The sequence below is a fragment of the Pleurodeles waltl genome, chromosome 9 (assembly GCF_031143425.1).
Source record: "Pleurodeles waltl isolate 20211129_DDA chromosome 9, aPleWal1.hap1.20221129, whole genome shotgun sequence".
NCBI lineage: Eukaryota > Metazoa > Chordata > Amphibia > Caudata > Salamandridae > Pleurodeles > Pleurodeles waltl.
This window is the reverse complement of record NC_090448.1, coordinates 209,438,851-209,968,407: the sequence shown is the minus strand read 5'-3', so window position 1 is coordinate 209,968,407 and position 529,557 is coordinate 209,438,851. Positions and strand designations below refer to the sequence as shown.

Below are 529,557 nucleotides of genomic sequence, written 5' to 3'. Positions count from 1 at the left end.
GAGATTGTGGGTTGTCTAGTCCTTGAGGTACCAAGGGAGTAGAGAGGGTATTAACTGTTTTAAACAGTTCATGAGGGGAATTTGAGACCTTTAGAATATTCTGCTTTGGATAGAGATCTAAATCCTGATCTCTCATCAGAAGTAGGGAGTCCTGGAATCCGGAATGGATTTTGATGATTTTATCCTTAAAGAAAAAAGCTAACCTATCACAAAGGGATTGTGAGTTGTCTAGTCCTTGAGGTTCCAAGGGAGTAGAGAGGGTCTTAACTGTTTTAAACAGTTCATGAAAGGAATTTGAGGCCTTTAGAATTTTCTGAGAAAAATACACGGTCTTAGCCTGTCTGATGGCTATTTTGTATTGATTACTAAAATCTCTTAGTTTAATACTTTCTAATAGGGTAGGATAGAGTTTCCATTTCCTTTCCTGTCTTCTGCAATCCCTTTGGAAGGTCTTCAGCTCGGAGGAAAACCAAGGGGCAGAAGTTCTTGTAAAGTCTGTGTGATGGACACCCCTCAAGGGAGCCACCAACTTAATGGCATCCTTAATCCAAGTATTGAAATCAGAGTCAGAGAATCCAGATGCATTCAAACACTCTATCTGAGTACTCTCTAGGATGGCAGAAAGATCTTCACTCTTTATCTGGTCCCATTTCCTATGCTTCAAAGTACAAGGGTGGGAAAATTTATTGCGACCCTTCTGGATTATCTCAAAAGAGATAATGCTGTGATCAGTCCAATCTAGTTGATTACAATCCCCCATAATAAGAGTGTTAGATGTGGTAAAAATGCCATCTAGATTATGGCATGCTAAATGAGATGAAAGACTAACAATCTGGGTCCATCCCAACCCTGACATAAAATCTAAAAGCGTGGTGGTATCTTTATCCTCGCAATCATCCAATTGGAAGTTAAAATCCCCGAGGATGATGCTTTGGTCCATTGTAGATAAAGGTTCAATAATTTGAGCCCAAATCTCCAGGAACCGCTTCTTTGGCTGAAGTCCATCAAAATGTGGTGCACTTCCTGTTTTAATCCTGAAGTGAGCACCTTTGCAGACATCAAGGTTGTCTACTAATGGAACAAGGCTGCAACTCAATGAGTTTTTAAAAAGGAATGCCACCCCTCCTCCCTTTTTATCCTGTCTATCCACTCTAACAGCCCCATATACTGTGGTTAGAGCAGCAACAAAGTCAGGGTCTGAGTCCGTTTTTGCCCACTTCTCAGTAATGAACGGGCAGTCCAAATTTCTATCTAATATAAGTTCCCTAATTTCAAGGCTGTGCCTGGGAAGTGACCGGGCATTTATTAGTCTGCATTTGATAAGGGGTTCTGAGGTAATGCTTGTCTCCTGCAAAAGGGACTGTAATCCAGACAATTGGGGGTTAGTCACCCAAGGAGTCCAAGTACAAGCTTGACATATCCAACTTGACCTGGGGGAGGGAGAGAGAGATAAGGGCATCTCCTTCCTCCTCCTACAAAAATTAGTTCTAAGGTTCAGAAGTTGGGAACCTGAGTAATGTTTCACTTGCCTGGAGCCAGCAGAACCAGCAGAGTTCCTGATCCCTGGTCCCAGTCTGTTGCGGACGGACGCAGACGGGCTTGCCTTAGGCACACCTTCGGCGCATCCGCGTCCTCATCTGACAATTAAAGGCTGAAGTGCCCATGTGATTCAGAAAAGGGGTGCGGCGCCGTAAGAGTTTGAAGCTGGTCTGCCGTCCCCAGATAGAGATAAATACAAAGTATCCCACGGGGATCTAACAGGCCCCATCAGAAAAGTGGACAAGTGGAATGTTTTCAGTAAAACATTTTGAATGTTTAGTGTCTGGTGACTCCAGTCACATAGTTCTTTTGCAAGATACATAAATGCATGTTTAAAGCACCAGGAAGGCCTATATATATATATATATATATATAGCTATATAGCTTTGAAATGATGACAGTATTATGTTCTAAATCAAACTTGGATTACATATGTAATAGCTTTATAATCTTATATTTTGAAAACTAATGAGCTCATCAGGATCTAAGGCTTCCTGTTGTAGGTAAGTGTGACACAGGACATGTTGGTACACTTCCATTAGTTTTGATGGTGGGATTAAAGAATTTATTGTCTTTGCCTGACACAGCATTTTCTTTATAAACGTACACATTTTTTTCATTATTCCTTGAAATGGTTAAATTCATCCTTTTCCATCATTATTTTATACTTATTTTGGTATATTGCCTACAGTGCTGCAGAACAGTAACATAAATATTATATATGCATTACATATATATATTTATAACAGTTTATAATTATTTATACGTTTAACTATCTTAAATCATTTAGTTTAGTGTAATAATATTTCCTATTTCAAAAGCCCTTACCTTCATAATTTTCTTTGGAAAGTTGTTGCAGTATCAGTGGGTATACTCATAAAATGTAGTTTGTAAATACCATAAAGTAGTAAAGTTAGTCAAAAGTGTAACTTATCATTCTTAGAAGGAGGTTTCTGTAGCAAAGTATTGGAAAATTGAAAAAAGTTTGATACTTACAAAAATGTAAATATATTTTGTAAAATATTAATGTTCATTAATTGTATACAATATTTAATAACTAACTTAATTTTGAATTGAATATTTAAATGAACAACTTTTTTGAAAGGTTTATGTTACTAAACGTTTTGACTAGAATTAATTTGAATGCGTTTTAAAAAAAAAAGCTATATTTAGCTTTAAAAATGTAAAAGTATATTTTTATAAATGATTTTTTAGCACTTCTTTACATTGATATAAATTTTTAAGAAGTGGGAATATATTAATCTATGTTAAAATTATTTCCTATGGGATTTTTTAAGTCCCAATATTTTCTGTGGGAGAGTGTTGTAGTTTCAAGGGATGTCCTTGTGTGGTGCTGGAGTACATCTACTTCTGTTTTGGGTCCTTTTTGACTGTAGTAACATTTAGAAGTGCAGTTTGTAAATAGCAATGTGCTTACATTGTTGTTGGTGGGTGCTTGTCCCTTCTCAAACTTCTCCTAGCTTGTCTTTAAACCCCTCCCATTTATTAGCATATGTTACCCACTTTCTAGCCACTCCCCTTGCACCTCCCAAACTTACTACAAAAACATAGATGTACAAGTGCAGAGATCTCTGCATATAAAAGAGGAGAGGAGAGGTGAGACCTCTGAATTTAGGTTTGTGAATAGCATTTTGTAATATGAGAGTAATATTGTAGTACTGCTACCAAATATTGTTTTTGAATAATCCCCATTATTTTTTTTGAACAAATGAGAAGTGGTCAAATCCTTTTCCTTTTGCAATTGGGCAATGTAGATTTGATACTGGGTTGTCCTTATTAGTGATGGGTTGTCCTTATTAGTGACATTTACTAATCATTGTTATTATCATGATCAATCTCAAAAATATCTTATTGGCAATGCTACTCCTTCAGGGTGCTTCAAATTTGTAATCAGTCATTTTACGAATGAGAGTTTATACAAAGGATTTTCTATTAGATATTCAGAAATCTGGGATATCTAGAGATATCCTGCTGCAATAAGGAAGAAGTTGCTCTGTTGCCCTCCTAGATGGGCTGAGCATTCTGGTATCCAGGGTTGTACGTCTGATGTATTTTTGGGGGGCATTCCCCTGTATGTGTGTCATATCCCAACCAGAAGGATAACCCTACCTGACAATAAGGAAGCTCGTCCAATTGATTATAGGCATAACAGAAGTAACAGATGCAGTCTCTGGAAAGCCAAAGGTGGGCCTGCTTAGGGTTAAACTCAAAGTAGTATTGTGCCATAAACATGAGTAGTGGAATGATTCTGTAGATCTATTGTTGAGGGAATGGGAAATGCTGCACCTGACGTCTGCAGCAACCTTTTGAGGCTGAATCTGATTTTATAGTTCTCTGATCTGCTTCGTCTGATGGGGAACATAGTCCAGGATATCTTTTACAATCTATATTTTCTTTATCTTAGTAGATCAACATTCTACATTCCGCCCCCTTCATTGATTCCTTAAACGTTTGTTTATATATGGCTATCTCCAAAATAAAACTGTTCTTATCGATTGATAATTTATAATTCCTCCCTTCTGGAACTTGACACAGAAGAGGTTTTTTGCAAGCTTAATGTATCTTTTGTCTTATAATGTGCACTCTAACAATTTTAAGACTTTTCTTCCTTTGAGTACTAGAACGTCATGGTGGATGCTAATGAGGGAATTTTGTAACATAAAGACCTTGGGTGAGCTGGACACCAACCTTGCACATATGCTTATCACCTTGAGATTGCAATCTGTTCTTTTGAAGAAAAAAAAAAAGATGTGAAAAGCAGCTGATATATCGAAAGCATACTCTCAAAGGAAGCTCTGTGCGCCCTTCCGTGATGCTTATTAGAGCCATTTCCGTCTCTTTTGGAGAAACCATCTATTGTTCCTGCAATTAGTAACATTATGTCATGATACAGACTGGAGTTCTGACTTTTCTTAACTTCCTATTGTCGTCCTCAAAGACTTGACTTGTAGACTTCCAGTGCCAAATCATGGGCTGATGCCTTGAATTCCCCCTTGCCCAAATCAGAAAATAAATTTGAATCTTCTTTTTATTACCAAGCCTAACCAGAGGTTTATATTCAGGTTCAGAATTCTTCATAACAATAGAAAAGTCTTATACACCAAATCTCTTCTCAACAGCCTTCCAAGGTTTGGTTTCATATACAGTAAAGGCAACAAAATGTCCTGCCTTCCACAGTGGGTGCTGGTGTGGAAATGTCAAAACATCAACAGAGTATTTAAAGAGTTAGCCAGCTCCTATATAAAATCTCATCCTCTTACCAATCCATCCCCAAGCAAGGTCCTTTGGGCAGTGTAGTGGATAGAATGCTTCCTTCTCTAATTTCCTCCAAGATTGCAGTAGCACTATCATCCTGAGTGAAGATCTATTCTTCTGGGGTTGGCATTTTCATTTAGGCTGGGTATTGAATCTGTGGTGTGTAGGTCCTTATGTACTCCTTTTGGGGTTTGGTTTCTCAATAATGTCCCTGGGCTGAAACTGGGGAACTCTCTGATCTTCATTGATGTCTTCTTTCTTATGCTGTCCACAAACCCATTCTCTATAATCGTGTGAATTCATTATCAACAGAAAAGTAATGCCTTATTCTTTGCATTTCTGGCCAACACTTTCAAGGACCTCAGGACCATTGATGGCTTTACGTTCTCTGTTCCTGCAATAATTCAATGGCAATTCAGGGTCTTGTCTTCAAACAGTTTTTAGCAATTCTGTTGCCGAAGACTTTTTGTGTGCAGTTCTTGGGTCAACCCATTGCTTTCCTTTGGGTGGCTGTCTTCTGAATCACAATGACTTGCTTAATATTTGATGACTATCCTGCTTGTGTTAATTTTTCACCCCCTGGGGCCTAGCTTCCACAGCTGTACATCACAGAACTATGGGCTAGATGTAGCAATGTCAGAATTTGCGATTCTGAAATTGCGAGTCGGTGCGACTCGCAATTTCCGAATCGCAAATCCTGATGCAGAACGGTGTCTCAGACACACCGTCTGCGACACGCTATGGGGTCGCAAAGACCCAACTCATAAATATTAATGAGGTGGGTCGCATTTTGCGACCCCATAGCGAGTCCCTGCACTCACAGGGATGGTGGCCTGCTGTAGTCAGCAGACCCCCATGTCTGTGACTGCTTTTTCAATCAAGCTGTTTTTTTTTTATTTTGCAGCCCGTTTTCCTTAAAGGAAAACGAGTTGCAAAAGAAAATAAATAACGAAACCATTTGGTTTCGTTTTTTCAGAGCAGGCAGTGGTCCATTGGACCACTGCCTGCTCTGAAAAAACCTTGTGGGCAACATTCACAAAGGGGAAGGGGTCCCATGGGGACCCCTTCCCTTTTGCAAATGAGCTACCACTGCGAATTGCTTTGCGACTGCATTCGCGGTCACAAAGCAATTCTGCATTGCGATGCGATTCGCAAATAGGAAGGGAACACCCCTTCCTATTTGCGAGTCGCATTCACAATTTGCGAGTCGGTACCGACTCGCAAATTGTGAATGTGCATCGCAGAAGGCTGTTTGCATGGCGCAAACTGCGATTTTCGCAGTTTGCACCATGCAAACAGCTTACTACATCTGGCCCTATGTTTTCTTTTTTCCAGCACTCCATGGGAATGCATGTGTTTCCTGCTTTCCAATTGCTGCTTCCCCTGTCACATCCCCACCCTCCACTCTCTCCATGTTTCTTTCCACTTGTTTCTCTCCCGAAGGGCATCCATTGCGCGCCCACCGTCTTGCTCAGCTTTTTTTGTAATTTTAAATCATTTCCATTTAGTCATGATATTCATTGGAATATCATTGGAATTGTTTTCATTAACAGGAAAACAGTTGAGCTCTGTATTATATAACCTCTTACTTGTCTGACTGATGCCCACATCATTGTGTCATTTTACCGTCTTGACATCACTTACTGAATAACATCACAAAATAAAATGATGGTGGGGTGTTGAAACGTTTCAAACACTCGCCCCAGTTTGTGTTGCATCACTTACTAAACACATTCAAGACCCACTACACAATCGACCAGCAGGGACTGGATTGATAAAGATAAAACAATGGATAGTTCGAAGAGGAGTGTATCTATCTGTGTCAACATCCTTCCTGTATGCAACACCTTTCAAAACTCCTGAAAACCTGTCTTGCCTCAAGCACATTCAGAGGGTTTTGCCTGAATATCTCGTGACCTTCTGGCCAGGAAAAGACATCCTCTCTGCCAAGTATAAAAAGTGTCCTGTCCCTGCTTCAGTGAACTTTGGCAGAGCTCAGGGCTTCGTACTTAGCTCCTGGAGTGACTGCATGCCTTCATAGGCGATTATTGTATTCCTTATCTACAAGATATGCTCTTTGTGGTAATCTGACTCCAGTGTTGTCGGTTCCTTCCAGTGGAACAGCATTACAGTGTTAACAGTCTAAACACCTTGGCCCTTATAGTTTGCTCAGTGTTTTGCCTCTTCTGTGGAAGGTGTAGTCTGAGGTAGGGTGCCCAGAAGATACAGTCAGAGTCACTGAATACTCCACCCAGTTCTTCCATTGCGCGCATGCACTTTCCTGCTTCCAATTGCTCTCGCCACTCTATTTATTGTTACCTCCCATTCTTGCATCAGTTCTAACATTGTTCCTCCAGCCTCACCCTCCCGTTATGTTTCTCGGATGCTTGTTTTTCCTCCTTTTTTGGATGGCACAGCAGTTGCAATTTGCTTCTAAATGCTCCTTATAAACAATGTACTTGCTCACTTTTCGCTTTTTTTTAGTTTGCCATTTCAAGATGGGATTGTGTCACCTTGAAGCAGTCAATTCGAAAGAAAAAATCGGGGTGCATGTGTGCACATACGTCATGCTGTAATGTCATCTACCTGTATGTGTACGTGTGGTGACTTTTGCCCACATCATTGAGTGTGGGCATTTTTTAATGATTCTAATGTTTTCTTCTTTTTGTCCGTGTTGAACACCATTTTCAACAAGCACTGGCAAAGCCAAAAGGCAAGACTTAGCTTTGCCAGTGCTTGTTTTCCACTGCTAGCAGTAGCTTGCCTTTAAGACTCTAATATGTGCCATTTATCTCACGATTTCCAATTTACCAGCTACTTCTTTAATGGCACTCTAAGAATGTGAACCAGCATTGTAAGGACCCATTTCCCCACTGTGTAACACCAACTTCTGCTCTTGAGAGGCAAGTAGTTGTCCCCAAAAACTTGATTCTGAAGGCAGGAAGATTCATGGTGCAAATGAAGGCTTACAAAACGGCCAGCATTTTGGCCAGCTTTCCACATTGAAATCAGATCCCGAAGGAAATGGGATTCCTCTACCACCTGAGATGTATTTGTCTTACAAAAATAGATGATGTCTGGTAGACTGGATATGTTGAAGCAAACTGAAGGCTGTCTTTGGTACCAACAAGGCCCACTTTCACTTATGGAAGTAGAACAGATTCCCTTCTGTACCAACTGCTTGTGAATGGAATCTGGAAACTCTTGGGGCCGCTTGGAATCTGAATGCAGGCAAGAGGAAAAGGAAAAGAAAGAAAGGAGAATTTAAAGGACAGAATAAAGAGAAGAGTTTTAGCTCTGTACATATGTCTGATCGATGGGAAAAATATTAAGGGCTTTTCTGTTGTATAAGACTATTTAACAGTATGAAATCATACTGCTGGGATCCTTGTCTTTATCTTACCAGTTTTTAGGACCATTTATTTCAATATTTATTTATTTAGTGTTTTATGTGTCCATCCTCATCCGGAGTTGTTTGACACATCGTCAACTAATAAACTGACTGAGGTTTTCAACTTCTCCCCACAGATTGAGTTGTCACTGTTAAGTACCCATGTACTGCGAACAGTAAACCATAAGTGATTGTGGTAAAGTGACATAAAGTGTGGTGGGTGGGAATGATCCAGCAGTCAGGAAGCTCCAGATGGAGGTTCTGGTGCAACCTTGAGATTGCCATCAACTCCCTGGGGGGGGTTTAATTTAAAACAGGCCATGTGCTGTTGTGCGACTTTCCGACAGCAAAGTGACTAGAGGACCCCATAGGTATTCGAAGTTTTTATATTTATCTAATAAAATGTCTGACATTCTCTCCATTGTGAGAGCGTGCCATAGTGTAGCATGCCATTGAGATAGCAAGGGTGCTGTGGTTATCTTCCAAGACGCTGCTAAAGCTGTTTTAGCTGCTCCCAAAAACAACAACATAAAGGATCGATCACTTGAAGTTTGACATTTTAGTCTCATCCCCAAGTCCCAAAAGAGCAAAGCCTGGCATGAATGGAAGTGGGCAACCCAGTGTGGTTTTAAGCTGTGCTAAGATTCCTGACCAGAAAGGTCGAAGGCTTGGGCAGTCCCACTATATGTGCCAGAAATCACCAAGTAACCCACATCCTCTCCAACATAAGTCCGAAGTATTGGGGTAGATTGTCTTGAGTTTAGTGGAGTACAAATTCTAATCAAACAGTATTTTGTAATGAGCCTTCCTTATCTCTAGAGAGCTATTAAATCTGGGGATGTCCCTCCATAGTTTCTGCCATTGTTTACCTGGTACCAGCTCTCCAAGATCTTGGTCCAGAATTCTATGTGTTGTGGCTTAGTCGTGGGGTAAGTTCTGAGTAAAAGAGAATGGAGGAAAAGGGTATTGCATTCAGCCGCTCCCCCTTGTCTTACAAATTTCTCAATTCGGGAGAGGTCTCTTGTAGCAGCTAGCCTCAAGTCTGGATTAGTGTTACAGTTAAGTATTATGATATCCCTCAAAAGGCTGGTAAACCATATTCTCGTTAGCAATTTTCAAGGTTGAGAATGTCCCATCCATTAAATAATTTGGAAATAGTGAGGCACCCCCCCCCCTCCACAAGTCAAAGGGGCCTGGCGTGAGTACAGATGGGATGGGAAGGTTAAAGTGAATAGGACTGTAAGGGGAGGGGAAGGTAGCCTACCCAGTCATCTGGTTCACAGTGTCCCAGACTTTTAAGGTTTTTCTTATAGGTATGCGTTTGGGGGTCAGTCTGCTTTTGGTTTCCATCAAACCTCCCACACATAATGTCCAACCACCACTCATCCATGTAGAGCCAGTGTTTGTCTGATTTCCTCAGTGACCACTTGGGTATCACACTTAGCTGTGCTGCCTTATAATATAGGGGGAAATCGGGAAATGTCAGTCCACCAGCCTCCTTCGTAGCTGCAATAGTTTATAGAAGAGTTGGGCTGTGCGGTCTTGCCAGATGAATCAGGTCACTAGAGAATGAAGCTCAGGAAAAATGTCCCAGCTCAGCTCAATTGGGAGTCCTTCGAATAGATATAAAAGCACCAGTAAGACAGTCGTTTTTATTTTGTTGATTCCACCTATCCACAACAGATAAATGAGTTGCTGGAGAAGTGGAGGGTAGCAAGTACAGATCAGAAGCCCTGGGAGTTATTCTAATCCCTAGATGTGTGACATATTTCTTAGCCCAGTGGAAGGGAGTCGAATCTCCCAACACTTCCATCTTGGTGTGGGAAGGGTCAAATTTAAAATAAAACATTTGTGCAGTTTAATGTGATACCACCACTGTTTCATAGTGAGCTTAGTCCTGCTGTTGAGCTGCTGAAGATGTTGATGGGGAGGTAAGGGAGAGTAATGCATCGTCCGCAAATAGTGAGATTTTGTAATCTACAGAGCCAAGGGAATGCCTTGGATTGTGAGTGTGACCATTACTTTGGCTGCAAGGGGTTCTATGCTAAGAGCAAATAAGTGGTGAGAACAGACCCCTGACTTTTGCCACATTCTAGATTAAAAAAAATATCTGAGCCAACCCCGTTGACCAGCATCTGTGATAGTGGATTTGCATAGTTCACTTCCACCATTGCTATGAAACATTTGCTAATGTCGAATTTGCAGTGTGTGTGGACGACGAAGGACCAATCCACCCGGTTGAAGGCTTTTTCGGTGTCTAATGCCAGAAGAATTGCCAGGATCTGCTTTTTGATACCCTCTATTTCTCCCATGGACTATCACTTGGGTACCCTATAACACTAAATAAGTCCCAATTTCAGTTTGGGACCAGATAGAGCGATGATTCCACTCAAATGAATTGTAATGTAAAACCCTCATTAATATTAAAGTCAGATTTTAATTTACAATTTTGCAAATGGTACTTTCAGAAAGTTGACCTTGCTGTCAGTATCCTGAGTCACATCACTGGAAATGACTCTCCTGTGTATTGCTTCCAGACATTAAGACAAAGGGAGCCTGGGTGTGAAGGATGGAGGGGGAGGAGCTGTACCCTGCCTAATTCCATTTCCAAGGGCCCTTCCAACAGCGCACACAAAGGAACCTGACACAGGTCCTGCCCTTGCCTTTATCACCATAGACAGTTCGGAGCCAGGGCAGGGTGAAGAAGTGACAAGTTTTGAGGTTAGGCCAGGGTATTCCCCACACCAAGGTTGGCATCAAGTATTAAAATGGGACTTCAGAGCTTCTTATCAGAACAGTCCTTGACCTGTGGAATAATCAGACGTCTGAGGAAGAGGGACCTGCTTGCCTTTAACCAAGGTTACCCAGAATGACTCCAAGGGTTGGCTGACCTGTGTGAGAAACAGAGACTAAGCAAGTTTCCATACGCCTCCCTGCAAATGCCCAGCTGATCTACACTAACTGGGCATGCCTGAGCCCTGCTGCTGGCATCTGTTGGAGTGAGTCCTGATCTCGAAAATGTGCCTTCCAGGTCCTGGACTGTTGTCAGTGAGAACTCCTCCTGAAGAAAAGGTGAAGTTACAGAAGTTTTGGGCTCCTTTCAACCGTTAAGTTACCTCTTCACGCTAAGAATCAACCACCCACAATTACCTCCAGTAAAAGGCTACAACAGGATCTGCTTTTACTGTCGGCAGCGACCAACCACAATGACGGCAACAGGAGACCTGCACGTTCAGCTGACAGAGATCGTTCGCAACAACCTACCAATGCGAAGCTCTACCAATGACCGGCTCTTTGCACTACAGCAACAACCTGTAACAACTCTCGACCTGTACTTTACTCCTACAGCCTCTTCCTCACGGCCCCCATCAACGTGAACAGCACTCTTCAGTTGGACTTGAGAAGGTAGCTCTTCAGTGGTGCTAAGCTGGTCCCTGTACCCATAGCAGTTTTCCTAAACTTGTGACTTTCTCCCAGTCAAGCGCGACCAGATAATCACAAGTGGCACTTTGAAATGGTGCTTTGTGCTTTTTGGAGGTATTTTCACCTAAAATCTTTAAAACTCATACATTCGGTTTTACTGATTGGATTGTTGTTTTTTTGGTGTCATTTTAATTAAGGACATTTATTCTATTTTTCTAAATTGATTTGAGGTTTTTCTTGTTTTGTGTTTTCACTTTGTTACTGTTTGAGTGCTGCATAAATGCTTTACACATTGCCTGTAAGTTTAAACTGACTGCTTTGTGTCAAGCTACCAGAGGGTTATGCACAGGTTAATTTAGTTTTTATTGTTCACCCTGACAAGAATTGTGTTTATTTCACCCCTCTCAACTGATAACCTTATTTCTTAAAACTATTATCATAGCTCTTCTTCTTTCCTGTGACCCATACACCACAGCCTCAACTAAGAGCTTCGCCACTTCCTGAGCTTCTCACTTAAGTTAAATTTCACACTGTAGGACACCACGTTTGCTTAAGCCTCTACATACTCCAAAATAACATTTAAAGGCACTTTGGGTTGTGAAGTTATCTTTCACTGAAACTCGCACCTCATTTAGCTCTTGAATCATATGCAAAAACAGCTAGAAGAGGAAGTGGGGTAATGATTGGATCTGTGTACTTTAGAGAAGCCATTCTTTCCCTCAATTTTACCTAGGAAAATCTGAAGCTTTTTTTAGTGCTTACATATCACCAGGCCACCGAAATTATGCATATGTATTGAATTTTCTGCATCATTATGGATTTCTTTCTTTTGCCATGTGATACATCATCTATTGCATAATTTGCACATTTTACCAACAGAAATTGATGCCTCAAATGGATCAAAGTTTACTAAAAACGTTCCCACAATGTGGAAGGTCATTGGTAAAGGTTGTCTGGACATCTTTCAGTTGCTTATTGCTGTATTTGTTAAACTAGAACTAAGGAGAAGGGATGTTTTCTCAAATGTGTAAAAAGTACAAAATAATGAATGAACTAATACTATCAGAAAATGTGCTAGATTAGGCTCCATAATTTGCCTTTTGTTCCCAGATAATTTAGTCAATCCTGCTGCATAATTTGGTCCTCCCCTGCTTCATAACTTCAGTTACCTTGCCTATTAGCAGAGAGGCCAGGTGTCCAGTCATTGTAAAATAAACCTTCTAAAATACTAATTTCTTAGACTGAACGGTTGCCATCAAGATGGATTCCATCTTCGACTCCGCCAACGTAGCAGTGCTTTCATTGTCCCTCTTTTCTATGAGTCTTAAACATAATGCATTTATTCCTGCCTTTTGCATGTCACACTTCATCCAATTGGCAAACATTGTAGTTGAGACAGGAACAAAAAGCTTTGTGAAGGTAGTCTGAAGCTGACCTGATAAGGCTCTTTTGAGCTCTTTTCCTGATGTGTCCTCAGGCAACATGCTATAGAACTCAGAGTATCGACACATGAACATGTGTGGAGTGGCCCAAGTAGCAGTATATATCTCTAGAGATGGCTGCGCAGGAAGTAGCAATACCTCTAGTTATGCAGCGTTGCACTGCTCCTAGTAAAGGGATTAACATTGCCTGTTAGGCTGTAGAAATGGAAAATGGATCCAGTGACTCAAGATGGCTGAGGAAGGTAGCTTGCACTGACAGACCAGGGGTGACAACCAACAATATTGTCTTCTAGAACAATGATGACCTCTGTAAGTAGAGAAGCTCTTGGCATATCCAGCAAAATAAGCTATTTTTTTACATTGTAGGAAGTAGAATGGAAGAATGGGAAAGCCCAGATTCTGAGAGCAGTGAGAAACCAATATAATTTTTGGAAAGAACACATATAAAACTACTGTGTTGGGAAATATTTTAGATATGTTTTTTCACATGGAAGAGCTCCCTATTCCCCCCACCCACTGACCTGAACAAATGACCACTAAAAAATACATACAAGAACTTTAGATGTATTGACTTTGTGGTTCAAACAGGGAATGCTAAAGATCTTGAAGAACTGGGACAATAGACATAAAGGACTTTGAGACTGTATCACTGGTCTCATGAAAAAAATCTTGAGCAATCCGGATGCTAATATGTTTATAGAAACCCATCTGTCACCTAAAAGCTCTGATTGCTGCCTATTGATTCTTCAGAGTGGGAAAAGACAATCCCATTAACAATCCATCTCAAAGAAAATCTAGAATTCTAACTGGATCATAAGATGAGGCTTGTCAACCATTCTTCTGGTACCAAGGTTCATATTTCACTTGTGAACAGCATATACCCTTAGTGTCTTTGGTCTATAGGTTCTGTCTAAGGCTACAACAGAAGAACAGCCTTTGGCCACTAGACCTAGCCTTTCAAGACCCAAACCCCTAGGCAAATACACCAGGGAGTTAAATGGATTGAACTTGAGACTGCAGTGGTTTATGGGAATTAGCCAGGGCAAATAAAATGTTAACTGACCTAGAAGGGGATCTCAATCCCAACTGAGCCAATACAGTGCTACCTTCAGTATCCTGGCTGTCTCAACTTGAGCTTTCCTTAGAATCCTCCAACTAAGAGAAATTAAGGAAAGGAATACCGAATGTTTTGTGGCATCTATGCGCCATACCTTTAAAGATGGGTCCAAAAGTTCAGAAGAAAAGCATTGGTCTTTGAGGCAAAAATATCTATGGCTCGCCAAAGAAAACCTCTCCTGAAAAATAAGTGGGCTAACCTCAATGTCACTGATGTGGGAAATACTCTGCTCAGGTTGTTTTGTAGGTTTATTCTTACTTGCAGGGAGGGAGACTGCTTTCAGAATGAGGATAATCTTCTCTGCCCACAGAAAGACTTCCTGGGCTAAGGTGGATAATAACAGATTCCAAAGACTCCGCCACTGATTTATTTAGGAATGGGCTACCTGATGTTTGTACTGACACATACCAGCTGACAAGGATCTAGTCATGATCAGTGTTTCTTTTCTTACCTGAGGAAGAATGTTTCCCAGGTCTGTCCACAATACTGCTCTAAGAAATTGAAGATTCAGAGATAGAGCAAGGTATTACTTCTGGAAGTTGATTGCTCATCCACAGAACTGAACATTCTGACATAGTTACTGAACATTCTTGATTACTTTGTAAAGAGAAGATGAAGAAATTAGCCTGCCTCCTAAAAAAGAGAACGCTTATTTTACTGGAATGAAGATTTTGACCAAAGAAGCTGACACTTTAGTACACACCGTTGGGCTAATGAAAGGCCAAATGGGTAAGATAGTAATCTGGCGGTGGTGATGAAAAACACAGAAATGTTGAAACCTTTGGGTTTCCAGGTGTTTTGGAATATACAATCATTAGAAATGGGGTTTCTGGTTGGCTAGGGTAACTCCTCAGCTAGGCACAATCCACCACTCTATTCAGGGCCAGGGAGTTACACACCAAAGATAACCCCCGCTCACCTCTTTGGTAGTTTGGCAGGAGCAGTTAGGCTTATCTTATAGGTCATGTGTAAAGCGTTTGTGCAACAAAAAAAAAAACACACACACCAGTGACACAATAAATACACCACAAAAGAAACTCCACACGTAAGTATATAAGAATATGCTTGTTATATGCATTACAAACCCAGAAGTCATAGATCACCAATACTGTGCATATGCTGCAGATCCTGAATGAAACAAGAAGCAAAAACGAGATGTATGGCAATGCAACAGTTGGTTGGGGAGAAGACCTATCTCCCACTATAAATGCACAGCTGACCATATGTATTGCAGTGATACACATTAGGTTTGACAGGAGTATCATACCAGTAGCCCTGTTATAGCAAAATTATTGTGGGAAGCAATAAAGAGCCATGTAACACTTGAGGGGGCGTGGCCAAGCAGCCAAGATGGTGCACACTTGAAAACGTGGCTCCGGAGGGGCCTACAATTAATCCTTGAATACAGCCCACTTTCGGGGACCATCGACCTGGAGAGTCGGTACCCAGAGGTGCTTGGGGTCCAGAGTAACGAGGGGGAGTCCGATCCCGGAGCGTGGGGGGCTTCGCTGGAGCCGGTACCGCGTAGCTTGCGGCCGTCGTCGAGGCCGGGGATTCGCGTGGTGACGCGATCCTGCCGGCGGCTCCGGCGCTTGCCAGAGGAGGGCGATCTTGCCCCAACTTGCCAGAGAAGACGCTGCAGTGCATCGGATAAAGCGCCCGTGTGCGCTGAGAGCACGGCGGAGTGCGTGATCCACCGGCAGTGATAGTGCAGGCCTGGCACCCATAATGAGGAAGTAACACTGGGGAATGAGGAACGAGGCACGGAGCACGGCCTCAGGGGACTTGTAGAGGACGTTGAAGGGCGGTCTCCCTCCGGCCTGGCGGACAATACGCTACAGTGCATCGGAAAAAGAGCCCGTGTGCGCTGAGGGCGCAACGGAATGCGCGGTCCACCGGTGGTGTTGGTGCCGGCCCGGCACCCACAACGAGGAAGTAACGCTGGGGAACAAGTAACGAGGCACGGAGCACACCCCCGGGGGACTTGTAGAGGACGTTGAAGGGCGGTCTCCCCTCGGCCTGGCGGGTAACACGCTGCAGTGCATCGGATAAAGCGCCCGTGTGCGCTGGGGGCGCGATGGAGAGTGCGGTCTGCCGGCGATGTCGGTGCGGACCCGCCACCCACAACGAGGAAGTAACACTGAAGAACAAGGACCGAGGTACGGAGCACAGCCCCAAGGGACTTGCAGAGGACATTGAGGGGTGGCCTCAGCCTGGCCTGGCAGAGAACACGCTGCAGTGCATCAGATAAAGCGCCCGTGTGCGCTGAGGGCACGACGGAGTGATCGGGCCCCCAGCGGTTCCGGTACAGGCCCGGCACCCACAGCGAGGAAGTAACACTGGGGAATGAGGAACGAGGCACGGAGCATGGCCCCAGGGGGCTTGTAGAGGACGTGGAAGGGCGGTCTCGCCCCGGCCTGGCAGAGAACACGCTGCAGTACATAGGATAAAGCCCCTGTGTGCGATGAGGGGCGCGACAGAGTGCGTTGTCCGCTAGCGGTGTCAATGCGGGCCCAGCACCCACAACGAGGAAGTAACTCTGGGGAGCAAGGAACGAGGCACGGAGCACACCCCCAGGGGACTTGCAGAGGGCGGTATCACCCCGGCCTGGCAGAAAATACGCTGCAGGCATCGGATAAAGCGCCCGTGGGTGCTGAGGGCGCGACAGAGTGTGCGGCCATCGGCGGTGATGGCACAGGCCCGGCACCCACAACGAGGAAGTAACGCTGGATAACAAGGACCGAGGTACGAAGCACAGCCCCAGGGGACTTGTAGAGGACGTTGAAGGGCGGTCTCACACCGGCCTAGCAGAGAACATGCTGCAGTGCATTGGATAGAGCACCCGTGAGCGCTGAGGGCATGGTGGAGTGGGTGGTCCGCTGGCGGTGTCGGTGCGGACCTGGCACCCACAACAGGGAAGTGACGCTGGGGAACGAGGACCGAAAGTAAGTGAAACACCTGGGTGGACAGAGCGATCTCACACTGTGCACGATCTTTAGACACCAGGAGTGAGCCCAGCTCCCCATAAGGATGTGAAGTGAGGGGGTGAATCCTACCAAACTTAGCTGGAAGGAGGGAGCCCACTTGGACTAAGATGAAGGTGGAAATGAGAAGGCCTGTAATAGCCGCTACTGCCCTGGGTGGTGTACTGCGCCCGATAGAGGAAACGCTGGAAGTGGAGAGCAGTAAAGACCTGGACCCGGTGCATAGGGCGACAATAAGAAGGGTCAGTTGGGCCCCCAGGAGTGAGAGAACCAGGTGAAAGAGGAGGAACATTCTAAGAGAACCACAACACTACTGAGTGGAAGAGCTGATTTGGACTGCTGGATGTGACTGACTGGCCTAAGATAAGCTTTTGAGCTTACGTGAATGAGTGAAATATAATGGTCCTGCTTACCTTCCCGTTAACACCGAAGTGAAGCACTGCAAGTCCGATGTCATCCAAAAGCCGGCACAAGACCAAAGCTATGGACCGCCCAACACACACTGACCCTAAAGAGGGGGAACCTCTGAACTTTTCTCAGACTAGAGTGCAGGATACCCTAGACAAGATCCTAGGGGCAATCGAAGACACCAAAGCTACACTACCGCACAACATCAATCAATTGGCTGTAGAGGTGGGGCTTCTGAGGGCAGACCATCAAAAACTAACTGATCGAGTTAAAGAGGCGGAGACCGCATTGGCGGATATCACTCCCAAACAAAGAGACATAACAATAACGGTAGAGAACCTCAACGACAGAGTGAAGCGGCTGGAACAGAGAGCTGAGGACGCAGAAGGGAGGAACCGAAGGAACAATATCCGAGTGGTAGGCCTGCCGGAGGGAGCAGAAGGGGCAAATATGGTGGCATTTTTGGAAAATTGGTTGCGCACGGTTGTAGCAGCAGACAACCTGACTCCGTTTTTTACGCTTGAACGAGCACACCGAGTGCCCTCAAAACCCCTTGCCCCGGGCAGACCACCCAGAGCGGTGATAGCTAGAGTTCCGCATTACAGAGACAGGGATGCCCTAATCCAGAGGGCCAGGGAGACGGGCCCCTTCAGAGTTGCGAATGGAGAGGTGACGTTATTCCCAGATTTCACCTTTGAGGTCTGGGTCAGGCCAAACTCGTACATGGCAGTCAAAAAGGTCCTCAGAGCGGAAGGGATCCAGTATTCGCTCCTCTTCCTGGCTCGCTTGAGAGTGACGCACAAGGGTAAATCTTTGTTTTTTCAGAACCCTGAGGAGACCTGGGAATGGTTTGAAGCTCATGGGGGCCAATCGGCCCAGAGTGAAAAAGTCAACTCAAGAGAGACTGGAAAGCGCAGAGTCCCAGGGAGGCGGAGGAACGGGGACCACTCACGTGGGATACCAACGCAGACACAGAAAGAACTTGGAAAGCGAGCAGCCCTTGAGGCGGTGGCGTCCATGAGCAGAGAGGCATCACCCCCGGGAGGCTCCGGAGTGGACTCAGATGGCACGGCCGGATCCTCAATAGGATGTTTGGAATCCTTGCCGCGAGCTCCGAAAGTGACCCCCCCAGACATCAGACGAACTTGGGTAACATGTGATACCACGACCCTGGGGCAAGGTGAATTGTATGTACACGTGGCCCCTCCGGACTATGCCCCCCACACAAGTTCTCGTCCAACCAATCAGACTGGCGAGAACTTTAGATACTCTGTTGAACATGTTGCACTGTTGCACAGTTTATTGGGCAACCTACTGTTTGCGAGGCGCCCTGGGGATAGGGAGTTGGGTTTTACAGTTACAACTTTTGCAGATGCGATGGGCAGAGTTGAGAGAAATACTTGTGTATATACCCCGAAACATGGAGAGACTGTAACCGGGGCAGGGGTGGGCAACTTGGAATGCTAATAAGACAACCCCATGGCGGAATATAATATACTAACATGGAAATTACGCAGTATGGGGTCCCCATCCAAACGTCACAGAATACTGTCCTTTTTTAAAAGAAGAGGTGTACAAGTGGCAATGCTACTAGAGACCCACTTAACCACAAGAGAGGTTGAGAGATTGAGGCGTAGATGGAGAGGGCAGGTGTTTTCCACTGGCTATTCAGCGTATGCGAGGGGTGCCTTGATTTGGATACGAGCGGGGGTTTCCTTTGAAGTCATATCTAAGGACATAGACCATGAGGGTAGGTTTGTGATAGCGGCGGGGAGGCTTCATGGAACTCCAATTGTCCTGGGCAGTGTCTATGCCCCCAACCAAGATCAGGTCCCCTTTATAAAGCAACTTTCGAGTCATCTCACACGCCAACAAACCAGGGGTATCTTAATCGGGGAGACTTTAACGGAATATTAGATGTGGACTTAGACCGGTCCTCTCCACCGGTTACAGGGGCAGCGACACATAGAGTGGTGAGAAAATTGAGAGAATGGATGAATGTGTGGGGCCTAGTGGATGTATGGTGGGTACAACACCCCACTGAGAGGGATTATTCATTCTATTCGGGACTACACCAATTACATACCAGAATAGATAGGGTGGTGTGTACAGCAGATCTCGCACAGGGAATGACCCGCGCAGAATATCTTGCTCGCACATTATCAGACCATAACCTGCTACTGGTTACCTGGAAGGCGACAATGGATAGGCCTCCTGTCCTGACATGGAGACTGACCCCCGGCTCGTTAGAGGACCAAGCATACAGAGAATCCCTTCGCCTACACCTCTCAGACAATATTAAAATCAATAAAGGATCAGCCTCTTCAAGATCCTTGGAATGGGAGGCTCTCAAGGTGACAACTAGAGGTTTTTGTCTAGGTCAGACAGTCGGAGTGAGACGCACCCTAGAACGCGAACTGAATAGTTTGGAGAGGATAATATACGAAGGGGACCGAGGTGGGGAGAACGGGGACGCAGTACAGGAAAGATATGTCCAGGCACGGAAGTCATATGCCCAGGTGGAAGAGCAGCTCCGCTGTCACAGCTTTCAGAAATATCTGGCATCACTCCAGGCTGAGGAGGGCCGCTCAGGTAGAATGCTGGCGTGGTTAGTGAGGGCTGAAGGGGACAGTGGACCCATTACGAGTGTCTATGATAAAGGGGGGGAACGTCAGTGTATGCCGGGACCCATAAATGACGCCTTCAAAGAGTACTACTCCCATCTCTACGGGGCCCCGGGAGAGCTTAGAGCAGATAACCTTGACCACTTTTTGCGTCCAATCCCTCTGGCCACACTGGCACTCGAGGGACAGGATAGTTTAGGAGGCCCACTGACAGTTGACGAGGTACAGGAGGCTATATCACAGCTGTCCCCCAGTAAGACCCCAGGGACGGATGGACTTCCCATGGACTTTTTAAAAAAATATTCCACACTGTTAGACCCACAGTTAGTAGAGATGTATACGGAGGCATTGCAACGCGGAATGCTACCGGACTCGCTTAGGGAGGCACTGGTGGTCCCTTTGCCCAAAACGAAGATGAAAGAGGCCTCAGTAACGGACATCCGACCTCTGTCGATGTTGAATAACGATTTTAAAATCCTCAGTAAAGCCTTACTAAATAGACTCCTACGCCACACCACCGGGTTAGTGCATACCAATCAGAATGGTTTTGTCCCGAACCGCAGCACCTCTTTGAACTTGAGGCGCTTGTTCGCCATCTTACACATGCCCGAAGAAGAGAGGCCCAGGGCAGGAGTGCTGCTTGCAGTAGATAAAAGCTTTCGATTCGGTCAGATGGGACTATCTGAGAACAGTGATGCGGCGGATGGGAATGGGAGAAGGCTGGATAAAATGGGTGGACTTACTGTATATGTCCCCGCTGGCGAGGGTGAGGACGGGCAGAATGATATCGGATACTTACCCTATATACCGAGGGACGCGACAAGGGTGCCCGCTATCACCGCTTCTATTTTCTCTGGCCATAGAGCCACTGGCAGTTGCAATGCGAAGCAAGGGCACTGGCAAGGGAGTAAAATGGGGTAAATCAGAACATATTATTTCACTATATGCCGATGATATACTCATATACCTCAATGATGGAGAGTCGGGCCTACCCTGGGCTTTGCTGACGCTGGACCATTTTGGTGCACTCTCAGGTCTGTTCCTCAACAGAAGCAAGACATTCGTTTTTCCTCTAACACAAACTTATGGGCAACCCTCCTCCTGCCCTGGGGACATAGTTTGGGCTCCACGCACTTTTAAGTATTTGGGTATACAAATATACCATGAGACTGGGGACCTGAGAGATGGAACCATTGGGAGGGCACTCCGCTCCCTGAGAGCCTGTCGGTTTCTGGCGCTCATTAAAATTATCCATCATGGCCAGAATTTCTTTATCTAAAATGATCATGCTCCGCCGCCTCCTCTATTATTTTGCTAACTTACCATTATCGATTCCTTCAGCGTGGTTTTGAGAGTTAAATACTCAACTTAGAGAGCTTATCTGGGATGACGGCCGCAGACGTACAGCACTCCCAACCCTTTATAGACCAACTATAGCAGGAGGCCTGGGAGTTCCAGATTTTGAGGCCTATTACCTGTCATGCCAGCTGCAATGGGTCACCAGTTTGTTCGCTGGTAAGGGATACCTGGACAGATGGATTACCGTTGGAGATAGAGGTACGGACCGAGTCATAGCGCAGTTGATTAAGGAGGTGGCATGCCAAATGGACAGTCCGATGACGAAAGTAGCCATGTTTTGCTGGAAGAGGTGTGCAAGACGAGTGGGGGTGGGACCCACTTAATCCCCGGCCTTGCCACTGACCGCCATAATACTAGATCTGAGGGAGGATGGTTTGGTGGGTACAGGGCTCGGGAATTGGAAAAGGGCGGGAGTAGAGACGGTACGTGACTTATTCCGGGATGGGGTGTTGAGGCCCTTTACTGATCTAGTGAATGATAGGGGAATCCATCCGGGACAATTCCTTCTGTACCAAAAGTTAACACATAATCTACGGGAACACTGGGAAACAGTGAATGCAGAGCCTACCACCCATCAGATATCACACCTCCTTCTAACATTGGGAGATGATGCGCACCGCATCACAAGACTATTGAGCCCAACAGGAAGGAGCCCTTGACCCAATGCAGTCCCTACAGGAGAGGTGGGAGAGATTCCTGGAAAATGAAATAACAGACTCAGAGTGGAGTAGAGTGCTAGCGTACCCAAGGGAAGTCTCGAGAAACATGAGACTGAGATATGCTCAATATAATTACACGCACAGAACTTACCTCACCCCACACCGCTTATCCTTAATGTACGGGGGGTCCCCAGGGCATGTCCCAGGTGCAGTGACGTGAACGCAGACTTCGACCACATGGTGTGGAGCTGCCCCCGACCTGCGACAGGGCTGGGGCAATGTGTTGGCGGACGTCTCTAGACTGCTGGAGAGGGATTTGGCCCTATCCCCCAATGTGTGCCTATTGGGTCTTAGGACGGGACTTCCACGTGGGAAGGTGAGGGGCCGTTTTCTGGACCTGGCTCTGGTTTTATACCGGAGACTGATTACCTTGGGGTGGAAATCCCCCAGATGCCCATCACTGGCGGAATGGAGACGGGAAGTAGAGAAGTGGGCCAGAGCAGAACTGCAAATACTGAAGAGAGAGGAGGAGCGGGGACTCCGCCAGACCCCCATCGCTCCAGAATGGGAGGAGATATTGAAAAAATGGGAGGGGATGCTGAGGGGTACGGACACAACCTCAGAGGGACTGACATAAAAATCAAACTAAAGGATAAAGATAGAGGTCGGCAATGACACAACTCCTGGGGTAGGAAAGGATTAATCTAGGGTTTGGAACATAGAAGACACTAGAAGGGAAGCGAAGACAGATATGGGATACATGGTCCATGATCACAGAAATGACCGAGTGGGGTTAGAGGGAAACGGGCATTATTTGAGCTAGTTATCGTCTTGGTATTAAAAGGGGACGGATAGCATGAAAAATGCCAACACTGCTCCAAAGGATAACAGAGAAGTGGTTGACTTCAGACGATGGAACCGCCTGCCAATACAAGTTCCATCGCACCATTAACCTCTTTCATTTTAGTTAAAGACTGTTTTAGATGTACAACAATCAGATTGATGGCATAGCTCTTATATGGCGCACAAGTAAATGCACGAGGCTTCAGAATTAGACCATAAGCAATTAAAATTGATGTAAAGTTAAAAGAAAGTATGTGATATTCGACCAAAGTATGTAACACCCTGAGCTGCATGGGAAACACCAGCTGCCACACCAAATCATTCTGTATTTGTATAACAGCAAATAGTTAATAAAAATATTTTTTTTAAAATAAAGAGCCATGGAACACTTATGCTCCACTTGGATGACTTCTATGAGTGCCACTGGGAGGAATGTGCTACCGGCCTAAGGCGCAAGGTATAGGCAATCTGCACTCGTCTTAGGCGGTATCTGATATTTAGAGCTCTCTTCCGAAGGATCGCACCCAAGGTCCTGCAGAGCATGTGCTGGCATAAACGTAAGCTGGAGGAGTGACTTTGTGCCTGCTACACGCGTATTTGAGGTTTTTGGGAGTCCATTTTGCTCCTGGGTGAGGCGTGTCAAGAAAGCTGCCTCTACAAAACTCTGAGGTGAGCCCAACAGCCACCGACTCTCGATACATCGGTGGACACCTACTGGGTATAACTGAGGACCGATAACCAGTTCTCTGGTCATTCTTGGGGGAACACAGGGCCCGGGGGAGTTGTGCTGCCTGTCAGCTGAACTGTACCCCTGGAAATCAATTGGTGCATTTTTCTCCTTCCCTCCAGGAAAGGGGTAAGGGGTCGAGTCCTGCTGCACCGCTCTAAACACTGGTGGGTTGGGGGGTGACGCAGGCGGGTGCATGGTGCCGCTGTGCTGGTGTCAGAGGCAACTGGGGAGAACTTCCTCTGGCTTCTGTTGGAGTCCCCCTTCGCAACTGCAGGCTCTATTGAACAGGGTGCTCTTGCCAAACACACCCCCTTTACCCCCTCAATTTCTCACCGCCCAAAACCTTTCAGGTGCTGCAGGAATCTCTCCGGTCAAGGCAAGGTGTCTGGGCAGAGATGTTCTCTGACTTCTAGGAGTGGACGGTCCGCCTCATGGGCAGGACCAGCATTGGCATTGTAGCCCAGGCTGTGGGTGAGAGGGGCTACACAAAGTGCCCTCCACATGCAGACTTTGCTGAAAATATGAACGCTCACCATGTGCTGGGGAGGCGAGCGCTCCCCAAGTATTTAGTAAAAAAAAGAATCACAGTGACACAAACGGCCGAACTGAGAGTCACCCGGCCAATTCTGGGTTGCCACAGGTCTCAGTAGAGCCCTTGGGGCCCAGAGGGGCCAGAGGCCAGCACAAGGTGACGTATGGGCCCAGATGGTGGTTTCTCCTACAAGACATTCCTCATAGCGGAACATAGTCAGCGAGCAGGCTGGTAGTAGGGCAACAAGCAGAAAAGCAATCCAGATGAGTCCTTTGCACCACCCAGCAGGTCCTATGCAGCAGGGCAACACATGCAAAAGCAGTTCAGATGAGTTCTTTGTGCAGTCCAGCAGCCTTTCTGACAGAACTTCGGTTCCAGCGCCAAAAGTGCTCTAATTTATGTGAGGAGCAGCCCCCTGTTCTTATTCTCATTTTTGCTCAGTTTCCACAAAGGAGGGAAGAGGGTTTCTGACCAGCACTAACCGGTTCCAGGGATGACCTCTTCTCCTCCAGCACTGGCTCTAGCATCAGTCGGGGATAAACAAACCCTTTATGTGAGGGCAGGACACATCCTATACAAATGTAAGTGTGCCCTGCCTCTCCTGCTCCCAGCCCAGGGACACCATTCAATATGCAGATGTAATACTGTTACACCTCTACCCTCCCTGTGTGATGGCTGCCTTGAAAGTGCCCAATGTGGATTGGAGTCAATCTGCAAAACACCATAGTCATAAGAACAGAAAAATGCTCGCTTTCGAAAGGTGGCATTTCTATAATGGTAATAAAAAATTCACCAACACCACTAAGCAGCATTTTTAACTACCATTCCAAGCATACTAAACATGCCCACGCTATTCCTCATAGATCAGAAGATACCACTTAGACATATGTCAGGCCATTTCTAGTGCACTCCTATGAGAGTAGTGAGAAACTAAATAGGCTATTTGTCACTACTAGGACATTTAGTACATAAAGACCTATATCCTACCTTTTACATACACAGCACTCTGCCCATACGGCTATCTAGGGCCTTCCTTAGGGGTCACTTAGGTGTAGTAAAAAGGGAGTTTAGGCTTTGGAAAGTAGTTTAACTTGCAAAGTCAGGGTGGCAGAAAACTGTGCATGCAGGCCCTGCAGTGGCAAACATAAGACAGGTTTGAAAGGATGCTTCTGTGGGTGGCACAATCTGCCTGAAGGCCCATTAGTAGCATTTAATTTACAGGCCCTTGGTATATGTAAACAACTTTACACAGGGCATACAGGTAAATTAATTAGCCAAACATGTGTAAGCTAAATATACCAAATTGTGGGCGAGACAGCATATGCACTTTAGTGCTTATTAGCAGTGGTAAAGTGCCCAGAGTAATAACGCCAACAAAAAGAAGGTCAGAAAAAATAGGAGGAGAAAGGCAAAAAGTCTGGGAATAACCCTTCAGAAAGGGCCATTTGCAACAGAAATTAAGTCTGTGTTATGTCTGAATCAGTCCTCTGAAAGCACAAGATGAAAGATGAATTGAAGAGTCACCATCTGAATAGAATATAAGGAACTAAACAGCTGACATTCTTCAGACCTATACGTGATAGAACATCCCCGATTCTGCTTTGAGAAGTAACTCTTGTAGTCCTTACAGAAGAGCCTGACAACAAAGATGTCAGCAAGGCGCCAGTGTCACTACCAAGTTGTCTGGAGGAAAATCTGAGAAATTTAATTTGTATCCACTATAGATGGTCTGTAAAACCCTTGTGTCTGAAATCGACTGCCCCATACTATGGCAACATTTTTCAGGCGACCACCCCAGGATTGTCTTCTGAAGATTCTGTAGGTAGGTAGGTATAATTTTGCTGTGGGAGCGGAAGCCACAGAGGTAGCTCTAAAGCGGGTTTTGTCAGAGAATGGGTTCCCTTGGCCTCAAACCCTCCTTTACAATGCAAACAACAAAGCCAATAGTGGTACAATTTCAAAACAGTAAGTCAAGTAGGGAAATCAAAAAGATTATTACACCGCTGAGTAAATCAAACTCTCTGCCATACAAAAAATATTTATATTTGAAAACGGAGGCAATAATGCAATTCAGGTACTTAAAGTTAGTTAGTGATCACACAATGAAATGTGCCGTGAAAATGTATGTATATAAAACAAAAGAGAAATCATTGGCTAGAAAAACGCTTCAGTCTGACAATATAAATAAATCGTTCATATGCAAAATTACCAGCAGCAGCTTCTCTGTGAGCAGCAGCTGCAATACTTTAACAATGAAACAATAACAAACTGTGTTTATTATTGTTTCATTGTTAACTTCTTAGCTGCTGGGCCTTCCCCCCCCCCCCGTGCTGAGCCCTTTTTTGGCTATTTGGGGTAGTTCGCGCTTAGGCCTTCATAACTTTTTGTCCACATAAGCTATCCAAGCCACATTTGCGTCCTTTTTTTCCCAACATCCTAGGGATTCTAATGGTACCCAGAGTTTGTGGTTTCCCCTGGAGGAGACCAAGAAATTAGCCAAAATACAGTGAAAATTTCATTTTTTTCAAAAAAATGGGAAAAAATGGCTGCCGAAGAAGGCTTGTGGTTTTTCCCCTGAAAATGACATCAACAAAGGGTTTCTGGTGCTAAAATCACCATCTTCCTAACTTTCAGGAACGGGCAGACTTGAATCAGAAAACCAAATTTTTCAACACAATTTTGGAATTTTACTGGGACATACCCCATTTTTACTATTTCTGGTGCTTTCAGCCTCCTTCGAGTTAGTGACAGGAATGGGTGTGAAACCAATGCTGGATCCCGGAAAGCTAAACATATCTGAAAAGTAGACAAAATTCTAAATCCAGCAAGGGATCATTTGTGTAGATCCTACAAGGTTTTCCTACAGAAAATAACAGCTGAAATAAAAAAATATTGAAAGTGAGCCGAAAAAAACAGCCATTTTTCTCCACGTTTTACTCTGTAACTTTTTCCTGCAATGTCAGATTTTTTTAAAGCAATATACCGTTACATGTGCTGGACTCTTCCGGTTGCGAGGATATATAGGGCTTGTAGGTTCATCAAGATCCCCAGGTACCGAGAGCCAATAAATGAGCTGCACCTTGCAATGGGTTTTCATTGTATACCGGGTATACAGCAATTCATTTGCTGAAATATAAAGAGTGAAAAATAGGCCTCAAGCAAACCTTTGTATTTCCAAAATGGGCATAAGATAAGGTGTTGAGAAGCAGTGGTTATTTGCACATCTCTGAATTCCGGGGTGCCCATACTAGAATGTGAATTACAGGCCATTTCTCAAACAGACATCTTTTTTACACACTGTCTTACATTTGGAAGGAAACAATGTAGAGAAAGACCAGGGGCAATAACACTTGTTTTGCTATTCTGTGTTCCCCCAAGTCTCCTGATAAAAATTGTACCTCACTTGCGTGGGTAGGCCTAATGCTCGCGACAGGAAACGCAACATGGACACATCACATTTTTACATTGAAATCTGACGTGTTTTTTGCAAAGTGCCTAGCTGTAGATTTGGGCCTCTAGCTCAGCCGGCACCTAGGGAAACCTAGCAAACCTTCGCGTTTTTGAAAACTAGACACATAGGGGAATCCAAGATGAGGTGACTTGTGGTGCTCTGACCAGGTTCTGTTTCACAGAATCATTTGCAAACCTCAATATTTGGCTAAAAAACACATTTTCCTCACATTTCGGTGAGAGAAAGTTCTGGAATCTGAGAGGAGCCACAAATTTCCTTCCACCCAGCGTTCCCCCAAGTCTCCCGATAAAATTGATACCTCACTTGTGTGGGTAGGCCTAGCGCTCGCGACAGGAAATGCCCCAAAACACAACGTGGACACATCCCATTTTTTGACAGAAAACAGAGGTGTTTTTTGCAGAGTGCCTACCTGTAGATTTTGGCCTCTAGCTCAGCCGGCACCTAGGGAAACCTACCAAACCTGTGCATTTTTTAAAACTAGAGACTTAGGGGAATCCAAGATGGGGTGACTTGTGGGGCTCTGACCAGGTTCTGTTACCCAGAATCCTTTGCAAACCTCACAATTTGGCCCAAAAAACACTTTTCCTCTCATTTCGGCGACAGAAAGTTCTGGAATCTGAGAGGAGCCACAAATTTCCTTCCACCCAGCGTTCCCACAAGTCTCCCGATAGAAATGGTACCTCACTTGTGTGGGTAGGCCTGGTGCCCGTGACAGGAATAGATCACACAACGTCAATGTTGGTCCTTACGTGAGGCAGCGGTTGACCCTGGATTCCTGACGCAGGCACGAGGTGTAGGCACTCAAGTGGGGTAGTGTTTTTATCAGGGCAGGTGAGGAATCACTGGGTGGTAGGAATTTTGTGGATCCCAGCATATTCCTGTAGTTTGTGTGACAGAAATGCGAGATAAATAGAGTTTTATTCAACATTTCAGCTTTGCAGGGTATTCTGGGTAAGAAAACTTTGGGGAATCCACACAAGTCACACCTCTGTGGACTCCCCTGAATGTCTAGTTTCCAGAAATGTTTGGGTTTAGTGTGTTTCTCTATATGGCCGGCGAACCCAGGACCAAAAACACAGGTGCCTGCCTTACAAAACCAGTTTGTTTTGCTATAGATAATTTTGATGTCTCCACAATACGATTTGGGTGGGGAAATTTGGGGCTGAACTAAATTGGGGAGCTCCCAAGAGAGCACTCGCTCTCTCTGCTTGCTGCCGCATTCACCTGCTCTCTGGGTTGGGCTAACCCACTATTACCCAGTTGCACAGACTGCTTGCGAAGGGACAGCAGGACTGTCCTCATCACCTCCCTCAAACTTTAGTGGAAGAGGAGTTATCGAATGGGACTCCTCCGACTGAAAAATCACTCCCAGAGTCTGCGCCATTGTCCTATCCCTCAGATGCTGTCTCAGTATCTGATGTCTTAGTCTCTGATCCTATGTCGGAGCTGTCCTCTATAACCCGAGTGACGGCAGCAGTCATCCATCAAGATGCCATCTCTGCTATTGGCTAAACTGTTGCCCTAAAACACTAGCCTACGTAGACAGTCACAAAATCGATGGTGTGTGTGAGATACATGCAACAGTAGAGGCCACCTTACCTGCGCTTCTTCCCTCAATCAGCACGTTCTTTCAAGACACTCAAAAAACACCTTGTCACATACCATTCGTCACAGTCTTTAGCACCTCCTGCGCCCAGTCCAACAATCATTATTGGTGCTTCCACTCCCTCCTCCTCGGATTCCCTCATTACCACCCAGCAAAAGTGCCCTTCATCTCTCCATAGCCGCCCTCCACCCCGCACATACATTTCATTTGTATTATAGCGCAGGTAATGGCTGACTTTACTAATGTACTCAGCTATTTACATAAAATACAGATTTGCTCTTTGCAGTAGGCATATAAACCTTCTGCGCTTCTTTATGGCCATAAAACTGCCACTAGACAAGTCTGACCCTTTTGTAGCAGAAACATAATCGCAAAACTTACTTGACTTTTTTATTGCTGCCTAAAAGCTACAGTTGAAAAGCGTCAGTTGAAGTATGTGCATTGCTTTGACGACGCAAGCTGCAACTGCAAGACAACTGGTGGCAAATCTCTCTCAATATATATATATATATATATATATATATATATATAACTTTTATACGTGGGTCTGGTTTTCCTGGGGGCCGATCGCAGCCCCCAGGGAAACCACACACGTATTGACAAAAGTGATATATCTATATATATAGAGATCTATACATATATATATACATTTTTAGTTGTTGTATGGTTTCCTTGGGGGCACAGCTGCGATCGGGGGCCAGGAAACACTTTCAGAAGGCCTTGTAAGAAAGGGGAGACTCTCCCCTTTCTTACGAGGCCTTCCTGAAAGTGTTTCCTGGCCCCCGATCGCAGCTATGCTGCGATCGGGGGCCAGGAAACTTGATGTGCTGCGATCGGGGGCCAGGAGACACTTTCAGGAAGGCCTCGTAAGAAAGGGGAGAATCTCCCCTTTCTTACGAGGCCTTCCCGAACGTGGGGAAGGCCGTTTGTGGCCGTTTTCCCCATTGGAGCAGGAAGCGGCCACAAGGCCGCTTCCTGCTCCGATGGGGAAAACGGCCACAAAGTGACGTCAGCGCGCAAGGGGCATGTGGGGGCGGGGGAAGACACGGAAGAGCTTCCGTGTCTCCCAGAGAACAAAAAAAATAAAAAATCCTCGGGTGCGATTTATTAACCCCCTCCCTGGTGTCGGCCACTGGTCCTGATCCGCACCAGGGAGGTAGTGCGGGCGTCGGCCAGTGAACGATGCCCGCATTTAAAGGGTTAAAGGGGCAGGCCATGTGGGATGATTGTGACGAGGGAGAGTGCACTCTGCACTCCCCTCAGTGTGCATGTATGTTTGGCCGGTCGTCTTGGGCTGGCCAAACACACATGTGCACTATGCTCTCTCCAACCCGGCACTATGTTGCCGGGCTGGAGAGAGCTGGCACAGGCTCCCTGTCTGCCTGGGAGCCCCCTGGCTGGGCGCTCCAGCCAATCCTAACACTGCTCTGAGCAGCATCTGGATTGGCCGCAGGGCAGGCAGGGAGTCTGTGCCTGCCTGCAGTGATCAAAACAGAGAGTAGCGCTGCGGCAGAGCAGGTAAGTGTTTCTTTTTTTGTAATTAAATGTTTTTGTTACACACCCATCCCTCAGCCCCGCTGGGCGTCACCCAGCCCCTTTATTGCACAGCGAGCCGCGCCTGGAAATCACAGGTATTTCTATCTGGAATAGAATAATACATTCATCACCAGAACAAAGTTATTTTGAGGCAGTCCAGGCACCAGAGCTGGGGTAAGTGTGCCTGCCAGTCACACATACACAACCCAGGAAATAGCAAATTGGTTAAGGTTGATAACGAAGGCTACAGAATAATTCAGGGAGTCCACAAGTAGAAAAACAATCCTAGATTAGGCCTGAAGTAAATTCAACAGGTGGGCTGTAAAGGAGGCCAAATAAGGCTGCGTGCGATGGAAGTTTTCAATGTCACCTTTAAGAATCCTGAAGGAGTTAGGGATCCTACAGTGTGCAAGCAACCTTTGTCTTGGAGCACTACTGCATGAAAATGACTCTGCACAGAGTTGCTGGAGTCAGGGAAACTGGGGCAATAGTCTGCTGGAACTGATGCACCAATGCGTGGGTATCAATCAGCATTCATTGCTTTTATGAATTTTAATGGGATGCTCTGGCTGTGTCTACAGTTTTGGTGGACTAAACACACTTCTAGAACCAGATCCATGGCCCTTAAACAATGGACGAAGTGGGGCTTTTGCCTTCCTATTGTCGCGCCAATTTTTTTTGCCTATTCTCCAGTTGTGGTCTAGAGTTTGGTATTAGAAAACGGAATATGCATCAGAAGTGACTTTCAGAAGCTATCAGCTCTCTGTGATCGCCTCCATAGCATTCTGGATATGTTGTCCAAAGACCCAAAAGACGCAGCACATGGCAGTCAAACGAGATATCAATGAGGAATCAAACTGCTGATCTATTATAGATAAGATCGCACTGAAATAATTTCCGTGCTGCAAAAACTCTGCAAGTATTTGAAAGTCTCTTAAAATGGATTCCACTATATAAGTTGCATATTTATTGGTATGCAGAGAAGCTTGAAGCTGCATAAGAGCACTTAACTGAAACCTCAACCTTCTTGTCTACTGAATCAAAAAGTGAGACATCCTCATAGTTGAGAGAGAATGGTGTTTTGGGTTTTTAGGAGCACACACTCCGTATCAAAGTGTAACAGACATTAATAATACACTTAATACCTAGTAAAGCAACTGGGTGCACAGAAATGAAGAAAGCCCCCCAATTCTTCTTCAATGAGGACAATATTAATATCCAGAGATGAAACGTGTAGGCTAGTGTGTGGTGGAAACTACAAAGATATGTTGATTTGTGACTTACCAATAAAGAACATAAGAAGACTGAATGCAAAGAAAGTGACTTTTGACTGGTGTTGGAGTGCACATAGTTGCTATGCATGTATATCCTCAGAGTTGATAGAACCCTCTGAAGATAATACAGACAGCAAAGGATATACCTTCACAATAAGACTAAGTGCCACATTGAACCTTTGCAGAGTGCCCTTCACAATGGAAACCTTGGAAAGTTTGGCTTCTCAACTCTCTTGTGTAGGAAAAAACTACTAAACAAGCTACAACAATAGACCTGAAGATATAATAGTCTTCAGGAATGGATCACAATGGATGTGGATAATTACAACATGATATACCAGAACCTAACCATAGCACATGATACAGGACGGCTGAACATGAATAGATAATAACAAATAAGAATGTTATGTCACAAAAATGTATAATTTTATTAAATAGTTTTACAAAAGTTAAAATACATAGAAAACAGATTTAAATGTGTGTCAATAAAAAACAGAGTACCTAACTCAGACATACCACACTCATACTAAGTGAGATCGAACAAAGAAAAAGATACACAGGTGAAAATCTGTACTGAATGTGCTAAAATTATATAATAAAACAAAGAAACTTGATGAAGCAATAATAACAAATCAATACAATAAAGAAATCTAATCGAAAGAAATACAGAAATAATTGTTATACTGGTAAAAAAATGATCTATACTAAAACGAGAACAATGATGACATTGCTCTGTCAGAGAGGTACAGTGGGGACCGAAGGCCTACGCGCGTTTCGGTGTTCCTTGGTAATAAAGGTCACCTTCGTCAGGGCCGTTCCCAATAGTACAATCCAATGATACTCTAATATTAGCAGCCGGGTACCCTGGTCAAATTCTCTTCCATTTCCTCACTGGGAGATTACATACGGCATCATGAAGAGAAAGCTTTGCAAACTCTGTCCTCTGATACTGCTGGAAAAATCCTTTATCTTCCTCTGCCACAGCCTCAGGAAAAGTAAAGTTTCCTAGGCTGAAGGACATCTTCCAAATCCATCCCTTTTATGCAGACTCCCTGATATCCTGCTTCTGTTCCGGGTCTGTCTCAAGCAACCGTGATTGTATGTAACCATATCCTCATTTGCCTGTAAGACCATTGCAACTGCATTGTTGACAATTGTTTGTGGTAGCAACATAGAAGGAAGTTCTAGGGTAGAAACGGCAGAGCTGTCCCCGGTCTCCACTGAAGGAGAATTGGGACCTTTTCACTTAGGTGGTGTTTGTGCTTTGTAGCACATTTTTTTAGCCCCAGACTGAAGGCACTCAAAAAGAATCTGAGAATCGTTGCACAGTTTAAAAACAACTCTGCTTCCTACCTGCACCCTGTTTGTATAGGAACAAGGTCATGTTGTGCCACTCAGTTTGACAATATTGCCACCATATTATTGAGGCATGATGTTGGTGGATGTAGACTAGAGGCATTGTGTGAGAGCCCATTAGCCATTTCCCTTAGCTAGTGCAAAAGAGAAGAAAATGTGTCCACCCGAACAGGCCACTACAACAGGCTGTGTGAGAAAGGGGAAACCAGATTGCTGGATTTGGTGAAAGCCATTACAGCCACATGTATATAAATGTTTGGAATGTGACCAACGTCATGCTGTAAACCAGCTCTGATGGCATGCAGATGCTACCGGTAGCACATTGCATGCACCTTTTCCTCACTCCATCCTGATGTCTCCTCCCTCACGGATCAAGGATGCAGCATAGTGGAACACCAGTATAGGTGCTCAGAGCAGTGGATTTGATGACCATCTAGCCATGGTGAGTCACAGCAGATCGATCTGGATGTTTCAGTTCAATACTTGCAGCAGGAAGCACCGTGATTTCAGTGTGGCTCAGCCACAACTCGGCCATCGAGTCACCAGGACCCCGAGCAGCAACTAACCACAGGGACTCAACAAGGAGACAGCCCTTTTGCAGCCTGTTTAACCTCAACAACATCTGTACCCCAGAAGTAAGCAGGGCATGGACATGGGGAGTTGGATCAGTAGTGCTTCCAACACCTTAAGCTCTTGAGATAATGAGGTTGAACTTGATCCAGGGATAACTAGCAGCACCAAGACTAAACACTTTTGAAGAGACATTCACCTATTTAGAAGAAGGAAAGTGAAGTGTCTGTGAAACAGATATTGTATATATTGTAGGAGGCTGGCCTGGCTTGTAGTGGGTACCAGAGGTACTTACACCTTGTGCCAGGTCCAGTTGTCCCTTATTAGTGTGGAAGAGGTGTTTCTAGCAGCTAAGGCTGATAGAAGGTAGCTATGGCAAAGCAGATTAGGGTGAACTAGGAGACATGTAAAGCTCTTACTATACCACTGGTGTAATATGCACAATATCATAAGAAAACACAATACACAGAAGTACTGAAAATAAAGGTACTTTATTTTTATGACAATATGCCAAAAGTATCTCAGTGAGTACTCTCAGTATGAGGATAAGTTATATACACAAGATATATGTACACAAACCAAAATTATGCAGGTAATAGCAAGAAAAGTAATGCAAGCAGTGTAAGATTACAGTAGATTGCAATAGGAGCACATAGGTATAGGGGCAACACAAACCATATACTCCAAAAGTGGAATGCGAACCACGAATGGACCCCAAACCTATGTGAGCTTGTAGAGGGTCGCTGGGACTGTAAGAAAACAGTGAGGGTTAGAAACATAGCCCACCCCAAGACCGTGGTGTAAAGTGCACCTACTACCCCCAGAGAGCACAGAAGTCGTGATAGGGGGATTCTGCAGGAAGAACAAACACCAGCAATGCAACAACAGTGGATTTCCGGACCTGAGTACCTGTAAGACAAGGGGACCAAGTCCAATAGTCGCGACAGTGTTGAGAGTGGGCAGGAGCCCAGGAAATGCCAGCTGAGGGTGCAAGGAAGCTGCCACATGTTGAAAGAAGCTTGGAGTTCTGCAAGAAAGAAGAGAGCTAGGAACTTCTCCTTTGGAGGATGGGTGTCCCACGTTGCGACGAAGCTTACAAAGGTGTTCCCATGCAGAAAAACTGCAAACAAGCCTTGCTAACTGCAAGGGTTGTGGTAGAGGTTTTTGGGTGCTGCTGTGGCCCAGAGGGGACCAGGATGTCGCCACTTGGAGGAGGAGACAGAGAGGGTGCCCAGCAACTCAGGGAGCCCTCACAGAAGCAGGAAGCACCCGCAGAAGTACCTGAACAGGCACTTGGAAGGAAAGTGAACCGGAGTCCACCCGAAGTCACAAAAGGGAGTCCCACAACGCCGGAGGACAACTCAGAAGGTTGTGCACTGCAGGAAGGAGTGTCGGGGACCCAGGCTTGGCTGTGTATGAAGGAAATCCTGGAAGAGTGCACAGGAGCCGGAGCAGCTGCAAATCACGCAGTACCCAGCAATGCAGTCTAGCTTGGGGAGGCAAGGACTTACCTCCACCAAACTTGGACTGAAGAGTCACTGGAGTGTGGGAGTCACTTGGACAGAGTTGCTGAGTTCCAGGGACCACGCTCGTCGTGCTGAGAGGGAACCCAGAGGACCAGTGATGCAGTCTTTTGTTGCCTGCGGTTGCAGGGGGAAGATTCCGTCGACCCACTGGAGATTTCTTCAGAGCTCCTGGTGCAGAGAGGAGGCAGGCTACCCTCAGAGCATGTGCCACCTGGAAACAGTCGAGAAAGCCGGCAGGATGAGGCGATTCAAGGTTGCTAGTAGTCGTCTTGCTACTTTGTTGCGGTTTTGCACGCGTCCTGAGCAGTCAGCGGTCGATCCTTTGGTAGAAGGTGAAGAGGGAGATGCAGAGGAACTCTGGTGAGCTCTTGCATTCGTTATCTGGTGAGATCCCCAAAGCAGAGACCCTAAATAGCCAGAAAAGGAGGTTTGGCTACCAAGGAAGGAGGATTGGCTACCAAGAGAGTTAAGAGCCTATCAGAAGGAGCCTCTGATGTCACCTGCTGGCACTGGCCACTCAGAGCAGTCCAGTGTGCCACAAACACCTCTGTTTCCAAGATGGCAGATGTCTGGGACACACTGGAGGAGCTCTGGGCACCTCCCCTGGGAGGTGCAGGTCAAGGGAGTGGCCACTCCCCTTTCCTTTGTCCAGTTTTGCGCCAGAGCAGGGCTGGGGGATCCCTGAACCGGTGTAGACTGGCTTATGCAGAGATGGGCACCATCTGTGCCCATCAAAGCATTTCCAGAGGCTGGGGGAGGCTACTCCTCCCCAGCCCTCACACCTATTTCCAACGGGAGAGGGTATTACACCCTCTCTCAGAGAAAGTCCTTTGTTCTGCCTTCCTGGGCCAGGGCTGCCTGGACCCCAGGAGGGCAGAAACCTATCTGAGGGGTTGGCAGCAACAGCAGCAGCTGCAGTGGAGACCCCAGAAAGGCAATTTGGCAGTACCCGGGTACTATGCTAGAGACCCGGGGGGGGTCATGGAATTGTCACCCCAATGCCAGAATGGCATTGGGGTGACAATTCCATGATCTTAGACATGTTACATGGCCTTGTTCGGAGTTACCATTGTGAGGCTGTACATAGGTAGTGACCTATGTGCAGTGCACTCACAAAGTCTGGGAAATTTGCCCTGAACGATGTGGGGGCACCTTGGCTAGTGCCAGGGTGCCCACACACTAAGTAACTTTGCACCCAACCTTCACCAGGTGAAGGTTAGACATACAGGTGACTTATAAGTTACTTAAGTGCAGTGGTAAATGGCTGTGAAATAACGTGGACGTTATTTCACGCAGGCGGCAGTGGCAAGCCTGTGTAAGAATTGTCAGAGCTCCCTGTGGGTGGCAAAAGAAATGCTGCAGCCCATAGGGATCTCCTGGAACCCCAATACCCTGGGTACCACAGTACCATATAATAGGAAATTATATGGGTGTAACAGTATCCCAATGTGAATTGGTAAATATAGTCACTAGCCTGTTAGTGACAAATTTGGAAAGCAGAGAGAGCATAACCACTGAGGTTCTGGTTAGCAGAGCCTCAGTGAGACAGTTAGGCATCACACAGGGAACACATACAGGGCACATACTTATGAGCACTGGGGCCCTGTCTGGCAGGGTCCCAGTGACACATAGACTAAACCAACATATATACAGTGAAATATGGGGGAAACATGCCAGGCAAGATGGTACTTTCCTACATATATTGTGCATTGCAAAATATAACAAGTACAAAGGATTAAAAGGGTTATTAAACAGAGATTAACTACATCTACAAAACTGTTAAAGGGGGAACTAAAGTTAGCAAGGGTGTTCTGATTGGGGAACGAATCTGCTTGTCCGGGAGCGATTCAAGAGACAGTGGCTTGAATTGCTACAGTAATTTAAAGAAAACAAAATGGAAAAGTGTCAAGAGACCATGCAAAAAAGGAGGCTAGACCAAGAGGCAAGGGTTTTTCCCCAGTCAGCAACACTGAGAGACCTAGATTGGAAGGAGTTATTCAACCAAAGACCAGATCACCAGATGAAAAAAAGAAACAGCAGACAAAATGGATCCATTCAGGAAGCAGTAGCGAGGAAGGAGGGGAAGAGCCCCTGGGCTAAGCAATGAAAGTCGGAAAGCAGAAAAGCACAAGGAGGCTCTCTCCAACCTCTTAGCATTAATAAGACTGTCACGATGCAAGATGAACCTCAAGAGGCACTGGTCGTGTTGATAAACAGCAAACAGCAGGACTTTTCCCTCTTTTCTTAAGCAGATCAAACACCATTAATAAATGTAAAATGTAAATTAGCACTTGTATAGCGCACTACTCACCCGTTAGGGTCTCAAGGCGCTGTACTCATACCGCTATGGAACCCCTCCTGGCTTTTCCCTGTGAGGCGCCCACTCCTGAGCACCCCCAGGGTGAAGCCAGGCATCCAAGCGCTGTTGGGGCCGTTGTGGAGATTAAGCAAGCTATTGCCCAGAGTTGCAGAGTGGGACCCATGAATTAGATTAGGCACTGAGGCGAGAATTATCTGGTCAAGGGGAATTGAGCCCAAGACCTGCCTAATAATGCTGACGGTTTCCGATCTGAATTGATTCCCTTATAAAATCAAGGTCAGATGGATGGTGTGCAGAGAAGAACAGTTTTGGTGAATAGAGCCTCAAGAACTAGAAAAAACCCAGAGGTGGCTGATGAGCCAGCAGAACTGCAAAATAGATCAAATAAGCAAAAGGTAACCACAGAGAAATTCATAGCAGGGAATGAAATTCCAGCCACCCTGCAAGAGATTCTGTATGGGGAAATGAAACAGAATAACATTTTCCAGCAAGAAATTACAAAACAAACGACAGCTCAGCTATCTAGCTTAGAGGGGGAAATTCCCCTGACTCTTGAAAGAATGGAGGAAATGGAGCAACGAATATCAAACTGTGAAGACAAACTCTCAAAAGACTACAGGAGTAGTGGAGAATATTGAAAAGCAATTGACACTTCTACTGTGTAAGCAGGAGGAGCTAGAAAACCAATCCAGGAAATTCAATTTAGGAATTTATGGAATATCTGAGCACAAAGAAGACGCAATGAGACCCATTGCCTATGCATGTAGGTACTATTGAACATTTCTCCTTAGTTTGACTTGCCTGGGGCTGAGTTTAATGGAACGTTTTGTGTCCTGTAAGCAAGACGAGAGGTGGACAACTAAACAAGAAACAAAGGAGCCCTTTTACATCCCCTTGTCCTACCTCTTGCTAGGGTGCTAGCTTCCTAGAGGAATGTAAATATGTTAAATGGGTAATTAGCAAAGCTGAAGGCTGCTTGGTAGACATTTTATGGTTTTAACTGATGTCATGATTTGAAGATTCTAGGTGACTTAAATGATATTGCATGGCTGGTATGACTGAATACATCTTTCTGAAAGGCACTTTAGGAGTGTTACCAGCTGAGTTCTGGAGCACGTCTTTTCAACAGAAACTTTTAAACACCTTATTGATTTATTGAAATCCACATACCTACTAATTCAGGAGTAAAACATGACAGCTACAATCCCCCAGTAATGCTCAATTTTCATAAGACACTATATAACATGCAACATCGAGCAAAGCGCACAGACATCAAACATTTATTCAGTATGCAAATGTGACCATTTAGAACCTCAAAAAACAGGAAGGTATGGGGAAAATAAGGAACAAATGGACAGTGATTTACAGGGTTATACACCTTCTTCAGAAATCTAGTCATCACATCACAGGCTCAGTCCTTGTAAAATATTTTCCTCTCTGCAATGCACTGCCGATGTGAAACATTCCGTGAACTGTGGTTCCCAATTTGCAATCTTTGGATATTTTATGAATGTGTTTAAATGCCAACAAACTATGCTGTAGACACCAAGTAAAATAAGCTCACTATAAGTTGCGTGTAGTTTGATCAAATACTGTTTATGCAAAGTGAAGGTAAAAGCGCAACAAGGTTGTTACAAGATGTTTTGCTTTTTTAGCCATGCTTCTGACCTCACTCTAACAACCACTGACCTTACCCCTTGTTGCTTCTATACTACACTCAAGAGCAGTGCTGCATTAAACCCTGTGGAGGCCCCTGGGCAGTAGAAATTTTGGAGCCCCCCCTTGCAAATTATCTCCTAATATGTTTTTAATTTTACCAACCAACAGTTTTAATAAACCAATTTTATTACAGAAAACTAAACATTACACGTAAGTAGTTTGCACCAAATATTTTTTACAAACTGGTAGCTGACAGAACGTGAGCTTTTAATAGACAAACTGTTATGTGAATCTGATGTCTATGGTTTATGTACTTCAGGTTGTTAATGGCTGCATTACACTAATACAGTATTTTCTCTGTAGAGTTTTTAATGTCAAGTTTTCTTTTCTTTGAGTTCATTCATTGTTTTCTATCTTCTTGAAACAATTTAAGAAAGCTTGATTGTAATTTTCTTTCAAGATCAAATCAATATTATTTTGATCTGTTGACGTGGGGCCTCTAAAAAGACTGGGCTCATAGGCCGGTGCCTACTTTGCCTATTTGGTAATCTGGCACTGCTCAAGAGCACAGTCCCTATCCAGGAAGGTGCCTCTGTTAGGCTGTTGGGGCATTGCCCTACTGATTATTTTGGACCCCCTGGACCACCAATAAATTCAGTAAGTAGAGCAGCTGCAGCTGCAGCAGCATGATGTAAGCAGTTTTTTTAACACGTAACTTCAGTGGTGTGTGATTGAGCGAGGAACGCGAGAGCTCCTGAGGCAGCCAGGCGGGCATGATGGGGTGGGGCTTATAGTTACAATAGTAACAATGTTGCCAGGCAGCATCAGCCAGATTAGATTTCCACCGCCAGAGGCGGCCGCACCAAGGTGCGCATGTCGGGTTGAACGGCAACCTTTGCCCGGCCAACTGACATGCTCACTAAGTCTCAGCAACATAGTGCACATTAGTGAGCCAGAGGTGACTCAAAGGCGCAGGCCCTGGTCTCTGCAATGAGCGTTGAGGTCCCCTGCCCCAGCTAATCCTGGTGCTAAGCAACAGCAAGAGCAGCACCAGGATTGGCTGACTGAGACGCGGTGTTGCCAGGGGCCTGGAATTGTACAAGTGCAATCACATGCATGTGATGAGAGGCAAAGCGGGGTTAGGGGAGGAGGCTGTTTCTCTTCCTGGTGTCCTTTTTTGCGTTGAGTGTGCAAAGGGCTCTGTCCCTGTTGTAATCTCTCTCTGGGCTTGTAACCACACCCATGTCATGACCATCAGTTTGGTTGGTTTGTGGCCTTGCCTTTTACAATTTGCTTCAGTTCATTTGTGAAAGGTATGCATACGTCTTTTCCGGTGTTTAGCCCTCCTCGAGCTCACCGACCAAGTATTGAATACATAGGAGGCTCCATGTTTTCCATGTGGTTTTTGGACTACTTTTTCTCTTTATTTCGCAGGCAGTGTGATCTCACTGGGCAGTAGTCGTGGGCTTTGCATGACATCGACCCTTTTACATAACTAATTGCACTTTTGCCGGTTACATGGATAATTGCACTTTTGCCAATAGGTTTCACAGCGAGCGAACTTCTGTTTCCTTTTATGTGTTTCCGTCAGGCTTCATTGGGGCCGTGGCTCGCTTATTTGAAACTGTTTTGCTTTTGAGTTTATGTGTCAAGAAAAGCCCGGTTAGGAGTTTAAAACGGGAATAGCTCGAACTCGAGCAAACGCGAGACCCGTTGCATTGCAAATGCTTGTTCATCATTTGGTGCCATGCAGCATAGCCCACAGCAGGCGTTGTGGAAAATACAGAAAACATGAACAGATCAGAACTGAGTTGTCTTAATCCACACAGGTAAGTAAGTGTATAAAAAAATCGGTGTTGTCATCAAACAACGGTGAATATTACACTGTGGGTGTGTTCATTTCGAGACCCAACTCAATAGATATACTTGTGAATTAATGAAGGAAAGTGTGGACTCGTACGAATGATCCGTACGAGTCCACGCTTTTCTTTATGAATTATTTGTGTTCAGAGGCGGCGCGTGCCCTGCTTCACCTGGAGTTCAAGTCGGATAAGGCGTACAGTACTTTGTTAAGTGTATAATCAAAGCTGCTGATGGGAGAAGCATTATTTGCATTCAAATGAGGTCAGGTAGGTATTTTTGCCTAGCGTGAATGAAAAAATGCACAGAAAGAAAGAGAGCGCATTAATTTCTGCTGGGCGCCGTTGTCCTGTCGCTGGGCGGTATTGCTGAATCCAATTCATTATAGCAATTGATATTGGATGCGTTTTGTAAATCAATCAATGCCTTTGGGTTTCACTATAAAGGATGCCCTCGTACCGCCAGCCCTGTCAGATATATTGATTGTGTTGTGAGCCATGTTCATTTGATAATATTAAGCCTAACGGCGCATTATTGAAAAGTAATGACCGCAGCGGCTTTTGTGTACTCTTTTACGAGTTTTAAAAAATCAATAACACTATACCCCACTGTTTCTTATGCATGGCCACGTTATATCTATTTTTAATGTGCAGGTTTACTTTAACCTTCAGGTATCATTTTACCTGGCTCTAGCCTTGCTCCAGCGAGCACTGCCAAACAACAAGAACGAGTTTGCCTCTCAAAGAAACACTAACAAAAGCAGGAAACCTGCCGTGTATTCGTGTTTCTGTCTTTAAAGTTCCAAGACAAGTGGTAATACAGTACCGCTGACTGAAAATGATCTACTGCGCTCAGTTATCTGCGCATTTCCCAAATATGCGTATCAAACCCACGGACGTCATTTAGGGGTCGAAGCTGCGACCCCCAACTTGACCCTTGCGACCCCTGGCACTGTCTCTGCGACCCCTGGCTTCAGAGGTCGCAAAACCAGTGCCAGGAGCACAGGGGCAGCTCGTTGCCCCACTTCTTTGCTTTCAATCAGTTTTTTTATTACAGCAATAGTGAATAACATATTATTCACTATCAGTGTAATATAAAATGGAGTACTGTTAGCTGGTATATAAACCTCCTTGGTAGCTGAGGTAAGTAAAAAAACACTTTTAAATGTATGTTGTTTGGGTGCTTGCGAGTGCGTGTGTGTTCATGTGAGAGCGAGTGTATGTGTAAGCACTTCTGTGTGAGTGCAAGCAAAGATGTAATGTCCTGTGACGTCACTTCCGCTACCCCAAGCATTTTGGTGAATTGACGCCCATGATCAAACCGTTTGCCACGGTCATTTCAGTGGCATAATGCACGCGGGCCCTCGCCTCTGCTGGAGATGTGTGAAAAGCCTCGGCGTCGAGCATTGAACTCCTTCAAGCTGAAGCTCCCAGAGCCACACAGTTAGTAGATAACGGCGCGGCTCTGGGTGCTTCATCTTGGCGGAATTTAATGCTGTCGAGGCTCTAGCACAAACTGCTTCCCCGTACTCAGTGTTCGCAGGAGAGCGTGAATGGGGCTGTCATACCCCGGAACAGCACTGGGCCTAACAATCAGGCTAAAACCAATTACACGATGTGACTCGGACCTGTCCCAGCAGGTTCAATGTGCAGCCTGCAGTCAGCAGAACATGCCTGTCCCCCAGCAATAGACATCCCCAGTGAGAGCAACATAAGGGAAGGTGAGAGCTACAGTAAGAGCAGAGGAGAGTAGACAGTGAGGGTTGGCGAGAGAGGAGGGGCGGGTACGAGGGAGTGCACTGTAATATGAAGGGACAGAAGGAAAATGGTGTGCGAGAAGGGAGCTCAAAGCCTGTCCATCCTTCTACTATCTTTTCAGTTCTTCTGCCAGAGATGCTGTGCTTCTAGTGTACAATACCTACCTCTGTACTTCTATTGTGTGACCTTTCTGCTTCCAAAATCTAATGCATCACTTTATTTCGCCTTTTAAACATTTGAGTTTAGTAAAGCTCGTGCACTGTCTATACCATCTTTGTACTTCCTTTGTTGAACCTTTTTGCGACCAAAGGCTAGTGCACTATTTCATATTTTGTACTTCTTTACTGCACATTTGAGCTCCCAAAGATAGTGTCTGCTATGAACTTCTGTGGTTTGGTTATAGTGAATAAGCAGCTACCTACATCATTATAATGTAAAATCCCTCTATTGATGTCATAACTACACTTTCACAATTGCCTTATTAACCTTCTTGCATTCTCCAATTTACTTAAAAATGCACGGTTTGACCACTCTTTTTTCAAAGTTTCCTTAGGGGAAGAACCCCCCCTAAGCCCCCTTTACGACTGCCAGGCTTGCTCACTACGCTCGCTCGCTACAGGTCACTCTTCACAAACTTTTACACCCCACCACTTTCAAATGTCACCGGCCGCCACTGAAATCAAATGCTACTAGTGGGCTTGCAGCACTGATTGTGCCACCCACATGAGTAGCATGAGTGCAACATGTCTCGGGCCTGCTATTGCAGTGCCTGTGTGTTCAGTTTTAAACTGCCACTTCGATCTGGCCAGTGACCTACTTGCCAGGCCCAAACCTTCCCTTTTACTACATGTAAGTCACCCCTAAAGTAGGCCCAAGGCAGTCCCATCGGCAGGGTGCAGTATATTTAATAGGTTGGACATGTACTGGTGTTTTTCACATGTCCTGATAGTGAAATACTCTTAAATTCGTTTTTCACTATTGCAAGGACTATCTCTCCCATAGAGTAACATGGGGATTGCCTTGCAATAGAGATGAGGAGTTTGGTGCCTCTGAATTCACAATTTAAAAATACATCTTTTGGTGAAGTTGGTTCTTAGAATGTAAGTTTGAAAATGCCACTTTTAGAAAATGGGCATGTCTTGCTTAACCGTTCTGTGCCTCTGCCTATCTGTGGAATACACTTCTGGGTCAGTATAATAGTTGGGCTGTTTTTGAATTCACTTTAGACAGTCACACAAAGGGGATGAGCAGGGGTTAGCTTAACCTTGTGACTCCCTTACCCTGACTAGAGTGAGGGTCCCTACTTGGACAGGGTGCAAATCACTGCCAACTAGAGACCCCATTTCTAACAATTACTATTTAAGAGATGACCCTTTTAGAAAGCAGGCATTTCTCTGCACTTACGGCTCCCTGTGCCTTACAGACTCTCTCTAATCCATGTTTGGTCTTTACTGGTTGGCAACTCTCCTTGTGCATTAGACCCAGACAGCCATAAACTCAGGACAATCAGTGGCATCTATATTGATTTGCATACTGATGGGTCTTCCTGGGCAGGAAGGGTGTAGGGGCTCTCACTTACACTTCAAAGGCTAGTGGCCTGACCTCACACAAAGGACTGATAACCCCCCACAGATCTCCTGGCAGATAGGACTGGGTTGAACGGGGATCTGGTGCACTTCAAAACCACTCTTTGAAATCTCCTCCACTTCAAAGGCACATTTGGGTATATATACAGTGGTCTATGATCCCCTCAAATCAGACAATTCTGGACCTACAACTGGACTCTGTCAGAAGGACTGCTGTGCTGCCTACAGGACTAATCTAGACTGCTTTTCTGGAAGAACTGCTCTTCTGCTTTTTGCCCTGCTGCTACTGACTCTGCTGGAAGGACTTCGCCTTCCCCCATAAGTGATTTCCAAGGCCTGGGACTGAGCTTACTTCTGGTTAAGAAGTCTCTGGGCCATCAAAGACTTCACCTGAGACAGAAAATCCACTGCGCCAGATAAGTTGATGCAATACCTGCAAAACCGACTCAACACCTGCAGAATCGACACAGTGCCTGTCTCATGGCCGAAAAATCACTGTAGCGCCAAACGAATCAACACAGTGCCTGTCTCATCATTGCAGCGCATTTGGATTTCCCACACATCGTCCCTGGGTGTCAAATTATCCCCGCAGCGCCCAGAAATCGCCGCATCACCTTGCCTGCGAGGAAAGAATCGATGCATCACTTTCGTCTCGCCTGCAAAATCGATGCATCACTTTGCTTTCAGACGCATCACCTCCTTTGCGACCCTCTGTGTCATTATTGTTGACGCATCCCAGGTACTTTGTGCTAAAAAGATACATCTATTGATTTCTAAGGATTAAGATTTACTTAAACCTCTAAAAAGTGTTTTCTTGACTTGTGCATATTGGATTCTTGTTGTTTTGGTTTTGTTTAATTTAGATAAATATTATATATTTTTCGAAACTGGTGTGGAGTACTTTTTGTGGTGTTTTCATTCTGTTACTGTATGAGTTATTGCAGAAATACTTTACACCTTGCCTTCTAAGTTAAGCCTGCCTGCTCTGTACCAAGCTACCGGACAATAAGCACAGGATAATTTAGGCTGTGTTGTAACTTACCCTGACTAGGATTGTGGTCCCTACTAGGACAGGGTGCATAACTATGCCAACAAGAGACACAATTTCTAACAGTTTTGTTAGTAAAACTGTATGTCTGTGCAAATGTAATGATCATTTTAATTCAAAATGTGTTATCTATAATTACAGTGTGCTCCCACATCATGCCTAGTCCACTCTACGTCACTCAACGCTACTCTCCATGACTCCATACCACTGCACTCTACTCTGCACTCCTCCACTTTACACCACTCCACATCACTGCACTGCGTGCCACTGCACTCAACTCCACTCTACTCTACACCACTGCATTCTTTGCCACTGCACTCTACATCCTTCCAGTCTAGGCCACCCCACCTCGCTCTACTCTTCAGAACTCCACTCTACGCCACTCCACTCTACAGCACTGTGTAAAACTGCAGTCTATGCTGAAGCACTTTACACTACTGCACTCCGCTCTGTACCACTGCACTCCATGCCCCTGCACTCTGCCCCAATCCATTGTACACCACTCTAATTTACTGTCTACTACTGCACTCTATGCCACTGTACTCTACACCACTTTCTGGCATTACACTCTACTCTGCTCTCGGTCACTACACTGTGCCCTGCACTGCTCCACTCAAAACCACTTCACTCTGCTCTGAAGCAATCCACATTACGCCACTGCATTTCACGGCACTACACTCTGCAATAGTCTACTCTAAACCACTGCACTCTATGTTAATGCACTCTACGTCGCTGCACTCTACACCACTGCGCACTATTTTACATCACTGTAGTCTATGCCACTGCTCTCTACACCCCTCTACACCACAGGACTCTGTAATACTCTGCAATACTGCACTCTCCGCCACTGTACTCTGCACTTCTGCATTCTATGCCACTGCAGTCTGCAGCACTCCACTCCACTCTATGCCACTGCAATCCGTCACTCCACTCTACTTTGCACCACTCTATGCCACCGCATTCTACACCACTCTACTCTGCACCACTCTATGCAACTGCACTTCATGCCACTCTACACCACTCTACTCTGACCCACTGTACTCTGCACTACTGAACTCATTGCCACTCTACTCTGCACCACTGCACTCTGATTACTGCACTCTGCCACTCCACTCTGCACTACTGCACTCTATGCCGCTGCACTCTACTATGCCACTGCATTCTATGCTACTGAATTCTATGCTGCTGCACTCCATGCCACTGCACTCTACGCATCTACACTCTGCAACACTCTACCCAAATGCATTCTACACCAGTCCACTCTGCTCTGCACCACTCCACTGTGTGGCAATGCCCATTACTTTACTCTGAGCCACGCTACGCCACTGCACTCAATGCCACTCTGCACCACTGTACTGTATGCCACTGCACTCTAGGTCACTTTACTGCATGCCACTGCACTGTATGCCATTGCACTCTACTCCACATCACTGTACTCAATTCCACTTTGCACTAGGCCATTCTACTCTACACAACTGCACTCTATGCAACTCTATATCTTTACACTCTACGCTACTCTACCCTGTAACACTGCACTCTATGCCACTGAACTCTATGCTACTCTACTCTGCATCGATCCACTCTATGCCAGTGCACTCTGCAGCACTTCACTGTATGCCACTGCACTCCATGCCGTTATACTCTTAATGCAACACTCTAGTCTTCTACTCTGCACCACTCTACACTACTGCACTCTATGCCACTCTACTGTACTCTCCAGCACTACACCATATGCCTCTATACTCTATGCCACTCTACTCTAATTTTGTCTATACGACTCCACTCTGCACCAATACACTTTACGCCACTGCACTGTACTGTGTAACACTCAACCAACACCACTGCATTGCATGTCTCTGAATTCTATGCCACTGCACTCTACACCACTGTACTCCACGCCACTATACTTTGCAACACTCTACACCAATGCACTCTACCCCAGTCCACTCTATGCTACACCTGTCCACTGTACACCAATCTACGCAACTCCATTCTATGCTTCAGCACACGACATTCTATGCCTCTCCACTCTAACGCTCTACTCCATTCTTCACCATTCCACTATTCAACACTCCATGCCACTCTCCAGTACCTCACCTCACAAAAGTTATTTTGTCCACGCTGAAACGCAGCCACACTACTGTGCAACATATGTAAAAAAAAAAAAAATGATAAAGCCGATAGCTCTTGCATAAACAAGACCTATTGGCTTTGTCCATCCATGTTAATATCTGATACTTCAACTGAAGGCTTTTTAAAAATGTGTAATTCTTTCTTAAACTCCTCCGTTCGATTAAGGACCAGAAGAGTATGACGTGAATAACATGTGTGGCTTGAGAATTCATAGAATAACTCTTCAGTTTCTGCTTAATTGAAAGTGACATCCTCCCTTTCAGATATTTTGGGAACGAATGTCTGCAGCACATGCCCCTCGTGTGATACATAAATTTGTATTCAAATACCTGGTCATCCAGTGAGGAGGCAGAAAGTTAAGAATCTTGATTCTGAATCTCGGCAGTATGCCCATATTCAAAGATGTATCTGACTCCAGTCTTCTTTCTATCAGTTGTGTTCTTCAACGTGGTCTCTTATGACTTTGGAAGGTGTTTCATTCAATCATATACACACCCTCTTTCACATAAACACACTCACCTGCGAGCTTGCACACAACATACGCTTAAAAGTGTTTTTACTTACCTCAGCTACCAAGGAGGGTTATATTCCAGCTAACTGTACTCTATTTAATTACACTTATATCGTATAATGTATTATTCACTATTAATGTAATAAAAAACTGATTGAAATCAAGGAAGTGGAGCCCCAAGCAAAGTCCATATTGACGAGCTGCCCCTGTGTTCCTCGCACTGGTGTTGCCACCTCTGGGGCCAGAGGGTCGCAGAGGCAGTGCCAGGGGTTGCAAAGGGCAAGCTGGAGGTCGCAGCTGCGACCCCTGGAGACTCCTAAATTACGTCCATGCATCCCTCTCCATTATGGTGAGAAATTACTTGCTATCCTACCCCGTATCCTGTTCCAGCTCAATTCTGTCTGAAAATATAAAAGTAAGCTACTCAGTTTGCTAAGTGCATTGGAACTACACTCTTGATTGCTTTTTAAAAAAAAACTCCAGATGGCTTTCAGGTTTCTTCACTCTTTTCCTCGACGTTTCTCTGCATTTATTTTTGTAAGTACAAATAGCCCATATTTTCACCTATAACTCTGTGTCTGAAACCTATCGTATTTTAGCTAATGTGTTATTGGAGTGTGACGGGTCGGACCTGGCCGACCCGCACACCAGGAGGACTTGTGCTGCCGCTGCCATGAACAACACGGAAGCATCCCAGAGAGCGGTGCTCTCGATTGGCTCCCTGCCAAAACCGCGTGACTCGGAGACGGTTAAAGGAGCGGGACTGCCCACTCAGGGAGAGAGAGGAAGAATTACGTGGTGGAGACCGAAGGAGACGGAGAGGGAATCGAGAGAAGAACAGCGGAGGACGAGGAACGAAGACGATCCGGAAAACGCCAGGACCTGTCTCCGACAACCTGGAGAGCAGCGGGAGTCCGGAGTCGTGTGGATTCGACAACGGCCCTGGGGAGCATACGAATGAGCCTGCCACGCTTCAGGAGAAGCGTGGCCAAGCCAGGTACGGCAACTCGGGACGGGGAGAACGGAGCGGGAAGAGGGAGGAGGACGGGGGAAGGAAATCACGGGCACTGCACAAAAGGGGGTGAGGGAAGGAAACCACGGGTACTGCACAAAAGGGGGGGAGGGCGTGAGGAATAAAATAAACAGGAGTACGGGAACGAGGCGCACAGGGAGCCACGGAGCTGAGCTTAGGAAATAATAGGGAGGAGGCGAGACAAGGAATCAATCTACAAGGAAGGAAGGAAAGAACAGTAGCGAGACATATATGCCACGAATAGAGCAGACCAAGAAAAGGAAAGGAAAGAAGACGTATACGAGGGAAAAGAAATAGAGAACAAAAAGAAAGAAGCCCACCAGCCCAGGACAGAGAGATAATAAAGGGAAAACTAAGGGACCACAGGCATCACCAAAAGGCTGAAGGGACAGAGAGAGGAAGGGCCCACAAACAGAGAAGTCCACGTGTTAAAGACAGAAGAGTGGAGAGAAGTAGTAGAGAGACGAAAGGAATAAGAGAAGGGCAAACAAATACTTACCACACCTATTTCTTCTTCTATTCCCATACGCTTCCCGCGAGGCCCCTGAAAGAGGAAGAGAGAAGAAGATGAGATCATTGGGAAGAAGAGCGAAGAGAATCACCAATACTCACCTACAAGACAATCACCCACAACCCCATTTGAACTTGTATAAAGAATAATAAAAACACTTTACGTATCAACCAAATCGGGCAGTCTGGTGTATCGTTCGGCCAACCTGTTACATGGAGTAAACCATTAAATGTGTGCGCTGCAACTCCCATAGTTACCATATGCCACACAATTGATGATCTTCCCAGTACACCATTGCAGAGGCGGGTTCCCCCCTAGCTGGAACAAAAATAATATTACATATGAATGGCGGTCACTGTAAGAAGTGAAGGCTGACATCAGACGAGGCGAAACAGGTTGGCAATGGCAGTGTCAGTAGAGACAACTTTGAAAAGCTAACATTGTGCCTCCGTTTTTTATGACAACTGTTTGTAGATAGAGATCCTTCTACAGTAATTGTGTGTCGCAGATGCTTCTGACAGAGCGCCTCCCCAATAGGGGGGGCGCGGCGCTTAGGACCCGGGTCAGTCGAGGCCTGAGCCCTGGACGCTGGTCCTACGTTTTGCTGGCCTGTCACTTCCGCCCTCTCCCAAGGTGAGAGGACGGAAGACCAAAATTGAGGGAGGTCACGCGCGTCACTTCCGGCCGCCGCCTGCATTGCCGCATCCACTGGGGGGTACTTAAGTGCCCCCGGACCAGGCCTCAGCCTTTTCGTGGATGTGGCGTGGGCGGTGCGACCGGGATCGGCGTCAAAGGGCCGCGGGCGGCGTGAAAAAGGGGTCCGCGGGGTCCCGGACACCTTCCTGGGCATCTTTCTTCATTGGCGGTATGGAAAGGGGTCGGCAGGGTCCCGGACACCTCCTGGGCATGTTTCTTCATTGGCCCTGTTCCGGTAAGCACATGGGATATGTCGCTTCCCGGCGTGCTTGCTGCCGGGAGGGGCTCGCGCTAGTGGCGGTTTTGGTAAAACTGTGTGAAATCTACGGATGTTTACTAACGTTTGCAAGGCTTTAACCATTAGGCTCAATACCTTGCTAGAGCGAATGCATGTTTGTGATGTTATTATTAAAAAAATTGTTATTACTTCGGCTTTAAATTCACGTTGGTCGCAGAGACAAATCACCGTCTTTATGTTACACCGTTTTACTGTCGTGAGTGAGCTAATTCTCACGTTACTCCGGGCTTTTTTGTGGTGAATACTCCGGCTGGGTTATGCGTTTTGTAGACCGCCCACACCGTGGTAAGTACAAGCACTGTGTTCTAGTTCAATTTACAGCATGTTGTCACAAGTAAAGTATTGATCCTAAAGCGCCCGAGGGTAACATGTCCAGTATCGAGAGTAACATGCCTATAAGAATTCTAATTCACTAAACTATCAACGGTGCTGTGTGCAGCATATCGATTTACGGAAGGCAGGCACACAGGTGACTAGTTTCGCAGAGAAAAGCAACAACGCCATCTGCTGCAATATCACGGAAGTGCTCTCAAATACTATGTCAATCAAGTTTAATAATTCAGGGCCATGTTCAGGGGCAGTCTCCGATCTTGGTTTGTCTCCCACATCTAATGCTTCCATTACAGGCCCCGAACGCGTGCCTAGGCGTGGTGCGCTCCTTGGCCTGCGAAGTCGGGGCTTCAGCTGCTCTAGCATGCTTTAGGAAGTATGGTGTTTTGTGTGGAGCGCTGTGGTTTGGGTCGTTAAAGCGCCTGCTTCATAATGAGGAGGTCCTGAGGTCAAAATCTCAACGGTTCCTTGAGTATATTCTATTTGATATAACTTCTTTACATCTATATGGTTTTAATTCTGTACTTTATCTGCAGGATTCTAATTATTGCATCACAGTAGGGCGACCCTGTGAGGTGTAGGAAGTAGGGGGGCAGTAGAAGGATACAGGTGGTGGATAGTTGCATGTGTTCTAAGCTGGTTGGATTTCGCCTAATTTTTGGCGTGGTGCTCACATGGTTACTGTCATATTAGCTTTTAATCATTGCACGCTGATACCGTATGTGTGTAATGGGTGCCGCCAGGGATCCCTCACAGCAGTCGGGTGGCTGAGCCGAACTGGGCTGGGTGGGTGTTCTGACTGTTATTTAGAGAGGTACCGATGTCTAGGGGTACATGGTGAACGAAAGGGAGCATATTGTGGTATTTTTATGATTACCAACCCGAAGGAGTGCATCTTTGCTGTGCTAGATCGCCCTATGGTGTTTAGTCTAATGGGCTGAATTAGTCATGTTCAATGAAGGTGTTATAGCAAACATGTGGACACCCAACTAGGTGGTGTACCTGTGCTGTGTTGTTCGCTAGTACGCAGCACAGAATGGTTGGGATCTATTGAGTGCTGTTGGGGCAAAATAACAGCAATTTTTTAGGCATATGACCTATGATATGTATGTGAAACAATAGCTTGTTCTTTTGGGCTAACCCGTCGATTAAAAACACAATAGCTAATACTCTCAACATAGGCAAACGGCGTAAAGGGCAGTCATTTCCTAAGGAAGAATTTCACTTTATTGGTTTTAGTTGCATGTTAAGGAGCTATAGCTCAGTGGCAAGGTCTAGTGCCTTTATGCAGCAGGCTACCCCTGGTCAGGGGTTCGTAAACTTATTGAACGATGAATCTGAGTAAGGGAAGGTGGGTTCGTATCCTCGTGTGTTCTGTGGGTCATTGTTATGGTGTTTTATCTAGTGCGCTGGATTTGCATTGCCAATCTAAGTTCGCCCAGAATACGCTTCCATCTTAGGTAGGGAAGGCATTTCTCGCTTTCTTTTGCTAGTTAATGCACAGTCAAATCCTTTCGTAGGTAACGACAAAAATGAATAGCGTTCTAAGGATTATCATCAAGTGTAATTACTTCTCCTGCAAGTACATTTGGAATACAGTCTCTTTTGAACACAGTACTCTCCTATGAGGGAGTTTGCTCATGGGCTAGATCATTTCTTAATCAACACACATACTGTATGGAACCTTGGTGCCGGGTCTACATATTTACTTTAACAGCATCCCTGTTCCTGAGTGTAGATTTAGCGCCTTTCAAAGTTTCACCTTCTCGGTGAAACAGACGAGGGGCCTCGTTGTTTCTTTAAAGGGGGGCGCAAGTCCCCAGGCTGGAGGTGCTATTTTCACAAGGGTGCTAGGGGGTGATGGTGCCTTCTTCGGAGCATTTCGTCATGGGAAGCTGTGGTTTGTCCTTGGCTTTTCTTACACAGTCTCACCAGATGTCCCAAAACTCGTGTAGTAGAGCAATACTTCCTGGAGCAACATGTTGGAGATACTGGTCGTGCTAATTACGGGTCATTCTGGATCTAATGCGGATACTTGCATGTGAAAAATTCAATGAGGAGTGTATGAAGAGAGAACAAATGAAATGTTCAGTTGCTAAAGTCTTGTAAGTCATGTTAGCACTGGTAAGCAACCATGCAGGCTCCATGTGGGGTGCGGTAAGTGAGCACAGGGGTACACTGAATCCATTGATTTTCCAAAGAATTAATGTGCGCTTGGCATTGAAAACATAGCTGGTTGCAATCGAATGGTGAACCAGTGAGGGTTGCTTTGTAATAATGTTTTTTAAAAAAATTACAAAAATTGGGGTCGTTGGCACCGACACATTCAAAGGCAGAAATGCTGGGTAAAACCCATATTACCCGGGATCCCATGTAATATGGAATTATTGTTGTGGGTGCTTATGTAACATGAGAAATAGTTAATGGGTCTTTGTGCCAGTGTATATACTACTGTTCCTTTCGGGCTCAGCGCTTCTCATAATTTGCAGAAGTGTGTGAGAAGTACCAACAGGTGGTACAAATGGTACAGCTGAATTAGTCATTATCAATGAATAAACATTCAATTCAATCAGTAGGTAGGTCATCCTTGCTAGCAAATTCTAATTCGAAAATCATGTAGGGGGCTGGGCTTGGTCGTGTGCAAGCATTAATATATAGCAATAATGTAGATCCCCGAATCCTGCTTTAAACTCGTGGCAGGGACGGGGTCAGCGGTTAGGTTTCACAATGGCACTGTCGACTCCAAATACACTCTTGGCACAGGAACAATTTTCCTCAGTAATATTTTGAAGGTGCATTACATATAAGTAATTTTAGTGTGCCAAGTTAACATGACTCACCGCAGGAACTGCATAGAACCCGATGCTACTCTGCGACTGTCTGTGTTCTCCAGCCTTTAAAGTCTGGGCGTAAGTAAGAAGAACCCTAGCCATGTACAGAATCTCTAAGGTGGCTCCTGGGGCTGGGATAACTTAACCAGCTATGGATTGCATTATTACCTGTAGGCACAGCCAGGGTGCATGCACTACCAGCACTTAAGGAAGGTCTGGCAGGAAATAGTTTGGGAGGGCTCCCTAGCACCCTTGATGTGCCGCAATGTCTGCATCATAGGTAACTAGTCATGGAAGCTTGTAGATGGAGCTTCTGCTGACCTTTGGTTGCATCGCTGTGTGAAAGGCTTAAACACGAACGTATTTCATTGACTCAGTTGCTCGAATTGAGGGGGGCGTGGGGCTCCTGCCCCTGGCCACCCTATCGCACCCCTATGGCGGGTGAGACACCTAATCATTTGGGAGCCCAAAAATTAGAGGTCCAGTCTGACCAAAGTTCGCTCATTCCTTTATCCTATCAAGGTCAGAAAAATTAATACAAATTTTACAGTAACCAAGCTACTGTGAGTCCGTAAATCACTCAGGCAATTCAAAGAGGTATGAAGCACTGAAGAAGGAGAAGCCTGGTTGATCTCTGCATGTCTGTAAAATAAAGCGATGACGAACTGTTTCTTTCAGCATCCCGCGCGGAATAACTAATTCCGACACTTCATAGAGAGCCGAGATTTGAAAACACAGGGAAAAATGTAAACTGTAGACAAGGTCATGAGATACCCAAATTAATTACATTTTACTACCCAGGCATGAAAAGCTACCCACCAGGCGCCTAGTCTTCGCTGAGATGTTGTGTGAACAGGAAGGGTAACCTACCCATATTCATTCAAATATGATACCTGTTCAGTTGCTTGCCCTTGGGTTGATAGGTATGTTTGTCAAGTACATATCTCTTCGTTCTGTGCAATGGCGGTGCTTCATCAGTGTTGTATTGGCAGAAGGGTACCGAAGTGCGCGAGCAGGGATGCACTCACATCTCATGTGTCAATGCACAGCTTACACGAGTCACTCCCGTCTCGAGCCTTGGGGCTCCTTTCCCTGCCCAATGCAAGCCTAGCGTGGGGGCATAGCAAACCATCGCTGAGACAATAGCAGGATGTCTCTCTCTCTCTCCTTGGCAGGCCGGCTCTCTCTCGCCCTGTTTGTGGAACCCCCGTGCTCCCACTCCCTAGGAGGCCTGTTCCGGCCAGAAGCTATGATGCTTCAGCAACATTCTGCTGAGACCGCGGCGAGCAGCTGCTCATTCGACCTAAAAGAAAGAATGTTTGGGTTGTGGTTGTCCTGGGTTAGGGGCACTCATTTCTGTAGGGCGGCTGCCAGCGAGGCACCCTGTTTGTGGTGCTGTTGAAATCTGTAAGGCAGCAACCCCCATTTCCTGTTAGAGAAGTGCGCACTTCCTCAGCAAGGTTTTCCTTCACATGGGTGAAGATGAACAGGTTCGGTATTGGCTCTCTTCAGGCACGACGGCGGACTCAGAAGTAGCCGTGGCCCCGAACTGGTTATTTGTCTGTCATTTCTTTAAGGGGCGGCTGCCGTGGCGGCAAACGCCAGTATGTCCTCAGGGGAAGCGGGAACAAGCGGCTAGTGGCCCCCTGTCTGCTGTTGACGTTGTATTCGGCCTGTGATGCATTAACAAATGCTATTTTGCTTTGCTTATGCTTCGCTTCTGTAAAACATACTCATGCTTGTTTCTTCTATTTCAGTAGCAGGACAGGTTATGGGTGCTCAGTCACTGTCTGGCAGGTGGCTTACAGGTTGCCCCCGCTCCGCAAGCCCCGGCCGGCGTTGGTTTCGGTGCGTACCCCGTGGTGTGGGATCGGTGGGCTGAGAGTCGCTCAGCTACAGCAACTGGTCCAGAAGGTGGAGGGGTGCGGGGGACTTCTGTTCCCAGACCTCATTACCATATACAGGTGAGACCTGGTCATGGAGAGGCAAGCCTACCATGGTAGTGCCCCGGTTCAGGGCGTGCAGGGAATACCCTACACAGACTAGTGGAGGTGCAGTCAGATGCTAAGAACAGGGTGCATCTCTCTGATGTGGGCACGGACCGTTGCAGTGAGGTTGTTTGGGCCTTTTTCCCCACGGTTCATTTCGGGGGGGGGGGGGGGTCGAAGGACCCTGGGCCCCTGGTCGCCCTCGTGGCGGGAGATGAGATAATAAATTCACCCTAAGCAACAGAGAGGTACCCAAGGCAGGGTACTCTGGATAACACTGAAGGTAGGATCCTGCAGTCCTGAATCAACCGGCGGATGTACACACCAGCTTGGGGGTTAGGGTGCCCAGATCGCTGGGGTGGGCACGGGGCTCCCGCTCCTGGCCACCCTGTTGCACCCCCATGGCAACTTGGTGTTGGGGTGGGGGCGGAACCCTGAGCACGTGGACAAGGGACAGTGAGGTGTTGGGAACCGCCCTCCCAAGGATACAGGTGAAGTACGGTTCACCTGTGTGGTCCAATGGTGATCGGGACGCGGGAGGATCCTTGGTTGTGTTGTTATTATCATTTATGACAAGTTTGAATTTGGACTTACAAGATATGTTTTTATGTGTCCTCATTTTAATGAATTGACTTTTAAATAAAATTATTCCAATGCCAAAAACAATAAGACTTTGTCGGTTTACGTTTTGCGGGTGTTGGGGCCGGGGCCTACTGGTGGCATCTGAGTTCTATACCCTCAGTGACAGCATAGAATCGCCATCCCGTAAAACTGGTCCTGACAGATCCAGTTGCAGTGCTTACTCTGCGAGTCCACCTTTGCTCCAACCACAAAAGATCCCTCTTTCCCACGTGTAAATACCCTGATGCAGAAAATGTTGTACACCGCACTGGAAACGCTCTTTCTGCTCTGGTGAGAAGAGTTCAAACTCTATAAAAAAAAAATCTATCCTTCTCCACTATCTTGTAAGCAAAAGGGATAACTGGACAATATAAGCTAACATTTAGCAAGACAGCTTAAGCTTTGTTAATTTATTCTTTATTTAAAGTTTGGCATGTTGACCAATAAAATGCACATTTAGAGCTTCCCAAGTGTTGCCATGGTTTTCATCAAAGCTGCCCCAGTCCCGCTGGCGTAAATTGCTTTACATAAAAAAAATTAATATATTAAAAAATATATATTGATGCAACTCTATCATAGCATGATGTCTTGACAGACGGTGAGACCTGTACTGTACTTAACCTCGAAAAGTTTTTTTTTTAAAACACACAAATGTCTCTCACAGTTTGGGTGGACATAAATGGGGACCATTTTAGCAGGTTCTCTGTAGGGCACCACCATGGTGTACATGGATAGGAAGTAAGCTATTGGGCATGGCATCCGAAGGGCCGCCATGAATCGGACACACCCTCCAGTGCCGCCTGCACTGTAGTGGGTCTTAATAGGCCACCCCCCAGGAAAAGGACTCACCTGCAAAGGGTCCTCTCTCCTAACGCGGTGGGAGCAAATGGCTTCCAGTGCGTCCCCGGCAGCATTTGATGATGTTGGCGCATTGTGAGCACACTGACGTCATCAGATTGCCAAGGGAGGTGGTCGAGGTGGAAGGGAAAGTAATTCCCCTTCCATCCCCAACTGGGGGTAGTGGGAGGGAGGCTAGCGCTCTCCCCGTGCAGGATGAGCTGGTCTCGTCCCTCACACACGGGAACTTTGTGCAAGGACGAGACCAGGTCACCCCAGGCACCGAAAAAGTTAATAAATAAAAACTTGTAGCTGAAATGGTGGACACCATAAACAACATGTACAATTATGAAAATAACAGTCTAATGAAAATGTATTTTGTTTATACATAAATGTACTGAAAATGTATTTTAACATGTACTAAAAATATTAATAGTTTAAATATTAGGAAATGTTTTATTCTTCATGTTTTAGCATTTTTTTTTTAAAAAGCCTCACTTTTTAGTAATTTTTCAGAAGCAATGGTTTAAAAGCGTTAACGCTGCAAACGATGTTTCTCTAAGCATCCTATGTTACTTGCTTACTGTGGAAAAGTTATGTTCTTACGTTGTAACATTTATCTGTCTTCCTGGGATGAGATAATGTGTACCCAAGAACAATAGTCTTCAGTGCTCATGCATAACCTGCAACAATTGATTCTACTGCAGAAACTGGTGACTGAGGTGAGAGATGATGAGCCAATCGTGAATAGAGAAAATGAAGAAAAGATACTTCTTAGAACGTGGAATAATTATAATTTGCTCTGACCTAAACTACCCCATAGACTGACCAATATAAACTTAGTCTAGGGATTTAATATAACAAGACTGAATTGATGAAAGACTAGTTCTTCTCAGTTCCTTTTGTTCTCAGTTTTTTTTACAGATTTTCTTTTACTCTCCTAGTGAAATGAAGTTACTTCGCTTTCTGTCATTGACGGTTCAGATGCATCAAGGCCAAACATTACTTACCTGTTCGCTATTATGTCATTGCCCAGTGAAGAAGACCAGAAGATGCTCAACTGATGGAGATATTGCTGCTTGCTGATCCATTTAGGAGAGGTATAACCAAATGTGCATTTGTCTTTCTTGCAGATGTTTATGTTTTCTCTCTTTAGAAAACCCAATCGCTATTTTGGTTAGCACCATAGCCAGATGTTTTCCAAACTAATTTTTGTCTTATTTTCTTTTTTGCTTTAAGCCCAAACATGCTTATCAAATTTGAGTAATAGTTAAGGATGCCAAATTCTAAATTTGGCAGTTTCATATAATTTGATTGTAAACAATTCATCTGCGATAACTAAATGTATACTGTTTCTATCATCCATCTACTATTGTTATTATTATGCATGGTGGTTCTTGAATGTTTAATGATAAATATTCTGTCTAAATTAAGATTCTTTCAAAGGTTTGGCAGCCTGTGTTATTCCTGTACTTTTATGATTTGGTCTTGTGTTGGATTTACATGATCTTAGCATTGTTAATCTAAAGGGCAATAAATATTTGAACTTTATTAAACTGGTGTGGTGATTCATGACCACATAGGTCATGGTGCGTATAAATTACTGACTCCAAATTGAAATTGATGTTTATTGATAGGATATTATCGATGTTGACTGTTAGGATGGTATCTCGCTCCTATCTGAGACCAAAGATTTGTGTCGACCTCTGAGGGTAATTGATGGTTACCCTATACGTGTCATCTTATAAATAAGTTATCAAAAGAGATATAAGGCATGCCCACAGGTAAGAGTGGCGCCTGTCTTCGTCACCAGTGTTGTTGACAATGCCACGCAGCTTACCGTCAGCATGAAAACACACACAGGCAACATTGTCTGCTGTCAGACATGGCAGGGAGGCTTGTTTAGGCAATTGACTTCACTCGCAGGACTATGTAATCAGTTAGAGCAGGCGCTCCAGGTACAATGAGAGCACCCTTGTACATAAATGGTTGCAAGCATAACAGTAAACCAGTGGCTTCTTTGTGCAACAGTTTTGGTAGTGGAGCTAGAGACTTCACCACCTGGAAAGCCACTATCTCTTTCACTTTTCATGAGGAGGGAGAATCAACAGGTAGGGCAGTGGTTGACCCACTGTCACCCATCTCCAAATGAGGCCACTGTATGTTGTTGTATGTTTTTAAAGCACACCATCGCCCGCGCGGGTATCCTGGCGCTGATGTACATTTCATTTGACACTTTTGTTGTATTTGTTGGTTGTGCACATTTTATTTGTGATCATGCTACATGTGTCGTCCAAAATATGGCATATATAGTGTGGTCACGGTAAAGAGTAGGTTGAGATCACAGTAGAAGAAAAAAGTGGTTGGCACGGACAGGAGAATGGCAAGAAAGAGATCGAGGAAATGAGGCACGCTGTCAGAAGAAGCTGGCAGAGAAGGAGTAGCGGGTAGGGGGAGGAGAAAAGGGCGGTAGGGGGAGGTGTAAATTAGCAAGTGATAGATAACACCGTGTTACGAAAGGAAAAGCAAGGGGCGGAGTCCGAGGTGGCGGTGGGAGGGGAAGTGATTATTAGGGGCGGAGAGGAGGATGGCAGGGGAAAGGCTGGCTCTAACAGAGGGCGAAATGGGGGGAATCCGATTGCCTGCGGAGGTGGCGGAGGGAAGCAGGTTCTTAAACCAGGCTGTACGCCAATTGCGTGCGTGGAGCGCTAGGACCCGGCGGAGTCCGGGGCCGTCCTGTTGACAGCGGGGCCGCCTCCGTCTCCAGCGCTGAGCCCCGCAGAGCGCCCAACGCTGCCGGCCCGAGCGCCTCCTCTGCCCCGTTGGACCGCGCTGCAGCCCGTCGCATGGCGTTCATGGAGAAGCCCCCGGCAGGGAAGGTGCTGCTGGACGACACGGTGCCGCTGACAGCGGTGATCGAGGCCAGCCAGAGCCTCCATTCCCACACGGTAAGGGATCGGCGGGTCCGTGCTCGGGGGCTGCCGGGGGGCGCTCGAGTGAGCCCCGGAGCTGGCAGAGGGGGTGAGGGAGCGGGCACCGTCGCGGCCGGTGGGCCGAAGCCCATGAGGAGGGGTAGAGGTTGCCCTGGGAGCGGGGGACGCCAGCGGATAAGGTCCTGGGAACTCTCAGGCCTCCTCCGTATCTCGTTATCGCCTTCCTTCGTTTTCTCCCACCTTTGCCCCGCATTCATCACTCTCTCTTGATTTTTGTCTCTTATGGTCCACGCTTGTTATTTATTTGCTGGACGTGTCTTTATTTTTTTCATATGTCTCGACTGCGCCGCCTGAACATCTTTATGTCTGTCTCTATCTTCTGATCTTTACTATTGTTTTTCTTCTATTTCACCATTTTCTATCCCCGTTTAATGTTGTCTCGATCTTTTGCTCTGTTTGTTCTTCTCTACGTTTGCCGTTTTCCTTGCACCTCATTTCCACCCCCCGTATATTTCTTAGTTCCCCGACATGCTTTAATCTCTTTATTTCCTATTGTTTCGTTTTTTTTCTTTTTAGTGTCCCGCTCCATCCCTCCATTGTTCGCTGTCAATCTCTGTTTTAGTTTTAATGTCTTTTCTCTCTGGCGTTTCCCAGAGACGCTCTTTCTATTTGCTGATTATCATTTCCTCCGCTATTCATCCCTTTCTTCCACTGTCCCTTTTTTCACCAGTGAGGCGTTCTTCCAGCTTTCATAATCTAATTTCACGCACTGGCGACTGTCGCCACTAACGGCATGGAAGTGAAAATGATTGATAGATTATCAACAGCGTGCTAAGAAATGGAAGACATAGCCTTTCTCTGAACCTGAGAAAGTAATATAGCTAAGGCTTACCGTGGTGTAAACTCCGTGCTGCCGGCAGGTATTTCTTAGAATAAATAAGGGTTAGTTAGTTGCTCTATCCCTCTCTACCTGTGGTATAGCCTGTACAAGCTAAGCAACAATGTTTGCTTATTTCCCCTATCTATTTACATTTCCAATAAACATCTTTATTCAGGACTTAGCGGCACTAGAAATATATTTGGGCACGTTTATATCATGCATTTGTGTGCTTAAAGCAATACTTTAGTATAAGGCTTTTTGCCGGAGGCACTTCAGAGTGCTCACTGCATATGTATACAATTTACAACGTAAATTGTATTCAGATAGCTGAGCAGCAAAAGGACAGGCAGTTGCTTACGAAAAGTATGCCTGAGAAGAACAGCCACAGGAACACTGGGTAGGGATCTATCTGAGTACCCTGCTAGAATAGGGTGGCCAGATTTTGAGAAGCAAAAACTGGGACAGGTCAGTCATAAAAGTAGCACTAAAACCTTTAGCCTTATTTCTATATCTGGCCTGGCCGTTTTTGGCATATCCTTGTAAGTGTGTGTGTGTATACATATGTGTATGTGTGCGCGCTACAGTTGTAAATGTGTGCATATTATACACACATCACACATTTACAAGACTACGTTTTAGCAGTGACAGCGCTTCCATCCTTCGTCCCTCTGCCATCTCCTCCCCCTTTTATCTCTCTGCTGGGAGTAGGCGCCTCCTGTGCCGCCTTGCAGAAACAGTCACAACTTAAATGATTTCAGACTTAAGGGGCGCTTGTGGAAAGGAGAGCATACCTTTAATTTCTTCTTTGCAGGATGACCTGACCTATCTTCCAAAACTGGGATATTTATTTAAAATTAACAATTGCGTCAAGACACCGGGACAGTCCACTGACACCTGGGACTGTCCAGGGAAATCCAGGACTTCTGATCACCCTATGCTAAAATGACCCTTCTATCATGTGAGTGTTCTTACGTCTTTTCAGACGACTGTTGTTGACTACAAAAGCTCACAAGGGATTTGGTGTGTCTCCTCCATGGTAGAATGGTGAAAGTGTACATAGATGCCACCAGATTTTGCTTCTTCCACCCAACAGTTGTCCATACTCTGGTACTTACTTTCTCCAGTGGTACTCTCCTGGGCCCCTTGGCGATGGCACGAATAATTGACGAGGTTGTTATGCAGCTAAGCTCAGGTTGTCATAGTGTGGATATCTCTACAAGGCAGGAGGTTGAGGTAGAGAGAACAAAAACATGCCATATGACATCCACAGAGAAGCAATTGCAAATTGCATGGCTGCAAACCCCTCCAGATATTTCGCTGGCACTTGCCTGTTTTTGAAGCTGTGTTATCACACACCATACATGTGCGCCTCCCCAGAGCAGTTGGCACACAGATTAATGAGTTTGCTATTATATTTTTAGGATAGACCTCAAAGCTTTCCTCTTCCAAGGACACATTTTGCTTAATTTTGTCTTGTGTATGATACTGAGGTTTGTTTTCACCACAGTTGATGGTCTGTTGCTCTTTTATTATTTTCCCTACGCAATTATTCCATAGACAGAGGGTTTTAACAGTTTGATCGTAGGTGATCAGTATGCAATAATGTGAAGTTAAGGGTAAATCTTGTACAATTCATTTCCCTTTCTTCCTATAATTTGAATGTATTTGTATATGCCCTTTTTAATACATTATACCCTTTGTGCAGATTTGTTATACCAAAAAATGATTAATAATCCCATAAGTGATGAGGGCGTCTAAAAGCTAATCAAATTCACTTCTCCCACCAAACCCTTCACTTCCCAAAAATAGTTCACATTTATTATTCTCAATGTACATACGGATTTACAGTAGAAAAATGCTTATTGCAATCCAACTGACACGTTTCACTACTTTGCTTTTTCAAGGCTGTCTCATCAAGTTGTTGCAAGTTAAAGTAACTATTTCGTGAGTGCCCTTCTTTTTTAGCCTGCCTTCCAGATGTTAACCACATTAATTTATAAATCACTTTGAAAGTCAATCACAGTTGGCAAATTACTCCAGTTTTTAGAGCATCATTATCAGCTTTGTCTTGTTCAAATTGATAGTTTAAGCAGAACTCCGCAGATTATGTTCACTAGGCAGTTTTTCTTCTCTCTTTTCCTCTCCTCCTCAGTAGCCGAGGAGCATACTAAGCACTGGGTCGACAACTACAAAACCCCTAGTTTTCTTACGTCGTTGATATGCGACACACAGCAACTGGCTTACAGCTGGAAATAATTATTATTTTAATTCATTTGCTTTTCTTTGTAACTGTTCTTATTGTTTTTCATGTCAAACTCCCAGACTCATTTTGGGCTGGTTTACGCCTTATAAAGCTGTAACAAATTACAACTGTAGTGTTTGTGTCTTTCCTTTTCGGCGCATCAACAGAAATGTATTAGGGTGTAAATGTTGTACGTGTTATTTCACCTCTTTCTCTGCAAAGGTGCAGTCTGACACCTGTAGTGTCTTGTAACTGTAAGCGTTAGGACCCTGTGACTAGGGGCGGACTTACAAAGGGTGTTACGTAATCGATCTGAGACATTTTAGGGTGTGGTCTTTGGCAGTGATGGGATTTTGAGAAGTCAGTTGATTGTTGTGCGCTGTTGAGTAAGGATGCTAATTATGAGCTCTGTGTGTGATGTGTTCTTGAGCATGGTACTAGGCTGGGGAGGACGCAACAACACTTTAAATATGTACAGTGTTATTCAGTTGTTCACATTCAGTATGTTCAAATAGGATTTGCTGATTGGTTAAATTTATATTTTGTGGCCGAAGTGCTTCATTCAGCAGGACAGAGTCTCTCCCGCACTGAGAGGACCACAGGGACCCCTATGCTGGAAATTTTTGTCTCACCTTAACAGGTCACTTATGAATTCCTCAAGGCTAGAATGCCCTAATTCTTATTCTGTACCAAATAAGAGTTGGGACCAAATCAAACCACCCTCCTTAATCAACATAATCTCAATCCCACGCCTTGAAAAAGCCCAGGCCTGGATGCCATTAGGGGCGAATCACAGGTTGGCTGTACCTCAGGAATGGCTGTACACCATGAAGCAATAACTGAAACGGAAAAAAAAAACCAGACATCTTTTTTCCTTAAATAGTCTTTTTGTGTTCATATACAGATTTGAACAACCAGTCTATCTTGTTCGTATATATTGAATGCAAACATTTCCAATGACACTTTGTAATATTTGCCTCTTTTTGTGGACAAGAAGGACTTGCACCATGGAAATGTAAGAACATGATCTTAATAACCAGAGCACTGAATGTCTGTGTCTCCAAGGGTCCCCTCCCCTCTCCTCTCTGCTTGACTCCTTAACTGGTATTCAAGTAGCACTTCTTGAAGCAATGGAAATAGAATTGATATTTAGGTGGGATGCAATAGATCAAATATTAGAAAGCTAGGACATAATTGGTCCATGTCTCATATTAAGGTATCAAGCTATGGCTTCACTGGTGCATTCCTCACAATAAGTTATCAAACTCTGACTTCATTGGTGCACGCCTCGTATTAAGTAATCAAGCTTCACTGGTGCATGCCTCACAATATGTTTTCAAGGTAGGGCTTCATTAGTGCATGCTTGATATTGATTTATTACTTTTTTTTTTTTTTTTTTTTAAGAAGAATGGCACTTTCAAATTCAATTCCAAGCATTCTTGGAGACAGGCACTCCTGTAGACCGAGCACAACAGAGGAAATAGCAGATGTGATTCATCAGTGATATGCTGCACAAAGACAGTAAGGGAATAAAAGCAGGGTCAGCGCTATTATAAACCTGACATTGTGCAATACCATAGGCCTTATCAGAATGACCATGACACATGCATAGTCACTTGTGTGAGTACAGAACAAAGTGTATTTCTCTTTAGTGTATTGATTAATAGCAGTGGATACTTTCCATGTTCAGGTGCAGTGCAGTAACTGGGAATTGCCACATCCAGCAGAACCTTAAACTAGTTCTAATTGGAGCACTATGCAAGATTGTCAGTTGGATGTTGGAGCCATAAACTAACATCTAACCAGCCAAAAACCAGTGTGTTCAGTGATGCAAGGTCAATCGCTATTGAAGGAATTACTATCCTCTAGTAAACCAATGCACCCTGGTATTCCCATTGTGTATGATCTTAGTGAGTCAAAACAGCATGGAAAATAAACTTCCATTGGGTGCGCTAGGGTTAAAGCCAAATTTCTTGGCAAACACCGGGACTATGTACTAGGCTGGACCCGTAGGAGCCACTAAACCGTCCACTCATGGGAGGCCAGTCTACTTACCAGGACTTGTGTGAAACCCAGCCAGCTGCCCAAACATATTTTTCCCTTCTATAATAAAATACAACATTCGGGCAGTAGTGCATGTGCCACTTAATGTCACATATAGGGTAGTCGTACTGTCTCCACCAGCTCTTCACTTCATATCAGAGTTGAAGCTCTTCATTTTAAAGGACCACTTCACTGCTTGCTTTTTCTAAAAAATTGAACATACTCAGATCATGTTGACAGTTAAATACATGGCACACCAGGCATAGCATAGTCACATTTGGACAGATTTATCAGTATGCCATAAACTATCAGTAATTGTGGAGTAGTGAGCGAGGTGTCTGAAATGGGTGCAGTTATTCTGTCAATGTTTATGCAAAGTTCAGTGCTGCAGCTAACTCAAATCTGATTGCTATACAGCACCTTACGTTGGAGGGCTATGCATTATATATTTGCTTCCCTAGTTAATGTGATCTCATCTCATGTCTTATATCCCTAACTTCACGTACTTATTCCAGTCATAAGTCATACTTCCCCACCTGACAAATAAGTCGTTTCTTGATGTCTTCGTATGACGGAGCGTCCCGCGGGTATTGTGAGACTTTCTACATCATTGTTTTTCTTTTTTCAGTTCTACTTTGGCCTTTTTCACGAGGAATACTATTCCAATTGGCATAACTTTGTAGGCTTATTTAGATTCTAACCAAAGACACCTTCCACGTTTGCCACAACCACTTCCAACAAATATGCTGTTGTTGTGTAATCCCACCAAATATGTCAATGTGCTTGCTCCAGGTCACACCTGACACATTTTGCTGCCTGATCTGGGTAATAGGTATGTAGTGCTCTGGATGAAACATAGTCTCTTGTAAGGCATTTGTAATGAATTCATTTGAACCTTTTGTGTTGCAGCACCATTCAGGTGTGCTCACAGTTTCTCCTCCCCGATTGTGAGTATGGCAAGGGAGCACTCAGGTCTATTTTCTATCAATTTCTTACTTTGGGTATGACTAGTCCAGGGTCATCCCTCAGTGCCTTATAATTGGTGCTGTTACATTTACTTCTTGTCTGAGCAAAGATGGTAATATTGACTGTATGAATTATGTTTTCTGTGTTGATATGTCCCTAGTTGCATACACATCTGCCACCAGACCAATACATGTTTAAAAAAAAAAAACACCACACATAAGCACCAAAATCTTGAATCCTGTTCTTTTAATTACGGTAGACTAAGTGATCAGACTCTAAGAATCTCTGTGTTCAAGGCTCCTCCCACTCACGGCTCCCCATGTAAACATTCAGTCAAATCTCCTTGCCTACATGTCCTGTCTGATGTGAATTGTGACCATTCATGCTGTGTTTGTTACATCATGAATACATTGTACATAGGTTCCTGTATACATTCAGCTATTCAGGATACATTCAATACTGCCTCTTCATGGAGAACTGTTCTTTTTGTAGAGCCACCTGCCATTTTTACTGCATTCGTCTTTACTCACGGTTTTCTCTCCCATTTCAGTCCACCACAAGATTATCGCTTTCAGGTCTGGTTTGACAGTGCGACTTCCATTGACCTTATGTGATCAACAGGAAAAAAAGAGCTTTAAGATGCACTACTGAGAGGGGCTTCGGCTTTAACCATTTGTAGTTTGGCTTGAGTACAAATTGTGATTGGACAGAAGTTGTGATCTTTTGCTGAAAGAGTGTTTGTATCCTACTTTTTGACTTGTGGGAAAGCTTACACTGAAGACAGCAGGTCTGTTTGAGCAAGGCTACAGGCAGGATCTGTTTATTATGAAAAATGACAACAAAAGCAGCAGGCCTGACTTATTTATTGTGAAAAGCATATGTTAAAGGCAACAGGCCTTTAAGAGTGGATTTTCATTACACTGTGTTAAAGCTTGTAGAGGGATACAGGTCATCACACATATGCCATAGAAGGCAAGGGCTCTAGTGCTGGTTACCCTGTGTGACAAACCCCTGGAGGTGGAGAATTTACACGTTTAGAAACCTTATAGTGACGTTTTAAGAAGGCTGGTAAACTGTTTTAAAAACTGTAATATTGCACTTGTTTATTTATAATTTTATGATTGTATACTGATAGTTGCCGTGTTGGAAAGCTTATGCTTGATACAATAGCCTGAGTTGGTTACTGTGACATGTTGGAGATAAAGTCAGTAAGCCTGATTTGTTCAGTGGAAAAAGTAATGTCAGAGACCATTGGTCCAGTTGTTTTTATGAAATCTTATGACAAACACAATATGCCGGACTTATTTATTGTGAAAATCATATGTTAAAGGCACATGCCTTTATGATTATTACACTGTTTTACAACCTGTAGACAGATATCGCATTACATAGATCCCCGTGTATATGTTTAATAGGCTAGGATTTTGGTATTGATTTTCTTGAGAAACCCTGCGAGTAGATGTTTTGAACTTTAATGATCCTTGTGAAACCTGTAAAGAGAAAAAATATGTCTAAAACACACTTTTCTGCATGAAGTGAGAAAATTGTAAGTTACAAGATCTAATCTTTTTCCGTTTGGGTCACATCTTTAAAACGTGTGTGAGCCATTTTCTTGTTTCGGTTACGAATTAGTGATGATTTCTTTCTTTTTTGCATACAGGGAGTGCAGAATTATTAGGCAAATGAGTATTTTGACCACATCATCCTCTTTAGGCATGTTGTCTTACTCCAAGCTGTATAGGCTCGAAAGCCTACTACCAATTAAGCATATTAGGTGATGTGCAGCTCTGTAATGAGAAGGGGTGTGGTCTAATGACATCAACACCCTATATCAGGTGTGCATAATTATTATGCAACTTCCTTTCCTTTGGCAAAATGGGTCAAAAGAAGGACTTGACAGGCTCAGAAAAGTCAAAAATAGTGAGATATCTTGCAGAGGGATGCAGCACTCTTAAAATTGCAAAGCTTCTGAAGCGTGATCATCGAACAATCAAGCGTTTCATTCAAAATAGTCAACAGGGTCGCAAGAAGCGTGTGGAAAAACCAAGGCGCAAAATAACTGCCCATGAACTGAGAAAAGTCAAGCGTGCAGCTGCCACGGTGCCACTTGCCACCAGTTTGGCCATATTTCAGAGCTGCAACATCACTGGAGTGCCCAAAAGCACAAGGTGTGCAATACTCAGAGACATGGCCAAGGTAAGAAAGGCTGAAAGACGACCACCACTGAACAAGACACACAAGCTGAAACGTCAAGACTGGGCCAAGAAATATCTCAAGACTGATTTTTCTAAGGTTTTATGGACTGATGAAATGAGAGTGAGTCTTGATGGGCCAGATGGATGGGCCCGTGGCTGGATTGGTAAAGGGCAGAGAGCTCCAGTCCGACTCAGATGCCAGCAAGGTGGAGGTGGAGTACTGGTTTGGGCTGGTATCATCAAAGATGAGCTTGTGGGGCCTTTTCGGGTTGAGGATGGAGTCAAGCTCAACTCCCAGTCCTACTGCCAGTTCCTGGAAGACACCTTCTTCAAGCAGTGGTACAGGAAGAAGTCTGCATCCTTCAAGAAAAACATGATTTTCATGCAGGACAATGCTCCATCACACGCGTCCAAGTACTCCACAGCGTGGCTGGCAAGAAAGGGTATAAAAGAAGGAAATCTAATGACATGGCCTCCTTGTTCACCTGATCTGAACCCCATTGAGAACCTGTGGTCATCATCAAATGTGAGATTTACAAGGAGGGAAAACAGTACACCTCTCTGAACAGTGTCTGGGAGGCTGTGGTTGCTGCTGCACGCAATGTTGATGGTGAACAGATCAAAACACTGACAGAATCCATGGATGGCAGGCTTTTGAGTGTCCTTGCAAAGAAAGGTGGCTATATTGGTCACTGATTTGTTTTTGTTTTGTTTTTGAATGTCAGAAATGTATATTTGTGAAAGTTGAGATGTTATATTGGTTTCACTGGTAATAATAAATAATTGAAATGGGTATATATTTTTTTTTGTTAAGTTGCCTAATAATTATGCACAGTAATAGTCACCTGCACACACAGATATCCCCCTAACATAGCTAAAACTAAAAACAAACTAAAAACTACTTCCAAAAATATTCAGCTTTGATATTAATTAGTTTGTTGGGTTCATTGAGAACATGGTTGTTGTTCAATAATAAAATTAATCCTCAAAAATACATCTTGCCTAATAATTCTGCACTCCCTGTATACATAATACTGGATTAATTGGAGCATGTGAAATTCATCCCAGAAGCCACCAGTTGCCCTCCTTGCCTCACATTAGGCTTGAGCTCCTCTGTATACGCTTTGAGTAGGTTTATTCCACACTGTAGATTTTATAGTGGAAGCTGACAACTGAGAGGTTTTTTGTGGCAAAGAATGAAGTCCTATAGATCATTGATTCACTTGGCATATTACACAATGCTTCCCTAGCGGGGACTATACCACGAGTCCGATGTTTCCAGGTAGCTTTACTTCATGAAGCCTTAATCGTGTCCTTTGACATAGTTAGCTGTACATCATCAAGCCTGTATTGTGTCCTCTAATATAGATAACCTCCTCACCATGGCTTTCATTATAATCACCCAGTAGAGAAAAGTTTGTAGAATAGCGATTTTTTGTTAGAGTTGAACGCGGAGAATTTGAGGGAACGGGGGTGTAGAATTGTAATTAACTGTTTGTGGCCAGCAGTTCATCTAAATTGGTTTTGTTTTTATTGGCTTCAAAGTAAGCAACAATGGTTATCCCCTTTCTAAAAGGCCTTTAATCAGAGATATTTTGCCGCCACTAATTAATCTCCATTTCTAAACTGAGCTCTAATGTAATGGTGAGAGAACAGTTTTTCTTCCCTGGCCTGTATTGTTTGCTGTCTGATCTGGAAGAACCCAATGGCCTTTCATTGTTCTTATCTGCTTACAGAGTACAGAAATAGGAATGATCGAACGAAAAGATTTGGGCAAAGTAATGGGTTTTGAGGATGGAGTGTTGGGGGAGGGAGTTTTGCAGGATGGATGAATGTGGGGGTGAAGAAAATGTGTGCAAACCTGTCCTTTTGGAGGAGGCGGGGGGAAAGAAAAAGAGTGTTTTGATAATTTTCTTGTTTTAGTATTCCCTAATTGTTGTTTAATGAATCGTTTCCCTATGGGTTTATGCTGACTTTCATTTCAGTATTTGGTGACATTACAGCCATTTCTCCAGCAGCTAAAACCAGAAATGTTTTTTTTTTTTCTTCAAACTGCATTACAACTCCTTACAGTGTGACAGCTATACGTTGTATTGTATCATATTTGAACATGTCATTTCTTAACATGTATTTATAATGTTCCTGCTGTGGTGGCAGCACTATTGGGTGCCAGAAGGCTCTTACCTCAGTGGTACACCTTTTGGTGCCCAAAGGTTTGTATTTTTGGTGGGATTTGAAAGCGTGAACAAGTCTGAGAGATACTTGGTTCGGACTATTTAAGGCCGGACCTTATTTGCTTGACCATTTCCTGCTTTGTTATCCCCCAACGTGGGTCATGTTTTCGCACCCTTTTTCGTCCATTTTGAAATGTATTTAAAGCATGAGTTCTATTTTGCAGTCAGTGTTGCAATACCTTGTTCAGTCAGCTGCAAACAGTATAGAACTAAAATACTACATTTTAAGATTTGTTTCACCTTTCATCTGAACTATACCTGCTTTCTGAGTACGGTTGGTCCACTCAAACTTGATTCCAGAGTTACTATACCTCTGATATAAGTTATGTGGTGATCTCTGAAAAAGGGTGATCTATATTGCCATATGTGTGAAGTGCTGTACAGAAAGTATTATCACCAAACAGATGACAGCGCAACCTTTAACCCCGGGAGAATCTGGCTACATTGGACCCAAAACAAGGGATTTCCAAGGGTAGTCTTTCTGCACATGGGTAGTCTACTCAGTTCAGGGGATTATTCCTAAAGCTACAATAAGAAATATTTTAAGAGTTATTCTACATTCAAAATACTAAAAGATGCCTGGGTCTTGAGAGCATTAACAGTTAATTAAATTATGTATTCGGATACAACTGAGCCAAGTAAACAATTTTAGAACGAATAAAATAGTCAATGATGTTAAAGATTAAATTAAAATTCTATCCTATGTAAGTGAACTAATCAGTTCATACGCAGGTAGCACATTTAGTTTGGCTTAAGGTAATTTTTTATTTTTCAAATTCGGGATATATGAGTTTATTTTACACTAAAATTTTGCCTAATAATTGTAACATTTGGTCTGTAAACAGCAAATGACCGATTAACTTCAAGAAACATTCATGGTGGCAGGCAAATTTCCTCATCAATATTCTGATCTTATGCAAATGCAGGAGCTGTTCCCCTCATTAAATAGCGGGTGAATCCCACCATGCACTAGCGTGTTGAATAGTCACATGTTTTGAGTGATGGAGGGTCCTCAAGTACATAACAGAAAAATGTCCATGATGTATGGAACCAGTAATGGACATTTCAAGGTTATTGCTCAGGAAGTTAACTAGGAGCCAAAATGTAAGATTGAGTGCCAAAAATATAAAAAAACAATGCACTCAACACTAGCTTTGTTAAGTCGGCTGGGGTTGAAAAAATTGAGGTATTTGTCTCAGTTCAGTGAGGTTGAAAAAGGCAAAAGCCACTTGCAGAAGAGTGAAGCCACTGCTACCCGTCTTAGCCAGATAAGACTAAATGAAAACAAAAAATACAGAGCAGAAGGATGACCTTGGTTATCCCATGTGTTGTCTAGTTAGAATTGGCCTGGAAGAATCATTGTCTTTTTAGTTCAGTTGCAATTGAGTGTTTTGTGCTCTTGATGGTAATGGTAAATTAGTTCTTAGTCTAAGGCTTGAAGATAATTGGCACCATTGAATGTTTTAAGAACATTTAACTGTAAGCTGTATGTAAATGTTACAAGGTTGCTGGATCTAAGTACCCAGAAGTAGCAATACCTTTGCATCACTCAGCACTGGATTACATTTTGGAAGTCGTATCAGTGGTTGCTAGCTGACCTTGTTTACTGCTAGCTCAGCAGTGCTTGAGAGATAATTGCTTGTGCACAATGACTAATGGTGTAAGAGTCCCTTAAATTGTGTAGTAGCAGTATTATCTTATCCATACTATCATAATACTTGTTAGGTTTGTATTAAGGCGAACATATGGCTTTGCGTTCCCTTAGCAACAACATTGTGTTTGATACATCTCCACTCGAGTTCCTCCTTACTTTCTTCTGTCTTTATAGTAACATCCTGTAGCATGGAGCTAATGAGATTCAGGGAATTTATCTCAACTGTGATGTGGCCATGAACGTTTATGTGGGAGAATTTTGAGGTGGATGGGATGATGCATTCTGCCTGCCCTTGTGAATCGTAACTCACTAATATCTCTGCCTTATCCTTCTCCCGGCATTACTTTAACTTGTAATTGCAGAACTGCATTCCAGAAATTCAAATTAATCGCTTGTGCGGAATTAAGAGATCGGAACAGCCAGAAAAATTCTTAGCTTGCTGGTACTGATATTTATGTGGGGGAATGGGGAGGCGGGTGGAGGGGGTCTTGTAAATTACTGTATTTCCCACATGCTGGCGGGTGTTAAAAGCAACTAATAGCCCTTCCCTCATTAGGGACCTTTTGCCTCAAGCCCATAATATCGTGTGAGTAATTAAAACTATTTAACAGCCTTCAAGAGGGCACTATCATTATTATTTTTATTTCAGTATGAACAAATATATTGGACTGTGTTCAGTAACATTGAAATGGAACTGGAAACATGATTGTGGCATTACATTCCTCCTTGTTTTTAAAAAACGTATTGATTTCTGAACAAGACAGGAGCAGGTACATGACATTCTTGCCAATCAAAATGTTCTTTAACCGGGCTGCAGGGCAGCTTTGTGGGTGCTTTGCAGCGCAGCTAAAAACCATTGGCAAAACCAGTAGGTCACAAAATTGAGACAAGTTGGTTTTGCCAAAGCTGCTTTTTTTTAATAAGTCATTTTATATATTATTTTTCATTATGTGTATAATGCACCCCTACTCTGTTAAAGATATGTATTAAATATCGTCTAGCACGTGGAATGGCATTGGCATTCCTCGTTTGTTTTTACAAGTAAGAGGCACATTTTAGTTTTGATTTCCAAATTATTATACAATAAAATAGTCTTAGTTTTTGGGTCACTGACACCCTCAATTCAGGCTCCCTAATATATCTACTTTCCCTATTGTTCCACTGTGATCGATAGGGACTCCATCATGTAAGCTTCCACCCTCAGTAAACATACTTTCTCACCTGCAGAGTATTTTTCGGTTCATAAATAAAAATAAATACTTTTCACTTATTTTACCCTACTATTTGTTATTTATTGGTTTGCTAATTCAATATAATTCCGTAGCGGGCCATTCTCTACATTATTTGAGCACAAGGGAAACCTGCATATATTTTTTTTTTTCATTCATATTTTTAAACAAGTTCAATCTAAAGAGACAAAACAAATATTGCTAATTTCATTTCTAGTCTTATTTTGATTGTTATGCAAGCATACAACCCCTATTAAAATGAATTGTTTGCCTTTTGTAGAAAATGGTAATCCATTGCCCTAGAGTTGGAATGATGTATGAAGCTTCTATGTTGGTGTTGCTAAAGTAGGCCAAGGCCTTGCTTCCAGCAGCAAGATATGAGTCATTTCCCTTTCTCTCAGTACAGTTCTGCCGGTGCTATGGGCAGGTTTATAAATCTCGTGTGGGTTTGATTCATCTTCACGTAGTGTAGGCACATTGTGCAAAGGGAGCTACATCCACCAATCGTGTCTGCACGTTTGTTCAAGTGACATGAGCTCTTTCCTGTTGTGCAGCCTCACCATCGGTGCAAATTATGAGGCTGCTTTAGAGTTTGGCGTATGGGGTTACTACGTCACAAACATGACGGATATCCCGTCCGGCGTATTACGATTCCATTATTCCCTTCATCTTCATATGGCGAACAGGATATTCTGTCACGTTTGCAACGGAGTAACCTCTCCACGAACTCTAAATCAGGCCAGTGTCTCTTAAGTTTTGCTCATTGGGTAAGTGTCATGAATACTAAGGTTTTTGGTATATCGCTTCTTACTGCGCAACTGCTGATTTCCCCCCCCCCCCCCCCAACACACGTTTTATTTATATTTTGTTATACATAACTTAGGTTTGTGGTTATACGACCGTCATCTTAATTCAAGTGTATAGCTTTGAGACCAATTTTAACACTTAAGTATTCATAGTATGTTAGTATTTCTTCATATTTGATGGCGAAATCACAATTATTCACTTCATAAAAAGCCAGTTCTAGGAATCTCACTTTGCACTGATTGCACCAGTGTCCGTGTTGGTATGATACATATGACAGGTTCCGCTCCATGGTTGATACATTGGATGGCACTCTAGCTAGTACCTTCATTGCCAGTTAGAGGAGATACATAGGGCTGCACTCTAGCTAGTGCAAATGTCAATCATGGGGGATGCATCAGACTGCACTCTAGCAAATACCGTTGTTAGTCATGGGCGATACATCAGACTGCACTCTAGCTAGTGCCATTGCCAGTCATGGGTGATACATCGGACTGCACTGTAGCTAGTGCCATTGTCTGTCATGGGTGATACATAGGGCTGAACGTACCATTGTTAATAATGAGTGATATATCAGAGGCAATCTAGCAATTGCCATTGTCACTCATGGGTAATACATCGGGCTGCACTCTAGCTAGTGCCATTGCCAGTCGTGAGTGATAAAGCGTGGTGCACTCTAGCTAGTGCCATCATTGTCAGTCATGGGTGATGCATAGGGTTGCACTCTAGCTAGTACCGTTTATGGGTGATATATCAGGTGCAATCTATCTAGTGCCATTGTCCGTTATGGGTAATACATTTGGCTGCACTCTAGCTAGTGCCATTGTCAGTAACAGGTGATGCATCGGGCTGCACTCCGTCGAACCTGGGGAGATGTGTTCGGAGGGGGACCCAGATGGCATGATGAGTGAGAGAGGAACATGGAATAAACAATAAGGCTGTCCTTGTAATAACCTAGGTCTTTCAGCTAGTCTTTAATGGTGTTACTGTAACTCGAGCCCTGAACTAGCTATAACTTGCATCCTCGCCCTGCATATACTCTCACATACTAAGTCACTGTTAACGTGTTCAATGACAGCACTGATGACATCTGAAATGGCATAATTTATGACAACACTGTGCATGGTGGGAGCGCAAGTTATATTTACTTACGGGCTTGACTTATCGTTACTTTAGTTAAATATAACTGGTGAATTCAGTGTTTTTTATTTTATTTATTTTTTATTAAACTTTAAAATGTTGTAACTGACATTGTCACTTAACTATAATGCCACTTTAACCTTTTGTTTTTTTCCTTAAAAAAAATATGTACATATTACTTCCTGGCCCAGATTTGACATTATTGCAAGTTATCTAAGAGTTCCATGACCTTTTAATGAAACTCTGTATTCTGCCTTGTTTCTCTGTATGGTCATGGAACACCTTGGTAATTTATAATCTCCTTGTATAGTACAGCCAGGAGAACTGTACCATAATAAGGTAAAGTACCACTGCTTTACATTAGAAGGGTAACTCCCCCACTGTTCAGAGGGCCTGGCCTCTGTTAACACTCATTGACACCCCGCTCCTCCCCACCACTGCACATAGCCTGCCTCAGTGGGCCTGCGGTCTTACTGCGGTATCACACTGGGGCCTTACTGAGTCCCATGGCACCAGGTGCTGGTCCAGCAACGAAATGTAAGTAAAAAAGTTTTAAACACAGATATAATTTCCAAATTAATTTCAATAATGTACTCTAATTATAATTCAAATTGTAACATTTACTATAACCATCCCTGAGCCCTAAAACGTCCTTACTGCCCCTACATATCAACCTTTACGCACTACCCATTTGTAAACTGTAAAATCACTTTACCATCCCTATATTGATTTGAAAAAAATACCTAGATTTATTTTTATATATATATATATATATATATATATATATATATATATATATATATATATATATATATTGGATTTTTATATTATTTTATTAATCATATATCACTTATAACTTGCTATAAATATATTTATTTGCACTTAAGTAATTTATCTGAATAATTATTTAATTTTCTATATATATATATATATATATATTACAACCCTACTGGTGAAATAAATTACTCCCTTGATGTAATGGTACTTCTGATGTGATGAGTGCAATGTAATAACTCCAGATGTAATGACTTGCAATCTAAGAACTTATATTGATGTCCTGGATAGAACATGGCAGTATCTCCCTTACCACAGTGCAGTGAGTGGTTCATTAAAACATAGCAGCATATCCCACTGCATGCAGGACCCAGAGAGCACAAAACAGTTCCCTAGTATGTGAGGAAACTAGAAAACGGCCATGTTCAGGCAAGCTTTTGACATGCAGGAAGGGACATTGGGATGAGCTCCATTGAGACATTGGATGAGGTACCTATCCACTTTACCAAGTTCTCTTCCACTACCCGTCTGAGTGGCACAATTCTTGACTAGATATATTTATTCTATTTAGTCTACAACCAGGTGTTCGATGGTGACATGCTATACTAACTACCAGATGTTCGATGGTGACATGCAATACTAACATCTGATTATAAATTTGTAAATTCTGCCTTGAGCTCATCCATCTTTTTTAACGAGTAAAAACATATCTTTATGAGAGTTCATGTGGGTGCTTTGAATGTAAGGCATGGAGTGCTTCTCTTTAACTTGAAATCAATGTGTAGATTTTTAGTTGATTGTTTATTATGGGAATTCTTGCCTTAAAAGTAAGTGAGGCCAGGACATTCAGTATTTAGTTTAGTGTTTAGAAGGAAGTTGGCTCTTAGGAACACAGTTGGATGTGGATGTATGGGAAAGTTTGGACATATTGCAAATGTATTCCAAACTTTCTGAAGTTAGGTAAATGATTTGAAGTTGATGGGGGAGGGAGAAGAAGGCGGGATAGGGGCCACCAAGACAATCTAGAAAGCACTTCTTCGCAGAAAGGAATGCAAAGTAGGAAAAAAATAAAAATAATAGGCTAGCTCCAGTTTAAGGAAGGAAGTTGGGATGTCTGAAAGCTAGGCAGGAATGACACATTTGTATCAATGCAAAAGAGGGGATGGACACAGGATACCACAGAGAAGAAGAAGCATTTGAACAGGGAATAATTGAATCAATAAGGGGGATGAGCTCATTTCAAAGAAAGGGGATGGCACATGGTCAAAGAGTCATCATGGTAATGGTAAAGAAAAAATGAATGGTAAAATAAAACAGAAAAAAGTAATAGGGTGAAACAGGGCCCTTTAGGATGATGAGTGCAGGAACGAGAAGTAACTTCAGTAAATTCATAACCATTGCCTTAAAAAAAGAAGTTATTAATGCACCCAACGGAAATATTTCACTAGTCTACACTTGCATCATAAACATTGCATTTTTTACTTGCATTGCGCAAAAGTTTAATGTCCTGTGTACCGAGACATTATCTTAACATGCTGGTACCAGGTATTCAAATATTCCTGTAAATATCTTCAAAGAAAGGAACACACAGCTCTGCATGTGCTTCAGCATCAAATGCCTTCTCAAGAATATCCTTTCTATCCCTGCCATTGCAAAAGAACAAGATACACTGGATAAACTCAAAAAGGTGACTATTGTGGAAGAATAAACTTTTAATATCTTTTTGAAGTCACTGAGGGCGTTATCCTCATATGGAGCAATCGGAGTCAATAATTTCGAGGATTGGTCTTTTAGACATATGTGATGTATACTTTATCCTATTGAGTGACCAAGAATGTCACAGTGTATCTGCAGGGTCAAGGTTTTGTTCCTATGCAAATTCTTAGAATGGAATGCCGTTGTGTATGATTTGTGTGAATAATATTTAATTTCAGTGGAAAAGAACATGCTTCCATGTTAACTAAAATGTAGGTTATAACGCCCCAAATCTCTTTCTCAACTCCAAAAACAGCCTGTTTTTCCCTATTCTAGCCTGTGACTAGAACAGCGCGGGCGCTTGGTTTTCAAATGTGAAACAAATGTTAGTGTTCTGCTTGTTGGAATTGAAAAGAGTGACACTGAAAAGCTGACAGTTTGGCTCATTCGCAAAACGTTTTGGACACTCTCCCGAATGCAGCCTTTTTTTGTGCAGCTGTAACCAGAATGAACTATGGAATGTACCATTGTAAAAAGAAAATGACCATTAGGCTGTTGTCCGTTGACTTGATGTAGCATCACACACTGTTAGGAGCCCCAAATGTAGTTCAATCCGCAGGGTATTCTTCCATCTTTTTTATTTTATTTTTAAGCTCTTTATCGTTTTTCTTTTTCGCTAGAAACAAGTCCAACTTCGGTACAAGGGATAGAAAATAAAGAATAAGCTAGACCGGTATTCATTACATTATATAAAATACATTGTAGATTGGGAAATTACATTTGGCTTCTCAGCTGTCGTGTGATACTTTCTTGGGTCTGATGCCCTAGTTTTTTTTTTTTTTCCCCGCCAACCTTCTCATTTAGAGCTACAAAATTCCACTTATCAGGTAATTCATTTTCGCTACTCCCAGCATGGCAGATGAAGACTATCACTGACGTCTGCTCAGTCATAGGCAGAGTTCACGCCAATTTTCAAAGATTAATTGATAAAAGTTACCAGTGATTTATTAACCGCATTATCCTGTTTAAAAAAAAACTACGGACAATCTTGCAACCTCTTGCACTTACACATTACTTCTAATAGTGTTTTCCAAGACTCACTAAATGTTGGACACAGCAAGCCTCTTCTAAATTAACCTCAAGCCAATCCCAACTTAGTTGTCAACTTCAGGCAGGTCACCAACTGACCTAAGTTGGACAAAGTAATCTAGAAAGTCTTGGCCAACCAACAACAGTCTACTGGAATTGTCAACTGCTCCACTTTTCTTTAGGCAACTACAAGAAAATAGGATGGGCAACCCATCTCTTGATCACTTTCTAAGTACATGTTGTGTTCTCCAGGGTTTTGGCATGGATTAGATCTTCTTCAGTTTATATGTGGAATCACTGGGATTATGGATGGAAATGCCAGTGGTATCTATAGATTCAGACACATTTTCACTATTCAAAATATTCGCAGTATATAAAAACTGCTGTATGAAACGCTACGATTGCATATCTCAATGTCATTAGATTAAAACCTGAAAAAAACAAACTGCTTCTTCCTCCACCAGCAACACCAGGCCAAACTCGGTGAGACTGGTTGCCTATACTGCTGGCTTAACAGCATTCATACTTACAGTGGTTCAGAAAGCAAACACATTTGTGACTAGGTCATAACCACATCATCTGACGGTAAACTCAGAGTGGAGTCCATCAATACAATAACAGATATACCTTTTCTGTGTTCTGGCGATAAAAACGAAATACTAATCTTTTTATACTAGATTTCTAACCGTAACTCAGCTCTTTCTTCCAAAATCTATCCTCTTTCCTATTTTGCCTCTCTGTCTTTGTCCTACTCTGGTTTTCTCTCCACACATCCATTTCCAATTTCCCTCCTTCCACTCTCTCTCTCACTTTCTACAACATCCCACTTCCCTTTATCTGTCGTTGTCGTCTGCCCCCAACGTTCTCATGCTCTCTATATTTCCACCAACCATTTTCCCTCACCACACTTTTAGTTGTATCATGTCAATTTCTACCCTTCTTCTTTTTGCCGTGCTGGGACTGGAATATCCCCTGCATTGCAAACAGAAGTGTATGACTGTTTTGTGTTCCTGACTGCCTGTGAAACTGTTATCCTAACTTTTTGTTTCGCTCTAATGTCAAGCTAATGTACACAGATGTCTAGGCCTGTCCCTGGTAATGTGAGGTCCTGAAATCTATTGTCGCTTGCACGGGGCCTCAGTGTGAGCACAGGACTACTGCCCATGCCTGGCATGAGATGTGTAAACTGTGGTGACAGCATACTGTGTCTTATCAGAGGGAGTGTGACCTACTGATGCTTCTCGTGCACAGTGCTGTTGTTATTTGAACACCCATAACCTTCCTCTGACATCCCATGCATGAGAGAGAGAGCGAGGAAAAAAAAGGATGAGGACAGCGACCCCAGACAGTTGAAGTGTATTACCTACATTCCTGTGACTGAAGGGTGGAGACAAAGGCACTGAATGGAACATGAATGGAAACATGCCTTGAAGAAAATCAGAGCGGGCCTTGGTATCCAAAGGCTGCTTATTAGTTCTTCCTGACAACTTCCATTTAGTAACTGTTCAGGCTGAGGGGTGACCACAGCTTTGTTTTTCAGGACTGAGGCCACCTACTGCATGGTGCCCATGTTTGATTACTTCTTCCTGGAACCAGACCCATTTCTAGCTGCAATGAAACTATCACTTTGCATAGAAGCTGCATCTGAGGAACAGTTTGAAAATGATATATGAAAGTGAATCAGTCCAAACAGGTTCTGACGTTTTTAAACAGCAGACCTACATCATGTATCTGGAATATAGTTATCAAAGTGAGATCCTAACCACCCCACTTTGGTCCATTTCAAAGACATTCTTGATCAAGAAACTGAGTGCTCCTCCGAGTACTCGAACAGCTGCTGTGTGGCCAGGTGTCATGTCTTCATGGTAGCAATTCTCCTAGAGATGAGGGGACATCAACCAAAGTCTGCTCTTCTTAAAAAACAGTGGATCTTTCTAAAGTGCCCTGAGGCCTGCTGAGAGAGGGATTAAGGCGGTCATTCTGACCGCGGCGGTCGGTGGTCGTCGCCCGCCACGCGGTTCCCGCCGAAAGACCGCTCCGCGGTCAAAAGACCGCGGCGGCCATTCCGGCTTTCCCGCTGGGCCGGCGGGCGACCGCCAGAAGACCGCCGGCCGGCCCAGCGGGACAGCCCCTTCAACAATGGAGCCGGCTCGGAATGGAGCCGGCGGAGTTGAAGGGGTGCGACGGGTGCAGTGGCACCCGTCGCGATTTTCACTGTCTGCACAGCAGACAGTGAAAATCTTTGTGGGGCCCTGAGTGCAGGGGCCCCCAGGGGCCCCACGGCACCCGTTCCCGCCATCCTGGTTCCAGCAGTGGACACCGCCAGAAACAGGCTGGCGGGAAGGCGCTCGGAATCCCCATGGCGGTCCTGCAAGCAGCGCCGCCATGGCGGATTCCCTGGGCCAGCGGGAAACCGCCGGGAAACCGCCGGCTCCCCTTTTCTGACCGCGGCTTTACCGCCGCGGTCAGATTCGCCCAGGAAGCACCGCCAGCCTGTTGGCGGTGCTTCCGCCGCCCTCCGCCATGGCGGTCATGGACCGCCAAGGTCAGAATGACCCCCTAAGTGTGTCTGGTACTGCAGTAGAAGAGATTTTCCAGAAGAAGTCAGCATATTCAAGACGTGGGGAGCTCCCAGGGAAAGTTGACTAATACAGACAGTGAAGCCAGGATTGACTTGTACTGTGAATGGGTCCCCTGGGCTTTCTGAGATGTTCCTGCATGAAGTATGCCAAACCTTTTGCAAAAATAAGCATCACTTTGTCGACCATCAGTCTACTGTGAGTCCAAAAGACTGGTGGTGTTGCTACTAGTCTGTGAGAGAGAAGTTGCGGCACCACGCAAGTGAAAGAGTCCTGATCGTCCATGATGCCACAATTGCAGAAGACACATCTTTATGGATGAACCTACCGAAGACGAGTGTGGCTGTTCAGGCCAGCTATGCCAACTTCATCAAGAGGTCCTTATTTGAAAGCGAGGTCACCACTGAGAGGTTGGGTATGAAAACAGCACCTATTGCATGACTCTGACACCAGCCTGCACATAAAAGCAAAGCTTCGCTAGCAACCAGAATGAGAGACTGTAACAAATGTGACATGTCTACTGTGTGGACCTAGTAACTGTGGACATTAAAGCCAAGGGATAAAAAGACTTTTTCTGGACCTGTGTCTAATCACTGCCTTTGCCCACAAGATACTGAGGACTATAGTCACAAGTCATTTAGCAGGGACCTGTGCTTTGGAGGAATTTCAGAAAGCTTCTCACTGAAGATTGTAATGAGATACATACATGTACCTTGTATATGTTTGATATTAAATTATATATGATTTTATTTTAAAATGTAATAAATTAATTTATAAATTAAATAAAACCTTTTTTGAAAACAAAAGAAAAATATTGTAAATTCTTTCTACACATAACACAATGTAATACATATTAAATAAAACTTACTGTTGGTGGAATTTGTTTTTTAAATTCATTAAATATTTAATACACATTCGATTTAATTTGGGGATGTGCTGTAACATTTGAACTTATTAGTGTAAGATTATAATAAATATTTTAAATTATTTTATATTAAAATTGTTATTATGTTGATTACATGAATAATAAACTTTAAAATTTCCGCTAAACTTTCCTTTAGAAAGTTCTCAGCCATGTTTGCCAAAAATTACTGGTAGTAGGCCTACATTATTTAAATCCTGAGAAAGGAAGCTCTAACAAGAGTGGAGACATGCAAGTCTATGTTCAGGTGTACATTTACACTTGGAAATGTTGAATAGAAAAAATGTGTTGAGTCAGTCCTTCTAGTAGTCTATTCATGAGAGTTAACGTACACACAGTGCTTTAAATGGGCCGGTACTCTCCGGTACTGAGTACCAGCACTTTTTTATTTTGAGAGGGAGAGTACCGGCACATCTCAAGAAAAACGTAATACTTTTAATTGGAGAGTACCGGCACTTCTCAGAAACAAGCAGGTACTCTGGTACAGAGTACCTGCACTTCTATTTTTCCATTTAAAGAACTGCGTACACATGTATATTTATCTTTGTGGATTAGTCCATTGATTGTGAATTCTTTTATTTTTTAACACATGGATATAGATAAATGGTCCAAACGCAAGTCGGATGCAGTTTTTTCCACAAAAGATAATAGAATTATTTTTGACAATTGTAATTAAGTAGGTTATTCTACTATGTTGCAGATCATTTTTTAAATAAATCGCTGGTGGTTGAATTAAGTAGTAGAAAATATCTGAAAGCACATGAAAAGCTGACACCTGATTTGGAAGAAGTAAAAGAATGAATCTTTTTTTATTCTCTTAAAAGAATTCTGTTTAATTAATACATTAAGGGGGTCATTACAGCCGCCCGCCAAGCGGTAACCGCCGTGCGGCCCCCATCACGACATTCCCGCTGGGCCGGCGGGGATGAGGCCGCAACATAGGAGCCGGCTCCTAATGGAGCCGGCGGTGTTGCGGCAGTGCGACGGGTGCAGTTGCACCCGTCGCGCTTTTCACTGTCTGCTATGCAGACAGTGAAAAGCTGGCCGGGGCTCTGTTAGGGGGCCCCTGCACTGCCCATGCCAGTGGCATGGGTAGTGCAGGGGCCCCCAGGGGCCCCAGGACACCCCTTACCGCCAGCCTCTTCCTGGTGGTGCAAACCGCCAGAAACAGGCTGGCGGTAGGGATGTCATAATCCCCAGAGCAGCACCGCCGGGGCTAAAACGGCCTGTTGGCGGTACGGACGCTACATTGACCCCCTAAGTCTTTATGATTAGACAGTATAGAGTACCACATAATTGGTTATGGACAAGGGCCACTGGTTTTATCGGACAATGTCTCATTAGTCCTAAAATTATCCAACAAAGTGATGATAAAAATGTAAGCAGGCTTAATGTGGAACTATTAAAGGAATGTGCAACTATTGAAGTTCAATCAGAGACTCCACTCATTGCCATGAATCACATTTGTAGTTAAATACATAAAATAATTTATGAATAAAAATTGTCTTAAGTTTTGGATCATTATGGGCACCCCTGAAATCTTACATCTGAGGTAGATGAAGATCCATGGTAGCAGGTGTGGCATAATGGCCAAAGCTGCTGACTTTGAAACTGAAGAACCAGGTTCAGGTCTCGGTGTCAGCTCAGCACCCTGTGATTCCGGGAAATTAACGTAATCATCTAATGCAAAAAAAACACAATGACTGTGACCTTTTATAATGTAACTGGTGCTCATGGGAGGCACTCCAGTAATACCTTTGGGTCAAGATTGTGGTATATAAAACCCCAAAACAATTCCATTTGCTCAGACAAGAAAGAAAGGAAAGGAACATGATTTAAAACAGAAGAACTAATACATTTATTGTATAGATTTATTCAACTATATTGTCAATACAGAACATGCCGTGTTTAGTTCAGAGCCGGTGTTTTCAGAAGCAGGGGAGAACAATGGAATCTTGTCTTATTAACCTTTACAGTTCTGACTATGAATTGAAAGCACAGTAACGCCATGGAAGAATGGTAGTACTGTGGCATTAGTTCACTTTTATCTGCTATTGTTCAGGGTGCTGGCTTTGACCATTTGTTTTCCAAAAGAAGTGAAAAATGTATCCAGGTGAAAGCGATAGACCAATAATGTTTCTGAATGTGGGTGCTAAGATTGTTTCTATGTGTTCAATCAATCAAGGAATTTATATCGCGCACTGCTCACCCGGAAGGGTCTCAAGGCGCTTGGGGGAGGGGGTCTGCTACTGCTCGAACAGCCAGGTCTTGAGCTGTTTCCTGAAGGCGAGGTGGTCCTGGGTCAGCTGTAGGTGGGCGGGCAGGGAGTTCCATGTCTTAGCCGCCAGGTAGGAGAAGGATCTTCCTCCGGCGGTGGCTCTTTTGATGCGAGGGACGACGGCGAGGGCGAGGTTCGCGGAACGTAGCTGGCGGGTGGGCGAGTAGAAGGTCAGGCGGTCGTTGAGGTACCTTGGGCCCAGGTCGTGGAGGGATTTGTGTGCGTGGGTGAGGAGTCTGAACGTGATCCTCTTGTTGACAGGGAGCCAGTGCAGGTCTCTCAGGTGGCTTGAGATGTGGCTGCGTCGGGGGACGTCCAGGACGAGTCGGGCGGAGGCGTTCTGGATACGCTGAAGTCTTTTCTGAAGCTTGGCTGTTGTACTGGCGTAGAGGGTGTTTCCGTAGTCTAGTCTGCTGGTGACGAGGGCCTGGGTGACCGTCTTCCTGGTCTCGGTCGGGATCCATCGGAAGATCTTACGGAGCATGCGGAGGTTGTGGAAGCAAGCTGAGGAGACGGCGTTGACTTGTCTGGTCATCGAGAGGGAGGAGTCCAGGATGACGCCCAAGTTGCGTGCGTGGTCCGTTGGCTTGGGAGCGGTGCCTAGGGCCGGGGGCCACCAAGAGTCGTCCCATGCGGAGGGCGATGGTCCCAGGATGAGAACTTCTGTCTTGTCCGTGTTCAATTTCAGGCGGCTGATGTCCATCCATTTGGCGACGTCTTTCATCCCTTCGTGTAGGCTGGTTTTGGCGGTGTCGGGGTCTCTGGTGAGGGAGAGGATCAGCTGGGTGTCATCGGCGTAGGAGATGATGTTGAGGTTGTGTTGGCGTGCGATGGCAGCGAGGGGTTTCATGTAGATGTTGAAGAGAGTGGGGCTGAGCGATGATCCTTGCGGGACGCCGCAGATGACTTCGGTGGCCTCCGAGAGGAATGGAGGGAGGCGTACTCTCTGTGTTCTGCCGGAGAGGTGTGTTGGGCCTCATCAGTTCATTTAGCAAGGTGACAAGAGACATTATTAAAGAAACACAGATTGGTTTTCTGAAGGGCCCGCAGGTAGTGATAAAAGAAGAGGGTAACTGGATTTAATGTATATTTTCAGAAATGTAACTTACTCATAACCATGTTACCAATAAACAATGTGGAGCATGAAATAGAGTACAATGGCCAATTTTGAGATCTACCTTAAAACATTTAGGATTTTCAAGTCAGTTTTGCAGTTTGATTAGTGTAGAGAGCTGGGTTCTGTTTGCAGTATCCCTGCACCTTTTGCTTGGTTTTTGATGCAGCTTTGACTGAAGTGTACTGGGTTACTGTTAACCAGGTCCCCAGTGCCAATGTTTCTTCCTCAAATCAAGACACCTGATCACTTTATCCCTAACTGGCCATGCCAATTCAGCACCTATGCAAGTCCCTAGTAAATGGTACCTCTACGACCTAGAGCCTAGGTACTAAAGAGGGTCCTTAAGAGCTGCAGACTAACTTGTGCCACGCAGGCTGTGTGACAGGGTGCTCCAAACACTGAAAACACCACATGGCACACACTTGCATGTCATGCCCGCTAACACTGCTTGTAATATTTGTAAGTCATCCCTACAGCAGGCCGTACTGCTGTAAGGCAGAGTGCATTATATTACAGGTGAGAAGATAACTGCATGAGCAAATATGCCTCTCTTAGGTCTTTGTTAATTCTTAGACATAGTAAGTGAACAGGGAAGCCATTTTAAATACCTGTGCTGGACACTGGTCAGCACGAGTTCCCCAGCTACATGATGGCTTCACTGAAAACAGGGATGTTGGGTATCAAATATCCCCACTGATTCCAGTGATGGATGTATTAGTACATGCACCCAGAGGGCACCTTATAGGTGCCCCCTGAATCCCTACCAACTGCTGGTGGGCTAACTGACCAGTTCTAGTCAGTCTGCCACCAAAAGATGAATTTCTGACCCCCAGGGGTGAGACCCTTTGCTCTCTGGAGGTGAGGAACAAAGCCTGCTCTGGCAGGGGTGTTGCACACCCCTCCTAACAGAATGACCTGCAAATCTGCAGCCCATGGCAGGAAGCTTCAAAGGAGCCCACTGCCTTTTGTATGCAGATCTGGCTTTCCTCAAAGGGAGATTGTGTATTACCACCCATGCCCTCCCCCTCCGATCTGACAGGACCCATTGGGCACCTGGACAGGTGGGATAATTAGCCATACATGAGGTTGTTGCATTTGCAGGCTAGACACACCCCTATGGTGACTAGCCTGAAAATAACACAATCTTAGGAATTCCAACATCTTGTGTGTGCTGGTATTAGGAATTCTGGGAAGGAAGTTGGCCATCTAGGGGGTCTAGTAACCTCATGGGTAAGGAGATCATTGGCTACTACCTTTCACTCCCCTTAACACCCCCTAAATTGAGTATTTAGGGGATCCCCTGATACCAGAATCATAGATTTTCACTGGACACAATAGAAGGAGTGGACAAAAAGCCTGCTGCACCTGACCCATGTGGAGCAACTGACCTGGCCTTCCGCTGCAGCCTCCAAGAAACTGGGAGAGCTGCCAGTGCTTCTCAAATCCCCAAGAATAACTCCCTTGGAGCAGAGGAGCTGCTTCTCTGCATCTTCAGGCAACCGAAGAAGAACTGTGAGGACCCGGAAACGCCAAAACCTGACACAGGACATCACCACTGCGCCCGACCCACCTAGCCTGAGCTGGAGTGGGCCATCTATGCCAACTTGGTTCCCAGGTCCTCCAGAGACAAAGCCCACCTTGAGTTCACCCACTGGGGACTTCCTGAAGGCATCTGTGGCCTCTTTCTGCAGAACCCCCACCCCCGTTCACCATGACCGCTTCAGGTGACGAAGACCCAGCGGTCCACTGCACCTCTGCACCCGAACACCCCAGACTGAGGAGAAAAGGAGCGCTGGTGTCCCTACGTCCCCCAAACTTGTGAGATCCGAAACCACTTGTTGGTTCAGTCAGACTGGTCCCCCAGTCTATGCCTGCAGCCTGTTTCTGTGGGCCTCCTCCACCGCGACTGCAACCTGTGACGGAACCCCAACGGTCCAAACCACCTCTGCACCTGGCTGCCCTGGAGCAAAAGGGGCAGGGCCACTGGAGTCCCTACGTCCCTGAGCATTGTAAGCATCGTAAGAACTGAACCACCTCAGTGGTTCACCAGGTCTGGACTCACAGTCCACCCCTGCGGCATATTTGTGACCAGACCAATCACAGGGCACCCAACACTGAACTGCACCTGGCCACCCCAGTGCCGTCCGAGGTGACCTGTTGGTGTGGCCTAGGAACCTGCCCTCTATTCACTTTAAGTTCAGAAGATAGGTACTTCACAGCAACTTACAGGACCAATCTGCTGTGTATGTTTTCTGTTCCATAGATTAACATTGCAGCTACAGAACAATGCACTGTCGACTTTTGAAAACTATATAAATTCTTACCTCGAAAAGTAATTACTTGATTCCAGTGATATTGGTATCTAAATTTATATAAAAGTATGTGTTATTTTTATAAATTGGTGACGGATTTCTTTATTGAGTGTGTGTCTCACTTCCTGCCTATGTGTGTGCCTTACATGCTTACCACTACTGTCTGATATGCTTAAATGTTCGCTCACTCTACCACAAAAGAGAGTATTTACGTTGTCATTTGTACCTCTGTGATTCCTTTTGGGGTTTGCCTTGACTCATTGCACAGTGTACCTCTTTTTGGTGTACTATATAAAGAGCCAGCTTCATACAGTAAGTGTCTTCTAAACTAATATTGAATACTGCATCACTGCAAATACGCTACTGTCACTAACATTGTAAGCAGAGAAGGGAATGAAACTGGAGTGTCTTCTTGCACCACTGTTACATGGCATTTTGTAGCCTGTGTCAGAAGTCATTAGACTCACTGAAGGCATTAATGTTATTAGTCATGATAAAATGCAGTATAAAGAGGTTACGTATTATAGAAAGCAAAGCTTTGAGACTGATGTTTGATGAATGTCAATAAATGTTGCACATTTGTTGGGACTTCAGATCTGAGAATTTCGAGGATGTGCTTGTATGCAAATTATTAGTGTTCCTGGTGTTTCAGTTAAGTTATAAATGCTATAGGAGGGATTTGAGAGGGAGAAGGAAACTTTTAAAAAAGTATTTTTCAAAAATGCACATATTTATAAAGAGGAGCCTCTGTGACACATGTGAGTTCATAATCTGAATAGTTATGAATATCTCCATGGAGGCTGAAAGGCCAAGTTCATCCTCCATGGAGGCCAACTATTTCACACAAAAAAAGCTGACTTCCTCTTTTGTCATTAAATAGGGAGGTTTGGATTATGCTAGATTGGATGATAATGCATTAGACAACTCAGAGGCCTGTACACTGGGAAATCTGCTTCTAACTATTGAATTAGTATGAAATGCACGATTCAATAGGGCTATACTGTATTTCTACACTGTATTTAAAACAAATATGAAAAGATAGACTGGTATTCTCTGACAAACTGAAAACGATTATGGAAAATTAGCTGTATAAAGGGGCAGGTATCAAACATTGAATTAAATTGAAAAGTTAGATTCAGATTTTTCATATGGATTTAGTGGAACGTTAAACAATATTCTGGAAAGACCATCCTAAACATCAATAGAGTATGTCTAAAACAAAAATTAAAAACAGGAAATTGAATGATGATCCTTTTAATTAAGGTAAAAAACCATTTGAAATATTGAGTATTCTTCTTTTAAAGACCTTTTATTGGTTTTAACAAACCACTCCCAATAGTGGTACACAATTGGTGGCACAGGCAGAGGAGACATCATCAATTATGACATGAGAATGAAATCAACATACAATAAAGTAGCAAAGGATAGAACCGCAGCACAGGGTTACAAAGCAGGCAGTATTCACATCATCCTTTGTAGGAACCTCTTGAACGGGTCTATGGGATTGGACATCTCCAAGAACAGACCATGGTCCAGCTGTGTGAGATTCCTGATGTATACCCCTCTAACTAGCCCATTCCTTCCAGACTTTCTAGTGTTTCTGAGGGCTCCCCCTTGCTAAATACACTGGGTGGGTACATTAGTATATGCCCTTAGTCCATTTCGCAAAGGATGGAGCCGCTGCCCCTTTCCAGGCACACTGTATTTTGGCTACTATTAAGCCCAACCATAGAGGTGCCCTCTGACATCAATTGTCCCCCAGGTTGAGTGTGAGGTGTAGAAGTATGCGGTAAAGGTCTCTGGAGATATTCAAACTCAGCTCTCCCTCTAAGCGCCCCAGGACCCCATTCCAGAAGTGAGAGATTATCGGGCAATGCCAAAATGTATGGGGTAAGTCCTATTGGGGATCCTCGCACCTCAGGCAACTCCCAGCAGCTATCAGGCCCATGCGATATAACCTTGCTTTAGGGAGGTAAATGCGATGCAGGAGTTTGTGCTGTATCAATCTGAATTGGGATAGTATCACCGCCTCTATGGGGGGCTACACCACCTCCATCCAGTTCATCGTCCATCTGTTCCAGGTCCCCCGCCCAAGCTCTTCTCACCTCTGCCATCGGGTCTGGCAAATTACATAACAGTATTTTGTACATCACAGACAATTTATGCTCTTTAATATTTGTGAGCAGAATTTTTGCTCCCATAGGGGAGTACTCAGCAATAACTTTCTCAGACTGTATAATCTGCAAAAGCGCAGGTCAGAGCTGGAGGCAACAGAAGGACTGTGTTTGACACATGTCATGTTCTTGTAAATGCATTATGTCTCCCAATACAGATAATCCTATTGTGTCCCAGGCTGCGAAGCTCTGGAGGCCACGACCTGTGGGATTCAAGCACCCTGACACAGTGGAGTTGTGTGTGAACCTGCCTGCCTGCCCACCCCATGGAGTGCATAGCTGAGTCCCAGATTCTGTGGCAGATGGGAGGGCTGCCTCAATATAGTAAATGCAGAAGATTGTGCTGACCCATCACCAATTTCTCCGATGCGTATGCTGGGTCATCAAAGTCATTGAACCACTACTTGTTTATAATAAGGAGGCGCGCTGCCCTGTAGTACAAGAGTATGTCTGTGGTAGCTAGATCTCCCTCGAAGACCGGCTGGCAACATTTCCCCAGGGGTATTCAGGGGGAGGGGGTCTCCTCCCCACAATAGCCCTCTAAGAAATGTATTGCCTTAACAAAGAAGGCCTGCTCCATGGGGGAGCTGTGGTTTTGAAGTTGAAAAGAAAGCGCAGAAAAGAGACCATCTTGAAGATAGTGGAGCACCGCAGAAGGGACAAGGGGAGAGAGGACCAGAACCGTACACTTTTCATGAGGCCCTCCAATAAGGGCAGAAGATTGCAGTTCTAAGACCTTGATTTGTTATCAGTAATTTATACCCCCAGGTGTTTGAATCCCAAGGGGAGCACCGGTATCCCAGGCGCTCACAGCATGTCTATTGTGCAAAGAGGAATTGGATAAATAGAAGACTTGATGGAGTTCATGTTAAGTCCTGAATAACATCCAAATAAGTGCAGAATCTGGAGAGCCCGAGCGCCCACCAACTCCGGGACCCCAGGAAACGTCAGGACATAATTAGGTTACATTGAGATTCTGTCGCTCGCTTCGGAGGACCATTAGAAGCCTTGGATCAATCCATTCTCTTGTACCTGAGCTGCCAGGGGTTCGCTCACTAATGAGAACAGTAAGAGGGACAGGGAACAACCCTTACAAGTGCCTTTCTCTATTGGGAACCAGTCTGAAATCGATTTCCTCCCACACGCACCCTGGCCATAAGTTTAGTGTAGAGCAGGCGCATATAGCATGTAAATTTCGGCCCATATCCCAAACGGGGTAACCGGGTAAACAGGTACGCCCAATTTACAGAGTCAAAAGCCTTCCTAAAGTCTAATGAGAGCAGAACCATATGGCCTGGGTAGCTCTTGCTCAGTGCAATACCATTGTGCACCCGTCTCAGATTTTGTCTAGACATGTGGTTAGGCATAAACCCGAATTGATCTAGGTGGACAAATCGGGATATGACTCCCGCCAGCCCAGTGGCTTATATCTTAGCCCAGATTTTTACCTCAGAATTCAACAGGGAGTTGGCCTATAGTCCTCACAATGTGTGCCTTCTGTATCTGGCTTTGGTATAACTACAATTTCTGTTGCTCTAAGGTCAGCTGGCAGCGCGCCCTTGTTACCCATTCCTTAAAGGCCTCCAGCAACAAGGGGCCTGTCTGAGGCCAAGCCACGCACCAGAACTCCCAACTCTACAACATTTCACTATGTAACTTTATTCTGCACTCTATACCAATGCATTGCACGCCACACTACTCTACGCAACTGCACTCTGCAACACTACTCTGCAACACTGCACTTTCCACCACAGAACTCTGACATACGACTCTGCACCACTTTACTCTGATGCCACTGCACTCTGCTCTGCACCACTTTACTCTGATGCCACTGCACTCTGCTCTGCACCACTGTACTCGACAGCAATGCACTCCACGCCACTTCACTCTACTTCCCTCTGTGTCATTCCACTGTCCTATACAATCCACTCTGCCACTCCTCTCTATGACAATCTACTATACAACGCTCTACTCCGCTCTGTGCAACACTCCCTACGCCACTCCAGACCAGTCCACGACACTCTGTGCCACTCCACTGTACGCCCTTCCACTCTATGACACTATACTGTCCACGACACCCTACGCCACACCATGACACTCCTCTTCACTCTGCTCCATGCCACTCATCTCTACCATAACACTACACTCTACTCCACTTTATGATACTCCACGGCACTCTCCTTCACCCTGCAAACTTTTAGCCATGCTGAACAGCAGCCATGCTGGTGTACAACATGGCTAAAACACATTGGCAAATCCAATAGCTCCTGCAAAGGCGAGACATATTGGCTTTGCTAATGCCGGATGAATCGACCTCCTACACCAAATTATAGTGCATTGATCTACAGCGTGTATGTGTACATATTTAAATGCCTAACACCATCACATAATCGTGACACTCAAGTAGGAAAGATTTTTTCTGTGTTTTCCAAAGTGAGTTCATGCATCTCTGGTATATCTCCAAGTGCTGTTTCAACATATGTTGTTGCATCAGTCGATAGCCCCCAAGGACGTGGCAGCAGAAAGCTAATAAGCACAGCAGAGAATGGCATCATGACAGATCTGCCGCTGGCTGCTGTATATTGCCTAGTCATGAGACTGAGTGTGAGCGAAGGACAGTCTTGAAGATGAAAGATAAACGAGACCAAAGAGTGCTGCCGAACAAATTGTAATATCCATGTAAGAATAAATCCATGCGCTTTCTCTCCTCGCCCCATCCCATGGGGAAAGAATCAAAATTAACTGTACAATATTGCTGTATTTTGAAAGCCGACATTCAGATTTGCTGTTTTGCTCACCAACTATTTATTTTACATTTCTGGTGTTTTTTAAGTCTCACGTTTAAGTCTCACGTGTCCCCTTATTCTTAATTTGCTGCGCAGAGATCAAGTCGCTATGGAGCAAGATCTTTTCCTAGATGGGTTCATACAAAGTTCAAAAGTGCCAGGGAAAATCTGGCATCTCAAAAGACAGAGAGACTGGGAGACTGTTATAGTATTAAAAGTCAAGGGATGTATTTATAGTTAAAAACAATGTTTGTCCAAAGTGGCAAACGTTTGTTCTGATAGCGTTCAGAAACCTATAGGATGATGATTAAAAACACAATGTTGGCATGTCGAAAATATATCTAGAACTGATAGTTGAAAGATAATTAGTGTTCCAGTTTTCATTTTTACAGATTTTATTTTCATGTCGACTTACTGAAAACAATGTTTTCAATGTTTGTTTTTTGTTTGTTTTTTTTAAACGTGAAAAATACACAAAATAGTTCTTCTTTTGAGTGACTCTTGCTGCAGTCAGTGATATCAGCCTCACCAATATTTGTGTAAATAATGATAGATTTCTGTAAATATCTGCAGATGTGCACTTGTCTATAGTACAGTGGTAAAATGTTGTTTAATTTATGTGGCTGTGACTCGAGCTACAGCCCAACATCATCTGTGTGAGTGTACATGTATTTTTTAAATAAAAATGGAAATCTACTATTTGCAACTTTTTTTCTCACGTAACAGATATTAAATATGGATAAACAATGGGACAAATAAACATGGATAAGAACAGATGGAAAGTCTGAAAGTAAAAACCTCATAAAACAGGATTCCTAGTGATAATTTATGCTGAGTTGGATGAGAATTATTGTAGATGTTATTTTCTTGGTGCCCGAGGGTATTTCATAATTCAAGGGAGGTATATGCTATTGGTAGAGTTGTATTGCACTGCTGTTGGTAAATCTGATCTGTTTGCTGTGGTGGTCACTACAGGACTGCCACTTTTGTAGTCTTGGCTGATGTGGTCACTTTTGTAACTGCGGTGATATTTGTTAGTAGATCGGGATGATTTGCATTGAGACTCGTAGCTCTAGAAAAGAAAGGTTAAAGATCCCTTAAGTAACCCAATGAAATGTATTATTTATTGAGAAAATGTATAAAGCGCTACTTGTCTGGATTTGATTCCTTCAGAGAGATGTACAGAGGTTCGGAAGTGGAAACACCACACTGATGATTGGCCTTATTGCCTAAAATAATCCCATTGAATGCCTCCATTTCTGACACTTCCCTGCTTTCTTGCCTAATGCATGAAAAGACGAGCTGGCAGCGGGAATCAAAAGGACTCTGCAGATAAAACCTGGTCAGCTAAACACCGCATGACTCATCAAAAGGCCCAGCTTGACACAAAATCAAATACCCATTTCATTTACATTATTGTTCTACTGATCCCGGCAATATTTAACAGATTTAGGGCCAGATTTAGAGTTTGGCGGACAGGTTACTCCGTCACGAACGTGATGGACATCCCATCCTCGTACTGCGCTCTCCATCGGCTATAAAGGGATGTAACGCGGCGGACGGGATGTCAGCCACGTTTGTGACGGAGTAACCCCCTCCACTAAACTCTACATAAGGCACTCAAACGTTATTCCGTATTTAATGATATGCTGTGCTGCGTTTCTGCGGACTCATTGCAGGAGAATTGTCTGGCACAAGACCTCTGGCACGAAAGCCTGGCGCGCATCAAAAAGTGTGAATGGTGCATTCTCTCGCACTGGAATTCTGATGACCCTCTGTTGCCTTTTTAGTAATGTTGGCTATGTATACACCACAGCTATGCAGCCAGTAGGAAGCAGATTGACACTTTTTAAACCTTAGATATGCATTTTCTATATGTAGTTCCATTTAAATATATAGTTTTCCTTTAAAAAAAAAATAGCATTTTATGGATGACAAAAACAATAAACAAGATTTCAGACATTGTCACACAACCTCCCACTTTCTCCCCATTGTTGCAATTTGTGTACCATACCATGGCATTTTTCCATGCAGTGTGGCGTGTGTTCACTTCATCATATAGGAATCATTCATACAGTTGCACACAACCCTATACGTTTTCTTAAAATGAGACCAGTTCCCATTGGGTATCTGGGATAAGAGCCTCCGAAAATTCTGACATCGCATCCGCTCATGTGGTCAAGTCATCCACCACATTTTCAGGCCTCCTGGTTCCTTTAATGTGAATTCCCTCAGCCAAGGCCCAATTCACGTGTCCTAATCCAGAGGTTTACACTGTGGTCTCGATTACCCGTCTAGCCAAAGCAACATGCCTCCTTGCCAATATGAAAGGCTTTACTGTCGAAATTTATGTTGCATTTTCATGTGCTGCGGATGAACAATACCCAACCGGCACTATTGTGGAGTAAAGGAGACCGGGATGCCTGTTGGTCTACTCGGAAGATTGGAGATCGTCGTCCAGTTGTCTGCGACCTACGGGCAGATCTAGGATGGATGTATGGATGTAAAAATGAGCCCTTTTACCTCCACCCCCCCCCCCCCCCACACACACACACACACACACACACGCGCACATCAAGTGGTAGATTTTCGTCAGAGTGATAGGTGTCAGACATGTTCGGTGTAGAAAGTTTTAATGGATCAACTTAAATCGAGCATTACCCCTTTAAATATATTTAATGTGCAGTTTTTAAACACCTCTAAATTCAAAATCCTTCAGCATATATAAAGATATACAATTTGGTCCCCATGGACATTTTTGGATAGTTCATGTTTTCATGGGTAGTACTATTTATTTTATTATGACTTGCCTTTTAAAAAAAGCTGCAAATCAAAAGATTGAGTGCTGACAAAAGATTCCACATTTTCCTCTGAAGGATTGAAAGTATATTTTAATTACTTAAACCGCTATAGCATTCAGAAGTGATCGATGGTGTCCAGAAGACACTAAACGTCTATTATCGTGTCCTTAAAAGTCCAATCAGCTGACCGTGTTGTAGAGTTGGGTTTCTGACCAAACATGCCCATCTTGTAAGCTTTCTAATGGTGGGAGCTCGGGTATTGTGGCAGGACACCGGCAGATTGAGTAGGGATGGGGAGTTACAATGCTGGCACCAAAAAGACTAGTGCCCTGACTTCGTGGCGCTAGTGGTGACTTGGACATACATGAATCGCATGAGTGTGTCATAAATACATTTAAAATCCTATTTGAGTTCAAGCATGACCAGCGGAGCGCGATGACAACTAAGCTCGCTCTCGCGCTCACTCTCTCTCACTCTCCCCACCCACCCATCACGTGACCCTGACTCTTATTTGCATTGGAGGTGGTGGCTGCTGTGGTGCAGAAAGTCCTGCTGGGCTGAGTGCTGCGGCCCTCCTCCTCCTCCGCTCTTTCTTTTCAGTTATCTTTCACCACTTCCTGGAGCATAGGCTGAGAATCGGAAACCGAAATCAGAAAGACAGATGCACTTCTGAGCTGAAAGGATGTTTTCTCTCCCGTGCAGTTACTAGGAAGATTAACCAGTATATCGTATGTAGCTCGAATGAACTTTGTATATCGAGCTTTGCTCCGCGCACAGTCATGATGAAAAAGTAGCCCTTGCTGATTTGATATGGTGTCTAGAAAAATCAGTACTAAAGCCAACCAGGTGAAAAGTGATTTAACGTCTGTCGTAGGTTGCACGCGAGAAATCCGCTCTGAGACATGCACCGCCCGTCCTGTTATTCACCAATCTATAACCAATTTATTGTCTTTGCAGTTTAAACCAGAAGAGACCATTGCACATCATTGTGACATCCCAGAAGGACGATTTAGATTTGTGTTCGTGACACATTCTTATGTGATACATTCATTGTTTGCCTCAATTAGGAAACAATATCCCCCATTCTTTACATAGCCTAGAAATAGCGGAAACGTGGTATCACAAGCGCTGTATAAGCAAGCTCCGACATAGTCAGTAGGCCTGACTTTCAGCCGTTAGTGCCGGCAAACTGCATTTGTGCATACTTGTATTTCCATGTTTTAACACGTTTTTGCCAGAGCCCTATTGGCTTTGTCGGGGCTTCTTACTAGTTTGTTAACTTTAGAAAATAAATGAGTTGTTTTTGACAGCCGTGTGCGATAGGATACCTTTGGGGAGGCTCTGCCTTTTCAGCCTCTTCAGGACCCCAGCAGAGTGCTGCCAATGTACAACTAACAACATACTATCTTTCATCTGTGTTTGTTGGGCAATAAAACGTTTAGCCTGAACATAGATAAACAATATGACTCACCTGTCAGTCGACTGAGACCAGCATACCGACTGATTGGTGGAATAAATGATGGACCTACATACATTCAATGTGATCACCCTAGTTTAAGAGTTAAGAAATTAGTACGATTATGGTTTGTGTATGAGAAATATATGTGCAATGCTGTTTACTGCAGTTGTACTAAATGAGCAAATTAGAGGCCAGCTCTTCTATTCGCCCCTTACATCATTACCCCGATAGAGTAGAAACACATGAGACAAATGTGGCTTGATGGTGAGGGGCGTCTATGTTATGGACCTGCTTTGGTATCTCTGTCATAGAAACAAAAGCAGTATTATAACAAAGGCGCCCTCTTTATCCGACCTTTGTTTGACCTGGAAACAAAGGAAGGAAGAAATGAAGGCTCCCTTGGTATCCAACTCTAAGTTTACATGGACTGATACCAAGGACATCTTCATTACAGCCCTGACTGTTTTTATGTGAAATAAAGCGATCTACAAAGAAGCCTTCATGATTGTCCTGTTGTGCCATAAAAAAGATGAAGAGGATAGTTAAGAAGGCTTACTCGCGCTAAGATCAGGCCTACTGGGCTATGCAATTCTGCAGCTTTGGCATTTTCCACATAATTATGTATTTGCTGCGTTTGCCCAGTAGTCCATCTTCTGCTGCATAATCTAGATTTTAACAAACAATGTATGTTTCTAGCTCAAATGGTTTAAAAGTTACTAAAACCACAGCAGCACGTTGCCTTGCGCAGAAAGGTCCCTCAAAACATTTACTGGTCACCTTTCATTTGCTTATTGAATTCTTTGGGTATTAAACTTCCAATGTTGAGGTGAAATCTTTACCCATATCTTTCCACTCTTTACTTATGTTGACATAAGTAAAGAAAGAAGCAAAATAATGAAGTAATACGATCACTAAGGGCCTCATTTTGAGTTTGGTGGACGGGAAAAGCCTGTCCGCCAAACTCCCGACACGGTGGCCTCCGCCTTTGCTTCCACCTCCATGATAGATTATTATGAGTTACCAGCTAGGTCATTGGGCCTACCTGAGTTTCAGCCCGCCGGCCTAGCGGGAAACAGGCTACAGCATTGTCTCAGGCTCATAATCGAGCCAGCGGCAATGCTGTAGCCAGCAAGGTGCACAAACACCCTCGCAATGTTCACTATCTACAAAGCACTCAGTGAACATTGCGATGGTGCTGGGTGGGGGGGTGGGGCGGTGGGGCTCTGCATCTGTTCTCCACCAGCCTTTTCATGGCAGAGAACGAGGTCGTAATCCACAGGGCAGCGCTGCTTGCAGTGCTCCCTTGGCGGATTACTATCTCTGCCACCACCAGGCTGCCAAGATCCATGATCCTGGCAGAGATAGCAGTTCCCTGTTGGTCTTAAGACTGCTGCACTCATAATGACCCCCTAAGTGTGCTGCAGTTTGCTGCATATTTGCCTTTCCTTGCCGCATAATCTAGTCAACCCTGCCACTTAGTTTGGTCCTCCTCTGCTGCATAATTCAACTGGCCCTGCCTATGACCTTTGGTTTGCTATTGAACCTCTGACAATAGAAGTTATGTCCCTGCATCTATTACTTGCAAAGTCCTCTATCAATCCAGTTATTCTAATAACATGAGCTCTTTGTTGTTTCTGAAATACTTTTAGATAAGTCTTATTCTTTGTTAGCCCCACAGTTGAGGTATTTTGAGTTGCTTAGGTTGTTTTTTCCTCGTGAGCAAATAACCATGCCCCCATGAATGTTTGCTTTCCTTTTTTGCCCCTATATAAGGCCCTCTTTTGAGAGAAGTGACAAACGTTGTGTGTGAGGCTCCTTCTGAGACTTAACATTAAATGTCCTAGTAGATTTTATTTACATCGTGACTCTTTCTGGTCTGTGGTGGACATGGACATGTGAATACGTTTCCTACACAATTGCGTCAGGTATTTTCAGTTATAATCTCAGCTCAGTGAGTTAAACAGTCTCTGCTGGCGTGTTGCGATTTGGAGGCCACGTGTTCCAGATAATGAGACTCTGCACTCCTTTCTTCTGTAGTAAATACATATAGTACATGTAATCTGGGGTGTATGCATGCACTATTTGTATAGCGCACCCCTAGCCAAGGGTCTGTGGACCACTGTGCAGAGTCGAAGGAGAAGTAACTGGGTTCTGAGAACAGAAATGTACTCTTACCACGAAAGTATACTTTACAGTGTGCGCCTTCAAATCTTTCCTAAATTGGAGCAGCTTTGTGACAGAACATATACGTGTGGGGATATGATGCCAAATCCTAGGTGCGTAGGTAGAAAAGGCCACTGCCTTTTAAGTTGGAATCGGACTGGCAAGGCCAATTCTATGTTAGGATCACCTGTTATTTACCCTGCTAGAAACCTCTACTCTTCAGTCAGTTGTTTGAAGAAGCACCATCATTCCCACATCATCATGTTGGTGGCGTAGAGCTCTGACACCACCTCCATGTGACTATGGCTGGTGGCAACCCTGAAAAGTGACCTGCGCTTTTAAGCATGCCAAGGACAGGAGTTATAGAATATGACATTTCTGTTTTGCCTCAATCCCACTGGGGCATGCTGTGTGCCAGATTGATCACTTTGGCTCTCCTGAGCATAGGGACACCCGCCTTTGAAATGACATCAATAGGTGTGGGAACTCCACAGACACTAAAACTGAAACAGTCAATGCAAAGGACATTACAGTCTGGCAGACTCTCTTTGGGGACGAAAACCAAATCTAACAAACTCGTGTATTTTCGGATTTTGGCCACCCTGAAGAATCTATTTGTTACTGGCATTCCTCCTTGCTTGCCTTCTGTAAATACGTTCTTCGGTGCTTTTGTATGGAATTTGAAAAGAAAGCTACAATTTGATGCCTTTCTTGTTTGGGAATGTCAGCATGGCAGGTATGCCCGTAATGTGTTCATATTTGTCACATTTTGCATGTGTGATTTACTCCTGCACATAACCAGTGGCAATACTTGATATATTGTTTTGCCTACTCTGTTGTTCCTAGTCCTTCTATTAAAGAAGCAGTTTTAGATCTATAACCAAATGTATCAATAGCATGGTTTCTTTTTCTTCTCACTAAGCATTCTTAGTGGATAACAAACCTCCCATCTACCTATTTTTTTTTTTTTTTAGAGTTCCCAAAATCTGTCGCTGAAAGCAGAATGTGCAGATCCGCCTTGATGCCCAAAGCACGAGGTGATAAAACACCAGCTGTGGTTCAGTTTCTTTGGTTGATTTGTAGGTATAGTGCCCCTTGTATTGAGAAATGTCTAACTTTTCCTGCTTCTAAACATTACATAGTGCGTGATATTTTTCTTAACGTGTCAGGATCTATTATTTTGTGTGTTTATAATTAGCAGTGGGTGTGAGGATTTGTGGGTGTGTGCATTTCAGGGCATGAGTGACTTGTGGCTGTGTGCGTTGTTCTAGGTTGATGTCTTTACAACTGGAAAAATTCATATGCTGGTGAAAACCGAGCCCTAGGGAACAGGTTCTCGGCCAGTCCCGACGCCCTGCCCTCTTTTTCATAGGTTTCTTTTCTCTTTCACCTCTATAATTTTACCAAAGATATTCATCTGTATGCTCAGATTGTCAGATAAGCTGTTCTGTTTAGTAAATTTTGTCATAAACGGTGTGGCACAGAGTGACTGTCCTTAAGTATGAACCTGTCCAGCAGGGCAAGCTCCCTACAACTCTGCATGGGCCCTGTCCTGCGGAATATGTTAAAACCAGCACATGCAGTGTTTAATTTCACAAAAATAAGTCCTTATCTTGTCTCAGAACTGCCGGGGTTTAGAACGGACCTGGTAAAGCAAGCTATGCAGAGGACGACCTAAATGACTTTGGTTCTTCCTAGGTGCTGCTGCCCGGCTGTTTCCTCGCCACTTCATTGGCTGTTGTGTGCTACACTACTGTTTCCTCACCACTTCATTGGCTGTTTTGTGCTGCACGGACTGTTCCTCGCGGCTTCATTGGCTGTTGTGCAACACCTCGCCTTGTGACTCAGTGAAACGTTTTAAGTCTGCGGGGCTTTTATACTGCCGAGACCTCGCCTCGACGAGTATTTGTGTTCAATGACCCGGTCACTTTAAATTCCGAACAGTAGCCCAAGCCTTTCCCAGTGAAGTTATGGAATAAGAAGCAAGTGTGTCTGGTTCTTCTAAGCTAACTAACTCTAGGCAGGCTAGGGTCATGTTTAGTATTATTGGACAGGCTGTATCACAGCGCTGTGCTTTCAAACCCCAAACTGGTTGGTCGCAAGATCGCAGAGTTCGGCCTCCTCCATTTTCATGTATCTGCACTCCTTCTGCCACCTGAGATTTCACAGATGGAAGCCTGCAAGGGACAGCAGCAGCTCTTATCTCTGCAGTCGCAAACACCATTATTAGCACCCTGAGCCCATCGATGGGAGTTGTAGTGCGAAAGCAAGCATTGGCAAATTCAATAAGTCTAACTTTGGTCACTAGCCTGTTTTTATTGTCAATGTTTGTTTTGTATTATTATTATTATTATTTTTTTTTGCAAAAGTTTATTTTTGGAGAATCTGCTGGGCCCTTATCAACCTAAAAGACAAAAAGAATGTCTAAAAGCAAAAGAGTGAACTACTTTGTGTGTGGATGTACTACTTATGAAAGGGTAGAATGTTGTCACTCATAGTGAATTTGGCCAGTGGCTGAAGTGGGCTAACTGACTGCCCAATGCTGTATGCCATAGTGGCTGAAGAAGACTGTGAATGACACATTATTAGCTCAGTGGGTGAGGTACCCTGGTTGAAAGCCCCTATAAGTATACGTATAATTTTAATAAAATCAAAAGTTCTTGCTTAGCACCAGACCTGAACAAGCGTTAGCAGAGCAATAGGTCTGGCATTGGTTGACAGTGTTTTGGCTTTGTTAATGCTTGTTTTGTTTCTGTGAGTTTTTTGCAAAACTTTATTACCGAGGAAGTTGCTGTGACGTCATCAAGTAAAAAAAAAAAACTGTTCACTGTGTCTGGATAACTAATCACAGGACTGCAGGTAATACACTTCCACTGCCTGGGAATCTGTCGTCACCCTCCATTTTGAGCCATATCAATCTAATAGATCCCACTGTGCTTTAAACTGCAAGCAAAACTTGAGAGGGTGAACATCATTAGACATCCTCACCAGCATTTGCAGAATCTCCTTTCATTGCTTGCGTCCAACCATTACTTTATGCTATAACTTCTGAGCTCTTCATAGTTCCCCCATTTCTAGTGCCTAGCAAATGATCCTAATATCGAAGTAGCTTCACATGCAAATACTATTTTGTCTTTCTACTGACCAGCAGCCTTGAATGGCAAGCTATCTCAAAATATGCCCCTATGTTACTAAAATCCAGCATGAACAACTGATCTTTATTTAAAGCTTCCCTTCCTATCCATCCTCCGCATGCCTCATCTCTCTGACCACAACCTTCTCTAAATCACGTTTTCCTTCATCTCTAATGTATTTTTCCTTTTAAATTACTCTCTCCTACTTTTCCACCCTCTACATACCTCTTCTATCTGAACACCACATCTCTATGTAACCTATGCGTTTGCCTTAGTCTGTAATAATGTATTTTTTGCAAATTGTCCACGAATCACTTTAAATGCCACAAGCTCTGCTTTTTGGAAAGTGGTAATCATGCAGTCTAACTCTACCTAATCTCCTCTTGCTCATCTATAAACCCCAAAAAACAGTCCGCAGGAACTCGTATGCACGTCTTTCTCCAGTAAGGGTCATACCCAATTTCTGTTTCTTTAATCTACTAGAAAGAAACTGAAGTGAATACAAGGAATGTTTTGCTTGAATGCACAAGACTAATCCCAGTCACCAACAATAACGCTGGACTAACTGCTAATCTCGGGTTTCAGAGCACCTGGCCAGGATAAAGTGCTTCTATTCCTCATCAGGGTTAATAAGCGCTATCTAAATACAATTAGAATTACAAATTCATGAAATTTAGGATGAAATGCAGAACAGAGTATAATTCAGTACAGTAAATATGTCATAAATCAGAGATCAAGCCAACAGGGTGTTGCCTTCTAGAGATTAGGGGAAACTGAGCTCCACACCCTCTGGGTGAGGCTCATTTTTTAAGAGTGAAATGCAAGGCTCATACATTTGGTGTGACTGTTTGAGTAATGCCACCCAATCATGGTAAAGAAAGAATGGTACATTTTAAAAACACATCTGTCAACACTATCTCAGATTTGTATTGTGTGGTTCCAGTCCCAGGTGCTACTTAGTACAACAGGGGCATAACACAGGCCCCTGCAGTGCAGGGGGCCCCACAACTGTTTAATGTGAACTCTTCAAGGGGCCCCCATTTAGTCCAAGGCCAATGGATATCTGCAACATATGGGAGACCCCCCTCATTACATTCTTCAGGGAAGCACCATCATTTTTGCATTGCACAGCAGTGGCACAAGCATTGAGATCAAATTGCTACAAATCAAGGTTAAGTTCTCATGTGAATTACACTGTGGTCCCAATAGGTGAGACATTGGAAAACATTCATTGTGCTCACACGCCATGAAAACAAAGCTTGAGAACTATGCATCATGTACATGAGAGAATGCGATAGTGTTTCAAAACACTGTTTACAAAATATCAGCCTCACAGTGCAAGATGAAGAAAGGACAAAGAGATGACTGTGTGCAGGGGAACAATGGCAACAAAAAGCAGAAACCATTTTGAAATTGAGGCCTACATTATCAATGTTAAAATAAACACAGCTTCTTAGCAGAATATCCAGAATTCATGATGTGTTAATTATGTTTTGTTAGTACAGTTACTTGTTATCATTAAAACCACTATACCAACCACAAAAGGAACTCAATGCCATTGTAGCCATCCCCATCCTCCTCCCCCCACTTTAAAGGAACTGCTCGACCTGCTCTCTGTACAAGTGCAGAGTGTCTTCACTCACTGTGAAGTTAGCCAATGGCTGAAGTAGGACAACCTACTGCCCCGTGCCGTATGGTGCAGTGGGCAGACCAAAAACAGTAACAGACCAATAAATGAAGGGGACTCGTTGAAAGCCCCTCTAAACTACATGTTATTATCTGTGTACAGGTGGCACACACTGATTTAAACTTTGTGAAAACCAATAAAGAATCGTGAGACACAAAAGAAAGCTCCTGTAAGCATTATACATGTAGTTTTAGTATATCAAAAGGTCTTGGGTAACTGCAGACCTAAAACCTGCTCACTCCCCCGTCAATTCCACCACACCACAATTGAGGGGAAAAAGTGCAGTTTGGAGTGCTTAGGATGGAATAGCGTAGATTGTGGGAAAGACGTTAAAAGTCTGCACCAGTTGGTGGAAAACTGAACTTTTAAAGTCTGTGCTGTGTACGCAATGCTCGGCTTAATTGATTTGATTAGAAACTTTTCTCGGTGTTTGGGTATGGACAGGTCCGAATTAGGCCACGGCCGGGTTGTATTAGAAACATCATTTAGTGATATATAGGATCATTACAGCAGCCTACTCGGGTAAAGCGCCCCTGCCAAAGTGGGGGGGCGTGGCCCGTTAGGAGCCGGGGGGCTACGAGGCCCGGCACTCCTCTCAGGTGCGCACCTGTGGTGCGCAGATGGCTGGTCGGACTTCCGCCCCCAGGCCTCGTGAGGCCTGGGGGCGGAAGTCTTCCCCGGAACGAACGTTGGGTCCACGTTGGGCCCTGACTGGTTCCGGCCGCCGCGAACTGGTGGGGGGCTATTTAATGCCCCCCCCCAAGAAGGCAAGCCCTTCTTTACCATTTCGCGGCGGCTGGACGGGTGTGGGGTCCCGCGTTTGAATGTTTAAAAGTTGTCGGTTTGTGTATTTCTGGTGGGGAGTGGGGGTCGTATGGAGGACTCTGGGTCCTAATGCTTATTGTCAGGATTGGCCTGGAAGAAATAGAGGATGTTTGATAAGCAAAAAAATTGATGTAAACTGTGTTATATTCAATCTGATTAAATAAGCAGTAATGAGATTGAGTTGCGGCTGATGTCAGGGTATGGGGGGGGGCAGGTAGTCAGGGTGTTTCAGGGGGTGGGCGAAAAAAAAAAAAAGAAGGGGAAAAAAAAAAAAAATGTACCTGCCTCACGAGGGCTCGCCGCTCCGCTAGCCCCACAGCAAGCACAGGCTCATAGCCTTAGTGTGCATGTTGGTTTGACTGCCCTGAGATGGCCGGCCAAACCCACATGCGCACTGAGGGGAGTGCATACCACACCCTCTCCATGGCTGTCATTACAATGATGACCCCACCCCCAAGACTCCAGTGACAAAAATTTAAATGATAATAAACCTGGTTTATTATCATTTATTTTTCAAGTTTTGCCTCTTCTGGCGGGTGGGCGACGGTCCTCCTCCTTAACCGAGGAGCCGCCCCTGATGAGATCACTTTGCAGCCTGTGTATTCAAACATCCAGCACGACGAAAGTGCTTCAAACAGTAGTTTTTCCATACAAGAAGAAAAGTTGTGTTCCCCGCAGCTAGAAGCTGTGTGGGGCACACAAACAACTCCACCAAAAGAGTTTATTTTCTACCATTACCTGGCCAGTCTCCCATACACCACCCTTCGCTGTTCTTTAGCTCTCATTTTTGTCTCTAGAGAATGGCCAAGCGTTGGATGCAAAGGTACATGTTCTCCCAAGTCAGTGCGTGTGCAGCTCATTTCCTTCCTGGGACTTGTAGTCCTGTTTATCCCACTGTATACCAGGACTACAAGTCCCCGAATGCAAAATAAGACCTAAAGTGGAGAGCCAGTTCTGGCTTTTTACGCAACAGCGTACTGAAAGACTGTTTTAAAATCATGAGTTCTTCACATTACTTAAATTCCAGCCCCCATGGATGTCAAATGCTAACTTGAACCAAATAGAAAACGGGAGAAAATGTTGAGGGACCAAATCCTAAATTTCTGCTGTGCAAAACAAGAATGCAAGTCAGAAGTATGCAGTTTAATTAAAACCATGTAACAACTGAGGGAACTGGTCTGGTTTCCAAAGTCGGAACGAACACACATCCAAATGACTGGTATAATAGAGGTTGGAAAGGAGATGGTAAAACAGAAATAAAAATATTAACAAATTGACTGAACGAAAAATCATTTTTTGGTCTCAAAAAACTCACTTTGCCACAGCAGTCCCTGCTCTGAATGTGGACGTGCTTCCAGTGAAAGAACAGAATGTTGTCACTCGCATTGAAGCTAACTATTGGGTGACGTGGACAGACCCATTGCCACGTGCAGTGAACACTGATGTAGTGGGCAGTCGGAAAATGTGAATTGCACAATAACAGGCCAACAGATGGAGAGGGGTAGCTGAAAGTATGTGTAAGTATAATAAGTAGGATCCTGCAATATTTGTATATAAACATGTCTCTAATTTTCTTAGTACAGACTACTGTTGATGCACCAAGTTGCCTGTAACAGAGAAATTATGTAGCTGCTCAACTGTAATATATTACCACAGTTGAGTGTTCTGACGCCACAATGGTTTTTCCTTCTGCTCAGTTTTTCTAGATGAACAGAGTTAAATAGAAAGGAGCTAGTTAAGGCAATATATTTATTTGTTGTACACATTAGGTTATTATACAAATAAACAAAAACTCTGACTGTTTCTAAAGCACTGTTTAATAGAAGTTAGATTTTTAAAACCGTGCTGGTCATTTATCTTTTTGCAACAAATATATAACTGCTGTTTTGGTGGGTTTCATTTTTCCCTAGAAATTCTGCTTTTATTCTTCATGTTTACAAGCATGCTGTAACTGTCATTTGGAAGAGCAGTGCACCCAGGATAGAAGTGGCTTGTGAGAAATGTGATGGTGTGACCATACATTATAGGGAATAAAGTACCCCCTGTCGTACATTATAAGGATATTGCAGACCACCTTGGAGCTCCATGACCCTATACAGAAGCTCTGCCTTCGGCCTCTTCCCTCTACATGGTCGTAGAACTCCCTAGTGTCTTAGAATATCCTTAGACTGTACAGGAGGGAGCACTTTATCCCATATATATATTATAAATATAACTTTTTGTAAAATCCAAAGGTCTTGGATAAAGCCAGACATAAATAGTCACTTTTGAAAGGAACATTGGGATGACTTGCCTCCTTCCCCTGATGCTCCCAGTTGTCATTTGCAGATTAGAAGTAGTCTTTCGTGGATGGGTTCCACAGAGGATCAGATTGACCTATAGAGCAAACATGCAGTGCCACAAGGGCTGTCTCACTGGTCGGTGTGTGAACTGACATTTTGGTTGTTTGTGCACTTGTTTTATGGTCTTGTGTGGTTGTTTTCTGCTTATTTCTCAGATAATACCACAAACATATCCAGCAAACACAAACGCATGAGGTCTTCCATGCCTCGCAAACCACCCATGCAGATTTTCTTGCCACTTTGTGCAACAAAAAGGCTGGAAAGACCGGTGAACCTTCAGTACCTCTGGCCCTACATGCAGTCTCGGGCTTTCTGTATCAGTAGAGCTCCTCCTGTCACTAGGCCTCAATTGTGCCCCTTGTGTCTCTATTCCCCACCGGGGCTCCATTTGTCTCTGTGCATTAGTGTCCCTTCACGTTGTGTACAGCGCTTGTGATCTTGTGCACATTGCTAGTGCCTCTTTCTGCTGTATACCCCACTAGGGTTCATTCAAGGTATTACATTGCTGGTGCTCCTCATGGCAGATACTGCTAGTGTCATCGTGTGCTCCTTCTCATTACATACATTTCGAGTGCTCCTCCTCATCCTGAGCCCTGATAGTGCTCCTTGTTATTTACATCACCGGTACGAGTCAGACTGCATATCCTCCTTGTCGTATACATGGTTTGTACTCCTGTATGTATGTCCGGCTGCTGATCTTTTTTGTTGCATACAGGTAAAGTGTTCCTTCTCGCTCAGAACATGACTCCTGGTTCTTATGGTACTACAATTCATGGATAGTCCTTCCCACTCTTCTCATCACTGTTAATTCTCCGCAGATCACTAGTGAATTTTCACTTTATTGCTTTATAGATAACTAGTGAGCGTTCTCTCTGCATGCGTAATAAAACTGCCCTCATCCCGCAAGTCACTGTAAATCCGCCTGGCTGCACATATCACTTCTTGCTCTTTCATCAGTTTCTCGCTGTTCACATGATGACTGCTCTTTCCTATACCGAGTGTCTGCCTTCTCTGCATCCGCGAGGTGCCTTCCTGTTACTGACCCCAAGTACCCCTCGTTCTGTCCTCCATGCGCTATACAACACTAGTTCTCCTCTTCGCTATGTCCAATGTCAGTGTTCTTCTGTTAGAATAATTCATTAGGGCTTGTTTTTCAAAGTATTGCAAACCTGTTTTCTCATTCCATTAATTACTGTTCTGTCTATTTCAAGTGATGCTATTGTTCTAATCATATCGTTAATGTCTGCTTCTCTAAATACCGCTAATATATTTTTTTCTTTCCCTTTCTCAACGGATCGCTTTTTAGGCCCTTTGTCACGTGGGTGCCATCCATGCTCCTATCCCACCTTTTACTGCGTCTACTATCTATATAATAATGCTTCTATGCAGTCACGTCCAATCAGACCTGGAAACGTTTTCCAAAACCAGATTATAACTGGTTTTACTCCCAGTGGAGCTTTCATTTCAAATTACTGCCTTTATCTGTCCCCCAGGACGGCTGAGTGTTAAACCCCTATCGACCGTGCCTGCCAGCACTGTGTGTGACCCTTCACCTGGAAGTGCTTATGTTGCACATTAAGCCCTCCGTTTTATTTGAACACAGTTCGTGTTTTGTTTGGAGTATTTTAACCACTTCGCTGCCAGGCCTTTTCCCCCTCCTGTGCCAGGCCTTTTTTTGCCTATTTGGGGCAGTTCGCGCTTAGGCCCTCATAACTTTTTGTCCACATAAGCTAACCAAGCCAAATTTGCGTCCTTTTTTTCCAACATCCTAGCGATTCTAAAGGTACCCAGACTTTGTGGGTTCCCTTGAAGGAGGCCAAGAAATTGGCCAAAATACAGTGAAAATTTCGTTTTTTTCAAAAAAATTGGAAAAAGGGGCTGCAGAAGAAGGCTTGTGGTTTTTCCCCTGAAAATGGCATCAACAAAGGGTTTGCGGTGCTAAACTCAGCAGCTTCCCAGCTTTCAGGAACAGGCAGACTTGAATCCGAAAACCCAATTTTTCAACACAATTTTGGCATTGTACTGGGGCATACCCCATTTGTGCAATTTTTTGTGCTTTCAGCCTCCTTCCAGTCAGTGACCGGAATGGTCATGAAACCAATGCTGGATCCCAGAAACCTAAACATTTCTGAAAAGTAGACAAAATTCTGAATTCATCAAGGGGTCATTTGTGTACATCCTACAAGGGTTTCCTACAGAAAATAACAGCTGAAAAAGAAAAATATTGAAATTGAGGTGAAAAAAACATCAATTTTTCTCTACTTTTTACTCTGTAACTTTTCCCTGCAATGTCAGATTATCGAAAGCAATATACCGTTACGTCTGCTGGACTCCTCTGGTTGCGGGGATATATAGGGTTTGTAGGTTCATCAAGAACCCGAGGAACCCAGAGCCAATAAATGAGCTGCACCCTGCAGTGCGTTTTCATTCTATACCGGGTATACAGCAATTCATTTGCTGAAATATAAGGAGTAAAAAATTGCTATCAAGAAAACCTTTGCATTTCCAAAAAGGGCACAAGATAAGGTGTTGAGGAGCAGTGGTTATTTGCACATCTCTGAATTCCGGGGTGACCATAGTAGCACGTGAATTACAGGGAATTTCTCAAATAGATGTCTTTTTTACACACACTCCTATATCTGGAAGGAAAAAATGTAGAGAAAGACAAGGGGCAATAGAACTTGTTTTGCTAATCTATGTTCCCCCAAGTCTCCCGATAAAAATGGTACCTCACTTGTGTGGGTAGGCCTAGCACCCGCGACAGGATATGCCCCAAAACACAACGTGGACACATCACAGAAAACAGAGCTGTTTTTAGCAAAGTGACTACCTGTAGATTTTGGCCTCTAGCTCAGCCGCCACCTAGGGAAACCTACCAAACCTGTGCATTTCTGAAAACTAGAGACCTAGCGGAATCCAAGGAGGGGTGACTTGTGTGGCTCGGACCAGGTTCTGTTACCCAGAATCCTTTGCAAACCTCAAAATTTGGCTATAAAAACACATGTTCCTCACATTTCTGTGGCAGAAAGTTCTGGAATCTGAGAGGAGCCACAAATTTCCTTCCACCTAGCGTTCCCCCACGTATCCCGATAAAAATGATACCTCACTTGTGTGGGTAGGCCTAGCGCCCGCGACAGGATATGCCCCAAAACACAACGTGGACAAATCACAGAAAACAGAGCTGTTTTTAGCAAAGTGACTACCTGTAGATTTTGGCCTCTAGCTCAGCCGCCACCTAGGGAAACCTACCAAACCTGTGCATTTCTGAAAACTAAAGACCTAGGGGGATCCAAGGAGGGGTGACTTGCGGGGCTCGGACCAGGTTCTGTTACCCAGAATCCTTTGCAAACCTCAAAATTTGGCTAAAAAAACACATGTTCCTCACATTTCTGTGGCAGAAAGTTCTGGAATCTGAGAGGAGCTACAAATTTCCTTCCACCCAGTGTTCCCCCAAGTCTCCCGATAAAAATGATACCTCACTTGCGTGGGTAAGCCTAGCGCCGGCGACAGGAAACACCCCAAAGCGCAACGTGGACACATCCTAAATTTTGGGAAAAAACAGAGGTGTTTTTTGCGAAGTGCCTACCTGTAGATTTTGGCCTCTAGCTCAGCCGGCACCTAGGGAAACCTACCAAACCTGTGCATTTCTGAAAACTAGAGACCTAGGGGAATCCAAGGAGGGGTGACTTGCGGGGCTCGGACCAGGTTCTGTTACCCAGAATCCTTTGCAAACCTCAAAATTTGGCTAAAAAAACACATGTTCCTCACATTTCTGTGGCAGAAAGTTCTGGAATCTGAGAGGAGCTACAAATTTCCTTCCACCCAGCGTTCCCCCACGTCTCCCGATAAAAATGATACCTCACTTGTGTGGGTAGGCCTAGCGCCCGCGACAGGATATGCCCCAAAACACAACGTGGACATATCACAGAAAACAGAGCTGTTTTTAGCAAAGTGACTACCTGTAGATTTTGGCCTCTAGCTCAGCCGCCACCTAGGGAAACCTACCAAACCTGTGCATTTCTGAAAACTAGAGACCTAGGGGGATCCAAGGAGGGGTGACTTGCGGGGCTCGGACCAGGTTCTGTTACCCAGAATCCTTTGCAAACCTCAAAATTTGGCTAAAAAAACACATGTTCCTCACATTTCTGTGGCAGAAAGTTCTGGAATCTGAGAGGAGCCACAAATTTCCTTCCACCCAGCGTTCCCCCACGTCTCCCGATAAAAATGATACCTCACTTGTGTGGGTAGGCCTAGCGCCCGCGACAGGATATGCCCCAAAACACAACGTGGACATATCACAGAAAACAGAGCTGTTTTTAGCAAAGTGACTACCTGTAGATTTTGGCCTCTAGCTCAGCCGCCACCTAGGGAAACCTACCAAACCTGTGCATTTCTGAAAACTAGAGACCTAGGGGGATCCAAGGAGGGGTGACTTGCGGGGCTCGGACCAGGTTCTGTTACCCAGAATCCTTTGCAAACCTCAAAATTTGGCTAAAAAAACACATGTCCCTCACATTTCTGTGGCAGAAAGTTCTGGAATCTGAGAGGAGCTACAAATTTCCTTCCACCCAGCGTTCCCCCAAGTCTCCCGATAAAAATGATACCTCACTTGCGTGGGTAGGCCTAGCGCCGGCGACAGGAAACACCCCAAAGCGCAACGTGGACACATCCTAAATTTTGGAAAAAAACAGAGGTGTTTTTTGCGAAGTGCCTACCTGTAGATTTTGGCCTCTAGCTCAGCCGCCACCTAGGGAAACCTACCAAACCTGTGCATTTCTGAAAACTAGAGACCTAGGGGAATCCAAGGAGGGGTGACTTGCGGGGCTCGGACCAGGTTCTGTTACCCAGAATCCTTTGCAAACCTCAAAATTTGGCTAAAATAACACATGTTCCTCACATTTCTGTGGCAGAAAGTTCTGGAATCTGAGAGGAGCTACAAATTTCCTTCCACCCAGCGTTCCCCCACGTCTCCCGATAAAAATGATACCTCACTTGTGTGGGTAGGCCTAGCGCCCGCGACAGGATATGCCCCAAAACACAACGTGGACATATCACAGAAAACAGAGCTGTTTTTAGCAAAGTGACTACCTGTAGATTTTGGCCTCTAGCTCAGCCGCCACCTAGGGAAACCTACCAAACCTGTGCATTTCTGAAAACTAGAGACCTAGGGGGATCCAAGGAGGGGTGACTTGCGGGGCTCGGACCAGGTTCTGTTACCCAGAATCCTTTGCAAACCTCAAAATTTGGCTAACAAAACACATGTTCCTCACATTTCTGTGGCAGAAAGTTCTGGAATCTGAGAGGAGCTACAAATTTCCTTCCACCCAGCGTTCCCCCAAGTCTCCCGATAAAAATGATACCTCACTTGCGTGGGTAGGCCTAGCGCCTGCGACAGGAAACACCCCAAAGCGCAACGTGGACACATCCACAATTTTGGGAGAAAACAGTGCCTACCTGCGGATTTTGGCCTGTAGCTCACCCGGCGCCTAGGGAAACCTACCAAACCAGTGCATTTCTGAAAACTAGAGACCTAGGGGAATCCAAGGAGGGGTGACTTGCGGGGCTCGGACCAGGTTCTGTTACCCAGAATCCTTTGCAAACCTCAAAATTTGGCTAAAAAAACACATGTTCCTCACATTTCTGTGGCAGAAAGTTCTGGAATCTGATAGGAGCCACAAATTTCCTTCCACCCAGCGTTCCCCCAAGTCTCCCGATAAAAATGATACCTCACTTGTGTGGGTGGCCCAGGTGCCTGCAACATAATAAGGCCCAAAACCTGAAGGGATAGAAGGGATAGCACAGCAAGTTTATAAGGGCATATTCTTTTATACATCTTTAGACGGACTCTGCTTTGGGGACCCACATAAGTGAGGTGTCATTTTACTTGGGAGACTGAGGGGAAAACTGGGGAGTAGGAATTTTGTGCTGGAGCGGTGATCCTACTAAGAAAAATCAGGAAAATATGCTTTTTTATGCAAATTGTGAGGTTTACAGAGGAGTCTGGGTAAGAAAATGTTGGGGGAGCCACACAAGCCACACCTCCCTAGACTCCTTGGGGTGCCTAGTTTTAAAAAGTTTCTGGGTTTTGTAGGTTTCCCTACATGACGGCCGCACCCAGGACCAAAAACATAGATGGGCCCTCCCCCCCCAAACACAGGTATTTTTGGAATATATCACTTTGATGTGTGCACATACGTCCGTGATGTGCCAAACACTAAAATTGTGAAAAGAAACACACTTAGGTTATGTGAAGAAGACCCCTCACCCACCAACCAAGTTGGTGGCATGCTTCATCATCGGGGTCCCACCTGAGGCACCTAGCGTGTCTCAAGTGTGCTGCGACGCCTGATTACAGCGGAGCAGGTTTTGTCATTTGTACCACACATACTGGTTGGATTTGGCACGAGGGTGAGTGATGGTTCAGTAGATCAAATTTTATTAACAAGAGATTTCACAAAAGTGAAATGCACTGGTAATAACTGAAAGGCCAAAAAACTGAACCAATGACTCACAGCTCGTGAGCTGTAAAGCCACGACAAGGCACCAACCGCTTTACAGTCCATTCACACACCTTTCATACATGACATGCACTAGACCATTCACGCCGCCAGCCACGGGCCCAGCACATTACAAGACTCGCATCCACAGACAGCGCCAGTCAAGGGCCCATCACTTTCATACGCCCACATGCCTGATACAGCAATCACACCAGCTGATGAGTGTGTGGACTGGCGTTTGGCCGGCACTGCCAGCCAAGCGCCACCCCACCCACACCACCAGCCAAGCGCCACCCCACACACACCGCCAGCCCAGCGCCACCCCACACACACCGCCAGCCCAGCGCCACCCCACACACACCGCCAGCCAAGCGCCACCCCACACACACCGCCAGCCAAGCGCCACCCCACACACACCGCCAGCCAAGCGCCACTCTACACATGCCATCCCCTTTTTTTTGTTTTTAAACAACAAAGAAACCACTAATCATAAATTAGTACAAAACTACAAACACAAAAGCTCTAACTGAATACATGACTAATGCCAACCGTGAAACCGAACATATAAAAATATAAAACACCAGTTTACGCTCACGGAATTTCCCAATAATTCTTCTGTGTGTGGTAGCTCCTGAAACAGCCACCCACACACAGCCCAGGCTTTGAAGGACAATCAGGGCAGTACATCCTAGTCTCCTTCCTGATACCTCTTCGAGCACAGACTCTACATCTCTTAGCAGGAAAGTTTTTTTTGGCCGTGGGAGGAATGTGCTCAGCAAAGTGACGATCTTTCAATCTAGCCACATCCTCCTCCACTGCTTCTCTAGGAACTCTTGCCTGTTCCAGCACAACAAGGCTAGCTATGATAGACTCCTGAAATTTCACAAATGTCATCCTTGACTCTGGAGAACTATCCTTAAACACAACAAAAGCATTAAAAGTTGCCAAGTGGAACAAGTGAAGCGCTAATTTCTTATACCACACATAAGACTTACGAGCAGCAGTGTAAGGTTCTAACCTCTGATCTACTCTATCAACACCACCCATGTGCTTATTATAGTCTAAGATGCACACAGGTTTGCGCACTTCGGCAACCTGACCCCAAACAGCCACAGGTGAAGTACTCTCATCATGGATGGTGCTTAGCATGTATACATCCCTCTTGTCTACAAATTTCAGAGCTAGCAGCTCATCATTCCGCAAGGCACTGCACTGTCCCTTCTCAAGTTTTTTACAGACAAGCTCTTTTGGATAGCCTTTCCGATTAGAGCGGATTGTGCCACAAGCAACAGTGTCCACTCTGAACAACTCCTTGAACAACCGAACTCCAGTGTAGAAGTTATCTACATATAAATGGTGACCTTTGTTAAACAGTCGTCTACCAAGTTCCCACACAATTTTCTCACTAACTCCAAAAGTGGGAGGACAACCAGGGGGGTCAATATTGGAATCCCTACCAGTGTAGACCCGGAAATTATAAACATATCCTGTACTACTTTCTGACAGCATATACAATTTAATTCCATACCGTGCCCTCTTGCTAGGAATGTACTGCCTAAAAACCAAACGACCCTTGAACAGGACCAAAGACTCATCTACAGATATTTCTTTCCCTGGAACATAGATCTCTGAAAACCGATCTACCAAATGATCAAGGACAGGTCTAATCTTAAAAAGACGGTCAGAATCAGGATGATCTCGTGGCAAGGCTAAAGCATTATCTACAAAATGCAACATCCGAAGAAGAAGCTCATACCGGTTACGACTCATGATGGCAGGAAATATAGCAGTTGCCATCAAGGGACTAGTAGACCAATATGAAGACAGCGACGGCTTCCTTATCAGCCCCATCAAAAAAGTTAAACCCAAGAACTTTTTCAACTCTTCCAGATTTGTGGGAATCCACCGGCTAGCTCTAGAGTGTGGCCTAAGTCTGGCAGCGTTGTCCCTCAAAAACTGCTCTGCATACAAATTAGTCTGCTCAACAATCTCTTCCAAAAATATATCGTCCATAAACAACTCAAAAAAGTTGACGGGCAAAAAGTTTTCCGTATTAACTCGACACCCTGGAAAACCAGTAAACGCAGGCAACTGTGGCTGCTCCATGTTTGGTGCAACCCATGCGTTAGGTCTTCCAATGGGAAGCCTTTCAGCCGCTGGCTCCTGCACCATTGGCACATCACTGTCCTCCTCTAAAACAGGCCCTTCATCAGCACTGAGAGTGGCTTCATCATCACATGATTCATCTCTGACAGAAAATTCACTTCCAGAATCCTGCACTTCCTCCTCTGCCTCAGATGCAGAGTCAGTCTCATATTCATGGTCAGAAGATGACTCAAAAAGCACACTAACAACCTGCTGAGCGGTCATCCTACGGCTGGCCATGATCCTTCCTACTAAAATTAACTGGACAAATACACCACCAACAACCAGCACTGTGTAAGATAAGTAACAAAGTATAGGTTTATCACTAAGAATTATAAACTCAAAAACTATACTGCTCACTTGCCTGAAAAAGCTTGACTCACCAGCAACTACTCTGCACAGCCACAGCAATCACCAACGATATCCCACTAAAAAGAGAAAAAAAAAAGCAAATTAGACATAAGACAACACAATAATCATTGTGCATAACTCTAAGGACAATTTCACACACAATCCTGCATTCAGTACACCACCTACAAACATGTCATTCATGCATTGCAACAATACTCACTTGGAGTAAATTTATTTACTTACCTAAAACATGCAACTACGCAAACCGCAGGACAACTACTGCCAAAACTGCAACAAGCCACAGCAAAGTCAGCAAAAGCTTTGAACTAAAACAAAAAGGAGAAAAACTGTTATTATCATAAAAGTAAATACTTCGCCAGTTGACAAACACTCCGCCACTAACCATTTTTTCATTTTCCCGTGTCTAGTCTTCTCTGCTTGGGGGAAGATGGGCCTAAAAAAAAAATAGGCAAATCTACCCCCAAGGGGAGGGGGCAGAAATCACCCAGATTACATTGCACCATTTGGGGGGGGGCGACCCTTGCCCAAGGTGCCACACCCCCACACAAAGCACACACACACATACATAGTATCCCTGGCGCTATGGGGATTCTGCCCCCCTTGGGGACAGAAAGGCCTAAAAAATAGGCATATCTGCCCCCTAGGGGGGCAGAACTGCCCAAAAATACATGTGGGCCCCTGGGGGCGACCCTTGCCCAAGGGGCCACCCCCCAACACAAAAAATAAAAATCAACAATAAAATCCCTGGTGTCTAGTGGCTTTCTGCCCCCCTTGGGGGCAGATCGGCCTAAAAATAGGGCCAATCTGCCCCCAAGGGGGGCAGAAACGACAATAAATACATTGCGCCCCTGGGGGGAGCGACCCTTGCCCAAGGGGCCACCCCCCAACACAAAGCACACATACATACATACTATTTCTGGCGCTATTGGGATTCTTGGGGGCAGAAAGGCCTAAAAAAAAATAGACCTCTCTGCCCCCAAGGGGGGCAGAACTGCCCAAAAATACATGAGGGCCCCTGGGGGCGACCCTTGCCCAAGGGGCCGCCCCCCAACACAAAAAATACACATCAACAATAAAATCCCTGGTGTCTAGTGGCTTTCTGCCCCCCTTGGGGGCAGATCGGCCTAAAAATAGGGCCAATCTGCCCCCAAGGGGGGCAGAAACGACAATAAATACATTGCGCCCCTGGGGGGAGCGACCCTTGCCCAAGGGGCCACCCCCCAACACAAAGCACACATACATACATACTATTTCTGGCGCTATTGGGATTCTGCCCCCCTTGGGGGCAGAAAGGCCTAAAAAAAATAGGCCTCTCTGCCCCCAAGGGGGGCAGAACTGCCCAAAAATACATGAGGGCCCCTGGGGGCGACCCTTGCCCAAGGGGCCGCCCCCCAACACAAAAAATACACATCAACAATAAAATCCCTGGTGTCTAGTGGCTTTCTGCCCCCCTTGGGGGCAGATCGGCCTAAAAATAGGGCCAATCTGCCCCCAAGGGGGGCAGAAACGACAATAAATACATTGCGCCCCTGGGGGGAGCGACCCTTGCCCAAGGGGCCACCCCCCAACACAAAGCACACATACATACATACTATTTCTGGCGCTATTGGGATTCTGCCCCCCTTGGGGGCAGAAAGGCCTAAAAAAAATAGGCCTCTCTGCCCCCAAGGGGGGCAGAACTGCCCAAAAATACATGAGGGCCCCTGGGGGCGACCCTTGCCCAAGGGGCCGCCCCCCAACACAAAAAATACACATCAACAATAAAATCCCTGGTGTCTAGTGGCTTTCTGCCCCCCTTGGGGGCAGATCGGCCTAAAAATAGGGCCAATCTGCCCCCAGGGGGGGCAGAAACGACGTAAAATACATTTGCCCCCAAAGGGGAGCGACCCTTGCCCAAGGGGCCGCCCCCCAACACAAAAAATACAAATCAACAATAAAATCCCTGGTGTCTAGTGGCTTTCTGCCCCCCTTGGGGGCAGATCGGCCTAAAAATAGGGCCAATCTGCCCCCAAGGGGGGCAGAAACGACATAAAAAGCATGTGCCCCCAAAGGGGAGCGACCCTTGCCCAAGGGGTCGCTCCCCTACACTAATATTCACTCACACACACACATACAGAAATCCCTGGTGTCTAGTGGGCATTCCTGCTGCCCGATCGCATCGCGATCGGGCAGCAGGAATGCTCAAAGAGACATCGAGGGAAAGGAAAACCCTTTCCTTTCCCTCGATGCCTCTCTGAGAGCACCCCCACCCCGCACGAAGGTGAAATACTCACCTTCTCCCTTGACGCGCTGGAAGCAAATGGCTTCCAGCGCGTCATTCCCCGTTTCCATGAAATCAGCGCGCGATCGCGCGCTGACGTCATGGGGGGGGGGGTGGGCGTGAAAGGGGAAGGGATTCCCCTTTCAGCCCTGGCTGAAAGGGGTGTTGGGGGGCGGTCCTCGGGGGAAGCGCTAGCGCTTCCCCCGACTGCCAGTCCCTGGACGTAATGGTTACGTCCATGGCGCCACACGGGCGCTGCCATGGACGTAACCATTACGTCCGTGGCGGGGAAGGGGTTAACAGACTCGATGTTTGTTTATTTATGTTCTCCTTGATGGAACAGAGATCACTGTATCTCTGTTATACCGTGATTTAGGAAGAGCGAATCCAGCATTAGTATATGTATTTACTGTGTGGTGCTTGCAGTGCTTAATTTGTGCTTGTTGTTTCCGGTGCTGAGCACCAGCACTTATTTTTGAGGCCCGGGGCTTATTCCTCCGCCTCAAGCATTTGCTGCGAGCAAAAGGCACATATGGGAAAGACGGATGAAGGGAAAAACAAAAAATCGTCACAAAGGGAGAAAGTAGAAAGCTGCAAGAGTGAGCTGAAGGGGCAGCGAGTAGCTTTTTATGGATTAAAGAGCCCGAGATGGCTTCATGATTACGCCTCCTCAGTATTCCATGTTCACACATTTAATTGCAGCAGCCGCATGTTTAAGAGAAGGGCTATGGGCACCGGCACCTTTTTAGTTACAAATTAAGCACTAGGTGCTTGAAAGCATGGGCGTAGGAAGTGTGGGGGACGCGGGGGATGTATCCCCCCCCCAGATTTTGGAGGGTGTGGGACACTGGGGACGAAGGTGGGGGGGACAAGGGGACAAAATAATTTCCCCTTTTACATATATTATTCAGAGGGCCATTAGCGCACAAAAGCGCTACTTATAATAGCCCTGTACCGACCATCCTCCAATCTGATGGTAACAGTATGAAGGTGAGTCAGGAGGCCCCCTGCGCCCTCTGCCCTTTTGTTTGTCCTGTTTACAGCTGTGGGCATTAAGGGTGCTCATAAGAACAAAGGGCACGAGGAGGAGAAGAGTTTTGGATGATTACTATCTGCATCACCTGCTGCCGCCTTGAAGAGGAGCACTGCAGGAGGCCTTTAAGAGGAGCTGCAGGACAATGAGGAAGATCTAAAGAGGAAACAGAGTCCCACTCAGCCTGGTGCCTGCAGGCTAGAAAGGAGACTCTGTGAAACACAATATTTGTATTTGACTAAGATCACACCAGTTGGTGAAACAGTGAAGTCGAGATTGGGCCCAGATTTTACCTTTTCACACAACAATTTAGCTATTAGAAGGGTATATTTTTCTAAGATTTATGTTTAATGTTTTGTTATCTAGGTAATGAAGGGCATGGCTAACAGGGAGAAGCCATATTTTATTTTGGGCCGTTATGCCTAGCATTATTATTTATGTTGTTGTTATTGTTACATACTTCAGCATATTGAAGTATATTCTCTTTTCTTTACTGTACTCTGAAACAATCTACCCTATGCCACTGCACCCTACACCACTTTTCTCCACTCTGTGCTACTCTACGCCACTGCAATCTATGCTGTACCACTCCACTCTACTCTGCAGCACTCTACACTACGCCACTGCAATCTATGCTATTCTACTCTAGCCATTGTACACTACACCCCTGCACTCTCCCAGTGCACTCTTCACCACTTTACTCAAAACCAATGCACTCTATGCCACTGCACTCTATGCCAATCTACTCTGCTCCACAACACTCTATTCCACTGCTTTCAATGCCACTGTACTCTGCGCCACAGCACTCTAGGCGACTGCACTCTATGCCACTCTACAATACACCACTGTACTCTGCGACCCTCTAGTCTGCAACATTGCACTCTGCCACTGAACTCCACGCCACTCTACTCTGCACCACTGCATTCAATGCCACTGTACTCTGTCCCACTGCACTCTTATCTGCACCACGGCACTCTAATCTACTCTACACCACTCCAATGTAGGCACTTCACTCTACTTTGAAATCATCTCCTCTATGCCACTGCAATCTACGCAACTCCACTCTATGCTATGCCAGCCTAATCTACCCTGCACCACTCCAATGTACCCTGCACCACTCCAATCTGCTCTGCACCGCTCTATGCTACTGCACTCTACATCACTATGCTCCACTCTGCAAAAATCTACTCTTCACCACTATACTGTACTCTGCAGCAATCTACTCTATGCCACGGCACTCTATGCAGCTCTATTCTACTCTGCACCACTGTACTCTAAGCCACTCTTCTCTTCTCTACTCTGCATCACTCTACATCACTGCACTCTACACCAATGCATTCTATGCCACTCTACTCTACACCACTGTCCTTTATGACACTCTACTCTGCAACACTGCACTCTGCCACTGAACTATACTCCTCTCTACTCTGCACCACGGCACTCTACTCTGCACCGCTCAACTATATGCCACTCTACTCCACTCTACACCAATGTACTATATGCCACTACACTCTATGCCACTCTACTCTGCATCACTGCACTCCACCACTGCACTCTACACCAGTCTACTCTACCTTGCACCACTCCACTCTACCATGCACCGCATCACTCTGACACATCACTCTGAACCACTGCAATATATGCTGTGCCACTCCACTCTGCTCCCATCTACTCTTCACCACTCTACGCTACTGCACTGTACGCTAAACCAGTGCAGTCTTCGTCAATGCACTCTACACCACTTTACTCAAAACCAACGCACTCTATACCACCACACTCTACACCAATCTACTTTGCACCACTGTACTCTATGCCACTTCACTCTAGACCACCCAACTCCACTCTGACACTTCACTCTGCCATTATACTCCACGATACTAGACTCTGACACTCTATTCCATTAAACTCTAACACTTTCTCCACTCTGTAACTCCCTACACAACTCCCTATACGCCACTCCATTCCACTTTACTCCACTCTATGCCACTCCACACCACTCTATGCCACTTCAGTCTATGATACTCTACTCAACACCACTGCACAACCCTCTATGCCACTCCACTATACAGCAATGTACTATGTTCAACAACAATCTACCCAACTTTCTCTTTGCTAGTTCATGTTACTTTACTTCACTCTACTCCAGTTCACTCTTATTTATGCCTTTGCACTCTACAACACTCTGCCACTCCACTCTCTGACACTCTATTACACTGTGACACTACTCCACTCTACTACTACTTTATGGCATTGGTGCTTGATTAGAGATTCAGATCTCCATTGATTGCCTTCTCACTCATATGAGACGTGAGTCAGATTTATCTTCGCCGTTTTGGTTACAAGCACTCTGTAACCCCCTTTAACTCAAGCTTAGCGAAGGCTTAGGATGATCCTGATATTTGTCTAGGGGATCGAAATATCGTCGGCCAAAGTACCTTGACTTGAATTTGTGATATTGTACATAAGTTGGCATAAGCATAGGTACTATGAGCTAATGACTTCTTGATTCACTATTTGAGTCATTCATGTAAAAGTGGGTGTATAAAAGCTTGTAAATCATTATTGTGGATGCTAACCTTGTAGGAAAGTAGCCTCTTTCTAGCTTGGTTACCCCCACATTTGGTCTGTTTTCCAGTGTGTTTGAGTGGGTCTACTGGGATCCTGCTAATCAAGACCCCAGTAGTTATGCTCTCTCCCTTAAATTATGGTTGTTGCATACTGGTAACCCAGTATTTCACCCAAGATTGGCATACTGGTGCCCCCTTATAAGTCCCTATTATATGGTACTTGGGTACCCAGAGCATTGGGGTTCCAGGAGATCCCTATAGGCTGCAGCATTTATTTTGCCACCCATAGGGAGCCCATGCAAAGGCTTCTGCAGGACTGCCATTGCAGCCTGCGTGAAAAGGTGCATGCACCCTTTCACTGCCAGTTAAACTGCACCAGGTCACTTATAAGTCACCCCTATAGCAGGCCCTCCAGCCCTGAGGGCAGGGTGCAGAGTACCTGTGTGTGAGGGCACCCCTGCACTAGCAGAGGTGCCCCCACAACCTTCAGGACCATTTTCCCAGACTTCAGGAGTGCGGGGATGCCATTTTACACGTGTACTGGAAATAGGTCACTCCCTATTTCCAGCTACATAATGGTAACTCCGAACATAGGTATGTTTGGTATCAAACATGTTGGAATCATACCCCAAGGCTTTTGCAAGCATTGGTTGTATGATTTCATGCACTCTGGGGGCTCCTTAGAGGACCCCCAGTATTGCCGTTCCAGCCTTCTGAGGTTTTCCAGGCTGCCCCAGCTGCTGCCACCTCTCAGACAGGTTTCTGCCCTCCTGTTGCTTGAGAAGCTCAAGCCCAGGAAGGCAGAAAAAAGGATTTCCTTTGTGGGAGGGGTGTTTCACCCTCTCCCTTTGGAAATAGGTTTGGAAGGGGTAGCTTCCTTCCCCAGGCCACTGGAAATGCTTTGAAGGGCACACTTGGTGCCCTCCTTACATAATCCAGTCTACACCGGTTCAGATACCCCCAGTCCCTGCTCTGGCAAGAAACTGGACAAAGGAAAGGGGAGTGACCACTCCCCTGTCCATCACCACCCCAGGTGTGGTGCTCAGAGCTCCTCCAGAGGGTCCTGGGTTTTGCCATCTTGGATTCCAAGTTGGCAGCAAACTCTGGAAGCATCTGAGTGGCCAGTGCCAGCAGGTGGTGTCAGAGCCGTCCCCTGATAGGTGCTTACCTGTTTAGCTGACCAATCCCCCTTTCAGGGCTATTTAGGGTCTCTCCTTTGGGAGGTTCTTCAGATTCAGATTGCAAGACTCCAGCAGGAATCCTCTGCATCCTTTACTTCACCTTCTCACCGAAGAAACTGCATCTGGACCCTCCAGGAACTCCACAAACTGCAACAACGAAGCAAAGACGACTTCTGCAATATTGTAACTTCAGCTCCTGCCAGCAACTGCAGCTGTTTCCCGGTCGTGCATCCTCAGAGGACAGCCTGTCTTCAGTCTGCACCAGAAGACTGAACGAATCTCCCTTGGAGTGAAGGTGTCCCTCCCCTGCTTCAGCAGGCACCTCTCTGCAACAATGACCATCTGCATAGGTCCCCCCTCCTGACGAGTTGCATGGATCCTGCATCACGGGTGGTAGACTGCAGTGGTCCCGATGGTCCTGACGTCCTACTGTCCAACTTTGGTGGAGGTAAGAGCTTGCCTTCTCACGCAAGACAGTACCCCGTGCACCACGTGTTTTTCTGTTGCCAAGGCGTGTGGCATCCTTCTATGAAATTCTTTGTGCACAATGTAGCTCCGGCCCCCAGCACTCCTTCCTGAGATGCACAGCTTCCTGAGTGGTTCTCTGGCGGCGTGGAATCCTTTGTTTTTGTGCTGCGTGGGCCTCCTTTTGCAAATCCTTTGTCCCCGTGTTGGGGGACTCCTGTGTGCGCTGGCTGGTATTCTGTGGGCTCTCTGAATTGCTGAGAGCCCCTTCTGACTCCTCCTCCTGGGTAGAGTCCACCAGGTCCCTCCTGGTCCCGGGCAGTGCCATTTTCCGCTAACCATGACCTTTGCCTGTGCCAAGGCTTGTTGGTGGAATCCAGCGATGCAAACCAGACTGCAATCATCCATCCGGTGTGGGATATAATCTGCACCAACCACGAACCCGCATCCATCTTCTTGGGTGCAGTACTGACTATTGTTCTTCACCAGTGGTTCTTCTTTTGCACCTTGATTCGGGTTAGCAGGGGCTCCTGTCCTCCCTGGACTCTTCTGTGCTTCTTGGACTTAGTCCCATTCTTCCACAGGTCTTTAGGTCCAGGAATCCACCCTTTGTGTCTTGAAGTATCATCTGGTTCTTGCATTTTCTTCTTTCTCGTGTTCTTGTGTGTTCTAGGAAAGTTACTGTGATTTACTCCTGCTTTCCTGGGCTCTGAGGTGGGTTCTGTTACTTACCTTTGGTGTTTTCTAATACTCCCAGTGCCCCTCTACACACCACACTTGCCTAGGTGGGAAACTGACATTCGCATTCCACTTTCTTAGTACATAGTTTGTGTTTCCCCTAGGCCCATTTCTAACCATTGTGATTTTCACTAATTGCACTGTTTTCTAACTGTTTTTATTGCTATTGCTGCATACTAGTGTATATAATTGGTGTATTACTTACCTCCTAAGGGAGTATAGTCTCTATGGTATTTTTGGCATATGTGTCACTAAAATAAAGTACCTTTATTTTTGTAACACTGAGTATTTTCTTTCATGTGTGTGAGTACTGTGTGACTACAGTGGTATTGCATGAGCTTTGCATGTCTCCTAGATAAGCCTTGGCTACAGCCACCCCTAGAGAGCCTGGCGTCTGGACACTGCCTACATTTCACTAATAAGGGATAACTGGACGTGGTATAAGGTGTAAGTACCATAGGTACCCACTACAAACCAGGCCAGCCTTCTCCAAACCACTGTACTATATAGGTTACTTTTTACATTTTTCTTGTAATTGGCGACATTGGGTCATCCAGATAACTTGTGTAATGCTTGAATACCAGTCTTTCTCTATTTCCCCTGTTGATGTTTTCCCACTACATTTGATCTTTTATATTTTGATTGAATAAATGCATAAAACATTCCATTTGCATACTACTTTAATATCATTGTTTATGGGAGTGGTGTTGCATTTTTTTCAAGGGACCCCTGTTCCTTTAAAGTTAAGTTTACTGCTCCATTCTAGGATACTCTACTTACTCCATGATACTACGCCACATCCGATGACACATCCTTCTCCTTTATGCCATTAACTTTGAGCCATGCTGAATAGTAGTCTCACTAGTGTACAGCATGGCTAAAACACATTGGCAAAGGCAATAGAACTTGCATAGGCGAGACCTATTTGCTTTGCCAATGGTTGTTTATAAGGTATGAACTTTAAGGTGACTTGCAATGTCCTTATGTACACAGTGGGTATTTTACCCACATAAAATACATGGTCACACCACCACCTTTCCCACAAACCACTTAAAACCTTAGTGCATAGCTTCTGTCATTCCAAGCTATTAAAGTAGAGCAGAAGAAAGAAAAGCAACATTCCATTTTTTGCTTTAAACTGCTGTATTAATTATGCTCTGTGACCTGATCTGCCTTTTACCTTGGCTGCGAGCTCTGGCAGAAGGCATTGTAATGTCAGAACTCTACTGTAATAACCCTATCATAGTCATTTTCTGATGTCTTTTCTTTATAATCAGTGAATGTCTTTTCTTTACACGCTTTGACTTGCTGTGACTTGGTGCATCACAAACAGCCGTTTCTAAAGAAATTAGTGACTGCAGTTTATACAGAGATTAGAGAATAAATGTTTATAGCCTGTAGCTCCAAGAGCTTCTTCAGTTGAAATGCTCCTAGTTATGACTGATGTGGAGCTGAGCTTCCCAAGATCACACACAGGAGTAGAAGTGTTATCAGAACTATGGTTTCCGAGCACAGTTTACAACTATTGTACCTAATCGCTTTTGATCTCTCCAGTGCGGTTCCAATTGGCATGAGGTGAAGGGCATGATGGGTGTGGGGTGCAAAGGGTATGTTCTTCCTCTTTACCCTCCTACCTTGATTTGCTTGGTGCATGAAGATGCAAGGTTAATCAACATGTTATTTTCACATTTGAGCTAATTACTTTGTGAATGTAAATAACAATAAAAGATACTTTCAGACTGTGAAAACATGCCTTCCTTTCTCCCTATTTCACTTCCAATATATATGATTGTGTATATTTATCGGAGCCTGCAGTTCGTAAACAACAAGCGATTTGTGTAGGGTTGATTGAAAGTCCCCAAGGCTGTCCCTGTCCCCCCCAGATATTTATGGTCTCCTACGCCCCTGCTTGAAAGGTGTACCTACAGCGGCACAATCTGGCAGAGAGAGAGAGGTATGTCAAGCCTGGCTGCCCAGTGGTGATTCTCGAGTTACAAAGAAGACCTGCTTGCGATGGGCACAGAAGCTTTGTTACCCGAGGGCGGCAGAAATTATGAAATTCATTATTTAAAGCAAGCACAGAACTCGCAATAACAAGCGAGCTAACGCTTACTTGGCTATGTCTTTGGTGTTTAAGAACGAAAATTCCACTTATCTATATTTTCAATGCCCCAAAAAATACTAAGAAAATTATTTCATCCATCGAGCGCAGATTTGCGATAAATGAGTCAGACCGGACAGTGAACACTTGCGTGCAAGGGCAGCAAGGCCCGATTTTTAAAACTTGTATTGAATAATGTATTTTGCCGGCGTGACGTCTGCTCTGCATTGTGAGACTTGAAAGGTTCGCCCCCTCATGTTTACACTGTTATTATTTTCAGGAGTACATCATCCGTGTTCAGAGAGGGATTTCCGTGGAGAACAGCTGGCAGGTGAGTTTTTGCACGTGTGCACAGCATTTCCCCCCCCCCCCGACCCGAGAGTCTGATAAACCTTTGAAGATTGCATTGTGGGGGGGCTCCCATATGTGGATTGCAGCTGGCATGGGGGAATGCTAAGGAATTTCTACCTATGTGAATTGAAGTCTTTTTGATGTATCATTCCACCTTCAGCGGAGTGCTTGCATTGAAATGCACAAGGTACGATTTCGCATCTCAAAAGTCCACTTAATGTATCAAAAATCATATTCCTTATTTCCTAGATGTGTGCTTTTTTTTTTTTATTGCCACGTGTTTGGTCAGGACTCGAAGTGGATAAACCTATTGTCTTTGCCAATCCATGTGCATAAATAAAGTGGTCAGTCACTGAAGTGTAGGAATATTGGGCAAGTCATATTTTCAGAACTAGATATGATTTTAAGGACACTTCTAGATGATTCTGCAGTCCTTTTGCATGGAATTTTGGGGAAAATGAACAGCAACTGGGGTATTTTACAATACACTGCAAAAGTATGATACACCTACTTACCGGGAACACTCTTCTCCACAGGCATAGGCCCCGCAGAAACACATTGCTTTTCCAGGAAAACCTTTGAGAATCACCTTTTAAAAACATAGCACTTCTGATGCCTCCAACCCTTCTTTGTATCTAGACTCCTACCAAATTCCCTCATCCATGCCAGTCATTGCAACCAACTGCCATCCAAAATCATGCACCCTGCCTGCACTATCTGACCGAGGTTTTATATATAGTGATGGGGCCTTAACGGGACCAGGAATCAGCCGGATTCATTTGTTCACTAATGATTTGCGTGTTGTTTTATTCTCTTAGGAGCGCGCCTATTGTAAAGTGCGTAAAATGCTGGTACAAACAAGAAATTGTGCTCCTGTGTGTGAAATTATTCCCACGTCAGAGTGGCTGCTTTTGTTGCTTTTAGTGGCTTTTAGGCACTGTTCTTCTGGTGGATTGTTCACATTACACTCTCTTTGAATTTCTAATAGAGATCTTATAGTTATGCATTTTTGAGGATGGTTGTATGCAAGCGCCACACCTTGTCTAGTGATGGAAAGGGCTTTTACCCTATAACACGTTAATGCACTAGTATTATGTGACCCCCCGTTCTTAGGGTCACCTTACACTGTTGGCCTAACCGTGACGATTTCATTGTGACATCCGTCTGCTTATTGCTGTTTTGGGCTCTGTTTTGCAGATTGTGAGGCGGTACAGTGACTTCGATATGCTAAACACTAGTCTTCAGGTAAGACCTGCTTTTTTGTTGCACGTATGTTTGTTCAACATTGACCTGTGATCCGCTGTAAGTGATTTTTCTGGAGTCAGTGTGTGAGATGACCACAGTTGATTTGGCTCAGCAAAATCTAAAATGCCTTTTAAAGCAATAACTTAGCCTGTGCAGCATATGCCATAATTACTGTCCATATTAAGCAAATTCTATTTTATAATTGTTATTTTAAGGGTACTCCAGACAGTTTGCAGAAGTATTATCTGCCAAGTAGATTATTTCCTGTCATACTGCGTAGGTGTCTGATTTGAAACCTCTCCAAGCCAGTTAAATTGACTTTTTTCAGTTTTTATCATATTTGATATTGATATTAACTGATCTCTAAATAATAACTTAGGCAGTTAGATTCATGTTGCAACTGTGATGAATTCTGCCTGCAAGTTAGTCTTTTGATCTGCGGGCGTATAACCAGCTTCTGTTTCTGTTTGCTGCTCAACCTAAAGTACACCTCCTCTCTCTGCTTAGAGCCCATTGTCTGTGTTTCAGTGAAGCCTGAAATGCTGGTCTTATGCAGTAAAGTTATTCTCCAAAGGAAGCAGATGGCATGCTGACCTCACCTGTAAGGTGTCATTAATCCTCAGGCGTTAGGCATGACATCCTCCTCAAAAAAATCTTGTGGCTCACAGTAGGCTCTAAAAGCTTTGAGGTTCTGTGGCAACTCTTTGTCAGTGTTGAGTTTTCAAGATTTGAGCATTTGACGAAACCGAGTATTTCTTTGGCACAGAGCTATTCACTAACACCATAGCAAATATTGATGCCAAGGCTGCCCTCAATGTCTGACTATTACATGATTGAGGAATAGTGTTATATGGGTAGAGAACTGCTGTATTGGAACATCCAGTATGGATCCAAAATGTGCTGAAAATACTTCAGAGTAGGCTCCAAGCTGAGGAAAAGCCTACTTCAAAGCACTTGCTCACGAAGAAGCCTGCTAAAAGCATCTCTTTGGTAAACAACATGCGCATAAATGCACACAAATAACACAGTCTCACCCGTTCACTCACCACAAATTTCTTTCATTACCATAGTCACCACACAAAAAACATCCGTAGCTTGGTTTGTATTTGTGAGTGTGTGTGATGTAATGAACGTGCCATGTGTGCACAGGGATGCTTCCCCTTCGCACACACACACACTTGACGCCCTCTGCTAAAAAAACAAAGTTTTGTACATATAAATTAGCACACCGAGGAACTGTAAAACAAAATAAAACACGCACTTGCAAACTCATAGAAACCATCATACATGTCCTTGCATGTGTCGGTGCTCTCATTTTTAAATCAAGAGGGTTGTTAAACAGGAACGGGAATCTTAGTCTCGCATATATTTAGTCCAAGGTTATAAATAAAACTGCATAACAAAAATCTAAAGCTATCTACCTCCTGGGTTTATTCAAAATAAATTTCAATGTAGAAAGGAAAAGTAGTGAGTACATCAGGTAAATTAACAACAGACTGACTAAAGGTCTGTCTTCCAAAGAAAAGCTCAGAGAGCACGGAGTGCAGAACAATAAATCTATAAGCAAATCTCGAAGGAAAAAATCTGCTAGCAAGAGTTTTGGCTAATTTCCAAATAGCATATTCTTTTCTAATGTCTCGGGAACAGAAGGCACGCACATTTCTTGACCTGATATTATGTGGAGGGCTGGAACAGAATTGTTTCAATGATTACAACCAATCAGCCGATTAGTTCGTACAACACCACTAGAAACTCTTACTTCCTAAAGCATCTTATTGGTTAAAGCTGCATATAATTAATTAAGGAGATGAAATCATACTTATAAAATACAGTAACACAATGTTTTGCTCAACTACCAGCAGAGCTCTGTCGGCTGAGCGGCCTTGACATTATTACAATAAATCTGTATCCCCACTCCAGAACAGATTAGGTTTAAACGCTGAGACCATGACTAAGGTGGCATTTTCTTTGAAATCCTTGAGAAGATAGAAAGACACATGTATGTACATCTAAAATAAACATCAGCTTTTCTGCAGCATTTCATGAATGATTGTCAATGCAGCTAGATGCAGCCTAGTTATGCTAACTAGAGCATGCCTAAATTATAATTTTCAAACAAATAAAATCTCTCTAAAAAATGCACATATCTTCCTCGCCACCACTCTCTCATAGTATCCACCATTGGACGATCTGGGAACATAAACAGCATTGACTTTCAAGGAGATCACCTATAGATCTACACTTAACATTTACAATTACAGACTGCCTCAAATGACAGATGGTGGCTAACACGTAAAGAAATGCATGCACATATGGATCACCCACACCGGAAGATTGACGAACACTACAATTGTAGGGGAATCCACAGAGCTTCTCTCAGCTAGACACTACATTGAAATGAAAACAAATCTTCATCTGTACATAGACATCCAGATTGAGATCCACATGCCTCAAGGCACCATATACACAAGGCTAGGTAACGCTAGTTGAAACACTTCTTTGTCTGTATATGTGCAGCCACAGGGGTTTCTGTGAACTGCTGTGTCCAGAAGATACTGACATTCTAATATTTTCTTATTAAAGGACACAAATCCAGTTTTCAACAGTGGTACCTTCTTAAAGAATGGCATATTAAAAAACCTATCGGCATTTAGAAATAAAAAAAAGTTGTGCAGTGTTTGCTTGTGGTCTGTGGGTTCATTTGCTATCCCCAAACGAGGAGTACGTCAAACTGGTTATTGCAATATTCACTGGAGTTTTCAGTGGTTGTCAGATAGGAGATTCTACCGCTTGTATACCTCATAAAAGCTCATTGAGAGGACAAGCAGCGACTATAGAAGAAATTCTGGAAGGCAGAGAGGGAGCATGTGAGAAAGGAAAGGTGATGTGGATCGCAGCCCTGACAGATGAACGTTCTAATAGCATTACTGAACTTGGAACTTGTCAGTATTGCTATTTGTGGCCTAATACACGCTCCCCCTCGATTCACCTTTGTCTTTGCTCTTTCCCATAAGTCATGGGAGGGCAATAACTAACGTTGGCCATCTCTGTGCTTACCAGTGCAACATCATCTCTGTGGGTAAAGGTGTATATTTTCGACGTTTGATGTCTTTAACTTACAGACAAAAAGTGTATAGAAAAATGGTAACCACTATTCAAAGTCTCTGGGAAGGCACTTCTTAAAATATTTACTTATTGCTGCAAAATTAACACTAGTTCATTTGCAAGCTGTTTATCAATATAAAGGAACACCTCAGATTTAGGTATTGCTCAAATATGAGAAATTCTAATATTGCGTAGAATTAGTTTCCTTAAAGAGCCCACAGAGAGCCTTCCAGACCCCTTAAGATCTGATATAGGTTTAATTATTCTGCAAAAGAATTATGGGATTGGTTGTTTGACTCCTTTTTTTTCTGTGTCAGGCAAAGAGAGTCAAAATGGCACCAAGTAATTAAATAAGGGCCCTGTTTTTCTCTACTGTTTATGGTCAGTCAGAAGGAATCTTTGCTACGCACGCAAGGATTCCTTACTATTTGCTAAATAAGACATGAATAGATTTGTCATTTATCCGCAGGGACCAGTTGTCTTATTGGACTACAGGTTCTACTTTAGGGGTCTGTGTTGCCCTTATGAGTCGTAAGTTTAAATCCAGAGCGTTTCACTCTACCTTTCGACTTTCCAAGGTCGACGCAATGAGTACCAGCAAGTTGGTTACCAATAAGCATCTGTTATTTAGCGCTAAGATGTCCCAACATGCCCCTAACAAATACACATGTTGCGTTAGCAGGAAAGGTATTAATTAAGTTAAGATTTCTTTGCGGAGCCCAGTCATGAACTTCAATGGAATTAACCCACAGAATCGTGGGTTGGTTGAAAACCAAGTCTGTTTCCTGCCGTCTACTACTAAAAATAAAATATGCCAGACCATGGGGTTGTCATTCACTGTGACGCAGAAATGGTTATTGTATTGTACAGGAACACACTGTGAAATCTTGACATTGTGCTTTGCCGACAAACTCACATCTTTCTGTACAAGAAGGTGTCGAGCGCTGCAGCAGTCCAGATCTGAAGGACTTGGATGGCATTCCTGCCTGCGTAGAGCCCTCACTCTTCTGTGTAATTAACTGTTAAGCCTCTTTAAAAACATGTCCCGTATAATGTTCTTAAAGTCCTGCTCAGAATTTGATGCAATAATTAATGTCTCTCTCTACCTTCCTCCTCACCTACCGGGCTCATTCTGTCGGCCTTTCAGTCTGCCCGTCTCATGGTATACTTACTTGCTCTGTGTCTGCTTTCATCTTTCTGCCTTTGTCTATCTCTACCCAGTTCTCTTTCTGCCTCTCTGTTTAATCTACCTGTCGTTTTGGAGTAGTTGCTCCGTAGTTTTTATGTTTTTTCTGCCTGTTTCTCTCTCGACCTGCCTTTTCGTTTCCTGGTGGTTTTCCTTGTTTTTTGGTGTGTCTGTATGCCTGCCTGTGTCTGTTTCTATCCACCTCTTCGTCGATCCACTGTTTGTCTGTTTTTCAGTCCCACTGTCTCATGATGTGCTTGCTTCCTCTGTGCTCTGCCTGCCTTTCTCTCCCTTCCTCTCATGGCCTGCTTCTTTCTTCTTGTGTGTATCTCTCTTCTTGCCTCACCTTATGCTTCCCTCTGTCTGCTTGTGTATCACTCAATCAGCTTGGGGGAATACTTGCTTACTCTGTCATCGACCTACCTCGTTCTGCCTGTTTCTCGGCCGGCGTGCCTCTCACTCTATCCATCTCGTGGTGTACTTGCTTGCTGTTGAGTCTGCTTTCATCTGCCTGCTATATCCACCCTTCTTTTCATTTCTCAGTCGTCCAGTAGTTTGGACATGTTTACTAAAACTCTACTGAATGAAATGGAAGCCTCTGAGTGGTTACGTCATCACAAACGCCTCTCATGCATGGTTAGCAGATGTGCTGACAATAATAATCTCGTTCTTAAATGTGAGCACAAAGCGTTTCCATATTTATCCTGAGGCACCAGTACACTGTAATTAAACTGCTTCTGAGAGATTAAAATACAGCTTACATAATAGTGTTTTGGTACACACCTGCTGTTTTTGGTTACATACCATTATCTTCCACCTCGGGGCCAAAAATAGTTGATATTTTAGTGTTGGAATTAGGATATTAATAGAGCAAGAATTTAGCATATTAACATTTGACCGTGTTTTCCAACATGGTAGTGTCATTTGAATTGGAGCAACACACTATAATACTAAACTCCTTGTACACTCTTTTGCCATACCTGACTACTGTATTTTTAGGTTCAAGTTGTAGGGCGTATAAATAATAAAGTACGGCTGTGGTAAAGCAGGCTCTAAGGCAAAATGGAAACTTACACTAGTGATTTCTTGAGCAGACAACCAGATAAACAAGTTATTTCGTTTTACTGAGTAGGCTAATTCACAGACCTTAAACTCTTCTCACATTTTTGACACAATAATATCAGTAAATTAGCCTGATCATTGTGAAAAAGGCTAAACAATAGCCCAAAACCCAGCTAAAAGTTGTGCGTTACCTAGCTTCAAACCATTGATGATAATAAGGTTGTGAAGTTAGGAAGGAAATTCCCGGCTTCTCTTCCTGTCCTTTCACAGCATTATGCTTGAAGGGATTCTTCCCAAAACTTGCTTTCCACCCCATAGAGCTGGTCAATGCATCCTTTCTGCAGAGAGTGCCGCGTATCTTTGAAGCATGAAGTTTCCAACCCATGAATGAACAGTGCAGACGCTAAACAGTTAGCTAACTAATTATCCATTTCAAATCTACTTCATCCTCGCCATAGACACCAGGCAGCATGAGAAGGAGACAGAACTCGCAGCTTGTTCTATAACTGACAGAGAACCAGACTGCCCTAATGAATATAAAACAGATTTTCCTTATTACCTTAAACAAAGACCGCTATTCTGCACTGCGACTGCTTGCCCTACAAAATGGTAGATTACAGGGCATTACTTGGAGTCTCGGGTGTAGCCAGAGGGTGGATCACATCAATTCTCCGATGTTATTGCTAGCAAAATTGTTATTTTGAATTGTTCAAAAGGAGATACTGCCATGAATTGTGCTGCAGGAATTATCTCCATAACCCTTGCTGTTTATCTTTTTATACACCCTTATTGTAACCTACCACATCTGCTGTTCTAGATGTACATCAGCAATTCCAAGATCTGTCTTTGAAAGCAATGCACAAAGGTGCGGACTTCTAACTGTCCTTGTAAATGCTCTTGTGCTCATTCAAGCCACTTGCCAAGTTGAGTTTGCCACACCTCTAGACGTGGCTAGACTTTAGTATTCTAACATTAGGTACCCCGGTCCCCTCCGAGGCCATGCAATTGAGCACTTCGATTACTAGCATTAGCTGTCCATCCCTCTAAATGTCCCCATATTGTAAAACTACGTCAGTCTGCTAACCACAAAGGTAGAAACATTGGACGTGTTTTACACTGTGGAACACACTTTATGCAGCCAGTGGTGTGCAGTCAAACCACCTGCTCTCAGGGAAGTTCTTAAAATGTACATATTCGTGTTAGTTTCCAACACAACTTTTAGCCCAAACTTTTAGGCATCTCTGGGTAGAGAACTCCCTCCATGTCCTGACCGACCCACATCTGTCCCAGTCACTGCACATGGGCGGCCTTTTCATTTGTTTATTAGCTTCATGTCCCAAAGAGGTGTTTTGTTAGCCTGTTGCATTCACTGACCGACAATGTTTTTTTGTTAACAGGATTCTGAAGTGGCTACGAGGTGACATATTTGGCCTTATAATCAAATAAGTGGGAAAACAAATACAGCTAAATATTCCAGATATTTAGGCATAGAAGATGCAATAAATTCCTAAATAAAATCATAAACGTCCAGCCAGTGACAGCTGAGGAGTGATTGTGGTTCCTCATTCACATATCATTCGTATAATAAAATTGTAACATCAGATGAACCAATTTTTTAAAGATTTAGGTTGTTTTGAAAATATGCAGTTTCTTTCCAAGAGTGCAAACACAAAAATGGTTATGAACATTAAGTTTTTCGCTGAGCAATGCACCCTTCTTTCATTGCTAAATCAGGATTGCCTAAAAGTGGACTCTAAAATGGGGATGTCCAATATTTAGAAAGGTTGAGACTGGTTAACTTCCTACTCTTGTGTGTTTAAGCTTGCACTATCTTACAACATGAGACTGTCCAATGAACATGCCCATTGGCTAGTAACAAAATACATCACAGCCGCTGTGGAAGATTTATATGGGGAAGAGCGAACAGTCTTCATAGAAACTTTGTAAAGTGCTTTTTTCACATGAATGACCTTGCTGAATTTTGTGTGGTTTATCCTTCATACGTAGTAGGTTTAGCGTCCTAGTGTGAGATTGTCAAGGTTGTTGGGCTAGTTTAACAAGCAGGACTTGATCCCGAGGAGTGAGTCTTATGTATTACTATGGGACTAGATTGGCGTAAACAGGTTGTTAATCAGCATTTCGTTGAAATGCCATCGCTTTTTTAAGTTGTGTGGATGTGAGGTAAAGGTGAGTTTAGTGAGAAGGACGACATTTTTCTGAAAGATCAGGCTGTGGAAGTGTCTTCTGTAGTCACTGAGATCAATAGAGGCATACCCTTTGTTTACTTGTGACACAATCCTATATTAAAAAAAAAACCTCTTGTTAACTAGAAAATGGTATCTGGGTTGTATGTTATTACCTTGACCTCCACTCCCTTAACCTGCCACTAAATTGATGTCATTCCTTCGACTAAGCTACGCTGACAAGGCAAGGGTCAGCTTGCCACTACCTTGCCTCCTACATATTCACTATACGTCATCCCTTAAGTAAATTGTATTTAATTAAATTATTTTACCCTAACTTAACCCTGATTGTAAACCTTTCCCTAAATCAAATTATGTTTAACTATTAACCCTAATTTAATCATAATTGTTACCATAGTCTCAAATAATTATACTTTAATTAAATAAATGAAGCATGTTTGGGAGCTAATCTTCCAATGTTCTAGATGGTGTTTTAAAACTTTTAGAAAACAATGATGATGTTATTGTGTTGAAGGGTTGCTCTGGTCTGCATGAATCAAATCCGGCAGTTCATATAATTAATTTATAGACAATGCACCTTTAAGTTAGGCAGTTAGCTAAAACACGTAGAGAGAGTGTAGGAGGCTGGCCTGGCTTGTAGTGGGTACCAGAGGTACTTACACCTTGTGCCAGGTCCAGTTATCCCTTATTAGTGTAGAAGAGGTGTTTCTAGCAGCTTAGGCTGATAGAAGGTAGCTATGGCAAAGCAGCTTAGGCTGAACTAGGAGACATGTAAAGCTCCTACTATACCACTGGTGTCATATGCACAATATCATAAGAAAACACAATACACAGAAGTACTAAAAATAAAGTTACTTTATTTTTATGACAATATGCCAAAAGTATCTCAGTGAGTACCCTCAGTATGAGGATAAGAAATATACACAAGATATATGTACACAAACCAAAATTATGCAGGTAATAGCAAAAGGAAGTAATGCAAGCAATGTAAAGTTACAGTAGATTGCAATAGGAGCACATAGGTATAGGGGCAACACAAACCATAAACTCCAAAAGTGGAATGCGAACCACAAATGGACCCCAAACCTATGTGAGCTTTTAGAGGGTCGCTGGGACTGTAAGAAAACAGTGAGGGTTAGAAAAATAGCCCACGCCAAGACCCTGAAAGGTAGGTGTAAAGTGCACCTACTACCCCCAGAGAGCACAGAAGTCGTGATAGGGGGTTTCTGCAGGAAGAACAAACACCAGCAATGCAACAACAGTGGATTTCCGGACCTGAGTACCTGTAAGACAAGGGGACCAAGTCCAATAGTCGCGACGGTGTCGAGAGTGGGCAGGAGCCCAGGAAATGCCAGCTTCGGGTGCAAGGAAGCTGCCACCTGTTGGAAGAAGCTTGGTGTTCTGCAAGAACGAGGAGGACTAGGAACTTCCCCTTTGGAGGATGGATGTCCCATGTCGTGAAGAAGCTTGCAGAGGTGTTCCCACGCAGAAAGACCGCACACAAGCCTTGCTAGCTGGAAGGGTCGCGGTTAGGGTTTTTGGATGCTGCTGTGGCCCAGGAGGGACCAGGATGTCGCCACTTGGATGAGGAGACAGAGGGGGCGCCCAGCAAGTCAGGGAGCCCTCACAGAAGCAGGCAGCACCCGCAGAAGTACCTGAACAGGCACTTAGAAGAAAAGTGAACCGGAGTCCACCCGAAGTCACAAAAGGGAGTCCCACGACGTCGGAGGACAACTCCGAAGGTTGTGCACTGCAGGTTAGAGTGTCGGGGACCCAGGCTTGGCTGTGCACGAAGGAAATCCTGGAAGAGTGCACAGGAGCCGGAGTAGCTTCAAATCATGCGGGACCCAGCAATGCAGTCTAGCGTGGGGAGGCAAGGACTTACCTCCACCAAACCTGGACTGAAGAGTCACTGGACTGTGGGAGTCACTTGGACAGAGTTGCTGAGTTCCAGGGACCACGCTCGTTGTGCTGAGAGGGGACCCAGAGGACCGGTGATGCAGTCTTTTGTTGCCTGCGGTTGCAGGGGGAAGATTCAGTCGACCCACGGGAGATTTCTTCAGAGCTCCTGGTGCAGAGAGGAGGCAGGCTACCCCCAGAGCATGCACCAACTGGAAACAGTTGAGAAAGCCGGCAGGATGAAGAGATACAAGGTTGCCAGTAGTCGTCTTGCTACTTTGTTGCGGTTTTGCAGGCGTCCTGAGCAGTCAGCGGTCGATCCTTTGGCAGACGGTGAAGAGGGAGATACAGAGGAACTCTGGTGAGCTCTTGCATTCGTTATTTGGTGAGATCCCCAAAGCAGAGACACTAAATAGCCAGAAAAGGAGGTTTGGCTACCTAGGAAGGAGGATTGGCTACCAAGAGAGGTAAGAGCCTATCAGAAGGAGCCTCTGACATCACCTGCTGGCACTGGCCACTCGGAGCAGTCCAGTGTGCCACAAACACCTCGGTTTCCAAGATGGCAGAGGTCTGGGACACACTGGAGGAGCTCTGGGCACCTCCCCTGGGAGGTGCAGGTCAGCGGAGTGGTCACTCCCCTTTCCTTTGTCCAGTTTCGCACCAGAGCAGGGCTGGGGGATCCCTGAACCGGTGTAGACTGGCTTATGCAGAGATGGGCACCATCTGTGCCCATCAAAGCATTTCCAGAGGCTGGGGGAGGCTACTCCTCCCCAGCCTTCACACCTATTTCCAAAGGGAGAGGGTGATACGCCCTCTCTCAGAGGAAATCCTTTGTTCTGCCTTCCTGGGCCAGGGCTGCCTGTACCCCAGGAGGGCAGAAACCTGTCTGAGGGGTTGGCAGAAGCAGCAGCTGCAGTGGAGACCCCAGAAAGGCAGCTTGGCAGTACCCGGGTTCTGTGCTAGAGACCCGGGGGATCATGGAATTGTCCGTCCCCCCCCCCCCCATGCCAGGATGGCATTGGGGTGACAATTCCATGATCTTAGACATGTTACATGGCCATGTTCGGAGTTACCATTGTGACGCTGTAGTGATCTATGTACAGTGCACGCGTGTAATGGTGTCCCCGCACTCACAAAGTCCGGGGAATTTGCCCTGAACGATGTGGGGGCACCTTGGCTAGTGCCAGGGTGCCCACACACTAAGTAACTTTGCACCCAACCTTCACTAGGTGAAGGTTAGACATAGAGGTGACTTATAAGTTACTTAAGTGCAGTGGTAAATGGCTGTGAAATAACGTGGACGTTATTTCACTCAGGCTGCACTGGCAGGCCTGTGTAAGAATTGTCAGAGCTCCCTATGGGTGGCAAAAGAAATGCTGCAGCCCATAGGGATCTCCTGGAACCCCAATACCCTGGGTACCTCAGTACCATATGCTAGGGAATTATATGGGTGTACCAGTATGCCAATGTAAATTGGTAAATTTAGTCACTAGCCTGTTAGTGACAAATTTGGAAAGCAGAGAGAGCATAACCACTGAGGTTCTGGTTAGCAAAGCCTCAGTGAGACAGTTAGGCATCACACAGGGAAAACATACAGGGCACATACTTATGAGCACTGGGGCCCTGCCTGGCAGGGTCCCGGTGACACATAGACTAAAACAACATATATACAGTGAAATATGGGGGTAACATGCCAGGCAAGATGGTACTTTCCTACAGAGAGAGAGATTTTATTGTGTAGTTACTTAAAACCATAACACAAGAAATAAAAATAGATAAGCACTATATAAAAAGGTAAAAAAGAAAAATCATTGTTCAGTCATTTCAGTTCGGCTCCATAGGAGCTCGCTTTAAATGATAGTTAAGTGTTGCTATTTAAAAAAATTGCGTTGCTCCAGTGTGAGTAGAGCAGCGCTTAATGTTATTGTAGTCCATTGTCAGGCATTAAGCCTGTCCTCCTCCTTTAGATCGACAGGGGGGCAATGTTGCTCGTTTATCTCCTGCTTTTGTGACACCTGCAGTAGAAACTTTACCAAGGCACAATTCAACTGTAGGTCACCTGGTGCAAAGCACGCCATTACTGCTTGTCTCCATGTCCGTGTGCCCTTATCATTAAATTTGCACTTCACTAGGGCTTTTAGTTCTAGTGCGAGATGATTGCAAGAACAAAGGACGTGGAGGAGATCTTCCCTGTCCTCGCGGCACATAGAGTTGGTTACGTCCCTCAACCAGGGGGCCGCATATAAGGCAAGTGGTAGGAGACCAAGTCAGTACTTTAAGAAGTCCTCCTTTGTTCGTTTCAAGAAGCCCTGGCCTAGGTATGGCTGTGGTGTCAAAGACGTGTAGGTGTGCACTGTCATCCAGGTGTGAGAAGGCTGCTTTGTCCTCCAGTAGTGACTGGAGCCTAAGCGATTTCCTAGCTGCTTTCTTAAAGGCATTGTGTGGGATTGAGGTCCTCCACAAGTCCGTTAGTCCGGTCTTCTTAAGAGAGTCATCTAAGTGATTTCTGAATGGGGAGGTGTTCTTGCGTTCAAGCTCTTGCCACAAATGATAGTTGAGAGTGCCTGGAAAGGCACCGCGGGCTTTGCTCCAAAAGCTTATGTAGGTGACAGGTCGAGCCAGGGTTTGGTTCAGCAGACCAAACTCCAATCTCAGTTGGGCAGTAGAGGTGAATCTGGGGATGTTAAAGATCATCCGGTAAGCTTTGCTCACTGCACAATTTAAGATATCAGAGTCCCTGCCTCTTTGAGCTTCACTCCCGTATGCACGCCCGGGACATCTTGTTTGGGGTCAAGGGCAACAAGTTTTTATGTTTACTTTGTCCTTGGGACAAGTAGGCCCAAACCCCTGCAGCACAAACCCTTTGGCTGCCTGTTTACAGAGAGTGGAACTCTCTGCAGTTGAGGTAATGTGTTTCCAAAAGATAATGCTGTTCGAACTTGTATTTATGGTTCATTATTTCAAAGCCTTCATTATTAGGGTGCGTGCTGTAAATAAATGTTTTAAGGTCACACTTCACTACTGACGTTGGTTCCAGTACAAAAAAAAAAAAACGTGTACACACATGTTTGAAAAGTTTAGGCTAAGAGGCTAAGTATAATGCTCCCAGAATGCTCTCTGATTATATGCAAATGAAGTGTCATTTAGTAAAATGTGTTGATGCATGCTAGTATTTCCCAAAAATATTTCTAATGGAAAATCAGTGTAACCATTTTCAACAAGATTATGGGAAGCATGAAAATAAACAAACACTGACAAAGCCAACTGATCTGACATTTTTTTATAAGTCTTTTAGTTTCATCAATGCGTGTCTTGTTTTGACATGGCTTTTGTAACACTTTATTGTTGTGGGAGCTACCAGGCCCTCAACATTGTAACAAACATTGGCAAAACCCCCCAAAAAGTTTTTGAACTCTTAAAGCACACGTTGCCACCAGCGGCATAACAAAGGCCCCGCAGCCGCCCTCCAGGGGGCCCCTTCAGCACAGCACCTGCCCTGAGTGAGTCTGGAGAGGGGGCTCCTCCATGTTCTTTGCAAAGGGGCACCCTCCAGTTTCGTTACGTCACTGATTGCCACTGTAGTTCCTGACACTGAACAAAACTACTTTGTGTGCCAATATGCTCCTTGTGGAAGAGCAGAATGCGATCACTCACAGTAAAGCCAGCCGAAAGAGAGAGAAATAGAAGTTTAATAAAAACAAAATGTCTTTGTTAACACCAGACCTAATTAGGGACCAAGACCCACATGTAGGTAGCTTTTTGCACGTCGCCAACAGCGACTTTCACTGTTTGCGACGTGCAAAAAGCACATTGCGATGCACAAACCCAGTTTTGCGATTCAGTAACCTGGTTACCGAATCACAAAACGGGTTTCGACTCGCAATTAGTAAGGGGTGTTCCCTTCCTAATTGCAACTCGCAGTGCAATGTAGGATTGTTTTGTGACCGCGAACGTGTCTCCAGCAGGCCACCATTCGCGAGGGGGTCGCAAATTGCGACCCACCTCATGATTATTCATGATGTGGGCATTTGCGAAGCCCTTGCGAATCACAGATGGTGTCAAGGACACCCTCCTACATTCGGATTTGCGACTCGCAATTTGCAGGTCACAAATCTGAACCTACCTACTTATGGCCCCAAATTCTTAAAGAAAGTCACAAAAGTGCACCCTTGGTATATGTCGTACCCCTATAAAATATTTGTGAACTGTATTTTAGCATGGGTAAATACGATGTGTAGATTTGCTCATGTGAAAATCTATTGAGCATTTGCAAGTTCATTTTCCCTCCAGCCACTTTCTTCCCACCCTGGAAGAAGTTCTAATTCTGCCATTGTCAGGAGTAAATGTCCAACCTTTCTTATTATGGGAAAATATTAGAGAGAAGCTGGTAAAAATCTTTAAAACATGCAGGTTAGTAGGTTTGCAGACTCAAAGGCATTCCAGCCCTGTTACTATTGCTTACTGCTTCCTCCAGCCCCAGTATGCAGATCTGCAGAAAGGTGGCAAAATAAGGAAATTGCTACAGTAGGGATTGAAACTCCAAGTATTCAAGCCCTACTATGGTAGTAGCCCTGGCATAATCAGAGAGGCTATTAATTGCTGCCATAATTTGTCGCCACACTACATGGCACCAAAGGGACAAGTAGATCTTTTTACAGGACAAGTAGATTTGAGAAGCAACCTGTCCCCTGGACAAGTAGATATTTTAATAAATTCCACACCCCTGGTTATAGTGTGGAGGAGCTTGGCCTATAGCACTTTTAAGAGGTGGGTGTATGAGGGCCCATTCAGAAGGGGTTTTAGTCTTTTTAGTGAGAGTGCTATGCATAGACTTTTTCCCATTAGGCTTTTCCTTTGATGATCGAAGTTCCCTGATTTGTCAACAGTGACTCCAAGATATTTGTACTATCTGTGTGGACCTGTTGTGTCTCACCCCAAAACCAGGCTCTCGCGGATGGCTTTGACCTAATTGACTGTGTGCGTGTTTTGCCAAAGTTTGCTGTCAAGGCATTCGTAGCTGTGTAGAGCTGAGTGACATTGAGTAGTCTCTGAAGGCCTACCTCCGTGTGGCTGAGTAGTACGAGATCGTCGGCATACATGAGGCACAGTAGCTCGATGTCCCCAATTTTTGGAGGGTGCGAGTTTGTAAGGGTGAGGGCACCCGCTAAGTCTGCTAGATATAGATTGAACAGTGTGGGTGTCAGAACGCAGCCCTGTTTTAGGCCTTTGGTTGTAGGGATCTGCCTTGCTTTGCCTAGTTTTGTATGGACCCATGTGTCTGTGAGGAGAGCTATTATTAGGCGTAGAAGTGGATGGGGAAGCCCCCAGGTTGCAAGCTTCTTCCACTACCGGTTTCGGTCCACATGGTCGAATGCCGCCTTAAAGTCAACAAAGCATAGGTGGAGCTTACGTTTCAGTGTTTTTGCTTTGTCACTTAAGAGGGCAATGGCTGTGATGTTCGTGATGGTGCCGGTATGTTTGGAGAATCCTGTTTGAATCGTAGGCATTATTTCCTTTTTGGTAGCCCATGCCAGCAGATGATCCAGTAACAGGACTGCAAAATACTTTGTGTCGTCAATTAAGGCAATCAGACAATAGTTATCGGGAAGCGACCTGTCCCCTGTTTTATAGATGAGGGAGATTATAGACCCCTTCCAGGACTGCGGGATCTTTCCTGTCAGACCTATTTCCAGGTAGAGGGGTTCAAGAATCTTTTCCCAGAAGGGTCTATTGTGCTTGAAGACTGCAGGCGGGAGGCCCTTTGGTCCCAGGGTGCCATCTCTCCGGCCCTTGGCTAGCTGGTTATGTATAGTGATAGAATCGGTGAGTAATGAATGCTTAGTCTTTGGTGCAAGCCTGGGGCGAGGAAGACATCCTGGTGTGATCATGCTTTGTGTGTCCATGCTAACTGGTATTGGTCCGTTGACATGCAGTCCGAGATATTTGGCCCAGCCAGCTTCTGGTATATGCAATGTAATGGCACCATGGTATGGGTGTGTGAGGTTGCATATTGTGCGCCAGAAGCGTACGCTGTTGTTACTCCTTGCATCCGAAGGTAGCCTGGCCCACAAGTCTTCATTGTGGCTCCTATTGATTGCCCATTTTAGTTTTTTCAGTTCCTGTTTGTGGTGCCTTAGGTTTGTCAGAAGCTCTGGATTACTTGGGCTGCCACGGAGTCGCCTTATTCTGGAGTTGATTTTTCTATTTGCATCTCGCAGTGCTGACCTGTGGGCTTGCGCCAGGTGACTTACTGCTGCAGGTGGTGGTGGTCGCCTGTTGGTAATTGGTACCCCAAACATTCCGCTAAGCCTGGTTGTGAGTTGTTCCCATTTCTGTACTTCGCTATCGTTAGTTGTTTCAAGTTCGAGTGCGAGATCCGTTGCTGTTTTGATGAGTTGGTCAATGTTTGATTGCCCACATTTGACACGCTTGCAATTTGGGGTAAAAGTGGTGATTTGTGCAATGTTTGTTTTCTCTATTTTGGTTATCCCCAGTTTGATGGATACTTCCTGTGAGCAGTGATCACTCCTGCACCTATTGCCTAGCTGAAAAGAGGCTACTTGCTTGAATAGTGGAAGAGAAACAAATGTGTAGTCAATTGTGGTGGATGCAATGATGCTGCCGGAGGCAAGTCTTCAGTAAATCTGCCATTCAGGGCTCGTAGATGTAACAGTTCCAAGCCATTGAGCAGCATCCTGTTGATCTTTGTAGGATGGCCATGTATGTTAGCCCCTTGTGCAGGGATGTCCCAGGCCCTTTAGGTGCAGATTAAAGTCCCCTGAGACGACGATGTCTGCCCCGTCAGCTATGACGCCGCTGCTTATGAAGTTCTCGAGGAGAGCCACTAAATTATTGGCTTCACTGAGTTTAGTTTTAGGGTGAAGGTAGGTGTTTACAAGAAGTATCTCTACTGCAGACGCGCTTGTTGTAGCGGCAATTGACACCGCATTGATGGAGTAGCAGGTGGAATGGAAAGGGGTGACTCTAGCTGATAATGCTAGGGAGACATAAGTGGCAAGGCCACCTTGCAGATGCCCATACTTCGCTATCCTGACTGCTGGGGTAATGAAACACATACAGCAAGTGAAATGGTTCCTCCAGCCAGGTTTCCTGCATTAATATGATGTCAAAGGTGCTGATGTATTGTATAAAATCAGAGTCCTGTACTTTGGAGAGGAGGCCATTGACGTTCCATGAGAACATATGGAGGGTCTCCTTTATAGATGTAAAGCCCATCTTTTTATCTAAGGTTTGTCACCCTTGCCTGTTGCAGTTGTTGATTGTTTTTGAAAACCACCTAAGTCTTCATTGTTTGAGAAGAGGTAGGCCGAGGTGATGGATTTTTGGGGCCGAGATTTCCCTCTAGCAGTCCTGGAGGAACTTGATTTTACCGGGGAGCAGCCCGAGCGCTCCTGAGTACGGAGCATGTATCCCGGCACTGTGGGCCTGGTTCTAAAGCGGGATCCGGTGATAGGGGAGTTGGGTAGTTAACTTCACAGTTCGTGGTAATACTGATACCCCAGCATTCGAAGGTTGTACTTTCTCCTAAGATTGTTTGGGCAATGTTTTCATTGCTCCCGAAAATGAGAAAACATAGTATGCCATTGACACACTGTTTTAGTGGGAAACCTCGGGCTTTTATAATGGTTCCCTGCACTGAGACATACACATTGAAGATCAGCATTATAGGGTCGTTGGATACCCACAGGTTTGCAAAAGCTTCACATTCCCTCTGCCCCAGATTAGTCCAGTAAGTATAAAGACAAAAGTAACAAATCGAAAGTACCAAGCACTTAATATGAAAATATCACTGCAGTGACACTTGATCTTTTCTTAGTTCAATTCTTGCATCTCCGACTACATCAAAACAACTACTTCTGCTAACATGTTTTAAGGAACAACAAGGCTTCAGTAGTCCTATATTAAACAGCACTATATTAAAACAGATGTTATATTTATGCATTATCACCCTTAACTGTAAATGTTAATCTGAAGTATGTTTTGATCTACTCTTGGTTCCAACTTCTGTTAGAACCATTATGAGATTGGCGTACAGTATATACAGACAAAAGGAATATTTTACGTGAGTTACATGACGAGTGATGAGGCATAATTCTAGTACTTATATTATTGTAATGTTATAGTGAAATAATGTTCCTGTATCCTTTTAGTGTTAACTGATGTAGTCTTGCATAATGTATACCTCGAATGTGGCAATACAGTGATCACTATTGAATCATCACTTGCAGGAATACTCATTTCTCAGATCATCATATACTTTTCACATCTGACTGTACAAAAAGCAAAATGTGCTTGTTTAAATATGGTTCAGCATTTTTTGTATGATAGAATCATTTCTTATATTATTTACAGTTTTATAGAATATTCATATTCTAACACCCAACATGTAGTAATGATTTAACTACATCTAATTCAGCTTAGCTAGTTCTTTTCTGTCATTAAGTTTTAGTGGCGCCTGTTTATGATATTTTGTCTTCATGTGAATTGAAACACTAGTAGGTAGCTGGTGCTCTTGAAGTCATCTAAAAGTGTAATGCTGTAGATCCTTATACCACCCTAAGTATATAATTTTTTTAAATAACCAATTTTGTTGTTTCATAGCAATACAATGACCACCACATCCAGCCATTGCTGGTTGATATTAAAAGATAACACAACATGGTTATATATATTTTTTAATTAGATTTTATGGGTTGTACATCAAAACTCAAAGATAAATACGTATCTGAGATCAGTGACAAGTAAGTAAAAACACGAAAGAGAACTGAGACCCCCCGTACCTTTCCTTATCATAGCATTGTCTTATTTATATCTATGGGGGTCTGGCTCTGTGGACAATCAGCAATTGTACCCTTTTGCTTCCACAGTCCCTTCTGTATCTCTGGAGTGTCTCTTTGGCCATCATCACTCCTTCTGTGTCGGAGGTCGTGCACCAAAACCTAGATTTTACTTGAGTTTCATCTATTGTACCTATCCCACCTCCCATCCACCCCATTATTTTCACATATTTCTTTTCTTTACCTCTGTCCTGGTACACTTCCCTTTCCATTATTCGACATCTGTCCATGCCCTCCCACCATTCATTATAGCCTGGTGATGTCCATGATCTCCACTTTCTGTTAATGTCTCTTTTATCGTTCATAAGACAGAGGTTAATCAGTAGCTTTTGATACCTGGTTTGATCGGTTGGGCCCCATATTCCCAGGAGTACTGTTTCTGGTTTCAGTTCCAAAGTGTTCCCCGTGGCGTTCTCCAGGGCCTTTGCTATTTCTCTCCATAACCTGGCAACCTTAGGGCAACTCCACAGAGTCTGATAAAATGTGCCAGTGTCCCCAAAGCCCTGCAGACAATTTAGCGTTTGTTGCCTTCCCTATCTTGTACAGCAAGGATCTCGTATAGTACACCCGGTGCAGTATTTTAAATTGTATCAGTTTAAGCGATGCCACAATGGCTACCGCTGCTGGGAACATAAGCGATTCTGCCCAGTCGGTCTCCTCCAGCTCCTCATAATCCCCTCTCTCATAGTGTTTAGTGAGGATTACATATTTCTCATTATAGTACTGTATGTCAATGAAATTAGTTTCCTTGTTATCTCACCCTCCAAAAGTTGTATCTCCAGTGGAGCATCCTCCTGTGTTTCCATCTCTACCGGGATACTGTGGATCATAGCCACCCTCAGCCGGGCATATTGTAGCCATTGTGCATCAGGCATTTGATATTCTGTTTTGAGGTGTGAAAATGGTACCACCCTCTTTGTGTATCATACTTTGGCCAGGTACGATATCCCTATGGCAACCCAACCCCTAAATCCTCTCGGCATTCACCTTAGGCAGTCGTGTACCCTCTCATATAGGTGTCCGTGGAGTCAGACGGTTGGCCCACCCCATTTCTTTGGTACATTTCCTCCATATCTGTTGGTGGGCTGAATGCGGGTCTCAATTTACCCCCGTATAACCAATGTAAGTAGCTATTGTTGTGCATGGACCCCCTGTTTACCTGGAACGCCGGGTTCTCCCTTGAAGCAAAAGCCCAATGATTAACTATGCTTACTTGCACCACTTCGTAATATCTCTGAATATTAGGGAGGGCTATGCAGTGTGCGAAGAGCGATTCTGGGCTGCCCGTCTGATCGGTGAAGTGTGCGAACCAGGGAGTCCACTCTGATAAAAATGAGTCTGTAATGGGATAGGGAGAGTTCTGCAGAATGTAAAGAAAATGAGGAAGATTAACCTTATTAAATAGTGCAGTAATTCTCCCACCAAAGAAACCAGGCAGGATTGCCAATATTTAACCTCTGTTTCGAACCTTTGGAGAAGGGGAAACAGATTTGCATCATAGTAGAGGGAGGGTCGGCTTGTAACCCAAATACCTAGATACTTGAACCTATCTAGTTCTACCCTTAATAGTAAGGTCATCATTTGGCCAGGTGTCCATATGTCTACGGGTAAGACCAACGGTTTATCCCAGTTAATTACAAACCCAGAGACTTCACCAAACACCCAGAAGATATCTCCCAAAAGTCCGACCGAAGAGGGTACCCGAGTTAAATATAGCTGAGTATCATCCGTGTACAATGAAATGCATTCCTCTTTGACACTATTGGTCGGCTATCCCCATATCAGCTCATCCATCGTAATCTAGTTGGCCAGGCCCTCATTCGCCTCTGCAGAGCATTGGCACCTGGGACCAGCCCTCTCTGGTCCCCCATACATAATCTAAATTCACGTGAGAGATAGCCATTGGCTCTCACTTTTGCAGTGGGGTTGTTGTATAATAGCTCAATCCACTGCCGGAATTTCGGCCAAAGCTAATTTTTCCAGGATTCCAAACATGTACCTCCATTCCATGGAGTTGAATGCCTTATTAGCATCCAGGGAAAGTATGGCTCGCCCTTTGGTGCAGCTTATCAAAGCCAAATTATTATGAAGCTGCCGGAGATTCAATGCCGTGGAGCAACCAGCTATAAACCGTGTTTGATCCGGATGGTCCAGGGTCGTCCTTACTTTCCGGAGTCTGATCGCCAGCGCTTTAGCTAGGATTTTGACATCAGCATTTGATACTGAGATTGGGCAATAGGAGTCGCCCCAGTGCCTGGGCTTGCCCAGTTTAGGCAACAGGACAGTCGTTGCTGATCTCATACCTTTAGTGAGTTCCCCGGTTTCAAAGGCTTTTAGTAAAGCTGTATGCAAGTGTTGGATCAGCCACTTATGAAGTTTTCAAAAGAAATCAATCAGGAACCTATTGGGCACTGGGGTTTTCCCCATCTGCAATTGCCCCATTGCTTCCGACAATTCTTCCTCAGTGATATCCTCCTCTAACTCACTGCTCTGAAGGGGGGATAATCGTGCCATGGCACAATCAGTGATGAAGCTGTCTATTTCCTCCACTGGTATTGTTATACTGGGTTCAAAGAATTCCGCCAGTTGGGCAGCCAGTTCTTCCATAACACCCTTGGGCTCCCTAATTATCGCCCCCTTAATTGTCCGTATTTCTTTGATGAATGAGTTACTTTGTTCTTTCTTGCCTATCCAGGCTAATAGTTTACCTGTCTTGTTACCTGCCTTGTATAGGCATTTACTTGTCAAAAGATATTGCCGTTTTACTTCGTCTTTAGCCATTACGTCATATTCCTCCATTTTTTTTCACCATTGCTTTCTTTGTTTCCTGATCCGGTGACACTGCATAACAATGTTCTAATGCTATGAGTTTGTTTTCCAATGTGAAAGACAGCATTATTACAGGCATTCCATCAAGTCCACCACCACCACACTAAGGAAACTTCTCCATATAAACATTACAGCAGGCCCAACCTGCCACTTGCAGCAGATCTTAGCATGTTTTTTTGGGGCTGCCCCTGGCTAGACAAGTTTGTCTTGATGAGCACACCAATCCACCTCCTTACACCACGGAGACAGCCAGGGGTGATTTGGGGATCCACTTAAAGAAAAAAAAAAACATTATATATATATTTGCCACAGTGTTGGCCACTCCCAACAGCATGTGGTTGATGCTTGTGCCTCCAACTCCCTCAAAGAAGCCTAGAAGAAATGATTTTGGCAAGAGTCCATCCCAACACCTCCGTCAGTTCTACAGCAGTGGCCGTCCAATACTTCACAATGACTGGACCCATCCAACTCATATGATAAAAATGTGCCAGAGTACGCAGATGTCTGAAGCAGGCTGGGGTGGGAAGTAGGTGTTGTTTGTGTAAGCTGTTGGGGGCTAAATAAGCACAGTGTAATTAGTTTGTCTATACAAGCTACAGTTTGGAAGAAATTGCAATAGTACGAGCGGCCATCAAAGCATCTTGCCAGTCCTCATAGTTCCGCTCTCCCACCCACTCCTCCCACTGGGCCAGTACGTGTATCAGTGTGTCAGGGGTATTGTGCATCCGTTTCTGATAAATTTGAGTGATACCACCCTTTGATAGGGAGCCCATCAGGAGCTTAGCCTCTAAGGTGCTGAATTCTGAAGTACAGTGTCCAGTGGAATGTGAGGTTGTGCATGTTTCAACTGAAGGTATTTATAAAACTGGGTGTGTGATAGAGCATATATGAAAGGAACACATCCAGATGTCCCCAAACAGGGATATACCTATTTTGTCCCACCGCCAAAACCCCTTTAGGCCAGCTGTCTCGCTCAATCACCTACCCATCCACAATGGCAATTCCTGGGTGAGCATAGAGTCCCAGCTGGTATGTCAGAGTTCGCACACCAGCTCAGAAAGACCACTCAAGTCACTTCCGGGAGGGCCTGTTGAAGTTGGGCACCATACAACACCCCCAGCACCCCCTCAAATACCACGGAGGACAGCTCCACTCTATACGCTGTGTCTGGCCACCCACCATTGAAGCAGTCATTTATGACCAGGGTTTGGAATGTCAGGTAATAGAGGTACAGATTGGTCATACCTAGTCCATCCTCATATGGCGCCTGCTGACATTTAGGGCCTTATTACGACCCTGCCGGTAGTGCCGCATTGGACTGCCAGCACCGCCAGTTTTCGTTTCCACGATGGTCTGACGGTGCTGGTGGTCCTAATCTGCCAGAGCAAAGCTGCAAGCAGTGCTGCCCAGGGGTTTACAGCCCCCTTCTCTGCCAGCGGTTTCATGGAGGTAACCCTGCCATGAAATGGCTGGCGGATACAGGGTGCCCCTGCACTTGGAATGGGCAGTGCAGTCCCCCCCCCCCCTCCCCCCCATCGGCCAGCCCCGTCACAGTATTCACTGACTGCTTGTCGGGTGATGGTGCACCCTACTCACTACAGCATTGCCACCTGCACTATTACAAGCAGGAGACAATGCTGTAGGCCGTTTCCTGCTGGGCCAGTGGGCAGAAACTGTGTAATGGCCACGGCAGGGAGGCATCCACATTGGCGGCAACCTCCCTGTCTGAACTTGTCCACCAAAGTCGTAATGAGGGCCTTAGTAGGAGCTGATTGCGATCTGATGTTATTCCAGACAAAGAAAGCCGCCCGGGAGTCCATCTCCTTAAACTAATGCTGAGGTATGGATTGCAGGAAGTTCAGAAAGAGCTAGAGGATTTTTGGCAGAATCATCATCTTATAGATAGCAATGCGCCCCATTATGTTAAGTAGGATGGGTTGCCATCTTTTCGAGTCTGCCTTCACCCTGCAAATGAAGGGAGTAAAGTTAAGATTCCAGATCAACGCATGGTGAAGTACCACCTAGAAGCCCAAATAACAAAAATTCAGTTGTTGTATTGGTATGGTGTCCTGCCAGGCGATACAGTCACAAGAAGGATGAAGAGCAGCCAGTACCAACTTTGTGTAGTTCATTTATAGACCCGAAGCCGCTGCAAATAACTGGAGGAGACGGAGGCAACGCAGGCCTGTCTTTTCAAGTCTGGAAAGGAACAAAAGGACATCATCCACATACAACTCAATTCACTCATCATGTCACGTATCCCACTCCCTACCCCGCAACTCCGCATCACTGCATATAAGCCATGCAACAGGTTTGATGACAAGGGCAAAAAGAAGGGAAGACTGGGGCATCCTCTCCTTTCGGGTACCTCAGCAGGGGAACGGATCCAAGACCAAGCAATTAATCTGTACCTGCGCCATCGGATTGGGATAAAGTAGTCTGACGTAATTAAAGAAGTGGGTCCCAAACCTGCCTTTTGGAGGACCTGTGCTAGGTAACTCCAGTCTACTGTGTCAAAATTTATCTTGAAGACTATTACTAATAGAGCCAGGTAGGGGGACAGCAGATGCCGGTGAGCTAGTGCAACATGAAGGCACCTGAGACAGTGCCTCGTGCTCCTGGCTGGCATAAAGCCACATTGGTCCGGGTGTATGACTGTGCCAAGAAAGGGATTAAGACGTGAGGCCAGAATTGTGGCAAAAATCTTTATCTCACCATTAATAAGTGAAATGGCCCGATACGCCGCACAATCATTGGTTGGGGGGTTTGACTTTGGAATGACCACAATGGCGGCCACGTCCACCTCATGTGGAAAGTGACCAATCTTAGCAGCCTCAGTGTGGAGAGAAAGCTATTATCTGGAGAGAATCTCCTTGTACTTGCTGTAAAATTAAATAGGGAACTTGTCTGGGCCGTGTGTCTTGCTGGCGGCTAAAACGGATATGGCATTAGATTTAGTCGATCGTGAGGTGCTGTTCCAAGGCCCGTCTCTTACCACAAGACACAGAGGCAGGAAAATAACATTAAACAGTGGGGAGTCTCGCTTCCCCTGCGGCCACAGGACAGCCACATAGAGATGCTGGTAATATTCTGCAAAAATCTGTACTATGGTTTGGGTAGTTCACTGAGAGTAATCAGTGGTATCAACTATCTTAGATATTACTTGAGTAGTCATGGGTTGGGAAGCAAGCCAGTACTTTAGCTTACCATTCTTATCCCCAGACTCATATACTCATGCCAAAGAGGCATGCCATAATTGATGCGCCTGCTCCAGTGATAAATGGTGAATCCTGGCTTAGGCTCAAGCTAACAGGTAATCTCCCCTCAAAGATCTTCAGGAAGCTGCACTGTCAACCAGAGGGCTAGAGCTTCCGGTCGGGTTGTCTGGTAGAGTTTATCTTCCTCTTCTCAGTGGAGAATACCCTTGACAGGTTCTCTAATAGTACCCTTACAAGCTGCCCAGAGCCTGCAAGCAGGTTTCACCGTCTCCTTATTAGTTAAAAAAATATGTGCAGAGTTCGTCAGCCAGTGCCCATGAGAATGTCTTGTCTCGAAGGTACCATGCATTTAAGCTCTACATTGATCGCTGAGCGGCGGAGAAGCACCGGTGTGTGATGATAGGTTCCCCAAGGGAGAATCTGTACCTAGGACAGCCAGAGACAATCTGCAGCAGGAGGACCAGGTCGATACGAGAGTTGAGTGATGAGTGGCCGAGGTATGAGTATGCTGCAGCTTTCTAGGATTCTACAAGCACCATGCATAGCACAACCTAAGAGCATCAACCCAATTGGAGAGTCAACAAGCCCCTGCACATCTATGATTGGATAGGACACCAGTGGTATCAGCAGCAGGATCAAGAGCCACGTAAAATTATCCCACCACTGTGATTCTGTCAGAGTGCTGAAATCAGACCTGTAAGAGTCTGAAAGAGGGACTCCACTGCTGGGAGAGGAACATGCAGACAATGAAGATTGAGACCATGACCCTCCATTACACCCTCAAGGACAAGGTAGTGACCCTGAGGATCAGCTACAACTAGGTTGACACCCATAGGGAAGGACTGGTAGAGGAGGAACGCCACCCAACAGGACCCTTGTGTGTAACCAGCATGAAGTACTCTATCATATCGCTAGCAGAGCTTGAAGGGGCAGTGGGTACCCAGAAGATGTGTTTCCCGAAGCAACAGAATAGCCGGGAGGAATCGGTGAGCATATCGAAGACTGCTTAGCTTTTGATTCGGTCTAGCAGCCCATTTACATTCCCTGATAATACCCGGAAGTCCATAAGAGGGAACACACAGCACAGGTAGGAATCGAGGAAAATGCTCACACTGTTCCGTGGGTGTCACACCATCAGGTGGTGTAACGTCCCCTGTAAATGCTTTGTTGCAATGGAGGTGTTGTGTTTGTCGGTGTGGTGGAGTGGGACAAAAAGGAGACAGTTGCAAACAATCAAACAAATATACAACAGACATAGAGAAATCTCCTTAAACCTGGAAGCATCTGTTGCCCTCATAACTAAAACACAACCCCAAAGCACCATACGCTGAACGTGAAATGGTAGAACCTTCCTAGTTGCAAGATCTCATATTGACCAGTTCCTTGGAAAGAGAAAAAAAAAGAAAGAAAGAAGCGTTGGGCAGCACCTCTGGATTGAGAACCTTCACACTGTCTGCGCCCTGGGTCAGATCACAGGACTCAAAGACAATCTTTCATTCGCAGCAGTGTGTTGATGGAGGACGGACCAGTCTGTGGCACTGCATGCGGCACAAGCCCCTGCAAGGCAGCACTGGTCTGTGATGATCGGTCCTGTTCTGTCAGGTGCAATCCAGATTCATCAGATCCCTGGGAGGGCAAATCAGTCCCCGACTGACTGCACCCCTTATGTGAGTGAGTCCACATCCTCCACCCCACCTGTGGGCTGCACTTGAAAGGAGGGAAACCTAATTCCAAAACAATGTGTGTGTACCTACTGTCTGGTTGCTGAAGGCTCAGCTTTGTTATACCAGACCACCCTGTTGTGGATACAGGTACTGCATCAAACTGAATTTTGGTGTTAGATATGGGAGGACACTGGGAATACCATAGAACACTCCCCACACACACCCAACTCTCAAAGCCCAAGTTTAGTGTGGCTGAAGATTTCTGCCTTCATGAAAATGCCCAACGTGTGTAGGGTTAGCCTCAGGAACCTTTACCGCTTTACCACATTGGTTAGGGCATCCCAATGGGTCATTCCAGCCTACTGTCTCATGTTAGGCATAAATGTGGAATCTACATGCACCCACTTCAAAACACACTGGACCTGTGGCATATCAGAAGAGGACTAAACCTGCTGTTTGTGCCCTGACGAGAACCTAGAAGACGACCTGCTATTCCTCGTGTACCCTTCACTAACAGGACTCCCAGGGTCATAAAACCAACCTTCTGTTAAAGCTACAGGGACAGAACAAGCTACAAGAACCATTTCCTGCAACTACCCACCTGACCCGTGAGAACTGCAACTGGGCGGACCCTCCTGTTGCCTTCTACCTGCCACCCTGAAAGTCTCTAAGTGCTTCCCCTGAGATGCTTTAGAAGTGAGCTCCTGTGGTGTCTCTGAACTTAAAGGACTAAACTCAGAAGGTAAAATCTTTGACTAGTATGAACCTGGTAGTGTATCGGACCCACTCTCCATCGAGGTAGTAATCAAATTGCACCTAGGCCTTATTCTACAGTGGGCATTGACAATCATTGCCACTTGGCGCTATCTCTAATTAAAATTTTGAAAAATCATACCTCTGGTGTCCCCTTATTGGATTTTTGCCATTCTGGTGTCATTTTGTAGATTAAACTTGATTCTGTTTTTTCTTACTTGTTTTGGGATTTTTATTGTTTTGCATTTTGTCTTAGTTACTGTTTTAGTACTGCATAATTTGCCTCGAAGTTAAACCTGTCTGCTCGGTGTCATTTTACCAGTGGGTTACGTTCAGGTTTAATTAGTGACTTCAGTGGTTCACCCTTGTGTACTTATGATGGATATTTACACCTCCCACCCCCACAAGCTAATACCCCAATTTCTTACATTGTCTTAATACACCATTCCATTTTGAGATTGCGAAAATTAGTTTGAAAATGAGGTTCGGGCAAAAGGAGCACTACAATGAAAATGTAGGCTATCTAGTAGCCCGCACTGTTTGCAACCGTTGCACTCCAGGATGAAATTTGACGCTACTAACTATCCTCACCATCACCCCCCGGCGCACTTTAAAGCAGAGTCAATGGAGGATTTCTGCACTATACAAAGACAAAATATGTCCATTCATCAACGCCTCTTCAGTATGTTTTTCACCAAAGGTCGATAACTGTGTGAAGGCATGTGAACGCCATTTTATTTACACTGGTGTTTGTCGCAGATTAAAATAGTTTGTGTACTACTTAAACAACATGGTGCTTAACTGAAATAGCATACACACACACATACAATTAAAAATGCACCTCTTTTATTTTGAACACTAGTTATATTTGACAGCATGTATTATTGCAAGGCTGTTTTACACTGTACCCCTGTGATGGGTTCTCACAAAGCATCTCTTGTCTTTGACAAACAGACCTAAGGAACAATATTGTAACTTGCATCTTTATGTTGGCATCATGCTTTGAGGCACTCTCATGCATCCAGTCCTTCTAAATAGATGCAAATAGTTTGGAATCTTCAAAACTCTGTGTGCTCTCTTGAGATCTAGTGTCTGTATTGTAAACGTGATTTGCATGAGCAAAGCAGCTACATAATTTCTGTCTTTTCGCCTTATTTCAATAACATTTAAGTATGTAAGGTGCCATTTTCCCAGGCTGTGAGCCATACATATTAATGACATCTTGGCATCATTGCGGTCTTTTATTCCTGATTACAGCAATCAGCAGCTGAAAGGCGATCAGTTAATTTTCAAAAAGTGGCATGCACTGTGCGTGCACCTCACATGAAGCTGCCATTAGTATTTTGAATCTGTTTAAAGAAAGACACCTGTAAATGTAATCTGAAAATTATGCCGTTGATTGTGGATTAATTATCAAGTGCAGCAAATCAGTAATTGCAAGGAAACAGAGAGGCTGTGGAATCTTGTAGCTCCTGTGTTTAATAAGGAGACCCAGGGATGCATTTTTATTCCAACTCGGGAGTTTTGTGGTGTTAGTTACACAAAGAACACTAAAAAGGCTTAGGCAGCATCGGTTCCTAGGAACCCGGTGTCAGCAAAAGGGTCTCGTGGTTTTTGGTTGCTTTGCCAATTGCAGTGCGTTGACAGGATGTAAGCAGAGGTTTTATTTCTTCCTTGCAGAATTTAATTTGTTCTATTTCCATCCTTCCTTTGACACATAAACAATAATGGTGCATTGAATGTATTCACTTACGTTTCTAATTTGGCTTGATGTGCTGAATATCACATTTCAGGCGCCTGTTGTGCTGCGGTCACACAGTGTTTGACATGTGACAATTTCTGGTTTGGAGCACATGCAAATACTTTTTCAAAGACCAGAAAATATTTGGCTTAGCTCCAGCTCTCTTCTTATTGTGGCAAGAAATGATCAACCTCTAGTGTAGTTTCTCAAAACCATATTAAATTATGTATTCTTATAGAAGAGCTCGGATGAACCTAGAGGTACACAAATAGAACGATATTCCGTGTTCAACTTTATGCTGTAAACTACTGGACCTTGGCATGTGCAGCCATCGTACACAATTCCGGTGTTAACCACTGTGCCTGCCTCAGTTATGCTGATCTCAAAAGATATTAACATTGTTTGTAGTCACAATTTTCTACTTTATGTATCGTTTTTAGGTCGAGTGCGCAAGCGCATTGACCTGTTCTAATCTATCTATGGGCTTTTAACCACGCCCCGGCACGCCCATCACTATCACTCGTTCATGGGTTTGCTTTCAAAAATCTTCTTTTATCATTGGTAAATGCTTTACGCTTGTCCCTCATTCGGGCAGTTTTGTTACTGCCTTAGCCATCGACCCTGTTACAATGGATAATTGCACGTTTGCCGATACATTTGACTGCAAGTGAACTTCTTTCTCCTTTTGTGTCTCCCCTTTGCGCTCATGGCGGCCGTGGCGCTTTGAATCGGCTTGCTTATGTCAACCATTTTACTTTTCATTTTTTTTCTTTCTTTTAGACAAGTAACCTAAGAGTGTTGGAGTTTGCCTTGTGTCAAGAAGTGTGTATAAAAGGTAGACTCAAGTGGTCTGTATTCTTAAATACTGGGTCTGTTCCATTCTCATGGGTGCTCTGCCACTTAGAGGTATGGTGGGAAACTGCTTATGTAGCTGTCAATGCACTGCTTTGCCTGCTGGTACAACTTATCCATGGGTACATCATGTTTGGCACAATCTGATCCATGTGCATATTTGCACCTTTGCCAATTTCTTTTTTGTCTACCCAATGGTATGGATTTAAATCTGTTTCTCTCGGTCTGCATTTTTTTTCTTATGGGAAGCCAGGCCATTATGCCTTGAATCTTTTATAGATCTATTGCCTTTTTTTCCCCCTTTTTAATCTTTTTCCTTCAGATCGGGTATCTTATGTAGCAGTGCTCCTTCTTTGAGCCGTGAGCATTTAGCCATTGGCTGTTTCAGCCACTCAACCCTCATAATTTCTGGTCCTGATCCAGCTGTCAGTCCTGACTTCGTTCTCAGCTGCTTTAGCTAGGAGGTGTGTAACCAACGATTCTCCAGGAAATCCAACTCTCCGGCCTTCATGCTAAAAGATGACTTGTCCTAGGGAACTAGACACTGACCTGGAGTCCAGTACCTGTGCAAAAACAACAAGTGATGGACGGAATGCTGAATATTGTCAAACATTCACCCCCAGTCACAGATCTGGGTTTAATCCATCGTTTTTTTGCTGCCCATGCCATTCCAGTTTGGACCCAGCCATATGCAAATCAGTCTTGACCCTGTTCCCCATGGGAACAGTCCAGCCCGAACTGCTAGGCCAGGTCTTCCCTGGACTGGAAACAAGCATCCTGGGACCGGTTTCTGGGTTTCACCCCTCATCAGCCAGGCTAGCTTGAATCCAGTGGCATGGGAAGCACGGGACCCACGTCTGGGCATACCCTTCCCACTTAGGGCGACAAATGCAAAAACAACAAGTGATGGACGGAATGCTGAATATTGTCAAACATTCACCCCCAGTCACAGATCTGGGTTTAATCCATCGTTTTTTTGCTGCCCATGCCATTCCAGTTTGGACCCAGCCATATGCAAATCAGTCTTGACCCTGTTCCCCATGGGAACAGTCCAGCCCGAACTGCTAGGCCAGGTCTTCCCTGGACTGGAAACAAGCATCCTGGGACCGGTTTCTGGGTTTCACCCCTCATCAGCCAGGCTAGCTTGAATCCAGTGGCATGGGAAGCAAATGAGGAACAGGGTCAAGACTGATTTGCATATGGCTGGGTCCAAACTGGGGTGGCATGGTGAGCAAAAGAACGATGGATTAAACCCAGATCTGTGACTGGGGGTGAGTGTTTGACAATGTTCAGCATTCCGTCCATCACTTCTTGTTGTTTTTGCTTTGTCGCCCTAAGTGGGAAGGGTATGCCCAGACGTGGGTCCTGTGCTTCCCATGCCACTGGATTCAAGCTATCCTGGCTGATGAGGGGTGAAACCCCGAAACCGGTCCTAGGATGCTTGTTTCCGGTCCAGTGAGGACCTGGCTTGGCAGTTCGGGCTGGACTGTTCCCATGAGGAACAGGGTCAAGACTGATTTGCATATGGCTGGGTCCAAACTGGGGTGGCATGGTGAGCAAAAGAACGATGGATTAAACCCAGATCTGTGACTGGGGGTGAGTGTTTGACAATGTTCAGCATTCCGTCCATCACTTCTTGTTGTTTTTGCTTTGTCGCCCTAAGTGGGAAGGGTATGCCCAGACGTTGGTCCCGTGCTTCCCATGCCACTGGATTCAAGCTATCCTGGCTGATGAGGGGTGAAACCCCGAAACCGGTCCTAGGATGCTTGTTTCCGGTCCAGTGAGGACCTGGCTTGGCAGTTCGGGCTGGACTGTTCCCATGAGGAACAGGGTCAAGACTGATTTGCATATGGCTGGGTCCAAACTGGGGTGGCATGGTGAGCAAAAGAACGATGGATTAAACCCAGATCTGTGACTGGGGGTGAGTGTTTGACAATGTTCAGCATTCCGTCCATCACTTCTTGTTGTTTTTGCTTTGTCGCCCTAAGTGGGAAGGGTATGCCCAGACGTGGGTCCCGTGCTTCCCATGCCACTGGATTCAAGCTATCCTGGCTGATGAGGGGTGAAACCCCGAAACCGGTCCTAGGATGCTTGTTTCCGGTCCAGTGAGGACCTGGCTTGGCAGTTCGGGCTGGACTGTTCCCATGAGGAACAGGGTCAAGACTGATTTGCATATGGCTGGGTCCAAACTGGGGTGGCATGGTGAGCAAAAGAACGATGGATTAAACCCAGATCTGTGACTGGGGGTGAGTGTTTGACAATGTTCAGCATTCCGTCCATCACTTCTTGTTGTTTTTGCTTTGTCGCCCTAAGTGGGAAGGGTATGCCCAGACGTGGGTCCCGTGCTTCCCATGCCACTGGATTCAAGCTATCCTGGCTGATGAGGGGTGAAACCCCGAAACCGGTCCTAGGATGCTTGTTTCCGGTCCAGTGAGGACCTGGCTTGGCAGTTCGGGCTGGACTGTTCCCATGAGGAACAGGGTCAAGACTGATTTGCATATGGCTGGGTCCAAACTGGGGTGGCATGGTGAGCAAAAGAACGATGGATTAAACCCAGATCTGTGACTGGGGGTGAGTGTTTGACAATGTTCAGCATTCCGTCCATCACTTCTTGTTGTTTTTGTCCAGTACCTGTGACCACGAGGAGAAGGTCAAATCCAGCCTGACATTTGGTCATGTCCGCGAATAAGGGAATTTACCGTTTGTCGGCTATGGCACCTTTCACAATAAAATCAGTTATAACACTTCAGCTTCTCAAGGAGGCCCAGGAGTTTTTTTAGGAAGTCTTTCTTTGAGCTTACCATCTCAAAAAGCAAATGCCATACTCTTTTTTTTGTAGTGGTGTTGGTCGGTTCCTTGAAGAGTAAAACAGTATCCTTCTACATTGACAAGGAGGCCAAGTGATGGGAGATCCGTGCAAAAAGATGTGCCAGGCCACAGACCTGTTCCATCGGCAACCAAACACTGTCACACCTAGTGATGGACTCCATCCGTAGCAACAGTTTGACCGACCGGTAATACTTTCTTGCTCCTTGACCCAGAAAGACTACAAGACTACAAGCTGATGCATAACAAGGGCACAGAGGACGTGGAAGAGAAATTGCTAATGTCTAGGGACCTCCTGAAACGAGTCTTCAGGAATAATGAACCTTGGTTTGCCATGTGCATAGTCTTGCCTGAAGTCTTGGACTTGAAACCAGATGTCTAGAAAAAAGTAATTAGCCTTCTTTTTGATGGGGAAAAGCTTGCTTGATCCCTTAATGAATGAGGTCCTCCAGCAGTGCAAAATGGTCATGATCATTGCCAAATCCCAGAATGCTGGCAAGCATCTCTAACTGGCAAAGACACCCAAGTCTTTTAAGGTTCAGGAGTCCCATTTATCCAAGACCCCGAATTAAACTTTACCTTCCACAGTGAGCAGGCAGTCGAAGCGAAGGCACTTTAGGCATTGAAATAGCCATCATCCCCTTCCCCTTGCCAAGGCGAAGGCGCACCAGTGACTTCACCCAACAACCTGCTGTTCTTCTTGGCGCAATTTCAGTAGGCCCAGTACTCTCAAGTAAGGGCAAGACTTTTCCTATATTATCTCCCTTGACCCCAATACTCTCTTATGCATGGATTATCTCACGGGTGGAGAATGGCTGTGCTGTGACCTGGCTCATGAAATCCCATAGAGCCAGCCTGGGCTAAAGGTTCCCATCTGAGAGTAAATTGTGGTAATCTGCCCAAACGTTAAAGCTGTTCTCAGTTGTGAAGTATGTTTAATAAACTGTTAATGTGGGTAGCGTTGGTAGTGGTTAGACAACAGATGCTGGCAAACTGCTGCCTCCTATACCTCCGTTAGGGCCAGGATAAACTTGCACATAACTGTGATTTACAGTGCGTAGTAAAGTGGTCCCTGAAAATCGGCAGTATCCTTCCCAAATCTATTCAAAAAGTCATCATACTAAAAACAAGCTTTCATTTTTTACAAATCAAAGAACAGTCAGTCCAGCGCATTTCTTCAAGATGGACATTCCAATAACCACAGTTTACAGAAATGCATCTAACTAGAGATTTTTCCACATCAAACCCAGACATTAAAAAGGTGTTTGAGTGCATTTAGGTTTTCTTCTGCTAGGGATTTCGTGGAGCATAGTGGCCTTGTATTTTGTCTTGTCTTCCATTCCACCATCAGCATGGTCGTATCATTGTCCTTTCCGAACACTGTCTCTGAAGAACAGGTATATCGCCGCCATGTTGGAATACATTGCAGAACAGGGCTGCAGAAGTCTCGGTTGTTTGTCTGTCTGGGCATTCGTTCATACCAGCATCATTAGTTGAAAGATTCCGCTGAATATGTAAGGACTTGATAAAAACGTTTCTCGGAATTCGGGATGAGGGAAAAAGATTCAGGGGCCAGAATTAACAATTACAGACCCTGTCTACACTCCTGAATCCAGGTATTTGGAGTCAAAGTTCTCGAAACGGGAAATGGCATTGAGACACCGGAACACAAAATCCTTTAGATATAGATTCCCTTCTTTACCTTTACTACGGACATTTTCCACCTGCTTTGTGGCTCTGGTTTTAACGGTTGGGAAAATCACCGATAAAAAACGGGCGCGGTATTCCCACAACTGGTAGTTTCTTGTGTACGAATACCAGCCCACTCAGAATAGACATGCGGTATTCCCTCTCCTCCCGATACCACTCTGCTGGACCCTTAATGACGCACTGTCTTGTGTCTCTTTCTTCATGCCGTTAGATCCGGGTACTTTCATAAAGAGGAGCAGATAAGGATGCTGATGAGAGGCAGGGCAAAGCAGGTGGGATGCACAACATTGCCATTTAAATGTCAGCTGCACCCGCACAGACCCGTGTCTGCATGAGGGGATAATGCGTTTAAAGAAGCATAACTTTTCCTTCGTTTCTTGGAGGTGACTTCTGCTTTTCACCCCTTTTCGCTGCGGATTTTTGAGAGACACAATAAACACAAGTGCCGGGTATTTGCTACAAATTAGAACCGTGGTTTTAGCATGTCTGTGTAAAATCGGACATCTTGTGACCATCACACGCCCTTTGCGCTTCTTTCTAGTACAACGAAGAGGAAACGTGGGTTTGCAATGGTTAATTGAGCAGACAGCAAAGGACACACGCTGGATAGAAGACTATTAAGGATATCATGGCCTAAAATGGTGTATGTGGATGCCCTTCAAAGATAACGTACATCACTGATTTAACTGCAGATCTTGTTGCAGATGTTTTTATAGCTAATTTTACAATACGTTGAACTGGTCAAGGGTGAGCGGTGGGTGGGTGTGAGCATTTGCCATCGTGATGAGTAACACTATTGCAGGGTTTCGTGGAAGAAGGACACAATTTGTTCTGCTGCCACGGAAGTTGCGTCATGGAACTTTACGGGTCTCTTGAGACAGGAAGTTAAAAGAAGTCTGCTAAAGTGAGAGAGGCATGACTCAACCGAATTTGATTAGTGAGTAATGCTGTTGGTGGGAGGAGTTCAGGAAGTTCAATTGCAGATTCGAGGACCACCCGAATCTCCTGACGGATATACTATCCTCTTTGCCCCAGTGCACGCACGTCTTATTCTATAAAGAGAACCTTTTCCCAAAACCACAGCACAACATGTATGGAATTGCTGAGAATTATGTTGTGTTTTTTGTATAATAGATTCTTGGTTCATTAACAATTAATGGAACAAAATGCAGTTTCATAGAAACGTAATTTTATTTTAGTTACTATATAGCGCTTACTACGCCTAACTGAGACTCAAGCACTTGCTCAAACAGGTTGCGTGTAACATTGAATGGGGACTGTATGTTCAATCCAATGTGGGGCGTGTCTTGATGTGGTGCGTGATGACCCCTGTAGTGCAGTTACTGTGTTGAGGTACGTGGTAGAAAGAGGCGCATGCATTTGTTTACTATATCCTGGCATCTTTTTCAGCTGTTCCTGTACTTTTAGGATAATAGTGATTTTCTTATGTATACAGTCAAAGTTGCTAGTCGCAGCACAGGATCTGCCACTCTAGGATCTGATGGACATAGGAATTCATGCGTGACAAAGGAATCACAGATCTGCTAGGACTGTCTGTGTTAGTATGGACTCTGGAGTGAGTTGCTGATCAAGAGAGGCAAAGTGAACTATGTTCAAGTTCTGTGGGGCCAGCAATGCATAGCAGATCTCTTCCTTCTTGATGCTCCTGACCCTGGTTATCTTAATTTTTTGGTTATTATTAGCTGCTCACCTTACCCACCAAAGTCCTCAAAGACCATCAACCGTCAACTCACAGAACACCTTGAGATTAACAAACTTCTGGACCCCTCCCAACCCGGATTCTACCCCAACCACAGCACCAAAAGCACCCTGATCGGTGTCATCAGTGACATCAGAACCCTTCTCGACCAGTGAGAAACAGCAGCCCTGATCCTTCTATTATCAGCATTCAACTCCGTATCCCACCGCACCCTTTTTCAAGAGACTTCATCACATTGGAATTCAAAGAGACGCCCTCAAATGGATCGCCTCCTTCCTCATTGGAAGAACCCAGAGAATCCCCATACCACCTTTCACCTCGTAACCCAAAAACATAATCTGCGGCGTCTCTCAAGGCTTGTCCTTCAGCCCTACACTGTTCAACATCTTCATGGCCTCCCACCCCCCTACACCATCCGAACCCGTGGAATGAACATCATATCCTACGCAGACAACACCCAGCTCATCCTCTCACTATCAGAAGATCCCTCTACCACGAGGGCCAACTTCACAGGTTCATGACTGGCATCGCCGACTGGATGAAAAACAACTGCTTAAAACGGACAAAACAGAAGTGCTGATCTTCTGGAACAACACCTCCCAATGAAACAACTCCTGGTGACCTTCCGAAATAGGACCAGCCCTCCCTCCGACAGACCACACACACAACCTTGGCATTATCCTGGTCAGCAATCTCATCATGAAAAAACAGAACAACGCAGTCTCTTTTTCCTCTGCTTCCTCACTTTTTGAATGGTTTGCAGAATCTTGAAATGGCTCCCCGTCAACACCAGACGAACCGCCATTAAAGCCTTAGTCACCAGCAGGCTGGACTATGACAACGCACTTTACCTAGGAATCACCACACACATCCTGAAGAGGGTACAGACCATACAGAATTCAGCAGCCAGACTCATCCTCGACCTCCCCAAATGGACCCACACCATCCCCCACCTCAAGAAGCTCCATTGGTGTCCCATTCAGAAAAGATCAAGGACCAGAATACATCAGTCGCCGCCTGAACCTCCACCAAACCTCCAGACATCTGTGCTCCACTTCCCTCTCCCTCACACACACACGGCATCTGCTGAAAGAAACAGTTGAGGATGCTTTTTCTCTTACCAAGCTGCGAAATCCTGAAACAACCTCCCCTCTTCACCTACAGACCTCTTCTGGAATTCAGGAAAGGACTTAAGTCTTGGCTGTTCAACTGAACTCCCTAACAGCTTTGTTCTCCGCGCCTCGATATGCTTTCAGATGAGTAGCTGTGCTATATAAATCCTGAGTAACGATAATTGACTTCTCAGCCTTTCGAATATAAGGTTCAAATTCAACACTATATTCCCGGGTGTAGCCAATGTGTCCTGCGTGCTTTGTTCATGGCTGATATAGGCATTTGCCCAGATAGTCACCAACCAGGCCACTAAGGATTGCTGCTGCAAACATCGAATGTGTCCTAATTTCCAGGGTAAGAGCACAAAGAAGCACAGTAAATAGTGTAGCAAAAGTCCTTGCGTCCACCTGTATATTTTTGGGCAGCAGCCAGTGTGACTTTTGACTCCATGTTGATTTTTCAAGCATGTTGTCCGAACTGTGGCTTGAATGAGGCGTACCTGCAGAGAGGACACATTCAGCTGTGTTAAACAATAGGTTCCTGTGTTGAGATTGATACTGTGGTAGTAGAAGGAAAGAAGGCATCAGCCATTATAAAATCTGTCACACGTGTTCTCCTCAGAGCAAACTCTTCCACAAGGAGAGGGCAGATTCACAAGAGGAGGTTGTTAAGCCATGCAAAGCTCGAGCCTATCTCAAGCCGAATATGGTCATTGTTCCTTTGGGCCTGGCAGGCCAAAATAGAATCAGGCCAAGCTCCCAGGTACTGCTCTGTCTCTTACAAACGTTTACTCTCAATAAATGCCACTCAGTGCTGTCATATATTCTGATGTATTACATTAAACATACGTATTGAAAAAATACACTTTTTGAGCCTTAAAACGTTTCAAAGAGTGTTTATCATATGTTTATATTATATTTGTTGTGTGATTTACCTGTCTTGGCTCGGCTTTTTTGCTCTTGGCAACCAACCAGAATTCTGGCTTGGCTCGGCTCTCACCATGACTTTGCTGGGTTACTCACCTCTAGTCTGTGGTGTGCCCCTACTGGAAGATTGGATGAGTATGTAAATGGGGCAACTGACAGCCTAATATTGTTTCAGAAATCCATCCAGTATTTTAATTGGCTGTGCCATTTGAGAACAAGCCCCTCAGAAGGCGGAAGTGCTTCATTAGAAGTTGTGCTCTACCGCCCGCCAGGGTTGGGCCCACAAGGTCAATGGCAACGATGAGACGCTTTGATAAGACGTGGTTTTATTTTAACATATTTTGGCAGTAATCTCAGACATTTTGCTTGAAGCCAACTCTTGCAACACAGTATGTTCTCCTTGTTAAACTGCGCGAAACAACAAGCCAAGAAAAGCAGACAGAAAATAAAAGGCTAAATAAATTAAGTCTGAGGAGCTGAAAGGCCGGTTACCATCGACGTTTGTTAGTTTAAAAACAATCCTCTTACCTCCTGGTGAGAAGGCTGTTGTGGAAACAGCCTACCTAGCATGTGTTACTAATTATGAAAAGCTTTGCAGGCTGCCACCTGGAGAGGTTTAATTCTGCCTGACCTTCAACTGTTTCATTAGGCAAGGTGCTGTGGAACCTTGGTGTATATGTTACCAAAGTCATAATAAGTCCTTTCTTGTTGTAGAAAGGTGAGCGTGCACTCTTTCTTCTGCATGGAAGGGATATAGTTTGATGGGCTTCCTGATAAGTTTAAACCCTTGATTGTGTCTAATTTTCATTAGGTTGTAGGCCTCATAACACCTAAAATGCTGTAGACACTTGTGATCCTATAATCTACCCCACCGCTCCCTCATAGAATCCACAATGTAAATTCTTGTTTAATGTTTTGTAAATAAATGACGATATTCATATTTAATATTTTTAAATAAATGAAGGCGTCCATTTTTAATATTTATAAATAAAAGGTCAGGGAGACCCACTGTAAAAGGGGAGGTGCCTCAAGAAGGATGCCCCATGTATAAGCCTGTGTATTGAATCAGTCATGACTGTCCCAGCCACTTCAAGAGAGCCCTTACGTTGGAGAGAGGAAAATAAATTGAGACGGTTGACAATTGGTGCAGATTCATGGTAAATAATGTACAATAAAAGTGAGTAATAATGCCTGATAGTTTACAGTGCTTCGAAAAGCCAGCAGTGTAGTATGAAGCATTGTATAAAAACTAGTTATCTTTTGATATATATTTTTTTATTAGAAATTCGAGAATGGTTTAACATTAAAAAATAGCCTTTCGAAGAGAAGTCATAGGGTAGGCCAAAGGGGCAAGAAAGGAGCAATGGACCTCAAGAAGAGGAGTAGAGGTAAGCGGAATACTGTTGCCTTGTCAGTAAGCCACATTCCTTAGAACTGAAGGGAAGAAAGGGAAAGCAGACATCCTTAAAGATAAAGTAGGTCCATGCTCTAGTCATTTCCCTTTCAATTTTTCGAAACCGCCGATGGCATATATACCTACTCTTCTTTATGTCTTCTTTATCCTCGGTTTCTGAGGATATGCTTCTTGACCCAGTATGTCTGTGGAACCATGGCGGAGGATGAATGAACTCTCAACCTTAACCTTGCTGCCTCCCAACACTCATGAGTTAAAAGGGCATAAGAAATGCTGACCGGGCCCAAGAGAGTAGCGGGTTAGGAGAAATCAGCACCCTTTCACAGAAGGAAGATGTTGATGGAGACTCAGAAACTGAGGTGGACCTTGTAGGTGAAAAACATGTTGTAGCCAAGGAAGATGCAGGAACTGTCAAAGACATGGACACAAGGAAGATTCCACACGTGGACTACACCGGAAGCAAGGATAAAGCCTTTAAATGTAAATTGTAACATGATAGATGTAGGTATGTATGGGTTTATGAATTCTGTTTATAATTATATACATAGAAATGTCTATGTATATTCATGAACAAAATACATCTCTGGCCATGGGCTTGATTCATCGTGATATCTGCAGAGAACCACAAGACATGAGTATGGGTGTCTGTTTACCTTCAGCAAGTGACTGGACTAAATAACCATTTTCCTCTGTGAAGGCCCTAGCTACCATATTGTTGCCCCACATGTACGCTCTGATACACAATGACCAAAATGAATTTATACTTACCTGAGGCACCTTCCATAACCTCCATAGGCTCTATTCCCCGCTATATGAAGACTCCTATCTGCTGAGTCCAACAGAAATTATTGTGTTGGAGGATCTTGAGTAAGTTTTTGACACTGTGAGCTGGGATTTCCTGGGGGACACCATATTGCGGATGGGACTGGGGAATGCTTCGGGTGACTGGGCCAAGTTACTTTATTCACACCCTTTTGCATGGGTTAAGACTGGGTGGGCGATTTCAAGTAGTTCCAGCATTCACAGAGGCACACGACAGGGGTGTCTGTTGTCGCTGCTGTTTGCTATAGCCATTGAACCCCTGGCGGAACGACTCAGAAGTGGGACAAGACTGGGGAATATGTTGGAATGGAAGGTGCAATATAGCCTCATTATATGCAGACGACCTCCTTATATAGCTCGGGTATCTCTGGGATGGGACGTCAACGTTGCCATGGGTGTTAGACCTACTGGACGACTTTGGTGCTTGCTCAGGCCTCCGCTTGAACTGCGGGAAGACATGTGTTTTCCCAAAGGTCTGTGGCACATCCCTCCCGAACTCAGGCTCAGAAGATGTCACTTGGGCACCTGCTAATTCTGTTATCTTGTTATTCAGATCTATCATGAGCTTCAGGACCTCCGGAAGGGCAATTTGGGGAAGGCGCTTTGAATGCTACAGTCAGGCGTCACCTTTTGGCGCTCCCTCTGAAATATATTAAGTAAAAGTACACCCACAGGGCTGATCTTATTCCACGTCGGCTTAGGCTTATATATGGGGATGATGTGGTGGGCTGTCCCCGCTGCACCTTGCAGGATGCAGACTTTGGTCATATGACCTAGGGATGCCGAAGACTTCAAGACTTTTGGGACAGGGTCATACATAAAATTAAGCGGGAGCTGCATTGAGAACTTTAACTCCATAACAACCTGCTTGCTAGGTCGACCTAGTCCCAAGGGGGTTGGTAACAAATTTGTGGACCTGACTTTGATCCTGGCTAAACGCAGTGTCATTGGCATGGAGACAAAGCAGAGGAATTAGCCTAATCACATGGAGTGTGGGTGTTAGTAGCTGGGCCAGAGCAGAGGAGATGGCCTTGAGGAGGGTGGACAGTAAAGGGATCATGTGTAAGCCAATAGTTCTTTTGTGGACTGACGTTATGGTTGAATGGAAAATGTTGGGCCCGGGTGAGGAGTCCGCCTCTGAGGGAACCGCAGGAAGTGAAGACTGAGCCAGACATTGATGATTTAGTAGAGTAGGTATAAACACTGAGGGCATGAATAATTGGTAGGTGGGGAGTTTGGAGCCCTTCAAACCAACCCTCCCCCCCCCCCCCCCCCATTGCCTATCCCCCACTGCTTCTTTAGTTGGTATTGAATGGATGACACAACATAGCTAGGATATGGCTACTTAGGGCATCAGAGATGTGTCTACACCCCAGGCAAGTTCATACTTTCTAGTTTTTTAGGTTTGGTTAGTTCTGCAGATATGGTAAAAATACTTTGGATACTATGGCATCACGTAATACTCTCCTCCCTGAGTACCCACAACCTGGCCTTAGCCCAGCCGTGGACTCCATTATACCAACATATAGATATCACATCTAATTACTATCTTCCATTCAGGCTGCATGTTTTTTAAAATTGCGTTACTATACTAGTTGATACATGTTCGCCGATATGCCTGAGCCCTGGACCTGTGTACACCTGAAGCAACTATGTATGCACAGTGGTTGGAGAATACGTGATGTTAACTAATTGTAATTTTTGAAATGCCGATAAAATATTAGTGTTAAAAAAAAAAAAAACTTTTGTGCATTGTAGTTCCTTGCTCTCTGTTGACAATTGTTATCTGTTGCCTTGGTCACCCATTCAAGTGTAGAAAAGAAAATTTCAGTATGTTGTCCTCACCCACCAGGGATGTGGAATTCCTATTGCCCGACGTCTGGGACATATTGTTTGGGGTCGAGAGAAACACATTTTAATGTTTATTGTATCCCTGGGGCAAGTAGGCCCAACCCCTTGAAGCACAAATTGTTTGGCTGTTAGTGTGCAGGGAAGAGAACTGTCTGCAGTTGAGGTAATGTGTGTGTCCAGAAGTTAATTCTGGTCGAACTTGTATTTATGGTTCACTAATGGAAAGCCTTAATTGTTAGGATGAGCACTGCAAATACACATTTTAAGGTCACACTTCACACGTTTGAAAAGTTTAACAATATGAGACTAAGTATAATGTTCCCAGAATGCTCTCTGATTAGATGCAAATATTTGCAGAAGCCTGTAAGCAAGAGTGGTTATTCTTTCAAAATAAAATGTTCAGAAAAAAATGCAAGCAGGAAAAAAACTTTTTGCCACTATATTTAAGTTGCTATTTCTCTGAAGCATTATTTAGTCAAATGTCTTGATGCATGCTAGTATTTCCCAAAAATATTCCTTATGGAAAATCAGTGTAACCAGTTTCCACAAGATTATGGGAAGCATGAAAATAAACGAGCACTGGCAAAGCCAACCGAGCCAACATTGTTTTGTGAGTCTTTTGGCTTCGTCAATGCGTGTCTTGTTTTGACATGGCTTTTGTAACACTTTATTGTTGTGGGAGCTGCTTGGCCCTTACCATTGTAACAAACACTGGCACAAAAAAAAAAAAAAAAAAAAAAGATTTTGGTCTCAAAAAGCACACATTGCCACCAGTGGCATAACAAAGGCCCTGCGGGCCCCCTCAGCATAGCACCTGCCCTGAGTGAGTCTGGATGGGAGGGAGCCTCCATGTTCTTTGCAGGGGGGGGGGGCTTCAGTTTTGTTACACCACTGATTGCCACAGTAGTTCCTCACGCTGAACAAAACCACTTTGTATGCTCCTTGTTGAAGAGCAGAATGCGATCACTCACAGTAAAGCCAGCCGATAGAGAAATAGTTTAATAAAAACAAAATGTCTTTGCTAACGCCAGACCTAACTAGGGACCCAGATCTTAAAGACAGTCACAAAAACACACCCATGGTATATGTCTTTGAATTAGTGGCTTTTATGAATTCACTTACAGAAGTTGACCAGGAAAACGTATGCATATAAAATATTTGTGAACTGTATTTTAACACAAGCAGATATGTTGTGTAGGTTTGCTCATGTGAAAATCTATTGAGCGTTTATAAGTTCACTTTCCCTCCAACCACTTTTTTCCCAACCCTGGAAGAACTTCTACTTCTGCCTTTGTCAGAAGTACATTTCCAACTTTTCTTATTGTGGAAAAAGATTAGAGAAAAGCTGGTGAAAATCATGAAAACATGCAGTTTAGTAGGTTTGCAGACTCAAAGGCATTCCAGCCACTTAGCTAACTGCTTCCTCCAGTCCCAGTATGTATATCTGCGGAAAGGTGGCAAAATAGGGAAATTGCTATACTAGGGATTTAAATTGCAAGCATTCCAGCACTACTATAGTAGTAGCCCTGACATAATCAGAGAGGCTATTATCAGAGCTATTACATAAGGAGGCTGTTGCCATAATTGTCGCCACACTACGTGGCACCAAAGGGACAAGAAGATTTTTTCACAGGACAAGTAGATCTAAGAAGCAGCCTGTCCCATGGATAAGTATTTATTTTATTAAATTGTACACCCCTGCAAACTCGCTGAACAGTCACCTATAAATATGCCAAGCTAATAGACCTAGTGTTACATTGTAAAATTCTGAAAATGAATTCCTTGGGGGGGGGGGGGGGGCTTGCAGCTGAAATGTCTACAGGACCATGGTTAGTGCAATAACCGAACACAGGAAATGTGCCAAGTTCCCAGCTTCATCCTCTGTGGCTGGCACTGGCAGCAGAGGATAAGTCTCAGAGGTTTTTCATTAAAATTAAGTCTCTAGCCATATATTGATTTGTCTGAAGTGGGACCACATCAGCATCAGAAAGAAACCACTAAAATCTATAATCTCCTTTAAGGAGCAACACTCTTCTTAATGGAGTTGGCCTTACCACTACGGTAGGGTTAATCCTGGACCCGCACTAAAGATTTGATTGAGGGTCAGGAGGGAGCTTGCTAAAATTATTGTCAGTCCAGTTCAGAGATCCTTTAGAAAATACCCTCTATAAGGAACTTCAAGTTCATAGCAACCAAGCAGTGTTAACAGCAGCTGAATCCGTATTTAAGGCACGCAGAAAAGACTTTAAAGAAATCATATTTAGTCCAGTTAACATTATAGCTAATAACTTGAGAGAAAGTGTGCATCATTTTCAAAGCAGAGGGAGTATCTCACAGCATAATAATGTTATTGTCTGCGCAGAGCCAAGTATTAGACATACCCCTTGAGTGTTGACTCCTTCGATGTTTTTACCTTGGCTAATGATAGCATGACTGATGAGGATACCCTGTGACTCTTTTGTTTGTTATGAAATAAATCATGGGAGAAAGAGTGTAGCTCTCCCTCTTGCCCCCCTTAAGATGTAATGAAGGTGAAATCATTCAGTTATTCAACTGTACAAATGTGTGCTGTTGACCAAAAATGCAGAACTAAATCCTAACCTTATCACTGCTGTTAAAAACAATGCATCATTTTATATGATCACGAGTTTTCCTTGCAGCCAGAAAAATGTCAACAAGGGGAGTATAATCATTCTGACCAATAGGCAGGCACATAGTGGGTTTCTGTTTGCCATAGGAGGCTTTTCATTACGCTGAACTTGTTGATATGATTAATGGCAAAAATGACCTTCTCCAATCTGGATTGCAGGATCTTGACAATGATCTTATGTTGATCAGCTTAAAAGGCCTACTGCTGCCAAACTTGATTGTTGGGTGTCTTTCTTCAGTATTTGAGACGGATGCAAATCCTAAGACTTTGAGCATATTTTGAAATGCATAGATTGCTTTCTTTTTCTATTAACATTTTGTAGAAGTCAGCTGCTTGTCCACAGTTTTGTACTGTTCCTTATATATTCCACCTAATGTAATTGGATGCTCCGGCTAGCCTCTTCTCTGCTGTGAAAATTGCCATATGATAAACTTGGCTAATGGCCTTTTGGCCGTATCCACATCGTTGAAGAGTTTTGAATTGTGCATATAATTATAATGAAGTTCCATGGAAGCTTGTGTAGCATTGCCAACATGCAGGATTGATACCCATTGTTTTTAGAAATAGCTAGGGCAGACGTTTTGCTGTTAGCGAACCTTGGATTATCTGCTGGTGACTTCTTTCACCTTGTTTGAAATATGTGGAGCCTGACTAGTTAGTGTATGCTTTATTTTACCAGAGAACATTTCCTTAAGTTTATATTATTTCCAAAGTAATTTAAATGTAGTGTGATCTTTTTTGGATATTGTGTAAGTACAGTCAGGGTTCTTAACTTCTAGGAAGAGCTATTACACTTCAAGTTCTACAGCTTTAGATACAGACACTTAAAAAGGAAGTTTAGTCTTACCTCGCTCTACATTTAATTTCTCCCTCTATCCTTGTGTTTGATGTTTTTTTCCAGCCTTGTCTCTGATATCCTATTCCTTGTTTTCACCTTCAACCTTCAGATTCAGGCAGGCTTTCTGATTACTCTTCATATTCAAACATGTTCTCTGTATTTTTCCCTTTGAATTCGTTTCTCAGGGTTTGACTGGATCTCTTTAAACATATTTTGCAGGTGGCGATTCCTTCAGTATGTCTTGTAATTCCTAATTCGTGGCTATTCTAGTCCCTGTTCTTGAATTGTGTCCATGAACTCACTACCTCATCTCAGTGGAGTTGATGTTGCTCTAAAAGTTAGCAAGCTGACAATATCTCTGTTACTGGAGCTTGCAAAAGGATCTGCCTGAACTTCTTCATAGATATACTTTATTTGGTGTATTAGTATCTACTTGCCAAATATCTATACGATCCTTCATATTGGCACTGTATGTTGTGTGAAATATATATACCTGGAAGATATCAAGATTGATTTTTCCATATTGACGTAAAATAGTAGTGCAAGTTCATGGTCCAGGTGGATAGACACTCAGAATAAGTCAATTACCAGTGTTCTAGAATGCATTCAGAGATTTAGGAGGAGGGGCCAGTATCAGTGAGTGTACTATTTGGCAGGAAAGAGAATCTTTATTATTATTCTAGGCTTGTTAAAATATGGTTCCGGCCATCCATATATTGTTGCCATATACTGTTGCATTTGCACAAACGTCAGTGCACATACATTAGGCTGCTTAGTATGCAAAAGCTTCACTTTAAAAAATAAAGCATAAATAAAATCGAGTGATTGGTTTCTGTTTTCAGGAAAAAAGAGGCATTTAAGATGTGCAATTAAGTGACTATTAACCTCAGTGTCGTTTATATTAGATGATTTATTTTCAGTCTGAGAACCAACCAGCGTTTAGAGCTGACTGGCAGTTTGTCAGTGTTGGAAATGACCCTTTTTGCAGGGTTATCCTCAAACGTTTTGCCTTCTTCCTCCTATTTGTTCAGGTTTGTTTTTGCTGGTTTATTGTCTCTGCACACTTTACCACTGCTAATCAGTGCAAAAGTGCAAGTGCTCCCTATAGAAATTGTACTGTTGATTGGTTTATCCATGATTGGCATATTTTATTTACTGGTAAGTCCCTAGTAAAGTGCACTAGAGGTGCCCATTGCCTATAAGTCAAATGCTACTAGTGGGCCTGCAGCACTGGTTGTGCCACCCACATTAGTAGCCCTGTAAACATGGCTCAGACCTGCCACTGCAGTGTCTGTGTGTGCAGTTTTAAACTGCCAGTTCGACATGGCAAGTGCACCCACTTGCCAGGCCTAAACCTTCCCTTTTACTACATGTCAGGCACCCCAAAGGTAAGTCCTAGGTAGCCCCAGTGGCAGGGTGCAGTGTATATTTAAGGTAGGACATATACTAGTGTGTTTTATATGTCCTAACAGTGAAATACGGCCAAATTTGGTTTTCACTGTGCAAGGCCTATCTTGCTCATAGGTTAACCTGGGGGGCTGCATTTGAATATCCTTAAAGCACAGATTCCCATTGAGAGCAGATAAAAAATGTGGAGTTTAGGGTCTCTGAACACATAATGTAAAAAAATATATTTTATTGAAGTTGGTTTTTGAATTGTCTGTTTGAAAATGCCAATTTTAGAAAGTATGCGTTTTCTTCTTTAAACCATTCTGTGACTCTTCCTGTTTGTGGATTCCCCATCTGGGTCAGTTTTACAGTTGGGCTGTTTGCACCTCTCTCTAGACAGTGACACAAAAGGGGGTGAGGGTGTAGGCTGCATAACCTGATGAGCCATCTGAGCAAGAGGGGAGGGAGGAGTGGTTGTTCACACCCGAAGGGACTGTGCCTGCCCTCACACAATCTAGTCTCCAACCCCCTGGTGTGTGTCTGGGGCCTGGCCAGGACAAGGAAGGATCTTGCAAACACTTGAGACTTTGCTTTGAAGTTTGCCAACTTTAAAGGCAGAACAGGGTATAAGAAGACGACCCAAAACCCCAGACTTTCAGAATCTTTCTGGAATCAAGAGGAACCTTTCCCAAGGAGAAGAGCTGAAGAGCTGGAGGAGGAATACTGTCCCCTTGCTGTGTTGCTTTGCTGGACTGGCCTGCAGTTGCTGCTTCTGCCTTAAGAGTGCAAAGGGTGAAATTTGCTGTGTGTCCTGCTTGAGAAAGTTCTCCAAGGGCTTGGAGTAGAGCTTGCCTCCTTTTGGAAGTCTCAGGACACCAAAGACTTCAGTTTCCTTGACCTGCAGCACTGGGAACTGTGTGTTTTGTGCTGCATCGTGACCTGCTGATGCCGCACGGAGTCGCATTGCCCCGCTTCGCACCACGACCCTGGTCTCGCATACGCCATCATCAGACGACTTCACTGAGCCGCTGCTCACACCGTGACCTTTGGGCCCTGCACTCCAGTATCGCCTGCTAACACCGCTGCCTGGGCCTCCCCGACGACGACACTCCTGCTGACACCGGTGCCGCTGCCTGCACCGTGGCCTATGGACACCGCTTGTGAGAAGCACGAAGCACCGTCCCACACCGCAGCCCCGGTCCACCGACGCCAGCACCATTGACTCTACTGTCGTCACCACGCATCCCTGCCTACACCGTGGCTTGTGGACACCGCTCATGAGGGTCACGAAGCACTGTCCCGTCCCGCACCGCTGGCTTGGGCCTACTGACAACAGCGTTTCCACAACATCGACGCCACTGCCTGCACCGTGACCTGTGGACACAGCACGTTGCACCGCTCCTTTTCACACCACAGCCCTGGTCTCAGCAACCCCGCTGGACGCAGTCACCGAGCTGCTGCCTGCACCTTGACCTGTGGGCACCCCACATCGCATCGTCCCGCTTTGCCCCGCAGCCCCGACGCCATCCACTCTAGCGCTCCTGACTTCATCAGCTCAGAGTTGGATCTGCAACACATGTAACTTCAAGGCCCGATGACTCCTGCATAGACTGGAAGCAACACCGCTCTCCGGAGCTCACCGCGAAGACCATGATGCCCTACAAATCCAATGTACTGTTTGCAGGTCTTCCCGACACCGTGGCTGGCCCGTGATGCTGCGGCCGGCCTGAACTGTTGGTTTTGTTAATCATGACGCCGTGACAGCCCCAGGTGGAGCTATTGACTTCAAAGAACTGTATTTTAGAGTAAATCTTGCAGAATTCATATTTTTATTACTATATGTTGGATTTTTATCGTATTTGGTCTTGTTTTAAATAGATAAATATTGGCTATTTTTCTAAAACTGGTGTGGTGCTCTTTTGTAGTGTTTTCACTGTGTTACTGTGTGTTATGTGCAAATGCATCACACATTGCTTCTGAGATCAGCCTGAGTGCTCGTGCCAAGCTACCAAGGGGGTGAGCAGGGGTTATCTGAGCAGGTATCTCCCTTATCCTGATTAGAGTGAGGGTCCCTACTTGGACAGGGTGCAACCCGACTGCCAGCTAGAGACCCATTTCTAACAGTCAGCATACAGGAGATTCTAGTTCCTTCTCCCCTACAGTTTAGAGGAATTCCCCTTTTCTCTGCAGTCCTTTGAATGTGGTCCTTACTCCTAGGGAAAGACTATTAATCTTCCTGCCTTGTCAGTCTTTTTTCTGACAAGCCAGGGATCTTTCTGTGGAACTTTAGGTGAACACATTTTCTTGTATCACACAAGCTTATATAGTCAGAAAGAGGCAGAAAAAGCTATCTACTCAGAACGGGTGAAGCACCTGGATTTATGTAGGTATCCAGTTGGCATCCAGTGCCTGTCGCACAAACTTTAGTTTGGCCTGTTGGAAATGGGTATCCCTCAGTGTTCGGAGTTCTTGTTCTAGTGTGGTGGAAGACTTGAAAAAATTATTTCCATGGATAATTGATTCAACTCAGGCAGTACTTAAGCCACTTCTGCTGTCTTATGCTGTGGTCTTCTTCTGCCAGTGCCAGCCACAAAGGATGAAGCTAGGCACTTGGCACATTTCCTGTGTTCGGTTGTTGCACTAACCATGGTGACTATTTTTGGTAAGGTGATGTTTCCTTCCAGACCACAGACTGACCTGCCCAACTGGTCTGAACCAATGGAGTAGGCACAAATATTTTTTCCCCTGTTAATTTTAGGGTTTTCTGAATTCGGACCAGACTCACGTTAGCCTCACTTTGGCATGGAAGGAAGATGGAGATGGAGATGCACAGCGAAGAGGCACGCAGGAGGACAGTGGAGACTTCTTTCTGACTAGTAGTCAGCTGTCTATATTGACATCTTGTTTTCTTGAATCTACATATCCACTGGTTGATCGACCTGCAACACCCCAACCTCTCAACTACATCACACACATCCAACACTGTGAAGGAGGTGACTGGCCCTAGTCATTTCAGACTACAGATTTACAAGGAAGGGCCAGTAGGTGACCTCCCTTTACTACTTACTTGTCAAGCTGTGTGAAAATTGTCTGTCTTAGACTTGTGCTGCCTTCTCAGCGATTCAAAGATGAGGATCTGTGTTCACCAGCAGGGTACCTAGCATGAGGGAATACAAAGTGCAGAAGATGTGGTGTGGAAATGGGGTAGTATGCGTCGTTTCTTAATAGTTACCTCTTCTGTAACTAAAGAAACATATTTACCTGAATGCTGTACAAGCCCTGACATCTCTGATCACTTTCGAAGCACTGCTGTTGTACTGGTGTTTTAATCTTGAGTAGGATGGCCTTGCCAGGCATCGCTGTTCTCATATTATACAGTTTCCTAATATCATCGGCTTTCCTTGAAGGCTGCCTTGCTTCTCTCCTGCTCATGCGTACCAAATTGTTTGAGGAGTGTGTCAAATCTTCTGTCAACAGCAGTTACTGAATCGTATTTTGTTACCAACCACTTTTCAACTGTCTCCTTTCTCCCAGATATTAATGTTATGGTTTTTTTGCTGAAGTGCTCGCTTTCCACTTCTGCCATTTGAGTGCACGGCAGCAGCCTGGGGAATGGGGGATGTATTGGGGGTGGGGCGGCAGCTTCCATTGATGGACCAGATGCAGTGGCAGCGGGCCTGACCGATTTGGGAAGGGTTGACTCTACCCTTCCAGTGAAGTTCCACACACGATATGCAAATGCTGTTACGCATTTTTTGAACTCCATGATGTAGCACTTAAAATCTCATTCCGTACAATCACATATTGAAACACAACTACTAACTTTCATATCAAATCTTGATGTAAACTTGTGGAAAAACAATAGCATATTTTTTTCCTGTTCCTCTTACTTTTTTCTCGACATGCTGATATAGCTTTTCTACTTTTTCTGGCCCTGCCCACTTGCCTCGATCAATAAGTAGACCTGAAGATTATTGCTTGACAATAAATTGCATAAATGTATTTTATTTACCCTACACTGGTTTTTTTCATGATCAGTTTTAATTGCATTTCCCATACTCTAAGAAAAAAGGTAATAAGTTGACTTAGCAGGTGATTGTGAAGCATCATCTTTTTACGTCTTCGTATGTTTGAACAGTTTGCTACGGGGTTTTATCTTACTTTTTGTACTCTGATTCTCCTCTGTTCCTTGCTTGTTGGTACCATTTTGGCGCTGATTACAAGATACGCACATTTTTTTGCGGTGAGATTGCTGATAATGTTTCCGACCCTCATCCAAGCACATAAATCCAGCTATTACAAAGGAGTTCCCACCGAATGGAGAATAACTGTAAGGGCCTGTTTTTCCTGGGCACAATTCAGCACATTATCCCATTTTCCATGGGGATTAAGGCTTTCTTTTAAACTTGGTCTGATCAGGTAACAAATTAGCAGTGGGGCCTATGTGGGTAGGGCCTGGGGGGGGAGGATACTTGCATACTTTTACAATATCTGCATTTTACACAGCCTTGAGAAATGTGATCCCTCCTCCTAATAATGTTTTGTATTTACCCAGGTTTGGTGCTTCAGGCCATTTCTTTGTGTACTGCATGCAACTGTTGTGACATGATGCAGATCTTTTGTTAGATAGTCCGACAGGTGCCACAGATAGATGAGACACATCCACTTCCACAGTTGTCCACCACTTTCTCTCCTTTTGACTCATCCGTTTAAGATCCTTGTAGCCTAATGTCTGACTCTAAATCGGGAGCCATTGTTGGTTATCACTGACCCTTTCACTACTTCCCTCAAGCATAAGGTGTGGAGACAACCCTCCAGTTTCTATGTCTGTACACCAAAATATACATTCAGTATTTGAGTCCGTGTTTAATTGCCTGCTAATGAAAGACCTCGTGGAGAAAATAATGACAAAACACCATAATATGGCACCGTATCGACATATCTGCCTATGATGCCTCTTCAGGATGTTTTAGAAATTCTTGCCTTCTTCTTTATTTAGAAGATAATACCCTAGAATGTCCTCTATTGATGTGAACAGAAGCCATTGTCTGTAGTGTTGTTTATTAACCTTGACTTCAAATTTCTTTCACTTGTAGTTTAAGCAATCTTTCTGCTTCCTGCTAGTATGGGAGTAGGGACTTCAATTTTACCCGGCTGTTTCAGACCTTCTTCTAAGTGATTATGTAAAATTGCAAAGATGAAAAGATATCAGAGTTCAGTAAAATTCATACTTCAATATCCTTTTATAGAAATGACATGCACATTTGTGTAATGTGCACAACTCTTTCTAGAACTGTTGTAGACAATAACAGAGGTATAGTTTTAATTATTTTCATGGAGAATTTGAAAACTGCTTCTTTCGTAGATTAACTTTTCTACTTGTTAAGCACCTGTGCTGAGAGGAGTTTGTGTATTGGGACGCCAAAATGTTTTACAATACATCTAAAATATCATACAATTGTAGAATATGCATTGAATATATATTGCATGAGTCACAATCAATACAGAGGTAAAACCTATGCACATTTATTCAAGATATTTAAGGCTTTTGTACTGGTACCTTGCAGCATGCTCTAAGCACAGCTGTAGCTGGGTAGGCTACAAAGGTAGCTAAGAATCCCAGTGGCTGCAAGAACATGTCTCCAGACCTGTGTTTTTCTTCAGTTCCCACCTTGTTTCTGAGTTTTTCATGTAATTGCCATTCTGGACAGCCTTCAGAAGTTTGCTGAACTGTAAGTGGTTTCGTTCTGGCCTCTAATTAGGGACAAAGTCATTTCTGTTCGGTTAATCTCCTGGGCCTTTGCTCCAACAGTCCTTGTTTGTGGTGCACAGAAGTTGGAATTTGATTAAGAATTCTACTGGGAGTCAGTGGAATCGTTTAAAGACAACTTTGACAGCATCCACAGCTTAAGACATAGTCATGTTATGTTGTCTTACTCAGCACTCTAATGGGTTTTAATAAGGTCTTCGTAGATGATGCTTCACAAATCAAGGCTCCTCTTTAACACGACCAAAGTAATTCCACTCTGTTTTCGGGTTGAAGATATGGAAGGGTTTTCTGAAGCACTCCTGTTTCCATAGATTAAGGCATGGGGCCTGATTTAGATTTTGGCGCATGGGTTACTTCTGCACAACTGTGACAGGTATCCAGTCCCCCGAAATATAAATCACATTATTTCCTATGGGATTTATATTTCAGCAAATTGGGTATCCTTCGCTGTTGTGACAGAGTAACCAGTCTGCCGAAATATAAATCAGGCCCATAGTCTTGCCGCCTGAGTCAGCACTCTCTGCAACCTGATAATGTGCTTTTGGTCAGTCTTTGTAGTTAATGTTGCAGGAATCTAATCTCTAATTTAATGCTGCCTGAGTAGTTCCAATCTTTCTGTTCTGGGATCCCCATGCTTTTCAGAGGTGCTCTCTTTAAAATGTGAGGTCCTGCAGGGGCCTGCACTTAGCCCCACTCTCTTTAATATTTGTTTGATCGCTGGCCTCCATTGTCAAGGAATTTGGTGTGTCCATTGTATCCTAATCTGACTACATACAGCTGGTCGTCTCTCTAGCCCCCAGTGATGACTCCCAGCATCAGCTGGTTCCCTGTCTTGAGAAAGTGGCTCAGTGGATGGCAAGCTGTTCACTGAAACTTAACGGAGACAAAACGGAGCTGATGCTAGTGGGGAACAATGTATCACCACTTGCCACAGTAGGCCTGCCAGGCAGTCTAGGGACCCCACCAGTGCCATCGTCACCTATAAAGTGTCTAGGAATATGGCTGGATAGCTCCCTGTCAGTGGAAGCACAAGCAAAAAAATTGACTTGTACATGTTTCGCCTTGTTGAGAACCTTGCATATAATTCTGCACTTATTACCTAATGTTTTCATAAGAATCGTAGTCCAGGCACTTATCCTGTTGCGCCTGGACTACAGAAACTCCTTGTATCTGGGCTCACCCAAATCTGTCTTAAAGAGACTCCAAGTGGCCAAAATCCTGCAACCAAAACAATCAAGTTACCCAAATTCCCATCAGCCAAAGATGCCTTGGCCCCTTTGCCCTGCTTACTAGTGGAAAAAAAGAATAACATTCAAGACACTTTGCATATCTCACAGGGCAATTGATCACAGGGACCCAATATGATTAAGGCTCTTCTTACACCCCCAATAGGACGTTCAGCTCCACTAACACTGGTCTTATGAAGGTCCCCCACATTAAAAAAAAATCTAGATGGGTAGGAAGGTCCTTCTCTTAAATATCCCCCAAATTGTGGAATGCAGTGCCCATTGGCTTGAGAACAGAGCCCCATGAAATCAAATTCAGGAAGCTTTTTAAAACCTGGCTCTATGACAACTAATTCTGTTAAACATTAATAGGCAGAATAATGCTTACTCTCGCAGTACTGGGAAGCCTTGGGGTAGCTCTACGTGCTTTACAGATTCACATAAGCTAAGAATTTCAAGTATCAATTACAAATTCAAATTCAAACTTTTTTTAAATTAAATAACTCCCTTCCTGCCTCTCAACATACTTGGGGAAGGGTGGGAGGGATAGTGCTAGCCTCCTTGTCTTTTAGAGTTCACGATTCTCTGGTCACCCATGCTTTGAGAATCAGCTTTTTATGGCAGGACAGGAGGCTAGCATTATGCATGTTCAACGCCTCTAAAAGTGAGAGTTGAAACATGCTCCTCAGGTTTAAAATAAAATGCCCTTAAAACCTCGACATTTGACCAATCCGCTGCTCTCATTAACTCTTCCAGTCTGGCTCCTACTGAATAAACCCTCAAAGCCATTGCTCCTCTGACCCCAAAGATATATAGACCTTTCAATGTCCATACCAGACTCATCACCTCTTTCACCCATCTTGCTATAGTAGCAGCAGATACAACCTTGTATGGCTTTACATATGAGATCAATACCTGTTTTACACCCTGAGCATTCTTGATTCACACTCTTTCAAACATTCCATCAAGCAAAACTTAGGATACTTCTCAAATCCTGGTTAAAAAAATCATAGACTCTGATATAGTCTTGGTTTCTCTCCAAATCAAAAAAAAAACACTCAATCTGGCTGATAAAATCTACTTGAAATGTTGTCTAAATCGTGAATGCCCAAAACCTGTCTGAAAGAAAACAGACATAATAAAGTTTCTAATTTCCATGGTAGTTCTCTTGAGGACAAATACCTATTCTTTGACCATGATTCAAACTTCTGTAATACCTAATTTCATAACGAGATCTAGGTGGTCTCTTCAGAGGAATATCTTTTAAAACTCTGCAAATCAAAGTGCTTCTCCCAGTGGATAAATCATTTATCAAAGGTTGACCTGCCGCAGCAGCTGGTCTGTAAGAATTTTATAGTCCTGTAGAAAAATCCTTTGGAAAACACATCTGGTAAAAAACTAGCAACTTCTAACTCATCAGCTTCCACTGGATCCAAATCCCTCTCAAAGTATCAAGGTGACCAGACATCCCATGCCTTTTTCTACCTTTTTCTAGTTCCTGCTGCCTGTAACTCATTGGGAAGTTCAGAAGCTTCCCCTGTAATATCTCCAAATCATTCTGATCTCCTGATATCTTGCAGATGATGTAGCTGAAATGTTATTGCTACCTTTGACGGCACAGTAATCATCTGTAACAATCCTTGCATTTTGTTTTTATGAAGTCAACCAGGTAACTAAAGTGGTGCACTGAAAGCCTATATTACCATGCATTTATTTAAGAATAGTGATTTTTAGGTATAATCAATTAATTTGATTTCATGTGTTTTCTAATGATGTCAATATTTTTCACTAAAGCGATAATGCATTTTTAAAAATATACATTTTTAATTGTTACATGTTAATGTTGAAAATGTAATTCCCCATAATATCTATTGGAAAGATATTTTGTTTTAAATTGACTGTAACATGCACACTGACAAAGCTTACTAATTAATTAAAAGGTTTGAATGTCATATGTGCTCTAAGTAGCATAATTGAAAGTGCCATTTTAATTCACTTTAGTTAGCCTATGCGAGGCCTGTGTAGAAAAATGTTTAGTCATTCTTTTCAACAAGACTTTTCTTTCAGCCTTTGTTCCCATAGAATGTTCGCTTGGAAATAGATGGCCTATTGTTTAATGCACAGTGAGCCTGAGAAAGCAACCTTGAACCCAATACATTGAAGAACTGTGGAAATGGACCATATACACTTGTTTAAAATCGTACAGATGAGCTAAGATGGATGCCATTTCCACGTTGGTAATGGGAATTTAAGATTTCCTAGTTATCATGAAGGAAAGTTTCAATTATTTTAAGGACACGGAGGTGAGGATTATGCTTAACTCTTCCTTTAATTTCCACTCAGCAGCCTTAATAAACATTTACATGTTAAAACTACAAATCCCAAAAGTCTTTGCTGCAGTGAAAAAACAACTGTAGAGATCTAGTTCCATAAATGTAGCCATCCACGTTCACACTTCTTTCTTTAAATGTGCTGCCTGATCCCGGTGACTTTCAAAAATCCTGTTTTTGATCCGATCCTGAGAAATGAATCAAACAAAAAAAAATAATGTAAGCCAAATCTGAAACTCATAACCCGACATCATGATCACTAGCCGAATACGACAAGGAGCAGAAAAAAAGGTAATGAGCTGTACCATCAAGAAAATAAAACATCATATCATACACTGTATATAGTAACACCATAGAACATCCAAATCAAACTGTGTATACTTATCCTCACGGTGAACTGCCAAACTGTTGGGAGGGTGAACACATAGAGAAAAAGTTAGGGAGGGATAAATCCTCGCCTCCGTGTCCTTAATAGAATTGAAACTTTCCTTCATGATAACTAGGAAATTTTACATTCTGTGTCAGGACCGGAGGCTCGGATTATGCTAGTTTAAAGGTGATTGACGACAAGAGCAGCCATGGTTTGAAATAGAAAATTTTAAAGATCGATTCCGATGACCAGTCAGCTGCTCTGAGGATGTCTTCTAACTTACCTCCCAAAGAAGGTAAAAAGCTTAAAAAGCCATGGCACCAAAAGAGAACATATCAATCCTCAATTGTTGGATGACCCATCAAACCCAACGGGTGCTAGTAGAAGATGACACTGGTTTAAAGAGTTTCTTGAAAGAGATGAACAATTGAGCTGTCCCAGCCGGGTGATACTCTTCGGTCATGGTCTTATATGCTCTCAAACAACAGACCACACATAACTTAGGATGGTCAGGAAAAGTGGAATAATGGACCACCCTGGTATTGGATTTAGTTAATCTTGAGATTGTTAACGAAACTCCTTCCGGAGTGAACATACATGCCATGATATCCAAAGCCCGAACATCTGAGATTCTTTTGCAAGAGATTAAACATAATAACATAGCCAATTTACCAGAAATTTCTTTACGAGTGAGATACTGATTGTTCTTACCAAGACTGTATGGTTTGTAACCCTACATTAACATCCCAGAGTGTGGAGTATCGCGGCTCAGGAGGAATCAATAACCGAATGCCCCTGAGGAGATGACACACCAAAGGGTGTTCTCCTATTAGGACATCATGAAGAGGAACGTGTCCAGCAAAATTGGCAGATCTGCATGCGTTTATTGTACGATATGCCAGTCCTTTGTCTGGATATGTCTGAGCACTGACCTCCTGTGGTAATATCTCCACAGCGAGCACCCCACCCCTGCCAGCTGGCATCAGACTATGACTAGATCCAGAGCAGACCCAAAAATGGCTCTGCCATTCCAGGTGTGTGTGTGTGTGATCGAGCCACCAATGGAGCTCTGTGCGAGCGTCCGGACAGATGGAGATCTACTGGGCATATGTTAGGTCTCACCTGAGATGTAGAGCCTTCAGGCGCTGCAGTTTCCAATAATGTAGGCCAGGGAAATATCTCCTGAATGGAGGACGAAAGGAGGCCCACTCTCCTGGCAAGGTGACATGAAGAGATTTTCTCTCTCTTCAGCGCTCTCCGCAGCTCCCTGTGAGTCAACGCCATTTTCTTCTGGGGGAGACGAAGGGATTGTTAAATTGTGTCTATCTCGAACCCCAGACAGAGTATTAGTTGGACCGGGGTGAAGTCCGACTTATGACAGTTGGAGAGGAAAACCAGGTCTTGTAGGACAGTTTTTGTCACATCCAGTTGTTGAAGGGTCTCCCTGTTCTGGTGCATCAAAAGAATATGATCTAAATAGACAAAGAGTCTGACTACCCCTGGCCCGCAGCCATTCCATAACTGGTCTCATCACCTTGGTGAAACACCAAGGTGCCGAGGACAGTCTGACGGGAAGGCATGTGAATTTGTAAGCCTGACTGCCCCATTCGAATTGTCTGTGAGGTAGGGAGATAGGCACAGTAAGGTAGGCATCCTTTAGGTCGAGTCACACTGGCCAGTTGTTGGGTAGAAGGATGTCCCGGAGGAGGTGAATACCCTCCATTTTGAAATGTCGATACACCACCCATTTGTTGAAAGACTGGAGGTTAATATTAGGTCAGAAGTCTTGTCCTTTTTCTTGACCACAAAAATGTCCTTGCAGTTGGGCATCCCAGGCACGCCAGTGTCCTTGTCGTCCCCATACTCAATCTCATCCAGCCTGGCTTTCTTGGCACCGGCTTCTGGTCGCTATGGTCTACTCGGCCCAGCTCACCCCTATGTCCCCATCAGGGTTATCTGAATCATCCCCGCCTTTGTCATCTGCCCTCTGGGGGAACAGGAATAATCATCAGGTGTAACCACAGGTTGGGTAGCTGCTCGCAGTTCTCTGTCCAGGCTTCTTTTCAGAAGGGCCCAGCATAATTGCTCAAAAACGTCAGAAGACGAGGTTGGTGCTTTAGCACAGGCATCTGCTATAGGTGAGTTCTGAGGGCCCTGTGCATTGAGAGGTGGCAGCGGCCTTGGGCCTTCCCCAGCTGGGGGTGTCAAAGAACTTCAGACTGCCAGCTCTAGCAGTTGTTGACTCAGGGGTTGTAGGGCTTTAGCAACCACCCGCACTAAGGGTGCATCAATTACATCCACCAACTCCTCATCAATAGCTTATAGGGAATGGGTCTCCTCCACCAATTCCCAACTTGTATTAGTCTGATTGGCTATGATAGATACAGTATATAGCAGCCAAGGAACGAGGAGGAAAAAAAAAACCTGGACAGACCAGTTGTTATCAGAATTACCTTAGCCAAACCTTATTTGTTAAGCGCCAGGCAAAACACTGGCAAAACAACTCTTGGCTTTGACAAGGTTTGTTGGCAGGAAACGTGAAAAGGAGAAGAGCTGCTGCCCTCTAAATAATAATAGGAAAGGGTGAGCTACATAGAGGAACCGCTTATCTGGAGCGCATATTAAGCCTGGAGGCAAAAGGAGGGCTGGCATGCGACCACTGGTGAAGCGAAAGGAATCTGTAGCAACGTGTCAGCCCAGGAATTCGAGGAATATATGGAGTGCAAGAGGGACGCATCTCGATTCTTGGAGCCGCGTGCCTCCAATGCCCCAGGGGGTCCTCGAACAACACTGAACTGGAATAGTCGCCACTGACCAGAGTGGTGCGCTCCTAGGGGCTGCCGCGTTAGGTAAAAGGAATACCCCAAGATACTCCTGCAGCCTCATTGAGGAGCAACGCGCAGAGGTAGCTGATGATCCCGATGGTTATTGCCTCTGAGCGCCTGATAAGGAGCGTGGCTCCCAGAACAGAAAAACTGAAAAATTACACAGTAATTGTACAAAATGAAATAAACCTCACAATACAATTATAACAGTGCCGAAGGTTCCACTAAATACCAAAAACACACATAAGGAAGGAGAAAGGCACTTATCTGGGTGCTGAGCAGCGAAGAAAGAGGGAGTTTGGTCCAGGGTAGCTGCATTTATGGGACTAAATCTCTATGGTTGTTTTTTTCACTGCAGCAAAGACATTTTGTGCTTTGTAGTTTTGACATATAAATGCTGTTTATTGAGGCTGGTGAATGGAAATTAAAGACAGAGTTAGGCATAATCCGAGCCTCCAGTCCTGACGTAGAATTGTTCCCGAAGTTCCAAATGACTGTCATATGATGGACTATGATTGGACAGGTAAACCTCCTGATTCATGTTGTGTGACAGACTGACAAATCATTGTGCATATTAGACTTTAATATTCCGTACCCCAGATGGATTAGTGGCAGATCCCACTTGAGCATTCTTCTTGCTTTTCCCTGATTCATGCTAAGAATGACGTCCAAATATAAATTCATCCTGACACCCTGCTCCAGAAGTAAACCTGTTACGAGTTTCAACAACTTTGTGAAGCATCATGGTGCTAAAAAAAAAGAAAAGGGTAGACCTTCAAACTGAAATAACTGACCTTCACACCCGAATCGAAGAAACAATTGACTTCCTTTGTTATTTAGAATTGTGAAATAAGCATTCTTATAGTTTCACCGACTGATTCCCCTTCCTGCAAAATGACTCTCCCCATATGAACTCCTTTCATTTTGAAGTGTCTGTAGACTACAAATCATTTCAACTGCCTTAGGTTTATTACTGGTTTCCAACCCTTATCTTTCTTTTCCACCAAAAATAGAGTACTTAAACATTTTCTTTCCTCTTCTGGCACCATTACAATTGCTTCCTTTTCTAGCATCAAATGTATTTCTAGTCTCACTATCTCCTCTTGTTCCTGTCTGAAAATGAGCTCTCTTGGTTCCTTTCCTTGAAATGTCTCTTCCCCAAACTTTCTAACATAGCCCTATATAGCTACAAGTACCCAAGGTTATTGAGTCATCAATTACTCACCTTGGTTAACTGCGGACTGCTAACCACTTCGTCCTGAGGCCCTTCCGTCTCTACCTCTTTGAGGATAAAAAAAAAAGTCTCTTGTTTGATATCCTCTATGTCCTCCTCTTCCCTGATTATATAGGGCTCTTGCATTTCCGCAGCTGAATGCATACCCTCTCCTTCCAGCCCTGCCATATAAATTACCTCCACTAAACACCTTTCTCAGAATTTTGAGCTTTATCTGAAGCTGTGAAGTTTGAAAGATAGTTTCCTAGGGATTTGACCATCCCTTCTCCTAATAACAGGCCTTTCGCCTCCAACGAAGATTCTTTACAAGCTAAATCGCTCAGTTTTGGGTTTATCTTCATCAAAATTGCTTTCCTTTTCTCAGCAGTTAAGCTTGCATTTGCATTTCCAAGAACGCAAATGGCCATCTGACTCCATCTCCGAAAAAACTCTATATTAACATAATTTCCATCAATGTGTACCTCCTCAACCACGGCAAAAATTCTTGCTAAACGACCCAACACATCCAGAAGCTTGTCTTTGCACTGTTTGAGCGCACGCTCCAAACGCTTTTTGGAATCTTTACGCAGTTTAAATAAATATGTTATTATGTCTGGGTCCAGACTAGGAATCATAGTTACTTTCTCACCCACAACCGGTCTTGAGCAATCTGCTCTCATCACGTTTCGCTCTTCCTTCTGTGATCTGTCAAATGTCTCAATGTGAGCTGCCAATGTGTCAGTGGCCACCGGTCTGAGCTCCTCAGATATCTGACCTCCTGAAATATCAACATGCTCACTACCTACTTCCACTCATCCAAATCACCAAACTCCATCTCTGAATGACTATTTATAACCAAATCAAGGATGTACTCATCACAGTCTCCTCTCTTTATTTCTGAATTGTATGTTCAAATACCTGATGCCCTGCAGGATTAACATGCCATTTCAGCATGCCGCTATGGGCACCTTGTTTCTGAGTCACTTGGTACTCCACTGCCAGAAATCCTCCACAGGAACATACCTTTTTTTCTTTAGGCATTTCTCACCTGGTCTTCTATTCATACATTCTTTGTCATCTGACAAGGACCAAAATTCCTCTTCTTCATTTCCCTTAAATCTCCTCTTCCTATTATCTTTAAATGAAGATTTAACTGTCTCCTTTTCTAAATCTTTATTTCTTGCCTTACAGTTTCTCTTAACCTAGTCTATTCTCGAATTTCCTGTTCCTCAGATATGTCAGCTATTTTACTTAAAATGTATTTATACCCTCAATAATTTAGTATACAAAAACTCTTTCAAATAGTCCGTCATCCTTTTAAATCCGCTCTCTGTCTTCGTCAGTAACGGATTGTTTCCTCAACAACTGTTTTGATTATCAGTTTTCATAGCTCAAGGTGTTCTGAAATTGGGACTAAGGTTCTTTTCTCTGAAATCGCGTTTATTTTTAAAATATGCCCTATTTTCCTTCAATTTGCATTTGTACATAATATGGCCCCCTGCACGCCAAGATTCTTGTGTTCGGTGCGCGGCAGAAGCTAACTTGGCCGCCCTCCTCTTTGCTATCCGGTCATGCATCTTGCCCCTCAATCCATCCTAGGAGGCTATGTTTAAAAAAAAGATAGGTTGTGACTTAGTTAAAAACATCCTAATGTCTACTTATCCTACTTACCTTGTTCAAATTAATACCAAAACACACTCCGCTCCTTAATAATCCATAAATTGTATTGAGCCCCAGATTATCTACCAAAATCCACTCCTTTATGAATACACCATTAAATCACTTCACACATAGAATTATGTATGCATAGCACAACATACGTATCTGCTCAGAAGCATTAAACAAAAGAGGGAGAAGATGGAATGTTGTCCAATTTATGGACAGAATGTTGTAAAAGTTCCTTGAGTCATGCAATGTTAATGTTTTGGAACATTGAAGTGTTTGCTGCTTGGAAGTGGTAAATAAAAGTTAATGCATAATGCTCAAGATCTCTGGTTTTGTATAGACATAGCTTGTGGTTTGTGCACATTAGAACGTTTTTGCTTTTACTTTGTGAATATTTCTACTTCCGTTTTAGATAACAAACATAGGATATAAGGGTGGGTTCAATTAACCTTTCCAAGCAGTCAACACTGAACATGTTTTTCTTCCTTTAAATTAGCTCACAGTCTATTCGATATCATGGGTACACCTATCTTAATATGTAAACTGAATTGTGCTTGATAGGTATACTGCTAAATTTTAAAACTGAAACATTGCAGTATTTGTCTTGAAATAAAAGTTCAATCATAAAATTAATAAAATATCCAAGTGCTGTTACAGTGTTTATTTTTTTTTAGCATCTTCTACGCTGAAGACAGCTTCACATGTTTTTATCTTTCTTTTTTAAGATCTCAGGTTTAAGTCTACCTCTACCTCCGAAAAAACTCCTGGGAAATATGGATCGTGAATTCATAGCAGAGAGGCAGAAGGGACTCCAAAGCTATCTGAATTTCATCACTACAAATCACATACTGTGTAATTATGATCTGGTTAAGAAGTTTTTAGATCCAAATAGCTACTCTGCAAACTATACCGGTAAGTTAAAATGCCTCTCTCCCAGCAAGCTTGCCAGCGTTATGGCTCAGCATTTTGTCCTTTTACCTGCCCTCTTCATTTAGTGTCTTGTTCACCCATCAGTCCTCTTTTCACAGCTCATACCACTTGTCTGCCTGATTCACAAACACACTAGACATGCTGCACAGCTCGCTCCTTGTCTTTTTCTTGAATTGAACGTTTGGAGTGTTGTATGTCGTTAATACGGCAGTTTCCTACACCAAGCCCCTTCCTCATAACCTCACAGAGCCTGCCTTTGACCATATTATGGCTTTTAAGTTTGAGCTCTACATTAGTCCTTGTATATATGTTAAAAAATAACACTCCTTCCCTCTATCTGTTGCACCTTTGCTTATGTTCTCCTAACTCCCTGCCTACCACCACTCATCTTCATTCATCTATTTTATGCACTTTTTCGTTCATCATGAAACCCACAACCTCACAATTTAAACCCTGTACTTATACACCACTCCTCACCAATCCTTCCAGTTGGGTGCAATGTCACTTTGTGTTAAGAACCCTGATTGTTCGGATCATGATAAATCCTCTCTACATCTGGACTCCTCCAACAGTTTTAATTTGTTATCATATTGCCTCAAGGTTATTGTTCTACCTAGTGGGAACCCTTATAGTAACGCTCCTTAAACATCACCCATCCTTCGTCCAGAGAAACTAGACTTTTGCCATTCTCTTCTCACTTCTTCACAGCACTTGATACTTTCTGCATCCCCTTACACCGTAAAATATTTCCTATTCCAGTTGTTTGTAAAAATGTTCTATTCTTTACCATTCACTGGTAAATGTAATGTGCTTCTTATTCCCTAATCTGATAGTGATCAAAATAATTTTCAGTAATTGTTTGTCCACGTATCTTCTTTCCTCTAACAGTGTCTTTTTATGCCTCTACTGACTATACTTGCGTCCCTTAGACTGATGCTGCCCCTTCTGTTCCAAGCCTCACTCTGGGACTACCTTGTGGCCATCTATGTATGAATCCTACAACAGAAGCACAAGAGGAGCGCTTGAGAAACAGAACTGTCACTTTCCAGTTCTGTTTTTGTCACTAAGTTCACTGTGGTTCTATCACCATATTGTTGATGTCACTTTTGATTCCTTCTGTTACTTTGTCACATGGTGCAGTTGTAGTCGTCAATTCTAGAATCCCCACAATGTATCTCCTCATGACATATTGATACACTTGTCGCAAGTTCCCTTGTTTTCTGTTGCCTTCTCTGTTCAAAAGTAAAACCTGATAGTTTGCCCCTCCGATCTCTCTGGAACAAGAATGCCCATATCATTGACCATTTATTTCTCTGATGTCTTGTTGGTCCACAAGGATTGTATGTTTTTACTCCACACAACTTTAACTTTTCCACATTTGCTCTTCTTCTTTTCCACGTTTGCTTTCTTTATTTTGTTGTACCATTGCATATCCCCAACCCTGTTATTGAAGGCATTTTGGGCCTAATTATGAGTTTGACGGACGGGATAACCTGTCTGCCAAATTCCCGACAGGGTATCTACCGCCGTAGTGGGAACCCTCCCACTGGACCTATTAGGAGTTTCCCACTAGGCTGACGGGCGGAAACTGAGGTTTCTGCTCTTCATCCTAATGGGTATCAGGCAACAGCATTGTCTCCAGCTCGAAATGCTGCTGCTGCAGGGTGCACTAGCACTCTCCCAATGTTTACTGTCTGCAAAGCAGACTCCGAACATTGCGAGAGTGCTGGTGCAGGAGATCCTGTGGCCCCCGCACCTGTTCTCCGCCAGCCTTTTCATGGTGGTGAAACTGCCATGAAAAGGTTGGCAGAGAACAAAGTCGTAATCCACAGGGCAGCGCTGCATGCAGTGCTGTCCTGGCAGTTTGCGACCTCCACCCACCGTCAACCCGTCGGGATCACCGATCCAAGCGATATGGCCACCAGGGCTTAATGTGCCAGTCGGACCGCCAACGCAGCCGCGATCCTGACTGCCACTACGAGGCTGGCTCGTAATGAGACCCATTTGTTTTTCTTCATCCCTAACCCTATATTTTCCTCATGCTGTTTCCCCAACTTTAAAGTAACACTGACCTTAATCCATATCTCTAGATGTAGACTAATTAATAGTATTAATTGAAAAAGAGTCTTAAAAAAAAAAACTAAGACCAAACTGTTATAGTAACACCACCCTGACCCTAATTACATTACTTTGATTGATTGTTTTTACAAGCGTAACCCTATTTTATGTTGCATCAAATATAATGGAATAACGAGTTATGTTAATGTATCCTAATACACATAGGCAGTTACATTTATTATATTTGCATGATGCTAACTCATATTAAGTGTTATTCATGGTCACCTTAACACTAAAGTACATTAATATATATCTATTGTGAATCTTATTCTCACCTTTATGCAAACCTTAGATTTAATCAAGTAATCATATGCTTTATAATTGCAAATTTTATTAAATTAAGTTATAATATTTATAATAAAAACAAGTAAAGAAGAAAGCAAGAAAATAAATGGCCAAAGGAAGGAAGTAAATATCGGAGACTAGTTTACATAGGGCTTGGGAAGGCCCAAATTATATATGCTTCATAAGTGATATTCACCATCTTGTAACCACTTTTAGCCCTCTCCAAAATAGCTCTTTTTATGGTCTGGCTGTACTGCGCAGCTCCTGCCAGACGATTATGTGAGCATCACTACAAAGGGGCTCGGGCTACGCCCACATGTTGGGAACTAGTAGTATCTGTTTTGAATGGGCAGAATTTTTGTGCCTTCTCAAAAAAGGACTTGCCCTACATATGGTTGTGATTATTTTGTTTTATGTATTCATCTGTCTACGTGTTGCGGGAGACACACATGACAATGAAATGTTATTAAAGTGTCATAGATAACAAGACAACTTATGTTGTTTTTCTCTGGCGGCAGCAAGGATGGAAGAGGGCAGTCATTAACCTACATGGATTTTTAGGTCTGGTTTCACAGTGTGACTGCCACCTGACTTTTTAACCCACACTAATACTATTCTACATTTCTTTGCTTCCACGCAGTTTCATATCTATTTCCATGCTACTTGTAATGCTTCACATTAACATACAATGTTACCTTAAAGGCAAACCTATTGGCATTGCCAACACTTGTTGCTACAATGGTAATAGTTGTCTTTTCCAACAGTATGTTAAGAACAAGGAGAATAAAGAGAGATTTGTAATAGAATGTTGCTGCCCTGCATTTTTGTTTATTTATTGTTTTTTATCTGGAAGATCTTGCGTGTAATGTCTATTGCTGCCTTTTGTAGTCATATTCACATGATTTTGAAAACATTTTTGTGGTTGATTTTTCATTGACATGACATCAACAGGAACAAAGACCTTACTGCTGGACTTGTATACTGTGCAAACAATACTCAGTAGTGTTTTGCTACAAGCCTCGTTGCATACGAACAAGCAGGCAGCATTGAATGTTTATTATGGGCTATATGCAGAAGCCAATGGATGCTTTTTCCTTGTTTTTGCAGAAATTGCCCTTCAGCAGGTGTCCATGTTTTTTCGATCTGAACCCAAGTGGGAGGTTGTCGAGCCGCTAAAAGAAATGGGTAAGAGAACTACATGTCCTGTGTGAAGAAAAGTCAGAGGCATTCTGGATTTTAAATTTCTGTGGTAGTGTAATGTGTGGGCGAGAAGAAAGGCAATGTTTCTATATAATTGTCAGCTGCTTTTTCATTAATAGAATACAGAATCCTAAAGTGCCCACCAATAAAAGAATAATCAACGCTGCATTTTAGGTTGCAGCCTACCATACAGCTCAGCTATCTGGTTTGCTAAAACCATCCTGGGGACATTCAGAATGCATTCTGCCTGTTGCTTGCAATTGGCTTTGTGGTTTGTAACTCACATTTTCTTGCTTTCCTTTTGCTGGCTTTATTTGTTTTAGGCTGTCCAGCTTGAGTTGGAACCTTTCCTTGCTCAAATCTTATTAACAGTATCATTCAGAGTACCCCCTTTCTGTAAATAGGCCTGTAAATTTGTTCTTATCTCATCACATTTGCTGTGCATTGAAAGAGTGAGGTTAAATGTCAGGTGCTTTCTTCCAAGGGTGCTTGTTTGCTTTTCTTTCTTTGACTTCAAAGTGAGGACTTCTATGTGACAATGTTGCTGGATACTGGGAGTAGGATACAGTATTTTTCTAGCACACATGTTTTAAAAGAACTGTGTAAGTATTTCAGAATATATCAAAATTATGAACACAAATGAAGCACATTCTTTATTTCTGGAGTGTGTGTTGAAACAAATACTTTAAAACGATCAAAACAAATCATTACACTAGGTGATGCAATTTCCACACTTTTTCGTCTGTGCACTGTATAGTTGTATTAGTAAAACTATATGTCTGTGCAAATGTAATGGTCATTTCAGTTGAAAACGTGTTGTCTGTAATGGCAGTGTGCTACAACACCATGAATACTCCACTCTATGGCACTGCACTCTACGCCACTTCACGCAATGCCTCTCTACTCCACCCTGTGCAACTCTACCCTATGTCAATGCACTCTTCTCCACAGTACTCTACACCATTGCACTCTTTGCCACTGCATATTATGCTGCTTCAGTCTAGGCCACTCCATCCTACTCTGCACAACTCCACTCTGCGCTAATCTACTCTACACCACTCTGCAACACGGCACTCTATGCCAGTGCGCTCTACACGAATGCACTTTACTCTGTAACACTCAACTCTATGCCTTTGCACCCTATGTTAATCCACTGTAAGCCTCTCTAATCTAGTCTGCACACCTGCACTCTATGCACTGCACTATGCACCACTTTACTCTATGCCAAAATACTTTATGCAAGTTATGCAACTGCACTCTACACTGCACCACTCCATTCTAAGCCATTTCACTCTACTCTTAAACAGTCTACTCTGCCACTGCAGCTGCTTCACTCCAATCCACTGCACTCTAAACCAGTGCACTCTTCTCTGCATCACTGTACGCTACGCCACTAGTCTGTGCCACTCTACACCACTGCACTCGGACACTACTCAGCAACACTGCACCCTCTGCCACTGAACTCTACGCCACTCTACTCTACTCTGCACTGCTCCACTATACGCCACTGCACTCTGCTCTACACCAGTCTATGCCACTCGACTACTCTGCACCACTGCCCTCTGTACCATTTCTCTCTGCATCAGTCAACTCTACGCCACTAAACTCTACTCAACACCACTGTACTCTGTGCCACTCTACTGTATTCTGGGCCACTCCACTCTGCTCCTCTCGGCCCCACTGCACCCTACTATGACCTACTCTAATCTGCGCCATGGCATTCTACACCACTGCCTTGTACGCCTCTGAATCTATTGCCACTGTACTCAATGCTACTGCACTCTATGCCACTATACTGTGCAACACTCTGTGCCAATGCACTCTACACTAGTCCACTGCACTCTGTACCACTCTAATGTATGCCACATTAAGCAACTCTACACTATGCCTCTCCAATAAATGACTCTCTCTGCCACTCCACTCTACAACACTCTACTTTACTCTTTGCCATTCCGCTCTACTCCATGCCACTCTCCTCTATGCCACTAATATTTAGCCATGCTGAACAGTAGCCACGTTGGTTTACAACATGTCTAAACCACATTGACAAAATCAATAGCTCTTACATAGGCAAGACCTATTGGCTTTGCCAGTGCTTGTTGTTGCGTCTTCATCTCTCTAACAGACCTACCTACTCACACAGTGTCACTATGTGGTACATAGTATTGGGTCTCTTCACACCCGGTGAACAGTCCGTATCACACTGTGGTAGACTAGGGGAGCTGAAAACCTTTGTCCAGATTGGGTTCCCAGCTTGTATGTGAAGGCTTTCCTCAGCCAGTTGTGCAGTTTTGCACATTCCCAAGTACATCACCTGCAGCCTCAGAAGCTGTTCTTTGTGTTTTTTGTTTCAGGCACTGGGACAGCGTATGGGGAGATGCTTATGGAAAGGTCTCCACTTGACTCTCCATGACTGAAGAGACAGTAGCAGCCTCAAATCTGTGCACCCTCTAAGGTCCCTTCACTTCGCTCACACAGGGAAAACGTTTTGAAGGCTGGCAGGTCTTCTGTAATTGGGTGTCACAGTTGCTGGCAAGAATGTAATGCATCAGAGCATCATTACTGCAGCACCAGCTACTTGGTTCAGTGTGCAGTAACGACGGAATCTGGTGGCAGCTGTGCAGTGATGAAAACAGGGTCTGTAGGGGGCGCCTTATACTTTTTTTCCTCTCTTGGTGTGATTGCCCTACTTTTGACCGGCTCCTTAAAAATTTCTTTTGCGTGCCGGAGCATACCAGGGAGCATACCAGGGAGCATAGGCAGGCTTTGGTAGGAGCTGTGGGTGGAGGAGAGGGTGTTGAATAAAAAGTCATCCTCGACCTGTTCTGAGTGGAGGCTTACATTGTGAAATTGTGCTGCTCTAGCCACCACTTGAGAATACGCAGTGCTGTCTTCTGGTGGAGATGGCTTTGTAGGGTATGCCTCCGGGCTGTTATCTGACACTGGGGCGTCGTATAAGTCCCATGCGTCCTGATCCTGGTCACCCTGGCTCATGGTGGTGTGAGCTGGGGAATGTGATGGAGTTTGTGCTGGTGAGACGTGAATTACAGGTGGAGGAGAGGGTGGTGGAGTAACCTTTTTCACCACCTTTGTTTGTGGTGTTTGTTCAGTTTGGAACTCCAGTCTTCTCTTTCTTCTAATAGGGGGAAGGGTGCTTATTTTCCCTGTTCCCTCCTGTATGAAGATACGCTTTTGCGTATGGTCTACATCGGTAGATTGCAGCTCTTCCTCGAACCTATGCTTTCGCATTTGGGAGGTTAGTGAATGCTCCTCTGTATAAGAGCCTGAAACTGGGTCGGTTGCAGGTTGTTTTGGCGCCGAAACCCTGTCTGCATCTTTTTTCGGCTCCGAGCTGACTTTTCTTTTTTTCGGGGCCGAAACCTCTCGGCGTCGATCTTCGTCGGTGCCGCTGTCTCGGCGTCGAGCCGTGTCTACACCGCTATCTCGGTGTCGATGCTTGTCTCCAGCACTTTCTCGGTCCCGAGAAGGCTGCGTACCGGTGTCTCGACCGGAGTCGGACTGTCTCGGCACTGTTTGGGCCTTTTTCGGTGCCGACGGTCGGTCACCGAATTTATAGGTCGAGCCATGGCCTGGTGGCAGTGGCGTCCCCTGGGCCTTGTCAATCTTCTTATGTGTTGTTTTCGACGTCTTACTCACGGTTTGTGGGTCATCGAATTCCTCGGAGTCCGATTCGTGGATCGAGAAGGTACCTTCCTCTTCTTGTTCCTCGAACTCTTGGTGGGCTGTCGGCGCGGACGCCATTTGAAGTCTTCTGGCTCGACGGTCTCGGAGTGTTTTTCGGGACCGGAACGCACGACAGGCCTCGCAGGTGTCTTCACTGTGCTCAGGTGACAGGCACAGGTTACAGACCAAGTGTTGGTCTGTATAGGGGTACTTGTTGTGGCATTTGGGACAGAAACGGAACGGGGTCCGTTCCATTGGCGTTCTTCAGCACGCGGTCGGGCCGACCAGGCCCAGACGGGGGATCGAAAAACTACCCCGAAGGGCACCGGAGCTCTTCGATCTTCGATGCTGTGTTGAATCTAACTACGCCGATCCCGAACGCAACAATACCGACGAAAATCTTCAGAATTTAGCTATCTTTCCGTTCCGAAACTCGGAGCGACAGGAACACGTCCGAACCCGATGGCGGAAAAAAAACAATCGAGGATAGAGTCGACGCCCAGGCGCAATGGACACAAAAGGAGGAGTCACTCGGTCCCGTGACTCGAAAGACTTCTTCGAAGAAAAACAACTTGTAACACTCCGGCCCAACACCAGATGGCGAGCTATTGCAAAACATGCGAATCTACAGCGACTGATGCCACGAACAGATGTACACTGGGTAAGTGACATTTTCATTACACTACCACCGAGATAGTGGTTTACTCCTTTCACATATTACACATAATGTTGTAAAGCAAACTACAGAGTGCCTTTGTATCTGCTGGAGGCTAAGGGCCTGATTTAGAGAACTGAAGGTATGTTGATTTTCAGAGACTACTCTGTCCGACATATACCTCTGACAGCTCAACACAGTAAGGGCCTTCAGAGGTTTTGCCATTTGTCTGTGCGCCCTATGTAGAGTTTGTAGATAACAAATGGCAAGTTTTCACTGTCAGCCACCGCTATGTAAAACCTTGCGGTAAGGGGAATTGAAATTTGCAAAATGACCCCCTATGGCATGGGAGAAAACCCCCATGGTGAGGGGGTCATTGTTTTTTATTTTCAGAAACAAAATCCTACTTTGGGGTTTTGTTTTAAAAATAAAAAAATTGAAATTTGTCAAATGCCTCCGTCATTATTGACGGAGCCACCCATCACACTTTCCATGCATCAACCGGAACAGCCATGACAATGGTTTCTGGTGTTGCACAGGATGCCTGCTGGACATCTCTACTTTCGGAAGGCAAAGTACTCTCAGCATGGTGGTAGCAAAGTACTCTGTCAAACTCTAAAATAGGCCCTAATTGCCCTGAGTAAGTACTGCATTCCCCCATGACCGATCCTAATGAGACCATGTAAATCAATGTGTAGTTTGTTACTTTAAGCTGCCATTGTGCCTTCAGTTAAAACTACTATTTGTATTAGGTGTAAGCTATTTTTATTTTATGTTTGCATGTTTTTATGTGCATGTGTGTGTGTGTGTGTGTGTGTGTGTGGAGGTGTGTATGATTATATAATTATAAAATACTATTTCCCTCCTACATACACTTACTTAAGAATATGCCTAGAAATAACAGGAAGCTTCCATCTATTCTATACAGAATACCTTGTAGATTTGTCTACCATGCCTGTAACTTTCCTCATGCCAGGTAGTGGACTTACCATTAAGAAGAGTGGGGCGTCTTTTGAATGTAAGCCAGTCAAGAAAAGAAATGACTCTACCCTTTGCCTCTGAATTCTGTGTCTTCACTGCACAATCAATCAATCAATCAATCTGTCAAAAAACCCATTAAGCGCGCTACTCGCCCTCTGTGGGGGATGTCGATTTACTGTTCAAAAATCCATGTGTTGAGGTGTTTTCTGAAGGTCAAGAGGTCCTGAGTCTTGCATATTTGGTGGGGATGGAGTTCCAGGTCTTGGAGGCGAGTTAGGAGAAGGATCTTCCTCCGGAGGTGGTGTGAAGGATGTGGGGGACTAGGGTTAGGTGAGCCGATCGGAGGAGACGAGTGGGTGTGTGGAAGTTCACTCTTTCGTTGAGGTAGGCTGTTTCAGTGTTGTGGAGGGATTTGTGGGCGTGGATGAGGATTTTGAAGGTGATCCTTTTGCTGATGGGTAGCCAGTGAAGGAGTCTGAGGTGGGCGGAGATGTGTTCAAGGCGTGGGAGGTTCAGGATGAGCCGTGCAGCTGCTTTCTGGATCCGCTGGAGTTTCTGTTGAAGCTTGACTGTGGCACCAGCGTAGAGGGCGTTCCCGTAGTCTAGTCTGTTGCTGATGAGTGCATGGGTGATGGTTTTCCTGGTTTGTATGGGGATCCATTTGAAGGTCTTACGTAGCATGCGGAGCGTGTTGAAACAGGAGGCGGTTATAGAGTTGATTTGCTGGGTCATGGAGAGAGAGGAGTCTAAGATGATGCCGAGATTGCGTGCGTGGTTGGAGGGTGTTGGGGGAGGTCCTATGGTGGTGGCCCACCAGGAGTCGTCCCATACTGTCCTGTTGGGGCCGAAGATGATGATTTCGGTTTTGTAGGAGTTGAGTTTGAGGTGGCTTGCTGTCATCAATTTGGCGGTGGCAAGGAGTCTGGCGTGGAAGTTTGCCTTGCCGGTGTTGGGGTTCCTGGTGAGGGAGATGATGAGCTGGGTGTTGTCTACATAGGATATGATGGTGATTCCGTGGGGGCGGAGGATGTCGGCAAGCGGGGCCATGTAAATGTTGAAGAGGGTAGGGCTGAGGGAGGATCCTTGGGGACCTCACAGATTATCTTGGTTGCTGGGGACTGGAAGGGAGGGGTTCTTTCGGCGAGGAAGGAGGCGAGCCAGTCCAGGGCCTTGTGACAGATTCCTGCGTCGAAGAGGCATGTTCAGAGGATTTGGTGGCAAACGGTGTTGAAGGCTGCGGAGAGGTCCAGGAGGATGAGTGCGACGGTCTCGCCCTTGTCAACTCTAGTTCTGATGTCATCAGTGCAGTGCAGGCGATGAGGGCGGTTCTTGCAGAATCCAGACTGGGAGGCATCGAGTGCGTTGTTTTCCTCTAGGAAGTGAGACAGGCAGGCGTTCACTAGTTTCTCAGCGACCTTGGTGGGGAAGGGGAGAAGAGAAATGGGGCGGTAGTTCGCGAGGTCATCCGGGTCTGCTTTGGGTTTTTTTGAGGAGTGCCGTTACTTCGGCGTGCTTCCAGGAGTCTGGGAAGGTGGCGGTGTTGAAGGAACTGTTGATTACGTAGCAGAGCAGGGGACCACTGAACTTCAAGCGTGAATGCCACAAGACCGAGAAAGCTTGGCGACAAGAACCCTCCGCAACCAACTTCTACACCCTCAAAACCACCATACGCAAACATCCCCTGCTCGTAAGTGAAGGGGTATTGCTAACTCAGACCTCCCAAGTCAAATACAGTATGGAAATCATTGTATGTAACACTGTGACCAGTATAGTAGGAAGAGGTTTCACATTGTGAACTGTCTGACAAATATATTGAGGGTGATTACATTGAACTACTTTCTTAAACACACAAGTTGGATTTTCATTGAGAATTCACTGACAAATATAATAGGAAGGGGTTATAATTTGTAAACTTTTTACAAAATACCATAGGTAGGGGTGTTATATTGTGAACCCACTGACAAATGCAGGTGGAGAGTTTTCATTGTGAGCTCTGATATATGCTTTAAGAAGGAGTTTTATGTTGTGAACTTCGTGACAAATACCATAGGAAGAGGCTTCACATAATTAGTATACATATTTGACAATACAATAGGAGTGAGTTTTACATTGTGAACTTTCTGAAAAATGTAATAGGAAGGGGTTTACTACATAGATCCCCTTTATGTCTGGCTAAATTAAGCACCTGGTGGCTCCAAAAGAAGAGTTAGTGTTAAAGACAGTGTTTACTTTGGGTCTACCTAAATTGTTTGATAGGTTTCTATGGGACATCTGGGTCATTTTATGCTCGGGATCAAGCCAAGAGGCTTGCTTTATTCATTATTAAGTTCCTGATGTACCTTTTTAGTTTTTACATAATACCTTTTACAAGTCAGAAAAGTCTTTCCAACTGATAAAAGCGGTTTTGTGATTTTGTCTGATTCACAAATGAAAGGGGCTTTCCCCTCCTAATTGGTTTGTGATCACAATTACAGGTGCAAACCATTGATCAGTTACCAATGCCTCAAAGGTATCTGATTCACGAAGAAGGATGCTGTCGCATGGGACATCTTCCCCTTTATAAATTGTGACAGTGGCATGGAGGGTAGCAGGCAGTGACCTAGAAAATAATGGAGGCAGACTATATTTAGAGGTTTGATTGGCCCCCGTGATGTACTCCAAGCAGCTAATCTCATCTTGTGTGGATTTTTGGAGTACAGTGTTGCTTGGCTTACCTAAATATCTTATCTGACCATTTCAAATTGTGCAAATGCAGCTGCTATGTCTGTTTACCAGTGCGCACTCCTGGTAAATTTCAGGAGGACTTAATCCGCACGTTCCCAGTGAATACACAAATCCAGCGAATAAACAGATCTTATTTCGAACACTTTGCATGGTGCACAGGGCACTTGCTGCTGCTTGTCTTCAGTGTATCAACTCTCAGCTCCTGCCCTACGTGCCCTATGAAATGCTTTGTTCCTCTTCTCATGCACTGTTGACTGTGCCCACGTTCGATGGCACCAAAGAGGCAGACGTTCCTTCTTGGTTCACACTATTATTCCAGTGCACCAGAGATAAAATACTCTGACCATCTGAGTTCAGGTCATTATGATGCACTGTAAAACACGTTAATTCATCCTTTTAATTAGCAGCGTCAGCTATGATCTCTCTTCATACCGGTGTCTTTCATTGGAGCAGAGCTGGTAACCAGGTGAGGTTCAGCCCTCGAAAAAGTATCATCTACTAAATAGCACTCTATGCTGTATCCTTTTTTTTGCAGGATTTCTGACCCTCCAAACACCCTTCTATACAGAATGTAGTCTTACATTTCTATTTCTCGGTGGAGAGTCAGACTGCACTTGTATTCTCCCTAACAGTTAATTTATCCCTTAGGAGGTAGTCTCCAATGAGTAAGCTTGCCAATTTTGTCAGTCTCCATCGTGTCAAAGGGAATCCTCTGTAAGTGAGAGATAATCACAAACTAATACTGTATGCAGATATTTCATAGTATATATGCTCTTCATAGCACTAACTTATCATATGTTCTGGTCCTCTGAAATTAAGCCACAGGAAGCTTTTTTAATCAAGACGTGTTACAGTAGCATTAAGGTTTTCATTAGATTAGTTCACAAAATGAACAAATAATTTGATGGTTGAGATCCCAGAACACAACTTGGAATCGAGTGATAAGCGAACACTTCTGTGAATCTGGATTTGTGCTAGGTGAAATGGTATAAAACTAGCATAACATTACACCACCCCACCTTGTATGAGAGGGAAAATGATGTGAAAAATCTATATTTCATAACTAAGAAAGCTTTTGGGGCCAGCATACATACATACATTTTACTGAATTTTTTTTTATACGGGGACATTATATCTAGGAAATAGAATTTTTAAAAAACATAGAAATACACTTAAAAAAACAAAGGTTACAGGGATGTTATAGTTTGATTATGAACACAAAACCATAAAAATTCAGCAACTATAACTCGTGCCTGAAGGTAACTGTATCTCGCACCCCTGCCATGCACATTTTTCTCCCTAACAATTTTACTGCAAATATGAAATTGATATTATAAATAATGTTATTAAAGATGTTGTAATATGTGGGGTCATTAGCAGTGCATGGCAAGGGTGCGAATTTCTGTGGTTCTGTGTGTGCAAATTCAAAACCTAGCTACGTCTCTGTAACCTTTTTTTTTGTTTTTTTAAGTGAATTTCTGTTTTCTTAATTCTATTTCCTAACTGTAACGTCCCTTTAACCTTTTTTTTTTTTTTTTTCAGTGAATGTTTTTTGTTTTGTTTTTGTTTACCGTAAAGTAATTTTTAATAGCTTTTAGTTAATCCATCCACTGCTGTGGAAGGCCTCCGGCTGTGTGCTGTGGGGGTTGGCCAAAGGTCTTGGTCTCTGTCCTTTGGCCGTGCACACTGGGGGTTTGTGCTCAAAACCCCATTAAGCAGCCAACAGCCTTGGATAACACAAGAAACCCTGCTACAGCAAACAAGAATTTGGTAAAAAACTTTTGCTGAAAAATCACTGCAGATTTGTGAATCCATGGCAAAAAATACAAAAATAAAAACATGTGGTCTCCCGCACTTCTTTTCAAACAAAGCCCTGGATAGTTTCCAACTTCTCTAGGACATTCAGGCCAAAGATTTTGATTAGAAAAATACATAAATGTTCCATCACTAGAAATGTTTAACATTCAAATCACTAGTAAATATACAGACACACTACCATGAAATACAAGGACTTGAACCTTCAGTCTTCTGAGTGACAGTCCAAGGGCTTTACCAGTAGATCACAAGGGACTTCATTCTGCTGTGCATGAAAACCTAACTATGACATCCGAACCAAACATCTTGCTAGTATAACGTTTTGAAGTCATTGTATGGATAGACTATTACAATAACAGTCCCGCTCTCTCTTCATCCTGTTATGGGTATGGGATAGAAGAGAGAGAGAGATATTTAAGGAGAAAGAGTTTTAGGCTTTGATAAATGATATGCTTAGATTGAGATATTTACAGACACATTTAAAAGAAAAATGTATTCATCAAGTAAAAAGAGTGAGATCACCTTTCAGTATGAACCTTAAATATTTGAAGTTGAAATTAAATTAAAGCAGGGAAATCACCACTGCACACCTAGACTGGAACCCTCAACCTTCAATGTGAGGGTCTGAGATCTTAGCCACTAGGTTACAGGTGACTCAATACGCTGCGGTGTCCAGATAAAACTGACATTCACCCCAAAGATTTTGATTGGAAATCACAAGGAATGTTTAACATTCAAAACGCTACAGACGCACTACCATGAGATAGGAAGTTTTGCACCTTCAACCTACTGAGTGACAGTCCAAGAGCTTTACCAGAAGGCCACAAGTGCCTCTGTTTTGCTGTGCATCAAAACGTAACTAGAACATCCGAACCAAACATCTTGCTAGTGCGACTCTTTGAAGTCATTGTATGGAGAGACCATTGCAATAACAATCGCCCTCTCTCTCTTCCATCCCACTATGGGATGGAAGAGAGAGAGAGCGAGGAGGAGAAAGTGAGAGATTTTTTGAGGACCATGTGGGGGAGCCTGAAGGCCTCCGTGGTCCTACCCGACTCCCTGCCTTCTGTGGGAGCCACCATTGCTATGGCACTCAGGGAGCTCCTGGAAATGCAGTTCCCTGCATGCAGGAGCAATCCTTTCACCTGTTTCCCTGCACGCATGCGAGCAGGCAGTGAAGCAGATGAAAACTCTGCTTCTAGTAAGCAGGAGCATTTTGCCCAATTTGTGGAAGCGGAGTTAGTGTTTGCTCTCGCTTGGTGGGAGCTGTCACAGCTCCCGCCAAGCAAAAACACACAACAGTCTCCCGAGGTTGGGCACCTTGGGAGATAGCAGGAGCTGTCCCTGGAAGCTGGCAGTCCCCAGGACAATTAGTGACTCCAGGAGGGGGGCTGCGTGTCCCCCTCCCTTATTGTGCATGGAACAGCCCCGGGAAGGTGGTGGTCCCCAGGGCCGTATGTGGCTCGGGAGGCAGGCCACGCGGCCTCTCTCCCACTCTGAAAATTGCATAGTGCCACAGGGAGGTGATGGCCCCCAAGGCCTGTTGGGGGGGGGGGGGGGTCTCAACAGCCCCAGGCATATATATTTAGTTAACCCTGGGGAGGTGGTGGTACCCAGGGCATATTTAAGCCCTAGGAGGGGGGTCCACATGTCTCCCCTCCTATTATTTATTAAAGCCCTGGAGAGGTGGTGATCCCTCGGGGCTCAGGGAGCCCTATGGAGGGGGTGGGGGGGGGGGTCAGCGTGGCCCACCTCCTTATCATCAAAGCTCCAAGAGGTGGTGGTCCCCGGGACTCAAGGAGCCCTATGGAGGGGTTCTGCGTGGTCCCCTAATTATCAACAAAGCCCCAGGAGGTGGTGGTCCCTGGGGCTCATAACAGCCTCAAGAGGGGTGCCCCCATGAGCCATCCTTCTTTAGTTTTACATCTATGGGTTTGCCCCTGGGACCTCCCAACCCGCCGTTCCCCCCCCCCCCCTGTCCATCCCCCCCCCCCCCCCCCCCCCCCCAGTGGCTTTGTTTGAAGACAAGCGCAGGATCGTGCACAAACTTGTTGGTTCGGGGGTCAGGGTATTAATACCTTACTCCCTTTTCTTTATTTTTTATTTTTTTGTTTAGGACTCGGCTGAGTCCAAATTGTAAAATGGCTGACAACACTTCCTGATTCAATTGTTGGCAGCCAATCAGATCTCTGCACGAGATCAGGCGCATTTGCAAATTATTTGCGCACCTAAAAATAAAAAGTTGTTTTTCCTTTAATATCTCAAACTACAGAACAGGTTTACACCAAGTAACAAAAAGGGCACCTTCTTGACCAAGAGCTACCTACAGGAATTACCACGGGAAACACACCTTTTTTACCCCACCCCTTCCATTTTGCTCTGTCCTCACTTGATGGATCGCCCTGAAACTTTCCATGCACAACTAGAATCAGTAGTGCACTTTTTTGGACAGTTTCACAAAGATTTGTCAAACGGTGCCAAAGATATAGGCAAGTCAAAAAATGCTTTTCCTATGAAAACTAGGTCCTGAATATAACCACCTACAAGCGACTGCCAGTAGAGAATATATATATTCGATGGCATGTGTAGCTGCAGATACACATGCTGTGCTTTGCATATATCGCCATCCAGTGTTGTGCTCGGAGTGTTACAATTTTTTAAAGAAAATTTAAGAATCTTTTTTCGAGTCACGGGATCGAGTGACTCCGCTTCTCTGTGATAGTGCACATGGACATCGACTCCTTTGTTTTCTTTCCGCCGTCTGGCTCGGACGTGTCCCCTCTAGCTCCGGTACTTTCGTTTCGGTACTATCTGAACTTCTCTTTTGTTTTTCTTAGTGTCGGTATAGTTTTTGAACGCGGTTTCTGACTACACTCGATCCGATTGTAGCTTGGGGTTCGATTAAACACCCTTTCGGGGGCTCCCATGCCCTCCTCGGGCCTACTGCGTCATAGGCCCATGGATCGGATTCCATTCCGATTCTGTCCTCGGTGCCACGCCAAGTTCCCCTACACCGACCAGCATTCAGTGTGCAATCTCTGTCTTTCTCCAGACCATCAAGAAGAGACCTGCGAGGTGTGTCGGTCCTTTCAATCGAAGAAGACCTTACAAGATCGAAGCGCAAGGCGGTTGGAGATGACGTCGAAGTCCACAGAGCAAACATGCGAGGTCTTTGGTGAGGAACAGGCACAGACTGCAGTCTCCATTTGCGACTCTGAGATTCAGATGAGGACAACCAGGTACTCCCTGCGGTGCAATACGGGAGTACACTAGCCCCTTCCCAACAAACTAAAAAATCAGACCACTGCTTGCTAGCCATGGTTCAACCCGAAAACAACAAACAGTCGGCCGACCCTTGGGTTGGGTGCCGAAAAAGGCAAAGACTCACTCCCAACAACACTGTCACACCTATTTTGGCGTTGGGTCGAAAGATGGAGACTTCCACTTCGGACCCAAGTCGGCTTCGTACTACCTTGGAGCCAAAACATCCACCTTCCTCTTCGGAGTTGAAACATCAAAGCCCATCTTTGGAGCCGAAAACACTTTCCCCTACTGCTCAGACCACTTTTTCAGTGTGTATGAAGCATACTGCCACCAAGCTTTCGGAGCATTCATTAGGAGGCAGAAAACAGGTTTCATCTTCAGAGCAGGAGGGAGATGAGACAGACATTAGACCCATTCTTGATGTCATTGACAAAAAACAAAGGAGGATTAAAATCCAGAAAGAGACTGGAAAGATTATTGCCTCTCCTCCTCCAATTACAAAGAGTAAATTAGCATTCCAGGAGAGTTTGGATGCTGACTTCACCAGCGAAAATATTTAAACATAAGGAAAAGCCAAAGACTGTTCATCTTTCTCCACCACATTCGCCTTATCTTTCCTCTTCTCACCACCTCATACTCCACAACACATCACCCACACAATCTCATGCTTCTTCATATGGGGACTATATGGGTGATGTATTTATAACATGGATCCATAGGACATGTATGACTCTCACCCAATCCCACCCAATGATCCTGACTTGTATCCTACAAGACCGTCTCCACCTGAGGATACCACAGCCTATAAACAGGTTGTTTCCAGAGCAGCCGCCTGTCATAGTGTGCAGATGCACTCTGAGCCATTAGAAGAGGATTTTCTATTTAACTCTTTCCTCAACTCACAAACAATACCAATGTTTGCAGATGCTACCTGGTATGCTGAAACATGCAGATACATTTTTTAAAGAACCAGTCAAGGCCAGGGTGTTAACACCTGGACTAGATTAAGAAATAAAATAAAGTTGCACCAACTGATCCAGTTTTCATTTCACAGCAGTTACAGCCAGACTCCATTCTAGTCAGTGTAGCCAGAAAACGCGCAAATAGCCAGTCAACAGGATCTGCTCCTCCCCCTGGTAAAGCTGCAAATTAGATGGAGCAGGCAAAAGAGTAGCAACTCAGGCTGCAAATCAGGGGTGCATTGTTAACTCCCAAGCCCTTTTAGCTAGGTTTGACAGGGCACATTGGGATGATATGCAAGAGTTCCTGCAATACCTCCCAAAGGAACATCAGAAAAGGGCATAGCAGGTAGGGGAAGAGGGACAAGCCATTGCCAATAATCAGATCTGATCAGTACTAGACGCAGCTGATACGTCAGCTAGGGGAATAAACACTAGCATCACAATTAGAAGACAAGCTTGGTTAAGGTCTTCAGGCTTATCCTTAACATGCCTTTTTAATAAGCAGCAACTCTTTGGACTGGAGTTGGACACAATCATTGATACATTCTACGTCTCAACAAAAATAGGGACAACAATATTATCCCTGGGGATCTCTCAGGATCTCCTATAGAGGACACCGTTTCAGATCCAGAGGTAAATCTCCTGCGCAAGAGATGCCTCCACCTCATCAAAGCAGTGACTTTCCCTGCACCCCCAAACAGCATACATCTCCTGTGGGAGGAAGACTGCAATATTTCCATCCTCACTGGCAACAAATTACAACAGATCAATGGGTATTGTTAATTATCCGCAATGGTTATTGCCTAGAACTTATCTCCACCCCACCAAACATTCCACCCTGTTCACACAGGCTTTCTCTCGAACACATTGCCCTGTTAAAACAAGAGGTAGAATCTCTTCTATTCAAAGGTGCAATAGAAATGGTTCTCATCAGTCAGGAAGGGACAGGAGTATATTCTCTATACTTCCTCATATCAAAAAAGGATGCCACTCTCAGACCAATTCTCGATTTCAGACCGCTATTATGTAGGGCTCCAGGTTTTCCGTTTATGTGGATTTTTAGACCTAAATACAGACTGAAAACAATTTTTCTTTGTCTGTACGTATAGAAACTAAAAAATGCTGAACGATATTCACTCTTCCTATGACAGTAAGTTAATGACAGTAATTAAAGCTTGAATGTTTCTAATAGGGCCCATCTGCATGTCTTTTCTCTTATCTGGCACTCATTTATTTAATTAATAGTCATGACCTGAAGAGGAGTGAAGCTGTGCAACAGGTTGGGCTTGGAGTGACCTCAGGGCATCTAGATCTGTAAGGGAAGACATGTTTTTGCTGCAATTAAATTGGCATGGACACTTTGGGATGCATACTGCCCCAGCCCTCTGGCCTTTCTGCTGCCTCTGAATGTCATTGAGGGGGTTTGTAAGAAGTAGGTGTGAGCTAGTCGAAGCATTATTGCACATTGTTTCAGGGAGGCCAGAAGGGCTGGGGGGGCAAGTGTCACTGCTCTTAACCATTTGCAGCAGTATAGATGGTGAGAGCAAGGTCTGTCTAAATTGATTATTTACAACTAACAATCTTATAATTCTTATTCTAAAAAACAAAAAGGATGCTAATTTTACATGCACGTTAAGGTTTTTGTGACAGCATTGTCACTTCATATAAAATAATGTTACTCATTTTTTATAAATGTAAACAAAATGTGCAGTCAAACTTGCTGAGTGTCAAATCTGTCTCCTGAAGCCCAAGGATGTTTTCTAAGCAGAGTGGGCTCTCATTCCAAATTATCATAAATCATGTTCATAAGGTCTTTATTTAACTGACAGAGTCAGAGTAAATCAAGTTTGGCAGACTTGGCTTTTCATCTTTAACTAGGTAGATGCAACAAGTTCCATTGAGGTAATAGAAACATCTGTTATTTCCACTTTTATGGAGTGGCACAGTTACTTCGACCATTACATAGAAAGTCTTTACTCAGATGGGTTTGCAATAAATGTAAATGAAAGGATGTTTCCAAAGTGAGCAGTCATATTTGCTTTTTTTTATGGAATGCTTGCTAGGGTGTATGTTTATGTAAGGTTATCTGGTGTGATTCTGTTCAATGCCGATATGTATGCTCTACAGAATGTGTAGCTTTTTTGCAGACTAAAAAACTGATCTCATGAATGTTGTTAAAGAAAGGTTCAACAATTTCACAATGCACAATATTCTGCAAAGAAAAATCAGTGATTTGACATGCTGGCTTTCTCAAAAGTAGGAATAGTCAACATTGTATAATTTTGCTTTAATCTCATGACCCTACCAGCATCATCTACAAAAGCAGGTTTTAAATTGCCTTTATTCCATGAACAAATCAGAAAGATCCCCAGTGTCTGTAAAGTCTCTTGAAATGCATGTACTACTATTTTAAAGTTTTCTTAAGAGACCATGTTTCTTCATTTATGCTGATATAAATAATTTCTCACTAGCAGTCAAGTGCAAGTGTGCAACGTCTGTTTAAATGTGGAAAAATACTACCAGCTGCGCCTCCTTTTCTCCGCAAACAAAATAAATGTGGATAAATACAGATAAAGTGACTAAAAAGTAAATATGGATAAATACAGATGGAAATGTCATAAAAATAAATACCATCAAACATAAAACTGGGAGCCCTAATAATTTGCTTCCTGGGTGTGGATGCAGGCATACTGCCTTAACGCCAGGGGTGCCGCTTGATTCAGCGCCTCCGCGGTACCATATAGACCCGTCTCGTCTCCCAATATGAACATGAAAGTGCCACTCCAGTCTGAGTTTTAAAGTGATCAATTTATTTTTAGGCACAGGGACAACCTACGCATTTTGGTTGCCAGCCACAACTTTGGTCACGATCACCCACCAGCCATATTCTTTTTACAACATAAATAGAAAAAAGAATGTACCCAGAATGCAGTATGTTGGCTTCATAAAATTTCACATCTTTGCTCAGTTACATGAGCACCATCTTGTAAGGTGCAAATAATCCCATATAAACACACATTCTTAATGTTATGTGACATGCATGGAAATTGTATTAAAATTATACTGTATCGTTTCAGATTCATTTGAAATACTTATTCATGTCATAATGTGTCCTCTAGGTTTTCAATTTGACATTGTCTCTTCATAGAGGGTTTGTAAACCAAATTTCAGTATAATCAGTAAAAAGACACTGATTGCTTAATATTCCTCGTACATCTAAATCCAACTCCTATGAGTGATAAATGGATTCCAGATAAGTGCAAGTCATTCCTATGACTGCACAGTAATACCACCCACGTGGGCCAGACTACGCGTGAAAAAATACACGCGAAAGTCACATTAGCAGGGAAATACATCCTATCCCGCTATTAAAACTGGTAATGCAAGGTGGGCTACTTAACCAATGTAAATAGCACCTCAGTTAGAAAAATCCACTTCATATACTAAAATACCACATTCAGTGAAAAACTATAAACAGACACACCCCAAAAGTGCTGTCTTAAACCAAATTAAATGTGTAATAAAAAAAACCCTGACGCGGAATGCAAGGAGAAAGAGCAAGAGGATCTATTTACCGCAAGCATGTGTGTAATTCGTCACCCATTTTTAGACCAGAGGGTTCCTTACTGTCCATATCTAATATGAACTTTGTCTCCAGTTGTCTAAGCTTTGTTTCCCGATCTCCACCTCTCTGGCTATAAGGGTTCTGTGCAATGCAGCTGTATGTCATCAGTCTTACATCACTATTGTGATAGTTTTCAAAATGTCTTGTAACTGGATAAGACCTATCCTTGTTGGTAATGGCCCTCAAATGCTGTAATATACGCTTGTGGGCGGGTAGCGTGGTACTGCCTATGTACCCCTTAAGTCATGGACACTTACGATGTAAATTACATATTCACTTTTGCAAGTGAGCCTACTCATTATTTTTATGGTGGAGTTAAAAGATGCTTTATCTGTGTTACATTTTCCCCATGCTGGCACACAGCACATTTAGTGAAACACTCCTTCTGAATAAGTAATGTTCCTCAATATGTTAAAGGGGCTAGTTCACTTTTAACCAGTTGGTCTCTGAGGGACCTGGCATGTCCAAAACTCATTTTTGGCCGATTAGAGATATCATGGCCAATCACAGGATCATATTTGATCAAGTGCCAGTGTCTCTGTAAATGCTAGACATAACTGTGAATGTTCCACATTATATTTTGTAACAAATCTCTGCTCCCTGATCTTCTTTTTCTGTTTTAGATGGTGAAAACAATGCTACCTTTCTTTTATGGGACCTCACTCTTTCAGCATTTACTTTATTGATACACTCAGAGTATCCCGCAGCCCTAAAGTGTGTGATCCTTCTGCCTCAGTTTTGATGTGTTCTTCCTCTGTATTGCAGAGTTGCCGGACCCTGTAGAATTCCCCAAATGATATACTTTTGATCAGGGGTGCATGATGACTACTGTGTGCATTCAGAATTGTGTTAGCCCTCCGTTGGTTCCCTATACACAGTAGTTATTAAAGACTCCCCCCTCAACCTTTACTAACTCATCTAAGAATTAATTCTCAGACTTACTGATTTTGCTAGCAAATTTCAAATGTAGATTGTTTTGATTAATCTCGCCTACAAAGTGGTTCACTTGAGAGTCTATCCCTCTCCACAAGAGAAATAAATAATCAATAAACCTCAATTCCAAGGCAGTATGGTCCACCCATTCCTTCATATTGCAGATACCCATAGCTGTTCCTCCCAATTGGTGATACAATTCATTATTAAAAATATGCATGGTTTTCGTGAGGCACCACTCATCATTGTCAATAACATTTTGTTATGCTCTACAAATTTCTTGGGCCTCATCCTCAGAAAGTGCTTAGCAGCCGTGAGACCACCATGATGTCTTATACTTGTACAAAGCATAGTTGCATCCATAGTTGTAAGGTACATAGCTTCCTCCCATCTGACATTGAATATTCGGCATAAAAAATCTGCACTATCCAGAATGGATAGTAGGATATTTACTATAGGATTAAGGAGGAAGTCAGTGTATTTTGATGTGTTCTCAAAGTTGATTTCTTGAGACTCTACGATAGGGCGGCCAGGAGGTGAAATAGGATCCTTGTGCACTTTCGGAAAAATATAAAAAGTTGGTAACTTGAGGCAGTTTTGTCTTAGAAAATTTAAATCATCCAAATTCAAAATATATACACCCACGCACACATGTATACACAAAATGGGATTCGATAAAGTAATCCTTTTTGGTTTGGTGGGAAGGAAAGAGGGCCATCTAGATCCTTTTGTTGCCTAGCCATTTCTGCCAGGAGGTTCAATGCTTTGCGTGCTGAAATGTCTCCTCTCAGGAGAAGCAGGGTCTTGTATTGTTCATTAACTGGGGGCATGTGACAAACAACCTCACCAATTCATATGCACATGCTGGTTGGTTTTAGAGAACTGTCCTTTTCCAAATAAACACAGAGACCCCCCCCAACATTATATTAGCAAACAGCTGATATAAAATTGGTTAATTTGAGTAACAAGTGCTTTGTAGCTACCAGGTATGATATACAGATTTGGCATTAGTAGCCAAAGAGGCTAGGTTTAGGACATGGCCACACCCACATCTTCCCATTGTCTCCTTGATTTGCATAAAGGGTGGTTTGTTCCACAGAATGAGGAACTACCACAAGGCAGTATAAACAAGAAGGCCTTCATGTTGCCATAAATATTTAATTGTAAACCTTTATCTACGTTAATTTAAGAACTATGTTTTCATGTCTAAGGTTTTTTTTGACAATATCTAGTATATTTAGATTGTGCACTTGCACTATTAGTTTAGCATAGACAATAATTTTAGTTTTTCTGCTGATGCTCATGCTTTCTGTTTACTGCTGCTATTCACTGCAGCAGCTCTCTTTACTTTGATTTGTTTTGTCTGTCCAGGTTGGCGAATACGCAAAAAGTATTTTCTCATGAAGTGGAAAGCCCAATCAAAGGAGCGTCTGGTGCTGAGCTGGGTATGTCAACAGGTTATCTTTATTCTCTTTCTCTGTGTGATGCAGCATGTTTTCCACAGTTTATTTGGAAATAGTTGCCTGCATTGTCCAAATGTTGTTTTTCATTTCTGGTTTGTATTCAGTTTTAAGGTAGCTAATGCATCACATGTGGTTAGCATGGGTATTTTTGTAATTAGATGCTTCCTCTTTTGTACTGAGTAGTCCCAAAGCCAACTATTAGAAAGCAATCTGATTAAAATCAATTGTCAAAAATCATAGGTCTGGTTTGGAGGATGAGGATCACGACTTATTTTGATTCATGACAGTTAAACTGGATTGAATAGTATTGGTCTTTTTTTATTGTATGACTTAAAGAATGTCAAGGTTGCAGCCTGACCCTCTGCACTGTTGTGCAAGTGTTATGCATTCCTGGTTGCCTGGCATGGCTCGGTCTTCATGTATCAATGCACAGACCAACTTCAAGGATAGCTGGGTCATCCACAGACTCCACTTCTCAACAGTGTGGCTCATGCTGGACTATGCTTTTCTGTTGGGGGCTGGTCAAACAGCACTTTCATTCTAGTCTCAACAGCATACGTTTCTCATCTTCCAGCCTGTAACTGTGAAAGAAGAATCCAATACCCTTCAAAACCCAGAGTACACAGTTCTTTCTCTTCTGACTGACTTCACGTTACACCTGGCTTCTCCTAGACACTCCCTTCTCCTGCAGTGTCGTAATGCTCCTTCCCTCTCTCAGAAAGAAGGCTGCATTCTTTGCACTTCCGGTCAGGGGAACAGCTCTTGAAGTAAGGGATAGATTCAGGTAAAGTTCCCTCACATCTAGGAAACTGGCTGTCAGGCACACACCAGTTCTGTTTGCACAGGAGTCTTCTAAGTACACTGTAGAACACTCCCTTCCTTGCTCTTACAGAACTTGGAACTGGAACAATAAGTGGGTCAGTGGGTTCCACGTTTATACAGAACTGTTTTAGGATGGTTTTCCTTTCAAGTCTTCCTTCGTGACTCTTCTCCAGGCATGGCCTTTGTATACAGTGGTTCTCATAGTAGGTTTGTCTCCAGCCTGGAACACTCACAACAGAGGTCTTTTTTTTGTACCTCCATATTGAAGAGTAATAAGCGGAAGCAAAAAACATTAGTCTTACCTAAAAGGGTCCCTTTTGAAAGAAACAAAAGAGACTGTAGTGCCACCCTTTACCCACACCATCTACCAAATGGTAGTGCTACCTAAAGACTAATTAGCAGCCCTTCTCAGCAAAAGGCCTAATTGAATTTCTCAAAGAGCCTTGTCTTCCCACTTCAGTATCTAAGTCTCCTCCCTCCAGCCTCAGGAATGTCAGCAAAACACTTCCACTGTCTAGGAAAACATCTTCATCGACATCTTGTGCGTAAGGCCAGACCTGAGGCAGCCCAGAATACGTCCAACATGCCTCCATTACTTTGCTTCACACAGATGAATGTACCACACAAGCTACATAGACAAGCATGTACACCATACACTTGGCATGTTAGTGCTAGGATCCGGTTTAACATATAGAGGTGGAACCTTACACAAGGGGCATGCTGCCACCACTGCTCTACAGTAGTCCACTGTCATTACAATGAGGACAGGCTTGGTGGTCGCATTCGGGTTTCAAGACAAGTTCATGCCCTCATTCATGTCAAGGCACAGGTCTAGGCCTAGGCCTCTGGGCACACAGTAGATTAGAATGAAGCCAGGGCAAAAATAAAAAATCGGGATACTAGATACACGGATGCCAGGCACTACGGCAGAGGAAATCAACTATGCACCTTGCAAGGAACATTCCCATTCCACCACCTTTATTTCTTCTCCCCCCTGCGCTCATCAGTTATGTAGTGGTAAAGAAGGCATGGATGAGCCATGCATAAAACACCAGCCTAAGAACATCTTAATGGTATCCTAACTCGCACTGCCTGTGGCAGTTCCTTCCTTCCTCCACCCAAATATAAAAAAATCTTGACCTGCCCTGACACCTGCCCCAACCCACCTTTGAAACACTTACCCTCCTATTCATCGCCCAAATTCAAACAAAAGCAAAAATTGTCATCCCACCCAAACCACTCTCTCGCTATAAAACACCCACCTCCCTTTACTGACACTTCGACCCTCCGCTCACACATATACAAAAATAATATTTGACCTCCTGCAATGCAGCCATCCATTCAACCACTCCCTGTGCCCTACCTTGCCCTCCCCACTGAAATTGCACTCTGTGCTCTTCATGGAGCAGAGCCACTGCTGCACTTACCAGCTCTTTGGGAGCCACTTCATTAATATGTGTGTTGTGTCACTATTTACATTACACACACCACAATCCACCACTGACCACATGAATGAGGCTCTCGGAGGGGCTAAGGACACCACCTATTACTGCCCCCATCTCTTCCTTAGCCAAGCCCACTATTTCAAACCAATTTTAGGCCTGCCTTGACAGCGCAGCTGTTGCCAGATCTAATATGATCAATCTTAAAAAGAGCTTTCAGAAGTACTACAGAGCGGGGCTTTGGTTCCGCCCACATGTTGGAAGCCAGGAGTACAAGTTTTGATTGGGCAGAAGTTGTGCGGTTCCACAGAAAAAAGGCTTCCCCTCCACACAGACGTGATTCTTGTTTTTTATTTATCCAACTGCCTGAGCCAGCAACAGTATGGCTACATAAGCCTCAACATTCGGTAGTACACACATAGTAGTGTAATGCTGTTAAAGTGTTGTAAATAACTAGATAATTTACAGTGTTTCTTTTTCTGTGGCAGCAACACCAATTGGAGAAGGGCAGTGATTCGAAATGTATTGCAGTCCCAGCATCCTCACTTACCATCGTAAACTTTAAACATCATATGCAGTTTTGTGTTTGAGAGCAGTATGGGATTCCAGGGCTTTGATAATGTACATGGATGTTTAGGTCTGGCTTAACAAGCAGCTGTCATCTAACCTTAAGTGATCAACACAGAAGAATATTTAGAGTAGTACTGAGTAAGGGTCTTAGGCCCCATTCACATTTTGGCCCCCCTGAATACAGGATTTGACTGGGCTGAATTTCTGCACGTCCACAGAAAGGACTGCTTGTAGTGCCTGTACCTGATACAGCAGGACTGAGTTGGTTATGGAGGCAAGCCAGTGATCATGGCTACAAGCCTGATTTGTGTATAATGAAATGCTATGATAAAGGCACTAAGCCTTGCATTTATTATGAAGTGCATATGTTAAAGTTAGTAGCCATTTAAGTGTGGATTGTTATTACCCTATATTAAGGTCTACTGATAGGTATTTTCTTACATGGAATCTCAGAGAATACTCTGTTAGGTAAGGGTTTGGTGTTGATAACATTGTGTCCAAAAATGTATATAGAAGGTTTGCTATCTGTGAGTTCTTGTTTCGCCCCCAGTATGAGAAGTAGTATTTTGCTTAGCCAACTATAATTTTGCATACATTTCGATTTTTATGACTGCGTGCCCTATGGTTACTTTGTGGAAATGCTTACATTTAATACTGTAGGTGTGAGTCGGTTATGGTGCTTATTTATAGTCAGTTGGTGCACTGAAAAACTGTATGTCCAATGCTAATGGTCTGGTATGCTTATTATGGATATTTATGATTAAAGCAGTTGTCCTAGCTAATTTATTGTGACTAGCATTTGTTAAAGCTAGTAAGCTTTTATCAGATGGCTTTTCTCACATTGTGTTGCAGGACACAGGCAGGTATTTTGTTGCATGCAATCTCTCAGGCTATCCTAGTAGGTAAGAGTTTTGGCGTTGGCCTTACACCCTGACAAACACTGTGAATGAGCTGGGTAGTGTTTTGCAAACTGTCTTTTTGTACATATTTTTAATTATGTAACCGTATGCATGATGATTGCCAGTTTTGTGCTCTTATATAGGCCAGTGTTGGGTAATGTGTAAAACCAGTGGTAAACAGAAAAGGCTTCATTGGGAAAAGGTATGCCATTGCTCATAGTTTTTATCTGCAAAAATGAAATGTTACAGCAAAGCCAGTAGGCTTGACATGTGTATTATGAAAAGCATGTGTTAAAGACAATGAAATGTTAAGGATGGATTGTTACTACAGTGTTGTAAAGGCTGTGTGCAGTTATTTTGTTACACTGAATTTCACAGATTACTTTAGTAGGAAAGGGATATGATGTTGTTGGTCCATGTGAGCAAGCTGTAGGAATAGAAAACATGCACTACAATAATCTTTGTTAGGTTCTTTTAGAAGAGACAGTATTTTGCTTTGCCAACTGTAATTTTGTATACATTACTCTGTGCTGGATGATTATGGTGATTAGCCAATGATGTAGGTTATAGGCCTGATAATTTATTATGAAAAATTACAAGAAAGGTAGTAAGCTTGACACATTGTTTGTGAAAAGCATATGTTAACAGCAGTAGTTGTTTAAGAAAAGATTGTTAATACTCCTTAAAGCCTGCAGGTAGCTATTTTGTTACATAAAATGTCATGGATTATCTTTGTGGAGAAGGAGTTTGGTGTTGGTTGCTGCCCCTCACTAGTCCTAGAAGGAGGTTTGCACTGTAATAATTCTTATTAGAATCTCTGTTTAGCAGTCTGCCTGGATCTTGTAACAAAACAAAGCATTAAATAATTAATGCATCATTTACATAATTATATCTGTATAGATACATAAGGGGGCTTTGGGTCATCTCTGTCATTGGTATGTCTGACTGTAATTTACACTCTGCTTCCATCCATGATAGCATACAGCATGGGGCAATGGTTTAGCCCAGTGGTTCCCAACATTTTGACTTCTCAGGACCCCCCACCTGAACCATTACTGGAATCTGGGGACCGCCAAGCAATTTGTACATTTTGACATTTTAATTAGTATAATAGTAATTCACAAAAATACACGTACACACCAAACAAATACTTAAATTAATAAAGAAATTGAAACATTTTATTGGTCACCCCATAATGCTTTACAAGCATTCTTTTTCAAAACATTTTTGCCCATGACTAAGCCTGTGATGATCCTAGGACAATGGGACCGCCACTAAAACATTCAGCATGACACACATTTTCTGTGTAGGTCATCCCTGAGTCCCCACACTAGGTTAGGGGCCCCCAAAATAATAACTCTTCCCACCATTCAGTCCCTTTTTAAACTCTCTTATGGCTGGAACGTTTGTTTTACAGCTTGGAGTAGTTTGTGTTCTAAGGGCCTTAGTATTGCAGTAGGCCTGCGATGCCTGAAAACATGTAAGGCACTACGCCCTCTAGGGGCTAACTATATTGTTGCACTACATTAATTTGTGCCATTCTATTTTCACGTGGTTATGCCGTCTAGGGGCTAATTATATGGTTACATGATTGTTTCTTACAAATTATATTTTTATTGTGGTGTTCTCTAGGGGCTGTTCTGAGCATTACAGTCAACATACTACAACATTTGCTGCACTTGGTTGTCCCATAATGCTTTGCGGGGCAAATCTTTTTACAAAACATGTTTGCTCATAACTCCGCCTGTGGTGGCCATAGGGCAATGGGACCACCTTCAAATTGTTCACCACAACCTGCTCTTTCTTTTTGTCCCCAGACTAGGTTAGTGGGGACTCCAAAAAAATGACCCCTCCCTCCATTTACTAATAACCCCTTCCATCAATCAGTTTCTTTTTAACATCTCTGATGGCTGGAACTTTTGTTTTACAGCTGAGAGTAGTTTGCTTTAAGGGTCTTGTTTTTAATATCATTGTAGTAGGCCTGCTAGCCCTGAAAACGTGTACTGCACTGTGCCCTCTAGAGGCTAAATATATGGTTACAATGCAATACTTTCAGTCATTTTGTTTTCACGTGGTTATGCCCTTTTGTGGCTAACTCTATGGTAACATGACCATATTTCTTACAAATGCTATTTTCATTGTGGTGTCCTCTGGGGCTGTTCTGAGCATTCTAGTCTAATGCTGAACGTTTATTTCTGATAAAGGTGTTTGTAGGGTTTTTATGATAACATGTTTTATTAATCTCTCCTTATTGAAGTTATGACCATGATTCAGGGCAATTTAACATCTTTATTACACTATGACTGTTTGAACACTCTTGATATGTTTGGGTGACCCTTCTAGTTTATTTCTTTTGTTACTCCTTGTGGCTGGCTTGTTTTAAGAAAGAATTGCTAGCCAGCCAGCAACTCAGATGATGGGGTGGTGAAAGTGGTATTCTATTGGAGTTAGCATTATAGATTTAAATTAGGATGCTAAATGGCAACATTCTCATTTTTGGCTGCAGATAGAGTAAGAAGGTAAATGGAAGTGCTTTAGTTATATGCAGGGCCACTGGAATTATGTAATAGGAAAAGACCAAAATATGAGGCAGAGTTGACCAATTTATGTAACAAGAAAAGCCCAGTTATGAATTTACAATGCCAATAGCTCTAACTCAAGCAAATGAGAGACCCATTACATTGCAAATGCTTGTTCTTATTGTATTCTTTTCCCACCTGTAAATGTTGTTGATTTTGTTTTATTGTGGTTGTGTCAGAGGGTGAATGAAAGAACGAGTCACATGTATAATGTATGCCTAAAGCTGTCAGTAACACAAAAGCAACTTTCATTCATAAGCCCGACCTATTGACTTTGCCAGTGCCTGTTTAATATATACATATTGTACTCTTTCAGTGTGGCATCCAGGAAATAGGATTTCTTTTTCCAACTAAGCAGCTGCTAAGCTGAAATAAAACATTCCATCTGACCCTTAGTCAGCAAAGTGGTTTCATTCCAGATCGGCTTAAGCCTGGATGTTGTTTAGCCTGGGTTGTGTTTGCAGAGTTATTTTGAACGTGTTGATGTTTATGAGCAGTAATGTGCTGATCCTTACTACTGTATCTCCCTCCAGGCTGACCTTGGCCCAGACAAATACTTGTCTGACAAAGACTTCCAGTGCGCAGTGAAACTTCTTCCTTCCTGCTCGGTGAGTTTCTTTTGAATGACCTTTGAACCCTGAAGCTTGCCATGCCTTTTGGTTGCTGATCTAGCAGAAAATACTTTGCAGTGGTTTATCCTGTAATTTGAGCTAATCCGCATTAGCGAATAACGACTTTTTCTTTTTTTGCGCTGCATAATATGAAAATCGTGAGTTTTTACTGTGATGTAACAATTTTGTAAAGTCCACACTTTTGACTCTAAAAGCCACGATGGGTGTCAGTTTGCTAAAGTAGTAGCAAGTAGACTCCAGTCCGGAGGTAATGTGGATCTCTTTTCGACCTTTACGATCTCTGAAGTCAGTATCAAGCAATAAGTCGTTTTAGTAGGGCTTTTGATTTGTGGTGGGAATGCCAGTAAACTTAATGCTTTCTTTCCTATGTGTCCTCCCATCACCGTCCTGATGGTGGTCTCTGATATTGGTGGACATACAAAAGTCTGAGAGAGATGGTTGTCAGTTTGTGCTTGAACTCTCTCGTTCGATTGACTCTCTAAATAGTATTGTATTCAGGGATTTCCTAAACATAGGAGGCTGTGTTCATCCCTCAATTACAGATGTAGGCAGTTCCGTAGTTTTGGTGCTTGTATTTGACAGAGCTTGCTTTCATGATGGGTGATCTTATGAGACTGGTGGTCTCAGTGCCCTAGTTGGTTCAAAGTAATTTGCTAGTATAATGGTACACAAGAACATGGATTTTCCACTATTTAATTGCCTCGGTTGTAGGAGTAGCACGTTTATAGCATGTGTGATATGCAGATATACAAGCTCTGAATATGCCTGTCATCTGGTTTTGAGCAGGGATGATTGCAAGTTGTTTTTCTTTGAAGAAGACTTTCCAGGCACAATATGTGCCGTGACTCCTCACTTAGTGGGCAATGTGCATGGGACCAAATCCGTCTTAAATTGTTTTTTCTGCTGTCAGGTTCGTATATGCACTGAAAAGGATCTGAGTTTGTTCTTTTGAACATGTTTTTCTAGCCCACATGGTTGGTTTTAAACACAGACGTACCAGGAAAACCACCTCTCACTTGAGTGGCTTTTCGGCATGCTTTCACACCAGACAGCCCCTCGATTGGGTGTGTCATATTGAAGCAGGACAAGGGTTAATGTGCATATGACTAACCCTAGTCCGAGGTGGCATGATGAGCAAATGTGAGAAAGTTAATCAAGATGTGGGTCCCGCCCTCGCTATGCCACTAGAACTAAGCTGCACCCGCCTGACGAGCCCTAGTTAGGGTGAAACTGGTCTTGGGTTGCTTGTGTCCTGATTTAGAGGAGGCCTGGCTTGGCAGTTTGGGCTGGACTGTTCCTGCTGGAGCAGGATGAAAGCTAGTTTGCGTAGAGCTTAGTCTAATGTGAGGTGGCTTTGTGTGGCTCAAGTAATCACCAGTGGTTGAGATGAATGTAAGCGCGCCCCCCCACCCAAAAAAAATTGCTGTTTTATTTACTAATGGCTATGCTGAGCATCTGTATCTACAGTCACCTGTGATATGAACGGAAAATGTTACCTGTAAGAATCTGTTTGTAGCATATGCTGCAGTAAATTCAAAGCACTCACCCTCCTTTCCAGAAGTTTGTGTTGATTGCAGATTCCTTCTATTATGAACTATTTGACACTGTACACTACACACAGTACATGATGCAACACGCACTGGGCACTCAACTACATTCTCACCCACTGTGCAAAAACAATTTGAGAGTCAGTACCCATGCACATTGTCCACTGTGGAATGAATCATGCTACATCTTGTGACACAAAAGACAAAAACATTTTCAAATCTCTGAACCCAACACTGTATAGCAAGAGACCACAGAGCATGTGAATCTACAGCACGATAGGGTGCAAACATATTGGTACAGGGTGGGTAACATTTCCGTTTAGCCTTTGATATCCATCTGTGTGGTGGTGAAGAAGTAGGAATGTTAGACATTTGCATGTTTGTGTCCACTTTGAGAACAGTTTGCTAAAAAATGTTCTTATGGCCATCTGTCATCCCGTTAGTTGATAGAATACAAGCCTAGTACTATCTGTGTTAATTACTTATCCCTAAGTAAAGGAGGACAAAATATCAACTTTGGTACATTTTCATCCCAGACATAAGGAGGAGAATATTGTCTCAGTCTGTGAGAACTGTATGCAAGTGACTAGGCATAATGGCATAATGGATACATCTGATACCCTGTGCTGGTCTATTTATGGGACCAATTCGGAAAGGGTCACAAATGAATAATAGAGTGCCTGAAAACTAGTAGGATCTAGTGGTAATAGCTTTGAAGTGGTGGACAGGATATGACAATGGACAGACCTTTCACAGATCCAGTCCTTCCTTTGCTTATTCCTACAGATGCCTCAGGCACAAGTGGAAGCACCCTTGGACAAACTGCATGCATAAGGTCTCTGGACTCCACAGGGAGCAATAATACACATCGCTTAAGATATTTATTTTCCTCTAAAAAAAATTCTCTTAAATAGTGGCCAATGATACAGAGCATAAGCAGCAATGCCACTGCAGTTGTTTAACTAAACCAGAATAGAGGGACAAAATATTACGCTCAAAACTGGCACAGGAGTTTTCATATTGGGTGATCATTCACAAGAACAGAATGTTATTGTAGGCATCCTAACAAAGCCGAAAGGATTTTCCCAGGCATTTGAAGAACACATATTTGGTAGGGGTGGGCGGTGAACTATGCTCCACCTGCAGAGTTTGCTGAGTTTTTCCCACTCCGCGCTCCGCTTTGAGCAGTCGGTGAGCACGAGCGAGGAAAATCTTACTCAGACCACCTTCCAACGAGAGTTCTCAATGCGGGTGGTCGCAGATGGTCTCCACCGCTCGAGATGCTAAACCTTCTGTTCGCGTTGAGGAAGGTGCCCCTCGAATAGAAAATCTACACGAGTGGCAGAAAAGAAGCAGCACCCTCTCGCGCTGATTTTTGTCAGCTCAGGACAAACACCAGGTGCTAAAAATCAGCACAGATGCATGATCTAACGCACTCCACTGTTTGCGGAATTCTGCGTAGTGCAGTAGAGTTTTTTTGTCACTTCTCGGAGTTCCTCTGCCCAAACTTAATGTTTGCACATTGGGAGATACCAAAACACAATAGTTGCAGAGATTGCAGAATTAAGCAGCAAGACTTAGTTTAAATATGAAGACATCATTGCACATCACACCATCTCTCACAGAGCTTTAATGGCTACCAGTAGTTCACACAATCTTGTTCAAAGTCTAGCAACACTTGTAGTCTGTGGTCAAGCATGGCAGACAAGCCTGATTTAAATGGAAGACAGAGAGAGGCGGAAGCCTCAGAGGCATGAAGGACTCAGGAACTCCCACTGTCCTCATTTAAGAAATACAGCACACTTGATGGCCTTAAAAAAAAAAAAAAATCTCATCAAAGAAGATTTTTTGTCTTTTTCAGAAGAAGCCAGGACTAACGTTCTGTAATGGGGGTACACACTGATTTCTTCATTTTAGTGTTTATGGTGAAGGACTGGCATCCCACATTTCTTGTTTGCCTCATCTGCTTTCTTGACTTCAAAGGATGGACAATGTCCGATTACTTTTACCTCTAGCACTGTGAAGCGGATAGTGACAAGGGTAGCAATTATTTTCTACAGTAGTAAGTCAGCAGATAATGACGTCTTTAATAATCGCTTGTGCAAACCGCTCAAATATGTTACCCATTGGCTAGTAAGGCAACAGAAAAAGCCAGCGGCTTCTCTGCAAGATGGAAACATGTCTCTTTAGTATACGTAGGAAAAGTGGAGTTAAGAGGTATTAATGTAGTTGCTTTATTTGTAGACACATTCATTAAACATTACTGTGTGGATATTCAGTGATGGTAAACTGATGTAGGAGACAGTGTTTGTTAGACCCGGTTTCCTGAGCACCAGGGCACTCAGGGGTTAGTATGCTCCAATAGCTTCAACTGGAGAGCTTCCCACTGGTGTCCTGGGGCCTCTGTATTAGTGGACCCAAAACTGGATAACCACGTACTCCTCTCTAGCACTTGTACTCTCTCAGGGTAGCGAGACATAGCTGTCCAAGGCTTACTCAAGGAGTTGAGGTGGGTTTAGACATTCAGAATACAGTACACACCTTACTACCAGTTAATAAGATCAATATCCAGACAATGTTTTACTTTAAAAAGAAAAGTACTTAATACACACGAGAAATATACTGCATGTAAAACTAGGAGAAACAGTGAAAACCAGACATCTTTACACCCCCTTTGGGCCAGAGTTCTGACCCCAAACAGTATTATAATGCCTAGACACTAAATACTATAAAAACATAGCATGTAGACACACAATTAGCATAGCAAATGTCAGGAACCCTGTACAACATGGTCTGTAATATGCAAAGTCCATGATGCCAATCCTTGTATTGCAATGATGTAGTTTCAGAATATGATGTGAAGTCAAACGTTCCAGATCAGGTAGGGAAGCTGGCACCTCAGGACACTTTTCACCAGCTACACATTGTAACTGGTAGTGTCACAGAGGCTCCTGCAGCACAGGGGAGGGGTCTGGGCAAAGTAATCGCACCTTCAAGGTCTGGAATCAGCTTCCCCGTTCCCTCTGTCTCTGTAACTGTGCTGTAAGATTGCTTATCTTGAGCAGCTGTTTCCAATTTCCTTGTCTTCCAAGCTGATGCTCAACAAGCCTCACAACACAGCTGGTCCTCTGCTTTCCCTTTGTTCTTTCGCAGCTGGCAAAATCCCTGACAGTAGAATCTATACATCACAGAGGAAACTCAAGTTCAGACGCAATGAGCAAGCTTCCTTGCCTTTATACTACAGGCCTATATCTGGCTTCTGTAGATGCTTGTTATAACTGAAGACCAGTCTTGAACAAGCACTGACCATTCAGGCCAGACTTTTATCTCCTCTGATTGATAGGCTGATCCAATCAGAGGGTCTGCTACTTTTGAATTCTGGGTGCCCCACCAATTGTGAGGCACAAGTGTGTCATGCTCACTGCATGTACAAGCCATGCAAGGATGTGTTATCGTTCTTCAGAACAAGCTCTTGGTATCAGCCTGGGCTGTTCCCCAGAGAGGAATTTTAAATGACTCCAGACCAGGAGGCACTGACCATCACTGAACAGAAACGGGGGGAGGGTCCCTCCAAGCAGTTACTGCAGCTAAACACAGATAAGAGTACGTGTCTACCCCCAGCACACCAGGCTTCTCCAAAGAATAGGGAGCGGCATTGGGGAGATGGAATATCAAACAGAACATCTCAGCTCACATTGAACACAATGGCTCACCTCACCATTCTCCCCTAGGTAACCTACTGGCTTTCAAACACACATCCCAGGTAGACAAAGGCAACAGGACCACACGCAAAGAGGACTGCACAAACTTGATCAGGAAAGTGGTTAGTAGCCCCCTCTCATCCCTGCCCCCCCACAATCCCCCTCCACACCCCTCTCTTCCCACCACCAAGGGTACACAGATAGAGGTATCCCGGACTATAGTTTCATTGCTGCCACCACTTTCAGTCTACCACCACCTTGATAGAGAGGGCAGTAACCACTCTGTGATATAGGGGTGCATTATGCATGCTCCCCTCAGCTTCAAAGCTAAGCTCTAGGGACTCAGTCCATTTAAACCAGGAGATCCTCAGTGGACAATCATGTTTGTCATGTTCACTAAGGTTGGGATCCAGAAACCATAGAGTATGTTTTAAGTGACTTGCCTGCAGATCACCATAAAGCAGGGGAAACTTGCTCTCCAGAGACATGCAGAAGACTTACTGTCCCAACAGTGCTGAAATGTTTGCCTTCTTCTACTCTCAGAGGATACTGCTCTACAGCCGATGCATAGGATGTGAATCCTGAAGAGGTTGATGCAGAAGTTAGATACTGGACAGGAAACAATACTTTCGCAGCTGGTGGCAATTAAGTATTAACATGCGACTCCTGCCTCTCTGATGAAGAATAGCAGTGCCGAACAGTAAATAAGACCAAAATAATAAATAGTGCAAATTCATCAAGCTGTAACTTCATAAGGGAAACTAGAATCTGAAGGTGGAGGTTACAGACTGGGATGTTGTGTGTTTATCACTTCACGCCTGAAAACATTGTGTCATCTGACTCCCCCGATGGTCGATAGCCAAAATGTAAAACATTGTTTTTCTAAGAAGATTTCCAAACCCAACCACTAGATATCGGAATAATGAACAGCATGAGAAAATACACCGGCTTCAAGAAGCAAAACTATTGTTAATGCTAAGCAACTAGTTTTGTTTTAAAATGTAATACTGGGTATGTTGTTTCTTCTTGTAGTGCTTTGTTAATCTTTTGGCTAGGTTTGTGGTATAATAATGACAATAATTACAGTAAAAATGAAGCAACCAGTCTTGGTTTGTTTCTGGCCTATTTAAAGGGGTTCGTTTTTGGCATCCTCTAGGAACCGGGCCTTTAATTGAACCAAGAAATGGATTATGAATCAGACAATAGATTGTGTTTTGTAATTAATGCAGCTTTATATAATCTTGGGGCTGCTGCTTTCACATACCTTCTGCCTCCATCCAGGAAGTTCATCTTTTAACACTCTTTGATCATGCAGTGCAAGATATAATACAGAACCTCCTACAACTCAAGTGAATGTTCCTACCAGTGACATCATTGCAGATTGGAAATCACTAATGGTAAATTCTGTATGCAGAGGAGGGGGTGGCTACTGCTCTCTCACTCTGCGGTGGTAAAGAGGGAAACTTTAGTGTGGATTCTGGGTCACACCTCCCTCGTTACTGCCATCTTATTTGAGTGAGAAACCTAGCAGAGCACTTTAGCTGCTTTTAGTATGACCTACTGCATTGTAAGTCGAGTTATATAGTAACCTATCAATACAGGACCAAATTTGGGAGAGGGGTTTTTATATCTTAGATCCTTTTGTCACAACTGAACACCAAAGGTCCCAGAATTGACTGATTAGGCCAGGGGATAGGTTCAGTAGAGGATACTTACAGTCTGGACTATTCAGGAGACTCATTTTTGTTTTTTTAAATATTCCTTCCATTGGATGCTGTTGGATTTCAGCTGTTCTCACAGCACCTCAGTAATGCACTCTGCTCTGTTAGTCGGACATGACTTATTTCGTTTTATTTAAAATTGTGTGGAAGGACCAGTTAGCAGACCAGATTGTCAAGCCATTTTGCAGTGGTCTGTGACAAATGCAGTGAAAAATAAACTTTGTGGACCCCCACTGTAAAAATTCCATTCTTTAACTATTGTTAACAAACTGTTATGTTGATATTATCTTATACTTGATATTTTCCAAAAAAGAAAAAACCCATTACTTTCAGAAATTCTTTGCCAAAGAATCACGAACTTACTTGCAGTACTGGAACAATCAAGTCAGTAATGAAGATTATCTGTAACTAAACCAATATTAGGCTTTGCTTTCAAGAACAAGTTATGAAGTACACATCTTCTGTTTCAACACAGCAAAAATGTTCAGCAGGCACAATTGTCTAACAATTGTGTATGTACGCTCTGTGCTGAGACATTTCCTTTTCAGTGACCCAGCCATATCCTTTGCCTATTTTGATAAATACTTTGACATTTTAAAATTGGTGTTTCGTAACATTGACAAATAACACGGGATCTGTATGAATGTTGGACAGTTAACATTTGCTTACTAGAACTGCTTTTTGCACTGACCTTAATCCTATGGGCCATGTGTATAAAGATTTTTCTCCCTTTTTTGCTGTGTTTTCTGTTTACACCCGTTGTACATACTGTTTTATTGCAATTTAGTTTTAATTTCCTGGGACTGTTATAACGTTTTATTCTGTGTAACGCTTGTTGGCTGGGGCAGTCTGTTAATTTTTAAATGCATTGCATCTCCTGCTGTTGTTTAAAGGTTAACGTCCTTCAGAGCATATCTATTGCCATGTCTTATAGCTGGGTCCTTGGCAAGCTTCAGATGTTGATGGCTTGTGCCTGTGAACACTAAGAACTATAGCTGTATGCTTGCTGAACCTAATTTTTTCTGTGGGTCGAACTATCAACACGACAATGCTACGGAAGCTATTCTCTACAACAGTACTACTGCTAAATCATATCTACTGCAGCATCACAACTCCAACACTGCCAAGTACAACCAGACGGCTCTTATATTCGAATACTATGCACTAAAACTGTAACAGCAGAACTAAATCCCTCCAAATGCTGCATATATATTTGTATGTGTGTGTGTATATATATATATATATATATATATATATATGTGTGTGTGTGTGTGTATATATATGTATATGTATATATTCAACAAAAGTATCCGGAGTACGTAGGCTGTAACCGGGTGGTCCGGTTCGGGTTCCGGTAACCCTTATCCATCTACACAAAACCTTCTTATCGTAAAGAAGAATCCGGTCTCCATGGCACTGCAAAAATGTTGTTTAATACATAGGAATTGCACGCATTCACACCAACTCGTTTCAGCCCTAGACTTGTTTGCGATGAAAGTACTGTACGAAAAGGTTGTATGTGTATGTATATATATGTGTGTGTGTGTGTGTGTGTGTGTGTGTGTGTGTGTGTGTGTGTGTGTGTGTGTGTGTATATATATATATATATATATATATATATATATATATATATATATATATATATGTGTTGGAAATGGCCCTCTCTGAAGAGTCACCCCAAAAGTTTTGCCTTCCTCCTCCTCTTTCTTTTCTGACCTAATTTTTGCTGGCTTTAGGACTCTGGACACTTTACTACTTCTAACCAGTTCTAAAGTGCTTGTGCTCCCTCCCTAAACATGGTAACATTGGTTCCAACCCAATTAGCATATTTAATTTACCTGTAAATCCCTAGTAAAGTGCACTACGTGTACCCAGGGCTTATAAATTAAATGCTACTAGTGGGCCTGCAGCATAAGAATAAGTAGCTCCTAAACCATGTCTCAGGCCTGCCATTGCAAGGCCTGTGTGTGCAGATTCACTGCCAATTCGACTTGCCATTTAAAATGACTTGCCAAGCCTTAAACTGCTCCCTTTTCTACATATGTCTAGGTAGCCCATGAGGCATTGTGGTATGTAAGTAAAAGGAAGGGCATGCACTTATGTGTTTTACATGTCCTGGAAGTGGAAAACCCACAAATTAGTTTTCCACTACTGAGAGGCCTGCTCCTCTCATTGACTAACATTAGAACTGCCCTCATATCCTTTTAAGTGGTAGATTCTGATCTTGAAGGAGTAGCCCTTTCATGTTTAGTATGGCCAGAATGGTAATAGAAAATCCTGCTTATTGGTGAAGTTGGATTTAATATTACTAGTTTAGAAATGCCACTTTTCGAAAGTGGGCATTTCTCTGCACTTACTGCCATCTGTGCCTTACACCCTGTCTCCAATCCACGTCTGGTCTGTACTGGTTGACAGCTCCCCTTGTGCATTCCACCCAGACAACCACAAATACAGGACACTCAGTCACATATGCATTCATCTGCATACTGAATGGGTCCTCTTGGGCAGGAAAGGCCAGTGGCCTGCCCCCACACAAAGGACTGATAACCCCCCACATAGATCCTGGTAGGTAGGAATGGTCTGAAAGGGTCCCCGACTTCAAAGGCATTTTTGGATATATAAACTGGGACTCTGACCCCACCAAAGCAGACACTTCTGGATCTAGAACTACACCTGAACTCAGTCAGAGGAACTGCCTGGCTGCCCAAAAGACCGATCTGGACTCCTTTGCTGAGAAGGACTGCTGCCCTGCTTGTTGCCCTCCTGGCCTCTGACTGTGCTGGAAGGACTCTGCTGTCCCTGAGACTTCAGAACAGGAGGCAAGCTCAATCCAAGCCAAGCCCTTGGAGGGCACTATTGAGGAAGGCAAAGACTTCATCTACTAGCTTTTAGCTAGTTTACCAACTTCAGCAACATCAGGAACGGCTTCAGCGAGCCAGCACCAACGCCGCACCCTGCTTCCGCTCTGTGTACATCGCTGCACGCTACAACCGCTGCCTACAACACAAGTCTGACGTTGTAGCGATGCCGCTGATGTCCCACAGTGTTATCGCGACACTGTGAAGTTGGCACATCACGTCTTGAACAACTGAATCCATCGACGCCGCCTGGTCACAAACAACCAACGCATTGCCACTGATGCCGCACCAGCTCTCCCCTGCATCTCCATGACTCTGTGCGATGTCTTTGTTTCTTCGTTTTCAAAGGTACTGTACCTGGGGGTCCGTTCGACTCCATGACAGGCACCTGTTGCGTCGGATTATTGAGAACGACTTCGTCAACAATGCCGTGATAGCCCCAGTTGAAGCTATTGTGTTTCTAAGCTCTTTAGTGGGCTTTAATCTTTAAAAATTCATATCTTTTCTTGAGTACATTGGATTTTCATTGTTTCAACTGTCTTTCATTCAGATAAATATTATCTTCTAAATCTGTGTGGTGTATTTTTGTGGTGTTTTCACGGTCCTATTGCATGAGTTCTTGCACAAACACTTTACACATAGCCTTCTAAGTTAAGCATGACTACTCAGTGCCAAGCTACCAGAGGGTGGGCACAGGATAATTTGGATTGTGTAGTGGTTTACCCTGACTAGGATTGTGGTCCCTACTTGGACAAGGGTGTATAGCTCTGCCAACTAGAGGTTCCATTTCGATCACTATATATATATTTTTATATAATAATATATCACTCCATCCATTAACCTGCATCTAATACAGTAACTGCAACTACTACAAATATTGCAGACCTTCCCCTACAACATTGCAATATCACAAACATAACACTTCCAGAACAGAGATATAACTACTACCCAACTGCATCACAGCATTCACACCACAATGATGACGCTACAAGCACAACTAGAACAACAGCAGGCAAACTACAATACTAGAACCCTCAAAGTACTGCAGCACTACAGTTACATTACAGCGTCAGTATTACGCTACAGCCACAGCACACCAACACCACACAGCATGAATGATAATAGAACTGCAATAACAGAGTTAGAGAAGCAATAAAACCACAGCACAGCAAAACTAACATAGTAACTTTAGCACTTAACACTAGATCACAGCAGTACAAGTTCAACAGAACCACTGCAGCATGCTCTGCAACCCTACAACTGCAGGCCAGGACTATATCACTACTGCCAACATTACAGGTTTAGCAGCAACTCTACAACTTTACAATCACTGTACTGACACTACACCACCAACACTACAAAATTGAAGTATTATAAGAATAAATCCTAGAACTGCAACAGCACCACAGCCTATAACATAATGCTACACCACATCCACCAGCATTGCCACGTCACAGCACCAATACTGTAACTGTACATCAATACACCTACAAGATGACAAATACAACATAGAACTATGTACTACATCTGCAACTGAAAATAGAAGGCTAATGTTCAAACACTACATCTATCAGACACCAATAAAACTATGCCGTCAGTACAGCTACAACAGTTTGACACTACAATTGCAACACTGCAGTTACAACCATCACTACAAGCACAACCATTATCCATTCCAACATGCCCATATAAGCGTTTGTGCATTAGGGCCCTAATTCACTGGACAGAATTAACCTGTTGTGCTCAGCCTTTAGTGTTTTATACCTAGTCAGTAGAACTATATCTGGTATCGACTTTCACTGAGAACATTTTTATAAATAAGCCCTCAAGTACGGCACTACAGCTACTAGAGTGCAAGCGCAACCCCCTGCAACATGTGTCCTGATCCCCAGATTACCTGAATTCTTGCTGACCAGTGGTTCATTTGGCCCAAAATAGGCGAACCACACTGTTGCATAATATTATAATATGCCATTGCGACTGTTAATGCTTTTGCTTTACTGGCTTAATGCCATGGTTAAGGTGACTGTTTTTTTTTCTACAGCATCCTTACATCTATCCAGTAACATTTGCAACAGCCAGTGACTCCTCTGCTCTGGTAATCCGAATGTTCAGTGAAAAAGGAACGCTAAAGGATCTCATCTACAAGGTAGTGTGCAACAGCAGCCTTTTTACATGTCTGTTTTTTCATGACATCCTTTATTGTAGGATATATGTATGTTACTTAAGAGCTCTTTGAATCTGTAGGAGAACATAACACTTTCTAGCTAACTTGTGTGATTAAATTCCAATAAAATCATGGAGGCAAGGATTAGACATCATCTTTCGTATTTATTTTTTATCCTCTGTCACTCGTTACAACATGAGAAAACACTATTAAAAAATATTAATAAGACCATAACCTCTGTGGGTCCATTATGAAAGCCATGTCCATTTAACATTTGAGACACCCTTCTATAAGGAGGAACCCCTCTTTATTTTTGCTAAGTGCTTAGCTGCCAGATAGGATCCAACATCCATCACTCTTATTTCTGAATCACACCTGTCATGAAAGAGGGCATGTGTCACTCATTTACCAAATAACAGAAGGCACTGCATAGGTTTACAAAGTTCAATATCCAGAGATGCAACTTCAACAAACTCACTACTACATGTTAATATTAAATCATTGGTATGACTATACTGAATGACCAACAAACCCAAATACTTGATCCTTCCAAAGAGACTCCCTATTTATAGTTGGGTATGCGCCATGGACCAGTCAATCTCCAGGTGGAGGAAGCCACACCTCCATGCCCATAACACAACAAACTTCACAATGGCTAGGAATGTTTATGGTATTTCGAGATCAGAGGTTGAGGATCAGGCATGTTCACAGCTTCCTCAAAACCAGAGCAGCCACTACTGACATAGACTTCAAATAATACTTCTTGAAGGTCGAGTATGTGACCGATCTGCTGTTTTCCCTCTGTCCTTCAATCACCCGCTAAAAACGCTTGGACAACATTACTCATTGTGTGGAATGAGCCCCAAAGGCCTAAACACCTGTTCCTGCCTCCAGCATCAACTAACAAATGCATATCGCTCTATAGGGAAATGAGACTGACTGCTTTAAACAGTTTTGTAATGGCAATCAACAAATTCCCCCCCCCTCATCATTTCCTCGTGCACCCACGTGAATTTGACCATGCAAAGCTGAGGTGTATCTGGGAAGACATGATACAAATTGGACTGCTTATTGGATTTAATTCTTTGTACAGTTGTTAATGTTCCCTGACTCGCACATATGAAACACTGTGACGTAATAAATATAAGAGCATGACCAGTTTGGCTGAAGTGCCTTACAAATAATATATTTGTTTTGAGGCAATTAAGGGAAGATGTTAAGACCATATTAAAGTCTCGGCTCGAGTAAAAAAGACGACCTGATATCCCAAATAAGTTTCCTTATCATTAGGTACTGCCCACTGGCAGCTTGTATCCTTGGAATGTCCTGCCAAGGTGGCTTATTTAAAGGAATTAATTGTCCTATAAGCTGTAACTGACTACACTAGCTCCAAAAGGTCATTTAAGATGTGCACTACCTTTGCTCTCAGAGGATCCAGGGTTCCCCCACTTCTAACCCCAGCGCATGCCCGTGTGAGCTTCTTCACCGGGCAGAACAATACCGCTTAACTCTCCCCTCTGACCAGACTCTGAGTGAACAAGGCAGTCTGTTGAGAAAGACCAGGATTGATCACTGTACCCTTTAATCATCCAGGCTGTAAGATTCAATGATCTGTTCCCCCACTTGCTTGTGCAGGAGACTCTGAACATCCATCGGAATTGCTGGGAAATCAGGGAGAGGCCTCAGTGAATCCCAAGGAAGTCGAGATGAACTTGAAACCAGACTCCAGATCTCCAGATCAGTGTTAGAAAAATCAGATGGGAAGACTGCCTCCGTACTTGGGATACCACTTTGGCTATCACCAGAAAGGGTGGAAATGCTAGTAAGTGCTTGTAGGAAGTTGGCTCTGTATGTGCTATTTCAAAGTAAGGAATAGCATGCACAGAGTCCAAGGGTTCCCCTTAGAGGTAAAATAGTGGTAAAAATAGATAATACTAATGCTCTATTTTGTGGTAGTGTGGTCGAGCAGTAGGCTTATCCAAGGAGTAGTGTTAAGCATTTGTTGTACATACACATAGACAATAAATGAGGTACACACACTCAGAGACAAATCCAGCCAATAGGTTTTGTTATAGAAAAATATATTTTCTTAGTTTATTTTAAGAACCACAGGTTCAAATTTAACATGTAATATCTTGTTTGAAAGGTATTGCAGGTAAGTACATTAGGAACTTTGAATCATTTCAATTGCATGTATACTTTTCAAGTTATTCACAAATAGCTGTTTTAAAAGTGGACACTTAGTGCAATTTTCACAGTTCCTGGGGGAGGTAAGTTTTTGTTAGTTTTACCAGGTAAGTAAGACACTTACAGGGTTCAGTTCTTAGTCCAAGGTAGCCCACCGTTGGGGGTTCAGAGCAACCCCAAAGTTACCACACCAGCAGCTCAGGGCCGGTCAGGTGCAGAGTTCAAAGTGGTGCCCAAAACGCATAGGCTTCAATGGAGAGAAGGGGGTGCCCCGGTTCCGGTCTGCTTGCAGGTAAGTACCCGCGTCTTCGGAGGGCAGACCAGGGGGGTTTTGTAGGGCACCGGGGGGGACACAAGCCCACACAGAAATTTCACCCTCAGCGGCGCGGGGGCGGCCGGGTGCAGTGTTAGAACAAGCGTCGGGTTCGCAATGTAAGTCAATGAGAGATCAAGGGATCTCTTCAGCGCTGCAGGCAGGCAAGGGGGGGCTTCCTCGGGGAAACCTCCACTTGGGCAAGGGAGAGGGACTCCTGGGGGTCACTTCTGCAGTGAAAGTCCGGTCCTTCAGGTCCTGGGGGCTGCGGGTGCAGGGTCTTTTCCAGGCGTCGGGACTTAGGGTTCAGAGAGTCGCGGTCAGGGGAAGCCTCGGGATTCCCTCTGCAGGCGGCGCTGTGGGGGCTCAGGGGGGACAGGTTTTGGTACTCACAGTCGTAGAGTAGTCCGGGGGTCCTCCCTGAGGTGTTGGTGCTCCACCAGCCGAGTCGGGGTCGCCGGGTGCAGTGTTGCAAGTCTCACGCTTCTTGCGGGGAGATTGCAGGGTTCTTTAAAGCTGCTTCTTTGGATAAAGTTGCAGTCTTTTTGGAGCAGGTCCGCTGTCCTCGGGAGTTTCTTGTCGTCGTCGAAGCAGGGCAGTCCTCAGAGGATTCAGAGGTCGCTGGTCCCTTTGGAAGGCGTCGCTGGAGCAGAGTTCTTTGGAAGGCAGGAGACAGGCCGGTGAGTTTCTGGAGCCAAGGTAGTTGTTGTCTTCTGGTCTTCCTCTGCAGGGGTTTTCAGCTAGGCAGTCCTTCTTGTTGTTGCAGGAATCTAATTTTCTAGGGTTCAGGGTAGCCCTTAAATACTAAATTTAAGGGCGTGTTTAGGTCTGGGGGGTTAGTAGCCAATGGCTACTAGCCCTGAGGGTGGGTACACCCTCTTTGTGCCTCCTCCCAAGGGGAGGGGGGTCACAATCCTAACCCTATTGGGGGAATCCTCCATCTGCAAGATGGAGGATTTCTAAAAGTTAGAGTCACCTCAGCTCAGGACACCTTAGGGGCTGTCCTGACTGGCCAGTGACTCCTCCTTGTTATTCTCATTATTTTCTCCGGCCTTGCCGCCAAAAGTGGGGGCTGGGGCCGGAGGGGGCGGGCAACTCCACTAGCTGGAGTGTCCTGCGGTGCTGTGACAAAGGGGTGAGCCTTTGAGGCTCACCGCCAGGTGTTACAGCTCCTGCCTGGGGGAGGTGTTAGCATCTCCACCCAGTGCAGGCTTTGTTACTGGCCTCAGAGTGACAAAGGCACTCTCCCCATGGGGCCAGCAACATGTCTCTAGTGTGGCAGGCTGCTGGAACTAGTCAGCCTACACAGACAGTCGGTTAAGTTTCAGGGGGCACCTCTAAGGTGCCCTCTGGGGTGTATTTTGCAATAAAATGTACACTGGCATCAGTGTGCATTTATTGTGCTGAGAAGTTTGATACCAAACTTCCCAGTTTTCAGTGTAGCCATTATGGTGCTGTGGAGTTCGTGTTTGACAAACTCCCAGACCATATACTCTTATGGCTACCCTGCACTTACAATGTCTAAGGTTTTGTTTAGACACTGTAGGGGTACCATGCTCATGCACTGGTACCCTCACCTATGGTATAGTGCACCCTGCCTTAGGGCTGTAAGGCCTGCTAGAGGGGTGACTGACCTATACTTGCATAGGCAGTGAGAGGCTGGCATGGCACCCTGAGGGGAGTGCCATGTCGACTTACTCGTTTTGTTCTCACTAGCACACACAAGCTGGCAAGCAGTGTGTCTGTGCTGAGTGAGAGGTCTCCAGGGTGGCATAAGACATGCTGCAGCCCTTAGAGACCTTCCTTGGCATCAGGGCCCTTGGTACTAGAAGTACCAGTTACAAGGGACTTATCTGGATGCCAGGGTCTGCCAATTGTGGATACAAAAGTACAGGTTAGGGAAAGAACACTGGTGCTGGGGCCTGGTTAGCAGGCCTCAGCACACTTTCAATTGTAAACATAGCATCAGCAAAGGCAAAAAGTCAGGGGGCAACCATGCCAAGGAGGCATTTCCTTACAGTGCTCTTCTACAGTCCTGCAGAAACACATCCACTGCTTCTGCATGGGGATCAGTCTCTGGCTCAAGTAACAATGCAGTTGAAGATTCAGATGTTAACCAAAGAGATCAACCTCAAAAGGATCCCACCTTTTCCTCAGGTGCTGAAAGTCTCCTGTGTCAACTTTCCAGCCACTGGAATCACATATGTGCCTGGAGTTCCTGTCCACTATCATGTTTTACTGGCTGTGGTAGTACTCCATAGACATCGATATGTTTTTCTTCTGGCTGAAGTGCCAGAGTACTTGCCCAGTTTTGCCAGCATCCTGGATCTTGTGCCTCCTTATTGGTGGGTGAGCAGAATACAGCACATCCACCTTGTCCTTGATAAAGTTCTTGATAGGGAAGGAAACCGTTAGGAGTTCTAGCAACTTGTTACTGTCTTCGGATGCAGCCATAACATTTTCTAATGCAGTCTTTTCAGTGTAAATTTCATTTATGGCACAAATTTACCACTTACATCCTCATTTAGGTTAAAGACTTTATTTAAAAAACACAATTACATTTGAAAAAATGCCATTACATAAACCTGTGGTTCCCAACTTTTTGATGCACTGAATCATTACTGGAAGCCGGAATCCCCAAGCAATTTGTACAGTTTAAATTTCAAACATTAAAACTGTAATTTGCAAAAAATACACAAACAAGTACACACCAAACAAATGAATTACTAAAGATATAATTATTTTACATTGAAAAAATATGCAAAAATCAGAAAATTTTAATGGGAAGGTTGGCGATGCATCATGGCGACTAACTTTTCAGTCTTTGGTTTTATTTATGAAAGTTGAATCTACTGGTCATATTCTACATTTCCCAGGCGATTTCTGTTTTAATTTTTTAGGTACAAAAGATCTGAAAAAGCTGTTTTCACATTAAAATATGGTGGTGAAAGGAAGTAAAACCATAAGGGCCTCTCATCTCTCCCTAGCCTTTCTGTCACATGTAATTGGAGCACCTTACAGGGGACTACAAGGTGTAGGATTCATATGTCACCCACTTTGGTAGGCATTTTCTAAGAGTGCTTGGTCCGGAGAAACACAAACTCAAGATTCAGAAAAGAACACAGTGGTTAGAGTTGACTTTAATAATAAGAATGTATTTCTACGCAAGGAAACCTTGTTTATTAGCAGCATAAGGAAAATGAAAGGCTTGGAAAAACAGCTTTGAAATTTGTGCCATGCAGTTTGTATGCAGCTCTTTAATGGCAGTTCATAGCTCACTGTGCTAGATTACAATTGCAATTTATGAACTGTACAGTAAAAAAAGAATATGTGACAAAAGCAGTAACCCACTGTGCTATGCACATAAAATACTATTTCTTGCATGATAAAGGTTTTTGCAACAGGCATATTAACCATCCGCGCTACCTTTGAGCCAAAAGTGCAACTAGCCAAAGCTCCCATCTCTCTCCAGCAAGTACATTAATCACTCGAGTTATCTTGACACTTTTGGAAACCTGCTTGGTGTACAAGAAACTTTGCAGTGCTTTTAAAATTGCTGCACAAAGGAAGTAATGAATATGAAAACATGCACCTGCTTGCCAGAGGGCCGACCTGGAGAAGTGCTTCCTCCCGGCCCAGTCCTGCGGACCCTCTGGGAATGTGTCACGAACCCTTGGCATCCCGCGGACCACAAGTTGGGAACCACTTGTATAAACAATACATGCAGCTATACAGATGCACAGAGTGTGATGTGCTATTAATTATCATTGTTGATGGAGGGTAGGGGCATCATCTCTTGTGAGTCATGGCCACTCCCCACACTTAATGGTGCCTATAGCTTATTACACTCTGCATGACTGGTTATGTGGTAAACATTATACGTTTGGGTGCTTTCATGCAGAAAATGCAGTGGCATAAAAAGACGTATACTAGAGAGAACTGTGAAATATGGAAACTATTTCGTGTTTCCCAGTGAAATATGGGTTTCACCATCATAACGCCACCACCAAAACCACTCTGTAGAGCTTTAACATTATCAGGACTACTAGGATGGTGTGGCATGGAGGACCAAATTATACAGCAATGTTTCTTTAAATTATGCAGCACAACGTGCAAATTATGCAGGACATTTCCATGCAGCGTTGTTTTCACCCGTTTGATGTAAAAAAAATATTTGTGAAATTTGCACATTACCTAGCAAATGTAGTAAATCCAGAATTATATGGTAAAGGCTACAGAATCATGTAAATCTACTGGTCCGCATCAGTTTTATAAAGAGAGCTATAAGGTTTAAGGCTTGTACCGCCACCATCCTCTCCTGCGCAGGGTGACACCTGTGGAAGCAGGAGGGCAGTAATGACACTTAGTTTGCCCACGATGCGCATCACAACCTCGACCTCACAGCCAGTGCTCTGCCGGCCACCTATTCCTGTTCTTTAGCCTCCAGGAAGAAATCCAGGAATAATGAAATACAAAATCTCATTTTATAGTAAGTTACCCCTCAGCTATGTAATAATTGCGTAAGTTGAGATAGCTGAAGGGCAAGCACTAGGTGGTATGCCAGTGAGCGTGCTAGACATTTCTAAAGGAAAGTATTTGTTGTCGATAAGGGCGCATCCCGTTATTGCTTACATCACCTTGGACTCTTACTGATTTTGGCGGGAGCCGGGTGTCTGACGTAAGGCTCCAAAGTGCAGTAATATCGTTCCCGTTTATTTGTCTCCGAGGCACACGCACGTGCTCCTAGGCCGAGTGCTTTCGCGACCTGCTTCCATTCACATTTTCATGGCTCGTACCAGCAGGGATTTATGTCCTATGATGTAGCCCTGAGAAATATTTAACTTTACACAACGCTGCCTGTGTGGCTGCTGCTTGACTTGTGCTTCTGAATATCTCTGGTGGAAAGAGGGACTACATTTTCGTTAAAAAAATCACATTTTATAAGTTAATCTTCTCCTACCAACACTACATTTCTCAATTCATTTGATTTAAATAACTGTCGCAGTACATGGGGCGATTGTTTTCTTAATTTGCTAGAGCACACTTATTTTTTTCATTTATAGATTTGATTTTTGTTGCATTTTGCGTAAAGGAGTTTCAGAGCATGCCGTATGCTGAGTTCCCATTCAGATGTAATCTACTCTGTGCTGGGCCTTTGGTGTCTGACCACAGTGTCAAAACAGAAGAATGGAAATAGCACCTTAAAACAGCAAAGGCCCTCGTATTACCTCAACCGCGTCAGTGGTCGATAGATAGTGTGAATGACATTTCACTACAATTATTTAGACCACACAGACCATACCAAGGCGCGATAGTTCAAGAAAGTGCATTTTTTATTTTTACTTAACTATATTTCCTTTAAAAAACATTTTTAGGTCTAGTTTTAGCGAAAAACTTTTGATTTTACTAAAATGTTCTATTTCATTTACTTACTTCTAGGGGCTTTTGGCATCCATTGGTCTGTTATTGGGCCTTTCACATTTTCTTCCACCCACTAGGCCATTTTGCACTGGTCACTTCGTCAGCTCATTGGCTGTCTTTGCTGTAAGAAGCGGCTGTCCACACTTTAACGAGGATCACAACCTCAAAGAAAGTACTTATCTTTTTTTTATATTTATTTCTGTCTAGTTAGGCCATAAAAGTACAAATGATAAGAGCAGTAATGTACAAGTGCTTATCTTCAGCGCATGAGATTACTACAGCAGTGTGTTTTTGCTTTTAGCCTTTGCTTTTATTTTATAACGGTGAGAACCCGCTACTCCCTCCAACAATAGTTATACAAAAATCATAATAAAGCTACAATCCAATAGGCTCCCCAGACGTATTGCTTTTACCATTGTTTGCTCATGATCGTACTTCTGCTGACTCATATGTTGTGTGCACTAAAGGTAAGGAAATAAAAAAACAGTTTCACAAAAACTATTACGCATGATTAATATCAGCTTGTGATTGTGGGCAAAGTCGCATTGGCCAAGAGTTGCACTGCTAAATTAACTACTTCTAAGCTACTGGAACTGATCTGCAGTGCGGTTCCTAATTTATTCACCTATTTGTCTAGGGTGAGTTTGAGATTCCAACCAAAATGTGTACTCCGTGTCTGTCTGCAATCTTGCTGCACGTCATGGTACATACATACATGTAGAACACTTGCATGAATGTGTGCAAGAAGAAAGAGCAAATTCGTAATAAAAAGATCATGGACTGTGGCACAGTTCAGGCTTTCGTTCCCAGCTTTCCTAAGGAGATCAAGGTTGAGAAGCAAGATCCCTCGATGGCATTTAAGTGTTCTCTCATGGAAAGATCTACAATGATACCCAGGTTTCTTTTTGCAGTGTTTGTAGTAGGGACGGACCACAAGTCATGAGGCCCCTAGTCCTCAGACCGCACATAATGGGCCTTTCCGAAAAGCACAATGTCTGTTTTACCCGAGTTAAGTTGCAGACATTTCTGTCACATCTAGGTGGCAATTATTTACATACATTCACATAATCTTTCGTTAGTGGATTGTGGATTTGGTCCCATGGCAATAACCAGTTGGTTATCATCTGCATATGATGTAACCTCAAAACCAAAAGATTTGCTCACTTGTACCACTCGGGCAACATAGATGTTAAAAAGAGTGGTACTCAGAGAAGATCCCTGTAGCACCCCCTGTCCAAGGCAGTGATCTGAGAGCAGAATAAGTGCATCTCCACCATATGGGTATGTTCGCTCAGAGTTCTTCAACCAGCCTAAGGCTTTCCCTTTGACACCAATCTCCACCAGTCCATGAAGTAAGACTGAGGCCCTTATTAAGAGTTTGTTGGGTGGCGGAGGCTGCCCGGCAAACTCTTTGGGTCGGAAAAGCGGCACTTCGGTTTTCCGGCTGCTGGCCCTATTATGAGTTTCCCTCTGGGCCAGCGGGAAACTCACCACAACATTGATGCCTGCTCGTAAACGAGCCGATGGCAATTTTGCATTGCGTCGGGTGCAACATCACCCATTGCGCTTATTACTGCCAGTACTTTGGGCACTGTGATTAGCCCAGAAATTAAAATTAAATAGAACAAAGTTTAGACTATAGCAGCCAATGCTAAAATATAGCATAAATCCTGTATCATGTACCTGTATTGGCTTAAAGGGCCTGACCCAAAGGCCCCCTCTGTATTTTTAGGATTAGCTCGAAACTGCCTGAACTGTTGCCGGAGATGATATCAACACCAAAAATGAAAATAAATAGGGGCTTTGGGTCATTCCACCTCATCCAGTGGTTTATTTGGACAGCCCTCCTTTGCCTCTGCTTGAAGTAAACATAATTCAAATTTCGAATCAAGCCACAGGACTATTTCAGTCACTTATAACTACTGGCAATTAGGTGCGATAGTGATTTTGCACTAAAGTATTTGTACCAAGAAGTGATTGTGCATATAAACGTAGTTCTGAGCTTCTAAAAGCTTTTGCACACTTACACTGATGTTGCACAAAGCTCAGTTTGTACTTCATTGTGCTGTCGGACATTATACTAGCATGTTTTCTTTCTGTACTGAAGGATACTTCTCAGATGCATATTGCAGCTTCCCTATGCTGAATTTGCTGCAAGATCAACGGCCAACATGTTTTTTTGTATGATCTTATCTTTTGATACCTTGAGTGCCCTAAAATCATCTACTGTGAATGGGGACTGCAACACCACTAGCTCACCCTTCTCCTCTCGCTCCATCGCCCACATTGTCCTCGTGATGAAACCAACAGCATTATGCCACCCTAAATCAAGAATAAAAGTAGTAAGCAATGTAACATGCAACAAAGGTCCTCCACCGCTGACATAGACCGAAATACTAATATGGACAAAATCCACAGCCTTTCCAGAAATCTCCATGCCTGTGATGAAGACTCCATTTGTCGTCCATCCTCCTGATCCAGTCCAGCTACACCTAAACAACAGCACACAAAGTGCAGCACCACGGAAAAACCTGACCACCCACAGGCGCACTATTCATGTGAGAGGTCTGTTTACTTGTCCCGCACTTCATTAAAGCCACTTTCAGCAAACAATTATTAGCTGCTCTCCAAAAAACTGCTTCACACTAAAATGAAGCTGATACAAAGTCCACAAGTCTGCAAACCGCAGTATCCAGCTCCCTCCCACAAGCAGTCTCCTCCAGAGACTGCTTTCTTAATCCCCTGATACACCTCCGTCAACACTCCAAATTACTTACAGGTCCCAGTGCTTTAAAGCATAACTCCAAGCACATTACCTCTAAGCCGCCCCTCAGCCTCAAATACTCTCATCAAAGATCCCACAACACATGCTATTGTCACTGTTTGAATTCTGTAAACATAATCAAAGACCAGACTGCCTAAGCAACCTCAGAAGAATCATCACTTCCATCTTCCAGACATCACATCAAGTCGCCCTCCTATGTCTGCAGTTTGTAGCAGCTTTAATATTTACCCTTATCCAAAACTGTGACCATGACGTAATTTTACTCAAGGAAACCTGTGCTATACATCCTTCATACTACTATGGCATAACTATGATGCAACGCACAACATCCTCTACCTTGATGGCACTGGACACACTGAAGTGGCTACCCACGAGACTCGTTAATGCAGCTGATTAATTCAATAAACTCCTCATTGTTCTAATGCTGCATTGCAAAGATTACAAACACGAGCCATAAACCACAAAGGCTGAAAAGATCACACCACCCTCTACGAGCAAAAATAGTTTTGTTAATGGTTCCTTGGTTATAGTACTGTTCTTCTTACCTCCTCTTGAGATTAGACATTCCTGAAGGTTTCACCCTCCTCTAGAAACAATAAATAACACACACACACACACACACACACATATCCCTCCAATTGTAACCTGAATCTGATTTCCATATGGAAACACAACATACACACCTCCTAACCCAGTCATATTGGCTTGGTAAAATAATTTCTTAATTTCATTCAAAATCCTGACCTTAATGCATCCAGCACATGCTACATTGGAAACAGAAATTGTAAAATGTAGACCTCAGACACATTAACAAGGATTAGCGAAGCCAATTTATCTAACTTTCATGTATTAACGTACAAACACTGGCATACACAAATATCCGCAGACTGTCTGCCCCATTTTTTTCATTTCCCAAGCCTGCAATGTTGCTGTTTATTTAGGCTTTAGGTGCTGAGCAGTGCAGCACCAAAAGCTTGGGGAATTAAAGCTAGAAACGATTTCTAAGAGGAACAAAAGGAGGAAGGTTCCATAGAAGATGCATACCTATGGTTGCATATGTTAACACTCTAAAACCAGAACTATTGCCTTTGCTAATTCTTGTTCGTTTTTTTTTTTTTAAGAACATGACCCTAGCAGGCATCTGAAGAGTGTCTTTTTTAACCCCACCTAAAAGTGCTGGCATATAACCTGGAATTTTGCGTTTCGTCTTTGTTCTTTGTGTGTGATCTGATGCATAACGTTAGCAGCTAGCGTGGGAACTGTGAAAACATTTCTACACACACAATTTATCACGTTAAGACGATTTAAAAAGCAGTTTCTGTTTTACCAGCCTTTTTGCCTTGTCACTTTAATTTGGGTATTAGTGTTTTAAACAACCTTCAGTCAATTGACGATGTTATATTGTAGCATTTGACACATTTCCAAACACGCTGAAAACCTCTTCCGCTGTCTGTTTCCTGTGCATAGTCCTGTGGGCACGGGAACGTTGAGTGACACCAGTGAATATGTCCTGCTTAGTAAAGGATGTGGTCACGGTCATCATGGCATTAGTTACTTATTGGCCAACATATGGTTATTCAGGGATTTGTGTGATTCACTGGTGCTTAAAAATGTGTACGGTTACTCAGAAATAAATGCAAACACTTTCTCTGGCAGTCTGTCTACTCTTTTTCATGTAAGTGTAATTGACAATGAAAAAGCAGCTGACTTCATGAATGGGGTGAATGGTTTGATGTCCAAGCTGAGAACACCAGTAAAAATATTGAATGAGTGGGCAGTTAAAGAGTACTGCCATCTAAACATTAACCAATGAGCGAAAACTTCACTGCAAGTCAACTCTTGACAGCATTTCCTTGCAAGGCTATGAGAGAGCGAGAGAGAGAGAGAGATAGAGAGGGGCTGTGTGTGGCTGTGTTCTTTCTCAGACCTGTCTTAAACTGACTCTGATATTTCATTCCAGTGCTGTTCTACACTGTCTTTTATGGAGATTAATACATAACTTTCTCATTCCTTTAAGCTGTTCTGCATTAGAGATTTACAGGTTTTAAATATGGAGGTATAATATCTTATGGGGGAAAAAGTGAAGAATAATAGTCGTGTAGACAAGTTAATTTATGATTCCAATTTCCATTGCAGGTGATATCCCTGGAAAAGCATACTGTATTTAGGGACACTAGTGTTGCTTAGCTGCCACAGTGTCAGAGAAGAATAGAGGTTAAAGAAACAGGGAAAGAGATGTGTACTAGGGACTGCCCTGGATTCCAGTGCCTAGTTTGGGGCAGACAATGCCAGTAGGGCTCCCCGGCACTCGTTTTGGGGAACATTATTTCATTTTTCTTGTCAGACATTGACCACAAGAAATAGAGAGGGAGTAACAGGCAAAAGGTAAAGAGTAGGAAGAGAAAACCGAAAACTCGTTGAAAATGGAGAAAACGGGGAGCTGTACCAGTGAGCTAAAGCGGCAGGGAGGGTCTGATAGGGAACGGAAAAGGCATGAGGTCTATTCAAGACTACATGGCCTTGGTATTCGGTTGCCACTGCCTGCGGGTTTCTGAGCAGAGGTTTTGGCACCAGCACTCTTTCTGTTATAAATTAAGCACTGACTGCACTCTTCTCAGTGCTAAGTTTCTTTTGCTAACAGTGTTCAGAGAGATATACCTCAAACTAGATTTTAATATTATTTAATATTGTTACACATAGATGTACTTGAGTGAGTTAGATCCTTGGGAGGGGTTGTTGTACGGTTCCTACCAAAATAATAGGACTGCTTACCTAAGATGACAGAACTTCAGAATGTGGGGAACTGAGTCCTTCTACACCATCAGAAATTGTCGGCCCAATTCCTGTGCCTCACTTACACCCCTAACCCTGCTAGGGCGAAGTGTGATTATGGCAACCTGTACCTGATACTCTGACTCATCAGCGAAGTCATGGAAACAAATCTCACCCTTTTTAATTGAATTTCTCATGCATGGCCAAGCAAAACACAAGAGATATGAAATATGTTTTCAATACATTTATTGAAACAATCTGAATCTTGCATAAAGAGAATGAGCTGCGATAATTAGGCAGATGAAACAAAGTAACCAGCATTATGAAAATTGTAAAGACGGTGAATAATCCAACCATGATATATGAGTTCTAGAGGTTCCTACCTAACCCTGAGACTATGCTGAGAACATAGCAGATGAACCCTTCTGCCTGCCCGATCTATAGGACTGGCCTTCACTCCACCGCTGATTCCTGGAAATGATACCGGGAACCAGCCTGTAGTGTGGATGGCAATCCTCTCGGGAAGCTGGCATATTAGTGCCAGCAGAGCTGCATGTCAAGCACAGCAGTCGTCCAGTATGGTCTCGGTTGGAATGCCCCTCTGCCCCTCTCAGGTCAGTGCATCATTTATATAATAAAACCGCACTGTTAGAAGCACAGCTCTGATGCAGTGCTTTGCCTAAATGTTAGAAGCTAGGATATTCTATACAGTGTTCTTAGTCTTGGACAGAACATACTGATTATATGCAGAGAAAAGGCTAACTTAAACAAGCAACACATACAATATATTCCTATAATAGTATCATGCAAGTGAAGGGAAGTAAAGTGTATACAATGCCATTGCTAACAGTGATGCAGCCAAAACATGTAAAGTATGAAATCTAAAATGAAGGTAAGAAACGGGGAACCAACTCAGATCCAAGTGGTCCTCACAGCAGGGTGGGTTAGGGCATAAATAAGGCAAGCCCTTTCAGTTGAATTGAGATTGCAGGTGCAGAAATGCCTGTCAGTGAGTGTTAGATGAACAGTTCTAGAATTTCCTTGTTAGTCTTCTAAGTTGCATCAAGTGTCAAGCAGTTTGTAAGTTGCCCTTCATCACAAGTGGGGGGGTGGGAGGGTTGGGTGCATGTATGTACCGTTTGCGTGTATGTGTAGCGGAATGGGTGTGTGTGTGTGAGTGCGTTTGTTTATGTATGTGTGCGTGGAGGGTGTGTGTCTGCATGTAGGCGGAGGGGAGGGGGTTTTGGGGTGCAAGTGAGTAGGTGTGTGTATTGAGATGCATGCAAGTGGGGCTGCATGTGTGCAAGTCTACAAGTGAGTGGGGGTGTCTGTGTACAGGTGCAAATGAGTGGGGGTGTCTGTATGGGTGCGGATGAGGGAGTGCTTGTATGCAAGTGAGTGGGGGTGTCTGTATGCATGCAAGGGAGTGGAGGTGTGTGTGTGTGTATGCGTGCAATCTGGTGGGGGTGTTTGTATGGAAGTGTACGGATGTGGGGGTGTTTGTATGGAAGTGTGTGTGAATGGATTTGTGCGTGGAGGGGTGGGATGTGCATGAATGCGGAGGGGAGTGGGGAGTGTGATTAATTGTGGAGGGTGGTGCGTATGTGTGAGTGGGGGTGTGTGTATGTCAGTGAGAGAGTGGGTGGGGGTGTTAGTATGGATGTGTGAGGTTGGGTGGGGGATGTTTGGAAGTGTGTGGACGGGTGGGTGGGGTGCATGTGTGAGGGTGCGTGTGCCGGCAACAGGAATGGGGATTCCTGTCGCTGGTATGTTACCGCCAGGATTTTTGTGACGGGGCAACCGCCGCAAAAAGCCTGGCGATTTGCTGCCTCTTAATACAGCCAGCGGTCTGAGGCATTCTGCCAGCCCGGAGGAGCTCACCGCCGGTGCGACCAAACTGGCAGGCCGGGCGGCGTTGTGGCGGTTTGGCTTCGGCCAAACCGGCCTACTTGTATTGCGCGGTCTGCCACCGCAGATCCGCCACACTCGTAATGAGGGACAGTCTCCCCCAAAATTCAGAAAAGGGGCATCCAGCATCCTTCAAGAGAAAAACAAGATAATCTCTCTAGTCTAACACAGAATAATGTAATCCAGTTTATAAGTACCTTTAGGGATATCCTTTGACAATGAAGAGTAGTTTTCACACAAGGGAGTTTTTATTATGCAGATATTGCATTGTGAGATCAGGCCTGCAGAATTATTTCTTCATTTTGTGTAGGAGGAGTAATTTGGCAGAGGCTGCTGCTATGTACCACAACGTACTCTGTTGATACCTAAGGCCACTTTTATCTGTATCCCGGATTAGCAGAGCAGAATGAGCTAACACTGTCCTGATTTACCCCTAAATTGTTTTTGATGCTTGTCAAGTGAATACTTTGTGTCCAGGGATTCTGGTTGTGCTGGGATGACAGGGAATGTGCCGCAACATTGGCCTCTCTAGAAGAGTTCCTGAAATCAATCCTGAGATCATTCTTTAATTTTAGCTGGCATCCAGTAGACCCTTCTGTATTATGCTGTATGATATTAACCTGAAACTGACCTTTCAGGGAGCAGTATTCCACCTAGTACGATTCCCAAAGAAAAGCAGCTGTTCTTACTCATTATTGTCAGAGATTCCAGTAGGGTTTTAATAGGCAATTGTAATATTGTGCAGCCTAGAACGTTTGCAAAGACGTTGGGTATTGTTTACCAAGGCACTGTTGCAGTTGGATGCCTCCAGAACTACTTCCTTTTCAGATGTCTTTCTGCAGATCTTCAAATGTTGTAGAATCTTTATATTTTATTATTTGACCTTTGTGTTTATCAACCCCCTTTGTGCAGTTTTGACATTGCACGCAGTTTGATGAATCAAAAGATCTATGTTTAGCCTCTTACATAGTCTCAGCTAGATCTCACTGGAGTTAGGTAGCCTTCAGCTGTGTGAAGGTAAAGATTTCCGTGTTCTGACCCACTAAAGGAGAGAAAAGGTTTCTGGGGCAATTGCCCTCATTTCGGCCGGTATGGTTCGGATAAGCCCATAATCTGGCACATGGCTCAGCAATTCTAAATACCCACAAATAGTGTTGTAAATCTGGCATTCACTTGACCCTGTTTTTTTTTTTTTTTCCCCGACTAACTACTCATTTACTTGAACACTTGTCTGAAATATCTTGCAGGTATATGAAGTGGAATTGCACTCGAGATATTTTGCCAATGTGCCAGATCATCTAGAAAGTTAGTCTTTTCCACTGATTCAAGTCTGTTGGAGTCAATCTATGCATACATCATCATTCCAGGTTGATTTTATGGAAATTAAGTCAGTTATGGGCAGCCTGTGTCCCCCTCGCCCCGGATTATTTAAAAAAAAATCTTGGGAGCAGATTCATATTTACATTAATTTGGTATCATCTGCACAATGTTTGAATGTCACTTTATTGTTCCTAACATACTCTACCTCCCTAAGCCTCTGTCTTGAATGCTCTGCCTCTCTCAATTGCTCGGTAACTAAAATATGCCAGAGTTCTTCATTTTTGTAATAGAAACATTTTAGCCTCACTCAGCAGCACTTGGAACCTGCAGCAAGGTTACATGAGCTCTGTACAAGAGTGAGGAACAAAATAATGCGGGAATAAAAAGTTAGCACTTTTTTTCTATGAAATTCATCCATATGCTGTAGGTCGTACACTTACCATTCAGAATGCCTTTCTAAATGAACGTGCTTAGAATCTTCATGGCATCTACAGAAATCTAAATTCCCATTGGCTTCTAGCACAAAACATTACTTTTAAGTGCTTCAAGTAGGATTGTAGCTAGATTGTCAGTTCAGGAACTACTGGGGCATTCATCCAATATGGCGCAGAACTAGAACGCGTCAAGCACACACGGGATTCAGCCCGTTATAATTGCTAACATCTAGCTTGATTACCTTTATTTGATTCTAACCATGGATTCTTGTTGATGATTACCATGAGCCTTGAAAAAGCCCCAGGTGAACTCATCACTAGGGGGCAAAACAAATATCGGCTGTCCGGTCACTAATTTACAAGACTGTATTTATAAAGGACAACATCGATCTCCAAGGCCCAAAAGTGTATTAACAAATATACCTGGATACATCATTTTGACTCGGAGTATCAATTTCATACTATTACCGAATCACAAATTCGAACATTTACAACTAAGTGGGGTTTCAACCTCCATTACTATATGTACTTTGTTTCTGGGGGCAAACCGGTGCACAGCCCCTTGCTGACAACCCACAATGAAGTAAACAAATGGGCATTCAAAGGAAGAGAGAAGTGGGCTAACACTAACCTCGCTCTTTGAGTTCAGTAACTACCTTTGTGCCTGCCGAGAGTTTGATACAGATGAATTGTCATTATTGGAGCTTTTCAATGTTTGATTGTAGGTAAATTCACAGTTTATGATTAGTTTTGTTTGCAAAGATCTTTAGCCAATTTGAGTTTCAGGAGTTGACAAGGTTGCTGGCAGTGGTTTTCCTGTTTTGGAAAAGATGCTTTGACAGCAGTGGACTGTCACTGACCAATATTCTTCCTTGTTAAGGTGCATCAGGTTTGTTAGCAGTGAAGTTGTTTCCCGGTGTAGATTTTCTCACTGACTTGAGATAGCTTGGTTGAAAAGGATTTGCTGATTGAAATGATACAAGAGCATCAGTATAAAGCCATTTTGCTGATAGAATTGCTTTTGTTACATTGTGGTTGCTTTGCAGTAAAATGTGTTATGCACACTTTCTTGACCTGTAGCATTTTGTCTCTCTTGCATTCATACAAGCATACTTTGCCTGTCTTCTGTTACTTTAGGCAAAACCAAAAGACCCATTCCTGAAGAAGTACTGCAATCCCAAGAAGATCCAGGGACTTGAACTTCATCAAATAAAAACTTTTGGGCGGCACATACTTGAGGTAAAACCATCCTTTGTACAGTGAATGAATCTTATTTTCTGTTTGCCCATTAAAATAAGTTATTTCACAGCTTCACTTAAAGGAATATCAAGTTTTACTCTTTGTCTTAAGCGGTCATTTTGTAAAATTTAAATATAACAATTAACCATTTCTATCTCTCAACCAGACAAAATTGGAATGAAACTAAGTCTGCAATGTAGTCGTTGTTTCAAAACGTTGTTCAGATCAAGGTCGCTAGTTCATTTTCCCCACCTAAGTCACTAATAAGAGAACTCATTAGTGTATGGCAGTTGGTCAAAGTAGTTAAAAATTGAATTTTAAGATCTTGCCCTAATTTACAGTCATTGAGGGTCACACACAAGTATCATCACATCCACCATTCTCCCCTCATTGTAGTTTCAGCTAGGTGACCGCAGTACATGTACTACATACACACACATGCATACTATTTAGCACCAGGATATTCAAAGTACGGTCTGGGGGCACATGCGGCCCTCCTGACCTTTGATTGCGGCCCCCTGATGAACACCTGCACTGGGCTGATTTACACTTGACAGAGCAGGAATATTCAGAAAGCTGTGAAAGGGGAATAACTTATTTACACGTTAACTAATGTAACGGTAAAGAAGCAGAGAAGGTGTCCTATACAACTTACTTTAGGAACACCTTTAGTTTTAAAGACTTCTTGCACTACACATGTAAAAACATGATAAACTCTGCAAACGTCAAAAAAGTGTATTTTGTTAACATGCATTAGTGTTTTACCTTAGTAGATCAGGTTATATCACTGCATTGAGAGGCATTTATTAGCACTGATAGTTTTTAACATGAGCTTGGAAACATTCATGCGACCCCCATTCTGAAAACAATGCCATTAATGAACCAAGAGGTAAGTCATTTGTCAGGTGCATCATATATATATATATATATATATATATATATATATATATATATATATATTATATGTGCGATGGTCTGTATAACTGCAGATACACATGCTATGCATAGCTCTTCCGAAATGTAGTGGGCTCGGAGTGTTACAAGTTGTTTTTCTTCAAAGAAGTCTTTTCTGAGACACGGGATCAAGTGACTCCTCCTCTCGATTTCAGTGCACATGGGCATCGACTCCATTGTTAGATTGTTTTCTTTCCGCTGTCGGGTTCGGACATGTTTCCTCTTGCTCTGAGATTTCGATTTGGAAAGCCTTCCTATTCGTCGGTATTGTTTCGATCATGTTTCCCATCTAACATTGAACCAGTAGTACAGTTGGAACCTTCATTTCGCCCTTCGGGGCGCGTGTGCCCAACTCAGGCCTGTTCGGGCCTACTGCGTGAAAAGCCTGATGGATCGGACTTCATTCCGATTCTGTCCTCGGTGCCACGCGAAGTACCCATATACAGACCAACACCTGGTTTGTAATTTGTGCCTTTCTCCAGACCATCGGAGGAAGATTGCGAGGCCTGTCGATCATTTACATCAAAGGAAACCCTGAGAGATCGCAGAGCCCAAAGACTTGAAATGGCGTTGAAAAGTAGCGAACATCTCGACGTCATGGAGGAAGAGCAGGCGCAGATGGCAGTCTCCCTCTGAGACACAGACTCCGAACAGGAATCGAAAGACGACAGATCCATCACAGCTGGCCAGCATGTGAGTACGTCTGCCCATACACCCCTGCAGAAAAAACATTCAAAGGCCTTGGGTACCCCACTGCCGGAAGGCCATGGTTCGATTTGAAAAATAACTGCCGGCGACCGTCCTTCGGGTTCGGCGCCGAAAAAGGCCACTCCTCCGTCCACCTCGAGTCGAGCAAATCCATTAAATGCACCACTTCAGACTCAGGTAAAAGACCCCATTCCTCAGAGTCGAAAACTCGGCAGTCTGCTTCGGAACCGAGACATCCAACTACTTTTTCGGGACAGAAAAAGATACACACCTCGGAGCCGAAAAAATCCTCACATAAAGAGGAACAAGGACTTTCCAAAAAATTAAAACAAATTGAAAAGCCCATCATGGAATCTCAAGACTTCTGAAGAAGAGACTGAGATTGAACCAATATTACAAATTATGGATGAGAGATAGTCTAGAATCCATATTCATAAGGAGACAGGAAGAATCATCACTGCACCTCCTTTAAAAACCAAAGGAAAGCTGGCTTTCCAGGAGGAATTAGACTCTGTGCAACCAGCAGCAAAGTTGCAAAAACAAAAGGAGAAGCCACTACCTCTCCATATTTCTCCTCCTCGATCTCCACAGCTCTTTCTCACCTCAAAATAGCCCACCACCATTGCCTTCTCCAACACATTCTTTATACTCACATGAAGATACATCACATGGGACCTCTATCACCCTGACCCCATCCCAGACATTGATCCAGACCTTTACCCATCAAACCTTCTCCTCCAGAAGACACCACTACATACACCCAAGTAATGTCTAGGGCAGCAGCTTATCACGGATTAGCCATGCATTCTGAGCCATTGGAATAAGACTTTTTATTTAATACACTGTCTTCTACTCATTCCACATACCAGTGTTACCAGGAATGGTTAAGCATGCAGACCATATTTTTCATAAACCTGTCAAAGCTAGGATCATCACCTCTAGAATTGATTTAAAAAAAGTATAAGCCTGCCCCTACTGACCCAGATTATATCACTCGCCAGGTCCCTCCAGACTCAGTAGTAGTCAATTTGGCAAGGAAAAGGGCAAACAGCCAGTCATCAGGAGATGCACCTCCTCCTGATAAGGAGAGTAGACAATTTGATGCAGCTGGGAAAAGAGTTGCCACTCAAGCAGCAAACCAGTGGAGAATTGCCAATTCTCAGGCACTTCTAGCCAGGTATGACAGGGCCCATTGGGACAAAATGTAAGATCTTATACAGCATCTCCCAAAGGAGCATCAAAAAAGAGCACAACAAATGGTGGAAGAGGAACAAGCTATCAACAATAATCAAATAAGGTCTGCCCTCAATGCTGCTGGTACAGCTGCAAGGAGTGTAAATACTGCCATCACAATTAGAAGACATGCATGGCTACGCTTCTCTGGTTTTAAACCAGAAATTCAACAGGCAGTACTTAATATGCCTTTTGACAAGAAGCATCTCCTTGGCTCAGAAGTGGACACCACTATTGAGAAACTGAGGAAGGACTCAGATACTTTGAAAGCAATGGGTGCTTTATACACCACCTCACATAGAGACTCCTTTTGCAGGTCACAGTTTAGGGAAGGTTTTAAGCCACAATTCTCAGATACTTCCACCTCCCAAACAAAATAGGGACAACAAACCCAATATCAAAGAGGTGGGTTTAGAAGATCCTATAGAGGACAGTGTTTCAGGAACAGAGGTAAATTCCAAACCTCTAAGCAGACCACAACACAACCTAAACAGCAATTCCACTCTCATTGGCAAAATATCACCACAGACAATTGGGTATTATCAATTATCTGCAATGGCTATTGCCTAGAATTATTCTCCACCCCTCCAAACATTCCACCACAACACCACAAGTTGTCCCCAGAACACACCGTTCTGTTACAACAAGAGGTACAATTTCTACTATTAAAACAAGCAATAGAATTGGTTCCACATACTCAACAAGGAACAGGAGTATACTCACTATACTTCCTCATTCCTCAAAAAGACGGCACCCTCAGGCCTATCATGGACCTCAGGCCCCCTCAATCTATACATCCTGTCAGAACATTTTCACTTGGTAACTCTGCAAGATGTCATTCCACTACTACAAAAACAAGATTACATGACTGCTTTAGACCTCAAAGATGTGTATTTCCTCATACCCATCCATCCAGCTCACAGAAAATACCTCAGGTTTGTCATAGCAGGAAAACGCTACTAGTTCAAGGTGTTGCCATTCGGCACAGCAACTCCAAGAGTGTTCACAAATTGTCTAGCAGTAGTAGCAGTCTACTTAAGGAGACAACACATCCATGTCTTTACATATCTAGACGATTGGCTACTAAAAATCAAGCAATTTTACACAATGCCAACAACACACTCATTACGTAATAGAAACCTTGCACACCCTAGGGTTCACTCTAAATCACCAAAAGTCACACCTTCAACCAGCACAGGTACAACCTTACCTAGGTGCTATCCTAAATACTCAACAAGCCCTAGCTTATCCAAATATACAAAGGATACAAGCTTTCCAAAATCTCATACCACTTATAGAGCCAAATCAACAGTACACTGTCAGATTTATCATGAAGATTCTAGGAATGATGGCATCTTGCATAGCTATAGTCCCCCATGCAAGACTAAACATGAGGCCCTTACAACAGTGCCTCTCACAACAATGGTGACAGGCACAAGGTCAACTTCAAGATCTAGTGTTGATGGACCTCCAAACACATATGTCCCTTCAATGGTGGAATCGCAGCAGTCTAATAAAAGGGCGGTCATTTCAAGACCCTGTGGCTCAGACCATAATCACAACAGACGCATCAATGATCGGTTGAGGAGCTCACCTCAACAATCAGACCATTCAAGGGCAATGGGATGTCAAACAGAAGCAGCTACACATAAACCACTTTAGAAATATTCGCTGTATTTCTTGCCTTAAAAGCGTTTCAACCTCTTCTCAAACAACATAAAAACAGACAACATGACAACCATGTATTACCTCAACAAAAAGGGCGGGACACATTCATCTCAACTGTTCCAAACAACTTTGAAATGGGGTATTCACAATCAAATTAATATACTAGAATAATATATTCTAGGGATAGACACTCAGTTGGCAGATCTCCTAAGCAGAAATCACCAACAAACACACGAATGGGAGATTCACTCCCAAGTACTTCAAAAGTACTTTCAAAAGTGGGGAACACTAGACATAAATCTATTCGCAACAAGCGAAAACGCAAAATGTTAAAACTTTGCATCCAGACACCCACATCCCAAATCCAAGGGCAATGCTCTATGGATCAATTGATAAGGGATATTTGCTTACGCTGTTCCCCCCTCTCCCACTCCTTCCCTTTCTGGTCAGCAAACTACATCAAACATCACTCATCATGATACTCATAGCACCAACATGGACATGCCAGCATTGCTACACAACACTTCTAGATCTGTATGTAGTACCAATTTCCAAACTCCCAAACAGACCAGATTTGTTAACACAGAACAAAGGTCAAATCAGGCACCCAAACCACAATGCACTCAACCAAATTCTATGACTTCAGGATCCAAATCTTTAGATTATCTAAAGCTTCCACCAGAATGTATGGAAGTAATTAAACAAGCATGTAAACCTACTACTAGACAATGCTACGCAAACAAGTGGAAAAGATTTGTTTTCTATTGCAGATCTAAAAACATCGAACCACTTACACCATCTATACAACATATTGTATGCTATTTACTTCACTTGCAGAAATCAAATTTGGCTTTCTCCTCCATCAAAATACACCTTACTGCAATATCTACATACTTACAGACTATTCAGCATACTTCTCTACTCTGAGTTCCTATTATTAAAGCCTTCATGGAAGGATTAAGGCGCATTATTCCACCTACAACACCACCTGTTCCATCGTTGAATCTAAATATAGTACTTACCAGACTCATGGGACCACCTTTTGAACCCATGCACTCTTGTCAAATACAATTTCTAACACGGAAAGTCGCCTTTCTTGTAGCTATTACCTCTTTTTTTAAGAAGAGTTAGTGAGATACAAGCATTCACTCTTGAGGAACCTTTTTTCTAAGTATCCAAACCTAAAGTTGTACTTAGAACAAATCCAAAATTCCTACCAAAAGTAGTATCTCCTTTTCACATCAACCAAACAGTGGGATTGCCAGTCTTCTTTCCACAGCCAGACTCTGTGGCAGAAAGAGCTCTTCATACCCTAGATCTCAAAAGAGCTCTTATGTACTATATAGATAGAACTAAAGATTTTAGGACTTTTCGTTGCTTTCCAAGAACCACATAAAGGCAATCCTATATCAAAACAAGGATTAGCAATATGGATTGTTAGATGCATACAAACATGCTACATAAAAGCAAAAAGACACCTTCTAATCACTCCTAGAGCACATTCTACAAGAAAGAAAGATGCATCAATGGCATTTTTAGGGAACATACCAAAGGTTGAGATATGTAAAGCAGCCACATGGTCAACTCCCCATACATTTACAAAACACTACTGTGTTGATGTTTTCTCACAACCACAAGCCACTGTAGGCCAAGCTGTCTTAAGGACATTATTTCAAACGACCTCAACTCCTACAGGCTAGCCACTGCTTTTTGGGAGGACTAACTACTTTCTATTCTATGTATAGCATGTGTATCTGCAGCTACACATGCAATCGAACGGAAAATGTCACTTACCCAGTGTACATCTGTTTGTGGCATATAGTGCTGCAGATTCACATGCACCCTCTCTCCTCCCCGGAAGCCTGTAGTCGTTTAAGTTTTTACATTTGTACATATGTACATACATTTACATTTGCATGGACATCTCTTTGTATTCTTATACTCTATCACTCCTTCCTTCACCCTTTGCGGAAAACAATCTAACAATGGAGTCAATGCCCATGTGCACTGAAACCGAGGAGAGGAGTTGCTCGATCCTGTGGCTGTGACAAACAGATGTACACTGGGTAAGTGACATTATATATATATATATATATATATATATATATATATATATATATATATATATATATATATATTGTTGAGCTGGAAACGAAGATAATGGAGCCTAAATAAATGAATCCTTTGAAACAAGAGATCCCGGAGTGCAGTAGTTCGTGAAGAATTTCATGAATGTTGTTACTGATATATATATATATATATATATATATATATATATATATAGAGAGAGAGAGTTTCCCTTTAAATGCCTTAGTTAAAGTATAGGTATAGTTGCAAATGTAAATTTTCCTAGCTATCATGAAGGAAAGGTTCTGTTCTATTAAGGGCACAGAGGCGAGGATTATGCTCCAACTTTCTTCACTTAATTTTCCACAGCAGCCTTATTACAGAAAATAGCTTTCCCAAGAACCAACGGGAAAGAGGAAAGAACACAAAACATTATTGAATCAGTCCAGAGTCCTTCACATATAGCCCTTTCACACTGTCTACGTCCCCTCTTTCTTTGTGTGATATATACTCCCAAGCATACAAGACCTCTTCAAGTATGGACTATTCTTGCTTGGAACTGTCATTCCCTGAAACAAAAGACAGCCTGTAATATCCTCTCAGAAACTTGAGTAACATCATCCAGCAGAAACATCAACTATAATACCCATACATTACACTAGCACATGAAAAAGATATCAATGTGACTAATACCACACTTTCACCATAAAACATTGGCAGTACAACATCCTACATAATATAAAACCGCACCAGGTCCAATAACCCCATCAGAGTCTTCAAATACTTATTCCTTAAGAAGCAATCCAGACTTCAGCCGAAAAATGACCCTCATTTGGGTGGGAACATATTCCCTTGATGTGGGTGGGAATAATACTCACCTTTGTGTCCTTAACAGAATTGAAACTTTTAACAATAGCTAGGAAAATGTACATTCTATGTCAGGACTGGATGTTCGGATTATGCATGTTTAAAGCTTGCATACCCCCAATGTACTAATATGAGCCACTGGTTTAAAATAGAAAGCTTTGAAGGTAAAATTTGACGACCAATCTGCTGTGCTCAAAATATCCTCTAGGCGACTGCCCAGCGAAAACGACTCAGATGCCATTGCACCCCGCACCGAATGCGCTCCAAAACTTGAAATGTCAACTCATGCCTCCTGCAGAATGTCCCTCACCCATTGAGCTATAGTGGGTGATTCGACCACTTTAAAATGCTTGCGCAAGGCACTCAACAGCTACCGTTCCCCTGCTTCCTTGCCCAATGAATTGAATGTTTGAACAGACTTGCCCAATTCTTTAATAAAGGGGTCTCCAAACAACCCCCCTTGTGCCCTGGGACCCGCCTCCAAAGCTGCCAGGTCTCCAAGCTTTGGGTCCTCTTTAATCAGAAGGGAGTGCCTCACATACGCAGAGAGAGTGCAATTAGCATTACCTAATAGAATCACTGCCCGCTGCGATCAGCCTGAAAACATGTTGGGGATATAAGGGCTGCAGACTGCTTGGACTCCTCTGCCATGTCCAGAATTTGGATAAGGGGTCCAACCACGTCCAACAATTTATTTTGGCATGACCACCAAGAGTGGTCAGTGCCCTTCTTAGGATCCCTGATATACTTTTCCAGAAACGTGACCATCTTCTCGTCGATCTCTGGAGTAAGGGCAACCTTGCCCTTCAAGGATGGGTGCAAACATTCTACCCTGAGACAGGCCTGAGCCTCCTTCTCTAAGGGCTTCTGAAGATTCTCCCCTATGTAAGCTGCGACCTTGTGCTCGGAGACCTCATGGAAGAACAAGGATGGCCCAGATAAACCGGATCTAACCCGTCCGTGACCAGGCTATCTGGTTGAGACAAGGGAGTGGAACGGGGAGGTGCAACCTCAGCAGCAGAAGGCATGCCACGGACGAGAGGGACCAGGTTGAACCATCTGATTCCCCCAGTGAGTCTTCATCCCCCACCACTTGAGGAGAAGGGGTCTCATGTGCCAATGTGTCAAGTGTCTCCTTCAAGGGGGTGAGTTCCAGGGAAACCGCACGCTGGATAGAGGTGTTGAGGGCCTCGCAAAACTCTCCATCCAAAGGCAAGAATGAGGTAGATGCCTCTTCAAAATATTCAGCCTCCGGAGCTTGCTGGTAGGCTAGATAGAGCGCCAGGAATCTAGTTCTGAGGGGAGTCAGAGACTCAAGCCAGTGGGACCAATCACCCTAAAATCTGAGGCTACAGCTTGGGCCAGTCCCTGCGGTGACTAAATATAGCCATTGCCAAGGCATAAGCTATGCCAGGTAGATATATAGCGCAGAGAGCACAGGCCCTAAAAACTGCGCAGGAAGTGGGGAAAAACGTTTTGTGTTCTTTTCTCTTTCCCGTTAGTTCTTGGGAAAAGTAGTTTTCCTGTAATAGGACTTCTGAGGAAAATAAAGTGAAGAAAGTTGGAGCATATTCCAATCCCACGGTCCTTACATAGAAATACAAATAAAAACACACCAAATTTCTCCAGCCATGCAAACACTAACCGACACACCAGATGGAGTGCCCATGACCTCACTCTTGATGTGGCAGATGTGATTACATAATCAGTGCTACATGTGAGATTACTTATTCTCTAAGCATTGCTGTTGGCAATAAAAATACTCTCAATACAGTTGTATTAATTGTTTGTGTATGTGTTGTTTGAAGATGTGCTTTTATATGTTTATAAGTATACATTTTGTGAGCGAGTTGTGATTTGCATGGCTGTTGTTCAAACTGTTGTGTGTTGAGCTAACTATGGTGAATTTTTTTTTTTTTTTTATTCTTCCGTATTGCTGAACTTTTACCTGTGTCTTTTTAAAATTAATGTAAAGTAATGTTTTTGAAAGCATCCAATATAATTAGAATATGGATTCATTGATAATTAATGAAGAGAATAATGGCATTTTCTATCCCTTGCTGGGTGGCTCATTGATTGTCAGAGGGCCTCGCCAACCCCGCCCACCCCAGACCACCAGCAGAGAATCCTTTTCCTATTGAGAGATTCCTAGCCTCTTAAAAGGTATCTCTAACAAAAGTACCTCTGCTGGTGTTGTGGATGTACTTTGATCGCAACTGAATGCTCAGCTGGTTGCCATGGTGACCTGGCCTGCTAAGCAGGCTTTATAGAGGTTTAAAAACAAACCTCCCTCCAGCAGGGACATTTTTGTTTCTGCCTGGGTCTTGCATACCTTGCATGACAGCCCGGGGCAGGACTAATGAGGGCCAGATGTCCTGTCCTGCCATAAGTATTTATTGTTGCTGAGGTGGATGATTGTCACAGGGTACGTTGTAGCATCAGTTGTCTAAAGTTGCACATCTTCAGATATCTCATTTAACTAGTCCTTTCTTTTCGATGTTCAGGTTCTTAAATTCCTGCATGAAAAAGGGTTTCCTTATGGACATCTTCACGCTTCTAATGTGATATTGGAGGGGGATACCTGCAGATTATTGGACCTTGAGAATTCTTTGCTTGGATTGCCATCCTTTTATCGACCCTACTTTTCCCAATTCAGAAAAATCAATGTAAGTTGATTAAAACATTTTACAGTTGCTTATTGCTGCCTTCGAAGCGCCAGGACAGCCTTTGGAAAAGGGATGGTATCAGTGTTTAACTCTGTGCCTGCACATTAGCATCACGTTTAATAATTTCAATATGAGTGACCTGCATTTGAACGTGTGTATGAGTACTCGTGGAATGAGTTTCTGGCCAGTTTTCAAATATGATCTATTAAAGATTTAGGTCCTAAAATGGGACAATGATATGATCTGCTGGTGAAGACAGAGTGGAATTAAAAAATGCTATCTTTTACCATTTAAATGGTATCTCTCAGAGCAAAGAAGGTAAAGATGTAACATATAGAGTGAGTTGCTGAGCAAACTACATGATGTATTCACTCTTACATACAATGCCAGCTGTTGTATTTAATTGGAATGCTCCATTGACGCTGTAGTTTCCTTTTCCATGTTTATAATTTAAAAAGAATGAAAATGTAGCAGGTACCCAAGTTAAACAAAGCTGTCCTTTCATCTGCACCTTCGATTGACTGTGTTCCAGGCTCACCTTTGCTCTGAAGAAACCCACCACAAACTGCTAAATAAATACCGACATATTTGGCAATTGTCTTTGTTCTGCTTTTTGCATTGCATCTGTGCACTCACAGCTTAAAGTACAATTATTATGTCCAGAAAATAATTTAAAGTCACTGGCTATGACCGAGTTGCATTCGTTGGCCTCCCTACTTAATAAAATTACACCTTGGAGCTTGTAATGTACACCAATGCCCGACATAAATAAATGCCTCTGCCATGCTGGGGATGTAGTCAGCCTCATTTATCATATTTATACTATCTGTTTAAGCGTTCAAATATTTTGGATTTGGGTTCTAGTCACTGAACTTAGTTCTGCCGCAGACCTACAAGCTAGTTAGGGAGCAGGTGTTAATATCAACCAAAAAGAAGAAATTATTCGAATGAGATGGTGATGCCTCTGTTGGCTTTGCTAGAAAATGTGTATATAAAATGCAGCAAGTTTTGATAATATCGTGAAGTAACTCAGAGTTTAAGTAAATTTGATTCGGTGGTTTACTCTAGCATACGCATGTTAAAAAGAAAAAAAAAAGACAAAAGAGAAATACATTTTAAAAAATACCAAGTCAACCGCATGGTTTGGCAGTACTGCATAGCGTCCTTTCAGGATTTAGTGCCATTAAAATTGAACAACCTGCTGCTGATGAGAAATAATTATTCGTCAATTAATACAGTACTCTTATAGTTGAAGGAATTGTAAACTGAATTTGAGGTCAAATTTGTAACTGATGGGTCCCGTATCCCAACTCCAGCCAGTACTCTCACCCTGGGCGTGAAAACAAATCAGGGACACTACCAGCCATCACCAGCCTTGATGTAACCCTGGAGAGACTCCTTTTGTTATGCGTGCTGGCTCGCAGTAGCTAATCGAAAGATACATTCACCTTCTAGTCATCTGAAAGTGCATGCCGTGGGGTGCCACGGAGGGGGCAGGAGAGGTTGTGGACAGAGCAGAGGCTCCGGCTCCAGTGGCGTAGCGTAGGGGGTGCAGGGGGGGCCGGCCGCACCGGGCGCAACATCTTGGAAGAGATTAAATCCACGGGTTAGGGGGCGCAAATTACTTGCCTTGCCCCGGGTTAGGGGGCGCAAATTACTTGCCTTGCCCCGGGTGCTGACAACCCACGCTACGCCACTGTCCGGCTCCAAACCTAACGGGTCTGAAGTGATAAAGCTGGTGCATGGGCAGCTGCTGCCAAGTATTACCAATATCTAGACATTTTCCCAAGCCTTTAATAAATAAAAGTCAGTATTTTACAAACAGTTTTATTTACAGTTTTTTAATAGGGTGGTATTACAGCGCTTGAAAAATCCACTCGCATTGGCGAGTCTTATTTGATCAGGTCGAGCTATTTGCTATTTTTAATACTTACTCGACCCTTCTGTCGAGTTGACACTGAACAGGTGTTCTGTACAGTTGAAAAGTGGAGGGGCAATAAAAGATACATTTAAATCTTGTTCTTATGTCACATTTGCTCTGTGGTCACAGACAGAGGTCAAAAGTCAGTATCTGATAGAGACTTCTAATTGCAGATTCCTTACCTTAGAATTTCCCTCAGACGTCAGACTAGATCCGTAGATTTTTCTTTGAGCGATACCCTTGCGCGTCATTTACCACAAAGTCACTGTTGTTACTTATTTATCTTCTGCAGTTAACAAGCATTGATAAAGCCAATAGCCTGGACTTGTTTTAAGTGCATGCCAGTAATTCTGTTATTTATCTCGGTATGCAATAATAGAAAGAGACAGCAAAATACTAATCTGGCAGCAGAGACTTTTATCTTACATGTTTAAGCTGCGCCCTTAATTACAGTAACGCCTCTTTGAGAGAGCCCCAAGTTTTTCCAACCCACTTAAAGCCCTGACAGTTTCCAAGACTGACTTTTGGATCCTTTTCTGGGACTTTCCCTGGAAGAAGCCAGGCAGTGGGTGTCTCTTGCAGCCATCAAGTCACCAGTGGTCTCTTGTGTTACAGAGCAGGTTTTTGTTTTTAACATATTTATACAATTATGTAAGGTGGCAATAATACCAGTGAGCAATTTGTTTCTTGACGAAAAAAATGTGTATGAATGTGGTGATGCAGTTCATTGTTGTCAAAGAGAACGTATTTGGTATAGCTGTCATGCTTGTTGCCTTCACAGTACAATGCTTTCGACGAACTGACTGATTGGACAGCATTCATTTGTAAAAGTTATGCTTACCCATGAATAGTTTGCACAACATATGATTTTTTTTTTTTTAGAACTAATAAACTACTTTTTTTCTCCTTTTCTGTTTCTGTAGACTTTAGAAAGTGTTGATGTGTATTGCTTTGGGCACTTACTGTATGAAATGACGTATGGCCGCCCTCCAGATTCCGTTCCTGTGGACAACTTCCCTCCAGCACCATCGGTCTCTGTAGGTCAGTATTCCACCTGCCCCCATCTGTTTATCTCTTATACAGCAGCACTGCATTAAGACTGGGTCTTTTTATGAACAGCCTCTTCTGGAGTCCACTTTTTAGCCCACACCATAAAGATTGACCAGGTTCTGCAGGGTAAGCTGGAAACGTGTGCTACCAAGGAAGCAGCTCAACAGAAGCGAATGCACCCCATGATCCCTTCGATCAGCAGACTGATAGACCAAAAAACATACTTTATGTATATCTACACTTCGATGTATTTGTCATTCATGTATCATAGACTTAGTCATAGTCTTTTTGGGTTGCCCAAAGGTGTACCCCCTTTTACCTGGCCATGCTCCTGTAGGTTTCTTACAGGCATCATTTCTAGTAGTTTAGAGTTAGGGGGGAATGTGTGTTGCTCATTCTTTCTCTTTGATTTTCTCCATCTGGAATTATATTTTTCATGTAGGGAAATGCTGCCACTGCATCTCTGAAAAACGTTTGGGACACTTTGTGCCGCAATTCCACTTACAAATAAAGTTATCTGTCCATCTAGTGTGGGAAACTTTGTAAGGAATAACTGCGAAAATCTTCTAAATCGCTCTCCTGCGTGTCTCATGAAACTACCATTTGCTAACATAATAACTAAACTTATAACTCTGGCAAATCATCCACCTTGCAGGTTATCCACAGTTTTAAGTTACACAAGCACCTGTAAATATTTACTGATCCTAACTTTCACTCAAGATCTGCCCATACTAGGCATCCTTTTACTGTGGTGCATTACGGTTCCTGTAAGTTGTGTTCCGATTGTTTAGTACATAAGCCCCACCCACAGTCAGAGCCTGCTCACAAAAGATGGACAAAGAACCCAATAACTTTCCTCATTTCTGTGATTGAACCCTCTGCCCTGATTCATCATAGAGGTTAATTGGTATTTTGAATGACTTTGCTAAATTAGTGATAGAATCTGCTTGAAAATTCAGTTGAGTGTTGTATAGCTAACATGTCTTTAAACATAATAGTTGTCACTGGTTTTTCTAAAATATATTTATTCAATTTCTTATTGGTGAGCTCTTGCAAGTGTGTTATTTTACCTCTTCACTCGGTTTGGCAGTAGCTTGTCTGCAGCAATTAATTGATTATGGCTAAAAGAGGGATAAAAGGTTCAACGTGTAATGTAAATGTGGTCAAAGGCCATGTCAAACCATTTCCACTGACCCTGGCATGTGAAGAATCCACCTCATGACAACTGTGGGGGTGAGGCTGGTAGGATTTGGAGGGATATATCTTGCCTAATAATGCATGGTGCTCCCTCATTCAGAGGCAGACCTCCCTGTTCATTACTTTGCCCATCGAAATAACTTTGGTTGTCGTTTTTGGTGCATGAACATTGAGAAGATGTCCTCAGTATGTGGCTGGAGTCTGCTTAAAAAACACAATTATTCATTAACAATAAACGTATATGTATGCCATGGAATAAACCATATACGTATTTTTAAACTCAAGGATGGTACCATCCTCGGCATGGGTTGATATGAACACAGACAGTCCACTATGGACTCTCATAGAACAGGTCTCCAATCCATCTTAGTTGATGCTAAGGCATTATAACATACAAAGGCAAGCTCTTCAAATGTATGTGCTCCTGCTGCATTGCAGCCTTCTAACTCAGTTAACATTTAACAGCACTAGCACTGGAATCCAACGCGCACTAGCCATATTAGGTCTGTCTTCCAATTTGCACACAATATTCCTTCAACTGCATCTACATTACTGTAGACCTAACTGAGTGGTTGTCTGTTGCATTGCAGAAAATTGTATTTCAATAATGGTAGAAAGACCATCTTCTGCAATGCAAAAGATGGTCCTTCAATTAGGTTGGTAGACCAGGAGTCTTTGTTTCCCCCTTTCCCGTTTCCACAGCATAACAGTAACAGTCCTGAGGAATTTCATACACTATGCCCTCCAGCTTGTTTTCACTTCCCACTCACACTCATCTGTGTTGTGAACGCCTGAACAGCAAATCTTTCTGTAGTCTGGATGCATGCAAGTCAATGGTTCCCCGGAGTTATCTTATTGGCACCAACAACGTTTGGATATTTGAAGGCCGTGTTTACACGTTTTCCTTAGCTCAGCCGGTGCTGAAAAGCTTGCACTTTTGCCATGTTTATTCCCAAGTATTGTGTGTTCTGTTGCGGCAAAATCTTTCCATGATAATTTGCATAGAAAACAGATTTGCCGGTCAGAACAAAGACCATTAATTAAAACTAACTATAGACAAGTGACAACAAAAGGTCTAGTAGAGTTGTATGATTGAAGTCCTGCAAACATGAAATTGAGATCTCCCGCAATAGTGTTTGGCATTGTGAACGTTTTTACAGCTCCTGACCCTGAAATAACTTCAGGAGGTTGTTGCAGTGTGTGTAATTCTTAACTCTTAACTCTTTTAAGGGCCATGGCACACGGTATGGGACAGGTCCAGCTCTAAGGGTTCTTGAAGTGTATGAGGAAGTGATATGTTAGGTTGAGGTTGTCCTTCAGGCCTTGGTAAGAGAGGCACAAATCACAGTTCAGTCAAAGTGCAATAAGTACTCCCAATGTTGCAGGTCATATCTGTCGCCTATCTGAGGTGCTTCCAATCATGCTACACCACTTTATGACTAAGGGCCTGATTTAAATTTTGGCGGATGGGCACTATGGCCCTCATTCTGACCTTGGCGGGCGGCGGAGGCCGCCCGCCAAAGTCCCGCCGTCAGATTACCGTTCCGCGGTCGAAAGACCGCGGTGGTAATTCTGACTTTCCCGATGGGCTGGCGGGCGGTCGCCTTCAGACCGCCCGCCAGCCCAGCGGGAAAGAGGCTTCCACGATGAAGCCGGCTCGGAATCGAGCCGGCGGAGTGGAAGCTGTGCGACGGGTGCAGTTGCACCCGTCGCGTATTTCACTGTCTGCGCGGCAGACAGTGAAATACATGTAGGGGCCCTCTTACGGGGGCCCCTGCAATGCCCATGCCAGTGGCATGGGCACTGCAGGGGCCCCCAGGGGCCCGCGACCCCCCCTACCGCCATCCGGATCCCGGCGGTCGGACCGCCGGGATCTGGATGGCGGTAGGGGGGGTCAGAATCCCCGCGGCGGTGCAGCAAGCTGTGCCGGCGTGGAGGATTCTATGGGGCGGCGGTACACTGGCGGGAGCCCGCCAGTGGTGCCGGTCCGACCGCGGCTTTACCGCCGCGGTCGGAATCCCCATTGGAGCACCGCCGGCCTGTCGGCGGTGCTCCCGCGGTCCTCCGCCCTGGCGGTCAAAGACCGCCAGGGTCAGAATGACCACCTATGTCTCCAATGTGACAGATACCCTGTCCGTCTTAGTACAAGTGAATTAGGATATCATGCAGTTGTAAAAGGGCGGAAAGGATATCTAATACGTTTGTGATAGAGTACCTGTCGTTGAACTCCAAATCAGGCCCTAAATTTCTTTAGACCTGGTTCATTGTAGAGAAACTAACTTTTTGCAGGCAGAGGTTGTTTCACTGAGGTCCACTGGGCGTAGTCTCCAAAGAATATAGGGCCAGATGTAGTAAGCCTTTTGCACCTCGCAAACGGCAAAAAACGCAGTTTGCGAGGCGCAAAAGGCCTTACGCGATGCAGAGTCACATTTTGCGAGGCGGTACCGACTCGCAAAATGTGATTCCGACTCGCAAATAGGAAGGGGTGTTCCCTTCCTATTTGCAAGCGCATCGCGATGCTGAGTTGCTTTGTGACCGTGAAAGCGGATGGTAACTCATTCGCAAAAGGGAAGGGGTCCCCATGGGACCCCTTCCCCTTTGTGAATGCCCACAAAAATATTTTTTCAGAGCAGGCAGTGGTCCTATGGACCACTGCCTGCTCTGAAAAAAACGAAACCAAATGGTTTCGGAATTTTTTCTTTTTGCAGCTCGTTTTCCTTTAAGGAAAACGGGCTGCAAAAAGAAAAAAAAAACTGCTTTATTAAAAAAAGCAGTCACGGACATGGTGGTCTGCTGTCTCCAGAAGGCCACCATCCCTGTGAGTGCCTAGACTCGCTATGGGCTCGCAAACTGCGACCCACCTCATTAATATTCATGAGGTGGGTCTTATGACATTTGACCCCATAGTGAGTCGCAGAAGGTGTCTGAGACACCTTTCTGCTTCTCGGATTGCGAGTTGCAATTTGCGAGTCTCTATGACTCGCAAATTGCAAGTCGCAATCTGATACCTACCTACATCTTGCCCATAATGATTTAAAGGACACAAAGGCTGAATTAAGGCCTGCTTTAGCCACACACGATACAGAGAAGTATCACAGGTCTATCACCCAGCACTCACTGCATCTTGAATGTAGAACTCTGCACTTTTATTTCCAAGGCAGGCTATATTCCTGCTACTTGAGCAGAGGGAACTCTGCACGTCTGTCTTGTCTCGCCACTGCTAATTGCACTGGTGAACAAGCTCCTCTGAAAAATATTCCATACTAAGATAGAGTATTGTAGAGTTGAGATGAGGTGGAATCCTTCCTGTCCATATGTGCTGCTGCTATTATTTTTATGTGTACAGTAGCTAGAGGTCGGTCCCAGGCTGCACTTCAATTTGTGCATCAGTTTAGGGAGTTTTCTGTCTCTGCATTATCTGGGGTAAATGCAAGGCATTTATTCCTTCTAGGCAAATGTGATTGGGCTTCTGTATCACACCTACTCCTCTATTGGGTCCCGAAACAATCCGGTATTTTGCCATAAACACTATTCACAGTGAGACTGACACAGTGTAACATAACTTGATGACATTTTGGACACACAAAACCAGATGTCCCTGGGTGGCTGAATCTTCCCATATCATTGGCTGATAGGATCACTATTATTATGTTGGTGGTATTGCCTCATTATCTGCAGAATGTTGCTAAGTATTACACTTTCACTAGATAGTTCTTTTCAGGAAGGCAGCTATTTTATTACCAAGTTGAAATGAGCTAGCAAGTATCCAAGGGTAGCTTTGTACACCTTTATTATGCGCTGTTGCCAAGTAAGGTTTAGTAATTTGAATCTGCTGCTCTGTCATTTTGCTGATAGGCCTCTTGTGCTTAAGGCACAACCCTTTTGAAACCATTCATTTTCTGGGGATACATCTGATGCCTTTGGTTTGCACCATAACTGAACAAGAGCCCTATGATGAATGCATATAAGTATTTAAGCCTTACAACATGACCAATTATGTGTTTTTGTCATAGTCTCCCATATTCTTAAAAAGATTACATCAAGTAACTGGTGTGAAGCAGTGATTAATACCTAGGTTTAAGTGTTTCCTCAAGATTGGTTCATAACACCTTTGGATCAGCCATTAACATATACGCAGATTAATTAGTAGATATATGTGCAATTTAAGTTTGTTGCCCTGCTGCCCCAATGTATTCTGTTATGTCCTGGTCTACAGTGGCTTAGAGCTGGAGATAGTAGCATATGTAGTCTATCTGATTGAGACTTCCCCTTGCAGATTCCTCACCTTAGAATTTCCCCAAGCCTTCTGTGTGGATCTTGAGATTTTTCTTCATGCAGTACCCTTGTGAGCCTTTAGTTGGTGTTGGTCTACTCTACATCCTTTGGCGGCGTGGTTGCGGGTCGTATATAGGCGCCACCCTAGCACACAGATGCCAGTTCTTTGTGTGCCAACCTACGCGCAGATTTGAAAAGAGCTATTTTTACAGCCATTGTTTGGCTGGCCTTTTGATTTTTTTTTTGAATTTTTTTTAACGTTTTTGACCTCTGGTGCAGGGAGATGTTGTCTTGTAAGACCGGCTTCAAGCCCTGCGACTCCTGCCACCGCATGATGTTTTATGACTGATCCACACCTGGTGTGTTTGGGGTGCTTGGAGTCGACCATGACCCAAAGTCGTGCTCTGGGCTATGAACCCAAAGGCTTTGAGGGAGCAGTCCCTAAAGCTGCCCGCAGCCTGGCATCCGGCTCTGCAACGTTCCCGGTCTTGGTCGAGAGGAAGATCCTGAGACCGCTCGCGGAGATATCACCACTCCTCCTTGTCCCACTCCAAATTGTCGGGTCATTCACATACGCATAAGAAGAAGTCAAAGAAGCACAAGCGTTCTTCGACTTTACCCAGTCAGTCGGACAGTGCGGGAGAAAGAGCATCCTCGCTCTAGCCCTCCGTCTTCTGAGCCTACTTCTGGGTAGGCTCCACGCCTCCCAGAATTTCCAGAAGCTGGAGCCATTCCTGTCTATCTAAAAGAATTTTATGATGCCATGCGTCTCATTTTTAGGCAGTCCGGCCTTGTCGGGGAAGCCTTTGAGCCCTTAGGAGTTGAAGGGGGCCCCTCTGGGTTCTGAACTGGTAACTTCCACCTTGGCTCTGAAGTGCACCCAGGGATCTGCTTCCAGATCCGGACCGGTGTCGGTCGTACTCTTGCGACCTTCCCCGACAAAGGTTCCGCCATTGATGCTCATGACATTGCCTGGGCCTGCAGGCAGCGTGGATCATATACTCATCCTTGATCATGGAGTGGCATCGCTCAGTGCCGAACCCGACTTCGCCAGGGACCTTGGTTCCTAGATCGGATCCTGACCCTTATTCTTATGGGGACAAATTCAGTGAGAGTATGGAGGGGTCACTGGACCCTATAGAATTCCTGCTGGAGGACCCTATGGACTGGGCTCAGGAACTAGGTGACATCAGCCGTCTGGATACCTCCCCTGACGCTGGTATGCTTTCTCCCCCTGCCTTGGCTACGGAGGAGGGTGCGTCCTACTCCACGGTGGTGTGGAGAGCGGCCGAGGGCATTGAGTTGCCTTTGGTGGCTGTCAGGATCAGTCTCCTGACTGAGGTGCTTCAGCCTGGGCTTCCACATCAGAATCCCTATTACCCTTTATTGAAGCCCTCACGGATTTCCTGCTGGGGACCTGGTCCAAACCCAGCAAATGGGCTCCTGCTAATAGGACAACAGCCCGCCACCATAGGCCTGCACCTAGCAACCCGGCTTTCCTGACCCAACACCCTACCCCTTAGAGCTTGGTCATCCTGGCCTTAATGTCCCATGGCGTGTTTCCTTCCGCTCCTCTGGATAGAGAATCAGAGGCTGGACCACCTTGGGAAGAAGTTTTCTCTTCCTCCACCCTGACATTGCAGTCAATAAACACCACATGCCTTTTGATCCGTTACACCCATACTTTATGGGATATGGTCGTGCAAGTGCTGCCACAGGTCCGGAGGAAGCCTGGGCCATTCTCTCCCAGGCTGTTGCTGATGGGAGAGATGCAACCAAGTTCACAATCAGATGTGGGCTGGATACAACTGACTCTCTGGGCAGATCGGTTGCTTTGACGGAGGCCCTGAGGCGCCACATCTGGTTACAGACATCTGGCTTTTCAGGGGATGTTCAATCTACTCTGATGCACATGCCCTTTGATGGCACTGGTCTTTTCGGGGATAAAGCAGACTCTGCGCCCCTTTCAGCGCCTCACCCATTTCCATTCCCCACCAGTCACTGTGCTGCGCATGCTGTTCAGCCTGCGCGGGGCCAAGGATGAGGGATCCAGCGTCTGCGTGGATCAAAGAGCCAGTGATCTAGCAGTCCACTGTCGCCCTCAGCTGCAGCCTCCAAACTTTCTGAGTCTGGCGTTCCCCCAACTGGGATCAATTGGCGGAAGGATTCACCATCACATGCCCTGCTGGAATATCATCCCCTCAGACAGGTGGGTTTTACAAATAGTCTGAAGGGGCTACTCCTCCCCTTCCAGCTACCCCTCCCACTGTGCCACTTTCTTACGATCAAATGTCAGAGGATCACCTGCCACTTCTCTGCAAGAAGGTTATGGCTTTCTTCGCTAAGGGAGCCATAGAGAGGATTCCTATGCCAGAAGAAGGTCGTGGTTGTTATTCCTGCTACTTTCTGGTGCCTAAAAAGGACTAGGGCCTCTGCTTTATCTTCGACCTTCATTCCCTCAATCTCTTCCTCAGGAAGGAGAAGTTCAAAATGCTCACTCTGGCTCAGCTCTTATCTGCTTGGACCCAGGAGACAGGATGGTAGCGTTGGACTTGCAGGATGCTTATTTCCATAGTCCCATCCTCCCTACCAATTAATGTTACTTGCGGTTCATGGTCGATCACTTCAATTTACTGGCTCCCCTTTGGCATTACCAGCTTCCCTGGGGTGTTCACCAAAGTAATGGTGGTGGTAGCAGCTCATCTGCACAGGTTAGGGTTTTCAGTCTTCCCCTTGCCCGATGACTGGCTGCTGAAGGCGGGCTCACCCCAGGCTGTTGTCTCTCACCTCCAGACTACGGTGGACCTCCTGCATTCGCTGGGGGTTCACTATAAACATACCAAAGTCATACCTGTACCCCTCTCAGATGCTCCCTTTCATCTTAGCTGTTCTGGTCAAAGTGCAATTTCGGGCGTACCCTCCCGAGCATAAAAGTCCAGGATATTCAGGTTATGATACTGATGTTTCAGCCTCTATCCTCGATTTCAGGGAGAATGACTCTGAGGCTGCTGGGCCTATTGGCCTCCTGCATCCTGCTGGTGACACATGCAAGATGGCATATGCAGGCTCTGCAGTGGGACCTGAAGTTCCAGTGGGCGCAGTATCAGAGAAATCTCTCCGACATGGTCCAGATCTCTGAAGGAACTGCACAAGATCTGCAGTGGTGACTTTTTAACTGTGACTGAGTCAGAGGCAGATCCCTCTCTCTTCTCTAACCAGATGCATCTGTAGTGACCTATGTGTCACTCCTGGGATGGGGCTGCCACACGGGAGAGGTGGTGATCAGAGGTGTCTGGTCTCCTGTGGAGTCTGATCTCCCGATCAGCCTTTTGGAGCTCAAGGTGATCAGACTGGCATTGAAGGCATTCCTTCCCTCTCTCAAAGGGGAATTGGTGCAGATGTTCACTGACAACATACCGCCTTGTGGTACTACAACAAACAAGGCAGGGTTGGGTCGTGGACTCTTTGTCTGGAGGCTGTTTGCCTCTGGACTTGGCTGGAACATCAGGCATATCCCTGCAGCATCTGGCAGGCTCTCTGAACGACAGATCAGATGAACTCAGCCATCAATGCCTGGTTGATCACGAATGGTGTCTCCATCCAGAGTTGGCGCAAGGTCTCTTTCAGCAGTGGGGAGAGCCTTGGTTAAATCTGTTCTGCTCTGTAGAGAACTTGCAATGTCAGCTGTTTTGCGTTTTGGAGTTTCCAAGGTGGCACTTGCTTGACTACGCGTTTAGTCTCGAGTGGAACTCAGGCCTCCTTTGCGCCTTTCCGCCAATACCACTTCTGCCCAGAGTTCTGAAGAAGATCAAGAACAACTGGGCGCAAGTCATTCTTGTGGCTCCGGACTGGGCACGAAGAGTGCGGTATCCCGAGCTATTGAACATGGCCATCGATTCGCGATCAGACTGCCCCTTCTGGAGGATCTTCTGTCGCAGCAGCAGGGGACAGTTCTGCGCCCGAAACTGTCCAGTCTCCGCCTTCTTGCATGGAGATTGAGCGGCAACAATTGACAGCTTTTGACTTTCCGCCCAAAGTCTGCAACGTTATCTTGGCAGTCAGGCGTCCCTCCACCAAATCGATATACACCTGTCAGTGGAACAAATTTGTGGCATGGTGTACAGACATGTCTGTTGACCCCCCTGCTCCCTCCACCCCTCTTTCTGAGGGTTCTTTTATTTATTATATATTTGGCCCAGCAGGGCTCTGCTCTGGGTACCCTAAAGGGTTATGTGTCTGCCATCTCGGCTATCCTCAGATTGCCTGACCTCCTTGTTTAAATCTCCTATTGTTGGACGATTTCTTAAGGGTCCTACCCATCTCTTTCCTCCACCCCCATTCATAATGCCCCAATGAGATTTGAACTCAGTTCTTACCTATCCAATGTGTGCTCCCTTTGAGCTGCTCCACAACTGTCCACTTCGCCTGCTCACTCTGAAAACAGTCTTCCTTGTAGCTATCACCTATGCCCGCAGAGTGAGTGAGCTGCTGGCTCTTTCTTCGAAGCCGCCTTTCATCTCTATCCACCTGCACAAGGTAGTGCTTCGTACTAGGAAGGTGGTATTCAACCTGATAGCCACCGAAACGCGTCTCCGCCTTGTGTTATTGGAAACTGTTAAAAGGCCTGTATATGAATGAATGTTTAAGGGTGTATTACATCGGGTATTCAGTGAAATAAGATACTGACCTATATTATTTTATTGGTGTATCTGTGGGAGTAGGGGGGGGTGCAGGTTATGCTTTTCCTTTGGGATATTATTTCTCTTAATTGAATGTTTAATGTTGTATTGTATTATTGGTAGGGAGGGTGCTTTTTAATATTAATAGTCTCGAAGAATATATTTTATGGATTTTATGATTTAAATAAACTGTCATGAGACAGAGTGACAATTAAAACTGTTTTGTACTAATTCTGAACAAGTACTTTGTGCACTATATATTGTAGTGGTTCTTGTGAAAATTTGGGAACTGAAGGATATGTACGCTAAGTGAGCATATGTATTGATCTTTTTTATTTTTTAAGTTATTGATTTGCAAGGGGAGATTTCTTTTCGGGTTTCGTAAGACAGTAACAGCTGGTAATGCATCAAAGTTGAATCGTGATCAGTTAGCATCAGTTAAGGCAGTTTTATCTGTTTAGTCGTTGTCTCTAGTGTTGCTAGCCTCAGTGACTTCGGGGGCTTGGTATGCCATAATCTAGCATGTCATCAAAACGGAAGGATGAGGATTGATCTATATTTTTATACAGTGTACAAATGCCTAGACAGTTTATTGCAGTTTGAGTATAGGCACACATGAATTATTTTGAACCAAATAGCTTTCCGAAGGTCTACAGGTTTGAGAGAGCAGACAATTTTGGGGTGATCCTGCATTTTTCTCTGATTACTCATTTAGGACAGAGGTGGCCATGACCATATCAAATCAGGTAGCAGGTGAGGCCTTTCCATATGTATTTATTTCACTTTTATAATGCTGCACACTGTAGAAACTGCCTTAGAGGACTCCTGAGACAGCCAGCTACCCCAGAGGTGGAATTGGGAAGAAGGCAAAAACACTAGGGAGAAAACAGACTAAGTGAATACATGAAGGAGAACAATAAAATGTCCGAGCAGGCAAAATGGTAAAGCAAGATTGTACTCCAGTTCGTCTAAACTGAAGAAGGTTGTAAGAATTATGAATACCTGGCTACAGATTATCCCAGAGTCCTGCTCCTTGGAAGCTAAAAGAACTTTCTCTAAGCCCAAGGTGTCTAATGATGGATGTGCATACTTTCCACTAGAGAACAAGAGTAAAACTCGTTATTAGGTTGTTTGTGGGTAATGTTGAATTTGAGATGGAGCACTTCTGTATACCCGAAGAAATGGCTTATTTGGTAATTTTTTTATTGCCCCAAGGAGAATTCTGGTAACCAGATGGTGAAAGGAGTCTCTTTTTCATGAATCGAGGCATGTCTCTAATTACATGAGTCGAGGTTGGTTATGTCTATTGCTCTTTGGGAAAGAGACAGTAGCATGTGGTGCGCCACCTCATGAGTCAGAGGTGCATTTCCTTTCTCAAATGCTCAGTTTTAGCATGTACCTGCTTTTTAACGTTCAAGTGTATTTAAAGTGTTGTGCCGGTTTTCTGTTTTATTTAGTGTCTGTGCTGGAATCCATACTCTCCAGTGAAGCCAGTAAGATCGGCATGCCAACAGTCTCCCAACTTTTACAGACACCGTAAGTCACCTTCTCTTGTTTGTGTTGCTCCAGATTTTGACAAAGGGCCAAGAGTATTTAATTTTTGATGACTTCATTATGGTCAATGATATGTTGCTGCATGTTGGGGTGCATGTTATGAATTTACATATTTATTTAACTAAGCAATAGATGGCACTAAGGTTTCAAAATTTCATTGTTTTTTTTCTTTTAGAATTCAGCTGCAGAGGGTTGTTATTTGGGTGAACCACCTGGATTTAAGACATCTATTCCAAGTGGTCACTGTGATTCCTGGATATTATTCCATCATAGTTACTGAATATTTTTAATAATTTAAACAAAATGATTTTTTCTGAAATAATATTCTGTGTAAAAACGAATAATATACGGTATGAGAACAGCTAAAAAGATAAGTACGTTGGAAGAAAAGATAAAGCCAAAGAGAGAAGGGACAGGGGAGACGAAAAGGCGATTGAGTGTGTTAAAGGACTGTATAATAGTATCCCTAAGCTTGTAAACTAGTTCATTTAAAAAAAGAAAATTCAACTCAAAAGATTTGAACTACTAAATAATACATTCAGCTGCCATCACTTCAAAACAACAAGCATTTACAATGCATCGGGTCTCGCGTTTGCTCATGTTAGAGCTGATCGCGTTGTAAACTCCTAACCCGACTTTTCACTTATCGGGCAAAAGTGCATTTATGTACATAACCCGAAAAAGTGAAATCAAGTACGTAAAGCGCTCGACTTCTGCCAAGCGATATCGGGCTCGTAAATTTGAGAAAAAAAAGTCAACGAGCCCGATGGAAAACAGCGAGCCTCGCATGTTTTCTGTACTTGGTCGCTGCGCTGGAGGAGGGCTAGCCACCGGAAAAGGCATGCCATATGCGTGCCTTCGACTAATGAAAGCGAGCCGATTTTATTAGGGAAGCCCACCAACCAATAAAAAACACTGACGTGAAGTTGACAGGGCTCCGAGCCCTTTTATAAATACAAAAGAGTCTCCCTGCGAAACGCATGCGCGAGCGCATGCAACGCAGGCTCGACCCTAAATATGGCAGACACAAGAGTTGGAAGGTACGTAATTGAAAAGCAGTTTCAACAAAACAAATCTCATTTTAAAACAAGCAGTTATCCATGCAACGCGGTTGAAGGCCAAGGAGGTAACAAAACTGCCCTAAGGAGAGACAAATGTAAAACAATTACCAACAAAAACAAAGGATTTTTTTTAAGGCAAGCCCATGAATGAGTGATAGCGATGGGCGTGCGGTGGGTGTGGTTAACAGCCCAGCTACATACCAATACGTCGGAAAAGCAGCGCTTGCTTGCTGCTATGCTGGACCTGAAGTAATACATAAAATGCAACAAACGTGAGAATTCACTGCATTTTCTTACAACAAGCTTAGGAAAAAGTCAAAATTGTAAATGCAACGTTTAGTCTTCATTTAATAAACCAATCTGAAGACTTCATCCCTGAAGCTGCCACTTCAAATACAGGCACGTGTTACTGTTTTCACTCCTTCAGATAAGATGACCAAAGTAACAATGTAAAGTTAATCGCAATTTTTTTCTTACAACCACTTCAAAACCTCTTATTTTTCAAACACAAGCTATATTTAATCAAAATTGCCTTATTAATTACCTAACCTAATTGGCATAGGTAGTTGCCTTTCTGATCCGCAAGGAACTATTAGTAAATAGTTTAAAATACCATGTTGCATCTTCTATTTAGGAAGGTAGCAAAATATCTCTTTGAACAAAAAGTAGGCGTTGTCAGTAGAGAATTACTGTTGATAGATGATTTCTCCCTTACTTAACTTTCGAGTAGTAGTGTTGGTTGCCATTAATAATCTCTCCATAGGAGATATTAATACAGTATTTATAAAACACGTTCTGTATTTCCTGTGTTTTTTTAGAATTAAAAAATACCTCAGGCACCGTGTTTCTGTAGACAATGAATTACTATTAATTAAATACATTCCATTCCCTGCACCCCTGCGTGAGCTTTTAAACTCTGCAACCTAGCTCCAGCTTTCAGGTTTCCATCCCTGCTACTGATGACAAAGCAAGAAGTTTTTAAGCACATTACTTCGGAATTCTTTGTATGTATTTCAAAACAGGGGTGCTGCAGCTGCATATTTAAATATTACATTCTGATGTCGCCAAGTAAACCTCCTAATTATCTATAGCAGTTTACTTAAGCCAGGTTTCATTTGCAAGCTTGCAAAACTAGTTGTTTTTATTTCTTCTGAACTGCATGGCTTTTGTTTTGTTCATATTATATATTATGGTATAGCTTTAGTTAGCATTGAGGGTATTTATTTGTCTTTACAGGCCAGATGGAGTACAGTAAATTAAAACTAAATTATCTGCATAAAGTCCATCGAGTTTTGCAGCATTGCCATTAGCCAGTAACATTTTTAACTGTGTTGAATCCTTAGTGTTGAATCCTTGCCTTTCTATTATTATGTGGAGTTTGAAAGTGGACAAAATGGCTGTTGGGGTTCTTGTCAACCTATTATATTCTTCCTATGAAAAAATGTAATTACATACGGTATACATTCTGACCAGGACCTTTGCTCTAGAGGAGCACTGATTCTCACAACACTTGAAAAGTATCACAATAAACAGGGACATAAAGTGACTTATTTAAAAGTGGGGACATATAAATCAACAGTCATGTAATTGTTTAAGCTATCTTATTTAGAGGTATGAGTTCAAAATTAAATAATGGCTAATGTAACAAATAATTACCGAAAATGCAAAGAAAATGTATATCAGTTATATGATGCGGTTGAATCCTAGAACATGATTTCAATATAATATCACATTGCTTAGTATGTTTTTGTTAAAACCTTTATTTTTCCATTCTTTTTCAGAGAAAATACTTCAATACATAACAAAAAAGCAGTTGGTGTAGTACAGTGTAGTAGTCAAGGGTAGTTGTACGTAAGATGGCATTGTCTTGACCATTCAACACTTTTGTGTCTTTACGTTGGCACTCTGCAGAGCATTTCATCTCGCCAAACCTTGGGGTGTACCTAGGTCTCATCTCCCCCCAGTTGTGTCTCAGCACCCCCATTTCTGTCTATGGTGTCACTGTCATCAATATCTGTGCCTGCAGTTATATCCATCAATGTTTCACATACGTCCGCCAGGGCTGGAGGTCCTTTTCCACTTTCTCATCCCGTCTACTCATCTTCATGTGTACCTCTTCAGCTAATGCCCACTCCTGTATGTCTCTATGCCTGTATTCGGGTTCAGGTGCTCGCTGGCCCACCCAGGTGATGGTGACTCTACGTCTGGCCAATACCAGCGCCAGTTGCAGGAATTTCTAGGCCATCTTCCGGTCCTTTGGCCTCTTAACCCAATAGACAGTACAGAGGTGTGCATTCCATGGTGAGGTTGGTTACCCTCTTTGTCATTCATTACCTGTGTCCAGAAAGCCTACACCGTGCAGCATTTCCAGGACCGGTGCAAAAAGTCCACCCCACTAGCATTGCAGCGGGGGCATCCTTCCAGTTTTGTTGGGGATATGCCATGAAGGAACACCATTCCAGCATCGACCATTCTGCCCATCGAAGAAAGGGGCAGTGTATTCCAAAAGTCCACTGACTTCCTCAGTCCGTCCAGTACCTGATGCATATTAAGAGCTAGCTGTTGCATTTTGCTGTGCGCCACCCTGATCCCCAGATATCTAAAGTGTGTTACCTCCCAGCATAGTCCCATGCTCGGGAGATGTGCTTCAGGTGTTCCAGCCATGGATGCCAGGGGGAACGCCAGTGATTTCTGCCAGTGAAGCCAGAGGCCAAATATATCTCTGACTCTGTCCAGGCATCACAGTACACGTATAGCAATATTATGTGACGCGTATCCCCCAGTTGAATCCCCAGTCCTGTAGTTGGCAGCACGGCCAAATCTCCAGGGGCTCAAGCACTAGTGTGAACAGGAACGGCAATAGGGGGCTACTCTGCCGTGTCCCTCGTTCTAGCGTCCATGCTTCTGATCTACTGTGCACCACTCGGACTCTAGCCCTTGGTCCTGTATATAGCAGCAGTATCCAGCCGTGGATGTAGGAGGTCAAACCCCATGGCTTTCAGCAATTCAAGCAGGTAGCCCTGGTCCACTGTGTCGAAGGCTTTTTCTAGGCCTATAGAGACCAGAGCCAGCTCTTCGTCGTGGTGTTCCACCTCATGGAGGATGCGGACTAAGCATCTAAGGTTCATACTGGTGTTTCGGGTAGGAATGAGCCCATACTTGTCCTCATGTACCAACTGAGATGTATGGGGCGCCAGCTGATTGCTAGGCAATTTGCAAAGGATCTTCATATCTGCATTAATCATTTTGGTGGGCTGCTAAGCATCGGGGTCCACCTTACTGCCGTCTGGCTTAAGGAACATGCATATTTCTCCCTCCCTCATAAAAAGTGGTGTTGTCCCCTTTTCATGCACCTACTGTAAGTCTTTGAGCAGTCCGTGCGATATTGCAGCTGGGAACATCAAATGGGAAGCCCCCCCCCCCTCCCCCCCCCCCCCCCCCCCCCCCCCAAAAACACCCCCATCTCCCTCCTGGCGCTTTGGCCCTGGGCAGCATACCTACGGTGGATCTCAGTTCTTGTAACTCTGTTGGAGCATCAAGGCCTCGGTTACTAGTGGATCAAGTTGTGGGATATCTAGATCCTTTAGAAACTGTAGGTATCAAGATGGAGTAATGTCTGTATCCACAGAGTACACTATCTATAGGTGCTGCTTAAAGGTATCTACTATCTACGCCCTGGTGGTGACCCTGGAGTTGTCTGTAGAGCTCAAATGTGTGTTTGCGGATGTTCCCTGTGCAGGGTCCATGCAAGTAGCCTACCATTCTTCTCTCCTTTTCTGTGTAGTCTTTGTCTATATTGTTTGAGCACGTATTTGTTTAGGCGGTCCCAAATGTCAGCTATGCGTCTACGCACCTCTTGCTCCTGACAACCTGTGTCTGGGTGCATCTGTTACCCGGTTTATAGAGTGGCCAGCACTGATCCTTCCTTCTGAAGATCTGCCTTGAGCTGCCGAGATACCCACAGGCAAGACTTATGCATGTCCCCCCTTAGCACCGCCTTGAAGGTCTCTCACTCAGTCACTCTATTGCTTGTGGAACCCCCAATTGTGTGCCAATAATCTATCAATGCCTGTGACAGGGCTTGCCTCCCCAGTTGTTTTCCTTTAGGATGTAGACTGGCATCGTCCAGGATCTTGTAATCTGTTTACGATGGCCCCACTTAATTGCATAACTAGCTGGGGAATGATCTGATAGGAAGCGTGCCAGGTGTGTGACCACAGTGTTGTCCATACATGGGAATCCCGCCAACAGTATTCTGTCCAGTCTACTATACGTATTGAGTGTGGTGCCATGTATGTATGTATGAACCCTTTGTGTATGTTGTCTTAGCTGCCATATATCCTCCATACCCATGTTTTGCATCAACCCATGAAGTGCCACGGTCATTAACAGTTTGGTACCTGCTCTTGGGGACATTCTCTCCAGCTTAGCATCCAGAATGCAGCTGAAGTCACCTAGCCATATGAGAGGCGAGCTGACATTGTGTGTTATTAAGTCCTGCATAATGTGAAAGAAGTAAGGGTCATAAGTGTTGGGGCATAGGTGTTCAGTATGTGCTAGGGATCCCCCGGGAGGAATGTGGGGGGAGAACCCCAGTTCTGCTTCGGGTTGAGGCCTGTTTGTCGTGTCGTGGACCTAAATTGGGGCACCAGCGACCAAGCCCAGCGGGGATTAGCAGCGCTGTACAGATGGAGACAAAACCCCCTCAGTGCTGTCTTCGCCCACTCTTCCCCTGCTGCCGCATTTGTGTGTGATTGGTTCGCCCCTTGTCTAGTCCACATCAGCTGGGGCAACAACTTCAAGCAGTTCAGGTCAGGGCTGGCATATGGCAGAATGAGTTCTTCAAGTGTCTTTAGTGCCCCTGTAATAAATTCCTAGGGCTTATGTTTGGTACTTTGAGTTGAGCCCAAGTGTTGTGCACCTTTTCACTCCAGCCACACCCGTTGGGTCTCTCGGGAGGGCTCAAGAGCTGCACCTGACCTCTGTGCTCTGCCAGCCAGAGCAGAGGGTAAGCAATCTTTTACAGTCTGAACATCAGGTGATCCAGTGCAGCTGCCAGCAGTGGCCTTGAAGGGGGACTTAAATGGATTATGTAGCAAATTTGTTGCTTTTATTGTTTTTTAGGCATTCCGCCCGGTGCACGGAGAGTCGATGGGGGCTTCAGGGGCCACACCCAGGGTCATCTCAATATTGCTGAAGGCCATCTGTTGGGGGCATGGGCATTCTTTCTGTCTGCACAGCTGGAACTGCCGGCGGCTTTCCGCTCCTCTCGGCAAGCACCGACTGCTCCACTTATACGTGCTAGCTGTCGCCACCCTTGACCGATGGCAGCAAACCGGGGAAGGGAAGCCGCCTTGGTGTCTGTGGTCTGCGCAACTCAGTGTGTTCCCCCTGGGCCCCACTCAACGTTCACATCGATGCCCATATCAACTATGCGGCCTCGCAGCCCATGCCGCGATCTCTAGGGTTTTGGGCCGAGGTAGGACGGCCGCCACGCTTCTACTGGGTCCACTCTCATCCCCTCCTGACACCGGGTGGCCACCAGGAAAGCCAGACCAAGCTAGCTCGATACTGAGCCTCCCGCCCTCCTGGCACAACGTCTGGTTGCGATCTCGGACTCCAGCAACGATGTGCGTGAGGCCTTCATCCAGCAGTTTGCGGGCCCCGTTTCTAGGCCCAGTCTTCACGGATGTGATTCTACACACTCCGGGACGGCCAACAGCGGTCTCACTCCAGATTCTCGCTGCTCCAGGTTTCTGTCAAATAGGACAGTGCCTAATCGGCCATTTCTTTTAAGTGTCAGGCAGGATTATTCAGGATTTTGTGCTCAGACTGGCCATGCTGCCAAGCCATGCCCCCAATGTCTTAATAGTTCATATATTTTTCACAGTTTCAAAGCTGCCTTTTGAGGGTTGCTTGACATTGTCAAATCATAATATGGGCCATATGCAATATAAACACCACAATTATCTACATGCAGCAAATAGATAACATGGTTTACAACATTTAGGGTGGTATAAATGTTTTACGGTGCTTAAATGGGAAACAAGTTCCTGGGGGTAAAAAATTAAAGTGTAATGTTAAGAATATTTTAATGGAACCGAAACTTCGTTTCAGCAGCAGTTTTAACTTAACTTTAGTGTTACTAGCATGCATGTTGACTGAGAAAGAAATATGCAGTCAATATCTATATAAGTTGTAAACGGTGGAGGATTTGTATGTAATATAGCTGTTGGAAATAAAACTCAAAAGATTGATAAAGGTGGGTATGGACAAACCGGTTTAAATAATTAATACTGAAAGTCCTGCTCCAGTTAATTTTATTTCGAATTACTGAGAGCAGTATTATTTCTCAGGATGAGCGCTGAATCCATCAAGTTCTACCCATGAGGCTTCCCCTGCTATGGGAGTCACCTTTCCCATGGTGTCCATTAACTGTCCAGGCGGCTGCGCAGGGGTAGTCTATTTAGCATACTGGTCCACAGTGTTCTCCTGGGGGGGTTCCCGTGTGTTTATATTTACCCATGTGGGGACCTGGCAGGCCACGTCTCCCTCCTTCAGTCAGGCCTGCCAGTAATAGACCCTGCCAAGGGTAGAGTGAAATCCCTCAGTCCTAGAGTGTCACATCCTGGGGAGGTCCCACTCCCAGGTTCCCCCGTGGCCATCCCCCGCAAGTTTACAGTCCACCACATATGGCAGGGGCTGAGTATCAGGGTAGATGTCTTGTGACCATCAGCTCCTTTGGATTGTCAGGCAGACATAGGATCTGTGGTAGCAGTAGGTCACCCAGCCAGGAAGCGGAGAGTCCCCCCACCTCTGTTCAGGAAACCCCATCCAGTCTGTCAGTGAATTATTTCCTCCTCAGAACCCTCGAGTATTTAGAAGGCGCCCTTGTCGATGTTTTACTGTCATGTTGCCGGAGCCCTCGAGATGATGTCCCCTGTGTTGACTGCTAACCCCCACGAGCCCGTCTATTTCTCTGTAGTGGGAGGGGGGCGCTCACCTCTTCCTTGCCAGCGCCCTCTCCACTAGGCTCCACTCCACAGGTCCACAGACAGGAAACAGAGGCCCACCTCTTCAGGCCCCAACTTCTATTATAAAGTCTCCAGGAGGCACAGGGCTTGCCCCCTCCTCCAGGCTCTCTCAGCAGGAGCAAGGCTTGCTTCCCGCTCTGTGTGCCAATGCGAAGGGGGCTGCAGGCATGAGCTGGTCCCCTGGTAATGATCAGGTGAAGGGGCATGGACAGGTCCGATCTGCAGCCCAGTGTCTCTGACCGCTGCACTCCCCAGCGGCGCTCAACTTGGCACCATCTGGGCCTAAACACAGCGCGCCCCTGGCAAGTGCCCCACGCCCAACCTGGCCCCCCCCTGTCTTCCCTGGGTGGTGTCAGCGGCTGGGCAGGCTCTACCTCAACCGCCTGGTCCCCCGATTCACTCAGTTTTCTGCATCTGCTGTTGCCACCGTGGAACAGTTGTGGTTTATATTTAGAAATTAGCTACCCTGTTCTCTTAAACACAGGGCTAGATTTGATGGAATACCTCTCCATCACTGAACATTAAATGAAAGGGCTGCTCACCACCATGTAGGGTCCATGTTCTGGAATATTTTATGATCTGTTTTTAGGGTCTATGGCTTTGCACTTACTCGAATAATTTACATAACAGCCAAATTATACAAATACGCATATTCACCTTGCAGGACAAAGTGGGGAAACACCTGCTGTTTGACCAGACATTTTTTTGTAACTCAGCACAAGTTCAATTGTGTGGTACTTTCCAAAAATGGAACCTGACAAAGGACCTGATTATGACTTTGGCGGATGGGATACTCAAACGTGTAATACGGCCCAAAGACCTGTGTTTCAGGAGACATTCATTTTATAGGTAAATTAGGGACCTAATGTATAGGTTGTCATGGGGGAAAGTAACTATTTAGCTAGTTGTAAAATAGCTACCTTCCCTTCTTGTGTACCTAATATTTTATATTGAATATTGCTGCATTTTATTCCGGTTTGCCATGTAGCCAAATCACATGCAGAGAATGTGCCAGCTATGGGCTACCAGTTGACAGCTTCAAGGCACTAGAATTTATTTTGGCAATGACCATCCCATGCAAAGCTGGCAGTCACTTCACTCTGCCACATGAACCACATTGTCGAAGGGAACAGTGTACGTCTTTGGAATTTCATTCTTAAATAAGATGTTTTGGTGTAATGCTCAACAAGTGAAGAAAGTCATTCCATGAGTTTCTTTTGAAAAAGTTCTGAAAAAACTCTTACAATTGCAGTGTGCAGCGAAGAAATATGTTGATGTTTCTTGTTTTTTGGGTCGAGGGCTCCTGTTGTAATCTCTCTGTGGGCTTTTAACCATGCCCATGTCACTTTCATCAGTTTCTTTGGTTTGTGGGCTTGCCTTTTAAAATTCGCTTGATTTCATTTGTGAAAGGCATGCATATGTAATGCCTTTTACGGTGTTTGGCCCTCCTCAACAGCACCGGTAAACTACTGAAAACATACGAGGCTCCATGTTTTCCGCATGGCTTCTAGACTACTTTTTATTTCCTACTCAGCACGATCTCACTAGGCAGTAGTCAAGCGCTTTGCATGACATCGACCCTGTTACATAAATAATTGCATAACTGCCGATACGTTTGACTGCGAGTGAACTTCTGATCCTTTTGTGTGCTCCTTCATGCTCATGCTCATTACGTGAAGCTTTAAATCGGCTCGCTTATGTAAAACTGTATTACTTTTCATTTTTATTTCAATGGCATAGTCTGTCATGGAAATAAAAGAAAAAAAGGTGTTCTGCGGAGCTCACGTGGTCACAGATAGTGGAGAACAGAATGCATTGTTGGCTCAGTGAAGTCCAGGCGGTAGACACCCACACAAGCAGACTAGTCCAAGATGAGGATACTCTGCATTAAGGGTGACCATAACTGAGCACTATTAATCGGCCCGACAACCAAATCACAATCCAGTCATCTAAACATTCTGCATGGTGGCTTGGAGTAACGGCATATGAGATACGGTAAAACATGACCAAGGGATTGAACTAAGTAAAGCTATGAATGGCGTCAAACTGGAGCCATTGGTGGCCAAGTAAGACCGGGTATGCTCCAATCTTAACAGCAACCACGAGAAGCAGCAATTAGTTTTCATGAGGAAGGGTTTGCCACAGTAGAGTATACTGAGTTGATCGATTGTGAGGGTTGAACACCAGACATGGTTAGTTATTCATCGTCCCCAATTAGACGTGTGTTTCCTCCTTCACAGCCATCCAGCTTTACTGGTCCTTTTGATTTCAATATGCCTAATCCAGGTTACATGTGTTTTATAGTTCACTCTTGGGGAGCACAGCTATTCGATGGGCCACTTTCAAGGGGGAGCAAGGGTGCAATGGACCTTATTGAAAAAAGTGTAATGGAGCCCTAGACCGCTGGCTGAATAGTAAAATACAGCAATAATTTGGTTTCAGTTGGCCTCTCTGGTGCCGCTGGTGCCACTTATAGCTTCACCATTGCTGCTATTCCTGTAGACATACAAGCGGAATATGATTTTTTTCCCTAGCCCACAGAAAGTAAAAGTAGTCAAATGGTAAAGGTGCACTTCCTATTTACTGTGGAGAGCCTTCCAGCCTGTTCATTCAGAAAACACATTCAGCAGAAACGCTACCATGTTAACTACCCACCCTTCTTTTTAACTCTGGGAGTGCAATCATGTTACAAAATGTTTCTGAAGTCCGTTTAAAAGTTTCTTTGCAGAGCAGTTGAGTAACTTTGTTCTTTCCGCAGTCGTATTTGTTACTGCAATAAGCCAGGTATTATGCAACAATTTAGCTTGTGTTATAATGGTGAGTGATAGAGCAGTTCACTCAATGGCGACTGTCTGCTTGTAGTTACAAAAACTTGTGCAGTGTAGCAATTACTTTTTTAGAAGTACATAGCAAAGTAGATGACTTTTATATTGAAGTACAATTTACCACCCTTGGCTATCCGGATACTTATAATTTAGACCATTTTTGACAACTTCAGGTCACAATGGTGCTCATGGAGTTTTCTTTTTAAATACTGTGCTGCAAAATTGTGATCCATACATAGCCCACCCAAAGATGAAGACTCTCCTGCAGTTTTATATAGTACAAACTCCATCCAAAAGGAATTGGAGTGCTTTACATGTGTACTAATTTACATTGCATAAGGTCAGATTTTTTTTTTTTAGGCAGGGGGAGATTTGGGGCTAGATGTATGAAGATTAGTAATAGCTATTACCAAATAGTGACTTTTTTGCGAATCACTTTTTCTAATGTACAAAGGGGTTACTTAGCCCTATTCCCCAAATAGTGATTTGTAGTGGGTCACAAATAGACCTAACTCATGAATATTAATGAGGTAGGTCGCAATTTGTGACATCACAGGGATGGTGGCTTGCTGGGGTCAGCAGACCACCATGTCTGTTGTTGCTTTTAAATAAAGCAACCGATTTTAGGTCTAGTGAGCAAGCGCTCTGACGTGTTGTAATCTATCTGTGGGCTTTTAACCACACCCACTGTACGCCCATCACTATCACTCCTTCATGGGCTTCCCTTTCAAAAATACTTTATCATCATTGGTAAATGCTTTACGTTTGTCCCTCCTTGGGGTAATTTTGTCACTGCCTTGGCCATTCACCCTGATACATGGATAATTGCACATATGCCTATATGTTTGACTGCAAGCAAACTTCTTTTTCCTTTTGTGTCTCTCCTTTGTGCTCACACTCATGACGGCTGTGGCGCTTTGAATTGGCTCACTTATGTCAACCGGTTTACTTTTCATTTTCAATTTATGTGGCAAGATAAGTACAATTAGGAAATTACAACGCTAATGGCTCGAACTCAAGCAAATGCGAGACCCATTGCATTGCAATTACTTGTATGAAGTTGCTGTTCTGGCTTCTTTTGAGCCACAGAATATGTTGAAAGGAGTCTGCGTGATTTATCTTGGGTGAATAATCTCAGAGTGTTTAATTACTGCATTTTTATTAACCTCTGGCATTTGTTTCACACTTTAGAATTTAAGCTCGTAATTGCTATTTATTTTTACATTTTTTAAACTAAATTCCTGTTTTTACGGGGGAGAGTCCTCAATATCTCTTTCCTTTAGCGTTTACTCTTTACTCGCGTCTCTCTGTCTGCTTTTATTTTAATTAGCTGTTACATTCACATGCTTTATGCAATTTTAATTTAATTAACACAGTGAGCCTCTCCATGATTCCCAACTCTTATCATTTTATGAACGTTACTCCTATATTTAATTTGCTTGTAGCCTCTTACATTGCCCTGTCACTCACACCTATTACTTATGGGTACTCCTTTTGATTTTGTTCTTATTAGTTAATTACTATGACATTTTTCTTTCCCTGGTCATTGACGTGACAAAGTGATTTCATGATTAAAAGCACTCTTTAATACCCTTCACATCAGATACAGCAGCACATCATAGATTCTGGTCCTTTACTACTGCAAGCTCTGTTGTGTCGCTCATAATGTAAGCTATAAGTTTCCTTCTATCACAGGGAAAGGAAGAGCAGCCGCGTTACAGCAGTTCCAATTTCAAGAGCATTCATGCACTTCTTGTACATAATCAGTATCTTTTTCTAAATAAAATGTAGATTTTGCAGTTTAGTTAAAGTGCCTCATAGTATCCTGTAAGTCCTTTAAAAGAGTTAAACCCAGAGTACTTTATTTTGGAATTGGAGAGTCATTTACGACAGACTAGCTGTAGCCACAGTCTGCACTAGAGCAGACCTGCACAGATGGGCATTTTTACTCTTCTACAAACTGTTTAGCAGACTTCATTTTACTCTTGAGAAATACAACTTGCCACTGTCCAAACTATCCAATGGTAGGGAATATCCCTCCTACACCTTGTGATTCAGTGACATGTATAAAAAGAACTAAGCGCAGTCCGTTCATTGCCCCAAGAGATAATTCAGTTTCTGTTAAACACTTTATAGATGTTATTTCTCATTGATTACCTCCTGGTCTGAAAGTGCATTTACCGGTTGCATCGTTGCGTAAATTTCTGTTCACCCTTTTATTATTGTTGCAGTTCTTGGGGACCCAAAGTCTCTGAATAGGCTGTACTAATTTGCTTAAACTCACCTGAATATGGCACGGCCCTCAGCACTGAAGTAAAACCTAGCACTGCCTTTTCATATGGTTATTTATCTCTATAATCCCCTACCGCACTTCTTGCACTTTACACCCAGAAGCAAGCATTCCTCGATGAGGTAACCATAGAGTACTAGTCTGTAGTAAATATGTTGAATTGCTAGGTTCTTATCAGCTCAACTGCAAATTTGACCTTGGCATTTTTAGAAGAGTTGGTACACATGCTGTGCATCTCATAATGCGAAATGGTATTAAAGAGGTCCCTGCACACCTTTGCCTTCATTTGAATTCCAATATAAAGAACCTGTTTTAGTTTTATGCCTGCATTTCAGAACTGGTTATGGTTGAAGTGACCTTCGTAACTCTTGAAAGTTCCTGATTTGAGATTTTTTTTTTAAAGAATAGAGGGTTAGTTCGATGAGAACACTTGTCTGTGAGTCACAGGAGACCAATATCCCATGTACTTAATCATACTGCAGCAGTGGCAGAAACACTGAAGTAATGCATTTGACCTTTTGCAATATATTTGATGTAAGGCACCAGCTACAGATAACTTTCACATTCTAGTGGCCATTGCAGTTGCTAAAATCTACATGGATTGCAGCACATTTTGTGTATAACTAAGTCATCAAATCTTAACATTTTCCTTACCCCAGCAGTACTAGCCTCTCTTCCTTGGTCGGTTAACTGCAATAAAGAAATTAAATAAGCTCCTATCATTATATATGTACTGCTGCGAGGCCTTCTCACTATAGCCATCCAAGCATTAGAAATATAAGGAAGGTTTAATAAGGTAACTTGAAAATGCTTGTATGTCTGTTATTACCACCATTGCAGAGGAGTTAGAGTTAAGTTGCAAATGGCTTCTTTTCATTGGAGCATGTTTTGTAGTTGTCATAGAGATGGACATAGTCATTTCAAGATGGATTGGCTTCGTCCATATCGACAGGCAAAACATTTTTTTTGTTTAGTTTACCCTCTGTTGTGAATATAAAACTAGTTCAGATTTTTCAGAACTGTTTCTGACTTTTCCCTTTCTTGATTTTTAGTTTATAGTTTCACTGTCCACCTCTTGGGGATTATGCTGGGGACGAGGGCTACAAAGTAATTATTGACTGTGAAATTATTGCTTCACCTGAATGAATGTTTGCTTTTGTTGATTCTTTTTTTTTTTTTATCATATGAACTTTAAAAATGTTCTAACGCCTACAGGTTTACAAACGTGTCGGCTGTCAGTGAAAATGTACAGTACAATTGTGTATCAAAACAGTCGATGTTTGTGCTCCTTGTTAATCCAATAAGAATATTTATGGGGTAATATTTCCTGTCATGTCATAAATTGAACAGTTATTCAGTACTTAATTTACTGTGTATAAAAGTAAAGGATTGATGATAGGTTAGAGTTCTTAATTCAATTTAGATGTATATGTACTATCATGTTCTAATATATATTTACTCCCTGTTTAGCATATGTGAAATACAATGAGGAGTATATTCAAGTCACTGTATAGCATGCATTTGTTTCTGTGTAGCTCCTCCCCCATAAGAACAGCTATGGGGAGGGAAGACGATATGTTTTAAGAAAGTTTTTTTGTTTCTTGAAAAAAGATGTATGCTTATTCTTTAACATTTTTTCTTTACTAGGCTGTTCAGTGATGTCTTCCTTTCAAATTCTGAAAAGCCGCAGTTCAAGGTATCGTATGGATTGTGAACAAACTTTTTGGTGAAAAATAGACAATCCGATGCTGTGCACATGACAGATGTGTTTAAAGGCACTTTTTGTTTCTTTTTTTTTTATGGAGAAAAAAAATCCTTCAAGGAGAAACTACATACTCTGCACCACTATGTTTCTTTTCTTTCCTACTAAACAAAAGGCATTTACTGCGACTTCTTCAATTAGCATATGTTTTTTGCTCTGGAAGTGACTTGCAAAATGATTGTGAGGAGCCACAACAGTATTGTTGGAGTGTTCACTACATTTCCAGTGGGACTTAAATACTCCCCTGGGATAGCCACATTTACATCCTTGACTCTGAGTCTATGATACAAAACAATTAGCCATACTGATAGATGATTTGGCCAACAGTTCATCATATGATCCTTAGGACTGTTTCAACTAGAGGGATTCGATTTTTGCTCAGCTAGATTGTAGTTACATGTGCAGATGGTAGAAAACAGGACTAATAATTTGTTACTTGTATTACCTATTACAGTATTATCTCATAAATCAACAGATCCAGACTTAACGCTTTACATCAAACACAAAAGGAAAGGTGGATCATATCTTCTTCCATTAATACCCTACACTGGCAAATATTGGTTAGAGTTTATAGTTCAAATTTCTTTATTTATATTTCTACTGCAATAAGAAATAGCGATGATTAGAGCGGCGCAGCTGGCTTTTACCCCATACCTCAACAACAATACTTCAACCAACTGAAAATCCTCCCTACTGCTATTCACCCCCCTCCACCCTGGTAGTCCTCATGCTACAACATAGAAAATGCAGCTGTCTATCCCCTGTCAGTGATATGTCTACAGAGATGATGCTGGGCGGGGAGGGGCAGTATCATCAGTCAGGCATAAAAGGCAGAAATACCTAGGGCACATGAGTTCTTGGAACTCCTAGGGACTCCAAAGCTCCCTACAGGAGTCTCCCTGTGCACTAAGGGTGAGTGTAATTTTCTCCATCCCTAAAATATACCATAGCCGTGTAGTCTTCCCAGATTCGTTAGGATGTGTCCCTTACCCCACTCCAAATCCTCCGGGATTTGAGTGGGAATGTGAGTGCATTGGAAAGCCCCAAGACGGTCTATGTGGTGAACCATGGGAGCTGCATATCTTAATGTGTGCCAGTATCATCTTAAATGGTATCCCAGTATTTTGGAAGCTTAGGGCAGTCCCATAACAAGTAGAGCAGTGTCCCAGGGGAGCCGCAGCCCCTCCAGCAATCAGCAGACTGTGTCGGATTACCCTTTTGTAAGCATAGCTGGGTAGGATACCAGTATGTGACTATCTTGGTGGTAGTCTGCACGCTGACTGCATTGTAGGTGGTATGTCGTACCCTGAAATATACCTCCTCCCACTCCTTTTGTGTCAGAGGTCTCCCTAATAGCATTTCCCACCTCCTCTGGCCTGCTGTTTTAGTGAGTGTTGGTGCGTGGCGCAAAATTTCACACAACTCGGTAACTAGACAGCGATCTGAAGTTTTCGTAACTAACCATTTCTCAAAAAGTGCAAGAGGCTTCTGTGTCCCCGGATGTATGGTCTGGTATGTGAGCCAGTACTGAACCTAAAAGTACCACAACCTCTGTGATTCAGGGAGGCCATAATCAGTACAAAGTTGGTTGAAAGGGAGTAGGCTTCCCCTTACCTCCATGGTGGCCTTAGTGACTGGAGAGGAATAAAGACTCCTCTGACCTTATAAAAAAAATATATATATCTTCTTAGGGAAGGGGACCTTCCAAAAGTACTGCCCAGCCATGGCCCGGTCCATCGATAACTAGTGCTTAACAGATTTATCCCGGCCCCATTCTACCAAATACTGAAGTTGAGTCACCTGGAAATATTGCAGAAAATTTGGGATATCCAAACCTCCTTCGCTTGGAAGTCTATAACTATGGTCCTGTCACATCCGTAAACGACCCTCTGCCCAGACGAAGTGGTTCATCTCCCTCTGCAAGGAATGGATCATGTCTGTCCAAGGCGTCACCGGTAGGATGTGGAATTAAAACGAGATCTTGGGCAAAATGGTAATCTTAAAGGCAGCCACCCTAGCAAGCTAAAAAAGCCTATATTGTTTCCACCAAGAAAGATCCTGTCTGATTTGTCCTAGCAAGGGCCCGTAGTTGAGGGTCAGGTCACAGGAATGGATCCCTAGGTATGTAATAGTTAGTCACCCATTGAATCGGATACTGCTTTGCAAGCTGTCCGACTGTTGCTTTGAAGATCAAGGGATTAAGGGCCTAGGATTTATGGACATTGCCACGGAATCCGCCACTCTTCCATAAGTCTCCAATTCAGCCAGAAAAACAGGAGGGCCATAGTCGCATTGTCTAATGCCCTCAAGACATCGTCTGCGTAAAGGCTTATGATATGTTCCGTCTCCCTAAATGTGGCTCCAGTGATAGCAGGATTATCCAGGACACGTTGGGTCATAGGTTCTATATAAAGGACAAAAAACAGGAGTGAAAGGGGGCATCCCTGCCTTATGCCCCTACCAATAGTAACTGGTTCAGAAGTGTGCCCGTTCAGCCGCACAGTCGCTATGAGATAGTCCTAGATGCTAAGGATCCATGTTTGGAAACGCTCACCAATGCTGAAGCGAGTGAGGGTAGCTTCGAGATGGGGCCAATGAACCGGATCAAACACCTTCTTTACATCTAGAGCTAACAGCATGATTTCCCGTCAAGAGTGCTTGGTATTATATGTGAGATGTAAAATATTTTGGTGTTATTCCTACACTGTCTGCCGGGTACAAAGCCTGCCTGGTCCAGGGCAATCAGGCCCAGCATCAGGGGCCCCAAACAAGCTTCTAGTATACTAGTAAAGAGTTTGATGTCCACGGTGAGAAGGAATATCTGATGATAGGAGCTGCGGTGTTGCTAGTCTTTCCCTGGTTTACAGATGATTACAACTGCGGCATCTAACATCGTGGGCATGACAGTATCTGGGCCGGTATTCAAATTAAATAATAGGGTTATAATGGGGGCTAGTGTGGACCAGAAGGGTTTTTATAAAAGAGTGCTGGAAAACCACCCAGACCTGGCGATTTCAGGGATTTCTGCTGAGTGATGGCTGAAATAACTTCTTCAGTTTGTATCGAGTAGTCAAGGGTGTCTGCCTGCTTGGAGGAGAGCCTGTGATGTGTGCGCCCCTGTAAGACAGAGGCTGTGGCTATCTGAGTCCAACTCCTGTCCCATGTATAACTGCTTGTAGAAATCCTGAAAGGCGACTGCTATGTGGTCATCGCCCATGATTTTTGAGCCATCCAAGGCTTGGAGAGATTGCATCCCAGTAGCCTGCCCCTGAGCCTGTTAGCCAATAGATGCCCACATCTGTCCTTCCGACGTAAGAGTAGTGACATAACCACAGGGCAGCATATTCAGCCTGATCTAGATCAGTACCTGCCAGTTACTCTCTAGCCGACTCAAGTTGTCTCCCGACCCTCGGGGCACCCGTACATTTGTGAATGCGCTCGAGCTCCAGTATCTGTCATTGAAAGCGATCTCTCATTTCCCTATGAAGTTTGTTATCCGCCGCAGAAACAGCAGTGATTTCCTCATGCATGACAACCTTCAGGGTTTCCCGGAGTGTGGCAATGGGAATGTCAACCCTGTCATTGATTTCCAAGAAGTCTGTCATTGCCTTTTTGAGCCTATCTACCATGGCTTGTCTTTGTAACCAGAGTTTCCCTGCATCCTCCACAACCAGGAAGGGTGTTGTACTGGGGGTAGATTGAGGGTAAGGAATAGTGCAGCATGATCTGCACAGGGAATGTGGTTTGATCTCTGATCTTACTGTTAAAACATGTAGTTCCTTGGTCCCTAGGAAGTGGTCAAGACGGGCATATGTTTTGTGAGTGTGGGAATAAAAGGTGTTATCTTGTGTGTGCAGGTGTTGTTTGTGCCAAATATCTCTTAAGCCCATCCCCTGTAGCCAATGTATGCCCTCCCTGGACAGGGCCCCAGTGTTGCTGTAGCGCTGTGTGGACTTGTTGAATATGAGGTTTAGATCTCCTCCCAGTAGCACCAACCTATCTTGAACGGTCATTGTCTCGGACACCGTCTTGCACAGAAACTTTGCCTACCCCTATCATTTGGGGTTTGGAGGGACCCTAGTGTGAAAGTATAATCCCCACACTTATTGTGTATGCAAGCAGGCAGCCTTCATTTTCTGCGAGCTTTGCCCCAACCTTGCCTCAGAAGGAGTGGGACAACAGAAGGGCTACTCCTGCTGACTTGGTAGGGCCAGACGACAAAAATTGTTGGGGGAAGGCACAAGATCTCAGTCTGTGCCAATCGCTAGTCATTAAGTGGGTCTCCTGAAGCAGACACAAATCTACTCTAGACTGGTCGAGATAAGAGAGGATGGGGCAGCTCTTGATTGGGTTATTTAGTCCCTTTACATTATGGGTATGATCCTAATGCCAGTATGCATAGAGCAAATTGTGGAATAAAGCTATGATGTCCCGGAGGGGTTCCCCCCCATCCCCGTTGCCCAACTCAGTCCTGTCGAGTTTGTGTGTGACTGTGACAGTGATCTGGTGCAGCCACGCAAACTTTGAGTACCCTCCCCCTAATAACCGTAACAGCAGCAAACATTAATAGAGCAACTTCATCAAGAGGATGAAAATCTCAGAATAGTGAAATGTCCCACTGGGAAAAAAAGGTTACGAGTCTGTACTATGGCTCAAGGTCTTCCAGTCTCCGCTTCCCCCCCACCTGCTCTAAGTAATATTGCTAGCACTGGATTCCCAACAGCTTCACAGTGCAGCCGATCTGTCTGCCTCCCCAGTCAGGGTCTCCAATACTGATCATCTGTCCAGGGCCATAGTCTCTGGGTCGGGTTTTAGCTTTTCAGGAGAAGAGTTGCCTCTTTGCCAGCGTGAGCGCTGACAGGTATTTCCGCCCGGGAGGGTCGCTTGCTGTCTGTTCTTGGGGGATTCCTTGATGCCAAGCACCTGGCAGCCCTCCATAAGCGTTCAGATTTGGTGAAGTTTACCATCCATGTGAAAGATGATCCAGAATGGGTGGCCCCAAGAGTAGGAAAAACGGTGTTCCTCAGATGAGTGGTCACCAGCTGGAAGGCACAGCGCTTTTGCAAGATGAAAGCCAATAAGTCCTGTTACAATGCAGGCCTATGACCGCTGAAGAGCAACAGCTGCAGGTCACAAGTTTTGCAGAGTATTCCTTCAGCTGGAAATCATGGATGCAGACTAATATCTCTGCTGGAGGTGTTGGCTCTGTTTTCGGTAGGCCCACTCTGTGGATTTAAGCGTTATCTTCTTGTCCGCTGGTGCTTCAAGAATGTGGAGAAAAAGAGTTCTAACATATGCAGCTAAGTTGCCACCCTCCGCATTGGTCGGCACCCCTCTTATGCGGATGTTTTTCCACCGTGATCAATTTTCCACATCCTCAGCCTGGGTCTGTAAGATCATCAATTATTCCTGTAGTCTGATTACCTCTTGCTGCAACAGTTCCATCTCCTCATCTGGTTTCATTAAATTCAAGGGTGAAGACTCTTGTGCCCATCTCCTCCAGGTCCTGAGGGACCTGCCTAAGATCACTTTATAAGTCTTTTGTGACTGTCTGGCGGTCATCACAAAGGGATGCGACAAAGCCTTGAGGAAGGACCGGGACATTGGCCCCTCTGTGTCCTCAGTCCCTGGCAGAGGCTCCGGCCCAGTAGTTGACAGGTGGTCCTGTCAGCTTAGTTAGCATATCTTTCAGGGAGCGTTTTCTTCATCCTGGCTGATGCCATGACCGCCTGTTCTGTCATGGCAGGGTCCGAACCACACACTCGGTCACCAGTTTGCCAGTGGGGCTCCCTCTCTGCCTCGGGTTCCCGCGGGTGTTATGGGGCACGTCAAACTCTACAGAGGCGATGCGATAATAGCTATAGTAATGGTGTTAGTCTACCGAAGCATCTTCCCTCTGCGACTCGGGCATGGCTAATCGGCTTGGTCGCCAAGTAAAATCTAAATCCCTGTGAGCCAAAAGCGAGCCAAGAGCTGACCTGCACGTTTGTTTCCCGCTCCTCTCCAAGAGCTCTGAGTTGTGGAGCAGGCCGCTGGCCTCTTTCTCTTCTTCACTGTCCTCTATTGCTGTGCCCACCATGGGGACCTATGCATGCCCCAAACTCTTGAGTTCACCCTGTGCGACAGAATTCAAGTGTAGGAGTTGTAGGCTAATGACACCGCTGGTGGCACTGGCAAACCGCTGGTTACATCCTCTTCTTTCCACTCACATGCTCATGTATTGCCGTGGGCTTACACCGTTGTGGCCAATTTAGCAGGGGCCCAGGGTGCACAGCGATAAGGGCCAGTCTCATTGGAGCCCTGGCAGCTGGCACCCTGGCTATCAGGCTCTTAGGGGTAATGCCTCCAGGCCCCTCGAGTCCGATGGGAGCCCATCGCGACCAGGTGCAGCATTGCAGTGCATCAGGCAGATAAAAGCCCTGGCGGCCAGCCCTCCCCCGAAGGAGGCAGCTACAGTATCCCTCTCTGTAGCTATAGCACAGGGCCTCTGGAATCGTCGAGGGCAGGTGCGACGTTGTAGGTTTCACCATCACTGCAGCCGCAATGTTCCTGCTCTGGGGCATGTTGCCTGCCCTGACGGAGGTTTGCGTTCACCAGGCTGTGGTGCGGGTGAGTGAGGCTGATCCGCTACTTCGATTGTCCAGGTTAGATCAGCTGTCTGCCGATCTCCGGCCACAGTCAGTGGACTGTGGCGGCCACCATCTTGCCACGTGCAGCCCCAGGCTCTTGTATGCGTCTCGCGCCGGGCCGTTTTTTCATCCAGCCCGCACAGCACAATATATACGAGGGCCATGGAATCACTTTTTGGCAACAGATGGAGTGTTCAGCAGGGCCGAGTTATTGGTGGAGACAGAGAGATGGAGTAACATGTCCTAACCGTCTTCCATCTTGGCCACGCCCCCGTTGGTTAGATTTTAAGCAAGTCTTTTTTTGCCATATTGTCTGCATACATTTTGTTGGAAGTAACTTCATACATACCTCTGGGATCAGAATCCTATCTTCTATATAGAAATGAAAGCCATCTATAGGTCTCTCCTCTTGGTCATTAGGACTATATCACTGAACAGATTTAATCTTTCTAGGTTTCAGTATTTTCTTCTCTATTTTATCGTCTTAGCTAGGTGCCAGGACCTAAGTCACTGACCAAGTAAAACATTTTTTAACATAGATAAATAATTCCCAATATATCTAAATCATGGACTCTTCAGAGGGAACATTGAGTTACATATCTCTTACATTAGCATAAATGTAAGGTAGATTCACGTTTCTCCAAAATGTTAACCCAGCATATAAAGGTTTCCTTTCACCAACATAAATGAAAGTAATCTAAGTCTATTTCAGAGTGGGCACAAAATGCTGTGGTATGCCAAGAATTATCTCATTAAATATGCTTTCGGAAATCAGTTTCCCTTTGTAAAGATTATGGCCCCCACACTGCTGTTCCATAACAAGCTTTTGTCACTGATTTGACAGAATACGTTCCATTATTGCTTCTACAAGATGTCCCCATTTATTATGCAGATCTCAAGGTTCCCCATTATACTTTTTCAATATAGGTATAGTTTTGTTTTGCCTTCTACGGGATATCAATTACTTACAAATCAGATGAGTTAACCTGTTCAGCTTTCCCTTAAATAACAAAAAAAATGTTTTACTCATTTTCAAGTGCTTATCCTCATCACCTTTCTCTGAGTTATATTGATCTTTATTTTTTTCCCCACAAACAAAATTCTCAAGCAAGCTTGACAGTCTCTTCAGGATATCCTTTCAGCTATCGGGACTGCATGGTGCACAAATAATATTAAGTGGCTATTATTTTTAGTCCTTGGGCAAGCTGATTCATTGGGCCAACAAGAGAGAACCTGACAGAACATAATCTTGTGTCATGTTGGAAAATAGTTGGGGTGACAGTACTCACCCTGGGGAAACTGCTCTACCTAGCCCACAATGTTCTATTCTCTCTCTTCTGCATCTTCCTCTTAACAGAAGTCATTTTCCATCATACAGCCACAGAGGCAGGATAGGAATCCCTTTTCAATGCCCATTTTAATAATATTAAGCCACAATTTATTCCTTTTGCTCAATGTACATCTTGTATTTTTTCGGAGTTGCCATGTTCTGCTCTTAAAAGCGATATGTAAAGGTGTAATGTTTGATCTATAGTATCCTTATTTGCCTGCAATCCATGTTGGTGAGTTACCAGTATTCCCTCATTCTCAAATCTCTTATGTACTCTCTTGTATAGAACTATGCCAAAAGTTTGTCTGGGCATTTAAAAGGGAAATTGGGCTATAGCACACTGATACTTCTTTTTCCTTAGTTAATGAACTCTATGTTGTGTGAAAGTGTTTTGCAAAAGAGGTGCCTCGTATCTCTGGTACATTTCGTTTGCTTGCCTGGAAAAAAAATCAGGCCTAGTTGCTTTGCTGTTGTGCCTTGTAAGGGCCTATCGATTTTCTTTAAAATTTCCTGTCAGTGGGAAAGGAGGAGGTGTAGTATAAACCTCATTTAAATGTAGCTATGTCCCTCCATTGCTGCAAATTTTCTCATGTAGGGGTGAAAATAAGTATGCCAGACTGCCACTGTTATGGCACTGTCTAGCTAAACCTCTTCTTCTACTGACCATTTGGTAACAAATACCCAAAAGTCTCTTATATTTTTACTGTGTCCCACTCCACTAGTCTTTCCCATTTTTTTATTACTGACCCTTTTCTTTCACTTTACCAACATCCTATATTCTCTTCTTGGGAGTTTGTTTTATGGTCACCATCAATGGCATCTGTTATAACTACCTTAATTAACTTTGCCTTTGGTGTAGTCTTTATCAACCCCCTGTTCCATTAGGGACATTTTGGAAGGATTCCCTTTAAATTACTGAAAAACAGTTTTCATATTCATATCTTTGGCTATGGTCAGGCTGTCACCAGGAGAAAGGGGCTAATTTCTGCCAGACCTACACTTACTCCTCTAATACTCATGCTACAATTTGCCACCAAACGTCGACCAATTTATTTCCTTGCAACACTAATTGTTGTCCAGTTAGTCTTCATATTACTCAAGTAGGACATGATTCCGTCTGTGTTTACATGAAGCTCTAAAACCCAGAACTAGCCACCACATGAAGTGGTATGTATTAAAAGCTAGGATGTTACTTCAGAGACTCCATTCGCTTTTTTCATTGCACATTTGATTAACAATCTGTTCAGGCAATCACTATGACCATCAGTCATTTTTTTCAGAGGAATTGATCCAAGTTTTTTTTAACTTGTTGGGAGTTCTGATGTGCATTCTAAGACTGCAGCTCAGTTTTATGTATCTGACTTGGTTTAGTTTTTCTGTGTGTATCTGTGTGTGGGGGGAGGGTCTGTGGGGGTGACAGAGACCGTGTTTATTTAAAAGAGGTGGTATGGTAAAAGCCTGCATTCTAAACATGTCTTTTCTACAGTATTTAGTTTTTCCTTTTAATTTCAGATTCCCACAAAGTTGAAGGAGGCCTTGAAAACAGCCAAAGAATGCATTGAAAAGCGACTAGTCGACGAACAGAAGCTGGTAACTTCCTTAGTCCTGTTTTCACCTCTTTGTTTGCCATAAACTGTAAGCACTTTTGCAGGTAGATAGGTTTTTCAAGCTGTTAAAATGGCAGTACTCATCCCAGCAGGTTAGCAAGCATATAGTGACTGATCTATAATGTGGGCCTTATGTGAATAACCACTTAAACGTAGAGAATAATGTTTTGAATGCATGCCTGTGATTGGTCATCTGAACGCCATGCATCCATTGATTTATCAGTGACCTTTCTTTCACCTTGCATTGACTGTTACAGCTTTACCAACACAGAAGACTGACACGAGCTCAGTCACACCATGGATCGGAAGAAGAGAAGAAAAAAAGAAAAATCCTGGCACGCAAGGTAAGAGAATCCCCTGTTTTCTGAAGAAGGAAAATAGGTGCTAAAAGGTATGCCTACACCCTGTCAAGAATGTAAGCATGCAAAAGTGCTGCCCTCCTCGACGTGCATACCACTTGTGAATTACGAGAAAGGATAAATCGCCTCAATGAATAAGTATTCTATCCTATTAAGTATAGAATGCCTGTTTATTTAGTGTCACGTATTTACTATCAGTATGTTGTTAATTTGCTGCCCAGGACCATATTGAAGAGCCTGCCAGTACGTTTTATACATTAAGCATGCTTTTTTTCAAGGCTGAACGGTAGACCATAAAATAAAGTCAAGGGGAGAATATTTTTATTCCCAACTTACGTGACAGTGTTGTGTGTAATTAAATACAAATGTGATGTTTAAAACTTAAATATAATGAAAGTGTTAAAAGTATTAATGTTTTTGAAATCTGCTAACCACATTAAATAAAAGTTCAGATAATAGTGTACTATTCAAGTATTTTCAGTTTGTATATCCAGCAGTATTATCATTTAACATCAAATTTTGTTTGAGTAGTGGTTGTTCTGTATTGTCTGTGATTGATAAGTTTCCATGGTATTGATGTAAACACCTTAAAATCTGACTTTTATTTCTGGGATCTGTGCCCTGATTCCCAGAAACACCATTGTGCACATTTCAAGGCAAGTGATAAAAAAAAACTTTTGTATGTGATTGAGACTGCTAGCCGCAGTTTCCTTACCTTATAACTATCTCCATCGTCGCCAGACTGGATCTGTACATTTTTTGAGATGAGTATCTCCTGGGCACCGGTAGATGGCTCTAGTCTGCTCTGCGTGGTGGTGGCATCCGTGCCAGATGTGACGTTTGCAGTGTCGGTAAGCACCATCCTAGTGCTCTGGCATCAGTGCCTTTCTTGCAGCACCAGCACAGTGCAGATAAAAAGAGAGCTACCCCTTCAGTCACTGTTTGACTTTGCTTTTTGGACTTTTTGTCAAAGTTTTTCAAGAGCTCATCTTCTGGTGTCGCTCAGATGTACACTAGGAAGACCGACTTCAAGCCCTGCTGCTCCTGTCATCGACAGATTTCGGTGACGGACATGCGCCTTGGTTGCCTCTATTGCTTTGAGCGCAATCACAATGCGAAGGACTGCTGATTACCGTGTCATGCACCCCAAGGCCTTGAGAGAGCGATTCCTCACGCTCCTTGCTGCCTGACGAGTGCTGTTGCAACGCTGTCAGTCCCGCTTGACAGGAAGATTCCGTGATCGGTCGTGGAGTCCATGATCCTCCTCACATTCCAAGTCGTCGGGCCACTTGGGTAAGTCCCACAAAAAGATAAAAAGCAAGAAGTCAGAGAGAGCTTCGACTTTGCCTCGTGTGTCGACTGACGAGATGAGGGAGCGTCGACATACAAGGCCTGGCTCTGTTGTTGAGCCAGCACCTGGGACGTCTCTGAGCTTCTCTGAGCGTTTTAGGAGGCCATGCAATTAATTATTGAACAGCCCATCCAGGCTGGTGCGCCTCTGGGTCCCTTGGGCTCCGGAAGAACCCCTACTGGTTCAACTCCTGAGGCTGTGGCCCTGGCACCAGTCAGGCCCCTTGGATCCAAAGTTTGATCTGGACCGCCACTGGTTGTACCACCTCAACCTTTCCCAGTGCTGTTCCCTCTGCCGACGCTCCCGGTGGATGTGTCCCTATTGTGATCCCCAACATGAAGCTGAAGGGATGTCGCCCGATGCCAACTATGATGCAGACTGGAGCCATGTCTTCCAGGTCGGAGCCTGAGCCCTATTCCTATGGGCTAGAACTCAAGGAGGATTGGGAAGGGTTGCTGGACCCTGAGGAATACTGGCCTCTAGACACAAACATGGACTGGTGTGAGGACTTGGCAGAGGCCAGTGGACTGGACACTTCTCTAGAAACTAGCATGCTTTCTCCCCCACCACAGCTATGGAGGAGGGAGCATCCTTTACAATGGTGGTGAGGGTGGCTGTGGCAGTCAAGATGAACGTTTTGACGTTGTGCTGCAACAGGGAGTGAACCCCTCAGAACTGCTTCTCCCTTTCAGTGAAGCCCTTTCTGATGTCCTGCTTGAAACCTGCTCTGTGCCCAGTAGAGGGGCTCCTGTGAACAGGACAAGTGCCTGCCACCACCATCTCACCCCAGGGGACACTAATTTCTTCACATAACACCCTACCCTGGACAGCTTAGTGGCCCAAGCCTCTATTTCATATGTAAATCCTGGCACATTCCCTATCGTGGTCCAAACCTCTACCTCATATGTAAATACTGGCACATTCCCTGTAATCCCTGGATAGGGAATCCAAGAGGCAGGACACGTTGGGGAAGAAGACGTTTAATCCCACCAGCCTGGCACTATGGTCCATGAACACTGCATGGCTTTTGGTCCGTTACTCCCATGCTCTATGGGATTTAGTTGCACAGGTGCTGACCATGATTCCAGGGGAGGCCCTTGCCATACTCTCCAAGGCTGTATCAGATGGGAGAGATGCAGCTAATGTTCACAATCAGATGTGGAATGGATACCATTGACTCGCTAGGCAGAGTGGCTTCCTCAAAAGTGGCCTACGCCACCATTCCAGGCTGAGAACGACTGGCTTTTCAGGGGATGTCTAAGGGTGGCTTATGGACATACCGTTTGATGACTCCTATCTCTTCAAAGGCAAATCCTTAGCTGCTTGCCACCCCCAATCTGCCTTTTGTGGCCATGAAAGGGGCATCCGTCCCAGTCTAAACCCACCCAGCCATAGCAGCATGCAAGCTACCCAGCCTCCTCGATCCCGAGGACACGATACTCAGAAACTCGTGGGTTGGACAGCCAGAGGTTGGGCAGGGCACCATACCCCTCGCAGCCTCCAATCCCTTACAGTTTGCCTCTTACCATCATGGGCACCCATTGAGAGGCATGGTACACATTCACCTGCCCCCACTGGCCTAGAACCTCCGACTGATGGGTTCTGTAGATTGTCCGCAGGGACTACCCCCTCCTCTTTGTGACTAACCCCACCCATGCCACCTGCTTTGCAACAGGCTGACTGAGGACCATCTTTCCTTGCTCCGTCAGGAATTGACTGCTCTGTTGGCCAAGGAAGCCATTGAGAGAGTGCTGACTTCAGAAGTAGGTCTTGGTTACTATTCCCGCTAGTTCCTGGTGCCCAAAAAGGATGGAGGCCTTCTCCTATCCTAAACTGTGGGATCTTGGGCTGATATTGGAATGTGAAATGTTTGATGAAGATGGTTCTGTATGTGTTTAAGGATGGATTGTACAATGTTGAGAAGGCAGTTGGAGCGGCACATTGGTGGAGTTGGATGAGAAACTGTGGCTACAACCTGTAGCTGAGAATAAACGTATTCAATCTTTCATCTACAGACCAGCGTCTCCTTTTACGGCCACCATATAGACCTGCACCCTCTCAATTTCTTCTTCAAGAAGAAGTTCAAAATGCTCACACTAGCTCAAGTCCTGTCTGCCCTGGGCCAGGGACACTGGATGGTAGCATTGAATTGCATGAATTTTGTAATTGAATTTGAATTTCCTTTATTTCGATTACAAGAATAATGATAAAAGTACAAGCATTGTACATTGGATTGCAAATTTCCATGTTCCTGCCTTGCCTGCCCACAGGCGTTACCTGTAGTTCATGTTGGTCCATGAGCACTTTCAGTTCACTGTGCTCCTTTTTGGCCTTACCAATGCTACTCGGGTGTTCACCAAGGCGATGGCAATGGTTGCAGCTCACCTGCAGAGATCAGGGGTGCCAGTCTTTCTCTATCTCGATGACTGGCTGTTGAAGGTGGTTTCCACCCAGGCTGTTGTCTCCCACCTCTGGGCTACGGCTGACCTCCTGCATTCACTGGGGTTCACTATCAACGTGTTGAAGTCACACCTTACTCCCTCTTAGGTACTCTCTTATATTGGAGCTGTTCCAGACTTGGTAAAGTTTTGGGCCTCTCCTCTCAAACTGCGAGTGCAGGATAGATACCGATGTTTCAGACTCTGCAAAAGATGTGCAGTGGTGGTTAACAAACTGCAATTGTGTCAGCGGCAGACCCCTCTCCCTTCCTCAACCAGATCTGACAGGGGTGACTGATGCGTCACTCCTGGGCGTGGAACGGCGGGCATCTGAGAGAGATGGAGACCATAAACCAATGGTCTCCAGCAGAATCTAGACTCATCATAAACCTAGATCTCTTCTGGATCCCCGGGTGGTCCGGAGGGCATGGAAAGCTTTCCTTCCCTCTATGAAGGGAATGTTAGTGCAGGTGTTCACGGATAACACCACTGCCATGTGGCATTGCGTTGTGGACCCTTTTTCAAGAGGCCCTGCATCTCTGAACATGGCAGAAACATCAGGGCATATCCTTGGTAGTTCAATACCTGGCGGGCTCTCTGAACGCCAAGGCAGACTAATTCAGCTGAAGATGCTTCTTCCCACTGGTGTCTTACTAATAAGTAATGCTTCAGGGTGTGGGATTGGGTCCAGAAAATGTGATGTTACTCATCCATCTAGCACAAGCTGGTGCAAGCTAAGGACCTGCTTGGACCTCTTTCTTAAAAGTGAAGCAATAGAAGCAATTGCTCCATAAGCACCAAGCCTATCCTGGTGGTTTCATTTCCTTTTTTGCTCCACCGATGCCAAAATGCAGTTTTCCTTATTTTCCTGCAGTGTTTTTCCAAAAAGTCATTTTTTTGAGTTTTTGCTGATTCCTCACATGTTGCCTCCAAATTTCTAATGCTGATGGCGTATGTTGGAGGCAAATACCACGGTTGAACATCAGATCTTGTGCATTTGGTGTTTGTTCCTTAACCATAATATTGGATCATGCAGTCTTTGTGTTGAAGTCTACACTAAAAGCAGTTGTGAAGAGAAGAGTCAAAACCTTTTTCAGTCCATCACCTGCAAGAAAATGTGGTAGAGATTCACTCTACTGTGCATAGTCAGCCAACTAACCCATGAAGTCGTTTTTTGTAAAAGAATGACCTCTCTTCTCGCCATGCCGAGTGACAAATGCAAAGAAAACAAGCTCAAAACATACTCCTCCTTCCCCCATTATAAATCTGGGTCAGGATCCAAGTAACATTGCCACTGCTGTTTGACCTCGGTTAAACCACTGAATTTGACATTGGAGCCTGTTTACGTCTTGGGAATATGACAGTCAAAAAAGCATAAGGTTAGCTTTCCTATTTCTTGCTGTGATCAAGTGTATCCCAATGGTCATGTTACAGATGTTTGACAACCCTGCACTAAAGTCAATGTCTATTCCTGCTCACTCTCTGAACATTACTCACAGACTCCGTTACCATGCCTATAGCTGCAGCTTCTGGCTTGTGTCCTAAAAGCCTTACAGTCCATCAACATTTGCCTCTGCTGAGGCTAGTCCTTGCTTGATGCCACTGGGGTCTTAAGGATGGAAATAACTATGCTATGGTCCTCACCTCCATTGATGTTTGGTGCAAAACATGCTCTGTTGGCTTCTAATATTTAGTCAGTACTCTTCACTGATGTAGTTTTGAAGACTGCCAAAACAGGGGTGATAGCTATCTTTTCAGACGACGAGCTGTCTGCCAAAAAAATTTCCAATCCTCCATAAATAATTGCACACTGTAATGTCTTGTTTGGGTCCATCTGTAGTGCTCTTGGCTCCCGTGATCTCAACAGGGATGAACATGTTAATAGTAGGGCTAAACTAGACCTGCTTCCTCTTAAATGTGACATTACTTTTTAATAGAGTTGCAGTAAACAAGTGGTATAGACCACCGCCCCCCCACCAATTATGGTGATTCTCATCTGCTTAGTGTATCTTCTTCGAAAGATCAAACCTCTTTAAGGAGGTACTACAAAAAGGCAGCGGAGGTGCTAGACCTGTAATTCTCTTAATGTTACATCATTACAGATGCTCCTCAATGTGAGGGTCAGACAACTGAGCCTCTCCTTCCCTTTAAAATGCCCAAATTGATCAGCGTTTGGCAGGCTCGATGAAGCTGCAACCCTAGTAGCGCACAGGCCAGCGGGCGAATAGGAAGCACAGACCTGCGCTGTAGGACTCAACATATCTCAATGTACACCCACACTTGAGAGTTTAGTGGTGAAATGTTCCTCGGCTTAAGTCCACCCTAATGCCTTTTTGACCAACGCTCCTGAAAGGGACTTACAGTTGATTAAAGCCACCGAAAAGGAGATCACGTGCTTTTGGCAGCCTGCCCATAAAATCTGTGTTTGCTTCTTGCACAAATGACTCCTACAGCTTATAGGAGATGGCAGACATGGTAACTTAGCTTCTATCAGACCATGCAAGGGCCCTTCTCAGATTGGTGAAGGATGGGATAAATGCTGGGAAAAATGGCCAAAAAGTGGCCTATATACCAATTCTGCCATGATCCATGCCTTAGCCAGATCAAGCGGCGTATAAGTTCTAATATGCAGACATGCTTGGTAATTTCTGGGACTTGCTTATCTTCTGATGCAATTCCGCCAGCATTATCGGAATTTAAGTAGGTAATATTCCACAGTGCACCAGCTACCATAACTGCAGACATCAAAGTAAGCTTTTTAGCATGCCCAGTGCAGAAGGACAGGTAGAAGCTTACAGCCACAAAACTCTTTGTCGTCCACACTTGGGAAATGCAACACCACTTTATTGAGTGAATGCTGAAGGTACAAGAAACCCTTGTGGACAAAAGGGCATCAGAATTCCTGTCTAGAACACCCTTCTGTTCTCCTGTTAAGTTACATTAATTCCTTCTTCCCCCTGGTTCTTCTGCCTTGCTAGCTCTCACACATTTCGGTGAACAATGTAACTGCATGCTACTGATTTTGGCATGCTACTCTCAGATATTTTTTGGTGTGCAAAAAAGGGTGGGTCCACCCAGTTGTGAATTTCTGCATTTTAGACCTCGTTAGTCCAGAACTGAAATTTGAGATGGTGGCATTGGCAAAGAGAGTAATGGCCATAAATCAGAGGATAGGGTGATTTCCCCTGAAGTTGTGCCAAAAAAATTCTCCACAGTCTCATTCTTTGCTAAATCCAGGGGAATCTCACCTCTACTAATAGGGTCCATTTCATTGGGTCATTCTCGGATACACCCTTTGGGAAGGACTTCTTTCTACAAGCAGTGTTAGATTCTATAATACGGTAATTCTGATATGCCTACAATCTACACTATGGATTTCTTTTTGTGTTTAGTGTGCTTGATTGCCTAATACATTTTTCCAGTTCCTCAGGAGAGGCTTCAAGGGAGGTCTTTTCTTCAGTGACACTTCAGGGCACAGTGAAACAACTTTCTTGACTGGGGGTCCCTTACAGCTCTAGGGAACAAGGGAGAACAGGGTTCAAGTTAATAGTTTAGAGGTGCACACTTTTTTACTTGTCCTTAGGGCATTTCTCCCATTGGTGCCAGTTTTCAAGTATTCATTCTGATAAATGATACAACGCAATGCACTTAAATAGGTGGATGAAGTGGGCTTGTTGCGAAGGAACATTTCTGTGGTTGTGACCTACAGACAAAGATGTCACTGTGCTGTCCACACATCAGGCTGTAATACCCGAAACCTTCTGTGTGCAGAAGGGGCACTCTTTAGTACCACATTACTGAATTGTATACTTATTTGATAGATCCAGGCTGATGCCTCAACATATTGCTTGAGGATGAATCTGCAGCAAGATAGTGTGATGAATAAAAAAAACCAATAAGTGTGTGTAACTTGCTCTTTGCTTGGTATCCATTAGTAGTTTCTGTTCTTAGATGAGACATGATTTTTCTAAAGCATTTGGACTGATTGTGCATTTCCCTGTGTGTTGACACTTACCCACAAGCATTCTCAAGCATAGTATCTGTCAGTGTTGGGACAGGAAACGTACTGGTGGATCAGTACTTATCCCACTGCATAGAAATGCAGAGTATGGTATTTTGGGGGGTAAAAAGGCATATCCAAGTGAAAATCTTTCACAAGACCCATCATCATTGAAACATTAAGAAGTAGAATAAACCAAGCAGATTTTGGATCTTCACTGGTCAGTGCAGAAAGAAGACACATTGCTTATGAGCTTATACATATGGCATTTGATCAAGCAGAATCCACCACAAGAGTTATGGACGTTGGGCTCACGGTATTTAAATATGTGGTTCTACAAATGCCATTATACATGCTTTGGGAGAAGCACTAATGGGGCATAGTTTAACTTGTCCATCAATTATATCCTTAAAGCACTGCAAGACTGATCAAGCAACAACTCAGTTCATCATGGTCAGCACTGACTAATAGTACTTATATTTGAGGCATAAAGAGCAATCATACAGTCTGTTACAAAGATGATATTAATCTAAAATGCAGCAAACAAAACATTTCAGTTGGATAATGAAGCAGATGCTTAAAAATGTTTCAAAAGTAATTTTAAAGGCCTTCCACAAACTCGCAAAAACTAGCTGTCCAGTAGTTGTGAACTATCTTTTTGATATAATATGCCAAATATGCTAGTACAAGGGCATAGCGAAGTATCAACAAAAAGAACAGCAGTCTGAGAAAAATGCTATCATTTAGCTCATTTTCATTCTACCACTTAGGAGCTGAAAAAATATTTTCCCTTGACTCTTTGTTTCTTTAGTGGAATCATGCAGTACTTACAATTCAGGGTCCCCTATGCTTCCCAGGGTATTCTGGTCCAGATTTGCAGTTTACCGCATCAGACATGTTTCAGGAATGTGAAAAAGAGAGCTGTGCTTAGTCTCCTTGTACTTAGAAGCTCGGTCATTCAGAGCCAACTGTGTCCCTTGTATTACTTGACAAATATGCACTGCCGTCCTTTGTAATCAGAGTTGAACACCAGAGTGCATCCAACTCATGGCTCACATTTGAATGCATACTATAAAATGTATGATTCCGGATGCTTCTGCAGCACTCCCCAATCCCAGAACCAACCTTCAGCAGAGGCAGCCCAGCAGATTCCATAATTGTTAAATAATATGAACCTCTTATAAAATGTGATGGACTTCAGGGCATTCAGAGTTTGCCGAGCCTGGAGCATTAGAAAGAACATAATAACCCAGGTGTTTTGTTTGCATTTGCATGGTCCTAAGGTTGCTTTCGTTCAAAGTAAGTGTGACAATGGATGAAATAGGCAGCCCTGTCTAGCATTTCTTGGGTAATGCACTTAGGCCCTGGAACGATATTCCCATATCCACCAGGACCACTTCAACCCTGCTCCAATTTAGGAAAGTGCTGAACACACACCTGTTTACAGCGCACTACATTAATACACTTTAACGTTCCTCTTTCACTTTCTGAACCTAGCTACACCACGCATCACTTGTTGAATGTATGCTTCCTTTCCTTACACAGCACTGGGATAGTAAAGTCATTGTGGCCTGTACTCTCTCAAGGATAGATTATTGTTACTTTTTGTTCTTAGCCTCTGTGAGCGCGATACACACGCTTAGCATGCTCCTGCCATCCAGTGTTGAATTTTCGAGTCTCAAGACATGCTGTGACTCCTCCTTTAGTGACCGTGCACATGGATACCAGCTTCATCTTAGAGAAAGCTTAGAGTTAGTTGTGTTTCTCACACATTTCTTCGGGCCAAAGCAATTGAATTTAAAAACAGTTGCATCAGAAAACCAGTCCACTACTTCACAGTACACCTTTGGAGGACCGAATACCAATAATCGAGCCTCAGACACTGGTGGCGTTCCCACAAGCATTTGCAGCCACGTATCCTCCCTCGATCATCGACATTAGAGAATGCAGACCAGAAGTGGGTGATGGGACAGACACCTTTCCAGCATGGCCTCAGGTGCAACTGAAAGTGTCTGTGGACAGATCATCACGATGGCCGCTACCTGTGCCTCCCCCCTCACCACACAAACGCTTCCTGTGATCCTTGCCTCACTTTCCGCTTGAAGAATGCCCCAAGGTACCTAAGGCAACAGGGGCTAAAAACATTAAGGTTGTTCAGCAGGCATCCTCAATCAATCAATCAATCAGTTTCTGTAAAGCGCAGCTATGCACCCGTGAGGGTCTCACGGCGCTAGTTTGGGGGTGGGGGGGAGCCTCATCCGAGGAGCAGTGTCTTGAGGTTTTTCCTGAAGATGGTGAGCGATGGGCTTTGTCTGAGGTATAGGGGCAGGTTGTTCCAGCTCTTTGCTGCGATGTAGGAGAAGGATCGTCCTCCAGCGGTGTTTTTTCGAATGCAAGGGATAGTGGCCGGAGCCAGTTGAGCGGAGGAATCTGGCGGGATGTGGAAGGAGACACAGTGGTTCAGTTGGGCCGGTTCACTGTTGTGTATGGCTTTGTGCGTGTGGGTGAGTAGCTTGAAGGTGATTCGATTTTCTATTTGGAGCCAGTAGAGCATTCTCCAAATCTCTGGGCATTTTTGGAAAAGAAGATCCTACTGGCAGTAAAGTGCCAGTTGTCCAACCAAAGACCAGTTTGGAGACAGTACCCAAAAGTGAGTTAGCCCAAGGAAGAGGAGGCCATTAAGCCAGCGCTGAAGAACTAGAGCCCTCGAGATAACGCCCAGGGTCAAAGGTACTACATCCATATATGAGACCATGTGACCAAGCCGCCATTGTATAAAATGTTACATGCCGAGGTAGTGCCATGTTCCTGAAGGACCTGATGATGGAGACCGAGCACGGACAGGAGAGACTGCCGCCTCCTGGGTTCCCTCTGCCTTTGGGCTCTGGTCAGCATCAAGAGAAGGCGCTGAAGTGATTCCTCTGTCACCCACCCCAGGTCATTGAGCCCCACATTGTCCATCAGCATGGAGCACCCTCTTCACACTCCAAACCGGCACCAAAGGCCCCACCAAAGCTGTAGCTGAAGATCTCATTCATGCCAAAAATTCCATTGGTGCTGAAAGCTTTGTCGACAGCTGGGTCCAAACAATTAGAGGCATTGATTCTACAAGCACCACAAGGAAGAGCTCGATGCCTAACAAAAGTGCCTTTTCATTCTCCCTGTCACCCAAAAGGTGGCAGTGAAACCACTCCACAGAAGCCAACAGAAACACTCTCTACAAGAAAAAGCTTGCCATCAAAGAAGAACCATCTTCCGGGTGTCCCTTCGGAGCAGGCAGCAAAGAAACATGGGGACAAGGCATAAGCCCTCCTCATCATGTCCCTCCTCCTCCATCTCTGCCATCAATTCCACCTCCTTTGCCTCTACCATAGTCTTCTTAGACGTCTTCACTAACCTTTTAAGATCCAGGCAGTCTATATGACCCCCTGACCCATGTGACTGACCCCTTGATCCAGGGCTCACTGATAATGTCTTCCATGATGGGAGGAGTATGCAGAGCATGTGAATCTACAGGACTACACGCTACAAAAACATGCTTGCAGGGTAAGTAAAGTTTTCCTTATTTGGGTCCTCTAGAATCTGCTTTGTACTAGCTGCAGAGAGTATACATTTTTGTACTTCCTGTCTCTTGTGGGTTTACAAAAAGATCATATTAAGCTGGCACAAATTAAAGCTCATTGTCTCTTGGTGAAGCAAGTGATTAACTTTAAGCCCCCTTGTCTCCCTTAGCTTCTAGCTTTTCAACGCCTGGAAAACTTCTGTGCCAGTAACTCTCTCTTGTTTGCACTCCCTAGGTTCACAAAGGCCAGGATAGGTAGAAGATCCCTTTCTGTGTATGTGTGCCAGTTATGGAATTCGTTGTCTCCAGGGTTAAAACTATTTTCTCTCATCTTGCTTCTAGAAAAGCACTAAAACGTTTCTATTCTGTTAGTCGGATTCTTGTGTGGACTCTTCTTAACATTTGTTTTGTTTCATAGTTACAAAATGCTTTATGGGTGTTTCCTGCGCTCTATAAATTTGTTTCTATCCTATTCTATTCTGTCTTTGCCTTTTGACCATGTACAACTGTCTACTGTCTTGTTGAATGTATCTTTTCCTTTCACACTGTGCAGCGCTCCACTGCCTTTCAGCTAGACATGCACTACATAAATACAGCATACGTGCAAATGTTTACATCTTTTTTTGTGCTATTTAGGGTACATACACTAACCGATCTTGTTAGTTTGATGCTCGTACCACCCTATATTAGATTATCAGAGTAAACTAATACTAATATCCTATACTCTTGTGTTGCTCTTAAAGTCCTGGCCATAATTCCCTACCAGTACGCTGAATTGTATCATTATGTTTTAGGACCTGTCAAAATTAAATTCTCTGCCAGACTTCAGTTCTCTTTAAACCACAAGAGTTGCTAGGGATCAAACCCTACAGTCCTTCAAAACCCTCTTATAGCAGGACAGTGTTCTCTCAAATGTTTTTTGCAGGACAGTTGTTAAAGAATTTTTCTGCAGGGATACCTATTCTGCCCCTTATATTTTGCTCTTGTACTAGAACCACTCGCAGCCTGGATCAGAATGGATCTGCTCGTTCGTGGTCTGCGATGGACAGAGCAGTGGGAGGACAGAACATCACTTTAGTCTGATGACATTTTGCTCTATGTGGCGGATCCTCCCGCTACTTTTGATAGAATCGTGCACATTCTGACCCAGTTCGGACAGTATTCTGGCTATACCATAAACTGGGTGAAATCCACGATTTACATTATTAAAGGGCCAGCGCCTCTTTTGCCTTAAGGATATGAAGCACAATTACATAGAGATGGCTTCTGATACCTGGGCTTCCACATCACCATAGACCCCACCCAATTCTACTTCTGAAACCTACTTCCCTTGTTGACACAGCTAAAAAGTGATGTCCATCTTTGGAGATCCTTGTCATTAACGATGCTGGGTAGGGCAGTATTCTTTAAGATGATGGCCTTGCCCACTTTCTCTATGCCCTGCACAACACGCCTTTCCCTAACCCAGCGACTTTCTTCAAAGCAATAGAAAATGAACACGAAACCCTGTTCTGGGATGGTGGTCAGGGTAGGATAGCTATAGCTAAATTGACCAGTGAATGGTATGACTGAGGGATAGCCCTGCCTGACATTCAGAGATATTATTGGTCGACTCAACTCATGACGATCAACTACTGGGTGTATTCTCCTCCAGACAAACCAGCTTACTGCATGGACAGATGTATATTGCCCCCAGGAGGGTACCTTAGAGCCATTTATGCAAATCCCAGACAGAATAACCTCAGAGTACCAACGTCCGTGATGGTCAGCCTCTGGCACTCATCACTTCACGGGCCGGGGTGGGGTGGTGATAACACAGGCTACTCCCCTCAGGGACTCCGAGACACTGGGTTTACTGGGGATGGTACCATGGTTGCCAAATGGGACCTTATTGGCCTATCCAGGGTGGGAGGATCTTTGGTGATAGGGACAGGTCCTTCCCTTCCCTGACTTACAATGAGAATTTCAGCTAGAGTCCACAAATGCTACAGCTATCTCCAAATGCAGTGTGCACTTCATACAGCACTTCTGAGAGGGGCAGACTTCCATGAGTCCTTTGCCCTAGAGAGTAGGCTATTGGAGGAACATTTACACCAGAAAGTAACATTCGTCACCTACCAGAAATTAATCCACAACTCACCAGACACATTGATACACCTGAGACCACAGTGGGAGCAAGATTTAGGAGACCTTGGAGACGATGAATGGCTTGATGCCTTGACATCCTAGCAAGACTTGGCAATTAAATTGGGTTTCCGCCTGGTACATTTAAAAAATACTCCATGGGTCCTATTTTACATGCATCGTCAAAGTGAAAATAGACAGGACAACTGATGCATTCTACCTTAGGAGTTGTTTTCACAAAGGATCCTTCTTACATATAAAATGGGACTGCCTGGTGGTGCAGCAGTACTGGGTATTGGTGGTTGAGTGCATGAATGAAGTGTTTGGGTGTGTGAGGGAGGCCTTGGAGAAATGGTGTTTGCTGAATATATGGGATGCAACAGAACGTAACAGAATGGAGAATATCTGGATGACTCTCGGATTCGATGTGGCCAAATGAAATATAGCATTGCTCGGCGGGAGGAGGCACACACACACCGCTGCTGAGAGACTGGAATTGCGACATGTATTTGGGCATGCAGGCAGAAAGGGTCATTTATGAAAGCCGGGACTGCCCACAAAAATGGACAGGAATGCCCATAGGGGGAGTCCTTGTACCACTCTCACCTCAGACTATCCCACCGGATTGACTGGTGCTGAGCTAGGCTAAGCCCATTTGATGTGGATATGGTGGGAGGGGAGGGTGGTTTGTGCGCCGCAAGTAAGCTGAGTAATATCGTAAGTACTTTCTTGACACCTGCTAGTTCATTGATGCTATGTACATATGGTGCTTTTTATGCTCTTGACTTGTCTCAAATAAAAAGATCTTCAGGAATTTTAATATATAAGCAATGTTTTCTGATTGTGACAAGCATCGCTTCTTCTCAAAACTTCGCTGCAAAATAATTTTCGCAGCAACCTCTTAAGGCTGGGTAAACTGATAATCTTTACTACTCTTTTGTGCCCCCATACTCCTGTTTATTACATGCTCAAGAATCTTTAGCAAACTCAGTATACAGGAAGCCAGGTGTAGGTGTAAGAAAATTTACTTACTCCTGAAAGAATTTTGAAATTCTTAGGAAACCGTTCTGAGTTCTGACTCACTCAGAATGGTCCAGTGTTTCTTGATATGCACTGAAAAAAAACAAAGTTGGGGGACTGGCTGAGGCTATGGGCAGAGGCACAACCAAGCCACCTCCTGCCCCTCCAGCAGTGGGGGGTGAGCAGACCATGCTCCTCCGAGATGCCTCAGCTTCCCCACCCTCTAGACAATCTTACTGATCCACAAACACCCTCCTTGACCTGCACAAGCCCCTTCCAAAGATATTTACCACCTGCTCAACGCAAGTGGTAAGTATCTGAGCTAAACTCCATTTAATGGTTAAAACCCACGCAATTATACTCAATAATTCTGAGGCAGTGCAGTGTATATGTTGAAGTGGAATATGGAATGTTGATGCAGGAGAAGGTAGAATGTGGATTGAGTGGATGACCAGTGAGCTGTAATGCAGAGGAAGAGCGGTGAGGTTGTACTTTTTGCCAATAAAGGATTTTAACTACTCACTGGGTACGTGCTGACACAGGCAGGCATGTTATTCCCCATTCTGTAGAGTTTAACTTTTAGTCCCTGTTTTCTCAGGAGGCTCTACCCTGTGGAATCATTATTCCTAGCCCCGGTATCTCCACTCGGAGTTCACAGGGGAATCTAAATGGGGTCTCAGTTCATTGACACCATACCCTCTCAGTAATACATCATTGCTCTCCACTGCCCTGAGCCAGTTTAAATGGACATATTCACTGCTTGTTGTTTTGGACCCAAGGGAGAAGGCTCAACTCAGACCTTCAGGTATGGGCTCCGACCCATAGGATGGGATACACAAGGTCCTTTGGCCTCACTACACATGTCTGACATTTTTCTATGCTTTCCTTGATGTTCATGATGTTCCAGCAAATTAGTAAAAATTTATGAAAGTAACTGCAGTGCAGCAGTTTCAACTCTAGAGCTAAGTAGTGGCTCTAGAGCTAAGAGCAACACTGAACGATGAAATGCACTGTTCTTCAATTTCTTAACCTTTATTTTTTTGCCCCTTCTTGTAGTGGAGAAATGAGTGTCCACATTCATGGTAGCAACCTACCCCAACCATTACTTTCTCCCAAAGTATCACTGAGTTTCAGTTGCTTTAAAATGAAAGCCTATTGAGCTTTCTTACGTATTTTTGCTAACCACTATTTCAGTTATATTCTCAATCAGTGGGAAGTTTCACAGTTATGTGGAGGAGTAAAACACATCCACCATGAGCATATACTTATTCCACAGTCATTAGCAGTCCTTTGTCAGGAGATGCTGTCCCAGAAGCAGTTCAGCCTGGACTGTTCCTATTGGATCACGACCATGACTGCGTATGGCAAATCTCTGTCTACAGTGGCAGAGTGGGTCCATGCAATCGGCACTGGCTGGGATTAATTCAGACATCCCTTTTATCCATTTTTAGGTTGAGCATAAGCGTATGGCCTTTTGTATACTTTTAGTATAGGGGTAGGCCGTCAGGGTAATTTTGTATTTGGGGCCATTGGGTTTTTAGGGGCGAGAGGTAGGGGTAATTTTGTATTTAGGGCGGGGGTGGAAAGTCAGGGTAATTTTGTGTTGGGGTAGTTATGTTTTTAGGGCGAGTGGGGGGGTGGGTTTTTAGTGGTGGGGGTCAGGTAATTTTGTATTTAGAGCGGGTGGGGGGGTCGGGTTTTTAGGGGCAGGGTTGGGGTAATTTTGTATTTAGGGCGGGTAGGGGTGGGAGGGTTGGAATAATTTTGTATTTAGGGCAGGCGGGTTTTTACGGGTGGGGGTTGGGGTAATTTTGTATTTAGGGCGGGTGGGGATTGGGATTTTAGGGGCGGGTTGGGGTCGTTTTGTATTTAGGGAGGGTGGGGGTCGGGTTTTTAGGGGCGGGTTGGGGTAATTTTGTATTTAGGGCAGGTGGGGGGTCAGGTTTTTAGGGGCGGGTTGGGGTCATTTTTTATTTAGGGCAGGTGGGGGGGGGTCGGGTTTTTAGGGGCGGGCTGGGGTCATTTTTTATTTAGGGCAGGTGGGGGGGTTGGGTTTTTAGGGGCGGGTTGGGGTCATTTTGTATTTAGGGCAGGTGGGGGGGTCGGGTTTTTAGGGGCGGGTTGGGGTCATTTTGTATTTAGGGCAGGTGGGGGGGGTCGGGTTTTTAGGGGCGGGTTGGGGTAATTTTGTATTTAGGGCAGGTGGGGGGGTCGGGGTTTTAGGGGCGGGTTGGGGTCATTTTGTATTTAGGGCAGGTGGGGGGGGGGTCGGGTTTTTAGGGGGGGGTTGGGGTCATTTTGTATTTAGGGCAGGTGAGGGGGTCGGGTTTTTAGGGGCGGTTGGGGTCATTTTGTATTTAGGGCAGGTGGGGGGGGTCGGGTTTTTATGGATCAAATCTGGTTATTGTTTTAAACAAATCAACATATAGACACAACACAGCACAGTATGATAGACACGCTGCAGGATTCCCTTATTGAAAAACTCTCCCTCGTCCCCCATGAGATCGTCCCTCTTGTGGCCGTATCAGGAGGCTCCCCTATCAGTCTCATCCTTGCTACCCGGAGAAAAGTTGGGCCCTACAAAAAGGTCCGCAGCGTTGCGAGTCAAGTCTCATACTTGTAATACATGACATATTGTTAACAAATAAAACATAAAACATTAACAGTTCTTCCCCTGAGAGACCCCGACTCTTCATCTCTCTGGTCCCCAGCCCCATCCCCACCTCATTGCTCTCATTCTCCACAGGATCCCGTCAGATAGGCACACACCCAACAGTTCAGGTCAGTCCTAGTACTCGCAAATAAGCAGGGCATGTTAGCTCAGTAAATTCAGTGGATAAGATCTGAAGGAACGGCCTCCACAGAGTGGACAGGTCGCCCGTCCGCTGCTGAGAGGCCAGGGTAAGCTTCTCCATCGCCAAAATGAACCACAGTTTCTGCAGCCAAGATACATATGTCGGTACTCTGTCTGTGCCCCACAAGGCTAAGATCAGCTGCAGCACCGCATTGAGGGCCAAGACCATCTGCCGCCCCTTCAGCGATCGCAGAGGGAAGGTGAGGGGATTAGGCAGACCCAGCAGGATATACAAAGGAAATCTAGGAATCGTAGTGTCGAACTCTGCCTCAACCCCGTCCACAATGCTCTCCCAAAATCTATGGAGCTTGGGGCAATGCCACAATAAATGCACCAGTGTACCCCTCCCCCCACAGCCCCTCTAACATAGGTTAGATCTAGTGGGGTCCCATGCATGCATCCTTGCTGGGGTGTAGTACCAGTAGGAGGTCACCTTATATGCTGTCTCTGTCCCAGCCGCATTAAAGGCCATATGATGTATTCTATAAAAGATACTATCCCACTCCTCATCAGAAAGCTCCCTTTCCAGCTCCTTTTCCCATCTCAACTGTCCCTTGGATTTAGGCGGTCGCCCCTCTCCCTGTAAAAGCCTGTAAAGCTCTGAAATTACTTGTTTATCATCCTTCTTCATCAAGAGCCATTTCTCAAACGGTGTTAACGGTCTGTACATTAATGCCCTATTAGCCGGCAACAGGGCCCAATGCCTGATCTGATAGTACATCATCCTATCCGTCTCTGTCAAGCTGTAGGCCTCTCTCATCTGGTCAAAGGGAATCACCCCTTGCTCATCAAAAATGCTCCTCACCCTTTTACAGCCTCCCTCATACCAGCGTCGCAATCCCTCCCCTCGTAGCCCCGGTTCAAAGTCAGGATTCGCACCAATGGGGGTCATCGGAGATGGAAACGTCATCAAACCCAACCGGCCCGCCACCGCATCCCATATGCGTAACGTTGCTCCTGTAATCGGGGAAGAGTAGAGTCCCCCACCCTGTGCCGACGCCGGAGCCAGGGCTCCTTCCATATAGGAGAGCCCGCCACCGCCTGGTCCATAAAGCACCAATGTTTCTCGGTAAGTGGGCGACTCCACTCTAAAAGGAAACATAGCTGTGTCGCCTAATAATATCGCAAAAGGCAGGGAACCGCAAACCCCTCCACCCCCTTGGAGCGACACAGGACTCACCGCGGGAGCCGCGCCAGACGACCCTCCCAGATAAATCTCATAACCGCTGCTTGAAGAGTCACTATCGTCCGGGGAGGTGGGGTCAGGGGAAGCACCTGGAACACATACAGTATACGCGGCAAAACTGTCATCTTTACCGCCGCCACTCTGCCCAGCCAGGACAATTTTAGTCTTCCCCCAAGCCTCCAGGTCCCGCTTTACTTCCTTAACTAACTTCGTGTAGTTCAAGCTCGCCGTCTTTACAGCAGAAGGTGCCAGATCAATCCCCAAGTAAGAAAGCCGCGAGGACGACCAAAGAAAGGGGTAACAGGCCTTCAACACCTCCTCATTCTCCGGGCTTAGAAATCGACCAAGAACCTGGGACTTCTGCATATTCACCCGGAATCCTGAGACCCCACCGAACTCATCAAGTATCTCCATAAGCGCCGGCAGTGATGTTGCGGGCTCCGCCAGGGTAAGGATCACATCATCTGCATATAAGGTGATGAGATGATGATCGCCTCCAAACTTTATGCCAGAGACTGAGGAGCTATCCCGCAGGCGCTGCGCCAGGGGCTCCATGTATAGCACAAACAAGAGAGGAGAAAGTGGGCACCCCTGTCTCGTCCCTCGCTTGAGTGGGAATGGCAAGGAAAGTGTACCATTGACTCTGACCGCAGCCCTGGGGGACTGATAGATACAACGAATCCACGCCATGAAGCCGGGGCCCAGTCCGAACCGCTCCAACACTTTTTAAAGATATACAGCCAATGAACCCTATCGAACGCCTTCTCCGCGTCTATAGAAAGGAAGAGTGCTTCCCGGCGAGAACAATGCGTTTTGTCTAGCAAATGAAGCAGCCGCTTCGTACTGTCACTGCACTGGCGATGCGGGATGAAACCCGCCTGATCTGTGTCCACGAGACCCGACTTGTAGAGATTAAGGCGATGGGCGAGTATACCTGTAAATAGTGTAGCATCTACATTCAGGAGCGAAATCGGCCTATATGAAGCGCACTCCTCTGGGTCCTTTCCTGTCTTATGTTTAACTGCGATGGTAGCATCGAGCATACGGGGCGCTAGGGTTCCCGACTCCCGGAAGGAATTAAAGAGCCGCACTAAAAGCGGCACGAGTTCCGCACAGAAGGTCTTGTAAAAAGAGTGCCGTAAAACCGTCAGGACCTGGGGATTTCCCCACCGTTAGGCGCGAGATCGCCGAAATGACCTATTCCGTCCTTATCGGTTGGTCCAATAAAGACGCCTCTCTCTCCCCAAGAGGGGTAATTGCTGTGCCATCCAGAAATGGGTCTAGAGCCACACCGCCCCGGTCATCCTCCGCATAAAGCCCCCGGTAAAACTCTGCAAACGCCTCTGCAATCCGATCACTGATTCTTGCTTCCATTCCAGACGGGGAACGGACCGACTTTATCGCCGACGCCGCTCACTGCGCACGCAACCGATGCGCCAAAAGCTTCCCACACCTGTTGCTCCCAATATAGTATTTATGTTTAAGACGTGCTATCGCGTACTAAGTCCTGTCCCAGTCTAGGCGTTTCAGTTGTTGCCGCACCTTCTCCAGCTCCCTCCAGATTCTGGACGCTCCAGTGGACTTGTGGGAGCGCTCTAGTGCAGCCACCCTCTGCTCCAGCTCTGCCCTCTTCTCTTTTCTTGCTTTATTGTCTCTAGCCGACAGCGCAATCACCTGCCCCCTCATCACCGCCTTCAAGGCCTCCCAGAGTGTTTCTAAACGGATGTTCCCATCGTCATTAAGACGCAGGTAGTCCATTATTGCACACCGGAGCGACTCCACCGTTGCCCCACTCTGAAGCAGCGAGTCTCTAAAACGCCAGCCCGGAGTCCCCACCCAGGCCACCTCCACAGTGACCTCTACAGTAATAGGAGCATGGTCCGACAAGACCCTAGGCTCAATCGTAGCCTCTCGAACTCGCGAAAAAAGCTCCTGTGACGCCAAACAAAGGTCGAGCAGAGCATACGTCTTAGTCGCGGCTGAGTAAAAGGAGTAATCGCTAAGCGTGGGGTGCATCTTTCTCCACACATCCTCCAAACCACACTCAGTCAGCCACTGGCGCCCTGCCACTGTCAACGCCCCGGTCTGCCCAAAACGGTGGCCGGAACGATCTAGCTCATTATCCATCACCATGTTGAAATCTTTCCCCACCAAGATGGCGCCATCCGGCGAGTGTAGGATTGGGGGGACAGCCTGCCTCAGGAAGGCTTCCTGCTGAGTATTGGGAGCATACAAAGAAGCAACAGTAAAGAAAAAAGTCCCAAGCCTTATTCTGATAGCCAGAAGCCTACCCTGTACCTCATGTATCTTGGCCACTTCTTCCCTGGGAAAGGACCTAGAAAGCAATATCGCCACCCCAGCATGTTTCGTGGAAGCCGAAGACCAAAATTGTCTAGGGAACCACTGTGAGCGCATACGATATATGTCCTTATGCAATAAGTGTGTTTCCTGTAGCAAGCAGATATGGCTCCCAGATCTCTCAAGGCCTTTTAGGATCGCCAGCCTCTTAGTCGGACTGTTGAGCCCGCGGACATTTAAGCTTATGCACTTAATAGTCATGCAGCCGGAGGGGAAAAACGCTCCGCAAAGGAGGAGCTGCGCAGGGGAACCATAGCCCAAGAAAGCACCATGACCCTTCCGAACAGCAGGGCCAAATCGCTACGCCACTCAATGACCAGGATCCCAGGGAAGCACACCAACAGAAAGCTTTTACGCACAATGGGTGCTTACAGCAAACCAGTCCTCTCACACACATCTCCACAGAGGCAAAGTCTCAACAGGGCCGTAGAACCTCCCACGTGCGTCAAGCCAAGTCCATCGCCTCCGCCACCCGGGCCCCTCTTAGACGGCTACAACGCCTAATGCAATACGACCCATAACTGTTCAGCTCTCCTCGGCCGCCTCTCTCTTACGCACTGGTCCCAGCGGCCACGGTGCTCAGCGCCGACTGCCGTTCCGACATCTGTTCCACAGCCGTAGGTCGGTGCTGCTTCTGCCGTCCCTCCGTCCGTCGCCAACGCGGGCGGTCCTTATCAGTCAAGCCGAGATTCCCTCCCGGGTCTTGACTGTCACCCTCCAGGTGCAGGATCCGATATGCCTCTGATAGTGATTTCACCTGCCGAAGCTGATCCTCCCATCGGAAGACAAGGCGGGACGGATGGCCCCAAGAATATGACACATCATGTGCTCGCAGATGCTCTGTGATGGACTTAAATTCCCGCCTCTGCTGCAAAGTCCGAACCAAGAGGTCCTGGAACAGTTGGAGTGCATGCCCTCTGAAGTGTACCTGCGGGAGATTGCGAGCCTTCTGCAATATGCTATCTTTAAGTCCATAACTGTGTACACAGGCTAGAATGTCTGGCGGGCGATCTCTGGCACCACCAGCACGGCCCACTCGATGGACTCTATCCAGCGTGATCTCCCTAGTCTCCTCCAGTCCAAGTATCGAGCGGAACAGCGCCACCACAAAGTCACCAATATCCTCCTTCTCCGTCCCAGCCGGCACTCCTCTAATTGGATATTGTGCCTTCTTGAGCGGTTCTCCAAGTCCTCCACTGCTATTTGTAGAAGTTCCTGCTGCTCCCTAAGTCGGACAAACTCTTGTTGCAGGTCCGCCACTTCTTCGCCGCGGGATATCTCACCAACCTCCATCTGTGCAACCCGCTCTCCCAGGGACATAACCTCCCCTCGCAACTCCTTCACCTCCTGAGAGATGTCCCTGCGGAGTTCCTGTATATCGCTCCGGAGTGAATCGAACAAGGAGGTAAGAAAGCCCTTGGTAACGGGGGCCCCCTCTTCCTCCTCCATCTCGCCACGTGATGGGGGGTTGAGGTAATTTTCTATTTAGTGGGGGTGGGAGGCGGGTTATTTGGGGTGGGGTGGGGGGCAGGGTAATTCTGTATTTAGGGCAGGTGGGGGTTTTTAGGGGTGGGGTAATTTTGTTTTGTGGGTGGTCGGGCTGGTTTTTATGGGGGCTGGGGGTTTGGGGTAATTTTGTATTTAGTGGGGGTGGGAGGGTTGGGGTAATTTTGTATTTAGGGCAGGGGGGGTTTTAGGGGTGGGGGTTGGGGTAATTTTGTATTTAGGACGGGTGGGGGTTTGGGTTTTTAGGGGCGGGTTGGGGTAATTTTGTATATAGGGCGGGTTAGGGGTCGGGTTTTTAGGGGCGGGTTGGGGTAATTTTGTATTTAGGGCGGGTGGGGGGTCAGGTTTTTAGGGGCAGTTTGGGTCATTTTGTATTTAGGATGTTGGGGCTTGGGTTTGTAGGGGCGGGTTGGGGTAATGTTGTATTCAGAGCAGGTGGGAGGTCGGGTTTTTAGGGACGGGGTGGGGTAATTTTGTATTCAGGGCAGATAGGGGGTCGGGTTTTTGGGGGCAGGGGTGGGGGGGTTGAGGTAATTTTGTATTTAAGGCGGGTGGGAGGTGGGTTATTTGGGGTGGGGTAATTTTGTATTTAGGGCGGGTGTTTTTTTTTTTTTAGGGATGGGGTAATTTTGTATTGTGGGAAGGGGGGGCTGGTTTTTAGGGGTGGGGTGGAGGGATTGGGGTGTTTTTGTATGTAGGGCAGGTAGGGGCAGGTTATTAGGGGTGGGGATGGGGGGTCGGGGTAATTTTTTTATTTACGCCGGGCGGATTTTTAGGGGTGAGGGGGGTCAGGGTAATTTTGTGTTTAGGGCAGGTGGGGGGGAGGTCGGATTTATAAGGGTGGGGTTGAGCTAATTTTGTATTGCAGGTGGGGGGGGTGGGTTTTTAGGGGTGGGATGGGGGGTCGGGATAATTTTGTTTTTAGGGGTTGGGTAGTTTTATTTTTGGTGGTGGGGGGTCGGTTTTAGGGCTCAGGGTGGGTGGGGGTATCGGGGTACAGGGGTGTGGAATTTATTAAAATATCTACTTGTCCAGTGGACATGTTGCTTCTCAAATCTACTTGTCCTGTAAAAAGATCTACTTGTCCCTTTGGTGCCATGTAGTGTGGCAACAAATGATGGCAGCAATCTCATTATGTAAGTGCTCTGATAATAGCCTCTCTGATTATGCCAGGGCTACTACCATAGTAGGGCTTGAATACTTGCAGTTCCAATCCCTACTGTAGCAATTTCCTTATTTTGCCACCTTTCTGCAGATCTGCATACTGGGGCTGGAGGAAGCAGTAAGCAATAGTTCCAGGGCTGGAACGCCTTTGAGTCTGCAAACCTACTAACCTGCATGTTTTAAAGATTTTTTTACCAGCTTCTCTCTAATATTTTCCCATAATAAGAAAGGTTGGACATTTACGTCTGACAATGGCAGAATTAGAACTTCTTCCAGGGTTGGGAAGAAAGTGGCTGGAGGGAAAATGAACTTGCAAATGCTCAATAGATTTTTACATGAGCAAATCTACACATCGTATTTACCCATGCTAAAATACAGTTCACAAATATTTTATAGGGGTACGACATATACCATGGGTGCACTTTTGTGACTTTCTTTAAGAATTTGGGGCCACATGTAGGTAGGTTCAGATTTGCGACCTGCAAATTGCGAGTCGCATATCCAAATGTAGGATGGTGTCCCTGACACCATCTGTGATTCGCAAGGGCTTCGCAAATGCCCACCTCATTAATAATCATGAGGTGGGTCGCAATTTGCGACCCCCTCGCGAATGGCGGCCCTCACAGGGATGGTGGCCTGCTGGAGACAGCAGACCACCATGTCTGTGACTGCTTTTCAATAAAGCAGTTTTTTTTTTTTTTTTTTTTTTTTGTAATGCAGCCCGTTTTCCTTAAAGGAAAACGAGATGCCTAACAAAAACGAAAAATGAAACGTTTTCGTTTCATTTTTTCAGAGCAGGCAGTGGTCTGCAGGACCACTGCCTGCTCTGAAAAAATGTTTACAGTGACATTCACAATGGGGAAGGGGTCCCATGGGGATCCCTTCCCTTTTGCGAAAGTGTTAGCACCCATTTGAAATGGGTGCAAACTGCGATTGGTTTGCGCCCGCGTTCGCGGTCACAAAACAATCCTACATTGCACTGCGAGTCGCAATTAGGAAGGGAACACCCCTTACTAATTGCGAGTCGCAAACCCGTTTTGCGATTCGGTAATCAGGTTACCGAATCGCAAAACTGGGTTTGTGCATCGAAATGTGCTTTTTTGCATGTCGCAAACAGCGAAAGTCGCTGTTTGCGACATGCAAAAAGCTACCTACATGTGGGTCTTGGTCCCTAATTTGGTCTGGTGTTAAAGACATTTTGTTTTTATTAAACTTCTATTTCTCTCTCTTTCGGCCGGCTTTACTGTGAGTGATCGCATTCTGCTCTTCCACAAGGAGCATATTGCCACACAAAGTAGTTTTGTTCAGTGTCAGGAACTACAATGGCAATCAGTGACGTAACGAAACTGGAGGGTGCCCCTTTGTAAAGAACATGGAGGAGCCCCCTCTCCAGACTCACTCAGGGCAGGTGCTGTGCTGAAGGGGCCCCCTGGAGGGGGGCTGTGGGGCCTTTGCTATGCCGCTGGTGGCAACATGTGCTTTTAGAGTTCAAAAACTTTTGGGGGGGGGGGGGGGGGGTTGCCAGTGTTTGTTACAATGTTGAGGGCCTGGTAGCTTCCACAACAATAAAGTGTTACAAAAGCCATGTCAAAACAAGACACGCATTGATGAAACTAAAAGACTTATAAAAATATGTCAGATCAGTTGGCTTTGTCAGTGTTTGTTAATTTTCATGCTTCCCATAATCGTGTTGAAAATGGTTACACTGATTTTCCATTAGAAATATTTTTGGGAAATACTAGCATGCATCAACACATTTTACTATATGACACTTAATTTGCATATAATCAGAGAGCATTCTGGGAGCATTATACTTAGCCTCATAGCCTAAACTTTTCAAACATGTGTATACACGTTTTTCTTTTTTGTACTGGAACCAACGTCAGTAGTGAAGTGTGACCTTAAAACATTTATTTACAGCACTCACCCTAATAATGAAGGCTTTCAAATAATGAACCATAAATACAAGTTCGAACAGCTTTATCTTTTGGAAACACATTACCTCAACTGCAGAGAGTTCCACTCTCTGTAAACAGGCAGCCAAAGTGTTTGTGCGGGGGTTGGGCCTACTTGTCCCAAGGACAAAGTAAACATAAAAACTTGTTGCCCTTGACCCCAAACAAGATGTCCCGGGCGTCGGGCGATAGGAATTCCACATCCCTGGGGTAGTTTTTAAAGGTGGGGGATCAGGTTACTTCTGTTTTTAGCAGCGAGGTTGGGGGGGTCAGGTCATTTTGTTTTAGGGATGTTTTAAAAAAAAAATAAATTGGGGTTGGGGGTCGGTTTTAGGGCTCAGGGTGGGGGGTACCAGGGTAGTTTTTAAGGGTGGGGAGTCAGGGCTCTTCAGTTTTTAGGGTGGGAGGGTGGTATGTGACAACCACACATGCTGTTTCCATACATGTCTTTACTAGGCACGCCCTTACAAAGAAAAATCGTTGTAAAGGCATGTGTGGAAACAATGTGGTCGTTGTTCCGACCGCGTTTTTTCGGCATGCGTGGTTTCATCATCCAACCATTACAGTGTGGATGCTTCAGGATGAGATGCCTGAATTTTATTGCAGCATTCAATACTCCCACCTCCTCCTCCCAAGCCGGAAAAGACCAGCTGTTGTGCTCTGATCAGAGCTGATCTCTCGTTCCCTTTTAGCATTTATAGTGCAGCTATGGCATTTTTGAACATGCAGATCAATAGTTTGAGCAGAGCAGAACCAGAAGTCGGCCTGCACAGTTGGCTTCCATTGACCCACAGCTTTCCTTATTGGCAGCCACCATGTACACAGCTGGCTCACTGCACGCTCTCAGGTTATGTTCTTTAATGGACTGCCCCTGCTCTGCTATTGTTATCTTCATTAGAGCTTTGTTGAAATGCGAGGCGAGAACGCTTACAAAACTTTTAATTCTGTTGGGCGTGTCTTTCAGCATTGGGTTTTGTATGCCTGACAATCATGCAGGCACAGCTTGCATATTTGAACAGGATTGAAAACCTGCTTTTTCACGCGTCCCTCATCAGGAAGGCATGTTTTCAGTCTGAATCCTACTCTTCTGCTTTGATATCAACCTAACGCTTTTGCACTTTTTGCAGAATGTACATACGTTTGAAAGAAGAAGCAGTCCATTTGTATAACTTATGAATTTTTCCAGTTTTCATCAGGAAAAGTGCTTGAAATTGACTAATCTCACTGGAAAGGCATGGCACCAGCACAGGACAAGTACATTCACTTAAAACTTGAAGAGCCTTGCATCTGGAGTCTCTCTCGTGGGGCCTCTCCCTGCCAGCCCTCACAACACCCACCGGGGCATAGCTTATCTCCTTCGTTGGGGCCATAAATCTTCCCGGTCTGCTTGTTTGCTTCACTCTCACTTCCTAGTAAACTGTATTCACTTCTATTAGAACTTGCTAGCCAACATGTGGATTATTTAAAATTTAACTTTAAGCCTATGTGCGGAGTTTGTCAAAATTTAGAATGCATGTGGATGTTCAATTTTTTTTCAGCTTAGGTAGTAGTTAGGTTTGCTTTATATTTCATCTGCATTGCGTTTGCTTCCAATTGTCCTTGTTTTTGGAGGGGTTTATATTTCTCTGCACTCCAGGCCTTTCCTGTACATAATATTTGCAAATCTTGGCTGCACCAAAATATGCAGGCATTAAAAGAAACACATACATTTAACATATATATATATGTATACACATACAAAACACAAAGGAGAACTCTGGGAAGTTCCCAATTTAAGGTGGAGAGCTGCTCTAGTAAGGAGCACCCTGCAACACCAGCGACACTCTAGATTTGCTCACCTCAAATGTCTGCTTATCTAGCAAAGTCTTTAAGCATAGGATTAGCACAGTGCTATCTTCGCCGAGCTAGATAGTGACAAAGTCTTTTGCCATTTGTACAGCAAAATCTTTAAGCATAGGATTGACATAGTGTCATCCTTGCTGAGCTGTAAAATGACAAAAGCCATTTACCACTCCAGGCAATAAAGGGCCTTGGTTTGATATAGATATATATATATATATATATATATATATAGATATATATATATATATATAGATATATATATAGATATTAATCTTTTGTTACTATCAGCTTTAAGAACTGGCGCATTCAAGAAATGCTCTTGTTTGGTTAAGTAGTGTGGTTTCTGTAAAATGCGTTATTTAACCATAGTACGGAAATGCTGCTTATTTAGTGCAAACCTGCAAAAATATGTTAGGGAAAAGGAAATGTTGTGATGAGAAAAATGCTATTTCTTCTGCCCATACTATTTTGCTGCAGTTTTTAATTCTAGCTACTAGTGATTTTCCTTGTCAGTCTCCACAGGCACAACCTTTCTGTGGCAGCCTTCTAGAATAGCTTCTTTGGTAGGTGGGACCGTCTGCCTCTTTCTTTCTGTGGTAACTCTTCATAATGCTTAGGACGGGGTCCCCAGCTTCCAGTAATGACTCATGGGGGGGAGGATTTGAAATCCACACCACATACACCCTCTACACTCCAAACCAAAACACATAAATAAAAGACATTGGGCCTCATTATGACCCTGCCGGACTTCAGACCGCCAGGGTTGCGGTGGCAGTCTGACTGCAGCGAAAGTAGTGGTCCGACCACCCCATTATGACCGTGGCGGTTGCGCCATGGGTGGACTGCCAGTTTCCCTGCACAGGAGGGACTGGCTGCGCTGGCCATCTGAATCCTCCACGGCAGCGCTGCAAGCAGCGCTGCCCTGGGGATTACGACCCCCGTCTCCGCCATCTTTTACATGGTGGTAGCAGCGCTATGTAAAGGCTGGTGGAGACGGGGTGCAGGGGGCCCCCATGGCCAGCCCTGTTACGCGGTTCACTGTCAAACAGCGCGACGGGTGCTGGTGCACCTTACGCACCGTAGCATTGCTGCTGGCTCAATTGTGAGCCGGCATCAATGTTGTGAGCTGTTTCCCGCTGGGCCAGCGGGCGGAAGCAACGTTTCCGCCCATGCAACTCCTAATGGGGCCCACTGGAAGGTGGCCGCACTGGCGGCAACCTGACCACAGGAGTTTGGCAGACAGCCTTTTCTGTCCGCCAAACTCGTAATGACCCCATTGTCATTTAAAACGCCATTAGCTCTAACTCTCTCAAATGCAAGACCTATTACATTGCAAATGCTTGTTTTGGTTTTGCAGTAGTTAGCCTAAGTGCAGCTGGTCTGTCAAGACATAGGTGCTGTGCTCATTGTGCCATAGGAATCACACTGTACGTCACTGCTGATGCCTAGATAGGCCAAGGTATGTCTAAGGTTGCTTGTATTCCCATGATGCGGGGACCTGGCCTGTTCCTATTGGAGCTGGTCCAAGACTGGTTTACCATGGCCGGTCTCTGTCTAGAGTCCCATAGTGGATGAAAAACATTGGCCTCAAATATGGCCAGAGTGATCACCAGTAGCTGAAATTAATTGAAGCATTTTTTCCATCAGTTTGTTGATTTTTAAGATTACTGAATCAAGGCTGTCGTATGTACACTTTTCCAAAATATTGACTACATTTATGCCCAGCTGGCATGGGGCAAGCTGTATGCCAGCCAAAGAATAGATGCAAAGCATGTCCTGATCTCTCTTAGAATGTCTTGTGACCCTGACCTGCAGCTTCCTTGAAGTGAGCACAGGTGGCTTCTTGTTAGGTCCCAAATCATCCCATGACGTGGAAAATTAAAATAGCATTCTGTTGAAACTCTCTGAAGTTACTGTGTAAACAGCCACATGAATCTTACACTATTTTTTTCTTTTTTTGGGGTTGAAGAAGTCAAAACGCACTGCTGTAGAGAATAACGAAGAGCATTCGGCAAAACACAACAACTCAAATAATTCAGGTAAATATCAAGGGCATCTAATTTTGTCAGTGCATGTTTAATCACCCCTTGCTTGTTTTGCTAAACACATTGTTACGTTTGTTCGAGTGAATGCTATGAAAAGTGATGCCTTGGCTTCTCTCTGTCAAAATAATGAAATAATAATTATTGAAATAATTGCAACTTACTTCAGGATTTTAAATATACCTTTTTTGGTAGTTCATGCATTTTTCTTTTTCAACAAAAAGGAAAGCGCTTCCGGCTACTTTTCACCTTTTTTACCTGTTTATGGACTGTTTCTAGGTGCCGAACTGCCCTTTAGCTTTTGTTCTTGAGTCCACGGGTTTTGGATCTAGTGTTTTATTCTCCAAACAGCTCTTTCATTTAGGTTGAGTTTAGAAATTAATAAATGACAATAGCCACATGTCACTGAGCCAGGAGGTGCTTGCAGAGGCATTTTTGTATCTGATGGGGCAGAGAATCATAATCCATTTTGTCCACCCATAGCTCTCATTTACAGTACAAAAAGTACATGGTAGCGTGCTGCCAGTTCATCAAAGGTGATTTGGCACCTCACTGCACATCAGTGAAGTGCAGTAGCTACAACATCTGGTCATGCTTACATGCCAGTCCACTCCTGCTAAGTTCCACTGATGTACTCATCTGCCCCAGTAGCTCCTTCTTGGGGTCAGCAGGTACAGTCTTCATCAACATGAGAGGAGTACTCTCACACTTATCCACCATTGTTAGCACCGCCCTCACTCAAGGCCTCTTCCTGAAGCTCTCAATATAGGCCAGATCTTCCCACTTCTGAAGAAGTCCACAGTTCACCCCAATGACTTTGCCAATTCCCTGCCCATCACTCACCTACCTAACTTTGGAAACAATAATTGAAATAGCGATCTACGTACAACTGCAAGAACACTTCAGTGCTAGCCGCCACCTGCATGACTACCAATCCATCTTCAGATCATGCTTCAGCACGTAACAGCGCTGATATAAATCATAGGCAATATTCCTCTGGAACACTATGTAGCCCCTGCCCCCTGATATTGTTGGATCTCTGGTCCATGTTTGACACCATTGACCATCTCGCTCTCCTCTACACTCTAAAGGTTCAGATGGGATTCATTGACAGTTTCCTTTACCGGTTCTTCTACAGATTCAACTAACACATGGGCACCTCCAGGTCCCAAAAGGTGACTCCATGGTCCTGTCTCTTCTCACATAATTTTCAACCTTTACATAGCCCCATAGAAAGGTATCCCCTAATGACCACAATTCACCAGTACACTGATGACACACAACTAAATTTAGCAGTATTCCCTGCTCCTGACACATACAGGGCCTCAAACATGGCCTGCACCTTATTCACTTTACCTACCTGAAGCTTAACTTCACAAAAACAAAACAACTGATATCACCCAACAAAAGCAAGGAAGAATCATTCCAAAACTGAATCTGCCACAATTCATAAGACCAAAACAAGGAGAAATATCAACTGCCTGAGATTGTTGTTGACTTTCTGGAATACTGATTATGAAAAATAACATGAAACCACTACAAACAGTGAAATCTACCTCACTTTCTCCATTGGAAATGGAAAGAGCAGAGTTGTAAAAAAACATTTAAAAGACTGAATACCTTAAGGAACAAGAAATTGAAAGCTCTTTATGAAGCCTCAAACTGTAAAGCATACAGGTATCCTTGTGCAGTGTGTTTTGACAAATCAGTCTGATAAAAAAATGCCTAGGGTCTGAGTCATTCTGTGTTGTTTTTTCACTGGAGCGGTCTTTTGTCTGTAAGACTCTATAGTGACATGCGTAGTGTGAGGTTAGATGAGGCAGATGAAAAGTATTGTGTAATAATGGTAGATGGTTTAAAGGCAAGTATAAGAAAGTGGATTATTATTGGGGATGGAAGGGTCGCCCACCTCAAGGAATAATAACACTCCTTGTGAGGATGAATCCTTTAAGTCTCTAAATTAATTTGAACTCAACTGCTTGGTAGCTGTGGCACAAAGCAGACAGGGTTAACTTAAGGCAATGTCTAAAGTATTTGTGCAGTATCAAAACAGTAATAAAGTCAAAACACCAAGCAATAACAGCCTCAAACAGAATAACAAAAATAGAGTAAAATTTGATAAATGAAATGATACAGAAAGGTCAAAATACCAATCATGGGAAGTGATGGTATGAGTTTTAAACGTTTTAGGTGAAAATGGAGCCAAATGGGAAAAATGCTAACGATAGTTACTCCACAGACTTGCATGGTTTGAGGCTGACTGCGAAGGCGAGCGGGTGCAATTCGCTAAGTGGATTGGTCCTGGTGAAAGTCTAGAAGTTAATACGTTCCACATTATTTCGAACGCCCACTTAAGAAAGAGATTTCTTTCAATTTCTTGAAGAAAAATGTTGAAATGTCTTCTAACTCCTATTGCAGAATAGGGCATTGTCAGTTTTTTAGAAGAAAAACCTCCCTGTGTGGGACAAGGCTGAAACTGTAGCCACTGCCCTGGAACCAAAGAAGAAATACCCGAAGCAGATTGGTCCCACTGTTGTTCTGAAGCTTTGGATAGTTCTTGCTGAAGATTTGTTTTTTAATAGAAACACTTTATTGCTTTTTCATAACAAAGAATAGCAGTGTACACTGCATTCCAGTCAAATACAAAAATGGGTAGCTTCAGACTTACAAGAGTACCAGCTCCATACTTTGTATGCATTACTTATTGTCACACAGCAGTAGCAATGAGGGATAATTAACCCATTATACCTTGGTAGTCCTACCATTTTCCCCAAACCTTGTGGAACTTTTTGGGACATCCTCCCGCTTTGTAAATAAGTTCTTCAAGTTTTCCACACCAGTCCGTAGCTCTCCTCCATGCCTCGGGGGGGGGGTACCGTGGTTGCTGTCCAGTGGCGGCTATGAACCATTTGGCAACCAAGGCACCTATCCCCACCAGGATCCTGTCCCTTCGAGGTCCACCATGTCCTCCATGATGCCCAGGAGTGCAATTCAGGGCTGCAAGTCAATCGGAGTTCCTACAACTTCAGAGAGAATCCTCATGAGAGATGCCTAGTAGTCCTGTATGACAGGACAGCTCCAAACTGTGGAAAAAGATCCGAGTGGAGCTCGCCACCTCTGCCATTCTGGGAATCATGAATGCCAGCCTGCCACATGTGCACTGGTGTAAGATAGGCTTGGTGAAGGAACTTAAACTGTACCAGGTGAAACCTGGCAGACAGTGCCATAGTGTGGGGTGCCATACAGGTGTCACTCCAGTCCACCTTTTCCTTAGCTCAGGACGTCCTCTGTAGAGGGGGAGTATCCACCAGTGAACAATAGATTTTTGCCCGGGACCCATTAATACATTCTAGATGGCTATAAACTAGGCAGCATCCTCATCATGTGTGAGTGCATTTGGACAAGCATCCATGGGTTCGAACTGGCAATTAAAATCTCCACCCAGGAGCTTCAGCATTCCCCCGGGACATTAGCCATATGTGTATTCAGTAGCGCAATGATTTGGGAGTCACTGTTAGTCCTCCCATGTCTTAGGTAAACATTATAGATATACACACACAGCGATGGAAAGATTAGCAAGACCCAAAGAATGTCCAACGAGGTAATCATTATTTCTTGGTCCTTGCAATTAAGTGTAGTGCTCACCCATGTTACTAAGCCTCCTGAGAGTCTGCCCCTGCCTCCTGTAACAGCTACTTTACTGAAGTTAGCATAACCAGAGCAATGAACTAGCCTGGTGGACCAGGTTTCCTAGAAAAAGCAGATCAAGTGTGTATCTATAATTTTGCCCCGTTCTGGGGTCTCAACTTTGTTGGCCAACCCTGCAACAGTCCACAAAAGTAGCCTAAGATTGGTAACGGGATTTAATTATAGGGTCAGCACAGGGGACAAAAGGAGATGAGACAGCCCCAACGAAAGGAAGAGGAACTTGCAGGGAGATTAGCACAGATGCTCAAGCAGCTAGAGCCCTTGAATCATTCAATGTTAGTTCAATAATGGTGCCCTGCTCACCCGTTCCCTTGGCCAGCATAGCATCAGGACTACGCAGGGATATGGGATAGAGCAGCCCCACATTGAGATTTGGTTCTGCATTCGACAGCAACCCGCAAGGGGGAATATCCTGCGAGCAGTGCCCCTTTTTCTCTCAGAACCCTCAAGCTTCCTTTCTTGGGGACTCATTACTCGTTTCGCCCCTACCGTCAACCTTGTTTGTTGCTGCTTCGTTACCCACCACTACAACCCCCCTAGACCAACAGAACATGCTCTTAGAGGAGTGGGCTTTAAAGTAGTGAGTCAATCAACCCCCTTCAGTACATAAAAGCAGTTAGATACAGGGATTCCAAATGTAGACTGGGATAAACATTAGATCCATCCGACAACACCCGGTCAGGGTACAAATAACTGTTGAGTGTGCCCTTGGGCATGGCCATGTTTAAAAAATTACCCCAGTGGAAGCATATCAGTAGAGGTTTCTGTGCTTGAACCTCTAGTCTGGCTAAATAGTAGGCGCTGCACTACCCAAAGGGTTCTAAGGGTAATCACAATACAGTCACCTTGCCAATCCATTGGCCCTGAGCCAGCCAATCCACCCTACATGTGAGAAGGATTTCACTCGGCCTAGCAGGAGGAAAGTTCCTATGCCGGGCCAGCTAGTTCAGGCATTTGTTGGTAAGCTCTTCCTGGTCCTCTCTCTGGTCCTTAGGCACACCTGTTGCAGTTATCACATAAGGACAAGGTGCAGGAGGAAGAACTAGGACAGGTTGCTTCTAGAAGAGGTCTGCGACTTTACCAATAGTTGAAATTTGCCCACCCCCTCCCGCAATCAGTTAGTTGTGCCCCCAGACTTGGCAACAACAGGGGCAACAGAAGGGGCAGTTCTTTGATGCAGCGGAAGCGTGCCGAGTATCTGGAGCCTCGCGCTGCAAAACAGTATGTGCCTTGTTGGCTAATTTAGCCAAGTGGAATGATATGTTGTCGTGGGGGGCACTCGAAACTGAAGTGGGTTGTTCCTGTATTTCACTCTGTGTTAGCTCGATGTCAGTAATCCCCTTCTCAATGGCTGCCAACCGAGCCAGTATCGAAGAAAGTTCAGATGCCATAATGCCTCTGACCTTTGCTAGGCAAGCCTCCATTAAATCATTAGCCCATGGTGGAGTGTGCCGGACCTCCTCTTGGGCTAGTGAATCAGAGTCTTTGGAAGGAGAGGCTCATTGTGGACTGTCCATAGTCTATAGGTCGTTTCTGCCATAGGATGACCTCTAGTCTGTTTGACATACGTAGAGGACTGTGTACAATCCTCTGGCATTCTCCAGAAGCTGAAGCATCAGTGTAGCAGCTAGGGATTTGGATTTGAGAGGCAGTATCATCCAGTGGTTCAGCTGCAGTGGTAGCACTAGAAGGGAAGTGAAGTAAGGGGCTGCAGGAAGGCAGATTCACACATGCACCCAAGGACAGTCTCCTCTCCGTTAGGGCAATTTCTGTTTAAATGATCCCAACCGCATGGTACAGCATCTTGTCGATACTCGTTTTAGATGGGGAATGAGGGGTCACAGGAACAAGACCCCTGGTGCCCTTCCTATTGCCCATGTTGCCTTTTATTGGCTTAACTGTGGGAGACGCCTTAAATGTAAAAAAAAAAAAAAAAAAGCACTGGTGGGGAACACCAATGAGCACTTAGGAAATACAATATAGCACAGTGAGGTCAAGCAAACACCCAGACAACAAAACCAACAGTCTAGGAGAAAGAAATGGGCGAAGGAGTGTTTACCCCCGGGGGACTATGTCAGAGGGTAGGCCCAGCCCAGCTTTGTCAAGGCATGGATGGGCGCAGACGGACCCGCTGTTGTCCCAGTCTTCACCTAGATACACGTCCGGGATCGTCCTGCACAGCTGGAGCTCCTTGCAGAACTAAATATAGCACCTCCGGGTGCAGCAACACTGTGAGCAGTCCTGGGGGCTAGACGTTATGGTGCCTGTAGTCATTTATCAGCGCGGCCCCCCGCTCTGCCCCCCCCAGTTGCTTCCTTCATGTCTTCTCCCGCACAGCGGGAGCTCCTTGCAGAATTAAATATAGTGCCTCCATGCATGGCAATACTGTGGGTGTCCTGTAGTCTAGGCATTATGGTGTCTGTATTTCTTTATCAGCGCAGCCCCCACTTTACCCCTAGCTGTTTCCTCTACGTTTTCACCATTGAATTGGATTTTCAATAACTATTAAAAAATAGTTGTTTAATTTATTTTTCTAGCCAGTTCGAAACCCAAGATAGCAATATTAACATTTTAATCTCAACTTTGGTTCTGTGTATAGGTCAGCCACGACTGCCACTGTAAAAACAGCTTTTGAGGGCTCGCTTTAGAAACATGGTGACATTAATTTTCTACATGTCCCACTTTTAGCAACCATGCACTGTACCTTATTGGCTACAAGGCCTATGTATTGGTGAATTATTATTATTTAAAAGGAAGGTCTTTGCCTGTCAAAAAGGGTTACTTTGACAGGTCACACTGCAGGTTTTAAACTGCAGCAGACTGGTTACAGTGGTAGGCCTGAAGCCTTGTTTCATACGCCCACACTGTGGATGGCACAATATGTGTTTCAGTCCACAGGTGCCATTTATTCTCCATACCCTGGATGTATTTTCTACACCAGATACCGGTGGACTTGTAGGCAAAATAAATGTTTTAGTTAGACATAAGCCGATTTAACCATCTTTAAAGGGAGAGCACAGGCACCTTGCCCCTGTTGAGAAGGGCTAACAGTGCATAAAGCTCTAAGTTCAGCAAGAATAGGATCCAGAACAATTTTAGAAATCTGGGGTGATCACTCAGAAGACTGACTTCGTACAGCAATGTATTATTAACTTGAGGGTAAATTATTTTGTATTGAAGAGATGTGAGCGGTGGTATTGGCCAATTTGGTACGTATCTCTTAAGTCAGTTAAATGTGCATTACCCAGTGGTTAAAGATATTATGAGCATGGCTGAGATGTGCTTTGTGCTTATATGAGCTGTGTTGGATTTGTGTGTTTCCTGTGTTCTTTGCTTTTGTCTCCTTCGTGATTACTGTGAAATTTGATAGAGGAAATATCTTGAAGACTTCTCACACTTCTCACACAGTGTGATATGATTATATTTTCACCTTTGTAAGGTTAAGCTGTCAGGAGGTGTGTCATTGACTTTCCTATAGCCATGAGCTCATGCTTCCATTCTTGCTTCCAGTTAGCCATTAATGGTGGGGCAGTGAGTCCTGCATGTTTGTGATACATGTGAGATTGAAGTTTTCACTTATTAACTGACCTATGGCTTTTCTCTTTAGCAGGCTCTGGGGCAAGTTCCCCTCTGACATCACCTTCATCTCCCACCCCGCCCTCAACAGCAGGTAAGTAATGGGTACATTGTTAAAATTGTGTTGATTTCTGATGGAACTGCGTTCCATAACACACCAGTTATTCGTTTTTTGCCAGTTTATTTTACAGCCCTATGAAAATGTCTCTTATGTAGCCCTTTGGCTGCCTCATCCTGTTCTTTCCTCACAGTTACTCTACACTGCCCACAGCAACTTGCCTCAGACAGTTGATATTAATGAATCCAGAAATTAGCACCTAACCCATTCTACCATCCCACGTGAAAATGCATTCCTTGTTTCACTGCAAACAAATCCATCCATTTGTTTCTCCTCACCTCAACCCGATGAGCATCTCCCAGTAATAGGAAAGGGTGGCACATTAAAGAGCACATCATAACAGCCACCATTCTGTGGGGCTCCAATGCACTACATCACCACCTTCTGGTTCAACCATTATATTAACTGGTCCCCACAGGATGGAGTAAGCAATCTGGGGTCATCCTCAGCACAATGAAGACTACCATGACTGTGTTGCATTTTATTCAGCAATACAATATTTATAGTGTTTGCTGAATGAAAATACATAATCATTAATTGGAGATTTAGTGCCAAATATGCTTAAACATATTCTCATTTGTGGTACCCTGATATCCAAAATTGGATGAGCGTTGGTCCGTAGGTAATCAAGATTGTTTAGTGCAACAAACCAATGCATGGCTGGTGCTTAATGTTGGTTTAGGTTGTTCTTTCCTGGGTGCTGGTTTAACCATTGCATGGACATTTGCCTGTCCAACAACACGAGGTAAGCCTATGACACGCATCTGCTATTTCCAGTCCACTCTGCTGAGCCCAGCAAACTGCTATTCACATCTTTTCCTTTGCAATACTCTCTACAGTTTCTGCATTTCATTCTGCAGGCTTGAGACTGGTGTTTGGAGCTTAGGTTTCCTATTGAACAGTAAGCTTTGTACTGACATGGCCAAATTCAAACAAGAGACATTTTACGGCACTATCTGCCTAATCAGATAGATTTAATGCACACTAATGTGTTGCAATAAACACCTTTGTGAAGAGGCGTGGGTGCTGCAGTGATCCCTTTCACTAGTAGTTCTTTATTGATTGATAAATTAATCTACTTAGGTGTCAAGACTGCCTTCTGTAGATTGTGAAGACGCGTCAGGAGACTGATACAGTATACCACCTGTACAACTGGTGCTAAGTTATGTCATAGACCTTTCTGTTGCCTTCAGCTTTGATAAGTTTCTGACCAAATTTACCTTACTTATACCAGCCAGGAATTCACAAAGAAATTACTGGTAATTGTAAGCTAATTTTTGGGCTGTGAATATCTGCACATTCTTAAATCCCACCAAAGGGGGTGAATACGGGTGTTTCAACTACATTTGCCAGCATTCACAAACTCCTCTTGCTCCTCTTTCCAGTAAAAGACTGTACTGACGTAAATACCTTTTCCAAAGGGGGATTAAAACACTGCCATATTTGGAGGGAGTGTAGAGGAAAGACTACCTTCTTGCGCAAAGATTTTTCTCATGGAAAATTCCCCGGTGCAGAGTTCTGTACTATAGAGAACTTAGTACAATTTGTTTTGCATCCCAAATGGAATATCATATGACTTCTCAGGAATCTTTGAAACCTGCCAGCAGCACAATTAGTTTTCCATGCATATTCCTGTAAATTTTCCAAAAAGTAGTAAATCATACCTGCATGTAAATGTAAATATACATGTGTGGATTTACCACTTTTTATATTTCTTAGCCCCTAGATATACATAGATGATCTGTTGAACGTCTGCATTTTGTTTGTCTGCGGTTTGAAAATATTTAAGGATAATGGATTGGGTTTCAATGCAGGCAAAACAGAGTGGTTATGCCTGAAATGCAGCAAATGTGTGGCATATGATATTCTGCATGTTCATTGCAACGTAAGGGCACAGAATTCTATGCCTGGTTTAGGAGGAAACCAGACTGTGGCCCTCATTACGACTTTGGCGGTCTTCTCAGAAGACCGCCAAAGCCGCGGGTGCCAGAAGACCTCCAGTGCTGGTGATCTTCCGACCACCATATGACGGGTACTGCAGGATTTATGCCACCATATGACGAGTACTGCAGGATTTATGCCACAATTGGGGTGGAAATCCTGCAGTAGTCGTGCTGGCAGTCGGAGGCTCTTTGGCAGTTCCGCCACCGACCCAACCCCACCAGTATGACTCCATCAGCCATATAATGAGCAATAATACGATCTGGCGGTGTCGTGGCAGGGTGCTGCCAGTGGTGGAATCGCCTGTTCCCTGAGGGACGACTTTCTCCCCAGACCAGGTAAGGTGATCGTCCGACAGGTGAGGGGGGTGGAAGGGTGGGTGTTGTGTGTGCATGTGTGAGTGTGTGGTGTCTGCGTGTGTGCATGAATGTGTGTATGCGTGGTTGTATGTGTGTCTGAATGTAGAAGTGAGTGCATGTATGTAAGGAAATGCCTCCTTGGCATGGTTGCCCCCTGACTTTTTGCCTTTGCTGATGCTATGTTTACAATTGAAAGTGTGCTGAGGCCTGCTAACCAGGCCCCAGCACCAGTGTTCTTTCCCTAACCTGTACTTTTGTATCCACAATTAGCAGACCCTGGCATCCAGATAAGTCCCTTGTAACTGGTACTTCTAGTACCAAGGGCCCTGATGCCAAGGAAGGTCTCTAAGGGCTGCAGCATGTCTTATGCCACCCTGGAGACCTCTCACTCAGCACAGACACCCTGCTTGCCAGCTTGTGTGTGCCAGTGAGAACAAAACGAGTAAGTCGACATGGCACTCCCCTCAGGGTGCCATGCCAGCCTCTCACTGCCTATGCAGTATAGGTAAGACACCCCTCTAGCAGGCCTTACAGCCCTAAGGCAGGGTGCACTATACCATAGGTGAGGGTACCAGTGCATGAGCATGGTACCCCTACAGTGTCTAAACAAAACCTTAGACATTGTAAGTGCAGGGTAGCCATAAGAGTATATGGTCTGGGAGTTTGTCAAACACGAACTCCACAGCACCATAATGGCTACACTGAAAACTGAGAAGTTTGGTATCAAACTTCTCAGCACAATAAATGCACACTGATGCCAGTGTACATTTTATTGCAAAATACACTCCAGAGGGCACCTTAGAGGTGCCCCCTGAAACTTGACCGACTGTCTGTGTAGGCTGACTAGTTCCAGCAGCCTGCCACACTAGAGACATGTTGCTGGCCCCATGGGGAGAGTGCCTTTGTCACTCTGAGGCCAGTAACAAAGCCTGCACTGGGTGGAGATGCTAACACCTCCCCCAGGCAGGAGCTGTAACACCTGGCGGTGAGCCTCAAAGGCTCACCCCTTTGTCACAGCACCGCAGGACACTCCAGCTAGTGGAGTTGCCCGCCCCCTCCGGCCCCGGCCCCCACTTTTGGCGGCAAGGCCGGAGAAAATAATGAGAATAACAAGGAGGAGTCACTGGCCAGTCAGGACAGCCCCTAAGGTGTCCTGAGCTGAGGTGACTCTAACTTTTAGAAATCCTCCATCTTGCAGATGGAGGATTCCCCCAATAGGGTTAGGATTGTGACCCCCTCCCCTTGGGAGGAGGCACAAAGAGGGTGTACCCACCCTCAGGGCTAGTAGCCATTGGCTACTAACCCCCCAGACCTAAACACGCCCTTAAATTTAGTATTTAAGGGCTACCCTGAACCCTAGAAAATTAGATTCCTGCGACAACAAGAAGGACTGCCCAGCTGAAAACCCCTGCAGAGGAAGACCAGAAGACAACAACTGCCTTGGCTCCAGAAACTCACCGGCCTGTCTCCTGCCTTCCAAAGAACTCTGCTCCAGAGACGCCTTCCAAAGGGACCAGCGACCTCTGAATCCTCTGAGGACTGCCCTGCTTCGACGACGACAAGAAACTCCCGAGGACAGCGGACCTGCTCCAAAAAGACTGCAACTTTGTTTCAAGAAGCAGCTTTAAAGAACCCTGCAACTCCCCGCAAGAAGCGTGAGACTTGCAACACTGCACCCGGCGACCCCGACTCGGCTGGTGGAGAACCAACACCTCAGGGAGGACCCCCGGACTACTCTCCGACTGTGAGTACCAAAACCTGTCCCCCCTGAGCCCCCACAGCGCCGCCTGCAGAGGGAATCCCGAGGCTTCCCCTGACCGCGACTCTCTGAAACCTAAGTCCCGACGCCTGGAAAAGACCCTGCACCCGCAGCCCCCAGGACCTGAAGGACCGGACTTTCACTGGAGAAGTGACCCCCAGGAGTCCCTCTCCCTTGCCCAAGTGGAGGTTTCCCCGAGGAAGCCCCCCCTTGCCTGCCTGCAGCGCTGAAGAGATCCGTTGATCTCTCATAGACTAACATTGCGAACCCGACGCTTGTTCTAACACTGCACCCGGCCGCCCCCGCGCCGCTGAGGGTGAAATTTCTGTGTGGACTCGTGTCCCCCCCGGTGCCCTACAAAACCCCCCTGGTCTGCCCTCCGAGGACGCGGGTACTTACCTGCAAGCAGACCGGAACCGGGGCACCCCCTTCTCTCCATTCTAGCCTATGCGTTTTGGGCACCACTTCGAACTCTGCACCTGACCGGCCCTGAGCTGCTGGTGTGGTAACTTTGGGGTTGCTCTGAACCCCCAACGGTGGGCTACCGTGGACCAAGAACTGAATCCTGTAAGTGTCTTACTTACCTGGTAAAACTAACAAAAACTTACCTCCCCCAGGAACTGTGAAAATTGCACTGTCCACTTTTAAAGTAGCTATTTGTGAATAACTTGAAAAGTATACATGCAATTGAAATGATTCAAAGTTCCTAATGTACTTACCTGCAATACCTTTCAAACAAGATATTACATGTTAAATTTGAACCTGTGGTTCTTAAAATAAACTAAGAAAAGATATTTTTCTATAACAAAACCTATTGGCTGGATTTGTCTCTGAGTGTGTGTACCTCATTTATTGTCTATGTGTATGTACAACAAATGCTTAACACTACTCCTTGGATAAGCCTACTGCTCGACCACACTACCATAAAATAGAGCATTAGTATTATCTATTTTTACCACTATTTTACCTCTAAGGGGAACCCTTGGACTCTGTGCATGCTATTCCTTACTTTGAAATAGCACATACAGAGCCAACTTCCTACATTGGTGGATCAGCGGTGGGGTACAAGACTTTGCATTTGCTGGACTACTCAGCCAATACCTGATCACACGACAAATTCCAAAATTGTCATTAGAAATTGATTTTTGCAATTTGAAAAGTTTTCTAAATTCTTAAAAGTCCTGCTAGGGCCTTGTGTTAGATCCTGTTTAGCATTTCTTTTAGAGTTTAAAAGTTTGTAAAAGTTTGAATTAGAACCTAGAACTAGTTGTAGATTCTTAAAAAGTATTCCAACTCTTAGAAGCAAAATGTCTAGCACAGATGTGACTGTGGTGGAACTCGACACCACACCTTACCTCCATCTACAGATGAGAGAGCTAAGGTCACTCTGTAAACTAAAGAAAATAACAATGGGCCCCAAACCTACCAAAATACAGCTCCAGGAGCTTTTGGCAGAGTTTGAAAAGGCCAACCCCTCTGAGGGTGGCAACTCAGAGGATGAAGATAGTGACTTGGAGGGAAATTCCCCCCCTCCAGTCCTACTTAGGGAGAGCAGGGCTACTCAAGCCCTGACTCCACAAATAATAGTCAGAGATGCTGGTTCCCTCACAGGAGGGACCAACAACTCTGAGATCACTGAGGATAACTCCAGTGAAGAGGACATCCAGTTAGCCAGGATGGCCAAAAGATTGGCTTTGGAAAGACAGATCCTAGCCATAGAGAGGGAAAGAGATGGGCCTAGGACCCATCAATGGTGGCAGCAACCTAAATAGGGTCAGAGATTCTCCTGACATGTTGAAAATCCCCAAAGGGATTGTAACTAAATATGAAGATGGTGATGACATCACCAAATGGTTCACAGCTTTTGAGAGGGCTTGTGTAACCAGAAAAGTGAACAAATCTCACTGGGGTGCTCTCCTTTGGGAAATGTTCACAGGAAAGTGTAGGGATAGACTCCTCACACTCTCTGGAAAAGATGCAGAATCTTATGACCTCATGAAGGGTACCCTGATTGAGGGCTTTGGATTCTCCACTGAGGAGTATAGGATTAGATTCAGGGGGGCTCAAAAATCCTCGAGCCAGACCTGGGTTGACTTTGTAGACTACTCAGTGAAAACACTAGATGGTTGGATTCAAGGCAGTGGTGTAAGTAATTATGATGGGCTGTACAATTTATTTGTGAAAGAACACCTGTTAAGTAATTGTTTCAATGATAAACTGCATCAGCATCTGGTAGACCTAGGACCAATTTCTCCCCAAGAATTGGGAAAGAAGGCGGACCATTGGGTCAAGACTAGGGTGTCCAAAACTTCCACAGGGGGTGACCAAAAGAAAGGGGTCACAAAACCTCCCCAGGGGAAGGGTGGTGAGACAGCCAAAAATAAAAATAGTCAAGAGTCTTCTACAGGCCCCCAAAAACCTGCACAGGAGGGTGGGCCCAGAGCCTCTTCACAAAACAATCCTGGGTACAAGGGTAAAAACTTTGATCCCAAAAAGGCCTGGTGTCGAAACTGTAGTCAGTCTGGACACCAAACTGGAGACAAGGCCTGTCCCAAGAAAAGTTCCACTCCAAACTCCAATCCAGGTAACACTGTGTAGGAAGTTGGCTCTGTATGTGCTATTTCAAAGTAAGGAATAGCATGCACAGAGTCCAAGGGTTCCCCTTAGAGGTAAAATAGTGGTAAAAGAGATAATACTAATGCTCTATTTTGTGGTAGTGTGGTCGAGCAGTAGGCTTATCCAAGGAGTAGTGTTAAGCATTTGTTGTACATACACATAGACAATAAATGAGGTACACACACTCAGAGACAAATCCAGCCAATAGGTTTTTGTATAGAAAAATATCTTTTCTTAGTTTATTTTAAGAACCACAGGTTCAAATTCTACATGTAATATCTCATTCGAAAGGTATTGCAGGTAAGTACTTTAGGAACTTTAACTCATAAAACTTGCATGTATACTTTTCAAGTTATTGACAAATAGCTGTTTTAAAAGTGGACACAGTGCAATTTTCACAGTTCCTAGGGGAGGTAAGTTTTTGTTAGTTTTACCAGGTAAGTAAGAAACTTACAGGGTTCAGTTCTTGGTCCAAGGTAGCCCACCGTTGGGGGTTCAGAGCAACCCCAAAGTCACCACACCAGCAGCTCAGGGCCGGTCAGGTGCAGAGTTCAAAGTGGTGCCAAAAACACATAGGCTAGAATGGAGAGAAGGGGGTGCCCCGGTTCCGGTCTGCTTGCAGGTAAGTACCCGCGTCTTCGGAGGGCAGACCAGGGGGGTTTTGTAGGGCACCGGGGGGGACACAAGCCCACACAGAAATTTCACCCTCAGCAGCGCGGGGGCGGCCGGGTGCAGTGTAGAAACAAGCGTCGGGTTCGCAATGTTAGTCTATGAGAGATCTCGGGATCTCTTCAGCGCTGCAGGCAGGCAAGGGGGGGGTTCCTCGGGGAAACCTCCACTTGGGCAAGGGAGAGGGACTCCTGGGGGTCACTTCTCCAGTGAAAGTCCGGTCCTTCAGGTCCTGGGGGCTGCGGGTGCAGGGTCTCTCCCAGGCGTCAGGACTTTGGATTCAAAGAGTCGCGGTCAGGGGAAGCCTCGGGATTCCCTCTGCAGGCGGCGCTGTGGGGGCTCAGGGGGGACAGGTTTTGGTACTCACAGTATCAGAGTAGTCCTGGGGTCCCTCCTGAGGTGTTGGATCTCCACCAGCCGAGTCGGGGTCGCCGGGTGCAGTGTTGCAAGTCTCACGCTTCTTGCGGGGAGCTTGCAGGGTTCTTTCAAGGCTGCTGGAAACAAAGTTGCAGCCTTTCTTGGAGCAGGTCCGCTGTCCTCGGGAGTTTCTTGTCTTTTCGAAGCAGGGGCAGTCCTCAGAGGATGTCGAGGTCGCTGGTCCCTTTGGAAGGCGTCGCTGGAGCAGGATCTTTGGAAGGCAGGAGACAGGTCGGTGAGCTTCTGGAGCCAAGGCAGTTGTCGTCTTCTGGTCTTCCTCTGCAGGGGTTTCAGCTAGGCAGTCCTTCTTCTTGTAGTTGCAGGAATCTAATTTTCTAGGGTTCAGGGTAGCCCTTAAATACTAAATTTAAGGGCGTGTTTAGGTCTGGGGGGTTAGTAGCCAATGGCTACTAGCCCTGAGGGTGGGTACACCCTCTTTGTGCCTCCTCCCAAGGGGAGGGGGTCACAATCCTAACCCTATTGGGGGAATCCTCCATCTGCAAGATGGAGGATTTCTAAAAGTTAGAGTCACTTCAGCTCAGGACACCTTAGGGGCTGTCCTGACTGGCCAGTGACTCCTCCTTGTTGCTTTCTTTGTTCCCTCCAGCCTTGCCGCCAAAAGTGTGGGCCGTGGCCAGAGGGGGCGGGCAACTCCACTAAGCTGGAGTGCCCTGCTGGGTTGTGACAAAGGGGTGAGCCTTTGAGGCTCACCGCCAGGTGTCACAGCTCCTGCCTGGGGGAGGTGTTAGCATCTCCACCCAGTGCAGGCTTTGTTACTGGCCTCAGAGTGACAAAGGCACTCTCCCCATGGGGCCAGCAACATGTCTCTGGTGTGGCAGGCTGCTGGAACTAGTCAGCCTACACAGACAGTCGGTTAAGTTTCAGGGGGCACCTCTAAGGTGCCCTCTGTGGTGTATTTTACAATAAAATGTACACTGGCATCAGTGTGCATTTATTGTGCTGAGAAGTTTGATACCAAACTTCCCAGTTTTCAGTGTAGCCATTATGGTGCTGTGGAGTCCGTGTTTGACAGACTCCCAGACCATATACTCTTATGGCTACCCTGCACTTACAATGTCTAAGGTTTTGTTTAGACACTGTAGGGGTACCATGCTCATGCACTGGTACCCTCACCTATGGTATAGTGCACCCTGCCTTAGGGCTGTAAGGCCTGCTAGAGGGGTGTCTTACCTATACTGCATAGGCAGTGAGAGGCTGGCATGGCACCCTGAGGGGAGTGCCATGTCGACTTACTCGTTTTGTCCTCACTAGCACACACAAGCTGGCAAGCAGTGTGTCTGTGCTGAGTGAGAGGTCTCCAGGGTGGCATAAGGCATGCTGCAGCCCTTCGAGACCTTCCTTGGCATCAGGGCCCTTGGTACTAGAAGTACCAGTTACAAGGGACTTATCTGGATGCCAGGGTCTGCCAATTGTGGATACAAAAGTACAGGTTAGGGAAAGAACACTGGTGCTGGGGCTTGGTTAGCAGGCCTCAGCACACTTTCAATTGTAAACATAGCATCAGCAAAGGCAAAAAGTCAGGGGGCAACCATGCCAAGGAGGCATTTCCTTACACAACCCCCCCCCCCAAACGAAAGAGGATGAGACTAACCTTTCCCAAGAGAGTCTTCATTTTCTAAGTGGAAGAACCTGGAAAGGCCATCTGCATTGGCATGGGCAGTCCCAGGTCTGTGTTCCACTATAAAGTCCATTCCCTGTAGGGAGATGGACCACCTCAACAGTTTAGGATTTTCACCTTTCATTTGCATCAGCCATTTGAGAGGTCTGTGGTCAGTTTGAACTAGGAAGTGAGTCCCAAAGAGGTATGGTCTCAGCTTCTTCAGGGACCAAACCACAGCAAAGGCCTCCCTCTCAATGGCACTCCAACGCTGCTCCCTGGGGAGTAACCTCCTGCTAATGAAAGCAACAGGCTGGTCAAGGCCATCATCATTTGTTTGGGACAAAACTGCCCCTATCCCATGTTCAGAGGCATCAGTCTGCACAATGAACTGCTTAGAATAATCTGGAGCTTTTAGAACTGGTGCTGAGCACATTGCTTGTCTCAGGGTGTCAAAGGCCTGTTGGCATTCCACAGTCCAGTTCACTTTCTTGGGCATTTTCTTGGAGGTGAGTTCAGTGAGGGCTGTCACAATGGATCCATATCCCTTCACAAACCTCCTGTAATACCCAGTCAAGCCAAGGAATGCCCTGACTTGAGTCTGGGTTTTTGGAGCTACCCAGTCCAGAATAGTCTGGATCTTGGGTTGGAGTGGCTGAACTTGGCCTCCACCTACAAGGTGGCCCAAGTAAACCACAGTTCCCTGCCCTATCTGGCATTTGGATGCCTTGATAGAGAGGCCTGCAGATTGCAGAGCCTTCAAAACCTTCTTCAGGTGGACCAGGTGATCCTGCCAGGTGGAGCTAAAGACAGCAATATCATCAAGATAAGCTGTGCTAAAGGACTCCAAGCCAGCAAGGACTTGATTCACCAACCTTTGGAAGGTGGCAGGGGCATTCTTTAAACCAAAGGGCATAACAGTAAACTGATAATGCCCATCAGGTGTGGAGAATGCTGTTTTCTCTTTTGCTCCAGGTGCCATTTTTATTTGCCAGTACCCTGCTGTCAAGTCAAAGGTACTTAAGAATTTGGCAGCACCTAATTTATCTATGAGCTCATGAGCTCTAGGAATTGGATGAGCATCTGTCTTGGTGACAGAATTGAGCCCTCTGTAGTCCACACAAAACCTCATCTCTTTCTTTCCATCTTTGGTGTGAGGTTTGGGGACTAAGACCACTGGGCTAGCCCAGGGGCTGTCAGAGCGCTCAGTTACTCCCAATTCCAGCATCTTGTGGACTTCCACCTTGATGCTTTCCTTAACATGGTCAGACTGTCTAAAGATTTTATTTTTGACAGGCATGCTGTCTCCTGTGTCCACATCATGGGTACACAGGTGTGTCTGACCAGGGGTTAAGGAGAAGAGTTCAGGAAACTGTTGTAGGACTCTCCTACAATCAGCTTGCTGTTGGCCAGAGAGGGTGTCTGAGTAGATCACTCCATCTACTGTGCCATCTTTTGGGTCTGATGACAGAAGGTCAGGGAGAGGTTCACTCTCTGCCTCCTGATCCTCATCTGTTACCATCAACAGATTCACATCAGCCCTGTCATGGAAGAGCTTAAGGCGGTTCACATGGATCACCCTCTTGGGGCTCCTGCTTGTGCCCAGGTCCACCAGGTAGGTGACCTGACTCTTCCTTTCTAGCACTGGGTAAGGGCCACTCCATTTGTCCTGGAGTGCCCTGGGAGCCACAGGCTCCAGAACCCAGACTTTCTGCCCTGGTTGGAACTCAACCAGTGCAGCCTTTTGGTCATACCAAAACTTCTGGAGCTGTTGGCTGGCCTCAAGGTTTTTGGTTGCCTTTTCCATGTACTCTGCCATTCTAGAGCGAAGGCCAAGTACATAGTCCACTATGTCCTGTTTAGGCTCATGGAGAGGTCTCTCCCAGCCTTCTTTAACAAGGGCAAGTGGTCCCCTTACAGGATGACCAAACAGAAGTTCAAAGGGTGAGAATCCTACTCCCTTCTGTGGCACCTCTCTGTAAGCGAAAAGCAGACATGGCAAGAGGACATCCCATCTCCTTTTGAGTTTTTCTGGGAGCCCCATGATCATGCCTTTTAATGTCTTGTTGAATCTTTCAACCAAGCCATTAGTTTGTGGATGGTATGGTGTAGTGAATTTATAAGTCACTCCACACTCATTCCACATGTGCTTTAGGTATGCTGACATGAAGTTGGTACCTCTGTCAGACACCACCTCCTTAGGGAAACCCACTCTGGTAAAGATACCAATGAGGGCCTTGGCTACTGCAGGGGCAGTAGTCGACCTAAGGGGAATAGCTTCAGGATACCTGGTAGCATGATCCACTACTACCAGGATATACATATTTCCTGAGGCTGTGGGAGGTTCTAGAGGACCAACTATGTCCACACCCACTCTTTCAAAGGGAACCCCCACCACTGGAAGTGGAATGAGGGGGGCCTTTGGATGCCCACCTGTCTTACCACTGGCTTGACAGGTGGGGCAGGAGAGGCAAAACTCCTTAACCATGTTGGACATATTGGGCCAGTAGAAGTGGTTGACTAACCTCTCCCACGTCTTGGTTTGTCCCAAATGTCCAGCAAGGGGAATGTCATGGGCCAATGTTAGGATGAACTCTCTGAACAGCTGAGGCACTACCACTCTCCTAGTGGCACCAGGTTTGGGGTCTCTGGCCTCAGTGTACAGGAGTCCATCTTCCCAATAGACCCTATGTGTTCCATTTTTCTTGCCTTTGGACTCTTCAGCAGCTTGCTGCCTAAGGCCTTCAAGAGAGGGACAGGTTTCTTGCCCCTTACACAGCTCCTCCCTTGAGGGTCCCCCTGGGCCTAAGAGCTCAACCTGATAAGGTTCAAGCTCCAAAGGCTCAGTTCCCTCAGAGGGCAGAACTTCTTCCTGAGAAGAGAGGTTCCCTTTCTTTTGCTGTGTTGCAGTTGGTTTCCCAACTGACTTTCCTGTTCTCTTGGTAGGCTGGGCCATTTTTCCAGACTCCAGCTCTACTTTTTCACCCTGTGCCTTGCACTGTGCTCTTGTTTTCACACACACCAGTTCAGGGATACCCAGCATTGCTGCATGGGTTTTTAGTTCTACCTCAGCCCATGCTGAGGACTCCAGGTCATTTCCAAGCAGACAGTCCACTGGGATATTTGAGGAGACCACCACCTGTTTCAGGCCATTGACCCCTCCCCATTCTAAAGGAACCATTGCCATGGGATGTACTTTTCTCTGATTGTCAGCGTTGGTGACTGTGTAAGTTTTTCCAGTCAGGTATTGGCCAGGGGAAACCAGTTTCTCTGTCACCATGGTGACACTGGCACCTGTATCCCTCAGGCCCTCTATTCTAGTCCCATTAATTAAGAGTTGCTGTCTGTATTTTTGCATGTTAGGCGGCCAGACAGCTAGTGTGGCTAAATCCACCCCACCCTCAGAAACTAGAGTAGCTTCAGTGTGGACCCTGATTTGCTCTGGGCACACTGTTGATCCCACTTGGAGACTAGCCATACCAGTTTTACCTGGATGGGAGTTTGGAGTGGAACCTTTCTTGGGACAGGCCTTGTCTCCAGTTTGGTGTCCATGCTGTTTACAGCTATGACACCAGGCCTTTTTGGGATCAATGTTTTTACCCTTGTACCCATTGTTTTGTGAAGAGGCTCTGGGCCCACCCTCCTGTGCAGGTTTTTGGGGGCCTGTAGAAGACTCTTTACTATTTTTAGTTTTGGTTGTCTCATCACCCTTCCCCTGGGGAGTCTTTGTGACCCCTTTCTTTTGGTCACCCCCTGTTGAAGTCTTGGACACCCTTGTCTTGACCCAATGGTCCGCCTTCTTTCCCAATTCTTGGGGAGAAATTGGTCCTAGGTCTACCAGATGCTGATGCAGTTTATCATTGAAACAATTACTCAATAGGTGTTCCTTCACAAATAAATTGTACAGCCCATCATAATTACTTACACCACTGCCTTGAATCCAACCATCTAGTGTTTTCACTGAGTAGTCTACAAAGTCAACCCAGGTCTGGCTCGAGGATTTTTGAGCCCCCCTGAATCTAATCCTATACTCCTCAGTGGAGAATCCAAAGCCCTCAATCAGGGTACCCTTCATGAGGTCATAAGATTCTGCATCTTGTCCAGAGAGTGTGAGGAGTCTATCCCTACACTTTCCTGTGAACATTTCCCAAAGGAGAGCACCCCAGTGAGATCTGTTCACTTTTCTGGTTACACAAGCCCTCTCAAAAGCTGTGAACCATTTGGTGATGTCATCACCATCTTCATATTTAGTTACAATCCCTTTGGGGATTTTCAACATGTCAGGAGAATCTCTGACCCTATTTATGTTGCTGCCACCATTGATGGGTCCTAGGCCCATCTCTTGTCTTTCCCTCTCTATGGCTAGGATCTGTCTTTCCAAAGCCAATCTTTTGGCCATCCTGGCTAACTGGATGTCCTCTTCACTGGGGTTATCCTCAGTGATTTCAGAGGTGTTGGTCTCTCCTGTGAGGGAACCAGCATCTCTGACTATTATTTTTGGAGTCAGGGTTTGAGGGACCCTGTTCTCCCTAGATAGGACTGGTAGGGGGGAATTTTCCTCCAAGTCACTATCCTCTTCCTCTGAGTTGCCACCCTCAGAGGGGTTGGCCTTTTCAAACTCTGCCAAAAGCTCCTGGAGCTGTATTTTGGTAGGTTTGGGGCCCATTGTTATTTTCTTTATTTTACAGAGTGACCTTAGCTCCCTCATCTTAAGATGGAGGTAAGGTGTGGTGTCGAGTTCCACCACAGTCACATCTGTGCTAGACATTTTGCTTCTAAAAGTTGGAATACTTTTTAAGAATCTACAACTGGTTCTAGAATCTAATTCAAACTTTTACAAATTTTTAAACTTTAAAAGAAATGCTAAACAGGATCTAACACAAGGCCCTAGCAGGTCTTTTAAGAATTTAGAAAACTTTTCAAATTGCAAAAATCAATTTCTAATGACAATTTTGGAATTTGTCGTGTGATCAGGTATTGGCTGAGTAGTCCAGCAAATGCAAAGTCTTGTACCCCACCGCTGATCCACCAATGTAGGAAGTTGGCTCTGTATGTGCTATTTCAAAGTAAGGAATAGCATGCACAGAGTCCAAGGGTTCCCCTTAGAGGTAAAATAGTGGTAAAAGAGATAATACTAATGCTCTATTTTGTGGTAGTGTGGTCGAGCAGTAGGCTTATCCAAGGAGTAGTGTTAAGCATTTGTTGTACATACACATAGACAATAAATGAGGTACACACACTCAGAGACAAATCCAGCCAATAGGTTTTTGTATAGAAAAATATCTTTTCTTAGTTTATTTTAAGAACCACAGGTTCAAATTCTACATGTAATATCTCATTCGAAAGGTATTGCAGGTAAGTACTTTAGGAACTTTAACTCATAAAACTTGCATGTATACTTTTCAAGTTATTGACAAATAGCTGTTTTAAAAGTGGACACTTAGTGCAATTTTCACAGTTCCTAGGGGAGGTAAATTTTTGTTAGTTTTACCAGGTAAGTAAGACACTTACAGGGTTCAGTTCTTGGTCCAAGGTAGCCCACCGTTGGGGGTTCAGAGCAACCCCAAAGTCACCACACCAGCAGCTCAGGGCCGGTCAGGTGCAGAGTTCAAAGTGGTGCCAAAAACACATAGGCTAGAATGGAGAGAAGGGGGTGCCCCGGTTCCGGTCTGCTTGCAGGTAAGTACCCGCGTCTTCGGAGGGCAGACCAGGGGGGTTTTGTAGGGCACCGGGGGGGACACAAGCCCACACAGAAATTTCACCCTCAGCAGCGCGGGGGCGGCCGGGTGCAGTGTAGAAACAAGCGTCGGGTTCGCAATGTTAGTCTATGAGAGATCTCGGGATCTCTTCAGCGCTGCAGGCAGGCAAGGGGGGGGTTCCTCGGGGAAACCTCCACTTGGGCAAGGGAGAGGGACTCCTGGGGGTCACTTCTCCAGTGAAAGTCCGGTCCTTCAGGTCCTGGGGGCTGCGGGTGCAGGGTCTCTCCCAGGCGTCGGGACTTTGGATTCAAAGAGTCGCGGTCAGGGGAAGCCTCGGGATTCCCTCTGCAGGCGGCGCTGTGGGGGCTCAGGGGGGACAGGTTTTGGTACTCACAGTATCAGAGTAGTCCTGGGGTCCCTCCTGAGGTGTTGGATCTCCACCAGCCGAGTCGGGGTCGCCGGGTGCAGTGTTGCAAGTCTCACGCTTCTTGCGGGGAGCTTGCAGGGTTCTTTCAAGGCTGCTGGAAACAAAGTTGCAGCCTTTCTTGGAGCAGGTCCGCTGTCCTCGGGAGTTTCTTGTCTTTTCGAAGCAGGGGCAGTCCTCAGAGGATGTCGAGGTCGCTGGTCCCTTTGGAAGGCGTCGCTGGAGCAGGATATTTGGAAGGCAGGAGACAGGCCGGTGAGCTTCTGGAGCCAAGGCAGTTGTCGTCTTCTGGTCTTCCTCTGCAGGGGTTTCAGCTAGGCAGTCCTTCTTCTTGTAGTTGCAGGAATCTAATTTTCTAGGGTTCAGGGTAGCCCTTAAATACTAAATTTAAGGGCGTGTTTAGGTCTGGGGGGTTAGTAGCCAATGGCTACTAGCCCTGAGGGTGGGTACACCCTCTTTGTGCCTCCTCCCAAGGGGAGGGGGTCACAATCCTAACCCTATTGGGGGAATCCTCCATCTGCAAGATGGAGGATTTCTAAAAGTTAGAGTCACTTCAGCTCAGGACACCTTAGGGGCTGTCCTGACTGGCCAGTGACTCCTCCTTGTTGCTTTCTTTGTTCCCTCCAGCCTTGCCGCCAAAAGTGTGGGCCGTGGCCGGAGGGGGCGGGCAACTCCACTAAGCTGGAGTGCCCTGCTGGGTTGTGACAAAGGGGTGAGCCTTTGAGGCTCACCGCCAGGTGTCACAGCTCCTGCCTGGGGGAGGTGTTAGCATCTCCACCCAGTGCAGGCTTTGTTACTGGCCTCAGAGTGACAAAGGCACTCTCCCCATGGGGCCAGCAACATGTCTCTGGTGTGGCAGGCTGCTGGAACTAGTCAGCCTACACAGACAGTCGGTTAAGTTTCAGGGGGCACCTCTAAGGTGCCCTCTGTGGTGTATTTTACAATAAAATGTACACTGGCATCAGTGTGCATTTATTGTGCTGAGAAGTTTGATACCAAACTTCCCAGTTTTCAGTGTAGCCATTATGGTGCTGTGGAGTCCGTGTTTGACAGACTCCCAGACCATATACTCTTATGGCTACCCTGCACTTACAATGTCTAAGGTTTTGTTTAGACACTGTAGGGGTCCCATGCTCATGCACTGGTACCCTCACCTATGGTATAGTGCACCCTGCCTTAGGGCTGTAAGGCCTGCTAGAGGGGTGTCTTACCTATACTGCATAGGCAGTGAGAGGCTGGCATGGCACCCTGAGGGGAGTGCCATGTCGACTTACTCGTTTTGTCCTCACTAGCACACACAAGCTGGCAAGCAGTGTGTCTGTGCTGAGTGAGAGGTCTCCAGGGTGGCATAAGGCATGCTGCAGCCCTTCGAGACCTTCCTTGGCATCAGGGCCCTTGGTACTAGAAGTACCAGTTACAAGGGACTTATCTGGATGCCAGGGTCTGCCAATTGTGGATACAAAAGTACAGGTTAGGGAAAGAACACTGGTGCTGGGGCTTGGTTAGCAGGCCTCAGCACACTTTCAATTGTAAACATAGCATCAGCAAAGGCAAAAAGTCAGGGGGCAACCATGCCAAGGAGGCATTTCCTTACACACTGGAATGGCTAGTCTCCAAGTGGGATCAACAGTGTGCCCAGAGCAAATCAGGGTCCACACTGAAGCTACTCTAGTCTCTGAGGGTGGGGTGGATTTATCCACACTAGCTGCCTGGCCTCCTAACATGCAAAAATACAGGCAGCAGCTCTTTATTAATGGGACAAGTGTAGAGGGCCTGAGGGATACAGGTGCCAGTGTCACCATGGTGACAGAGAAACTGGTTTCCCCTGGCCAATACCTGACTGGAAAAACTTATACAGTCACCAATGCTGACAATCAAACTAAAGCACATCCCATGGCAATGGTAACTTTAGAATGGGGAGGGGTCAATGGCCTGAAACAGGTGGTGGTTTCCTCAAACATCCCAGTAGACTGTCTGCTTGGAAATGACCTGGAGTCCTCAGCATGGGCTGAGGTAGAACTAAAAACCCATGCAGCCATGCTGGGTATCCCTGAACTGGTGTGTGTAAAAACGAGAGCACAATGCAAGGCACAGGGTGAAAAAGTAGAGCTGGAGTCTGGAAAAATGGCCCAGCCTACCAAGAGAACAGGAAAGTCAGTTGGGAAACCAACTGCAACACAGTCAGAAAAAGAGAACCTCTCTTCTCAGGAAGAAGTTCTGCCCTCTGAGGGAACTGAGCCTTTGGAGCTTGAACCTTATCAGGTTGAGCTCTTAGGCCCAGGGGGACCCTCAAGGGAGGAGCTGTGTAAGGGACAAGAAACCTGTCCCTCTCTTGAAGGCCTTAGGCAGCAAGCTGCTGAAGAGTCCAAGGGCAAGAAAAATGGAACACATAGGGTCTATTGGGAAGATGGACTCCTGTACACTGAGGCCAGAGACCCCAAACCTGGTACCACTAGGAGAGTGGTAGTGCCTCAGTCGTTCAGAGAGTTTATTCTGACCTTAGCCCATGATATTCCCCTTGCTGGGCATTTGGGACAAACCAAGACGTGGGAGAGGTTAGTCAACCACTTCTACTGGCCCAATATGTCCCAGAAGGTTAAGGAGTTTTGCCTCTCCTGCCCCACCTGTCAATCCAGTGGTAAGACAGGTGGGCATCCAAAGGCCCCCCTCATTCCACTTCCAGTGGTGGGGGTCCCCTTTGAAAGAGTGGGTGTGGACATAGTTGGTCCACTGGAACCTCCCACAGCCTCAGGAAATATGTACATCCTAGTAGTAGTGGATCATGCTACTAGGTATCCTGAAGCTATTCCCCTTAGGTCGACTACTGCCCCTGCAGTAGCCAAGGCCCTCATTGGTATCTTTACCAGAGTGGGTTTCCCTAAGGAGGTGGTGTCTGACAGAGGTACCAACTTCATGTCAGCATACCTAAAACACATGTGGAATGAGTGTGGAGTGACTTACAAATTCACTACACCATACCATCCACAAACTAATGGCTTAGTTGAGAGATTCAACAAGCCATTAAAAGGCATGATCATGGGGCTCCCAGAAAAACTCAAAAGGAGATGGGATGTCCTCTTGCCATGTCTGCTTTTTGCTTACAGAGAGGTGCCACAGAAGGGAGTAGGATTCTCACCCTTTGAACTTCTGTTTGGCCACCCTGTAAGGGGACCACTTGCTCTTGTTAAAGAAGGCTGGGAGAGACCTCTTCATGAGCCTAAACAAGACATAGTGGACTATGTACTTGGCCTTCGCTCTAGAATGGCAGAGTACATGGAAAAGGCAACCAAAAACCTTGAGGCCAGCCAACAGCTCCAGAAGTTTTGGTATGACCAAAAGGCTGCACTGGTTGAGTTCCAACCAGGGCAGAAAGTCTGGGTTCTGGAGCCTGTGGCTCCCAGGGCACTCCAGGACAAATGGAGTGGCCCTTACCCAGTGCTAGAAAGGAAGAGTCAGGTCACCTACCTGGTGGACCTGGGCACAAGCAGGAGCCCCAAGAGGGTGATCCATGTGAACCGCCTTAAGCTCTTCCATGACAGGGCTGATGTGAATCTGTTGATGGTAACAGATGAGGATCAGGAGGCAGAGAGTGAACCTCTCCCTGATCTTCTGTCATCAGACCCAAAAGATGGCTCAGTAGATGGAGTGATCAACTCAGACACCCTCTCTGGCCAACAGCAAGCTGATTGTAGGAGAGTCCTACAACAGTTTCCTGAACTCTTCTCCTTAACCCCTGGTCAGACACACCTGTGTACCCATGATGTGGACACAGGAGACAGCATGCCTGTCAAAAACAAAATCTTTAGACAGTCTGACCATGTTAAGGAAAGCATCAAGGTGGAAGTCCACAAGATGCTAGAATTGGGAGTAATTGAGCGCTCTGACAGCCCCTGGGCTAGCCCAGTGGTCTTAGTCCCCAAACCTCACACCAAAGATGGAAAGAAAGAGATGAGGTTTTGTGTGGATTACAGAGGGCTCAATTCTGTCACCAAGACAGATGCTCATCCAATTCCTAGAGCTGATGAGCTCATAGATAAATTAGGTGCTGCCAAATTCTTAAGTACCTTTGACTTGACAGCAGGGTACTGGCAAATAAAAATGGCACCTGGAGCAAAAGAGAAAACAGCATTCTCCACACCTGATGGGCATTATCAGTTTACTGTTATGCCCTTTGGTTTAAAGAATGCCCCTGCCACCTTCCAAAGGTTGGTGAATCAAGTCCTTGCTGGCTTGGAGTCCTTTAGCACAGCTTATCTTGATGATATTGCTGTCTTTAGCTCCACCTGGCAGGATCACCTGGTCCACCTGAAGAAGGTTTTGAAGGCCCTGCAATCTGCAGGCCTCTCTATCAAGGCATCCAAATGCCAGATAGGGCAGGGAACTGTGGTTTACTTGGGCCACCTTGTAGGTGGAGGCCAAGTTCAGCCACTCCAACCCAAGATCCAGACTATTCTGGACTGGGTAGCTCCAAAAACCCAGACTCAAGTCAGGGCATTCCTTGGCTTGACTGGGTATTACAGGAGGTTTGTGAAGGGATATGGATCCATTGTGACAGCCCTCACTGAACTCACCTCCAAGAAAATGCCCAAGAAAGTGAACTGGACTGTGGAATGCCAACAGGCCTTTGACACCCTGAAACAAGCAATGTGCTCAGCACCAGTTCTAAAAGCTCCAGATTATTCTAAGCAGTTCATTGTGCAGACAGATGCCTCTGAACATGGGATAGGGGCAGTTTTGTCCCAAACAAATGATGATGGCCTTTCCAGGTTCTTCCACTTAGAAAATGAAGACTCTCTTGGGAAAGGTTAGTCTCATCCTCTTTCGTTTGGGGGGGGGGGTTGTGTAAGGAAATGCCTCCTTGGCATGGTTGCCCCCTGACTTTTTGCCTTTGCTGATGCTATGTTTACAATTGAAAGTGTGCTGAGGCCTGCTAACCAGGCCCCAGCACCAGTGTTCTTTCCCTAACCTGTACTTTTGTATCCACAATTGGCAGACCCTGGCATCCAGATAAGTCCCTTGTAACTGGTACTTCTAGTACCAAAGGCCCTGATGCCAAGGAAGGTCTCTAAGGGCTGCAGCATGTCTTATGCCACCCTGGAGACCTCTCACTCAGCACAGACACCCTGCTTGCCAGCTTGTGTGTGCCAGTGAGAACAAAACGAGTAAGTCGACATGGCACTCCCCTCAGGGTGCCATGCCAGCCTCTCACTGCCTATGCAGTATAGGTAAGACACCCCTCTAGCAGGCCTTACAGCCCTAAGGCAGGGTGCACTATACCATAGGTGAGGGTACCAGTGCATGAGCATGGTACCCCTACAGTGTCTAAACAAAACCTTAGACATTGTAAGTGCAGGGTAGCCATAAGAGTATATGGTCTGGGAGTTTGTCAAACACGAACTCCACAGCACCATAATGGCTACACTGAAAACTGAGAAGTTTGGTATCAAACTTCTCAGCACAATAAATGCACAATGATGCCAGTGTACATTTTATTGCAAAATACACCCCAGAGGGCACCTTAGAGGTGCCCCCTGAAACTTGACCGACTGTCTGTGTAGGCTGACTAGTTCCAGCAGCCTGCCACACTAGAGACATGTTGCTGGCCCCATGGGGAGAGTGCCTTTGTCACTCTGAGGCCAGTAACAAAGCCTGCACTGGGTGGAGATGCTAACACCTCCCCCAGGCAGGAGCTGTAACACCTGGCGGTGAGCCTCAAAGGCTCACCCCTTTGTCACAGCACCGCAGGACACTCCAGCTAGTGGAGTTGCCCACCCCCTCCGGCCCCGGCCCCCACTTTTGGCGGCAAGGCCGGAGAAAATAATGAGAATAACAAGGAGGAGTCACTGGCCAGTCAGGACAGCCCCTAAGGTGTCCTGAGCTGAGGTGACTCTAACTTTTAGAAATCCTCCATCTTGCAGATGGAGGATTCCCCCAATAGGGTTAGGATTGTGACCCCCTCCCCTTGGGAGGAGGCACAAAGAGGGTGTACCCACCCTCAGGGCTAGTAGCCATTGGCTACTAACCCCCCAGACCTAAACACGCCCTTAAATTTAGTATTTAAGGGCTACCCTGAACCCTAGAAAATTAGATTCCTGCGACAACAAGAAGAAGGACTGCCCAGCTGAAAACCCCTGCAGAGGAAGACCAGAAGACAACAACTGCCTTGGCTCCAGAAACTCACCGGCCTGTCTCCTGCCTTCCAAAGAACTCTGCTCCAGCGACGCCTTCCAAAGGGACCAGCGACCTCTGAATCCTCTGAGGACTGCCCTGCTTCGACGACAACAAGAAACTCCCGAGGACAGCGGACCTGCTCCAAAAAGACTGCAACTTTGTTTCAAGAAGCAGCTTTAAAGAACCCTGCAACTCCCCGCAAGAAGCGTGAGACTTGCAACACTGCACCCGGCGACCCCGACTCGGCTGGTGGAGAACCAACACCTCAGGGAGGACCCCCGGACTACTCTCCGACTGTGAGTACCAAAACCTGTCCCCCCTGAGCCCCCACAGCGCCGCCTGCAGAGGGAATCCCGAGGCTTCCCCTGACCGCGACTCTCTGAAACCTAAGTCCCGACGCCAGGAAAAGACCCTGCACCCGCAGCCCCCAGGACCTGAAGGACCGGACTTTCACTGGAGAAGTGACCCCCAGGAGTCCCTCTCCCTTGCCCAAGTGGAGGTTTCCCCGAGGAAGCCCCCCCTTGCCTGCCTGCAGCGCTGAAGAGATCCGTTGATCTCTCATAGACTAACATTGCGAACCCGACGCTTGTTCTAACACTGCACCCGGCCGCCCCCGCGCCGCTGAGGGTGAAATTTCTGTGTGGACTCGTGTCCCCCCCGGTGCCCTACAAAACCCCCCTGGTCTGCCCTCCGAAGACGCGGGTACTTACCTGCAAGCAGACCGGAACCGGGGCACCCCCTTCTCTCCATTCTAGCCTATGCGTTTTGGGCACCACTTCGAACTCTGCACCTGACCGGCCCTGAGCTGCTGGTGTGGTAACTTTGGGGTTGCTCTGAACCCCCAACGGTGGGCTACCGTGGACCAAGAACTGAATCCTGTAAGTCTTACTTACCTGGTAAAACTAACAAAAACTTACCTCCCCCAGGAACTGTGAAAATTGCACTGTCCACTTTTAAAGTAGCTATTTGTGAATAACTTGAAAAGTATACATGCAATTGAAATGATTCAAAGTTCCTAATGTACTTACCTGCAATACCTTTCAAACAAGATATTACATGTTAAATTTGAACCTGTGGTTCTTAAAATAAACTAAGAAAATATATTTTTCTATAACAAAACCTATTGGCTGGATTTGTCTCTGAGTGTGTGTACCTCATTTATTGTCTATGTGTATGTACAACAAATGCTTAACACTACTCCTTGGATAAGCCTACTGCTCGACCACACTACCATAAAATAGAGCATTAGTATTATCTATTTTTACCACTATTTTACCTCTAAGGGGAACCCTTGGACTCTGTGCATGCTATTCCTTACTTTGAAATAGCACATACAGAGCCAACTTCCTACAATGTATGAATGTGTGTGTGTGTGCATGCAAGTGTGAGTGTTGTGGTGAATGTGTGTATGCGAGTTTGGATGGGTATGAGTATGTGTGTCTGTGTGGTTGAATGCATGTTTGAGTGCTGAGGTGAATGTAAGTACGGATGCTTGTGAGTGATTGCGTGTATGTAAGTGTAGGTGAATGAGAGAATGCATGGTGCGTGTGGGTGTCTGTGTGCATGTATTCATGGAGGGGGCAGGGGTGGGGGGGGCAGGGGAGGTGGCCGCTGTGTATGGAGGTGGGGTGGGGGAGTTCAGTGCTTGCTGGGGGGGGGGGGGGGGGGGGGAAGAAGGGGGTCAGGTTAGTCGTCTTCCGGTGACATGGAAGAAATTCCCTGTCACCGGTACCTAATACTGCCGGCGGTCGTCTGTGGACCGCCGGGTCTGAAATGATAATCTCCGGCCCGGCGGCTCCGACCTTCATGGCGGTTTGAGTGGAGATGTGGCAGGTTGGCAGCGACTCATAATGTGGCGGTCAACAGTGCCTGCCTGTTGGCGGTGGGACTGCCACATTTACCCTGGCGGTCAGAAGACCACCAGGGTCATAATGAGGGCCTGTGTCTATCAGGTAGTCAGGCAAAATTAAGGTCCTCCACCCTGTTGAACAGTGGACTGCCCTATTTAGAGATGACTGCTGGTCCAGCGATAATTTCTCTATGTTGAAAAGAACCATGCTCACTGGGGTTCCCTTCAAGGGACAAATTGTTTGGTGGACGGCGTCCTTTGATTTTTATGGCAGTCTACCAAACATTTAACATTTTTTATTTTTTCTGTAGAGTTTGTAATAACACAAACTTATGTTGTATTTTCCTATGTTAGAGGCATAATAAACAAGCTTTATAAAGACTTCTAGCACAGTATTCTGGGAGCTGGAGCGCCCCTGCCTAAATCTGTGAGTTCTGAGGCCATGTGCCTCATTATTGGGCAGACCGAACTCACTGAAGTGCCTTTGGGCTCATGGAGTCGGAGGAGGCCCCTTTGGGTTCTGCATCGGCAGCTTCAGCTTCGACGCAGAGGGACTCCAAAGGATCCAGGCCTGGACCCAGACCGGCTGTGGTCATGCCACCTCGACCTTCCCCAACACGGATGCTCCTGGTGCTGCTGCCAGGGCCGGCACCTTCCCTGTTGTAACCTACGACTCAGACACAGAGCCAGGTAAGCCTTTTAAGACGCTGACTTCAGGGCTGGTAGGAGCCGTGCCTCCTTAGTCCTTTCTTATGGGCTAGGCATCGGAGATGAATGGGAGGGGTCGCTGGACCATTTAGAATACCATCCCCTTGATGCAGTGAGCTGGCCGGAAGGCTTGGGTGTAACCAGCAAACTGGACACTTCTCCAGATACTTGCATGCTTTCTCCCCCTACCATAGCTGCAGAGGAGGGAGCGTCTTACGCTATGGCGGTGAGGAGGGCAGCTGAGGTCCTGGACCTTCAACTGCTTTTGGTGGCAGTCGAGACTAATCTCTTGACAGAGGTGCTGCAACCAAGGGGTTCCACTTCAGAAACTATACTCCCATTCAATGAGGCCCTCTCAGATGTCCTACTTGGCACCAGGTCCAAGCCCAGCATAGGGGCTCCTGTGAACAGGACGATTGCCCACCACCATCCCACAGCATTTGAGGACCCAGGTTTCTTGACACAACACTCCACCCCTGAGAGCTTGGTGGTCCAAGCCACTACCTGGCAGGGCACATCCCTTCTGCTTACCCCAGACAGGAAATCCAAACAGTTGGACTCACTTGGTAAGAAGATGTTTTCTTCTGCAGCCTTGCATTGTGGTCCGAGAACACTGCATGCCTTTTAGGCTGTTATTCCCACATGCTGTGGGATATAGTTGCCCAAGTGCTGTTACAGGTCCTTGAGGGGGCCCAAGCTGTACTCTCTCAGGCTGTTGGTGGTGGGAGAGACACAGCAAAGTTCACAATTTGTTGTGAAATTGACATGATTGGCTCGCTAGGTAGAGCCTTTTTTTCGACAGTGGCCCTGAGGTGCGCTGGTGACATCTGTCTTTTCGGGGGACGTCCAGGCTTCTTTGATGGACATGCCCTTTTATGGCACCTGTCTCTTCAGAGACAAGGCAGACTTGCCATTCGTGAACTTCAAGGATTCTTAGGCTACGGCCAGGTCTTTAAGCCTTGCAGCAACCCCTCACCCCCTTCTTCTGCCTACCACACCCATTTCCCAGTCAGCCACCGTGCTGCACATATCGGCCAGCCTGTAAGTGGCCAAGGGCCCGGGATCCACCAACCTCTTGGGTCATGTGGCCAGCAGTCTGGTCAGTCTGCATCCCATGCAGGCAGGTGGGTTTTGCAGATAGTCCGCAAGGGGCTACTCCCTCCCCTTCAAGACTAACCCTCAGTCCATGCCACCATCCTATGATCGGATGACAGGGGATCATTTGTCCCTTTTCAGCGAGGAAGTTACTGCTCTGTTGGCCAAGGGAGCCATAAAAGAGGGTTCCTGTGCCAGAAGTAGGCTGTGGTTGCTATTCCCCGCTACTTTCTGGTCCCCATAACAGTCAGGGGTCTCCACCTTAGCCTACACCTTTGTTTCCTAAATCTCACCCTCGGGAAGGAAAAGTTCAAGATGCTCACTTTGGCTCAAGTTCCATCTGCCCTGGACTCAGGAGACTGGATGGTAGCGCTTATTTTCATATCACCTTCCTGCCTGCCTACGGATGTTTCTTGCAGTTCATGGTAGACCACTTTCAGTCCACTGTGCTCCCCTTTGGCCTTGCCAGCACCCCTCGGGCATTCACTAAGATGATGTTGGTGGTTTTGGCTAACCTGCGGAGATCAGGGGCTTCATTCTTCCCCTTTCTCGACGACTGACTGTTAAAGACGAGTTTGCCCCAGGCCATCATCTCCCACCTCCAGACTACAGCGGACCTCCTGCATTTGCTAGGGTTCACTATAAATGTGCCGATGTCACACCTGACTCCCTCTCAGATGCTCCCTTTCATCAGAGCTCTTCTGGATGCAGTGCAGTTTTTGGTTTATCCTCCCGAGCGGTGATTCCAGGATATTCAGGCTATGATACCGATGGTCCAGCCTATACCCTGAATTTCGGTGGGATTGAGTGAGGTTGCTGAGCCCTAATGGCCTCCTGCATCCTGCTGGTGACACATGCCAGATGGCATATGAGGGCTCTGCAGTGGGACCTGAAGTTCCAGTGGCCGCAGCATCCGGGGAATCTCTGACAGGGTCCAGATCTCAGAGGGAACTGCGAACAATCTGCAGTGGCGGTTAACTAAGCGCAGTTGGGTCAGAGGCAGAACCCTCTCTATTCCCTCCCTTTACGGCATTCAAAGATATAACCACTCTCCATATCACTCTGTCTGGCCATTCAATTTCGTCAGTTCTGCTTTTAACAATTGCGATGGTAAGATTTCCCTCCTGTACCAGAGAAGTGATCGAGCAGTCCCTCCTAAGAACGGGTCATAGCCATTGAACAGATTATATGCAACATCTACAAACATTGTGTCACCTTGGATTGATGCATCCAGAAATTCCTCAGCTTGAGATCTTCTATATAACAAGGGTTTCTCAGGCAATTGTTCATGATGACAGTATTTCATTTTGAACTATATAATTTGGCTCCGAAAATGGAAGTGTAGACGAAGGTTAACCCCATCTATAAACTGCTTAGTTCGTTCTTATCTAGATCACCCTATCAAGATGCTTGCTCCAGATCGCGAGACACACAGACATACACAACTACCACATTTGATCTCTTCGGCAAACCATATGTTGTCTGATATGAATAACGTCTAGGAGGCTGATAGTGGCATACAGCCTTACATTATTAAATATGTTCAAGCCCCAGGGGAAGATGCTATTACAGCATTGATACATCAGGTGTCCGTTTTTCACAGGGGTTGCCCTAAGGTGGAACCTTCATACCGGTCATGTTATATGTAGACAGGTTTACTTTTATACATTCAATTATCACTTAAAAAATTCACTGGTAATTTACAGTCTTTGACCATCAGTGTAGAACAGTTTTGTTGCACTGATGACCGTTCTCTCCCTATAATCGTTTTAGAATTCCTATATGTAGTTAAGGAGCTAAAATCTCCTCCTGGGCTATAATCATCCCATCCTTTGAAGACTTGTTTTACTATATTTTTTCTAAATTTGACAAGCTTTGTTCCCAATAGTTTTGACTATTTTTTAAATCAGGCATTACACTACAGAAAAAAACTCAAATGATCTACAAGTGAAAGGTGGTACAGCAAATGGAGTGAAACGTTTTCTGCAGCCGAAACATCTGAGGATCTTCTAAGATCACCAAAAGCTGAGGAATTCTGATTCAATAAGTATTACTTTTGACCATAGTCTATGATCCAGCTCGTAAACTTGTAACAGTGGGTCTTAATTTGTGCTTCCTTACTCATCCCTGTCTTATCCTACACTTAGACTTATGCGTGGTTGTCAGCACGTGCACCTGTTTCCCGCAAAGGGTACGTGGCCAATACTTTGTTGTCTTCCATTTGCATTATCGAGAGTAATTTGATACTTTCCCCTCTAAATTTGGGTATTTCTTTAAATGTAGATTCTTCCTTCTTAATATTTGAAAAGATTTTTGTCCTTTTCAAATTTCAGACAGTTTTCTGTAACCGCTGTTTTCATAGCACTAGGTTAAAGTCTCAAACTGAATGAGGCCACCTGACTGTGATTGATAAAAGGCGTACTTCGCCACTGGCCAATCGTTCCAAGTGTACCGATCTATTCAAGATCTTCGCCTTCTCCCCCAAGTGATAATCTAAATGTCCAAAAGATCAAAAATATGAAGACTTAGTTTTTTTCTGTCCAGCCCCCGCAGCTCTGGAACTCTAATACGTGCTCACCGTTGTTAATCTAACCATCAAATGTAATGTAAGGTGACCAACCCTCAGTAGATGTCATTAACAAGGAAGCATCTTTTCAGGAATAAAAGGCCTCTTTATTAAGGGTAGTGACTTTAAGATTTGTAATGTATTTAGGTGGTTTACTGAATTCTGGCATGCAAAATTACCATAAATCTATGGGAATTTATGCATCTGATAGAAATAGCTATTACAGGAAGGGAGATGGCAAGCGGTTTGTTTTTTTGTATTCTTTTTTGTTTTTTCCTATGTTAAGTTGTCCACAAAGCGAAGCCCCTGTTGGGGCAGTTCATGTTTTACTGTTCAGTTGAGGATCCTTTGTTTAGACCGATATGGATTATGTATGGGATTGCCTCTACGGTTTTTGAGGGAGCTGACGTCTAGCATAAGTCACTCTCTGGACAGTTTTCTTTCAGCCTGCCTTTTCAGCTTTAAAAAAGCTGCTTATGTCTTCTTATCGTTGCTTCTCAGCTTGCTGTATGCAACTGTTCGCTCAGCGGCTTCTGCTCTCGCCTGCCAGTATAAAAAAGGTTTCTGCATTGAAAATTCGATTTATTTGGTTAATGTAGTTTCACGTATTGTTTTTTAAGAAGGTGAAAGCCAAAATGTTATATAAATTTGAAAGAGAGGGGATAGGATTTTGCATATGCCTTAAGTTTTTATTCAACTTGCAGGCTTTTGTGCATGCATTTGTCTTTAAAAAAAATGTTGCATGTAGATTGTTTTTCTTTAAAAAGCTGATGTTTGAGATCGATTGAATTATTGGTAAAATCTCAGTGCAAGATGTTATTTTTACTTGTCTTTAAACAAGTTTTTTATCACAGCTAAGGCAAACTTGTATAAAAAGCTTTGCGCCCACACAGCAGGGGCATTAGACCTGTTATTTGCAGTTTCACAAGTCACAAGAAGTGGATACTTTCCCCAGAAGTCATGAGCAAGCACAGCCTCCATGCTGAATCCAAGCAATCATAGTTGTTGCCCAGGAGCAGCACTCTAATCCTGACTGGTTTAAGCTCAGACAAAGGAAGAAATCTGACGCCTTTGCCGCTAATTCCAAAAAGAAGTAACATGATGTAATGCATCCTCCAAGGCATTTAATGCCGCTCCAGCTTTTGCTACTTCTTACTAAAAGTGTGCGAGTCACTGAGAGCCTGGCAGTGGCTCAGCTCGAGGTCCTATTGCAACCTCAAGCCCCTAACGAGCCGAGCTTTTGTGTGGCTTCTTCCTGCCACCTTCCCTCTATCCAGGATGTGACATTACATCCAGAGCTGGAGACTTTGGAACTGAGGAACCCCGGTTTGAGTCTTGGCATTGGCCTAATGTCTGGTGATTCTGCCCGTACCTATAAAACTGAATGTGGCCTTGTGTAATGTAACATGCTCATGTGAGGTGTTCCAATACCTTCTGGTCGAGTTTAGTTAATATTCTAAAACAATTGCAGAAAAATTCACAAAGTGGTTAAATCAAAGCCTTAACATAAGCAAGGACAAATACATATCCATTTAGATCCCAATTTGTTCAAAGGGAAATCAGAAAACCTAAATAAATCCCAGCTCCAACCGCTTATATTGTGTGATCTTAGGCAAATATTTTATTTTACCATTATCGCATTGGAAGGCACTTAACACGTAGCTGCCAATGTTTCATATTGCTATTGGTGATAGTTTCAGAATTTCAGTGTAACTATGAGTAATATTTCAACAACTATGAGCGACACTGCCTTGCAAGCAAAATCACGCGATGAAGACGAGGGAACCATAAATATCGTAATATATCGAAAATCCCATATCTCCTGTTGTACACCATCGCCACCTTGTGACCTTTGCTAGGTAAACTTGGAGTAGTGTTTAGCAAGGTGAGAAATTGGAACAAGAAGGTTTTACCGCACTTCAGGACTTGTGTGACAATCTCAGGCATTGCGGTAATGAGGGAAAATGGCCGGAAACGCGCTAGTCTAATGCAAGATGTGTGACACTTGGCAGGGTTGACTTAAAATATGTGAGTTTAGAAAACTAGTTGTAAAAAAAAACAAAAAAAAACTATTGTGTTTGATTTAATAGATTATAATGTTGCTCTTTAATAATATGAACCGCTTCCGGGTTTACCTGACAACTGTCTTGCCTCTTAGTTCACTAATGGTTCATGTTTAAAATGAGCACTTCTCAGTGCAGTGCTTTACCATGACGCATTAATGTCAGCTTCCACATGTCAAAGAAATACCACTTTTTGAATTTAGAAGACATAATATTTTACGTGATGTCTATTGTATAATTTACATAGCAAACGTTTTGAGGGTTCTGGTCTGGCCCGACTCCCCATTAATTTGCCGGCTCACCCACCTTTACTTCCTACTGTGAGATTTACTGTGTACAGTGTTGCAAATTTCACATCAAGTGTCTGCGGGTTCGCACTCTCCGAGCTCAGCCTATCTCCCATTACTATTTATCCAACTATGTCAGCTGTCCAAATTAGTTCTTTGATGGGATTTAAAACGGGCACACAGCATGAACGTCAATTCACTAAAATGCCAAGGGCAGAGGAGGTGACATCACACCATTTCCATTTAGCCTCTGCTTTCACTCACACACATGCCTTATACACACATTTACACACTCACTCTTACTTAAACACACGCTCATCCGCCAGCATGCACACAAAATACATTTAAAATCATGTTTTACTTACCCCAGCTACCAAGGAGAATCCTACCTCAAATGCGCTCATAACGTCACTGATAGTCACAAATAGGAAGATTCACAGAAACAAAATAATCACACATAGTATTTGGATTGCTTAGCTAGTCTTTCTATATTTTCAGTATACACGATCGTTTCTTTTTGTATCCTTAAACAAAGGTCAGAATTTTACAACAGCATTCTGGATGTACACTTAAGTACATTACATATACCCCACTACCAAAAAACAAACTTCAATGTGGTAAGATGAGTGCAGCTGCAGTTTCCAATTAAGCCCGATTTGTATTGCAAACACATTTTAACTATTGATACACAGGAGTAGATCGGTCCCTCGGCGGATTGATACAGCCAGATGCCAAAGTCCCTTCCCGTTTTAGTCTATAAACACTATGGCACAAGCTTACTGAATCAGTTGAAGAATCTACCTCCACTCTGCTCTGCAAATACAATGTAATGTAATACGTTGCACTAATTTTTACATGGTCACTGAAAACTCAGATTTACTAGTTTTGGGGTGCAACCATGCTGTCCGTTTTCCAGTGTATAGACCCAATAAGAGACTGACATTGTTTGGCTAGTACCACCCACATTGTACAAGACTTTTTTGTTCCTGAGAAATACATTTTACAGTTCCCTTTCTAAATCACATCAGTGTACCCAACATCTAATGTCTATTGCCTTGCCAAATGGATAGGAGGAATCTTAAAAAAAGGTTATCAGTGATTGAAATGTATTTGCAGCACATTAGTGGGATGAATGCACCTAGCATAAAGCTTACCACATCGAGGCTGGTTTTGTTTTCACTGAGGCAACGTTTGGCTATATGTATTAGAGTAAAATGTACATTCATAATGCCATTGTAAATGGATGCAAAATTATCAGTGATGTGCATTGAAAATATACAAAGCCAAACACAGCAACCTGCATACTATATGTGCGATTTTGTTTCTTTTTCTCAGTCGTTTTTTGTGGATTATATCATGGTGTCCTGTGAGTTTTCGGGTACGTTTTTGTTTTATCTTAAAAAAAAATAATATATATATATATCCATTGATGAGTTGACTTTGATAGCTGATAAGGTTGCAATAAAGTGCAGGACTGCACCCACACTTGATGGTAAACAGGCATACCCTGACCAGCAAATCTGATAGCAAGAAATAATAATAGTAGGAGTTGTGCTTTGTTCCTTACTGGATGGTTCAAAATATTGATTTTTCTTTTTGAAATAGGTTACAAAGGAGTCTCTTGATGGACCCATTTTTCCTTTTATATTGGTTGTCCTGGTTCTGGACCATCTTTTGTCAGAGTGCCAGTACAGGTTCCCTTGTGGACGCCATCTCTCCCACTTTCAGATGAAAGCTTTAGGTTGTGTCTTTAAAATACATTGGTATCACTCTCAAGGGCGGCTGTGGTTTGGTTGCCAGGCAAACACATGGATGGCTGTGTCTGCTGCTGACTTCAGTGATAACTATCTACTACTTGGTCCCCCTGAAGATTTAAGAGTTTGAGATGGACCTAAGGAATGGTGATTTAGCTGTGACTTGTTTATGAGGAGCTCCGCTTCTAAAGTGTGTGTGTGATCAAATGCACGGGACTCTCTTTTGTAAGATATGTGCCTGCAAATGAATAAAGTGGTGATTTATATGTTAGAAGCTCTGCACTAAAATTGCAAAAATGCATGTTACTTAAATTAGATTCTGTGACATTTCAGCAGCAATCTTGCTAACAATGTCTATTGTGTGTAGTTGAATGCCTTTAAACCCGAATAATGACTTGTGTCCTCTTTTTCTTTCAATGCTGTCTTCAATGTAGAGCATGCAACATTTTGAACGTGGCCTTTCGGTAAAGTAATCCAATGTTGATTTTTCTGTATTTAAAGATGCTCTGTTTCTGTGTCATTATGCCAGACAACAAGACTCTATATATGTGATTGAAAGTGAGGTTGACACTTGTAGGTCAAAACGGTTCTATTTGGGTTTTCAAGAAATGCAGCATCTTTAAAAAAAATCCTCATCACTTTGCTTTGAGTTCTGTCTCTCATTTTTTTGCGCAATCCTCTCTGCAAAAGGCTGGTCAGCTCAAAGAGACTATTGTCACTGTTCTTAAAATGAACGCTTGCCCACATTGGCATGCATTAAGCGGGTCGCCTGATTTGGACCAAATGTAACACGTGCCACCTCTTTACTCGTGCTTCCGTATCTACAATGGAAAGTGAGGATTTTAAATATCCGTTTATTACCTCCTGAGCTGAAGAACCCTTGTACCTTCAATATTTGGAATTGAGTTCTGGATCCGCTTAAATAATTAACACCATGATTGTTGCTTTAAATTGCTGACAAGCACCTTTTCATCTGTTGCTTTTTCTCTCAAAATTGTGTTGTCTGATCAGTGAGATGAAATACATTTTGTTAGGACAATTTGTGGACTCATGAAATAACTAATAAGGTAAAATCTGTTTTGGTGGTTAGAACTGTCATTATAAGGTGGGGGAAGATTAAAATTTTCGAAATAGGAGAGCAGTTTATTAATTAAAAATAGCCTTAAAATCAGTACAACTACTTGAACAGGAGAACAGAGTTATTTTTTCCCCTTCCTGTGTAAGGGCAGTTTTGTGAAAGCAATAGCTGTTCTAAACTGCTGATTTGCATTAATGTGTCTGTTCAGTCTTTTATCCGTGTGTTGGACTGAATCTCGCTTGGCTTGAAGCAACTCTCACGGTATCTCCACAGCAGTTTCTTCTTCCTGTGAGCATTTTACACCATTTTTCTTTTCATCCTCATTTTTTATTTTTACGGAAGTCTGCTAAACAAGCATGCATTCATCACTGTGGTCATATTTCTACCTTGGTAATGTGCTCTTGAACCCCCACGTCTCCATTTAGAAATTTTTTGAACTCGTTTTGTGTATGTTGCTAGCGGTCTTCTATTTCCTCCATTCACGCCTCCCACTGCATGTTTTGCACTTGTTGTTCAAAACTGAGAAATGTCATACTTATCTTTGTGCAGATTCATTTTTGCACATTATTAGCCTATCGCTGTTTTTTCTCTGATCACATTTGAATCACTTGCTTAATTTGTTCCATCTACAGGTTAATGTCTTACAGTCGTAGTACCAAATTTGATGTCTCCCCTAAAAATAGCAATAATATTCTCTCGAAAGTGTGTACCCTCCCCCCCCCCTACGCTTTACTACTGAAAATAAATAACATTTCTCTTCCCGAAATGGGTAGATTGTACATGCAGAGGTTTAAGAAAAAAGAAAAAGTTGAAATTTCATTTTTGTTTCATTCTTCCTTTCGATCAGTAATATATTTCCTGTATGTTTACCCATACTTTTCAAGCCCCCTGAATTTTGAGTTGTCTGATGAACTTTGTCACACTTTCACCCATCTTGAGGCAAGTTTTTCAGGAATAAACTAGATGTTGCCAAAACTGTAATAATTGTTTTTCAAACTTACGTAGTTGCTACTAAAGTCTACTACCTTCTTGCTGTACACAAATTTCAATAAATGTATTTGACAATTCGTCTGACATTCTACATTTTTCCTAATAAAAACCCTTGGAAGTCAGACTTTTAATATCAACGCAATGCTTGCATTAATTACAAATCATTATCAGCTGTTTGAATCCCATTAAGGTTACTCATTTAGAAATCCAGACTTTCCTGGCGCAAGTGTGAATTGTACTTGCAAAAACTCTTTTGTAACAGGGAGGAAAGAACGCCTACTTAAAGTACTGAGTTTAGCTGGCGAGATAGAATGATACTAATGTTGATGTGCTTATAATTGAGACCCAGAGCATTACAACAATGTTTCTTGTTGCTGAATGCTCGTACACACTTCACACAATGTGGCGGTAAAATCCACAAGCCTTCTGCAGTGTTGTGGTCTCAAGTAGGAGTCTTTGCCTTTCATTACCTTGTTAATGTAGGCCTCCAGTGAACCTGCTCAAAATAATATGGTGCTCCAAAACAGCTTATCTTAAAAATGCTTTGCATTTAAAAAGTGGACTGTAGCAGCAAGATTGAATAAGATTTGTAGTTACAGCAAGGAAGAGATAAGTACATTTAGTTCACTTTTCGTACTTCTACATGAATTTGGAAAAAAATATAGTGGGATACAGCGTCTGAAATCCGTAGTTCTAAATATAAGGCACATTATGTACTGAAATGCTTTATGGACCTTGGACCATCATGCTGCCTGTTTTTAACATGACCCCAGTTTGTCCTGTTTGGGATCATGTATAGCAACAAAACCATTTATGATCACAAATACCTTGAAAATACACTGAAACATCTACAATGAAAGTAATTACAGGGAAAAGATCAGGTATGTCATTACAACATGTTTTGAACGATGCGGCTAATGGGTTATTTTAACTAATCAAGGGTAGACAAGGAGGGGATTTTGTTTTTTGGCTAGGATTAATGTTAAAGTAAGGGTTAGGAAATTATTTAGGTTTAGTGTAAGGTTTCTTGTTCATTTTCATTTTTAATTATGGTGCAGATTGCAATTAAGATAAGTTGAGGTGGTTAGTGGGATGGTTAGGAAAAGGTTTGGAGTATTGTTAAAGGCTAAAGGGTTTGGTTTAGAACTGTTATTGGTGAGGTAAAACAAAAACATAATAATGGAGGGATTTGTTGTGGCAGACAAATGTTGATTGCAAAATCTGTCATGGAGCGAGTTATGACGGGTCCTCTTTATGGTATCCTCTGTAGTAATTTCCATAATGGCATACATTCCACTCATTGTGTTGACATCTTTGAATTTCCGATGCTATCTAACACTATTTCAGGCATCTTGTTTTTTTCTGTCGGTACGAGTTGATTTCCAGTGCATTGTTAGATAACAGATATGGAGGAAAATGTATACTGACTTTTTCTACCTTTTGGAGTTTTTCTTTGCACTGCTGCACATGTATAAGGAGCTTTGTTCTCTGCAAGGTTACCTTCCGTCACTTGTCCCAGTTGTCATGCTTTTCATGCAGATGTAAAAAAGCCTTTGCAAATGTACACACCCTCTAAAGGCTCACATTCTTAACATCAAAGGTGCATTTGCCGAAAAAAGCAGCAAAGGTTCTACATTGGACAGGGTTAATTAAAGTGTGCTCTTGGGAAAAAAATGGCTAATACATTGTTAAGCCAAGACTCCCAGTGGTTCAGATACAATTCTGATGTGAAAATATTTTACTTAGTAACTTGGTTTACTAGATTATCAAAGAATGGTGTGAGAAGAACCCGCAGGAGAGTACCAGATGCAGTCTTGTCTTCAAAGATTGAGGTTTCTGATGCATTAGTTGCTTTGTTTGAAGCAGGCGATGAACATGAACAGTTAAATGGTGTGTGCTTGACTAAATAATCTTCGAAATTAGGCCTGGTGCTGCATATACTAGCAAGAGAGCAGCACTGGTTTAACAAAGGGTCAGTGTCCTAACTATCCACTTGTCTTCTTTAGGTTTTGGCCATAATGGCATACCTTGGTGGAGTTGGACCTGAAACAAACTTAACTTGTTTGTGTTTTTTTATTTTTTATTCATAGACCCTTGAGATAGATATATATATATATATATTCACAAATCCATGTTGAAATAAGTTTCAGAATTTATATCCAACAGAGAGTAATTCCCTATGGTGTGTGCCCTTGCTTTTCGAAAAGAAAATGGACCGAGTAAAACCTCATCTTTATTTTCTGTTCACCTTCTCTCATTTCCCTGTGACATTTGTGTAGCGAATGGGAGCGAATTAGGCAGTGCATTTGCAGGACCCTACTTCTTTTGTCCCTTATCCTTCTGATCTTTAAACACTTCCTTCCACTGTTGGAACAAAACCGACAACAACGTGTCTTAAGGCAAACCCAAACACTCAGGTACTGTTTCACAAGAGTGCCAAAACAATAGTCTGTGAGGTTCTCTGGCTGGGAGGCCCATTCATTCATTTATTTGCAGTTTTTGTGTATCTCTGGGCATAGCCTGTGCAGAAAGGCACAACATTGGGTATTCAGAATACATGAAAGCTAGGGCAGAGCCCAATGCACAAGGTGAAACGTAATCTGCCATTCACTCACAAGCAGATAAAGGGTGAACCAAACCTTGGCATTCTTTGCTTTGAGCACATACAGACCTTCATATCAACTGAAAGCTTACATGAAAAGCGTAAAGGTAAGTGGACCCCCCAGCAAGTCACTGCATGGTAAATGATAACGTCTCCGGGAACTGAATGCAGATAACACTACAAACTTAGTAAGGACACTCGTAAAATGAAAGTGCCCTTTCTCAGTACTTGCAATCGTTATGCCCACAGGGTTATGGGCCCCACCAGGGCTCTGCTATCACCTCTCTGCCTCTGTTTAGTGATGGAACTGTATCCCCCAAAGCAAAGTCAAAAATAAAGATGATCATGATAGCATTACTTATTCTCATAGGTAGCGAGGATATTTCTTGTTTGTAAAATCTATATATGTTGTTTTTATTTTGCTTTGAAACCCCTTTTTGAGACAGACTAATATTTACATTGTTTTAAACTTAACAGGAGTGCCAGCAGTCCCAGTTCCTCCTCCGCCTCCTCCTCCCCCGGCACCAGCTCTTCCTTCAAACCTGGACATGCCATCAAAGCTTCCTCCTGTGTCTGCTAATGGAACAGGCCGGAGTGCCTTGCTCAGCTCCATTCAGAATTTTAAAAAGGGGACTTTGAAAAAAGCAGATTGTTCTAGCATTAGCTGAATGTTTACCGCCAGGGTGACATCCTCTGTGTCTAATCGCACCGTCCAGGCACATGAGTGTTGTGTAAGCATATATGACAAGACTCTTGCATACATTTTCAATTTTACGGATCATGATTCCCCTTTAGTAACAAAACGTTGGAGCTCAGGCACCTTCTTGTGAAATGAGTTTATCTTATAGAATAGAGCTTCACCATGATCTTAACAAGAATTATGAGATTGCATCATAAGGATTTCTTTAGTCATCAGTTTGGTTTTTAGTTGTACTACTAAGCGTTAAACTAAAGTTTCTGATAAATAGGACATCAGCATAAGTATCTTAAAATGTTTAACTTTTTTCTGGATTGAGGTGGCATAGGAATTATTTGAAACATCTTTCCGTCACTTTGCCATGCCTGAGCTCTTTCCAGGTGCATAGTCCATCTTGCCGTTGGATCAAGGAAAAGTAAATGTATGTTACATATTATTTTTATTGACACAACATTATTTAAGCTGTGAAGCTCAGCACAGAAAAAAAATTCAGAAAAGATTTGTCAAAGCATATCCAATTGTGATATGGATCCTTAAAAGCCTGAATTAATGTATCTCAATTTTACTTAACCTAGTGTGTTGAAACAACCATCAACCACGCCTTAGCCTGCATCTTACTAGGTGTGCGGAGGTAGGGGGTTAGAAATATCATGCAACGAATTAATGTAAAATATACATTTACTGCATGATAGGTCTCATTTGGTACTTGACAGCTTCTGAGTTAAAAAGAAAAATTATGCGTAGATAAACTTGAAAGCGATAAAAGCAGAATCAGCCTCTTCGCTGAAGGACTGCAGAAAATGCTGGTTTGTACTTTTAAATGTTGCAAATGTATTGAAAATTTCTTTACTCTATAAATTGCTTAAAAACTTTAACCAAATTGCACTTTAGAGGGTTGTAGATAGTTCATTTTTTATTGAAGTTCACCTCAACCAGTGTGTTTGTTACCCTGCAGAGAATGTAATTGTTTATAAATATTCATGTAACCTGTGATATACAGTACATATATATATATATATAATTGTCATATTTTTATTAAAATAATGAAGCCAGATTGATTTCTTGTATTCTCATTTCACTTGCCACATAAATTAGTAGAGTGTTTTGTTGTGTTGATTAGTCTGAGTTCCAGTTTGGAACCCATAGACCTTGCGAGCAATGGTCATTCCAGGATCTCTAACAGTTAATCCAGGGGCGGTCGGCAGGGCTAGTCCTGTGCTGCTATATTCATATTGTACATCCGACTGTCAGTGTTATTCATCATAACACATTTTGGAGAAGAACAGAAAGGACCCCTTCATGGAGAGAATCCAGCCACGCCATACAGTTCTATGTCAGGACTGAAGGCTCCGATTATGCTTCTCTTTCTATGCTTTATTTATTATTTATCCAGCAACCAATCAGAGAAGTTTAGAAACAAAACATATCCCATAAACCTCCAAACATCACATGACTAACCATAGAGAGGGACAGTGTGTGTATATATGTATGTATATATATATATATATATATATATATATATATATATATATATATATATATATATATATATGCAACAATAATACACTTCCTCTTTCTTTGCTGTGCCCACAGCCAGTTAAGCACCCTTTATCTCCTCATTGTAATTTTGCCATGTGTGTTTAACGCCGCGCTACCCGCTCATGCCTTGTTGTTTACTGTAGTTCCTTTGCGCAGCACGTGAAGTGTTTGGCTTTTATTGTGGAGTGGGAGCGGACGGCAGCGCCTCGCGCCCGCAGTCCTATTTTTAGTCCCATTGAGACTAAGAGCATGCGTAAACGCGTGCATAGGTTTACGATCGTCACAGGCCTCATTTAACGCAGAGGTGCTCATAAACGGACGCGTGGCTTAACAAAGAAGCGTTTTCCTTTTAAAAGGGTCTCCACTTTGACTTGGTGGATCTCACCTAATCGTTTTCGAAGATTAAAGTGCCCTGCTGTATTACTAAAATAAATAGTGCTCTTTATTGCTCCCTGACACCCTGTAGCTTGATATTGCACTGGGTTGTATAAATTTGCATAGGCTCTGCCTAGAGTGCTGCAGGCAGCTCCCTCCACACTCTGTTTTCTTCACCTTCACGCCTGCTGGGGTTTTGTACTCCCCCTGACTGTAGCCCTTGGCTACCATGTGAATCGCAGTCCTTCTGGGACCTATCTGAATTAAAAATAATGGCACAATCATATTCCTATGATGAATATGAATATTTTGGTGGTGACGTCCCTTCGTTGGAAGAAAGACTGGAAGGGGCTTTGGGCAATATTGTTCAACTCTGTCAATAAAGCCTTGGCGAAGGCTCTGGTCGCGCTTACCCACCATTTTGAACATTTTGCCTGTCCTAATGGCCGTTTGACCCCACTCATACCTTCAGATGAGGCTCAGTCTGAGCATCCTAAAACATCAAAGGGTAAATCTAAAGCCAAGAAAGGGCCCCGTTCAGAACTGTTTGAATGCTTATCAGCCTCCATTCGGAGTGAGCATGGTTACAGTACATCTCAGCTCCAGAAATGACAGGAGGCTGGGCCTCCCCCAACAAATCAGATTCGGATTCCGATCCGGACTCAGACGAAGAGGACCGCCGGGCCCAAGTAAAGGTAAGAGGACTGACAAGTCCAAAGATGAAGCAACAAAGATCCTGGCAGGATAAACTACTAGATTTATCAGGCCTGCTAGCGAAGATCCTGGAATTAGCCTTCCTGGCGAAGGAGTCAAACTCCCCTATTGACCCATACATCTTAGTGGGATGGGCTCAAAGAGCTATTTGCCACTTGGGTAATGTCAATGTAGCAATTTCCACAGAACTGAGACGATCCATTCTTATTAGGATAGACCCTCAGTTGAACGAACTCTCCACCTCAGAGGCCAGTCCTGTGGCTCGGGGACTTCTTTTTGGGCCTCTCTTCATCAAGGATCTCTCCAAATTTGCAGCCACCTTTAATTCAATGGATAAAGCCCAATTGTCCCTCAAAAAGGTGTTTTGCAGCACTCTTTTTCGACAGGCGGGACGGATGCGGGCCGATCGTCAGGCCATTACTACTATCAGGGCCCCAGACGTGACTCAGCAGGTAGTAGATGAGGGTATGACAGAGGGCAATTTGCAGATTCTGCCTTCTACCCTACCCTGTCACCTGGTGGACAACAACGCTATTGCGAGAACTATTACAGAGGCCAACAAAATACCTCTTAGGAGTCCTCAAATGCAGGTGAGAATTATCCCTTATTCAGAGGTGGTTCTTGAGGGGAGGGTTCAATTGTTTCTGGACGAGTGGCAGAAGTTGACCAAAGATCCTTGGATCTTAGAAATAGTGCAGGGCTTCAAGCTAGAATTTTACCAGTCCCCCTCTCAAGTATCACCTCTCCCTCTTCCCCAATTTTCCCTTCGAGACCAAGAGATTATATCGTTCGAGATTGAGTCGCTTCTGAAAAAAGGGGCCATTTGCTGGTCTACCCCACATCCCAGATGATTGATCAGCCCCATATTCCTAGTGGACAAGAAAGGAGGAGATTCACGTCTAGTGTTAAACCTAAAGGAATTCAGTGCCTGGATAGTTTACAGGCATTTCAAGATGGAGGGTATCCATCTCTTGAGAGATATTCTTCAAGAAGGAGATTGGATGGTCCATTTGGACCTGAAAGATGCGTATTTGACTATTCCAGTTTTCCTTCCTCATCAAAGATCTCTCAAATTCTGTTGGCTCGATCGATGCTTCGAGTTTCAGTTCCTCCCTTTCGGACTATTGTCCGCTCCATGGTGCTTTACCCAAGTGATGAGACCTGTGGTAGAGTCCCTTCGTGCTCGAGGGGTGGGGTTAATTGTTTACTCCGACTACCTGATCCTCATGGTGCAGGATCCTTCAGTCCTGATCAGGCATCTATTGTGGACTATTCAGCTTCTCCAGAACCTGGGGTTTCTGATCAACCAGGCCAAATCTTGCATCCTCCCAACCCAACAGTTGGAATTCTGAGGGTTCCAGAAAGACTCAGTGAAGTCTCAGTTGATTCTCCCCCAACAGAAAGTGCACAACATAAAGAAGGAGTTACGTCTCCTGTTAACCAGACAATTTGTTTCGCTAAGGAATTTAGCAAGGATAGTGGGACTTCTGTTGTCGTCTATCCAAGCTATCTACCCGGTCCCCCTTCACTACAGGACTCTTCAGAGACTCAAGATTTCACATTTCCACAGGGGATTGTCTTATGCAGAAAAGGTTCCTCTGTCGGAAGAGGCCAAGACGGAGATATCCTGGTGGCTCGAACACATGGAAACCTGGAACGGCAGAGCAATCTTTGGCAATTCAGTGGATGTCATTGTGGAGTCAGATGCCAGCAGATGGGGTTGGGGAGCCCGTTGCAGGTCCCTGACTACAGGGGACCGGTGGTCGAAGGAGGAACTCTGTCTCCACATAAATTGTCTGAAACTGCTGGCAGGATTGTTTGCAATCCGGAGTCTCTCTCTCTCCTCGGTCAGACGGTTGCATTCTATTGCAGATGGACAACATTTAAACAGTCAGATACGTCAACAAGCTAGGTGGTATGAAATCACAAATACTAGCACACATTGCCGAGGAATTTTGACAATTTTGTCTTCTACACTGGATCTCGATGATTGCGGAATACCTGCCGGGGTGAACAACTCAGTGGCGGATTCCTCTGGGATGGCAGCGACTGGAAACTACACCCGAGAGTGTTTCATTGGATCAATCAGCAATGGGGCCCGTGTTCGATGGACTTGTTCACCTCTCGCCTGAACCATCAACTCCCCAAGTATTTCAGTTGGAGTCCTGATCCGGAGTGACACCCACGGATGCATTTCTTCAGTCCTTGTCAGCTCTACTGGGTTATGCACAAGTTCTGGCGCAAGTTCGCCGGCAGTGGGCAGAGATTATACTAGTGACCCCTTTGTGGAGAGCACAAGCATGGTTCCCTCTAGCTCTGGAGCTATTGTGCGATGTCCCTCTCCTGATCCCGGTTCACGACGACCTGTTATGAGACCTTTTGGGGAATCCACACCCCTTGATCTTGACTGCCAATCTACGTCTGGTAGCATGGAGAATTTCAGGAAATGCTAGCTGTTGCCAAGCATTTTGCCTCAAGCTTCATTCTACATTCTCCAGGCTTGGTCCTCATGCACCCACAAACGATATGCCTCCTCTTGGAGACGATGGGTGCATTGGTGTTCAGAACGAGACTCCGATCTCTTTAAGGCTAATGTCAATTTAGTAATCAACTTTTTAGCTTCATTGGCAGCCTCTGGTCTTGCTTATAGGTCTATTAATAATTATCACTCTGCGATTTCGGCGGGTCATATGCCAGTTTCTGGCAGACCAGTTGGTGAGCACCTAGTAGTATCTAAGCTCATGAGGAGCATTCATTTCTCAATCCCTCACAGCCTCGTTATTCGTCCATTTGGGATGTTATTGTAGTACTATCCTTTCTTCTTATGTGGCAGGTGAATAAGTATTGATCTCGCAAGCAGCTGTCAGCCTAACTAACTTTACTCTTGTGTCTTATATCTTTTATTAAAAGCCCATTGTGGATATTGCATCTGTAGTGGTGGATCAGCTTTGAACAAGCATAATCGGAGCCTCCGGTCCTGACATGGAATAAAAAAAATTCTAGCTTACGAGTCAAGAATTTTCAATTCTATTAAGGACACGGAGGCGAGGATTATCCCACCCTATGGCAAATGACGACTCATCTTACACGTTAAGTACTAATTTTTCTTTGAGATGAAACATTGACTTACCCACCCTGTTATATCAAACGGTTGAATTGCTGGTATTACTATGTACAGCCTAGTTGTGTCCTTGGTGGATATTATGGTTTCTCTATGTGTTTGTTTTTTCCTAGGTTTCGAGCAGAAATAATTCTGAAATCTTCAGACTTGCGGTTGTCGTTGGACGATATTCGTTCTTCATAGTCTGGATATCCGGCGTTATCGGAAATGGTTCTTCAGTTCCCTCTCGGGATGGATTTTACTTCTCCTGTTGGACGATTTTGGTTCAATTGTTTTCTTGGACACTGATGTTGTTTTATCTGCCTTTTTACAATTTTGCTTGTGATGAATGGCTATATTCTGGCCTTTACGCAAAGAAAGAGGAAGTGTGTTATTGTTGCCTCCTTATATATACTGTCCCTCTCCATGGTTAGTCATGTGATGTTTGTAGGTTTATGGGATATGTTTTGTTTCTAAACCTCTCCGATTGGCTGCTGGATAAATAAAGCATAGAAATAAATGCATAATCCTCGCCCCAGTGTCTTTAATAGAATTGGAAATTCTTGATGAGCAAGCTAGTATATTTTGTATTGTACAGGAGGCCCACCCCGCCTCAACATTCATGTGCTTTATTTCATTAAATTTGACAGTTCAGCACACGCCGGCTTACCTCCACTCATCAGCTTCCACGTTGAACTCTGCAATAGCACAAGTACATACTCTATTTCCCAACTTTTGGGAAACCTTAATACAAATTAGCGATCAGCACGCCTATATTTTCTAAATTGAACTTGTTGATGGGCGTGCCTTATAAACACTCTTCTGAGGTTTTCTACTTTGGTAACTTCACTGCTTTATCACTGATCAGCATGCCACCGACGTGCTGACTGTACTCAGAAACTTTTTTTAAATGTGCTGACATTAATTGGCATTTGGCACGCCTAGATTTTCTAAATTGATCTGGTTACCAGTATACTGTCCCTTCATCAGTCTCTGCCACAATAAAATTGTGTTATACTTATGCATTAGATATATATTCAAGTATATATTATACATCATGCAAAATGCAAATTTCCCTACACATTTTCTTTCTGAACCCAGAGCTGTTAAACTTAAGTGGAAGCACTGGTTTAAAAATGTTTTGCTGAGAAGTTCAGCACAACAAGAAAAATAGCGCAACGCTACAATTGCTTAGGCGCTAAAGGTAAAAGGATTTTTTTATCACTTACCTGTCATTGCCTCTCCACCAGATGTAGAATGGAATGATCACATTGAAGCGGTACACAGATTACAAAACCATTACAAAGATAATACCAGCATAATAGTGGAACATCATAGATTTGTCACACACAAACAGTATCCACATAAATCCATTGATTACTTTTTAGCAGAATTAAGAATATTTTCAGCTACTTGTGAGATTGATGGCAACTTAGACAATTACTACAGAGATCAAATTGTAGTAAATTGCTATGACAGACTTATTCAAGAGAAGCTACTGTGTTGTTGCATTCCTAATTTACAAGAGACATTTGAGATTGCAAGAGGAATACAGAGATCAATAATGGCATTGAAAGAATTGAACAAGAACAAAGGAGATTCCAATATAGAACAAATCAACACCATCTTTACCAAGACTAATGTCAACAGCTCTACAAAAAAAAACCCAGAAAGGACGGAAAATCTGTTAATGCTAACGTTTCTGCAAATAGTAATTCATGTTATTAGAGGTGGTGCCACGTTGCACTTAGCTAATTTCAAGAATTGCCCGGCAGTTAACAACATGTATCTTAAGAGTAAAAAAAAAGTTGGTCAAGAATGTTCAGAAAGTGAATTTCATTGATCAGGGAGAAAGCAGGATGGAACATAACTCAGAATCATAAGTCGATAGCAGGGTAGTACTCTATCAAAATGGCAAATGAGAGACAAAGTTGTACTAACCTGGAGACCCGGTGTGTGACATAGAAATTGATGGTGTTAAACTTACAGTCACAGTTGACTGACTCCCCTATTTCTATAATAACAGACCAGTTATTCTAGCGTAATTAGGGTGAAATCAAGCTCTGCTCTCTAGATATACGCACAGTGCCTTTTGGGAGTCACACCATTGACATAAGGATTTTCCTCAAAAGTAATAACATTCCAAGAGAGATTGATTTTAACTAAGGTGTATGTAGTGAAAACAGGGTATAATATATTAGGTTGGAAAGATCAGGGTGATTTTGGCATGGTGCTGGCACAGAGCATCCCATTTACTTAGTGTCATATCCTCTTTCCATTGACCCATTTCAAAGTCTGAGAGATCTGTTGGAATACCAATGCTACATTGTTTGATAATCATTTGGGTCTGGTCAAAGGTTATAAACATAAGATTGTATTGAAAAAGGATGCTCTGCCGGAGGGCAAAAAGTCAGAAATATCCCGCTGACTGTGAGGAGTCAATTGAAGAATCATTTGATAAGTTCTATTCAGAAGGAGTGATTGAACCTATAGACTCATCCCAGTGTATTTCACTGATTGACATGGCTGAAAAGAGGAATGGGAAAATCAGACTATGTGTCGACCTCAGGTCATTATATAAGAACATTTTAATAGACTCCTTCCCCCTTCCAAATATACAGGATATGCTAGCCTAGTTAGGAAGTGCAAAAGTGTTTTCCACATTGATCTAAGAACAGCCTATCATCAGGTGAAATTGTGCAAAGAATCCAGATCACTTACTGCATTCTATACACCCTTTGGTGCCTATAGATTTTTACAGCTACCTTTTGGCTTAGCTTTGGCCGCATCAGTTTTTCAAAATCTAATGTATAATCTGTTTGGTAGCAACAATCAAGTAATGGCGTATTAAAAGTCATCACTTGAAAGTCTTGGTGGAGGTTTTAAGTACATTGAGAAAGCCTGGCCTCACAGTCAAGAAGGAGAAGTGTAAATTCCTGGTTTCAGATGTGGAGTACTTAGGGCATGTAATTTCAAATAAAGGTTTTAAATCAAAAACAGAATTGTTAAATGCCATTGAAATGAGTCTACAACCTAAAGATAAAGATCAACAAATCTTTCCTCAGGCTATGTGAATATTATTCCAGATTCATAGAGAATTTTGCCTATCAAACTGAACCACTTAGGAAGTTGTTACACAAAGGGGAAATATTTAAATGGGGCGATGAGGAGAATGAGGTGCTCAATAGGTTGAAAAGACTGACTGTGGGTGCCCCTGTGCTTAGTGCTTTTAGAGATTGTTACAGTAGATGCCATTGCAGTAGGGTTAAGCACGGTACTCTCACAAATGGTAGATGGGAAGGAGGACACAATAGCATTTGCCTCCAGGAGCCTTTCAGCTGCTGAAAGCAACTATAGCACCAATAAGAGAAAATTGTTGGTATGTGTGTGTGTGTAGACCACGTCACACTTCTCAACTTACCTCTGGGGTAGGCAATTTTCTCTACTCGCAGACCATTAGCGGTTGGTGTATTTGTTGGCCTAAAAATAACTTAAATAGGGCAAGCCCCAGACTGGTCAGGCTTCTGGTGAGAATGTATGAATTTAGTTTTGATGTCAAGCACGTTCCAGGACCAAAAAAACAGAGAGCAGATTTCTTATCCTGGAGCCCAGTAAATGATGGTATAGATACAAAGAAGGAGGAGGATGTTGAGTGTGTAGGTGGAGAAGTGGATGGACTAGTGGGTGCTGTCTGTATGATTTTGTTTCAGGAATGGAAAGAAAAGGCTAAAGAGGATCAGTGTCAGGTGACATTGAGGAAGTTTATAACAGCAGGGTGGCCTAGCAAAAGGAATCTAGTGAGGAGTTTAAACCGTATTTCAAAATTAAAGATGAACTGTCAGTGGACAATGGGTTAGAGTGTTGAGAAGGAACCTATTAATACCCCCCTCCTGTTCTCGGAATGCGGTTGGTGAAGTGAGCTCATCAGGGTCATGTAGGCATAACCGGAACCAAGAAACAGGTACAAAGCTACTATTGGTGGTCTGGCATGGGTGGACAATTAGAAGTGATCTTGGGTTGTACTGGTTGCAACCAAGCAGACAAGTCCTGGAGGGTATGTAAGACTCCCATTGTGTCCAGTGGAGCTCCCAAGGGGACATTGGGAGAAATTAGGTATGGACTTTGTGGGTCCCATGAATGACTTACCTGTCAACATGAGATATGCATTGGTGACAGATTTTATCTAGCTGGGTGGAGTGTGAACACAAATGTGATAATTGATTATTTATCAAAATTGTTCAAAAGGGAATGTGTACCTGGAGCTTTAGTGACAGATAATGGGGTTCCGTTTAAATATAGGGCCATAAAAACGTTCCTCAATTCAGTTGGCATCAAACACCTTCCAGTGACTTTGTATAGTCCACAGGGCAACGGATTAGCAGAGAGTCAATAGAATGATCAATGATAGCATTCAGATTGCAATATGTTCTGGTGATGATTATAAGGAAACGTGTCCAAGAGAGATTATGGAGTTATCTCGACACCCCACATTCATCCACATAGTTTCCCCATTAGTGCTATTAAGGGGTAGACACTCCTCTTCTGAACTGGCACCTAGATGGGTATAAGATAAAACCATGGCTGAAAAGAAACTGCCAGATCTGTAGGTGGGGCGTTATCGAGTGTTTGTGGCACAAAGAAAATGTAAGGAGAGGTAAGATGATTTGAATAAGGTGAAAGAGGTGCACTTGGAGATTGGAGGTTTGGTGAAAAACAAAAGACCTCAGGGTAAGAAAATAAAGGGTTTAAGGTTTTTTCCAGCAACCCATCTGATCAGAGTTTCTAAACATGCCATTGAGGTGCAAAACTGTAAATGGTTGACCAGGAGGTGTGTGAGGCATTAATAAAGAAAACATGAAAGGTTGGATCAGACAAGGGGGCAACAGGTCCCCAGGAGCAGTGGTGAATGTACAAAGATATACAGAAAACAAACAGAATGTTGGATAGCAAGGTCACTTGGCAGGCAGCAGCAGGTAATGGGGTGGGTCCACACGGTCCAGCAGGCACTGAGGTGGAGGTTGCTGTGGTAGAGGGGCCATATGGTAGGAGAAGCACTAATGTGTCATGGGAGCCACCGAGAAGAACATGCAGAAGAGACATGTTACCAAAATATTTGCAAGACTATGTATTGCCACTGGATTCAGGCTAACCTGGCTGATGAAGGGTGATTCCCTGAAACCGGTCCTAGGATGCTTGTTTCTGGTCCAAGGAGGACCTGGCCTAGCAGTTCGGGTGGGACTGTTCCCATGAGGAACAGGGTAAAGACTGATTTGCATATGCCTGGGTTCAAATTGGGGTGGCATGATGAGCAAAATAACAATGGATTAAACCCAGATATGTGACTGGGGGTGAGTGTTTGCATTGTTCAGCATTCCATCCATCATCCTTTTGTGTTGCTATGTATTGACAAAGTCCGAGTAATTTCTACTTGTATAGTTTGCCTTATAAGATCTTCCTTTGCCATTATTCTTGTTTATCATACCTATCCACAAGCCTGTGTTATAGTTGTATTCACATGATTTTGCCACCAATGTAGTGGTAAATGTTCATTGTTATTACTGTTGTAAAGAGGAAAGATAAGATGTGTTGATTAGTCCGAGTTCCAGTTTGGAACCTATAGAATTTGCGGGATCTTCTAATGTGTGCAAGGGATTTAATCATGCTGTGCTTCACAAGGTAATACTTATTTTCGCCCAAACATTTTAATGTTGTGCACAGATAACTGTTTTGAGGTCCTTAACTTCTTGAAATAAGCAGAGGCACTATCCAGGAAAGCAAACTGGAGCAGAATCTTGTGTAAATAGCATAGGCCGTGGCGATGTTTATCACCCTCAAATAGTCTTCAGAAAAAGAAATCCCTCTTATTAGACCGTATTTATCCAGGCATGCTTGGTATGATCAGCTTCACAGATATTGCTCTTCTTCCAAAAAGGACTTCCGTTTTACATACCAGCTTACTCAGACTAATACACCAGATATTAGAAACAAAAGTTCAAACTGTATTTTTAGCTGTTTGGGCCAAGAGTGTTTTCATTCCCAATCCATCTTCAATAAGTAACACCCTCTTAAAACATTAGCTGTAAGGCATCTCTAACTGTGGTACAAGCCAAATAAAAAGTAAACAAGCGTCCTAGTTGTTGATCGTTGCTCCCCAATGTGTTTCACTAATCTGGTTTCAGCTAACTGCCTATATCCCACTGTGCTTCACATCATCCTTTCAAGACAAGGGGACCCTGGATTTGCTTTTGACTGGGAAAATATCTTGAGCAGCTTGGGCTAAAGACCTTAGTATTTTTCAGCTCAGATGCGGTTAGGAAATAAAGGCCTAGTTAACTGGATGTATCAAACCCTTTCTCATAACAATGTAGGAGCTATGGCAGACTTATGGCACATTAGCGTCATTTATTTTTTTACGCTGATGTGGCGTTGGAAGGGCAAAAACGCTGTGCCAAATTTAAAAAGTTGTGCAGTGCTTGCATTGCACCACTTTGTAACCCCTTGCGCCACATTAAGCCTGCGCCAGGGCAAGGGGGGTTCTGGCGCTAGGGGTGCTGTAAACATGGCACAAGGGAATCTTATAGATTCCTTTGCACCATTTATATCAGCAGTTTTTAACCCCTGCTAAGTGCAGGCGTTAAAGAGGCTCCCATTGTTTTCAATGGGCCTCTGGGTGCTTTGCAGGATTAGTGTCAACATTTTTTACGCTAGCCCTGCAAAGTGCTGGACTAGCCACAAAAATTATGATGCTAGCCCCCCTGACTACTGCCATGGTGCACCGTATTTTAAGTAAGATGCGCACAGGGTGGCGTTGGGGGAGGGGGGGCACTAAGGGGCGCAAGAAAAGTGGTGCTGCACTAGGTGCAGTGCCACTGTTTGTAAGTCTGGGCCAAGGTTTTTTTGTCTGAACATCTCATTGGCAGGCATTTACACATTCTTCTGAGTTACCAAAACTGAACACTCAATAAAAGATTTGGAATGAAAGATTCGGACTATTGGGATACTTTTTTGAAAGGGAAGAAACACAGGCAGATTTATCAAGATTGAGTGCTGGTTCAAAGTCAAGAATAGTGGTGCAAATCGTGATACAATTTTTAACTTTCCAGCACTCAACTTTTTAGCACTGGATAGTTACCCTAAAGATAACACAAACAGAACTTAGTACTGCTTTACATCAAGAGTGCATATCAAGGGGTAGTACGTGTGTTCCCACGTTAGCATACATAGTTTTTAATGTAAAGTCCCTAACAACTAAACAAATATATATGCCTCCTTGAAGCAGATGCTATCAAGGAGAATGTTTTAATTTCACCTAACTTTTAACAAAATGCAAGTGAATTGCACTGTATTAATCCCAAAAAAAAAAAAAAAAAAAAAAAACAATGCGAGCCATCATTCATACAGCTTTGCAGTTTGGTACAAAGATATGTGCATGGTGCTAGGTAGCTTGTTTGTGCGGTGGCGCTGGTGAAGTGAGCTTCAGTGTCATATCCTAGTAGATATGGCTTTCTGAGGTTCTCTCCCTGGCGCAGCATAGCATCTTTGGTTGCTACCATGCGCTACTTTTTAATAAATCTGTTCCTATTGGCAGTGTCAATGAAACACCGTTCTCTTCCAGAGGCACGTCGATGACCCTGAACCAGTCGGCTACGTTGTGTTAGCATAAAGAGGTGCAAATTGGGACTCGCATAAGAACAGAGAGTGATGCCATACTTCTCAGGTGCAACTGGAATATTGCGTTCACAACAGTTAACTGTTCTTTCAAAATCATCAGTAGCCACCCATCTGTAGGTTTGCTCAGCAACCACTCAGATGAGCGAGCGGCAAGGAATTTGAAAGCTAAATGAAAACAGTTATTTTTTTTAGCCGTGCCCATTTACTTATAAAAAATAAAATTGTATTTTGCAAGTTTGTGCCGTTTTGGCGTCAAATAAAAAAGTATAAATATGGGCCTAAGAACTCATAGGTGAGTCTATTTAAATAGCTGCTGTAATTGATTGGTATAGCGATATTTGACTGATACTAATGTTATAAAGCACTGAATATATGTACACGTGGGCCTTCAAAAACCAACATTATTAGCAAAACTCATGTTTGCTGTAGCGTTTCAAATTCATCAATAGGAAAAATAAGTCATGCAAGTGAAACTAACATACATACATAGTCCTACATTGGATTAATCTACAAAAAGCTCGTTCTCATAAATTGATCTACAATAATAAGCTAGGTTCCTTCTAATTTCTTCAAACGTGTAAAAGTTGGTGTGCAGTATGGGGGTCCCCAACAGGCAGCTTGTGTGATACTGATTCCTCACGAGTGCCATGAAAGTAGCCCCTTTAAGTGCAGGCCAGCACAATATGCAGTGGTGTAATGAAACTTGATTGACAGCGCACACAAGTAATGGCTCGTGTGTTTCAGATGGTGGGAGTGGAGGGTACATGTATGTAAGAATGTATTTGTTTAGTAGTTTTGCTGTCCATATGTATGGACAAGTGCGGTCTATGTGGCGTGTGTGGTGTCACTCCTTAAAAACATTGGGCCTTATTTATACTTTTTAGTGCAAAACTGCACTAACGCAGTTTTGCACCGGCTTGCACCATTTTTTAGCACCAGCTGGGCACTATACTTATGGAATGGTGCAAGCCGGTGCAAAGGGTAGGCTAGCGTAAAAAAAAAAGATGTTAGGCAGGTTAGAGTCAAAATAATTTACTCTTAACGAGATTAGCGTCATTTTTTGACGCTAAGGGCATATTTATACTCTGTTTGCACTGAATTAGCGTAATTTTTTCTTTTTACTCTAATTCGGTGCAAAACTAACTCCATATTTATACATTGGTGCTAGACCCGTCTAGCGCCAAATTTATGGAGTTAGTCATTTATTGGAAGTGGAAACCTACCTTCCCTTAATGAGATGCAAGGTAGGCGTTCCCGTGCAAAAAAATTACTCTATGGTCTTAACGCCATATTTATAATCCCATGCAAAAATGGTGCAAGGGAGGAAGGAGGGGTTAAAAAAAATGGTGCAAAGCTTGCTTTGCCCCATTTTTTAAAGCCTGGGTCAGGGCAGGCGTTAGGGAACCTGTGGGCCTATTTCCATGGTAAGCCCACAGGTGCCCGCCCCAAGCCCCAGGGGCACCCCCATCCACACCAGAGGGACTGCGGAGGATGGGGGACCCCGTCCCAGGTAAGTACAGGTAAGATTGCATTTTATTTTTGAAAGTGCCTTAGGGGGCCCTGAAATGGGCCCCCATAGATGGCACAGGGTGCAATGGCAATGCCCAGGGGACCCTTGTCCTCTGTGCTGGCCATTGGGGTGGTGGGCATGACCCCTGCCTTTTCCAAGGCAGGAGTCATGTGGCATGGTAAGTTTAGCACCATAATCTAGGCACAAATCTGGTTAGAGTCATTTTTTTTTTTTTACTCTAACCTGCCTAAAATCAATTTTTGGTGCTAAACCCTCTTCTTCTATACCGCCAGCCCCGCCTGACTAAAGTCATATTTTTTTTTTTACTCTAGCCTACCCTTTGCACCGCTTGCACCATTCCATAAATATAGTGACTGGCTGGTGCTAAACTTTTTGGTGCAAAACTGAGTTAGTGCAGTTTTGCAGCAAAAAGTATAAACAAGGGCCAATATGTTGTAAGTTTGTGCCACTTTTGCATCAAAAAATGACGTTAATGTGGCGCAAAAAAAGTATAAATCAGGGCCTTGGTGCTAGACGGGTCTAGCACCAAAGTATAAATATGGAGTTCGTTTTGCACCGAATTAGAGTAAAAAAAAAAAAGACGCTAATTCGGTGCAAACAGAGTATAAATATGCCCCTAAATATGGCATTAAGGCCATAGAGTAATTTTTTTGCACGGGAACGCCTACCTTGCATCTCATTGAGGCAAGGTTGGTCTCCACTTCCAAAAAATGACTTGAACTCCATAAATGTAGTGCTAGATGGGCTAGCACCAAAGTATAAATATGGAGTTCGTTTTGCACCGAATTAGAGTTTAAAAAAATGACGCTAATTTGGTGCAAACAGAGTATAAATATGCCCCATTGTCTCAACCTAGAAGCCATTGCTGGTGTTCTGGAACATCAAACGTATATGGTGTTTGCAGTATAATGGGATTCATCTCGGGCAGAACTAGGACTAGTCCTGGCATAATGTTGGCATTGGTATAATAATGGTAAATGTCAACATATCTTGGGCATCTTTAAATTAATCGCAGAATAAAGCAGCTACCCTTGCCGTATTGAGCATACTTGATCAAATTGTGGTCACCTGCCACATGTTCATGGCCATTCTTGGAACAATAATGTCCATGACTGATATGATATGGTGGCAGCCTACACAAATTTGTGTAGCTGACATAATGTAAGGCATATCACTGGTATAATGTCAGCATCTGTAGCATTAAGGTGGGCCTCCCTAGCGTGTGATGTTTATCCTTGGTTAGATGGACCAGAATCAGTTGATTTGATGCATTCTATTACAGAAAACACAAGCTGACATTTGGGGACTAATCATGAAAAAGGATTTTTGAGGCAACGGTTGAGTTTCTTTTGAGAAAATGACAAGATGTTCTTTGAGTGTGTTAGCCCAATATGGAAAGTCCATATTTGATAGCAAAACGTATATTTTGAGAACCTTATTTGCTGATGAAAATCAACTGCTAAAAAAGCTGCTCTTTGAATGATCATTCAAACTGAGTTGAGGCTCTTTATATCTGGTAGTATTTCCGTTGTGCCAGTGGGCACTTTCCTTTGTGGCTATTATTTCATTAGACATGTGGAGGCATTTTGTATTGATAAATGTTTTCCTGATGTTGTAAGTACATCTGTCTTATGTGTTTCAGCGGTTTGTGTTCTGCTACAATATTTTCAACATTTTTGTTTAATTTTATTTACAAATATGATTTGGTACACTGTTCCGAAATTGAAAGAGAAGGAAAGAGAAAGAGTCCTGATAATCAGGAGCAATAGTCCTCACACACCATATTTGGTGTCATGCTTCATCATCGGACAGCTCCTCGTCAGACTGGCGCTGCAATGTCTGACGGGCACCCCCCCGAGGGGGGGCTCTTTGCCGGAGATCTTTTTGAATATACTCGATGATGCCGCGGAGCCAAATATGGGTCCGAGATAGGAAAAAATGTACAGAAAAAGAATAGTAAAATTGGCTCAGATCCCTCACTTAATAGTTTATTATTCGCTGTTGGGAAATGGTCAAGATTAAAAAGAAGTCAAGGGAGTGAAAACTGGAGACAATGCCCGGACACTCACACAAGAACAATCAAAATAATTAGGGAGGATGGAAGGGATCCAACACTCCTTAGTATGCGGTCGACATGTTTTGCGTCGTTGTTGGTCCAACAGGATCCCGTGACGCTTCTTCAGGACCTACTAAATCATGAATTTTCTCCAAAAGAAAAAACAAAATACCTACACTCCTGTTGACTAACACTCACAGTCAGGGTGTCATCAGTCGCTTACTAGGACTAAACCGGACTGGCTTTCCTTTCCTATCAGTCGCCCTAAATATGGGAAAAAAGGGATGAGATTAGCTCAGTATATCATCACTTCACCAGTATTCAGGAATGATGAGTACAATTTAATGTAGAGAAAAGGGGGTGACAAACTTGTGCAACACTCAGTGATCAGGTGGTTGTAGGCACGCCATGCTGGTAAAATATAGGGTGGCTTACCATATCCATTAGACAATAGGCTCCATGGGATATCGCTGGCCCATCGCCCGGTACACAGAAAATCTGATGGTAAGAGAACACATGCCAAAAAAGGGGGGCACCATATTGTAGTTATATAGTTATCATAAGAGTCCAAGGCAAAATGACCATAGTTTGGCAATGCGGGACTGACAGTGAAAGTAAAATATAAAGAATATAAATATATATCTCACTTCAAATCTAAACAAATACATCAAAGAAGTAAAAAGATGTGTAAGTCATCAATTTATGCAGAAATACTCATGAACATCCTCAATGTCACGTACAAGGTGGAGTGAGCAATGAAGGTAGCACATTCAGAAAGTTAAAATGAACGGAGAAATATTTCTTTTCAAAATAAATCAAGAATAGTGCCAAAGATCAAAGGTAGAGCGGCACATGAAGGGGATAAAGATAGGAGGGTATAATGACCCACGAGTAGTTAAACCCCATGTATCACACCGCAGTCAGTAAAAGTAAAAATGAAAAGTTGAGCTGAGGAAGTACACACAGCTAAACCACGGGCGTATCGCTAAGTGCAGAACAGAAGGTCCCTCAGACCTGAATGCATGAGTACTGCAGCGTTCGAAAGAAGCGTCGTGATGAAATTCGGCATAAAAATGGAAAAATAGGCACTTACTTTCTTGGTTACCGGTGTTAGAGGCAGCACCTACCCGGGGGTCGTGTTCCCGAACTTAAACAGAAAAGGAAGGCTGCCGGTATAAATAGTCCGCGCGTGGAGCGCGTGTTTACCAATTAGGTAATCAGTTGCAAAGTAACTTCCTCGTGAGTTGGGAACCTTTAGAGAAAATGAAAAAAGGACTGGAGAAACGGGACGTGGTGAATGTACTCCGCGTGCGGCGGCCATCTTAAGCTAATGTATTGGTCATAAGGAAACAAGAAATAACTCAATTCAAGCTGTAAAAAAATTATCAAAGACCTGTGGAAAACTAAATTAGCCTTACCAATATCATGGATACAGGGTGGTAAGGTCTAATCCCTTATAGTAAGGGAAAAAATTAAAAGAAAAAGAAAAACACGATGTTATGGATGGAATGACCATCGAGCAGAACCTTCTAAAGTCATTGTTAGAAGGGCAGAAAATCAGCAGCTGCCTACTTTTGAAAGATGGAACCAAGGGATATCATCATTTAATCCCTGGTGGTGGGTATTGAGTCTATATACCCAGCGTTGTTCAAGTTCAAATAATGAGCGGGTGCCTGGCAAGTCACAGGTCTGTAATACCACCCACCGCATATCATCTGGTGTGTGGTTAAGTTCAATAAAATGTATGCTAAGTTTGGTAGTAGTACGTCCACACCGGATGTTGCTACGGTGTTCATTTATCCTAATCTTTACAGGTCGTGTGGTCATCCCCACGTATCTGAGATTACAAGGACAGGTGATAAGGTAAACACAATTGCGGGTGTTGCAATTAGTATGTCTCATCAGATGCCAAGTTAGAAAGGGTTCTAGATGTAAAGTGTCTATACGTTTAGTGAGTGAACAGACATTACAATTCCCACACGGAAAGTGACCTTTAACTGGGGGGAGATCCCATAGAGATTTCTGTCTGGACGGGGTGGTGGTGGGTCTGGGTCGGGTGTGTACCAGCATGTCTTTTATGTTTGACGTCCTCTTGAACGCAAACACAGGCTTGGGAATATTTTCACCCCCCATAATTTTATTTACATTCTTAACTTCTCATCTATTTATCTCAAAGATATATGCAGCTTCAAAGTACATAGATGTGGAGTTAAAAACAGTAAATATATATTTACCTTTCTATACATATTTACCTTTCTATACATATTTTCATGATATTGTATTAGTCGGTATTCTGGGGGTGATATTTTGTCACTCAATAGTGTGGTCAGCTTCTGCAACAGTGGTCAAAGCCATTAGTAGAATGAGACTATTTTCATTGCTCAAAAGTAGCTCCAATTATAGAAATGGTTGGAGACCCTTAGGCCCATATTTATACTTTTTGACGCACAACTGCGCCAACGCAGTTGTGCGTCAAAAATTTTAACGCCATTCCAATGCGCCATGCGGGCGCCTTATTTATTGAATGACGTTAGCCGGCGCAGCGGACTGGTGTGCTTCAAAAAAAATGACTCACACCAGGCAGCGCCGGCATAGGGGAAAATGGAGCTTGGGCGTCAAAAAATGGGGCAAGTCAGGTCTGAGGCAAAATTTTGGCCTCAACCCGATTTGCGCCATTTTTTTTTACACCCACTCCCCATTGAAATGACTCCTGTCTTAGCAAAGACAGGAGTCATGCCCCCTTGCCCAATGGCCATGCCCAGGGGACTTATGTCCCCTGGGCATGGTCATTGGGCATAGTGGCATGTAGGGGGGCACAAATCAGGCCCCCCTATGCCACGAAAAAAATATGAAAAAAAATACTTACCTTAACTTCCCTGGGATGGGTCCCTCCATCCTTGGGTGTCCTCCTGGGGTGGGCAAGGGTGGCAGGGGGTGTCACTGGGGGCATGGGAGGGCATATCTGGGCTCCTTCTGAGCCCACAGGCCCCTTAACGCCTGCCCTGACCCAGGCGTTAAAAAACGGCGCCCATCAGGCTGGGCACCGTTTTTTAAGGCCTGCCCCCTCCTGTGCGTCAAAATGACGTCACAGTATAAATAAGGCGCACAGGCCTTAAAGTCATTTTTTGGAAGGGAACGCCTACCTTGCATATAATTAACGCAAGGCTGGTTCCCCCTTCTAAAAAATGACGCACATGGTGGAACTTTGACGCCCGCGGGGTTGGACGTCAAAGTATAAATATGGGGCAGTGTTTGCGCCGATTGTGCGTCAAAAATTTTGACACACATTCGGCGCAAAGGGAGTATAAATATGCCCCTCAGTGTACGTGTGCATGTTATTAGATAGTCACAAACATTTGTAGGCAATTTTCCACCCGATGACGCTCTTAAATGTATTGTTGTCAAGGATAGCATTAGATGCATTTTCAGGTGTTGGAAAGCTTAAGGATCATCCCTAAAGTGCTAGGGGCGAAATTAAAATGAGTTTGCCGTATAGGAAAATATCCCTTTAGAATAAAGTTCGAAAAACGCTAAGAAATGTATGACTTACACAGATTCCAAGGAGCTGTGGAATCCATTGGGAATTCTATGCTGATTTTATATGTAGCTAACCTAGGAGACTTTGGAAATGGACATCTAGCCCCAAGAGTCGAAAACTTCTCTGCTGTCACCAATAAGTTTCTATTAAAGGAGGAGGTGATTATGGAGGCTGGGGGGGAGGGACCCTGCCTCGTTGCTGAAACAGGTGCTCACCCTGAAGAGGTACATTGTTTGGAAGGTAAATGCTCAGACTCAACAGTTATGAGTGCCACATGGCCCATTCTGAATATCAAAATAAGTTGGGCCTTGTCTATTGAGACCTTCCTCAGTACTCAAGGGCGGAGCGGTTAAGTGAGCACATCTACAGAAGGCCTGCGCTTCACTTAAGGCATAATGTCAAACCCAACCCCCCCCCCCTCCACTACCCCCTGCAAACTACCACCACCACAAGAGTTCTTGCCAGAAACTTCAGTGCATACTAAACTCAACACTGTTTTGGCAGTGTTGTAAAGATCCAGCCAGGGCACACTTAACTGGTCAAATAAGTCATATGCCACCACTGCATGAAGACACCATTCGTGGTCTGCAGCCAACACCTGCTGAGCTTGTCTGTTCTGGCATTTAGTGACCACAGCCGTTAGATTGCCCACCAAGGAGATCCTCCGGATCCAGCCAGTGCCTCCTGGCACAAGATCTAAGACCACACGCTGCCCTGCTTATTGCAGTACCACACGCCAGTTTTGTTGTTAATCAGGACCTGCACCAGTCTTTCCTTGCTGGATGAAAGAAAGGCTTTAAGAGCCAACCAGAAAGCATAAAGCTTGATGAGGTTGATGTAGAGCTGTTGCTCCCTTGCAGACCACAGACCCCGGATCACCACCTCCCCCAGTTATAATCCCAAACTGAGCTCTCATAAGACACCAACCAAAACCCAAGATCCTGGATGCTTTTCTTTGAGATGCAGATATTGTCTGACAGGCAGCCTTGGCGCTGTGCCTAATCCGGTATCACTACAAGGCCTGCATTTGCCATCATGCACAGGGAACAAGGAGTGTACATTGGTACAGAAACCCAAGAAGACTCAAGACATTCCTTGAGGCCTATGATTGAGCATGAAACATTGGGATCATATCCTGAATGTCACAGACTAGCTGCAGGGACAGAAAGTCTTTGTACCCCACTATGTCTCCTTTGAAGGGAATCCTCTAACACAGGTGTCAGATTTGAATTCAGTTTGCTGGTAGAAAACCCCAGAAATGCCACATGGGTTTCCACTGGCAAAAGGTGATCCGCAACTGTCTTTGGCGAGCCCCACTTGAACTTGTTGTGAAGGAAGGGAAAGACATGCATCCCTGACCTGTGAAAATGGGCCGCAACCACTGTTGTTACTTTTGTAAATACCTGAAGGGTGGAGGCAAAGACAGGACAGCAAATTTGAAATGCTGATATCCCACCATGAACCAGATGTAGCGTCCTTAGGCTAGCAGGATAAGCAGGTGAAAGTAAAGGCCATGTAAGGCTAAAGAAAACAAACCTACCTCTAGGGTGGAAAGAAACTTGACCAGACTGAATTTGTCCTTCCTTAAGAAGGCATTGTGGGTGAAGATCCATCTGTCATTCTTGAGCAACAGAAAGTAGCGAACGTAATACCTCTTGGCCATATTAGAGTCTGGTACATCTCAGTAACTCCATCAGCCAAGAGCTACTTCTTTTTCTGCAGAAGGATGGCAGTATGATCTGCTGAGCCTTGAAAAGGCATAGATGGAATATAAGGAGGGGTGGGAATAAAATAAGTGGAAGGGCATAATTTGCAGCACCTCTGAAGCAACAGATTCCAAACAGGGTAGGAAAAATCGGATTGTGCCCCCTAACAGTCGAGTGTGGTGATGCAAGGGGAAATCAGAGTAACTTGGAAGCAGTTGTGGTGGGAGCGAAGATGATGGATGATTGTTGTGCTTGGTGGTGTCTAGGACCCATACCACCTCTTTGTCCTCTAACAATGGGAAAATTCTGAGCTGGTTGCTGAACAGATTGTGAGGACTGCTGCTGACAAAAGGCTAGACCTCGCGAATGGACTCTAAACATTCTGAATTGCCGGTGAGAGCAAACCCAGGGATTGGGCTATAATGCGTCTGTCTTTGACATGTTCTTGTGCAGAGTCAGCCCCAGAAAGCTTGGATCCTTCGAACAGCATCCATTAGAGAAGCCTGGGCATCAAATGAAAATGCATCCAGGAATAATGCCAGAGCACAACACTGGTGCCAATGGCAAGCCCCAAGTTTTGTTTTAATGCTTGCCAATAGCACATATTTGGCAGCATCTTCTTCACCCTGGATAATTTTGGCAAAGGTTGCTCTGATCTTCTCAGGAACAGCTGGCAAGCTCTCACTGACCATGTCCCAAAGGACATATGTATAAAAGCCCAATAGGCAGACTGCATTCAGAGACCATAGGGCTAAACTGGTAGACAGGGTCTTGCTCTAGCAATCCCAAGGTGCTCTCTCTCAGGGATTAAGTGGTCGAGCAGCCTTAGGCATGTCAGAAAGGAGTGTTAAACTTTGACCGTAGGCACACAGTCAATAAATGAGACACATGACTCAGTAAGGAGGACCACACCAATTTACAAAAATAACAAGTATCTTTATATATATTTAGGCACTAGAATCAATACGATCAGGTAAGTACGTTTTGTAAGACAACTACTTTCTGGTTTCAAAAGCTGACTGCATTTTTCAGAGGCGCCAATGTTATCCTATGGAGTAAAAACAAATCTGCATACAGGTATAGTACACAGCAGTTTATGGGACCAATCTCCTGAATTTAAGGGACGTATGGGGCACAACATGTACTGCATTTGGGCATTTCACAGGGACTTACAAGTGGGCTCAGCTCTCACAATGCTCAGGGACATGCGGACACCAGAGGGCCTCTTCCCCAGGGGAGACAGGTGCAGAGGTGTCTTGAAGCATTGGATTTTTGTCACTGTGAGCACCGGTGGTTGAGGGGGCCTGCAAACAGAGGCTGCGGCGCGGAGTAAACAGTGGGCAAGTTTAAGGTGGGCTTTGTCTCTGGAGGGTCAGGGACCCACGCTGGCACTGTTGGCCCACTTCACCTTGAGCTAGTGGCACAGGTGCAGTGGTGTTTTCCAGTGTCTGGTTTTGGGAGTCCAGAGTCCTCTCAGGTCTCTTGGGGTGCCTGCAGGATGCAAGGAAGCAGCTTCACTGCTCCATGAGAGTTCCTGGAACTCCCTCCCCACCAGCCTCAGGACCACCCAGGACCACTCCGCTTTCCGGAGACTCCTAAAGACTTGGCTGTTCGAGCAGCGATAACCCCCCCTTTCCCCCCTAGCGCCTTGAGACCCGCACGGGTGAGTAGCGCGCTTTATAAATGTTAATGATTTGATTTGATTTGATTTGATTCCTGGGTCTTTGTAGAAGGCCAGCAGTCTTCCAAGGTTTTTGGAGGCTCAGCTTGCAGGAGGCTACTCTGGCGCAATTTGGCAGAAACAGCAGATAGGCTGGTGCTAAGTCAGTTGCGTCTTCCTCAGTCTTTGCTTTCGCAGCTCTTAAGTGTCCTTCGTAGAACAGCAGGAACCTGCTTTCCTGGTGCCAGGAGCTCCCCTAAATACTGAATTTAGGGGCTTTTAAGGGAGTGTACAGTAGTAGTCAATGGACTACTTTATATATCATCACTTTTTGTGGGAAGTGAGCATAACCGTGACCCAGAGTTCCTAATTCTGCCACCAGCAAGATGGCAGATTTCTAAATGTTATGTCTACAGTGTAGGAGGCTGGGGTGGTTTGTAGTGGGTACCATGGTTACTTACACCTTATACCAGGTCCAGTTATCCCTTATTAGGGAAATGTAGTAGTGTTCTAGCAGCTTAGGCTGATAGAGGTAGCTATAGCAGATCCGCTTAAGCTGAACTAGGAGACATGCAGAGCTCATGCAATACCACTTATAGTTACACAGTACTTATACACAATGTAAAGACAAATACTCTGTGTTACCAAAAATAAAGGTAGTTTATTTGGGTGACAGTACCAAAAATATCTTAGAGGCAATACTCCTTCTGGAGGTAAGTATTATACACAATATATACACTAGACACCAAAATAAGGCAAGTAATCAGACATAGGATAGCGCAAACAATAGGAAATGCTATAGAATGAAATGGGAGAAAATAGGTCTAGGGGCTACACAAACCATATACTAAGAAAGTGGAATGCGAATCACAAACTCCCCCCTAGACAAGTGTAGTGTGTGCAGAATCGCTGGGAGAGTAAGAATTTAGTAAAAGTAAGTAAATTAACCCAGCCCAGAAAAGCAGGAGTAAAGTACTCCAAGTTTTCTTAGGACACACTACACCTCGTGATTGGAATTATTGCAAGAACCAACCAAGTTGGCAAACAACAAACAGTGGATTCCTGGACCTGAAGACCTGCAAAAGAAGGAGACCAAGTCCAGAAGTCGAAAGAAGATCTAGGAAGGACAGGAGCCCCTGCCAACCCAGAAGAGGGTGCAAAAGAAGAGTCCCCGGTTGGACGAAGACTGCAGAAATGCACGCTAGGAAGATGCCAGCGGTTTCCTGCGTGATGCAAAGGATGTCCCACGTCGTGAAGTTGGATGCAGGCGAGTTTTGGCGCTAGATTCCTCCAACAAGACTTGGTTCAGGCAAAGTCATGTTTTGTGTAAACTAGGTGCTATCTGGACCCAGGAGGGACCTGGGGGACTCAACTCTGTGTGAGGAGGAAGAGGGGGCTCTCAGCACTTCAGAGAGCCCTCAGAGCACCAGATAGCACCCACGGGTGTCCCAGGACTCTGGGACAAAGGAGGTGCAAAATGTGGTTGGTGGAGCACTACAAAAGAAGGTCCCACGCTGCCGGAGATCAACTCAGCGAGTTGAGCGTCGCAGGATAGAGTGCTGGCGACCCAGGCCAGGCTGTGCACGAAGGAATTTTGCAAATAGTACACAGAGGCCTCAGGAGGTGAAGAAGACGCAGTGCACAGGGGTACTGTCGTTCTGGGGGAAGGCAAGGTCTTACCTCCTCCAAATCGCGACAGCAGGACCTCAGGACAGTCTGTGTCAATGGGGTCCACCCTCTGTGTTCCAAGGAGCATGCTCGTCGCTGTGAGAGGAGTCCAAGGGAACCAATTGTTGACTTTGAAGGTGCCTGCATGAGCATGGGAATGACCGTCACCCCCACAGGAGATTTCTTCGGTCCTTCTGGTGCAGGGTGAAGACAGGGAGTCCTCAGAGCGTGCACACTGTGGAAACTGTTGCAGATGCTGGCTGGAGCTGAAATTGGAAAAGAAGAGTATCCCTTGTTGCTGTTACAGCGGTTCCTGGAGCAGGCTGGGGTTGATCCGAGGTCAAAGGATGAAGTAGTAGTTGCAGAGGATTCCTGCTGGAAACTTGCAAGTAGAATCTGAAGAGAACCAACAGGCGAGACCCTAAATAGCCCTGAGAGGGGGATTGGCCTGGACCTATCAGGAGGGGTCTCCGACGTCACCTGCTGGCACTGGCCACTCAGAGCCCTCCAGAGTGCCCCCACACCCTGCAAAGCAAGATGGCTGAAGTCTGGGACACACAGGAGGAGCTCTGGGCACCACCCGTAGGGTGGTGGTGATGGACAGGGGAGTGGTTACTCCCCTTTCCTTTGTCCAGGTTTGCACCAGAGCCGGGGACAAGGGGTCCCTGAACCGGTGTAGACTGGTTTATGCAAGGAGGGAACCATCTGTGCCCTTCAAAGCATTTCCAGAGGCTGGGGGAGGCTACCCCTCCCCAGCCAGTAATACCTATTTCCAAAGGGAGAGGGTGGTACACCCTGCTCCTAAAGGAAATGCTTTGTTCTGCCTTCCTGGGACTGAGCTGCTCAGACCCCAGGAGGGCAGAACCCTGTCTGTGAGGTGGAGGCAGCTGTAGCTGCAGTGCAAGCCTCAGAGAGCTGGTTTGGAAGTACTGGGGGTCCATAGTGGAGCCCCCAGGATGCATGTAATTGGCTCCCTAATACCACATTTGGAATGGGGGTACAATTCCATGACCTAAGACACCTTACATGGTCATATTTGGAGTTACCATTGTGAAGCTACATATAGGTATTGACCTACATGTAGTGCACACATGTAATTGCGTCCCCGCACTCACAAAGTCCCAGGACATGGTCCTGAACTATGTGGGGGCACCTTTGCTAGTGCAAGGGTACCCTCACACTTAGTAACTTTGCACCTAACCTTCAGCAAGTGAATGTTAGACATATAGGTGACTTATAAGTTACTTAAGTGCAGTGAAAATGGCTGTTAAATAACGTGTGCGTTATTTCACGCAGGCTGCAGTGGCAGTCCTGTGAAAGGGTTGGTCTGAGCTCCTTATGGGTGGCAAAAGAAATGCTGCAGCCCATTAGGATCTCCTGGAACCCCAATGCCCTAGGTACCATATACTAGGTACTTATAAGGGGGGGGGGGGGGGTGGTCCAGTGGTCCAATTGAAATTGGTAAATGAAGTCACTAGCTTATAGTGACTCATTTAAAAGCAGAGAGAGCATAAGCACTGAGGGTTTGATTAGCAGATCCTCAGTGACACAGTTAAGCACTATACAGACACGCACATAAGACCATAAACTATGAGCACTAGGGTCCTGACCAGCAGGATCCCAGTGAGACAGGCAAAAACATACTGAAATACAGACAAAAATGGGAGTAACATGCCAAGAAAGACGGTACTTTCCTACATACAGGCAGCTCAACTTAGGGGTGTAACTGATCTGAGGGGTAGACACATCTCTGAATACTAAGGGCCAGATTTACAAGGCCCTTACGCCCCTTAGCGCCACATTCGCGGCATCATCATGTTTGCCACAAATGTGACACTTACGGGCCACTACCATAGTGCCATATTTCCAAGGTGGCGCAAACTAGGTTTGCACAACCTTGTAAACCCTTTGCTCCACATCATGCATAATATATGCATGATGTATGCAAAGAGTAGGTTGCCTCATTAGAGGGTCACAAAAAATGGCGCAATGAAAACTGCAAGATTCCATTGCGCCATTTCTAGCTCCATTTTTTAACGCCTGCTTGATTTCAATGGGCTTTTTAACACTATACTGGATTAGCGTCATTTGTTTGACACTAATCCAGTAGAGCGTTACAATAGCAGCACTAAAATGACACTATTGCCTCTAACATGCGCCATGGTGCACCGTATTGTAAATACGGTGCTACTATGGTGGCGTTGGGGGCCACAAGAAAAGTGGCACATCACTATTGATGTGCCACTTTTTTGGTAAATATCAATCAATCAGAAATGTGTAAAGCACACTATCAATCAATCAGAAATGTGTAAAGCACACTACTCACCCGTGAGGGTCTGAAGGTGCTGAGGTGGGGGGAGTGTGCTGCTACTGCTGAGAATTTTTCCTGAGGGTAAGGAGGTCTTTGGTCTGAAATATGGTCCTAAATTTCCTACCTGGCTAGCTGCCAAATGAGCCTTGGTGCAGGGGTTACGGCATCTCCCTTCTGAGGGAAACCAAATCTCCATATCAAGGGTGGTAGACTTCTTTGAAGCCCCCTGCCTTTGAATGCAAATTTGCAGGGCATCCTTTTAGGATAACACACCCTTGCCAAAGCAGGCTTTGCTCCTGTCCACCGAGAGAAAGCTCTCACCCTTGGGGGTCTGTTGGTGGCAGACTAGTTAAAACTAGTCAGCCAGCACACGAGTAGATTTTCAGGGTGCACCTCTAAGGTGCCCTCTGGGTACATGTATTAATAAATTCATCACTGGCATCAGTGAGGGTTTATTAATATGAGATGTTTGATACTAAACATTGCTATTTTCAGTGAAGTAGCTGGGGAAATCATAGCGACCAGGGTCCAGCAAATGTAATTAAAACAGCTTCCCAGTTCACTAACTATGTCTGAGCATTGACAGACATAGCAGGGGCTTATCCGTTCTTGCTGGCATGTCCTCAAATATAATATAATGCACTGTGCTTTAGGGCTGTAAGGCCTGCTGTTGAGGTGGCTTACAGATATTGCATTCAGTATTAGGGACATGGTGCACAAGCTGTGTGCCATGTCGCGATTTCACTTTTACCTGCACCAAGACATAGTCAGCAACAGCAGTCTGCCTTTGCTTAAGGGGTCCTCGAGAGTGGCACCGTACATGCTACAGCCCTTGGGGCAAAGGTGGGGGGGTGGGGTGGGGCGCCTCTTTGGTACCCATGCCATAGGTACAAGGGGGGGGGGGGGGGGAGGTTACCATTTATTAGTGACTTACAGGGGTACCAAAGGTGTGGCTAATTGGGTAATGTTAGAAATTGGGTTTTTGGTTGGCAGTCAGGTTACCCTCTGTCCAAGCAAGAACCCTCACTCTAGTCAGGATAAGTCACACACAATCCAAATTATCCTGTGACCACCCTCTGGTAGCTTGGCAAGAGCAGTCAGGCTTAACTTAGAAGGAAATGTGTAAAGTATTTGTGCAATAAATCATACAATAACACCACAAAAGTACACCACACAGTGTTTAGAAAAATATAGAATATGTATCTGGATATTTGTAGATCAACACAATAAAAGATGCAATAAGAATTTTTAGAAATATCACTGAAAAGTGATATAAAGTGTCAAGTCTTTAAAAAGCAAACAAAGTCGCTTTCAAGCACAAAGTACCTGGTTTGGAGTGGAAAATCTCCGCAGGGGGCCGCAGAGGAGGAGATGTGTGGAAAAATGGTGTGTGCGTCGGTTTCGCCCCTTCACACACGGACTTGCGTTGTTATTTTTCACTCGGGGAAGACGTGCGTCGTTTTCCGGAACGCGGCCAACTCCTTCTATGGTTCGTGGGATTACCAGATGTCCCAGGGTCTGTGCGTGGATTCCTCGGCTTGTTATCCGGCTGCGCATCGTTCCGGGAGGCTGTGCATGGAATTTTCTTTCTCACGGCAGGCATCGCGTCGATTTCCTCTCTGGAAGTCGCCCGGCGTTGTCCATGTGAGGCCGTGCGTCGAAGTTCCGGTCGCCCCGTAGGCGTCGCGTCGAGCAGCATTGGCGTGCAGCGATTTTCTAACCGCGGAGCAAGCTGTGCGTCTAATTTTTCGTCCAAAATGAGTCCAAATGAAAAAGAGAAGTCTTTTTGGTCCTGAGACTTCAGGGAACAGGAGGCAAGCTCTATCCAAGCCCTTGGAGTGCCCTTTTGCAGCCAGACAAGAGTTCAGCAAGGCAGCAGGCCAACAGCAAGGCAGCAGTCCTTTGTAGAAAGCAGACAGGTGAGTCCTTTGAGCAGCCAGGCAGTTCTTCTTGGCAGGATGCAGGTTCTGGTTCAGGTTTGTTCTCCAGCAAGTGTCTGAGGGGGTAGGGCAGAGGCCCTGTTTTATACCCAAATGTGCCTTTGAAGTGGGGGAGACTTCAAAGAGTGGTTTAGAAGTGCACCAGGTCTCCTTTCAGTTCAATCCGGTCTGCCAGGGTCCCATGCGGGGGTGTGGCAGTCCTTTGTGTCAGAGCAGGCCCTCCACCCTCCCAGCCCAGGAAGACCCATTCAAAATGCAGATGTATGCAAGTGAGGCTGAGTACCCTGTGTTTGGGGAGTGAATGCACAAGGAGCTGTCAACTAAACCTAGCCAGACGTGGATTGTAAGGCACAGAAAGATTTAAGTGCAGAGAAATGCTCACCTTCTAAAAGTGGCATTTCTAAAATAGTAATATTAAATCCAACTTCACCAGTCAGCAGGATTTTGTATTACCATTCTGGCCATACTAAATATGACCTTCCTACTCCATTCAGATCAGCAGCTGCCACTTCAACAATTTGTGAGGGCAACCCCAATGTTAGCCTATGAAGGGAGCAGTCCTCACAGTAGTGTAAAAACAAATTTAGGAGTTTTACAGTACCAGGACATGTAAACTACACAGGTACATGTCCTGCCTTTTACCCACACAGCACCCTACTCTAGGGGTTACCTAGGGCACACATTAGAGGTGACGTATGTGTAGAAAAAGGGGAGCTTTAGGCTTGGCAAGTACTTTTAAATGCCAAGTCGAAGTGGCAGTGAAACTGCACACACAGGCCTTGCAATGGCAGGCCTGGGACAAGGTAAAGGGGCTACTTGAGTGGGTGGCACAACGAGTGCTGCAGGCCCACTAGTAGCATTTAATCTACAGGCCCTAGGCACATACAGTGCACATTACTAGGGACTTATAAGTATATTAAATAGTCCAATTGGGTATGATCCAAAGTTACCATGTTTAAAGGGAGAGAGCATATGCACTTTAGCACTGGTTAGCAGTGGTAAAGTGTGCAAAGTCTAAAAGCCAGCAAAAACAGAGTCCAAAAAGTGGAGGGAGGCAGGCAAAAAGTTAGGGGTGACCACCCTAAGGCATGTCAGGTCTAACAGGTAACAATTGCACGGTTTTAGGCAAAGAGATCTGGCACTGGGGACCTGGTTAGCAGGAACTCGGTGCACGTTCAGTCGCAATTGCATCAAATACTAGGCAAAAAGTCGGGGTGACCATGTCAAAAAGGGGCACTTTCCTACAACATTTTTTATGGCACGTGACGGCATTGTTCCATCAACTAAGGGGCATTACAGGTTCTAGTTGCAACACTGCCAGAGGCAAAGATCTTGTTCGCTAGTGTAGCAAGTGTATATTCTCTATCCAGTGACAGCAATGAGAACACTTTCTTTCAGTTTAGCTGATGAGGCCTGAACAGTTAAGATCTCCAAGGTCCAATGGGCAGAAAAAAACTGATGTGAGAGTTAGGATGTGGTGCCGGTCTGCTCAGGGCTGGAGTGTTACATGGTATTGCACTGCCACTCAAAACTTCTCACTGAAGTGTAGAATGGACTGTTAAGGCTTATCTGATGCTGTTTGGGTAAAGAGAGACAATTTCTGGAGTGGAATGACATCCACATCATGCTTTAATTAATGTAACTGCAAAAGGTGTGTTCCTCCAAAAGTTTCTTCTTGCACAGGGATTCGCCTTTAGAGCCAGCTGGCACTTCTGTGTAATGCAGACGTACCATGGAATAGATCTCACTCAATGGTCAGAGCACCCCTATGAACATCTGGCCAGTTCTGAATAGGCTCAAGAACCTTGGAACAGACTTTTAGGATTGTAATATATATATTTTTTTACCTTTTATTTTAAAAGATCTAAAGGTCTCCGAGAAGGAGATTATAGCTCAAGTGTGCAGCATGATGGAGAGAAAAATCTCCAAGTTGCTGACTCCTGCAGATCAGGTCTCCTGGGTACACTACTTAAGGATCACAAACATGCAAGTGGTAACCAGGATAAAAAAAACAGGAGGTGGCCCTTGTGTATTCCTATGATCCGTAGAAACCCCGAATCTCACTAAAATCACTTCTATTGTAATACCTTGCACACACATTAAAGCTGTGATTTGTAAGTTCTGACAAATTACCTCTGAGCACCTATATGCGCACCACCTCCGGCGCAGACATCCGTGCAAGCTCCGTCATACCTGACAAGTTTTTCCCTCTAAAGCTCCCCAATTTGCAGACAATATCACCACGTAATACTACAGGTTTTAAGCCTTGTCATGGTGCCTTGGCTTCAAACAGGGCTGTTTCATGTCCTTGTCCCGTTAAGATGAACAAGTTGGCCATTTGCAACCACAAGTCAAATCTCACTGTAACTGAACTCTGTTGATCCAAGTAGAGCTCCTGGTCAAGGTCGAAGGCCCACAGGTCAAGGGAAGTGCTCCTGGGGCCACAGGGCTCAGGTAAGTCCAAAAGTCCCACAATAATTATTATTATTTGTTTTTTAAAGCTGAAATCTCGACTCGGGAGTCATGTGACTGCACGTGGAATGGATTCAGATGCCTGTCCTGCTTTGGCACTTCCCGAGATAGACAGCGACGCAAAAACAGCTCCAGCAACTAAAGGGGGCTATTTACAATTTGTTGGCGCAGGGAAGCACTGCAAGCCTTCTTGCTGCACTGCCCCAAAAGAAAAGGGCCGGAATGCACCATATGTATAAGATACAGCGCATTGCTGTCCTGTTCTACAGCGCTGACAATGGAGGTGATTTCCTCTTATTTTTGCAGCACACACAGAAAAAAGTAAAAAAACGTATGTCTCACTAGGCATAGGCTTTTGACGCATTTCCAGGTTTACAGCATGTTGTAAATCGGGGAAATGTGTCAAATGCCATGGGTGTTGCATGGGAACGCCCACCATCACGCCCATGGCAAACTTCCATATTGCAGTGTAAGTTCATGAAAAGCCACGCAGGGTGGCTTTACGTAGCTTTGTAGATATTGCTCTGCAGTGTGCACCACAGGAGCATCAAAAAAAGTGATGCTATGGTGGCGCACGAGGGCTTGTAAATAAGCCCCTAAAAGTGTCTTTTGATGAGAATTTGGTGCCACACCAGATCCCTCTGGAGTGCCTTTAGGCCACAGAGATCCGACGGGGCCTCCAGTCAGTTTACTGCTGTCGAGTCCTCCCTTAAAGTCAACTGTACACATTGATCTCGCACAAAGGCCAACTGTGAGAAATTGGGTTGTTGGTTGACTGAGGTGTGAGCCCTGGTCAAGCAGCAACCACAATTCTTGTCTGGGTAAAGCACAAGCAAACCCCAAATTAACTTGTGCTCACCCTCTGGTAGCTTGGCGCAGAGCAGTCTGGCTTAACTTGAAGGCAGCGTGTAAAGTATTTGTGCAGCAGTTCAAGCATTAACACATTGAAAACACCACACAAAAAGAATCCCACACTAGGTTAGAAAACCAGAACTTAAATTAGTAAATAAAACAAGCCCAAAACAACAAAAACCCAATCGGTAGAGCTTGAATTATGAAGTTTTAAAGAATAAACTGGAGAATAGCACTTAACTGGCCCACTTTCAGGAGTCCAGGGTTGGGTGGCACCACTTTGCAGGGTAGCCTCACAGATGGCAGAGTCCTGGTGCAGAAGCAGGTGGGTTGGAAGTCCTATGTCCCTGAGACGTCAGATCAGACCAGCTAACTAGCTCTTGGCATCACTCTGGGTTGAAGAGATGCAGGTCCAGTCCTTTCCACTCCCACGCAAGAGGGCAGCAGGTCAGCACAGCAAAGCAGGAATCCAGCAGAATGGCAGTCCCTAAACAGCACATCAGGCTTTCTTCCTGGCAGAGTATCCACAGGTCTAGAAAAGTAGAGAAGTGGTGGAGTCCGAGGTCCACTTCCTATACCCAGTGGTACCTTTGATATATGTGGGGAGGGGGTAAGACTTCAAAGACATGCCTTTGAAGTGCACATATGTCCGGCCCTGGCCTCAGACTAACTACAGGGGGTGTGCAGCCCTTTGTGTGGGGACAGGATGCAGTCTATGCAGGTGTAAGAGAGACTGTGTCCAGCTCCTTCCTCCCATCCTACCCAGGATGGCCCATCAAGTCACACCTAAGCTCCCATTGTGTGCAACTGTCTAGGAGGAATACACAAAGCTCAACTGCCAACTATAGCCAGTCATGTGACTGGAGACAACTTTCTAAAAGTGGCATTTTCAGAATTGCAATTTCAAATCTAACTTCATAAGTTAGGATTATAAATTGTGATTCGAGACACCAAACCTGAAGGGTATCTCTTCCCATTTGGAAATTACACATTTAATGTAATAATAAGTAATTCCAATGTTAACCAATGGGAGAGACAGGCCTGGGGAAACACTGATTTAAGAGGTTTTTTTCTTTTTCACCACCAGGACATGTAAAACTAACAAATACATGTCCTACTTTTTACATACATTGCACCTTGCTCTCTGGGCTGTCCATGGCCTTCCTTAGGGCTCACGTATGTATTAAAAAGCAAGATATGGGCCTGGCTTAAGGTTTTATTTTTGCCAGGTCGAAATGACACTTTAAAACTACACACACTGCAATGACAGGCCTGAGAAATGTTTAAAGGACTTCTTAAGTGGGTGGCACAATAGGTGCTGCAGGCCCACCACTAGCATTTAATTTACAGGCCCTGGCACCTGTAGTCCATGGCATAACGCAAAATGCTCGACACTATGACACACAATGTGATGAGCAACCCAGGTGTCTCGGAGATCTCACAGACATTCATTGGTCTTGGGCTAAATGGAGGGCCCCTTGGATGGTTGCTTCACCTTACACTGAAGGGGCCTGCTCGGGAAAGCAAAGTACCTTTCCTGAGCATTTAACTATTTCTTATTCCATGCCATTGCATACATTTTGCAAGGCACGCAATGGCATGGCTTAGAGGGAGAGGGGGCCCCCCTTCAAAGCAAGAAACCCTGCCTCCATTATGCCCCTGCCTGTAGTGCACTTTACTATAGCTGTGTAAGTAAATTAAATATGCCAGTTGGGTACATAACAATGTTACCATGTGTTAGGGAAAGAGCACAAGGACTTTAGCTCTAGTTAGCAGTGTCAAAGAGCAGAGAATACTAAGGCCAGGAAAAACAGGTCTGAAGGCAAAAAGTTAGGGAGAAACTACGTCAAGGATGCCGGGTCTAACACCAACCCTTTCGTTGGGATGGACTCCGGTGCCAACTGTGATTCCACCCTTTGTGCCACCTCAACATCATATCCGACACAGAGCAGACAGTTCTATTAGATACAGTGACCCATGCCCTACCTCCCCAGAACTCAACATTATGGTCATTTTGAGCCTGACACTCATTACCCACACTATTGTGCTAGGGACACTGATTATGACATTTACTACCAGAGTGATGGCAACCTAGCCAACAAACCTAAGGATGCCAGTGGTCTGGAGACTTCACCAGACATTGCCCTCTCCTGACCTTAGCCTACAGGCACTGAGAAGTCCACCACCTTTGCAACAGTCATATGTCCGGTCGCTAAGGTGCTTGGCCGTACTTTATCCATTCAAGATGTTAAAACCATCAAGCTGACAGAGGTCCTCAATCCAGCCAGGAGCCTCTATTCCCCTTTAATGAGATTCTGATGGGCACATAAATCAAATAAGGATCTTGCCTCCTTCCCAGGCAAAACACAAGTGGCTAGGAGATACAAACCTGTTCATGGAGAACCAGACTTCTTATTCCAAAACTCTACTCCGGAGAGCTTGGTGGTGCAGGTATCTACCAGCCGTCTGAACCTCAACTCTTTTCCTACCACCCTGCCTGACCGGGAATCCAAAAGGATGGAGATATTCACAAAACTGATGTTTTCCTTTACCTGCCCATGAGACATGTTATTCACTGCCCTGAACGTGAGGCTGGTTTCTCATGCGTTATGATGGACATCTTGCCAGCTGTCCCAGAGGACCTCCGCCTAACTTTACAAAGACTCTTTTGACACTGCAACGTTAACTCTGGTCTGGAAACATCAGACTGCCTGGATAGAGCAAATGTACACTCTGCCCTTGAATTACTCAGAGACAGTAAGGACACTGTGAGCTCTATGGGCTTCGCTCTGTCAACTTGTCAGTTCTCCCAAACAGCTGCACCTTTTTTGAGGCTTTGCCAGGGGCTCCCAGCAGCAACAAACACAATATGAGTCTCAGCAGTAACAGGCCTGCCAGCCCTTTCTAGGTTGTGGCTGGGGAGCAAGCAGACAGTGTCCTGGCCCTCATGGAAAACTAGCTACCCAAATCCCTCCCCCCACAACCACTGCAGAGAGACTTTAATTTGTTCTTGGCAGCACAGATCACCCGGCTGCTGAAGGATTATTATGTCTGATGAATGGGGAGGTCATCTGTGAGAGGTGGAGATCAGAAAACTCTGGTTTGAAGGGAGTTTGCTTCCACATAAATTTATTGTAATTGTGAGCAATTCACACTGAAGGTATTCCTTCAGTTCATCAATGGGGAATGGGTACAGTTTTTCACAGAAAACACGACTACCATATGGTATTGCAACAAACAGAGCAGTGTGGGGTTATGGGTCCTGTGCCAGGAGGCAATGCCCCTTTGGAAATGGCTGAACTCATCAGGAACCTTCCTGATTGCCCATCACCTGGCCACATCTTTAAATGTCAAGTGGCAGTTGCCCTCGAGAGGTGGCAGTGGGAGGCTTCCACCAATGTGTAGAATCCTGGCACAATCGATTTGCAACCACCCAAAACATGCTGTGACCAAACCTCTGCGCATTGGAGTTGGCAAGGCAGTCATTCCTAGGAGATGCCTTCTACCAGGATTGGGGATCAGGACTCATGTACACATTTCCGCCCCTCCATCTTCTGCGCAGAATGCTGAAAATTATCAAAAAAGATTGGGTCAAGTCATCCTAGAGGTCCTGGAATGGGTGAGGAGATTGTGGTACGTTGAACTTCTGGCCATGAAAACGTCCTCCAGTTCAACTGTTTTTGGGGCAACCTCCTGTTGCTGCAGCAGGGCTGAGTTCTACACCAAAGGCTGTACAACCTACACCTCCTAGCTTGGAGAGAGAGAGAGCAGCAAAGGTTGATGGCTTTCAACCTTCCTCCGAAAGTGGTTGCCAGCCAGGTATCCATCTACCAAGCCTGTTAATGCCAGACGTGGGGAGAAGCTGGCTGTCTGGTGTTCTACCCAGAGCATCCAACCCCGAAATGCACAGTGGTCGGATGTTCTCATTTTTCTTGTCCATAGCACAACAAGGTCTTGCTGTGGCAACAGTTTAAAGTTCTTTTCTGCCCTGCTTTCGGCCTTTTTAAAAGTTTACCTGTTCCATCATCCCTCCTCTAATTACAGATTGTGATGTGTTTTGTTTTTTTAAGGGGCTAATTCACATGTTCCCACCCACACGGTTTCCGATTCCCCATTGGAACTTTAATTTGGTGCTCACTTACCTTATGTGCACTCCCCTCAACAACCTCATGCACAGTTGTCCCCTTTGCCTGCTCACAATCAATATGGCATTTCTTCATAACATCAGCAAGGCGAGTGAATAAACTAGTCACTGTCCATGCCTCCACCATACACACCTTTCTCCCAGACAAATTAGTTCTGCAAACAAAAGCAGCATGTCAGCCCAAGGTAGTCATGCCCTTTCACATAGGGCAATCTATTGCCTTGCCGGTATTCTATGCACCACCTCATCCCTCCAAGCAGGAAGAATAGCTCTATTGCCTTGACCCAAAATGGGTGCTTAGCTTTTATGTAGACTGTTCCAAAGAATTAAAGCAGGACCACCAGCTTTTTGTTGGTTTTACTTGGGCTAAGAAAGGCAAAGCAGTGCAAAAGCAGACCATCTCAAAATGGATTATATTGTGCATTAAGAACTGCAATGGCCTGGCCAAGCAACAACCTCGGGAAGGTTTGCGCTCACTCCAATAGAGCAAAGGGTGCTACTTCTGCACTTGGTGTGCAGTATACTGGTTCTGGACATCTACCAGGCTGCAACATATGTTCAAGAACACTAGTGCCTGGAACATCAGGCCCTGTGCAACAGGTACTTTGCTTGATCTATCACAAAGGATTTCCTGGTCTAGGCCCACCACACCCAGGTATGTGTATTATTTTGGTACAAATTCACAAGGTGAGGAATTTGTGTTTAGAGGTGTCTATCAGAAGAATAAGTTACTTACCTTCCGTAAAGCCTTTTCTGGCAGAGAATACTCTCCTCTCCAATCTGTAGAATGTAACAACGTATTTCATAAACATGATCCTAATTTGAAAGTCTGCACACAGCTGTATTCTAATTTCATGGGCTCTGCGTCCGTTGGCACAAACGGAGATCAGAAAGAAAGTGATGTCGGAGCTTGAAGTGGCACAGACATAGTGGTCTAACCCATGTCTGGGGTAGGACAGGCCTGATGTGGAGCCGCATGACGCCACCTGCTGATGTGTAATGGAATTGCTACAAACGTTTCCGGATCCAGTCAGGTGCCTGGGGACATTCACAATGTGAGCAATCTGCAAATAGATAACCTTTACCTTGAGTCCCCAACTGTGCTAGAAGTGAGGCAGTGGAAATGTGTGGTGAGATGCTTCTCTCCTAAAGGATCTGAACTGGGGGACGCTGCTCAGCACTGGAGCCTCTGCAGGGGACCATGCTGAAAGAGGGCAGCTCTGCCTCTGAAAGGGCAGGAGTTTCTGAAAGAAGAAAGACTGTTCCCTCTGGTGCAACGCTGAGACAGAGACCATAGCCTGTAACTGCATGGAATCCCTTCAACACATGGATGGGTGAGCCTAAGGAATACACTGGACTGAACCATCAAGGAGGCCAGAGGAATTGAGCTTTCCTTGCACTGCCTGGAGCTTTGGGACCCCCATAAAAAGAAGGTGACTGTGATTGGCTGGGGCTATATTCACCCCACCAGAGTTAGACGATTGGGGAACAGTGCGGGGCCAGGGGGCTCTGCATCTGGGGGTGCATCCTTACAGCAGGGCGGGGGAAGAAAAAGAACAGGTGATCTGTTGCAGCGAAGTATGCAAGTAGCACGCACTCCCTTCCCTTCCACATAGGGCGTGTGACGGGCTGAGATGTGATGTCCGGGGGATGGGGATGATCTGATTAAATCCCCACCACCACTTCCACGCATGGTAGGAAGCTTTAAGTTCGTGATGTGGAATGTTAAAGGCCTCAACACCCCTGTAAAGAGGTTTAAAACACACTCCTGCCTTAGATAAAAGTCCATACATTTTGCATTTCTGCAGGACAGGCATCTGATCTATGTGGAGGCGGAAAAAACCCATATGAAGTGGTTGAGTCAGCTATACTCCTCTACCTATTCATCTTTTGCTAAAGGGGTATCGATCTAGATGGCTCAGAGAGTCCCCTTCTCGTACTGCTACACCAGTGCAGACGTCTTGGGACATAATACATTACTTTATGGCCTGCTCGATGGGGCAGAGGTCTGCCTCCTTAATATTTACCAAAGATGGGGCCTTTTTATCGGTCTATTATGTACTTAGCTCAACTGAATGTACCATTGATAAGAGGTGTGAATATAACTGTACTTTAGATCGGTCTATGGTGTGAGCTGCACCCAACTGCTCGGGGGTACTCGTTCTGTAGTCAAACAATGGGACCCACAGCAGATTGGATTGTTTACTGGTAATGCAACATCTGGCTGAGAAAACAATCGTCCTAGTATCATTACTGGTTCCCCTCAGACCATTCCCCGCTCATGACTGAATATCACAAGCTTCACTGCGAACTATGGCCCCAATGCGAGACCACCAGGACGCCTTCAACTAAATCTTCTGTACTGAAATTGGAACGGTGATAGCATATTTGGATGATAATTGGGGCTTCACAACCACCACAGCCAATTAATGCAAAGCTTTTAAAAGTGTGATGAGATGAATGTCCGAGTAAGGTGGTTTGGGATACGACACCAACTTAAGCTTGTTTTAGCACAGAGAGAATAGGTATTTCCCCCCCCCCCCCTCCCACACACAGAAGTTGGTGAGCTCCGATGCTATGCATTGTCCTGAACTGCTTAAAGCTGAGAAAGCTGTGGGTGTAAGATGATCTGTATAAGTTAACAGTCTAGAAATACAGACAACGGTTCTTAGGGAGGGAGACTTCTTGCATGGCTGCTTCGCAGACACACAGCACAAACACGGGACCTTTGCCTTCGGAGGTCGAATGTCACGAATGTGTCAGCAGGGTGGGAAAAGTGCTTCCTAGAGGACGTGTAAAGGCCCTGGAAGGTAGGCAGACTTTCTCCCAAGTGAAAATTTGGGAGATGTTCGACTGCCAGGCCTTACTGAGGAGCAGCTGGAGGGATTGGGGGCAGAAATAACCAGTCAAGAACTAGCAGTGGCATTTAAAGACATGCTGCACAACAAACCCCCAGTGTTTGACGGTTCCCCCTGGAGTTTCACCAATCATTTCAGCAACCCCTGACAGAGAGACTACTGGAGGTTTAGGTTAAGGTGGGCAGCTGGAGAGGCTTCCTGAGTCAACTGTGATGTTGAACTAAACCAGATAGTCCTCGTGTTGAGATAGGCTTCAGAACCCTCTTCGTGATAAATACGGATGCCAAGCTATTGGCCAATGTACTGGCAAATAGACTTAAGGTAGTGGGGTCCTTTGTACCTGAAGAGCAGCGCAGTTTCATCCCTGGCCGTGGCACCGCAATGAACCTCTGATGATTAGCACAAGTCCTACACTCTAAGGCAGTGGTCCTCAAACTTTTTAATGCTGCGTCCCCCCATCCCCCCCTCCAGTTGAAAAATAAAAATCTTTGGGCCCCCCTCAGAATTTTTCACTATTATTTTTTACAGATGCCAATGTTTAAATATGTCTAGACCTATTTAAACATTGCAGTTAAGTACTGTTACCTTTTTTAAATGTAATAACAGGCTTCTGAATAAAACAAAGGCCTGTTATCTGTATAATGCTTCTTTTGGCCAGTGTCTGACGCCCCACTTGGGATCACTTGGGGCCCGCCCCCCAGTTTGAAGACCTCTGCCCTAAGGGATTCTGATATAGAAAGCACCTTGATAGTTCTCGACATAGAAAAAGCATGTCCTACCGTCATGTGGTTGTATATGCTCGAGGTACTACAGGGGATGGGATTCGGACCACATTAGCAGGTTTGGGTACCTATATACCGAGCCAGAACCCAGGTTGCATCTAGGAGTATTATCTAGCAGGTGGGAGATTGAGAGAGATGTCAGACAGGGATGCCCGGTGTCCCCACTCCTGTTTAGTCTGCCTCTGGAGCAACTGGCAATTTGCCTCCCATGCATAATGTGCGGCTGGGGAATCAAGGTTGGTAATGTCACACACATAGTTTCTATGTATGCAGAAGACACACTAGTTTACCTCTGGGACACGCACGTCTCCCTATGGACCCTATTCCTGGATCTCGAGTGATTTGGGGTAACTTCCGGCCTACGGATCAGTTACGGATTAGTTAGCACAAGACAGTGATCTTTTTCCTGGGTACACTGATAAGAAGCGTGCAAGATGACAAGCCCAGTGTGGGTCTACAGTGGGAGGTCAACATATTTAAGGTTAACACCCAATAATCAATACACATATGATTTGGTCAGATTCACTGAGGGCCTTCAAGGTTTGCAAAGATGGTGCTTTTACCCTGCTGTCTGTGCCTTCTTGAAAATACATTAAACAGCATCCCTAGATCCACGATCAGAGAGTTCTTTAGGCACATGACGTAGAGGCTCGGACAGCTTGGAGGGTACTGGTAGGTGCCTAAATTAACCAAATTTGCAGATATTCCAATATAGAGCTCACCTCATCACTGCTTGTTCAATCTAATACCCGAGCCCCCAAAATGGCAGATTGCATACAAATTTGCCTCTTTGGGGTTACTGCTGGCGAAATGCTTTATTGCTATACACTGGATGATGGCGCAGGGTCGTACCCTAGAGATGTGGAGAAGGGATCTGTGAGAATGAGCGATAGCTGCAAAGATTAGAATGAAGATGGTCAGGATTGACCCAAAGCTACAGGATGACCTGGAACTATGGTTGAACATGCTTGCTGGACTGGACCCGGAGGCTGTGGATGATGGGATTGTGGTGGACTGACTGGGGCTATACTACTCCTCTAATTATGTATGTCATTATACTATTATGCTTTATATGCCATTTGTACTGTGGTTACTGTTCACAGTAAAATTACTTCTTTTTTTTTTTAATTGCTAAGCAGGCCCATGCCTGAGCCAGTTTGCTCAGGCAGAGTGCAAGAATACTAAGGGCCAAGTTTACTGTTCTTTCATGCAAAGCGGCTAAGCATCTTCCAAGCTCATTACATATCATGGCATTCAGGAGTTACATGGCCACAATAGGTAACGAGCTGAGTGGGATCCCTGAAGACAGGAGAACATACTTGCCGCTAACATCTCATGGGGGCATAGAGGCCCTTTTAAAAATACTATTGTAATAGGGAATTTCCTGGCAACTAAAATCTGGTATTTTTCGTAGGATGAGTGTGTGTGTGTGTGTGTATGGTATGAGTAAGGTTTAAATGGTGAACTTAACAAAAAAAACACAGTGACTCGGAGACTTGATGAAAGCTTGATGACCTGGATGGGTAGTGTTGGCAACCAGCTGAAACATGCTGACCACATGGATGTAGAAGACATTGGTACTCAGATGTTCCCATTTTGTTTTTAACCTGTTTTAGGGTGACCAAGGAATAAATTATGTTGAATACAAAGGGACACCCAGAGGCATAATAATCTTTTCCTGGCCCCAGACATCATGATCCTTCACAACATCAAAGTGCTCACCCCAAACGTGGGGGCGGAGCCCACCAGGTATTGTTTACCATACAGGGCGATGACTCCATGATGAAACATGCCACATAGAAATATGTGGGTGTAAGCCTGTTAAAAAAAACCACAGGGGTATATCACTCATCTGTGGAATAAGGAGGACAATACAGGAGGCCACTTCCCTTTTGGTGCATTGCTGTATGATGATCACCTGTCGGTGGAAGGGTAGGAGATCTGGGTTTTGATATGAACACTCCTATGAGTGAGGTCGTAAACAGAAATGTGACCCCTTTTTCCTTAATTGCCTTAGAATGCACAAGGGAGCACAGAAAAATAGGAAAGGACATCCGAGACAGTCGAGTGTTATTTCGACAATGATGCCTTGAATATGCAGAGCCGGTGTCACAACATCTCCCTGTTCGGTACTGCAGGAAATTCTTCGAACCAGTCTGAATCCTGGAAGGAAGGGGGACCGCGCAGTGTCAGAATGGCGATCCATGTGCATTAATTTAGGAGAGAAAGAAGGTGGCTGCACTTTCAACTCCTGTACCCTTAACAGTGAGCCTTCTCTCAACTGCAGAGGAGAGAAGTCAAGTGAAATGGTTCTGCATTTCTACAGTCACTTGGGCCTCTCGTAACTGGCCCATTACAGTTGTTGCATAACTGCATGTGCTCCTCTCTCCGAGAATCTGACATTTACTTTTCCTCTCGAAAGGTTTATATCCTTGCTTGCTCCTGCCCTACTGGCGTTTCAAAGATGTGTGCTGGTCTAGCGTGTGAAAAATATGCCCCAGCTTCACTGGGATTTCCAAGAGAAACGATCGAGCTGAAATTTAGAAAGCCAGAACTATTTTGCGATACCCAGTGGCATGCTAAAGAGCATGTTACATCTTTGTGTGCCATTTCAAACCCGCTGTTCCACAATACGTCATGACTGACATGGCCTTCATGCCTACAAGCAAGTTATACCTGAGTGAGACAGCTTTAGTTGTATTTGACTTTTATTTAATATACTTTTATAGTGATTCTACAAAATAAAAGATTAGCATCAGAATGCAGTTTACACTAGAACGAGTTACAATAACGCAGAACAGGAAAACGTACAAATATGATAGCTTTAAAAAGGTGCTTAAAATGTTGTGGCAAATCAGGACGCATCCAACTGAACCATGCTCTTTTGAAAAGGTTTATTCCCACTTGGAAACACGGCCCATCCTGGCGACATTAGCTGCCACACTGACTACAAGAGGTTCTCTAAGACACAGTACGATAAAGATCTGAGGAGTCCACAAGTAGTAGAACGTTTCCAGCTGGCACAACATAAATAAATTATGATCTGTAACATGATCCATACTGTCTTGTGGAAGAGAAAATTGAAGAAACTGCACATAAATGTACACATAAGTACAGTCGACTAAACTGTTAGTATTGTTTTTTAAGTCACCAAGTACTGCCTGGATCCCATAAAACACAGTTCATTGATAAAAGCAGGGGGACTCTGCTTAGTACATTCCACATCTGTATTCTTTTTAAAAGCAAGTTGCCAATGGGCAAGTGAGACAGTACCCTATGTAATATTAGGCCAACTAAACATTTAATGTTTTCTTCACAGCAAATATAATATCTTTCACTTGTGGTATACAGTTGTCTTCCAGAATCTTGGCATATGGCATAGGAACATCCGCACCTGTAACACGCACAACAGGGGCATCCAAGTAGTTAAACGCTGGGCCTGGAAAGTATTGAAACAAGTAAGATGTGTTAAAATCACAAATCAAGTTAACAGGTAAGCTCCCACGAACAGGAAGCAGACTAGAATTAGAGGGACTAGGTAGAATAGGAAGTAGATAAATGCTCAAAGAACGATCGAAACAAGTATTGAGGGGACGGATCAAATTCCCAAGTTGCACAATTTAAGATCCATACTAGCATACCCCTTCCTTTTGTTTGAGAATTGTTTCCTGGCTAACTTTAATACAGATCCAATCTATTACCTTCCCACTTTGTGTAGCCTCAAACCCTCCTCAGGCACCGTGGTAATCTAAAATATGGAGGAGAAAACAACTGGGAAGGGTTACTAAAAGGGTAGAACAACCCAAAATATGGAATACCCCAACCACTGACCAAATGTTACTAAACATGTAGAAGTCTCAAAATCACAAGAACACTGCCTGTGACAATCAGAACATTTTAAATACAAGAAGCTCTGCATGGAAACCCAACTGTTTGAGTCACGTCAGCTGAAATTAGCAGGTCTACTGGAGCAAGAACCTTACCATACCCGAAGCTACAAGTACTTGCCTGCACTGTGCAGTTTAATATTAGGACTCTAGCAACTTCATCCAGGAAACGGTTCCAGAAACATAGGGCAAAATGCAATACACATAGATCACACAAATATAGCGAGGGTCAGAATACTATAGGTCTGCTGGTAAAACGTTATGTTCAACTTTCTCGCCAACTTTAAAATACAAGATGAATGAGCTAAAAACATTCTATCCCTGGGCGATATGCACTTCGAATACATTTTTCTGGTTACCGCAGCTATACACTAAAACAATATTTACACAATGTGTTCTTGTCAAACTATACAGTAAACCTAATATTGATCATCGAAAATTATTTTGGAAAAATCCTGTACAATGACTATGGGCTGAAATTAACTTTGGTGGTGCACAGAGGTACTGTACTGGAGCTGCAAACACTCACTGCAATAGGCGCCTTACTAGTGAATGTATATCAAGTGCTGTGTGATTGTGGACTGCTCTGGAACTCTCTCCCTTGGCTTGTGGTGGCAATCTCCAGGGATATCATGAAAAACAGGTTTCAGCTGAACACTTTACTCCATTAACTTCCAAGTCCTGCCATTGTTTACAGTGCTTCCAAACTCTAATTCTTAGGTTCAAGCATCCAGAGCTGAATTTCAGATCCAATGCTCAAATCCTCCAAACGCAGTGGTTCAACGAAATTGCTATGTACATTTGTCCTGAATATATCATGACCTGTGGAAATTATATAAATAACTTAACTGTTAAGCAACAGATGCACCCAAGCACCACTCATTATTTAAATAGACTGCCTATTGGGTGCATCAGATGCGAAAAATCAAATTGCATAACCAATTTTGACCAGTTAGGATACTGTACAAAGGAATCCTAATGAACCACTGTGCTTTGTTCTTTTTACTTACCCAGATTCCGTTTGCTGGGCATAATGGTTAGTCTCGTGATTTATACTTACTGCTGCAAAGCAGCAGGACTGCCCGAGGGTAGAACACAAACTGCCATAAATTAAAAGGTTGGGATTAAAAGCCTGTGATTTGTCCGACACCTCACCTATACCATTTAACCTAGGATTCATGTAAATTCACCTATCTGAAATAATAAACTTCCATAGTGATTATGAGTTAAGGCAAAAAAACAATAACCAATCTAGTCTAGCAGATGCTCTTAAGGAAGGCCTGGATACCATGTATATGGAGTAAGGTATTGTAAATACATGTAAGTATCTCTAAGTGGTAATACTAGACCTTTAGCTTAAGAGGATTTTCAAAATAGGGTATAGTGACTACTGTTCCAATTGCAAAACATAGAAAAGACCTTCCTTTGAAAGGAATGTGAAGCTATCACAGGAGGCCATTAAGGAACCTTACTTAGCACGTCTGAAGAACACTATATTCAGAAACAAACCATGTTTCTTGCTCCCACTCACCCTTAAATTCACCAGAAAAAGCACTCTATCTGCTTACAACAGCACAAATTTCCTCAAGCACCTGCTGTAACTGGTGTAGTAAAAGGAAGTACATCCACTACAACAGAGGATCATCCATAAAAGGAAGCACCTGGTACTGAAATATTGGCATAGGCTCAGCGACAGCGTTTACATTTTTTTGACTTACCTTCCATAATTTTAGCACAAATTTCAGATCCTACACCAAACTGTGGCCACCCCCCTTCCACCGTCACTAGATGATTGGTCTTCATCACACTGGCTTCTATGGTGTCGGTATCCATGGGTCTAATCGTTCGAAGGTTTATTACCTTGAAAATAAAATAATATGTGTTGAGAAACGTTGTTTAATGCACAAGATCTTGGTGGTTCTATTAAAAAGTTAATAAATACAACTGTAATTGCGTCTCCTAAGTTAGGAGTATCATTTTTACTTGTTCAGGACCGAATGTCTATAAGTGCTCTGTTCAGTTTTTCTCTGAACATTATGTTCCCTCTTGCGTTGCTTTAACAGGACTGAATACTCATATCAACAGTGCAGGTCTACCAACATTAGGTTCAGAAAAGGACTGAAACCAAGAAGCAATTATTTGCCAATGCCGCAGACAGGCATTGGCAAAAAAAACCATGCTCAGTAAAGTACACAACACAAACATTTGTTTTTTTCTTGACAAATGTACAGCTCTATTACATAAAGCACGAGGAGCATCTCCGTGCCATTCCGCAGTCAGTGTTCCAGGTCCTCCATTCTGCCAGAGAGCAGAGCAACTTGATTGCTACATCATGATTATAGCTTGACACAATTAACTGTCCCGTTTGAAGGTTTTGAAAAGAATCAGGAAATGTGGCGAACCAGAAAAATGGTCAAAACGAGACACACGGCCACTTATAATGGTTAGGAATTTTCAAATGGAATAAAGCGTACTAGACGGAGCAAGGTTCTCTGTAAAACCCTGTCTCAAATTGATTGACACTCACCACAGAATAATTATGTTAATTTAATAACATGCCGTTGTTGTTTTTTTATTTTTATTAAAACAATAAAAAGGTTTAAGCTCTTTGGGAACTAACAAGGAGTATGAACCTCAATATCACTGTGTACGGTTTCATATGGAACTGTGAATATGTTTTATGGCCAATTTGTTTTTTATTAACTGGAACACAGGTTTCTGCATCATAGCCTCTCCTCCTTCACTATTATATTTAAGCTGCTATTTAAGTTCTGTAAATGTTTAATGATCTTCTCGTTTATGTTTATCAGTTACTCACATTTGCAGCATTGAGGCCCTATCTTGTTTTAGTCTATATCAGTGCCCATTGCACGGCTTTTTATATCCTATATCCTCATGGGTAAGGAAGATGGACTAAGTGATATGCATGTATTACTTACCATTAATCTTCATTACACGGAGTCCCACTCTTCCCACTCTTGTCTACGAGTTGTGTGTATTGACATTTAAAACTGCTTGTTATTCAGTAAGATTTGCTTTCCGGAGAGGAACATTCTTACACCTCCTTTGAAGGAAATGTAGTACATTTCACAGTTTGGGACTTGGATGAAGAAAGTTAAGTAAGACTTGGTGTTCTAAAAATTACCAGTAAGCAATCACAGCTAAATATGTCCATTGAATTGTGGTGTGGAGCCTGGTACTGCCAATCATGCATGTTTTCATAGGAGATGGGTGTCACAAGCAATAACGATGTTAAGTTAAATCAAAATCTATGGTTATAGTACATCACTCATTTATGGCGAATCAACCCAATAACTGTAGTGAAACTAGCAAAAAGTATGTTTTTCTTGATCTTTTAAATTCTTTAACAAAAGTGCATGCTAATTTGTAGGGAATGAAGGACAGTACATTGATTTAACTCCTTTGAACATCCGAAGCCCATGGTAAAATCTGTAAATTCCTGGTATTGTCACATACCACACCAAGATGAAACAGACAACCTATTTCACAAAAAAATGTTTAGTAGCAACATGGTTTGGGTCTTGTCTTAGTCCTTTAATGGCAGATATAAAAGCTTGAACTCTAGGAAAACATATGAAAAGCATAAAAAACCTACACACCCCCCCAACAAATCAATTTGTGAGCAGCAGACCGCCCTAGCTCTAATAGGCAAGATGGAACATGCCTGTGCTCAAAATTTCCCTGCCTGATTATTTTCTTCTCCAGCCCTCAAACTGAATGTCGCCAAAAAAGACCACTTCAATTAGTGCTCCCCTGAATGTTGAGACAGCAGACGAGGGTGAAGCACGTTGGAGGTTTAGGTCTACATCTGCTTATAAACTGCTCCCTCTAACAGTATTTAAAGCACTTTCTAGGTCTTATCACTAGTTTTTGGAAAAGTCTGTGTCCATATGAAAACAGTACAAAAAATGTACCTGTGGTAATGTAGCTGTAGCCATGTGGGTAGAGATGGAACCATCTCTGTCTACCTGGCTACAGAATCTAGTGAGGTCACATGAGGATGGTCGGCAGGAGCGTTTATGGAGAGAGCTAGGAGTTGGATGGGGTCTCAGAAGGAATAAACACAATGCTTATTTAGACCTTGGCTCATGTCCATCTGTGTATCGATTGGATTTCCACAGTACCCCAATATTCTGCACACCAAAGAAGTCCCAGTTTAAAGGCTGAAATAATTTTTTACACACAAGAAACATTTGTAAACTTTATATTTCACCTGGTTAACATACACACTTCGTATAGTTAATGAGGCAATATATTGGTTTCAATTTGTGTTTAATTGTCCTGAACTTGCGATTTCTGAAACGCTGTTCACATTCTCAGACTTTTCTTGTTAGCTGCAAGCATTAGCCTGATAAATCCTCACGTGGGGTCCGAATTAAAGTTCTTGGCAGAAGCAGCACTTTGCTAGGACAACAAGCCTTGCTTAGAGGTGGTGATCTGTCCAGTAGATCTTCCACCGCCAGTTCAGGAACACAGATATGCCCACTTGAATGGTGTGGCACATTTTGAGGTAGTACTACATTACAAGTCCTAAGTTTAAATGTTTACAGGGGCAAAGGGCTCATCTCAATACGATCAGGTTAAATCCTAAATACAGCAATCAGCAACTGAAAGATGACGTGCTGCTGCGCAATAAAGGGCCTGCCACTGTGCGGCTATACCAGTGTCAGCATTTTAGTAACTCTTCATCAGTTTAAGCTAGAAACGTTTTTTTTGTTAAACCAGACATTTATTTAGAAAATGTTGGATTATGTGCCAAGTGTGGCTCATCTATAATTATGGGTAAATTGCAATGGCACATAATTGCATAATTCGAGTGTCCCTGGATATACCACCTTTGGATGTTACAACCACAAAAAACACAAAATTTGTGATGATCTCCCCCTGCCTCCTGTGACAGCCAGTCAGGGCATCACACAGTTAAAATATCAAAACAACTCAATAGTGGGAGGGGTGAGTAAAAAAACAAAGCAAATCAGAACTTCGTGTAGGTCACCGACACAGGGGCATTCACATTACAGGTAACATTCATGTACAAGTGAAGACAGAGCAACATGAATACTGCTGTCAAAGAACAGGCAATACACACTGTCATTCATACACAGACTGTTGAACAAACGTGCATGCCACGCAAAGTTAAAAACCTGCCGACACCAGGCACACATGCACGCACTGACAAATTGGTGGCTAAAAGAGACAGACATTTGGTGTTTATGATATTGCCAAGTGAGTGTCGTTTAGCAACTTGTAATGTATCTCATATCCTGAAACTGTGTTGAAGGTAGTGTTGATGTAACAGTTATGGACAACAAGAGCTTTTTGTTGCCTTCATTTTGCACAAAGTGTGTGCGAGTCCAACCGAAGTAGGATCACACAATAAATTCTACTAGAGGCTTCTCAGTCAAAAAGACAGTCAGTCAAAAATTATGTTTATTTAAACCTAAATAGCCCTGAAATAACTACATAAAGAAATACTCAATAAAAGTACAGTTATACATGTAAAAGTGACAGTGATATAAAATTCTTCACACAATTAAAATACAGCAGTGACAACACCTTATGATTAAAATAAAAACTAGATAATTGCAGTTTGCATTTAATCTACATGTACACTTTCGATTTGCCTCTACCACAGCAGTTTTCACCGCGCACCCCACATAACAAGGGTTTAATTCAACTCTAAACTTTAGCACCTTTTGTCTAAGGGCAGGGTTTGGCAATGGATCAATAAATAGGAACCCCTCCCCATTTTGCCATGAGTGCCACAGGAACTAGGTAGATATTTTCCCACTTAAGTACCTCATATCATGCTCTCTAGCAAAACATTGTGTTAGCATGCAGAGTTCCACATTAATAATGTCTAGTTGTAGGTTTTGGATCCTGTATTTATTGTTAATGTCCTACATATATGTTCTACACTAGTTCTAATCTCCATTTAGCTTCGTTTGTATGATCTAAGTTTGTGGCTTCCTCCACTTTACAAACATAGCAATCTTATTACCTCCACGCATGCCAACTAACTCCAGGACGTTGCACCTGCTTCCAATCTTAATGCCTAGATCACTGCAAACCTTGACTATACGTTTCTAATGCATTATGTTTTCACAGCAATTTCGACAAGTGTATTATTGTGACTGAAACAGCAATGTGCAAAATATTAAATTCTCTTCGGCGAGAGGAGTTCGTAACTCTGATGAGAAACATCCCCTCTTTTGGGAAATGGAAAATAAATACTAAACTTTCGTCTTTCATGCTGTAACGTGCAACCCCTTTTAGAGCCAGTGCAGTAGGGTACGTCATTAAATGTATGCACTATTGTCCAAGGAAAGCCCATACTATGGTGCAACATCAAATATTGTTGCATTGCATCCTCACTGAATACATTCACCAAACCTGCATTTTAAAAAGAAATTCAACCCAGACACTCTAAGGTGCCATTAAAGACATTCTTGCAACTTATGTGCTGAGATTTTATTTATCCAGATAGACCTTACTTGTTGGCCAGCAGGGAAAATTACAGATTTTATCAGAAAGGAGGATACTTGTTTAAAAATATCGCAAAATTATAATGGCTGAATTAAAATAATAGCTGTAGCGGGTAGTAAGGGTGAGAGTTGGCCGCACTCAAAGGGATTTGTACATAAATGTTATATGATCTGATAAGCAGGAAGTGGTGCACGTGATCATGTGCCCTACTACCCTTAGGCAACAGTAATGTGCAATATAGACACACACATAGTATTATGCAAACAGAGATCACAGCACACAGTATGCAATGTAAGACAAACTAGAGTCAAATCATCATAGTCATTGTAAGGTAGAAATGAATGAGAAAAACGAGCACATCGGTGTTCAAATCTTGTCTCCAAAGAAGAGTTCATTTATTCTGAACGAAGTGGAATTCCATAGAACAAGGAACCATTTTTTCCAAAGCAAAAAAACAGCCAACACGTGTTTCGTCACACCAGTGACTTTTTCAAGGCCAAGATTGACGGGAAGGTTCCAAACACGTAAAGTAGGATACGTCTCAGCGATAATAAACAGTCAAAGCAAATCTAAGTAATCTCTTGAATATAGTCGTCAATATGTAACATAGATAGTCCACAGGGCGTGCGAAGCTGTCCATCAAACAGAACCCCGGTAGGTCCAACCGTATGTCTCGAAAGTAAATATGATGCAGTCTGGCCGTGTATCGGCGTGTTCTCAAAATAACCCCGATGACCAGTAGATGGCAACTAAACACTGCAGGTGTTATGAAATAAAAACAATGAAATCATATACAATGAGCAGCAGTCCTAGGGATAACGCAAACTCAGTGAACAAGAAGATGCAAAGACGCAACTGAACAAGTACTAACTAATCTTCAATAACATAATAAACCGATTGGGGAAGAAAGCAGAAAAGGAATTGTGAAAATGTGAGTTATTAATTGGGGTTAACGGTAGTCAAGGCAAGCTTTAAAGCCGAGTGGTACTGCTAAATACAAGTTCTGAATCCCACCACTGTGAGAAAGTGGTTTATTATTTGGAGTGGCTGGGTGTCCACCACTAGTAATAACATCACTATCTTGGTCAAACATTTGCATAATTTAAACCAGCACTTAACCACTAGAAGATGTGGCACAGATGAAAAAATATTAACTTTGTACACAACAAAAAAAAGGGTAAAGTGTTTACAAGTATCAACAGAGTTAAATAAGCATAGGGAAAGCTAATAGGTCTCGCCTACGAGAGAGCTATTGTCTTTGTCAATGTTTTTAGCCACATTGTACAGCAGTATGGCTTCTGTACAAAATATAATATATATATTTGTTTAACTAGTGGGCAGGTGGCAAGCAAATAAGAGTGACACTGATGCACTGGAAACAGAAGCAGCATGGATGACAGAGGTCACTTGGTTTTTACAAACAGATAATTGACTCAACTAAATTATAAATGGACAGAACAAACGTGTATTTCAATGCTTTCGATCTTCAGTGCTGCAAAAACCTTATGGTTTACTTAAATTCATTAGCGTCTTTATTCAGTGCGACTGATTCCTAATGGAAATTGTACATTATGGCAATTATACTGCTGTAGGGTTATAATATTATGTGATATATAATGGGTCATCTTTATTCAATTTTGTTTTATATAATGATTTTTCTGTTGACTAATAAGCACATTAAGCAAAACGTGATTTAGTTAATTAGTTAGTGAAGTCATTATGTCCGCTGAGTTATAATGCACTTCTTTATAATGAAAACATCTGAAAACGAAAACCTAGAGGCTCTAGTCCATGTTTTTGAGAAACACTATGCATTTAAAAATATGAGACTAGTGAACATGAGACTAGTGTTAATTCATCTACCTCATAACATTTTGTACATTCTTTTAAGTTGTGTTATCCAAGATATCTTGGTAATGTACCCTGAAAACCTCTTGTTGTGCTCTTCCCTTGCTGATGCTGAACCATGAAATTCTATATATTTTTTCAAACAAATTACAGCATTGTAATGTATGCTCTCCTGTATATATGATAAAGTGGAAGCTGAAATGCCATTGCCCTCCCTAAGGAAGGAAAATGACCAATTAAAAATGTAAATCTGTCGCACATTAAAAACACGTCTTCGGTCAGTCAATGTTTCTGAAAAAATGGAGGGCTTTGGCTTGTTCTTGAGAGCAGAACAACCACAATTTAAATACTTCCTCTTGGTAAAAGGAAGAAAAAGCTCACAAAAACGTTCTAATGGCGTTTACCACAAGTTTATATGACTAGCATAAAAACAATGGCATCAGCTACTGGCTTTTGCTTCCAGGTTTCAGATACTTTAAAAGCAAGCACCTGCCTGTACCGTCTCCCTCCAGCACCCTGCCTATAAACAGTGTTAGTTTAAAAGGAAGATTAAGGAAAGGCACCTATTACACAGATGTTTTTTTATTATTTGCATTCACGTTAGTTTCGTACAAAAAATAACAACATTGACAAACAACGCCCTTAACGGCCAGTGCTGAATGAAATATAAGACCTATAAATTAATATATTCACTTCCCCCCACATATCTATCATGTTCAGAGGCAACAGAGGGCACGAGATTAACAGCTAATATAACTCTTTCCTTGGCTGCCTCCAGCAAAGGATCACGGAGCCAGCTGAAAAAGATGTTAGCTGGAAGAGTGCGTAAGCACAAAGGAAAAAGAAGTGCCTAAAGAAAGTGAGCAGTGGACAGGCACAAGTTAAGGGGTCAATGCTCCAGGGCAGAGAAAAAAAAACCCACAAAGACGAAGGAACTCTATAGCAGGTGACCAATAGGAAGCGAGAAAATGAGTGACAATCTAGCCACACAATGGTAACTAATGGGTAGGCTCAAAGCCCACAACATAGAAAACTACATTTCTAAACAGCGACATCACATGCGCTCTCTGAGGCACAACCTAAGAAAAGAAGTTGAAAACATAACGCTATAAAAATCCCACACCAATCTTTTGAGAGGAAAAAAAATGAATAGGCAAAAAGACACCAAACTGAAAACATCCCATAAAGAGTTATAAGGCCGGGGACGTGAGTGGGGAGTGTACTATGGTAACCCTAGTGTCCTCCTATACCCAAAACAAAACTCCAACTTGAAGCAGGCACAGTATCCACAAGAAGCCCAGAGAGAGAGGTGTGGTAAGACAAAAGCTAGATCGTTCAGCAATCAGACAGGTGATAGACAATAATTGTTCTAGCGGCCTGTCTGTTCCCTATGCAGGGTGCAAAACGTTTAGAGGAGCTTCAGGCAATTCTGTCCTGCAGTAATGAGTCATCTCTACTCATCTTTCAAGTCACTGTATTGTGTGCTTCTGGGAGGAATTTCACACTCCTTCCCAGGCTAGTAGTCTGCAAAGGCTAATGCTAATTAGGCTTCTGACAGTTTAGACAGGTAAAGGGTAACTTTCTAAACGTTAATTTTCCTTAGTTATTAAAATCATATTTCTCGGTTGAACTGGATTTTTAATAGCCATTTAAGATAGTGATTTTATTATTTTTAGCTGGTCCCATTCTCAAGATACAGAATCAGTATGTTAATCTGTACTCTGTTTTTCAAACCGGACAGCTAGGCCTTTCACAGTGAAAACCGGTTTTAGGGCAGGTTACACTACAGTGACATGGTAACATAAATTTTTAGACATGTCCCTCTTTTAAATACCATGCACCCGTCTTTGTGGGCTACAATGCTTATGAAGGGGAGACCGTATTTAAAAGAGAGGTTTTACCTGCAGTGGATTGCACAGTAAGTGCTGTGGTCCACAAGTAACATTTTAACTTTTAATGTCATTAGAAAGTTAAATAAGCCAATCAGGGATTAGCCTATATGTTGGGGAGGGGGAGGAGGAGGGGCCACAGAACATAAACTGGTCACTGGACAGTAGTGCCCCATTGTGCAGAGTGTAAAACCCAGGAATAAAACTCATCAAAAACAATTGACTGACTGCACAAAAGGGGGAATTTCTCACAGGAATGAAGCAGAAATTAATTCTTGCATGAACTGTGTGAAAGGGACTATACATGACTACTGCCATGGATTACGGACTGGGCCCCACTATCAGAAGGAATATGTTAATCGGGAAAATATAAACAGTAACTTTGCTACAAATGGAACAAACATTGCCAAAGACAATCTATTTTGCTTTGCTAATACTACGCTGCCACTACCATTGCTTTGTTAATGCCGGATGCATTCACAATGAGGCAACGAGCCTTATTAAAACTGCTTTCAAGATAGCAGCCTCACTGTTTTTTTTGTTTTGTTTTTTAAGTTAGACAAACAAAACCACCCTTGCAACACTCCATATCTCGCAGGATCTTTACTGTCATACCCTGTATGGGCCCTTCCCACCCCCAAAACTCCCCCTCATACACAAAGTATTCATAAACCACAATCGTTAACACAAGCAGGATGTTACACTAGTTTTGACGGGCCATCGAGAAGGCCCTGGAATGTGCTTCACTGGCTCCATAAATTCCCCTACTTTCACAGACATGGGGTTCTGCAGCCCTGCACCAGTCCATGTCCAATTTCCATTCCTCAACACTCAGCGGTTCGGCCACACCCCATCACCGAAGAACATTCTTGCCACAGCAAATCCTAAGGTGGATAGCAATCCCTCCACAACAGCCATGTTTAAAGTGTAGACAACAATGTTTGCAGCAGACAGTTTGCAACCTTTTCTATACTTCCAAGTATAGAAAATGTTTACTATAGTTTTAAGATGGTGAGTCACCGTTACTGACTCAGCCAATGCTGGCACATTTTACAAGTATCCAGCATTGGCAAAACCAACCGATGTGTGCTCAGTGACATGGGAGGGGGCAGCAGAGATCGAGAGACTAGGGAAGAAAAGGTAACCACGAGTCTCTGGACAGTGCTGCAATACACTCTCCAGGGCATTACCAAGTCTGCCTTCTGGCACAACATATATAGAGGTTTACAAGGCAGGGAATGGGAAGAATAAGGCAGTGTGCGCTAGGTGTGAAGATTGGACAAAGAATGAGCATGAAGTCAAGCATTAAAGAAGAGGAAGGAACAGGATTGGCACTCCCATGGAGTGCTAAAAAGAAATTAAATATGTTACAAACACACCCCATATTTTTAAAAAGAAAAGTAGTCCCATGGTTTCAGCCATGTAATGATATGCTATCCAATGAAAAGCAAGTGTAAACGAGCGAAGCACCAGGGTTATAAAACACTAAGTAGGGACAAATGCTATCCAATAAAGAGCTAGGAACCGGCATACACAAGAAAAACACCAAGCACTGGCATAGCCAATAGGTCTCACATATTCAAGAATCACTGGCTTTGCCAACTTCTCTTAGCTGTGTAACTTTGTTATTGAACAAAGACAACATCCTTCTTTAAAAAAATTACTTAGCGTGAATGTAGCAGTGTGGTGTTTTGGATTGTTATTGGTAATGATGAAATTATTCTAAGTGGTATTGTTTGTAGCTCGCAGCATGGCTGTAAAAAAAAGCGCTTCATAGACTTTACCCAGCATTTGTTTTGGTTTCAAAGGAAACATACAACAACATATGTTGCTATCTGTCAAACTGTCCCAAGGACATTGGCTCAGAGGAGGAAGCAGGGAGATGTGCTTACAGGCAGAGCAGCAGACTTTTGAATTGGGGAAGTAGGTTTGAGTCTGAGTCGGCTGAACATCCTGTGATTCTGGGCAAATCACTTATCTCCCCCTGCATAAAACATGACTGTAATTTTGTGATAAAACAAACCAAACAGCTCTTAAAATAATTTAAATCCATCCAAACAGTGTGCACAGGAGAACAGAACAAGAAACATGTTGTGTGAGCGTAAGATGTTTTACGCTCGTTAGAGGCTTCCAATGCCATGTCACAGGTGACGTAGACCAACCACTTTGATAGATTGACACTTTACCTTGGGTTAGGTGGAGCAATTAACATGCTGGAATGGATGGGGATATTTGATGCATATGCTTTTACAATATGGTGTTCACCTTTACCACATTGTGCCTGCACTGCAAACGTATATACATATCAAAGTAAATGGTGTTGCACCACAAGTTAAACAGTCACACCTAAAGATGAAGGAGGCACTCTATTTAGTGAAGGTTGGCTTCTCACCAGGAGCACAACTGTAAAGGTAAATGCCGAACAACAAACTTCAATGAAAGAGGCACTGTATGGTTGAGAAGTTTTGACATATGATTAACGGGACTAAAGTTTAACACATGTAATGGCTTGGAGACTTAACCAGTGATGTTCATAGTGTACGCCAGATAACGGAGACATCTTTCTCTTCCTCCTCTTGCTCTCTCTGCAGTCATATCACATTGTTTAGCCCTTTGAGTAATCCAATAGCAAAACGTGCAAATGCTCACAGATGAGGAAAGCTCCAATTGTTAATGTGCATGCTGTATATGTTCTAATGTGACTCCCAGCTACCCTTCTGTTACCTTTGCTGCATCAGTGTGTTAAAAGGAATAATAGTAAGGCCTGCACGTGCTTTGAGACAATTCAGGAAGAATGGAAAGGCCTGCACGTACTTTTGGACAATTCAGTAAAGTTAATCTGCCGTGTTGTGACCCCAAGCATTATTGTTCTGGCCTTTGCCTTAAAGACTAGGACCCATATTTATGGAAGGTTAGCGTCGCCTTAGCGCAATTTATTTTGAACCTAAAGCAGCGCTAACTTACCTCCATATTTATATTTTGACACTAGACCCATCTTGCATCAAAATTTTGGAGTTAGCACCATTTTTAGGAAGCGCCAACCCACCTTGCCTTAATGAGATGCAAGGTAGGTGTTGCCTTCCTAAAAATGACACTGGCCCCCCAAGCGCCATATTCAACACCTGACACCGAAACGACGCGCAAGTGGGAGGCGGACCTAAATAATGGCACTAAGCCCACTCAGAGCCACTGTTCAGACTAGGCGTTAATGTGCAGGTAGGGCCATTTCCATGGGGAAATACCATGGAATGGGCACAAAGATGCCCACCCCAAACCCCTGCATCACCACCACCCACAACACAGGGACACTACAGAAGAAGGGACCCATTAGCGCCATTTCCCCTAACGCCATCCCTCACCGGCTAGCGTCTTTATGAGACGCTAGCCATTCCTTAGCGACATTGTACCTCATTTCTTTAATATGGCGCACGTATGGCGTTAGCTTGCATTAAGAAAAAAATGAGACAACTGTGTTGATGCGGTTGTTGCGCTATTTTTCTTAACTATGGGCCTAGGTTGCAACAGAGCCCAGTTAAGTTTGCATTGTGTGAGTAAATAAACAGCCACAAACTTTCAAAATTGACCACCCATGCCTGAATAGGAGTACTTTGTTTCAAGTAAAACGGTGAAGCAAATCAAGAAAATTCTACGTTTACGGCAGAAGCCACATGGAAGCCATTGAAAATGCATATAATTGAAAACAATCCGTACAAAACTATGTCTAATTAAATGTGCAGCAACATAAGATCACAATTTAAATATTAAAATGACAGATTCCAATGGCAAGATAAACTGATAAGCGATGTGTGTTTGTTGACCCATATGGCAATATTAAAACATGAATAATCAAAGTCATAATTATGATACATTTAAAAGGCAGTGTAGACATTCGAATTGGTGAAATGCTGTGCTGTTCAGCTGCAAGTATGATCACCAGTCTGCTAATTAAAAGTGAACAACGATAGAGAGGCTATGTTAAACGGATGCAGACACGCAATGTCACAAAAAAAGAAACTTTGGCAACGAAAATGTTAATCCACCCAGTAAAGAGCTTCCCCCAAGTTCTGCTAGAACAATATGCCATGGTAACAATCCCCCAAACCTAGTAATCAATCAGCCATTGAACTGTAGCATCAACGGCATAATCTGAACAAGCATATAAAAACATTCAGAACAGTTTGCTGTCTGGTCATTAACACAACTAAAACCTCCTTAAACTTTAGTTATGGGGTAAGACAAGTTGCAAGATTTTATTGTGGGTTGATAGTATTCATTAAATCATTAATACATGATAAAATGTTTAATCAGGGAAATGGCAAATAAGCAAAGGCTGTTTCATTTAATGCACTGTAGGCCCGCACCCACCTTATTTTTTGTAATCACGCTTCTGTCGAGGCACCGGAAGTGCCCGCAGCCTTTAATTGCGTTTACGAGGGTAGATATGGCGGGGCCCCAAGAAGCCGCATGGCTGCCACTTTTGAGCTTCTCTTGCGTGTGCCACTATTCAATTCAGTACAGCGTGCAATAATGTTGCATTTCTTTAATAATTCGGTCTCAGTGACCATATACATATACCTATCTACATTTATGCTGCATGCATGTTAACACTCCCGTAGGTGGGGTGCTTCTTCTGCGATGTGTTAACAACCAAACTGTGTGCCCAAGTGTGGGTCTCTTCCTTTCACCTACAAGTTAACCGAGGTCCTCTTTCTATATGCCCTCGTCAGCCTGTATCAGAAGTGGTATTTTGGACACACTGAAGATCAGTGCCTTCATTTAACTTTCAAACATCCACAACTAGATACAATTATTGTGCTTTTGTTTGTTGTATACACGGTGGCCTAGCCTGAGCCGGGCCGGCAAGTGTATCATTTAGGGCAGTGGCTCCCAACCTTTTGACTTCTGTGGACCCCACTTTATCATTATGGAATCCGGGGACCCCCACTGAATCATTATTGGAATCTGGGGACCTAATCAATAAATAATATTTAATTTTCTATGCAGTTGCGGACCCCCTGAGGAGGCTTCGAGGACCCCCAGGGGTCCCTGGACCACATGTTGGGAACCACTGATTTAGGGCCTTCGAGGCCCTAGAAATGCACTGACCTATTCTGCATTAAGTTGTCTGACTCATTAATTGCAAACAAGACTAGAAGTAGCGCTTACCCGACCACTAGTCACATTAAGCATGTTTTTATTTTAGGGACGGGAATATTAAGTGATGTTCCCAGAATTACAGCATGGTGAGCCGACTCTGAAGCTCTAACCTGGTTCCCCAGCTCTAAAGTAGGCAGCTCTGACCATAATGCCACATACTCTCCCCTGTATGTTTAGCGCAGATGTTTCATGCTCAATAAGGAAACGGATAAGACGGCTGGGACCTATTGCTAGGGAGGAGTGCATCATCAATATAGATCTTTCTTGCTCAACTCAATACTTTTCGGTCCAAATTAATATTGTGGCTCTAGGAACGAAAAACACAGAGGATACTTATGAATGTAATCCATGGTTCCATTTAGCGCATCGCTTAATGCGTACGGGGGCATTTCAGAGCTTTGCAACACAAGTACAGTTATCACGCGAGCGTCACACATTAAATATAAAACATTTATTCAGCTGTTTACCATAGATTGTCAGCGCTGTATCTCGCATCATGAAATACTCAGCAGAGGCCGGGTTTCCCATCTGGGTCCTTTACTACGATGGTGACTGCTCTCGCAGCTGCATTGGGCCACACCGCTTGCTCATTTCGGAGCTGTAAACTTGTTTGCAGAGACCGCCTGACTTTTCACCACTAGTGTGCAAAATTACAAAGAAACTGCAAGGAAGCTGGGAGCAAAAGCACCAATGTTTCTCAGGAACGGGGGCGGGATTAGATCCCATGCCCAGCTGGAGCAGATGTTCCAGAACGCTAGCGGCGGTGAATGCTTAACCCATGCAATGCTTTAGATTGTAGGACCAATAGAACCCACGAACCCTGCTCACATGGGCAGAAGAGAGGTTAGAAAACCAAAAACACACAGCAGGGTGGCAAGACCTGCACTCGCATGGACGGTTCAAAGATAAAGAAAACAAGCATTTGCAATGCAATGGGTCTCGCGTTTTCTCGTGTTAGAGCTAATAGCGTTGTAAACTCCTAACCGGACTTTTCTTGCGACCTAAACCACGTACCCAACAGGAAAAAGTGCAATTAACTGTGTAACAGGGTCGATGTTATGCAAAGCGCTCGACTTCTGCCAAGCGAGATCGCGTTGCAAAAATAGAGAAAAAGTAGTCTACAAACCGAATGGAAAACCGCAAACCTCGCATGTTTTCTGTACTTGGTCGATGCGCTCGAGGAGGGCTAACCACCAGAAAAGGCATGAGGTATGCGTGCCTTCCACTAATGAAATTAAGTACATTCTAACAGGCAAGCCCACGAACCAATGAAAGACACTGACGTCACGTGGACGGGGCTCCGAGCCCTTTTTAATCCCTAAAGCGTCTCGCTAGCAAAACACATGCGCAAGCGCATGTGACGCAGGCTTGACCCTAAAAAGTAGCCCCTGGAAGAAAAGAAGTGGATGAACACAAGTACTTAAGCTCTGCTGCGCTGAAGACTGAAGCAGACGAAACAAGCATTTGCAATACAATGGGACTCGCGTTTGCTCAAGTTGGAGCTATTGGCGTTGTAAATTCCAAACTGGACTTTTTTGCCACAGAAATGGAAAATGGAAAATAAAAAATAAAACAGTTGATAAAAGCAAGCCAATTCAAAGTGCCAGGGCCGCCATGAGCATGAGCGCAAAGGAGACACACAAAGGGAAAAAGAAGTTCGCTCGAAGTCAAATATAAAGGCAAACATGCAATTATTCATGTAACAGGGTCAGTGGCCAACACGGTAACAAAACTGCCCCAAGGAGGGACAAATGTAAAGCATTTATCAATGTCAACACAGGATTTTTGAAAGGCAAGCCCATGAACGAGTGATAGCAATGGGCGTGCGGTGAGCTTTGTTAAAAGCCCACTGATAGATTACAACAGGCCAGCGTAATTGCGTGTGCAACCTAAAAACTGTTTTTCAACAGTATTTACCTCCAGAATCAGTGACATCGGAGAGAAGTCCAAGGATAGGAAACAATTGCATCACTTTTGCCCACTTCCAAACAGCTGACCAGTCTCTATCTTCACAGCATAGTCGGATACTTTTTTGAGGTAGTTTGGTGTCCTCAATATTAGAGGCTTAGGCTTCTTGCATCAAATACAAGTGGCCCAAATACAAGAACAGAGGATGTACTGCCTGGTAGATAAAGGAGGCGACCCCTAAAGAAGAGGAGAAGAGCAAGATCCAGTGGACTGGTGATTCCATGACATTGAACTTGCAGAAGTGAGCCCTGAGAACCTTGCAGCACAGAACTAAGCAAAGAAAAACAAGCATTGCTAAAGCTTAAAAATCTGGCATTAGCAAGCTGACTTTGGATACCACTGTGAAATACAACTTGTAACCTTCAGAAGTAAACACCTGAATTTTATTTTCTATTGCTCCATTTAACTAAGATTGCTTGCAATCTTCCGAGGTCAATGCAAACCATAGGACCAATTCTCCAGTTATATATATATTTCACCTATATGAAATGCACACATGCAAGTTAAAAAAAAAAAAAAAAAGTACAACGGAGACCAATTTGTGTAGGAATTTTCGTTCACAAGGGAATATGAACACAGAAATACTCCTCATGGATCTTTCTAAACACTGTCAAAGAGAGAAAGTAAGAACAGCCAAAGCACCACCAGAACAATGAAAGCAGGCACCACACTGGACTTGTCTGCCAGTAGTTTATAAACAACTAATGAAGGGTAGCACTCTAATCAGAGTACTATTTGAAAAATGTATTTATATTTGTAGGATGCTTTGCTCCAGTTTATAGAGCATCAAAATACTCCATGCTCAAAAAAACAGTTTAACGTACAGTAAACGTGACCATCTTGAAAAGCTGAAAACAGACCCTCTGGTGTAGCACTGTTAAGCTGAGGCTTGCAAATTTTCAAAGGCATGAGATCCAGAGTGGTGCAACAACTGCCAATAACTGGCAGGAAGAAGCTTGTGATGCAAAGAAACGCACAATAAACTACCAAAGCATAAATGAATATACTGGAGGGAACCAGCCCTTCATAGAGGACCCAGTGGAGATTCTTTAGCATTCAGAAGAGCTAATCAAACCTTAACAGGCATTGGCAAGTCAATAAGTCTCACCTGTGTGCAAGCTATTGGCTTTGCCAATGTGTTTTAGCCATGCTGTACAGGAGGGTGGCAGCTGTTCAGCATGGCTAAAGGTTAGAGAAGTAGCATACGGTGGAGTGGCGTACACTAGAGTATAGGCATAGTGTAGAGTGTTGTACAGTAGAGTGGTAAAGAGTAGATAGTCACTCCTTTAAAGACCTATCAGACTACTCAATGATCATTTCCACACCTCAGCTATGTATGCTCTTGAAAAACCTTTATCATATCAAAATCTCCAACACATTGTCTCCTTACCACCCCATGATCAAACCATCATCTTTCAATCATGCCCGATACACATCTTCCCCCTCATGTACCTGTAAATACTATCACAATCATAAGGAGCAGACACCAGACTGCATACCCACTTAAGACCACAGCAATATTGCCCACCAACTGGATTTCACCCGCTTCAATAACCTTCTCATTCACCCACCACCAGAACGCGCCCACTCCAAACCTTAAAAATCTGCTCCAAAGGCTGAGAAACGCTCAAAGGGTCATTTTGAGTTTGGCAGGTGGAAAATACTGCCCGCCGAACTCCTGCAATCAGGTCGCCACCAGTGCGGCAGCCTTCCTGTGGGCCTCATTACAAGTTCCCAGCTGGGTCAGCTGGTGGGAACAGCCCACAACATTGATGCCGGCTCATAATGGAGCCGGCGGCAATGTTGCGGTGCGTAGGGTTCAACAGCTATTCAGACAGTGAAAAGCACGACAGGGCTGTCCCTGGGGGCCCCTGCACCCCACCTCCGCTAGCTTTTACATGGCAGTGTGCTACCACCATGTAAAAGCTAGCAGAGAGGGGGCCGTAATCCCAAGAGCCGTGCTGAATGCAGCGCTGCCCTGGCGGATTAGGACCACCTGCACCGCCAGTCCCTCCTGTGGAGGGAAACTGGTGGTGCTGGCGGTCCAACCTTGGCACTTTTGCCATGATCGCAATTTGGCAGTATGACCGCTGCCAAAGCGGTCAGACCACCGTTTTGGCAGCATTCAGACTGCCACCATGGCCCTGGTGGTCTAAAGATCTCCAGGGTCATAATGAGGCCCCAGACTTGTGAAACACCCCGACTATACAGCCTGGTTTGCAAAAGTGTCAAATTTGCAGGTGCGCCTGACTGGTTGAAGAGGGATGGTGGTGTGAGACACGGAGGCGATGAAGAGGAGAGGCTAAAACAAAATGTGGAAAAGGGAATTAAAAATCAAGCGCTTTTCAGAACAATGGATAACTGACTCTAAGAGAGAAATCCAGATGGTTCCAATGGCACACAGAAAGAAACAAGCCATTTAATTGCTACAATGTAACGGCGTCTATTGGTAGTGTAGGTACTGGGTTTGCATAAGTTCCCATCGTAGACTGGAGTCAAGAGTTTTTTGGGTGTAGGTAGTCAGTGCTTTGTGAGTTTTAATAAGTTGTTAGGTTTTTCTGGCCGATGGATCTGGAGAGCTGTGCCAAAGTACTTACCCAGGAAACACGTAATTACAGGTGCTCTTTGCCCGGTGCACATATGCATGTAGTAAGTATCCTGTGGGAGAGCGTGCTGCTGGTGCATTAATAGCTTGTTATGGCATTTTCAGACTACGCGGTTATGCGTTCTGATTTCAGCCTTAAGCCCTTGTACGCCATGGACCTAATGGTTACGCCCGTGGCGGCGCCTCTCAGGCGCCACGGACGTAACAATTACGTCCGTGTACCGGCCCTCGGGGGAAGCGCTAGCGCTACCTCCGAGGGCTGCCCCTCACCCCCCAGGTCAGGGTTGTAAGGGGATTCGCTTACCCTTCCACTCCCCTCCGAATGACGACATCAAAGGGTTCAAAGACGCACTGAAAGCCATTCGCTTCCAGCACGTCCAGAGGAAAGGAGTTGTTTTCCCTTCAGGCAAGGGGGTGGGGGCAGATTTAGGAATTCCTGTAAAAGAGGCATCAGGGGGAAGGAAAGGGTTTTCCGCAAGGGGGGGCAGAAAGCCACTAGAACCAGGGATTGTTTTTGTGGCTGATTTTCTTTGTGTTGGGGGTGGCCCCTTGGGCAAGAGTCGTCCCCAAGGGGCAAAAAGCACTATTGGGCACTTAGCACCAGGGATCGTGTGTGTGTGTGTGTGCGTTATGTGGGGGGGTTACCCCCTTGGGCAAGGGTCACCCCCCAAAGGGGGCAATATAATCTAGGCCATTTCTTACCCCCTTGGGGGAAGATTGGCCTATTTATTTAGGCCCTTATGCCCCCGGGGGGGCAGAAACCATCAAGACGCCATGGATTTTTTATTTTTTTGTTCTTTTGTTTTGGTGTTGGTGTGCGCCCTCTTGGGCAAGGGTCGCCCCCAAGGGGCAAAAAGCTATATTGGGCCGTTCTACTTCCCCTTGGGGGAAGATCGCCCTATTTTATTTTAGGCCAATCTGCCCCCAAGGGGGGAGAATCCACTTAGCGCCAGGGATCATGTTTGTGTGTGCGCTGTGTGCGTGTTTGGGGGGGGCCCTTGGGCAAGGGTCACCCCCCAAAGGGGACAATATAATCTATGCCATTTCTGCCCCCCTTGGGGGCAGACTTGCCTATTTTCTTTTTAGGCCATCTGCCCCCAAGCAGAGAACACTAGACACTAGGGAAAATGTAAAAATGGTTGGTGGCGGGGTGTTTGTCAACTGGCAAAGTATTTGCATTTATGATAATAACAGTTTATTTCTCCTTTTTGTTCTAGTTCAAATCTTTTGCTTCCTTTGCTGTGGCTTGTTGCGGTTTTGGCAGTGGTTGTCCTGCGATTTGCATAGTTGCAGGTTTTAGGTAAGTAAATAAATGTACTCCAAAGGAGTATTGTTGCCATGCATGACTTACATGTTTGTAGGTGGTGTACTGAATGCAGGATTGTGTGTGAAATTGTCCTTAGATTTATGCGCAATGATTATTGTGTTATTTTATGTCTAATTTGCTTTTTTTGTTTTCTTTTTAGTGGGAGACCAATGGCGATTGCTGTGGCTGTGCAGAGTAGTAGTTGGTGGTGCAAGCTTTTTCAGACAAGCGAGCGGTATAGTTTTTAAGTTTTTAACTCTTAGTGATAAAGCTGCACTTTATTTGTTACTTATCTTACACAGTGCTGGTTGTTGGTGGTGCATTTGTCCAGTTACATTTTGTAGTAAGGATCATGGCTAGCCGTAGGATGACCGCTCAGCAGGTTGTTGGTGTGCTTTTTGAGTCGTCTTCTGACCATGATTATGAGACTGACTCTGCATCTGAGGCAGAAGTGCAAGATTCTGGAAGTGAATTTTCTGTCAGAGAGGAATCATCTGATGAAGCCACTCTCACTGCTTATGAAGGGCCTGTTTTAGAGGAGGACACTGATGTGCCAATGGTGCAGCAGCCAGCGGCTGAAAGGCTTCCCATTGGAAGACCTGACACGTGGGTTGCACCAAACATGGAGCAGCCAGTTGCCTGCGTTTACTGGTTTCCCAGGATGTCGAGTTAATACAGAAAACTTTTTGCCTGTCAACTTCTTTGAGTTGTTTATGGACAATATATTTTTGGAAGAGATTGTTGAGCAGACTAGTTTGTATGCAGAGCAGTATCTGAGGGACAACGCTGCCAGACGTAGGTCACACTATAGAGCTAGCCGGTGGATTCCCACAAATCTGGAAGAGTTGAAAAAGTTCTTGGGTTTAACTTTTTTGATGGGGCTTATTGGGCTACTAGTCCCTTGATGGCAAATGCTATATTTCCTGAAATCATGAGTCGTAACCGGTATGAGCTTCTTCTTCGGATGTTGCATTTTGTAGATAATGCTTTAACCTTGCCACGAGATCACCCTGATTCTGACCACCTTTTTAAGATTAGGTCTATCCTTGATCCTTCAGTAGATAGTTTTTCAGAGATCTATGTTCCAGGCAACAAAAATATCTGTAGATGAGTCTTTGATCCTGTTCAAGGGTTGTTTGGTTTTTAGGCAGTACATTCCTAGCAAGAGGGCACAGTATGGAATTAAATTGTATATGCTGTCTGAAAGTAGTACAGGATATGTTTATAATTTCCGTGTCTACACTGGTAGGAATTCCAGTATTGACCCCCCTGGTTGTCCACCCACTTTTGGAGTTAGTGAGAAAATTGTGAGGGAACTTGGTAGACGACTGTTTAACAAAGGTCACCATTTATATGTAGATAACTTCTACACTGGAGTTCAGTTGTTCAAGGAGTTGTTCAGAGTGTACACTGTTGCTTGTGGCATAATCCGCTCTAATTGGAAAGGCTATCCCTGAGAGCTTGTCTGTAAAAAATCTTGAGAAGGGACAGTGCAGTGCCTTGCAAAATGATGAGCTGCTAGCTCTGAAATAGGAGGAATGTGAACATGCTAACTACCATCCATGATGAGAGTACTTCACCTGTGGCTGTTTGGGGTCACGTTGCTGAAGTGTGTAAACCTGTGTGCATTTTAGACTACAATAAGGACATGGGTGGTGTTGATAGAGTAGATCAGAGGTTGGAACCTTACACTGCTGCTCATAAGTCTTATGTTTGGTATAAGAAATTATCGGTTCACCTGTTCCACTTGGCAACTTTTAATGCTTTTGTTGTGTTCAAGGATAGTTCTCCAGAGTCCAGGATGACATTTGTGAAATCTCAGTAGTCTATCATAGAGAGCCTTGTTGTGCTGGAACAGGCAATAGTTCCTAGAGAAGCAGTGGTGGAGGATGTGGCTAGATTGAAAGATCGTCACTTTGCTGAGCACATTCCTGGCACGCCCCAAAAAAAGCTTTCCTGCTAAGAGATGCAGAGTCTGTGCTCAAAGAGGTATCGGGAAGGAGACTAGGATGTCCTGCCCTGATTGTCCTTCAAAGCCTGGGCTGTGTGTGTGGCTGTTTCAGGAGCTACCACACACAAGAATTATCGGGAAATACTAGGAGCGTAAACTGCTGTTTTATATTTTCATATGTTCAGTTTCTCGGTTGGCATTACTGTCATGTATTCAGTTAGAGCTTTTGTGTATATAGTTGTGTACCTATTTATAATTCGTGGTTTATTTGTTTTAAAAAATAAAAATAAAATGATGGTGTGCGTGGAGTGGTGCTTGGCTGGCGGTGTGCGTGGGGTGGCGCTTGGCTGGCAGTGTGAATATTGACTTGCTGTTCGCTACTGCAGGTGGTGGTGGCGTCGGCGGCGTCCAGGGAGGTTTGGCTTGCCTGGATCCCTCAACATTTTCTTACCCAGACTCCTCTGCGAACCTCAAAATAAAAAAATAAAAAAAATAAAAAAAAATCCTCACTTTTCTTTGTAGGATCACTGCTCTGGCACAAATTTCCTACCACCCAGCGTTCCTCTCAGTCTCCCAAGTAAAATGATACCTCACTTGTTTGTGTCCCCAAAGCAGAGTCAGACTAAAGGATGTATAAAAGAAAAATATGTGCTTATCAACTCGCTGTGCTAACCCCTCAATCTCTACAGGTTATTGGCATTTTTCTGTTGCAGGCACCTGGCCCACCCACACAAGTGAGGTATCATTTTTATCGGGAGACTTGGGGGAACGCTGGGTGGAAGGAAATTTGTGGCTCCTCTCAGATTCCAGAACTTTTTCACCGAAATGTGAGGAAAAAGTGTTTAAGCCACATTGAGGTTTGCAAAGGATTCTGGTTAACATAACCTGGTGAGAGCCCCACAAGTCACCCCATCTTGGATTCTCCTAGGTGTCTAGTTTTCAAAAATGCGCAGGTTTGGTAGGTTTCCTTAGGTGCCGGCTGAGCTAGAGGCCAAAATCCACAGCTAGGCACTTTGCAAAAAACAGCTCTGTTTTCTTTGGGAAAAAAATGTCCACATTGTGTTTTGGGGCATTTCCTGTCATGGGCACTAGGCCTACCCACACAAGTGTGGTGCGATTTTTATCGGGAGACTTGGGGGAACGCAGAATAGCGAAACAAGTGTTATTGCCCCTTGTCTTTCTCTAAATTTTTTCCTTCCAAATGTAATACAGTGTGTAAAAAAGACGTCTACTTGAGAAATGCCCTGTAATTCACATGGTAGTATGGGGACACCGGAATTCAGAGATGTGCAAATAACCCCTGCTTCTCAACACCTTATCTTGTGTCCATTTTGGAAATACAAAGGTTTTCTTGATACCTATTTTTCACTCTTTATATTTCACCAAATGAACTGCTGTATACCCGGTATAGAATGAAAACGCATTGCAAGGTGCAGGTCATTTATTGGCTCTGGGTACCTAGGGTTCTTGATGAACCAACAAGCCCTATATATCCCGCAACCAGAAGAGTCTAGCAGACGTAACGTATATCGCTTTCAAAAATCTGACATCGCAGGAAAAAGTTACAGAGTAAAACGTGGAGAAAAATTGCTGTTTTTTTCACCTCAAATTCAATATTTTTTCGTTTCACCAGTTATTTTCTGTAGGGAACCCTTGTAGATCTACACAAATTAGCCCTTGCTGAATGCAGAATGTTGTCTACTTTTCAGGGATCCAGCATTAGTTTCACACCCATTCCTGTCACTAACTGGAAGGAGGCTGAAAGCCCAAAAATAGTAAAAATGGGGTATGTCCCAGTAAAATGCCAAAATTGTGTTGAAAAATGTGGGTTTCTGATTTAAGTCTGCCTGATCCTGAAAGCTGGGAAGATGGTGATTTTAGCAACGGAAACCCTTTGTTGATGCCATTTTCAGGGAAAAAACAATAAGCCTTATTCTGCAGCCCTCCCCCCCCTCATTTAAAAAACTAACAAAAAAAAAAAAAAAAAAGACATTTTCACTGTATTTTGGCTAATTTCTTGGTCTCCTTCAGGGGAACCCACAAACTATGGGTACCACTAGAATCCCTAGGATGTCGGAAAACAAAGACGCAAATGTGGCGTGGGTAGCTTATGTGGACAAAACGTTATGAAGGCCTAAACGCGAACTGCCCCAAACAACCAAAAAAAAAAGGCTTGGCACCTGAGGGGGAAAAGGCCTGGCAGCGAAGAGGTTAATGTACGTTGTAAGGCAGTGAATGTAGTGTTTATTAACCAGAATCAAGTATCGCGTTCCTTCAATAGCTTTAGATCCACGTAACATAATATAAAGTACAGAAAGTTTGTTGCCTCAGTTCACAAGAATAAAATGGACACATTTTAAAAGGAGGTGCACTTTTAGGCTACACCCTTTCAAACATGGTAGTATTGTTTACAGGTGCGTAAAGCAGAAGACAGAGTTGTGAATCATTTCTCGTCACTAGCAGAGTGGCACAGGATTCTAACACAGAAGCAGCTAAAATGTAAATATTCCTTCTCGCAGCACAGAGCCTTCAACAACACTGTCTGAAAACTCTTCTGCAGACCTGGGGCCCAGCAGACATTCCCGCTGGAACATGCACGAGAAGGGTGAGGGGTGGCACAAACCCTTTCTTAAACATACCAACTCCTCCCCCTCTTCAAAGGTGCCAAAGCCGACAAACAAAGAACTCAATTGCCTGAACACAGCAGTGATTTCTACTCAAAACATTTCACAGACACAACAGACCTGGGCTCCTAAGGCCAGCCTCCGAAGTTAAGTTGTGTAGCCTTGACCCCCTCCCCCAGGGCCCAGCGGTGGGATCCATCTTGGCACGGAGGATGTGGTGTTTGTGAAAACTCTCCAGAGCACAGGAGAGTGCAGCAGCACTCATATGTTTCTAGGGAGCTGATGTACTCTTGGACATGCACACACCACTCAGGCTTTCTACAGTCTGCTGAAGTGGAAAAGAGGTATTCTTCCTCGTTTCATCAAAGGTGATATTTTATAACATGTGCCAAAAAAGTATCTGGTGGTTGCAGACAGTTACATTTTCTTTTTCATTTTTTTTTTTTTAGGAGGGGGCAGAACTTGAACACAATTGTGTTGGCATCTTGTATCATGATATTCAAACAGGTAAAACACAACCAGAGACACTGCTCAAACCAGGCCAGCACATATTAAAGGCAGGAATGTAAAGATGCAGGAAGCGGAGCCAATGAAGTACAGATACAAAGAACTGCAGGCAAGAAAAATAGCGACCCCTGGGGTTTTATAACAAATTTAAGCAAACTAAGATTACAAAGTGAGAGCGGAGATCTTTTTCTTTTTTACAGCATAACAGACGGCCCAAAAACATACAAGCACCATAAGGACGCCATACAAACACCCAGGGTAATTGACTGTGTACTGTACTGCACATGAAACATTCCCTAGCTATAAGCGTATGGTTCGTTTCACCAAACATCCCTATAAATTCAACAGACGAGAACACCACACGTCTGAGCTTGGAGGAAACATCCGACTCATTTTAAATAGTTTACTCACAAGCTCACTCACGCCTTCCCTCCCTCTTTCCTTGACCAAACCCGCAACAGATACTCTGCACTGCAAGCACAATGCATTCAGGCTCTAATCTTATTAAAAACAAACCAATCATGGGAGCTAAGATAAACAATGGCAAGCTGGCCCTGGAAACCCCCCCCCTCTGCTGTTGGTTTTATGTTTGCAGAGGGGATGGTGGGGAGGAGGGACTTGCCCGAGGAAGCGTGGCTGCTCTGAAATACACACCCTCAGTGTAAGATGAACAGGCAAAAAATAAAAATAAAAAGTATCCTACAGAAAAGATAAACAGGACATAGCGTAATTATACAGTAGTGGGTCCCTGCTCCAAAAGAGAAAGAGGCAGAACTGACCACTAGCAAACAAGGATTTTTAAAGGACACTGCAACCAACAAATGAAATCGCTTTAAACCCACGGTATAAGTACTTAAAACATATACAAGAGGTTGAACGCTTACGCTTAAGCAAAAAAAAAAATTAAAAAAAAGAAAAAAAAGAAAGGACATTGGCAAGAGCAGACCATATAGAAGGAGGCAAATGACAGTGACAAAGCTGCCAGCCAAAGATAAGAAATTGGTGGACTATAAGCCCACTCACTATATGTTAACAAAATGTCTCGCAGAGACAGCGCATGTGCTGTTTAGTCGAGACCTAAAAACATGTTGCCTGAACAAAGCAAACATAGTGACCTTGCCTACTGTCAATAGTGAGAGAATGGGTGTTGCTAAGGAAAGTTTGAGATCAACAGGAGACATTTGCACAAAATTATTTTACACAATGGAAGGTGAGCAAGAAGTACACTTTTTAATTTTTTTACTGGAATTGATACGTGAGACAGGATGAGCACTTTCGGAATACAATGGCAAAACGTCTTATCAGCAAGAGCCATGGAGAGAGTGGTGTTTGTACAAGCAATAATAAAATACTCTGATTAACACAGGAAGGCAGCACGTGTTATGTATTTGTTGCAAGGTAAATAACATATTGGACTTGTATGAAAATGTATTTAGTGTAGGTGAAAAAATAATAAAATTAGAAGTTTCACTGCAGAACTAGAAAAACAGTCGCACCACTGGTTCAGTGAAATTAAATCTGTGAGTTTACTTTTTATTTAAGTATATTTAAAATGTGCTCCTGTTAATATGTAAAAAAATTACTGATTTGGTTGCACAGCATTTCAATGTGTGTAATAATGATGATGTAATGTTTCATAACTTGGGCATGTAAAAATAACTATACGAGTAATAAATAGACAGACAACATGAAGCACTTGCCAAGTAGAATTAAATTTGACTAATTCATCTATGTTACCGATGGGTCTGAATCTGGTTGATCAGCTACCTTTTTTTTTTAAATCAATGATTAAATATCAATCAAATACTGACCAACTGTATGGTAGAAATAATGGAACAGAGACTGTTTGATTTACTCTAGTGTATATTTCACTTTAAGAATCCTTCCATTATCAATCCTCACATTGATAAACTGCTGAAGAATAAACTTGTTTTGCAGTAATGTTGTGATGAATATGGTGAAAATTGTGGTAAATTGTTGGCCTGGAAAATAAAAACCGATATAGTTAGAAATAGTGTGGCAGAAATTCGGGATGGAATCTCAGGGGAGGTTGGGAAAAGTAAAAAAAGGGGTGAAAGATAACTTCTTAAATTTCTTCAAGGAATTATATACAAAGGAATCAGTCTCACTGGAGTCAGGGAAGCGATGGCTAGAGGGATTAGAGCTGGCATCCCTAAATGAGGATGAAAATAAGGTAGTTAATGAGTCTATTAAGACGGTAGAAGTAGAGCAAGCCATTAGATCAGGTAAACTAGGTAAGGCAGCAGGGCCAGATGGGCTGCCAATTGAAGTCTATAGAGTACTGAGTAGTAGTATTACGACCTTCTTAAAATAACTTTTTAATACCATTATCGAGGCTGATGGGAGCATCCCCTCTTCTTGGAGGGAGGCTATTATTACAATAATTTTAAAACCAGGTAAAGATCCCAGAAATTGTGACTCATACTGCCCAATATCTCTTTTAAATTGTGATTATAAGATCTTCGCAAAACTTTTGGTGGATAGATTAGGGGTGTTATGGGGAAGCTGATACATATAGACCAGAAAGGGTTTATGAAAGGAAGATGTATGCATGAATTGGTACACTGCCTAGTAGGCTCAGTCGATTTAGCCACTACATGCCAAGCCCCTTTAGCAGTTGTGATGGTTGATGCAACAAAAGCTTTTGACAGAGTTAATTGGAGCTACTTAAACATGGTATGTGAAGTTTACAATTTTGGTGGGCGTTTTATTAGGACATTACATAAAATGTACCAGGACCCCTGTGCAAGAATTCTGGTTAATGGTTCTCTCACCTCTGCTTTTAAGATAGAAAGAGGAACGAGGCAGGGGTGTCCGCTATCCCCGCTATTGTTTGATTTGTATATTGAGCCATTGGCCACTAGAATTAGAAATGATCAGAGAATCCCCCCATTTGTTTGTAGGAATCCATCTAGAAAGGTTTCTTTATATGCAGATGATTTGATGATCTACACATCTAATTTAACTCAAGCTATACCGTTTTTAGAAGAGTTGATGGTAGAATTTGGGGGAATTTCTGGTTATGCAGTTAATAATCCAAAAACGGAGGTGATGGCTTGGAATATGGAAATAAGTAGTCCTGTAATTATGAAGGAGGAGGTTAAATATTTGGGGATTATTATAACACATGACATAAGTAAATTGGCAGAAAGAAATCTTAGGAAGGTGATGAGGGATGTAGATTGTTTATTGAAGAAATGGTTAAATCTCACTCTAACTATTATTGGTCGGGTTAATTTATTTAAGATGGTGATTGTTCCTAAGTTTACATTCATTTTCAACTCAATACCATTAATGTTTAATAAAGACACCCTAAGGAAACTTCTGGGGAAAATGAGTAGTTTTATTTGTGCATCTAAAGGGGTTCGTATCTCCTGCAAAAAGTTGCAAAGGAGGAAAGAGAAAGGAGGGTTGGCTGTACCGGATATGCAATATTATGCACGGGCTTTCTTTTTGAAAAACGTGAGGGACACCTTTAATCATCTGGGGTGCTCAGAGCTGGGGCAGACACTGATTGCAAGTGATGGAGGATAATGAGCCACAGATAAGCTTTTTGTATAAGTTTGGAGATCCTAAATTCTTCAAGAAAATTAGATTCACGGTGTTACAAGATTTAGCGAGACTCTGGTATGCGGTCAGGTGGGCAGTGAAACTGTTGTATTATAGTGAAAAGGCCCCAGTTTGGGATTCTCCAGGTTCTCCAGAGTGGACAATGGACACTTTGGCAGTTCCTCTGAAAGAAGCAGGTTTTTTGCAGTGGGGTCAACTCTGTTATAACAGAGAGGTTAGATCGTTTGAAAATCTTAATGGAGAGTTAGGGGGTAATCTCTCTAAATTCAAATATCTTCAGATAATTAGCTGGGTGAGGAATCGGAAGGAGGAAGTGGGGGGTACAAATGATTTGGAGGACCAGATGCATCTGGACATCCCACTGAAGAAGGAAGTGGCTAGATGGTACTGGCTAATATTGGATACTGCTGACGGCAAATTCACCCTTGCAGAAGAGTTATGGGAAGAGTGCTTGCCGGAGCTTCAGCAAAGAGACCTATGGCAAGTATCTACTACACTTTTATACAATACTGTTAAAGCTGCTGCATAAAGAAGAAACCATCTGTTTTCAATCCACAGAGTTTTCTGGACACCTGCAAAACTCTCCAGACTGGGCCAGGGTAATACGGTTAGCTGCAAAAAGTGTGGGTTGGCGGCGGCAGATGATGTTCATATGTTTGTGGAGTGTCCACAGCTCAGTAAGTTTTGGACAGAGGTAGGTGACGCAATTAGTGAAATACTCCCCATAAGCTTTAAGGTAACTGCCCGTTAGTGATTTTTGGATGTATGTTGGAACTACAGTCGATTCACAGGGATAGTTCTAAACTCCTTTTATATGATGCTTGTGGCAAGAAGAGAGATTTGTAGAAAATGGATCAGTGCTTTCCCCCCCCGACTCTTGTAGGCTGGAAAGATTCTTTAATGTATAACATGAAGTTGGACACGAGCAAGGATAGTAAGAAAATTAGATTTTGGAACCCACTGAGGCAATGGTGGGGTATGGGAGTGGATACGGGTGGATATTCAGTCTAATATGGTCCTATGATTATATATGACTGGTATATCACCATGTGCCGACTCAGGCAAGAGGAATGGTTACACTGAGGTCATATTTCAGGATAGGTGTGGTCGGGCAGAGATGGGCTATGACTAAAACAGTTCGTATGGAAAGACCCCCACCTTTTCCTTTCTCTAGCGAGGAAAGACGGAATGCAAATGAGGACCAAAAAAAAAAAAGACATGGATACAGGAAAATATTTAGCAGTTTGGCATTGTTTTTAGAAGCTGGATATTACCAAGATAAATATTGTTATTACCAAGCTAAACGTGGCATGCATTTGAAGGAAATGAGGGTTAAGTTCTCAGTATGAGTAAGTATGTGATTATTACTCAAATGTCCCACCGATTTGATAAAAATATACACCACATTTGTATTTACATGTCAGAGGCACTGTGACAAAGCCTGCTGGCGTTAAAGTCTTTGGAGTTGGCTCCGATTGACTTTACCACTATGAACTTAACAGAAGGAAGTAGAACTCTTACAGAAGATCCATGCAGTCACATTTTTCTCATAATTACAATGCTGCTTAAAGCATATACACACACCAGCATATGCAGTCGTGAGGTACTGGTTGCAAACTATTGAGAGCCTTTTAACATTCTGAGATAAACTGAATTGTCTAGTGTTAATGAAACAAAATATGCCTGCTGCATTCTGGAAGAAAGACACATATGAATCAGCTGCTGAATTCAAACAACATCTAAAATATGTTCAGACTGACTGTCCAATGTGTGCAAAAGATTGGACTTCAACTTTTCCCTTTCACTTTAAGATGTTTTACACATACCTCACACTCAACACCCTCTTTAGCTAGAACTGCAGAAGCCTCCAAACAATGTCCAACAGATCTGGAGTGTGACACCAATGTGATGTGGGTTCCTGTGAAGAGAAACCCACTTAGTAATGCTTTCAAGTTTTTTCGTCACAGCACAATTTTAAACACAACTTACAATTTTAGTATTACTAATTAAAATATTGCCAAGACAACAAAATATATCAGCTGTGTGTAAAACCTAAATGCAAATAATATTAACTCAATATTAATGAAACAGCATCTTAAACATCAAAAAAACATCTAAATTAAACAACACTGAATAAATGCCAATGAATATCAAAGTGGGCAACGGCTAATAAAACCAGGAAAATCATTCAATTGTACTAACAGGGTTAAATAGATCACTTACCTTGCCTTTCAACTTTAGATTTACCAATAGGAATAACAAAGTCTTTCGACATAACATCTTCAGAAACCTCGAAGGGGACACCATACATTAGTTCATTTTCCAGCATCACAACTGCAAAAAAGTTGAAACAAGTGGGGAAACAAATGATGAAAACAGAGAAAGAAAATATTTGAAATCAAAGTTGTAAGTAGTGCAGTTACAAGGAAGACAATGAAACTTTGCATAATTTGTAGTACAGAAAAAAATTATACAAGCTGTCAGGTACACTTGCTCAAAAACGAAATAATTTAGAAGTCAGATAGATAGTTCTACAGTATGTTGCACATGCATTCCATATCCTCACAGCAAACACTTGAGGTATTGGAGTTTACAAGCTAAGGAGATGTACAAGGGATACGAATAGGCAAAATGTGAAACAAGAGAACAAGTGTTATGTGGGAGTGGAGGTGATAGGGTGACATGATAACAGGCACCACTCCAACAGCAACCTTGTTCTTATTAGCACAATTACTATAACATGGAGAAGGGTGAAAGGCTTTCAGCTCAAGGATGTAGGGCCAGTGGGGTCTAGAAGAGCCGTTGAACCTGGAAGGAATCCTAAAGTGAAGTGTGATACTAGGAAGCCAGCATAGCATCTCCATAGTACTGAATGAAAACAGACATCACAAGACTAACACTGCCAGCGTGTTTCTCATGTTAGTCTGCTGTGAGGAGATGGGAGAAGCTCACTGAGCCCCACCTTAGTTAAAGGGAGAGAAAAAAAGAGCATTGAATAAGCAACCGTCTCCTCAAGTTCTGAGAGACTAAACATTCCACCGTGGGGGACAAAACCTAAAAGAGGTTCAAGAAAAGCATTTTGAGCTACCCAAAGAGACTGGTAAACATCGTAAGACCAGAACAGCAAAAAGTGAAAAACAGTGCAAGAAAAACGATAACTTTGAGATCCATTTTGAGAAGTCACAGTCAAGCTTCCAGTCAGCAGGCGTTCCTGACTTGTTTTAAAATGTTGGACATGAGGACAAACTGTGGCTTGCTCCTTAAACTGCAGTACGTTATCCCAAAGGCTGCAGCTTTGGGAGCACACAAAACATCGAGGAAGTTTAAACCCAAAACAGTAATAAATTAGTAGGTGAGGTCATCATGAAAAGGCTGCAGAACAAAAGCAATCAAGTAGAGAGAGCCAAAGCATGACAGAGCAGAGTAACCAGATATTGCCAAATAAGCCTTGAGGGTGGAGAGGTGAACCTAGAAGACACATAGGAATGTTTAAAGCAATTTACAGCTTCCTCTGACACACCCATTAAGGAGTTGAGGCTCAGCATGATTATGACACTTTGCTATTACCTTTTCACCTAGTGATGTTCCTTGGTCAGCCAAATGAGATCCTGCTCCCTTAGATCTAACAAGGAACCTCAGAGGAGAGAAGCAATATCTGTTTTTAAGCAGTAATCAAAAGTTGATGTGCTACATTTATCCACATTCCTTTAGGAGAACTCCTGACGAGAAGAAACAGTGCATTGGAAGGAAGCTGAACTAGCAGAAGAACATAACTCTATTGTTGGACCTGGCCCTTTTACAGGGTCATTTACCAGACTTTTTGCTTTCTGCCTCCTTAGTTTTCTGACCTTTATTGGCTGCCGTTTTGACTCTGAGCACTTTTTCACTGCTAACCAGTGCTAAAGTACATATGCTCTTTCTTACAAATTTGGTATGATTGGATTCTACCTGATTGGCATATTTAATTTACCTATAAGTCCCCTGTAAAGTGGTATCCCTATACCCAGGGCCTGTAAATTAAATGCTACTAGTGGGCCTGCAGCGCTGCTTGCGCCACCCACTGAAGCAGCCTGTCAAACCTATCTAAGACCTGGCATCTAAATTTACTTGCCAGGCCCAGAACTCCCCTTTTACTACATGTAAGTCACCCCTAAGGTATGCCCTAGCTAGCCCTTTGGGCAGGGTGCAATGTATGTGGAAGGCAGGACATGTGCCATGTTGCGTGGCCTGTCCTGGTAGCCTGTCCAGACTGACAGTTGGGGCTTTGTGCATACTTCTCAGACAGCCTGAACACAGGGAGGGTAGAGGTGACACAGAGGTGCATCTACATACTGTAAAGCCTTCCTGGGCTGAGAGAAGGGAGAGGCGGGGCACACCTGCATTTGTAAAGACTGCTCTGGCCTCACACAATAGGGTCGTTAACCCCCCACTGATGTTTGGAGCCTGTGCTGAAAGGAGAGAGGGGGCACTCCCAGAACCAGTTGTAACTGGCTGGAACCTCCTCTCCCTACCATTGTGAAACACTGTAAGAACTGACTATAAGTACAGGGAAATTTTCCCCACAACTTGAACATTCTTGGAACTTGAAAATGGACACAGAATGCTGATGAATGGACTCACCAGGAAACCACCTTGGACTGCTGCTGCTGTGCTGACCTGTGACCTGCCTGGTCACTAGGAGGAACTGCCACCATCTGCATCCCTTGTGCTGGCCTGTAGCTGGGCCCACCAGCCCTGTGCTTCTTCCTGCCTTGCTGTTCCCAGGGGCAGGGTGCTGTGGCCCCTGACCCCTGCAACGATCCCTTCAGCACAATTCTTAGCGCTGAGAGAGCGCCCTTTTTTGATGCCCAGGTGCCCTTCCAGGCACCTTCTTTGTCTGCAGGAATCACCACCGCAGCCCGGGCTTATGGAAGTGCCCCTACACTGGAGAAGCACTTCCCTGCTGGTTTTTATCACCGCTGGGGCCGGGGTCGAAGCACAGAGTCTCTGCGCTTTAAGAAGCGCTCCTGGGCTGAGAAACTTCACCGCAGCGACCCGGGAGACTGTCATCCGGCCGGGCGCCGAAACTGTCCTTCCCGGAACCCCCGGGGCATCCCTTATTCAAATTAAGGAGTGAGCACGCTCCTATTGTGTCCCCGGGGCAAGGTGCACTCACAGAGGCGCCCCCGGGACGCTGGCAGACACCGTCCTCGGTGCCTGCCCAACCTAGTGTATTGTGGACGCCGAGAGAGCGTCTCGCACACCGTCTGGGTGCCGCCGCTCCCCCAGAGCGGGAGGAAAGCATCATCGGAGGCCCCTGCTCCACCTTACCTTCGTGTAGACAGCTGCCCCGAGGAAGCGGGTGGCTGTCTCACAGACGCAGGGCACGGGGAGCGGAAAGGGAGTTCCTTTCCCCCCGGCCACTGCACTAGGGGCGCTAACGCCCCCATAACTTAACCCAGGCATTTTGGGGGACCCCCCCATCTCTAAGGAGGGGCCAGTCTATTGCAAGGAGAGGGTGCTGACTGCCCCTCTCCCCCCTGGATCACTGTGTGGCCCCCGTTGTGCGCCCAGGAGTGCCGGGGCCCCCCGTGTTCGTCTCTAGGCACTGGAAGTGCCTTTTCCACCATCTAACAGGTACTTTGTAGGAAATCCAGGCTTTAGGAGCCTAATACAGATTATAATGTTTTAGGTTTCCTCCCTGTTTACTGGCAATACATATGTGTACTAATGTTCCGTTTATGGGCATGTCTAGCTGATATGTATGTATTTGACTTGTGGATATATTCTCTAATGTTCCTTTCATGGGTATTTAGAAATTGTTCATGGCAAGTGCACATACCTTTTACTATAATTCCTGACTACTGCTTATGTTTTAGAATTCTGAGTACTTACGTGTTCTAATGTGACAACTGCATATTCTTGCAGAGTATTAGTACCTTGTGTAACCCTTTGACAACTGCTAAGGTAGCAGGGTATTACTTACGTGTAATGTTGGTCTAATTATGTTTTGTGCAATACAGATTATTTTTACATAGCTCAGTGTTGTGTTTACTTTGTGGTGTGTATTTTGCGTCACGTGTGTTGTGTGTTGTGTGTTGTGCAAATGCTTTACACATTGCCTCCAGGTTAAGCCTGACTGCTCGTGCCAAGCTACCAAGGGGGTGAGCAGGGGGTTATCTTGGACGTGTAACTCCCAAACCCTGACTAGAGTGGGTAAGTTCTGCCTGGCTGAGGTGCATACGCTAGCCAACCAGAAACCCCATTTCTAACATCTATCTTCAAAGATTGTTTCTAAACCAGAGTTGTCTGGCAGTCCACGAGGTCTATTCGGGGGGAGAGGGGGTGGGGGGAAGGTTGGGGGCAACTGCTTAGAAAATGAAATATGAACAGATTAATATAGCGTATATAAAGAAGCAAAAATAGAAAGTTGAAAAATTTACATAATTCTGTAAATGTGAAATAATTTGAAACTTGGTTAAAAATTAAGTTAGTATCCTTAGATAGATTTGTGGCCCACAAAAAAAAGTGCAAACAGAATATAGCATGGGAAATGAGTGACCTGAATTAAATTTAAACAAGCTCCAATTTTCCTGTTCAAATTATTTTTTTTACATTGGATTGTAAATTTATATAAAATATATATCATAGTTTGTGTGTTTGACGAATGCTTCTATTTGTATTTTACGTCGATTGTTTTGAAGTTCAAATAATTAAAAATGCTTATGTTGGGGTTCCCCGGTCTCCAGTAATGGAGTAAGCTGAGTGGGGTTCTCTGGGTTCCAGTAATGATTAAGTGGGGATCCACAGAAGTCAAAAGTTTAAGAACCACTGTCCTTAAGGCAGAGTTTATGTCTAGAAGTAAATCAGGAAGTTTTTTAGAGTGCTGTTGCATTAAGTAGTTAGAGGATATCCCGAACACCAACAAAATAACCATTAAACACAAGAAGCCCAAAATGAGTGAGAACAACTTATGTAAAAGGGATCAAGTGAAATATCTGAAAGCAATGGAATTAAAAGCTCTTAGAATGTTCCTCTAACTTGGTTTCCATATTTGATTTATAGAGTGCGTCCACACCAGATGATGCATTGGCATTACCAAAGATACAATGTCAGTGGAGGGGAGATGTAATTCCATTTGGAGACACACAACACCACTCGGACATCAGCATTCTGTATTATATTTACAGTCTGCAAATATAACTTTCTGGAAGATCTAAATACAGGGAAATGCCTTTAAAATGGGAACCTTGCGTGGGAAGCAAAAAAAAAATGGAATATCCCTTTCAACACACACAGTTATAAAAACAATATGTACTGCTGGACTTGTTTGAAAGTCTGTGATCAGAGGTGAATCCATTTTTATTCTACGTTTCACACATGACATGTTTGGGCTGCTGCCCAAAGAGGATAGCCAGGATGGCTATCACCAAAAAGAGGTGTTTATATAAGGAACAAGTATCTCAGATTTGTCCCCATTGAGTTTGAACTGGCTGTAGTTAATCCACTGTTCTATGGTTTTACATGCAGTTCAACAAATTCACAGAGCTGACATTACATTCTTTTGAGATTTTAAAAACCGTCTGTGCGTTATTGGCATACTAAATAATACATGAAGGCGAAATATTCACTGTTGCTCCTTCCTAAAAAGGATGGTATTACCTCATAGGTGATTCTCTTCCAAGACAGTCCACCATAGGTAATCAGGGGAGTGTTTAGAAGCACAGAAATGGTTACACATGATGCTATCAATCTGCACAAGCAGCATATAGTGCTGCGATGATACACTACCCTAGGCTTGACCGTTCTTGTGGTCATACCCTCATAATGGAGGCCACAGGGACAAGTAATGAGATAGATGCAGTTTTTTGTGTTGCAGTTTGTGTGATTTTTTAAAAATGTGTAATCACTAAACACTGGGGTATCCTAAGCACCTGGTCATTACATATTCCACAGCCACGATTTGCCTTCAGGCGCACTCAGAATCTGAGAGACTTTGTCTACACTAGACCTCGTATTAGACAATCTCACATACAGAACACTCTGTGGGCCCTACCACCTGTCACAGGACACTATCCTAGAGGGCCACATGGGGTGTGCTCTTTCATTCAACACTCTAAAGAGGTCAAGCTGAGTCCTCATTTTACCTGGCTACAGAAAAATCACACAAACAGTAACACAAAAAACTGCATCTAACTCCTTACTAGGGATGAGAATCTCAAATCTATCTATCATATATCTATCTCATTAATTTGGAAGTGTCAGGGCACCAAGAAATAACCTTTAGGGTTCCCGGTCTTGTCCTCCGCTCTGTTCTCTTTAATAGGAACAGCACTACTGGACAGAACTCTGGTGCATAAATACAGAGTTTCACCTTCCTCAGCAGCTGAAGTTAAAAGGAGGCAGTGTTTTACCTGGAGATGTGCTTGGCCATGAGATTTTGCAGTGTGAAGCAGAAAAAAATTGAGAGATTCCCAGAGGAAGAGAAACTCAAGCCATTCTTATACTAAAGGAAGTTGGACTGAAGAGTTACTGAAGATGTCAGTTTTTGTCCGTTTCAAGAAGAACCTGTTCATGCCATTAGTTAACTTACTGTTTTATTCACATTGGATAATCTGAATAAAATGGGAACTCTGCAATGAAGCTGTGTGTCATCAGCATGTTATTTATCTATACATTTTGACATAGAGCAACGCTTCACAATGGAACAGTCATGTTATGTGGTTGATCATACTAAATAATGCTCAATCAACAAAAGGAATCAGTACAGCCCATCTACTAGTGCCATTATACAAGACATTGAGGACGACAGAACAATAATTTACTGAAGAGTGCTGGGATTGACAAAGAAATAAGAGGACTGATAATATGAAGTCCAAGGCAGATATGACTGACGTAGGACAAACACACTTATTGAGATAGGAAAGCAGAAAATAAGACTTGTGTTCGATTGAAAGGTAGGAGTAAGGAGAGGCAAGGGGTAAAAAGAGTAAGAGAAGAAAGAGGTAGTCAAAAAAGGTAAAGATTTGAGGGGAAAAAGCAGGACAGCACATGGCAAGAAGAGAATATAGAAAGCACCACACAGTTCGAAAGCATGAAATTATATGGGGCTGGGCTCCAATTGTATTTGAACAAGGAAGGCTGTCTACACCTGGTTAAGTGTTAAAAGAGAGGCAGTTGTAGTAGGAGAGAGTTCCAAAGTTTTTCCCGAAAACATTTCAAAGTGGGTCCCATGGGCACAAGGGGAATATTTGTGTCCCCAGCATACAGCTAATTATATCATTAACTAACTCCTATCGAATTGCTCACCACGTATTATTGGCACACCCTGCCTAGAAGCAATTCATCTTGTAGTACCTGAGCCACACAAATGTGTCAAAAATCCCAAAAGAACAAACTTACCTTTAGTAAATTCATTTCTGTTGGATACGGTGTCCAACCACAGATTTCTCACCCTACAATACCTCTCAGATGCCAGGATTGATCTACAGAAGTTTAGTAGATGGAGTTGTATGGCTCCGTGCTTACTCCACACTGCCTCGGGCGTCACAGAGCAGACCCATGAACCGAAGCACCCACTGGCTTGCGGACATCAGATTTTTATCTTTTCCCTTTTGGTGTCCTCGGATGTGGAAAAAAGCATTACTGAAGGTAAGTAACTTTTCTTTGATAGTTTTTACTAAACGCAGATTTCTCACCTTGCACCCCAGCATAGATCAAGCACTCCTTGTGCCAACGCAGTGACAGGTGCCTTAGCCCTAATCAAATAGGCTGTCTGACAGCCCTGGGGGCTGCTTCTTGGCCAGTGCATAACAGACCTTAATGCAGAGGACGATCCACTTCGATGTTCGGGTTCGGGGAAGGGAGGGAATGGGTTCCCCTTCTGCAAAGTCTTCCCTTTTTTAATAAAAACCCAATTGTCCAGTAAATAGTCTTTCACGCAATCATTGTAAAAGATTAGCGCTCTTTTGGGACTGACAGATTCAGCATCTCCTCCTCTTCTGACAGTTAAGGGAGAGCAAAGAATTCTGGTAGGGTGATCGAGTGCACAACATGGAAAGGAGCCACTACTTTTTAGTAAAAAGGTTGCCCGAGTCCCTGGCACCAATTTGTTTGGAAAAAGGTGGAGTAGCGGCTGCACTTTAAGTGTCCGTAGTTCACTCTTGTAATACGCTGATGTAATTGCAATGAGGAAGGCAGTTTAAGGGCAAGTGACATAGCGAGCAGCTAGCAGCTGTACATAGGCTTGAACGGCATACACATGAGGAATGTCAAGACCAACTTAAGGTATCACTTACTGTGGTACCACAAACAGTTTGTGAAGTAACATGCATGTCAAAAATCTAATAAACCTCAGAAAAGGAGGTGAATTAACCGAAAGGCCTTACTGGACAGAAGACACAAACAAATGGACACTTGACAGCTTTGCATGTAAAGTGGTCAATGTCCCAGGGGCCCTACTCAGTTACATGTTTTTCCCCCAGAGCCCAACATAAATCGATTTCCTGGAGGGGCTTCCGGCGGGCAAGGATGACATCCACCTCAAGAGTCAAATCTAACCCAGTCAACTGCTGCTATTCAATCTCCACCCTTGGAGGTGCAAGCTGTGTGGATTCAGGTGGAGGACCTTGTCCTGGTGCTGATACAGGAGGTCCTCCAGAAGTGATAAAATGAACAGAAGACATATGCTCCTACTCAGGAGTTCTGTGCACCACATTCCTCTGACCGAATCCAGGGTCACCAGAATGAATTTGACCTGACTGTTCTTAAGCTTCAGACCTGGGGCCAGGAGAAGTTAGGAGTCCCTTGTTGTATTTCAGACAAATTATGTATCCTAACAACATTTCTTGCAGAAAATTGAATGTGCCAAATTATTGACATTGAGTGTTCTTGAGGGTGACAAAAGGTCTAGCCAGGGATTTTCCCAGGGGAGAAAGAAGTCCTACACAACCCTCGGATGTAGGCACCAGTCATGATTTACTAGATGAGGTCTGCTCAGTTGGTGCACTGTGGCATTTAGGAACCCTGCCCGGTAGTTGGTTGCCTGGTGGTTGGTGACCAGGTGTCCTGGAGCTCTAGTCACCTCCAGAGATGCAAAGCATGTTGGCACAGAACCCCACACTGACTTGCATGTTGAAGAACAACATGACAGTGGTGTTACCTGTGAGAACTCGGACCAGCCACCCCTTAATGGATAACTGGAAAGCCTTCAGAGTCAGATGAATGGCATGCAGCTCCAAAAGACTGTTGGAGCCTGTCCTTCACTGTAGACCGGAGACCTGATCTCCATCTCCCCCAAATAACCCAACAGAGAAGCGATGCGTACATCACCACAGTGAGCTGTGGGTGGGGAAGTGATTGTGGCCTACTGCACAACAGCCAACACTGCAGAGCATGGGTAGTCTCCTCAGAGATCTGGATAGTGTCAAAGAGGCAGCCTCGATGCAGGGCCCCAATAGGATTAAGTTCCACTGCAAGACTTGCAGGTGCCAACTAGCACTGTTGACAAAGAGGATGCAAAAGGCTAAGAATTGAAGAAGCCTCAGACCCACTCTCACCTGCATCCAAGAGCGAGCCTGAACTAACAAGATCATGGAGTGAATGTCCTGGACTTGTTGCAGGGGAGGAAGAAAGGTGTTGGAATCTCAGTCTCCAATCGCCCCAATGAATGAAGCCTCTGATTAAATTAGGAAGGAATTAAGTTAATTTATGGTTGCCCAACTATGTTAAGAGCTGTGCTATCAGCCGGAGGATGTCAACGATAGACTGCAGTTAGCCTGCCAACAGCAGCCAGTCATAAAGGTGTGATAATACATGAACTCTTGATCTCTGAAGATAGGTAGTAACCACCTCCATCACTTTTTTGAACACACAGGGGCACTGATGAGGCAAAGGTAAGCACAGCAAAGTGGGAATTATCCTGGCCCACCTTGAAACACAGCTAATGCCTGTGAGTCTGCAGGATGGGTATATGAAAATATGCATCTTGCAAGTCCAAGGAAACCATGGGAGTCTCCTAGATCCAGAGAAGAAAGGAACTGAGCCAACGTGAGCAGTTTGAACATGCCCTTCCACTGGAAAACGTTCAGGGGTTGGAGGTCCAAGATAGGCCTGAGTCCCACTGCACCTGTCCACCCCCTCCCCTCCTTTTTCCTTTTTGGAAGAAAGAAGTTGCAGGAATAAAAAATAGCTTTTTTGAGTTTGGTACTCTATGTCATCTATAGAGAGCAACAGGTATAGTGCCATCAGCAGAAAGGACAGGTGCTCTCACTCGTTCTGGTGTGGAAGGAATATTGAAAGGGCAGGGAAGGAGAGAAAAGGGAGGGCATAGCCTTTTTGAACAATCTGCAAGACTTATCTGTCAAGAACTATCTTGGATCACCAACCTGGGAGTAAGTGCTGGATCCTGCCTCCCACTGGTTTGGCATGTGCCAAAGGGGGCAAACTAAAACGATTTCTTGTCACATTTGCTAAGTGTTCAGAGACAGAGGTCAAAAGTCAGTTTGTCTTCTTGCAATGTGTAAAGAAATGGCTCCCTGTTGCAGTTACCCCCCACTTTTTGCCTGATACTGATGCTGACTTGACTGAGAAGTGTGCTGGCCCCAGCACCAGTGTTCTTTCACCTAAAATGGACCATTGTTTCCACAATTGGCACAACCCTGGCACATAGGTAAGTCCCTTGTAACTGGTACCCCTGATACCAAGGGCCCTGATGCCAGGGAAGGTCTCTAAGGGCTGCAGCATGTCTTATGCCACCCTAGGGACCCCTCACTCAGCACAGACACACTGCTTGCCAGCTTGTGTGTGCTGGTGGGGAGAAAATGACTAAGTCGACATGGCACTCCCCTCAGGGTGCCATGCCAACCTCACACTGCCTATGGCATAGGTAAGTCACCCCTCTAGCAGGCCTTACAGCCCTAAGGCAGGGTGCACTATACCACAGGTGAGGGCATAGGTGCATGAGCACTATGCCCCTACTGTGTCTAAACAAAACCTTATACATTGTAAGTGCAGGGTAGCCATAAGAGTATATGGTCTGGGAGTCTGTCAAAAACGAACTCCACAGCTCCATAATGGCTACACTGAATACTGGGAAGTTTGGTATCAAACTTCTCAGAATAATAAACCCACACTGATGACCCAACTGATGTTGCACACAGAGGGCATCTTAGAGATGCCCCCTGTATTTTACCTAATTGTTCAGTGCAGGACTGACTGGTCTGTGCCAGCCTGCTGCTGAGAGACGAGTTTCTGACCCCATGCGGTGAGAGCCTTTGTGCCCTCTGAGGACAGAAACAAAGCCTGCTCTGGGTGGAGGTGCTTCACACCTCCCCCCCTGCAGGAACTGTAACACCTAGCAGTGAGCTTCAAATGCTCAAGCTTTGTGTTACAATGCCCCAGGGCCCTCCAGCTAATGGAGATGCCCGCCCTCTGGACACAGCCCCCACTTTTGGCGGCTAGTCCAGGAGAGATAATGAAAAAAGCAAGGAGGAGTCACTGGCCAGTCAGGACAGCCCCTAAGGTGTCCTGAGCTGAGGTGACTCTGACTTTTAGAAATCCTCCATCTTGCAGATGGAGGATTCCCCCAATAGGATTAGGAATGTGCCCCCCTCCCCTCAGGGAGGAGGCACAAGGAGGGTGTAGCCACCCTCAAGGACAGTAGCCATTGGCTACTGCCCTCCCAGACCTAAACACACCCCTAAATTCAGTATTTAGGGGCTCCCCAGAACCTAGGAAAGTAGATTCCTGCAACCTAAGAAGAAGAGGACTGCTAAGCTGAAAAACCCTGCAGAGAAGACGGAGACACCAACTGCTTTGGCCCCAGCTCTACCGGCCTGTCTCCCCCCTTCTAAAGACACTGCTCCAGCGACGCTTTCCCCAGGGACCAGCGACCTCTGAATCCTCAGAGGACTGCCCTGCTCTAGAAGGACCAAGAAACTCCAGAGGACAGCGGCTCTGTTCACCCAAGACTGCAACTTTGTTTCAAAGGAGCAACTTTAAAACAACTGCGTTTCCCACCGGAGACTTGCTACTCTGCACCCGACGCCCCCGGCTCGACTTGTGGAGAACAAACACTTCAGGGAGGACTCCCCGGCGACTGCGAGACCGTGAGTAGCCAGAGTTGCCCCCCCTGAGCCCCTACAGCGACGCCTGCAGAGGGAATCCCGAGGCTCCCCCTGACCGTGACTGCCTGTTCCTCAGATCCAGACGCCTGGTAAAGACTCTGCACCCGCAGCCCCCAGGACCTGAAGGATCCGAACTCCAGTGCAGGAGTGACCCCCAGGAGGCCCTCTCCCTTGCCGAGGTGGTGGCTACCCCGAGGACCCCCCCCCTTGCCTGCATCGCTGAAGAGACCCCTTGGTCTCCCATTGCTTTCTATTGAAAACCCGACGCGTGTTTGCACACTGCACCCGGCCGCCCCGTGCTGCTGGGGGTGTACTTTCTGTGCTAACTTGTGTCCCCCCCCGGTGCCCTACAAAACCCCCCTGGTCTGCCCTCCGAAGACGCGGGTACTTACCTGCTAGCAGACTGGAACCGGGGCACCCCCTTCTCCATTGAAGCATATGCGTTTTGGGTACCACTTTGACTTCTGCACCTGACCGGGCCTGAGCTGCTGGTGTGGTAACTTTGGGGTTGCTCTGAACCCCCAACGGTGGGCTACCTTGGACCCAAACTTGAACCCCGTAGGTGGTTTACTTACCTGCAAAAACTAAAACTCTTACTCCCCCCAGGAACTGTTGAAAATTGCACTGTCTAGTTTTAAAATAGCTATAATGTGATTTATGTGAAAACTATATATGCTATTTTGCTAATTTAAAGTTCCTAAAGTACCTACCTGCAATACCTTTCATTTGAAGTATTACATGTAAATCTTGAACCTGTGGTTCTTAAAATAAACTAAGAAAATATATTTTTCTATACAAAAACCTATTGGCCTGGAATTGTCTCTGAGTGTGTGTTCCTCATTTATTGCCTGTGGGTGTACAACAAATGCTTAACACTACTCCTTTGATAAGCCTACTGCTCGACCACACTACCACAAAATAGAGCATTAGTATTATCTCTTTTTGCCACTATCTTACCTCTAAGGGGAACCCTTGGACTCTGTGCATACTATTCCTTACTTTGAAATAGTGCATACAGAGCCAACTTCCTACACAATGCAAATACTCGTCCTTGTGACTGCAGAGTTCCAGGATTTTGTAAAGTGAACTGTCTGACCTATGTGAAATGAAAGGCTTTTGTTATCAGCTTTTTCCTAACACACAACATTTATATAACTAAGTCAACTTTACAAACATTTCAAAATATATTTCAGTAGCTGTGAAGGACCATTTTTGTACTTCTGTGTGATGAAAAAATATTTTAATAGGATGAAAAAAAAACACAACACTTTACTTGGCGATGTGCAAATGTTTTCTGAAACCCATTCACAAATTATTGTTAATACACTGTATAGTTTTATCAGTGAGCTGCAAGTTAGTGGGAAGGTTTTTGGACATTTCTTGGAAATGTACTGTCTGTAAATGACAGTGCGCTACCACATCATGCTTTAGTAATATATTTATTTACAGTGATTGTTTAAACAAACTGAGAGACGGTCCTGCCCTGGTGGCAAAGCTATTAGTAAGCTAAGAGGCAAGTCATGCATGGATCATATATGCCCTATATATGGGCTAGATTTATTATACATGGAGCAAACGTTTAGTGTATTTAATCAAACAAAAGAGGCTTTTTTTTTTTTTTTTTTACAGCTGAAATGGTAAACTCACAAATTTGAAGGTGCACTCATATGTGAGAATGAAGAAAAAAAAGAGAATGTAAAATACAATATTTGCCTAGGATCATACAATTTGAGACCCTTTTGCGGGTCATCAGTTAGGTCAAGTAGATTAATCAAGCTACTAGACCTGCAGGTCTAGTAACATTTTAATGATTTTTCGAGGCCTGATCATAGTGTGCCTGCTGGTTGCTGCACCACAATAAAGGCACACTTAGAACCTGTGTACATGACAACTGGTTGTGCTTTTGAAATTTTGTAGTGCAATATTGTTCAGAGGTTGAGCACACATCGTTTTGAGATCAGACTTGGGCGCTGAAACATCCACCAGTGCAGATGGCATTTTCCTGGTGATGGGAACTGACATGAACTGGAGTGAAAGCGTGTATCATAATAATTACAGGCAAATAAGTGGGTCTCAAAGGGACAGACTACCAGGGACGGACCCCGCCAGTAGTAACTGCACTGGAGGCCCGGTGATTTCCCCCAAGAGCACAAGAGGGAGCTGGGAGAGCATTGAAAATGTAATAGCATGGCTTCTTTGAAGGCCTCAATCTGATGCAGAATCAATGGCAGCAGAGGTAACTCAAGTGAACTAAGCAAAAAACTGGTTCTATGTCCGGTGACCTATAGGCAGTGCGATTTACATCTTGATGACCTCGAGCCTTGCCTTTGAAGTCAGACTGGGGTAAAGTCCTGTTTTGCTTTCTTATGCATGTGCTTGAACTTTGACCAGAGGACTTTGGGGGGGGGGGGGGGGGGGGGGGGGGGGGGGAGTGGCTATGGAAATGGCCCCATGACCGGGACCAGTCACGCAACTTGGAAGGATAGCATGATCGGTGTGAAGATTATCACTTCTCCTTTTGATCAGTGATATAACTTTGCCTTTCACTTTCAAATTGCCTTCGGTGCACTGAGATGCATTTACCACTGACTTGGCAAAGTTTTCAGGACACAGGCACCGGAGGCGAAACTCATGCGGGTCCGTGACTGGCAACTGCTTTCTACAGTTAAGGCACAGTTTCAATCTTGTCGTTTCCAGTGTGGACACTGTTCAATACCACATTTTAGAGAAGCTTTAGTAATCAGAAGACTGTCAAAGTTAGGTCCAGATATCCAGATTCACACCGCAAGGGGCAAAAAGGAAGGAACTGATGCAAGTGTTCAGAGGTGGCTATGCTCCTTCATTCCCAGGGATTCAGCATACATACATACAGGTGCATGACACTACCAATCTGCACAAGGGATCACCAATACAAACTTTCTCGGATCTAACCTGGCGCCTGCGGCATATTCTAAAGTGAGGAATGTGTAGTTAAACGTATCCATCAGAAGGACACCATGCAACTACTATAGGAATGTCTACCTGCATCTGTTCAAACAACAAAAAAAATTTTTTATATTTGAAATTATACCAAAAATACAGTTACCTGGATTATCATCTCGAATTGCGGCTTTAAGTAAACCTCGTGCATCCTCTACATTCCATGGGCTGACTACCTTCAATCCTGGGCAATGTCCATACCAGGCTGCAAAGCACTGTGAATGCTGGGCTGCTACACCTGCCGATGCACCATTAGGCCCTCTGAAAACTATGGGGACGGATACTCTCCCTGCAGACATATAGTAAGTCTTTGCTGCAGAGTTGATCACTTGATCGATGGCTTGCATTGAGAAGTTGAAAGTCATGAACTCACAAATGGGCCTTAATCCAGCCTGAGGGCAAGAAAAATAGGAAAATAAATTTATTGAAGAAAAAGCAATGCTTATGACTAATATTGTAATGTTGAATAAATCTCTGGAAGCCCAAACATTGGAAGAATAACAGTTATCTAAGCATACTGTCCCCTAAGAAAGGTCACCAATTTCACACATTCTTAAAGATATGTGAGCTATGTCATTTACTTGACAAAGGTTTTTTGGTTTCTATCAATTAATCAAAAACTTGAATTGCACAAGAAGCACTCTGATAGAAAAGTACAATTCCAATTTTGAGTATACTTGACAATCCAAAAAGCTTCTGCGGGGGCAGCACTGAAGACAAAATAACGATGGACTATGCACCCAGTGGCAGAGATTAATTCAAGCATTTCACCTATCACTTTTTGTTTACTTGAGTGCAATAGCCTAATTGCGATGTGTATGCCCAGATGTAGGTCCTGTGCTAATAGACCCAAGCTGCATCCGACCACAGAGGTCCAAATAGGCAGATACTTTTGCTTGTGTTCTGGTTCAGAGAAGACACGGCTTGGCAGTTCCGGCTGGACTGTTCCTACTGGAATAGGACCAAGGTTAGAGTGTGTATGGCTGGATGAGGTGGTACGGTGGGCAAAATAACAATGGACTGGGAAGCTCAAAGAAATGCCCACTTTCTAAAAGTGGTGTTTCTGAAATAGCAATGCCAAATCCACCTACACCAGTAAGCAGGATTTCTCATTACCATTCCAAACATGCCCACGCTACTCCTCACAGATCAGAAATGACCACTTAGACCTATACAAGGGAATTCTCAATGCAAACGTATGATAGGACCAGCACTCACAGCAGTGAAAACTACATAGGCTGTGTGTCACTACAAGGACATGTAACACATAAAAATACCTTCTACATACACAACACCCTGCCCATACGGCTATCTAGGGCCTACTTTAGGGGTGACTTAGATGTAGTAAAAAGGGAGTTTAGGCCTTACCAAGTCAATGTGGCAGTAAACTGCGCAAGCAGGTGCTACAGTGACAGGCCAGAGACAAGTTTGAAAGGCTACTTCTGTGGGTGGTGTAATCTGTGCTGCGGGACCATTAGTCACATTTAATTTACAGGCCCTGGGCATATGCTATACCACTTTACAAGGGACTTACAGGTAAATTAAGTTATCCAAACAGGTGTAAACCAACAATACCAAGTTTTAAGGGAAAGAGCACATGCACTTTATAGCACTAATTAGAAGTGGTAAAGTGCCCAGAGTCCTAAAGCCAACAAAAAAAGTTCAGAAAAATAGGAGGAAAAAGGCAAAACATTTGGGGATAACCTTGCAGGAAAGGCCATGTCCAACAGACACTAAGTTAGAGAAGACTTAAGAATCTACATTTCTTTCAGAGGCAAGCTGCAGGCAAGGGGGTGTAAACACATCCCACTGATCACAGGCAGGGCCAAGGTCCACAGGATGAGATGGACAGACCAATACATCTTTGACAGATACTTTGTATTGATTTTTTGGGGCAGGGGTTGGTGGTGGAAGTGAGGGGGGATGGGGGCTGTAGATGGTGCAGATGTGCCGTCATGGAAGGACTTGCGATTTTGCAAACTTCACTCAGTCTACAGCCAAAGTAGATCTTTTGAGCATAGTTCATTTTTGTTTCTAGACCTCTCAATGAAAGTCGCAGATAATTATTTCAGAATGGGGTAAAATGTTTAGAAGCATTTATATAGATGCCAAAAATCAACTGTGAACATGGTAAATAATTGTTGAACTGAAATGGGTTAACTTTCAATATTTATGCAAATAGTGAAAACGCATTCATTTAGTACAACAGTGATGGAAACACGATTATTCACAGTTTTTCTACATACAACCTTGTTCACAATTTATGTAGATTTACTGAAAATCCCCGACAAATATCCAAATGGTATAATACATGGATATCATTTAGAGGGCACAGCTGTGACCCCAGGCTTGCCTCTTGTGACGCATAGCACTCCGCTTTGAATGAAACGAAATGCAAACTTTTTCCTTGGCATATCATGAAAGCATCCTCATTAAAATACCCTGGTAGCTAAAGCAGACATTTATCTGAGGTAGTTACTGATGTGTTTTTCTAATAATTGGGCACACATTACAGGGTTAAAGATCACATGACAATTCCCTATGATGTCACGGGGGTTAAAGTATACACATGACATAATTCCCTATGATGTCATGGGGGTTAAGGTATATGTAATGTTGCTCCTGCAAGCCCTGGCATTTTGATCAATCAACATCAATCGTATAATGAGGTCAAGGGGAATCTAAACAGTTTGCATCAAAAGAGGCAGACCCAATTTGTACATTCAATTGAGTTTAGGACAAGAATATTAATCATGCAATGCAAACTTTACGTTCCCTCAGCAACCTATCCACATGATTTAAAATTGAAGCTATTTAAAAAAGAGATTAATTTACAGAACACAGTTACATACCATAGCTGCGCCAACTGCAATTCCTGTAAAGCCCATCTTAAAAAAAGAAAACAGATTAAACCACATTAAAAGTTGCAAATTTGCTCACAGAAATAAAATCTTCTTGGGTTTTACGTTTTACCTCTGAAATAGGAGTGTCCATTACTCTTTTGTCCCCATACTTTTTCCACAGCCCTCTGCTAATCTGGTTTGAAAAACAAAAATAAATGTTCACACTGGGCCACAAATTAGTATTATTAAAGTATTAAAAGGGAAGAAACTATGTCTCACCTTATAGGCACCATCATACTGTGCCACTTCCTCGCCAAGCATGAAAACCCTCTCATCGCGTTCCAGTTCTTCATCTATGGCCTGGTTTAAGGCATCACGGACTGTTACCTGTTGGAAAATGCACGGTTACCAAGGAGCTATAATTCCATTTGCCACATTAGATTAGGTTCATATTGAAAGGATTATAGGTTTGCTGAAAATATATGTTCAAATTGTACATGTCTTACTTGTTGTGGATTTATTGTGCCTGCTGGATATACATAGCCAAAATCACCAGTAATCTCAGTTAGTAGTAGTCAACAATAATTTCAAATGGATCACAAAGAAACATATACTAGATCTATACTTTAGAATACAATATAGCTCGAACTATGAAACACTTCCTTTTATTTTACAGTCCTACTTAACTTGAGTATCGACATGTCAGCCATGCAATCACATGACTGAATATCATTAAAGTCACATTACTGTATGTTAGTCACAGTTATGCAACATGGCTGGACGTTGTCAACGAACTATCATGCATTAATATTGTGCTGCAAAGTTTATTCGCTGACAAAATGCTTTAATTTATAATGTGCAAAATAAAAGATGTGCTAAATGCAAAATTGTTTATTTATACTTAAATGTTGTAGGCATGCAAATGAATGAGCCTAACTGAAGAAGCCATGTTAAAATTAAAATAATGCATTAACTCTGAAATGCCTGTTTTCTTCATGGAATAGTCATGTGCAATGTTTTTCTTTCATTATAAATGTATTTTTCACAGAAGTCCTCTATTAGTTAGTGAATAAGAGTTTGTTATGTATTGGACAACTGATAGTGAGCTCTCACCGAGTGAAGATGAGCTGACCAGAAGAATGATTCACGTGAAGAACTATCAGGACTGCAAAACAGCAATGCTGTAACTTTTCAAGGTTCAATATTGAAAACCTATTGTGCTCCTCTAAGAAAATGGTACTGTGCTTATTCCCAGGAGTTTACTGGTAGTTTATTGGAGTATGAAGCTGAAAAGAAAAAAAACTGTGTTGCAACATAGAATCTAAGTGTTTATGCTAGTGTGTGATCCAACAAAAAGTCAGAGTGAGAAATATGTTCACACATTTTCCCAATATATGTACGTGAGCAAGGCTACGGCTGAAACGTGTTGTATTGGGAGGAAGCATTTGTTATTAAAGTGAATTTCTGACCTCAACTTGCTGTCCAGGCATTCAACTATATTTTTGGATGAGTATATATATATATATATATACATATATATATATATATACACATATACATACATACATACATACATACATACATATACACACACACACAGTCTGGAAAGTTTTGGGGTGATCCATCTAGCGGGGGCTGAGATAAAGGGGTGCGGTCAAAATGAGAGCATTTCCAATGTTAATTCCCATAGGAAATTTTGAACAGCGACAATGCCAAAACCACTGGATGGAATTACACCACATTTGGCAGAAAGATAGCTCTTGGCCCAGAAAAAGTTCTTCTTAGGTCACGCATGCAAGCACTTTCCGACCTGTTGTTATCTATCTGTGGGCTTTTAATCACACCTATCACTTTCATTCGTTCGTGGGATTGCCTTTCCAAAATCGCATGATGTAATTGGTAAATGCTTTACAATTGTCCCGCTTTGAGGTGGTTTTGTTACCGCCTAGCAGACTGACCCTTTTAAATGGATAACTGTACGATTGCCGATATAATTCAGCTTGGGCAAACTACTTTTCTCTTTTGTCTCTCCCCTTCGTGCTCCATGGCACTCACAGCACCAACAGCGTGAACTCCATTGGAGGTATTGAATCGCTGATCACATTGTTCACACTGTTAACTAATCAGAGTAATTTCTTTTGGCTTTCCCTTTCGCGCTCTCCCCAGCTTTCCCAAAAACACATATAATTAATAAATGCTTTCCTAAAAAAAACACAGAAATAACAACGTGGCTCTCCCTGCACATCGGGAGAGCCGATACTACAATATTCACGGTTCTTGGGAAAAATCCACCCATGATGCTTTGCAAGCATTCTTTTTCAAAACATTTTTGCACATAGCTCAGTCTGTGGTGGTCCTAGGACAAGAGGACCACAACCAAAACGTTCAGCACAACACACTCTTTCTGCCTAGGTCATCTCTGGGTCCTTACACTAGACTCCAAAATAATAATCCCTCCCACCATGCAGTCCCTTTTTAAGCTTTCTTATGGCTGGAACATTTGTTTTACAGATGGGAGTAGTTTGTGTTCTGATGGGCTTAGTATGTCAGTAGGCCTGCTAGCCCTGAAATATGCGATGCACTAAAGCCTCTAGGGGCTAAATATATGGTTGCACTGCATTACTTTCTGCCATTCTGCTTTCAAGTGGTGATGCCCTCTAGCGGCCAACTATATTGTTACATGACCATGCTTCTTACAAATTATATTTTTATTGTGTGGTGTCCTCTAGGTGCTGTTCTGAGCATTACAATCAACATACTACAATATTTGCTGCACTCGGTCATCCCATAATGCTTTACACCGCATTCTTTTACTAAACAGTTTTGCTCATAACTCAGGCTGTGGTGGTCCTAGGACTATGTGACCACCTTCAAAACATTCAACACAAACCTGCTCTTTCTGTCACCCCTGGCTCCCCACACTAGATTAGTGGCGAACCTAAAATAATAACCTCTCCCACCGTTCAGTGTCTTTTTAACCTCTCTCATGGCTGGAATTTTTGTTTTACAGCTGAGAGTAATTTGTGTTTTAAGGGTCTTGTTTGTAATATCATTGCAGTAGGCCTGCCAGCCCAGAAAATGTGTAATGCACTATGCCCTCTAAGGGCTAAATATATGGTTATACTGCATTACTTTTGGTCATTTTCTTTTCATGTGGTTATGTCCTCTAGGGGCTAACTGTATGGTTAATGACCATTTGTTTCTTACAAATGTTATTTTCATTGTGGTGTCCTACAGGAGCTGTTCTGAGCATTACAGTCTAGTGCCAAAAGCTTATTTCTGATAAAGGTTTTTCTTGGGTTTATATGATATTTGTATATGTTTTATGAATCTCTCCTTCTTGCAATTATGACCATGATTCAGGCCAACTTAACATACTTCTTCTCGATCTATTTGTGTGACCCTTTCAGTTTATTATCTTGTTACTCCTCCTTGGCTGGCTTGTGTCTTTTTTTTTTTTTGGGGGGGGGGGGGGGGGATATGTGTTAACCAGCCAGCAACTCTGCTGGAGGAGTGGTGAAAGTGGTATTCTATTGGAATTAACATGGCAGATTTAAATTAGGATGCTAAATGGCAACATTTACATTTTTGGCTGCAGATAGAGAAAGAAGGTAAATGGAAGTGCTTTGGTTTTATGCAAGGCCACTGGAATTATGTGGCCAGAAAATAGCAAATCCTGAGGCAGGGTTGACCAATTTATGTGGCAAGAACAGTCCACTTATGAATTTACAACGCCAATAGCTCTAACTCAAGCAAATGAGAGACCCATTGCATTGCAAATGCTTGTTGTTTGGTGTAAATTCATTCAGTAGTTCTTGATGAATTAAAGAAAATCCAAATTTGTATATATACACACAGATGTGAAGGCTTTGCTACCCCTCCCGATCTTGTGCTGAGATGTGACTGGCTGCCAACACTTCAAAAAGGAAGTGTTGGCAGCCATGTTGGGACTTGGCTTCAACTGAGTCCCAGACAAAAATGTAAAAAAGGAAAAATGGGTACAGGGGAGGGACACCCTAACCCCTTAGCTCTGGTGCTAGGGTCCCAGAGGGACCCCCCTTTCCCTCCAGATAAAAAGCATTTTTTTTTTTCCTTTAACATTTTGGCGATCCGCAAAAAATTTTTAAAAATTATTTTTTTTTTATAAAAACGCAAAGAGCTGGCTCGCTCACACTGCAGCTGCTGGAACTAAAACCTTGAAAAATATGGACCCTAAGAAAACATACCAACTGTAATTCCATGAATGTAATTCATCTGATAATTTGTCCATGTGAGTTACTTTTTGTTGGCATGACCACCAGAAAAATCAACACACATCTGTGAACACTGGAGTAGCATGTGCTGCAAACGCAACACCCCAAAACTAACTGATCACTTCTTAAGAGTTGGACATACAACCAATGATATGAGACGGGCCATTATAGAATAGCTGGATGGTACTATTAACACCATAGAGAGAAGACTTTTTGAAAAAGAGCAATGTGGATATATCATCTTCACAAATATAAAATGGGCCTCAATTAAAACATCCCTTCCGGTAGCATACAAATATGAATAATAATCTGGATATTACCGCTCATAAAAACTATGGAAATATGGACTGAGGTTCGTTAAAGCTGTTGCTTATGTTCTGGTCTTCTCACTAATATTATACATACTACAGTATCACCCAACCAGTGTTAATTAAATCACCTTGAGTTATTTCTCTACAGATTTCAACTATTCGATTTTGTCTGTACTTTGAATGTCTCCGTTTTAATGCTTATACGTGGACCATTCCTGGCAGAAAATGAGCACAGTTATAGTCCACGTTTTGCTCTGTAGTTTGCGCATGGATCCAGATTATTTTTTTTTCTTATCACCGTCAGATTATTTCCTTGGTTTCTTCTTGTGTCTCCAAATATGTCCATACAATCTTCTTCACATTCTGAGTGTTCCCTTAACTAATACAGTTCAAATTATTAGTGGGACCTGCTTGTGTCATCTTATCTTCTTGTTGAAATCTAATGAATATGGCCCTAAAATCAGACGTTAAAGCTGGGAAACCAATAGAGAATGCTTGTAGAGAGGACTCATTTTCCAATCTTAAGGTTTTACCCTAGTTTACCAAGAGAGCAGTATTGTTTGTTGACCCTTGTACTGTAGCAATCTATCAGGTGAAAAGCAAGTGAACAAGCTCAGATTCACAGTCTAAAGCGTCTTAATGGATCCCTGTGCATGCTGCTGGAGAAGCAAACTGGTAGTTGTCACCTAGTATATGTCACATTTTGCAAGGCTGCTGCTGTATTGTGTAAGAAAGTGCATAATGTTTGTTGTGGCCTCCCCATTTTTTTCTTTTCTTGTTTTCTGGGCTGTAAGACTCTGTGCACTATAACACTGCTGAACAGTAGTATAGTTTCCCTGTGTTTCCATTACAAACGTGCTGTGCACTAGATTAACTTCTTTGTCATAATCAACTTTCCAGGAAAGCCATGGAAAACAGCAAATGAAATACTAAATTATCCCTGAGAAGTTAAATGCCATAAGTGGGCTGACATACATTTGCTGGAAGGTTCCTGAACACCAGCGGTGCGCAGCAGGTAGCAGTGCCACCAAACCGCTTGCAATCCTTAAATGTCTCACTCTATGCAGAAAAGACAACGCTCCAGAGGTAGCTGATCAATGCATTTATTCACACAGGAGTGCAGAAGTGAAAACTAGTGTCAACGCTTTTAGGCTTCACAGCCTTCCTAAAGACACTGGCTTCAACAGTCTTTTACATTACAATATAATTCAAACAGCGCACAACCATGAACTCTAACAAAGTACTACATTACTGTACACTATTGGGACCATCATGTAATGTCTTTTTGGCTTAAATGAACATTACATAAATCAGTACGTCAATTTATTAATAAATGATGAAGATTTTGTTTTTTAATGAGGTAATGTATTATGCAAATCTTATTTAGGCGGAAGCGAACTGATCCAGTCGGACAGGGATGTTGTCAAGAACTGGCTTCTTATCAAGGCTTAGCTATCCAGGAGGGACCAGGAAACACTGGCTGAACAAAGCACACCCTTACCATTTCCTCTTTTGACTTGGAGACACCCCAAACAAGACTGCTCCTACTCATTCTACAACACCCCTAGAGCCCTTGGCCAACACCAGCAGAAGAGACAATCAGTTCTGACCATGCTGGAGGGAGAGGACAGCTCATCTAACTACATGTCTGGCTAGAAGACTGTCTGTAGCTCTTTCGGGGGAAGTAGGGATCACCTACCTTGAATTTAGAACTTCTGGGAATTTTTAACAGAAAAACAAAGATGAATGGCTAGGCAATATTTTAGTACACTTCTTGCTCACCTTGAGGGGCAATTGATCCTCACTTATTTGGGAAAGGAGGTCTGCTATTATCTTCGAGTGCTGTGTCGGGAACATCTAACATCAGTTGGAAGCACCTCAGGTGCCCCTTGTCAAAAAATATTTATAAGGCACACTAATCCTTATTTGTATTTCTTTAATCTTTATATTTCAAAGTGCTGGATGAGGCGATAAAGCCATTTTTTTTTAATGTTCCCAGGACTAGTGTTGCTCCTGCAATCACAAGGAAATAAACACATGTAGAAACTTACACGGAACAAGTGATGTTTCATGTGCGCTGATAAAACAAGATACCAATCTTTATAATCCAGAAGCAAGTAGTACATGTGTATTTTATGGTCATGAACTTGAGTCTGGGAATCTTGTAAGTAGCTCTCCAGATTATAGTGATGGATCGTGGTTTTCTGTATCTCAGACTTCGGGGTGCAATCATTAAATAACCCCTGCCACTGGGAGTATGGACTTTTGTTCGTCCTCAAAAAGACATGAGGAGCAAACATCTGCATAGCAATAAATCGTTAAGGACTTCAAATTTAAACAATAAAAGTTAATATAATCCAATCAGTATTTGCTTATAAAATGGAAGAAAATGTGAGCGTGGCAGTCAAAGTAGTAACAATACAACAAGCATGTTCCATACAGGAAATTCCCTAATCAAAACTATTTTGAGTAAAAGAGGGGGGAAAAGTTGTTAGCTAAGAATACCCTATAAAGGAGTTCTGATGAGAGAATCAGTGTGCAAGTATAAAGTCTTTGCATTATAAGCTGGAAAGTATTTTCAGCTGATAGATCAGCAGACATGTCAGTAAAATCTAAGACAGCCTTGCATAAAGAGAAAGCCTCAGAAACGCAAAGGCGAGCCTCCAGTCAGAGTGTCGAGGGAGGAATCCCATCCTACTCTAAGAACACACACTAATATAAAAAGACCAACAAAGGAAGCAAGTATGTCACCCCATACTGAAACTGTCACTAAGTGACCCGACTACCCCTATGTTCCAATAGTTTAACCCTTTTGTTATTCCTAAAAAGACCCCCCCACCCACCAACCTAGTTGGTTGCATGCTTTATTATCGGGGTCCCACCCGGGGTGCCTAGCTCGTCCATGGTGTGCTTCGACACCCGATACAGTGAAGCAGGTTTTCTTTCATTGCAATCCCAATGAATTATAGGAAAAATTAGTTAAAATTGTCTCCAAGGCACTAAACAAAATGGTGTACTTTAATAATGGCGCCCTCAAACAAGATTAAGAACAGTAATGGATGTGTTGAGAGATATAGGGGGTCATTCTGACCCTGGCGGTCTTTGACCGCCAGGGCGGAGGACCGCGGGAGCACCGCCGACAGGCCGGCGGTGCTCCAATGGGGATTCCGACCGCGGCGGTAAAGCCGCGGTCGGACCGGCACCACTGGCGGGGTCCCGCCAGTGTACCGCCGCCCCATTGAATCCTCCGCGGCGGCGCAGCTTGCTGCACCGCCGCGGGGATTCCGACCCCCCCTACCGCCATCCAGATCCCGGCGGTCGGACCGCCGAGATCCAGATGGCGGTAGGGGGGGGTCGCGGGGCCCCTGCAGTGCCCATGCCACTGGCATGGGCATTGCAGGGGCCCCCGTAAGAGGGCCCCTACATGTATTTCACTGTCTGCTGCGCAGACAGTGAAATACGCGACGGGTGCAACTGCACCCGTCGCACAGCTTCCACTCCGCCGGCTCGATTCCGAGCCGGCTTCATCGTGGAAGCCTCTTTCCCGCTGGGCTGGCTGGCGGTCTGAAGGCGACCGCCCGCCAGCCCAGCGGGAAAGTCAGAATTACCGCCGCGGTCTTTCGACCGCGGAACGGTAACCTGACGGCGGGACTTTGGCGGGCGGCCTCCGCCGCCCGCCAAGGTCAGAATGAGGGCCATAATGTACTCTCACAACCATAGTATTAATTATGGTTGACATGTTTCAGTCAATTCCTTTTAACTGACCATTAAGGGTCAATATGGCTTTCTTCAGGACTTTTTTGCATGCTCTCTAGGGCATGCTCAAATTTGCAACCCATAACCCACGGTTTTGTTTGTGCTGACACTCCATTTGAGTATCCGTATGGAGAGAAACGTCTGAGACGGATGCACTTATGACTCAATACTTGCTGTGGTGAAACAAGATTTTGTTAGTAATCACAAAAACTGAAATATATGTGCACTTCATGCATTTTTGACTCTTGGCAATGTGGCACCTTAAGTGCAGAGGCATCAGTTAATGTGCATTCATGTAAAAAAATCCAAGTATAACGCTTTACCATGGCTTCTACGTCAGCACTCATTTAGGGCCCACCAAAGTAATATGTGGCTCAGAAAAGCTGCATGCATCCCAAGGCCCTTTTGTGTCAAATATCATTTCCCTACATGTCGTGGTGTCCTATTGAATAGTCCATCTCATGCAAACCTCCTTGTGGTCTTTAAAAAGTCAATAAATATTATATAAACAATATACTTAGCAGTCAATAGGTTAATTGCCTCGTGGAACCTCAGGATGGACATGCCTTGTTGTCACAGACTGTTAAACACACAATTTCAGTCACAAAATATACTTAAGCAAGCCCTTTTGGATGCCATAGTAGTGCGATTGTTAGCCCCCACCCCTTCTCACTTACTTTGTCAAGAGTAGTCGCCCAACACCAAACCTATTTGGTTCCCTGGTACTCAAGATCATTATTGACTGAGCTGCCATTACTGACTAAATAGTCAGGCCATGTATACCGAGGTGTGGCCAGTGTGCCTCTCGGGCAGTTGTGGGCATGTGACCACCGTGGTTGACGTTTGTGCTGTCCCAGGAACAGGGACGCGTACTCTATACCCGCTCAAAGAATAGGCTAAATGCGTTCCTGCCGTGCGACTTCAGGATGGGCTGTCACCGCGTAATAACCTACTTGGATTGCGGCTATAATGGGGACATGTGCGTCTTGCCTCATGTTCATGCTTGACGTGGCGTGATCTTTTATGCTCGTGTTGATTCACGCTCATCTAGGAAGTTGCCAGGGGGACCAGGATGCACATGTATTGCCTGACATTATTTTATAATAAAAAGCCGCTAGAGTTCATCAATGCCTGCTTCACTGGATAGGCTTCACTAATAAAAGAAGTCATTTAAGGAAGCCTAATAGTATGCCTGTCTGTCATGTTTCATTGTTAAGGAGTTGTCTATTGAGCTTTTAGGTGATGACCAGCCCTAAGAAATACTTTCAAGGGTGATATAAGGAACCATAAAAATAGAACTCTCTGTTGTGTTTCTTTTTGGAAGGATAGTTTGTTTTTTAATTCTATAAGGAGGTGGGTCGCCATCGGACACAGTGGTGTGCCCGTCTCTAAAGTTCTATTCCCTCTGTGTGATGCCCTTATGCAAGTGTACACTGCAATACTGATGTTAATTGGTACTATCATGATCGACTGTACTAAATTTAATGGACAGCCCTTCTGGTTGAATGGGGTACCCGTTTGTGTTGATCTCCTCAATGCAGGTGTGTGCTACTCATTGAACATGCTGAATTTAATCTGTGAACAGAAAAAAGGCACAGTAACTAATAAACAGAAAAAAGAACCAAGGATGCGACCGGCGTCCATGGTACATAGAGATTACTGTTTAAAGAAAGACTACAGTGGGCTATGCCAATCTTGAATCTCCAAGAATTGGCATGCAAGCACTGTGAGGCTTCATCTGGAATAAAAGGACAGATGTTCTGTTAATAAATGGAGAGCGAAGAAGTATGACTTTCGGGTTAAAGTCAACTAAGTATATGAAAGAGTGTCTATGTTGCAATTCTAAGCCCCAAAGGAACAAAAGTGCTATAATCTGGACCTGTGAAAGAAACCTGGAATTATAACATGAATTTACTTACCGTAATTGCAATGTGTGCTATTTAGTTCTGCTTTGTGAATAAAGTACTTTCTTTAACGAAAGGACAAGCACTGGGCTAAAGTTATTTTGTTGGTTTTTGATTGTTTAGTTGTGAGCTCTTGTCTTTCCTCTCTGAAATGCTTGTAACTGCTCTCTCTGGTTACCCTGAGAGTAAAATGTAGAAAGTGTTGTACTTGTCCCAGGTTGCAGAGAACCACAAATATGGACAGCAGTGGAAAAAGCAAAATGTTGGAGATAGATGTACTACCTGATTAGAGAGAGACATTTGATGATTTCATTGATACGCTGGAAGAAACCCATAACAAAAAGATCATCAAGTACCTCAAAAATCTAACTGGTGGTGGTGTAAAAGAAGTCATAAAGAAAATGCTGCAAGCTAGTGAAGTTAAGTACTGTCAAATCAAAGAAGCTTTGAAGCAAGTTCAATCCAGTGCCAAATGTAGATTACAAAAGGTATATTTTCAGTCATAAACGACAAAGAAACCATAGATTAATCTGTTGAGAGACTGGATACACTTATAAAACTCTGCAGATTTAATTAACTTAATGATGAAGAAGCAACATGTCTCAGAGTTATTGACGGACGCCTGTCAGATTCATTCAGACGAATGCTGAAAGAAAATCTTAGCCTGAAGCGAGTTCTCATGGCTGCCAGAGCTAAAGAGCATGCCTATCGACAAGCTGCTGACATGGAGGATGGAGGTGCCCAAAGTGAGTCAGTCATGAACATAAAAATTGAGCAGAAACACAAGGCCAAATGACACAAGGAGAGGTCTCCACGGAAAAAGTAGTTGTGTTTCAGAAGTGGATTGCCGTTTCTACACAAAGGTAAATGCCCCACCATCTGACAGATATCCAAAGGCTGTGGTAAATAGAACCATTTTGTAACAGTCTGCAAGGCAAAGGAAAAAGTACGTGCGTCACTGTGAGAAAACAAAATGATAGACAGAATGTTCCAGAAGCGATGTTCGACGCACGCCCACAAGGCCAATCGACCACACCAGCTGAGACATATCAACACCAAACAATTAGATTGTCACCTAAATAATCGTTGAAAAGTTCTTTATCAGCATCAAGTGAAAATGAAGACGATAATTGCCAAACATTAATGTTTACCTCATGTAAACATGCACATGTTGGACTGGCTGCATGTGAAGAGACATAACAGTCAAAGAAGTCAACATGAGAAAGTACCCAAGTCATTCAAACACTGTCCAAAGATTACACTGAAAATAAATGGTTGTGCTCTACCTTTTATCATAGACAGCGGTGCATCAATAAATATTATGGCCGAGGAGAAATACCATGAACTGTCTCCATTACCGCAACAGACTCCATCGAAAACAAAAGTGTACACATGGGCTGCATTAACGCCACTGAAGAGTAAAGGGTCATTTGTAGCAACGATGAAACACAAGAAAACAAAAATGCAAGGGTATACTCATGTATTTAAAAAGGGAATTAATCAAGTGTCTGTTTACTCAATTTCAGCATGGCTGATGACAGGGGACTGATATTGCTGTGAATTACAATATGAATGCTCATCACAAAATAGTAAGTCAGTTTCCTTTATAATTTCATGGATTAGGAAGACTATGAAAGACTATGAAAGTACAATTGCATATTCATGAATGTGTTTGACCTGTTGCATTTAATTTACAAGAAGCTTTTGAAAAGGATCTTGAATCATTACTTAAGCATAAGATCACTGAACATTCTACTAGTCTGATGCCATGGGTTTCACCCATAGTGGAAGTACCCAAAAAGGACAGTGAAGAAGCTGTACGCATCTGCGTGGAAATGCATCAAGTGAACAAGGCATCTGAAATAGAACGAAATCCAGGTCCACACATTGCTGAGATGATAACACAATTTAACAGTGCTAAAGTGTTCTCTTGTCTTAGTTTAAAAAAAAGGATATCATCAGTTGGAACTAAAGGATAACTGAAGGTACATTACAACCGTTTCTACCCATATTGGTTTAGATACAAAAGACTGTGTTTTTGGTGTATCATGGGCTGCAGGAGACATATCATACAATCTGTTGTAAATGTTTTTTATGATAACGATGACATATTGGTTTTCAGAGTTACACAAAAGGAACACTACAAAGCTTTATGGCAAGTGTGTTGTTTACTTGTTGATGCTGGCTTAACGCTAAATGCTGAGAAATGTGAATTCAATAAGACTAAGTTAAGTTCTTTGGCCATATCTTTTTTGTGATGGGGGCATGCCACTCAGCTTAGGTACAAGGGTTGTCAAATACCATTACCCCAGAGGTTTCCCTGTTGCATTCATAGCTTGGCATGGCCAGTTACTGTTCACAAAATTTAGGAGACATTGCTACTGTGAGTGCTCCACTGAGAGAGTTGAGGAAAAAGAATGTTCTATTTCAATGGTTGCAAAAATGCAAGCAGAGTTTTAAGAGAATTAAACAATGAAATGGCATTTTTTGTTTCAAAGCTACATACTGAAATTGTTGTTGACGCCAGCCCAGCCCAGTTAGGTGCCTTCCTTGCACAACACAGCAGACAGCCAAATGCTTGAAGACATATTGGGGCTAATGCAAGTAAAGGTGTCTCTCCAACTGAACGTGCTTATTCACAACCAGAAAAATAAAGTTTAGCAGTGGTTTGGGCTTGTGAGTATTTCCATGTATTCCTTTACAGAAAACCTTTCACACTTGTGAAAGATCATAAAGCATTACTGACTTTATTTGGCAATTGTAAAGAAATGGCTCCCTGTTGCAGTTACCCCCCACTTTTTGCCTGATACTGATGCTGACTTGACTGAGAAGTGTGCTGGGACCCAGCTAACCAGGCCACAGCACCAGTGTTCTTTCACCTAAAATGTACCATTGTCTCCACAATTGGCACAACCCTAGCACCCAGGTAAGTCCCTTGTAACTGGTACCCCTGGTACCAAGGGCCCTGATGCCAGGGAAGGTCTCTAAGGGCTGCAGCATGTCTTATGCCACCCTAGGGACCCCTCACACAGCACAGACACACTGCTTGCCAGCTTGTGTGTGCTGGTGGGGAGAAAATGACTAAGTCGACATGGCACTCCCCTCAGGGTGCCATGCCAACCTCACACTGCCTATGGCATAGGTAAGTCACCCCTCTAGCAGGCCTTACAGCCCTAAGGCAGGGTGCACTATACCACAGGTGAGGGCATAGGTGCATGAGCACTATGCCCCTACAGTGTCTAAGCAAAACCTTAGACATTGTAAGTGCAGGGTATCCATAAGAGTATATGGTCTGGGAGTCTGTCAAAAACGAACTCCACAGCTCCATAATGGCTACACTGAATACTGGGAAGTTTGGTACCAAACTTCTCAGAATAATAAACCCACACTGATGCCAGTGTTGGATTTATTAAAAAATGCACACAGAGGGCATTTTAGAGATACCCCCTGTATTTTACCCAATTGTTCAGTGCAGGACTGACTGGTCTGTGCCAGCCTGCTGCTGAGAGACGAGTTTCTGACCCCATGCGGTGAGAGCCTTTGTGCTCTCTGAGGACAGAAACAAAGCCTGCTCTGGGTGGAGGTGCTTCACACCTCCCCCCTGCAGGAACTGTAACACCTAGCAGTGAGCTTCAAAGGCTCAAGCTTCGTGTTACAATGCCCCAGGGCACTCCAGCTAGTGGAGATGCCCGCCCCCTGGACGCAGCCCCCACTTATGGTGGCAAGTCCAGGAGAGATAATAAGAAAAACAAGGAGGAGTCACTGGCCAGTCAGGACAGCCCCTGGGGTGTCCTGAGCTGAGGTGACTGACTTTTAGAAATCCTCCATCTTGCAGATGGAGGATTCCCCCAATAGGATAAGGGATGTGCCCCCCTCCCCTCAGGGAGGAGGCACAAAGAGGGTGTAGCCACCCTCAAGGACAGTAGCCATTGGCTACTGCCCTCCCAGACCTAAACACACCCCTAAATTCAGTATTTAGGGGCTCCCCAGAACCTAGGAAATCAGATTCCTGCAACCTAAGAAGAAGAGGACTGCTAAGCTGAAAAACCCTGCAGAGAAGACGGAGACACCAACTGCTTTGGCCCCAGCTCTACCGGCCTGTCTCCCCACTTCTAAAGACACTGCTCCAGCGACGCTTTCCCCAGGGACCAGCGACCTCTGAATCCTCAGAGGACTGCCCTGCTCTAGAAGGACCAAGAAACTCCTGAGGACAGCGGCTCTGTTCACCCAAGACTGCAACTTTGTTTCAAAAGGAGCAACTTCAAGACAACTGCGTTTCCCGCCGGAAGCGTAAGACTTGCTACTCTGCACCAGACGCCCCCGGCTCGACTTGTGGAGAAACAACACTTCAGGGAGGACTCCCCAGCGACTACGAGACCGTGAGTAGCCACAGTTGCCCCTCCTGAACCCCCACAGCGACGCCTGCAGAGGGAATCCCGAGGCTCCCCCTGAACGCGACTGCCTGACTAAGATCCAGACGCCTGGAAAAGACCCTGCACCCGCAGCCCCCAGGACCTGAAGGATCCGAACTCCAGTGCAGGAGTGACCCCCAGGAGGCCCTCTCCCTTGCCCAGGTGGTGGCTACCCCGAGGAGCCCCCCCCCTTGCCTGCATCGCTGAAGAGACCCCTTGGTCTCCCATTGATTCCTATTACAAACCCGACGTGTGTTTGCACACTTAACCCGGCCGCCCCCGTGCTGCCGAGGGTGTACTTCCTGTGCTAACTTGTGTCCCCCCCGGTGCCCTACAAAACCCCCCTGGTCTGCCCTCCGAAGACGCGGGTACTTACCTACTGGCAGACTGGAACCGGGGCACCCCCTTCTCCATTGAAGCCTATGCGTTTTAGGCACCACTGAACTCTGCACCTGACCGGCCCTGAGCTGCTGGTGTGGTAACTTTGGGGTTGCTCTGAACCCCCAACGGTGGGCTACCTTGGACCCAAACTTGAACCCCGTAGGTGGTTTACTTACCTACAAAAACTAACAAATACTTACCTCCCCGAGGAACTGTTGAAAATTGCACTGTCTAGTTTTAAAATAGCTATATGTGTTTTATTTGAAAAGTATATATGCTATTGTGATTATTCAAAGTTCCTAAAGTACTTACCTGCAATACCTTTCATGCAAAGTATTACATGTAGAATTTGGACCTGTGGTTCTTAAAATAAACTAAGAAAATATATTTTTCTATACAAAAACCTATTGGCCTGGAATTGTCTCTGAGTGTGTGTTCCTCATTTATTGCCTGTGTGTATGTACAACAAATGCTGAACACTACTCCTTTGATAAGCCTACTGCTCGACCACACTACCACAAAATAGAGGATTAGTATTATCTCTTTTTGCCACTATCTTACCTCTAAGGGGAACCCTTGGACTCTGTGCATACTATTCCTTACTTTGAAATAGTGCATACAGAGCCAACTTCCTACATTGGTGGATCAGCGGTGGGGTACAAGACTTTGCATTTGCTGGACTACTCAGCCAATACCTGATCACACGACAAAATTCCAAAAATTGTCATTAGAAACTGATTTTTGCAATTTGAGCTATTTTTCTAAATTTTTAAAAGTCCTGCTAGGGCCTTGTGTTAGTCCCTGTTAGCATTTCTTTTAGAGTTTAAAAGTTTTGTGAAAGTTTGAATTAAGTACTAGAAATAGTTTTAGATTCTTAAAAAGTATTCCAACTTTTAGAAACATAATGTCTAGTGCAGAAGAGAATGTGATGGAACTCGACATCACCCCTTACCTCCATCTTGAGATGAGGGAGCTAAGGTCTCTCTGCAAAATAAAGAAAATACCAGTTGGCCTAAGACCTTCCAAACTACAGCTCCAGGAGCTGCTGGCAGAGTTTTTGAAAAAGCCAACCCCTCTGAGGATGACCTCCCAGAGGATGAAGTTAGTGACTTGGAGGAGACTCCCCCCCCCCCCTCCAGTCCTAATTAGGGAGATCAGGGCCCCTCAAGCCCCGTCTCCAACTATAATAGTCAGAGATGCTGCTTCCCTCACAGGAGGGTCCAGCACCTCTGTAATCACTGAGGAGAGCCTCAGTGAAGATGACCTCCTGTTAGCCAGGATGGCCAAAAGATTGGCTTTAGAGAGACAGCTCCTAGCCATAGAAAGGGAAAGACAAGAGATGGGTTTTGGTCCCATCAATGGTGGCAGCAACATAAATAGGGTTAGAGAGTCTCCTGACATGTTGAAAATCCCAAAAGGGATTGTAACTAAATATGAAGATGGTGATGACATCACCAAATGGTTCACAGCTTTTGAGAGGGCTTGTGCAACCAGAAAAGTAAGCAAATCTCACTGGGGAGCTCTCCTTTGGGAAATGTTCACTGGAAAGTGTAGGGATAGACTCCTCACACTCTCTGGAAAAGATGCAGAATCCTATGACTTCATGAAGGATACCCTAATTGAGGGCTTTGGATTCTCCACTGAGGAGTACAGGATTAGGTTCAGGGGGGCTCTAAAATCCTCGAGCCAGACCTGGGTTGATTTTGTAGACTACTCAGTGAAAACACTGGATGGTTGGGTAGCTGGAAATGAAGTGCATGACTATGTTGGGCTTTATAATTTGTTTATGAAAGAACACATTTTAAGTAACTGCTTCAATGAAAAGTTGCATCAGTATCTGGTAGACCTAGGACCAATTTCTCCCCAAGAATTGGGAAAGAAGGCGGACCATTGGGTCAAGACTAGGGTAACCAACACTTCCACTGGGGGTGACCAAAAGAAAGGGGTTACAAAGCCTCCCCAGGAGAAAGTGGGTGACACTAGAAATCAAGAAAAAGAGTCCTCTGTAGGCCCCCAAAAACCAGACCAGGTGTGTGGGCCCAAAGACACAACCCAAAACAAAGGTGGGTACCAGGGTAAGAAGTGGGATGCCACTAAGGCATGGTGCCAGAACTGTAGACAGACAGGGCACCACACCAAGGACACTTCTTGTCCCAAAAACAAACCCCCTAGCAAAATCCCAGGGGTGACCAGTGTAGCCATTGGGGATGACTCCTCAGATGAGGAGGTCTTCATAGCCTTCAACTGGAAAAAGGGCCCAACAGGTGAGTTGGAGATTCCAGAGGGAAGTAGACACTTCCACCACCTACTGGTGAATGGAATCCCAGCCACTGCCCTGAGAGACACTTGTGCCAGTCACACTATTGTGCATGACAGGCTGGTGTTCTCAAACCAGTACATCCCAGGTGAGACTGCCAGAGTAAGAGTTAGCCCAGACAGGGTCACTGATAGGCCTGTGGCTTTTGTGCCTATAGATGTGGGTGGGACTTTTAGCTGGAGAAGGGTGGTAGTCAGTACAGACCTCCCCCTTGATTGTCTCCTTGGAAATGACTACCCAGAGGTAAGTCAGAGCCCAAGAGGGGAACTGGTCCAGTGCCAGTCCTCTCCCAAGGACTCTGGAGGTGCTACCCCTGCAGTACCTGCAAGTAGGCCCCAGAAGAAAAAGAAAGGAAAACAGAGTAGGAAAGGTGGACACCCTTTAGCCAAGGTTCCAGCAAGCCAAGGAGATCCTGCTCCAGTAGGGGAGAACTCCAAAAATGGCACTGATGAAGTCCAACCTGACCCACAAAAAGTCCTGGCTAGTCAGGCAACTGTTAAGAGTGGAAGGAGGGTGTTTACTACAAGATGTGGTAACCCCCCACTCTGATACAGCAGACAGGCCCCCTGAACCCAAAGAAGCCTGTAACTTAGCCCCTTCCCTTGTAGGTGAAGAGCTAAAGGTGTGGTTCTGGGCACTGACAGCTGTCAGTGGCATCTGCTGGGTGTTAGCCTTTATGGCTGCACTATCCTTGGCATGGTGGTCTGACCCCATGCCAAATAGCAAGTTAGGCCCCCTGACCCTGTTGGTCATGGTGGGGTTACTCCAGCTCTGGGTAACCTCTTTGGGTAAGCTAGGGGTGACCCTGGCTAAGATAAGATTAGCAGAGGTGGATACCTCGAACCCCAAAATAGAGAGAATGGGTGGAGACATTAAAAACACAGACAAGAGGCAATTCAGACTAGGTCCTATCACTGTGGAAGTGGGTCAGTTCCCCAGAGGGAATGACCTGAACAGGAAGATGTAAGGCAGAGTAGGCCCTGCAACAAACTAGCCTATTTCCTCTACTCTTCCTCGCCTGACAGACTAGGAAGAATCTCCCAGCTTTGGCTGCGTCTCCTGGCCTGTGGGCTGGGGGGGGCTTGTGTAAAGAAATGGCTCCCTGTTGCAGTTACCCCCCACTTTTTGCCTGATACTGATGCTGACTTGACTGAGAAGTGTGCTGGGACCCTGTTAACCAGGCCCCAGCACCAGTGTTCTTTCACCTAAAATGTACCATTGTCTCCACAATTGGCACAACCCTGGCACCCAGGTAAGTCCCTTGTAACTGGTACCCCTGGTACCAAGGGCCCTGATGCCAGGGAAGGTCTCTAAGGGCTGCAGCATGTCTTATGCCACCCTAGGGACCCCTCACACAGCACAGACACTGCTTGCCAGCTTGTGTGTGCTGGTGGGGAGAAAATGACTAAGTCGACATGGCACTCCCCTCAGGGTGCCATGCCAACCTCGCACTGCCTATGGCATAGGTAAGTCACCCCTCAAACAGGTGAGGGCATAGGTGCATGAGCACTATGCCCCTACAGTGTCTAAGCAAAACCTTAGACATTGTAAGTGCAGGGTAGCCATAAGAGTATATGATCTGGGAGTCTGTCAACAACGAACTCCACAGCTCCATAATGGCTACACTGAATACTGGGAAGTTTGGTACCAGACTTCTCAGAATAATAAACCCATACTGATGCCAGTGTTGGATTTATTACAAAATGCACACAGAGGGCATCTTAGAGATACCCCCTGTATTTTACCCAATTGTTCAGTGCAGGACTGACTGGTCTGTGCCAGCCTGCTGCTGAGAGACGAGTTTCTGACCCCATGCGGTGAGAGCCTTTGGGCTCTCTGAGGACAGAAACATAGCCTGCTCTGGGTGGAAGTGCTTCACACCTACCCCCTGCAGGAACTGTAACACCTAGCAGTGAGCTTCCAAGGCTCAAGCTTCGTGTTACAATGCCCCAGGGCACTCCAGCTAGTGGAGATGCCCACCCCCTGGACGCAGCCCCCACTTTTGGCGGCAAGTCCAGGAGAGATAATGAGAAAAACAAGGAGGAGTCACTGGCCAGTCAGGACAGCCCCTAAGGTGTCCTGAGCTGAGGTGACTGACTTTTAGAAATCCTCCATCTTGCAGATGGAGGATTCCCCCAATAGGATTAGGGATGTGCCCCCCTCCCCTCAGGGAGGAGGCACAAGGAGGGTGTAGCCACCCTCAAGGACAGTAGCCATTGGCTACTGCCCTCCCAGACCTAAACACACCCCTAAATTCAGTATTTAGGGGCTCCCCAGAACCTAGGAAATCAGATTCCTGCAACCTAAGAAGAAGAGGACTGCTAAGCTGAAAAACCCTGCAGAGAAGACGGAGACACCAACTGCTTTGGCCCCAGCTCTACCGGCCTGTCTCCCCACTTCTAAAGACACTGCTCCTTCGACGCTTTCCCCAGGGACCAGCGACCTCTGAATCCTCAGAGGACTGCCCTGCTCTAGAAGGACCAAGAAACTCCTGAGGACAGCGGCTCTGTTCACCCAAGACTGCAACTTTGTTTCAAAGGAGCAACTTCAAGACAACTGCGTTTCCCACCGGAAGCGTGAGACTTGCTACTCTGCACCCAACGCCCCCGGCTCGACTTGTGGAGAATCAACACTTCAGGGAGGACTCCCCGGCGACTACGAGACCGTGAGTAGCCAGAGTTGCCCCCCCTGAGCCCTCACAGCGACGCCTGCAGAGGGAATCCCGAGGCTCCCCCTGACCGCGACTGCCTGACTCTAAGATCCCGACGCCTGGAAAAGACCCTGCACCCGCAGCCCCCAGGACCTGAAGGATCGGAACTCCAGTGCAGGAGTGACCCCCAGGAGGCCCTCTCCCTTGCCCAGGTGGTGGCTACCCCGAGGAGCCCCCCCCCCCCTTGCCTGCATCGCTGAAGAGACCCCTTGGTCTCCCATTGATTCCTATTACAAACCCGACGTGTGTTTGCACACTGCACCCGGCCGCCCCGTGCTGCTGAGGGTGTACTTCCTGTGCTAACTTGTGTCCCCCCCGGTGCCCTACAAAACCCCCCTGGTCTGCCCTCCGAAGACGTGGGTACTTACCTGCTGGCAGAGTGGAACCGGGGCACCCCCTTCTCCAGTGAAGCCTATGCGTTTTGGGCACCACTTTGAACTCTGCACCTGACCGGCCCTGAGCTGCTGGTGTGGTAACTTTGGGGTTGCTCTGAACCCCCAACGGTGGGCTACCTTGGACCCAAACTTGAACCCCGTAGGTGGTTTACTTTCCTACAAAAACTAACAAATACTTACCTCCCCCAGGAACTGTTGAAAATTGCACTGTCTGGTTTTAAAATAGCTATATGTGTTTTATTTGAAAAGTATATATGCTGTTGTGATTATTCAAAGTTCCTAAAATACTTACCTGCAATACCTTTCATGCAAAGTATTACATGTAGAATTTGGGCCTGTGGTTCTTAAAATAAACTAAGAAAATATATTTTTCTATACAAAAACCTATTGGCCTGGAATTGTCTCTGAGTGTGTGTTCCTCACTTATTGCCTGTGTGTATGTACAACAAATGCTTAACACTACTCCTTTGATAAGCCTACTGCTCGACCACACTACCACAAAATAGAGCATTAGTATTATCTCTTTTTGCCACTATCTTACCTCTAAGGGGAACCCTTGGACTCTGTGCATACTATTCCTTACTTTGAAATAGTGCATACAGAGCCAACTTCCTACAGCAATGAAAAAGAAAAGATGCCTCAACAAATTGAAGGATGGGTCTACAATTGCAAGAGTACCACTATGCAATTGTGCATCAGCCAGGGAAAGATCAAAACCCTGCTGACTACTTCTCAAGAGTGCCCATATAATGTCATGATACCCCCATTTAAAACTGCTGAAGCCTACATAAATTTCATAGTGAAATCAAACACACCAGCTGCCAGTTTGTTGGATAAATTGTCACTGCCATGAGTCCAGATAGTGACATGTTGAGGCTAAAAGACACTATTACACATCAGTCATGGAATCAACATACTCAATCTCTTACCAGCGACAGAGAATATCAGAAATACAAAAGGCATTAGCATAGCCAACAGGTATCGCCTTTTTAACCTTATAAATGTTTAGACATGTAGCACATTATCCTGGGTCTCTTGCTTCCATCAACCCACTCATGCTGTATGACGCAGGCAAATAGACATACGTAATGTCAAATGACTCTAAAAGTGTTGGCACTTACCTATGAAAGGTGATGGACCTCTCCTGTGCATCCAGACATTTAGAGTTACATTGATTTCTACAATTTACAGCAACACAATATTCTGGCATTTTAATTTGTTCTTATACCCACTACCAATCACTGAGCCAACCGCATATATTGCGGAGAAACAACTGGATAGGTTAGTACAGTCAATGCACTAGCCATGCTGTGCAACAATCACAAGGTAAACACACATAGTTCTACCACCAACTTGTTTTCGATGCTCCTAACAGGCCATACATGTCACACTCCAAGATAGCTCTGTGGTCCATAGAAAAATGAAACTCCTTCAACTGCTGCTATGCCACTGAGTGAAGTTTCTCAGACAAGCCCCCAGTGACACACCCCAAGATAGTTCTGCTCTCCAATAACAAGTCATAGGTGCCATGAGTTAAGATGCCACTGTCTAGGGTGGCCTGCATATGCCAAAAAAAAAAATAATAATCTCAGAGCCCTCTTATGGTAACTGATGCTTTCAGAAAAGCGACTACAGAATGTGAATATACATTTGTGTGAATCGAGATGCATTTCATGGCGAGGAAAGAACCATATTTTACACCCTGACAGTAAAAATGTGCTGAGACTTCATTTCCTGCAGCAGAAAGTCTGTTAAACTGTATATTTAGACTGCCTCTGCACAATTCTCACCTCTTCAATGCTGAATACAGTTACCTAGAGATGAAGTTGACAACAATTTCCAAAGTGATTGGTATCGTGCTCAGCTATGTGTGCAGAGTGCGTACTAGCCCTTGAAAGGTCTGAGACTGAAAGCAAGAGTTTCTTTGGTTATAGAAGTATGGCATAAATATTTAGAGAACGGAATGCAAATAACTGAGTCAAGCCCTAAGAAAACATCCAGCACTCGTGACACTAAAATTCACACAAGGTTCAAATGTGAATTATACAGTTTATATTGTCGAAGAACCTATGCATGTGTACTTGAAACAGCTTGCATAAAATTAATAAGTGTAGGCTCCAAAAGCATAGCTAATCCTAAATTTTCACAGATGCTACAGACCTGCACCTTAGATGGCAGAAATGTCTTGGGGTAACAGGGTGTAAAAGGCATGCACCTTAGACAGCAAGATTGTCCCTCCTGTTACTTAAATTATACCGGGGGTGCTAATGAGATAACAGCTATGCTTCAGGATGGACAGGAGTTAAAGGCTTGCACATTAGACAGCAGGGCTGTCTCTCGGGTTACACTGATAATAGTGTGTGTAAATAATATGCGAGTTGCCTCTCAGGATGCATTGGAGTTAAAGGCTTGCACCATAGGTTCCACGCTGCTCTCAGGATACATAAATGCTACGAAAGCTGTTAATTGTAGATTAGCCACTTTTCAGGATATACTTGTTATCTGCTTGCATGTAAATTGCAACAGAATAAAAAGTGAACCAGATTTAAAGATTCTTTTGGGGCCATTGTGGCAGCAGGAAGCAAGCTTCGAGCTAGGCCATCTCTGAAAAGGCCCTGGTGGGTGGCGGAACCCAATAAATAAATCCAAGGAAGGGGAAGACCTAAAAATCTCTGGGCTGCAGATGCTAAAAATCATATACATTAATAATTTAGGAGCTTTGTAAAGTGTTGTCTGTTCTTTTTAGGTTACTTCACAATTCTAACATTGTTTATAAAAGTACATAAAAGAAACTAGTTCGATGGCCCAAGCATTTGAGGGGGTCCTGGTGTGCTGTTAGCGACTGAGTAGTGAGTCTGGGACCTACAAACGTGAAGGTAATAGGCTAATAATTGGTTGGCTTGTAAGTTCTTTCTTTGCTGGTCAATCTTCGAAAAGCATCAGCCCATCCAAGTCTGCAGCACCACATGTGCACGCAGCTATGATGCATGGTTTTCATGCGATTTACTACAACTTTACAGCTCAAAATAACTACAGGGGAGGGGAGAGAAGGGAAGAAACGAAAAAGATCTGCAATAAAAAAAAAAAATCCATGACTTCTCAGAAAGGTGAGGAGAGGGAACAGAAGCAGCCTGTTGGAAATGTGCCTTTTGCTTTTCTTTCTTAACCGTTCTTGCTCTATGGTGCAATCTCTACCTTAAAATAAATTAATGGGCAAATAAAACAAATAATAAAATAAACCATGTGGGCTGTGTTAGATTGGCATTCACCCTTCCTGGCACTGTGAGGTACGTCTTAGCTTCTGTATCAGGATAACACCTATATACACTAGGGGGATCATTTATTGTGGTGTGCAGACAAAGAGCATTGGTAAATTTTGGCAGTGTGTCTCTCAAACATGCCAGTAGTGTTGCAACAGCAATCCTTGAAATGTTTGGTGAATAAACGTAAAACATCAAATTAAGCCTTTCTTGAATTATCTATTGGATTAATCTCTTCAGTGGCCCAGACATAGTAGCTTGAATGCAAGCAAAGCATTCTGCTGCTGTGGGGGTTTAGAAGGTGCTACAGAAAACTGCAAAAAAATACAGATAATCTCTAACACAGACGGCTGACTCATGCAAACCAACATATAAGAGAAAATGTGGGTAATTTTCGGCGTGCAACTTAATACAGAAGAAATAACACATATGAACAGCCAGGGGATGCCATTCTAGGCAGAGCAGATGGGAGAAACAGTTTCCCCTTTGTGCGCATTTGTTTGGTCCACCAGCTGCCCAGCCCCAAAAGGTGGAAGCATGGACGGGCACAAGGTGTTGTTTTCAAACTCTCTCAGTGGTGTGGAGAGGTGGACTGGAGACCAGGCCAGCTACTCCCTTGTCGGGGGGAGAGGGCTCTGCGATGCCATTCACACTGAATGTTTTTGTTTATTTTTCCCCACGTGTTCCTGTACCTGTCTTTCTTTTTCTTCATAAGGGGAAGACAGACAAAGGCAAAGGAGGGGGCAACTGTGAGATGATGGTACCTGTGAGTTGCCCTGCCCTTGTTCTGGAGGGCAAGGGGAAAAGAGGCACTTGTTGCAAAACAAACAAGCTATGAACAATTCAACACAGAAATTAAAGCAATGTCAAAAAGCACAAACAAACGAAACAAAGTGGTGGGCATGCTGAATGCTTAGAGAGCAGATACAGCATGTCTCGTAGAGACAGCGCATGCGCTGCTTAAGAGGGACCTAAAAATGTAAACGATGAACCATCAGTGACACAAGAAGGAATCATCCTGAGGAGTTCGTGAATATCAGAGAGTCTACGACAAAAAGTAACTGAGATGGCTTATGAAGGACATTGTGGAATTGTTGTCACTAAGCGAGCTCTCCATGATCAAGTTTGGTTTCCTCATCTTGATGAACGAGTTGAAAAAAGAATTTAAAAACCTGTCATCTATGTAACTGCCTACCAATGAATACTCTTGCTTTTCATTAGCTGAAGATCTCTCACCTATCATTCAGGATAGAATAATTGAGAGGTTAGATGCCATCTTTGCAACATGAGGCATTCCTGGGTTTCTGATGATGGACCATTGTCCATCTTTTAATAGCAAAGAATTCCGGGACTTCTTCAATCTGCTTCATGTGGAGCATCAGAAAAGCACATCTCTTTGGCCACTGAAAAACAGACTCACTGAACGTTTTACGAGTATGTTAAAGAAAGCTGTTCAGTGCGTTGCATTAAAGAGGTTCAAACAAAAAAATGTCTTGAATTCTAATCTACCAGCTTACCATTCAACTCCTCACTCAACCACATGTGAATGCCCTGCAGTACTAATGTTCAGGAGAGCCATAATGAACAAGTTGCCTCAGAGGACCAACATCAGATCAAACACTGATACTGAGACACGAATAAGCGACTTAAGTCGTAAGTGAAAAACGAAGGCCTACGCTGACAAAAGACGACATACCAAAAACATTGTTTTCAAGCGAGGAGATAGAAGCTTGTTGGTCAGCGAAGACAACATAAGTCTGATGCCCCTTTTGACGCTGAGCCATTTCATGTTGTAACCAGTAAAAAGTACATGTTTAAACGACCTAACCTACAGAAAATACTATCACATAAGATTCCTTGCACTTCAAACAGGCAGCTCAACGCTAGTCAGACGTTAATGTCAATGTAGAGAAAGGATCAGAGAATACCTTCGGAGAATCCCAGACCACCATTACTCCTACATCACCAAAGCAGATCATGGACACTTTTTATTGATTCCCAGTTTCCAAAGGGATGGTCCAGATGATTCTTAAAAGCACCAATAAAGACTTATTGAAGAATTATAATGTTGATTGTTAAATCAAAAAATATATATTTTTTAACATAAGGTGGAGATGTCATGTCTTCTGAGTATGAACAATGGGACCTTTGGTGGAACCTTTTTGGATCCTGAAGGACTTCGCAGAATGATGAAGTAAGAGTTAGAATGTGATCCAGTGAATGCAAGTTTAGAATGTTGAGTTCGCAGTTACACACTGAAGATAAAGACTTGTAATACATAGCTCTGTGTGTGGCGGATTCATGGATGGGTACCCATTCTGTGGAGGACGCTACACCCTGGACACCTCTTGATGCTCCCCCCAACCCATGTGATGAGAACACCTCCCACATTTTCTGTTCCAGCTTCCTTACAGTGTCACTCATTGATGGGTACACTGAAGGGGATTGCTTCCACAACTACCTATTAAGATATTTGCAATAGGTTTCGACTATCATACCAGTCCAATGGACTGACCATTAAAACAGATACTGTAGGGAGCCGAGTTTTGGTTGCAGTACCCCCCGCCACACACTCTTTTTGCCTGTTTTTTAGATGCAACTCTGACTGAAGTGCACTGGGTTGCTGCTAAACAGGTCCCCAGTGCCAGTGTACCTTCCCTAAAACTAGACACCCAGTCATTTGATCACCAAGGGACCAGGACCCCAGCCCCCTGTAAGTCCCTAGTAAATGGTACCCCTGGCAACTAGGGCATGTGTACTGAAGAGGACACCTCAGAGCTGCAGCACAACTTGTGCCCCTCTGAGGGACCCAGCACCATCCTTATTCAGACTGCCATTGCATGCTGAGTGGCAAGGTGCATCCAAAATTAAAAATACAACATGGCACACAGCCTGTGTGCCATGTCCCCTAACACTGTATGTAATATATGTAAGCCACATCTTTAGCAGGCCTTCTAGCCCTAAGGCAGGGTGCATTATATTACAAGTGAGGGCATATCTACATAAGCAGATATGCCCCTTCTATGTCGATTCTCAGACATAGTAAGTGACCAGGGAAGCAATTTCAAATGCATGTGCTGAACACTGGTCACTACGAGTTTTCCAGCTACATGATAGCTTCTCTGAATATAGGGATGTTTAATAAACATCTCAGATTAATGAACCCTCACTGATGCCAGTGAGGGATTTATTAATAACTGCACTCAGAGGTGCCCCCTGAAAACCTACCAGCTAATAGTTGTTGACTGACTGGTCCTGACCAGTTCAGCCACCACAACCCCCCACCCCCCACCCAAGGTGAGAGCTAGCTCTCTCAAGGGCCAGAGACACAAGCCTGCACTGGGTGGAGGTGTTATAACCTCACCCAGGCAGGATGGACATTCCAGGGCACAAAACTACAAAGGCCCCACCTATCCTGACCCCACTTTTGGTGGCAGCACAGGTGGGAATATTAGGCAGATTAGGAGGAGTGCCAGCTTCATGTCAGTCCCACCCCTAAGGTAGATGAGCTGAACTGGACACTACTTTTCAAATTCCTCCATCATGTTTGGAAGGAATTAGGCCACTAGGGTTAGGGTTATGCTCATTTCCTAGTGGAAGTGGTCAAAGAAAGGGTGTAGTCAACCTAAAGGTGGGCAGCCCACTGGCTCCTGGCACTACCTGTAATGCCCCTAAATTGAGTATCTAAATGGCATCACTGAACCCCAGAACTCAGATCCTGACTGTGTACTGAGACAAGGACACAGAAGCGTCGCACCTGCAGAACAGGAAAAGAAGAAGCAGCTGACTCAGTACCAGCCCGGCCAGCCTGCCTGATGACCTCAACAGACTCTGCCCAAAAAGACGACTTGTCCTACAGCTGAGCCTCCAAGAAGCCCAGGAGGACTGCCTGCCCTCTACAAAGACTCAGACTCTTGTGAGGAGCAGAACTGTTCTGTAACGAAGTTTCAAGAAAGTACTCTGCTGCGCCTGGAACAGCAAGGACCCGACACCCTAAGTGACCTCTGCACCGGACGACCACGAACCGAGGTGAAGCCAGCCAATGGTGCCAGCCTAGTTCCCCAGCTGTCTAGAGTCCACTCAGGTTTCATTCCTCTTCGACTCCCCCAAGTTACCTGCAGCCTCTACACACAGGCCCCCTTTCCTGCAGCCTTGTTGTGAGAGAAAACCTGACACCTCCAGCATCCCCTGCTCCCATTGCCAATGACCCCATCTGACGTGGGTCACTGTTGCCAACTCTGTCCCCTGGTTCCCCTGAGCTCCAGTCCACCCCTGCTGGACTCCCTGACAACACCAGCAGCCTCAACACACAGGACTCCCTGACCGTGAGTTCTCCCAGACAATGAAACCCGACGCCTAAGGACACCCCTGCATCCGTCGCCATTGGGCCCTAAAGAAAAAGACCAAAGGTGCACTTACGTCCCAGAGCATCCACTGCAACTACCTACCTGCTTGTTGCCCCTGGCTGGCTTCCGAGTCAGAGTCTGTTGCCCGTTTGTCATGAGGTGCAACTCCTATAGAGAACCACTGGGCACATGGCGCTTTACTGCACCCAGCTCCCCCAGTGCTGCCCGTGTGTTTCTCATCAGTGCCCAAGTACTTACCTTTGCTCCCTGAGCTTGACCTCGTAAGTCGTTGTTAACCCTGTGTTTGCTGAACATTGTTTTCCTCGATGGGATAACATTGAGAGAACTGTAAGGATTTAACTAACTGTTGATTTCTGAAACTGCTAATTATTTATGCTTGAAAAACTACTTACCTGATTACGAAGTTCTTGGGTTTGAAACATATAAAAAAAACAGAAGTGGTATTTTCCTAAATTTGTCTTGGATTTATTCTTTGAGTGTGTGTCTCATTTATTGCCTCTGTGAGTGCAACAAATGCTTAGCACTACCTTCTGATAAGCCTAACTGCTCCTCCACACTACCACAAAATACAGCATTAGTCCCATCAACTTTTGTCTCTGCAAACCAATTAGGGATCCAGCGGACTCTCTGAGTGTGTACTTCTTTCTAGTGCACCATACAGCGAGCCAGCTTCCTACAGATACCAAACACTTTTGCTTCTTCCCTTCTCAAGTTCACCAATGAACGCATTGAAAAGCTCCAATCTGAGCCACAAACCCTTCATAAGGAAAGGAAACTTAAAAAGCCATTGACACTGTGCCCTTCGTTCCAAAGACGGTCAACCTTGGGAGAATGTGCACACACCTCACCAGTCCAAGCCTGTAAAGTGAATTTGACAGCTATCAACCTTGAAGAGTATAGGTGTTATGAACACTGAAATCACGCTACCACTTCAAATAAGCTTTCCTTGAAATGCAGTGAACTGAATGAATAGTTTCGAAGGTCAGTGCGGGGAAATTATCATAGTTTTACTACAAAGGAGAGTAACTTGTGTGTCTGGCTCTCCAAAAGGGGCTATGTGGGTGCAAAGCATATAATCTTTGTATGAGAAGCCTGAGTTCTCCGAAACACGACAATATTATTGTCTCATGCAGACCAACAGTGATTAACTGCAATCGGGAAGAGTTTGACTTCGTTTCCATCGGCGTACAATCATAGGACGATCAAAGCCAGTCGAGATAAAATCAATATGTAGTTAATAAAAAAAAAAAGGAGCAAATTATGTCCACAGAGATGGAGATTGCGCCTCAAAACTGTGACTTTTCGGGGCAGGGGATACTGGCAACACTGTACCTGGATTGCTCTGGGCCCACTCACGTGGAAACGTCTCCTTAGCAGCAGTGACAGTGAACCCTGTGAACGAAACACAATGTACAGTTAGACTCTGCTTTGTCCTTGCGGAAATATATAGCAAAGCTTCTTCAATTCTCTCACCTTCCCGGAGCAGAAAACCTTCTTGACAGCCGCCATCTTCACTGTATGCCCTCTACCCGCACAGGGCCCACAACCTTCTCTCACAGAAACCAATTACAAACGCCCATGCTGCTCGTGGAGGACCACGCCCACCCATTTACCCATCTAGACCTATAACTGTCTTCGACTTGTCCTGGGCCGCGTCCATTTTGTTATCAGGCAAAGCGAGTTAATGTAGGTCCTCCTCTTCCTAGAGTAAGGTTGAACATGGCGGCCATTTTAGAATGGGATTACCTCCTTTCGTTTCAAAAGACTTTCTCCGCAACACCTACTGAACAACGAGAATTCATGTTGATTGAAGAAGGCAGATAATTTACTTTGATATGAACACTAAAACCTTTGAAAGCTGCTAAGCAGTACAACGAATTCACCCTTAGTAAGTACACATAGAACGGATGCTCATCACGGGGTGCTAAATTGTAACATGGATTTGTGACATCCCGAGATGGCTGCAGCGCTTGACGCTTCCCTGAGGTTCCGCTTCCGGGCCTTCGCCGTGCCGATGGGAGTGTTTGTTTTATTACTGGGGGCGGCAGTTAGCTGTTTTTGCTCTGGGTGTCATTGATTTTCTGCAGTAGGCGATCTGGGAGTGGACCGTTGGCGTTACTAATTCAGAGAAGTAAGAGAAGAATTTGCACGCATGGTAGGATGACCAGACGTCCCGGTTTTCCGATGGATGTCCCGACACTTGCCATAAAAATAGACAAATGTCCCGGTTTTGGGAGAGGGTCTGGTGAGCCGGCACTTTAATCACTGTGCTTTGAAGGCTCATGTTCACACTGGCCCTCTCATAACACCACTGACAGAGTTTCGTTTGAAAGACTCTTCTGTTGTGCTTGCTGCCTGACAATTCAGATAGCACAGCAGGACTTAATGGTGGTGGGGGGGAGGGTATTGAATCCCCTGTGGAGTAAATCGCACGAGGCCAGAATAACAAAGGTCCCATTGCAACACTCTGCTGCACGACCCAGGAAGTCTTTAATTTTCATGCTACATAGGTGTACGTTTCAGTAGCAGGAAAATTAGACGCCATGGTGTGGTGTGTTCCATATGGCTATCCTGATACACATTATTATTATAGATATATATACATAATATATGTATAGCCATTGGCATAGAAATAGGACTAATGTTTGCACGAAATAGGACTAACGTTGGTACTGTTCAGTGCAGTGTCAACATTTACTCTTAGTTGTATGTCAATGGCTGTCCCGTTTTTTTTGTTCTGAACATCTGGTCACCCTAGCGCATGGTCTTTGGGTATCTGGCAGTGTATTTTGTACATGATCTACAGAAAGCACGGGGAACTGTGCCAGATACTGTGTTGTGTTGATCAAGCGTGATTGTCCTGGATAAAGCTGTGTCTGATGCAAGGAACGCCGTTCCTACAGAGATTGGGTCTTTCTTTGGAGCAATTGACTTGGGCCAAGAAAGTTTATGGACTATCAGTTGTTGTGAACTGCTGAGAGAGAGGTTCGGAGTTTGGGGAAGTGTCCTGGGGAACTAATGCCTTTAGAGCACTGGTTTATGTTTGAACCCCTTGGAACTTCGACATGACATGTCAGAATCTTCTTTTCGTAGAAAATTTAAAACTGTATTGTTCCCTGTTCAGGTCTGTTCCTCTTACGTACATGATCTTCCTCAGCGCCGGGAGGCCTTCGGGTAGCCATGCGCTCTACGAATCCTCGAAACTAAACACACAAGCATTTGGAGCATGAGATCATTCTTTGGGTGCATGGGTTTTTGTACGTTGGAGACATCACACATGAGCAGGTTCAACAAGTCAGAATGTGATGTGAGGTGTGCCGTATAGTCAAGGCCACTGGAATTATGTTGCAGTGGAGGACCACATTATGAGACAGAATTGATTAAATTATGCAGTAAGAAAAGCCAAATTATGTGGCAGAATGTGCCACATTTTGTCACAGTAATTTATTTGTTTTGTAATCTTTACTTATGGTAACACTGTCTGGGAAAATACCTCACCTCATCAGTATCAGGTTGACAGCCAAATGCAGTGATAATTAACTGAAAGATTACAGGGGTGTGGAATTTAATAAAATATCTACTTGTCGATGGGTCAGGTTGCTTCCTAAATCTTCTTCTCCTGTAAAATAATCTACTTGTCCGTTTGATGCCATGTAGTGTGGTGACAAATTATGGCAACAATATCCTTATATAAGAGCTCTGGTAATAGCCTCTCTTATTATGCCAGGCCTAATACTATACTATAGCTTGAACACTAGCACTTTCCTCTGTTCCAGGGTTGGAATGCCTATTTGAGTCTGTGCATACTGACTAACTGCATGTTTTAAGGGTTTTCACCAGCTCTTCTCTATTCTTTCCCTATAATGCCAAAGGCTGGAAATCTACTTATGACAAGGGCAGAAGTAAAACTTCTTCCAAGGTTGGGGGAAAAGGTGGTTGGAGGAAAACTGAGCTTGTAAAAACTCAAAAGATTTTCGCATGAGCAAATCTACACATGCATATTTGTTCATGCTAAAATACAGCTCACAAATAATTTTTAGGAATACTTTCCTAGCCTACTTCTTTAAATTCTTGTGTATTAATGAAATACATAAATCTGCACTAATACAAAGACCTACACCATGGGTCTACTTTTGTGATGTGATATTCTGCTCTTTCACATGGAGCGTACTGGCACACCAAGTCGTTTTGTTCAGTGCCAGATCGTATTGTGGCAATGTGTGCTTTTTTGAGACCAAGAAATATTTTTACTTCTTGCCAAAGTTTGTTTCAATGGTGAGGGCCTGGCAGCTCCCACAGCAATAAAGTTTTACAAAAACCGTGTCAAAACAAGACACACATTGACAAAACTAAAGAACTGACCACCAATATCAGATCTGTATGTTTTGCCAGTGCTTGTTTATTTTAATATTTCCCATAATCTTGTTGAAAGTAGTTACATTGATATTCAATTATGAATATTTTTCGAATTACTAGCGTGCCTCAACACATTTTACTAAATGATGCTTCAAAGAAATGGTACCTTAAATTTCACCGTAGTTTAGGAATTTTTTTTTTTCCTAATTGCATTTTTTGTGACCACTTTTTTCTGAAAGCAGAGAATCGCAATCATGCTTTCAAGCTTCTGCACAGGTCTGCATCTAATCAGACAGCATTCTGGGAGGATTATATGTAGCCTCCTATAGTTAAAGTTTGCAAACGTGTGTACACTTTTTTTTTTTTTTTTTTTTTAAACTGTAACCACTCTCAGTAGTGCAGACTGAGTTTGCAAAAAGAATTGTCCATAGGGCAAATTTTCTTTCAGTCCCCTAGGATGGCTGCTCTGGAAGTGTAGCAAAGTTTTTCTGTCAGTGGGTTTCGTATAAAGACTAATTATCATCTTGTTGTTGTCTGCTGTAATCAATAAGTCTAGAAAATTCAATCTATCTTTACTGCTAGACCTGTGGTACTCAAAGTACGGCCCACGGGCCGCCAGCGGCCCCATGGACCTACCTTGGTGGCCCACGGACACGTCAGACAAACGCCATATGATAATGGCCGCCTTACATAAACATAGAAAAGGGCTGCGGGAGCATGCGCAATAGTGGCTTCTTTGCGCATGCTCCCGCGGCCCTCCTCTATGTTTACGTACGGCGACCATTATTGTATAGCGGGGTGGTTGTGCCCCCTGTAAGCCCCGCCCCCCCTACCCCTGCTGTCACTTCAGTGCGGCCCTCGGCCGCAAACCATACTGCAATTTTGGCCCCTGAGAAAAAGTTTGTGAGTACCCATGTGCTAGACATAGTGAAGTGGAGATCTGGAGACTTGTGGTCCCTTGCCAAGTTATGAAAACATTGTCTATATATCGATGCCATGATCTTATTTGTTCTTTATACTGTTGTTCTCAGCTAAGATCCATAGTTCTTCAAAATAGGACATATACATTTTCGCTATTTCTGGTGCAAACACACAACCCATCACTACTCCTTTTATTTGTGAAAAAGAGTTCTTGTTCAAATGAAAATAAACTCTTTTTATGGCATAAAGAGGAAGGGTTATTTCATGACTGCCAAAGCTTCATCATGTTTGATGTTTTTATATAATGACTCTGTCTAGTGTGACTAAAATATCTTTCAACTGATCAAATGGTTGATTTTCATATTGGCCAATGAAGTCCATAGAGTCCCTGATGTAAGCTTTGGATTCAGTCACAAATTGCTTCAAGAAAAAAAAAATGTATCTGGCCAGAGGCTCTAAAATAAAACCACGGGCAGATACTATAAGACGTTGTGTAGGTTCCTCACTATTTTTATGAATCCGGACCGTAAACAAAGGGTACAAGACCACAACAAACTCTGTAATATATATAGGGATGAGGACGTGTGGCATTTAAAACATGAATGCGCCCTTCTTTCCTACTTACTCGCCAAACAGGATGCATCCTGCACAGTCAGAAACCACTGCCACTGGCTTGTAATCATTTCCTGTGTCTCGCATCTGACCGCTAAAACTGGTCAAAAAAGTGATAGCGAAATCACGCTTGTGTCTTCAACCGAAGACTGCAGCACAACCGGAAATTCCATATCGGGCTCCAGTGCTAGAACAACCAGGCAGCGGAAGACGCTCTATTATGAACACCTACTGTCGTCAATCTCGGAACCTGCCATGGTAGGGAAACCAAAAACTTAGGAGCATCCAAGTTATTCATGCAACTGGAGTCACTCTGCAAAATGTATTATTCTGTAGCCAGGGGAGAGGATGTGACGTAATAGTAAGAACTGCTGACTTTGGCACTGGGGAACCAGGTTCCAGTCACGGTGCATCAGCTCAACATCCTGTGATTCTGGCCATATCACTTGAGCCCCTCCTGCCTAAAAAAAAAAAAAGATGCAAAATGAAAGTGAATAGACAAGGACTATTGCCTTTGCCAGTGTTTTTTTTTTTTTTTAACTCGTTTTATCGTTTTTAACTTGATATTTTGTTATAATTTGTGCTTTTATGGTTGGTACGAATTTGGTATTCAGTCATAGAGCTATAAACATTATTGAAAAGGTCCAAGTTTTCCTCTGCATTGGAAAGGGGGTGGGAGGGGCATTTAATTCTCCAAAGAAACCTATGCCCCTTTAAGGAACCTGCAGAGTTATGGTGGAAATACAGTCTAGAAAAGAAGAACCAGAGTGCCATCACAGCTCTGGTTGGATGTGAGTGTCTTAGCTGGAAATACACTTAGCACATTAAGAGCATTCAAAACCACATGTGCACTTCTTTGTTTCCACCTATCTCTGTCTTCCCCTACAAATCATTGCTCATTAAGGCATAAAAGTAAGCAAGGGCACTTGCTTCTCACTGAAATGTTCGGAATCCTATCACTTCACACAAGTACCCACCCATCAGTACTTTTCTTCAAACTCATCTTTAGGCTATCCTCTCCCATCCTTTATTTCGTCTGTAACTGTTCTAATACCTTGAAGGTGTTCGTCTATATCCAACTGTGCTGTGACAGGCACATGTATAGAGCCGATTATGTATGCAGTGCAGTTAATTACAAATCTGATAATTAAAATACTTCAAATTTGAATATTCTCCATATAGGAGTGAGCAAACCTATTTAATACTGCCTCCCAATTGCAACCAAGCCCTTCAGACTCTAGGTTTTGCTCTAAAAGTATACGAATGTAGGTCTTTTGAGAAGGCAAAATACAGACAAATGGAATAAATCGAAATGTGGCCCATCTTAATGAATATTTCACAGCTCGACATAGGTAAAAAAATAAGGGATTTTAAAAAGAACAAAGCATGTTGAGGTTTCCTGGATTGGGTCAGGTGCATAGTTTGCTAATGAATTATGAGTATCAAAAGTGGTGGCAATTAAATACATAAAACACCTAAATAACCATGTCCATTGTAAAAACAAACTTCACCATCATTGGCTTTAAAAGTAAAAAAAATAAGAATTCTGAAAATAGGAAAGACAGGTTACTGGAGGACATTGTGATATATATATTTTTTGTTGGTGACTTTGAAACTGTAAGAAAAATGATTGTAAGGATCATTTTTTATGTGATGTAATCCTAGCAGAAACATACACGATAATCTGAAATTACCATTTTGCCACCTGCCCAAAATGTAAGTGTGCTCATTACATAATTATTCTCCCATATCTCTTCGCCTAAGTAGAGTGCCTTTACTCTGAAAATTCTGTTATCCATTTGGATCCTATTTGGATTATCTGTGGATGCTCTTATCCATTTGATTTGCCTTAGACGTTGTACCAGAGCCCATGGACCTAATGAATTATGTAAAGTATTTATTATAAATTTATACCATACTGGGCAAGAATATTTGTGCTAGCATTTACTCTGAAAAATTAAATGCTAGCACATGGTTACCAGTTTATTTGAAAAATGAATTGCAAATTCTGCTATCGCAATTACATTTTAAAAGCATTATTTTGATCCCTAGAGAGCATATGCACAAAGATTAACGGAGCCACCTTTAAAGGGAATTTTTTACTTTCTGCTTGTTAATAACATTTGTCTTCAATATACGGACAGACAGTTGGGGAAACCTTGTTTTTAGTAGACAACAATAACATATTTTTGTTTTGGACTTGTAAGTAGCTGGTTAATAAAATGAAATGGTGGTGAACTTAGATTCTTAAATTTGCCCATGTATGCATTTAGCTTCTTAGCAACATCGAATTTTGTTCTTCAAAATGCCCTCCCAGAGTTTGTAACTCGTAAACTCCCCTCTCCCAGGTTCAAATGCTTTTTTTCCCCACTTGCCAGCTACTGTGTCCACAATCTTTAACCTCTTCAAAATCATCCAAATCTCTCGGAGGAATTAAATTAAAGTGCCTTTAATTTGTTAATCCCATATTGCATTCCTTGATGTTATGTCAGAATAGAAAGGTATACTTTAGGAAGCGAGAGAGCATGAAAAGGAGTGGCATGAGAGTAAAATTCATGTAGCAGGCCCTTTAGAGCAGAAACCATTACAACACAAGGGTAGCAATTAGGTGTGGAAGTATGGATTATTTTTTAATGCTCAAGTAAGGTTATTGTTGATGAACTTGATAACTCCAAAATGAGTTAATATCTGACCATTTTAAGCTTCTACAGTTTCCTGTGGTGGATGTGCTGCTTGCTGTGGTACACACACACGCTGGCAGGATTTTTTGATGACTATACTTTAAGTTGTGTACTTTATTATGCAATCTCTCTGTATATTGCACAGCTATTTACTTTTTCTGTTATCGTTTTGCTCTACATCCGATCTTGTTTTTTGCCCTGCTAAGCAATGCATTTACCTCTGGCTTCCCCTCACTCTGAGGTCTATAGTTGTAGAAATTGCTCCTGAAAATCCATCAATCTCCATGACACCTTTCATTCTCGGTCTTGCTAAGTTAGAGCGCTTTGAATAAAGGAGTAAAAATATATATAATTTAAATCGAATAGATTGTTCAGGCAAAAATCCAGCACAGGTTTTAGGAATGGGTAGAACAAACTGCAAGTTGTAGTTCTTAATCATATATAAGCCTGATGTATGGTTGGAAAATTAAAGTATAGTGATGAATAGCATTGCAATGCATTTAATTTTTTTGCATTTCCTCAAGGTCTCCCTGCCGTGCGTTTGAAGTAGGCTTATAATTGGTTACCTTTGTTTTGTTTTCTGCAGGTGGAGCGGTGTCTCTGCATGCATCATCCTTTAAGTCTTTTTCTACTCTCATAAATTCGGCATTGGAGCAGATGGATAATGGAGACTGGGGATATACGGTAATTGATGATTATGCATATAAGACTGCATGTAAAAAATGAAGGAAACTATTATAGCTGGTTCTAGAAACACAGGGGCTTGGGTGGCATGAAGATATTTAAGAACCGTTATTTGTAACGTACTTGCTTGTATCAATGCAGGATGTTTATGGACTCTACATTCTATAACCAAAATGAATTTTATTTCTGGAAATGTTCACCTTGTAACATTCTGGTGTGTTGTTCCCTGGTACTAGAATATCATCTTGTAAGACGACAGCTCCTTTACTACCATTCAAGACTTTGAAAGTTACTTTGAAATAGCAAAGAAACTAACAACAATCCAAACAGAAGCCTTCACAATTAGATGGTCCCAGCTGGTAACATCATATATACCATGTTGGCGTAATGACTGTGGACATGCATAAACTAGAACCTTATTTGGTAATGACAACTCTCTTATATAATAGTGCTCTGCGTACCATCATATCTCTGAGTTTCCCAGGTCTGATTCCATATCGGAGTCTCTGTGCTCATTAAAAGAGTTCAACATTGCCCTCCAGGCTGCCAAGTTCTCTGCAGCTTTGTTATCAGTGCGAGAGAGTCTCAGGTGATGCTCCCCACTCCAGAACATCCTTGACCCACAAGGCTTCACTTGGAGTCCAGGATCCCCTGCACCCAATAGCTATTCTTCGCTTAGCAAGAAGCAGCTCTTACTGCAGGAGCTTATGAGATCTTGCGTCCCCTGGACTTCACCAGCATACCCAAAAGGCATGGCCTGGGTGTCACAGGGACAGGAATCTCCATAGCCCCCTTAAGGCGGGGCATGACCTCTGCCCAGAAACTACATACCCCTGCTTACTGCCATGCAAGATGTATGAATGTGGCACCCTCCTCCCCACAACGGGCACACCTTGCCGCACTGTCGAGGTCAGTACTGTTTAGTCAGGCCAGTGTTATGTACATGCGATATAAGTAATTCAAACGTGGTAGTTTAAATAAGCTGTTGCAAGATACTGTTTTTAACAGGCTAGATGCATGAACCCAGTTCGAGCCCTCAATGGCTTCCCCCAAATCTGTCTCCTGTTCTGTTTTTGCTTTGTACAAGCTTTTCGCTATCACTCTTATGTGCTTGCTTGCTGCTGGATGGACTTCCTTGTTCCAGCCTGTCCTTCATGTGCTTGTCCCTCCAGTTGAGCAAATGCTGTTTAGCGTTTCTTTAATTGTCTGACTTCTATGCTTCTTGTGCTCTCTTTCAGGGAACTACTTTTTTCTTATTTAAGCATTCCATGTGAGTGTATGTGGTTTCCAGTTGTCTTCGTTGTGCGATTATTATTATTATTTTTTTGTCACTTCACCTTGTCGTCTCTCGCTCATGTGCTTCTGCCCCCTCCCCACCCATACTCGTATTACTCTCTCAGACAAGCACTTATTGCTCTCTCACCCAAGCGCTTCTCCACCACTGCACTCCATGCTTGTTTCACCTGTGTTCTCTCCCTCCTATTGTTTCTTTGCCACGCCGCCGAATTGCTTCAGCGTCCTAACTGCTCATCTATCTTTTAATTATATTTTTGTAATGCCCTTTTATGCTCCATTTTATTTGTTTAGTTATTTTTATTTAACAGATCTATCTCACATCGGTAAATAACCGAATGAAGCCTAGTTCTTTAGTAGGTGTGCGCAATTTGTTGAATGTGTGTGTGTGTGTGTGTGTGTGTGTGTGTGTGTGTGTGTGTGTGCCTAGAAAAATGATGAGGCAGCTGTGTCATCACACCTTTTTTTAAATTTTTTTTTTGCCTTGCTGCACAGCAGCGCCACAATGTTAATTAGCACAGCAAAAATAATTGCAAGACCTGTTGGCTTGGACATTCCTTGTTTTGTGTGCTATCATCAGTGGATATGAGCACAAACAATATTCATTTTTTAATTTACTCCTAAATCACATGTTTTCTTTAACCTGTCTGCTAAATCTCCCTAATGCTCAATGGCGTGTTCTCATTTTGTGTTTAACACACTTTGATATGAATTTTACATTTAAAATTACGAATAGTTCCTAATTTGTGACTGAACACTCCTTTGAAATCTTTGAGTACACTATAACTTTCTTTCTCCTCTCCTCCCACTGGCAGTACTTGCTCCTTTCCCCAGGGTTCATCATGACTCTGATCTGACCTTGGGGACACCAAGCTAAAATGTTCAAACCCTGCTTTGCCAGAGAGACTTTCCTGTATATGACCCTTTCTCTGAACTATAATACAGTCTCAAAAATCCTCCCATCAGAATTCTCCTTCTCTCACATGATACAGTTACCCTATCAAGAAGCACTACTATCTTATTACCCCAGGGTTCCCAGAACAATCTTCTTTGATCATGATCATGCTTGCCCCAAAATCAACCAAAAGGTTTAATATTCAAGCATCTACTGTTATTTACTATAGGGGTTTACGCATCCTTACCAGTCATATCTGAAGACTAACATATAATCATTTCTGCTAACTTCAGAATCCTCTTCATTAGTCTCAAGTGACCATTTGTTTTTGACATTGATAAACTGGAACTGTGCCTTGATAAGAATACTCTGCAGCTGAGTCAAGTTTCTTGTACAGAATATGAAGCAGGATTAAGTGTCTTTTTGTTCCCGTTCCATAACTCTGACAATCCTTGACATACGAACACTGCAACAAATCTAAGTAGCACATTAACATCTGTATCATTTGATTGTACAATGTCTCGATTGGAACCATTTCAAACAGTCCACTCAACATGTGGCACAACATGAAAGTCAGCTTCCTCCAATTTGCTGATAAGTTATTGAACAGTATGACCTGTACCTTTTGAATATCTCTACACAGTAACCAACTCCTCTTTGACAATCCTTCCACGTGCAATAATTAGAAATTCAGTGTTCACTGAAGCATCAACAATGTTTTGGGGAGTTAACCTCTCCAAGTTCATCTTGTTCAATGTTGATGACAAGAATTTATCAAGTTACATAGGTATATGTGTCGAATTGTTGATGCAGGCTTGGTCAATTGTTCCACTTGTAGACATTTGTCAGATTCTCTCACATTCTTTGACAGATAGTTCAAGAAAACTCAAAGACAATATGCAGTTCTTGCAAGATGCACACTGACTTTGATATCTGTGGAACAGTCTGAATGACCTCTCTGATGTTTTGCATGAATGTAATCTTGATCATTCGCAACTGTAACATATAGTCCACAACAACAACAGTTTTCAATGAGGCCACCTTTTCTAATTGAAATTCTTCAGGTGAAAGTTATTTTATTTTTATTTTTTTTTATTTTTAGCTCTTGTACGAGTTTGTGCTTCACCGGTTTGGTTGCAGCAGCCACATAAAATAATGTGTTTGTTTGAAGAAGATCATGTGACAGAATGTCATTGATAAAATCACCTCTTTCTTTTGCTACATCCATCTCTCTATTTGCTTGCAAAAGTTTTTTATTTTTTTAAATTATTTTTTATTATGTTATTTCTTTTTAATTTATTTTTTTACATAATCTGTTTTGTAGTGGCTGGTTGGATGAAACTCTTACAATGGCAATTAAAGTTAAGTTTAGCTTTGCTGATTACTTCAACCAGTTTTTTCTCTTTCAATACAAATCTCTCCTACTTCAGTCCTACGTATAGTTTTGATCCATCTTCTAGGACATCTAACAGACAAGTCTTTATATCGTTATCCACATATTGTTTGGTCACAAAGTTGTGTAGTAGCACAGGCTCAGTCATTTCAAAAGGGGTTTTCTTGCTGCTGCATGAAATTATGAAGGCTGTCAACATGTTTATTTAAAAGTTCCCCTCTCCCACAACTCGTGGTAAGGAACAGTTTTATGAAGGCCTATTAATTTTGAATTTGTCGTCTCTCTGAAAACATTGCAAATAGAAAGGACTTCATGGTAAACTAGCTGGCATTGAGCAACATATTCACTTTTACGTGTCTGACCAGCAATTACCTTGGAGCTTTTCTGTGATCTCTTGATCGTCTGTTCCAGTTTCATATCTGAAGCCACAGTATCAAACCTTCCCTGTCTGCCTTTCACCACAAAATGTCTTTGGATGAGTTTCTGCTAGCGGTATGGTTTTTCCACCTCTCGCTTCTTCTCTCTTTCCAAATACCAGGACCCATATCTCAGGTAGTTTATTCAATTGAATACAGTAATCAGTAACTCTACAGCAGCGTTTCCCAACCTGTGGTCTACAGACCCCCAGGGGTCCGTGACACATTTCCAAGAGTTCTGCAGGCCTGTACCGGCATGAAGGCACTTCTCCAGCTGGGCCCTCTACAGAAACATGTGCTTGCTTTTTTATCTGTTTATTCATTTGTGCAGCAGCTTTAAAAGCACTGCAAAGTTCAGTGTAAGCTTGCCGACAAAAATAAGTGTCAAGATAACTCTGATGATTAATGTACCTGCTGGAGAGATGGGAGTTTGTCTAGTGGCAGATTTGACTCATTGGAGGTAGTGCAGATGGTTAATATGCCAGATACAAAGAATGTGTATCATGCAAAGAACCACATTTTATGTGCATAGGTTACCGTTTTAGTCACCGAGATTCTTTTGTTATTTTGCAGTTCATAAGTCACAATCATAATCTAGCACAGTGAGTTATGAACTGCCAACAAAGAACTACATGGAACAAATTAGAAAATTGTATTTTTTTCCAATTCTTTCATTATTGCTAAAAAACGGTTTGCTTGCATAGGAGTACACTATTATTAACGTCAAGGCTAGCCACTGTGTTATGTTCTGAATCCCGAGTTTGTGTTTCTCCATACCAAGCACACTTAAAAAATGCCTAACAGTATGAATCCTACACCTTGTTGTCCCCTGTAAAGTGTTTTTACACCTTACACTGGTATGAGAGATGCTATAAATCAAATTAAATACATGTGACAGAGAGGCTATGGAGAGATGAGAGGCCTTTATGGTTTTAATTGGTTTTACTTCCTTTGACCACCACACATTCAATTAAAAAGTTTCTGTATCTAAAAAATAAAAACAAACATTGCTTGGGAAATGTAGAATGTGACTTGAGGATTCAGCTTTTCTGAATAAAACCAAACATTGAAAAGTTAGTCGCCGAGATGCAGCACCAACCTTCCCATTAAAGTTTTCCAATTTTTCCAATTTTTTCCAATATAAAATAATGATATCTTTACTAATTTAAGTATTTGTTTGGGTGCACTTGTTTGTGTATTTTTTGCGAATTACTGTTTTAATGTATGAAATCGTACAAATTTCTTGGAGGTCCCCAGCTTCCAGTCGTGATTCACTGGGGGTCCTCGGGAGTCAAAAGGTTGGGAAACACTGCTCTACAGTCTTCACATGCAGCTCCCAATCACCTTCTCGATCGACATGTACCAAGTTTTTCACTAGAACGATTGTCTGTAAAACATTTCCCAAGTACTTGCAAAGTTGTGATTTCTCTTCACATTCTTTGACAAACTTGTTTTTCAGATTATCTGATTTTGAACTGCAAGTATTGAACATTGGCTGGCTTTGCATTATGTCTTTTGAATGAAGTGCACCCTGTGCCATGTTCACTTCTGAGATAAGATATCCAAACCTAAATTGTCATTCTAGTTCCCGAAAGCATTCCAACGCAATGTTCCTAGAGCCTTAGATATGGTGAGCACACCTTTTACCAGCTGAACACAATGAGTTCCGCTCAATACTGACTGGACTGTTTTGCTTCCAAATATTTCAGCCGCCATAAGTGTATTGTCTATGCCACATCCACTGACAGAACTTCCTGCACACGGCAGCACAACATTGTCATGTTGAAAATGCCCATCATTGGATAAAGATCGTCAAATTCTACTGGATTGCTCATAAACATGTCAGTTAAATATCGGAAACACCTTCATCTTAGAAAATTGGTAGGTTAGGCTGGTCTTCAAGATGAGTACGCACATTTTGGACATTTCTTTAGAGCGGTGTATACTGTCGCGTAGTTTGTGACTCAGTTTGTGTATGGTATTACTGGTAAAAACCCAACCTTCTTCAGTAGGACAGTATTCTAGGGGCATGAATTCTAGCCCCTGGAGGAACTGGCTTTTCTTCATCCTTCAGTCTGCACCAAATAAGCAATATGATAAATTCAGTTAAATCAGCTTTGCGGAACGCAGCATCCAGTAGAAGATCCATGTCCTCAGCTATTTTGAAACTTTCTGGTACACTAGGACATGTTGATGTCTTGTAGTGATTTTGCACACGTTGGCAAGGCAGTTGGGCTATAAGTTTGGAGCTTCCTTTGTTTATACCTACAGCTGACACAGCTTTTTTTCCCAGCAGCTACTTCATTGGTACAGTCTTGAAAAAGCACCATGGCAGTATCATTTGTGCTGGATGTTCCAGATAAAGAAGAGCTGTCTTCAAAATCAAAATTACCAAGAACCGCAATTATAAATCCTTTCCTGGTAAAGTGACTTGGAAGTGGTGTGATGCTGAATTCACAAGATTTTACAGCATGAGCTGCTAACAGCTTCCTGCTCCGTACTATGTCATAACTTGTTGATAGACCAATCATATTTATTGAAAGGATTAGCTCTCTATTTTTGCACTTGTCATAGATTGCGTGGGCAGCATATAATGTGTAGCAGAGTGTTCTTTTTCCTGGGATGCAATTAATAAAACATGATTTGGAAAAGACAGTACATTTTCACCGAATAAGCCTGTCAGTTCATTGGATTGTCTTTCAATTCTTCGCTTATATCTTCAAAGCCATCCCCAATGGTGTCTGCTTCTGTTCCGAACTCAAGACTTTAGTTTGTAAGAGTTTTGCTTTGCTGATATTAAACAATGATGTGAAAAATGTTAAGAAAACATCAGGCATTCCTGTTGACACCCATGATTTGCAGAGCTCTGGGGCATCACAAAATTTGTCATTGAGTCCAAAATCTAAATCTTTGAGGACATTTCTTAAAATGGTTCCTGCTGATTTTACTGCATCTTGTGATCTTATTTTGGCAGCAAGAACTTCAGGACTCAAATCAGCTGAGAACACCATAAGTGGCTCATTCTTTTTGTTAAACTGACAAAAACAAATTGTCATTGTACATTCTGATCAGAAAAGTCTAATTTCATTATATGGATAAATACAGTTTCATTAATGTTGACCATTATTTCTCTGATCTCACCGAGTGTGACTCCATAACCAGCACTCAAGAGTGGCTTTAAAACTTCATTTGCTTTTACAAAGATTGCATACTAAACTGAAAACTGGGGGGTTATGTTGCTGCTGGGAGCTTATTGTACATTCACATTTGCAAATGTATGCATGCATGCAGCTCGTGTGAGCATATAAATCTGTTGCAGATACATTCACCTTCCTGTTAAGATCAGTTACTTGGGTGAAAACGTCATCTTGGAAGAAACTAGCTGCAGATAAAACATGTTTGCCCTTTGAGACTTGCATACTCTGTACTTTTGTTCTGTCGTCAGACCCTTTGGCCCTTGTTCTGGCTAAACACAGATAACACATTGAACATCCACTGCTTTCTGATCAGTTGTTGCAGGTGGATGAGGGGAGGCCATCGATCTTCTAAGTGAATGGGCATTGGGTCTAGTTGTCACTGCTTTCTCAGAAGACTCGGATTCTTGTGATTCACTGGTTTCTGCAATTTTTTTGTCAATTTCTTTTCCAAGCTTTTTTCTGTTGTATACGACTTGTAGCACTTGTTGTTACAATGATAAAATATGTGATCCTCTTCACCCATCAGTTAAAATTTGTTGTGAACTTCCTCTTGCCATATTTCTGCAGCATCTTTAACTTTCTTCTGTCCATCCACAGTTGATGTTATCTTTTCTTTCAAATTAGTTTGGCATATGACACATTTTTCTTTCTTGGAGGAGTCCTCAGATTTTGTAGTTAACAACACTATCTGGAGGTAAAGATCGTCTGCTGCCACCTGCTTCGCTCATGTTCACGTATTTGAATCAACGGAAAACCTGAAACCAAAATAATATTAAAATAAATTACCAATATGATGGCTAAAACACATCATTATAGAATCGCCATTTTGGAAAATGAAGGAAGGGTTGCTCTGAGGAGTTATTTTCTGTCTTTGTATGACTACTTGGCCCCAGAACCTATGTTTTGACAGCAAAATGAAGTATACATGTCTCATGGTTCTTAAAATATTACATCTTCACTGCAATACATCCACCATTGTTATAAATGTCGTCTAGAAGAATTTGGCCTGGATTAGCAATGTCTACCCAAGCTAAATTACTTCTCTAATTATCCAAAAATCACAAATCAAACATGAAAATCTAGGAACAACAATTATTTTACAGAGGTATGTCAAGGGGCCTGGACTAGTAGTTATGTGTATGAAATAAGCCTTCTAGCTGCTCTTTATTTTATTTATATTTTATTAAGTATTATTGTTCCAGAAGCTATGTCACTGACTGAAGGGAACTATTTCTAGGCGGATGTGAACAGTGTGCACAGGCTTTGTGCCATCACTCAAACTGATTGGTCAAGTGCACTGACCCATTCACACATGCTGCGTTGGACAGAAGCAAAATGTAAATGAGTCTGGAACTAGTTCCTAGCTGCTGGCTTCCTGCCACTTACAGCTAGGCTTCTGCTTATGCTGTGGGTTATTGAATGAAAGGAGTGCAAGACATGAAGAACCCCACCTCGACAATCCCTCATCCGATGTGCTCACTTACTTAGGTTCTCTCCACCCCATGCATGCATGACCAAAAGAGATTCAACTAGGACTATGGGATACTATTAAACTGTGCTGAGAACATGTACAACACGTGCTTTTTTGCCAATTTTAGTACTTAAACAAATGGAAAGTAGAAGGTAATTGGACACATGTTTCTGAGGACCCTAGTCCTGGTGTTCTGTTTTATGCCCAATTTATTGGGTAGCAGTCAATGTTTTTTAAGAGCAAAAAGTTGTCCTTTTTTAGTCTTTGGACTTTTTTTTTTTTTTTTTGCTGCAACATTGTCCGCTGCAAAAACTGGACTCAGTAGGTAGCGCATGACTTAAAATTATTTAATATGGTTTTAAAATACCATTTAATTTCAAATTAAGGTTTTGCCTGCTTCCTTGCACGCTTCTTTTCCTACCTAGTTTGAAGCAGTAGCATCTACATTTGCTTTTTTAATTTATCACTCAGCCCTAATTCATTAGAGCCTGTCAGCAATACTGGGTCTCTGACTTGAAGTGCAAAAGAAAGTATTCTTTAATAAATGTAGCAAGTGTTTATTCCGTAACTCGGGAATGAAACAGATTATTTTGCAGTAGTTATTCCATTCATTTTTATGGTGCTGACACAATGTTACTTGATCCTTTGGCCTTATGAGCAAGTGACTGATATATAATCTATTAGATTAGAGTTGTCCGTGGAAAGTTCCTCTTCATGGACCTGGAATGCATTTCCCATTGGTTGCAAAAATCGAAGGGATCCACCTGTGAATTAGTAGACAAAAGATCCCCTCATATAAGCATGGCATGCATATATCCTGATCTTAAGTGACTTGATATGAAAATATGAAGCCTTCCAGTAGCCAAGCATAGAGGACAAGTTCAAAAGGCTTTTTTTTTATGGAAGGGCTGAGGAGAAGTGCTGGAAAAGAACTCATACATAGTCAAAAAAGGGACTGAGGTCTTCCAGTACAAAGTTAGCTCCTACGTGGGGATTCACTTTTGTGGCCCGTGTCCACTTGATTGACTTGCAGTGTAACTAACAAAAATCCCCCAAAATGGAAATCTATATTGTTTAGTCCCTTTGCCTGCAGTTATATAAGTCTGAAAGTTGTTGACCAGGGGTAGTGCATGATTTTCTTCCTCTGCTTTGTGTGGTACTGAGGAAAAGAATAGCTGAAAATGCTGGCTAGAAGAAGTGGTAATCGTTTTGAGCAACTGAACATCATATAAATGGTAGCATTTAAAGCAGCCTTTCATGCTTGTAGAGAACTTTAATAACAGTCCATCAGAAAAAGGGTGGGGTTCATTTGCAATGTAAAGGAATGACAAATCCTTCCCCTCGTTTCTTGGATGGCAAAGGTCTTGCTGTTAGGGAAAATCTTGCACATTTTGTTGGAGTATATGTTATGCCTTGTTTCCTTGTAAACCTGTGTGTGTCTTCTTTCTACCCATCTTACAATTGCCTTTCTGATATTTTGATCGTTTCAGATGGCAGATCCGGTCACCCTCAATGTTGGTGGACATTTGTATACAACTTCTCTCTCGACTTTGAAGCGATACCCAGATTCAATGTTGGGAGCAATGTTCAGAGGAGACTTTCCCACAGCTAGGGACTCTCAAGGTAACTACTTTATCGATCGTGATGGACCCCTCTTCCGGTATGTTCTGAACTTTCTAAGGACTTCAGAGCTGACATTACCTGTTGATTTTAAGGAATTCGATTTGCTTAGAAAAGAAGCAGATTTCTATCAGGTTGAACCCCTGATACAGTATCTTAATGACCCCAAGCCATTGTATCCTGTGGACACATTTGAGGAGGTTGTGGAGTTGTCAAGCACTCGGAAACTTTCAAAATACTCTAATCCAGTAGCAGTAATTATAACTCAGCTCACTATAACAACTAAGGTGCATTCATTACTAGAGGGCATTGCAAACCATTTTACTAAGTGGAATAAACACATGATGGACACCAGAGACTGTCAAGTTTCCTTTACGTTTGGGCCATGTGATTATCACCAGGAAGTTGCACTTCGAGTGCATTTGATGGAATACATCACAAAGCAAGGATTTACCATCAGAAACACGCGGGTGCACCACATGAGTGAGAGGGCCAATGAAAATACAGTGGAACACAACTGGACTTTCTGTAGACTGGCCCGAAAGACAGATGACTAATCGTTATGTGGATATTTGCACCATTAATTCTAGAGGGTTTGTAATCAGACTGTGTTTCGATGGACTTCTGCTTTCAATAATGTGGACCATTTTTATTCTATTTATTAATCGCTAATAGGTTTGGATTGTGAAACGAGGACCTCTTTTCAGGTAGCAACATGCATGCATGTGCCTGTTCAAACTGTCTAGAGACATTTCTCTACAACATAATCATAATGTTGTCTGACAACTAACGAATAACTCTGTATTGTGAAGTATAACATTGATAAAATGACCCTTTGCGCTTTTAGTGGCAAAACTGCATATGCAGCAGGAGAAAAGCAAAAGCTAGCACAATGTATAATAACCATGTTTCTCATTTAAGAAGCACTATTGTAATGCGGGTAAAGGATAGCGTCAATTTAGTGAATGGTTCCTGGAAACCTAACATTGTTATTCCTTGAGGCTTTTCTCTGTGTTGCAGGTGTCCATTTCTCTGCATCTACATCAGGCAACCACCTATATCTGTAGCCATGGAAATAACTAGATTCATATCCAAGTCTGAATAAAACATTCCAGTGATGATACATCATATTTTGTATGTCTTTTATCAATAATTTTGCAGCTTGCTAGAAAGATGCAAATAAAAGTTTAGCCTACTGCACAGTTGTTAATCATTACTAAATCCATTTGTGTTTGTTACAGAAATGATGGCATTTGAGGCACACCACCAAAACACTAGCAGTCATGTTAGTATTGTTTTTACTGGTAGCCACAGAGCATTCTTCTCAGTGTTACCTGAAAGTATGGAAGATTTATTTAATAATACATCCGACAGAGGTGGGGTTAGGTGCTTGGTTTGAAAGCAGAGAAGTAATAGGGTCTGCACACCTTCTATAGATGATGGCGATTAGCCCCAAGAGGAATATCTAATGCAGAATAGAGTGCAGCTTGTGCGGCGTGTCCCGACTGGCTGTTTTAATTTTGTATGATGCCTTGGTGCTTAGAACTTAAATGGAGAAGAAAGTGGAATTGACAGTTGTCCATACTATCTGTAAAGGAACAAATGGGCAGTAGTACACAATACATTAGCACTATTTTCTGTACTGTACAAACATGAACCCCTTAAAGAATGTGGTGGGTTCATGGATGAATTAGGAATGCTTTAGGTATTAAGGCCTTTGCTTTTAAGGTTGCCTTTAAGGTTGCAGCTGGCTGTGCTCCATCTGAAGAGAGAAAATAGTGTAAGGGTTGTGGGCAGAGGTGAAATAATGACTCTGCTAGCAGTTAAAATATGGATATAAAAAATATTCCTCACCAACAGGCCAAAATCTAGAAATAATCACACAGGAGCCAGAGTAGTATGAAGGTGAGGTACCCTAAAAAATAAAGCTCTTGTTTTTGGTTCACTGTGTGGCACTGGGGCGTTGGGGTCTCCCTCCAGATGGATGAATTCATCCCCTTGAAACCTGATTGTTAAGAAACTAAGGCATTCAGTCTGGGCTGCCCCGGGCAAAGCACAAGGAAATTAAAATGTTCCTGCAGTCCCTGGATGCTCTGCAACTAGAGACTCTGTGGCCTGGCCCACAGCATACTTTTGGCCTACATTATAAAGTGCCAGTTGTTCCAGTGCTATGCTGGGAAAGTTCCACATCCATTGACATCCTAGACTATATTTGCTAGCAGCTTGTGGTTGGCCTTCCTGCCTACAGTATGCTAACGGCTTCCTCTACAGGTGTATCCTTTGAAGTACAGGCCGAGACCCTGCCAGGTGGTTCTATCCTCTCTCCACTTACTAACGTAACTGAGATGGATGTTGCTCAATTCAAGAGGAATGTGGCTTCTCAAATCCTTACTGAGTTCATTGCTTCTCTCACTAGGCCACAATGCCACAACAGCAAATCATGTGCTGCTGACCCTCCTACTTAACTTGTCCATAGGTCTTTCAGTGACATCAACTCTGGATCTGAATATTTTCCAGACTATTTCCTCCAGTCAAAGTTTTACCCACCCTGGAAACTACCCTAGTATGAAATACGTTCCCTCTCTCTCCTGGAAGGCAAATTGATCTGGATTAAAGATGCAATTGAATTGAGCAGGAGAAGGTTGTGTGAGGATGAGCAGGGCTTTATTTGGTAAGATACCTTCTAAAGGACCTCAGAGGCCTTTGTGTTTGCGGCAGGCTACCGTAAAATAGACAAGAGCCTACTTTAGCACCCTTTGTTAGGTGAAAATGCTCCTCCAGCATAACATCTCCTGTAGACAAATGCTTGTTACAGTACTCTCTGGAGCCACGTCAAGGCTTACAGAGCACTTATTGTACAGTCAAGAAATTTGTTTTGGCCCTTTTAATCTCACACCTTTTTTATCCTCTGAAACCTACATCAAATCCTCATAAAGGCCAGATTATACACAAACAATTGACAGTAGTAGTAGTAGAGTAACTTCGCCTGATTAAACTTCATACTTTAAATTCGTATCACAAGCAAAAACGTGAATAGAAACCATTGCAGCTGTAGCCTGAAAATGGAATGAAACCCCCAGTTTGTACTGATATTGTAGTGTAAGGTACAGTTAGTCGAGCCTTGAGGTGTATTGCTAGTATGAGTGCAAAGGGGGTGTATGTTGTGTTTAAGTGAAGTTAACAGGGTAGCTTATGGCTGGCATTGGGTCATGTGATCAAGCCTGACAGTGAAAAGCGCGGCGGGCGCTGTTGCACCCTAAGCACCACAACATTGCTACCAGCTCAATTATGAGCTGGTGTCAATGTTGTGGGCTGTTCCCTGCTGGGCCAGAGGGCGGAAACACTGTTTGCATACGCTGACCCAGCGGAGAACTCCTAATGCGGCCCACAGGAAGGCAACCGCACTGGCAACATGAACGCAGAAGTTTTGTGGGCAGTCTTTTCCGCCCGCCAAACCCTTAATGAGGGTCTAAGTCCTAAATGTGAAGCAAGTCAATAAAAAAAAAAGGACAGTATCCCTACTGCAGACTCGAAAGTATCTGGCTCACTCCCAATTTGAGTGTCTTTTTCTTTTAAATGGCATTTTCTAGCATATTCTATGGTGAAATTCATGTCAGCATGGTGCGAGCAAAAGTATCAACATGACTACGTATCACATTTCAGCATTAGAAATCGTCATATAATCACACTATTCTAACTCTATACCACTACATGAATATCGATTTGCCCGCTTCTGTCTTAGTGTGACATCTGAGGTTTCAGAACAATATACATGAACAACAAAAAGACTCCTAAATAAATGCAATGCAGTGTGCGAGCATGAAGAGCCTTGAAAGTATCTAAGGGCTCCCTCTGGATAGCTGCGAGAACGTCATGCAAAACAAAACGGGCACATTATGCTGTGTCAATAAAAAATATAAACCGACAATGAATATTTTGAACCCACAGCCAATACATTTCAAAATGGAGTCGAGGAGTAGGTAGCTTAAGCCAGGGAAACAGCGTTTTCGACATCACAGCTTTCTTTGTTTTAATTGAAAATTACTCCTGTTTAAAGACATTCATTATCCTAGTCACAAAATAACTCCTGCATCAGTTTGTTCCGTAGTTGATGCTGCCTCTTCTTGAGCCAGCCCTACCACCCACAAGTTTGCATAGCAGAAAAAGTTGATAAAGAACAAAATCCAGAGTATCAAATACTGAATTACGAGTGTACTTCTGAAATAGAGAGGCCAAAAATTTGTGATGACACAGATGCGGGAGCTCATAGTCAAGCCAGTCAGATATTGGCAGAGAGTACAGCAACGACAAAGTTGGTGTTATGTAGTAATGTGTAGTACTAGCAATTCTTTGTGAAGTACACTGTTTGCTTTTAAATCTTTCCATTGTTTAATGGTGTTTATACATCACTCGTGCGTGCCTGCCTCAAGACTGCAGTTACTGTATATTTATGTACCTCGAGTCAGTTGGCAGACATCTCTCCTCCTACCAACACCACCACTGTACTCTGGGAGCTTTATCTTCAACACATTGTAACTACTTATTTATTTTCATGACTCTGCCGCTTCACCCTAATTAGGCAATGAGAAGCCAGTCTTCAGAAGTGCCCACGCACAGCAGCTCTTACGCAGAATCTGTTTATTTTTCACTGTTTATCCAGCTCCCTTAGAGAAATCTGCCACACCCTCTTCAGCTAACTAGGGGTTTTGTTGGATGCAGGGTACCATGAGGACGCCGGAGGCAGAGGCGGCTGGTGACATTTGAAAGAGGTGGGGTGTAAAATTCTGGGTACCACTTTTATGTAGCCAGTGAAGCAAGCAAGCTCAATGGATAAACTTGGGGTCCTGGGTGGGTCCTCCTCCCAAGAAAAAAATGACAAATGGTGCATTTGAAGGGAAATAAATTTAGTGAGAAAGCAAGGTTTATAAAGCAGTGGGAATGTATAGCTGTGAAATACTAAACACATTAAAAACTGTCCCATATCTCACTGCATTAATATGTTCACCCTTTACTTTAATGTGCGAATTGACCCTGTAACAACTTCTGGCCCTTTAAGGTTTGTGCTTACCCTGTGTCTTTCACTGCATGTGGCATCAATTTTGGAAGAAAATGCTCTAACTAGGAACCATGAAGCATCCACAGATGCAATCAGTCATACAGAAATATGTGCAGACAGGTCTTTAAGTATGATGGAAAAAGTGGGGGCTCACTAAAAGGGAACATGCAAAATACATTTCTGTGATTCCCATAGTGTGCCACCTGGCCTGTATTTTGGTTTCTCTCTGAGATGTTACTGCATCCAGAAATATAACACAACAACTGACATACACCTCGAACTTGTCAGTGTTGTTGCTTTTTTCAGTGGTTGCTAGCTCTTTAAGATAAATGAGTCACAACACCGATTAGTTATAAATATTTAACATTGGAAATATTTCAATTTTGAAATTGTGAGACTGTGAATTCAATATTTTTTTTAAGGCCTGTGGAAGGAGTAGGGCCTTCAGTTATGTGTGCTGTATGTTAGATTTGTTTGCCCTTTTTCTCTTCACATCTTATCCATCTGCACATTTTCAACCTACTTTCTCCTCTTCAGCACCCTCTTTTCACTCTCACCTGAATGCACTTCCTTGCATCGCCCTCATTTTACCACCCCAAACATATGCTGAACTTTTTCACATTTAAGCATTTTATTTCCTTTTGCCTTTTAAATATTTTGACCTCTGTGCACCCCCTTCACTCACATGTACACTGAATTTCAATTGTAAGTGAAATACGTGACCATTGTTGTGTGCTCTGCAGAGACGCCAGCACACTGACAGGCACTTTGCTTGGATTCAGCCTCCGCGCCAGTGCTCTCAATCAAAGCTCCTCAGACACCTGGCACAAGTCAGTGTGCACTATACAAGAGTAATACAAAGCACAGGAACAGATCATGACGAAACAGTTAACTCTCTAGGTGAATGCAACATAAAGTAAATCATGTGAAATAAAAGAGGTAGTAAATTGGTATTTTAACATTTATGGTTTGCATATCAATCCATTTTTTTGGCATTAATGCTAAGGGCATGACGATTGGGCTAGTTTTAAAGCCATACAGCAGCTAACTGCCTTTATTATGAGCACGTATTTCTCCCCTTGCGCTTCACTCCAATATTTGGATCAATTTCACAGGGGAAAAGAACCCCAATCGTCTTTTGGATCAATTTTGGGAGGGAACAAATACAGCAGCTCCACTTCCAGCGGTCTGCAGCCAGGGCCTTGGGTGTCACAATGAGGGAGGCTTGTGTGACAAGGGGTCTCAGTACAATAAAAATCACTCAAGATTACCATTATAACCCCTACCATTATCGAAGCCAAGGCACTAAATCACATGTGCTTGGGTCTGTGCCTATGAATGACAGACAGCTGCCCTAACACAGGGATGAAGACTCAGACACCCGAAACCATGAAGCTAAAAGCAGCACTGGCTTTAGAGCAGTCAGCCCTGCATCATGCGTCACAGTGTAGAAAGTTGATTTACTGCCTGGCTTCAGTCTCCTGCTTCAAGGTGAAGTTGGCCAGGCAGCCTAGGACAGACAGCCCAGACTTAAATGCATTGATTTGTTTAGAATGGCGCAGCCCCTCAGCCCTAAAGGAGAAACCGCCCCTGGCCAAAGGTGATGTGACTGGCAGCTCTGCGCACATTCTCTGCTGAGCCACAAGATCCTGGCACACTGTACCTGCAGGCCCTCTTTTATCCAGCTTCTCAACACTGGCATGCAATTGGCAGCCCAGAGCACACATCTTGCCAAAAACCACCCGGCTCGTACATGCTGTGCATGCCACCATAATGAATTTTGGTAGCTTCATAAAATTTGGTCAGAACTTTATTGTTGACATTTTTGGGTTTAGATTACAAATATTTGTGAACAAGAATACAGTGATTTATTTTCCATTTCTCATACTTAGTTCTTTTCTTTCCATTCACACTCCATGTGTTTTTTTTTTTTTTTTAGGTTTTCATATTTTATCTTCAGTTTGGTAATTTGGAAACATGCAACAATATGGTAATCTTCTACTGTCGTTATTACAGAATCCAGGAGATTTCAGAGGCCCAAGAATTTTTCGATCATCTCCCTCCAATTAGTCCTCCACATGGTGTTCAATCACAAGACTAAGATGTTTTCACTGAAAGCGACTGGCAGGTTAAGATTGGGCTTTACTGAAGAACCGCACATTCTTGGTTAATTCTGTTGTAAATAGCAATTATGAGTGAACCTTTTGAGAGCTAAGGAGCATATTTACAACCCCCCTGCTTCGCCCTAGTGTCTTTTCTTTTTTTAAGATAGGGTGGCATTAAGGAGCCCCCCCCCCCCCCACCGTGCGCCTAATTTACAAAGTGACGTAATGCAAGCACTGCATTGCTTTGTAACTCCTTGTGCCACATTATGCCTGCCCCAGGCATAATGTAGTCAAGGGGGCTGTCCCACGCAGGGAGGTTCAAAGAAATGGCATAGTGAAATTTACAAGATTCTACTGCACCATTTTTTCCATAATTTTTAACACCTGCTCAGGACATGCGTTAGTGACGCTCCCACATCAACCTATGGGTCTACCTATGCTTTGCTGGACCAGCGCCATAATTTAATGGTGTTAATCCAGCAAAGCGCCACAATAGCATAAAAAATGTTTACGCTATTGTGCTAACATGCACCATGATGCTCTGTACAGTAAATGCAGTGCTACTATGGTGACGTTAAGGGGCGCAGGGTGACACTAGAAAGGTTGCGCATCAGAGCTGATGCGCCACTTTCTTGTAAATAGGCCCCTTGGTTGCCTCATTGAGAGTGTTGTCAGCTAGCTATAATTGAACAATATATTTGTGAACACCTGATAATGGATTGCTACATTAAAACAATACAAGAGCAGCTGCACAGGCAAAAAATCCTACACTTTCAGAAGTTAATGAAGTAGCTAAAAGAATTAAAAGATCTACAATTTCTTTTAAACTCTTGAACAAAGAAAATGACAACCAGTTGAAAGTGGCTTTTATTTAAAAAAAAAAAAAAAAATGACCAAAAATGAAGAAAACCAGGTTTAAAATCAATTCAAAAGAAGGTTCCATTAGATTTGGTGGGAAATTAATTTTAATACATTTACATGCCCAGCAATGAACAAAAACTTTAAAAATGTGGTAACATTTTTTCCTTAGTGTGCTGGTCGCCACGTAATATAAACATAATTTAGAAGGCCGTTGATTTCAAGGTTCAGATTAACTAAGATTTTGAGTCAGGGTTGTGTTTTTGGTGCAGTCCCGATGCAAAATCTATTTTGGTACTTACAAAGCCATATAGAGCCTGATTTGCATGGCTTTGAAGAAGAAAAAAAAAGTAACATAATTAAGGGCATTACACTGCTTTACGTTACCTTGCATTGTGAAGGAGTTACATGGGTGGAGCATGGGCATTTCTGTGCACCACGGACCCTCTCATACGCCCACGAAGCTCAGCTCGTCCTCTTGATCTCAGCAGACCCCACCTGAACAAAAAACAACTTCACAACTGCATGAAGAACATACATACCTGGATGAGGGATAACTGCTTGAAGCTCAACATGGACAAGACAGAACTTCTGATCTTCAGCAGAGACATGTCCCTCTGAAACGACTCCTGGTGGTGATCGGAACTCAGACCCACCCCCACTTCTAAGGACCACGCACACAAACTTGGCGTCATCCTTGGCAGTAAGATCTCCATGGGACATCAGGTAAACACCATCTCTTCAGCCTGCTTCCACACACTCTGCAAAGCCTTCTAATGGCTCCCTGTCTGCACCAGAAAGACAGTGACCCAGGCCCTCATCACTAGCCAACTGGACTATGGCAATGCACTCTACACAGGCACCACCACCAAACTCAAGCAAAGACTCCAGACCATCCAGAACGCAGCCACAAGGTTGATTCTCAGCCCACCCAAGAGAACTTGTATCACCCACCACCTGAGGGACCTCCACTGGCTCCCAATCCAGTAAAGATGTCACTTCACACTTAACCCATGCCTACAAGTCCCTCCACGACCAAGATCCCACCTACCTCAGCCACCGCCTACACTTCCATCAACCGCCCAGGAACCTTCGCTCTACACACCATGCCCTCGCCCGAATCCCACGCATTCGACGATGCCCCTCAGGAGGACACTTCTTCTCCCACCTTGCCGCCAATGCCTGGAACGCCCTCCCACACCACCTACGCACCGCACCATCACTAACCAACTTCAGGAAGGGACTCAAGACCTGGCTTTTCGACTATCAACAGATTGGCAGCAAGCGCCTGGATACCCACTTGGGTGATAAGCAGCACTTTACAAATACCTCTTGATGGATATATTAGTAGATATGACACATTTTGCTGATTTCCCCAATCAAAACTATACTATAAGCATAAATCTGCTTTGGTGAAATAGCAATGTGAAAAAGTCTCCTGGTATTCCCAGGATCATGCCTTGAAACTTGTCATTTCCAGGCATTCTTCTGGAAAGATTTGTGAGTGGGCACAAGTCATAAATCTGCACTCTTGTGTTGCAGTATGTTTTGTAGGTGTATATATACACAACTACTTTTGTAAATTGGGCTTATAGTGTTTATAAACAAATTTATGGTAACCATTATTTTGCAAAGTATTACAGAATAAAATAATCTGGAGATAAACTTCAAGTGGCTTATACCTGAACTTCCAGTATAAAGTCACACCTAATACTGTAAAAGGGATATTAAGGTATAGATGGTTTACATATAGAAGTCAAAGCTTGAAAGTTGTCCATTTTAAATTATGGGGCAGGGTAGAAATCAAGTACTTCTTCATAGTTTTGCTTTGCTCTGTCTAAGTGTGCAATTGGTTTGTTAAGTCTGTGTAGAGACTTGCTATACATGTCTAAAAAAGTTATTTGTTATCAAATCCGAATAGACGTGCAGGTTAAGAAAATAGGATGTACAGACCATACCTGCTATGAACTGAATGTCTGACATTAAAATAAGACTAATAATACTCCTTCAAATTGATTGTTAATGATACGTGAAGACATTTCTGTTTTGGACCATCTTAGGGATGGAACTTCAGAAAGTACCCTTGCAAGATGTGATGTTGATCTCTGGGATTTCCATCACACACTATATAACCGAACTGAAGAAGCTGTAATACCTTTGAAGCAGTTGCAGAATCTGTCATTAATGAGGCGTGTAGAGAAGGACCCCTGACTGGAGAGGACACATCGCAAGCTTCTGTTTTTTACATTTGATCTGTAAAGCAG

The 529,557-nt window shown here is 44.0% G+C and overlaps 3 protein-coding genes across 8 annotated transcripts; 2 read left to right on the top strand and 1 right to left on the bottom strand.

Moving 5' to 3' along the window:
• Positions 1-60,240: 60,240 nt before the first annotated feature.
• On the top strand, positions 60,241-378,039 carry PXK (PX domain containing serine/threonine kinase like). 4 transcript variants are annotated; one of them, XM_069206556.1, is made up of 19 exons: positions 60,241-60,634; positions 127,783-127,833; positions 129,051-129,098; positions 191,853-192,039; positions 195,568-195,645; positions 215,675-215,748; positions 222,612-222,686; positions 234,582-234,686; positions 252,982-253,083; positions 263,085-263,246; positions 266,091-266,208; positions 277,826-277,904; positions 292,780-292,828; positions 302,366-302,443; positions 302,718-302,804; positions 332,149-332,218; positions 339,537-339,599; positions 372,053-372,082; positions 376,766-378,039. In XM_069206556.1, the coding sequence occupies exons 1-18, from the start codon at positions 60,533-60,535 to the stop codon at positions 372,067-372,069; spliced, it is 1,545 nt and encodes a 514-aa protein (XP_069062657.1). In that variant the 5' UTR covers positions 60,241-60,532; the 3' UTR covers positions 372,070-372,082; positions 376,766-378,039. The 4 variants fall into 4 exon arrangements, with proteins under 4 accessions (XP_069062657.1, XP_069062658.1, XP_069062655.1 ...); XM_069206557.1 differs by having other exon boundaries at positions 339,540-339,599; positions 376,766-376,898; XM_069206554.1 differs by lacking the exon at positions 372,053-372,082.
• A 42,553-nt stretch (positions 378,040-420,592) lies between these two features.
• Positions 420,593-501,361, bottom strand: PDHB (pyruvate dehydrogenase E1 subunit beta). Its single transcript, XM_069206550.1, has 10 exons — positions 501,209-501,361; positions 501,068-501,127; positions 471,949-472,056; positions 471,800-471,862; positions 471,679-471,714; positions 468,933-469,218; positions 453,966-454,076; positions 453,569-453,660; positions 423,508-423,649; positions 420,593-421,341 (listed from the first exon to the last, which is right to left on the bottom strand). Exons 1-10 carry the CDS (start codon positions 501,242-501,244, stop codon positions 421,196-421,198), a joined length of 1,080 nt encoding a protein of 359 aa, XP_069062651.1. The 5' UTR covers positions 501,245-501,361; the 3' UTR covers positions 420,593-421,195.
• A 134-nt stretch (positions 501,362-501,495) lies between these two features.
• Positions 501,496-519,973, top strand: KCTD6 (potassium channel tetramerization domain containing 6). 3 transcript variants are annotated; one of them, XM_069206552.1, is made up of 3 exons: positions 501,496-501,623; positions 508,892-508,989; positions 519,145-519,973. In XM_069206552.1, the coding sequence occupies exons 2-3, from the start codon at positions 508,963-508,965 to the stop codon at positions 519,829-519,831; spliced, it is 714 nt and encodes a 237-aa protein (XP_069062653.1). In that variant the 5' UTR covers positions 501,496-501,623; positions 508,892-508,962; the 3' UTR covers positions 519,832-519,973. The 3 variants fall into 3 exon arrangements, with proteins under 3 accessions (XP_069062653.1, XP_069062652.1, XP_069062654.1); XM_069206551.1 differs by lacking the exon at positions 501,496-501,623 and adding an exon at positions 501,729-501,866; XM_069206553.1 differs by lacking the exon at positions 501,496-501,623 and adding an exon at positions 501,796-501,890.
• Positions 519,974-529,557: the final 9,584 nt, after the last annotated feature.

Excerpts from the sequence above, each read along its gene's own strand:
- PXK (XM_069206554.1), top strand. The coding sequence starts at position 60,533 with ATGGCGTTCATGGAGAAGCCCCCGGCAGGGAAGGTGCTGCTGGACGAC. Across the intron at positions 129,099-191,852 it reads TGCTAAACACTAGTCTTCAG|ATCTCAGGTTTAAGTCTACC; the intron begins GTAAGACCTGCT and ends TTCTTTTTTAAG. Across the intron at positions 332,219-339,536 it reads CAACAACTCAAATAATTCAG|CAGGCTCTGGGGCAAGTTCC; the intron begins GTAAATATCAAG and ends TTTTCTCTTTAG.
- PDHB (XM_069206550.1), bottom strand. The coding sequence starts at position 501,244 with ATGGCGGCTGTCAAGAAGGTTTTCTGCTCCGGGAAG. Across the intron at positions 471,715-471,799 it reads TGGACACTCCTATTTCAGAG|ATGGGCTTTACAGGAATTGC; the intron begins GTAAAACGTAAA and ends TCTTTTTTTAAG. Across the intron at positions 469,219-471,678 it reads TTGCAGTTGGCGCAGCTATG|GCTGGATTAAGGCCCATTTG; the intron begins GTATGTAACTGT and ends TCTTGCCCTCAG.
- KCTD6 (XM_069206552.1), top strand. The coding sequence starts at position 508,963 with ATGGATAATGGAGACTGGGGATATACG. Across the intron at positions 508,990-519,144 it reads ATGGAGACTGGGGATATACG|ATGGCAGATCCGGTCACCCT; the intron begins GTAATTGATGAT and ends TGATCGTTTCAG.